This window comes from Drosophila nasuta, chromosome 3 (genome assembly GCF_023558535.2).
Source record: "Drosophila nasuta strain 15112-1781.00 chromosome 3, ASM2355853v1, whole genome shotgun sequence".
Classification (NCBI taxonomy): domain Eukaryota; kingdom Metazoa; phylum Arthropoda; class Insecta; order Diptera; family Drosophilidae; genus Drosophila; species Drosophila nasuta.
In genome coordinates this window covers 50984987-51536470 of record NC_083457.1, presented here as the reverse complement: position 1 = coordinate 51536470, position 551484 = coordinate 50984987, and the positions used below count along the sequence as shown (strand labels likewise).

The 551484-nt window shown below is 39.5% G+C and overlaps 91 protein-coding genes, 3 long non-coding RNA genes and 2 other non-coding genes across 129 annotated transcripts in view; 54 read left to right on the top strand and 42 right to left on the bottom strand.

The window, feature by feature from the left end:
- LOC132793613 (uncharacterized) overlaps positions 1-959 on the top strand; it is a 25382-nt gene extending 24423 nt beyond the window's left edge. Inside the window, exons 3-4 of one of the 2 annotated variants that reach the window (XM_060803610.1) lie at positions 1-334; positions 397-959. The exon at positions 1-334 is cut by the window's left edge and continues 111 nt beyond it. In XM_060803610.1, the coding sequence (XP_060659593.1) occupies positions 1-334; positions 397-425 (363 nt within the window). In that variant the 3' untranslated portion in view covers positions 426-959. The remainder of the gene's footprint in view (positions 335-396) is intronic. The other variant, XM_060803611.1, reaches the window with a different exon arrangement.
- The window catches only part of LOC132793612 (nuclear migration protein nudC), a 12880-nt gene extending 10803 nt beyond the window's left edge, over positions 1-2077 (bottom strand). Inside the window, exons 1-3 of the mRNA XM_060803608.1 lie at positions 1882-2077; positions 1359-1642; positions 1109-1301 (exon numbers count right to left, since the gene is read on the bottom strand). Of these exons, the coding sequence (XP_060659591.1) occupies positions 1109-1301; positions 1359-1642; positions 1882-1956 (552 nt within the window). The 5' untranslated portion in view covers positions 1957-2077. The remainder of the gene's footprint in view (positions 1-1108; positions 1302-1358; positions 1643-1881) is intronic.
- Positions 2078-2672: 595 nt separating this feature from the next.
- Positions 2673-22697, top strand: LOC132793611 (uncharacterized). Of its 2 annotated transcripts, XM_060803607.1 has the most exons (14): positions 2673-2833; positions 11458-11959; positions 12029-12156; positions 15052-16138; positions 16453-16616; positions 16867-18030; positions 18092-18222; positions 18293-18651; positions 18714-18859; positions 19382-19491; positions 19548-19681; positions 19756-21575; positions 21638-22296; positions 22356-22697. In XM_060803607.1, exons 2-14 carry the CDS (start codon positions 11630-11632, stop codon positions 22499-22501), a joined length of 6378 nt encoding a protein of 2125 aa, XP_060659590.1. In that variant the 5' UTR covers positions 2673-2833; positions 11458-11629; the 3' UTR covers positions 22502-22697. The 2 variants fall into 2 exon arrangements, 1 of the variants encoding a protein (XP_060659590.1); XR_009633133.1 differs by lacking the exons at positions 2673-2833; positions 19548-19681; positions 19756-21575; positions 21638-22296; positions 22356-22697 and adding an exon at positions 18958-19272 and having other exon boundaries at positions 19382-19485.
- A 930-nt stretch (positions 22698-23627) lies between these two features.
- Positions 23628-29726, top strand: LOC132793541 (eukaryotic translation initiation factor 3 subunit E). Its single transcript, XM_060803511.1, is given in 4 exon segments — positions 23628-23835; positions 23922-24314; positions 24380-24568; positions 24570-29726. Coding segments are annotated over 4 exon segments (1305 nt in total). The 5' UTR covers positions 23628-23745; the 3' UTR covers positions 25203-29726.
- Positions 25340-27720, bottom strand: LOC132793540 (acetyl-coenzyme A transporter 1). The gene is made up of 3 exons (XM_060803510.1): positions 27269-27720; positions 25810-27215; positions 25340-25751 (listed from the first exon to the last, which is right to left on the bottom strand). Exons 2-3 carry the CDS (start codon positions 27205-27207, stop codon positions 25569-25571), a joined length of 1581 nt encoding a protein of 526 aa, XP_060659493.1. The 5' UTR covers positions 27208-27215; positions 27269-27720; the 3' UTR covers positions 25340-25568.
- Positions 27903-29135, bottom strand: LOC132793542 (cold shock domain-containing protein CG9705). Its single transcript, XM_060803512.1, has 3 exons — positions 28998-29135; positions 28721-28843; positions 27903-28648 (listed from the first exon to the last, which is right to left on the bottom strand). The coding sequence occupies exons 1-3, from the start codon at positions 29102-29104 to the stop codon at positions 28477-28479; spliced, it is 402 nt and encodes a 133-aa protein (XP_060659495.1). The 5' UTR covers positions 29105-29135; the 3' UTR covers positions 27903-28476.
- A 98-nt stretch (positions 29727-29824) lies between the features above and the next one.
- On the top strand, positions 29825-32991 carry LOC132793539 (E3 ubiquitin-protein ligase RFWD3). The gene is made up of 2 exons (XM_060803509.1): positions 29825-31518; positions 31868-32991. The coding sequence occupies exons 1-2, from the start codon at positions 30021-30023 to the stop codon at positions 32422-32424; spliced, it is 2055 nt and encodes a 684-aa protein (XP_060659492.1). The 5' UTR covers positions 29825-30020; the 3' UTR covers positions 32425-32991.
- A 752-nt stretch (positions 32992-33743) lies between these two features.
- LOC132793538 (neurotactin) lies at positions 33744-45584 on the bottom strand. The gene is made up of 3 exons (XM_060803508.1): positions 45116-45584; positions 35900-36572; positions 33744-35838 (listed from the first exon to the last, which is right to left on the bottom strand). The coding sequence occupies exons 2-3, from the start codon at positions 36519-36521 to the stop codon at positions 33884-33886; spliced, it is 2577 nt and encodes an 858-aa protein (XP_060659491.1). The 5' UTR covers positions 36522-36572; positions 45116-45584; the 3' UTR covers positions 33744-33883.
- Positions 45585-55061: 9477 nt separating this feature from the next.
- Positions 55062-56322, top strand: LOC132789754 (regucalcin-like). Its single transcript, XM_060798000.1, has one exon. The coding sequence runs from the start codon at positions 55163-55165 to the stop codon at positions 56132-56134; it is 972 nt and encodes a 323-aa protein (XP_060653983.1). The 5' UTR covers positions 55062-55162; the 3' UTR covers positions 56135-56322.
- Positions 56323-68352: 12030 nt separating this feature from the next.
- On the top strand, positions 68353-69844 carry LOC132790370 (uncharacterized). The gene is made up of 2 exons (XR_009632790.1): positions 68353-69508; positions 69566-69844. It is a non-coding gene; the product is annotated as an uncharacterized LOC132790370 (long non-coding RNA).
- Positions 69845-76918: 7074 nt separating this feature from the next.
- On the bottom strand, positions 76919-81539 carry LOC132791305 (myrosinase 1). The gene is made up of 4 exons (XM_060800177.1): positions 81258-81539; positions 80270-80471; positions 78001-78894; positions 76919-77576 (listed from the first exon to the last, which is right to left on the bottom strand). Exons 1-4 carry the CDS (start codon positions 81311-81313, stop codon positions 77085-77087), a joined length of 1644 nt encoding a protein of 547 aa, XP_060656160.1. The 5' UTR covers positions 81314-81539; the 3' UTR covers positions 76919-77084.
- Positions 81540-83235: 1696 nt separating this feature from the next.
- On the top strand, positions 83236-85527 carry LOC132791540 (probable ATP-dependent RNA helicase Dbp73D). The gene is made up of 3 exons (XM_060800502.1): positions 83236-83346; positions 83407-84227; positions 84287-85527. The coding sequence occupies exons 1-3, from the start codon at positions 83324-83326 to the stop codon at positions 85459-85461; spliced, it is 2019 nt and encodes a 672-aa protein (XP_060656485.1). The 5' UTR covers positions 83236-83323; the 3' UTR covers positions 85462-85527.
- A 545-nt stretch (positions 85528-86072) lies between these two features.
- On the top strand, positions 86073-86789 carry LOC132789563 (peptidoglycan-recognition protein SB1). The gene is made up of 2 exons (XM_060797648.1): positions 86073-86164; positions 86232-86789. Exons 1-2 carry the CDS (start codon positions 86113-86115, stop codon positions 86753-86755), a joined length of 576 nt encoding a protein of 191 aa, XP_060653631.1. The 5' UTR covers positions 86073-86112; the 3' UTR covers positions 86756-86789.
- Positions 86790-86909: 120 nt separating this feature from the next.
- LOC132789564 (uncharacterized) lies at positions 86910-87527 on the top strand. Its single transcript, XM_060797649.1, has 2 exons — positions 86910-87059; positions 87118-87527. Exons 1-2 carry the CDS (start codon positions 87051-87053, stop codon positions 87430-87432), a joined length of 324 nt encoding a protein of 107 aa, XP_060653632.1. The 5' UTR covers positions 86910-87050; the 3' UTR covers positions 87433-87527.
- A 411-nt stretch (positions 87528-87938) lies between these two features.
- On the bottom strand, positions 87939-90164 carry LOC132788303 (uncharacterized). The gene is made up of 2 exons (XM_060795636.1): positions 89967-90164; positions 87939-88259 (listed from the first exon to the last, which is right to left on the bottom strand). The coding sequence occupies exons 1-2, from the start codon at positions 90162-90164 to the stop codon at positions 87939-87941; spliced, it is 519 nt and encodes a 172-aa protein (XP_060651619.1).
- Positions 88954-99391, bottom strand: LOC132789129 (protein disabled). Its single transcript, XM_060796912.1, has 9 exons — positions 98969-99391; positions 98210-98874; positions 97485-98154; positions 95724-96005; positions 92609-95651; positions 92459-92553; positions 91704-92393; positions 91522-91651; positions 88954-91461 (listed from the first exon to the last, which is right to left on the bottom strand). The coding sequence occupies exons 1-9, from the start codon at positions 99066-99068 to the stop codon at positions 90375-90377; spliced, it is 6762 nt and encodes a 2253-aa protein (XP_060652895.1). The 5' UTR covers positions 99069-99391; the 3' UTR covers positions 88954-90374.
- A 2188-nt stretch (positions 99392-101579) lies between these two features.
- On the top strand, positions 101580-136002 carry LOC132788662 (LIM and SH3 domain protein Lasp). Of its 3 annotated transcripts, none has more exons than XM_060796173.1 (7): positions 101580-102411; positions 121098-121192; positions 132665-132797; positions 132926-133061; positions 134240-135358; positions 135533-135759; positions 135823-136002. In XM_060796173.1, exons 1-7 carry the CDS (start codon positions 102343-102345, stop codon positions 136000-136002), a joined length of 1959 nt encoding a protein of 652 aa, XP_060652156.1. In that variant the 5' UTR covers positions 101580-102342. The 3 variants fall into 3 exon arrangements, with proteins under 3 accessions (XP_060652156.1, XP_060652157.1, XP_060652158.1); XM_060796174.1 differs by having other exon boundaries at positions 101581-102411; positions 134303-135358; XM_060796175.1 differs by having other exon boundaries at positions 101585-102411; positions 134699-135358.
- Positions 136003-136008: 6 nt separating this feature from the next.
- On the top strand, positions 136009-136408 carry LOC132788664 (uncharacterized). Its single transcript, XM_060796177.1, has one exon. The coding sequence runs from the start codon at positions 136009-136011 to the stop codon at positions 136363-136365; it is 357 nt and encodes a 118-aa protein (XP_060652160.1). The 3' UTR covers positions 136366-136408.
- A 1430-nt stretch (positions 136409-137838) lies between these two features.
- On the bottom strand, positions 137839-140304 carry LOC132788661 (myosin-9). The gene is given in 4 exon segments (XM_060796172.1): positions 137839-138192; positions 138249-138562; positions 138564-138623; positions 138683-140304. Coding segments are annotated over 4 exon segments (2034 nt in total). The 5' UTR covers positions 140129-140304; the 3' UTR covers positions 137839-137978.
- Positions 140305-140569: 265 nt separating this feature from the next.
- On the top strand, positions 140570-141809 carry LOC132788663 (coatomer subunit zeta-1). Its single transcript, XM_060796176.1, has 4 exons — positions 140570-140671; positions 140738-141105; positions 141167-141257; positions 141618-141809. Exons 1-4 carry the CDS (start codon positions 140654-140656, stop codon positions 141663-141665), a joined length of 525 nt encoding a protein of 174 aa, XP_060652159.1. The 5' UTR covers positions 140570-140653; the 3' UTR covers positions 141666-141809.
- A 3588-nt stretch (positions 141810-145397) lies between these two features.
- Positions 145398-152213, top strand: LOC132789959 (guanine nucleotide-binding protein G(f) subunit alpha). Of its 2 annotated transcripts, none has more exons than XM_060798321.1 (5): positions 145398-145435; positions 149959-150168; positions 150234-150402; positions 151159-151256; positions 151323-152213. In XM_060798321.1, exons 1-5 carry the CDS (start codon positions 145413-145415, stop codon positions 152029-152031), a joined length of 1209 nt encoding a protein of 402 aa, XP_060654304.1. In that variant the 5' UTR covers positions 145398-145412; the 3' UTR covers positions 152032-152213. The 2 variants fall into 2 exon arrangements, with proteins under 2 accessions (XP_060654304.1, XP_060654303.1); XM_060798320.1 differs by lacking the exon at positions 145398-145435 and adding an exon at positions 147791-148156 and having other exon boundaries at positions 151323-152212.
- Positions 152214-158979: 6766 nt separating this feature from the next.
- On the top strand, positions 158980-159963 carry LOC132789960 (alpha-tocopherol transfer protein-like). The gene has a single exon (XM_060798322.1). The coding sequence runs from the start codon at positions 158980-158982 to the stop codon at positions 159961-159963; it is 984 nt and encodes a 327-aa protein (XP_060654305.1).
- A 265-nt stretch (positions 159964-160228) lies between these two features.
- On the bottom strand, positions 160229-164057 carry LOC132789961 (peptidoglycan-recognition protein LD). Of its 2 annotated transcripts, none has more exons than XM_060798323.1 (4): positions 163788-164057; positions 163343-163600; positions 160650-160828; positions 160229-160570 (listed from the first exon to the last, which is right to left on the bottom strand). In XM_060798323.1, exons 1-4 carry the CDS (start codon positions 163807-163809, stop codon positions 160229-160231), a joined length of 801 nt encoding a protein of 266 aa, XP_060654306.1. In that variant the 5' UTR covers positions 163810-164057. The 2 variants fall into 2 exon arrangements, with proteins under 2 accessions (XP_060654306.1, XP_060654307.1); XM_060798324.1 differs by having other exon boundaries at positions 163343-163589.
- A 540-nt stretch (positions 164058-164597) lies between these two features.
- On the bottom strand, positions 164598-166182 carry LOC132790738 (transmembrane protein 11 homolog, mitochondrial). Its single transcript, XM_060799387.1, has 4 exons — positions 166071-166182; positions 165611-165759; positions 165354-165538; positions 164598-165291 (listed from the first exon to the last, which is right to left on the bottom strand). The coding sequence occupies exons 1-4, from the start codon at positions 166091-166093 to the stop codon at positions 165124-165126; spliced, it is 525 nt and encodes a 174-aa protein (XP_060655370.1). The 5' UTR covers positions 166094-166182; the 3' UTR covers positions 164598-165123.
- Positions 166183-166608: 426 nt separating this feature from the next.
- On the top strand, positions 166609-168751 carry LOC132790737 (membrane-associated tyrosine- and threonine-specific cdc2-inhibitory kinase). The gene is made up of 5 exons (XM_060799386.1): positions 166609-166747; positions 166853-167750; positions 167814-167959; positions 168025-168407; positions 168469-168751. The coding sequence occupies exons 1-5, from the start codon at positions 166688-166690 to the stop codon at positions 168617-168619; spliced, it is 1638 nt and encodes a 545-aa protein (XP_060655369.1). The 5' UTR covers positions 166609-166687; the 3' UTR covers positions 168620-168751.
- Positions 168752-169176: 425 nt separating this feature from the next.
- On the top strand, positions 169177-170704 carry LOC132788649 (nucleolar protein 12). The gene is made up of 2 exons (XM_060796156.1): positions 169177-169517; positions 169575-170704. Exons 1-2 carry the CDS (start codon positions 169462-169464, stop codon positions 170317-170319), a joined length of 801 nt encoding a protein of 266 aa, XP_060652139.1. The 5' UTR covers positions 169177-169461; the 3' UTR covers positions 170320-170704.
- A 116-nt stretch (positions 170705-170820) lies between these two features.
- On the bottom strand, positions 170821-178764 carry LOC132788648 (ubiquitin carboxyl-terminal hydrolase 36). Of its 2 annotated transcripts, XR_009632643.1 has the most exons (5): positions 177548-178764; positions 175124-175902; positions 173198-175063; positions 172055-172427; positions 171647-171781 (listed from the first exon to the last, which is right to left on the bottom strand). XR_009632643.1 is itself a non-coding variant. In XM_060796155.1 (4 exons), exons 1-4 carry the CDS (start codon positions 177918-177920, stop codon positions 171389-171391), a joined length of 3411 nt encoding a protein of 1136 aa, XP_060652138.1. In that variant the 5' UTR covers positions 177921-178762; the 3' UTR covers positions 170821-171388. The 2 variants fall into 2 exon arrangements, 1 of the variants encoding a protein (XP_060652138.1); XM_060796155.1 differs by lacking the exon at positions 172055-172427 and having other exon boundaries at positions 170821-171781; positions 177548-178762.
- Positions 178765-179305: 541 nt separating this feature from the next.
- Positions 179306-183509, top strand: LOC132789054 (TOM1-like protein 2). Of its 3 annotated transcripts, none has more exons than XM_060796800.1 (6): positions 179306-179575; positions 181122-181573; positions 181636-182378; positions 182442-182574; positions 182781-182831; positions 183010-183509. In XM_060796800.1, the coding sequence occupies exons 1-6, from the start codon at positions 179509-179511 to the stop codon at positions 183229-183231; spliced, it is 1668 nt and encodes a 555-aa protein (XP_060652783.1). In that variant the 5' UTR covers positions 179306-179508; the 3' UTR covers positions 183232-183509. The 3 variants fall into 3 exon arrangements, with proteins under 3 accessions (XP_060652783.1, XP_060652784.1, XP_060652782.1); XM_060796799.1 differs by having other exon boundaries at positions 179307-179575; positions 182442-182583; XM_060796801.1 differs by lacking the exon at positions 182781-182831 and having other exon boundaries at positions 182442-182583.
- Positions 183510-183718: 209 nt separating this feature from the next.
- Positions 183719-184600, bottom strand: LOC132789064 (uncharacterized). Its single transcript, XM_060796812.1, is given in 2 exon segments — positions 183719-183999; positions 184001-184600. Coding segments are annotated over 2 exon segments (579 nt in total). The 5' UTR covers positions 184535-184600; the 3' UTR covers positions 183719-183954.
- A 307-nt stretch (positions 184601-184907) lies between these two features.
- On the top strand, positions 184908-185743 carry LOC132789066 (uncharacterized). The gene is made up of 3 exons (XM_060796814.1): positions 184908-185116; positions 185244-185289; positions 185393-185743. The coding sequence occupies exons 1-3, from the start codon at positions 185063-185065 to the stop codon at positions 185545-185547; spliced, it is 255 nt and encodes an 84-aa protein (XP_060652797.1). The 5' UTR covers positions 184908-185062; the 3' UTR covers positions 185548-185743.
- On the bottom strand, positions 185512-189530 carry LOC132789053 (uncharacterized). Of its 3 annotated transcripts, XR_009632676.1 has the most exons (3): positions 189025-189530; positions 186213-188968; positions 185512-186153 (listed from the first exon to the last, which is right to left on the bottom strand). XR_009632676.1 is itself a non-coding variant. In XM_060796796.1 (2 exons), the coding sequence occupies exon 2, from the start codon at positions 188698-188700 to the stop codon at positions 186625-186627; it is 2076 nt and encodes a 691-aa protein (XP_060652779.1). In that variant the 5' UTR covers positions 188701-188968; positions 189025-189530; the 3' UTR covers positions 185512-186624. The 3 variants fall into 3 exon arrangements, 2 of the variants coding, with proteins under 2 accessions (XP_060652779.1, XP_060652780.1); XM_060796796.1 differs by having other exon boundaries at positions 185512-188968; XM_060796797.1 differs by having other exon boundaries at positions 185512-188965.
- A 546-nt stretch (positions 189531-190076) lies between these two features.
- Positions 190077-190969, bottom strand: LOC132788302 (germinal-center associated nuclear protein). Its single transcript, XM_060795635.1, has 4 exons — positions 190901-190969; positions 190668-190843; positions 190219-190609; positions 190077-190136 (listed from the first exon to the last, which is right to left on the bottom strand). Exons 1-4 carry the CDS (start codon positions 190967-190969, stop codon positions 190077-190079), a joined length of 696 nt encoding a protein of 231 aa, XP_060651618.1.
- Positions 190970-191000: 31 nt separating this feature from the next.
- On the top strand, positions 191001-192561 carry LOC132789062 (GDP-D-glucose phosphorylase 1). The gene is made up of 3 exons (XM_060796809.1): positions 191001-191477; positions 191541-192237; positions 192348-192561. Exons 1-3 carry the CDS (start codon positions 191382-191384, stop codon positions 192497-192499), a joined length of 945 nt encoding a protein of 314 aa, XP_060652792.1. The 5' UTR covers positions 191001-191381; the 3' UTR covers positions 192500-192561.
- Positions 192557-194178, bottom strand: LOC132789056 (queuine tRNA-ribosyltransferase accessory subunit 2). Its single transcript, XM_060796803.1, has 2 exons — positions 192815-194178; positions 192557-192749 (listed from the first exon to the last, which is right to left on the bottom strand). The coding sequence occupies exons 1-2, from the start codon at positions 193870-193872 to the stop codon at positions 192557-192559; spliced, it is 1251 nt and encodes a 416-aa protein (XP_060652786.1). The 5' UTR covers positions 193873-194178.
- A 276-nt stretch (positions 194179-194454) lies between these two features.
- Positions 194455-209062, top strand: LOC132789051 (TBC1 domain family member 5 homolog B). 4 transcript variants are annotated; one of them, XM_060796792.1, is made up of 8 exons: positions 194455-194924; positions 195496-198478; positions 203933-204102; positions 204173-204246; positions 206539-207068; positions 207381-207550; positions 207609-207688; positions 207752-209062. In XM_060796792.1, exons 2-8 carry the CDS (start codon positions 197264-197266, stop codon positions 207961-207963), a joined length of 2451 nt encoding a protein of 816 aa, XP_060652775.1. In that variant the 5' UTR covers positions 194455-194924; positions 195496-197263; the 3' UTR covers positions 207964-209062. The 4 variants fall into 4 exon arrangements, 3 of the variants coding, with proteins under 3 accessions (XP_060652775.1, XP_060652777.1, XP_060652776.1); XR_009632675.1 differs by lacking the exon at positions 207752-209062 and having other exon boundaries at positions 194460-194924; positions 206539-206983; XM_060796794.1 differs by lacking the exons at positions 207609-207688; positions 207752-209062 and having other exon boundaries at positions 194460-194924; positions 206539-206988; positions 207381-207527.
- A 37-nt stretch (positions 209063-209099) lies between these two features.
- Positions 209100-210770, bottom strand: LOC132789061 (ubiquitin carboxyl-terminal hydrolase isozyme L5). Its single transcript, XM_060796808.1, has 3 exons — positions 210475-210770; positions 209623-210365; positions 209100-209562 (listed from the first exon to the last, which is right to left on the bottom strand). The coding sequence occupies exons 1-3, from the start codon at positions 210548-210550 to the stop codon at positions 209407-209409; spliced, it is 975 nt and encodes a 324-aa protein (XP_060652791.1). The 5' UTR covers positions 210551-210770; the 3' UTR covers positions 209100-209406.
- Positions 210771-211095: 325 nt separating this feature from the next.
- On the top strand, positions 211096-220387 carry LOC132789047 (mucin-19). Of its 2 annotated transcripts, none has more exons than XM_060796786.1 (4): positions 211096-211724; positions 212396-219248; positions 219308-219466; positions 219529-220387. In XM_060796786.1, exons 1-4 carry the CDS (start codon positions 211606-211608, stop codon positions 219838-219840), a joined length of 7443 nt encoding a protein of 2480 aa, XP_060652769.1. In that variant the 5' UTR covers positions 211096-211605; the 3' UTR covers positions 219841-220387. The 2 variants fall into 2 exon arrangements, with proteins under 2 accessions (XP_060652769.1, XP_060652770.1); XM_060796787.1 differs by lacking the exon at positions 211096-211724 and adding an exon at positions 212213-212259.
- Positions 220388-220729: 342 nt separating this feature from the next.
- LOC132789060 (F-box only protein 28) lies at positions 220730-222461 on the bottom strand. Its single transcript, XM_060796807.1, has 3 exons — positions 222327-222461; positions 222110-222237; positions 220730-222032 (listed from the first exon to the last, which is right to left on the bottom strand). The coding sequence occupies exons 1-3, from the start codon at positions 222408-222410 to the stop codon at positions 221243-221245; spliced, it is 1002 nt and encodes a 333-aa protein (XP_060652790.1). The 5' UTR covers positions 222411-222461; the 3' UTR covers positions 220730-221242.
- A 107-nt stretch (positions 222462-222568) lies between these two features.
- Positions 222569-224429, top strand: LOC132789055 (uncharacterized). The gene has a single exon (XM_060796802.1). The coding sequence runs from the start codon at positions 222663-222665 to the stop codon at positions 223947-223949; it is 1287 nt and encodes a 428-aa protein (XP_060652785.1). The 5' UTR covers positions 222569-222662; the 3' UTR covers positions 223950-224429.
- A 93-nt stretch (positions 224430-224522) lies between these two features.
- On the bottom strand, positions 224523-228326 carry LOC132789050 (cell division cycle protein 27 homolog). The gene is made up of 4 exons (XM_060796791.1): positions 227875-228326; positions 227606-227797; positions 227429-227504; positions 224523-227335 (listed from the first exon to the last, which is right to left on the bottom strand). The coding sequence occupies exons 2-4, from the start codon at positions 227627-227629 to the stop codon at positions 224652-224654; spliced, it is 2784 nt and encodes a 927-aa protein (XP_060652774.1). The 5' UTR covers positions 227630-227797; positions 227875-228326; the 3' UTR covers positions 224523-224651.
- A 111-nt stretch (positions 228327-228437) lies between these two features.
- On the bottom strand, positions 228438-229495 carry LOC132789063 (mediator of RNA polymerase II transcription subunit 4). Its single transcript, XM_060796811.1, has 2 exons — positions 229146-229495; positions 228438-229076 (listed from the first exon to the last, which is right to left on the bottom strand). Exons 1-2 carry the CDS (start codon positions 229380-229382, stop codon positions 228537-228539), a joined length of 777 nt encoding a protein of 258 aa, XP_060652794.1. The 5' UTR covers positions 229383-229495; the 3' UTR covers positions 228438-228536.
- An 82-nt stretch (positions 229496-229577) lies between these two features.
- Positions 229578-237810, top strand: LOC132789048 (protein hobbit). Its single transcript, XM_060796788.1, is given in 13 exon segments — positions 229578-229788; positions 230014-230108; positions 230188-230314; positions 230398-230922; positions 230996-231271; positions 231341-231484; positions 231548-232024; positions 232026-232231; positions 232233-233612; positions 233678-234158; positions 234222-235248; positions 235305-237394; positions 237457-237810. Coding segments are annotated over 12 exon segments (6855 nt in total). The 5' UTR covers positions 229578-229788; positions 230014-230055; the 3' UTR covers positions 237526-237810.
- A 67-nt stretch (positions 237811-237877) lies between these two features.
- On the bottom strand, positions 237878-253956 carry LOC132789049 (trafficking protein particle complex subunit 11). The gene is made up of 10 exons (XM_060796789.1): positions 253014-253956; positions 252722-252952; positions 252214-252651; positions 251756-252154; positions 251277-251690; positions 250972-251177; positions 239691-240202; positions 238546-239355; positions 238294-238488; positions 237878-238007 (listed from the first exon to the last, which is right to left on the bottom strand). The coding sequence occupies exons 1-10, from the start codon at positions 253763-253765 to the stop codon at positions 237981-237983; spliced, it is 3984 nt and encodes a 1327-aa protein (XP_060652772.1). The 5' UTR covers positions 253766-253956; the 3' UTR covers positions 237878-237980.
- Positions 241588-242379, top strand: LOC132792865 (trypsin alpha-3). Its single transcript, XM_060802379.1, has one exon. The coding sequence runs from the start codon at positions 241588-241590 to the stop codon at positions 242377-242379; it is 792 nt and encodes a 263-aa protein (XP_060658362.1).
- On the top strand, positions 242962-244020 carry LOC132792860 (uncharacterized). The gene has a single exon (XM_060802375.1). The coding sequence runs from the start codon at positions 242962-242964 to the stop codon at positions 244018-244020; it is 1059 nt and encodes a 352-aa protein (XP_060658358.1).
- LOC132793125 (seminase) lies at positions 244838-246019 on the top strand. Its single transcript, XM_060802804.1, has one exon. It carries the CDS (start codon positions 245074-245076, stop codon positions 245839-245841), a length of 768 nt encoding a protein of 255 aa, XP_060658787.1. The 5' UTR covers positions 244838-245073; the 3' UTR covers positions 245842-246019.
- LOC132792847 (trypsin-4) lies at positions 246657-247591 on the top strand. Its single transcript, XM_060802355.1, has one exon. It carries the CDS (start codon positions 246657-246659, stop codon positions 247431-247433), a length of 777 nt encoding a protein of 258 aa, XP_060658338.1. The 3' UTR covers positions 247434-247591.
- LOC132791004 (trypsin beta) lies at positions 248016-248855 on the top strand. The gene has a single exon (XM_060799777.1). It carries the CDS (start codon positions 248016-248018, stop codon positions 248787-248789), a length of 774 nt encoding a protein of 257 aa, XP_060655760.1. The 3' UTR covers positions 248790-248855.
- Positions 249697-250756, top strand: LOC132791143 (trypsin alpha-3). The gene has a single exon (XM_060799955.1). It carries the CDS (start codon positions 249837-249839, stop codon positions 250611-250613), a length of 777 nt encoding a protein of 258 aa, XP_060655938.1. The 5' UTR covers positions 249697-249836; the 3' UTR covers positions 250614-250756.
- A 290-nt stretch (positions 253957-254246) lies between the features above and the next one.
- LOC132789067 (stress-associated endoplasmic reticulum protein 2) lies at positions 254247-255644 on the top strand. The gene is made up of 3 exons (XM_060796815.1): positions 254247-254385; positions 254480-254600; positions 254978-255644. Exons 2-3 carry the CDS (start codon positions 254517-254519, stop codon positions 255086-255088), a joined length of 195 nt encoding a protein of 64 aa, XP_060652798.1. The 5' UTR covers positions 254247-254385; positions 254480-254516; the 3' UTR covers positions 255089-255644.
- A 202-nt stretch (positions 255645-255846) lies between these two features.
- Positions 255847-257228, top strand: LOC132789065 (UPF0235 protein C15orf40 homolog). The gene has a single exon (XM_060796813.1). The coding sequence runs from the start codon at positions 255973-255975 to the stop codon at positions 256384-256386; it is 414 nt and encodes a 137-aa protein (XP_060652796.1). The 5' UTR covers positions 255847-255972; the 3' UTR covers positions 256387-257228.
- On the bottom strand, positions 256447-260199 carry LOC132789052 (heat shock protein 83). Its single transcript, XM_060796795.1, has 2 exons — positions 260053-260199; positions 256447-259102 (listed from the first exon to the last, which is right to left on the bottom strand). Exon 2 carries the CDS (start codon positions 259100-259102, stop codon positions 256949-256951), a length of 2154 nt encoding a protein of 717 aa, XP_060652778.1. The 5' UTR covers positions 260053-260199; the 3' UTR covers positions 256447-256948.
- Positions 260200-260298: 99 nt separating this feature from the next.
- Positions 260299-261917, top strand: LOC132789058 (uncharacterized). Its single transcript, XM_060796806.1, has one exon. It carries the CDS (start codon positions 260621-260623, stop codon positions 261674-261676), a length of 1056 nt encoding a protein of 351 aa, XP_060652789.1. The 5' UTR covers positions 260299-260620; the 3' UTR covers positions 261677-261917.
- On the top strand, positions 261913-273690 carry LOC132789057 (uncharacterized). Of its 2 annotated transcripts, none has more exons than XM_060796805.1 (4): positions 261913-261995; positions 262050-262274; positions 262334-263196; positions 273540-273690. In XM_060796805.1, the coding sequence occupies exons 1-4, from the start codon at positions 261969-261971 to the stop codon at positions 273658-273660; spliced, it is 1236 nt and encodes a 411-aa protein (XP_060652788.1). In that variant the 5' UTR covers positions 261913-261968; the 3' UTR covers positions 273661-273690. The 2 variants fall into 2 exon arrangements, with proteins under 2 accessions (XP_060652788.1, XP_060652787.1); XM_060796804.1 differs by lacking the exon at positions 273540-273690 and adding an exon at positions 263265-263462.
- On the bottom strand, positions 263733-264901 carry LOC132791693 (salivary glue protein Sgs-3-like). Its single transcript, XM_060800725.1, has 4 exons — positions 264844-264901; positions 264688-264781; positions 264014-264623; positions 263733-263945 (listed from the first exon to the last, which is right to left on the bottom strand). Exons 1-4 carry the CDS (start codon positions 264868-264870, stop codon positions 263828-263830), a joined length of 849 nt encoding a protein of 282 aa, XP_060656708.1. The 5' UTR covers positions 264871-264901; the 3' UTR covers positions 263733-263827.
- Positions 265361-266259, bottom strand: LOC132793525 (integumentary mucin C.1-like). The gene is made up of 4 exons (XM_060803489.1): positions 266203-266259; positions 266041-266134; positions 265571-265985; positions 265361-265506 (listed from the first exon to the last, which is right to left on the bottom strand). Exons 1-4 carry the CDS (start codon positions 266230-266232, stop codon positions 265389-265391), a joined length of 657 nt encoding a protein of 218 aa, XP_060659472.1. The 5' UTR covers positions 266233-266259; the 3' UTR covers positions 265361-265388.
- On the bottom strand, positions 266909-271008 carry LOC132792367 (uncharacterized). Of its 2 annotated transcripts, none has more exons than XR_009632994.1 (3): positions 267436-267466; positions 267226-267347; positions 266909-267160 (listed from the first exon to the last, which is right to left on the bottom strand). XR_009632994.1 is itself a non-coding variant. In XM_060801709.1 (3 exons), exon 1 carries the CDS (start codon positions 270708-270710, stop codon positions 268614-268616), a length of 2097 nt encoding a protein of 698 aa, XP_060657692.1. In that variant the 5' UTR covers positions 270711-271008; the 3' UTR covers positions 266909-267160; positions 267226-267347; positions 268110-268613. The 2 variants fall into 2 exon arrangements, 1 of the variants encoding a protein (XP_060657692.1); XM_060801709.1 differs by lacking the exon at positions 267436-267466 and adding an exon at positions 268110-271008.
- LOC132793459 (uncharacterized) lies at positions 272081-272738 on the bottom strand. Its single transcript, XM_060803389.1, has 3 exons — positions 272483-272738; positions 272301-272416; positions 272081-272235 (listed from the first exon to the last, which is right to left on the bottom strand). Exons 1-3 carry the CDS (start codon positions 272507-272509, stop codon positions 272118-272120), a joined length of 261 nt encoding a protein of 86 aa, XP_060659372.1. The 5' UTR covers positions 272510-272738; the 3' UTR covers positions 272081-272117.
- Positions 273691-274017: 327 nt separating the features above from the next.
- Positions 274018-281117, bottom strand: LOC132789759 (protein Daple). 6 transcript variants are annotated; one of them, XR_009632738.1, is made up of 12 exons: positions 280566-281116; positions 279165-279901; positions 279023-279104; positions 278767-278963; positions 276659-278708; positions 276356-276594; positions 276150-276225; positions 275928-276091; positions 275675-275779; positions 275078-275491; positions 274277-274339; positions 274018-274219 (listed from the first exon to the last, which is right to left on the bottom strand). XR_009632738.1 is itself a non-coding variant. In XM_060798008.1 (12 exons), the coding sequence occupies exons 1-11, from the start codon at positions 280632-280634 to the stop codon at positions 274327-274329; spliced, it is 4146 nt and encodes a 1381-aa protein (XP_060653991.1). In that variant the 5' UTR covers positions 280635-281116; the 3' UTR covers positions 274018-274219; positions 274281-274326. The 6 variants fall into 6 exon arrangements, 5 of the variants coding, with proteins under 5 accessions (XP_060653991.1, XP_060653989.1, XP_060653990.1 ...); XM_060798008.1 differs by having other exon boundaries at positions 274281-274339; XM_060798006.1 differs by lacking the exons at positions 274018-274219; positions 274277-274339 and having other exon boundaries at positions 274399-275491.
- Positions 281118-281454: 337 nt separating this feature from the next.
- Positions 281455-287690, top strand: LOC132794484 (muscle M-line assembly protein unc-89). The gene is made up of 3 exons (XM_060804957.1): positions 281455-281848; positions 282530-284683; positions 284901-287690. Exons 1-3 carry the CDS (start codon positions 281773-281775, stop codon positions 286979-286981), a joined length of 4311 nt encoding a protein of 1436 aa, XP_060660940.1. The 5' UTR covers positions 281455-281772; the 3' UTR covers positions 286982-287690.
- Positions 287691-287883: 193 nt separating this feature from the next.
- On the top strand, positions 287884-288703 carry LOC132794489 (uncharacterized). Its single transcript, XM_060804963.1, has one exon. It carries the CDS (start codon positions 287901-287903, stop codon positions 288648-288650), a length of 750 nt encoding a protein of 249 aa, XP_060660946.1. The 5' UTR covers positions 287884-287900; the 3' UTR covers positions 288651-288703.
- Positions 288656-290887, bottom strand: LOC132794490 (uncharacterized). Its single transcript, XM_060804965.1, has 3 exons — positions 290796-290887; positions 288971-289171; positions 288656-288913 (listed from the first exon to the last, which is right to left on the bottom strand). Exons 2-3 carry the CDS (start codon positions 289160-289162, stop codon positions 288740-288742), a joined length of 366 nt encoding a protein of 121 aa, XP_060660948.1. The 5' UTR covers positions 289163-289171; positions 290796-290887; the 3' UTR covers positions 288656-288739.
- Positions 289196-290788, bottom strand: LOC132794485 (tRNA (guanine(37)-N1)-methyltransferase). The gene has a single exon (XM_060804958.1). It carries the CDS (start codon positions 290637-290639, stop codon positions 289242-289244), a length of 1398 nt encoding a protein of 465 aa, XP_060660941.1. The 5' UTR covers positions 290640-290788; the 3' UTR covers positions 289196-289241.
- Positions 290888-290940: 53 nt separating the features above from the next.
- LOC132794486 (adenylate kinase isoenzyme 1) lies at positions 290941-298588 on the top strand. 5 transcript variants are annotated; one of them, XM_060804959.1, is made up of 8 exons: positions 292406-292539; positions 292594-292667; positions 292757-292899; positions 292957-293647; positions 297129-297212; positions 297491-297613; positions 297672-298049; positions 298110-298588. In XM_060804959.1, exons 4-8 carry the CDS (start codon positions 293645-293647, stop codon positions 298206-298208), a joined length of 687 nt encoding a protein of 228 aa, XP_060660942.1. In that variant the 5' UTR covers positions 292406-292539; positions 292594-292667; positions 292757-292899; positions 292957-293644; the 3' UTR covers positions 298209-298588. The 5 variants fall into 5 exon arrangements, 3 of the variants coding, with proteins under 3 accessions (XP_060660944.1, XP_060660942.1, XP_060660943.1); XR_009633203.1 differs by lacking the exons at positions 297129-297212; positions 297491-297613; positions 297672-298049; positions 298110-298588 and adding exons at positions 290941-291037; positions 291090-291205; positions 291265-291452 and having other exon boundaries at positions 291508-292539; positions 292957-293326; XR_009633204.1 differs by lacking the exons at positions 297129-297212; positions 297491-297613; positions 297672-298049; positions 298110-298588 and adding exons at positions 290941-291037; positions 291090-291205; positions 291265-291452 and having other exon boundaries at positions 291508-292539; positions 292736-292899; positions 292957-293326.
- A 1081-nt stretch (positions 298589-299669) lies between these two features.
- Positions 299670-301080, bottom strand: LOC132794488 (brachyurin). The gene has a single exon (XM_060804962.1). The coding sequence runs from the start codon at positions 300919-300921 to the stop codon at positions 300037-300039; it is 885 nt and encodes a 294-aa protein (XP_060660945.1). The 5' UTR covers positions 300922-301080; the 3' UTR covers positions 299670-300036.
- Positions 301081-305816: 4736 nt separating this feature from the next.
- LOC132787997 (THO complex subunit 6) lies at positions 305817-307097 on the top strand. The gene is made up of 2 exons (XM_060795274.1): positions 305817-306058; positions 306119-307097. Exons 1-2 carry the CDS (start codon positions 305946-305948, stop codon positions 307032-307034), a joined length of 1029 nt encoding a protein of 342 aa, XP_060651257.1. The 5' UTR covers positions 305817-305945; the 3' UTR covers positions 307035-307097.
- Positions 307098-307106: 9 nt separating this feature from the next.
- On the bottom strand, positions 307107-309363 carry LOC132787996 (zinc finger CCCH domain-containing protein 3). The gene is made up of 4 exons (XM_060795273.1): positions 308561-309363; positions 307960-308502; positions 307710-307905; positions 307107-307653 (listed from the first exon to the last, which is right to left on the bottom strand). Exons 1-4 carry the CDS (start codon positions 309253-309255, stop codon positions 307258-307260), a joined length of 1830 nt encoding a protein of 609 aa, XP_060651256.1. The 5' UTR covers positions 309256-309363; the 3' UTR covers positions 307107-307257.
- Positions 309364-309462: 99 nt separating this feature from the next.
- On the top strand, positions 309463-312516 carry LOC132787995 (pseudouridylate synthase 7 homolog). Its single transcript, XM_060795271.1, has 5 exons — positions 309463-309644; positions 309712-309899; positions 309962-310291; positions 310354-310456; positions 310518-312516. Exons 1-5 carry the CDS (start codon positions 309505-309507, stop codon positions 311908-311910), a joined length of 2154 nt encoding a protein of 717 aa, XP_060651254.1. The 5' UTR covers positions 309463-309504; the 3' UTR covers positions 311911-312516.
- LOC132787999 (uncharacterized) lies at positions 312404-314003 on the bottom strand. Its single transcript, XM_060795276.1, has 2 exons — positions 313803-314003; positions 312404-313732 (listed from the first exon to the last, which is right to left on the bottom strand). The coding sequence occupies exons 1-2, from the start codon at positions 313945-313947 to the stop codon at positions 313239-313241; spliced, it is 639 nt and encodes a 212-aa protein (XP_060651259.1). The 5' UTR covers positions 313948-314003; the 3' UTR covers positions 312404-313238.
- A 582-nt stretch (positions 314004-314585) lies between these two features.
- Positions 314586-317496, top strand: LOC132787994 (uncharacterized). 3 transcript variants are annotated; one of them, XM_060795270.1, is made up of 6 exons: positions 314586-314689; positions 314757-315889; positions 315947-316527; positions 316591-316643; positions 316707-316808; positions 316874-317496. In XM_060795270.1, the coding sequence occupies exons 1-6, from the start codon at positions 314613-314615 to the stop codon at positions 317082-317084; spliced, it is 2157 nt and encodes a 718-aa protein (XP_060651253.1). In that variant the 5' UTR covers positions 314586-314612; the 3' UTR covers positions 317085-317496. The 3 variants fall into 3 exon arrangements, with proteins under 3 accessions (XP_060651253.1, XP_060651252.1, XP_060651251.1); XM_060795269.1 differs by having other exon boundaries at positions 315947-316643; positions 316877-317496; XM_060795268.1 differs by having other exon boundaries at positions 315947-316643.
- A 106-nt stretch (positions 317497-317602) lies between these two features.
- On the top strand, positions 317603-320143 carry LOC132787998 (pyrimidodiazepine synthase-like). The gene is made up of 2 exons (XM_060795275.1): positions 317603-318723; positions 319356-320143. Exons 1-2 carry the CDS (start codon positions 318696-318698, stop codon positions 320042-320044), a joined length of 717 nt encoding a protein of 238 aa, XP_060651258.1. The 5' UTR covers positions 317603-318695; the 3' UTR covers positions 320045-320143.
- A 600-nt stretch (positions 320144-320743) lies between these two features.
- On the top strand, positions 320744-322811 carry LOC132790450 (pyrimidodiazepine synthase-like). The gene is made up of 2 exons (XM_060798980.1): positions 320744-321166; positions 322023-322811. The coding sequence occupies exons 1-2, from the start codon at positions 321055-321057 to the stop codon at positions 322697-322699; spliced, it is 789 nt and encodes a 262-aa protein (XP_060654963.1). The 5' UTR covers positions 320744-321054; the 3' UTR covers positions 322700-322811.
- A 1050-nt stretch (positions 322812-323861) lies between these two features.
- LOC132792692 (pyrimidodiazepine synthase-like) lies at positions 323862-325012 on the top strand. The gene is made up of 2 exons (XM_060802141.1): positions 323862-324015; positions 324209-325012. The coding sequence occupies exons 1-2, from the start codon at positions 323988-323990 to the stop codon at positions 324901-324903; spliced, it is 723 nt and encodes a 240-aa protein (XP_060658124.1). The 5' UTR covers positions 323862-323987; the 3' UTR covers positions 324904-325012.
- Positions 325013-327749: 2737 nt separating this feature from the next.
- On the top strand, positions 327750-328933 carry LOC132788335 (pyrimidodiazepine synthase-like). The gene is made up of 2 exons (XM_060795670.1): positions 327750-327908; positions 328138-328933. Exons 1-2 carry the CDS (start codon positions 327881-327883, stop codon positions 328833-328835), a joined length of 726 nt encoding a protein of 241 aa, XP_060651653.1. The 5' UTR covers positions 327750-327880; the 3' UTR covers positions 328836-328933.
- Positions 328934-329022: 89 nt separating this feature from the next.
- Positions 329023-330608, top strand: LOC132788334 (pyrimidodiazepine synthase). The gene is made up of 3 exons (XM_060795669.1): positions 329023-329625; positions 329690-330258; positions 330315-330608. The coding sequence occupies exons 1-3, from the start codon at positions 329598-329600 to the stop codon at positions 330447-330449; spliced, it is 732 nt and encodes a 243-aa protein (XP_060651652.1). The 5' UTR covers positions 329023-329597; the 3' UTR covers positions 330450-330608.
- LOC132788333 (pyrimidodiazepine synthase) lies at positions 330457-332629 on the bottom strand. Of its 2 annotated transcripts, XM_060795667.1 has the most exons (3): positions 332301-332629; positions 330699-331285; positions 330457-330637 (listed from the first exon to the last, which is right to left on the bottom strand). In XM_060795667.1, the coding sequence occupies exons 1-3, from the start codon at positions 332329-332331 to the stop codon at positions 330503-330505; spliced, it is 753 nt and encodes a 250-aa protein (XP_060651650.1). In that variant the 5' UTR covers positions 332332-332629; the 3' UTR covers positions 330457-330502. The 2 variants fall into 2 exon arrangements, with proteins under 2 accessions (XP_060651650.1, XP_060651651.1); XM_060795668.1 differs by lacking the exons at positions 330457-330637; positions 330699-331285 and adding an exon at positions 331348-332129 and having other exon boundaries at positions 332301-332626.
- Positions 332630-333146: 517 nt separating this feature from the next.
- LOC132788332 (solute carrier organic anion transporter family member 74D) lies at positions 333147-370471 on the bottom strand. 2 transcript variants are annotated; one of them, XM_060795665.1, is made up of 8 exons: positions 369598-370471; positions 351075-351123; positions 337474-339288; positions 335219-335582; positions 334968-335152; positions 334188-334331; positions 333939-334115; positions 333147-333881 (listed from the first exon to the last, which is right to left on the bottom strand). In XM_060795665.1, the coding sequence occupies exons 3-8, from the start codon at positions 338933-338935 to the stop codon at positions 333703-333705; spliced, it is 2511 nt and encodes an 836-aa protein (XP_060651648.1). In that variant the 5' UTR covers positions 338936-339288; positions 351075-351123; positions 369598-370471; the 3' UTR covers positions 333147-333702. The 2 variants fall into 2 exon arrangements, with proteins under 2 accessions (XP_060651648.1, XP_060651649.1); XM_060795666.1 differs by lacking the exons at positions 351075-351123; positions 369598-370471 and adding an exon at positions 340363-340474.
- Positions 359555-359998, bottom strand: LOC132789942 (uncharacterized). The gene has a single exon (XM_060798291.1). The coding sequence runs from the start codon at positions 359952-359954 to the stop codon at positions 359649-359651; it is 306 nt and encodes a 101-aa protein (XP_060654274.1). The 5' UTR covers positions 359955-359998; the 3' UTR covers positions 359555-359648.
- Positions 370472-379411: 8940 nt separating the features above from the next.
- Positions 379412-382179, bottom strand: LOC132794515 (uncharacterized). The gene has a single exon (XM_060805009.1). It carries the CDS (start codon positions 381918-381920, stop codon positions 381756-381758), a length of 165 nt encoding a protein of 54 aa, XP_060660992.1. The 5' UTR covers positions 381921-382179; the 3' UTR covers positions 379412-381755.
- LOC132794510 (uncharacterized) lies at positions 379523-380470 on the top strand. Its single transcript, XM_060805005.1, has one exon. The coding sequence runs from the start codon at positions 379523-379525 to the stop codon at positions 380153-380155; it is 633 nt and encodes a 210-aa protein (XP_060660988.1). The 3' UTR covers positions 380156-380470.
- Positions 382180-382274: 95 nt separating the features above from the next.
- On the bottom strand, positions 382275-383111 carry LOC132794514 (cytochrome b-c1 complex subunit 8). Its single transcript, XM_060805008.1, has 3 exons — positions 382956-383111; positions 382516-382698; positions 382275-382448 (listed from the first exon to the last, which is right to left on the bottom strand). Exons 2-3 carry the CDS (start codon positions 382688-382690, stop codon positions 382354-382356), a joined length of 270 nt encoding a protein of 89 aa, XP_060660991.1. The 5' UTR covers positions 382691-382698; positions 382956-383111; the 3' UTR covers positions 382275-382353.
- A 203-nt stretch (positions 383112-383314) lies between these two features.
- Positions 383315-384041, top strand: LOC132794512 (probable prefoldin subunit 4). The gene is made up of 2 exons (XM_060805007.1): positions 383315-383469; positions 383600-384041. Exons 1-2 carry the CDS (start codon positions 383425-383427, stop codon positions 383969-383971), a joined length of 417 nt encoding a protein of 138 aa, XP_060660990.1. The 5' UTR covers positions 383315-383424; the 3' UTR covers positions 383972-384041.
- LOC132794509 (probable Golgi SNAP receptor complex member 2) lies at positions 383803-384972 on the bottom strand. Its single transcript, XM_060805004.1, has 2 exons — positions 384662-384972; positions 383803-384592 (listed from the first exon to the last, which is right to left on the bottom strand). The coding sequence occupies exons 1-2, from the start codon at positions 384796-384798 to the stop codon at positions 384076-384078; spliced, it is 654 nt and encodes a 217-aa protein (XP_060660987.1). The 5' UTR covers positions 384799-384972; the 3' UTR covers positions 383803-384075.
- A 644-nt stretch (positions 384973-385616) lies between these two features.
- Positions 385617-389746, top strand: LOC132794511 (ubiquitin-conjugating enzyme E2 variant 2). Its single transcript, XM_060805006.1, has 4 exons — positions 385617-385721; positions 386679-386821; positions 388463-388588; positions 388647-389746. The coding sequence occupies exons 1-4, from the start codon at positions 385694-385696 to the stop codon at positions 388785-388787; spliced, it is 438 nt and encodes a 145-aa protein (XP_060660989.1). The 5' UTR covers positions 385617-385693; the 3' UTR covers positions 388788-389746.
- Positions 389747-390626: 880 nt separating this feature from the next.
- Positions 390627-392609, bottom strand: LOC132794508 (cytochrome c1, heme protein, mitochondrial). The gene is made up of 5 exons (XM_060805003.1): positions 392434-392609; positions 392075-392122; positions 391789-391937; positions 391304-391730; positions 390627-391230 (listed from the first exon to the last, which is right to left on the bottom strand). Exons 1-5 carry the CDS (start codon positions 392503-392505, stop codon positions 391006-391008), a joined length of 921 nt encoding a protein of 306 aa, XP_060660986.1. The 5' UTR covers positions 392506-392609; the 3' UTR covers positions 390627-391005.
- A 599-nt stretch (positions 392610-393208) lies between these two features.
- LOC132791467 (kinesin-like protein KIF3A) lies at positions 393209-395901 on the top strand. Its single transcript, XM_060800398.1, is given in 3 exon segments — positions 393209-394005; positions 394007-394530; positions 394532-395901. Coding segments are annotated over 3 exon segments (2079 nt in total). The 5' UTR covers positions 393209-393375; the 3' UTR covers positions 395457-395901.
- Positions 395902-396053: 152 nt separating this feature from the next.
- Positions 396054-396126, top strand: Trnav-uac (transfer RNA valine (anticodon UAC)). Its single transcript has one exon. It is a non-coding gene; the product is annotated as a tRNA-Val (tRNA).
- Positions 396127-396410: 284 nt separating this feature from the next.
- Positions 396411-396483, bottom strand: Trnav-uac (transfer RNA valine (anticodon UAC)). Its single transcript has one exon. It is a non-coding gene; the product is annotated as a tRNA-Val (tRNA).
- A 1829-nt stretch (positions 396484-398312) lies between these two features.
- LOC132790013 (putative phospholipase B-like lamina ancestor) lies at positions 398313-412257 on the top strand. 2 transcript variants are annotated; one of them, XM_060798420.1, is made up of 5 exons: positions 398313-398995; positions 407629-407684; positions 408799-409585; positions 410131-410247; positions 410308-412257. In XM_060798420.1, exons 3-5 carry the CDS (start codon positions 409326-409328, stop codon positions 411911-411913), a joined length of 1983 nt encoding a protein of 660 aa, XP_060654403.1. In that variant the 5' UTR covers positions 398313-398995; positions 407629-407684; positions 408799-409325; the 3' UTR covers positions 411914-412257. The 2 variants fall into 2 exon arrangements, with proteins under 2 accessions (XP_060654403.1, XP_060654404.1); XM_060798421.1 differs by lacking the exon at positions 398313-398995 and adding an exon at positions 402648-402766.
- Positions 412258-412551: 294 nt separating this feature from the next.
- Positions 412552-413199, bottom strand: LOC132794178 (uncharacterized). Its single transcript, XR_009633191.1, has 3 exons — positions 413038-413199; positions 412854-412962; positions 412552-412798 (listed from the first exon to the last, which is right to left on the bottom strand). It is a non-coding gene; the product is annotated as an uncharacterized LOC132794178 (long non-coding RNA).
- A 542-nt stretch (positions 413200-413741) lies between these two features.
- On the top strand, positions 413742-428094 carry LOC132794177 (uncharacterized). The gene is made up of 9 exons (XM_060804460.1): positions 413742-413887; positions 413957-414045; positions 414105-414796; positions 414912-415085; positions 416123-417505; positions 418159-418827; positions 418884-419008; positions 419068-423438; positions 423503-428094. Exons 1-9 carry the CDS (start codon positions 413860-413862, stop codon positions 426220-426222), a joined length of 10251 nt encoding a protein of 3416 aa, XP_060660443.1. The 5' UTR covers positions 413742-413859; the 3' UTR covers positions 426223-428094.
- Positions 428095-441190: 13096 nt separating this feature from the next.
- Positions 441191-446155, top strand: LOC132790390 (tyrosine 3-monooxygenase). 2 transcript variants are annotated; one of them, XM_060798890.1, is made up of 7 exons: positions 441191-441688; positions 442634-442745; positions 442878-442939; position 443250; positions 443590-444409; positions 444696-444822; positions 444948-446155. In XM_060798890.1, the coding sequence occupies exons 1-7, from the start codon at positions 441620-441622 to the stop codon at positions 445344-445346; spliced, it is 1590 nt and encodes a 529-aa protein (XP_060654873.1). In that variant the 5' UTR covers positions 441191-441619; the 3' UTR covers positions 445347-446155. The 2 variants fall into 2 exon arrangements, with proteins under 2 accessions (XP_060654873.1, XP_060654872.1); XM_060798889.1 differs by lacking the exon at position 443250 and adding an exon at positions 443109-443186 and having other exon boundaries at positions 441192-441688; positions 442878-443010.
- A 247-nt stretch (positions 446156-446402) lies between these two features.
- LOC132790392 (uncharacterized) lies at positions 446403-448764 on the bottom strand. The gene is made up of 3 exons (XR_009632794.1): positions 448544-448764; positions 446799-446876; positions 446403-446730 (listed from the first exon to the last, which is right to left on the bottom strand). It is a non-coding gene; the product is annotated as an uncharacterized LOC132790392 (long non-coding RNA).
- Positions 448765-451513: 2749 nt separating this feature from the next.
- On the bottom strand, positions 451514-455815 carry LOC132790011 (ras-related and estrogen-regulated growth inhibitor). Its single transcript, XM_060798418.1, has 3 exons — positions 455157-455815; positions 452072-452202; positions 451514-451998 (listed from the first exon to the last, which is right to left on the bottom strand). Exons 1-3 carry the CDS (start codon positions 455239-455241, stop codon positions 451594-451596), a joined length of 621 nt encoding a protein of 206 aa, XP_060654401.1. The 5' UTR covers positions 455242-455815; the 3' UTR covers positions 451514-451593.
- A 2496-nt stretch (positions 455816-458311) lies between these two features.
- LOC132790853 (uncharacterized) lies at positions 458312-476331 on the top strand. Of its 2 annotated transcripts, none has more exons than XM_060799591.1 (6): positions 458312-458383; positions 471683-471867; positions 471929-472759; positions 472819-472967; positions 474495-475278; positions 475346-476331. In XM_060799591.1, exons 2-6 carry the CDS (start codon positions 471786-471788, stop codon positions 475696-475698), a joined length of 2199 nt encoding a protein of 732 aa, XP_060655574.1. In that variant the 5' UTR covers positions 458312-458383; positions 471683-471785; the 3' UTR covers positions 475699-476331. The 2 variants fall into 2 exon arrangements, with proteins under 2 accessions (XP_060655574.1, XP_060655573.1); XM_060799590.1 differs by having other exon boundaries at positions 458323-458524.
- A 30938-nt stretch (positions 476332-507269) lies between these two features.
- On the top strand, positions 507270-508922 carry LOC132789728 (eukaryotic translation initiation factor 4E1). Its single transcript, XM_060797951.1, has 4 exons — positions 507270-507749; positions 507807-507906; positions 507966-508053; positions 508668-508922. The coding sequence occupies exons 1-4, from the start codon at positions 507427-507429 to the stop codon at positions 508826-508828; spliced, it is 672 nt and encodes a 223-aa protein (XP_060653934.1). The 5' UTR covers positions 507270-507426; the 3' UTR covers positions 508829-508922.
- Positions 508923-551484: the final 42562 nt, after the last annotated feature.

The window sequence follows — 551484 nt, the reverse complement described above, 5'->3', positions numbered from 1 at the left end:
TTGCCCAGCGTGCATGGCCACAGCTCCTCATCGGCCAATTATAATGCAAATCTCGCCTTGGCGAGCAGCAGTCGAAATGGCAAGGATGCAGTTATAGCGATGGGTGATGATGGAGCAGCAACGGATCCCAATTTGCAGTACGTACGAACCAAAGATCTGGATACCGTTTCCATAGCCAGTTCCATGCACTTCACCATGGTCAATGGCGAACCCGGTGGCGCCAAGAAGCAGAAGCGCGGACTCTGCGATCGCGGTCGCCAGGTGACGGTGCTCATCATCAGCATGAGCACCATCTTCTTGCTGCTCATCATGGGCATGGTCTATGCGCTAGAGAGTAAGTTCAATCTTTAAATTAAATCCCAATTACATCTCTAACAACTCTTTTTCTCTTTGCAGTGCGCGCTCGTGACATGCCCAAAAGCTAACGCTATTATTAGTTAAACTTAAACAAACAATTTTGTAATTGGGGGTGTTTGGGGAAAGAGGGGGGCGTAACCCTTTTTTGGCTTCTTAGTTTATTATTTATTTGTATTTGTGCGTGTGTCACTTATTTTTATTATTGTTAACGTGTCTTTGAGCTAGTTATTAAGATTATTTATTATGAAAAACAAACAAACAATCAAACAAAAAAAAAAATACAAACAAAAAACAATTGTTTTCTATGCGAAATTTTCGTATGCGTCGTCATACTAGTATTAAGCGAAAAAAAAATACAAATGTAATTAGCAATTAATTAAACAATTAACGGATACCAATTAACCAAAATTGTATCACAGCAAGCCCTGGACAATGATGAACGAGAAACTGAAGTGAATGCCGTAGAAATATATATAGAGATATATACAAGCAATATATATAGTTATATGAATTGAGCCGAAGCGAATGTATTTTTTCTGTTAAAGAATTAAGTTATTTAGCCCTGTGATATGTCAAAATAAACAGAATTAAATGAAAAACGAAAGTCCTTTGAATTGTTTTCTCAGCTGCCTAGCAACAAGTCTCCCTAGCAACAACAACCAACACTTATCGCTAAGGAAGTGCCTAACAAAAGGTGGTAAACTCAACTCTCTAATCACTAAGGAAGTTGGCAACAGGAACTAAAACTTACCTCCACCTCCTGCAACGTTTGTGTCCACATGTATTTGTCGAGGGTGCAACCGTTGCCCGAGTTTGGCTGCAATTTGCCCACTTCATCCTTTTCGGTATCATCCTCCGCCTTCTCAATGGGCTTGGATACCTCCTCGTTGGTGGCGCTAACCTGTTTGGAATCTCCAGCGCCATCCAGAAGCTGTTGTCGCTTTCTAAAACCGAACAATAAAATTAGCGATGATCTAATGCCATGTTAAAGCTTCACTTACTTGTCTTCCTGCTCTTTGATGATGGCAGCGGCTTCTTCGTCGGTTATATCACATATTTTGTTGTCATCCATTTCCTTTTGACGCGCCTCACGCTCTGCGCGCTCCTTTTCCTCCTTCATGCGCTGCGCTGCTTCGCGCACTTTCACCTTCTCCTCGTGGGCAGCCATGGCAATCTTGGACTCCTTGCGGAATATGTCGAGCAGCATCTTCTCCCATTCTGCCTGCTTGGCGCCCGTGTAGAAATCAGTTTTGCGTCGCAAAAAACTCGCCAATGTTTGCAGAAACTACAAACAAAGAAGACAATGTGGGTTAAGCTTTTGTTGTTGTTGTTGATTTTGTGGAGACAAAGAAACTTGGGCAGCTGCACTCCAATTTGTCTGGCTGCGCAGTTTATGGTACTTTGAAGAGTGCATCAATGCAATCTCCTTAAATACAGTTTTCATTGCAAAAACAAATAAACACATGCTCAAGTTTTCTTTTGGACCACGTTTGTTGTTTTTCCAACTATGCTTTCAATACTCACGTCGGGCACTCCGCCTGTGTGCTTTTCGGCCAGCGCCAGCAATATGTTGTCGAATTGTGTCTCGTTTGCAGACATTCTAATAGTATTTACAGTGAAATTCTATTGTTACTTCTATTAAAATTCTAGAAAATTCGGAATTCTGATTTCGGTTCTGAATTGACTTGTGTGCCGGTGACTAACAGTGTGACCGTAGGCTGAACTTCAAAATATACTTCGTTTTAAAATCGAAAAGTAACTGCTTGTCATAAAAAATATATTAAAAATATATCACACAATACCACTGCTTGCGCTAATTATGAATTTTAATAGATCAAATTTTTGCAAAAAAAAAACAAATAAATCAATAGGCTGTATAGTTTTATGAATACTAACCAGTGCGTGCACCATACCGAAACCAGTTATCGATATTTTTGAGTGCCATAGCAGTCAGCATTCCACATGCCATAAAGTGCGGGTGTAACGGAATTCTTATGAAAATTGTATAGCATACGTTAGAGCTGAAATAAGCTTTTTGTTAAATATATAAATAAATACTTAAAATTTCACTATGCTTTTAGGCATAGTGCATCACAAAATGCCGCTAATAAAACACAGCTTAAACAATTTTGGTATTGCGTTCTGGTCTTTATCAGTAACATCTGCTAGGCAGAAAAAAGCTCATTCAGTTTCAATTGGAGTCTATAGCAGTGGTGCTTGATAATTCTCTCACTTGTACTCGCTCTCTCTCGCTCTTTTCGTAGTGCATGAAAATGCGACTTTCGTCCTAGGCGCTCGTTCATTCTTATTCGGTCTTTTGAAGGAGTCAGTCGCATTCTGAATCCATCGGACGTTGACAAAAATAATTCTAAATCGCAGTGCTTAAAGCAATACGGATATACTGAAAAAGTTCTTCATTTTGTGCTTACAGTGAAAACAGTTAAACTACAAAAAAAAAACATCGAGTCACGCAAAAGTAAATGCAAATAGTGTTAAGTTGAAAAGTGAATTTAAAGTTTGTCAAATTAGACAATAAAACATATGTATGTACGTGAATAAAAACTGCTCAGACAGACTCCCGCATAATTACTTCGTTAACTCCTAGAGGAGTTTAGCGGCCGCAAAAATCGATAAAAATTTTACATAGAGGCGCATACACATGTATGTACACACACACATTTGCATAACTTATGTATACAAGCGGGTACGGGAAGAAGGTAGCACAAGAAGTAGGAGCAGCAGCAGAAGCCTCAGATTACAGTGCCGTACATATAATTAGAACCCCCTTTTTTTGGTAAATTGGTTCGCGTTGTTGAAGCTATTTATAAAAATCAACCTGCCAAGCGAATATCAATTGTGCTATGATGTGACTCCGAGTGATTACTTAATGCTTCTCCACATTGATGGCCGGCGGTGTGACAAAAAGGCAAAAGCAAAGCTCTCTCCCTTCCTTACGTCCGTCCTGCCGCAAGTCTCCTGCTCTTGTCGTTGGCTGAACTGAAGTTGTGTGTGTGTTCTCTATGCCTGCGATTGTGTATGTGTGTTTATGTGCTTTCAGCAGTTGTATGTTTATGCCGCTCCCACCCCTTTTGCGCTGCTCAATCGTTTTACTGCTTATTTGCTGCGCTGCGTTGTACGCTTCGCTTGACTATTTATTTATTTTTTTTGTTCTCGCTTACGGATTCTTTGCACGCGACGTCGACGACGACGATAAGTATACATATGTAGTGTATGTAGAGCTTGTTTTGCTATCTTTTTTATACTTACCATGTGCGCGCCAAAGCCGCGTTCCAGAACAGGCAGCCAAGCAGCCTACTCTCCACTCAACGCTACTCTGCTCTACTGCTCCGCTTCAAGGTCAGTGTAAGGTTAGGTTCTGCAATTGCCATGGCAGTGATTTTGATATTGAGGCTGCTGCTGCTTCTGCCACTGCGCGTTGGTCGTCGACGCTGCTGCTGCTGCCAGTTGTCAGTGTTGTTGGTGTTGTAGTTATTATTATTGGCATGGCGTTGCTGTTGTTGTTTTATATGGGGGCTGGTGCTCAGCTACCGTAATGGACACACACAAACTAGTGTGCGTGTGTGCGTGCGTATCCTTCGTCAAGCATTTTGACATTCTCTTGTGGGATTCCATTCTCAATTTAATTTGTTTTTCATGACTTCTCACAGCCTCCCACTGCGTCGGCAGCGACGCCAACTTCGACTGCGGTTTGTGTACGTGACGTGGGCGTCAAAATGTCGCCACTGTATATATGTATATGTGTGTGTGTGTGTGGGTGGGTGTGTTTGTATAGGGGTGTGCAAAATAATGTGTGAAAGCTTCTGTGTGTTTGCCTTTTCTACGTCACAGCTGCGAGCTGAACTTTGGCATTCAACTAAGTATGTATGCGTGTATCCTTATGTATTCCTATGTACATCTCGCTCTTCCTTCCCGAGCTGTGCGTTTGCCAGCATCACTGCCTGCCCCGTTCTCTCGTGCTCTCTTCACATAAGCTTGCGATTATGTAAGCCACACACACTCATTGTTGTATTTTTCTTTTCTAGTTCTTTTCACGCTATTAAAAAGCATTCGCAAAGTGCACTTCAATTGAAAGGATAACAGTGTTGTCATTGTTATACAGCAATTTGGCTTAAGAGAGAGAGCTTAGGCAACAATTTCCCCACTAAGCTTTCTTATCAGCTTGTGGCAATTTAATTGACATTTTCATTGCCAGCTTATACTATTTAGGCTGGGAATTGTAATGAATTAAATAACAGGTTAATTCCACTAATTGATATAGTACACTAATTAATATAGTAAAGTGAAACCTTGTCAATTTCGAAAGTAGAAGAAATACTATTATTATATACAGGTGTTGAAAGGCACCATTTAACATTTAACGATTAGCATTTCAATTAGTAAATCAAGTAACGAGATGTGGGTTGCGATTTGAGACAGAAATTTGATATACGATATTCCATCAGACAGGCGCCGTCAATGTCACGTAGTCTGTGGTCAGTCAGTGATTTTTCCAGCGGAAAATTGCGTCGTTGGCGCTAAGGGAAATGGGAGTAAACAAATGCAGTGCAATGAAATGCATCTGCATAAGATAACAACAAATTGTTATTATGCATTTTGTTTGTTATTGTGTTTTATTTGCTATTTGTTGAATTGCTGATTGAGGTGCATTTTGTTGACGACAATTTCCTTAACTGTCATTTACGGTGCATTTAATGCCCTTTGATTTATATGGCATTATGTTCTCCATAATGCGTCAGCAAACTGACTGACCAAGGCATCTGACTGATATTGTATAACAATGGGATCGCTTTGATCGATTGCCAGTTGCCTAGGATTAAGAACCAACAAGTTTGAATGCTAACAAAACGTATGCTCGACTTTTGGATACGCCCAACAAGCTATTTAGATTATATTTATTATAGAGTATATAACATTTTGGCAATTTAGCTTTTAAATTACGATCGCTATTCAGTGTTTCTTAGATTTATAACTTAAGAACTATATATTTCCGAAATTTCTTAAATCTACCTCTTATAGTGTTTAAGTTCAATGAGTTGACTATACTTACTAGTCATTTTAAGTTGCAGAAATCATCACGTGAAAAGTGTTCGATTTTTAGTAAACACAATTATAAAATAAAATACTTCTAAAATGCGTGTAAATTTCGATATCTACCTTATAGAAATGGATTTGTCTTTTTCTACTTGACCAAATAGAAATACCCCTCAAATTAATGGTTAGCGGGTATAAGAAACGCACTGATAAGCGAACCACGCAGTGTTGTCTTGCAATTGCATGCAAGGAAATCGAATCGTCTTGGTTCTATATGTTGTCGTCACTTGCATCACGTGACGTAAGCAGGCGAGGTTGCTCCACTTACGCAATTAAAACAATAACAAATAAGACTGTTGCGAGAAATGAGGAGGAGAGGTGAGGTGAGGGCACTGAAACTTGCCCCAAGGCTGTGCAATTGATGAGACTTACCACAAACGGGAGCCAAACCTGGAATGCAAATGCAATGCGAGAAAATTGCGACGTTTCTTTATTATCTACTCGACTGCCAACTGCGGTCTCCATTCATCTAATTGGCGGGCGCATCATGCAGGGGTTAAGAGAGCCCCTTGACATACCCGGACCGCACCTTAGCCAGGGTCTGAGCTATAAATAGCAGCGGCATGTTATATTATCTGGACAAAACCGATCCGAGTAGGTGCAGTCATTGAATATCGCATGATATAGCACTGAAAGAAATTGAAGAGAACTTAACAAATACTTAGTAAACTATTATTTATTATTTTATATATATTTTTTAACTCTTTTCTTTTATAAACAAAAAGTATATAGTATTATTAAATTAATAGAAATATCAGTATAATATAACATCTTATCAGTTGCTTGGATTTATCTATAGGATAGATCAAGGCGACTTAAGGCTAAATTATTTTCGTGATTGAATTGGTTAACTATCATAAATATTTACTTTCCAAATCACAATTTTCTTGGTATTCCATTACTTTCTTAACCAGCTGCTATTTTTTCGAATCGTATTAAAATTATATATTTCTACACAATGTAACTGGTGTCAATTAAATTATATTTAGTATGAATTGCGAAAAGTAATTCCCTCGCATAGGAATTTCAGATTTATTTTGAAAACCAGTTGTTACACTGTAAATATCGTCTGGTTGAGGAATTCTACTGAAAGTATGAAACTAACCCCGACAAATAAATTCCATACCTTCAAGGCAACTTTCAAAGCTTAATTGAAACCCAAACCGACTTGCGACTGCTTTCTCTGTAGCCAATTAAACCCAACGGGGTCTGTGCCATAATATCGCCCGTTCGATAATGAAAACAAATTGTTACTATTTTTAAATATAGTGGATTTGCGCCTAATTGGCGCAATCTCTATGTTCCCTTCCGCCTGTAAGTTTGCTCAGCTGTTGACTGCAAAGTGCACAAACTGCAGGCAAGTGTAACAAAAAACAAATCTAAGTACACTCATATATAATCGGTATTCCTCGGTATATAACCAGACTCAATAAAATTCACGACTACTTGAAATACGCGTCCGATAAGAAGCGGTAGCAATACTAACAATCAACGAGTCAGATAATGCGCATTTTATGAAATCGTATCGTAAATAGTTCAAAATCGAAATCTTAGATTTACGATACTCAAATTACGATGGGGGAGAATAAATGGATGTATATTTTTACTATGGGGAGGGAGAAACACGAAACTTTGCACGCAATAAACAAATTGTGTTTATCCGAAATTGATACTCGGATTTTGTTGTACACAAAATTCCTGGGGAAGGTTATTGAAACTTGTTGCGCTTTCTCGTAATCGTAATCATCGTAGTCGTAATCGCAACGTTTGTTTACATTATAAAAATACATAGAAATGTGCGTGTGTGTGTGTGTGTGTGTGTACACTCTGTATATATCATAGGCCAGATAAATATAGACTAAATATTGGTCGGGCCTGGGACTTTGAACCGACGCAGCACTGGAAGTGCCTCCCGCCTCTCTTCCTCTCTCTCTCTGTCTCTCAGCCAGTGTCAGATTTTATATCTGTGCATTTTGTTTGTTCTATCAGATCTCTTTGCCCATGTCGGCGTCTTATACTTTGTGTATTTTCCCGAAGATTCAAATATTTGTGCAGCGATTTTGTTGCATTGTCGCCTCTCTATTGCTTATTTCGGTACATACTTTCCATGCTATTTTTATACCCGCTACCCATAGGGTAAAAGGGTATTATAACTTTGTGTCGGCAGGAAATGTATGTAACAGGTAGAAGGAGGCATCTCCGACCCTATAAAGTATATATATTCTTGATCAGCGTCAACAGTCGAGACGATCTAGTCGTGTCCGTCTGTCCATCTGGCTGTCTGTCCATATGAACACCTAGGTCTCAGAGACTATAAGAGATAGGGCTATAATTTTTTTAGCCAGCATTTGTTATGTTTGCACACAGATCAAGTTTGCTTCAAATTTTTGCCACGCCCACTTCTGCTCCCATAAATCATCAAAAATCTAATAACAAGCGTAATTTTAGAGCGAGAGCTGCGAATTTTGGTATATAAAATAATAATTATGATTCCTGATTTGGTTGCGATCAGATAAAAATTGTCCAAATTATTAAAGAAATACTTTTATATGGGCAAAAACGCCTACTTACTTGGGCTAGCAATTTGGTATATTGTTCAGTCTATGGTATATTTTGAATGTTGTACTAAATCGATATACCAAATATACCATTTGGATTATTTTTAGTATTTTTGTATTATTATTTTTTTTGGCATATTTTGAGAATACCACAATATTTTGCTTTAATTCAAAATGGGTAGCGGGTATCTCACAGTCGAGCACACTCGACACTTGTTTTTTATCGAGTTTTTTGTTGTTGAATAATAGAAAACATCATTCCGCGGACACGTGATAGATTTTTCATTTCGAGAATCTATTTTAGAGTCATCTCTTATGGCATGTACTATATGACGGAGCTAGATTATGCTCTTTGTTTTTGGCCTTCTTAAAATAGAATTTATGCGTGGTCGTGTGGAATTATGTAAGGGACTTTCAATTCTGTCAAAAAATTATAATAGAATTTGCAGCTACAATCTTGATATGCGAGTAAAGTACTCGTTTTATTCCGGGAGCTCATTTAATTAAATTTTATTACTTTTTTTTTTTTTATTTTAGAACTTAATGCGTAATTGGGGTGAACGGATGCCGCTGCTGCTTTTGTGAATAATATCTCAGGCACTTGAAATTTTGTTAAACTTTTCCATAGCGCACTCTCGCTTCGTGCTCAGGGGGTACGAAGTATAGGGGTCCGACCTACATCACATCCATGGCACACGCGCTCCAGCAAACTGTTATCACTCGACTCATTCATAACATTTTTATTTTTATTTATAGATGATATACAGCTTCAGCTGTTCGTATCACGCTACAAAATCGTGTGTATTTTCTTTTTTTATTACGACCATTATCAAATTGCAAATCTATGATGACTCTTTTTTGTTCAACTTCCAAATTGGACGCAAATCAATCTTTCAGCTAAATTCCTGGCTATCGCGATTGATTGCGCACTTTGCCAACGAGTTCAGTGTGCCAAAAAACCCGTCGTAGGGTCTTATCGGAGACAAAGGTGTGCCAAAACAAATTATGAATTAAGCAGGCAATTGCAAATCGCACATCCCGACTTACACATACCCTGTAAACACATTATTACTATCAGCTTTTCAGCTACTTGCTTGATTTGACAGTGATAGTTTATCATAAACTGTTTGCGTTATGCTACAGGGTATAAAGCTAATGTGTGGCACTCCTGACTCCTCCTCAGCTGCAGACACTCGCCAACCACATGTTGACCGCCTGATACCCCCAAGCAGACCCCCCTCCCGAATAGAAACACGCAAAAAGCACACTTGGGGAGTATATTATCGCTTTAGAATTTTGGCACTTATCGGCTTCGCAAAAACCGGTCTGCGTCTGTTTATAGTCGTAGGTATGTCTCTCTTTTGCCCTCTCTCTTTGTGTCGCTCTCTTTGCCACTCTCTCTCGATTGTCTGGAGTGTATATTTCACCAATGTGTCACCGTCTTGCGTCTCCGTCTTCCGCCGACCTTGCGACAACGCAACGCAACTCAACGTGACGTAGTCTGTTCGCAGATAAGTCGGGGATCGTTCTCTTGCCGGCCGGCTGGGACTTTGACCAATTTAAACTGCATGTATAATTCATATTTGAGTCTGTATGTGTATGTATGTATTTATATGTTGTGTCTGACTGTTTTATGGTACAACAGATTACGTATCGTGCTCTCGGGGGCGGGGGAAACACGATGATTCTACGCGTGTTTTCAGCGGATCGCTGAACTTGGCCGACACGTCGCTTATCAGAGCCAAATCATGTGTGTGGATTGATTGATTAATTTGTGCAGCATTCATTAACACGGGACCTCTGGCTATAGATAAGTCTCCAAACTAAATCGCTCTCCCGTGCTCCAATTATTGCCATTTCATTCTTTCACTTTAATGAGGGGCGCGAGTCATGGAAAATTTTGTGAGCCATTTTTTTGATCACTTTTTTTTTTGGTTTGCGAAATTCTGATAGGTGACAAACAAATTTGCATTTTGTTAAAAATAAAATGCGACGAATATTATCGTCAAATTCTTAATTCCTATATATAGAATTGTTCCATTCGAATATCATATGAAAAACTCAAAGGAATTGCATTTTGTTTTCGTCTATTTATTTAGATCTGAGGTTGATGGACCCAGCGAGACAAATGGTTGACAGATTTTTTGCTGTCCACATAAATATGTACATATAGTTTATTTGCGTCATTGACTTTGCGAATACAATATTACGAGTACATAATATAATCCCTTCTCCGAACAGGAACTTTTCGTTTGAAACAAACAAATAATGATTATTTATTTTCAGAATAAGCTGTAAATATTTTATTTTGCTGTTGTTAAATATTGCTGTTATTTTACCTTAAAATATGCATTTAACGTGCTTGTTGCGCTTGATTTTCACATTCACACAAACTGAACTTCTCACATATGTATTTGGAATTGTTGTTGTTGTCGGTTTTTGTGTGACTATGTGTGGGGGCATTTTGTTGATACTCGTTTTGTAAGTACTTTTTATGTACTCTTAATTAAACCGTATATTGGAATTCAAATTCAAAATGCACTTGTTGCGCTCGTAAAGAGCACTCGCAATATAGCAATTATAAATATATATAAACAAGTATTTCACGATTGTAAATGATAACGTTAATGTTCCTACTTCGATAAAGGCGCCAGCAAACCAAAACCAACAACAATGTAAGAGCGAGACCCCCTTCGATGATATTGATGATTAATTATGAAGTTGCATGTGCGAGTGTGTGTATGTGTGAGTGGGTCGATTGAACTGAACTATCTTGTGTGCTATATATGGAGTAATTGAATCAATATTGCCAATATTGAGTCAAGTGCACATTTATTTTACGCAGCAAATTTTGCAGCGTCTGCTGCAGCCGCGAATATTAATGTTCGATAAGTCAGAAGAGGAGAAACCAATGCACAAAACGCCGACGCCTATAGAAAGGGTGTTAGAGCGAGTGAGAGTGATAAGTTCAAGGAAAAGCAAATAAACTTGCAAATGCAATAACAAGTCATAGGAATAAATCTCTCACTGGCATCCGCAAAAGGGTGTGCGAGAGAACGCGAAAAAAGAGTGAGAGAATGAACGCAGAACGCAGATCGTTGCTCTGCTGGCGCTCTCCCGTGCTGCGATGTGCGCTGCGCTGCTCTGCTTAGGGGTTAGACATGACTGCGCTGCGCTGTTGGAGCTCATTCGCTTGTGAGCAGCCGTCAGTGTCGCGTGTGCCCCAAAAAGCGCTCTGCTAGAGGAACCCCATAAACGTTGAGGCAAGCAGAAAAGTGTTGTATGTGTGTGTGTGTGCGTGTGCAAATATAGTGCAAAGTGAAAAGCGGTTGTAATACAAAATTTGCTTTATCTCAAGTGCAACACAATTTTTCAACACGTTGTAAATTCAATTTGTTATTTTTTTTTCTCCCTCTCTCTCTCTCTACAGCAAAAACAAAAAACATCAGAGTTTTACTGTGCTAAATTAACTGTGTTAAACCAGCAAGTGCAAGTGAAATAATAAAAAAGCAAAGTCAAAAACTAATAAACAAATACTATTACAACAAGTACTGAACAGCAAAAGCGAAAAGTTTAAGCAAGTGCAACGGTAATTGCGTATAATGGCACCAATAATCACTGACAATTGCGAATTTGAATGTGCAACAAGTGTTGATAGCAGCATCAACAACAGCAACGATAATAATAACTTTGAAAACGATATCGATATCGATAACTTTGCCAGCAACGCACAGTCATCGAATGTGTCCAATTTGAGTGAAGTGCAGCAAGCTGATGTTGATGATGACCACGATGGAGAGGAGCAGCAGCAGCAGCAGCAGCAGATGCCATGGGAGGCACCTGGCAAACAGGGACTCTACGATCCTCAAAACGAGCATGAGGCATGCGGCGTTGGCTTCATTGTGGCCATCGATGGCAAACGCTCTCACAAGGTAAGTTTCCAGACTGGAAATGAACTCAAGAGCTACTTTCTATTTTCTATTTCAATTCCTTGTGTACAGATTCTACGTGATGCCCAGACCCTGTCAGAACGGATGAATCATCGAGGCGCTTGCGCCTGTGACAATGACACTGGCGATGGCGCTGGTGTCTTGGCTTCCATTCCGCACGGACTCTATGCCAAGGCTCTGTAAGTTCATCAGCTCTCATCGTGCTCACAACACACAAACATACATACACACACACACAAACACATTTACAGTTGGCAGTGTGACAACTCTGCCTGGTGCCATTGATGAATGGTTTACACGGCGCACAATCGTTCGCGACATCGCCGCGATCTCGTGCGCAACGTCTATAAAAATAGTTTAAAGCTGTCTATTAGCATTTGTGCCCTTGCCCAATTCAAGGGTAGCTCAGCTATCGCCCTCCCTTGACAGACCTGACCGTACTTCGTTCTTGTGAGATATATCTTATCTTTTATTTTTAGAAAAAAAGCAACCAAATGTGCACAGCACGTTTTGATTAGCTTTAAATTAAATTTCGTGAATAGAGTTCCAATCAGTTTTATTATCTCAAATGTGAACTTTGGCCTTCAGAAGAATTTCCATTGGTTTTTGCAAATCCCACAGATTATTTTCAAGATATAAATCTCCCTTTAATACGTAACAAAAATATATTGCACAATTGCAATTTATATTATATATGAGTTTCCTTCTTTATTAATCTACTATTTGAAAGACTGATAAGCAAACTTTTGAATGAAATTATCAGAGACTAGTTTTATTGTTGACTTCTCTTGCAAGTAATTTTATACGATTGTGTAGTGCATTTCACCTTCGTTGTATTCTCAAATTTGCATTTCTTAAATCATTTTGTTGTTTATTTACATCTCTTGTTTGAACATGTGCATTTGCCACCGCGTTTCGCTGCTTCATTGGCTCGGTCTCGACACAAAAAAAAAAGAATGAAAAAATAGACAAGTAGATGAAATAATACCAGATACAAAGATCAGGCGAGAGCACGTCAAAAATAGTCTGCCAAAATGAGGCACATCCTCAAACCGTAAAATACTACTACTTCCAACTGCAACCAGAATAAACTGAAAATCCGTGTATGCAATTTTCGCTCAATATTTGGCACAAATTATTTTCGAAACGTTCGTCACGCTTCTCCACATAATAAATTGCGATTGGGGTATAGAAAGTGCGAAGAGGAGGGGCAGTGGTAATAGTTGTTGTAGGTAATTACTTTGACGCAAATTGTTCCAATTGTATTCTATTTTATTCTTTCACAGAAGAGCGCGAAATGGAAAAACACGACAAGGTCTAACAATTATGACACATGCATAATAACAAGCCCGAAAGCGCAACTTTTTGTACGATAAATATATACTACATACTTTATATATCGTATAATACGTAGTTCCCAGATAAAATCTGGATTTTTATGAACTTTAAAGTTCATTTTACAGAGTCATGAGTGTGTTGTATACTCGTAAAGATTAGATATAAAAGCGAAATGAAAGTGATTTGACGGGACGCCAGATTTAGCCAGATTATAAAGTAATAACACGAAAAGTGTTTAATAGCCCCAACATTATATAGATATAACTACTGTTTTGCGTTCTATTATAAAGTTGAGGTAGTTTATTAACACTTTCATTATCGCAGTGTTGTTTCATTATTTGCATACAAAGTCGAGGTATAGTTATATTTTACAGAGAAGCTCTACCTCAATAATGCCTAATAAAAACATGTCACGTTGTAAATCGTGTTTAATTAGCGCCTAGCTAGACCAGACCAGACATCGGCCTCTGATTGATATGTTCAAATTCTTTTTGTCGCACGCCTAAAATGAAAAAAAAAAATAACAAAAAACTTGTGAAATACTCGAAATACGCGTCGAAATTCGCACTTGTCACGCACGTGCCGAGTGATTGAGATTATGCGAAAGAGAAAGATTGCAAAAGCGAGGGGAGAGAGCTATTAGAAATGTAGAGCAACAGGTTTCCTAATGCCAAGTTCAAGAAACGCATGGGTTTCTATATACATCAACAACATATTGCGAAATCAAAACCCCCACGACGTAGTAATAAAAGCTCGCATTTCTTTGTATATAATATACCCTCTAGAAATGCTTAGAAGCGGGGTAGCTGCATTCAAGTTGCTTATTATAAGTTTAATTTAAGTTAAGATGCTAATCAGTAGCATATATTTACATATAGTTATATTTCCTTCTGCTTGTTACGCTCTTTGCTACAAGCAAATGTCTCAAAAAAGCCTCTCCAGGGTCTCTCTAGGTTGATCAGAACCGAAACTTCTCTGCTTACATGTTCACTTAAGTAATGCGCGTTTGAATGACAATCGGACGAGTGTCTACCACAATTGAACAGACGCATGAAGCGTCTGTGGGAAACGATGGGGACGAGGGCAGCGTGTAGACTGGCAGCTGTTGATGTCGGGGAGCAGCAACAGTTCCCCTAGTTAGGTTACCTTATCAGCATCTGGTGTTTCGTCATATTCTTGACGCCACAAAAGCAAATGGAATTTGCGAATGAATCAAGTTGAATTGAATGGCAAAACGCTTAACAGCAATTCACAAACGAATCCCGCGCCAATTTTAATAGTCAAACTGCGAGAAATAGTCGACAATGATAATATATATTCATGTATCGAACTGTATTATAGGGAAATAAAGCCATTAATAAATACCTAAAGTTATAGTAATATTAAATTTCGTAAAAGTCATAATTTTTTTGTAGTAGACTGCTAAATTCATTAAATTTTAGTTTTTGGAATACTCAGAATTTAATTAATTTTAATTTATATCAAGTTTTTGCAGTGTAGTCGAGTGTTTTTCCAAATTGACACTAATAAAACTGATGGTAGAAAAAAACCTCATAGTAATGTAGTCAAAATTTTGGCAGAAATGAATGGGAAATATTCTTCCATTGAGAATGTAATGATCTCAATCTATATAAATCTTTTGGTTGTCAACTTTTACGAACACACACACAAATTTCTCTCAGTGCCCATGACGTATTTCCTCAATGATAACCTCATAAATGTCTTTTCCCCCACAGCGCCGAGCAGGGTATAACCTTGCCGGAGTTGGGTAACTATGCCACGGGCATTTTCTACTTGGACGTGGCTCAGCACTCCTCCGCCGAGGCGGAGTTCAATGCGCTGGCCAAGAGTCTGGGCCTGACTGTGTTGACATGGCGCACAGTGCCATCTAATCAGCAGGCGATTGGTGTCGTTGCACGCAAATCGGAGCCACTGTCGCGTCAGGTGTTTGTGCTACGCCCCGAGGGACTCGATGAGAAGGCTTTCGAACGTCAGGTGTTTGTGCTGCGCAAGCGGGCAAGTCACGAGCTGACCAAGCCGGGCAGACGCTTCTATATCTGCTCGCTGTCGGATCGCACGGTTGTGTACAAGGGTTTGTTCACCTCCGATCAGCTGTGGGACTACTATACGGATCTGAAGAATCCACAGTTTGAAACCTACATGGCATTGGTGCACACTCGCTTCTCGACGAACACCTTTCCCAGCTGGGAGAGGGCTCATCCTCTACGTGTGCTGGCCCACAATGGCGAGATTAATACGCTGCGTGGCAATGTGAATCTGATGAAGGCTCGCGAGGGCGTCATGCAGTCCGAACTCTTTGGCGATCAACTCAAGAAACTCTACCCGGTGGTCGAGCCCAATCTCTCCGATTCCGGTTCGTTCGATTGTGTGCTGGAGTTCATCACGATGGCTAGCGATCGATCGCTGCCCGAATCCGTGATGACTATGGTGCCAGAGGCTTGGCAGAATGATCGCACCATGCCCCAGGAGAAGCGGGACTTTTATCAATGGGCCGCCTGTGTAATGGAGCCCTGGGATGGTCCTGCTCTGATCAGTTTCACCGATGGACGTTACATCGGAGCTGTGCTCGATAGGAATGGCTTGCGTCCGTCACGTTTCTATGTGACCAAGGAGAATGTGCTGGTCATGGCCTCTGAGGTGGGTGTCTATGATGTGGATCCCTCACAGGTGACGCTCAAGAGTCGCCTCAAGCCTGGCCGCATGTTGCTCGTCGACACCAAGGAGCAGAAGCTCATTCAGGACATTGAACTGAAGGCGCAGATCGCCAAGTCGCGTCCCCATTCCGACTGGCTTCAGCAGAAGGTGAGTTATCCAATTGCGGATTAGACCAAGCCTTAGACACACCTTCCAGGTACACACTGAGCACTCCACCCAAATACCAAAATTATATTCAAAATTTGTTCCTGTTTAACCACTGTAATCTCTCTGTAATTTGTCCATTTCTCTACCATGCTCACAATGTAACCTCTCTGTGGATTGATCCAGATGGTGAGTCGACGTTAGACGGTTAGACGTCTTTAGTCGTTGATGTTTTGCGTTCAGTTCGTTTGGCATGCCCTTTATGAATAAACTTTCTATATTCAGCACTAATCTCTAGTATTTATCTTGTTGTTCAGATCACTCTGGATGAGATCCGCAATGCCAACGTACTCAACACTCCCGAAGAGGAGCCGCCAAAGGCACCTGCCTCGCAGCGCGGCATCTTTGATCCACGTCTCTCGCTCTTTGGCTACACCACGGAGACGGTCAACATGCTTCTCATACCGATGTTTAAGAACAAGTAAGTAAGCTGAAGTTAAGAGTGTCATAATCTCCTGATAGCAAATTCAAATTAAGTTTAAGAAATTAAAAAGCTTACTAAGAAGCGGAAGTTATTTCCGTAGTTTGTAAAATCACTAAGCTAACGATAGGGACTCCACGTTATATACAAATTATCAGTTATTACTCTTTCTGAAGATAAGAAATCACCCCCTCATTAACATTCCAGGGTCTCTACTTAAGTAAACCACTTTCTTTTTCCCCAATTACAGAAAGGAGGCCCTCGGCTCAATGGGCAACGATGCACCGCTGGCCTGTCTGTCCACATTCCAGCCCATTCCCTATGAGTACTTCAAGCAGCTGTTCGCCCAAGTGACGAACCCACCAATCGATCCATTCCGTGAGAAGGTTGTCATGTCCATGCAATGCCCCCTCGGCCCAGAGGCAAACCTGTTGCAGCCATCGGCCCAGCAGGTGCATCGCATTTGGCTCTCCAATCCCATACTGAGCATTCCAGATACCCAGCTGCTCAAGCGCAACACGCATCGCGGCTGGAAGACCAAGGTGCTGGACATTACATTCCAGTACAGCGATGGCTATCGTGGCTATCTCGACTGCATCGATCGCATCTGTCGCGAAGGCTCCCAGGCCGCTCAGGCTGGCTATCAGCTGCTCGTAATCTCGGATCGTGCCGCGGGCACCAATGAACGTTGCGCTGTGTCGGCTCTGCTGGCTTTGGGTGCACTGCATCACCATTTGATTGAGACGCTTCAGCGCATGAAGGTCGGCATTATTGTGGAGACGGCCGAGGCACGTGAAGTGCATCACGTTTGTGTCCTGCTCGGCTACGGTGCCGACGCGATTTGTCCCTATTTGGCCTTCGAATTGGCCCAGGCGCTGCGTGATGATGGCGTCATTGGTGGCGAGGTGACCAATAAGCAGATCTACAATGCCTACGCCCAGGCCATTGATACGGGCATTGCCAAAGTCATGGCCAAGATGGGCATCAGCACGCTGCAGTCGTACAAGAGTGCCCAGATCTTTGAGGCCGTTGGCTTGGGCAACGAATTGATTGACAAGTGCTTCCGCGGCACGCAGAGTCGCATTGGCGGCGTTACTCTTGAGATTTTGGCCAAGGAAGGCTTGGAACGTTTCCAGCTCACCTATGGCAAAGTGTCGCCAGACACACGCATCTTGCGCAATCCCGGACAGTATCACTGGCGTCATGGCGGCGAGGCGCATATCAATGAGCCCTCTTCCATTGGCAGTCTGCAGGAGGCGGCCGTGAACAAGAACCTCGGCGCTTTCGAAGCTTTCAAGAAGACTACACTGGACAGCGTGAAGAAGTGTGCTCTGCGTGGTCAACTTGAATTTGTCACGGATCGTCAAAAGATCGATTTGTCCGAGGTGGAACCGGCTAGCGAAATTGTTAAGCGGTAAGTAAAGAAGTTGCTCCCCTTCAAAAGTTGATCCTTTTATTAATGTCTTGATCTTTAGATTCGCTACTGGCGCCATGAGCTTTGGCAGTATTTCGCTGGAGGCGCATCAGACGCTCTCCATCACTATGAATCGCATTGGCGGCAAGAGCAACACTGGCGAGGGCGGTGAGGACTCTGATCGTTATCTCAGTAAGTGCCTCAATTTATGCTGATCCTCACACCCAAATCTAATCTTCGCTATTTCCCACCTGTGTTGTAGATCAAGATCCCAACAACAGCCGTCGTTCGGCCATCAAACAGGTGGCTTCGGGTCGCTTTGGCGTCACCGCCTCATATCTGGCCAACGCTGACGATCTGCAGATCAAGATGGCCCAGGGCGCCAAGCCTGGAGAGGGTGGTGAGCTGCCTGGTTATAAGGTGACCAAGGACATTGCCAAAACACGTAAATCAGTGCCCGGAGTCGGTTTGATTTCGCCACCACCCCATCACGATATCTACTCCATTGAGGATTTGGCCGAGCTGATCTACGATCTGAAGTGCTCCAATCCCAATGCACGCATCAGCGTCAAGCTCGTCTCCGAAGTGGGCGTTGGTGTAGTTGCCTCCGGCGTTGCCAAGGTAAGAAGAGAGTTGTATTTGATTTAGACTGCCTGCTAACGGAATGTAATTTTCATCTGCAGGGCAAGGCCGAGCACATTGTCATCTCTGGCCACGATGGCGGCACTGGCGCCAGCTCCTGGACGGGCATTAAGAACGCCGGTTTGCCATGGGAGTTGGGAGTTGCTGAGACACATCAAGTGTTGGTGTTGAATAATCTTCGCTCGAGGTAAGTGAACAATCATATCCCCCTCAACGCATTCCTGTCCCATGTTCCCTCCCCACCTGTCTCTTGTTACTAATCATGAACGAAACATATTACCGAAGAGAGCGCCTGGTCTGTAGCCAGATGACAGCGTTGGAAGAACGCTCGATTGCACGATCGATTAATCGAAAGAAGCGCTGGATATAAGGACAAATGACAATGGCTGTGAATGCTGCGAATCATCTGTAAAATGAATGAATACCGATCATTTAAAGATCGTTAAATAGCCTGATTGCTTACACACTCAATGCTGTCAGTCGTCCCACGTCACACGCTCAAATTAGACAATGACAATGAATATGAATCGATAACCGATAACGCAGCAATCGATCACTCACTTTACACGCACGATCGTCGCGGCGCGCAGTGCTCCATTCGTAATTCTTCTCATTACATTGTCTTGCCGACTGAATCTTTGAATTAACATTGCATTCCTTTCTATGTCTTCCCCCCTCAACCCCGTCAACCTCATCAATGGAACCACAGAGTGATCGTCCAGGCAGATGGACAGCTGCGCACGGGCTTCGATGTCGTTGTCGCTGCCTTGCTGGGCGCCGATGAGTTTGGCTTCAGCACAGCTCCATTGATTGTCATGGGTAAGTGGAGGAACAACGAATGTTAGAATATACTACTAATACTTTTTTGCTTTTAGGCTGCACCATGATGCGCAAGTGTCATCTGAACACCTGTCCCGTGGGCATTGCCACTCAGGATCCGGTGCTGCGCAAGAAGTTCACTGGCAAACCTGAGCATGTCATCAATTTCTTCTTCATGTTGGCCGAGGATGTAAGTGATCTTGCTTGGAATTTGCTTTACTATTCTCACTTAAACCAATCTTCCCCTCTATCTCTCTCTCTTAGATCCGTCAAATCATGGCCAACCTGGGCATTCGCAAGTTCCAGGACCTGATTGGACGTACCGATCTGCTGAAGATTGCCAGCCAACGCGAGGCCAAGGCCAGCAATTTGGACCTCAAGTTGCTGCTGCAACCAGCTCTCGAGCTGCGTCCTGGCACCAATATTGTGGGTGGCTCTGTCAAGCAGGACTTCCAGCTGGAGAAGCGTGCTGACAACAAGCTAATTGCTCAGGCTCAGCGCATCTTTAGCGGCGCCGAGGACAACATCGCTATTCAGATGCCCATCCATAACGAAGAGCGCGCCTTCGGCTCCACGCTCAGCTATCACATTGCCTGCAAATATGGCGAGGCAGGTTTGCCTCAGGGCAAAAGCATTGACATCTCATTGGAGGGTTCGGCTGGCCAGAGTTTCTGCGCTTTCCTCGCTCGTGGCGTAAACGTGACGCTAAAGGGTGATGCCAACGATTATGTGGGCAAGGGTCTGTGTGGTGGCAATGTGGTGATCACACCGCAGGACACAGCTCCCTTCGAGTCGCACCTCAACGTTATTGTCGGCAATGTGTGCCTCTATGGCGCCACCGAGGGAACCGCCTTCTTCCGTGGCATTGCCGCCGAGCGTTTCTGTGTGCGCAACTCCGGTGTCACCGCTGTCGTCGAGGGTGTGGGCGATCATGGTTGCGAGTACATGACTGGCGGCTTGGTTGTCATCCTGGGCTTGACTGGACGCAATTTCGCGGCTGGCATGTCCGGTGGCATTGCCTATGTCTATGACATTGACGGTTCGTTCAAGCCCAAGGTGAATCCGGAGTCGGTGGAGCTGCTGCCATTGCAGCTGCCCGAGGATGTTGCTGTTGTCAAGCAACTGCTTGGCGAGTTCATTGCCAAGACCGAATCGAAGGTGGCCAAGGAACTGTTGGCCAACTGGGCTCAGGCACAGGGCAAGTTCGTCAAGGTCTTCCCCTACGAATACCAGAAGGCGCTCAAGGATTTGGCTGAGCAGCAGGAGGTGGAGCAGCCCGTTAAGGTTGCCGCCATTGAGAATGGCAACGGCAAGCACGAGCCGCATATCAAGGACATCGAGGAGGCCATCCAGGATGTTGCCCTCGAGCAGAAGCGTGCCGATCGTGTGCTCGACAAGACACGCGGCTTTGTCAAATACAAGCGTGAGGCGGCCCCCTACCGCGATGCCGGCGAGCGTCAGCAGGACTGGAACGAAGTGTACAACTTCCCGCATGTGCGCAAGAACCTCAAGGTGCAAGCGGCCCGCTGCATGGAGTGCGGTGTTCCCTTCTGTCAGTCCAACTCCACGGGCTGCCCGCTGGGCAACATCATTCCCAAGTGGAACGATCTCGTCTTCCACGGCGAGTGGCAAGAGGCACTGCGTCAGCTGTTGCAGACCAACAATTTCCCCGAGTTCACGGGACGCGTCTGTCCCGCTCCCTGTGAGGGCTCTTGTGTGCTCGGCATCTCAGAGCCGGCAGTGACCATTAAGAACATCGAATGCGCCATCATCGATCATGCTTTCGAGCAGGGTTGGATCAAACCCGAGATACCCGAGACCCGCACCGGCAAACGTGTCGCTATTGTTGGCTCTGGTCCCTCGGGACTGGCAGCTGCCCAGCAGTTGAATCGTGCTGGACACTTTGTGACGGTCTTTGAGCGCAATGATCGCGTGGGTGGTCTGCTGCAGTATGGCATTCCCACTATGAAGCTGTCCAAGGATGTGGTCAAGCGACGTGTGGATCTCATGGCCGACGAGGGCATCGAGTTCCGCACCAATGTGCACATTGGCAAGGACACCAGTGCCGAGAAGCTGGTCGAAGGGTGAGTTGAACTCGAGTGCACCTCTTTTTTTCGATGCTAATCTGCTGCAAACTCCTTTACAGTTTCGATGCCGTTCTGCTGACCACAGGCTCCACATGGCCACGTGATTTACCGTTGGCCAATCGCGATCTGCAGGGCATTCACTTTGCCATGGAGTTCCTTGAGGCACAGCAGAAGAAGCAACTGGGCGGCAAAAAGGAAATCATTTCCGCTGAAGGCAAGGATGTCATCATCATTGGTGGCGGCGACACCGGTTGCGATTGCATTGCCACATCGTTGCGTCAGGGTGCCAAGAGCATCACAACCTTTGAGATCTTGCCAGAGCCACCATTAAAGCGTGCCGATGACAACCCATGGCCACAATGGCCCAAGGTGTTCCGTGTGGACTATGGTCATGAGGAGGTGCGTCTCAAGTGGGGCAAGGATCCACGACAATACTGCACCACCACCAAAGAGTTTGTGGGCGAGAATGGTCACATCAAGGGCGTCAATACCGTCGAGGTTGAATGGACCAAGTCGGAGACTGGACAATGGCGCATGCAGGAAGTTGCGGGATCGGAGAAATACTTTGCTGCTGATCTGATACTGCTTGCCATGGGCTTCTTGGGACCGGAGAAGACGGTGCCCCAAGAGCTGGGACTAGAGCTCGATCCTCGTGGCAACATCAAGGCCTGCAATGGACAGTATGGCACCTCAAATAGCAAGGTCTTTGCAGCGGGCGGTAAGTTTACGAAAGGGAACTTGGTTCGTGTTGGAAACTCATGCTCATTATTCTTACAGATTGCCGGCGTGGCCAATCGCTGGTAGTTTGGGCCATCACCGAGGGTCGCCAGGCAGCACGTCAAGTGGATTCCTATCTGACCGGCCATCCCAGCGGTCTGCCAGGACCTGGAGGCGTTATTGATCCCTCTGGAAACAGGGCCTAAGTACCTGACAAGATGATAATGGTTGGATGTGGGGAGTCTGTCTGTGTGCGTGCGTTGTCGTCCTTAGCATATAGCGAAATTCATGTGTTTTCTCGCTCGGAAAACCAATTTGCAATTTGTGATTCTTATTTTCCCGATTTTAGATTAGTTAACACTAAACACTAAAAAAAAAGACTTAGTTTTTTACACTATTAAACACGTTTTCCTTTTGGTTTTATTTTTGATTGCGATGCGCCACGCCCACAAGGCACTGCTGGCGATGCCCTCCAATAATGTGAGAGAGAGACAGAGAGTCAATTAAGAGTGCAAAAAGAATGTTTAAGAAGACCCAAAAACTGTTTTGGGAGTTAAACAAATATCCAAAATTCAAGGACAATAACTAGAAATTAACCGTTGCTGAGTTGCGAAACAAAGAAAAAAAAAAAACAAAATCTAAGAAAGTTATATCAATTAGTAGTTACGCATTTGTGTTCAATTTAGATGTTGTACTTATTTGATTTGTGTTCTTTGTAAAATTGGTATGCTGAATTCCCGATTATTGAAGAATTAATAATTGGAATATGTGTAATTACAACCACTGAACAAATACGTATGTAATAATCTCAGTCTATATCGAATTGCATTTGTAGATGTTGTTTCGTTTTTTGAGCTACAACTGACTCGTTAATTGCAAAAGTACCTACTACTATTTACAATATGCATATAAATTATTGGTATTTTTAAAAGCCACAAGTTATATAAATGTCCCTTTGGCAAGCTACCACTATGAACATAAATAAATATATATGTTTATGCATTACAATATATACACACACCCAAACTATATACCTTCTATATACAAGCATATATATATGTAAAATAAATTGGTGAAGAGTATTAAATATATTATTCAAGTGTTACAAGCAAAACAGAAAATACAATTCAAAGAGCTTTTTATTGCGCGCGGACATCTGCTTACTAACGAAAAGTTCACTGCTACAAGACCGCACAACTCTGCTATTGACGAAATGTTTGCTGCTATATCACATCGATGCCTATCGATATGTGTTGTGTCAAGTGTTGACAAATCAGTCGTATATCGATATAGTTGGTTGTCAGTGTGTACATACGAAACGCCGCATAAAACAACATTTCTTTTCGCCATAGGGCAGCACTGTGCGTCTTTCGCACGCGTATTTTTGTGCAGATTTTGTGTGGAAATTCATAGTTTTTTGTTGTGAAAATAGTGAAAAACAACAATAATCATGGCGCAATTCGATCTAACACGTATCAATTGTCAGTATTTGGACAGACATTTGACTTTTCCGCTGCTGGAGTTTTTGTGCGGCAAGGAGGTTAGAAAATCTTGATTGCTTCGTGTCACCGTCATCATCACAAATGGCAAATTTCATTTATACATTATGTATGGTGTATTTTATAGATCTACAACCAACAAGAGCTGTTGGAGTACATTTTGGATACGGTAAACAAGACGAACATGATTGATTACACCATGGATACGCGCAAGCGTCTCAATCTCAGCCAGGAGATGCCGGAGGAGTTAGTGCAGCGCAAGGCCGAGGTGTTGGCCACTCTGAAGCAGCTGCAGAACGAGGTGGCACCTATCATGAAGGCCACTGACATTCTCAAGAACGGTGAGAGCATGAAGGATTCGAAGACCTTTGTGAATGCCCTGCAAAAGGATTACAACTTCAAGGTGGAGCATCTCGAGAGCGCCTACAAATTGGCCAAATATTTGTACGAGTGCGGCAACTACCAGGAGTCCACTTCGTATCTGTATTTCTGTCTCATTGTCATGTCGCCCAATGATAAGGTGAGTTGTAGTTTGCATTTATACATCATCACGATTCGGTGACTAAAGTTATTTCTTTTTTGTAGAACTATCTGAATGTGTTGTGGGGCAAATTGGCCGCCGAGATTTTGACTCTCAACTGGAACACGGCTCTGGAGGATTTGACACGCCTGCGTGATTACATCGATAGCGCCAACTTCTCGACCATTCAAGCGCTGCAACAGCGCACCTGGCTCATCCACTGGTCAGTGCTCGTCTTCTTCAATCATCCCAAGGGGACGCGACCTCATCATCGAGATGTTCTTGTATAAGCCGCTGTACCTCAACGCCATTCAGACCATGTGCCCACACATTATGCGTTACTTGGCCACCGCTGTTGTCATCAATCGCACACGTCGCAATGCGCTGAAGGATCTGATCAAGGTGATTCAACAGGAGTCGTACACGTATCGCGATCCCATCACCGAGTTCCTCGAGTGCCTCTATGTGAACTTTGACTTTGAGGGCGCCCGTTTGAAGTTGCACGAGTGCCAGACGGTCATCTTCAATGATTTCTTCATTGTTGCCTGCCTCAATGAGTTTGTCGAGGATGCACGTTTGATGATCTTCGAAACATTCTGTCGCATCCATCAGTGCATCACAATCAGCATGCTGGCCGATAAGCTGAACATGAAGCCCAACGAGGCCGAGTGCTGGATTGTTAACCTTATCCGCAACGCACGTTTGAATGCCAAGATTGACTCGAAGTTGGGACATGTGGTGATGGGCACACAACCGTTGAGTCCATACCAGCAGCTGGTGGAGAAGATTGACTCGCTGTCGATGCGTTCGGAGCATTTGGCGGGTCTGATTGAGCGCAAGAGCAAACAAAAGAATCAAGAATCGATCGACTCCTGGAAGTACTACTAAGCCTTTATAAGATTATTCAACACTTTTTGTATCCAATCGAGTAGAAGACAGTCAATAGATGCCAACGTGCATTGCAATTATTGTAAACCGCAACCACAGTCAAATGGCGCGAATAAAACATCTTCATTCGCAAAAAATTGGTTTCATATATGCTCAACATTGAATTTTATTTCCTTTGGAATATTTTAAGTTTGCACAAAACAATACTCGAATTTACAAAAATTTATAATTTGTCTAGCCTAGAATGCATAAATGGTCCTAGTCCTAGTTCACTAGTGTATAGCTTCTTGTACTCTAACAAAAAATGACTGTGCGCAGATCGATGGGTTTTCTCTGTGCGCAGATCGAAGATCAAACAATTAATTGCTACCTCTGCTTCTTGGCAATCGGAGCAACCACAGACCAGGCGCGTATCGGCAGATCCTGCAGATAGCGTATCCATTTGCGCACAACGAGCAGCCAAATGATGCCATAGACGACGCAGACAGCAGCCTCCAGATAGTAACCATCAAAGGTTATTTCGCACTTGCCTCCACTCTTGGTGCACTCCTGCAAAATTCACAATAGTTGTAATTAAAGCATAGAGAAAGATGAATTCCTAACTCACCTGCAGCTCTTCTTTGTTGAGGCAGAGATTTGTGGACTGAGTGCTGCACTGCTTAAAGGTGAGTACATCCACCAGCCACAGCGCCACAGTGTTGGGCCAATTGCCACCCAGATTACACAGTGTGTTAAGGAATGTCATATAGGTGCCGCCCACAGCTGGATCCGAGATCTTGGCAAAGAACGCCATGGCAGCAACAAACATGGAATACAAAAATACTTGATAGCAGCCGTAGCTGGTAACGAGCAGCACATAGTAATAAAAGGGAACCTCGCCACCTGAGATTAGATATGGTGTTGCGTAGGCAATCAATGTGGCCACCGTCGCCAAAACAATGCGCCATGGTATCGCTCTCAGATACAAGTCCATGGGTCGCGGGCCATTCGTGTGTTTGCCCACAAAGAGGGGCAGGACGATCTGTAGCGGTATCAGGGGTAATGCCAGTATTGCCAGCTTCTCCTTGGGCACACCAGCATCGATCAGTTTCAGCGACGTCACGGCATCGGAGGCGGCAAACGTCACCTTGACGGTGAGCAGTATGGCCGCTAGAATTTGTACGGGACGTTTGCGCACTATATCCCACAGGACTTTGTAGCTCTCGTGTATGTTGAGCTCATGCTCCTCCTTGTAGCGGGCATCTGTGTGCGCATCCTCAACGTCGTTCTCCTTCTTGAAGATGGCCACTAATGTGGTGGCCACTATGAATGTGATGCCCCAGAAGTAAAGGAATCGCGGTAGTGTTACCATGCCCTCATCCGAAGGCACATCACGCAAATACCCGTTGCAAATGTCCTTTGACTCCAAGGCAATAAACACCACATATCCAAGGAAATAGCCAGCTGTTTGTCCCACACTATTACAGGTGGAGGCGTAACCAACATTGCAACGCTTCAGCATGGTCAGCGCCCAGCCATCCACAGCAATATCCTGTGTGGCAGCTAGGAAATTGAGCACAAAGAACAGCAGCGTTAGCATCGGCACATTGGGCTCCACACCATCGCCGCCCAGCCAGCGATCCACGTGCACCGATAGCAGCAGCATGAAACCACCAAGCAGATACTGCACTGGGACCAGCCACGATTTGCGCCGACCAAAGCGACGCACATACAACGAGTCCACAATGGGCGCCCACAGCAACTTGATGCTAAACGGCCAATAGGCAAAGGAGAACTCCGCCTGCTGTTTGTAGCTGGCACCGCGATTCTGCAGCAGCATTGGCACAGCAGCTATGAGGCCAATGGGTATGCCCTGCAGTATGTAGAGGAACAGAAGTACGGCAATGTTGCGCTTATCGCCACGTAAATCAGGCTTCTCGTGTTCATCTTGTCCAGTTGGAGATGGAGTTGACTCGATGAGATCGTTCGATTCACTGTTGCGGCGACGACGTCGTTTTGTCGACATATTGTCAGCTGCAATGATGTGCTCAGAATATGAAATTTGTTGTTGCGTTGATCGGATTTACTTGCAGCCGTTTGTTTTTCTCTTTTTGTAATCAGCTCCAAGTGGAAGAAAAACAACAATACTGAAGGTCCACGTCAGTGGTCAATTCTAGCAAGTAATTTGTGCTGAGTTTGAAGTGGTGCCTTTTATGTTTGATGTTTCCGGATTATTAGAGAATTTATCAAGTTAATTTGCACTATATTTTATTTCATAATGACGATGTGGCGACTTTGTTTGTGGTAGGTTTGTTGACGTTTGCGTTTCGCTTTAAGAGCAAGTACTTTTTGTAATTGCTGTGACGATTCTCGATGAGCATCGAAAAGTTATCGAATCTTATGCACCGTCTATCGATACCATGCCAAAATATACTTGTCCACTCTATAGTATTAAAATACGTTACATTTGCATTTTTTAGAAAATAAATTTGTTGTTCAAAAATAATTTGGGAAAACCCTACTATCCAATGGTAAATCAAACAAGTAAATGAAAAAGTGAAAAAAAATCCTGAATTACTGCTAGGTGGCATATTTTGCGTAGGCAATTTGATATATTAAAAAAGAAATTGTTTCATTGTAACGGTTTTCTGAATATAAATTTACCATAGCAATCGCTGTTTAATGTCTGAACACTCTTGTATTAGAAAAAAGAACAAGGTATCTATTGAGATTTTTATATTTCATTAGTAAATAAAGTGGGCTTCGGGCTTTTGCTTTGCTTTTTGCTCATGCATATTTCATATTTTGTTTACAATCGAATATTAAGTATTATTAAGTATACGTATACTGTTACAGGCTCCGAACTCAAAAAAACACGAAACGGCTGTTCTCGAATAACAATTATTCAATTATCATTATTACAATTTCATAAATTCACCAAACTGGTTTCGCTTCTTCAACGATTCATTATTTTTTTCTTTTTTTAAAAAAGTAAGTGTAACACATTTTGTGACTGAGTTGATTTTTTTGCTTAGCTTAAAGTAATAAAAAAAGATATTTAATTGAAACTGGCTGGCTGTGTGAGTGGCGTACGATTGATAAAGTCGTTTTGTATGCTTTCATTTCATTAACTCTTATTGTATTGTTTTGATCGTCGTCGTCGTCATCGCAATCATCTCCACCAACTACTGCTCATCGTTTTTTTTTTGCTGCTTTGTTTGTTTAGCCGCATGGCGTGCTCCAGTTAATTAAAAAAAACTTGTGTGGAAGGCCATTGGTAGTAATGGCTACACTTCTATTTGGCGGGCGAGCCACAGAAGACGGGCTCTTCCCACTTGTGGTGCACCTCAGGCGTCAGATTGCTTATCTGCACGTGCACGGCCTGATGCTTCTCAAACTTGGGCGGAATGGCGCAGAGTCGATACTTGACCTCGTCGCCAGGCATGGGTACATATTCCCCTTCGATGCTAATTAAATAATGAGTCAACATTAAATTGTGTTAGCTGTGTGTGTGTGTTCTGGTGTTTCATCAAACTTACTCGGAAACGTGACAGAAAACATCCTCGCCGCCACCATTGGGCGTAATAAAACCGTGTCCTTTGGTGCGGCTAAAGGATTTCACAATACCAGTCACCATTGGGTTTTCCATGGCGCGAGCCGAACTGTGTGTTCGGTGTTCATTGTGCGCGCGCGTGTTTTATTTTGCAGCAACAGAAGAATGGGTGCGAGGAGATGGAGAAGCAGACAATTAAATCAATGTCAGATGATAAGGTCAGTTAGTAGCATAGCGCGGGTAGAATGGGATAGGAAACTTACGTCGAGGCCGTGCGTGTGCGACGCGTGATGATGGGACTGGGCAGCTGCAGCGAGGCGTTTGGACTATGGCTATTTTGATGAAATACCGGCGGCTTGGCAGACAGCATCTTTTCGGGTGTTTTTTGGTTCGGCCATTGCAGCAAGCGTTTCCTTTTTTTAGTTCGATTTATATTAATAGAGTGGGCAACAGCGGGGAATGATGTAAGCACTGAAGTAGCGACGGCTTTTGATTGTGTCCGCGTATCGCGTGTGTTTATCTTCTCTCACTCAAATGGACAGCAGCCAAAGTCTGTTGAGTTCAAGGACAGCGCGCCGATTAGTCAGCAAATTGCGTTGCGCTTAAAAGAGTTGTTTTTTTTCCGTTTGCAACTTACCAAATGTTGGCAGTGTAACAACACAATTTTGTAGCGCAGCACTTTCACCACGCTTTCAATTCCAATTGCACCAAGGAGTGGGAGGTGAGTGGGAAGGCAACTCTCGAGTACTTTTAGGTCGCGTGCCTTGGGACTGCTTCTTCTTTTAACTTGCACACATCCAGCCTGCTAACTAATACTGATGCAATTTTTTTTGCCGCAATTCGCAATAAGAGCCGGCAAACACGAAGTCGTCGTAAAACGCGTGGGAAGCGTACTACTTTATTTTTCTATAAATATTCACAATGCTGCACAACTAATTGGGCGTTCTTTTGGCACAAATTATATTGCGCTATATTAACAATTAATTCGTCTTTTTTCCTTGCAAAAAACTTAAAATGAATGGCGTCGGCGGCGTCGAAATCAATGTGACCGCAACTTGCATACTTCCCAATAACAAAAAGTTAATGCCAGTATGTAGGTATATTTTGAATATACTCGATACTCGATAAATGCCCAACAGACTGCGCTGTTTGAACAGCGTTGCCGTACAGTCGTATGGAGTAAGCATCGCATCTATAAACACAACGCGCATGAAATTAGTTCGATCTACAGCGTTTGTTGTTATTTTAAAACATTCTATTTTTCGGTGTAAATACATATTTGCGCCATGAGCGACAGCGACTCGGATGACACAGATCGCTATCATCCACAATTAATTCAAGGTTTGCGAAGGCTTCAAGGATTATACCCAACTCGGCAAGTCTTGTCAACCGCACTCGGGCTCATTATGGAGGCGCATGAGATGGCCGTCGTCGAAAGCGATGAGGATGAAGATCAGGACGACGAGGAAGAGGGAGAGGATGAAGTCAGGTCGGATGAGGAGCTTGAGGATGCAGCAGCAGAGGACGAGGGAATTGACGACAACTCGGGTGAGGAGGCGGCAGAAGCAATTGAAGAAGCAGCAGCAGAGGACGACGAGGAGGCTAATGACCAAGAGGCTCCAGAATCTGTTAATTCGACTGCAGCAACGGCGGAATCCGTCAATCCTACTGAACCAGCAACAGAACCGGAAAACGATGGACCCACAACATCGCACAGAGCACAGCAGCTGCAGCAACAGCAGCAGGGAGAGGACAATGTGATCAATCTAGATTCGCCCTCGCCACCAAAGAAACGCAAGCGATTGTCCGAGATCGCTGGCAAAGTGACTGGAACGCCAGTAGCGCGGGAATCAATGATTGACGATGATGAAGACAATGGGATGACATGTCCGATATGTTTAGAGTCATGGGAGATGAGCGGTGAACATCGTTTGGTCTCGCTAAAGTGTGGCCATTTGTTTGGCGAATCCTGCATACGACGCTGGCTGATAGAGAGTCAACGTCAGTCGGCGGTGAAGGTGTGTCCCCAGTGCAAGACGAAAGCATCGGGCAGAGACATACGGTGTTTGTATGCCAAACGATTGCGGGCCATAGATCGCACCGAGGAGCATGACATGCGTCGAGAACTGGACGCAGAGCGACGTCGTTGTCAGAGCCTAACCACAGAACTGGCCACCGTCAAAATGGCGCACTCACTGACCAACAGCAAGCTCAAGTCATTGCAGCTGGACTACGATCGTTTGCGGCAAGTGGTGCGAGCTGGCGGCTCCGGTCGCGGTTGCTTTGACGAGGATGGTGAGCTGAAGAGGGTGATTAATCCACTTACCTTGGCTAGCCATCGTCTGTATATGGAGAAGAACTTTGAGATAACACGCGAACCCGGCTGCCGTGTGCTTCTCTATTCGGCAGCACATTCCACGTTGATTGCCTCGCAGAAGAGCGCACAGAACCTCTTTCCTGGCTTTGGAGTGCGTTTCATCGATCCGCTCAGCTTTAAGCCGTTGCATTTTATGCACACCTCGGCACAAATGGTGCGTGATATGGCTTTCAGCGAGAGCCAACATCTGTTGACCTTGGCCAGCCGCGATGTGCGGCTGAAGACTTTCGACATTCGGTCACGACTGTGCGCCGCCGCCTTCTCGGCCAACGACAAACAAGTGTGGGCCTGTGGCTTTGATCGCAATGAGCGTGAGCACTTTTTGTATGCGGGTGACTTGCGTGGCGGCGTCTGCGTATTCGATGTACGCTTCCCGGAGACCATACTTAGCGAGTTTCAAGCTGATGGTGAGTAGACCCTTCTATACGAAACTGGACATCTTTAAAATGGGCTTTAAAGAAGGAGCAGAAGGAGTTGAAACATGAAAATCACTCTAAATTTTAAGAAAACGCTTCTTATTGCACTATGAAATTCAAGTTTTCGAGTTGTGCGTGTATACTATATATCTTCTACTTACTTCTTACTTTACTCTTGTTGAAATAGAGGCTAGGGTTTGTGTCCCAATTATGCTTAGCCTAGAAATGCACCCAACATTTTAAAAACCTCTACTTATTACACGATGATATCCAAACTATGGTTGTTAGGTTGCATTGCATATGACTTACTTTTAATGCTTTCACTTTTCTAACTTTTCAGATAACTTTAGTCCTGTGATAAACATTGCTGCCGTGCCGGCGGGCAAAGTATTTCCTAATGGCGGCTTCCTGGTGTGCCAGTTGAGCGTTGTCAAGTTCTACGAGTATATCAATGAGACGGCCGTTGCCACACGCCTTAATGTGGATGGTCCTTTTCTGTCCATGCAATATGATCCGGTGCAGGAGACGGTGCTATTCTCTGTGCGCTCCAATGCACAGTATCCAAAGTCACGCTTCATACTCGGGCAGCTGGATAAAATCGATAGCACACCGGTGCTGCAGGTGAAGGCCACCATATTTGGTTCGCCTGCCACGCCGGTGATGACACGTGCCACACAGCTGGGCATGGGTGAGAATACGCTGGTCGTTGGCTATTTGCAGGACAACAAGCAGCTGATGATGTACGATATGCGGCGGCAGGAACGCGTCCAAACGATGCCCGTCAATGAGATCGTCTATGACATCTGTCCCGTCACCACATCGACGGGCACATATCTTGCCGGACTGACCGACAACAAGTGTCGCATCTACAAGATCAACAGTTCCACCAAAAATTGATAGCTTGCTGTGCAACTGTGACAATTGACTGTTATTAAGACCATTAAGATAAGCTAAGATTTAGGAATAGTTTTTGTAAGTCAAATGCAGGTTGTCTACTGTTTTCTTGTGTCATTTTATTATAATTTCATTTGTATTACTTAAACATTCTCATGTTCGTTTCACACACACAAACTTTCAATATATAATTATTACATCTTTTTATTCATTTTTTTTTTTGTTATTGTATCACTTTACACACAGATCGTGAACATAATGCTAAATGCTATATATGTTCTATGTATTTTGAAGATGTTATTTTTGATTTCGATTTCAATCTCTAAACTTTGGGAAATTACATACATGTACAATACACACATATCGTAGTTTTGAGTATATTTTCTTTCGACAACAACATAATGAATGTAAGAAAACAAAAAACTGATGATGAAAATGCTGTGTTTACATAAGTTAGATAAATGTTTGATTAATATACATACATATATATAAAGCTATAGATGAATGTTGTATTTTATTTGTATGGTATTTTAATGGGCTGTCAATGGATTGATAGCGATGCGAACTAAATAAATTCCAAGTATCATCGTAAATTGTAGTCCCCAGGACAGTCTCAATGGTTTAAACACACATTTCTTTTGATTTGATTTTTGTTTTTGTTTTTGATGCGTTTCTCGATTTGATTAAATCTAGTTGTTGTATTTTGTTTCATTGTTTTCTTTTCGTCTTGTTTGATTTGAGTCTTTGTTTTTTGTTCTATTAGCCCCCATTTCTATGTAAAAATTGTATCAAAAAAGATCGTTGGTCAAAGGTTCAGCTATATATCTTGTATATATGTATATATCTAGTTATCGTATATGTATATTATGTAGAGAGTGGTGTAGTTGTAGTTGTAGTTGAAAAAACGTCAAATTGTATCTATACTTTTTAAGTATATATATATTTTCATGTGTTTTATTTCGTGGTATATGTTTGTGTTTGTTTGTATTGTGTATTAAGTTTAAAGAATACATTATCATAGATACATGTATCGTATATATACTATATACTATATATTTATGTTTAGTAGAGACGCGTGTGTTTGTGTGTTATATTGTGTATGCTGCTGTGGAGTTAGCGTTAGACTTAAAGAACTTACGAACTTAAATAATTGTCGAGAACTAAATGTACATTGATGTATTCGTTATATAAACACTAGATTCACTTAGGCTAAACTAAACTCAAATTGAAAAGGAGACACAGTGAGTGTTGGGTGGAGTGGAGTGGGGAAAGTGTGGGGAAGAAAGAGAGAAAGTGCCAGAATTGGTTTTTTGTTTTGTTTGTTTGTTTGTTTGTTTGTTGGGGAAGAAGAATGAAATCAACTTTTACAGCACTTTGCAACAAATCGCCAAACTTTGTCATAGAGAGACAGAGCAAAAGAGAAAAAAGATAGAGTCTGCAGTGGAAGTAGAGAGTAGATCGCTTAATCGGTGCGCGCATAACGCGGCACAATATCCTTATCGATCCAGTAATTGCAGTGCTCGTGATCCAATTGTCCGACCGCATCCTGTCCCACAATGATGAAACGACGACGCGAATCAACCGATTGCACCGTGCCATGCGAGACATAATAGTAGAAGAGCTGTTGCATCGCCGAGACAAAGCGTCGCTGTTCCACGGTGTGCGGCTCGTAGCGTCCGAGTATGGCCTGAACGTCGGCATCCACGGTGGCCAGCTGATCCTCGCCCTCGCCCTGGGTGACCACATACATGGGCACACTCGGCTGCAGGCGGACATTCGCGATCAGCGGACAAACGGTGCGAATGTCCGTGATGATGGCCACAAGTGCCGCATAGTTGGTGGCATTGTAGCGCTTGATGATCTCATCGGTTAATCCCATAGCGCCCAGCTGTGAGGCTTGCAGATATTCACGCACCTCCTCCGCGGTCCAGTTGGCATGCAGTTCACGTAGCTTGGGCGTGTGCGCCTCATGCGCAGTGGCTCCCATCACCAGTTTCGGCTTCTGCGATTGGCTGCTGCCAACGGCGGTGGCGGCGGCTGCTGTGGCCTGCTTCCAGGACTCGGTGGGATGCTGCTGCAGTATGACGCCATCGAGCACCAGCCACTCGTGACGACTGGCATTCGTTTGCTCCTGCTGCTTGGGCAGATCGACGGGGAAGTTGAACCAAGTGTCGGGTGTGGCTGCCCACAATTTCTCGCTGGATGCTTCGCGCAAACAGGCGGCATCCTGGCAGTCCAAAGTGGCCATCAAATTCGTATTCATGCGCTCCGATTCCTGCAGTGCTTTGCCAGGATAAACGGCCGAAGCGGACGAGGCCCAGGCACGCGTATAGAGACCATCCAACTGCTTGGAAGTGACCAGCGCCGAGACGAGTGTGGCACCAGCGCGATGTCCCAGCAGTGTGACGGACTTGGCATCGCCGCCAAAGTGCACAATGTTCAACTGGATCCACTTGAGCACGGCAATGATGTCGGAGAGCGCATAGTTGCCCGAGCTGCGCGGATTTGCATCCTTGGTGAGTGCATCCAGCGCGAGGAAACCAAAGACGCCCAGTCGGAAGTTGGGACGCACAAAGATGACATCATGCGAGCGCGAATAGCGAGCCGATGGACGCAAAATACCAGGCGAGGGACCAACCAGCGACTCGGCACCAATCAGCACCACAACGGGCAGCGGATTAGTGTAGCGCACATGAGGCGTAACCACGTCCAAGTACAGACAATTCTCCTCGCCAATGGTGGTGCCGTTGCCCAGTCGTTGCGTGCACACCGTGCTGCCATTGTGAGTTTGCAGTGTGCCGTTCCAGCAGTCCTCGATGTTGTCAATCAATTGCGCCGGCTGCCAGCGCAGCTCATCGAGCGGCGCCTTGGCGTAGGGAATGCCACGGAAGGCAAAGGCGCCATCCTCCTTGACGCCCTCGACCATGCCGCAACTGGTGACCGCCGAGATGTAGCGACCCTCGCGCAATGGCGGCGACGTCAGCGTCTCGTGGGTGAGCACATAACCGATGACGCCCAACAGCAGCAGGAAGAGCAGTATGCCAAACACAATCAAAGCATCGTCCACGCTGCACTTGTAGCCACGCAGGCGGCACCACAGCGACACAGGACGTTCGCGTTCCTCCTCCTCGGCGGCCAGTTTCTGCTCGGCAGCCAACTTCTCATCCTTGAGTTCACTCTTCAGCTCATCGGCGCCGTTGCTCTTGAGCGGTGCACGATCGACGGTGTCTTGATCCTTCAGCGAGTCATCCAGTGTTTCCATCGATGCCAGTCCTGCTTTGCCCAGTCCCAGTTCGACATCGTCGCCGGACTTCTTCTTGGGCAGCATGTTGGCAATGGGCAGCTTAATGGCATTCAGCAGTCCACGCTTTGTGGGCACATCTCCATCCTCGGCAGGCGCAGCTTCAGCTGTGGCCTCTGTAAGAGTTTGAAGATTAGTTTCGTTTTTATTTAGAGTGCAATTGCATTGCAGACTTACCCGACTTGGCGTCCGCATCGCCATTGCTTAGCTGCTTCTTCTCCTGCTCTTTTTGATCCTTTTCGGCAGCAGGTTTGCGCACAAAGAAGTTGCGCAATCGCTGGCCAAGACCGGCGCGTGGCTTTTGTGCCTCTTCAGCCTTGGCTGCTGCATCGCCATTGGCGCCCTTCTCCTCATCCTGCTCCTGCTCCTTGTCCTTCTCGAGCAGTTCACCCTCGGCGCCATCGCCCTCAGCCTTCGGTTTGTTCTTCATGAAGAAACCGGGAAGTTTGAGGCCACCAATGGGTATCTTCTTGGGCTTCACTTCGCGCTCCTCCTTACTAATCTTCTTCTCCTCGCTGTCGCCAGCGGCGCCGCCATTTGACTTGCTGCCATTCTCAGCGGGTATATCGATAATCTCCTCACCGGACTTGGCCTCAGTCGGTTGCTGCTCGGCCTGTGGTGTCGGTGATTTTTTGCCCGCATTGGGCGTGGCTGGCTTCGAGGATTGTGGGCTGGGCGTCTTCTCTTTGGCCTCGTCCTTCTTGTCCAGCATTTTATCCGTCTCCTTGGGTTCGTCCAGCGTCTCTTGGGTCGCTGTTGTTTCAGTCTGTGGTGTTTCCTTCTCCTCGAGTTCGCCCATCTTTGTGTGTTGTGAGTCGATTAGCTTGCTTTAGAGAACTCTCCGTGAATTCTGCAAAATTTAGAGAAGCGGAAATTGTTTAGTAATTATGAAATGAATTGCTGAATTTGTATATTTACTGTTTCTCTGCTAACCTGGACTTAGTTAACTTATTTCTTGGTTGTAACTTGGTTAATCTTTGGTTCGAGATATGTGTTGTTTTTTCTATTTGTTTAGTTGCTAAGCAGCTGGAAGGGATCTAGGATCTATCACGATCGCGTGTTGAGATGCTTCTAGCTGCCGTTGCAACGTTCGATCGACTTTTATAGGAGAATCCCAGTCGACGACGCAGCTGAGCAACGTTAACGCCGGCTGCGCAGTCTGTTCTTTTGTCCCTTGTCCTTTAAGCCGGGCCAAGTTTCTACCTGAGCCAGCCAAGGCAGGACAGCAGGACGGCGGCAGGACGTGCTACCTGGAAAAGCGTCTCAGGTAAGCGTGAAAATTCGCTTGCATTGCTGCCGTATGGCATTTTCCATTTCGGGGCGGGAAGACCGCAAATTTATTAAGCAGCTAGCCAGCTGCGTTGCGCATCTCCTTACCCTGTTCCTCACCTAACTACCTCCCTCCCTCCCTGAGACTGTACCACGCGATCTGTCTGCACTCTACACTCGGTACAACAATACGTGCGCTTCGTCGTATTTCACACATTTTCCCACTTTTAATTAGCGGAAAACTTCGGGTCGCTTAAGAAACCAACGTCCCTTATTTTTGCATTTCCAAGGACATCGGCATCGAGTTGGTCTCAATAATTAACAGTGACGCCGCTGGCTACCAAAATGTCCACCTAACACATTGTCCCAGCAGCACGTATGTCGCAGCAGTTTGCCTAATTGACCGAAGTCCGGGCGACAGAAGTCATGAGAAACTCCTTGCAGAGCACGAAAAACAAAAAAATCTCAGCTCAAAAACTGGGACCATTTTTTAAGGAAAGCATTAAAATTGCATTAGGCGCAATTTGACTTCTGACAGAAATTAAGAAAGTCATTTAGTTGACATTAGTTTGACGTGGAAGAAGTCAATTTTGTGCAGCAAAATATATGGCTAGTATAAAGTTTATACTATTACATATATATGGTATATACTAATACCCATTTTATTACTTGATTTATTGCTTATAAATAGAGTTCATTGATCAAAGTTACATATTATTTGAGAAAACCTAATCATACGGTCCTCAAAGTCTTTAAAAAGTAGTATTAAGTTTATACTATTACATAAATATGGTATATACTAAAATCAATTTTATTACTTGATGATTGATTGCTTATAAATAGAGTTCATTGATCAAAGTTGCATATTATTTGAGAAAACCTAAAACGTTAAAAAGTAGTATTAAGTTTATACTATAACACATAAATGGTATATACTAAAATCTATTTTATTAAATACTTGATGATTGATTGCTTATAAATAGAGTTCATTGATAAAAGAACTTGAGAAAACACAATCATACTGTCAAGATTTGACAAGATTTTATTTTTGAAACTAGATGAGATAAATGAGATGGTCAATTTTATGAAATTGCCTTAGTAAATATTTACTATGTTGAATCATATGCAGTGTTAGCAACTTGTAAACAAAATCTCATGAATGGAAGAGTTCAGAGTGCAATGATCTATCACTTTAAAGTCCCCAGTCTAGCTCTTTTTATTGGGATACTTTAAAAATTGGGACAGTTTTCGAGTTGCAGCTGATAGCAGAAAATAGTGAAAAGATTTAAAAAAAAAACTCAAAGAAAAATCAAATGCAGAACAGAACGAAAAGTTTGCCCTCTACTTTGTTATCAACTTCGACAAACTGTCAAGTTAGTGACACACTCAGAAACACTGGGGAAACAAAGAGGAAGCCTCAGTAAATGCAACAGCTATACGCACAAAAGGAATGGGGAAAAATCAGAGTAGAGTAGGAGGAGAGGAGAGGAGACAGGAATGGAATGGAAAACGATGCCAAGTCGTGACCTCAGTGTAAATCAACCGAAATTCCATTAAAATGTGAACTTAAAGTTCAAACAAGTTGCGTGTCATAATCTGTGGACATTATCATTATCATTATCGGTCTGTTGTGGTCTGGTCAACTGCATGGAAATTGTGCAGCCTGGTGGAAAGCGGCAACGAGAGGGAAAATGCACTAGAAAAATAGAACGTAACGCAACGATGTGGATGCGGATGCGGTGCGTATCGAAAGTGAAAAAGAATAAAACAAAACAAAATGCAGCAAGTGACACACGACATACGAGACACTTGCAACTTGCAACTTGTAACACAATGGCAATCCAATTGAAGCGGATTTTAAAGGCATTAGACAACAAGTCAGACAGAAAACGAAGAGAGAGAGAGACAGAGAGAGAGAGAGGGAGCTAGGGATATGGGGCATGTGGCACGCAGACGTTTGCTTCTTGCCCCTTACCACTCCGTTTGCCAGTTAGAAGAGACTCGTTAACAGAAGCAGGTCAAAGCAATTACAGCGCACTCCAAAAGATACTTCCATTGAACTATCCCACTGCAACAGTCGAGGTATCTATATCTAAAGTTGTGTATCTGTAACTTGCAACAGTGCGTGCGTCGTCTGGGGCGGCGTCTTTATTGCAGTTGCAAAAAAAAAAAACAACGCAGCAGAAGAACCATCCGTCTATCAAGTCGTAAAGTTGAATTCCAAACAGTCATCATTGTTAATTAGCTGAGAAAAGCGTTGAAAGCAACACACTCCCTCTCCCTCTCTCACTCTCTCTTCTCTCTCTTTCTCACTGTGTCCATCCTGTGTCCAGCGTTGGGGGCCAAAGTTGACGCGCCCATTGTCACGCATATTGCCGCTAAGTAAATATAATATATGTTATATCTGACAGGGAATATGCGACAGCGTCTCACTCATGCCACATCCATATGTGGCAAACTCTATAATTTGACTTGGCTCATAAATTAAATCAAATTCGAAACTTGCGTTTGACATGCGATTCCGTTCGGTTTTGCGTTTAATCTTTCTATAATTTCTGTAGTTGTTTTAGTGCCGCACATGAAAATTGCCGTTAAAACATAAAAATTGTACAGTGCTGTTGCGGAGACATTTCTTTTATTTTTTTTTTGGGGTGTCCGCACAGTGACATAAGAGTCGATAAAAGGCACTCGAAATATTTGTTATACAATATTCTATTTTTATTTTCTATTTTATAAAAATTTCATTATATGTTTTTTTCTATTATTTCTTTCTTTCGGTAAACGGCATTCGATTATTGTTTCCTTTCCATATTTTCTAAAAGTTTTATTAAATGTTTCTTTCGGTAAAAGGCATTCGAAATATATTTTATACAATATTCCTTTCAATATTTTCTATAAATTTCATTAAATGTTTCTTACATTTATTGATGCTATTTAGAAAATAGTTTAATTTCAAAACTACTTATTCCAAATATTTTTATACAATATTCCTTGCATTCAATATGTTCCATAAAAGCAACATTTATTGATGCTATTTAAAAGTTCGGTTAGTTTAAAAATTACTCCAACTTTAATAATAAATAAATAAATACATAAAATGTTGCTGTCTTTGGTAACATGATATGAAAGGAGAGCACAACACTTTTATAATCCTCGTTTTTTAAAAATTGATTTGGTGTAAAGAAAGTTTTAGAAATTTTGAGAATAATTGAGAATTCGTTATAAATTTTGAAGTGTCATAAGTCGAAGAAATTTTCTTCCATGCCAAACAACATAAAATATAATCTTTCTACTGTAGCTTAAAATTAAATCGATTTAATACAATAAAAGATTTAAATTTTGAAGCATTTACTGTTTAATGTTTTAAATGCAAATATTTCCTTTTCTAAGACACACCAATTAATAGTTGTGCATTACATTTTAAAATATTGGATTCGTTACTTAGCAAATGGAATTTGTACAAAGGCAGACAATTTAATATTCCCTTGGGCCGCTTTTGTCATACTTTTGCACCACAGTGCAGCGCTAAAAAGCATGCAACACAAACGCTAAGCCGCACATAAAATGTAATCCCTCCCCTTAAGCCGCAGAAAAACAATAAAAAACGCAGCAACAGCAACGACAACTATGCCTAGACTGGGGCTGAACTTTAATCAAGTATATAATAAATTTGGAATATCTGCGGAACATGTCTGAAAACACTTTGAAACGCATAAAAATGCAATTGTTGTGCACACCCAATGCGACTGAGAACAGTGGGAAACTGACAACTGCTCAAATTATGTTTGTTGTTGTTTAGTTGTTGATCCTAACTGCCAACAAAGGCGCAACCTGTGATGATGAAAGAAAGGGACACACACTAAAATTCAGTCGAGCATGAAATAAAATTGTAGTAGGAAATGACAGTAGCACTGCGACCGGGGGGTAGTTAGTATTAGAGAAGGGAAGGGAAGGGGAAGGGTGTTGGTAGAAAAAAAGCAATGTTTATTATTAATATCAGCACTTTGTTGTTGTTGACTAACTCACGCGTTTCTGCGGCATATTTGAGGCACTACCTTTGACCGCCACCCGCCAACAGATGGCGCCAGTGTTGTGGCGTGCTGACATGCACTAAAATATCGGACTTTTCCCTTTGAGTGTGGGTGTTGTGCGAACTGTCAAACACCACAGAGTCTAATATACAATTAAACAGGATATTTGAAGAACACATATACAACATAGGGTCGCAGACCCATTAAAAAGCATGATAAGAATCAATTTTGAAGCGAGGCTTCAACCTGCACTTATTATAAATACGAGTGCATATCGATGCGGGGGGAAAAGTTGTCTAGACAGCCGCAGAGAAATGTAATTAACGCGGGTGGAGAAATTGCGAGGTGGCAAGTTCATTTAGGCGCCACAGGCAAATTAGAGTGCATCCTTTGCAGCACGGACCAGCTGCATGGAAATTGAGTTGAGAGGCAGGCATAAACGAACCGCAATCAGCGGCGTATTCAAGCAGTTGCCAAGGCCTAAAGCATTTTTCAATTTGCAACTCATATTTCAAACGCGGTCGCCTCGTAACGAAGTCAATTTGTCATCCGGACGCCGACGATGAGCGGCGCGAATGAAGAGACTACTAAAAAAGGGCCAAAAGAGCTACGACAGCTAACAAGCTAGGGTTCTGGCCATAGTTCAAGTACAAATGCCCTGAGGCAGTGGCAGCGTCAGCGACTGTGTGTATCTATGAGATACAATTTATTAAATGTTCCGCCCGCTTGAAATTAACTTTTTTTTTATATTAGCATTCGCCAGTTTTGTTGTTGTTAATTTCATGGCGATTTATCATCAAACAATCGAGCGGGGTTACTGACTGATGGTGGCAGAAGTGAGTGGCAGCCACACGTTGCATGATGATGTTGATGATGACGATGATGAGCAGCTAATGAACTTGTGCCATTTGTCGATTGTTTGCCAAGTTTTCCAATCAAAAACCCAGAGTTCATTTACTCGCACGTGTCTCCACATCGGGAGGATGTGGAGCAGGAACAGAAGCAGCTGCTCAGCCATGCATAAAATGTAAAACAAATAGACTCAAACCTGAATCCTGCACAAACCACAGGCGACATTGTGGTTGACGCCTTTCCTGTTTTCCTGCTTTCCTGCTGCACGTGCAACACTCGCCCGGAGACGTTTACTCGTTATGTCCTCTGATAGATGCCTATCTCTGGGGCAGGTATAAACCTAAACCCAGCGGAAATTCACGAAGAAAAGGGTGCACAAGACTCGAAGCGACAACGTCAACAGAATTGAGGCGCCATTTCGCTGGGGATTTCAAATCAAAATCAAACAAAACGAGAAGGACTCGAAATTGTTATGAATTTGTAATTGTGCGCAAGGGACAATAAAAAAGAAGAAACTCTAGAGTGTGAAATATGGAATACTCTATTCAAACAAAATAAAAAGAGAAGTGGTCTCATATAAGTCAAAGACCAAAATGCGAAATATGAGCTACAAGAAAAGTGGAAGTTGAAAGAAGAAAAACTTCTAAAAGAATCTTTAAATCCACTTAACTTAAAAAAGTGGAAAAAGAACTCATAACTTAGAAAATATAATATTTTCATTACAACTCATATTCATATTCTATCCACCCTTGAAATATTGTCATCCTAGTCAAAACCCACCAATTTCCCTAGAACTTCTTTACAGAGTATTCGTGTAGATGTTTCCTTTTTATTTTCGGGAAACTTCTCGATCTAAATGCACATAGAGAAAATGTTTCGGTTCGCCTTATCTCAACAATGGATCAATGTAAGATTTTATTGCGCATTTCGAGCAAACAAAAAGATATCGTTTCGAATTTCTAAGTATGCTTCCATCTCCCTCACGCACTCACGGCCTCAAGGATCTGTGCGTTGTTTGATTTTTTACGAGCAACAGAATGCGATAAGCCAAAGATTGGACACGACAGATAAAAGGCAAGAGACAAGCCAAAGACTCAGCACAACTGAAAGGCACCACAGGACCACTCCAATATAATATGCTGTCCCATCGTGTTTTGAGTTCGGAACCATTGCAAACGATCGTTATGTGTGTTTTTTTTTCTCCGTCATTTCGTTTTGGACTGTTTACTTTGTGTGTCAACAGTTGGACATGGAAATTTATGAGTTGTGCCAATGGTTGCCTCATTAGTCAGTGTCAATAGCTGAGGGACAGAGTCAAGTCGAGTCAAGAGCTAGAACCAACTATTAAGACAACAACACACCAATAGAAGCGTCAGCAGCATGTGAAGCATTAGCCGGATTGTTGAGGGATTTACAGCATTGGAGCTGGAAAGGGGGGCCGGAAAAACCTAATTGAAATGAAACATTTGACCGTGAACCCGAAGGAAAAGAAACAATATTTTGTGTTTAGGGGCACACACAACTGTTGAGCGTCGTCGGGTTTTTTGTTTATCTTTGCATTTCGGGAAAGTGTTGAAAATATTGTTTAGTTTGAGGTTCGGTACCCTTCTCAGCTCCACACTCCCGCCACATTCTCCTCCTCCTCCTTGCTCCCTTCCTCCACCAGTTGCCACACCAAATGAGTGCTATCAAAACCTTTTGCCAGCCGGGTGTAAAATTAAAGACTCTAATTGTTGTTTACATTCAAAGTGAAAGCCTTGTGCCGCCCCGTGACTTCAACAAACATTGGGGACCCTTGCCACGCCCCTTCAATTCCAATTTTGAAGTAATTTTTGTTGTTGATTACGCAGTGTAAAGTCGGGGGAGAAAAATGTGAGCAGTGAAAATGATTTGGTAGCGCGGCTTTTTGTCTTTGAAAAAAAGCTGGCAAAACAATGCCCCAACAACAACAACTAAAGAGGGTGGTGGGGGAGTTTGTGAAGAAGCTCCATACTGGAAAAGTCTCGGCCCAATAAATCTTTGACGCATGGAAGTGGAAATGCAAATGTTGCGTCTTCAGTTTCCCGACTCCCGACTCCCAACTCTCGACTCTTCAACGACGCCCACTCCATCTCACTCAGCTGTCAAGTTTAGCCTTTTGTTGTTGTGATTTTCCTCAAGTTTTCGTTTCTTTTATTTTCATTAGGTTTTTTCTTTGTGTGTGTATGTTTTCTCTTTGTGACGATTCCCGGAAGTCATTTGGGCTCCTATATCTTTATCATCATCATGATTATTGTTGTTGTTGTTGCAGCTGAAGCTGGAGCACAGCTGCCTAAGAATTTGGCTACGTCTCGCAGTCTTAATTGCCCTCGCCTATTAATTTATTATTGAATTATTGTTGCCCCGTAGGCTTAAGATACCATTTCGGGATTTCTTTTGCTGTGCTTTGCATAATAATGAGCCCCAAATTTGATATTTTTAGAACGAAATTTGAGCATACTTTCAAAGAGGTAATGACCGAGGCATCCAGAAACATATATACACATATTTATATTGGCTTTGACATTCGCTCGGTTGATAGATTGAAATATTTCAATGACATCTGAGGGGCTTAGCGCGTTATGTTTATGAAATGTTGAAAAGGATTTAACATAGATTTGTTGAGATCTCTGTTCCACTGATGGATGTGCTAATGGAATTGTTCTCGACACGAGCCGCAAGAGGGGAGCGAAGCGTAAAGAAATGTTTTAATGGAGGGAGTAATGACACGAGCTATTAGTTTGAAGATGCATCAGCTAATGGAGATGGGGTCGGTTAAACTGAGCATATAACATCTAAGATATGTGAAATGAAAGCATTCTCTAAGCAAGAATCTTCAATGAAATCTGAAAGCTATGTTCGAGAGTTATAACGTAAAACAGTATTACTGTACATAAAAAGAAACTCAGGATTTGGTTTGCTGATAGGAATTGTGGTTGATTAAAAATAAATGTATGATTTCGCAAATTAAAATAGTACTTTCGGTGACCCATATTGTACACAATTTTTTTTTTAAATAATATTTTTTTACAAAATATAAATATAATATAACTTTAAAAATTACTTATTAAATTAGTATAATTGTAAAAATCCCTACTTCACTTAAAAATTTCACTATTTAAAAATCCCTACTTCACTTAAAAATTTCACTATTTAAAAATCCTCACTTAGAAATTTTACTATTTACTTTTTAATTCGGTGCGTTTTTCTAAAAAATTCTTACTTGTTTTCCTTTGGTTAAATTATGGCAAATAGGAATAATCCGAGTATGGAGCATGCAGCGAACGAATCCGAATCCAATATTCAATGGCGATTTCTGCAGGACACTCGTGTTGAGTGTGTATAATAGCAGGCACAGATTTCTGCTTTATTGTTTTCAAAATTGCACACAAAAAACTCTTTTGGCCAATTTAATTTGCCTTTTTTCTTTCTCTTGGTCGTTTACACTTATTTTAGACACGATTTAGGCAATAAGAATATAGGAAAAAATATCCTTCACATAGCCGGTCGCAATTTTTTTTGTTGTCTGCTTTTATTTCTTTAGATTACTTGTGTGTTTTTTTTCTTTACTTTTGTCTTGTTGAAGGGGAAATGGGAAATGAAGAGAGTGGAAAAGTGCTCGTCGCGTGCGCGTTGCTTAAGCAGAGGAACCGAAAGCGTGCGGCGTCTAGCAGAGCGTGGCTCAAACTGGCGGCCAACGACGCCGAACCAACAGCGCTGCCAGCATTCAAACTGGAAATTGGAATTGTCGGCATACGTGCTCACGCTCTCTTATTGCCTTTGTATGCGAGCGCTCTCTCTCCCGCTGTGCTTGGCGCTCACTCACTGGAAGGCAGGCGAAGTAAAATGCACAAACAAAACAGAGACAGCCATTGCAGCCGGCATAGGGGTTGCCCATGGTACAGCTTGCTGTGCTCTCTCACCTCTCTTTCTCTCTCTATGGCTCGTTGTGGCTGTTGGTCTGCTGCAGGGATTGTGTGTGCATGCAATAAGCAAAACAACAACAGCAATTCATGACGACTGCGGCACATGGCGACGGCATCGTTGAGGTTTTCTTCTATGTGTTTTATACTCTCTTTTTTTTTGTGTGTTGTACAGTAAATGCAAAATACATTGTATGTACTGTGTTGTGATGTTTTGTCTGTCTTTGTGGAAGGGCTCATCTCATTGGGATTCCGTTTGAGATTCACCTAATGGCACAAGTGTTGAGTGTTGGCCCTGCCAAGGATGAGGCGCAGTTTGTACACAAAAACAAAACAGAAGAAATAAAAAAAACATCTGTCGCAGAGCAAAATCAAGCAATTGATGCGTCATAACAACTAACCCCACTTCCCAACACCCTAGCTGACGAGTTAACCCCTTTTGTCTTTCGCCTACCCCTGAGAAAAAGAATACAAAGAGACAAATTCTTTGCCATTTTTCATTTACATGTCACATTCTCATGCGTAGCGAAAGTCAAGGAATTATAAACCAAAAGCTTTAAATTTGTATTTTTTATACGAGTTGACAGGAATTGACATTTCGTCTGCTGCCCACATAATATCAACTTTTATAGGGGTTTCCCCCGCAGATGACACCAAATGTGAACAGAAGCAATTCATTAGAATAGTTGTTAGTGGCAGCTGCTGTTGCACCGCTATGTGGCACAAAAGGTGAGCATGTTATGCGTATCGCATTCCCAAAAAAAAACAAACGAAATGTCAGTCAACATAATGACGTATGTTTGTCACGTTTGTCGATCGAGGATCGAGGTGAGACGATCCTCAGGAAACCCGCCAAATGCCACGCAACGGGGGCGTGCTCAGCGGAAAGAGGGAAGCGAAAAGGAAGTGAATGAGGTAGTCAACCAGACGGTGCACATATGTGGCATGCTGCTCTTATTGGTGTTCTTGTTGTTCTCCTTGTTGTCATGTGGGTTGTGTGGGTAATTAACAAGTTCATGTTTAATTTAAATTTGGATCAGTTCGCGTGGGCAACAGGAAGTGCAATGGGATTGTCTTTCCTTCTTTCCTTATAAGTATTCCTCTAGCTATTGACTTGTCCTTCCCTCGTTCCTCTTCATTTCATTGCCAGCTCGTAATTCAATCTATAAACTGTGCGGGGCTTGCCTTTAACCATTTGTTAAGTTCTGCCAAAAAAAAGAGCCGAAAAGCCGCTTAATGTTTAAGCTCAATTATATGGCTTGTCTACCTCCCTGTCCCTGTCCTTACCATTCCCCCTTGCTGACGCAATTGATTCCTGGCCTAAGCGCCTTGAAGTAGACTATAAAGCAGCAAAGCGCCCAAGCTACAAATTCAAAGCATAAAATGTTATGTTCAACATTTGCGAATTTGCGCAAAACATCATCAAATAAACAAGTAAAAAAAGTTAGAGTTGTGGTAACTCGACAGCTGCATACCCGGTATTCATATTTGGAGTTGAGAAAGAAATAAAATTGTTGATACTTTAATTATTCTTCCATTTGGAAATACTTGAAGTAGAGGTGGAGAGCTATCGATGGCACTATCGGTACTATCGATGGTTGGCCACTATCGACACGCTCTCGATAGCGGCGCGCACTCTCGATAGTGGTTAATCGCTATCGTCGATATTTTTTCTTATATCTTTATATACCCGCAACCGGAGTCGGAGAGGGTCTTCAGCAAAGCGGGACAAATCATTTCAAATAGGCGTACAAAATTATTGGTTGAAATAAATATATAAATAGCAGTTAAGGTACACCTAAAAAATTAAAAATCATTCTATTCAAATAATTATTATTCATTATTTTCAGATAAAGATTGGAAAACCAATTTTATATTCTCATATTTTAAATAAATATGGATTACTTCAAAAACTAATTAAATTATTTTCTTTTACTGCAATATCGACAACTATCGACGATAGATTTTCCTTGCTATCGTCGATAGTTTATGGAAACTATCAAGCGCTATCGATGGCGCAGACTATCGATAGTTCTCCACCTCTAACTTGAAGTTAGTGTCTGATTACCAACAGGAATTCCTTATTGACCTCAATTCAGTTACCATTATAAAGATTACTTCTGCCGATATTCTTTAAATAATCACATCGCTAGCATACCCTATTAACATCTGCTTTCCGAACATAAAAAACTTTTGCGACCTCCTGCGGTTAGTTTCATATGGAAGCATTCAACCGACGATGGACAGGGCGAGAGCTTACTCATACACCACCCAGTTGGTCAGTGGTGCGATGGCAAGGCAACCACAACAAGGTTCACATTTGTGTTTACTCAACGTGGTGCAAGGGCGAGGCAAGTGCCTGCCTGCCTGTCATTGTTGTGGAGTTAATGGAGCTGCGAGTATTGCGAGTTTCAGGTTGTCTTCGCCTGGACATGAGACCCACTTCAAGTGTTGTTGTTGCAACGAGCCGAGGTTAAGCACCTCAGAAGTAAGGGATGTAAAGAAAGCAGCTCGCTTCAACAAAAAGGGCTTTTTTCCATTGCCAATCAATTTGAAGTAGAGTCATGAATCATTTATACAAAAAGAAGAAAAACTTAATCGATAAACTGCATTGCACAATGTTGACTTTCTCTAGTTGGAATCTCATTTCGCTGTCGATCACAAGGGTCAGTTGTAGTTGTTTGTGGGTACTTTGGGTGAGGTTCAATGCCTGGTCAAAGATCGAGTATCTGACAGATACATGCAAGTACTTTTGCCTTTAGCATTTACACACACAAAAGAAAAGAGCCATGGCTGCAGTCTTGAGTCGAAAATGATGCTTGTGAATGGGTCGCTGCATCTTCAACAGCGACAAAAGACAACCATTAAAAGTTACTTAAAATTGTACAACAATTGAGTGAGCGAGCGAGAGTAAGTGTAAGTCCGCTGGCTGTTCATATGGGCTCAGCTCAAGTGAGTGCAGAGAGAATCACAGACAATAGAACAACACGACAACATGCAACAACTGAAACTGTCTGCGACTGCTGGCTGCTGCTTCTTCTACCTTCGACTGCGTCGCCTTTGAAAGTGCGAAAGCAACTTGACAACGGTTAATAATTGACAATCCAATGCAGCTGCAGGCTGCAGCCACATCTACAGCTACAGTTCTCTGCCTCAGCAGCCTCATCATCACGATCAGCGTCTTCATAATGCACAACAAAGTAAGAAAGTTAAAGTAGAGGATGATCGACTTTGAGATACTTGCTTCTTGCTTAAGATTCTTTGCTTAAAGATGATTCAGAAAAAGCTATAGTACCTTTCCTTCCTTAAGCTATGTGGTATCATCTTCATGGATTTGTGTCTTAAGGACTGTGGAAAAGACAGTTAATATGTTAATACATATTCTTTCTTCGGCTAAAGATGATTCAGAGAATGTTATAAAACCCTTTAATCTTTTAACTATGCTGTATTAACTGATGGGAGCTAAGATTTAAGAATAAGAAATTAAAAAAATAAATACAAATTATTTTTTTTTTTAAAGATGATTCAGAGAAAGACATAACATAACTATATTCTTTTACTATGTTGTATTAAATTATTCATTCATTCATATGTGATATTCACCTATAAACTTATAGTATTGTCTTATTGGATTTAAGATTTAAGGACTGTAGAAAAGACAGCTAATATGTTAATACATATTCTTTCTTCGGTTAAAGACAATTCAGAGAAAATTATAACACACACTTCTATATTTTAAGTATGTTGTATTAACTGATTAAAGCTGAAATTTAGGAATAGGAAATGAAAGTAAAAATACAAATTCTTTCTTGTTTCAATGATGATTCAGAGAGTGCTAAAAAAAACTCTTCTTTCCTATGGCTACAGGGTATAAGAAGCTAAACGATGCTCGTAGTCGCAGTGCAGCGCAGTCGTTGCACTTTTAAAGTGTTGCAAGCACTCGAAAAACACCCACTTTGGGGGCCCCCTGGGGGAAAAACGGGGAAAACACTCTCTGCCCGACACTGTTTTCAGTGTGGATTGTGATTGCAGGGCGAGAGCTTCAATTGAGCTACAGCGCCAGATTAACACACACACAGAGACACTCAGACACACACACACTAAGGCCAAATTGTGGCAAGTTGTTGCTGCAGCCAGGGGCAGGGCTCTGACATTGACATGCTGTATGCAGGAAAGCATCAACTGCCGCAGTTGCAGCATGCAGCATGCAGTTTTTGTCTCGTGTGGGCGGCAGCTTGTCGCCACAGAGAAGAAGATGCACAGTCTCTGAGTCGACTCGATTCGGTTCGACTTAACTTGCGACTCTCGTCTCGATGCTGTTATAAAAATAATATGAAACTTCCTACAATTTGAATGCGTAAATTGTATCTCAAAGATGTGAGCGCCCCTCCAAAAAAAAAGCGAGGAAGAGAAAAAAAAATATGTAGTTGCCTTTAATGCGACTTAATTGATGCACAAAAGCGCGTCCTATTCATGTTTCATTATGCATGCTCGCTGCTCGCTGATTTGATTAACTAACTGCACGAGTGTATGGTGTGTGTGAGTGTGTGTGAGTGTATCTTTCAGATACAGATACAGAGCATTGGGTGGCTGACTGCCTGGGAACAGCGACATTACAACAAACTGCTGCCAATTTATTGATTTTCGCTGCCGTTGCAGTTGTATGCCACTTCAAAAGATACTTTCTGTATCTGACTAACAGAAGAGTGTGCCAAAGAGTGTGTATCTGTGTCTGTATGTGTGTGTGTGAAGGGTGGGGGCGGTGAATTTCATTTTTCAAGGAAGCCCTTCAAAGTTTTGTTTGCTTTATTTTGCAGTCTGCCTGCGACAGCAGTCATCGGGCCAACGCAGCGACAATTATCCGCTTAGCGTGTTCGGGCCAGTGCGGCAATGGGCAAAGTATCTTTAAGATACAATTGAGTCATAAGTTACTGGCACCCAGCGATCGCTGCGTCATGGCATAATTAAGCGTTTGCTTCTCTTCAACCAACTGACACCACAGCAGAGTGGAAAACTCATTTCCCCCAATTTTAATGGACGTCGACGTCGTGTACAAAACAATTGGTTTCTCATCAAGCGCAGCTCTAATGAAGTTGCCCGCTGCTGCTCATGATCACGATCATGAAGATGTTGTTGATGATGCAGCGCAAAGCCAAATTAAGACTCGAGTATCTGACGGATTGCTGTTGAGCCGACAGCTGAGCTGCAACGTAGAAATAATTACGAAAGGAGAAATACAAAATAAAAAAAAGACAGAGAGACAAACTCAAGCTCGTGCTATTGAACTCGCTGCAAGATATATTTTGTTGAGCCCAACTGTCAGAGAGACTGTGGCAAGCAGCTGATTCTATGGCTTTGGCTGCTGCCAGCTGGATTTGACATTTCTGCACTTGACAATGTGCCGGAAATTGATTTCTTATTGCGCCAGCTGCAAAAAGATACAAAAGTATCTTGCAGTGTGCAAAACTATGACTGTGTGTGCAAGTGTGTGTGTGGGTTGCTGTTGTTGCGAATCGCCAATTGCGGCAAATGAAATGATGCCTCATATTACAGTCAATGTGGCAGCTTCAATGGGGCATACACCACGCTCCACTCGGGTGGTCTCGTTTAATTAAATTGCCAAATGAATCGTCTGCGTGGGTGGCGCTCGATTCTCGATTCCTAAGTCCGAGGATGCAGTTGCATGGATTCAAAATCAGCTTTAAATGCCGATTCATACAATTTTGTACCCTCTTAAATATAAAACTTAAAAGGTATACTAGACGACAGCTAATTGAAGGTAACTTTATTAGATTTTTACACTGTATAAAAAGTGCTTTAAACTGCACTCTGAATAAGTTTATTATACAGCTTTGATAAATATGTAACTTGTTGTGTATTTGACTTAAAATCTGTTGTCTAAATAATTCTTTGAATTGCACTTCGATCAAGTTTGTAATAAAGTTTAGATTGAATGATGTAATTTCTTTTTTCTGTTCTCTAAAAAGTTCTTTAAATTTCAATCCGATTAAGTTTGTTATAAACTTTAGATTAATATGTAATTTCTTCTTTCTGTTTTCTAAATAGTTATTTGAAAGTAAAGTTAAGTTTAATATGTAACTTCTTGAGTTTTAAAAAGTTCTTTAAACAAGTTTGTTATACAGTTTTGATTAATATGTAACTTGTTGTGTTTTTTGTCTTAAAATCTGTTGTCTAAATAGTTCTTTAAATTGCACTCCGATCAAGATTAATATAAAGTTTATATTAATATGTAATTTTTTCTTCGTTCAAGTTTGTAATAAAGTTTAGATTAATATGTAACTTCTTGTGTTTCTAAATAGTTTTTTGAATCACACTTCGATCAAGTTTGTTAAAGAGTTTAGATTAATATGTAATTTCTTCTCTCTGTTGTCTAAATAGTTCTTTGAATTACACTTCGATCAAGTTTGTTATAAAGTTTAGTTTAGTATGTAACTTCTTGTATTTCTAAATAGTTCTTTGAATTACACTTCGATTAAGTTTGTTAAACAATTTAGTGAACATTAAATTTCTTGCAGTTGGTTTCAAAATATTATTAGTTAGCGAGTATCTGACAGTCTATCAAATTCGCTTGCTTACACGATTTTCATTAAAATGTGGATCGAGCGGAAGTGAGTTGCAGTTGAAGTTGTTGCAACAGTTTGCCTTATCGCTGTAATGGCCAAGAGAACCGTTCCAATAAGTGCCCAATGGCTTGCATTTAAATGCTAATTTCATCAACTGGCCAACAGACACACTCACACACTAACACACACACACACACACACGTGCAGTTCCCAATCTTAGTTCCCAGCGCGAGCTCAAGCTCAAGTGTTGAATGTCATTAGCGCTTTGTCGCCTCGAGGTCTGGAAATGGAGTTGGAATTGGAATTGGAGTCGGTGTCGGATTCGAAGTTGAAGTCGAAGTCGCAGTTGCTGAAGCGTGCGAGAAAAACTAACAAAATGCTGTTGTTGCCCTGCACTTCGTTAGCACTTTTGTGAATTGGGGGAACGTATCCGTAAGTGGACGCTTGATGACCGGAAACGACGCAAAGCCAGCTACATGTGTCGACTGCCAAACAAACGCACACCTGAAAGCAAGTTTTCGTAAAACTCAAAGGCGAGCAAGAGGGCGCTTAATGATGGCATTGGCCTCTCCAGATTTGGCGTGTCTTGGCGGAATTGATTGCTGCTGCTGCTTCGCTGCTCTTTACTCTCTACTCGACTCCCACTCAAATCGAAAAGAAGTTGAGTTGAAGTGCAGCTGCAGCTGAAGGTGCCACAAAAGAGTTCAGGCCAATTCAAGCGCAAAGCTGTCCAAACTTAACAAGCAAATTGATGCAGTTGCAACTGCAACTGGAACACACGGGGCATGCAACAGCTACACGAGAATACAAAACAACAACAAATGGGCCAGCGACATGCAATTTTTAAATCGCAGATGCTACGACAACAACAGCAACATTTAAAAATAGCTGCATGTCACCAACAGCAGCAGCAGCAGCAGCGGCAGGAACAACAACAACAATTACGGCAACATCGATGTGACAATGAAGCAGAAAGCGAACTGTTGCAACAACAGCAACATCAACAACAACAAAGCACTGGCAAAAAAGACACAATCTCATCAGGCGCAGGAAAAACAAACACAACATTCGGCTAGACAGGCACAATTAATGCGCTGCAAATGTGAAATTATTGACAAGAGATAGAATATATATTCTCATTTGAAAAGTCGGAAAAGTCTATATAAAAATTTACAAACTGCTATGGTAAAATTATTAAGAGAGCGAATATATTTATTCATTTTTTTTGTCGAAAAATCTAAAGCATATTTTAAAATTTTAAGAAAAAGATAGACAATAAAAATTGCAAAAGTTTCAAGAATTATCTGGCAATTACGAATTCCTATTTCAATATAAATACAAGACGATGGGGTATTCTTGATCAAAAAGCAGGCTTTGTCCACTTTATTTCTCCAGTCTTCGATAATCGAGAAGTCTTTGACATATACAGAATAATCTTGTCAGGATTAGCAAATACAAGATCAAATTCCAATTTCTTTATTTAAGGGTCGATGAACTCAGCGACAATACTAAGATTGGCTTTTATAAATTGTTTTCACATTTCGTCACAGAGATTTCTTAATCTAACAAATTGTGTTTTAAGTGGATGAAGAACATACATATGTATGTTCATCGAAATGAAATTATTATTATTTATTTACTATTTCCAAATATATTTTCTTTGACACATTGAAAAGTTTAAGCTAAGAATTGTACAGAAATAAAAAATAAGTTTGCATTTAAGGTTTTTCGTTAGCATTTATTTTTTAAGTTAATTTGTTATATATTTGCTCTTATTAATCTTTACTTTACTTATATATGTTATATATTTGCTCTTATTAATCTTTACTTTACTCGTATGTCCCAATATTTTCAATTAGGACCTCAAATATTTTTAGACTAATTTCCTTTTATATTATTTTTGATAACTAGTACTCGACTTCAAAGTTTTCTAAACATTTCAAGCATGAAATTTATGTTTGAAATTTAATTTGAAAATGTTTTAATTAATATTAACGGAATGATATTTTTAATTTTCCACGAGACTGTGTGCAAAATTTTTATTCACAACAATAGCAAAATTTAAAAATAGCAACATCAGGAACAACAACATCGATGTGACATTGAAAACTTTTGCAAAAATAGCACAACTATAAATCATAGGCTAAAATAATTTTGGCAAATAAGACCAATTAAAAAAGCTATATTCGAGTGTACTCGACTGTAAGATACCCGGTAACCAATGTGAATAAATGCAAATGCGGTATTACTCCTTAAATATACCACAAAATTACTGCGATATACCAAAGGCTATAATTGATTATTATTGATTTAGTCTAAGAATTCAAAATATACCATAGTCAGCAAAATATACCAGATATTAAGACCCGTAGTAAGTAGGCGTAAGTAGGTATATTTTGAATGAAGTACTATATCAATATACTTATTATAGCCTTTGTATATTTTTGTACTTTTGCGGTATATTTGGTATATTTCAAGAGTAACACCGCACTGCTTTGCTTTTATTAAAAATAGGTAGAGAGTACCTCACAGTTGAGCATACTCGACTGCAGCTTTCTTACCTATTTCAATCTTTACTATATGTTTTCCATTATGAATTACAATTTTCCTAGACTAGTTTCTTTCAGCATTACTTTTGATAATTAGCACTTTACAGTTTCCCACAATTTATAGCATGCCATAATCACATAAATTTGAAATTAAATTTAATATTCTCATTTAAAATGAACAGAATGATATTTTTAGTCTCCCACTTTTGCGGATATGTTTCGTGTATTAATCAATAAATATTTGGCACACAGCGTCGCACAAAATTCGCGAACAATATGTTACCGAGTGGAACCTCTGCCCGACTCCTTGGCCAGTCTGGGCGAGGGACCCCACTGGGATGCTGCCAGGCAGAGTCTCTACTATGTGGATTTGCCTGTGGGTGGTTTGCTCCGCTACGATTACAGGGAGAACAAGGTGTATAGGACACAGATTGAGGGAGAGAAGCTGGCCAGCTTTGTGCTGCCCGTGGAGTGCAACTTGGAGGAGTTTGCCGTTGGCTGTGGTCGACGCGCTGTCATCGTCAACTGGGATGGAGTCGCCCCTTGTGCAAAGGTGAGGCGCACGCTGTTCGAAGTGCAGCTGGACAAGCCACAGAATCGTTTTAATGACGCGAAAACCGATCCGAACGGACGTCTCTTTGCGGGTACTATGCTCTATGGACCCGAGGAGTTTGAGCGACGTGAAGGAGAACTCTATCGCTGGCAAGCCGGTGGCAAAGTGGAGCTGGTAAAAAACGACGTTGGTATTTCCAACGGACTCGCCTGGGACAAGAAATCTAAAAAGTTTTACTACGTGGATACCACCGACTACGAGGTCAAGTCCTATTGCTATGACATTGAGACCGGCTGCATTGACAAACCCAAAGAGATCTACAATTTTCGCAAGACTAGCCCCAAGGATCATATTCAGCCCGATGGCATGACCATCGACACCGATGGCAACATCTATGTGGCCACTTTTAATGACGCCGCCGTCTATAAGATTGATCCAAGGTGCTGCAAGTTGCTGCAAAAGATCAAGCTGCCTACTATGCAGATAACTTCAGTGGCTTTTGGTGGACCCAATTTGGACATTCTCTTTGTTACCACAGGAGCTAAGCATGGAGAACCTGCACCAGCTGGCACCACCTACCAGGTGATGGGACTTAATGTTCAAGGCTATGCTGGCGTGAGTCTTAAGATCTAAATCCGAAGTTAAATTTGAAAAATTTCACGTAAAAAATTGAGCAAAACAAAGCGGCGGATTCAGAAAGTTTGAAAATCCAGGGTCTAGTGTAGTCTATACAAGTTATTGAGTATAAAAATTTATGTTTGTGATGGTTCTTTATGTCACTTGTATTCATATTGGAATTTGTATATTGTAGCAGAAATACATAACAAAAAGTATTCTACCATGTAAATAAGAAACAAAGATATGATAGAGAGAGATGTGCTGAAAAATGAAGAGTGCAGGGTCTAATGCTGTCAATATTTGTCTGTTACCATAATTATTATTTTTTTTGGAATTTCTTAAACTTTCTTATTACTTATGATGGAATTTGTATATTGTAACTGAAATTGCAAACATAAAATATTGCAACACATAGACTAAATAATATATAGATTGAGATATACAGAAGAATTGACAGGTGAAGGGTCTACTGCAGTCAATACTTGGTCTTATTTCAGTTTTATTTGTAATATGATTTAAGCACGTCATATTGCATTAATATACTAGTATTTAATACGATAGAAAATAGTCTAACAAGTAATTGAAAGGGTCTACTCAGTCAATAGTTGAGCTTACTGCAGTTTTATTTGTAGCATAGGCGATAGTTGCTGGTTGTCATATTGCATTCATATATTGTCATTTAGTAGGATATAAAATATTCTAGCATATCCTACTAAATAAATTCTAAATTAAAGGGTCTACGACTGTCAACTCTGGTCTTAGAGCAGTTTTACATTTATGAGTAGTAACAGGCTTTAGTAGTAGGCGTTAGTTGCTCAGTCACATTCCATTTATACATTACAATTTAGTATGTTACAAAATATTCTAACAAGTACTGCAGTTAATACTTGTAAGTGGGAATTGTTATTTATTTTTGTTTGTACTCAATTACGAATTACTCATATTATACCAAAACTTAATATAAATGAGAACCGATCTACCAAAATGAAGTCAAAGTTTCCACAATATTTGTTGGTATCATAAGTTCAAATAATGAATTTGGTAGTGGTTACTTACCAGCGTAATTCCCAGTTTTTAAAATCTTTTAAAATTGTTTCTGAAAAGAAAGAAAAAAATATGTATTGTGGAACATCTCCTTTAACAAAATAAGTAAATAATAATTTATTAAATAATGAAGTCTAAATTTGTTGAAAAGGTAGTGAATCATTAACATTATTTGTTTAATCACTCTTAATTAATACTGAGGCAACAAACCGACCAAGGGATGAACATAGCCCAGTTAGTGTACCGCCCAAGATGCTTGCCTTGGGCTGATCGTGACATGGCGATGGCTTTGATAATGCGCCCACCAATTGGCCCAACGGATGGCGATGCCAACATCGCGAGTTGCATATTTTGCGCTGTCATTGCTCAGGCGGCGGCAACTACAACATGAAGCTGACGATTAGAAAGGATGACAAAACAGCAAACAACAACAGCAGGTTAGCACTCGGGGAGAGAGTTGGGAGGAAGTGGATGTGAGGGAGTCTCGAGTCTCGAGTAGGACCGTGGCATGTGCGTGATGCGCATGAGCGACGCGTCATTGCGCCTTAAATGGGAGCAGAGAGCTTCAACTGCAGCTACAACTGCAACTGCAACTGCAGCTTGACGTGCGCCCTCCTCGTTGATGCAGGGAGGAAGCACTGCAATTTTTAGACATTTCTCATTGTTTTGTGGCAGCTCTTTTTTTTGTTGTATTTTATGTTGTTGCGAATGCGCAGCGATGCGTTTATTAAAAGCAACAATATAAACAAAAAAACGTAATAAAAATAAGATAGAATAAAAGAGAGATTGCGGGGGAGAAAGAGAGAGAAACAGGCAGTTAGCAATGACAACAAGCAGCGTCAATGTTGAGGGTGCTCTATGGAAAGGGAACCCAATTCGGAAACATTACAAGTACGATACACCTTGCTTGACTAAGAGATACCTGTTCTGCAACATTATTAAATTCTTCATACCAACCAACATTGATTAAATGTAAAATGCTAAAGAAGAATCTTAAACCAACATTGATTGAATGTGAAATGCTAATCAAGAATCTTTTTCTATATTAATGTATCTACCATAGTTCACATTAAAATGGAAAAAGATACTTGTTTAGCATTTCACATTCAATCAATGTTGTTTTAAGTAAGCCATGATATTTAAATATTCCGACTTATAAGGGCTCTACAATCATGAACTAATAATACCCTTCTCTACTCTGAGTACCGGGTATAATTGTTGACGAAGCCAGGTCCAGGTTCGTTTCGTTCCCCCAGTCAGAAATTGTCGTTGCCTTTTTTTGGCCAGTCGCATTTTAATCGCGCACTGAAAATCAAAGGCGAAAAGTGCCCAACAACAACAACAACAATCTGGCTGCAACAACAACAACAACAACGAGTGCAACTGCAACAGCAGCAGCTGCAGGCATTTCGGGGTCGCTGCAGTTTGAATGTCGAGGACCATAACTCTTTGGGATCTCCCGTCTCCATTTGACGTTTCCCTTTTGTGAATTATTGAAATTGCGCAGTTTCTACGATTGATCTCCCACAAGCAAAAGCGGGAGGAAGAGGAGGAAGGGAAGTTACAGGAGGAGAGACAGGAGGTAGTTGCACAGTCAGTAACCGGGTTTCGAGTGATGCTACAAGCAATCAATCAATCACAGCAATAGTCAAGATATCGGCGCAGTCTCGTCGTTTTACATTGCAGCTACCGTTTAAAGAGAGAGAGAGAGACCAACAGAGAGCAAAATCATCTCAATGCAGAAGAAGCACGCGATTTATCGATGGTCACGTCACGAACTGGACGAAACGGTCACGTGAGACAAATGCCCAGGGCGTGCCTCTCTATTCAAAGTCATCCTCAAACGGAAACACTTAATGGATATCACATGTTAGAGATTAACAACTGCTAGACATTCGATACTTGAGTGAAAAGCTTTCATCAACTTGGGGTGTCAGTAGCTGCAATTGTATTTATAGATGACATCAGAAAATAATCTAATCTTCGATATAACAAATTTAACAAAGTTGCATACTAATGCCTCTTATTTGTAACAGATGAAACAAATTAACAAGTTGAGATAAAATCGATTAGCTAGCTCACAAGCTGCTCATTCGTTTTAAATATCTTATTTAAATAAATCTCACGAATCAAAGTTGAAATACTTAATTATTTCTCAAGTTGTTTCTCAAGTAGCTGTTGAAATCAAATCAAGTCAAAAAGTTCCCACTTCCATTCACTTCTTTTCTAAATCAAACTCATTAATACTTTTATCTTAATTAATGCAAATGCTCAACTTCACTCTATTGCCCATTGATTTGTATCAATTTCTTTTCCAACACATCCACATAAACAATGCTTTCAACCTAGCAACTCAGTCTGAATATCCCACAATTGTTTTGCATCGTAAAATCATAAACGAAGCTTATTAGAAATCCCTTCACTTGTATCAATTTCCTTTTCAAATCAAATTCCGCAATTTAGCCATAAACAAAGCTTATTAGAAATCCTCATTCAAGGCAAGGGATCCATCCATACTCAACAACAGATTGTTTTGCTGATGCTATCAAAATTGAGACCAAGAAATAAAAAAAAACGCGTCGAATTTTGCGCTGACTAAAAATAACATTTAAGTTGCTTTTTTTTGTGTTTTTGTGTTGATCCCCCTCAAAGGAATTCCATGAAATTAAAATGAAAACAAAACTGAACTGCAACTGTAGGGAGGATGTGATTTCAGTACACAAAAATGGGGGAAAGGGACTCCGAAAGAAACGTAACGAAATGAAAGTCTCCCCCATTAATTGCCGGGCCAGAAAGCCAGAAAGAAAACGCCACAAAATCTCTGGCAATGGGAATGGGAACGGTTCTGGGCAGGTTATTATGATATGTCAGCAGCATTTTGGGCACAGCATTTAATTCCCTGGAAAATACTTGCGTGAGGAATTTCGAGTGCGAAAGCAACAACACAAATAACATAAAACAAAACAAAACGAAGAATAAAGTAAAAAGGTTTTTAAACAATGAAATGGCCAATTATGACAAATTTTCAAATGAATTTTAATGTCCAGTTGGGAATGAGAGACAAATAGAGAGAGGCAGAGGGAAGAGCACTCTCTGGAGCACTTGAGGGCCGCTCAACGGCATCATTAGCACCCGAAAATGTCAAGTGGCATGTCAAGCGACGCCTCTCGCTTCCCTCTCCTCTCGGAACTCCTCCTCTTCGTCGTCGTCATACTCGTAATGATGGCATTTTGTCACACGCTGCTGGAGCTGGCAGACTGAAGTGGAAGCTTTTGGTCTATACTTGGCTCATTTTTAATGATTTTTAAATCGCTTTTCATGTCTTAATTGACATCGCTCTCCGCTTGCTCTTCGCTTTTCTCATCTCTGGCAAAAAAGGCAATCTTGCTCGGGCATTTAGCCTAGATTCAGGCTGCAGCAATCTTCAAGTTCACATTGTGGGTCAGCTGGAAGTCAATTTGCCTAGATCCTTGCATTATCAGCAATTACCCAGCCAGCAGTTTTCACGACTTTTCTGTTCCGTTCTCTCTCTCGCTCTCTGTGTACAAGTGGAACAAATTTATTTGCCCGGTACCAAACGACCATTAACAATTTTTCTAGCGACTAATCTTTGCATCTTGGCATTGGCCCCAGTCGCCAGCCAGGCAGCCAGCTAGGCAGTTAATGCTTTTGGGCTGCCAGTTGGTTTGGCTCATAATTCACCCACCAATAACCGACGGTCATGTTCAGGGGCGAAATCTGATCGCGCCTCTTCGTTTGGACTTTCCATTAGGATAAATTGCTAAAGAAAATTGCACATGGAAAATGTGCAATGTATAAAAATGTCAAAGATCGGATCGCAGTCGCAGTGGCAACTTCACTCTGCGCTAGATTAATGATCGTGCAACGGGGCAACTGCGAGGATTACGAGTACGAATATTGCGATTCAGTTTGGTAGCCTCCGCTCTAATGACGTCATTATGAGCACAGCACACAGCACGTGCTCTCTGTCTCTCCTCCATTCCAATTGCCAAATGAACAAGAAGCTCTAGGCCTTTTCTGGCAACGACTTCACGAGTAGCACTCGCTCTGACTCTGGCTTTGTGGTTGCTGCCTGGAAGCCCAAACAGCCGCATGGCTAAATAAATAATATACAAAAAAAAATGAAAAAGAAGAAATTCAAATTTATATTCAAATTTTTCTCTCTGCCCCCGACAATGAGGGGGTGTCAAGTTTCATGAATATGCAAATTAGAGAGCCACATGGAAAGCCATCACCCCATTTGCCATGATGATATATGGACAGGAGACGCAGCATGGAATCAGCAGCGTGCATGAGTTGTAAATAAATTTATTGCGTACGCAGATTTTCGTTGTCTCTGTTTGCTTGTTTTTAATACCCCGCAATTATGGTCTGAAAATTGTTTATTTCCATCGATAAAACACTTTTGCATTTCGATTATAATGAGCCACATATAGGGAATCTCTAAGGTGTGAATAATATTATAATGTGGCATTTATGTGCTGCTAAACGATAAGAGGAAGTTGAAGTACTATTATTAAATTTACACTTGGTGATAATTAAATTGTAAGCACACTTTAAGTTCACAAATGTGTTTACGCTTTACAGGGTATTTTAGAGTACTTCAATACACTTGAATTAAATTAAAGTAATAACATGCAAACACTTTTGAATGTCGCTAACCTTGATTGTTTCCATCTTTAATATCTAAATATCAATTAAAATTGAAGTTACAAGTTTAAAGGGTATTTTAAAGTTGAGTGCACTCAACTGTCACAGTTTCCCATTTGTTTTATGGTGCGTTCATGCGCAGCTATGAGCAAGAAGCAGAGTTACTTCCATGTAGCACGGAGCACTTGTGGCATATGAATTATAACAAGTAAGAAAGTTACAGTCGAGTGTGTTCGACTGTGAGATACCCCACAAAAGGGAAGCAATGCGAAAACGGTGTTATCACTAAAGTACATAAAAAAAATATACCAAAGAAATAGTAAAATATACCAAATGTTATTTTTAGGGTCGGAACTACACTCTTTTGCTTGTATACCAAATAAATATACTCAAATATACCAAATGATATATTTTGCGTCGGAAATGTCTTTTTTGCTTATAAATATACCGAAGAAATACTCAAATATACCAAATTTAGGGTCTGACATAATTCATGTTGCCTGTTTTACCAAATGAATATATCGAAAATATATTCAAGTATACCAAATGCAATATTTATGGTCGGAGATGCCAACTTTTGCTTGTAATACCAAAAAAAATACTCAACTATATCAAATGGTACTTTTAGAGACGGAAGCACTTCATTTTGCCTGTAATACCAAATAAATATATCCAAAAAAATATACTCAAATATACCAAATGCTATAATTGCGATCGGAAATGCCTGTTTTTGGCTGTAATGCCAAATAAATATACCGAATAAAATATTGAAATATACCAAATACCAAATAAATATACCGACAAAAATACTTAATTATACTCAATGCTTATTGTCTGTTATATTTATTTCCTGTAGCCACAAAATGATAATACCCCTCTACCCCATGAATAGCGTGTATAAAAAGCGTGCAGTCTGAGTTGAATAAAGTTATAGTATAGAAAATTTGTCAACATTAATGTAAGTTGGGTGATTAAAGTACAGGTTTGGGAAAGTGTCCCTAGGGCGCTTGACGCAGAAAGCTAAAGAACTGACAACTAAACAAATCCCAGAAGATGTTGTCATAAGAAGTCAGGTTCGTTTGATCTGAGGACGAAGTGCAACTGCTCTTGACAGGATTGAAAGAGTTGGGATGCCTGCACGTGAATGCTTGGTGCTCGTATCAGAAAACGAATGAAGAGACTTTTAATTGCCTGAGAGAGCAGACGACGAGATGAGACGAGGCAGCGCAATTGAGTTGAGTTGAGTTTTGTTGGCCATGGTCAGGTCATGTTTGGCATCTGGTATTTGGAACTTTGGTATTTCAATTATAGCATTTGCTGCGATAAACCTAATTGATTGACTGGTCATTCGAGGTGCTGATAATATTTATACCACGTTCAGCAGCGAGCAGCAGCAATTTAATTGCATTTTCCACAAGCGCAGAATGTCGGGAGCAATAACAATGCTGTCTGGATGCATTTTCCACGCTTTAACATTGTTGTTGCCGTTGCACGTTTCTTGGCCCGGCCATTACATAAACCATAAGCACCAAGTACAGCATCTTGACTAGAGATGCGGCTGTTGGTTGTTAGTTGTTGCCTGTTCCAGTGGCCTAGCCCATGTTCTGGTCTCTCCGTCTCTCTCTTTAGCGGAGTAGAGTGCAGAGCACATCGCTTGTTTATGCCACTTCGGGGCCATTTTCACAGTTTGCTTTCTTGGGTCGTCTCTTGCTCTGAAGTAAATTATCTGCTGTGCAGCAACGGTAAATGTGATGCACTTCAGCAATCTCCTCCAATTCCCTCAGCTGAACAACAAGTGCAACGTGGCACATTTTCAAAGTTTTTAGCAAAAGCAAACTCACGATTTTCACCCCAGGGGAGGGCAATGCAGCCACAGCCAAAGCCAAAGCCAAGCAAAGGCGGGAGGCCTAAAAGAAAAACCCGCCAGGCAACTTTTTAATGCAGGATTATCCATGGCAACCACAACACTAACAACAACAAGATGAACTCCAGCAGCAGCAACAACAACTGGCAACTGCATCCCATCAACTGGAGCGCCCTTACTTTGACTCGTTGCTGATGCTGCTCTTGTTGTTGTTGTTGTCAACAAACTTTCAACTAGGAAGCAAAAGCAACAAAAATCTGAATCTGAATCTGAACAGCCGGCGCCAGTTGAATGAACTCCGCGCCAAAGCTGGAAGCTGCTGCTCCACAGCTGAAAAATGGTTTAGTTTCTTTCGTTTTTTGCGCGCTTGTTTTTGTTGCTGGGCCCTGCCACAGGTAATGATGATGTTGCCACAGCTCCATGTGAAAGGAAACGAGGCAAAACGAGGCCAGCGCGACGGGGCGACGACGACGACACCAGGCCAGACACACACACACACACAAACAAACACACACACAACTCACGAGGAGCAGAGCGAACAAAGCGTCAGCAGGAAACGGGCCACAATAGACAACATGGTACCTAACAGACAGGCAACACACAGGAACTGTGCGCTGCGCCTCTCGTTGTGCCTCGTTGTGGTTGCCTTAATCCACAATCAATAGAAGAAACACAACGCTCAACCGAGCGCAAATAATTCCCCAAGAAAGCTGCAGATTTTGTGCGATCCAAATTGATAGAGACATGCCCGGGGGAGAAGAGGGGGAATGTGGGCAGCAGAGTGTGGACTATGAACAGGAAGGGGCCACAGAGAGAATGGTGCATTTCAACACATGCCGCCAAGTAGCAAAAGGCAGCAATGACCACTCAACAGCAGCAGCAACAGCAGCAACAACAACAACAGCAGCAGCCACAGCAACACCAACAACAGCAGATCCACATCCACTGCCAGTAGAAGAGTGCGCCCATTTGTAACTCAATGGCGTGTAAAATAGCTGCCGGGCACTTGGACAAGCGGACGGAATGGCCACATAAACAGAGCAACAGCAGGCAGTCGTTAGAGATGAGCTTTGTCTTAAGATCGCCATGTGATGTGGCTATGATCGATAACAGTTACAATGAATGTTGATCATGTAAGTTGTTTAAAAGGATTTTGATCTAACTTTTAAGTATCATAAACAAACTTTAATTGTTCATTTAAATTAAATATTATTCCTTGCTTATTAATTATAGTGATCGTGTCTAATTCTTGTTATCTCGCATAGTTTAAAGTGACAATAAGGTGAAATGAATACAGATCATTTAAGTTGCTTGAAAGGATGTCGATATAACTTTTAAGTATCATAAACAAGCTTTCATTATCCATTGTAATTATATATCATTTCTTGCTTATTAATCTTAGTGATCGTGTCTAATTTTTGATATCTCACATAGTCATAAAGTGATGTTAATCTGCAATACTTTAACAAGCTAGTTTTTGATTCAGTATTCATAATACAATTGACATACGGAAAATGATTCCAAATCTTTCTAATTTTGCGTAGGAATGCAGTACTTATGATAAATTTCTTTAAAGTAAAAGGAATTGATTAATTAGTTTACTGATTAAGTATATTTCTATATATATTCTACTTATGATATTTTTCACTGTACTGATTGTATATAAATCAGAATTGTTTTAAAATCTGCCGAACTTGATAACAATAAAGCTAGCTAAAATAGCAGCAGCGATAAGTCTCTGCATTTATCGATAAGCTAGCTTAGATGCTGCGCATCTCTAGCTCTTGATCTGAAGTGTGATCGAGTGTCGGTTGTTGTTGGTATTGTTGGTGCTGCAGGAAAGCAGCTGCCGTTCATTTCGATCCCGATCTTCAGTTTCATCTCGTTCAGCTGTTGATGATGATGATGATTATGATGTACACACTCTTTTTTGTTGTTGTTGCAGTTGTTGCTGCACTGTGCTAAAATTTAATAAGTGCAAAAATAATCGCTCGCTTTATGTAAGCTCCTAATGATTGTGCTTTGGCCTATTGTTGTAGTTGTTATAGTTGTTGTTGCTGCTACTCTAGCCATTGTTGTTGCTGTAGATGCATTTGCCTGTGCTGGGTTCAATGAACTGCGCTTGTTTCTGCTGCCCGAATGAGTTTACATGTGTGTGTGTGTTTGTATGTATGTAATTCAAAGCGAAATTATAATGTTGCAAATTGGAGCTCAGCAACGAGAGCCACAACAAAAAAAAAATATAAAACCAGTTGGAGTTAAAGCTACGTAGTACATCTGCCCCCCTTTTTTCGCTTTTTCCTTCCACCAGCGAAACGCGCGTAAAATAATTTTTTATGACACGTAGAGTTCTTGTCGCAGTTGTTGTTGTTGTGGTTGTCGCCGTATTTGTTGCTCTTGTAATTAAATAATGTTAAGTCGAGCTGTGAGCAAAGAGAGTTGACAAACTGACACGCGAGCTCCGCTTCTGGTCAATTTATGCTTTGGGGCGGTAACTGAAGAAGAAACCAGGAGGAAGCGACACGATTATGGGAAGCTACTCGATTTGTGAGTGTGTAAAAATAGTTTCCGACAATGTGACTGGGCGGTAAATTGAGTGCCATGATGCACTTGACATCCCAGCCCAATTGGATGCATAATTTGATTAGGCATTGCGTGCAGTTTACGGAGAGAGAGAGAGAGAGAGAGAGTTTATTGTGGCATGCAACAAGCAGTTGAGATCATGATATGAAGATCATACAAGGTTCAAGTTGCGTCTGCGTTCTCGGAAAATACTAAGTTATCCCCATTAATTTAAGTTGAGTACTTATTGTGCACTTTTCAATACGAACTGATAAAATGGGAGTAAGTATCACAATTGAAATATCATCGAAAACAAATTGGCTGCACATTAGAAACGCATAAAACTTCATTAAGTTTGTATTCTTCCAGCCTTAAGGCCTTAAGCACAAACTCGCGACGGCAGTTAACAATTAACTTGGGAGATATGAGGCAACAGATAGTGGAAAGAACCCAACCTGGAGGAGCAACAACAACAGTCACAGCTGCGCCGCTTGAGTGCATCCGACAAACAACTGCAATGAATTGCAATGATAGAGACAGCAGGCAGTCAGCATACTATAAAAACAAAAACAAAAAAAAAAAAAAAAGAGTTGAAATAAAACTAGAAGCAACAACACCGCGAAACAACAATAAAATATTGTACAACAATGAGTTGGCCTCGCTGTCTTTCTTTCTGTCCACTTTTCTCTCTCGCAACTCGCTTGAAGTTTTCGCTCGTCAGCATTTCCCCCACTACAACTCCAGTTCCAGGTTCAACTCCAACTCCAACAGCGTATACAGTGGGGGTTAGCAAAGCGCGCATGAAATTTGATTCTCGGAAGAGTTCATTTCTTGCTTACCGGGAAAGTTGCCAGGTAATGAAATTTACTGCCCAGCTACGAGAATGCTGCTGTACTAACTTCATTAAATTACAAAGCAACATACAGACATACATAGTTGTTGAGTGTTGCCCCATAGCTGCCTGTCTGTGCAGGGTTGCCAGGGGTTACCAAATGATCTAACAAACACGCCGTTCGACCGCCCACCAAGCTAACTAACGGCACTTTGGGGAGTTGCGCCTTATTCAAAATAGAAAAGCACCAAAAAAAAATGTGATAGAGGGAAATATGCAAGCCATTAGAGTGCAATAACATTGAAACATTCAATAATGGGCAATGGCACAACTTGTAAATTTGATTTTACCAAACGTTTTTCATTGCCAAGTTCTTGCTTCTCTTTTTTTTTTTTGGCTAGCCATCGCATTGAGTTGTTATTGTCCGTTGTCATCGTCATCGTTGTCATTGTCATTGTCATTGCATCCCCGTGGGATCTGCAGAATGTGCTCCCCAGAAATTGGCAGACCCTCAACGAGCTCTACACATGTTAACCGAGCATTGTAGCCTTTTTTCTTTGCCCTTTTGTCTTTTTTGTTGTCTGCCTGGGAGGATAATGCATTGATTTCTGGCCTTGCTTCTGCTGTCCACGGAAGCGTGAAGTAAGACAGAAGCCATCAACTAGGGTGCGCCCAATTGTTTGTTATCCCCCCGCCCTCACAACACTCCACACAAGCCAAATACCTTGTCTCATTCCACTGTTTCATTCCCTGTCATTTCTCTCTTTTTGCACAGAAGCTGCACAGGCGGGGGAGGCGTCAAGTATGGCTATAAAGCAGCTGGTTGGGCTTTTGTTTGTCGTTTCCATTGATGCAGCAGCAGCCTGCGCCATGCATTCATTGTATTTATGTAATTGCACATGATGCAATTGATTCGATCGAAATATCACAACAATTTCACAACAGCCAATTGCAATTGAATTGCACAAAGTATCGATGCCAATAAGCATGTGAGTATTGCTAGTGCTTTACTAACCTGTATTTTCCAACACTGCTGCTGCTCCTTCTGTATCCCTTTAATAACTTCCAACACACACACACACACGCACTTAAGTACACAACGTTACTGCAATCTATTTAGCGCGTTGCTGGTTTAATTAGCTAATTCACTGGGTTGCTTTTATTAGCAGCTGTTATCCTTTATGCTTTTAATAATTTATATTAACAAACCGACGCGTTACAATCAAAGTAAATGCACTTGCCGCGCGACGCGCAAAAACTAAACTTGCACCGATGCCAACCGCAAAACGAATAAAACGAATCGACAAAACAGGCGCGCAACACAAAACGACAGGCTGCAGTTAGAGTGAGATAGAACGAGTGAGCACATGTAGAGTTGAGTTCGTGTGTGAGTGAGTGATTGACATGCAAAACGCAATTCGCTCTTCCTCTTGATCGTGCCAGTGTTGCTCTACTACTTTGCAGTAAAAAATGCAAAACAATTAAGTTGCCAATTCGCGTGCTTTATTTTTCCACTAAATATTCAATAGAAATTGTGAAAAGTTCTGGTGCAACAATAAAAAACAACAAGAAGAACAACAACAGTGTCCATGGCCGCGTTTGCAACCCCTTTATGCTAGAATTACGCTGACCATGCGAAAAGAGGGAAACGTCGCAGTTTGCATTTCTCGTTTACAATTTGCATGGTGAAAGGATTACGAACCGGTTTCGCAGTCCAATGCGCCCATTCCGCTCGTGGCACACAAAACAGCTTAACCGCCTGCCTGCCTGTGCCTGGTCAGTCGTCGGGGTTAGCACTGATTTACATTTGAGGGTGGCAGCCAAACACACTCATCAGTTGCGTCTACAATTACACACACACGCACACATACAGACACAGTAAGAGACAAAATGCAGTTGCGTCCACACTTTAGCGTAATGGCCAAGCATTAGGGCGACACTTGAGTTTGTGTTGCATGTCAAAGTCAGAGCATCGTCTACTCTACCCCTCCACCCGCTCTTATGCAAATGCAAACAAAGCGACCGCCGAGACGCAAGAAGTCACGTGCTCACAAACACCACCAAACACACAACTCCGACGTCACTAATAAGCGGCAAATAATTGGCAGACGAACTTGAGACTACCCCAATGGCTCAAGGGCGGCCAGGGGAAGTCGATGTTGCCGATGCCGCCGTCCTGGCAACCTGGCATGGACACTAAAAATCGATATGCCACCCCAAAATGTGAAGCATTCCCTGCTCTGCAGGTTGTCGATCCTTTGCCTCGTCACTGAAATGAAAATGTTTGTTTTGCCTGGAACACGAATGGACGGCCAGCCAGCAAGCAGCAAAGAGAGTGCGCGCCTGCTCCTCTGTACCTTCTCATGCTGCTGCTCTCAATTGCACGGCTGCATTTGATGTCTGCATTATGTGGCAGGTAAGCCAAAAACAACATTATTTTGTGACTCATACTAAGAATCATAAAACTTTTCAGAACTTTACTTTAACCCAAAGAGTGGCAATTAGAATTTCCGGCTATAAAATTGTGGAAACTATACAGAAAATGGAGAACAACGAAAAAGCGTTAGCCCATAACCATGTCAGCTCTCTATTGTCCAGCTGTCCAACTGTCTGCGATTAGAGCACATTACTCTCACAACGAACATTTGAATGTCAAGGGAAAGCATAAAGCACGCCCGAAAAATGCAATCATGAGCCGCTCCAGTTAATGGCCAGCAAATGATCATTATGCGGACAGCACAACAGAAAGAGAGACTAACTGCAGCCGCCTCCCGTTTCCCGTCTCCCGTTTGTGCAATGAGCCAAGCTCTGGCGAGTGTGGACTGCGAACATAGGCGACAATTAATTTGGCCAGCGAAGCGCGTCTAATAATGTGACTACAATGACGGCTGACTTTGGGCTGTGCCCCATGTCTATGTCCAAGCCTGTGCCTGGGCCAGACAAAGCTCGGCTTGGGTTTCACAGCGACGGCGGCAGCTGGCAAGTGCTCGCCGTCCAGCGATACATCATCTTGATATATATGCCATGGGGCCATGGAGCACTCCTACCTATGTACATATGTATGGATATGGGGCGGCAACAACAATGTTATAAATTAACACCAGCCTCAGTCTCTACGGCACTCTGTGGGCGGTGGCATGCCATAAATGCCCAACAACAAATGGAAAACAATTAACCGTTGTATGCTGCAGTTTGCTGTTGCAGTTGCAGTTGGTGGCCCAATCGTTGTGGCAGTGGCACATGCGTGAGATCGTCAGCAATAGATAATGACCCTCAAAATGGTAGTCGGACAAACGAGCGATCGTTAATCTAAATGGATTGTTCTAATTTGCTCAGCATTTGTTTGACCAAAGGGAAAACTATTCGAAATGAAAGGATATTATATAACGGATGGGGTAAGTTTATCTTTATTTTAAATTAAATTGTTTATTTTTTAAACTGATAGAAAAGAAACAAACTTATTAGATTGGCAAGTGTCTTATCTTAAAGAATCGAATTTTGAATTATTAAGAAAGGTCTTTAAGGCTTATATCAACCTTTGAAAAACTTCAGTTTTGTGTAGTTTTTGATTTCTTAAATATAACTTTGTTGAATAGATTTTCGCAACTCTTTGAAAAAGAACCAAATTATTGCTTCCCTTCCTTCATCATCATCATTTCCCGACTGATAGCAATGAAGCAAGCTTATTATTAGCTTAGCAAGTGTCTTATCTTAAGGAACCGAATTTTGAATTATTAAGAAAGGTCTTTAAAGCTTATATCAACACTTGAAACACTTTAGTTTTGTGTAGTTTTTAATTTTTTTACATAACTTTGTTGAATAGAATTTAACAACTCTTTGAAAAAGAACCAAATTATTACTTCCCTTCCTTTCATAAGGTGTTCATCTCGAAAAGTAAAACTGCTTAACAACTCAAACAACATAATTTCTAGAAATTTTCCTATGTATAGAAATAATTTGAATATAGTATTGGTATATCAAATGTTGTTCTACAAACTTCGTGCCATTTCGTCCTTTTTCCCCGAACCTTTTACTCTCACTCTTAATGCCGCCTGAGCCAATAAATCTGAATGACAAACTCCAGTTAAGCTACAAAAACAAAAGTGAAACATGCTAGAAATCAATGAACTTGAATTTCTTGCCATCAAAATATACAAATAATGGAAATTTGTGAGAAGATGTGCAGAGCATGCAGCACACACCAAAAAATAAACCCCGATTTGTGTGAGCACGAAACCCAATCCCAAAAGCATTTGATGCATTCCCAGAGCAATGTGAATGTGCTAAGGGTTGAATGGGAAAAAGCTACCCTCGAATGTGTGTTGGAAAAACTGCAACTGCACTCTGCATGTTGCAACAACGTGAAGCAGCAACAACAACAACTACAACCCCTAATGTAGTAATGCCCCTGGGCGCATTCACAGGGGCAAACAATGCGATGGGCTTCGGGCGATGGTGGCGCATTTTGCAATGACAAACAACAATAAAAACGGCGATATCGAGACGATCGATCAATAAGCAGTTACATATAATGTATATGAAAGAGGAACTCTCTCTCTCTCTCGTAATAGTGATGATGATGATGATGGGCTGGCTGCCAAAGCGTAGCGTGAAATTTTACAGACAAAGCGGCGCGCGACGCAATCCTTGGAACACAGCAGCAGCTCCTCCTCTTGTCCTGATCTGACCTGAGAACAGCTGCGCAAGCGCCACAGTTTTTCAAGTCTACAAAGGAAATCGCAGACGCAATTGTGGAATAGGAATTCGAATTCGAATCGCTGCGTGCCAGCTTCCTAATGTTGGTGGTTGTTTTTGTTTTTCGTTTTTCTACGCATTTTCAGGTACAGTTACAGTAGCTACTTAGTTGCAAGAAGCGTGTGGCAAGTTGGCTCTCAGCGTTCGGCGTTTGTCACTTTCAATCGCCAGCATGGCCAAATGTGTTGCCCAAAAAGGGGTGACAACAGCAGCTCGTTTGTGCAATTTGTTGCGCAATCATGCTTGGCCCACGTCTGGTAATTGGTTCGTCATTTAAAACGCGTCTCGGGAGTACATTCACCTTGTCTTGTTGTCTTGTTTTGCCAGCTGCCTGGCTTCTGATCTCTTCTTGGCACGTTCTTGGCCCTATTACGAGCTACCCTTGGCACCAGTTATTTTCTTATAATGATCGCTATCCCTTGGCGATAATTTATGGTCTCTGCTTTATTCCCAAAATACAGCTGACGATTGTGTGTTTCCTTTTCCCATTTTGTGAGATTTCAGGATCTCTGATTCAGTTATCGGATATCCAGTTTTCAACAGCATTTTCCCATGCTGCGTCTAAGATTTACGACAAAAGCAATTTATGTATATGCATTTGATATCTTTTATGAGCATAATATCTATAGCTAGCAGCACAGCAAATCCCCTCGCAAGCTTTGTTGTCCACGCCAATTACTAAAGCGACACTTTCGCTGACGGGGGGAATAGCTCCATTAACTTGGATATCTTTTAACGAGTCCACAAAAGCACAGCACAGCTCAGTGTACAATGTAAATGTGGACCGAAAGATACTTTATGCGCTGTACTTATCGCCAAAATGTATCGATGGCGGAGGGCACACTGCGGGTATTCTACTTGTATTCTTATGTGGGGGAGACTCCTCTCGATTGTCGACAGTCGACGCAATTGTCGGTCATATGAGGGCAGAGAGCTGGAGAAGCTGCTTAACATTGAAATGGTGCAGTGGAAATATGGAAATTGAGAATGTTTCAATCAGTGCACAGCTGGAAGTGCTTTATTGGATTTCGGGTGTTGAAAATGCTGCAATTAACTGTTTGATTGCCCATTGATGAAAAGGGTTAATCAAAAGCCAATATATAACACTGGTCATCTACATCTGTAAACATGTTGTACATAAATAGATTTAGTGTTTTTTTCTCTACTCTCTACTTGCCCGCATCCAAGTGCATTATTTGTGTCGGCTGCGATTGCATTTTGGGTGTGAATGTTAATCAAATTAGCCACAGTGCAATCAGTGCTTGTATTATTATATTATTTGATTCTATTGAACAATAATTTTTCTGTATTTATCAATTGATACGAATGATCTGCAGGCTGCGACTGCGTCGTCTGCAGTTTTTAATAGATTTTTCTCTCCCTTCTCCCCTTGTGTTAGTCGTCATCATTTATTGTTATTTAATCCTTTTTAGTGGCAATAGTTTTAGCCACTCTCAGCACGTTCCAACCAGTGAGCCAGCCAGATGTTTGACTTGCGTCTCAAATGCCTTGTTCGCAGGATTAATGCGAACATTGATGTGGGTCGCTTAGGGGGTGGGGATGTTCAATAGATGAGGGGGATGTCGTCGCATGTGTGCTGATTTTTGCTGCACACTATTGTGGCATTTAATCCGTATTAATTTTCAATAAGTGCAATGAGGTCTATAAATGTTTGATAAATGACTCAGCAGGCGTTTAATATGCCACAAGCGCAAAGCGCGTGACTTTAGAATAGCAGCTCGTTACTTAGAATTTTTGCGGAAGATTTATGAATGCAGACTAAAACTGCAGCTGGCAAGTTGCCAAAAAAGAACAGCTTCAAAAGTTAAGAGTAAAGTTTATAAAATAGTTTGCTACATTTTCCGTAAATTTGAGTTTATTATGCAGCCAAAAACGATAAATTTACGATTTAAATATTTATTGAGGCTTTATGCTGCATACTTTTAGGATGGTCTTCGAAATTTAATTTAAGTAACAATTTATGTGGCATACTTTTGGGCTGAGATCGAACGGCGAACACAAGCGAACAACTTTCATAGCATACTTTCAAAGCGCACATAGAATACAGAAATTGCAAATTTATGTAGCATACTCTTAGGAGCGCCTCGTCTTGGCCATCACATTTAATACTATCTTGTTCAACATAACTAAGTACCGGGCAAAAGTTTTGAATAACAAAACCGACAAAGAGCACATTTAGTTGAAAACTAGAGCTAAATATCCTGTTACCAACACATGCACGCAATGCTCCGGGAAAGTTTTCGCCGGGAAAACCCTCGACGCGGTGGCAGCTGATGTAATGCATTTGTAAGAATTTCATCAGCAATAAACTTTTCCAACTTGCAACTCGTCGCCGCATTTTGTTTGCTGGCTCGCCGAGTGTTTGCCTTGTTTATGCATTTGTTTTAATAAAGTTTAGTGCGGCACTTCGGTTGCATAACTTCTACGGGGGAGCGTTGGGAACTTGACGTGACTGAAATTGCAACAGCAGAGACGCCGGCACAGCAGGGGAGGCACAATCATTATACGACCTCACAAATCTTTTGTGATATTCCTTTTTCTTTCGTCTGATTTCACTTGTCTGATGCTCAGATAAGTTTAATGAGATTCTTTGAGCTCTGAAAATGTATCATTGTTATCGCATCCAGAATTTAACATATCTTTTTTATAGCATTTTCTAGACTTGTATTTTATCGTTGTAGCAGCAGCGGTGACAGCAAAAACAAGATTTACAACTGCTCCCGTTTGCTCTCATCATTTATCACAATTAGTGACGACAATCAGTTTTTTAGTCTCTTGCCCCGTCTCTTGATCCCCCGCTCTCGTCACGATGCTTAGCCCTGCTGCACAACGCCCATGCAGTTTCTGTCACCTGGCAAACACTTCACCTGGCACACGCTCTGCATAATGCTCCAGACTTTGACAAACAAAGTATATATATATTATATAGGTAGAGTATGTATTATACATAGATCTGACTCTCGCTCGTGAGTCGTGGCATTGCACAGGTGCACAGGCGCCCCGGAGGTCGAGACTGGGGAGACCTTTGACAACCCATCTACCCCGTGTAGTCCGATAAGAATTCGACGTGGAAATAGAAATGTTGCCAACTGAATTGCATTGCCATCGGCTGGCTTGCTACACAGTGTTTCCTACAACCTGGCGCAGCAACTCAGCTTTCAGCTCTATATAATTTATGCCAAGTTTTCGTGTGAGTTCAGACCGAAACAATAAATCTACGTAAATGCAAATAATGAACTTAAAAAAACAAGTACTGTTGATCTACAGAAGTGTGCTCGACGACATTCTACCCTAGTAAATTGACAAGCAATGATAAGGTATGTTTTATTCAGTAGAAAAACTTTTGAGGAAAGGAAAGCAGGACTTCACAGATGCCTTAAAACATTTTAAGGAATCGGAAAACAATATCTGTTCAATTTCGAATATTTTGAACATACCAAGCAAAGACAATATCTTAACCGTCGTTCTACCCTTTAGAATGCATTTAACGACTACAGGGTATTAAATGGCTGTAGGCGCTGCCCAAATGAAAGGCAACTGGTTCTGGTTCCGTCTCGAACTTTGATTTTATTTCTGGTCACTTCAAACGCTTTGAAAGTCAACTAGGAACAAACAAACAGCAAATAGATAAATGTGTACGTTTGTGATTGTGTGCTGCAAGCGGATGTGACAGATTTTGTATAGACAGATGGGAATGTTCCATTTGGAAAGAACTGGAACTCAAACTCGATCTAGGGATCAGCCAAGCAGACAATATACCTTCATATGCATAACAGTTGAACTCGCCGTCAAAGTTGAATACAATGATTTAATCGTCAGCTAAGATGTGTTTTATTATTCAGGTTCATGCTATAAGTTTACCACCCCTACAATTAAATAGTTTCAATAAATATTATGCGACTACAACGATTCGCCCCTCTAGGGTCTGTTCTATCTGTGCTTACATAAGCCCCATACATTATACATATTATAGACGCTAACATCATCGGGGCGCATTGTGCTATGGATAATAATGTTAATTATGCCAAATGCTCAATGAACAATCTCTTTTGTTTGCCAATTTGGTTTGTGGCTTTTGATGTGACTTTGCGGAAATGCTCGGCGACACTTTGGACACTCATTTGCTTAACGACGACGACAGTTTAAATCTCTCTGACTTTGATATGTAAAACATAATCGGTTCATGTCGTGGCCCTGACTTCACACAGCTCTTAACCTGTTAACAATCGATTAGCCACAACACAAACTCTGAGTACGAGTCTCTTATTCTATTCTTGCTTTTGTCCTTCATTCGCTGAGTTCTTTCGCCTTTTAATACCCTGGCTTCATTACGATAACCTGAACGGAAACATTGCAACTCATTAGCCTATTTGATTGATAGATGAATTAGGTAACTTTCATGCATTCCATAAAGAATTAAGGAACTACAAGTTTTCTATCTGAAATAATGAAGAATTGCCACAATTTCTGGTGAAATTTATTGACAGTATCCGAATTTGACTCTTATCGTTAGCCTTAAACTAAACTTCTTATCTCTTGAAGAATTTTTCGCTCATTATCCCAATTGATTAGCTGCTGAATTTTCTCTGACTCAATGATAACTTATCGAGAATAACTGTTTGTTTACATTGAAGATGATTAAGTAAAGCAAATTCTATTTCATATATACATATTCTATAATATGTAATATATATGTACATATGTAATCTTGTAGATAAGTCAACTATTGTGTTCTTCGACTTGTAAAATGATTTATGTGTGGCGGAAATTTACGAAGAGTGAGATCATCTTTCTTTATTGTTGTTCTTTATTCTTGTTCATCATTTGTCTACTGTCATCATTTAACGAGTACCTTAATTCTTCTATTTTTCCTTCTCCATTTTATCCAACTTATCCATTAAGTTCTCAATCAATTCATTATCAAGATTTCATTCAAACATTAAGAAATGCTCTCTCTTCTGTTGGTTTTATCTACCAATTATTACTTGTTGTTTCTCCCATTCCCGTTCTTTGGCAAACCAGTTGGAATCAAAAAAAATATTCCAGCAAATTATTCGCAAATATCACAACAATTTTATTCATTTGAGTTTTTTTTTTGTTTCTTAAATATATATACGAAATATGTACACAATAACATTTCGTTAGAGAGAAGCTTAGAACGCTAGAATTAAGAATACTTTGCAACAACATTTAGAAAGAGTCGAGCCCTGTTTTTTCTAGCAATGCCACGCCAGAAAGATGGCCAAAAGCAGCGCCAGACTCCAGTTAAGAGTTGAGGCTGAATTGGTTTCCATGCTCTCCGCAGGAAGACGAGCGGCGACGACAAGCTGCTCATCGTTCAGGGTGGGACGATAGCTCCAGTCGATGGAGTTAGTCTTGCAGATATTAGAAAAGACTCTCGCCGAGATCTTGGGAGTGCGTGTGCGATTCGGTGAGTTAAAGTCAACGTGGTAGAGACCAAACTTCTCGGTGTATCCCGCCTTCCACTCGTAACTGTCCATGAGACTCCAGGCAATGTAGCCACTAACATTGGCGCCATCCTCCATGGCATCCAGCACCGCTGACAAGTACAAATTGTAGTAATCCACACGAGCATAATCCTCCAGTCCACCACGATCACTGACACCGTTCTCCGTGACAATGATCTCGGGTCCATTGTATTCGCGATGTATCCACATCAGCAGATTGTACATACCCTTGGGATAGACCTATTTTGCAAAAGTAAAAAGAGAGTTGAAACTTGAGCATCTTTTTTTTTAGGGGGGAAGTTCATTGAACTCCGTTCACCTGTCTGCTGTTTGCTACCCTGGTGGTGGAAAAGCAATTACCCTTGCCTCCCTGGAGGCGAGTCAACCCCCAATTTAATCTTGGCTAAGTAGTTTGCTCTCCCCCTGAGCAGAAACACCTTGTCATTATTCACTTATTCTGCTGGGTTCGACATAAATCCAATTGTGGTTGGGTAATCGCCCTCAGCCACTCGAGCATTAGCTCATCTCATCTAATTAGCGAGTCCACTCGTGACCGCATGCTCCTCTAGAGCTCCACCCCCCACAGCAAAGCTAGACAACAATCTTCTTTTGACCACTTATAATGCTATAAATAGAAGCTGCTGCAACTTATGCTAGAGCTTACCTTAAGCCAAACAGATCCGGAGCCGGGCCAGTCCACACCAGCTTGACTCTCAACGACGCCCATGTCGTGATTGAACGATGGTATGGGGAACTTGCCGGTGTTATTGTGACCATTCGAGTTGACCAGATTGCTGGTGTACGAGTTGATGCCAAAGAAGTCCGAGGTGCCCTTGATGCGATGTATCTCCTCCATGGTGAATTCGGGCAACCTAGAGCGTGCACCGAATCCCTGTTGCTTGCTGAGGTTCCTAATGCGTTCGATCATTACCTTTGGATAGTTGCCGTGCTTCGAGAAGATGGGATGTCCAAACCAGCCGACATAAAACTGCATGGCACGCTCGGAAGCCTCACGATCCTCGGCCGAATCAGGATCTCTGGGCTCTGGCCAGGAGGTGTCCAGCGTAATGCCCATGCGACCACCCTGACGCTGCTGGAACTCATTGCGGTACATGTGCACGACCTCAGCATGCGCCTTGAGCAGATTGTGACCACAGAGGTAGGCAGGAATGCCAGGGAAGTTGTAGGAAGGTGCCATGTAGTCGACTCCATAGCCATGTTCACACACATGCCACGGCTCATTGATGGTGGTCCAGATCTTGACACGATCTCCGTACATCTCGAGCACCAAGCGAGCATAGTCCTGGAAGACGGGTATGATCTCGGGATTGGTCCAGCCACCAAGTTCCTGCAGACGTTGGGGCAACTCCCAGTGATAGATGGTCACCATGGGCGTGATGTTGTAGCGCAGCAATTCATCGATCAGATTGCTATAGTACTTGATGCCTGCGGTGCTCACTTGATTCATGTAGCCACCAGGCATAATCCTAGGCCAGGAGAGGGAGAAACGATACGAGGTCACATGCAATTCCCTCACCATTTGGACATCGCGACGCCACTGCAATTTGAATGGGAATTGAGAATCGAAATCGAGATCAGTTATTGAAATCAATTAGTCAAATGTTAGTTAGGTAGTGGTGAGTGGAATGCGAAGTATTTCCAAAAAAATAAAACCAGTTGTCCGTTGTCAGTAGTTACAAGTGTGTGCGACACATGCCACAATGCCACAAAGTAGGTAGGTACTACTCGCATTTAGTGGCATTCAGTGTCAGTTACTGGCTTTGGATATGGCTAATTGTGTATGAGTGTGCCTTGTTGCATTGAGACAACAATTCGACACGCCAATCGACCGACTGTTGGCCTACGACTTGGCACTAACTCTTAATTCTGACATGTTAGAAGGGGGAGGGGGCGTCCACCTTTTAACTCGATACGATATTGGATCTCATTTGTTTAAAAAAAAAAAACTGCGCTACACCTGCGGACATGTTGGCGTATTATGTCACGCCATTGCGATCACACTTGACTTCTCAATTGTTATGCTAAATCAATTAATCAACAATTAAATATTAGTTAGCCGTGTTATGTTATTGTCGATGACATTGCGGCGAAAGATTAATGGAACATCGATAAGAAGTGCTAAGAACAAATGCAAGTTAATAAACACTAATGTCATAATTTGAAGGCTGAAAAATAGACTGAGAGATACTATATGCGTGGGATATTACAACATCGAGAAGTACTAATCAAAATGCATTTTCAACTGCTGTTCAAGGGAACGTGATAAGATTTAAAGTAATGATGTTTTTGGAATTTTATCTTTTATCTTATCTCCCTCTAAATTGCTTTCTTCAAGTCTGAGCAAAATTAACATCTTTTAGATAAAACTTAAACGTCACTTGTTAGCAACTTTGTAGCTAATTGAATCGATTTATTCACTGAGTTTATTGAGTCCAATTGAAGTATGAAATATAGAAGACAGAATAATTGCCTAGGCGATTAGCATAAAGTTGTCAAAATGCTATGTATATGTTTTATTGCTACTAGTTTGTGTATTCGACGACAAAGTTGAAAAATCCGAAAATTGCTTACAAATCGATTTCCATATATTTGCATATAAGTATTTCGATATGAAATCTGCGACTGTTGTTTTTGTGAGAAAACGCATAAATCTGAAATAGACACCTGTTCTCAGCAGGTGACTAAACTAAACGAACTTTCAGTAAGAATTTTCAAATAAATTAAACCAATGATTAATGGGTCAAATTAATAGGTTTTAATAGGTTTGTTTTAAGTAGGAAAGTGCCAAGTGGGCGTTTGCCACTGCAGCACGTCAGTGTAATAATAGGCCTAGTTATATTACGTGTTTAACATTTTTGCAATTACGTGAATAATTACTTTTATATGGCGAATAAATCAGTGAGTTTGCATACCTGATGATAACTATCGGCTGAGATATCGCCATTGGATTGATCGACAATCTTTTCGGGATTCTTGTGTGTCAGATAATCCCAAATGGATTCCCCTTTGTCATCCGCATTCCAACCGCCTTCGATTTGATACGAGGACGAACCGACGCCCCACAGAAAATCGTTGGGAAAATGACGAACGCTGCTCGACGGTTTGCCAGGGACACTATAGAAAAACAAATTCAAGGATAATTAATGTTAGATGGTTATTATGTTATCTTATTATCTATCAAGTTCAACATTTGGCAATAGTTTGGCCACGAATTTTGTCCAATGTTGACTATAATGTGGTGTTAATTATTGACATGTGCTTGACTATATTACTTATTTGTAAGATAGCTAAAGAAAAAACCTGCTTAAAAACGTACAAAAATGTCAAATTAAACAGAATCAATTAAAAACGGAATTATTATTAAACCAAAAGTTTAGCCACTAAAAAAATCTTGAATAAAATGTGAAGTATAATTATTAAATTTAAGTTAATCAACTTAAAATGTTTTGACAGACAAAATATGAATATATTTTATAAATACATATTTAAAATTAAATTGACTGTCGTTATGCTTGTCACTAGTTTATTTGTCACTTCTACTAGTCAGAAAAAAACCAGATGTTGAATTTGTAAACAAATCAATATAAATAACATGCGGACAACTTTTGCTTAAATTTAATATTTTACAATTACACTTAACGATGATGTTACTGATGAGCAGCTGTACGTGTTATTAAGAATATTTATTTCGTTAGTGATCTAAAGATAAGTATCGTGTTTTTGGCCAGGCACTGTCAGGGTCAACAGCTGCGAAAGAGGACACAGGTTCAGGAGGTCAGACCGAAATGTCAATAAACAATTCGACGCCTGCAGTCAAACTTTGTCATCTCAAGGCAATTAGCCTGTCTCTCAACTGTCTGTCTATTTATTTGAATATGTTTTCTACTTTGTTGCACTTACGTTGCAGCAGCACAGCACAGCGACAGCAGCGATATTTTTATTAACACTTGCCACATTTTTATTAAAATATAATTATTTGTTTCTATTTCACTTGAATATCCTTTTTTTGGCACGACACTTAATCCTTTTTGGGTGCGAATAACTTTGCCAACGAGTAACTTCAACGATTTCCGTTGACTTGAGTTCGTTGGGAACTTTATCGCGTAAATGGAATGAGTTGACGTGAAGTGTTGAAGTTTTGCGAGCGTTTTGTAGCTCGCCGCGAAACGCTTGCAACTGAACGGTCCCGCTTTTATATCCTATCGTTTTAAAGCGTTCCGTTGTCGACGCGTCGATCGCTTGTCGATCTCAATGAGAACGAGCCAAAAACTCGACGAGCGAACGAGTTTCTGTGCTCAGCCCGAGCGACAGGTGTGCGCTGAACTCAGTTGCTATTGTTGTTTTTTTTATTTATTATTATTTTTGTTTTTCGTTTTTTTGATGCCATTTTGCCGGTTGGGCTCGTGGTTGGTGCGAGATGCGAGAAATCCCCGTTATGACTTGATTCACGCATTGGACACCGATCGAGAGTTACGTTTGAAATTGGAAATCTTTGAACTTGTCATCATCTGGTTTTTCGTCTGATCGTCGCGTGTAGGGAAACCATTTAAGTGTAGCTCATAATAAATACAATTAGAAATTTATTAATTTATTGAAATGCAATGCTGGGATTTCATGCCCCATAGAACACACTATTTGAATATACAATCAATTCCACTTAATATTCAAATAAACTTTTTCACAACTATCGCGGTTTTCTCCCATGTTTAGGCAAAACGAAAACAAACTCTGTTTAAACAAGTGATAAGACCTAAGATACACGCGAGAGCGAGAGAAACATGCTCCAAATGCAATTCAATCAAGCAATTTCCTCACCACAAAAAAAAAAAAAGATAACGAAAGAGCCGAGAATTTGTTTTTATCAGTTACAAGAGCAAAAGTACAAAAATATCAATTCGATTAAATTGAACAGACTGCTGCTCATATTTACACATTCATCTGAATTTCCTAGCTCATAACCCGTTCTTCTGGGCATTTCCCGAACGCAGAAACACTTAAAATAAAAATGCCTTTTAAAGTTTTGTGTGTTCTTGTCTTTGTGACCACAAAATATCGCACTTCTCTTGTGGCTTTATACATCCGCAATTTATTTTTGGTTTTAATTAATTCTTTGCTCTTGAGGTAACTGGATCAATGCGAAGTTAATGGTCGGCATTTCTTTTGACACGCCCATTATGGGCGCAGCCAAGACAGAGCCAAAATTATTCGATAAAATTAATATCTGAACCAGAGGAAGTGCGTATTCGACTAGAATATCGAACTCATATATATTTGAATTTCTCCGATTTGCATAAAATGTTAATTATATTGTTTCTTTTGAATTTGCTAATTAAGCTAGGCAACTTCACTGAGAGAGACAGACAGTGGCGTTTTGCATTTAACCGGTTTTTGTATGTTGACCGACAATTTTTAAACTACTTAAATTATTGACGTCGCTGACTTTTGTGGTTTTTTTTGCTCACGTGGAAACGTACCAGCTCCAAATGAATCATAATATTGGCAAAAAGAGGCAGCAAAAAATAAAAACAGAATTTATTACGATTTATGCACGCATCAACGCAGCGAAAGACGTCAACGCGATCGTCAAGCTGTATAAAATCCCCCAGGAATTTAGCATATTAACTAATATCATCTGTATTTCCGTTGAAAATTGTTTTATTGCTGGTTTATTTCTATTGATTGATTAACTACAAATAGACATGCTAATTAATGGCTTTGTACTTTTTCTATAAATATTAATCTCAGTAATTTACGTATTTTGTTAATTTGAAATTGATTTTCAATTCAAATATGCGCGGTTAAACTGATAGCACACAGCAAACTTATTGTTATCGAACAAAGGCATCGTGATATTAATCGATGCTGACGCTGTGTTTTGGTATCGGCAAACGTATCGATGCCAGGTATCGGAAAAACGTAAACATTTTGCAACACGTGCGCGGCGTTTTACAAACTTGTGATACAAAATGGAATTATTTACAGTGAATCGGTAATAAATTCAATTACAAGTGATTGTCTTTATATTAAATTTTAAATATTACGTTTCCAGTTACACGGAGGATCACAAAAAATCCAAAGGCAGCGGCGAGGCTGCAAACGAAGATGCCATTCTGCAAAAGTTGCTGCAGAAAGCTGAGAAGCGCAAAAGAAAACACAAAAGCAGCGAGCCAGAGAAACCACAGGAATCTGTTGAAGATATTAAAGAACCTGAAGCAAAGGAAGACACTACACAAGATGAAGTCGCAACAGAACCTACAGAAGAAACAGCACCCACGGAAGAAGTGGATTCCAATGATTTCCAAGTTATTGGCTCCACAGCCAAGAAGCAAAAAGTGGAAATGGTTCTTCCCGCTTGGCTGGCACATCCCACCATCATTGAAGGCGGCAACCTGATACCAGATGGCGATGCTGAAGCAGCTGGTGATGATGAAGCGTCTATCAAACAGCTGTCATATTTAGAGAAGTCCACATTGAGAGCGCTAAAGCAAATGAAAATCAAGCGACTGTTTCCTGTGCAACGCGCGGTCATTCCATGGGTGCTGGAGGCGCAATCCAAACCAGAACCATTCCGGCCACGCGACATTTGCGTCTCGGCACCCACGGGTAGCGGAAAGACCTTGGCCTTTGCCATTCCCATTGTCCAGATGCTGGCGAATCGTGTAGAGTGCAAAGTGCGTGCTTTGGTTGTGCTGCCTGTGGCTGAGTTGGCACTGCAGGTGTTTAAAGTGTTCAGTGTGCTGTGCAGCCACACGGAACTGCAAGTGTGTTTGCTTTCCAAGCAGCATCGTCTGGAGGATGAGCAGAAAAAGATGGTGGAGCAGTACAAAGGTTCCTACTACTCCAAAGTGGATATTGTCGTGACCACACCAGGTAAGCAATATACACACGCTCTTTTAAACTTCTGATTAATCTTGGAATATGCTTCTCAGGTCGTTTGGTCGATCATCTGCATGCTACGAAGGGATTCTGCTTAAAATCACTGCAGTTTCTGGTCATCGATGAGGCAGATCGCATTATGGACGCAGTCTTTCAAAACTGGTTGTATCACTTGGACTCACATGTGCGCAGCACAGCGGATCAACTGCTGGCGGGTGTGCAGGCTCCACTGTGCTACCAGGAGTTACTCGATAGCTATGGCAAGCAACCGCATAAGCTGCTCTTCTCGGCCACACTCTCGCAAGATCCCGAGAAGTTGCAGAATTTGCGTCTGTTCCAACCCAAGCTCTTCACCACAGTCTTGACGTTGCCCAAACTACAGCCCAAGCTGGAGAATGGTGAGCAGACCGAACAGGATGTGCAACAGAGCGCCAACCAGTTTATTGGCAAATACACAACGCCCGCTGAACTAACGGAGCTGCATTGCCTCACAGAGATGCGTTATAAACCACTTACGCTGTATGCACTGGTTCAACAATATGGCTGGAAGAGATTCTTGTGTTTCACCAACAGTGCAGACACCGCCGATCGTCTGGGCTTTGTGCTGAGCAGTCTTTTCAAAGACACTTCGATTCATGTCGCCGAATTGTCGTCCAAGATGTCTGCGCACAACCGCAAGCTTAGACTTTCACAATTTATGCGTGGTGGAATAAATGGTTTGATCTGTTCAGATGCATTGGCGCGTGGTATTGATGTGCCCAACGTGGACATTGTGGTGTCCTATGATGCGCCGCGTCACATCAAGACCTACATCCACCGCGTGGGTCGCACAGCTCGTGCTGGACAAAAGGGAACAGCGGTCACGCTGCTCACCGACCAGGATCAGCAGCAATTCAAGAAAATGCTGAACGAGGTGGGCAAATCGTTGGGTGACGAAATTACCACTTCACCAGATCTTGAACTGCAACATGCCGGCATTTACAAGACAGCGCTGGAAGGCTTGCGTCGACGCCAGGAGAACCAAAAGAAGGATCAGCGCGTGGAGAAGATTCGCAAGTCCCGCAAAGCCAATCTGCATAAGCAGGCAGGTGGTGCTGATGGTTTGACACTCATGGAGAAGCTGCAATTAAAGGCGATTGATGATCTAGCAGACGAGAAGCCGAAAGAGGAGCCAAAGCAGCCTAAGCCGAAGGCCAAAAAGGTGCAAAAGCGCAAAATACGCAACTGATGAGATTGGATCACCAGTTGAAATGTTGAATATAGCTATGAAATATATACATATTTTTATTGATTATGTTTTATGTACATATACAAGATGTGGTTTTTCTTATCACTCAAAGCGGGTGAATTCCCGCACTCGGGTAGATCACCGAAATTGCAATAAGAAATAAGAAGACAGCAAGTCGACTTCGGGATGCGCTGCTTTTGAGCTTTTTGAGAAAAGATTAAAGTTTCTTATAGAAAAGGTTTACTTGGACATAATTATATATTATAATAATGGCTTTCTTAAAATCAAGATTCATAAAATAAGAATATTTTAGAGTATTATTGAGCAAGTTAAAGTAATTATGGTTACGTGCATTCGATTTCAATGACTTAAGTAAATTTTCTAAACTTATAAATCTCCGAAACTTAAAAAGAAACTAACTGGATTGTTGGTTGATATCATGTTAATTTCATACTTTATGTCTTCTACTGTATATTGTAAATATTGCAGCACTCCTTAATAGCAAACTTGTCATATATGTGTATTTCTAAAGAATTGCCAAGTTCTCTATTAGTGGTAAGTAACTTGATCTACTCTACCTTTCGCACACACCTTATCGGGTATTTAAACAGTGCTTTCGTTGAGTATAATTTTAAAGACAAACAGTCAACGATGAACACAGCATCTCTCAAGTTTCTGGCGATTCTCGTCGTCTGCGCAATCGGTAATTAATCACAGATTCAGCGAGATTCGTAAGCGTTCGCTCAGCTAATTAGCTTATCTCATTACAGCGCTGCCCTCTGTGACTTTGGCGCTAACGATTCAGCCCCGCAGCAGCTGGGGAGCAGCAAGTGCGCGATCCCCCTCGCGCATCAATGGCGCCGTGGAGTATGTGATCATCCATCACTCGGACAATCCCAATGGCTGCAGTACGTCAGCGCAGTGTCAGCGTCTGATCAAGAACATACAGTCAGATCACAAGGGCAGACGTAGCTTTAGCGATATTGGCTACAATTTCATTGTGGCCGGCGATGGCAACGTATACGAGGGACGTGGCTTTGGACTCCAAGGTTCACATGCTCCGATGTACAATCGTCGCAGTATTGGCATCGTTTTTCTGGGTAACTTTGAGAACAGCACGCCGTCGGCTCAAATGCTGCAGAATGCCAAGGATCTGATTGAGCTGGCCAAGCAAGGCGGACACCTGAAAAACGATTACACACTGTTGGGTCATCGTCAGACAAAGGCAACCAGTTGCCCTGGCACAGCGCTCTACAATGAGATCAAAACGTGGCCACGCTGGAAGCAGATTTAAGACTACAATTTAAATAAATACTCAATATATATTAGCTAATTAGCATTATTAATGATTAGAAATGCAGAAGGCAAAAGGGTCTTGCGTCAGTTTGCCAAGCTTAGCTCTGCCCTTGAGCTGCAATGCGTCCAAATGCGGGCAGAAACCAAAGAAGGATTGTACGCCAAACTGGGCAACTGCATTTGTTAGGCAAATCAAGCTGTTGCATCGATATAAAAGCTGAGACACTGTTAATGCATGGCACAGTGCACAGCCTGCTCTCTCCACTGCCTAATCCTCTCCAGATTCGCTCAATATGAAGCTTGTAAGTTTAACTTATTCAATAATCTTATACAAGTTCTAAAAGAGACTTTCTTTTTCAGCTACTGCTCTGCTGTCTGCTTCTAGCTGTCACGCTGTGCCGCTCCAGCGTTATTCCCACCGTGCCAGTGGCTGCTCCTGTGCCTGTGCCTGGAGTGCTGCCTGTGCCAACCAGTCATCAATTTGTGACACGCCACTATAATGGTCTCTATGTGCCAACGACGACGACTTCGACTGCTTGGCCAGCTTGGTCAACGTATCCCACAACATACTACAAATATGGTGGCGGATATCCAACTTATACCTATCCCTATAGCTATTCCTATGGTTACTATCCCGGATACAACTATGGCTATGGCTACAAGAGCAGCTGGTAATGAGGAATTATTAATACTTGTCAATATATGTATTTGTATTATACTCCAGTTTATTGTGATAAGCATGATTACCTAAACCAAATATCAACTTTAACCCTGAAAAAATGTATTAAAATGAAAAGTATTTTTTAAATAAACCACTTATTTGATTTAAAAACAGTATTAGACTACTTAAAATACAAAAATATATTACAAAAAATATATAAAAGGATAATATAAATGGATTTTATCTATTGATTAATTCCATATCTTTCACATGAACAATTTGTATCGTTGTTATTAAAATTATTTGCACTGTGTTGAAGATGGAAATAATATTAAAACTAAAATATTTTAAAGATGGTAAAAGAAGATATTTAGCTGCAGTCTAAACAGGTATAAAAACAAGTTCTATTTAATTTTATTAATATATCAAAATTTATAATTTTATATGATATTTGCATTGAAATTATTGAACTAAAATAAACTATTATCTACAATATGTCATACCCATTAATTGTCTAAGATCAGAAGAAGAAGGAACCTGTTGGAGGAGCCGCAGCAATGAAACGCGCTGGTTGGCCAAAGCGATTGGCAGCTGGAAAACCAAAGAGAGCAGGAAAAGCAGCCAATCCCGAAGGAGTTGCAACTAGTCGAGCCGGCGGAGCTTGTGGTCCAAAAGCAGCATTGAACTGATTAAAGTAATCAAGTCGCTGGCTGCTGGAGATGGCCAACGGAGGAGCAGTTGCAGCCACAGCTGGCAGATTGGCATAGGTCAGAGGAGCCACGTTCGTAGGGAACAAAGCTGGTTGAGCTGCCACACAGGCCACCAAAGCAAAAAAGGCAAGCTAAGGATGAAGGAGGACAGGATTTAAATAAGATCTTCAACTGATTGCGAAATTACCCACAATTTGCTGCATCTTGAACGGATTTGAAGTTGTTGCTTGAGGTTTGAAGGCGTCTGCTGAATATGTCTGCAACTATCAATGCATTTGTCTTTTATAGCATTTGTGGCACTTGGCAACATGAATGTGTCACGCATTTGGATGCACAATTAGCCAAATTGCATAGTGGAAAGGTAATTTGCATAAGATTTGGATTGGATTTGGATAGATAAATGATATAGTTACGACATCAGTGAAGGTACTTTTGGGGCTGAAGACAAGTGTTAAAAAAATCTTCAAATGGAATTAAATCATAATGGTTTACATCCTAAATTTATATGGAACTACAGATTATGTAAGAATAGATTACAGTTTAATAAAGCAGATTGATTATAAATTCCATCAAAGAAATGAATTAGTTTATATTATTTTTGGATCATTTTCCACTTCAGTAAATAAAAAGTTTATGTTCTTCATGAATTTTCTTTTAACTAGAAAATTCTGAAAGTATTTAAAGAGTTATTTAAAAAAAAAAGTAGCACGAAGTAAATAAAAAGTTTATATTCTGTAAAAAATTTGATGAATTTTCTTTGACCTACAAAATTCTGAAATTTAAAGAAGTTGTAGAAATAAAAGACGTTCAAAATTTATATGTTCGCTTCACGTTTTAATCGATAGAACAAATATCATAATAACTATCGTATTCATATTCATATTCGTGTTCGTATTCATTTTCGTTAAATATATATATATTCGTATAAATTACATATAGAATATGCATCTCAGTAATTTAATATATATTTATAGCTGCTGCTGGGTTAGTTAATCATCCGTGTTGCGTTACCTGTTGATCGATCGTTCTCAGTTGTTTTGTTTTCTATTCATATTCATAATCATTTAATTTGTTTGTTCGTTTTACTTTGTATTAGGCTGTTACGATATTACGACTATGGCTGTATATTTAGTTACAATAATAATAATAATAATAATAGTAATTATAATAATAATAATAAACTTTAGGCTAGTTAGATATATGTGTATGTAAGTATTACGAGTATGTAGTATATGCACTTTGGATAGTGATATCATCGCGTTTATGATCAATGACAGTTCTTGATATTATATATTAATGATAATGATGATACAATTACATCTTTTGTATGTATGTTAACACTAAGCTAGACGACATTTAGCATAGGCATTAATTAGTTGCTTTCAGTTACGTTTACGAGGATGAGTATTTTCTTTTTTTTTTCTTTGATTTGGAATTTTATCGGATTTCTCTCGGTCGTGTGTTGAACTTTAACAAAAACTTAACTTAACTTTTATTGTTTAATTGGTTGGTTAGTTTCTCAATTTCTTGTTTTTGCAAATCTCTCACGCTATTTACACAAAATTGGACTTCAATATTTGCTAGTAACATTTTACGTGTGGCGCAGATCGAATGGAATCGCAACAAAGGTCGAAGGTCGGTCTATGGGATTTCACATAAAATCACAGTCTATTGAGTAAAAAAATTTGGATATTACTAGTTGGATTCTCATACGGAATATGGCAATTTGATTTGACTAGACGAACGGAGAGACAATTGTTGCGGGGATGATGGAGAATAGATGTACCAACTAAGCTAAAATATCAGAGAGTGTTCAGGGAGATCATCTACCACAATACATCGTAGTTGTAGACATGCTCCGAGGAGGCAATAATCAGACACTTGACAATCTCGTCCAGAGTGCGCTTCAGTTTCCATTTGCGAGGCTTCCGCAGCAGCTGCAATGGCTTCAGACGCATGCGGCTCTTGGGTTTGTCAGCAGCCTCATGCCAGGGACTGGTCGAGGTGGACTTGGTCGACACCGTCGCTGGCAGCATCGGAACATTGCAGTAGTCGTGCTGCTGCAACTGCTGCAGAGTTTGCAGTCGCTGCTCCTGATAGTAATGGTTGAGATTGGTCAAGTAGAAGAGGTCGCTGTCGTTGAGCACATCGATCTCGGCATAGTTGCCGCCATCCACATCGCTCTCCGGCTGCTGCTGCTGACGACCGCTGCTGTTGGAGGATGCCTTGGCAAAGAGTTGGTCAAATCACATGTTTTCATCGAACTTGGCAAAGTTGTTGTCCTCGTTCCACTGAAACTTGTTGGCATCCGCATCGCCATCGACATCACCTCCAACGCCATCGTGTGCGTCCTCATCCTTGCCGCCATGAGGCTGCTCGTCTGGTGACTTGAAGAACTCATCATCCTCGAAGGGATCTTCCTGCTTCTTGGCAAATATATTCACCGATTCGGATTTCTTAATGAGTTCCTGACGTTGCTGCAGTTTGCTGCTGCGCATGTTCTGCTTGCGACTCGATGTTGAGGGCGCTGCTGGCGAGGATTGCTCTTTGTCAAAGTCGAATGAAGCCTTGGCAAAGTCATCCTCGAAGGCAGCATCATCAAATTGCGACACCTTTACATTGTCATCGAAGCGCAGCTTCTGTGTAATCGGTGGCGTCGAAGTCGGCGGCGTCTCCAGCTCAAAGTTGTCGCGTTGCTGCTGCTGCTGCAGTTGCTGTTGCTGCAGCTTCTCGCGCTCCGAGAAATCGTTGGAGAAGCGAAAAAGTGACTTCGAACCAACTGTGCTGCTGGCCGAGATCAGACCAGCGGGCGTGGAATTACAACTGGAGGCGGTGCCAGCTGGCGCTGGTGGCGGTGAACTCTGATTAAAGTCCGACTCGAAACCATCATCGAAATTGAATTTACCGCCAACGCCAGCGGAGGATTCGCCACCACTCATCATGACAGCCGTGCTGCTGGCATTTGAACGTGGCGTGGGCGTCTGTTCGTAGCTGTCAACAAAGCCATAGTCACTATTGACGCCACCACCATTTCCTCCTCCACGCGCTCGATTCTGGCCAGGCAGCTTAGCTAGTGAAGGCGCATGACGCTCCAGCTGTCGTCGCTCCGTCTCCAGCATGCGCTGATGCATCTCGTGGCGACGACGATTCAATCGCTCGAATTTATCCTCATCGGTGGGCGGCTCATCGTCCACATAGTCCTCATCATCGTCGTCGTCGTTGCGACCGCAGCTAATGTAGTCGTAGTTATCCCTGACGCCTCGTCCACTGCCATAACGCACACCCACCGAGGCGAGATCCTTGGCGCTCCTGGCGCGAGTTTTCTTTCGGAATCTGCAATCGATTTGGGATTGATTAGTGAATTGAACTCCTCTTTTAGGTCTCTCTACTCACCTGCGATCCTTTTCGCCATCGGAAGGCGTCTGTGCCAAAGCTGCAGCTCGTCTACTCTCGGCCAGCCGACGCTCCGTTTCCGCTGCGCTCGCAGGTCGTTTCCATGATTTTTGGCCAGGCAAAGCGGGTTCTAAAAGTAGCAGTATTAATAAGAATCTCTTCTTGTGAAGTCTTTAACTTACCCTCCCCATCCCAGGGACTGGAGCCACTGCTTTTTCTTAAACGTTGTGGCGCACCGGGCACCACATCGCCGCCCAGCTGACTGGGTCGCTGCAGACTTCGCTGCCTTTGGAAATCTTGCTCCGAATCCTGTTCGTAGTCAATGTCGCCGGTGACCCGCAGCTTGGCTGAGGACGTCGCCGGTTTGCGCAGTGAGCGCGTCTTCAGCTCGCGATCGCGTTCACGATAATCATCTCGGCTATCCAGACTACCGTAGACGTCACCGCCGCTGCCAAAGCTGCGTCTTCGTCGCGACGAGCTCTCAAACGATTCAACGCTCTCGCGATCAAAGGACTTGCGCTCTCTTTCACGCTCCCGCTCGCGATCCCTGTCGCGTTCATAGAGATATTCGGGTCGCGCTTTGTAGCCCATGGGCGAGCGTCGCTCGTCGTAGACGTTCTCGTAGTCAAAGTCGTAGCCAGGACGTTCATAGTTACGCTCGCGATACTCACGCTCGCGGTACTTGGAGCGTTCCCTTTCGCGTTCCCGATCCCGGGGCAGCGGCTGTCCGCGCTTGTCGTACATGGGTGCTGGCGGACCATAACTAGAGCGTTCGTAGGCGCTGCGCTCAAAGGAACGTGCCCGAACACCCTGCTCGATCTCCTGTGGCGACCAGGTGTGATGTGCCGGATGATGGTACCAACTGGGCGAGTCTGCAAAATGCGAAAAATTAAGTAAATTAAGTGTTTAACTTGAAGAGTAATTCCAGACCGCTTACCTAAATCAAAGTTGTCGCGACTGCGTGAAAGTCCTTGCTTAAATTTGCGCTGTGGCTGCTCCCGATCGCGACGTGCACAAAACTCCGCATCGTAACTGCAAATTAAAAGGGATTAGTTTTGAATTGTGATTAATCACTTAAGCAACTTACTCGTAATCTTCGTCACAGGAGTTGAGTCGTCGTGCATGCCGCATGTAGTAACCATGTGCAGGGGGATGTGGTGGCAACTGCGAGGGCGGTGGCAAGCCACGTCGTTGTTGCTTCAGATACTCTGGGGTGTCGTCGTCCCAGGGGCTGAGATCACGTGAGGACGATGACGTCTGCTGTCGCTCCTTCTTCGCCCAGCGTCTTTGCTGCTGCTGCTTCGACCAGCCGCCGCCATCATCGCGTGGATCCGAACTGCAGGGTGACTCCGCAGTGTCTTGCTGCGAAGTGTTGGAGGCAGGCGGCGGCGGCAGCGTGAGCCTGGCCTTGCCCTTGCCAATGCTGCCTGCTGTGCCGACCTTGGGCGAGTCAAAGGTGGCCCAGGAAGGCTTCTCCCGATCGCGTTCGCTTTGAATCTGCTTGGTCGCTGTATCGATCAGCTGAGACACGGCCGACAGCTGTGATGGCACCGGTGAGACACCAGCAGCATTAAGTATTGGCGCTGGCGACTTCTGCAGCGGAATGGGCGAAGTGCTCACATCGTTAAACTGCGAAGGAGTGTGCAGACTATGCGGCGGACCGCGTGAGGGAGCCGCTGAGGAGGTGGCGGGAGAGATGCGATCCCTGGAGTCCAGCGACAGATTGGAGATGGCGCGCTGCATTAGCTCATCGATTTCGATGTCATCTCGTCCAGCGCCGGCGACTACACAGCTCGGGCCGCTGACCACAGTCAAGAACTTGTTGTCCTGCTTTGGCGGCAGCTGTTCCTCCGTCTTGAACTCTGGTTTATCGGCGCTCGTGGACAGCTTTTCGTACTGATCTTGTGCGCTTACTGGCTCCGCATCTTTCTCGTTGCTGTCCATGCTGCTCTCACCGCCAGCGTCCTCATCATCATCGTCATCGTCGTCCGCCACAGTGAGTGCTGAAGAGGAGGGTTCTGCGGGCAAACCTCGACTGTCCACGAGACCACGTCTATCGTGACCGCTGTCCATGATTTGGCGTATGTCCTGATCTTCGTTGAACTCATCGCTGAATAAGTCCTGCAGCAAATCCTTTTCAGGCACCGCTGGTGCTGCACTTGGCGGCGGTTTGACGAACAGATTTTCCACCAGAATGATATCACGCAATGCGGCATAGCGATCCTTGGCCTGGGCCACCACTTCGGTGATCTTAGTGTCTATTTTGGGTGGCGGCTGCTCCAGTTCCAGCTCAATTACATCTAATTCCAGCTGCGGTTGCTGTTGCTGCTGCTGGTGTTGCTGTTGCTGGTGCTGCTGTTGCTCCTGCTGCACCTCATCCACCGGTGGTGGCGTTAAATCGCCCATCAGATCGGTTTCCTGTTGCTGCTGCTGCAGCTCCTGATCGATAATCTCACGGAAGACCGCATACCGATCTGCCGATGGCACTGCTGGAGCTGCCAGTGTAGGTGCTTCATTGAAGTTGGCAAAGTTGGCCACAAATGCCTCTTGTGCTAAATCCTCACCGAAGGTGTCATCGAACTTGGCCACAAACGACGTCTGCTGATCAAAGTTCACCTTGAACACAGCCGATGTGGAGGATGAGTTGGCAACTGGAGCTTGGCCAGGTGATGGTAATGGAACTGCAGCGGGACTAGCTCGTGATTTGGGCTGTTCCGCGTTGTTCGATGACTGCAAATACTCGGACAGGTAGGCGGTGAGTTGGACAAGCGTCATGGTGCTCAGCTTGCTGGCAGGCACGTTCAGCTTCACCGCCAACTCGTCCATGCCCAGCGTGAGGAGCTGCGTTAGCGTAATATCCGGTGCCAGCGCCGCTGCTGCCGACTCCTTGGCCTGGGCAGCCTGTGCCGCCTGCAGAATTTCCGCTTTGTTCTCGTAAATATCCTGCGGGCGACCCAAGGACGCCTGACGCTGGGGTCGCGCTCGACTGCTGCCCGTTTGTGTTGGCGGCGGCAATAATGGCGGTGGCGTGCCGCCTAACGGCGCCAAATAATCATCCTCGGTGTGTCCTGGCTTTCGAGGTCTGCCTGGACCCGGGAAATTGCCATCGGAACGTCCGACGCGTCGGGAGGGCAACGGAATGGGCGGTGCATCAACGCTGCGTCGCATTTGATTGCTGGCATGATTCAAGTACTCGTACCGTCCCACAGGTGGCGCAGCAGCTGGTGTGGGTCGTATCACCAGATCACTGAATTGTTTCTTTGGCGGCAGCGGTGGCGGTTCCGCATATGGAGTGGAGTCCGGACGTGGAGGTGGCTCCGGTGCTGCTTCGTTTTCGCTGAGCGAGTCGCTCTCCTGCAAGCGTCTCATGTTGACGCTGGAGCCAACGCTGCCGGAGGAGTCACCGCGCTTGGAGAAACGCGCCTGGCCAAAGAGATGCGGCATCTTCTTGTTGCTGATGCTCGAGATGACATCGAGAGGGCCGCCCACATTGACTACGCTGGCCACAGGTGTCGGACGATGTCGCACGCTACTGTTGAGAGACTGCGGCACCGGAGCAGGTTCCAAGCGTGAGATGTCCGCCTGCCAGCCTTCCTGTTGCTGCTGCTGCTGCTCGGGTGGCAGCTGCACTTGGAGTGGTCCATTAAACACATTGGAAGTTCCTGCATTGGTCGCTTGCGGCGTGTCGAACTCGAAGGCGTCCAGCTTGGCAAAGAGATCGCCCTCCTGGAAGGGATCCGGATCGCTCTTCTTGCGCGTCGGCGAAAACGGATCCGTGTCGCGGGGCAACAGCACGGGATTGCTGGCATCCTGATGTTCCTCCAGTGTGGTGGTGTTCTCTGTGGTATAATAGTTGACTTGTGGATTAATTGGCTTGGCGTTACGCAGCATTAGCTTTAGCTTGGCAGCCGAGAAGTCATCGACTTGAGTCGCTGCGAATGCGTTTTGGGTCTGGGTTTGAGAGTGGGACTGGGATTGGGAGTGAGCTTGGTGCTGGCTGCTGAGGGGAGTGGGACTAAGCTGGGAACGGGAGCTGTTTGTTAGTAGCAGATGTTGACCAAAGCTGGCGGTGGTTATTAGTGGGTTAGTTGTGGTCGCTGCGTTGTTGTGGCTGCAACTGGCCGCGTTTCCTGCGCAAGTGGTGCAAGTGCAAATGTTAGCCGTGTTAGTAGTTATGGCCATCAGTGTTAAATGGTCAATACCTGTTGCTGCTGCTGCTGCTGCCGCTGCTGCAGTGTTAGTAGTTATTGCTGTGGTGCCGATGTGATTGCCATTGTTACCATTGCTGTTGCTGTTGTTGGCATCCTCGAAGAGCGAACTCTCCTTGCCCCCCACGAGAAAGTCATCGAAAGTTTCGCCCTGACTGGAGCCGAGCTCCTTGAGCAGCTTCTTTGGCGGATTCTTAAGCTCTTGGAAGAAGTATTTCTTATCGACATACGGCCGAGTGCGGCCAATACCCAAAGGATCCAGATCTGTAAACGCATCTAGCGAAACAGTCAACGGAAACCACAAAGGGATGAGAATGATACCATAGTTAAAAAGAAACTTGCGTCAGTCGGAAAACTCAATTTTGAAAATCAGACTCAACGAAAAGAAAACTAAATCAAAGGCAAATCAACACGAAAAGAGATGAAACCCAAAAGAGTAAACAACAACAAAAGAAACAGCAAATGGCTAGGTTAAGTGTTTGGTTAGTAAGATGTGCAAAAATATGTGGAAATACTTTGTGTAACACGCCAAAAAGAACTGCAGCACGATGTGAATTTCTAACACTTGACAATCTAGAAGTCAGAGTTGAAGATCTCACCATTAAGATCCTAAGCTACATAAAGCTTTCATAGATTAAGACTCTCCATTTAAACGAGCCTTGAAAGAAACGTCAAATAAAGCCAAAAGAAGCTCGTACGTTCCTAAACTCTCCAAGCCTTTCGTTTGACGAATAAATAAATAAAGTCAAGCTTCAAGAACTAGATCTAAATCCCCAGTTACTATTGCAAATCTAAATTTACATTTTAACTTTTAATAAGTGAATGAAACCTAGAAGACCTTTCAGTCCACTCACTGCTAAACGCAGCCTCAACTATTAACATTTCTCTGCTAAGCAACTTACATAACGTAGTTAACTAATCTAAATGCCATAACATTAACTGTTACCTAACTATTCGTAGTAGTTGCAATTTACATGAAATGATCTCACTGTATAGATTTTCTGTGCCAATAAATAATTGTTACTAACTGCGGATTTTAACTACTAAAATCGATGTTTATTGAGTTTTTCTAACTTTGTTGTCAACACATTGAAATCGAGTATATATGCCAACGAAGTGCAAATGCTCTAACTATTTGATATATAGATTTATGTTCAAAAACTGGGAATCCGCATTATTCTAAAATAGTATCTTAAAACACAGTTTCAAATATACAGCAAAACAAGTCCTATTTTTTCGAATCACTAATAAATTAAGACATTCAATCAGTAAAGGCAACAGATACAGAATTCCAGGAAATAAGAATAAATCCTAAGCTCATATTAGGAATTTAACCTTAACTCTTCACATAACATTCCTCTCATGCTTAACATCCTGTTCCTTTGCTTAACATTTCACTGCTAAACAGCTGTTGCCACTGTTCTTAACATGACTCTGCTAAGTGTGATACATATCATTTCAATCGAGTGTTTTCAAGTGAATTGGTCAATGACTCTTTGGCTCTATAAATACTAAATCAAATAATAAGAGACTATACTATCAACTTGCCTTATGCAAATAGTAGTTACACTTGGTTGATTTACAGAGTGCGAATGCGTTCAATTGAGCTCAACTCATGACGCCCCAATCCCATTTTACATTCTTCTCCCCCAACCACTCTCACTTTTGCCCTTTTGGCATCCATCGTGAATAGCTGCTCTCTTCTGCGTGTGTGTGTGTGCTTATGGAGCAATAATTTCTTTGTGCGCAACTTACCCGACATGACCGCCGTCGTCGTCGTCGTCATCGTTGTTCCTCCCTCCCCCGCCGCTGTCGCTGTCTCCGCTGTGAGACTGCCCAGAGCACTTAACCCCACCTCGATGCTGTTGCTTGTGGAAGCTGCAACGGGCGGCTGTTCGCTGATTTGTTGCGTGGGCGTTGCCGAAGATTCGCGTGCGGCAAGCGGCGCAATCGGCAGATTACCGAGCACAGCTGCCGCCGACATGGGCGTGGGCGTTGCTGACACCTTGGTGGTATCGAAGACATCGTGCTGCTGCTGCAGATCATGCAGCCAGCTGTCGTCGTCGTTGTTGTCCGCCTGCAGCGTGGCCGGTGAACCGCTGACACCGCCAGCTGGCGACAACAGCGTGGACATGGCATCCAGGGCGGAGGCAACCGCTTGATTCTCGGGCGTTTTGCTCGTTTGCTTGTGACGCGTGCGTCCCGATTCGGGAGGCGGTGGCAAAATGTTGTACGATGGCACATAGATGAACGAATCCCCAAAGGGATCATCCTCGCTGGCAGACTTGGCCAATCCCATGCCCAGACCCTGTTGTGTGGAGTTCGGTTCATTGGGTGTGATGCGTTCCATTTGACTGATGCCGCGCTGCAGCGAGGTCAGCTCCTGCTCCAGATCCACCAGATCGGCGACAGACTCCGGAGAAATCTGCACGAAAAAAGGTAAATTAGTTAAAGATTGATATGGATAATGACAGACTTACCTCCTTGGCTGCTGCGCCTGCTGTCTTGGCCACATCTAGATTGACGCCCAGTCGGGTTAAGCTAACCCCATTGGAGGCAGCGCCTCCGCCCAGCATGCTGAGACTGGCAGCATGTGCGGCAGCGGAGGAGCTGCTGCTGCCGCCCGCTGCCAACTCGCTGTGGCCACTCTTCAAGGAGGACAAGTTGGCCAGCTGGCTGGCATGATCGTGCAGGGCTTTGCCTTGAATCTGCTGGCGTGCCATTTCAATCTCCTTCTTCTTCAGCTCGAAGACCACCTGGAAGAGATCACGCATAGCGAGCACCACCTGGCTGGCCGCCTTATCCGTCTTGATGCCAAAGAACCGATGTCCGCTGTCCGGCGACCCAAAAATATATCCAAATGCCCGGGAATCCGTCATGTCCTGGGCTATGAAGGAGATCTTGTGCACCGGATGATGATACAATGAATCGCTGGTCTTCTCGTCGCGTAAACGCAACCCATCGATGGTCACATGAATGATGATGCGTTGCTTGTGCTCGCCGGCAGCCCGTATGGCCATCTTGAGATCCTGCAGTGCCTCCTGGCACATGCGATCGCCGCGTGCTTCGCCCACCTCCAAGATACCAATTAACTTGGCCTTGAACTGCACGCCATCGCCAAAGAAACGTCCGGGATCATTGCGATCTGCACAAAATAGATATATGTAAACATTAGTGTGAGTGTGTGTGTGTGGCTGGAAAATGCCAGAGATTCTTTTTATTTGTGGTTGTTGTCTAACGTTTTGCGTAATTTGTTTCCTCTGCGCCGCCAATGCCGAATGTTTGCGCTAGCGAGAGATTAGAGGATCCCTGTAGCTTCGATACCAGCGACTTGACCATCTTTGTTTTTTTTTTATTTGTTCGCAATTTATCTTAGCACATTTGTATCTGTATCTGAATCTGTTGACTGCTTATATGCTTATGTGTGTGTGTGTGTGTGTGTATCTGTGTGACATTCAGCGCGTTTCCATTGCACACACAATGCGCACAATATAACAAATAAAAACGATTTTCGCGACGTATTTTGTGTGTTGTAGTTTTAAATTAAAAAGGCAAACAACAACAACGAAAAACACAACTCGGCGAATAAAACAACAACACACGCGAGGAGAGAAAACAACGCAGCTAAAGCAACCGCTGCGATGCGCGCTCAGGCAATGAATGAGTGACGACAGCGACAACGGCTGCGATGCTGTTGCTGCGCCCTCTGGCTGTGGGAGTGGGCAACACAACAAAACAAACAGAGACAGACGCACATACACATACGCATACATAGCCACTGGAATTTCACTACAATTCTATGCAAAAAAAAACAATTATTTGTTTGCGAGAGCGGGAAAAGTAAGCAACCGAACGAAAGAGAGAGAGAGTGGCAGAGAGCGCGCGTCCGCGTTTTTGTTTGTGCTAAAATCCTAAGGCAGCTGCACCACCTGCCGTCTACGACAAGCGGCAGTAGCAGCGACGCCGGCGCAGCAGCTGTCGACTAAGCTGTCTCGGTACGATCAGACACAGGGTGTCATGCACACCTGGACCAGGTACATAGCTGTTATCGATAACTGAAGTTTTTCGTTTTGCACTTTGTTTTTCACTTATTATTAAGAATTTACTTGAATTTATTTGAATTTTTGGCACTTACATTTGCAGGGACTCGTTTTCTTGCGCAGCGTCTGCATGGTGGCTACAATGAACTGGTTGGCATTCGTATTACGTCTAATGGCGGCGGTTTTGCTGCTGCTTCCTTAGGGCAGCGCTACACAGGGGCGGGGGGTAGTTTTTGTTTTTGTATAGTGCACGGGGGTGGGTGGCAGTAGATTATTTACGCCATGCACTGTTGTCCTGGTTCGCTGACTTTTGACATTTAGAGTGTAGTATCGTTGTATCTTTGCTTATGCTTTTTGCTTATCCTTTGTTTCGGCAACTCTTCCTACTCCTTATTAGTTGGCTACACCCCTTTTGTCTCTTCTTGTTCTTGTTGTTGTTTTTGTTGTGCTCGCCGGCATCACAAAATACTCACGCCGCAATTATCGATTTTTCAATCGGTCGGCTTGCCTACTTTTCGGCTTCTTAAAGAGCATAAAACGACGCCTTTAAATATGCAGCATTTATTACGTCTCAAGTTTGAATAATCAATAAGCCAAGTGCATTTTTATTCTTATGAAACAATTTGTTAATATAAGTTGTAGCTGTAGTTTTATCGAGTTGTTTTACTGTAGACTTGTTATGCAAATCACTCGTAGAACTTTGTTTTCCTCAACTACGAATTCGTTGTAGACAATCGGGTTTTCTTCTTTATACACACGCAGCGAGGTTTGGCGAAAAACGGATTTATTGAACGTTATTTCTATTTGCTACTGGAAGTAACCTTTGCGCACTAAACTTATAATCGATTATATCATTGATTTAATTAATTGTGCTATTTTAATGCTTTTCTTCATACTTTTTATATCCGCCCTAGAGGTGGAAAGATGCAAACTTTTGCATACGTTGATTTGTAATAGCAAAGATTTACGTTGTTTTACATTTATTTAATTTATTTATTATTTTGGATTGTTTATTAAATAAATTCCACTTTTAGGATGTGTTCAGACCTCTTTTCTTAAAAAAAGAGCTTTCCTTTAAATCTGTTTTTTTTTTAACACCTGTGTTGAGGTGTGACCGTAAGCAAACTTTTTAAATGTACGTTTTAATGCCCTAGGACATATACCAAAAAACATATACCAACCAATATACAAAATACAAAAACTTAACATTGGTATATTTCCAAAAAACGCAATATTTTTAACGTTGCTTTTAAATTTTATCAAAAAAGTTTGCATACACATTTTTTCATCTTTCGAACACATACACATTTTTTCATCTTTCGAACAGCTATTAGAAATATTAAATGCGAAAACGAGCAACGTCTTTTTTTCCATAGGGATAGCCGATAGAATCAGTTTGAATTTAAAAAAATATACCGTAAAATTACTTTGGGTATCTTTCAGTATTTTTATACACTATTTAAAATCTTAGTTGTATTCAAACACTTTTCGTTTGTTTCAGCGAAAAAATCAAAAACATTGGCGCTAGAATGGTTTTCGCCTCTCCGTAATATTTATGTATTTACAAAGAGAGGTACATAAACACATGCTTGAAACACCCTGTCCAGCCGGCATGCGATATCGATAGCACAGTTCACCTTACAACACTGAACAACATCAAGCGCTGCGAGTTAAAAGAGAGACAACGGTTCGCTGCACGAACATAATGTTACTGTGCATTACGCTCTCTCCTTCTCATAACGCTGCCACTTGAGTATAACATACGACAAGTTCCAAACGTTTACAGACTGTTATGTGCCATAATTGTTGTTGTTTCGACGGTGAACGGACGTGTTTGTGCGGGTGCGCAGCGTTTTAACAATTTGAGTCTCAAGTCATACACTGTTTAACAAATAAATCATCAAAATAATTACTATTAATTATTGCGAAGAAAATTGCGTTGTGTTGACTGTCACCTGTCATACTCGCCGCCGCGGTTGTGTTTTTTGAGTAGGAGTCGCAGTCGAAGACAAAGTCGGTGTTGGAATCGTGCGCGCGTCGCTTTCGTGCAATCCACAAATTGCCAACAGAGAAGTTGAATATTTAAAAGTTGTGCCCGCTGCTTGCAATTAGTGAAAAAGTGTTAACTGTGTATACATACAAATATATATACGAGAGAAAAGGCGACAAAGCAAACCAGTTAGTTGCCTGACCATCCAGTTTTATTTTTTTTGATACATTTTGTTTGTTCAAATCCAAATCTCAGTAGCTTTTGGCTGTCTTACAATTTTTTCTCTTTCGACCCGGCCACTCACACATACATACAAATACACACACACATAATACCCGACATTAGTTTCAAAAAAACGGATTTCAATTCTTGGCATATAGTTTGAAAGCTGTCGCTATGCAAAATTAAGTAAAATATATATTGAAAGGCTGACTGGTTGAAAGTGTTGCAAAATTCCAAAAGCGAAATACAAAAACAACAAAAGAAAAAATTGTGTATGTCCCTCAATCCCCCTTAGAGATTGTACTCATCATACATAGAAGAAAGAGGCAACAACAAACACAGCAACAACAGCAGCAGCAAGATGAATAAAACCTGTGCGCGGTGCCAAAAGGTGGTTTATCCCATCGAGGAGCTCAAATGTCTGGACAAGGTGAGTGACAATAAACATAAGAAATATAAAACATTTCAACTTTCAACATTTATTTAATGTGCATTCAAATGTTTAGCTGTGTGTGTATTGGTATTTCTTATTTCATTTTTTTCCAATTCTGCTTGCACTTGTTGTGTGCGCGCGATAGAGCGAGACGGCTATCTAGTCACATGGCCGCTGCTCTCATTGATCATGCGTGCCGTTTTCTCTCGTGTCCTACGCAATTCGAGGTCCCTTCTGTTGCTGCTGCTGTTGTTTGTTGTTGTGGTGGTGGGCGCAGCAACAGCGCGCCGCGCATAGTTTTAATAATTACAAAAACACTGTTGTGTGTGCAATAAAAAGCTGTTCAGCTAGTTTATGTCGGCTTTTGCTTCTTGGAATTTTAGTTTTTCGATTCAGCTTAATAACGAAATATGCTTGCTTCTTTGTGTTTATATGTGTGTGAGCAGATTGCGGGGGTGAAATTTAGTTGCAGTACATTTTTCAATTTTCGCCAACTCAGGAAATTGAAAATTGCTTTTAATTTGCGTCGCCGTTGTTTCCGCTACACATACATCCACATCTACATATCTCCATCTCGCTTTGTCTGCGCCAATTTGCGTAAATTTTGCGTATGGACATTGCACAGCAGCGAAGTCGACAGCAGCGTCGTCGTCGTCGAACCGTTGCAAACTTGCAGCGCTGCTTTTGATCTCTGCTCTTTTGTGTTGTTGTGAGCTTTGTGGTGTTCTTCAAAATAAAAACCAAAACAAAAATATAAGCAATCCGTTGACTGACCTTGAGCACACACATACATATGTATATATTTCGATACCAGTTTTGCGCATTCTCTTTCCCACTCACACGTACGCATTGAGTGTGGTGTTGCGGTCATTGCGTCGCTGGCTTTCTTCTTGCGCTTATTGGTTTATGCTTAATTCCAGTTTATTTTTATTGACCGTCCGTCTGTCTGAGCCGCGCTGAGCACTCATTCTTTTGCTTATTTGCTTTGCTTTTGCAGTGTGTTGTTCGCCTTGTGTCTCTATTTTCGCCCTTCAAGCGCTTTGGGTGCGCTTTGCTTGGAAGTTTGTATGCTTCCAATAAGATTTGTTGTTACAATTTGGAAATAATTACACACAGCTGTTGATTTCCAAGTGTGCCCATGTAAATAGTGCGCATTGTTGATAACGCAGTCTATGAGACAAATACAAAGATGGAAAGAGAGAGACAGAGGAGAATTGTCATTTCATAATTTGTGAAATTCCATTTGGCAGCCTTGTTGTAATCAGCTTCCAACTATCAGCAGCTGCGACGTGTTCCACATCACACTTTTCTCCTCCTCTTCTCGCATCCAACACACAACTCACGTCTGTCTGCGTGTTTTAAGCGTTTGTCTATTTATAGTAAAGATGCTCTACACTCGATGTCTTGCTCTCGCTCCCTCCTCCTTCTCCTTCTCGTCTATCTCCGTCTATCGCTTGTCTAATTATAGCTGTGTGGAGTAATGAAAACTATTTAAAGTCGCAAGACGGAATGAAGTCAGTTATAAAATATGCATGAGGCCTAATGGAAATGTTGAAACTTGTAAACAACACAAACTATATAAGATCTCTCTCTATTTCTATCTCTTCGTCTCCGTCGTGGCAACTTGTGATGAACAACTCTCTGACAACACATAGAAATCTCATTTAGATAGGCCAGACAAATAGTAAAGTTTACTTGTAGTACTTTACTTAAGTTTCGCATTAGTTTCCAGTTTCATGTTTAACTTGGCCCAGCACATTTCGGATGACTTTGCAACTAAACATTGGGGTGTGTACGACAATAGGACTGTTTCATGCTGATTATTAACAATTGTGAGCAAGAAATGTTTAGATAATCAACGAATTGACTCACTTGTTGGGAATCAATTCTAAATTTAAACAATGAGAAATAATCATAACAAAAGTTGCATTACAACTCATAAAGGATGACGCATAAATTGTTGAGAATTTTCGCACACCTTTTATTTAAATATAAGAATGTTAGAATGTTAGAGATTCATAATTTTTTTTTAATATTTGATAGGAAGAACATTTATATTTTATAAGTGGAAGTGAATTCGATTTCTTTTGTAGTTTAATATAATATAACAGGTTAAAAAATACATAAGAATAAAATTTCGTTTAAATATCTCGGTATACCAAAATCGTTTTTGAAATAAAATTGCCTTTATACAGATTAGATGGCAGATTAGTCCTTAATCTAGTGGAAAAATTCCATGAGAGTACAACTTTTTTTCTCTTATTGTGACAAAATCCTTTGTGAACCAAAATTCTCTTTATACAGATAAGTTTGCCTTTAGTTCTTAATCTAGCGGCATATTCGATAAAATAAATTCCATAAGAACAACTTTTTTTAAATTATCTCATTGTAGCAAAATCCTTTGTGAACTAAAATTGCCTTTTTACAGATTAGTTTGCCTTTAGTTCTTAATCTAACGGCAACTTCGATTGCTATAAAAAATAAATTCCATAAGATCACCTTTTTTTTTAAATTTTCTTATTGTGATAAAATTTTTTCTTGACTAAAATTGCCTTTATACAGATTAGTTCGCCTTTAGTTCTTAATCTAGGGGCAACATCGATTGCTAACTTTTGTGCAGTGCTTGTAAACTTAATAATTTAGTTGGCCAGAACAGTGAGACACCCTAATTGGGCTAGTGAAAAGTTGTGCTCCCATTTCCTTTGCGGTTTCCGCACTGCACGTGACATATCCTGATATAGAAATCGATACTCGTGACAAGCAATAAACGGGCATTTTATACCAATTATCTTTACACACACATAGACACTGCGAAGACGGTGAAAAGTTTGTGTTTGTTGTAAATGAAGAAATGCTTTTTTAAATACCGTTAAACTTTGGCAGCGCTGTTGGCATCGCTGCTGGCGCTTTGTTAATCGATTTTTGATACCAGACTTCACTCAACTCAACTTGTCGCCGACGTCGACGTCGCTGCCGCTGTCGACGTCGCTGCCGCTGCTGTTTGCCAATTTCATTTATCTGACTTTTTATTTGGCGAATTCACGAATGTGTGAGTTTTAGTTGTTATGTTGTTGCTGTTGCTGCTGTTTTGCTTGGCTGAGACAGACGATTATTTTATGCTCGCAACGAAAGTAAATGACCTCTTTGTTGACGGAAGGAGCTTTAAAAAGAGAGTGAGCAGGGAAAGGGGAAGAATGTTGAGTGTAACAGTTCAACGTTTTTTGGCCAATTCGTGCAGCGGGGCACGAGTCGGCAGTTATACTTGTTATTGTTGTTGTTGTTGTTGAAGGCAGCGCAACGAACCGAAGCGTCAAATCCAAGCATCGTCCTCCATTTGAGGCTCTGACTGAGACTCTTTTCGTTTTAACGTTTGCCTTTTGCCACAACGGGTCGCATCAGCAGCTGCTGTACAGTGTACACACAGCCCTAGCCTTAGCTTCAACTCCATCTCGTATCTTCACCACCTCCAGTGAACTCACTAGAGATTCGCTGGCCTCTGTCATGGCACACTTTTTGGCCTGTCGCTTTGTTGAATGTTTTAATTTTTGTATTTCTGCGACACGGCCATGACAAATGACTACAGCAACAAACTTTCGGAGAGTAAAAAGAATTCCGATGCTTTAACATTTTTAATGGGCATTTTAATTTAAGTGTCAATCATATGTCTAGTGTTAAGAAGATCTAGTTAGTTCCCATTTAGTTGCTTAAATAAATTATAATAATTGTTTAATTGGAGAAACTTCTTTCTTTGCTTTTGCTTTCACTTGAATCTTTTGCATTCCTTAAAACTGCGTAGAATGTATCTCAAAGTCGACTACAATTTCTTAGTTCTTTCTTTAAAGATATTTTGTTCTCTCTTTGGTTTTGACATCGACTTTGCTACCACGTGCGACACTTGAAAATCGTTTCCGCTTTCGAACTTGCAGCAAAGAATGCAACACTTTTGTTCCCCAGACACACAGACAACTACAATAACAGCGACAACCACATTGACAATGACAATAGTGTTTTTTTCTCTTTATTTTTATATTGTATATTTCTTTTCTTCACTCTTGACTGAGCTCTCGACTCGGAGAAAAAGCAAAGTTCACTTTTGCATGACAATCCATTTCTGAGAGTTCCCCCTCTTCCTCTTTACTACTTCTACTCCTTGCTCAGCCTCCTCTTCTATGGTATATTTATTTATGTACAAGCGAACGACTGAAAGGGCGCTGCAATTTCATAAACAATTCAGGCATGAAAATAAAAGTGGTCAAGCAGCGACTATATCGTTGCTTTGCATCGCTGTTTGTATGTGTATTTGTCATTTCTTTGCATTGTGAGAACTTTGGCTGTTCTGGGTAGAATCCAACATAGTTTTGTATTATGCAATTGTAATGCAACTTTTACCTTCGGTCTTTCTTTTTTCTGAAAACTGGCAAACTCGCTTTGCTCACAGCCTCCAAATCGGGGCATTAACTCTAACCATTTAGCTCATCAGTTATGCTCCAATTTCCATTTCTCTTCTATCTGTTTCGTTTTGCTTAGTAATTAGCCGCTTTCGTTTAACTTTTGTGCTTTTTTTGCAGAGTTGTTTTTATTTTTCGGCGGTTGCCAATTTTCGTAACTGACAAAAAACAAATTCCAGCTTAGGCTGCCAAATGCTGAAACTAGCAACAAAGCGGGCTTAGAATAAGTAGACAACTTGATGCACTTTAAATTCTATATTATTAATTAAGAAAAGTGCTTTCGATACATAGTTTCGATAGTACTTACTGTCGATTAGTTTATAAATTAATTCGCCTTTAGAGCATTGCGCAAGGCTTTATTTAAGAAGCCTTATAAGCAAATCAACTATTGAATAAAGATTAATTTTCGTATTTATTTACCTTTGATATTTACTTTCGATAGTACTTACTAACGATTTGTTTATAAATCGAGAAGCATATAGAACATTGTCAAAAAGTCTGCTATGTAAGCGACTTTATAGGGAAATCGGTTGTGAAATTACGACGAATTTCTTCTTTTTATTTATATTTATATAAAATAAGAAAAACAAGTCTGATACTTACTTTCGATAGTACTTACTTACTATCGATTTTTTTTTTTTTTTATAAATCAAGGAGAATTAAGAGCATTGCCAGAAAGTCTTCTATATAAACAATTTTATAATCAAATCTACTGTTGAATGTTAAAAATGAACTCTCCATTTATTTATATTGATATTTATAAATAAGAAATTATCTTCGATACTTTCGATAGTACTTACTATCGAATTGTTTATCAAAATCAAGCGACTTTAGGGTATTTGCCAAAAAGCCTTCTATTTATTCTGTCGTTGTATCTTTTTGTTATTCTTGTCTTCGATTTGTTTTGCCTTTGTGGCCCAATTTTTGCATTGAAATTGTAGCACAACAAAATGGAAGCAAAAAAAAAATTGAAACTTTTTTGTTGTTCAATTCTGAAAGTGGAAGTCGAAGTCAAAGTCGAACTTTAAATTACCGCTGGGGCTGGCTTCGAGCACTGACTGAATTTGGAATCAGTTATTTAGCTTTTTGGCTTTCAGCTGTTGAGTGGGGCTTTCACTCAATTAAACAATTCCCATTGTTAGTTTTGTGTTAGTGTGTGTGTTGGTTTGTAAATTTTTGTTGCACAAAATCTTTTTTGACTAATGACCAAAAATGATGAAGAGTCTTCAAGTCGCTCTTAGTGTCTTTTTTTCTATAAATTTACTTTTTATTTTGGCTAGCTACCTGTCGGTCTTTCTGTCTGTCTGTTGGACTGTCTTGTGTGCTTTCTGTTTCCGGCCATTGATATGTGGGTCAGTTCACTTCACTACACTACGCTACACACTCTACAAACTCTACACTCTACACTTTGCATGCCGCATTCGTTTCCCCTTGGCGCAGTCAATCCATTTGGCTTTGTCTTTTTCCAGTTACGCAGATTCCACTGCTACTCCATCTCTCTCTGTCTCTTTTTCTCCCTTTGGGTTCGCTGTCTCGTTATTTCCTGTCATTTCTTCTCTGTCGTAGTAATGTCGTCTTTTAATTGTTTTTGCCTCCCCTCGCCGCATTGCTTTTGTTGTAGAATTTATGTTAATGCGCATTTGCTTGTTGTAATTTGTTATGCCACGCCCCATTTGAAGGGGCGACGAGGGCAAAAGACAATTGTCGTCGATGCATTTACTTGACCTCCTCCACCTTCTCCTTCCTTTGTTTAAATTCAATTGATCTTTATTAACTCTAGCGAGGGGGAGAGAGACAAAGAGAGAGAGAGGGTGATCGTTGCATTTCGTGTAAAGTGGAAAGCCCCTTGAAGCATTTGCATGACTTGGTCTCCGTCGTTCATTCAATTGATCCCCTCGCCAGCATGCTGCGTGTCAATGTTGAGGGTCTCTCAGTGCAGTGTGTGTGAGTGCATTATTTATAGATGTCAGCATTTATACATTCATAGATATATATCCATATTTATAACATTTCCAACTCGTATGTGGCTCTTCAGTTCAAGTGGTTGACTTGACTCTTTCGGCTGCTGCCCATCACTTGAGGGTTTTCACGCTGCTCTGCTCCCTGCTTTGCTTTACTTTGCTTCCCATTGTCAATCATGAAATGCAGCTTTAGATCTGTGTGTTTGCTTTGCTCCAGTTTAATACCCGAGTCTCCGCATCTCTTGCTCTCAGCTTTTCTCGTTGCCAGCTAACCCAGTGCCATTTGTCACTTCATCAGCAAAAATTGATCGTCTCGAATTCGCTTTTTTCGGTCTCTCAGCCTCTACAAATCATCTCGTACATTATTCAGTCTGTGCTTGCACTTGCTTTTCGCTCAGACCAGGATAGCGGCAAAGTCGCAGCTGCTGCTCCACATTAGTTTTCCAGCCGCATTGTGCTCCAAATCTAAAAGTTTTCTCATTGTATGTCGCAAGCCCCTCTCACCCCCCTGAGTCTCCTTTCGTCTGTCAACCCGCAGCACTCTTTACTGTTCAAATATTAATAGAGCGAGCGTCATGTGCAAGTTTGAACAAGCAGCAGCAGCTGCCCTTAGAAAGCTTTAAGCTAATTTGCAAGCTCGTAAGATGTCTCGAAACTCTTCTTCTTCGTCTTCTTCTTTGGCTTTGAGTTGCACGTCATCCATTAGCAGGCTGTGTGGCCTTAAGCATTTTACAGCAGCTAATTCAATTTGCTCACCTTGCAACACGGTTGCAACAACAACAACAACGCTAATCACATACAAAACGAACACACACACGCATATACACTTTGACAGCCTCCCGTGAGGCGCAAACACACACACAGACACAGTCAAACAATTGATTGCGTGCATGTTTGCCAACGGACTTTGCAATATATTTGCATATAAAAAGTGGGTTGCGAGGAGGGGAGGAAACTTTAAAAGCAAGTGACAAGTTGCGATAGCAACTCTTTCTCTCGCTCGCTCTTACTCTCTCTCTGGAGTGAGCTTTTGACGTTTATAAATGACACAAACAAATGCACAAAAACCTCGCGCGTGGAGGCGTGGAGAATAGAGCGGCACTCTATTGACTTTGCTAATTGAGTATACGTGGAGTGAACGTGACAGAGAGAAAGAGGCAGAGACAGATTGAGAGCGACTGTGGGGACAAATTGATGAGTAGTATTGTGTCAATAGAGAGCAAAGAAGAGACGAAGAACAGGCCCCGTTTGCATACACCGTTTCAATTTGCAAATTGAGGGGAATTGGAAGAAGACTCTGAGACAAGGAAATTGATAATTAGCACGTGAATCTGAGCTTAGAAAACCGATCGCATAGCGTAATAAAAGTGATCGAAAAAAGCACATGACATGCTATAAAAATGAGTTTACCAATTATTATCGATTGCCTTGAAGCGATAGTTTCGATAATCATAGTTTGGACATTGTAACAATTTTTGTTTGATTATCGATAAGACAAGTTGGAATATAAATACAGCTTTTTATATATGCAATTTAAGTCGATAATTTGTGTCGATAACATATTTTTAATTAATTGATTGAAAAATAAAAGAAGCTGTCTCTAAGATGAAATTCTCCATATTAAAATACAAAAAAAATGCATTCACAGTCCAGTCTTATTTGACTTTTTATTTTGAGCTTAGTTGCTATGACAATTGATAATTAACACGTGAATCTGAGCTCAGAAAACCGATCGCATAGCGTAATAAAAGTGATCGAAAAAAGCACATGACATGCTATAAAAATGAGTCTACCAATTATTATCGATTGCCTTGAAGCGATAGTTTCGATAATGATAGTTTAAGCATTGTTACAAATTTGTTTGATTATCGATAAGACAAGTTGGAATATAAATACAGTTCTATACAATTTAAGTCGATAATTTGTATCGATAACATATTTCTAATTAATTGATTAAAAAAAAATAATATAAGCGCTCTCTAAGATGAAATTCACCATTTCTTCGCCATATTAAAAGAAAAGAAAGAATATTTCATTCATAGTGTACGTTTTATTTAAATTTTTATTTTGAGCTTAGTTGCTACGACAATTGAAGCCACTTCAGCGCATCACATTCACACTTGCAAGTCAAATAAATCATTCAAATTTCAGACTGTGCCTGATATGCACTTGTCCACCAATTTTCGACATTAAACAAGAATTTACCGCCCATTTTTAGTTGTCAAAACTGTGCACAATGCACATCAGCACTGGGGACAACAAACAAAACAACTAACAACAACAAAACAAGACAACTAGCCAAACATCCCCAGCACCCAAGCCAGCATCCCAAATAACTCGAATAGCAGCATGAAACTCGACAAGAAAATTCACCAACATTGTTGATGGCTTTGTTTTTGCTGGTTTGCTAGTTGGTTCAACAAATTCTATGACCATTCAATGTGGGCCAACAGTTCGTTTTCCATTTTTTTGTGCTGTGCTATGTTGTTGTATATTTGGCTGAGCTTAGAAGAATTGAACAGCAGCGGGAGACTGAACAGTAGGAAGATATTTTCATTGTCTAGCACTCCAATCTTGAATATAAAGAGAGAAACGTTTGACCATTTACATACAACAACGACAACAACAACAACATCGACACCAATTCCAGCACAAACTGATGATGATGAGGCTGACAAGTTGGTCTGCAAGTGGAGAAGGAGGAGGAGGAGAAGAAACTCCAGTCATGGGAAAGAGGAGAGAGAGGCGATAGCTTAAATGCTGTTATGTATCTTTTAACTGGCAATACCGTTATGAGCTCTATTCAGCAAAGTAAAAACTCTTCTCGCATCTCGCTGATGTGCATAGAGATACACTCATGATGATTTACTATTCGTATTCGACCCGTTCTCAGTGCGTATCTTCACAAAAAGACGCATCCATAAGTTAATGAAACGCTCGCCAAGCTTGCGACTAGATATCAAATGTGTTTTTTCCCCCATTTGAATGAACATAAAAAGCATGAGACGAGTCTGCTCGATAGCTAAACACTTGAGAACTGTTTGCGGAAGTGATCTGTATTAAATTTATGTGAATTTGAAGCGAATGTTTTCAGTTCTTAGCTAATTCTTAACTTTATTTCATATTGTAGTAAAAGGTTTTATAGTAATTTAATAGCTTTGAAGTTACTGAAATAGGAAGTTAAGTTAAAAGATTGCTAGGAACCGTTTTCAAATATCAGATTTTACTTTTTATTCACTTCTTTTTCTATTAATTAGTAATAAATGCATTTTATGAGTTTTCCCCTATGAAAAGAAGCATGTTCCATACATTCTAACTAGAATATCAAACTTCTCCACTTTAGATAGCGAGTATAAAGAGCATTAGATGAGTCTGCTCGATAGCTAAATACTTGAGAGATGTTTGCGGAATTGATCTGTATGAAATTTATGCGAACTCGAAGTGAATCTTAGCATAGTTTAACTTAATTTCTTATTTCAGTGAAGGGTTTTAATAGTTTTGAAATTAAAACATTTACTGAAATAGGAACTTAAGTTCAAAGATTGCTAGGAACTCGTTTTCAAATATCAGATTTAACTTTTTATTCACTTCTTTTTTTCTATTAATTAGTAATAAATGCATTTTATGAGTTTCCCCATGAAAAGTAACATGTTCCACACATTCACACTAGACCATCAAACTCTTCTCCACTTTAGATAGCGAGTATAGAGTTATAAACTCAACTCCAGTGGCCGGTTCCAGGGTCGCTCTCCAGTCAGCAGCAGCAGCAGCAGTTGCTTTGCCTCACTGACACTGTCGCCTCCAGCGCTTCGGTTGCTTCGCTTGCTTCGGCGTGGCATTGCTCCGGCGTGAGTCACTCTCTACGCTCCACTCCATGCCACGCCACTCTCGCGTTATGTTGAGGTTGATGTAATGCTTTTTATTGTTGACGCAAAAAAAAGAAAGAGAACACACAGATACAATGAAAAAAGGCAAAAAAAAAAAAATAAGCGGAGAAGCGATGTGGCAGCAGCTGCTCCAACAACGCTCAGTTGGTGGCCACTTTTTTTTTCCTTTTTTTTGCGGAGGCAATCGAAATCACAATAATAAAATTAATAAACAAATTATGCAGCCTGTGTCGGAGAGTACACACATACAAACTCGTAGATACTGTAGCTGTATCTTTTGGATGCGAACGTGCAAATATGCGGCCAAATTGAAATCATAATCACACACACACACAACGCGATTCTAATCAATTGTTGTTGTAGTGATCGGGGCGCATAAAAACCAAAACTGTTTTTGCCGCTATAAATGCGAATATATACGAATATGTTGCTGTCAGATACAGATGCGAAAATGCTGTTGAAATGCTTTTTGCGGTTTTCGCCGAACAAAATGTGTGTTTAGTTTGAGGGTGTCGTAGACAAACTTTGAAATATGATAAACGAATGTTATAAGTTTAAATAAATAAAGGTATTATTAGCAATAATAAACATATTCGATTCCATTGAAATATCGTTCTCTGTATCGCGTCATCTCTACGAAGAATGGAATGCCATTTCAATATATCATTTTTGCAGATAAAAAAGAACTATCTCTCTTTTATCAACACACACAAACATGAATGTTATGTATGCGAATACATAATATTCGCATTTTTCTGCTACTGGCAAAGATTTTCTCTAGTATCTAATTTCAGAGACAGTTGCTGCGATTGCGATTGCGTCATTTCTGTCTGACAACTTTGAAACTGTAGTCAACATTTTGATTGTGTGTAGATACAGCAACAACAACAGCAACAAAAGCATTCCAAAGTTGCATACAGCAAACAAAACGTGTATAATAATTGCAAAATTCAAACAGAGCAGTTCCAGTTTTTTTTTCTCTCTATAAACAAAGGCAAAAATCCAGTCGTAGAGCAAAGTAAAGAGAGACATTAAAGTAAAGTCAGAGTTGGGTAACAGACTGTTATTAATATGCCACACCTCCTCTTCCCCTGCTGCCTGCCCCCTCTTAAAGCGCGTAAACAAAATGATTTTAATTAACAGTTAAAAGAAAAAAACTCAATTAAATGAAATTGAAAGCGGCAACTGTTGTTTGCTGTTTGCCTTTTGCCTCCCCAAACAAATTAGAAACTTGTCGATCGAAGCGTATGATATGAAAAGATCTTTACAGCTCGATAAACTGGCCCATCCATAAAGCTATAAAGCCCAAGTCGGACCATGACAAATCAACAACACAAATGTTGATGGAAAATTGTGTGTTGTTGGCGTGTGAAAAATTCCCAAGTGGAAATGAAAATGTTATTGAAAGAAAAAGGCATGAAAAGAAAGAGAATTGCATAAGAAAACATGCACTCTATGGAGATGGAGGAAAAACATTGTTAGCTATTTAATTATAACATTACCAACTTGGGACTTGTTGCCAGTTTCAGTTTCCAAGTTAGCTTAGAGAGAGATCGCATTTGGATCGCGCAGTCCAGTCACGTCAATGGGGCAACAATTAAAACTATTTGCGGCCTTACTTAACACACATCACAGAGCTGATAATGACAATTATGTCATTTTATGTAGGCAAGCTGTGCGAAAGAGAGAGAGAGAGAGACAAAGAGAGAGATTGGGAGACTGTTGGTTTCTATATATCGCATCGATCAGCCATATAAGGTCAGCCAATGGAGACGTTGACGGAAGGCGACAATTGTTGTTGTGTTGTTTGCGACGCGTAACGGAATCCACTTCGTAATCATTGATACTTGAAAAGGGGTTTTATTTATTTATTTGTTTTGCTTTTTGTCGATCGTTGATGGCGCTCAGGTAGATTTGTTGTCAATTATGACTCAATATTTAGCTCTCATGATTCTTAGTGACCATTTATGGCAAAGCCAAGTCAATTTGAAAAAAATATATCAACACCTTGACCTTAATATGCACGTTCCACAAAAGTATGTAATCAAAAAAATGCAAATTTTATAGTGCAACGAAATAAAAAACCATTTGCAGACAGTGTAAACTGAGAACGAAAAGTAAATGCCTGAGAAATGAGGCCGATTTTTAAATTATAGATTGATTCAAAATGATTCGGAAACAATAATATTGGAACCGATTTAAACCGATAAAAATGATTCGGAAACAGAATAATATAATACTACATAAAAATAAGCAAGGTAAAATGGATCTTTAAATTTGTTATTGTATTATAAAAACATTGAAATTATACAAAACCAGTAAGAAAGCTTCATCTTTAATGAATGCGGTATTTTTTTAAATATACCAAATTTAATATAGCTCAAAAATACTATAAATATACCAAAGACTTTATTTGGTATGTTAATAAAATTATACCATAGAGCGCAAAATATACCAAATTGTCAGACAAAGCAACTAAAAGTACAACTTCTACAACTTTTATCCGATTTCAAGTGGGTGCAAATTATTAAAATTAAAGAAATTTCGTTATTTCTAAAAATGTGATTAAAATGTTTTTAAACTTCCGAACAGCGAGTTTAATTTACTTTCTAAGATTATCTAATCTTTTTCAAAAGTTAAATTTGCCAATAAAATAATAAAATTATCTACATGATTTAATATAATTCTTTGCAAAGTTCAAAAAGTTGCAAAAGTTTCTGCTCTATTTAAGATTTAGATAAAAATGTTAGTGTGAAATAATAAAATTATCTAGTTGATCTCTGCAAGTTGCTTATAAGATTGAGATAAAAATTCTGATGTAATATTTCACTTTGAAAGCAATGCGACAACAATCTTTTAAAATTCTTAAGACGGCGATTATATAACAACTTGAGATTGTTTACGCTGTCGAAAATTTATGCGAATTCATTTATTTAGACTCGAGCAAAAGCTATCAGATTTATAAATGCGTCAAGTTGTTGTTTGTTTAGTTAGCCTCGATGTTGTTGCACAGCCGATGACAAACTTCTAATAGCCACTGTTGTGTGCACACAACAACAACAACAACAATTGCAAACAGTTGTAAATGAAACAGAGCGTGCAAAATATATGCCTAAACCTGAGCGATTTTAGGTAAGCGTCGACAGCTAGAGGGGGAAGAGGGGAAGTGAAGAGGAGGAGCTGTGGAAGTCGTGTTAAATTGACCAAAACGCGACGCAACAAACTTGAACTTAATTTTGATGCTCTTTTGGGCAACCCGCACGATGCTAACGACGACGTTGAAAGAAGGTTGCCAAAAAACCGATTTTTTTCCCTAGAGTTTGCCTTGGCAAGCAGTTTTGTGATATGTGTGTTGTGTGTGTTGCAAGCTTTCGAGTGTGTGTTACAGTTGTTTGCCAGCAGAAGCGAGTAGGAAGTAAGGAAGTAGTTTAATTCTGCGTTGCCCGCTTTCACTTCCGCTTCATCAGCTGCTCTACTCCACTGAACTCCCGTATCATCATCGTCATCGTGAGCACAGACACACGCCTACCATCATTATCAGCATCATCAGCATCTCGGCATCATTATGATCATTTCGTGTGTTGAACAGCTGCCAGTGCAAGTGGGTTTCGCTTACAACAAACAACAGGGGCACGTGGGCCGTGTGGCAAGTGCAACGCCTTCTCTTCCTCCTCCTCATCTCTTGCTTGATGATGCACTCAAATCGCAGCTGCCTAAATGTCTGTCTGCCTCGCTTGCATATTCAAATTGGAATTACTAAAACATTTAGCATTTGATGTATGTTTCCTTTTGAATTCTTTGGGGGCTTTTGTCTAAGTCAGCAGACAATAAACAGATGATGCCACTTGCCACTTGCCACTTGCCAATTGCCACTTGCCATTTGTCGGTTGCCAGTTCTCCTTCTTCTGGCGATTGCATTTCGATTTGAAAGTGATTTTTGGCCAAAGAACTGGGCTAAAATTAAAGTGAAATTTAGAGAGAAATAGCTAAAGAGTTCAATATTGAACTTGGGGCGAACTTTCAAATTCTTAAATTAAATTTGCTTAAAAGGGAAATGTAATTTTAGCAAGTTAGAAAGATACAGTCTAGTGTGCTCGACCTATTTTCTATAAAACCATATTCAACAAATATACCAAATGAATATACCATAAGTAACAAGTAAGAAAGTTACAGTCGAGTGTGCTCGACTGTGAGATACCCGCTACCCATTTTTTAATAAAGGCAAAATATTGCGGTATCATTTTGAAAATATACCGAAAATACTTAAAAAATACTAAAAATATACCAAATGGTATGTTTGGTATATCAATATAGTACCGCATTCAAAATATACCATAGACGGCTCAATATACCAGATTGTCAGCCAAAGTAACTAAGACCCTTATAAGTAGGCATTTTTGCCCATACAAAAGTATTTCTTTTATAACTTCGACAATTTTTATCTGATCGCAACCAAATTTTCAGGAATCATAACTACTATAGTTGTTATTATATGTACCAAAATTTGCAACTCTAGCTTTAAAATTACGCTTGTTATTCGATTTTTTTTGATTTGCGGGGGCGGAAATGGGCGTGGCAAAAATTTGAAACAAACTTGATCTGCGTGCAAACATAACAAATGCTGTCGAAAAAAAATTATAGCTCTATCTCTCGTAGTCTCTGAGATCTAGGTGTTCATACGGACAGACGGACGGACACACAGACACACAGACGGACAGACGGACATGGCTAGATCGTCTCGGCTGTTGACGCTGATCAAGAATATATATACTTTATAGGGTCGGAGATGCCTCCTTTTACCTGTTACATACATTTCCTGTCGGCACAAAGTTATAATACCCTTCTACCCTATGGGTAGCGGGTATAAAAATATTAATATTAATACATTGAAAATATCAATGTAATACTATATTGATATACCAAAAAAAACCAAAGTCGAGTGTGCTCGACCGTATTTAAAAAAAAACCATATTCTAAAAATATACCAAATTTATATACCAAAAATACTATAATATATACCAAACTCAATGGTATATACAAATATCATTAGTATATTTTGAATGTAACATGCACTATATCGGTATGCCAATCATAACCGTCGGTATATTCTAGTATTTTTGGTATATTAATTCGGTATATTTTTTAGGATGTGGTTCTATTGAAAGTGATTCCACATTTTCGACCTAAGATAATTAATTTCTCAACAAATTTCTACTTCATTCATTTATAACGTTTTTTGTGATATTTATTTGTTTATTGTTTTGTTTATTTTTTCTTATCAATTCTTGGCGAAATTGCTTGGAAGTCGGCAAATCATTTGACACTTCACGTTCTGTGCTTATAAATGGATTTGGTTTTGCATGTTACCATTTCAGCCGTTTGTTCGTGTTCATTTCCCCATTGTTTTCACTGTAGCTGTATTATAGCTGTGGTTGTTTTTACTTTTGTTGCTTGTGTTGTTATTGCTATTAGTGTTGCCCTCATTTGTCATTTTGCTGGTCGCTTGACTGTTGTAATCCAATCCGACAAGCGAGCTGCGTTTCGTTGTTGTTCACGCTAACCCTACCAACAAAAAATCCCAGTTCCATGCCTAACACCCTATCCAATCTCCATAACACACCAATGCAGCTGACTCTGAATGTGTCTGTCTCTTTGTCTGTCTGTCCGTCTGTCGTTGTGGCTCATGCCAATTGTTAGTTTTTTATTGCTCAGAGTGGAGCCGTTGCCGTTTTAAAACGTTGAAAGCGTGCAAATTCGAATGCAAATTCAACACCTCTCGATGTGGTTTGCTTGACAAAAAAAACGAAAAAGGGAAAAAAATTAAGCAGAAGAAACAACATGAAACATTTAGGTCTTTTTTTTAAGTTGTTGTTGTGTGTGCTTGTTTTTTGGAAATTGAGCCGCAAATTGAAAACCAAGACGAGAAGCGAGCGGAAAAAAGAAATAACAACAACAATAATAAAAAGTGGGTTAAAACGAGCATAGAAAATTAAAAGCCATCGCTTGACAAACGATTACCTCACACAGAGACACAGAGAGCGAGTTGTGAAAGTGAAATTGAAATTGAATTTCTGTTGTCGTCATCACAAAACGCATCAAACTGCAGCTGAAGCAAACTCAGCTTATGACAGACTCCCTCTATCTCTCACACTCTCTTTTGCTATCTCTTTCTGTTGGTTACGCATGCGCTGACTTACGGTAAAATCGTTTTTTTGGCCAACCGCAGCGTCAAGAGGTCAAAACGCATCACAACTTTTTAGTCGAAAACTTTTCAACAATAACTTTTTAAATCCGTTGATTTATTATCAACTTTGGTGCCGCGCTTTGTGGCATGCCCCATTGGAATGTGGTTGGCTTTTCGCTACTGCAACTCCCAAGTGGGCTGAGTTTAAACTGGTTTCCCTCCGGTCCTCCTCTCTCTCTCTCCCTCTCTTGCTGTCTGATTTGGTCAAATCAGTTTCCCATCACTTTGGGCGTCTGGTTCGTGTCTGCGCTCTCTGCGGTTGATGTCTACGCTGAGTGTGTCTTTGTATGTGTGAAACCAATTAACGCATTTTTTCTCCTGCTGCGCCTTTGCCTTGCCTTGCCTCTAATCCCACAGACAAGTTAATCGTTTGTTGACCCTCGTATCCTAACTGCAACAGAGGAAGCTGAGGGCTGAGGTAGGGGAAAATGTAAAGGAAACAGCGTCTCAGTTAGCAAAAGCAAAACTCGCAAATTTGCATAACACGCTGCCGTCGAGTCTGACTTCAGTTGCCACTTCGTGTTGCATACCAGCTATCAATGACAATTCGCCTTGCCACTGCGACTCTTTGCAACGCTTTGCAAAAGATTTTTAGATTTTTCCTCTCGCACAAATTGGATGGCGACGAAACTTGTGCCAAGAGTCTAGGACGCAGCTGAGATTATTCAGCAGCTCACTTCAGCTTTAGTTTGTGTGTTTCACTTGGGACAATTTTATGGCCTATCTGAAATTATTAAAGTTATGGATCTGTAAAACGTAACTGTGCGAGCTTTAATTGCTCTAATGAAAACATGCTTTAAATACATATTAGTTGTTATGCACACAAAAAAATCAAGGTATTATCAAAAATTATTTAAGAAATCATTTTGTGTGAGACAAAAAAGTCTACTTACTACGGGGCTTAGTATCTACTCTTATGGTATATTTTGAATGTAGTACTATATCAATATACCAATTATAGCCTTTGGTATAGTTTAGTGTTTGTTCAGTATATTAAAATTAAATATGAATACCGCACAATCTGATATATTTTGTACTCTACGGTATATTTCGAATGTAGTACTATATCAATATACCATTTTGTATATTTTAAAATTTTAGCGGTATATTCATTTGGTGTATGCTTTGCTTTTGTTTAAAATGGGTAGCGGGTATCTCACAGTCTAGCTTACTCGACTGTAGCTTTCTTGATTGTTTGTCTTATTAAACCAAAATTTCAGTACAAACAAGTTGCTTCTTAAATATATATTACTTGTCCTACACAAAGAAAAAACTGTTCATACAAAATGAAATCTATAATAGAATTAATAAATTTTGAGAACTTTAGGTTCCTTAAAAAATATTCTTGAAACAGACTTTCATTCTAAAAAGATTCTTTAAAGAAGTTTTCAGTCTTCGGATACCGGTTTCGGATGGAAAAATCTTGTATTAATTAAGATCGAAAATGTTTGTAATCTTAAAGAATATTTATTTTTGAACATTCAAGAATGGCCAAACTAAAACTATTCCAGAGTTTCAATATAGATCTTAGAATTTATCTACTGGATTTGGTAAGATTCAAAATTTGATTCTTAATTTTGTCACTTTTTCTTTCTGTGTATCTTTGACTACTAGACTTTAAATACATATTAGTTATCCTGCAATTACATGGTACTTGTAAGTTTATAATCCTCATTTTGGTTTTATAAGCTGCAGAGTTCTTAAGAGTCGATAATTGCTGACCTCATAATGACTTTAAAACACGAGCAAGTTGTTGAAACTTTTGCCTGTGAACTTGCAAGCACTTATCTAGAATTCGACTTCCGTCTGGCTTCAACTTCTCATTTTGCTCTTTGCTACCGCAGACCAATTAGTTGGACAAAACATAAGTAGTTACCAGATACCAGAGTGAGAGAATATGCTCGTAAAACCGAAAAATCTTTTCATAGTTGGCAAGAGTTTTGTTTTTTATATTGTTTGTTTTCAGTTTTAGCTAAGTTGTAGCTTAAGTTTTTAGTTGCATTGCGCCAATTTAACAAGGCAATGACTACAATGGCAATAGAGGGCTATAAAAATTGCACTTATTCTTTTTATTTTTTTTTTTTATCTCTTGCTATTTCTCGAACTAACAAGAATTTTTGTATTTTCCTTTTGCTCGTTTCAGACATGGCACAAAACGTGTTTCAAATGCACAGAATGCGGAATGGCGCTCAATATGAAAACCTACAAGGGCTACAATAAAATGCCATACTGTGAGGCGTAAGTATTGCATCCCCCGTTCCTCTTTTCCCCTCTTATCACTAAGTACTTGAACCGTTGGATGAGCTATAATGGGACTTTGGGGGGGCGGTCGTGAAATTAACCTTGATTTCTGGCCAGTTTGTCGACATTTAGCGGCGTCGTCGTCGTTTATCTTATCTTATCCCGCTGCTACGCCGGAATAGATAAGCAGTTCCCGCACACACTCACACGGCGTTTCCATGGAAATCACGGCAACAGCTGTCCGTGTCCACCAACAACAACCAGGTTGCCGCCGTCGCTTGGGGAGCGGTCACTTGTCACGTGCTGCTGCCACACGGCCTAAAGTGCAGCTGCCGCCGCGTTGCCACTAAATAAACAAGTGAGAAAGCTAATTTGCAGTGTGCTCGACGGCGAGATACTCACTAAAAGCGATCAATGAAGTCTAAGGTTGAGTGTGATCAACTTTGAGATAATCGATAATAATGATAATAGACAAAATTAAGATTGGGTGTGCTTGACTGTGAGATACTCACTAAAAGGGATCAATGAATTCTTATCGAAAAGAACTGAGTCTTAGCTTTTGATAGTGTGTGATCAACTTTGAGATAGTCACTAATAATGAAGATTAAGTGTGCTTGACTGTGAGATACTCACTAAAAGGGATCAATGCAGGCTTATCGAAACGAATTGAGTCTTAGCTATTGATCGAATGTGATCAACAATTGAGCTAATGACTAATAATGATCAAAGGGAGAGCTAAGAGCGAGTGTGCTTGACTGCGACATGCTCACTAAATATAATTTACGAAGTATTATCGAAAAGAACTGAGTCTTAGCTTTTTATCGAATGTGATCGATTTTGAGATAATCACTAATAATGATCAAAGATAGCGTTAAGATTAAGTGTGCTTGGCTTTAAGATTCGCACGAAATGTATTGAAAGAATCATTCTTGCAAAGAGAAACTTGTTTAACTCTTGGTAGAGTGTGATCGACTTTAAGATAGCTTCGAGATGCGATGAAAGAAGTATTCTCTTTAACACACTTGTAGTTTAGCTTTTGATCGAGTGTGATAGACTTTGCTAAGTGTGATCAAAAAAGTATTGTTGAAGCTCCTCATCGGCAGTTTTGTCTTTTGGACAAGTATGTTCAACTCTCAGGTACCCCTTAATCATGTCATTTAAAATCTGTTGGATCTAGATGGAAGAACAATTCATCTTTTTGAATTCTCTATGAATTTGAATTGTCTAAGGCCAGACAAGTCTATGTTGACTACTGACTTGGTAGCTAAAGCTGTAAAGAAGATAGAGAATTAAAAGATTATATTAATTTTTAGTGCAGAAAAGGAATAAGTAAACATATTTATGAAGTCTGAACCTGTGGCTTCAAGTCAGTCGAGTATACCCTTATGACCTATGTTCATATGCTAAGTATACAAAGGTGCGGAAATGCGGCGACACTTTAGTGAGTCGAACAGATAAACTATCTCGCACATACACACTCACACACACACAACTGCCGGCCTGCAGCATTGCAGCAACTTTAACCCCGTTGGAAACGCGATTCGCCATCCTGAGTCGCTGAGTGTCGTGTGTCGTGTGTGTTGTTGCCACTGCCACTGCCACGCCCCAATGTTATTGTTCTAGAATCCAGCATGGTTTGTTGCACAGCTCATTGGAGCAAGCGTTTTGTTGTCATAGTATTGTGACCATTGTGCAGCCGCCTTGTGGCAGCAACATCAACAATCGAGCTCAGTTGCCTCTGCAGTGCGTGCGCCATTTGTTGGCCTTGAGCCAAGCTATGCATGCAACAGTAACAACGATGACTGCGAGCTGCAAGCTCTCTAATGCAGATTTATTGTGGATGCCACCGCTGCGGGAATAAAAATTCCATGCGGATTGAGTTATGCGTCCGTTAGCTTCACTGCGTCACACAGTAGCCCAAAGCCTCCATTCCATTCCATTCCTCCTCAATCGATGATGTCATGTGGGTATAAATTCTCTCTGCACTATCCGCACAAGGAGGCGTGGCATCTGACTGGCGCCTTTTTAGCACTTTCACTGCAGTCATCGCCACGACCATTTGCACCTTTTTAGCCAGCTCTAACTCTCGCTCCCGCTCCCTTTTCTGTTTTCGGGAGGAAAGACAGTAACAGGCTGATGGCGTTGCTCCGATTACGTGACTCCACGTACGCTCTTCCGGCTGACAGCCACCAAATGCTAGCTGGCTGGCTGCGAGTTGCAACTGCAGTAGCCTTTTGCTGTCCATCCATCTATACTGCTGACTATCCCTATTGGAGTTTTATAATTGCTTGAGCAGCAGCACAACTTTTCCCTACTGTTTATATGCGCGTTAGACCACGGATAATGGGGTATAATATGGGTGTGGTAAAGGAGAAAGGGAATATGGCGGAGAATGTGGCTATGCTGAAAAAATTGCTTGAAAACTCAGCGAATTTAAGAATAAATCAAAATAAGGGAAGTGAGAGCGCCATATACGAGTGTGCTCGACTGTGAGATACTAGCTACTTATTTTTAATCAAACTAAAATAGTGCGAAGGCGCTGTTATAGTTAGAATATTGGTATACAAAAATATAATTATATACCAATGAAAGTATATGGGTTATAAAATATACCATAAGTCTATATATATGAAATATATTCTACTTATTTTCAATTAAAATACAAGAAAAATCGAAAAGCGCTATTATAGTATAAAATAATGTATAAAAACAAATACTACAATATAACAAAGAAAGTATATTTGATAGAAAATTGTGTACAAAAATACTACAATATACCAAAGAAAATATATTTGTAATAAGATATACCAATGCATGTGTAATATACCGTATAAATGCACAATACACAAAATATACTAAATATATACCATGGCGTGCATAATATACTAAATGTATGAAATAACCCTGGTATATACCAGATATACCACAGTATATAATATATTAAATATATGAAACAGCCCTGGTATATACCAAATATACCACAGTATATACCAAATATTATACTAAACCAATTCTTTTGTATATTTGATCGTAAATACTTTATTTAATAGTGCATACTAAATATCTCGAAATTATACAGCAAACTTCGTTTCTTCTTTAGCTACATCAATTCAATGTATCTACCGCATATCCCAAAGTCATGTGCATAGTTTTTTAGTTGCGGCTTTCTTCCTTATTTCATCTGACTTGGCAAAATTTCGCTCTCTTTCTCTCTCTCTCCGTCTCTGTCTCCATGTCTGTCTGTGGGTCAGTGGAGTTGGCAGGATTGTGTGCCCAATGGAATAGCGATTGCAATAAATTATAAAGTCCACACTGAAGAGATTTCAAATGCCGGAGACATGCAATTATATGTACTTGCCACTTGTACTTGCTGCTGCTGCGGCTGCTTGCCACATGTGGAGTGCATGGCAATTGTGATTTTTTAATTGGATAAGCCAAGTTATGGGAATAGAACTTGGCTCAAGTCAAACACAAACACACACACACAAGACATGATAAAAGGGCGCAGCTAATTGCAAGGAAACTATTGTTAAAGTTTCAATGTGTAACTTTCGCAGAAGGAAAATAATGGGGGGAAAATCACAAGTCGGAGAAAAATACGAGAAATCCTTTTAAAGTTGCAAACAAATCATTTTTTTGTTCGTTTTTGCTTTTTGGCCGTGCAACTTTCTCTCTTTTATAGAACTAACCTAATTGTGTCTTGAAGTAAACCTCTCGTACATGGCAGGACAACAGCACACACATACACAAACACACACATTGAGAGGAGTCTCATTCAAGGCATATATCCATTACATTACCAGGTTCTTCCTCCATTTAGCTGGAATTGAACTAGAAAACGAGTTGTGTGTGTTTTGTGTGTTGTGTGTTTGCCGGCCTCTGTTCACTTTTTATTTTCATTTATTTATATATAAAACTCATATAAGTTGTGTATATGAGTATGTGTGTGCTTTGAGTAGCTTTTTGTATAGTTTTCTGTTTGGGTTTTCCTCATTTTTCATACGAGCAAAAAAAAAGAACATCTGCAATATAGCAAAGGGGACAAAAATGAACAAGAACTTTCCTCGACATTATTTCGTACATCATCTGCGCGACGCAAACTGCACATTTATTTATTAACATAAAAAGCCAGTGAACCATGGTCATGCCCATGACGAGCTGGTCACGCCCCCTTTTGCCCTCTTTTGTGGCCTGTCAGTTCTCAAATTCCCAATCTCCAATGGCTGATGATGTGCCACATTCCTCAACAAAAAAAAAAAGACAGCGAAGAGATTTCAATTCCATTTCTATTTCCACATTTTTTGTTTCACTTTCGAAGCTCAGCTTAAAAATAAGCTATAGAGGTTTCTCTTGTTCTCATATATGCTCAAATATATATATAGATATGTTTCGAAATGTAGATGTGTGTGCCCCATTAGTTGCTGTTTGATTACTTAAGCCGCCTACAATGGAAAACAAAAGCAATGCGCCATACACAAAAGGCCATTTCAATTACCAAAATAGTAAGAAATCTCGAGTAATTTGAGCACAACTGTGAAATACCTGCTGCCTATTTAGGAAAGCCATTTTTAAAGTGTTCTGCGTGCGTAAAAACAATTGAAGCGATTCCAACTGACTTTAAGATATTATATACATCGGAATGATATTTTGACAAAGAATATTTCCTAAAACCGAAAAAATAAAATCATTTTTTGCCTTGAATAGAATTCAAATAAGATGTGCAAGCTATTCTTGTACTTGCGGATACTTCTTTTAGCTTTGCTTTCTTCTCTTGAAATCATTATTAAAATTCAATTCTAGTCTATAATTCAAAAAGATTTTCAAGCTCTTTCTAAACATTCTCAGACATTTTTTTCTTTTTCTTCTCTTGAAAATCTTATGAAAATTCTATTTGTTGCAAAGAATCATTTTGTTTTTGGTTATAGGAATTATTCTTGGTCTAAATTCTTGAATCATCATATCTCATCATGCTTTTTTTTTAAGAAATATCCAAACAAAATTATTCTTTGATAGAATTTTAATAATATTTTCTGCGAAAGTTCAGGAATAGCTTAAAAATCGCATCGAATACTAGAAAAGAATAGAATAGAATTTTAATATTATTTTTAAAAGATGAAAATAAAGAAAAAATAAGTCTGCGCAAGTTCAGGAATAGCTTGAAGATCTTATTCGAATTTTATTCTATCGCATTTTATTCTTGACAAATATTCTTAAACTTGTTCAGACTTTTTTTTTTTATAAAATAATAATGTCAACAACCGAATTTCCTCTGAATTCATTTTCTATTGAACAATAAAATTTGCTTCACCTATATTCCGATAACTTTTTTACTGACTGTCGAAATGTCATTAAATTTTATATATGGTCAACTGAAGTATCGTTCGTTAAAAGAGTCATATAAATTTATCGATAGCTTTATTATCTTTATGTTACTCACACGACTTATTGATTGATGTTTTATATAGCAGCACCTTTGTGGCATCGATTTTCAGCACTCACCAAATTGCAACACCTTTCCACAGTTTCATGCACCGGGTATTGAAAATAGTTTTTGGCCACTTGGCTTTGCCTCTTTTTATGCTAAACAAACCGTTCACAATGCTGATGACAACGGCCACGCCCCATTTTCATGGCATTACCAAAACTGTGAACTGGGAGTGTTGCCCCAAGTGCTTCCCCTTCCCCCGGCCCCCTTCGACTTGCCTCCTCCATCGATCGCTGCTGCTTTGCATATGAAATTTAAACATCAACACACACAACGCGCAATTCGATACCCGAAATCGAACATTTTCACTCCGTCAATTAAATTTTGTGTTTTTCGATTTTTCCAATTTCCCTCACAGCTGCCCCCCGCCCCGCCCTCTGGGATTATGGATAATGGCGTTGATGATGATTATATGGCAATCTGTGCGTTTAATCGCATTTCAATTCATTTTGTGCACGGCTGCAATTATTATGTGCGAATCTCGCATGCATATTTTCCGCTTTTCTTTTGTCTGGCTTCTTTTTCCTGCATATATAATTTTGTAATTGGCAGTTAATTAACCCGAAAATGGATAATGCGTGTTAGTTTTTCCCTTTCTCTTGAGTAGTCCACTTTAATTTCCTCGCTGCTTTTTTTGTCGTGGCTCACACATTGATCCATTGCGCCAAACGTTAACAACAAAAGGCCTGTCACATGGAAACTCAACACCAATCCACACAAATCACATGCAAAAATGTTGACATCAATGAATGTCCGTTCGTGTGTGTGTGTGTGTTGTGTGTGTGGTCGGGTTATTTGTTTGCTTGGCTTACTTGCTTGGCTTGGCTTGCTTGCTGTGTTGTTGGTCAGTTGCTGTTGCTAGTCTAGTTTCCAACTGACACACAACACACACTGGGCCAAGCTCTGACGCGACGGGATGATGACGGTAGCAGCTATCCAGGTCTGCTCTAGCTCTTCTCGCTCTTCCAGCTCTCCTCCACACATGCCACATCAGGAACAATTTACGTTTAAATTATGAGCAGGAAGTGTGGCCCCAAGCGAGGCATGCATGACTAGCAGCTGCTCTTCGATAGAAAAGTTTGTTAACAGCGGCAGTAAATGTTAAATTAGTTAACATTGCAATGTTATTGAAAGTTCGGTTTCATCAAAAGTATAATAGTGAATGTAACTATGAAAAGAGTGTCAGAATACTAAAAGGTAACTTAGGTTGCTTATCTTAAAATATTGTTGAATGGCGTTCAAAAATATGACAAATATTCTCTGTCGAATATCACAATAATGAAATCCTTAAAATATATTTTAACGTAAGCTGTTAGCAAAAAGAATATAGTTACTATCAGCACTAATAATAATAAGGAAAATGTTTTTTAATATTGTGAAAAATGTTATTTTATTGATTCTTAATATTATGCTAAGTGTGATTCTCTAAAGAAAATCACAATAACGGGTTTCTTAAAATATATGTTAAAGTAATCTGTAAAAGAATAAACAGGCGATATTATGAAATTAATACAATTTAAAATGTACAATAATTTGATGACCCTATGTTAAAATATTCTCAGTAGAATCTTACTAAAATAAAGTTCTTAAAATATATTTAAAGTTCAACACAATGTTAATAACATAATCACATCTGCTACTACACTTTTAATCTAATCTTGCAAAAAATAAAGTTCTTAAAATATATATTCATCACACAATATTACAATGTTTCTTCCATTACATTGTTCTTGCACGATATGTAAGGAATGTTCTCTGTAGAATGTTAGAAAAGTAAAGTTCTTGAAATATATGTTGTCTGTTAGGAATATAACATTACAATGTTAATATTATCACATCTGCTGCTACACATTATTATTTCGTTAGGTGTTGCAACAGAAATTCTTAAAATATATATTAATAATATATAATACAACAATGTTGCTTTTTTCTCAACTGCTGCTCTACATTTATGTTAGCATAACAAACTTCTCACATGATGTTAACTAGCATGTTAGCAAAGTGCTTTACGCAATGTTAGTGACGGCAATCGCTGTAAAGTTACATAAAAATCCCTTTTTAAAATGTTATGCTTCCTTTCGCAACACATTGTTTATTTATGGAACATTGTGAAGGCACAAATGGGTTGCCATGTGGGAGCGCCTTCTTTATGTTATGTGTGTGTGTGTGTGTGTAGATGTTAAAGCTTTGTTTACAGGATATGGCCAAGACAATGCACAACAACCAACTCTGAACTGAACTGGGCAGTTACTACTTTTTGTTGTTGTAGTTGTAGGTTTATATTATTTACAGATAAATTAAAATTCTTTGATAGTAAAAAAAAGTAAAGCAGCAACAGCAACAATAGTTGCATGTCACGCACAGCAGCAGCAGCAGTTGTTGTTGTTGTTGTTGTTGTTGTTGTTGCTGCTGTGTGGTTGCTGTTGGCGTGCGTGTTGCTGCTGCTGCCTGTTGTTGATCTATTGGGAACGTGCCGAGACATCCGCTGCTCTGACCACTGCTGCCGCTGGCGCTTAAGCATTGTTATGTCATCATTGCCAGCTAACAACAACAGCAACAACAACTCGGTTGCAGCTGCAGCTGTAATGTGTGCCAGCAGCAGCAACAACAATTTTGCCTCTTTGTTGACGCTTGGCGCTGCATTAAAGCAAAGCTTGCAACAACCCATCAGCAATAACAATAACAACGCACAACCTACATGGTTGAGCAGCCGACCGACGACCGGTCATTGGTCATTAAACGGCCTTGTGCCAGTGTTGCCACCCCATCCAACATTCCCTTCCCCGTCCTCCTCTTGCCTGACCACAGCTTGAAATTGGGAATTGGAATCGAGGGTGCACATTCCTATGCAATTCCAACATAGATAAATACTGTACAACAAATGTGTATATGCTTATTAAACTAAACAATAAAGTGACCCCTATAATAGTAGACCCTCTTCACTTCTAATAAATCCCGTTTCAAACTAGACAGAGAGAGAGAGAGCACGACGACAGCTGCGTTCGCTTCGATTTGTTGCTGGCCATAAATATTCTATAAGCCAATTTAGTTGCGTGCAATTACAATTACAATATGACTAAGGGGCAAGTGAAAAGTGGGGGTAGTGAAGAAGAGCGGGGGAGGAGGAGGCTCTAAAGAATGGTCACCAATGGGTTTATCAACCTTTTCGTTGTTGGTTGTTGGTTGTTCCTGTTACTGTTGCTGTGGTTATCAGTTTGCTGGCATCGCGAGTTGCAATCACAATCGATCGATTAGCCAACTGATAGGTTAAAGTACTCGACAACATAAACAGCAAACACACACACATACACACACAACTCATTCATTTGTTTGTGTGCACACATTGCAGATAGCGTACAAGAACAACAAAAGCAACATTGTTTTGTTTGGCTTTGGTTTCCTCATTTCGTTGTTGTGCCATAATTAAATTGATGTATTAGTCCATTGGGAGCATTAATCATATCACCATGTGCCATTTTTTTTTCGTTTTCTTGCCATTTGTTTCCTACAACATAATGTTGCTATTCCATTTAGCATTTTTGAGCTTTGTTTCCGTTGTTGATAAATTGCAACTTCAAGCAAACGAAATAGAAAACTATTAGGAAAGCTGGCGAAAAGTTGGTAAATAAAATATTAATAAACAAAAATTATTTTCATAACAATTCGTATGATGCCTGGAAGCTTAATCATAATCAGATAAGAAATAATTTTATTATGATGATTGCTTTTTATTGATTATGTTTTGTATGGTGTACTCTATGGTATATTTTCAAAGTAAAGGTATATCTGCAATATTTTAACGATGAGACTTAGGTTGGATTTATTGATGGCAATGGTATATCTTTACACCAAATTTACCTTGTGGTATAATTTACTTATTTATATTGATTTTGAATATAATTTAACGATGAAAGCTCTATGGTATATTTATACCAAATGTAGCTTAAGATATATTTTACTTTTTTATATATTCATTATTATATTATGACGATTATGGTATATCTTTATAGCAAATGTAGGTTGTTGTGGTATATTTTACTTTATATTCATTTTGAATGATGACATCTCGGTTAGATGTATTAATGCATGAATTTTGAATTTTATACGCTATGGTATGATTTATACCAAATGTAGCTTATGGTATATTTTACCTTTTTTTTATATATTTATATTATTTTATATATTTGGAATATTTTAACTATGACACCAAAATATTGACGATTATGGTATATCTTTATACCAAATGTAACTTATGGTATATTTTACTTTTTTTATATTAATTTGAAATATTTCACCGATGACACTTGGGTTCAATTTATTGATTCTTAACTTAATACAAAGACATATTTTATTAATACAAAGCTTAGTATCAATTAACGAAAATATGTTTATTATTAGTTTAATTGCGTAGTTTTAACTCGTAGTCTCTGAGATCTTGGTTTTTTAAGAAGAAAAAAGGCAGATCAAAAAGATTTCTATTCTATTTTAAGAGCTCGAATGTGTTTTTTCCTTGCCTGAGTTACCGGGTATAAAATGAGCGTGCTTGTAATTGTACATTGTTGTTATAGCTTGAGCCTCGAAAAGTTGCTATAATGTGTGCAATTTAATTTAGCATAGACCGACCTGGGTTCAACCTACTGGAGTTTAAAGAAAAAGGTGGTAATGCTGTTGAAATTATGTTGCATGCCACAAAACTTTTCCTTGGCTGCATTTAGTTGCGCTTTTAACCGCATAATGCACTCGCTGTAACCCACTATGTACACTCTGTTGTGTGCTAGACGAAAACTATACGTGTACCGTTAGCTGGCTGCCTCGGGGAGGAATGAAAGAGGGGAGGGAGTGGATGATGGGTGTGCAGCCCGTATCAAAATTCCAACAGAATGCTGTTTTAATTGATAAAAGTGCCCGTTGATGGAGGTCAGAAGGTTTTTTCTTCCACATGCATCCAAAGAGCGAGCGAAGAGGAGAGATGCGTCCAAATGCTGCCAAATGATATGCTGGCCTCGAGGCGATTTGTGGGTGGAGAGAGAGCTCAGAGTGCAAGCAAAAAGCAACATTTATAAAGTCAGATTTTTCAAAGTTGTTTCCGCAATGCAGCGATGGAAATTTAACTTGACTCTATTTTTTTTTTGTACTTCTCTTCTCTATTTCTCTGTGCTGAGCTATCTTTTGCAGTCAGAGATACTCTAACCTAGGGCTACTTGAACTTTAGGAACAGAAGAGTAGCGCAGAGTATATGATATGCACTGACAAAAAAGATCCAGAATATGTTGGTCTTAGAACGAAGAATGTTGGTCTTAAAATATGAAAGAACATGAAATTCTATTAAATACTTTTTGATTATAAATTTGTATGCTCTACTCTACGGTATAATTCAAAAGTAAAGTAGTACTAAATCTAACATTTGGTATATTGTAGTTTGTATATTTTGAATATTTGAACGATTACACCAAGGTTCGATATATTAATGATGCATACCATCATTATTCTTTATACCAAATGTACCTTTTGGTATATTAGTTTTTTTTATATTAATTTAAAGTATTTTAACGACGACACTTGGGTTCAACTTATTGATGCATCACTTAATAGGAATACATTTTATAAATACTAAGCTTAGAAAACACATCTTAATTTTAAAAACGTTTGTCGGCAGCTTGATTAAATGAGCTAAAAAAAACTTTATAGGAATTTCGGTTGATTACAAATTGTTGAAACCTAAATCTAGTATTTTTGGTATTTTTGAAAAGTTTCGACATTTTTAAGACCTAATGGTTCTTAGTTTTAGGAATTTGTTCATGAAGTAGTATTATTTTAAGAGCACAATTTTTAAGATGAATGTTCTTGACTTTAGAGACCAATCTTTTTGTTCAGTGTACATGAAGTATTCTTACTAAGTTTGTCTTTTTACATTTGAATCATTTTTTTCAGTGTACGTGAAGTATTTTTACTAAATTTGTATTTTCTCATCCTAATAATTGCAGGCACATACCCAAGGCCAAGGCAACAGCAATTGCAGATACGCCCGAGCTGAAGCGCATCGCTGAAAATACGAAAATCCAATCGAATGTGAAATACCATGCGGATTTCGAGAAGGCCAAAGGCAAATTTACACAGGTCAGTTGAACTAGACGATGATGATGATGCTGTTGATGACGATGATGCTGATGCACTTGATGATTATTTCCAAACATAACAATTAACATGCTGTTGTTTTTTCTGTCTGTTTTTTTTCGTGTCGACAGGTGGCTGACGACCCGGAAACGTTGCGCATCAAGCAAAACACGAAGCACATATCGAATGTGGCATATCACGGCGATCTGGAGAAGAAGGCCGCCATGGAGAAGCAGCGTGGCTCTGCCGAGGTCTCCGACAGCAGCAGTGAGTAGCCAATTTTCCAATTGCCTCTCCTCCCCCTGTACCCCCCTCTCACTCTATTACTGTCTCTCTTCATTTGTTATGCTCGTAATTGTGTGTTTGCTTGGTTTTAAAACTCTAATTGATTTGTTTAATTTCGTGAAATTTGTTTCGAGTACCATTATTATCAACTCTTCGCGTTCACAACAACAACAACAAGCATTAAATGTGACTAAACTGATTAAATAATCGTTTATTAGGCTCATTAAATCGCATTACACGGTGCACAGTGATGCAGAGCACATTTGTTTTCAAGCTATTCCCATGATAGGTTAATTGATATGGCAATGAATTTGTTGGCAAATTATTTCTTAGTCAACATATTTTGACACTTATTTATTAATATTAAATTTACTTAACTATCAACCACTTCAACAATATTTGTTGAGAATTGGCATGCATTATTTATTATTTACCTAACTATCAGTCAACATATTTTGACAATCATTCACTAATAATACATATTTTAACTGTCAATCACTTTTCTACTATATTTATTGAGAATTTGCATGGAAATTCATATACATATCTAATTATTTGTCAACACACTTGGCAAACATTTATTAACTGCAAGACATTTTTAGCCAATGTATATTTATTAAGCACAATTCCCAAGACTCAAGAATGATTATCAAAACACCTTCTAATACATTTTCAAACATTGATCATCAGGTCACACTTTAAATATTTAGTACACTCGAAAATAAAATAGTTTACTTTCACATATTCAAAACAAATAGTCTATATACCACTGTGCACAAATGTTGCCTTATGTTTGCTATCTTGCTTGCTCGTGGACTTTCACACATTTATCGCACATTTGCTCATTAATACTGATTATTATTTTCTTTATTTTATTTTTTTTTTTTTCGTATTGTTTTCATCATTTTGTTGCACATTCATCAACAACATCAACAACAACTACTTCAACAACAATAATAACAAACCAACAACAACAACAACGCCTCATGTGTGTGTGCTTTTTGAACTACCGTTAAAACCTAACAACAACCACAACAACAACGTCGTTACACAACACACATAAAAAACACAACACTAACTGGGAAATCGAACAACATCAATATCGCGATATCAACTTCGATCAACAATTCTAACTTAACCAAAAAACCAAAAAAAAAAAGACGAATCGGAATATTTCTCTGAGCAATTGGCAGCTGAACAGTTTTCGCAATATGCACCCACAGCCTCGCCAATACCGCCAGCAACACTGCAACAGCAGCAGCAGCAACAACAGCATCTTCAACTTCAACAACAACAACAGCAGTACCAACAACAACAACAGCAACAACACCAACACTATGTGCAACAGCAGCAACAAACGCTGCCACCGCCACCCATACAACACCAGCAATACAACACGGCGGCCATAACGCCCACATATCAACACCAACACCACCAACAACAACAACAGCAGCAGCCACAACAACAACACAGGCAACAGCAGCAACCACAACAACAGTTGCAGCACGATCCTTATGCACACTATCAGCAACCACAGGCGTTGCGCCAGCAGCAGCTGCTGCAACAACAACAGCAGCAACATGCCATTAAACAAGCCTCCTCACATCTGTATCCCACAGCAACATCGCAGCCACAACAACAGCAGCAGCAGCCCCCACAGCAGCAGCAACAACAGCCGCAGGCGGTTAACAACTACAATCAGCTGCGTTCGGCAATTTTGCACAATTCGCATCATCCCAGTGGCAATGCTGTTGAGCAGTACGATTTGCAACAGCAGCAGCAACAGCAACCAGCAGCAGCAATACAGCAACAACACTCGCACAACAGCTTATTGAACAACAACGCTAGCAACGGCAGCATTCACAGCAACAACAACAATGGCGGACACGCCGCACATCCGGCCAGCCTGAGCTATCCACAGCAGACACGCTCCCAAGCCAGCGTGCACAGCAACAACTCGCATCCCAGCAAGCATCAGCTGCAGCAGCAGCAGCAACAACAACCAAGCAGTGGCAATCTGCAACAGTTGTATGTGGCATCAAACTACAGTTCGGTGACGCCATCGGAGAATGCGCTGGGCAACAAGTTGCAGGCGAGCAACGGACATCTGCCCGTGGTTGTGATGAATGCACAGCAGCAACAACAGCAGAGCAGCAACAACATTGGCAAAATTGCCGACTACGATCCGCTGACGGATGGGCCACGAAATGTGCCCAATGCCGGCAGATCGAGCACAACGCTGGTCTACAGCTCCGATCAGCGCGGATCTGGAGGCATTGGTAAGTACTCTTAGGCTAGGCTAGACTAGGCTAGGCTGGTAGTTCGCTCAGCTTGATGTGCAGCGCAATCTTGTCATCATCTTGTCCTTGTTTGTCCCCCACCATCGAGAACAAACTCCAGTTGAAAGTATCTACTCTTTAAGTGCAGATTTAATGCTTCTTTTCACTCCGCAGGCAACAGCGTGTATCCGAAGCGGATTGGCTCCATCTCGGACATTGATCCCGCCAATGGCATTTATGGCTCGCTGAGCAGCGCCGAGCAGGCGCAGGCACAGAAGCAACATCAATTGTATCAGCAGATGCAAATGATGCAGCAACAAGAGCAGCAGCAGCAACAGGTGCGTCAACAGCCATCCTACGAAGCGCTGCAGGACAAGCAATCACGTCAAAGCACTGCACTGGTAAGTCACAATTCCTTTACTTGATTCCACTTATTAATTCCTTACCTTTCCTTTATTTTGCAGCGCGTCTATCGCGCCATCTACGACTATGAGGCGCAGGATGTGGACGAGGTCAGCTTTCGTGAGGGCGATGTCATCTTCGAGGTGGAATCCATCGACTCGGGCTGGATGACCGGACGCGTAGAGCGCACTGGCAAGACCGGCATGCTGCCTGCCAACTATGTGGAACAGGCGGTTATATAATAGGGAATGTGCTACTACTGCTGCTGCCGCCAGCAGTTTGTGGTCATACTGGTCTGCCTGCTCTATATCCTGCTCGTTCTCATCTTTTTCATCAACGTTTTTCTCGCCGATCGCAACATGATGCGTGCCAATGGCAATCCCATGATGACCGGCGGTCCATCCGGAGGTGTCGGTGGCATGCCGGGCATGCATCCGGGACACCATAATCCGTACGATATGCACGGCTATCATCACTACAACAACTATCATCCGCAAATGGATCCCAAGCAACAGCAGCAGCAGCCAACACGCAAGACACCCAATCAACAGCAGGCAGAACAGGATATTTACTACTATTTCAATCATGTATTCAGGCGGCGATGAATTACATACACCCACATACGCGTATATATATAAATACATATAACAGAACACACGTATATATAGAGTATATATAGATATATATATAGTCAGCAGGCCAATGTGTATAAACGCAAAAAAGAGAATTATGAAATCACAAGAATGAAAATCAGAAATCACTTTCAAAAATTTCCATATTTAAACTACACACAACAACAACAACAAATAATAATAATATTAAATATGCCACAACAATTGCAAAGTAATAAAAAAAAGTTTTGTAATTTTACAAATGAAAAAGAAGAAAATCAGTTTTGTGAAAAGCGACCAAGCTAAACGCAGCCAAAATTTGCATTTATCTACAATACAACGCGACGCATGGTGAATGGCCGTAAATTTAGAAATATTTATTGAACTCTACTATATATATATACAACTAATCAGTTAATATACCATATACAATATATATATATACCAGATATGCCAGATAACTCTAACGTAAACATATACTTTATATATGATGCTCTAGCTAAATCAAGTTTTTTAACTCAATTCGAAAGGAAAACAGCAAGCAGCTTCTAATTGTGAATTAGAGTCTAGTATTGTGTAATCGGGCGGCTATATAGTAGATACACTCTCACACACGGCTAAATTTGTGCTTTTTAAAAGCTTGTCGAATGCAATTTTCCCTACAATTTTGTCAATTTATTGGAAAAGCGGAACGATAACAAAAAAAAAACAAAAACTTCACTTTTCTTGTTCTTGTTGCAAATGTTGAGTGGGCAGCCTGCTGCCAGTGTCAACAGTGTTAACTCTATTATTTGTTTTGCTTTTTGTTTAGTGCATAACAAAGAATTAATAATAGATATATACTATATATATATATATACTTAGGGGTACATTGAATTGTTTTTTCGTTTTCTAATAATTCTAGTGTTGAAATTGTTTCGTTTTCACAAGAATCCTTGAAGTGCCTTTAATTTGCTAAACGTGTTTTTTTAGATAAACCACATTTTGATAGGCTTATCGACCAATAATTAATAATATATACAAGTACGTACACATACATACACATTATATATGTATATACATATAGAGTTATATATAATATATAAAAATAAATGCTATATTACTAACATGAATCGAAACGAATTTGAAGCAAGCCTACAAAAACTAAATACCAGCCTAAAAATAAACAAATGAATTATGAATGTTGATGCTGAAAATGTATTTAAATAAATAACTTAACAATAAAGCGTATTATGCATACTTAAACACACACACACGCGTACACACATATTTGCAATAATTAACTAACTATAAATACGATATGCATAATCAAACATAAACGCGCCACTTGCAAAATTGTATTATGAAATATGCCTAAACAAATAATTACAAATAACTGCAAACAATAACTAATAATAATAATAATAGAGTGAATGAAGCAATGCCAAAGGCTTCGTATTCAAATGTGTTACAAATAAAAATGCAAAATTCAAATGAAAATATGCCTTTTCCTTGTTTACTTAAACCGTTTTCCATGGGTGGAGAACATTGATTGATTTTATCACACCACATTAGAAATGTTTCAATTAGGAGTATGAAAACGAAACAACAATAAAATGAGAATGTTTTTAGACACCATCACTGCTGGCGGTAACTAACTCAGGGAGTATTTCTCCCACCTTCGAATCGGAGGAATCACGTGAGCCGCGTATTGTGTCCAGTATAATGTTCTTGGAGTTGTTCATTGTCTCCTCAAAGAACTTGGCATCGGCACGCTTCTCCGCAGTCAAGTATTCCAGTTTCTCCGACAACATAGTAATCTTTTCGTTGGCCAACTCCAGTCTAAAAAAATAAAATCGATTTAGAAGAAGCCATTCAATGAACAGAACTCTACTTACTGATTCTTCATGTCTTCGATCTTGGGTTCAGCTGCAGTCAAAGATGTCAAGGAATTAACTGACGACAACTGCGATTGGTTGTCAAAGCTAAAGGAGCTGATGGAGCCGGTCAACGGAGTGCGTCCCAAGGCATTCGTATATTCGTTGATGCGCTGCGAACGCTTCTTGCGATCATTCTGCACATCGAGCTCCTTCTCCAAGTCACGCACCTTGACCTCCAAGCGAGCGATACGTGTCTTTTGCTTGCCTATAAGATCGTTGGCAGCGTCAACCTTAACGCGCTCGGCATCCAGACGATCCTCGAGCGTCTTTTTTCATGAGCATCATTTGGTTCTTTTCCACTTCTAGAGCATCGAGAATGCCAACGAATTCCTCCTGTGGAGTAACATAATAAAATAGTTTGATTTATATAAAACTTTCAACAACTTTCTTACCTTGCGAAACTCGCGACAGGAGAACAGAAATCCACCGGTGACAGCACGCAAATCGGTTTCCAGTTTCTTGATCATCTCCTCGAGACCAGCGATGCAGTGAGTCTTCTGCTTCAGCTCCGTCTCCAGCTCTAAGTTCATGCCGCTTAACTCATCCATCTGACGCCTGGCAATGTCGCGTTCCTCCGTGATGCGAATGGCATCGTTGCGCATGTCATCCAAACGCGTCTCGTACTGAACGCGCTGACTCTTCAGCTTGTCGTTCAATGTGCTAGCATTCATGCCATTGCCATCGGTCTGCTCCTCCAGCTCGGCAGTGCGCGTCTTGTACTTGAGCATCTCATCGTTGAGCGTTTTGTTGCGCACCTTCAGCGCCAACGTGCGATTTCGTTGCTCCTCCAGCTGTGCTTGCAGGCCGACAATCTGTTTCTCCAGTGCCTCGACTTTTGCTCGATGCAAGATCTCGCTCTTGCGCACACCAGGCGTGAAACGATCAAAGGATGCAACGCCAGCGTCACCGCCACCCAAGCTAGCTGTAGCACTTCCTCTGCCAGGTGAATGGATGGAGTGCTTGGCATTACGTGGTGTCACTCGGGTGCCGCTGCTGCTGGCCAAATCTCCCTCAGAGCCTAGGGTGATGGGCATATAGTCGACCCGATCGGCACCGTTCTCAAAGTTGTCGAGGCGCGCCTTCAGTTCTTGCAACTTCTGCTGCAGCGAGATGATCTGCTGGGCACGTCCACGCCAAGTGGCATTGTTCAGATTGTTGGCCAGCAGATTGATGTTGACCGACTCGCCAACCTCGTGCTGCAGACACTTCTGAGCCAGCTTTAGTTGATTCTGCAGTTCGGTATTTTTGTTGCGTGTCTCAAACAGCTTCTGCTGCATGCTGTTGATCTTGGCGTGCAACTCCTCGGTGGCGTTGCCTTTTTTGAGCAGTTCTCCATTGATGGCCAACTTTTCTTCATTGGCTTTCAGTTCCTTCTCCAACTTCTCAATGGTCACATCTTTTTTGTTTATACGATTCTTGCACTGTTCAAGCTCAGCGCGCATCTGACGATTCTTCTTGCTCAGCTCGAGAATCTTAGAGCCGGCTATCGAGGAATTGCAACGCAGCTCGTCAATGGGCACTGAGTTTAGCACCTCATTGAGTGAATCCACCGATCGCTTAAGTGCCGATATTTCCTGGTTCTTATCGGAGATCGCCTGTGCAAGATTTTGATTCTGTTGCTCGAACTCCAACAGCTTTTTGCGCAGCTTCTTAGTTTCGGCTTTGGGAATCTTTGGTCTTCCAGCCGAGGTGCCAACTATAACGTGTAGATCCTGTTTATCCAGATCACGCTTACGGCGCATCAGCTTGCGTGGCTCTGTGGCCATTTTCGTTTCTTTGTCATCCTTGGTATCTTTCACGTCCTCTTTGCCAGTGGAATCCACTGGTAAGGTATCCATCACACAAAGTTTTAAAAAATATATGCAATCTACGAATCGATTGCGCTAGCGGTTGCAAAATGTGTATGTGTGCTTGTTCAATCTTACAATTTGGAACCTTTTGAGTATGCTTATTAATTTTTTTTTTCGATTTCTTCTTCTCAAAATGACGTCTAATAAAAAGCAAACCAAAAAGTTGTTACAATCGGGTTTAACCGTTAAGACTGTGAAAGCTAAAACGTTTATTTTTGACGTTACTCAACACTGATTTTGAAAATCAGCTGAGGTTTGCTGTGCCGGCTGTTAATGTTGTTAGCAGCTGTTAATTTGTATTTATTTAAAATAAATAAATAAATAGTTTATTAACATTATACTTTTAACAATTAATTAAACTAAAATGTTCATATTTATGAAATAAGAATTGTAGCATTAACAGAAATTATATGTGTTCACTGTTAAGTAACATAGCGGCATTACTCTTTTGGCACTGCTATTCAGCAACAGTGCAATTCACTAGGAACGGTCACATTGTGTTTTGCTGGCAAAATGGACGGGTTTATGATGGTAAATTATAATTTTTATTGTTTATATTGCGGTGCAACAAATTTATAAAATGAACTTTGCTTGCAGGACATTATCAAAGGCATGTGCATCATGGACAATGATGGCAACCGAATTCTCGCCAAATACTACGACAAAAACATATTGTCCACGTTGAAGGAGCAGAAGGCCTTCGAAAAGAATCTGTTCAACAAGACGCATCGCTCCAACACTGAAATCATCATGCTCGATGGTCTGACGTGTGTTTACAAAAGCAACGTGGACTTATTTTTCTATGTTATGGGCAATGCCTACGAAAATGAGCTCATTCTGCTATCAGTGCTCAACTGTCTCTACGACTCCATCAGTCTGATATTGAAAAAGAATGTGGAGAAGCGTCTGGTACTGGAGAACCTCGAGATCATTATGCTGGCCTTTGACGAGATCTGCGATGGCGGGTAAAGTATTTGGAAATACCATTTGTATTTGCACTCAATTAATTACCATTTGATTTTGTAGCATCATCTTGGACGCAGACCCATCGTCTGTGGTGAAACGTGTCGATCTGCGCAACGAAGACATCCCAATTGCCGAACAGACGGTGGCTCAGGTAACTAACACACTAAATGGTCTATTTTGGTAGTTCCATTACGTTCTTTACTCGAGATCAAACACTATGTAGTCATATCAGAAACCCTCGCACGCTCAATCAAGCAAGAATTAATCATGTATAGTTTTAGTTGTAGTACATGAATGAAAAACATGTACAAATTATTTTATATTTTAGTTTGTTGTATACTTAAATTATCATGACGCTAAACAGTTGCACTTTTTAGTTTGTATTTCGTTTCAAATGTTTGAATAAACGTCGACCACTTGTATTATTTGCTCATTAGTCATAATGCATTCTTTTTTTATCTCAATCATTTATCAATTCATTAGTTAATTGTGATCTGGTATCTGATTTCAGGTGCTTCAATCGGCGCGCGAGCAGCTCAAATGGTCCATACTGAAATGAGGTCGGGGTCGCAGAGGAGGACGAGATCAGTAAAACTGTCACCTATGCTATGTTCTGCTGTCGCAATACATTCGATTTTTATATTAAATTCGCCTAGAGTAATATACCATATACATAACACATATATATATATTTTAAACTTGAGATATTTCTGGTTATTTATTATTATACATATGTACAATGGAATTGGTATTTCTTTTATGCTTGGTCGGAACACTGATTCAGTTTTCAATTGATTTGCGTCTATAAAATGTCTGGAAAATTGCAATCTGTTCTCATCAAGAAGCGCTTGCTCTCTGCTGATTTCTGTTCACCTGGTAGTTCATATAGTACTTGAACGCTTTTTGGCCTTAAGAGCTGATTATGTTTGGCGAATGTAAAATATCGCACCATAGGCAAATTATAAGCTTATCTTGTATATTCGCAATATGAGAATTCAAATTTCTATTTGTTGAGCAACTCTAAAATTTCACTTCAAACAAAAATGATTTGTTGAATCAGAACTTTAAATAATTTATGATATTTTTAGACCTTGAGAAAATCTAAGCTTATCTATCTACAATCTTATATTTTCACAATATCAGAGTTCAAATTTCTATTTGTTGAGCAACTCCAAAATTTCACTTCAAACAAAAATCATTCGTTGAATCAGAACTTTAAATAATTTATGATATTTTTAAAGACTATAAAAATTTTGGCAGTGTCGTTTATCATCAGTAGCTAGTACCAATATTCCAAGACATAATCGATAGTACATGGAACATAATTGATTTATTGCGAGCATTTCTTTGTTTCCGTCTACAGATTGCAATCAGTTGCAGAACTGCTGATCGTTCAATTGCAGTAGCTTTATGAGTACAAGAGACTGACCTAGATAATCCAAGTGATACGCAAATTGCTTTTGCAATGCCTCAGCACGTGTCCATCTAGTATGAACTTTACCAATCGTGTATTTTTGCAGACTTTTAGGAGATTAAGATTATAATCTTAACCGAAAAAACCAAAACAGACGAAAAGTCACGTGACACGTACACGACAATCGTATCAGCGATCAGGTTCCAACTGGCTATACTCCTTAAGAACCCCTTAACTGATACACTGATACGATAGTTGGCACTTATTAGAGAGTCTTATGGGCCTAGACAACGGTATAATGATGGATTTCTTTTGGGTGGTTCACACTCTTGGTTTACGCAAATATTTATGGATTTTAGAAGGGCTTCAATGTACAACTTAGAAAATATCTTGAGTACCATATGCAGTAGTAAAGTTGGCACTTGATCGTTACGATCGCGATTCATTAAAATACGATTAGTAGCGCTTAATCTCAACATCTTTATGGGAGGGCTTATTTAGTAGTACTCTATTCTAATTCTGAACGACCTTGTTTTGCGGCTTAGAAATGTTTGTTTTACTTTTAGTACGGCGCCATTTCTTACTCAGGTACTTCATCGAGTGCATATTGTGGTAGTACTTATATTAAATGACATCTTATGCTGGCAGAAGATTAAATGCACTTACAGATTAAAAGCGATTTGTTAACTACAGATTAACAGCAATAAAGTAATACAAAATTCAAAGAAATACTAAAAAATTAAATGAGTAATAATACAAGTTAATGCTGCAAATAATATCGTTAATTTAAATCTATTTTTATTAAATTAAAATGACCTTGCAGAGGTTATAAAAAGGGTTGGTTAACTAAATCCAATTATAGGTTTGAAGTGAGTTGATCGTTTTATTGGTTTATGGGATTCTGTTATGGAACTTTCTGTATACTTTACGACAAAAACGTTTTCACACTTATCAAATAGGTAATACTCGAAGTTCTCGGAGGATTACGCGTATTGCGCAGGCAATTTTGAAATTGAAATGAATTGTGTGACATTCTTTGCTCTGATCTGCTGTCAATAAATATGATTCAGTTGTTGTTCAACTTATTGTTGTCTATGGCCGTTACTATCAGATCCGCAAGAGATCCATACATCATCATCATCAGCAGCTGGCAACGTGCTAGCGACTCGTTTAATCAAATGCTTGTCAACATTGCAAAAAAAAAAAAGAGACAACTAAAAAAATTCCGATTCCGATTTGTGGACCTCCTCCATCCATCCACTCCCCAGACCAACAATGGAGTTCCCATTACTAGTGATTATCTGACAACTTGTTGTGGCCCTGTTTGTCGAATTAGACAAAACACACACAACACAATGCAGCAGAAAGAGAGAGAGCTGATCGAGTTTGTGTTTTTTATCAAGTACATGCGGGTGCAGCCTGATATGGATATATGAGTACGAATACTATTAACTCCTATCACAACACAATAGAACACAACAGAACAGAACAAACTCAGTCACTCATTTTGGGGGAGCTGTCACACTTTATGGATCGCTTGGATCACGTTTCTCAGCAGTCAACCTAAAGACAATTAAATTTAGAAACCACGTAACTCGATTATCTCTAACATTCTCCATTCCCATTCCCGGTGCTTTCCAGAACAAAGGGGGCTTGCCTTGAAGACCTACAATTCGTATTTAGAACAGACGCAGATACTAAAAAGTTCGTCCTAACGCTAGATAATTCTAGAAGAAAGTACAGTTGCTGCTTAGTTAAACTAAACAATCAGGTTAGGTACGATAAGAAGCTGACACATACGCTAGATACCATATGTTATATAGCCTAGCCATATGGTCAAAGGCAAATGCGTTTAGGAAAGTCAAGTAATCATTCAAAAGCCATTTATTATTGAGTTGGCAACTTAAAATGGTGTATTTATGGCATTCCTTGGCTCTTGGCTCTTGGCTAAGAAATTGTAGATATTGATTAAGTGTTTTTCCTTGTTTCATCTACAGCATTGACTTGTCAAGAGTTTTTTGCATGACGGGAGTGCATAGAAGAGAGCATTATCAAAGCGATTAGCGATTAGCGCCATGTCCAACTCAGCCTGCTCAAGATCGAAATCGCATAAATTTATGGCAACGCCTCAAATCTGATTTATATAACATAAACACATGCTCTCTTCCGAGCGATTAACAATGAGTATTTATACCTGGAATCTAGTTTCGTATAAGTGCTTAATAATGTTGTGAACAAGTAGCAATCATAATCAACATCCGGAATTCATGTATGTAGATATTCAAGTACGTTCTTCATAAGAACTAAAAAACCTTCGCGATTACTATTCAAATTTTTAATATAATCATATCATATATGTTTAAATATGCCTTTACTTTGAACTTTTAAAAGTTGCAGCTCTGAAATTTGGCACACTTCATACATTTCCTACTAAGAATATATCCTGAAAATTTCATTGTAACCAAAGAGTAAACATAAAACTTATTCACTAAATAATTATTCCTTTGCTTTCAACTTTTAAAAGCGACTGCTCTGAAATTTGGCACACTTAACACATTTATCATCACCGATATATCCTGAAAATTTCATTATAATCGGAAAAAATTATTCGCAATTCAACCTTATTATTATAACATTACATTGTAATATTAATTAACGTATTCCGGGTAGCTCACAGTCGATTACAATCGTCTGTAGCATGCTAACTACTTTATTTTTCGGGATTTTCGCATTTCGCGATTGGGAATAATGAAGCAATTGGCATTCGGTTGTGTTTGAGTGAGGTTCTAATTACGCGTGTTTTTTTGGGTTTGGGTTTGGAGTGAGTTTCTACGGAATCCTCGAACTGATCTGGCATATCTCTGCTCAAGTGGCTAAGACTGATACGTGGAAATGAATGGCGACTTGTTTTTCAGGTTAGTATTGGATTCCCTATAAATCTACTTCCACAAGCTGTAAACAAATAGTTGGAGTTCCTTTGCCTTGATATTCCAAATTCTTGAACCGATTTCCCGAATAATGTATCACTTAATTTATCACCGATCGCCGCGTAGCGTCGCGTCGAAGCACTTTATGATTTTATTTCAATTTTTTTTTCTGTAATTACTCAAATTATTGCGAAATTTGTGGCACTTTCAAATCGGCATGACGATAAGCAATAACAGGAGGCAGCAAACGGTGTTCATGACAGCGCAGCTTTTTGGGGTATCATTTTTGCGGGGTCGGAAGGGGGGAAGACCATAAACCCATTTTACGATTTGAGGGAAAATTTCCGTAAACAGATAATAATTGCTTCATTTGCCATTCGGCCATGCCCATTCACTGAATATGTATCACAGATTTCAATTCCAGACGCAATGCACATAAACAAATAAATATATAAAATACCCCACCAATAACCTACGACGACAATCGTCAGAAATCTCAGTTAAAAAATACGTTGACTTTCCATTTCCAGTTCGGAGACATGTGACCTTGTCCTTATGGCACCGTTAGTTTAACGAGAATACGACGACGATATCACAATATCGATGACTCTTCAACTGCGGAAAGTTCATTGATTTCTTGTTGTCTCAAGAACATATAAACATATATAGAAGATGATCTACGTCGGGGACTTTTTGGGGGGTTGACATTGCGCAGCATAACACAGATTGCGCATGCCATTGACATTCATCATCATCATCATTGTTGTTATTGTTATTCTTAACGAACGCCCGTGAACCAAACTTACGGATACGCACAGCGCCATACGACGTTACGCATACGCCACGTAGGCTGGCTGGCAACAACTTGCTGCTGGCTACTGATATACAGCTTTTTAGGGGCTGGTATTTTAATTACATTGTTCAGAGTGAAGTGTTTAGACTGAATTGTTATTGTTTTTTCTTTGTGCACTCAGCTGCCTTACAAGCTGTAATCATCCACAAACAATGTGAGCTCGTGCTATCAACCAGACCCATTACCATTTGCCATGTAAGCGAGTGAGTGCATCTGCATAAGCCAACACAACCAACGAGGTATAATTCCACTGGCAAGTGGTGCTCCGCCTACTAATGAAGTACTTGCTATATGCAATGCATTAGCGCCTCCACTCGACAAATGACAACAAAATGTGAGGCTTCATAACTTGCGAATTGAGTCGAGGACAGTCGCTTAACGCCAAAAAGGTTTCCTCATTCCTCGCCCAAAAAAATTAAAAACAACTAAGAAATCTACCGTCGAGTGTGCTCGACTGTGATATACCCGTTACCCATTTTAAATAAACAAAATATTACCAGCACAATATACCACAAAAATACTATAAAATATATTAAACAAATTCAAGTGGTATATTTGGTATAGATATACTACATATATATACTACATATATAGTGCGAAATATACCAGATTGTTAGCCGAAGCAATTACTAGAGGTCTTAATTGCTTAGTAGGCGTTTTTGCCCATACAAAAGTATTTCTTTAATAGACAATTTTTAGCTGATTACATCCAAATTTTCAGGAATTACTATATCTATATCACTATCAAGACTCTAGCTTTAAACTTACGCTTGTTATTCGATTTTTGTCAGTTTGGGGGGGCGGAAGTGGGCGTGGCAAAATTTGAAACATACTTCATCTGCGTGCAAACATAACAAATGCTATCGAAAAAAATTAAAGCTCTATCTCTTAAAGTATCTGAGATCTAGGTGTTCATACGGACAGACGGACAGACTGGCAGACTGACAGACAGACGGACAGACAAACTTGGCTAGATCGTCTCGGCTGTTAACGCTGATCAAGAATATATATACTTTATAGGGTCGGAGATGCCTCCTTCTACTTGTTACATACATTTTCTGCCGACACAAAGTTATAATACCCTTCTACGCTATGGGTAGCGGGTATAAAAAACTCTCGTGATTTACTCTCTTTCTTTATGTGTGTACTATTGTTGGCACTCTATCGATAAACTCTTTTGCTGAACTGCCTTGCGCCCCTTCCTCCCCCCTCACTCTGTCCCCCTAGGCATAGAGCGAGCTGTGCTACTCGATATCTTATCGCTACAAATAATGTACGAGTATTGTATTGTATTGTACATTCTTGCTTCGTACAGCCGTACAAGCAATTAACAAATGATCGGGCCATGCATCGGCCCTGTGGATTTAGCTGCCTGCGTCCAAGTGTCGAGTCGAGTCGAGTCGAGAGTCGAGTGCCAGAGAATCGCGAGTCGAGAGTCGATTGGGAGTCGACGACTCGCTCGACTGATAAGTATTTAAGAAAATGCTCGGTTCGCTGGCCGTTTCAGTACTGTGATACTATAATAGAACGTTAGACGTGTTCTCGCATCGTCAGAAGAGCCCCTGAGCAAAGTTTGCAAATTAAATAAAAGTGAAGAAGAGTGCGTCGAGTGTTAATAAAACAAAAGGCCAACACAAAACTGTAAACAAGCCTCAAGAATTCCAAAGTATTCAGGACTACCTTACATGCCAGCAAAACAAGTGATTTGTGCAACAACAACAACAAAATTAACAAGAACAAGAACAGCAATAAAAACATTTATATATGAACAGCAACAAAAAGAATTTATTTAATTCTTACAATCTACAAAGTGAAGTTATCAAAATTGAAACAAAACTATTCAACATGAAACTAAGGTGAGACATTGTTCCAAATAGATTCTTAACTTAACCGCAGATTGAAATTTAAACAAGGAATTTCAATGGCATTATTATTGCCAATCATCATCGTGATAAGTCGAAATTATACCTACTATTTAATGTTCGGGTTTTTATCAGTTAATTTAGTAAATGTGTCAATGGGTTTTATTACACAATTCTGTGAACGAATTGAGTAGTTCACATTTTCATTATATTTTAATTAGACAAGTTATTAAATATTAATGGAGAACTCGAACAAAAAAATCGAACACGAATTCAGGCTAGACAGAACACACTTTATGACCTGACAAATAGATTAGAGTGATAACTACTGCATTATTTATGGACAATTGCTAAAGTCTTCTTTATTTTACACAGCTGTGAAACTAACATATATATTAATTAGCCAAGTTGATTATTAATTGTATAAATCTAGAGTAGAATTTTACGACTTGATAACTACAAAATACTATAACTACTCCTCGATTTTTATGAACGACTTACAAAACGTTGTTGCTAAGCTAATTACATCATTTAGAAATGAAGATCGATGGCCAGTCAAATTATTGGCGATTTTGTGTAAATACGTCCATAAAAGCGAAGCATATGACCACTTTATGGGGGGACCACTTAAAATCAAATAATCAATTACAGGCGATAAAGATAAAGATTATGCACAGAGTGAGAGCGAGAGTGCAGCTGAGTCAGCTGGATAAACCCATTCTGAGTCTTGAGTGTGGGGAAGACCTGAAGGGGGGATAGGTTATGGTTAAACTGGAATTCATTCTTCCCTTTTTTGAGCGATGACAAGTTTTCGAGGGAGCCCTGCTATAATAATAATAATCATAATCATGATCGCAGCACGAGAAATGAGTGCCTTCAATAATTTGCCGATGCCAATGGCATGATAAGTATTTTGTCCCTATCTTTAAGTGTCGGGGCGCCCGTCGTCGCCTTGATAAGCCTTCTCTCTCAGTCTCTCACTCTCTGATGGGGCGTGGCCAAAGAGTGGGGATATCAGGCACACGAACTTTTTGGGCAATCGCCAATTCAATTGGCGCTATAAATTTGCAATCGCCGTCCTGTCTTGCCCCCCACAGCACACACAGCACACACTTGTTACATTCTGTGAATGATTTCTACGATAAAAACCAAGTCACGCAGTGCAAAGTGCATAAACAAGGTATTTAGGGTCCCTCTGATAAACACAAAAAACAGAACAAAGTATGTGTGACTTTCGTCTCTAGCATATCCAATTACGACAGACGACGTGTGTCATGTCTCGAGACAGACAAAAACACGTGTCTCGAGTCTCGATCTTGAGCGCGATGCCAATTAAAAGCGCAAATAGTTGCACCTAATTGCTGTATGTACTCGGCTTGCTAGTACTTTGAAAATTGCCAATTTGTGTTGGCCAGAATGCGTCAGTTAACCTTAACCCCCCGCTCACCCCCTCACATCAACTCACTCCAAGCCAGTTTCTCGCTATCTTTCTATGTCTCGCTCTGCGGTTTTATCTATTGCGTATACGTAGCGTATGCCCCAGTATGTGTGTGTGTGTGCTTTTAATTAAACATACATGCATCATGGCTAAATAAATGTGTGCTCTTTAATTTAGCAAACATTTACCCATTTGCTATAAATAGATCGATGCGGACTCTGATACCACTATATGGTAATATATACATATGTATATGTATGCTCTATGTGGTGTCGCATGCCGCTTTTTCCTTAGAAGTCATAACAAAGTCAATGCAAATATTATCATAGTCTTTTTTTCTGTTGTTTTGTATTTACAGACTTTTGCGCTGTTTGCGCGGTCCCAAGCAATCAAGCATGCAGAACCAACGTGAAGAGCTGCAATCCCATCATGATCACATGATCAAGGATCTCAGTTCGAATTTCAAGGACACAACGGTTAAGATACTGCTGCTCGGCACTGCCGAATCGGGCAAGACAACGATCATAAAACAAATGCGCATCCTGCACATCAATGGCTTCACCGATGAGTAAGTTGATGAAGGAATTCTTGATTGAATAGTTGTCTATAGCAGTTCGCTCTTTGTCACTTTAGTGAGCGACGCGAAAAGATACCGGAAATCTATCAGAACATCCACGATTCCATCATACAGCTGGTGCAACAGATGGGTTTGCTGGGCCTGAGCTTTGGCAGTCTGACCACTGAACGCAGCGCCAACTACATCCTGTCCCTGCCAGCCGATGCGCCCGAGTACTTTAACGAGGTGAGTGACAGGCAATCGTGAAATCGTGAAATCGTTCAATCGATGACGTGCCACCTGATGTCAATTTAATCCCTCAATGGGCCACAGTATCTTATCCTCTGCGCCACACTTCAAATGTTGTCGCAGTTTGTTTGAGCGACAATATCATCAAATGATTTTCTAATACTCAAGATTTACGTCAACGTCGCACGTTTCCAAAACCAAAACACAAATACTCAAATACTCAACTACATTGGAATTCTCCTTCGGTGTATGCATCGATCAGGAGCACGATCGGTGTTTTGTTGTTATCGTTGAATGTGATTTGATTGATTGCATTGCCATTATATTTAATGGTTTGTCTAAAAAACTTTCCGACAAGTGTTTTGTCATAATAACAACAACAACAACAACGACGAAGCAGCAAACAGCAAACAGCGATCACTTCCTGCCCAGAAGTCTTCTGCTGCAGGTGGTGTGGAACTTTGAACAATCGCCGACAGTTTGGCGACATTCGTTGCCGTTGTCAACGATTTAGACTCTGAATCATTATGTGTTTTAGCCAGTCGACCGACCAGTCGGTCATTTACTTAGCCTTTGGCTACGTGGAGCGATAAGATAATTCGGCTGATCAGCAAATAGCCTTTCCCCTTTTTTTTTGTTTCTTCTTTTTTGGGTTTTCTCCCGTCATTCATATCTATGACTAATTTCTAAGCATAACAAAAAGCGAAAAAGAAAACTTATCTTATTATATGTTTATTTATTTATTAATTCCAGGAGTACTGCGATCATGTTATGACTTTATGGAATGATGTCGGCATACGTGCCTGCTACGATCGCTCGAATGAATTCCCACTGCTCGACAGCGCCAAATAGTAAGTCTTTATAACCCATTCGCAATCTCAACTCTTTACTAAAAATTTCGCTTTACTCTCTTACAGTTTTCTCGATAATTTCGAGCGCATCTGCGATGTCGACTACATACCCAGCACGGAGGACATTCTGCACAGCAGAAAGGTCACCACCGGCATCTCGAAAATCTCATTCCGCGTTCCCATACCCAAGAGCATGGGCGGTGGCGAGCAAGAGTTCCGCATGTACGATGTGGGCGGCCAGCGTGATGAGCGCAACAAATGGATTCAGGTCTTTGAGGGCATTCAGGCGGTGCTGTTTCTCATCTCATGCAGCGAATTCGATCAGAATCTGCGCGAGGATGCCACCCAGAATCGTCTGCAGGAGGCCCTCAATCTGTTTCGTGCCGTCTGGCAGAATCGCTTCCTTGCCTCCGCCGGCCTGATCGTCTTCCTCAACAAGTATGATATTATGGAGCGCAAGATACGCGCCGGCAAGCACATTGTCGATTATTTTCCGGAATTCGAGGACTTTAGCAAACGGCCGCAACACAAGCAAAGCTGTTTCGATGAGTCCGACTGGACCAAGATGTTCATCAAGCAGAAGATGATGGACATCACCCAGGAACAGTTCAAGCGCAATTCCCGCAATCAGTGTGATTATAGCTCCTCGGAGAGGGAATGCTATTATCATTTCACCGTTGCCACCGACACACGTTGCATTCGTGATGTGTTTAGCGATGTGCAGCAAATGATTCTGTCCGAAAACATTAACGGATCCGGCTCAACACTCTTCTAGACAGTCAATGTTGTTTTTCTCAGCGAAGAGTTTCCTTTACCAACTGTGATTTTGTATGCTAGAGTAAAGAAATAGTCTATTTAAGCGATACTAATTGAGCAGCTTTAATATAGTTAATTAGATGTAAGCAAATATAAGAAAAAACCCACCAATCACACAAAACGCAATGAATTTTCAATTGAGGAACTCTGATGGTCGCCATTTTAAAAACGCAGTGTTGTAAAGTTACAATAGCAGCAGCGATAGCCAAAGCTTAACTTATCGATTAATTTGTTATCGCTTTGCCGCCTCTTTTACGTTGATTTGAAATTCAAACCAGCTTTGAAGTATTTATGTTTTGTGTGTTCATTAAACAACTCTCTCGTTGTAGAGATTTCCGAATTATCGACTTAAAGTAGCAGCCAACTCCGTTCGCTCTCCACTAAAGCGTTTTTAAAGCTGGCTTGTTGTACTTTAGGTAAATGATTTGTTCGCTTTGTTTGATTCTGCGTCGAACCTTTGTACACTGCGGACGTTGTCGAAAAGCGGTTTTGCGAGTTTTGTAATTTTTTTGCCGAAACAATAATCTTGTGTGTAAACGGAAAATTGACGCTTACTGGTGTTGCCGACATTAAAATCAATTAGGTAAGTTTCGGCTGTCTAAAGCATAATTACTATTTCGCGGGCAGGTAAAACCGAAACAATAACAACCACAACGAGAAAATAAAAGTTCGCCTCAAGAGTTGTGGCATTATCTTGTGTAATTATAACAATCACTGTTCAGACTCAACAATAACACTTAAACAGTGCAGTGGCAAGTGCTAAAGTCAATACGTCCCATAAGTAAACCAAAATAAAAAAAATGTTTATAGATGTAACTTTGTTGTAAAGTAACATTAACATGACGATAACTTTATCGTTTTGCGTCTCAAGCAAATATATGCACAACAACAGTAGTTTGTTAGTTTTTTCGTGTGCAACGCCCACGAATATTTCTTTACCTTAATGGGAATGATAAATGAAGTTCTGGTAATTTTGAATATGCTCAAATATCTATGCAAAATGTGATGTTTGCCAAATTGAGCAAACCTGCCCTTTGCTTATTTTTTGCTTTTTTGCTTTTTGGCAACATCAGCTTGCGGCAGCGCATGTTGTAATTAAATTAAAACGCTAGAAGCTATACAAAATTGGAAGGTGCTTCACACAAAGGGAACTATGAACTATGAAATTGCCCATTTCGGGAAAGATAATTAAGCTACACGGATGAATTTCTATGCCGTTAATTATAGTTAAGACTGAAATCACGACAGCCCCACAAAAAAAATATAAAATTGTGGACCATGTGACGGACAATGTTTCGAAAAATGTTTCCCAAAAATATAAAAAAAAGAAAAACGACTAAAATAAAATAAACGAAACCAAACAAAAGTTAACGGCTTATTGAAGTCGTTGCGAATTGTTATTGTCTGCGTTTTGCAGTTGGCCCTCTTACGGGTGTTTGAATGCGCTGTAATGTGTTTATTAAAAATTATTATTGTTCACATTTTGACGCCGTTCATCTTTATGGGCATGTGGAGCAATTGTCTCTCTGTCTCCATCTCTCTCCCTCACTCGCTCTATCGCTCGCGCTCTCTGTGTTGTAAACAAGTTATGCCTGCAAAATGTAAAAATATGAAAAAGACACTCAGATTTATTAAAAAACGTGCCAACGATGAGTGCGCACATTACACAAGCTCAACAAGTGTGTTAAAAAAAGGAAAAACAAAATAAAAAAAAAATGAAATAAAAATGTAAAAATGTTTATGCGGCGCTCAGTAGGTCGATCAGCTGTTACGAACCTGCCTTGAAGGTCGCAGGCTGTAAAAATGGGGAAACGAGCAACAAACAAAAGACAAGACTCAACACTGAGACTGAGACTGAGACTGAGACTGGGCATGCCAAAATAAAGGTGAAAATCAACTTTATCCACAAGCAAGAAAGAAAAGCTATCGACTTTTAAATACACTTTCTTAGCAAATTCAACAAACTTTTTTGAAATCTGTAATTTCATAATGATAGTTTAAGAAACAAACTAATTGAAAAGAAATATCAATTATTTATAATGTATGTAAATAAACTTTTCAGGCAAACAAAATATTTTAACAAACTGTTTTATATATCAATAGTTTCACAGAAATGTTCCAAGAAATAAACTTTTTCTTTTTCATAGATGGATATTCAAAATATATAACAAACTGTTTTATATTTATGTGGAACTCCACATAAATGTTCCAGGAAATAAACTTATTCGGTTTCATAACTCGAATTTCATAATATAGTTATCCGACTTTAAAGAATTACTACAAATTATACAACTTCGAAGTTTTAAATATTTTAAAAACTGTTTTATATTTATAGTTTAACAGAAATGTTGCAAGAAATAAACTTATTCCTTTTCAAAGCTCGAATTTCATAATATAGTCTTCCGATTTTAAAGAAATAATACAAATTATACAACTTCTAAGTTATGAAATAACTATGAAGTACTATCTATTAGACATTTTTCAAAACATTTACTTAAAGCAAACAAGAGAATTTTCAGCAAGTTTCGTAAGTACAGATAGTAAACTAAGAAACCCAAACAACATAGAAACAGAAGGACAAAGAAAAAGTTTGACTTCGCCATAACATAACAACTAAACTCATTCATATCCCCTTCAACACCTTCATCACTTCTGTGCAAACTTGTAATTTGATATGGTACCATAAAACAATTCACCTAAATCAAACTAATTTATATTTGTGCAGATAGCGATTTATTTAGTAGCAATCTATAAAAATGTCTTGACTTGTCTTTTAGTATGCAGAAATGCATGACTTTTCAATTTAGCCTTAATTAGACCAGAGATCAATCAATTGACATTGAAAAAATCAGCTCATAGCTCAACTGCACCCTTCTGCTCGTAATTCGTAATTAACACATAGTCAAAAGTCTATATACTGGTTACACTGCAACAAAATGGAATGTGAGACATATAAATTTCAATCTTAACATAGATTTTAAGGTATTTTAAGAGTGCCTACGCCCTATGCTAAACACACTCGTAATATTGGGAAAGAAACACACACACACACACTTCGTGGTTGGCCCCGAAGTTCGAAATTGAGAAAAATAATAAAAAAACAGAAAAATGAAATCAAACTAATGACAATCAAATAGCCAACGCTTTTCCGTTTTTCAAGAAATAAATTGACCTCAACGCCCAGCATTAGTGCAATTGTCTAACAGAAACTCCAAAGAGGAGAGCAAGAGATAGAGAGATAGAGAGAGAAGAGAAAAACAAACATGTTCGCAGCGTGGATGACGCGTCTCGAATTCCCAATTTCAAATTGGAGATCGAACTTGTGCATCAACACGATCATTAAGGTGTAATATTTGTAGTGGGGGGATTACAATTTCAAGGTTGAACTACAACTTACAACTACTTCAACAACGTGTGTTGTTGTTGATCTGAAAATGGGCGCCATGAAAATGCAAATTTTTGCTATGAGCAATGAGGGTTTCAACGTCTTCAATGAGCCTAATCATTAATGTTTACAACTCGACAAATCAGTGAAATAAACAAACTGAAATCGGCATGAACAGGCACAAAATCTCTCGCTATCCCAGTTGAGTGGACTGACTGAGTGTTTTACTTAATGCTGAGAGGCTGACTGACTGACTGACCGAATAACTGACTTACTTACGGACTCAGTGACTAACTGGGATTACCCAACACAGCAACAGCAACAGCTCTCTACTCATACCGCTACCTTTGATGGCTGACGCAGGCTGTTCGGGCTAGCAAAAGCCTGCTAGTCAAAAGGTTCGCCTGACCAATGTACACTTTCGGTTAACGACAAAATAAACTTGTTCACTTCCATGCAACAGCCGCAGCGGCAGCGGCAACCGAACAGCAACAGCAACAACAACAACAACAGCATTAAGCAGCCCGAAACCGAACAGATTGCATTCGGATTCGGTTTTGGGCCGTCACAGCTGCTCTCAGTTATTGTTGTTGCTGCTGCTCTGTGTGGTCGTTATATAATCCAGTTAATTTCTTTAACATTTTTTTTTCAAGCCACTTTTTGTTAACTCTTTTGCGTCATTCGTTGTTCAGAGCTCGCGCTGCGCGGTTCGTCCCGGTTCGCGTGTCGATCCGAACTCCAACTCAAACCCAACAAATATCCATCGACGTGACGTCTTAAGCAGCCAGGATTTTACGCAAATCCCAAAAAAAAAGTGTTACCAGTATGTGTGAAAAGTTTTATATGAAATATAAATTAAGTAATATTCTATATAGTGAAACATTTTTCGGAATTGAAATTGCCAAAGTGCATTTCGCTTTTCGTTTGCTGCTGCTGCAATTGCATTATTATTATTAGCCTGGCACATAGCGAGAGGCAGCCATGCAACCACACAATAGCAACAACAATAACAACAGGCAGAGACAAGTCGCAAGCAAAAACAAAAAGCAAGCGCCAAGACTAGACAAGTCGAGCCAACTAATAAACATGTTGTAACGCAACAAGAGTGCAGAGACGCTTGTTGAATTTGTGGGCGCCATTGCCTAATGACAACAAATTTGAGTTTTTTTCGAAATCGCATTTTCAACTTAATTTTTTGGAGAAAAACTGTTAAGAAAAATGCAAATTTGTGTAAATTTCTTGAAATGCATTTCGCTGCCATAAAAATCGATCGATCGACTATCAAAAATCCAAATGAAATATCCAAGAGAAAAAAAACTTGTGAAATGTTTGTATGCAAATGACACAAAATCAACATAAATCAATTAAATGGCACAGTATTTGCATCAATTGATTTGCATATGTAGCATGATAAACACCAGCAACAACCACAACAACAACAATGACAATAAACAAATACACAACATTTGTAAGCAAATAACATTAAGTGTTGTTGTTGTTTTTGACTTTGTTTGAAGATAAGCCAAGTGCTTGGATCGCAACAGCTGAGACAATCGCCATCTCTGTCTTGCATACTTTCTACAGGTGCACACACAGTTAGAAGTGCACATGTGTGCGTGTGTGTACGTATGTGAAATGCTGCTGCCGGAAAAAAGCTTATGCAAGAGATCAAAGCTGTCGCTGTGTTCGAAACTGGACAAACAGTTGAACTCTTTCTCCCCCATGCACAACTACTTAGCTAATTACACTAAACAAACACACATACGCATTTGCACACACTCACACTTTTATACTGAGTTGACCCGCTTTCAGCAAACAGTCTTTGAACTTGAACCAATTCGCAGTTTCTTGTCATTTAAATTAACTTTTTGCTCATCCGCTCTGTGTTCACATCGGTTCATTTGGATTTATTGTCCGGCAGCAGCCACATCGGTGACAACAACAATAAATAAAAAGGTGGCAAGAAAATAATTTGCATATCTAAAGATTGACTTTAATGCTGTCCCTTTATATGAACTCAACGCTCGCTCGCTTGCTTGAATCATTCGCGATTTTTGTATCGCGACTGTTTCGAATATTTCAGACCAAAAAAAAAAAAAACTCTTTTTAGGCATAATTAGCAAATAGATTTGCAAATGACGGGCCTTGAGATTTCGAGGCCTTGAGCTAATTTATCTATTCAATATTTATACGTGCAGAAGTTTCATTGTTTTAGCGCTAAAACATTTGTCTAGAGCTGTTGATTGCTTTGATTGAAAGTGCGTGAGGCATTCATCAATCATGCGGTTACACGTTTATTTAATCTTGAGTTGATTAAGAATTTTAGTGGTAGTCTTCTAATTAAAACTATGAAGAAATTATATAATATTTGGTTTTTTATGTTATAAAATTGCTTCAGATTAATAATGAGTTAACGATTTTCTTGAACTTAATTTGTATTTACTTATATTTTAAGATTTCATTTAAGTCTACTTACCTTTATTTCGAAATTTTAAAGTTATTTTGTTGTTTATCAAAGTTTTATTAGCTCATATTTATTTTTCACTTAATTTATTTCTTAATTCATGTCTTTTCGATAATTTCATTTAATCATGCGAAGAAATTATATAATATTTGTGTTTATTTTTAATAAAAATGTTTCAGTTGAATGTGGAAGCAATTTTCTTGGCCCTAATTTATATTTACTTGTATGTATTTTATTTTTAAGATTAAGATATAAAACTACTTGCATTTATTTAGAAATTTGAAAGTTATTTATCAAAATTATTACTTCATATTTATTTTTTACTAATTTATATTATATTTTATAAATTTATAAATCCTAATTTACGTTCACTTCAATTTATTTCTGAATTCATCTTTTCTTTAATTTTATTGAAGAATACGAGGATATGATAAAATATTATATTTCGTATTTAGTAATATTGTATTACTTTAATGAGTTAACGTGAATTATATTTATATTTACTTGCATTTTTTTTTTAACTTGAAAGTTATTCAAAATCATTATTATTTTACTAAAAATTATATTTAAAGTAATTTACGTTCATATTACACATAATTTATATTGACTTGAACATATTTTTGTAATTCATGAGTATTTTATAATATAATTTACTATTTCTTGCATTTTTTTTTTAACTTTTAATAACATTTCACTTGTTTATGCAATTTACAATTTAATCCAACTTTTATTGTAACATTTAGTGTGTTTTATTTAATTTCCATTGACTTCCATTTAACATTTGAAATTTATTATACATTTACTTAGAATAATTATCAATATTTTAGCTTATAATATGTGCTTACATTTATTATACATCATTTTTTTTGTTTTGTTCGCTTATTTATTAGCAATATAACCTTTAGGTACTTAAATTTATTATCCTTAAATTACAATTTTAAATTTCATTTATTTTAAAAATTGAATTTCAATATTTAGTTCACTTATTTATAACTTTTATTTCTTTGATCTTTTACAGCGCAACCTGATATTGCGCATACGACACGTTCAACGCGAGCATGAAGGAGACCAAGGTACTGGAGGAAGGCGGCGTCGCTCTGCTGCCTGAATCGCTGCTGAAGATCGCAAAGCGTGAGCTGAGGGAGGACAAGTGTACGAGGGAACAGAGTCTGGAGCAGCTGCGCAACTGGGTGTTGAAGAACGAGGATCTGCAGAATGTTCGGTGTGATGACACATTTCTGCTGCGCTTTCTGCGGGCCAAAAAGTTCAGTGTGCCGATGGCGGAGCAGACGCTGCTGAAGTATCTGAACATACGTCGCACATTTCCGCACATGGCCACCAAGCTGGACTTTCTGGAGCCGCGTCTCAGCGATGTGATTGAACAGGGATACATATTTGCGGTGCCGAAGCGGGATAAGCATGGACGTCGGGTGGTGATCATCAATGCCAAAGGTTTGAATCCAAAGTTACACACAAGCTGCGATCAGGCGAAGGCACACTTTCTCACCTACGAGTGCCTGATGGAGGATCAGGAGACACAGATTACCGGACTGAGTCATGTGGGTGACTTTGCGGGCGTCACCACATCGCATGTGACCAACTGGAATCCCACAGAGTTCGCACGCATCTTCAAATGGGGCGAACAATCGCTGCCGATGCGCCACAAGGAGATTCACCTGATCAATGTGCCCTCGACACTCAAGTGGCTGATTGATTTTGTGAAGAATCGCGTCAGCTCGAAGATGAAAAATCGTCTCATCATCTACGGCAGCGAGAAGGAGCTGATGAAGGGCGTCGATGCCGAGTGTCTGCCCCAAGAGATGGGCGGAACCATGCCCATGCGTCAGATGATCGAGCTATGGAAACAGGAGTTGGCTGCCAAGCGGGACATGATCTTGGCCCTCGACGAGAGCATATTGCTCTCGGATCGTGGCATTCAACGGCGCAGCAGTTACAACTCGGAGAAGACAAGCACGGGCACCAATTTCGTCTCACAGATCGAGTCCATTGAGGGCAGTTTTCGAAAACTGGAATTCGATTAGGCCCCCTCTCAGAAGAAAGAGGGAAACGGGAATCGTTTAGTTCATTAAGCTATTTGTATTAGGCATTATCCTTAACTTGTAACTGGCACAACAAACAAACAACACACACATACTCAGCGCTCTCTGCTTTGCTGTTTGCTCATCAGCTTCGCTTTATCAACGGTGGCACCCCGCTTTAACACTCACACACACACACACTCATGAATCCTGTGCTTATGTTTTGTAAACTATTTTTCAATAAAAACAACCAACAAATCGCCTTGCTTCACTTTACTTGCTCCAATCCAGCATAAAGAGGCCATTGTCTCAGCTTCCGCTGCAGTGCATCCGCATCGAACTCGCTTCGACTCACATTCCTCAGTGCATACAGTTGATATCTTGGTTGGAGTTTCCTCCGTCTTTGGGATTCCCAGAGCAACGCTTCCGCCATCTCCAACTGACAACTGCTGGGCAGCTGCTGAGTAAAGTTGCCCACAAAAGCCAGCACCAAGGAACTGGATTGCGGCAGTGTTCCATAGTTACTCGCATATCGCCAGCCACGTGCCTCGTATGCCTCACAATCCCCAGCCATGAGGAAATTATACGGCAACTCCCCCAAATGCTGGTGCTAAGCATACATATATAATATAATAAATGAGTGTGTTTTGGTTTAACTCGGATTGTTTTTAATTCTTTTGGTGACTCACCTGCAGCGTATGCAGCAGCTGTGCACAATTCTCGGTGCACTCCACGCCTCCAGTGTGGGTGATGTACACATTGACCACCTTCCCCGCCTCCAGCAGCGCCTGCCCCTGCAGTGGGCAAAGACTCCATAAATCGTGCTGGGTTAGACTCAATTGGTAATCGTTATCTGGGCTCTTTGGACCTAAAGATGAAGAACGGAAAGTGAATTTGAACTATTTTTATTTTAGATTTTTATCTGTGCTATCTGCAGCTGAAGTGAAGAACAGAAAGTGAATTTCAACTTTTGTTCTTTAAGATATTTATCTGCGTTCACTGCTGCAGATAATGTAAAGAATAAAAAGTGAATTTCAAATATTTTTATTTTAGATATTTATAAAGTGAAGAAGCTCTACAAACAATGAAAAAAGCGAACTTAAACATCAAAGCTAAAGAAAATAAATTTGTACTACCTAAAATGAAGTGAGTTTCAACTAATTATTTTTCATAAATTACAGCCACATATAAATTTATTTTTTTTTTATTATATTATATTATATATAGTATTAAATAATACATTTAATAGAAAAGAGAGAATACTGACTGTTTGTTCCTTCGACTCGAAAAAAAATTATTTGTACTTATTATACATTAAATTAAGTTTTGATTATAAAATTGTACTTTTTAGTTATACTTTCATTTGAAGGAGTTTATATAAAATGTGGTCATCAAAATTATACATTAACAAGTAAGAAAGCTACAGTCGAGTGTACTCGCTTTAAAATACCCGCACCCATATTAAATAAAAACAGTGCGGTTTTTTTTATGGTAAAGTATATCAAATTAGAAGTTCTAAATATATATCAAATGCTATATTTGGTATATTGATATAGTACTACATTCAAAATATACAGTACAGTACAAAATATACCAGATTGTCAGACAATGCAACAAAGATCTGTAGTAAGTAAACGTTTGCCATTCAAAAGTATATCTTAAATAACTTCTACAATTTGTATTGTATATGATCGCGATCAAATTTTCAGGAATATATTATAGTATATCTGCTCAAACTTAAAAATTACGCTAAAAATTCGATGAATGCTGTCGAAAATCCAGTGTTTCATAGGGAGAGACAGACAGACGAACATGGCTATATCGTCTCAGCTTTTGACACTGACAGGGATGCCTGCTTTAGTCTGTTACATACAGTTCCTGAAGGCACAAACTTATAACGCCCTTCTACCCTACGGTCAATGACTTTTAGATATACTCCACGGCCATGACAACCTAAAGTAAACTAGAGTAAATTTCAGCTATAACTCATTATCACTAAATACAATATTTCCAAAGATGTACTCATTGAGAAACTATACACTTGTCCTTGGATTTTCAAGAAATGAATTCCACTATGCATATCAAAGTTTTTAATCACAATAAAATTTAGCAAACATATTTCCGCACACATTTTAGCTACAATATTATTCCAAAGTTAGTCACTCATCATCCATTACTATGAAAGTTGAATATTATTGATAGGGAATTTCCCAATTGATAGTCGAAATACCATTAACAAATGATCTTCTATAAAATTTCATTTTTGCAGTTTACTTTCCATGGACTTGAACTTTTCGAAATGAATTTTGCCATTGAAATTTAACAAAAATATTTCCGCGAACTTTTTACTACAAGATTATTCCAAAGTTAGTCACTCGTCATTTAGTAATATATGAGAATATATTACGAAGTATATATTACGAAGGTTGAATATTATTGATAGGGAATTTCCCTGCCGATAATGAAAATACCAGGGAAAAATTATTTTGTACAAAATTTGATTTTTGTAACTCACTTCCCTAGACCCATTATCATACGAAATTAGCTTTAGTCAACTTTGGTCTTATAATCATCTACCTGAATACAACTTCAATTTTAGAAAAATAAAGATCTCTTTTAGCTGTAGTAAATATTAAGCAAAAAAAAAAGAGTTTTCTTGGTGTCTTAAAAATTGTAGAGGTCTCAGTAGCAATTTTCCATAACAAAATAAAGATATTTTTAAACACAATTAGTTTTTATGTCTGTTCAATATTTAAGAGTTTTAAGAAGCAAATTGCCATAATAGAATGAACTCAAATAGTTTTCTATGCCTCTCCTAAACTTTAGAGGTGTAAGCACACATTACTTTAATTAATTTTCCCAAAGTCTTTTATAGCAGAACTCTAAAATAAGAACGCAGTTTTGTATGGAACATCTTGTTGTCAAGCACTTTCAATTGGAGCACTGTCACATGCTTAAGATTCCCTCGCTCCATTCTATGCGCAAATGTTTATCAATGAGAATCCGTAACACAACACAAGATACACCTCCCATTAGATTACAAAAGTACACAATTTTCTAAATATATACGTAAGTCCACAATTAAATAGGCTCTGTGTAAATTTGTAATGCAAACAATTTGCACATCCGAGGGCTAATCAGTGTAAGTGCCTAATAATAACTAACCCTAAATGACCCTAAAACACACACACACACATGACTTTTAAATCCTGCTGCCCACATAACAAAACAAAGAGTAATAAAATAAAAATACTCTATGAGTCGCGCAGTAACTAATATTAATAATAAATACACTTATGTTTATTTGCAGTGCGTAACAATTAGATTATGGAGTTCTATACTAGAGTTCTTGGAACTTTCAAGTGGTCACTCGGTCACTTACGTTCTAGCCAGAGCAAATAGGAGGCCACTCCGAGGCCGGTGGTAAACATCACAAGTAGTCCAATGATGCGCCAATTAAGGCATTCTTTTGTGTACATTGATGAGGAGAAGGACGGCGAGGAGGAGTCATGGGCGGAGGCGGAGGCGGAAACGCGGTGGCCCAACAACAATGGAGTTCGCTCATTGGGTGCAATGGTAATCAGACTTTCCTCAGAGGATGTGGAGCTGGTATCGCTGTCATCCACAACCTGCAAATACGCTATTTGTTGCAAAATATTAAGCAAAGAACACGTACTGTATTTGTGATAAACAAAACAAATTCAAAACAACTCGAGAAATTGTAAACAACAAAACTGACACAATTTATGCAGTCCGACTGCGCAGTTGTATAAACTGTGTAGAGATATATCTTCATTTTGATAATTTTTTTTGACATAATCACGTACCCACACTCTGTGAGATTTCCATAACATATATGCGAAAAGTTGTCGCTCTCACTTTACACACTAGAGTCAAGTGCAGGCGCAGACAGCCTTAACACATCCACCTATCCACCTTGTATGTAAGTGAGACCCACTTGGCCACTTGGCACTGGTTTGCACTGGAATGCGTCACTCGATTGCGATAGATCCACGCGGCTTGATGTTCGACATTGTACAGAGCCGACGATGAGGCGAGCATAACACCAGCGATTGAGTCCACAAGCCGACTGAGGCTCAGGCCGCTGATGCAGCCCGCATGACGTCTCATTACAACTGCGTTGATAACCAAACAGTCGACTGTTAAATACCCGGTACTCGCTCTTCGACAATAAAACAATATGCTAAATATGCTTATTGGTAGACAGACAGTTCAATGAAATACTAAAATATTCTCAGCCAATTAGAAAGTCTTAGCTCTAATAATCTCAGCATAATAAACGATCTAATAGATGGACAGACGGGAAGACAGACAGGTTTAGACGGTGATTGCTGTCATTCCAACAGATTAGAGCTGACTTACTGTGCTAGTTAAATGTATAATTTCTATTTGTACATCATTATTAAATTATACCTTATACAGCCTTTTAATTTCTTAGGTACCGGGTATAATTGTACATACACTCATACACTCTTTGTGTGCTAACTCGCAGATTACTCGACGGCAGCTGCTTTCATGATGAAAGCATTCATAAATACATACCACACAAGCAAACATCCAAATACTTACTATACAATACATACTTAGATACTGTTCTTAAGCATATTGGAATAACATATTTGGTTTAGACTTTATTTACTTGCTTGCACTGCTCATTACTTTCTATACTAATAACAATCACTATTTATTTATACACACAAAGTAATTTTGCTTAATTATTTATACAGTGCATTTCAATTTTTTCTCTTTTTTTTTTGTTTGCCTGAACAACGACCTAAGAAGAAACACCCGTTTAAGACTTAAGACTTTTCATTTCGCATTTAAAACTAAAACATAATTAGTGTATGTCATTATAAATATATATAGTATAGTATATAATGCAAGCGCGAACTAATTAGCTGCCCCAAAACTCAAATGACGGAAACACATGCATACACATTCTTGGACTTGGAAACCACTTTAAAAATTTAACTAGAGGAAAAACAAAAGACTGGAAATTCTAGAAATGAAATGCATATGCGACAAATGGCATCGCAACTAAACTTATATCCAAATACTTGAGCCATGTTCAAGATTTTTCGCGCCGTATCCAGTTTCTGGTGATCTTAGATCTCAAATCTCATTTGGTTACACATTTCTCATTTACTTATATGACCGCCAAATTTGCCAGGCACACAACGCAGCCGATAGAAAGGTAACGCCACGATGCAAGTATTTGGTTTTGGTATTGGGCACATAGCCCAGGATCACAGGCGATGACACCTCTGTCAGCGGCAGCTTGTTCAAAGCCACCTCATTGTTTTCCTCCACCTGCAAATGATGTTGAGGCAAATGAACTCTGAGCATTTAACATGATTTAGCTTGTTTGTTACCTGATACTGGCAGCAGGGATCATAGTTCCATGATACGGTGTATAATCCCGTGCAGAAGAGTGACATGGCACAGGCCGGCGCCGCAATAACTGGTCGATCGTACCATAACAAGCTGGATATCAGTGACACGACGCCAGTCGCTACTGCCGTTTTATGTAGACAATTACCCACCCAAATCCAGCGACCTGTAGTAAAAGACATGATAACCTTGAGGGATAACATATGACGTAACAAAGAAGAACATGTTATTAACTTACCGGTTTCATCGCCCAATCGTGGTGGCTCAATAATAATAAAGTCTACCTTGGCCTCGAGGGCTTTGTCAAGCTCTGCCTCAAAGCGCTCGTGTGCATTTGAACTATCGTATACTTCGCGTATAACATGAAATGTTGGCTGTTTGCCTGCACTGTAAGCAAAACATTATTTAAGCTTTTCATTGAGCCTTAATCATAATCAATTTTCTCCAAACTTCAAATACTTCAAATCAACCGCGCACAATTGTTTAATTAGTATTTTGAATTTGGTTTATCATGCGGTCACACTCGCTCAAGCCGATGCACATATGTACATATATGTGTGTGTGTAGTTTTGTATGCACTACATACTTATACACGGATCGAAACCGCATACAAATTGCATAACTTAAATGCGTATGCTGCCGTCGTTTTGAGAACTTCTTTGTGACTTCATGAATTGACACAGACATCCAATATTTACCTGTCGACGCTTCTGTTAATCATCTCGCTGCATTTATTTGTTTTGAAGACTAAAACTACGCGTTGTTTTTATGGTCTATACTATCAGCCTGACCGCAACTCCAATGCGAAAATATACTAATTTACGTCGCAAAACATATAGAGATGTACAATTTTCTCAATTGTGAGTTTGGTAACATTTTTATGGGAATGGGATTACTCTGCTAAAATGGCGCAACTTTTCGAAAAGCATTTAGCATTGGTATGTTTAAAATCAAGGACTGTCTATAATAATTGTAGACTATAATTATTATGTGCTCATCAGTAATCGAAATGATGAGCACTTAAACCAATCAACTTGCCAATTAAAATCTAGATCTATAATCTGTATAAAATTCTTGATGAACGAAAAAACAGTTTTTGTGGAATAATAAAACACAATATCGACCAAAAATATATTTAAATATAACTGAACATAAGTGAACCACTGGTTCGTTGAATTGAATAATTTAGTATTTTATGGTATATTTTGTAGCATGATATTCCCTGCGGAAGTTGCATATTCAACATCAACTGCCGGTCACACTCACTGAAATATAATAAAACAATTCAATAAATATTATAATACAGGAAACAAACATGGACAAGCAACGACTCCCGTTGCCAGAGATGAGAGATGATAAGCACCGGCACAAACAGGTAAATACCTACTACGTCTCGTAAAGATATTTGGTGCGCAAACACGCCCACATTTCATTCAAATAGCATGCATGCTAACACACCAATCTCTTTGTTGTCGAACAGTTCAATGGACACTTGGACAGTAACCGATTTCGACCGCCGAAATACAAAACGCGCTACACCATCTTTGACAATAACAATTTGAATCGCAGCCAATCACTTGGATCGTGCAGTGCTGCCAACAACAGCTCACAAGTTGCTCACGCAATTTCCTTTCGCAGTGGTTCCGAGTGTCCCGATGCCGGCATCTTGCCCGCATCACCAAATGCATCAACTTCCATGTGCTGCAATGAGAGCCATTTTGAGCAGTGTTTCGAACGCTTAGCCAAGCTGGGCGAAGGCTCCTTCGGTGAGGTATTCCAGGTGCGAGATCGTTCCGACAGCCAGATGTATGCAGTGAAAATCTCCAAACAATTGTTTCGCGGCGAACAATATCGTGCCGAGCGGCTGGAGGAAGTGCGTCGTTACGAAGAGTTCTCCGGTCACGAGAATTGTATACGCTTCATACGTGCCTGGGAGCAATACGATCGCCTCTTCATGCAGATGGAGCTATGCCGCGAAAGTCTCGAGCAGTATTTATATCGTTGTCGGCAAATTCCGGAGGAACGTATTTGGCACATTTTGCTGGATTTATCACGAGGCCTTAAATCGCTGCATGATCGCAACCTCATACATTTGGACATTAAGCTGGACAATGTGCTCATCGATGATGACGATACGTGCAAGCTGGCCGACTTTGGGCTGGTCATCGATGTGGACAAGGCGAACAACCATCAGGCAACGGAGGGCGATTCACGTTACATGGCACCCGAAATTCTACAGGGTCAATTCTCAAAGGCCGCCGACATATTTAGCCTGGGCATTGCTATGTTGGAGCTAGCCTGCTACATGGATCTGCCCTCCAATGGTCAGCTCTGGCATGAGTTGCGACAGAGCAAGTTGCCCGAGGAGTTCATAAATAGTAAGCGCGATAGCTCTTAACTAATCTGTTACTGTTTTTTATGTTTACAACTTGTATTTGCAGCCATCTCAGTGGAGTTGCAGCAAGTCATCAGGACGATGATGTCACCAGATCCACAACTGAGGCCAACAGCAGATCAGCTACTGGCGCATCCCAGACTGCAAAGAATACAAAAGGAGGAGAAATCAATGGTCACATTAAAGCTGCTGGTAAGGTGTCAAATCCCACATCTCATTCTCCATAAAATCTGAAATTCTTGTATGTTTTTCTTCAGTCAAAGTGCTTCCGAAGATCACGTCGTGCTGTCTGGATCAAAATCTGCAATCTCAAAACGGCTGCGTATCGTTGTTTATTCTACATTTTGGAATTCCTACACTTGTACAAGCCTTTAACGGGATCCGAGTCGTCTGGATGTGGAAACAATGCAGCAGTACCATCATCTCCATCCTCATCCATGCTCGGTGTGCCCCGAGTGGAACTCCAATTGGTCGGCTCGACGCCAATTGGTAATCGTGATTGTTATGTCTCTGATTTTCTATCCTCCATTGATAATCTGGAACTGTCCCAGCAAGGAACACCTACGGCCTGTGGCCGAGAGAAATTGGTTAACTCGACGCCATTAAATCACCATCATAACAAATCAGCCCGCCTCAGAAGGCAAGTAGTTAGAAATGACTAGAAGTGAAATAGTATCACTATTAATATTATTCTATTGCAGTTGCTCAGCGCGCAAGGCGCAGGCGGAAAATAGTAATTTACTGGCCGTTGACGCTAGTAATTCCCGTGCCAATTTATCGGCCCCTAAAGTATTGGATTCATCATCGTTTCTGCGTAAAAAGTTATTTTTGTTGGACAGTGATGAAGAGTAAGAGCATCCGCACAGACATTTATTTGATGCAACGCAAGGAATTTATTATGATGAACAAACATATATATATCAGTTAGAAACCCTACAAAACCCATACATATGGCAACAAACTATATCGTTATATATATTTAGAGTATAGTTGTAGTTTTCTTAAAAATCTCTAGTTTTTAGGCCCAACAATTGTAATAATGTTAATGCTTCTTTAGAAGAACTTGTTATTAGAAGTCCTTTTGTTTTTATAAAGTAATCTGAATTATGAATGATAATACAATAAGCATGTGATATATATACGAAATGCGATTTGAAAAAGCCGCAAAATTAAAAGTGAACCTATCTTTTTTCAATTACAGTTGCAATTTGAATAAACTAGAATTGAAAGAATACATTATAATCCTTAATGTTGTCAAAAAGCCGTTTTCATTTACACACCACAGAATTTAAAAAAATATAGCAAATTATCGGACTCTTGGTCGAAGTCATCGATGCTTCAACCGCGAAGTTTATATTAAAATAAGTTTTGGTATTAAAATACTAAAAAGTACCAGAAGTGATCTGGTCGCACTTCGACAAACAAGACCAGCATTTTTTGGTTTTCGAAAAAGGAAAAGAATTTTTCAAAAAGAAAACAATTTTAAATTAATAAGAAAATTAATTTTATTATTTGCCTGTTGATAACATCGATTTTGTAGTCGATTTAGTGTAAGTTCTGTTCTTAGCGGCTTATGCGTCGAATGTTGGCGTCCACGTGAACGCAACAGCTGATGGCAATCAACACATGTTGTGACGACTCGTAAACAACGAGGTGTTTTCTTTTCAATTATATTTTAAAATTTAAGACATAAAATGGCACGTCCTAAAAAGAAGAAGGTTGAAGTTGTATTTGATCCACAAAAGCGCAAGTGAGTAAATTGAAAATTTTATGGTAAAACACTCAAATTAATGTCAGAATTCTACAGGGAATTTTTAACTGGATTCCGGAAGCGAAAAAATGAGCGACGCTCCCGCGCCAAAGCCGAATTAGATCGTAATCTGAAAGAGGAACACAAACGCATACGGCAAGAAGTAAAAGATGGTTTCAAACATTTGAAGAAATCATTCGAACCACTGCGGGAGCTAACGGCCGAAGATAAGGCTGAGGGCACAGAAAAGGCGGCCTACGAGGACGATGAAGTGCAAGTGAAAATCGTGGAGTTGAGCACCAATGATTTGGCTGCACAACGCAACATGCTTGGTGCCAATATCGCAGACGACAGTGAGGAAGAGGAGGCACAAGCAGACAGCGACGATGACGACAAACTGCAGACGAATCGGATACCCGGCATGGATTTTGATGTGAATGCAACTCGCAAGCGTAAAGCAGCAGACAAGGACGAGGAAGAACCCAGTGAAAAGGCTGCTAAAGGATCCGCTCATGATGCAGACATTAAAAGCAAAAAAGAGCTAGACAAGCTGATGAAAACAAAGACGCTGAAGAAAATCAAAAAGAGCAAACTGTTCAAGATGAAGGAGCGCATGGACAACAAGAACAACCAGAAGAAGGCGAAACGCGATCGCAACAACACCATCAAGAGTGTGCCCAAGCATCAGCGCAAGAAGCTAAAGCATGGTCTGAAGACACCAGGCGGACAGACGCGCTATCGCAAGGGTCGCATGATGAACAAGAAGGAGCTGCGACGCAAGCGAGGCGGAGGCGGCGATTAGGGGCGCTCTCATTTAGCATAAATTATGTATTAATTGTATTCTATAGTGTTTTTTTCTGTGTTGTACGGTTTATTCACTATTACACACTAATTGATCGAAATAAACTGTATAATATAATTTTGCTAATTCGCCGGCGCCGGCCGTGTTTCTTGCACATTTAATTTGTTGTTCATATTCCATAATCATCATCATAATTATATATGTATACTTATGTATAATATATATCCAACATGTTATTTTTTTTGTTTATTATTTTTTGGGGTTATATTTAACACTAGCAATTGATTATTGCCGCAGTTCTAGCCACGGCCAGAGCTTAGTTAATGCTATCAATAAAACTGGCGCTCTCATCTGAAATTTCGTTTTATGTTCGCCATCAATTATTCACTTACGACAAATGTTTTCTTTTTTAATCTACTCTTCTCTCAAGACTAATATATAATATTTACAAAAATCGTTCCTCGTTAGTTATCTTATGTGTATGTATTTATATATATATTGTTTTTCTTACAATTGTTTATTTGCATTTTCTTATGTGGTTTGCATTTAATTTTTTACGTGTTTCTTTTGTATATGTTTTCTTTTTTTTTTGCAATTTGGTTTATATTTCGTTTTGTTTTTTTGTTTTCTTTTTTTGGGATGAGGATTGACATTTTTTAAAAAAATGTATATAATCCAGCGATATAATTTGCTTTAGTTTTATGTGAAATCCAATAATCATCTTTAAAAATAAACACAATAAATAAAATGCCAAACATTCTTTAAAACTAAACTTATATTATGAAGGGGATTTGGAGGTGGGGGTTATGGGGGATAGTGGTTGGCGGGGACGGGGGAAAGGCGCAACAATAATGCTCTAGCTTATAGCTTAGTCCTAATATATATATATATTCATCAGCAGTTAAAAAATGTTTACAAAACTCATGTAAAATCCAATCGAACCCGTTTGCCACTTGCTGCTGCAGCTGCTGGCCAACAACAACAACACCAACAAGTGGAGCAACCGAAAGCGGGCGGCGTGGCGAGGGCGAGGGCGATGATGATGACAGTCATCGTTGTTGTCATCCAGTTAGGACTGTTGATTTTGCTGCTGCTGGCCGCTAGACTGATGTTGTTGTCGCCGCGTAAATCCTCCACCAGACGCTAGATGGCGCTGCAAGGCGCGCTGCTGTTGAAACTTTGAACCGCTACCAAAGCGATTGTATTTGAATTTACTGCGCTGCTGGAAATTGGGGCGATAGTTCTGATGATGGAAACGGGGAGGAAAGCTGCCGCCGGATTTGTTGCCGCCATGCCAGCGCTTTTGTCCCTCATATTCCTGGAATGGATTGTAGCCGGGCGTGCTGTTATTATTACATTTCACCGACGCCGATTTGATCTTTCGCTGACGTCCACGATCCATTTCGTTCTCCTCATCATCATCTTCATCCCGTTTGCGCTGCTCCCGCGCCTCTGCTTGCAGCTAGAATAAGAATGTATTAATTAATTTATTTGTTGCTTTATTAAAGTAATAATTTTGATTCGTTTTTTTTTTAGATTTCTTGATGGTAATGAAGCTTATGCAGATGAGAGTTAAGTTAACAAACAAACACACATTGACATTGATTAACATGCGATTTACGAGTTAATTTGGCAAAACGGTAACGGCGGGCACGGGTTGAATTAATGATGGCAATTCAAATCATAAGCTTCATTTCATTTGTGTATGTAGAGTACTTCAACAACAGCTCTTTACCTATTCTCGATTGGAGGAAGAAGTAGGAGTAGAAGGCGCATTGAAGTGTCCACGCTGCATGGAGACTTCAATACAATCACAGTTTAGAGTCACAAATTGCAAACAATTTGAACGTGCACACACACACAACACACACACATACGTATGTAGTATTTTAATTGTATTTTAATGTCGTGGAGGAGGAGCCCTTGTTACTGTTATTATTATTGGTGCTCGCATTATTGGAACTGTTATGGAGTATGCTGTTGTTGTTACTCGTATTGGTAATGTTAACGCTGTCACAGTCACAGTCACTGTTAACGCTGACGTCGGTTCTTAGCCCATCCGCAGCGCCGTGACCAGCTATCCGTTTCGCACAAACCAAATCAAAAGTCTAAATGAACGGGAGGTGGAACAAATGTTGAAAAACGAAATGCAAACAAATTACAAAAACACAATTTACGCTTTTCGAAATCAACCCAGCATGCAATTGAACTAATATTATTAACAGCTATGTAAATACAGACAGCAACAAAACCATAGCCAAAGAAAGAAAGACTAACAGAAATAGTGTCAGTGTTGTCAGATTCAGCTAGCTAAGTAGTTAAAATAGGCTAAAGGATAACTATAAAACCAAGCTAAAATTGTTTCGCAATTAAATATTTCGTTTGTCTGCAATATGCATTCTAATTAAAAACTGAAATATACAAATGATGCAATTATCTGCAATTGGTAATTAGCTTCAATATGAGTTGTGCATTTAACTGAAACCTTTCGTAAATAAAAGTTTTGATGGTGCAATTTTTTTTCTTAAGTAGCTTAACAGTTATAGTGAGTTGAACTGAAGATTTTTCATACAAACTAAAGTGTCGAATGCCTCTAAAATTTTGCTAATTTTAAATGTACATATAATTGCATAGGCACTTAAGTTAAAACATAAATTGTAGTCGTTACGAATTACATAAGAAATTGTACAGCTGCAATTATCTGCATTCGTTTTTGTTAAACATAAAAAAAGGTAAATCTAGCCGTAAGCAAGCTAAACTGGCAACACTGGTAATAAGTTATTTTGTAGTATGTACATGGAGATTGTAGCTTGTGCGTTTGATTTGATAAAGCGTGCAGTATAGAAGTTAAAGAGATAGTTATTTAATTGGCACCTACCTCCTTGTCCATCTCGGATGCCTTGCCGTTCCAGCTGAGCACCGAGCTGCCGTAGCCACGATGCGTCTGCTTGAGCAGCTCGCTCACAGCATTGCCGTTGGCCATCGATTCGCTCTGATATCCATTGCCAATCCTTGGTGTCTGTTGTGACTTTGCGCTGCCATTGAGCAGCTTCTGACGCTTGGGACCAGGCGATGCATTTGCCTCGGCCGCCTTATTGCTGGCAAACGGATTCTTGTGATTCTTTGACGGTTTAGGCACAACATCTTCCACATCGTCATTATCCACATCGACGTCATCATCATCATCATCGTCGTCGTCGGCATCATCGTTATGCGTAACCTTCCATACGCCAGTTTTGGATTTAATCACCGCTGGCGATGGCGGCGTCTTTGGCGATGGTGGCGCTTTGCTGCTGATGTTGCTGCTGCTGTTACCATTTTGTGACTGCCAACCGTTGCTCTTTAGCTTCTTTTGCTGACCATCTTCGTCATCATCGTCATCCTCATCTTCGTCATCATTGCTGTCAGCTTTGTTTCTATGTTTGTTTTTGTAATTGTTTAAACTTTTAAATATCTCGTCTATGGCATCAGTCTTTTGTTTGTTGCTGTTGTTAACATTGGCCGACGAGGCATTTGAGGCGGACTTGGCTTTGTTGTTAGTATTGTTGTTGGTGCTCGGAGAGCTGCCATTTGTTTTCGCATGACCATTGCGCAGCGACACTATCGTTGGCGTTGGCGGCGTCCTCGTTTCTTCCTCATCGGATTCACTTGAATCGGCGCCACTGCGTCGCTTGCGTGGATTTGTTATTGTTGCTGTTGTTGTGGTTGCTGCTGCTTGTTGAGGCTGCTGTTGTTGTGTTGCTGCTGCTGCTACTTCTTCCTCCTCGGAGGCCGACTCGTAGGGCACAAGACTCTTCATTGGCGTCTTTGGCTTCAACTTGGCAGTAGGTTGTGCAACACTTTCGCCGCTGCTCTCCTCAAACATTTTCGGCATGCTCGGCAGCTGTGGCGCTTTGTTATTGGTTTTCACATTATCATCATCGCCACTATCCTCTTCATCATCCTCGTCGTCCTCCTCATCGGATGACATTGGCAGAATACGTTGTTGCTGGTTGTGTTTTTGTTGTTGATTGGTTGTTGAATTGTTGATGTTGCAGGAACTTTTATTAGCAGTTGTTGATGTGGATGTTGCTGTTGCCGTTGCCGCAGTTTTTGCAGTCTCTTGCAACTTAAGGATGCCATTCTGCAGTGGCTGCTGTTGTGACTGTTGTTGTTGCTTCAGTGGCGTGCTCTTGTACTGAATGGTGGTCTTGACCCCACCAAGAGCATGTCCATTGCTATTCGCGTAGCCATTCGGCAGCTGGGGACCAATGAAACGTGGCGATGCAACAGCAGCAGTTGTGGCAGTGGCTGCCGCCGTTGATGTGGCAGCAACTGCGGCTGGACTATGCTGACCATTGGTCAGACGCAGTCCGTTTAGTTTGGGACCATTGCTTACCATCTGACTGTTCACATCCAGCTCATAGAACATGATGTAGGCATTGGTATTGCAAACGCTTTGCATGGCAATCGGTCGCACATAGCTGTCATCAAAGTTGTAATAGCTGCCCGCTTCGGTTAAACCGATGGCTGTGTAGTGACCACAATGCTGCGAGGCACCCAAATGCGTCACCATCGACACCAGGCGATAGCTCAAGGGCTGAGCAGCGGCTGAGGGACTGCGTGCGGCGAATCTGCTGAGGTCGATGCGTGGCTTGAAGCTAATCTGTTTGGTCAGCTTGTTGCCCATCATGGAAAAGCGTTTCAGCTGTATGCACAGCGTAATCGGTGCTCGCTCCAGACTAAACTGTTTGGTGGCCGAGACCTAGAAGAGAAATTAGTGCTGTTTAAAAGCTTCAATCAATATCGATTATTTCACACATACCTTCTTCTTGCAGCCTTCGCACTTGTAGCCCATATCCTCAAGACGTTCGCGCGAAAAGTAACCATCGAATGCCTCCTCTAGCGTGTCGGCCTTGCGTATGTCCAACAGCAAATCTTGGAAGTGTTGAAACGTTATCGACACATGATTGCAGCTTAAGCAGCGCACCTCGCTGCGCAAATAGCCACCGAAGATTTGATTCAGCGGCGTTGTCTCCTTCACCAGTTGATCCAGTTCCTTGTAGTTGCGAAAACGCATCAGATACGCCTTCTCCATGGCCTCCACGAGGAAGCGCAAGAACTCATGGGCATCCTCCTGACGTCCCACAACCATATGCTTGCAGATTTGCCTCAGCTTGGTGTAGATGAGAAACGGGCGCACCGCCGACTGATTGGATTGTGTGGACTGCAGGGTTTTGGCCATGGCACAAATGATGCAGCCATTGCCGCCACACGATTCGCTAATGTTGCAGTTCTCCAGGTGCGACGACTCCGAGACGAGCCAATTGGCTAGCGCCGGGATGTGAAAGAGCGCCTGCAGCGTGGAGTTGAGGTAACAAGTGTTGCCCACATTTAACATGCCAGAGCCCACTTGCCACTTGCGCTCCGATTGCTTCCAGCCAATGCGAATATTCTCTCGCGGATACAACACTCGTTTCGGTTTGGGCAGCTCATTGGGATTCTGACTGGAGCCATTAGTGTTGGCATTCTGATTGGATTGTGCATCCATCAGCTGTTGCTGTTGCTTGCGATTGCCATTTTGGTTGATGCCGTTATTATTGTCTGCAAATGAAACAGCAAATTTGCGCCTGGGCATTAGCTCGAGAATGAGGAGGCGAAAGAGACGCTGCAATAGCACAAGGCAGGGCAGCAATAGCATTTTATAGAGCAGCCACAGTGCGTAGCTGCTATCCGCAATTATCACAGTCATTATTTTTGTTGTAATACATTTGATGAGGAGGGCAACCAAGTCAGAACTGAAATCGACGATGACTTCGACTTGTGGCGATACTAAATTTAACAAAACGAATATGACGGAACACACACAAACACAAATGGCACCAGCGAGCAGAGGCACACCACGAGTCACAAATACACACACAAGCACTCATTCACATCAGTACATATATGTATATGAATGTGTAAATGTGGTCACCTGTGCCATTGTGGCTCTGTGTCTGTGTTGAGAGATGATAACAGCGAGCAGCGATTCGATTTTGTACTCGTCGTTGTTGAGAGGTTACAAAAACTAAAAACCGAGAGTGACCAGCACTCAGTTCGACTGCCTGTACAATAGGGTTGTCTCGCTCTGGCGCAGGCCAATCGAAAATGATTCGGTTACTGTGTGAGCAGCAGCGGTGTTGCCAACTGAATTTTTTCGATTGCTCGCTGCGAAGAAAAATTGAACAACTTTGGCGCGGACTAACTGTTGTTGTTGTCTTGTGTCAATTTCTTAATTTTGTTGTTGCTGTTGCTGGCAAAACAACATGGCCTGCTGCCTGACCAGTCGGAGGGAGTCTTTGACCATTTCTTTGCATCGTTTGCTCTTTGTTTTACTTCCTGCTTTGCATACAAGGCAAAGGCAAATAATATGAAAGTGTCTGTGTGTGTGTGCTTATGTACTCTTGTGAATTTGAGTACATAAATACATTTATTTGCGTGCATGAATCACACGCACACATTCTCTGTTACTCTTTCATATTTCCATTCACAACACAGCAAAATGCGCCGCAGCATTTGCTAAAAGTTCAAGACAATTGAGAAAATAAATATCCAGGCAGACCGCGCGCAATATTGCGGTTACCAAATATAATTTTCAGCGGCAGCTCATGTAGACTCGCGTTGGTGAGAGTGAGAGCGCGTGAGCGTGATTGTAGCTGTGAGACAAAGAAAGAACGAGTGAGAGGGTAGCCGCGTGTAAAAATGTTTGCCGCGACAACGGCACGTTTTTTTCGTATTCTGTGATTCAGAGAAGTAGACAATCAGACAGCAGCAGTAGTTGTAGTAGTAGTAAATGTTTCTGTCGCAGTCGCCGTTGACGTCGACGGCGCTGCCGCCTGTCCAACTCACTCTTTACGATCATGTACTTGTTTTGCTTGCCATGCTTTTTGCCTATGCGTTCTGTTTACACGTACACCACCCAAGAGTACTCACATGCATACATATGTACATACACATGCATGACGACAGCGCTGCCGCCGTAGCTGCTCACAAATTGTGCAGCATAAATAACCCGAGACAGGGTATGGAAGGAAGAAAAATGTGTTAGTCCACACGTGATTTTATTCAAAATATGTGCAAAACAAACATTAAAAACACACATACACTGTATCCAATGGCAGCGGCTGGAAAATTTGTGCGCCGATTGCGAAAGACTATTAAGAAATGAACGATGTCGACGACGATGACGATAACGATAACCACTTACCATGTCCATTGGAGTTGGTGATTTTGCCAGCGCCATTTGTTTTGTTGTTGTTATCGGGCTCAATCACGATGTATTTGGATTTGAGTTTCGCCAGCACCGATTCATTGTAATTCTTGACCTCCTCATATTCGATTTTGGCAAACAAGACACGCTTGGCACTGGCCACAATTTGACTCTGTAAGTTATCGGTGACCCCAGCAGCATCATCACCGGTTCTAGCTTCGTCGGCAGCAGATCCGGCACCAGAACCAGATCGGTTGTTGGCTGCAGTCGCTGCGACGCAACCACCGACGCCGACGTTGACGCCAAGAGATTCCCGCAGCGCAGCGTTGACGACATTTGCTGTTTCGCACACAGCCAACGAAACGGGCATGGCGCTCGCAGTGGTGGGTGTTTGTGGTGGAATTTTGAAGGATTTTATGGACGCTGCCCCGCCTTGCTACTTTCACTATTATATATATATATGGATTATGATCAACTACTATTTGTTGTTGTTGGGCAGCGCGTAAATTAAATCAGTAGCAATGTTGATGGGGCTACGGTGGAAGGGGTGGAATAGGTGGCGATGGCGCAAAAAATAAATGATAGCATTCGATGCGGTCGTTGTTGCTGTCGCTTGATTATGTTATTGTTGTTGTTGCTGCTGCTGTAGTGTAGGCGGGCGTGTTGCGCGGACCCAGACACACACACACGCACACACATAAAACTAGCTGGCGTTCATTTGCGCAATGCTTAAGATCCTCATCGGCCCGGTCGACGACTTTCGACGTTTTATAGGTCCTGCCTGCTTGCCTCCTTCTGCCTCCCGCGACCGTTCTGCGTCCTTCAACAACGATTTGAACGTTCGTTGCCCGCGCGACAATTGTTCTTTTCTCTTTTTTTCTTTGCTCTTCACTGCTTTTTTCTGGCCAACACACCAAGCACAAGCAACCGACGCACGCACTCACACTAACACAATTGCACACGCTTTTTTCGCTTTATGCTATTGACTCCGCAATTCGGTTTAGAGTGCGGTACACCAATTTAGATACTTTTCCAGCGTCGAAACACGTAAACTGTTGGCGAATATCAGGCGCCTTGCAAACATTACGAAAATGTCGCATTCGTTTGCATTTTTTCGTGGGCGAATATTTAATTTTCGAAAAATAATGACAATTCCTTCCCTCGTGTTTCTTCCGACTGTCAATTCTCTTTTGCATCAGTTTTCGCCAAACGAGACTGACCACTTTCTTGGCACTGAAGTTGGCAGTCCGCCATGAACTTGGCTGCGTGTCTTTTCCACACACGCGAAGTTGGCTGTACCCAAATTTAAATCTCGTATTACAAAATATTTTTATTTGATCCAAGCGTAATGGACTAGACAAAAATACTTTTTTTAGAAAGTGGAATGGATATTAATTGTACTTGTAATTGTATTAATTGTATCTATTAAATATTTTAATAAGCGATATTTTATTTTTTTTTTTTGTAGCCCTGAAAAATGATTCCAAATTTACAGTTCTCAGCCTCGAATGCATTACAACACAATTGACAGTGTGACCATTTTAATTATTTTTTTCACTTTTTATCACTTGTATTACTTTCTTATACGTTTTTAAAACAATGATTTAATATCAAACAAAATCATTTGAATATGTAAACATTGTTTTCGAAAGCTTTAATAAATTAATTCAAAAATGCCGCCCTTTTGTTATAATCGGTATTTTCCTTCTAATGAATCAGTTTGGTATTTTTAGTAATACTGCTTGTGGTCACACCTTGACACTGGAGTTAAATAAAACAGCTTTGAAGAAAGCTCTTGTTTTAAGAAAAAAGTCTGAAAGAGTAATATTTATTATTGAATAAATGATTTTATACATCGATGCTTTGCGCGCGAACGCAGACGGAAAAGCACATAAATTGAAAGACAAATAAACAAATAAAATAAACACGTATTTTACAAAAGACAACAGTGCACCAAGATGGCTTCATTCTTCAATGTGGGCGCTCTGGGCAATGTTTTCTCAACACCCATTGGACAGCGTATCGGTGAGTAGAAGTGAAAAAGCGGGCAGATGACTGTTGTGGGAGGTGCGTGGGTGTAATTATTAATTTGTCTCTTTCATTCTCTCGAAAAATGCATATGTTTTGTTTGTTTATATATCTAATGAACACATTTGCGCATTTAGATTGTAATTTAACCAGATGCAGTAAATCGCAGCAAACCAATGAAAAATTGAATTTTCCCAACTTTCTTTAGTAGTTTGTCGCTTTTCTTATTGTCACAAACACACGCATGGATATGTATGTATGTATGTACATGCATTTACACACACATAAAACCCATATCACCCACCGCAGAGTGTACGATTTGTTGTTGCTATCTGATTACTATGGCAAAAAAAAAAACCAAAACCGCTATCACGCCATCCCCCTCCCACATTCAGTCCCCAGTTTCAGTCACTAGTCAGTGGCATTGCCAATTGTCTGATAAGATTAGAGCTACATACACCTTTTGCAATTTGTGTGTGTGTGTATGTGCATAACAAGTACAACTATAGTTGTGATGTACATACATATGTACATTTTTGTTGCTCATCACAATTCACTCAATAGCATGACTAGTCGAATTTGATGTCACCCACCCCCAGCAAAAACAACAACAAACAATACTATCGAATAATTCGGCACACCGACTGAACTTCCCTCCTTGACCACCTCGAAATGTGGTGCACCCAATTAGTCATCACCACAAGTTTTGTTATTGCTAGTTAGTTACATAAATGTGTTAATTTATTCATTTCTGCTTTCTGTCGAATTTTCGTAGTCGCATTTACTATGTGTTGGTGTGTGCCTGTGTGAGTGCATTTGTGTGACTTTTCAATGCGTTACTAATTTGTTGCTACACCATTATATTTTTTGCTCGCTCCAATTTTGTGCGCTTTCTGTGCTTTGTTTTGGCTTTGCTTTAAATTAAATATAATTTATAACCGGTTTTGTGTGTTTGGCAATTTATGAATGCAATTGTATTTGTGTTTTTGCTTTTTCCGTATCTTTCTTTTTTTCGGCTACAGTGCGTTGCACTTCAAAACAAAACGAAAAAGCAAACAGAGAGCGAGAGAGCGCAGCGCTCTCTCTCAATTACGCTCTTTCAGTAGGTCGCTCTCGCAACACAATAAATTGATCGGTTTACAAAGTGCACACATATCATGATAATCGTTAGTTAACTGACGTTTGTTTTTGTATGTTACGCGAACTAACAAACCATTAGCTGTTGCTTTTTATTTTATTTGTTTTGCAATAAAATACGGTAACTTTGAATTTATGTCTGCCGCATGGTGACTTTGTTATTGTTGTTGTTGATGATGATCATCGTATTCAAAGCGTAAACAGAATACGATGACAAAAGCAAAGAAAAATAAACATACGCTCACTCACGGATTCACACATATATACATGCATGTATAGGCGCACTGATTGACTCACACACAGACACACTCATCAGCTGACTGTTTTTGGTGTTTGCTTGCCAAAAATGTTAAACAATTTATTGCCTTATACTAAAGCACATATCATGTTTCGACACCTTTTACAGAGGCCGCCACCGATGCGTCACTGGCCTCGGAAAATTGGGCGGCCAACATGGAAATCTGCGATATGATCAACGAATCCTCGGACACGGCTCGCGATGCAATGCGCGCCATACGCAAACGTCTCTCACAGAACGCCGGGAAGAACAATCAGGTGATTATGTATACGCTCACCGTGCTGGAGACGTGTGTGAAGAACTGCGGCAAGGCGTTCCATATGCTTGTCGCCCAAAAAGATTTCATCAATGAGCTGGTCAAGTTGATTGGGCCAAAGAATGATCCGCCAGCTGTGATGCAGGAGAAGGTGCTCAGTCTCATACAGATCTGGGCAGATGCATTCAAGAATCAACCGGATCTCAATGGCGTCACGCAGATGTACATGGAGCTGAAGAATAAGGGCATCGAGTTTCCGCCCACCGATCTGGATGCCACGGCACCGATATACACGCCCCAAAGGGTAAACTAAATATGCGATTGTTGAATTCGTTCATTTGTTAAACGCTTTCTTGTGTTTTGTAGAGCGTGCCTGAAGTGCCGCATCCACAGCTCATGGCTGCACAGCATCACGCCATTTCGCCACAGCATGCGGCAGCTGGAGCTGCTGTGGCGGTGCCCACAGGACCGTTGCATTTGACACCGGAGCAGGGCGCCAAGTTGCGGTCGGAACTGGAAATCGTCAGCAATAACATGAGCATTTTGGCCGAAATGCTGAGCGTATTGAAGCCGGGCCAGGAGACGCCCGATGACTATGCATTACTCAACGAGCTGACCGCCACCTGCAAGGAGATGCAATCGCGCATTGTCGATCTGATTGGCCGCGTGCAGGACGATGAATTGACTGCGGAATTTCTGCGCATCAACGATGAGCTCAACAATGTGTTTTTGCGTCATCAACGCTACGAGAAGAGTCGTGCCCAAGGCAGCGCAGCTGGAGGCGGAGCCGCTGCAGTTACTTCACCATCAGCAGTGCTTGGCGCTGCCATGGGTGTTCCAGGGGTCACAACGGCGACAGCAGGAGCTGGAGCTGGAGCAGCTGCATCGCCATCGAATGCTGCTATCAGCAATACGCCGCAAAGTGATCAGCTGCTAATTGATTTAATTGAGAGCAGCGAGGAGCAGCTGCCACAGACCTTTGGACAGTTGCAACTGGGCGCTACAGGTGGTGGCACAGCTGCCGGAGCAGTGGCAGCTGGAATTCCCGCTGCAGCTGCTGCTGCCGATGAATTCGATATGCTCGCACAGTCGCGCACCGATGGCAACCAGTAAGCTAGCTTTAATTTATGCCTAAGTATCTTGCATTTGATTTGGTGATTTGTATATTGCAGTAGAACGGATCTGCTGCGCGATATTCCCAGCGTGGATGCAGCGGCTGGCAGTGTTGCATCGCCCTATAGGCAGCCAAAGCAGTCACCTACGCCACAGCAGCAAGGTCGTGGATTAGCCGGCGATCCGCCGGTGGTAAGTAAAGTGAGTGAAACAGACGCCTAGCACAGATGTTAACTAATGGCGCTCTACAATTCTTTACTCGATTTGTTATTTAATTTAAATTGCAATTTGTTTTTGGTTTTTTGTTTGTTTTTTTATTTTGCAAATTTTCAAATTGGGTTTCGTTTCTGTTTCCGTTCCTAATTGTGTTTGATGTTTGATGTGCCACCCCACCAAAGTCGACGAAAGAGAATGAGATCGATGAAATGGAGGCATGGCTGGGCAGCTCAGTAAGTAGCAAAGCAGCAGCAACAAACAAAACAATCATTCATTCAGTCACACTCGCTTTTTGCCATCTACGAATCACTTTATTTTGCGTTGGTTTCATTTAAATACATTGATTACGTTTCGCTTATCAAATAGTTCTTATTTTGGCTGCTTAATTAATAATTTGCTTTTCCAATGCAGAAGGACATTGATGGTATTGAGGAACTGACCAGCTCCGAGTTTGATAAATTCCTTGAGGAACGCGCCGCAGCCGCTGAAAATCTTCCAACGATCAATGCATCGAATTCCGCCGCTAGTGCCACGACAGGATCAGGATCGGGGCTCGCCCGCGGACCCGATAGCAGCTTACGACAGACGACACCAAAGAAACCCGGCGCTGACGAGGATCTGCTTGCGCTTTGAGTGCACAGATTCACATCCATTCAGATCCTTTTTGCATCCTGTGCAGTTCCCGCATTGTTTAATCTTTCAAAAATGTTACACACGCCTAACATAATATATTTATACATAACGTATATACATTATGCATACATATAACAAAAAAAAAATAGCATACATTATACATTTCAATGTAAAATGCTTTTATTTTCTGTAATTCATTTTTCTAAATCTTTACAAAATATTATTTACGAAAAACAAAAATTCCAAAAAAACGAACAAAAAAAAAAAAAAAAAGAATCGCAAGAAAATTGTACTGCAACGACAATTGTAACTTATTCCAAAATGCAATCTTGTTTTGCTCTAAATGTAAGCTATGCAATAACAATAACACACACACGCATTGATTGTAATTGTACATTATGTTTTAATGATCTATTTGTTGTTTATTTATACATATACACATATACCTTATAAAGTTAATTTATTAAAAACAAAAACAAATCACTGGAAAGGAATTGTACACTGTTGATTACTTATTTTAATATTATCACAATGCCATAGATTTATTCCCGCTGGGTTAAGACCTCAGTGGCCGCTCCAAAGTCAGCGTCATCATCCTCTGACTGCGGCTTCTCCACGTCACTATCGGAGTCGGTAGTTGTCTTTAACGGTTCCATTTCCTCATCAGTGGAGTCGTTAATGGTAGTGGTCTTCTTACGTTTGCCCAGCAAAGATTCCAGTTCTTCAATGCGCCGCTTTTTTGGTATTCAGCAATATGACGAACTTTTTTGAGCAGCTTCTTTTCTGTCTGCTTGGAATCGTTGATATATTGCTCGTATTGCTGCACCAATTCGCTGGACTGTGTTTCAGCACCAGCAGCTCCCTGACTAGAGCCTTGTGATGCACCTGATGAGCTAGTTTGTCCACACTCCATGGCTGCATCCAGCATCTGTTGAACGTTCGACAATTTACGCAGTTTCTCGTCCACATACAGGATTTCAAAGCCACAGCATTTCCACAGCTTAAATTTGGGTTTCTCCTCATCGACCTCATAGTCGAAACCCGGTAGTCCCATTTGTGTGGTGAGCGCCTTTTTGTATTCGTCATATAATTCAGTGTAGTCCAGTTGGAGCTCCTCGGCAGCGCTTTTAATTTCATCATACTTCAAAATCGCTTTGTAGCTAGAATTACTTGTAGGCACATACAGTTGAAGCTCGACAGCATCCTCCAGCCACTTGCTGTGCAAATAGATAAAGGGCTTGACGTCTGTTTGACTGTGGCTAAGTTGCGTGCGACGCAAAACTTTAATAAAATATTCACACATTTTCCAATTTCAAAATAGCTATTTCAATCAGCTGCTTGCAGTGTGACCGCGTCGGGACCGTTAAAATAAATATAACTGTATATTCTTGGAAAAATATCGATTATAATCGACGTAATAAATATACTAAAAACTATCGGAATTGCCATTCAAGCTACAATCGCAAAATATCATTCTTTAATAGAAATCTGATTAGTGGTAAGAGGAGATTCGAATAATGAACTTCTATTATGGAAATAACAATCACTTTGAAAAATCGCATATATCTACAACCATATTAGAAATAAAGGCTTCTAGGTCGGCATTAAAACGTACATTTTAAGAAACTTGTATATGGTCACACACCGGCACAGGGTGTTAAATAAAACAGCAAAAATTCTCATCAGTGTCGCTCTATCTCCCTCACTCTCTCACTATAATTAATAAGCACTAGACGACTCAAGTTAATTACAGTAGATTGATTGCGTGCGGCGCCTACGACGTTTTGGATCAAGTGCTTGTGACTTATTTATATTATTTATATCGCCAAGCATGCTGAACAACATTATCAATTTTGCCAATTATTGGTGGTTCCGATACCTAATGGTGTGTAAAGCAATTTAAAATGTTCGCACGTTTAACTAAATGATACTAATATATATGTACAACAAAAAGCTGTATATATGTACAGATCTTAATGGTTAATAACTTTTTTATTGGTGTGTTGCGACAGGTGACCGAGCTGTATGTGGTCGAGAAATGGGAGCGTGTAACGATACGTGAGTTTTGTAAACATCAATCATTTGTCATCAAATTTTCAATGCTTTGAAAATTGTTATACGCCCTTATCAAAATCACACACATTTTTTATTCCCCACACAGACGTCATCTTTATGGTCCTATTTTGTGTGTTCTGGTACTTTAACTACTCAGTGCTGCTTTCGGTGACCGGCAATATCTTTGGATATTCCCCAATTGCAAACGGTCTTTTGCCCCCACTGCCTCATGGAGCCGCTGGCGTCAAGGTCACATCATAGTTTCGCTTGAGAATCTGTTAAAAAATCTGCTGTTCCAACAACAAATTAATTATTAACTAGTTGTCGTACATACATACATAGAATGCTATGCTAAGAACAAAATGTAATAGTTTTAAAGTTAGTAACTCATGGAATTCGCGTTAGCCTAAATATTTGTAAATGTTTCCTTACCTTCAGATATATATATGATATGATATATGACATGTATTTAAATCACTGCTGTAGTTTTCTCATTTCACAGTATTTAAAGTGCATATTAAATAGCATTAGGTTGTAAGCTTTTGTCCGTTCCAAATAAATATGTGTGTTGAATCAATGTGAGTCACCTTTTTATCTCTCGAGAGCCTTGCAAATAATTGACAATCTTTATTGTTTTTGTTTTTTATATATAGTATATATACTTTACTGTCGCACTTCAATGCACTAAATGTTACAATTTCATTACAAAAATATAGCCTATTGTTATTTAGATGTGTGTGTGTATTGTGTGTAAGTGTATTTAAATAGTACTTGTATTTGTATTTGTAAGATGCATAGCAAAATTGCTGTGCAGCATTTTGTTATTCGAGTAGCCGCACAAAACAGATCCAAGGATCAGAACCAAAACTAGTTGGGAGATGGGGATTACTAGCTTACTAAAACGGGAGAGATGGGGTTTTACATACCTTCTTAATCGTAGCAAAAAGAACTAATCTCTAAAAATCTTTTCTTTTTTTTTCGTTTGTTGACCATCGTGCCGGGCATTCCAATCAATTCAAAAACTTCAAAAAACTTATCGACTCCTCGCATTAGCATTTAAAACTTAGCAATTACTTTGTTGGGGGGAGGTGAAGCACAGCAACTGCCTGCAACAGCAAAGAAGGGGCAACATCATGTGGCACCAGGTGCACCAGTTTGTGCCTCCAATTGCCATTGCAGTCAGCATAGCACAGCTCCTCAAAACTAATGATAGTGCTTACAACTAACTGTACAGACGAAAAAAAGAAAACTTGTTTTCTCTCTTTTCTCCAGCCACACATTTTGATGCAGATCATTTTCGATTCAGATGACAACAGCCAAAGGCAACGTCACTGCTAGTTAGGATGCCGGCGTCGACGTACTATCCAGCAGCACCGACGCCAGCTCCTCGTTGGACTCCACATACACCATGGTGGGATCCTCGCCAAACTCCAGTCGTCCATAGCGCGCCACCAATGGCGTTTTACTGTTCATCTGGCCGCCCTGGGCGCGGGGCCATTTACGTTTGGGCTTCGAGTGCGTCAGCATATGCGACTTGAGATTGGTTGACTGTGCAAAGCACTTGGAGCAACCATCGATGGGGCAATGATATGGTCGATCTCCCGTATGTATGCGCACATGCGTTCGCAAATTGAAGTCCAACGAGAAGCGTTTGCCGCAGCCCTCGAAGGTGCACTCGAAGGGCTTCTCGCCAGTGTGCACAAGCTGATGTCGCTTTAGCTTTGAGCTCTCTACGAAACTCTTGCCACAGACGTTGCACACATGACCGCGTGGCCCATGCGTATGCATGTGTTTGCGCATGGCGCTGTGATTGCGGAATTCCTTGTTGCAGCCACGATGTGTGCAACGAAACTTCGGCTCCTCATCGTCCTCAGCGGTGGCAGCGGCGGCTGCTGCAGCACCTGGTGTTGCTGTTGCTGCCTGTTGGCCACGTTGTAGCGTTGGCATCTGAAGCTGTTGTTGTTGTTGCTGCTGATGGTGCTGCTGCTGCTGTTGTTGCAGCTGTGGCATGATGCTGCCACTGCTGCTAGCTGGCACCAATGGAGGCGGTGCGTTCAACTGCCGCTTGGTGGTTGCCTTCTGGGCACCCACATTGTTGTTGTTCGCTTTCAGTCGCACATTTGTGCTGCTGTTTTGCAATACCAACTTGGGCAGCCCCTTTGGCAATGTTGCTCCACTCAAAGCGGGCGCTGTGTTCGGGTTGCTGGTGATTATGGGATTAGCAGGTGTGCAGGCAGCGGGCGCAGTCATTAGCTCAACGGGATGCGGCATATTCTCAATGAGCTCAATGCTCCCATATGCTTCATCCAGCTGATATTGCTCGCTTAGCGATTGACTGTCCTCCTCCTCTTCGTCGTCTTCCAGCTGTTGCTTGATGTCATCCGCATCGCCATCGATGTCGTCGTCATCACGCATATAGGCATTGACCACCTCCTCGACATCGGTGACAGCTGCGGCACTAAATGGATCCGGTAATATGACATATTCATTGCCAATGCCATCATTAAGCACATCATGGTGTATCATATGATCGATAATCATTTTTGGCTTGACATTCGCTTTGCTCGATGTTGTGATTATCTGATGACCATGTGCATTCTCCATTTCCAGCTCTGCATCGTCGTCCTCATCCTCAGAGTTGAGGGACGACCAGAGCGTAACATTAAACTGATCCTCGGTGATGCGAATGGGAACTTTAGTTTGTTTCCAACGCTTTGTGCTGCCATTGGCACCATTAATGGTTGTGTTGCATGCGCTGGCGTTTGTCTGACGCTGCATGCGGCCAAAGGGTTTAAAGTCCTGCACATGACAGCTGTTGGAATCATCTGTGGACTTCATATAGTAATCATTTTCGAGCTGCTCCTCCTTGATGGTCTCGGCCGTTGCCTCAATGGTGGTTAGCATTTCGGAAGCAATATCAAAGGCATTTGCATCGCGTTGCAACATGGGCAGCTCCTCTTCCTCCTCATCGCCCGACGATAAACGCATATCGCCATCCATTTGTTGCTCCACATCCTCATCATCGTCGTCGTCATCATCCTCCTCTTCATCGCTGCCGAGCTCCTGCTGTTGCATGATTATGGGCGGCGGCAAAGCATCCGCGGTGGCCATGCGAGGCAGTGAGGAGGCGATGCGATCCACTGGGTAATATTCGTAGACATCACCGGCAATGAAAAACTCGCCGGTGTCCACGACAATGTTTGCTTCATCGTCGATAATCTCCTCGATGAGAAAGCTGCCATTGTCACCAGCATTTCCCATGTGTTCCGTTCCATCCAATTCAGTGCTATAGGGATGCTGATGTTCCACACTGGCTGCCGATGCTGAAGGCATCACTTGGGTGAAATATAATGGAGAGGTTGTATGTGTATTGTGGTGATTGGAGTTGGACGACGAGGAGGAGGAGGAGGACATGGGCAGGGAGAGTGGCAGGGGAACTGCAGCGGCGGCCAGTGAAAGATTCTTTAACAATTGGCGGCGCCCTGGCCTGATATTTGCCGCCCTGATGATGACTTGTCATCGTCGCGTTGACGTCTTGTTTGTTGCTCTTCTTTTTTTCGTTCTTTCTTTTATTTTTTTGTTTTTGTTGTTTTGTTGCTTTTATGTGTCTGCGTGCGTCGTCGTTGCTCTTGTGTGTGTGAGGCGCGCGCGCTCGTTGGTGTGTGTATATATGCTGCCTCTGCTGCCAATAATTGCCAATTAGATGAGAACAAAAACATTTTCACAAATAACACTTACCCGCCAGGGGCCAATTGCGTTTCCAAAAAAACACAACCTTCTTCTTGTTCTTGTTTTTTTTTGCCTTTCTTTTACTTCACTTTATTTTGCTTCTATTGTCATCGGTGCGTGGGGCGCTGCGTCGACGGCAGCAGCAGCAACAGCAGCGGCGTCAGACGTTTCGTCTGGCTAAATGTGTTGCGTTTGGCGATCTCGTTGAGATCAAACACTGCCCGTTTATTGCACAATTGGTGCGTATGCTCTGCTAAATGTTGTCGCACAATGTAAATATTTTGAATTTTGCCGGTAAATATGGCGGAATTGTATTTTCCAAAATGGCTCAAGCACTTTCTCTTGCGTACCAAAGTTTTTGTTGGTGTTAGTGTTTGACAGCGGACCGAACGAGACGGCATCGAAAATACAACCCTGCGCGCGCTTTATGTATACATATGAGTGTGTGCCGCCGTTTTAGCGTCCAGCCGGGGGCTGTAAATGCAATTAAAAACTTTTAGCTAATTTTGAAGAACTTACCACGCGTTAAATTAACACACATTAAAAGGTAAGCACAGACTTCTAAGACAATTCGTATTCTATTTATTGTACAATTTACAATCGCAATCGATAACGATAGGTTTCGAATAGGGTTGCCATTTCGCCCGCCCTACCGCGCAATGAGTATTGTTATTTATTTATTTATCCGATACGCAACTGGTAGAGATCAGGTTTATAACCACAATTTTTTTAACAGCAACACTTCGGGCAGAAAAATGCGCTGTAGTTTCGCCTCAATAAAAGGTTCTCGTTGCGCTTTTATTGTTTCCGCCGCGCTATTGAAAACAGTCTTATTAAAATGCACCGCTTTGCTGTCGGGCGTCAAGGCAATATTATAATGACGACACAATTGAGCGAAGTCCTGCGTCTTGTCTACTAAGGTCAAACGCAACAAGTACGCTGTCGGCACTGTCAATTGCTTGTTGTTGTAGGCATGCGTAAAAATCTCCAGCAGACGCCTGTAATCAATAAATGTACAGTTAAAAGCAATCGTAAGTAACAGCCAAAAAAAGCTTGCCTTCTTATGATTTGCAGTTTGTAAGCAGCCACAGCACAAAGGATATGAGGTAATTTTGGCAAGTCTACAATAACACGATACAGATTCCCCCGATGATAATTCATACAAATGCCAAAAGCTAGTTTAAATGTATCATCCTCTCGCACTTTGGCGGGCAAAGTAAGACCGCGAACCAGCGCTTCCGGTGTGCCCAGATTAAACAGTTGGTATAATGCCTCTATGAAACAACGTCGCTGCAAATCTCGAAGAGTGAACTCCTTGTGATCAGATTGATCGTCCAACTCCTTGTAGCAACAGAGCGTCATATTAAGACATTCCTGTAAGTGTTGATTACAAATCTTCGGATCGAATTTCTCTATAGGCTCCGCACAAAGTCGATATCGACTGTAGGCTAGAAACATGATCGTCGGCTCCAGCAGCTTGATCGTCTGTTTTGGCTCAAACTGCTGTATGACAATCTCGCGTCGCACCATTCGTAAACGATCGAATACGAAATCATAAACCCAATTAAAAGGTTTGCGCTCATCTAGCAGAATACTGCAAATGACGAAAGTAATCATTATAAGTTGTATTATAAAAATCAAGCAGTACTCACTCTTTGAGCAAATATTCAACAGTTTTGTTCAGACAGAGCTCAGTGCGCATGTCCTTTGCTTTGGGCACCTTGGCATCAGCGGCTGAGCGGGTAAACTCCTTGACCAATACACCGGGCACTTGCTTTTGGCCATCCTTGTACTCGAAGTAATTGAGCAGTTTTTTTTTTGTATGCGCCTTTAGAGCAGAAGGGAGACCGTAAATACATTGTTATTATGTGGATTACTTTTAAACTTGCATTTTAGCCTCGGCATCGGGACAATAACGCTCACAGGAGCCGCGTACCAGGCCACAAATCTCCATAGTTTAATCAATGCGATTTGTTTGTTAAATAGTTGTGCACAACAAAAAATCAGCTGGCAGCGACAGGGCTGTCGCCAACATAAAAAAATTTAATTAAATTATTTGCTTTTGTATTTTGCATTGAAATTCTAAAATTTTATATTTATTATGAACTTTTGGCGCAACGTTCGGCAGCTGCTCAAAAACAAACGTATTTTTTCACATGTTTTTCTGAGTGTTCATTTAAATGGATCGTTCCCAAAAGTATTTGTTCATCCACATTTCTACAATCTGGCAACGCTATTCAAGTTTGCCGCTATTGTCGGTTTGATGGAGCCACATAAAAAAACTGCGTACAACAAGCAAAGCCAAATATGACACGATAATTGACTCGAAGGCGCAACAATATCTAAATGCACTGAAAGTGCGATGGATGCAACTACACGAGATGCCCGGCTTATTCGCCTATCAGCTGCGGGAGGAGCGCTTAAAGCGACAACTGCCCGGGCGATATGGTTTCCATGTGGAAGTGAGAACTGATCTACAAATGTGTGTGATTATTAATCGATTTCAAATATCTATTCCCTTATAGTTGAATGCGGATCGATCGTTGAAACGTCGCGCACCACAAATTATAGACAATTTGAATCCTAAATTTAAGCCGCAGCAGTTCAATTTTAATAAAGTCGATGGCCAGGAAGTGCTGCTGATCATCGATGATCTGAAGGATAAGTGCGAGATACAGATGATCATCAACAAGAGTCCACTGACCAAATATCATACACTCATCTGTCCCGACGTAAAGAAGAATTTGGTACAACGCGTAACATTAAAATCGCTGGCTTTCTGCATCAATTTCCTGCGCAACATTGAAGAACCCAATATGCGGATGGGCTACAATAGTCCGGGAGCTCTTGCCTCCGTCAATCATCTACATTTCCATTTGCTGGACATGCCACAAGAGTTGTACATCGACAAAGTGAATCTGCAGGAGATTGCCGGTGGTTATGCGTATCGGTTGAATAAAGAATCGCCCACAGAAGCCGTGTGTTTTGTTGTCCTGGCCAAAGATGATGAGCAACAGGTGCTGGAGAAGGTGCAGAACATCCATAAGCTGACCGAGTGGTTGTGCAACAACAAGCTGCCACACAACATGTTTATCACACAGCAAAAGAACTCCAACGATCTCCGAGTATTTGTTTTTGTGCGCGACAAGTTTTGCGTGTCCAAGGATGTGACGGCCTTCAATGTGGGATTCTGCGAACTGGCTGGATTCATTCCACTTTCAGGTGAGCTATGATTATCATTAATATTTAAATTCCCAGTTCTGATTGCTAGCGGAGTGCATTACTCTTAATTATTAGATACTTTTATACTAATTAAAACTTTTCCATTGCAGATGAGGATAAAGTAAACAATTTGACGGAGCAGAAGGTAATTGAACGCATTCGCTCTGTTACTGGAAATGCCTACGATGCTGTCTACGACCAGGTGCAACACATTGTTAATGGCACCGATCAATCGCTGTGGCAGCAACCGTTTACTTTATAAGTAGTACACAGAATTTTGTGATTGTAGCTTTAATTTATTAAATACGAAATACCATTGCTAAACGGCCGCTGCAATGAATCCCTTGCCCATGGCCGCCTTGCTGATCACTTTGGCATTAGCCTCGATGCGATAATCGATCTCGCTGCCCGCATTTTGCAGACGCACATGCTCAATTAACTCTGGAAGTTGATCCGCCGCAATGCTGCTGCGAATAGCCGCAAAGAAACCCATATAATGATGCAAGTTGTGGCTGTTGAAATAAAGGAAGCATTATTAACTTAGAAGGAAACATGGGGAAGAGACTTCGATACTTACATCATCAGCAGAATGGGACCAAGCAACTCGTTTGTCTTGTACAAGTGATGAATGTAGGCACGCGTGTGTTTGCTACACGCTAAACAAGTGCAACCACTTAGGAGAGGCGTAAACTGCTCTTTAATCTCATCATCCGTCAGATCCAAGAACGCCGCATGCTGCACTGCATCCTTGGTGTAACTGAACGTCAAGGCTTTGTAGTTGGCTGCGGCGCAATAAGCATACGAAGTGTCGAATACATCAACGCCTCTGCTAATCAGCTCCAGAGTCAACAAGGGCGTAAATGCGCCTGGCATTAGACGCGGCTTGTCATCCTCCAGCTGCTGCAGACAATGCTCCACAATGGGCAACAGCTGTGCCGCCGGTAACGTCGTTGCTGCCAAGCCATTGGTATGGAATCCTTCGAGTATGTAGCCACCATAACTTCCAGCTGGTTGTTCTTTTGCATGCTTGATGGATTGTGTACGTGCAAAGGTGTTGTAGCCTCCCACAATGGGAGCCAGTAACGTGGAGTTGGCCAATCGCTGTTCTTTGCCATGCAGGGCATAGCATTCGTTCATGAAACGCTCGGTGCGATCCACAGATTTCTGTACACGCTTCTTAGTGCTCTCTGGATTAGTGTCGGCATCGCACAAGCCCTGGTAGAGATCGGGCGCAAACTTGGCCACCATCTCCATATACTGCGTGGCCGTTAGGGATTCCTTGCCGCGTCGCGTGAACAACGGCATCACATCCCGATCATTGCCACCGGCGGGAGTTGTTTCGCACGGATCACGAATCATCAACACTGTGTTGTGGCCGGGCAAGCCAACATAGTCACTTAGGGGACGAGTCCACTGCGCCAGCGACTCTGCCATTTGATCCATGGTGGACAATGTGAGTTGGAGCAGTTGCTGCTCATTGCTGACCATTTCGAAAGCATCGGCTGTGAGATATGGAATGCTGCCGCCTTTGGTTGTTTGCATCAACAGCGGCGTGGCCAGCTCTTGGCTCTCTTTAATCCGCAGTTGGCCCAGTCGACCAGAGTTTTTACTAATACTTTTAATAACGAACTTCATCGTATTTGCCGCACGTTGTGGAATCAGCTGTTGCTTCCATGATTCAGCCGAGGCTTACAGAGTTGCCACCTGTTGCTAGTCACAGTAACTGTGACTGCGCTTCGCATAACAACAAGTACTTTAAATGTTTTTAATATTGAAAATTTAATTTCCTTGAATTTCGCAAGGAATACATATTTTATGACCTTCGCGACATCCAGAATATAATTAAAAAGCTGTTCAGAATGCGGCGCTGTATAGGCGTTTTTGAAATATACCACATTGTGTGGCAAATTTAGTTCGTTGTTTTTAACAGAAAAATGGCTGGGCAACAAAGACATCTATTATAATATTGATGTTCATTCAGCTCGATAACAAATTTCCGTACTCACAGCTAGTTGAAGTAATAAAAATAAATTATTCCATGCTGTTTCTTGTTCCCAACTAGTTTAAATAGTGAAAATAAATTATTTCATGGTTTTAATCGTGGGCGCGCAAATGTTAGCAATATCACCGCTGCTATGTTAAGTAACATTTCTGTTTTGACATCCGTTCGTTCTGTTTCCAGAAACAACAACAACGAATGTTATTCGAACAGTAAACTTAAACGGGGGGCACGTAACGTTGATGTTATTGTTGTTATAGTATGCGCAGCGCACTTGAGAATTGTCATTGTTTTTGTTGCCGCACTGTTCTAGTTATTCATTTTCGCGCTCGCTCTCACTTGTTGGTATCATCGCTCACTTACTAGCCGCACAGACTTTTCCCCAATTGTGTCTCTGTTTGTTCCGTTTGCGTTCGCGTTCCGTTTGCGTTCGTTCGCGTTCGTTCATTGATTTCCTAATTAAGTTTATAATTAAAATTAATTGAAAAATTACCCACATATGCATATACACGTATATAATGTACACACATACGTAGTTGATATGAGAAATGTAAAAGTGGCGCGCGATGTTGTAACATCGAAAATTGAGCGTCTATTAAAAATGGAATGAATGAAGAAAGCACGTTAAAAATTTAAACACTGAAATTGTGCCAAAAAAAAAAAAAAATACATCGAGACTCTCAAAGAGGTAATTATAATAAGCAGAGTGCACGTTTTTGTGCTTGCGCCTAATTGATGACTTCCCTGCCGCGCTCTATTTATAATTAAAAGCGTCTGCAATGGCAATTATATTTATTGAACAAAAGGCAAAATTTGCTTATGTATATAAAAGTCTATGTACATTTATTTCATGCATATACGTATCTACAATATGTATGCATAAAACAACTATAAAAATTCTTTGCACAAAATTTTAAATGGCCATAAATTGTGCTGAAAGTCGCGTTGCGGCTTAAGTAATTTTGCGAGCGGTTACAGTGACTGTTGTGGAGTATGGGGAGGGGGAATGTGTAGGCGCTTATCCTATTTAGTGACTGCCAGAGTTGTCAACGACTGCAACTTGCACTCATAATTTTTATAGTATTGTTATGGCCTTGTAGTGCAATCGTCTTTTAGTTACTACCTGCCTGCATGCTCTTAACATTAATGGCGATACACAGCCTGACGTCCGCTTGCCTTTATCCTATTCATTGCAAGTCGTAAATATAGGAAAAACTCGAAAACGTGAAAACTAATAAAAATCGTTTTTCGCATTCCAGGTGGTCTCCTCAAAAATAAATGTAAAGGTGTGGCAACTCTAGGCAAATGAACTGTTTTACCTGCACACACACACACAATCACATGTACGCGCGCATACACAAACACAAGCGCGCAGTCAACACACAACGGATAATTTAGTGGAATTTTCGAAAATAGCAAAGGAAAGGCAACCATAATCCTCAAGAGCGAGCAGCAGCAGCAGCAGCCTCATTCGCTACAACAACAATAACAGGCATAATAATCAAAGATTAAATCAGGTTTATATATATGGAAGGGTTAAAAAGAGCAAAAGCAGCCTGTCACAGGAAGAAATACACGTTTCCTAGTCGCAAAGCTACACCAACAACAGCAACAACAACGAACAACTGATTTTGATTACAACTACAAGGAGCGCGCGCTACACAAACGCAACTCACACAATCACAGAAGCATGCATACAACTTACACTCAGACGTGACTTGCGCTCCCTGAAAGCGAGAGCGAGAGATAAAGAGAGTGAGCATACGAGCGTCTATGTGTGTGTTGTTGGGAAATTGAGAGAGAGCGAAAAAACACAGATTAACTAGCGTGCTCAGTTTTTGTTTGCGCTCAGTTCTCATTCGAGTGCGGTGCGGTACGGTTACGTTGTCGCTATTTACATGGATGGATAGCGGTTGAAAAATATAACATAAGATTTTCCGCTAGGCGACAACGTACATTGTATATGGGCGGCACATTTGTTTTGAAAGCAAATTGTAAGAAGAAAAACGAAATATATACATATAATAAAAACTAACGTCGCGACCGCGCCTCGCTTTTTATAACACTTATTTCGTGTGTATGTATGTGTGATTGTTTGTGTTCTGTAAGCAAGCAGAATCAAGTGAGAAAATAGTGAAAAGAAAATAAATATAATAATAATATCAATAATAATAATAAGATAGCCCAAAGACAGCCCAGACCGCAAAGTAAAGTAAAGGCAGGCAAAGCAGAGACCAGTTTCAAATCGCCGCCTATTTGCAGGGCAATACACGCTGCGCTGCCGTCGTCGCAGTCGCCGTCGGCAGAAGCAGTGCATGTGCGCTATATGTGTATGAAAGAGCCAGCGATAGTTTTGAGTGTGAGCAAGGAGGAAGGGGCAATGGCAGTGGCAGGCAATTGAACGTGCATACACACACATGTGCACATGCTAGCCAAGACAGCAACAACAACAAGAGAAACAAGCAGCGACCACATACGGTGAAAAGGCCGCGTCGCCGTCTCAAGGAGCGAAAGGCAGCAACACTGAGTAAACGAGCGAGCGAGAGAGAGAGAAAGAGAGAGGCAGCAGCTATAAGAATAATAAATTACACTTTGCTTTTGCTATAATAAGAAGAAAAATTTATATACACACACAAACACACACATGGGCAAGTAATGTTTTTATGTACATGTGTGTGCGGGGGAAAATTGTAATAAAATATGAACGCACGAAAAACGCTGGAGATGGAAAACTAAAAGTAAATTTCAAAACAGCAGCAGCGAAGCAATCGAAGAAGAAGAAGCAGCAGCGAATATGCAGCTGTATGTGTATGTGAATTATTAACTGCAAATCAAAAGCAGAGCGAATAATAAAAATAAATAAAAATTCAATGTGCCATAAATTTTGAACGAGATCAACAACAACACAACTATTACTATGCAAAAGGAGCAGCTTTAAACAAAATAAGAAAATAAAATATACATAGATATTTATAAGAGTTATACATATATACAATATACAGTATTAGCAACAACAACAACCAGAAAATGTCCTGCATATCGAGCAACTTTAGCTCATTCTTTCTCAACTCGGTGAACGATCCTTCAGAGTTTTCCAAGTACTTGAGCAATGGCGAACTCAAATGCACAAATTTCGAGGAATTTCAAGTGTTTGCTGCGCAGTCAACGCAACAGCAGCAGCAGCACCAACAACAACAACAACATCTTTCGCAACAGCTGCAACAACAACAACAACAACAACAGTATTTACACATAAATGGCGCAGAATTCGGATATGAAGCAGCAGCAGCAACATCGCAGTCGCCGTCACTGTCGACAGCGCTGCCGGCGTCGCAGCCGCTGTTAAGCAATCGCTGGCCCACAGCGGTGGCCACGCCAAATGGACACCACAATTCAGCCGCTGCTGCTGCTGCTGCGGCGACAGCTCAACATTTTGACGGTTCCTTTGAGTTTATCAAATATCTGCGTCACTCCACAGACTTTACGCCCAACAGCAGCAGCAGCAACAACAACAACATTGCCAGCAGCAGCAGTGGCAGCGCTGCTGATGGCGACAGCGCTGCTGCCAGCGTAGAGAAATGCAGCAAGTTGGCAGCGTCAGCGGGCAGAGTGGCAACCCCACCCCTAACACTGCCCGCTTCGCCGGTGGGCGCAAGTGGTGGAAGTGGAGTGGGATTATTGGATCTGGACTCGACGAGCATCGCACAAAAGTCGCGCTCTGCTTCACGCAAAGTGGCCGCCATGCTGTCTTCCGTTTCCCGTTCTTCCAACAGCTTGGATGCAAACTCTTCCACGCTGGATGCGGTGTTCGATCACGACTCGAAGCAAACCATGTTTGAGTTGCAGCACATGACGAGTGCCTCGAATGGTTCGAATGGCTCCAATTCGAATGAATCCTCGCTGGAGCTCTTGGCGTTTCCCAGCTCCCATCTGAATGCCTCCAATTCGAACACCTCGTCCGAAGAGCATTGCGGCAGTGCTGGCGAATTTGGAGGCTTGTTAAGCGGTGCCAGTTGTTCGTCCGCCTCGGCAGCGGCGCCCAAGTTGTTGGGTTCGTTTGTGATCAAGGAGAACTTTGAGGTGCATCCCTCGCACAAGGTGGAGGAGGGCATCTTTCAGCACATGAATAAGTTGCCTTCGAAGAAGAAGGATACGCTGAAGCAGTTGGGCGTTCGTTTCACTGGCCAAATGACATTGACGGACAAATCGATTGTTGTCGAAAATTTCATCAAATTTTGCGAGGTAAGTGTGGGGGGAAATTGGGCGGTAAAGTTGACGGGCAACCATTTGAAGCAAGGGTGTAGAGAAAATTGTAAATTTGTTTGCATCAAGGTGTGGAAGCTGAAAGTGTTTCAGAGAAGGAAATTTACAAACTTGTATAGGAAAAGGACAATTTAATATATTCTTTGATGTATTATTTCAGTTTATTAATTATCATTATAAGCAAAACATTAAATATTAAAAAAAATGCACCAATATGGTATCTTATGAAAAAAAAATATATAGGAATATAGGTAACTATATGTATGTAATTATATAAAGATAGAAGAGAATTTATAAATATGGATCGGTGGATAGGGAGAATCCTAAAAAGGTGTTTTACAATCTGATACCTTGACCTAACAGTATCCTAGGATAACTTCATACATTTTTTACTGTGAGCAAAGTAAAATCGAAGGTGGAAAAAATAAATACACTTCCGTAAATTGTATAAAAAATTATGTTTATAGTGAAAACAATAACAATTTTTATTTATATGTTAAGGCATGAGATTCTATATTCATTGAACTATTTGAAAAACGCAGATCAAGGGAATTTGTTAAAAATGTAGAAATATTTATAGAGGAAAAAGTTCGATATGTGACGAATTCCGATAAACTCATTTTATTACATTCAATTCTGAGTTGAAGAATGATTTCAATATAAGGTAGAATTGGAAATAATTTAAAGTGGGGAAAATATAACAATACAGACAGATTATAAAGTATACATTTTAAAAATATATAAAACCCGCTGCACAGTTTAAATAATTTACGCATCTGTTATGTACGCATTTAAGGATTTACAATATATTTAGTGCTCTTTATTGGCATTTTTCAATCAATTTTTAACTTTCTGTATAGTACTTGATATTTGCTTACCCACACATGCATATTATTAACATATGTGTGTGTGTGTGTGTGTGTGTGCAGTGCCATTTGTAGATATGTGTTTATGGCATTTATATATGTAGATATATTCATAACGCGGATACACCGTTCATATCCTTTACACACAAGCGCATTTCTCACTCTATTATATGCCGCCCACACACACACACAGACACACACATTTATACACGCATACATTTACTTCGCAACGAATGTCATTATAAATTGTAATAACAGCGGCAGCGACGCCAGCGTCAACAGCAGCAACACGAGAAGCCACAACCACAAATTCAGCATACAAATACAACTGTAATCATGTGTGTAGATATGTATGCATGTATGCATGTGACTATGTCTGCGTTTCTAAACACCTACATACGGACATACAAACATAATACACATGTATATCACACATACCTAAACACACATTCCCCCCCCCCTAACACATTTGGCGCCTTTTCAACACTATGCCATCCAGGCAACCCTCCCCAACACTCACACCGACACATGCTCATTACGCTCAGCTTTATCGGAACGCACAAACACACAACCACACAATCACACACACACACACACACACACACTCATACAAATAGAAATACAAATACAAATGTGCTGTGGAGAAGGAGGAAGGGGAGAGCACCCAACTAGATTTGTTCGAACCAACGGCACCCACACACTCAAACTAAGTATGTACGAAACGGCATTGATGGCATAATACAGGAACAGCCGCAGCAGCAGCGACAGCGGCGGCAGCAGTAACAACTACAACTACACGTAGGACAAGTACAACACACAGCAAGCAAGCAAGGAGCAGCTATAGCTAGAGCCTAACCTTATTTCAACATGGCTGCTTTCTCGGCCCTTCGGCCGCTATTACAACATTTTAGTTCTAAGATGCCTAGCTTGACGTTGTCGCTCGCTCGCTTACTCTCTCTTAGAATATTTGGCTCAAAATTGTTGCTCGCTCTCTCTCTCACTCGCTCACGCACTCACTCCTTTGCTGCTCGAAAACTTTACTTACAGAGGAGCAACGACAGAGGCTGAGACAGAGACTGAGACTGAGGCAGCGACTGCCGCTCAAACTACAAAGTTTTCGTATGCGACTGTGTGTGTGTGTTTGTATAGTTATGTTGTGTGGGTAAGTGGGAGCGGGCAACCCCCAAAAAAGCTCAAGCGGGTGCTATTGAGTAATTGTATATGGCCCCCTCTCATTCTCTCTCTTGCTCTCTTATATGTATGTATGTGTGTGACTGTTCATACATACAATCATCAAGTTACTTGGGGCGTTTGTCGGACTGTCCATTGAGTTGCCTTCGTATGTCCTTTCGTGTGTATGTATGTAGTTGATGTCTGTATGTGTTGTGTCTGTGTGGCCCCTAGAGGCGTCGTTGAAGGCTACTAAATGCGCATGCAGCAGCAGCCACAGCCGCAGTCACCAATACACACATATGCAATAAGTTTGCCCATCTGTGTGAGTGTAAGGGACAGCTTAACAGTGGATGAGAGGATGAGAAAGGGGGAAGGGCAGAGGTGGTGTTGGGCAGGTACAATGTCTCGGCTTCGCACAATTTACGCGCTCACACAGAAAACACATGTACATTGATTATAATTTTAAATTATATACATATACAAGTACATTGTACATACATACATATTATTGTATCCATGTACTTGCCAAACTTATATGATGACTATATATAATGTCAACATACACACACACACACATGCACATAAAATATTTAGCTTTTATGCGTTGCTTTTGCCGCCTTTGGGGCCGTATTAAATTAGTGTTGTATAACGAGCACAAGGGGTTAAAGAGCACGAGGGGGCGGTGTGGAGAGCAAACGCGCAGATTGTTGCCAAAAATGTAAAATTATATACAATTTGGTTGTATACACACACGATAATTCTTGTTGTTGTTGTGGTCGCTTATTAGCATTGGTCCAAACAGTAAATTCTGAGGTTAGGTTTATTCGTAAACGTTGATTCAACTCACCACTCACCTGCGAAATATTTCTGTATTTGCGACATTAATTAAACAAGGCACAAGAGCATTTTGGGGTAATAATTAATGAGCCTTAGCAGCCACCCCTTTTTCTGGTACACGTGCATCGCTCAAATTGTTGTTAAAAACCTGTTAAACGCAAAGAGTGAAAGTGTGAAAATTGTTAGCTCCCCACACAACAGACGCACACACAGACAGAGGTAGAGGAAGAGGCAGACACACAAAACTGGGTCTGGAACACACACGCAACCCTCAAAAATCAAAAAATCATTGCCAGGCAGGCGACAGCAACACGAACGAATAACTGTTGTTGTAGTTGTTGCTGTTGCTGCACGCACAAGCAGCAAAACAGAAACAGAAAGAAAAACAATTCACACTTGTCTCAATAAAAACAACAACAACAAGAGCAACACACACCACAGACAACAACCGCAGGCCGCACACACAAACAAATACACACACACAAACACTGGCACGCTCTCTCACTCAGACAACAGGATACGTCACGCACAGGCACGCACAAACACAAACACAAAGTCGGTGTGTGCTGCCAATAAGTTGCAAAAAGCAGCAACAACAACGCATCAAAACAATAAAAGGAAAAGCAAGAACACAATGCCGCAACACATTGCCATTTCTGCTGTTTTTTTTTTTCGTCTTGTGTGTGTTTTTTTTCCGTTGTTTTCTGTATGTGTGCTATGAAACAGTTAAGCGGCTATGGGAATGTAAACACACAAATATACCCCAACCACCCGCTGAGTCAGTCGTCCATCCGTCCGGCAGCAGCCAAAACAATCAAGCGAGGCGACAGCAGCCATCAGTAGTATGGCAACACTTGGCTTGACAGCCAAAGCTTGACTCTCTTTCTCTCTGGCATCTCTCCCGCTCGTTCTTGCTGTTTCGCTCACGTACACGCTGTTTGTTAATGAGTCGCCAGCCAGCCAGTCAGCCAGTGTAACACCTTTCTGAAGGGGCCTGTCATCATTTAAAAGGCGTTGAATTGCTTTCTCGCGCTTGCTTGCTTGCTCTCTTTCTCTCGCTCTCCCTCACTGGTTCATAATTTGGTACACACACACCCACCTACAACAAAGTTATGCTTTAAGTATTTTTGACTGGGATATTTGAGAACCTCTCTACTTCGCCAAAATGCTGCCCATCCATCCCAAATGATGGCAGGGCGTCGTCACTCCTTTTTGCTCTATTGATTTTTAACATAATCAAAACCGAAAATGTATGCACACATATACAGTTGCATACAAGCATACATTTATAAGTACATGCATACACACACACATACATACATACGTATGCCATTTTCGACAGCGTTGCCATGTGTGTTTAGAAGGTGGTTGGGTGGCTGTGGGCTGATATTTTTTGGGTGGCAACGTTGGCGTCGCGCTGATTATGAGGATGTTGATAAGTTTCAACGTCGACAACGATGACGACGACGTTGACGACGAACGAGCGACACCAACAACGAACGCCGAACGCTGCGCTGTCGGCGATGCTTGTTGACTCTCTCTCACTCACTCTCTTATTCTCTCACCACACACACATACAGTCACAGACGTCCATCAAGCTGCTGCGCCTATTTTAAACACACACACTCACACACATACGCGCACACACAATCATAAAGGCATGCGGCAACCCTTTTAGCCCCACAATCCCAAGCCCTTGTCGGTCTCTTCACCGCCCCCCGTTGTTGTCTCCATTGTTGAAAATGGCTTCATTGAAAATGTTGTTTGCTTTTCTATTTGGTTTTGCCTTTTTCTTCCTTCTCCCACTCCTTTTCCATCTCGTTTTTGCTTTATTTTATATTTTTACACTATAAAATATACATTGTATGGGTGTGAGTGTGAGCTCTCGTATGTGTGTGTGTGTGTGTATGTGTGTGCATTAGTATGGTATGGTATGCTTTTAGGCGCAGAGTCCTTTCTATGATTGTGTTTGCATTTTGGGGTCTGCAAGTTTTTGGCTTTTGTACAATTTTCGTTTTAAACTTTCTCGTTGTACACGAATTATAAGTTTTGATTAGTAGTGGGCAAAGTTTTCATTCGTATGTGTGTGTGTGTGTATGTGCTCTTCTCAGAAATAGGGATGGTGGTTGTAATATAGTTACATGCATATATATGTAACATCTAATATACATTCATATATATATTATATATATATTTACTTTTATGCAGGAAATGAGTTTGACGTCAGCGTTATAATAGCCTTAAAATTTTAGGGGGTTGCCAATGGCCAACAAGAAGGTGTTCCGCCGGGCTTCTGGGGGAGAACGCATATACATATGTACACATAAAATGGGCATCTAGAATTTCCATGTTCTCCATATGCGAACATTCAACGTAAGTCTAGCATTTATGGGGCTTTTTATAGGGTATTTTTGTAGGATGATTTTAGATAGCATACTTTTCGGGGCGCCATCTTGGAAATTTACCAGATAAGAACGTTTTTCTTGAGACACCTTTAAAATTGTAATGTTTTTATGTATACTCAATTCGCATATTTATATTATTTAATTTAATGCAGGAATATGATATCAAGGATCATCGACCATGGCTGTCCTTAAATCAATGCGGCCTCAACAAACCCGAACAAATCAAATTTGCGCGCTATTTGGGCCAAGGGTTGCCAACGTTCACGCTATTTTGCATTTATAGCAACTTTAAGAATCTTTTCTGCACCAAACGCACAGAAATGTAAGTTGCACTAACTTAAAAAATTCATTTTCAAACATTATCATTAACAATTATTGTATGTCTTTTATAGCTATACCAAGGATGGCTACAATCTGCCTTATATACTCGATAAAACCAAGCGCTTCCTGGCCAACACAACAGCTGGTGAGTTCCAAGTTCCTAAAACGCTTTAATTCGATATACTATTATTATGTGTAGTGCAAATGCAGCAAGAAAACCAAAAAAAAAAATTATTCAAAAATAAAAACAGGCAAACAAAAAATAAATATGTAGAAAAGAAATATTATATGCAACAGCAGAGAGAGGAAAAACGAGATAAAAGTGAAAAGCCAAAATAGCTTAAGGCGAAATGTGCTAAATTTTAAAAATATACACAAAAAGAAAAACAGAACAGTGCCTACAAAAACGATTTTTCTTTCTTTTATGATTTCTTCTATTTTGCACTTTTCATTTCTCATTTTTGCGCTATATATTTTGTGTTTCTCACATGCACTTTCCGTTTGCTCTCGAAACGCAACAAAAAAAAATATACTATATATATATATTTCGAAAATTGGCTGCCTCTAAAACTAGACAACGTAAAACGTAAATTTTCACTGTGCAAAAAAAAAACACATTTTAATTTTCGACTTCAATTTGTTTGTGTTCTTCTTCTTTTTCCACGCATACGCTTTAAATCACATAGGCGAAAATACCAACAACAACAACAATAATAACAAAACCAACACCACAACAACAGCAACAACATGCACACCGGTCAAACAGACACAAGAGCAATGCGACTCAGCACCAGCTTCACCAACAGCCACAGCAGCAGCAACTACAACTATAACAACACCAACAACAATCGCAACAGCAACAGCAACACCGACGTTGCCCACACACAACAACACCAACAACAACAGCAACCACAATACACATGCAACAGGCAACAGCAGCACACACATACACACGCAACCAGCGGCAGCAATAGCAGCAGCGCAGTCGCAGCCAACGTCCACAGCAGCTGGAGTAGCACGCACAATAACGCCCACAGGCACGCCCACGCCCATGGCTAGGCCGGGCACGCCCACAACACCAGCTGCAACTGCGACAGCGGCGCCAACAACGCCTCACCATCCGCAGCATTCCCAGCATTTGATGCAGCCGCATACGCCGCATCATTTGCAGCAACAGCAGCCATCGACGCCAACGCGTGGCACACCCATGACACCACAGCAACAACATCATCACCACCAGCAACAGCAGCAGCAGCAACAACAACAGCAACATGCACAGCAGCAACATCCTCAGCATCATGTTGGGCCGCCGCATCCGCATCAATACTCGCCTCATCCACATCCACAACAACAGCAGCAGCATCATCCGCATCCGCATTTTGCCTACGCACATCCGCATCACACGCACTATGGCCTGCCACCGCATCCGCATCCCCATCCCCATCCGCATTCATATCCTCATGCGCATCCTCACGCATCCCATATGGCAGCAGCAGCAGCAGCAATGGGCTATGGCCAACAGGTGGCGCCAGCAACGCCATCACAACAGCCGCCTCCACAGCCACAGATGCCGCCACATGCAATGCCTCCCAGCATGTGAGATTGGCGTCGGCGTGGCGCCAAATATGGCGGCAGTGGCGCCACCTGTTGACAATCATAGGCTGCTCCAGCTACAGCTACAGCTACAAAAAAATGCCCCCAAACCTCTTCCTACTATTGACTCTAGCTTATAACCTCGTAAACAATTGTTTTATGTGTAAAAATTCGGTATTTTTTTCTACAATATGTTACCTTTGTCCTTTCCCCACTTTCGTTTTGTTTATCAATCCAAACAACGTCTGTCTTAGCGTATGTTTCTATATATGTTTTTAGTCTAATTTTACAAGCTTTTTGCCAAATTTTTGATACGTATTATGTTAACGACTAAATTGTTGGACGATGATCACGCCCTAAACTATGCAATGTTATTCCTTGAAAAGAGATTATTACAATTAAACAAACACACACATTTATACATGTAAACACACGCAACATCATTATAGAGAATCAAGCTAATGCAAAACTATTAATAATAAAAAATAACATTAATATACATTACATATACATATATGATTGAGCATATATTTTAGTAAGCCAAGAACAAAAATCCAATCCTAACTATATATACACAACATCTACATATATACAAGAACATATAAAAAGAGAAATATTGTTTGCAAACAACAAATATATATATATATACATACATAGTGAAAAAAACAAATTGCTTATTTATTGCGAGTAATGCATATACACACATAGGTATTTGAAGACATACATATGTGTGTGTGTTAATTGTGCCTGTAATCGTGAGTCTCTGCATTTGTGCTAGGCCAACGTCTAGATTATTTTGCAAAATGGCCGCCGATTGTTTTTAAAATGCAACTCTTTCTTGTAGACCTCAAGAACATGGCGGCCGCCAATGACGGTACGCTCGAGTTTGCCAGTAACAGCAGCAGCAGCAGTAATAGCAACAACAACATGAACAACAACAGCAGCATTAACAATAACAGCAGCAGCAGCGTTAACAGCAACAGCAGCAGCACCACTAACAGCAGCACCACTAACAGCAGCACCATCAGTTTGTCCAACACTGTTAACAGCTATGTAACTGGAGCATCGAACGCTGCTCAAGCGCTGGACTCTCGTTATAGTGGTGGTTGTATGGCCGCATCACTGTTACCGCCGCCACCTTCGATGCCCCCGCTGGGTCCACCACCACGTTCGCTGGAACAGCTGATCATCTATGAGAATTTCAATGTGCATGAGACGCATCGCATTGAAGATGGCGTCTGTACGCACATCAGCCGCCTGCCGCCCAAGAAGCAGGAGCTATTGAAACAGTTCGGTATACAGAGTAGTAGTCAGCAATGTCTGAGCAATTATGAAAAGTGCATACTCATCGAGAATTTCATCAAATTTTGCAATGTGAGCAAAAAATTAAAGTGTGGATCGCAGCGTGCTCAAACCCAAAAAGAAGCACCTAAATCAAGAAAGATGGAGGCGAATTTGCGTAGCGTGCAGCGGAGCTTTGTTCTTGTTACCGTTTCCCACCCACAATTGGCTTTACATGGCATTGGCATTGTTCATTTACCAGAAACTAGTTCAAAATTGCAACTTATCATCCTTATATATCGCGTAGAACAAAACTCTTGCCGTAACTTACTTTGAAATTATTTTTGATACGAGATTTCTTTTTTGTTTTTCGATTTTTTTCCACATTCAAATGGTTTTATATAGGAATATCAGATATCCGATCATCGACCCTTTTTGGACTTCCACGAGAGCGCTTTATCCAAATGTGAGCAACTTAAATTTGTACGATATCTGGGCCAGGGGTTATCCAATCTGACGCTAAACAAGATCTATGTAACATTTAAAGATCTGCTTGGCAACGGACGAGCCGAGAAGTGAGCAAACAATAAATTCAATTAATATATAAATTAGATATTTATATAAAATTTTTAGAGCTGGAACCGAGAGTTATAATTTGGATGTAATTTTAAAGAAGAAACGCAAGCATCTCTACAATCGTCTTCATGCGACTGGTAGTTTAACATGAAGAAGCATGATGTTGTTCAGTGATTTATAAAGTCTTACCTATTTTTTAGCCACCAGTGTGGATATGACCAGCTACGATGCAGCGCAGTCGCCTCAGCTGCAGCATCAACAACAACAACAACAGCCGCTTCCTTTGCCAACAGCAGCCGCAGCACCACGCCCACATCACGCCTTCGCCGCACTGACAACAACATCAACGCCACACAGCAGCGAAGCTTCCAACGATCTGACGCAGTACAGTTACGTACAACAGCAACGATAAAAGCTGCCTTTGGCGCCTGCGCGAGCGTTACACAACACTACAACTGCAACTACAAGCAAATATACAATACACATACATATTACATATATACTTCCTGGAACTGGACCAGTAACTGTTGTGTCTTCAAAACAAGAAAAAACATTAACAAAATTATATGAAACGAATAAAAAACATGGGGAAATTGTTAAGCTGGCGAAGATGCAGCTAAATTGAAAACTAAGTGCTAAATTACAACCAAAAAAAAACTTAAAATAATAACTCAAGAAATTAGAGAAAATTAGCGTAAAAAAATTTAATTTAAATGCAATATAAAGGCAATGCGAATTCAATTCCAATTAGCAAACAAAACTAACACAGAAATTAAGCCAAAAACAGTCAAATGAGGTTGACTGTGAAATACCCGCTTCTCATTTTTGGAAAGTTCAAATAACTAAGTTGATCGAAATAATAATGTTTATAAAAAAAAAAAACTTGTAAACGCAAGGAATTTTACATGAAACTTTCAGAATGTTTAAAAAACGACATTTTTGAATAGCGGGTATAAAAATACATAATGTATAGGAAAAGGAAAAATCATCAAGAAATCTAAGATAATATTGAGTTTGTATAACGCTTCCGGAGTGCCACAATAAATTGTAACTCCTGCTTCGGTTTCCAAAATTAATTATTCGTTTATTTTCCAAAAGCATACACTATACCGACTAGATATATAGCTATATATAGAAAAATTAAGAGTAGTTTAAGAGCAACACCAAAATTCAAAAAAAACTAAATCAAAGACCTCCCAAGAAAGTTCCCTAATATGCATATACAACACAAACTATATAGCATATAAATAGTTATAGTTTGTAAGCAGACACATAGAGCAGACGCTAAGCAGAACATCAACATTAAAATGAACATCAAAGATTAACAAACCAATTATTCCTATATACAATACTTATATACAACAAACAAATAATATTAGACACAGACAAGATTATAAACGGAAACGCAAAAGCAAAAGTAAAAATCAAATAACAAGGCAAAATAGCAATTGTAAATTCATGGATATACATATACTATATATATACATATATATATAAAAATAACGTAAACAAATATATTATATACGAAAAGCCAAAGACATTGTTCAATTATTCAATTACATTTTACGGAAACATTTTATTCTTTTGTTTATGTATGGATTTGTTTTGTTTTTCGTTTTTTATTTATTTATTTTTTTTGTAATATACGATTATAAACTTGTAGCGATTTAGAGGCGATTTGGATACAAAAGAGAAGTAAAGTACAATACAAGGCAGTTGCCTCCTTGCTACAAAGATTTCATTTGATTTGAGTTACTTAAATATAGCGATAAGAATATAATTTTGAATTATTACGGCGTACAGCAATTTGCAATTGCCTTTTATTAGTATCGAACGTTAGTAAATGAAATGCTGGCTAATTGGATTCCTTTTTGCTCATCTTCTGCTCGCGTTCCAGCGCCCGTTGCTTGGCCTTCTCATAGATGGGCAGCAGTTGACCGGTCTCGCCCAGCATCTTCAGTAGCTCCACAATGAAGGGTAAATAATTGTGCTTGCGTCGCACATTCTCCACCTGCCAAGCGTTTGTAATTATTATTATAGGTTTTACACTTTTCTTTAAATTTTATATTACCTTATATCGCTTCTTCTTTTCGATTTCATATTGTATGTAGGAGCGAAGGCTGTTGATTTCAGTCTGACGATCGTCCTCTGTGTCCATGGCATTGTCAGCCGGATGCAGCAGTTTCTCAATTTGCTGCTCATAGATTCGCTGTCTATCGGAAATCAGGGCCATCAAATTGAAATGGATTTCGCCATCGCTATAGCGCTGCATACGCTTCTCAATAATGGGTCGGACCACATCAATCCAATTCTGGCCTGTCTTAATTTCGCCTAGATCAATGGGTCCCTCGCGGAGTCCATCGAGCTCGTAAAGACGTCCAGCAATTGGCATATAGCCCACAAAATGATAGACATCCTCGTCCTTGTTTTGATTCTTCATATCCAGCTCGAAGAGAGTTTGGCGGGCAAACGAATTGTGCACGGTGCGTATTTGGGACGCATTGCTCAGCGTCAATCCCTTGTTGTAGGGATCGAAGCACTGGCAGAACTCCTTGAAATTCGTCAGTGTCTCGCCCAGCTTGATGTCCTCGTGATTCAAATTGAGCAGCAAACTGAGTATAGCTTGTGTCGCACACGCATTGTTAATCACCTGCTTGGCAAAGAAAATATGATCCCGGTCGAGCACCACTTTGCCAGCCGGCTCATCCTCCTGAACCCATTTAAACAGGAATATCAGGCCATGTATTGGCTCTAAGTCTTTGAATGATTCGCTGTCTAGGCTCCAGATCTCCTCCACTTGTGCACCATCGCAGCCTGCGGGAACATTCTACTTTTAATATCACTCACAAAATCCAATTGAAGCCGGCTTCGCAATGCGCGTCCTCTTTTCTTGTAAAAAAGCGCGCGCGGCTTGCACACTTACCAAATTCGCGTATCAGCTCCGTAAATACTCCCGGATCACTCTCTATTAGACACCAATTTCCTGCTCCGTCGCTCATTGTTAATCAGTCTTGTGCTTTTTCCTCTCAATATACAAATTATTTTTCAACTACAAAATTTTTTGTCAACTCACAAGCCACACGATTAGTGGTATTGATTAGGGTGGCCTCTTGTTGTATTTAAAAATACGCTTTTCGAAATCGCAAAATATACCAAATATTTTCGAAGAAAAGCTTAAAATCTATTCGAATCTAAATCGTTTTGATCGATAATTAAAATATAACTGAAATTATGAGTTTCTCATTTTTCATTTCATTGCATTTATATATATTTTGACAAAAAAAAAATCGACTAAATCGATATAAAATAGCATTTATTTCAAACTTAAGTTTGACACGATGTAAATAATAGAACGGCGGAGCTCGTTTTTCGATTTACATTTTATTAAAGATTGAAATAGTTGTGGGAAATAAAATAATTCTAGATGCGATCTGATTTGGGGAAAATATGAAAAGCTTTAAAACTTATCGATTATTCTTAATTAAGTGTAACCAAGTTTACAGAGTTTTGGTTGCAAAATAGCATATTTTAAAGTGGAATTTACGGTCACGCTGGTCATTAATGTCATGGCGGACACAAAGCAAAAAAGCGGTGGGAGAAAAAAATATGTGCGCAAAGAATGGAAAAATCTAATGTAAAAAATTCAATTTTACTATAATGATGAAAATGTAAACGAATGATGTGTACAAATAACAACAATAGCAAGACAATAATGTATATTTAAGTGTAACATTTACAATGATTACGGCAAGGTGAAACGAATAAATGAATGAAAATATGACGCGAAAATATGATTTCAACTCCGTGCACAGGCACCACCAACAAAATCAGTGTTTGTAGTGTCAGTGGAAAATTGGCAATTGCGTACGTCGTTTATGTAAATGCGGAGCACGGGGAGAAGCAGAATAAAAAACCAAATTGCAAATTGCCACAATATATATATATAAAATAATTTGTGTACAAAATCGAGCGCGTTCTCACGTCTCGCCGCGACTTGTGGTGAGAGACTGAAAATATTGGGGGAAAAAGAGGCGCGAAAAAATCGGACAACAAAATGGTTGTCTCAAAAGACAACAAGCGTCGTCGCAAGGAGACGGAGACCCCGCCAACGTCATCGTCAGCAGCGGCTGCGGCCACTTTGGCTGTGGAGTCATCACCTGAGATGCCTAAAAGGTAAGTTCCAAATCTCCTCATTCCCCTCTCTCACACTCTCTAACTATCTAGTTGATCATAAATATTCGCATATGTGTGTGCAATATAATTGTATAAAGAGGGAGATGACGACGCATTGCCAGCCGCCCGTGTACATTTTACTACTACTCACCCCCCGCCCCCACACTCCAGAGCACAACGTGAAGTGAGGTGCGCCATTGTATAAGCAACAGTGTTGGCAAACTTAAATAGACGCAAAAAGCTCTAGATGGCAAAACAAATAAAATAAACAAACTGTTGGGCGCGACAGCAAATTAATTATCAATGGAGGTTTTATGATATTAGAATACTATTTTGCACAAGAATTCAAGGTTTTCAGTTTTATACATTATAAATAAATGTAAATAAATTAATGTTGGCTTTAAAAAGGCCAAAATGTCAGCACTGTCGAGCAAGCGTCGTGGCGCTGTTGTCAAAGCAAAGCAAAGGGCTGATTCGCATTAGCTTTGGGGTAGAGCAGGTGCATGCACGCTTGTTTGTGTGTGTGTGTGTCTGGGTAATTCAATGCGTTGTTGTTTTCCGATTTTCAATTGTATCACATTGCATTGCTTGCTACCAATTAAAACTCGCACTCATTTTTTGTCTATTTGTCTCTCTCTCTCTCCCCTCTCTGTCCTTCTTTCTCTGTGTAGAACGAAGGTGCAGGCACAGCGTAAATTCGCCCAGGGTCAGAGTGCACCCAGTTCAGCGTCAGCTTACAGCGCTGTTGCCGCCGCAGCAGCAGCAGCGACGGCGGCGGCAGCAGCTGGTGGAACAGCATCGGGACCGAGCACTTCGGCAGCGGATAGCCATCAACAGCCACCGATTGAGATACTGCCCAACAAGTGTCCAAAGCCGCAGGATTTCTTGACGTTCCTTTGCTTTCGTGGCACATCCGCATTACCCGCGCACTTGGACTATCTGAATCAGGGCAAGCCCAAAGCCAATGATGTCGTCCCGCCCAGCAGCAGCGCTAGCAGCAATAACGATGCGAGCAAGAAGAAAAACAATAGCAACAGCAGCAAAAAGAAAAGGGGAAGACCCGCCAAACCAAGTAATAAAGCGGCAGCAGATGAGCCACTGCAGCAGCAGAAGCAGCAACCATTGCAACTCCCTGCGGCAACAACAAGTGATAAAATTGAGGCAGCTGCAACGACGCCTCCAGTTTTGCTGGCGGGAGCAGTGCGCAAGCGGGCCGAGGTGATTACAGAGGGCAATCGACGTGGTGGACGACGCAATGAGACCCTGAAGCGACGCTCCAATCGTGCAAGCAACAACAAGGAGAAGGAGGAGGAGCAGCAACAACAACAGCAACAGATAGAGCAAGACGATGCTGAGCAGGAGGAAGATGACGAGGACGAGTTTTTTAGTGCACATGATGCAAGCTCACGCAACGGAGCTGCTGAGGAGTCATTGTCCAAGACGGAGGCGACATCGACGCAGGGAAAACGTGGTCGCCAACAGGCAGCAGCTAGAAAAACTGCTGTCGCATCACCCGCTGCCACCGAGAGCAGCATCACTAAGGAGAAAGGACCTGTGAAACGTGTGCGGCAACGTGAATCACCCATTTTTATACCATCACCTGAATCCTCGGGACGCATGACACGTCAGCGTGCTTTTTTTGAGCCAGTTAAGGTGGTGCCCAAGCAACCACCTGACGACGAGGCAGACGAGGAGCAAGAAGAAGCACCAAAGCCGGCAGAACACAAGGAAAAAGAGAAAGAAAAGGATAAGGAAGTGAAGCAGCCGGCGTCGAAGAAAGCCAACGACTCAGGAACTGGAAGCAAACAACAGCAGCAAAAGCTCAGCAAGGAGAAGACAAACTCCAGCATTTATGCCAAAGATGCTGCCAAACAACTGGAGAATGGTGGCACTGCGTCCGATGTGGCAGCCGAGCAGCAAAAGGCACTCAATGTATTCGACTTTAGTTCGGACGATGAGCAGCCGCTGGCCAAGTCCATTAAACTGAAAAAGGGTTCAAAAAAGGGGGCAGCAACAACGACAGCAGTTGCCGCCACGGCGCCAGCACGAGGCCGCAAAGCAGCTGGAGGCGCAGCCAAAAAGCAGCAGCAACAACAACAACAGCAGCAATCAAGAGAAGAAGAGAAGGAGAAGGTGGACACGACACCAGCTACAACGCCAAGCAAAGCAGAGGAGCCGCCCAAAGCGAAACGTGGCAAAGTATCGAAGAAAGCGAAAGCGGAGGAAGAGCAGCAAGACACTGAATTAGATCAGCAGCAGGAAGAGGCAGAGAAAGAGAAGAAGCAGAACGTTAGCAATCATAGTGCGCGTCCTGCGCGTCGCCAGGCGCAAGCCAAAGCCAACAAAGCTGCTGATAAAGCGACCGTGGAGCGTTCAGTGAGTCCAAGTCCACAGCGAAATCAGCGACCGTCGCGTAAAACGAAAGAGGCAGCTGCCATCTACATGGGCATCATTGGACACAAACTGCAGCTGGCCGATGACGAGGACGATGATCTGTCGTTGAGCAGCTTTCCCGACATACCGAATGTCAAGGAGATGGAGAAGATGGAGAAGGAGATCAAAAAGAATGCGGCGGGTAAATCAAGTGATAGAGAGAGCAGGCGAAAGTCTCCTAAGCCAACGGCAGCCACACCAGCAGCAACAACAACTACTGCAGCAGCAGCAGCTGTTGCTGCAGTTGAGGCACCTGCAGCTGTAGCAACTGTTGCTGCTGTGGAGCCAACAACACCGCCTGAGGCAACAGCAGCAGTAACGAGCTCAGCGCCAAGACGTGGACGACCTCCAAAGCAGGCAAAAGGTGGTGCTTCGACCTCCACGGGAGCAGCGGGGGCAGCCACAGCCAAGCCTCAGATTGAGGGAATGTTGGTCAAGAAAGGTGCACTGGCGCTGGCCAAAGCTAAGTCCGAACAGCAACAACAACAACAGCAACAAAAGCAGCAACAACAACAACAGCAGCAGCAAGAAAAAGACGACTCCGATGCGGAGGAGGATTTTTTAATCAACGAGGAGCTAAACGAAACGAAGCGCAAGCTGGAAAAGAGTTTTAGCGACTCGGATGATGAGCCGCTGGCCATCAAGGTGCCAACGTCAGGAGCAGCAGCAGCAAGCACAACAGCAACCACAACAGCCAAAGGCAGCGGCAGCAAAGAGGAAACTACAGCAGGTGGCGGAGCAAGTGGAGCAGCGCAGGAGTCAAGCAAAAGCGCAGCAAGTGGAGCAACAAATGCAGCAACAATCACGGCAACAACCGGAGCAGCAGCATTAAGCGGAGCCACACCTAACACAACAGCGCCTGCAGCTACGTTAAATTGCACGCCTCCTAAGCAACTGACGCAACTGGGACTGGTCAGTGGATCACCCGTGACCTTGCCGGGTACCACACAGTTGACCATGCTGCCATTGACAGCGAAGCCCACAACACAGTTCTCCATATCGCCACCGAGTTATGCGCCTGCAGCCGCCGTCTTGAAGACCATGGAGAAGAAGTCGCCGGTGCCCACGTCCAAGATACTCAATGTGCCTGCAACATACGCATTGCCTGGAGCTGGCGTGGGTGCTGTGGGGTTTGCCAAGACCACCTCGTATTTGCCCCAAGCATCGCCGCATTATCACACGCCCTACGTGCGTCCCTCGACGTTTGCGCCCGGCAGCAAGACACCACAACAGGGCACAGCGACGACGCCAGGCGGCGGTGGATCTGTGGTGAGCTCGCCGCTGAAGTATCAGACGCCGCCGACAACATATCCGCCGCCCATTGAGGCGTATCAGTGTCCGAAGATTAACCCCAATTTCTTGACGCCCAAATACGATCGCAGCAGCGTTTTGCCGCGCACCAACAACAACAACAGCATCAACAACAATAACACCAGCAGCATGAACAGCAGCTTCACCTCGCCACGTGCCACACTTAGCAGTCTAGGCGGTGGCACAGTTGTTACTGGTTCCGTTGTGACGCCCGTTAAAAGTGTGCTGCCTCCGCCGCCTGTTGTTAGTCAGGCCCAAAGTCTGAATCTCAGCTTGAATGCCGTGGCATCCACATCGGCAGCAGCTGCAGCCGCAGTGCAACAGCAACAACAGCAGCAGCAGCACCAACAACAACACCAGCAACAATCGTTACCACAGCAAACACAGCAGCAGCAGCAACAACAACAGCAGCTAATAGCGACTCCCGTGTCCACAGCGCAACCAGCGGCAAACGCTGGCGCAGCTGCACCGCCCGTTGATCCGCTCAAGGATGAAATTGGCAGCATCTTGGCGCAAGCGACGCTTATGCCCAGCAAGGAGGAGTCGGGCAAGATCTTTGGCATTGCCAGCGTCAGCTTGGCGCAAAGTTCCGGACCCGACAACACCAAATGCACGCTGGGCAAATGCGGTTCCATACACAAGCCGGTGCTGGGTCCTGTGGTGCCCACGGAGGGTTATTTTGGTGATCAGCTGACCAGCAAGGAGCGACGCAAAGCCAAGGTGAATATGACGCACGAACAGATACAAAAGTGGCTCATCGAGTGCAGCTCGAATCCCGACGAGATTCAGGACGACTTGGACGATGAGTTCGATGAGAGTCTGCGGCCGCAGCAGGCGCAAACACCGCCAGGGCCCACGACGCGTGACGACAAGGAGAGCACTAGCTTTAGCAGTTCCTCGAATAAGACGCGCGGCGAGCTGGGCAAGAGCGAGAGCGCCTGGTCGGCCAAAGGACCATCACTTAAGGCGACGCCGGTGCTGGTGAGTCAAGCAGCCACTTCAGCTGCCACGGGAGTTGGTGGCAATCGTAGCAAGGACGCGGCAGACAATGAGTCGGATGCTCTGGACTTTGACAAGTGTGTGACACCGGTGAATCTCACGCAGAAGGCACAACTGGATGCAGTCGTTGACAAGAAGTTGCCAGAGAAGAAGGCGAAGAATGCCAACGCAGCAACAGCACCTGCAGCAGCTGCTGCGACAACGACGTTGCCAGTGGCCAGAGCAGCTGCAGCGGGCAGCAAACGCAGTGCAGCAGCCGCAGCGGCAGCTTCAAATACTGCTAGTCCAACGCCCACCAAATCCAAGGCGGGAAATAAGAAGCAGGCAAATGCAGCTGCCAAGCTAACGACGACGACGACAACGACGCCGCCACCGAGTAACAATAATCCCGCCACGCCCACAACACCTGCAAAGCGTACGCCCATCTATCAGAATCAGAGCAGCAAAAGCAAGGCGCAAACGCAGCTGGACAACAAGCAGCAACAGTTGGAGAAACAGCAGCAGCAGCTGGAGAAGCAGCTACAACAGCTTTCGGAGAAGAACACAACGTCTGTGTATGCCTTTGGCAAGGAAGAGGAGACAGGCGCAGCAACAACAGTTGCTGGCAAGGCAGCGAACCGCAAACGCAATGCAGCAGACAACGAGGCAGCAGCAACTACTGCTGCAGCAGCAGCTACGCCGCCGCCAGCGCTGAGCGAACGTTCGCCAACGAAAAAGCGTGCGGCAGCTGCAGCAGCAGCAACGGCAGTTCAGCTTACATTGAGTCCAACCGATAAGCTGGAGAAGCCCAAGGCGACAGCGGCAGCAGCTCGCCAAGCGAAGAAACAACAGCAGCAGCAGTCGGAGAAGCAGCAACAGCAAGTGGAGAAGCAACAGTCTGTGACAAGTCCCGTTGGCTCGGATGCCGAAGGTGCCACCTTCTATATACCGTTATTGCAAGGCGCCAGCGGTGGCGGTGAAGGCGGCATTCAAGGTGTCGCTGTGAAGCTGGGACGCGAGGGACCCGATGGACCCAATCAGAAGGTCGTGATGCAAGCAACGTTGGTGACCAAAGCACAAATGGACACCAATTCCAAGCCGTTGCCCGACAATGAACTGGTGAAAACCCTGCTCAATGCAGCTACCACCACCAGCAACGATGCTGCAACAACAACCACAACAGTAACAGGCAGCAACAGCTTGAAAGCCAGCACCTCAGCAGCAGCTGCTGCAGCCACAAGTTTAGTCCGCGTTAATTCCAATTCATCGCTGTTCTCCGGCTCCGCCAAGTCAAGAACAGCGGCCGCAACAACCACAGCAGCAGCGAACGCAACCAATGCGGCATTGGCCAAAAAGTACAAGGATGACACGCCAATTAAGATGGCCAACAATACGGCGTTTCCACGGCACGATGATCCCACGCAAATGGTCGAGGCGCCCATCTTTAAACCCACCGAGAAAGAGTTTGCCGATCCCATTGAGTTCATCGAACGCATCACACCGATTGCCGCCCGTTTTGGCATCTGCAAGATTATACCGCCAGCCAGCTTTAAGCCCGAGTGTCGCATCTCGGACGAGATGCGTTTCACGGCCTACAATCAGTATGTGCACAAGATGCTGCATCGCTGGGGGCCCAGTGCCAAGGAGTTGAGTGCCATCAAAAAGTATTTGGCCACCCAGAGCATTGTGATGAATCATGCGCCCTGGATCGGTGGCATGGAAGTGGATCTACCGCGTCTCTATCACACCGTCCAGGAGCTCGGTGGCCTCAAAGAGGTCATCGAGAAGAAGAAATGGGCGCGCGTCGCCGAAGAGATGTGCATACCGAAGTTGGCGCAAGATCGTGTCACCAAATTGGATGACATCTACTGCAAGTATTTGTTGCCCTACGACACTTTATCGCCAGCGGAGCGGCAGAAGCTCTTCGACGAGGTCGAAGCCGATTGGGCCAAGCGAGAGGCACGCGCTCGACGCAATGCGGATCGTTTTGTGAACAGCACGGAGAGCGTATCGAACGAGGAGGACGATGTGTCCACCGATGAGGATGAGGAGTCTGAGGAGGAGATCGATGGCGTGTCAATGGAATGTATTGTCAAGGGACGCAGCATGCCGCTCAGTCAGTTCTATCGCATTGCCCGCAACACAATGGCGCTGTGGTTCAAGAGCACCGATCCCACCGTTAACGAAGTGGAGGCGGAATTCTGGCGTCATGTCGCTGTGCGCGACAGTCATGTGTGCGTCCATTCTGGCTCCATTGATAGCTCCGGCTGGGGCTATGGTTTTCCTAGTCCGGGACCCAAAGGCAAGGGCTCGAATTATGCGCGACATCCGTGGAACCTCAAGGTGCTGACCAACAATGCCGGCTCGGTGCTGCGTTCTCTGGGACCTGTGATGGGCGTCACCGTGCCCACGCTGCATGTGGGCATGCTATTCTCTGCCTGCTGTTGGTATCGTGATCCGCACGGTCTCTCGTGGATCGAGTATTTGCATACGGGCGCCTCAAAGCTGTGGTATGGCATACCCGACGATCAGAGCGCCAATTTCCGCTCAGCCCTGACGTCGTTGATACCGACGCATTGTCAGAATAAGACAATCTGGTTGCCCTGTGATACGGTGATGGTACCGCCGCATATGCTCACCGATCGTGGCGTCTCCTTGTGTCGCATCGAGCAGAAGCCCGGCGAGTTCATTGTGGTCTTTCCGCGCGCCTACACCTCCAGTCTGGCCACCGGCTATGTGGTCTCGGAGAGCGTTTACTTTGCCACCATGTCGTGGCTGGACTTGGCCAAGGATGACTTCAGGGTAAGGAGTATTTGGTTGAATAAATGTTTCGCAATTTTTAATTGGTGTGTGTTTTGCAGGACATTCATGAGAGCTGTGAGCCGGCCATGTTTTCCTTGGAGCAGCTGCTTTTCGCCCTGGGCTACGATCAGCGCGTCAATTCGGACACATTACAGCAAATGCTACCGATGCTGAACGAGGTCTGCGAAAAGGAATCCGCAGCACGCGAGCAACTGAGGGTGAGCTTCTAAATTTTGTCGGTTAATCTGAATTTCTGAACTAATAATTGTACAATTTCTAGGCCGCTGGCGTCACATCCACTGAGAAGGTGCAAGCGGAGAAGGGCCAAAAGGCGAAGAAGCAACAACAGCCGCCGTACAAGTCCATTGAGAGCGAATGTGATTTGTGCCGCGCCAATTTGTACATATCGATGGTACGCACCGAGGAAGGCAACGTTTACTGTTTGCAGCATGCGCTGAAAAATCTCAACAACGGCAACATTCAAGCCAAGCAATGCAAACTGATTTATGCGTACAATGTGGACGATATTCTGCAGCTAATCCGACAGCTGCAGGAAAAGATCCAACACAAGCAGGCGGTGAAGAAAAAGTAGCATCGACGACGTCGCTTTTAAATGACGGCGACGACGATGACGTAGCGATGAATCTTTGTATATACAAAAAAAAAAAACAGAGAATGTAGTATTCATCTATGATTGTAGATATATTCAGCGTGGCAATTGGCAATGGCAATGAAATTTTTGCTTGCAATTTTGACTAGTATACATAGATATATACTTTATAAATATAAATATACATATATTGGCTACAGAGCGAAACTAATAATGTTTAAGTAACACGTTTGCAATCAATTTTGTTTTCCATTATATATTTTTTGTTATCATTACTTGATCAAAAGTATGTATGCTGTATGTTATTGTATATAGTAATTAGTTAGACCTTTCGATTAAGTCAAAACAAAAAGAAAACAAAATCAGTTGATACAAAGATTTATACACTGCTAAACAAGTGGCAATTTCTACTACCTTTTATACCATAAATTACGAAATACGATTAACAATTACACTTACCATTTACCAATAGGCATATAAAGAGACAAACTTAAGTCAATAGGAATCGCGTAGTCTTAGACCGGAGATCACATAACACACATAACAATAACACAACACAACTAATGAAAGAAAAACAAAAGTTACTTCCTATACGCCTGATGATATAGTAGATGTTTCCAGTTCCACACACGTATGTAATTTCTAAATATATATATATAAATGTATAACTCTACCAGTGCTATATAGAAAACCGCCCAATTTTCGACAACCACAACCAAAACAATAAAACCATAAAATGTAAAATCAACCACAATCATGGCAGTCAATGGCAATTATAAATAAAAGAACTTTAGTTTAGATGTTCAATGTATTTATATAGTTGTAATACAATATTAAATTAACAAGTGCAACAATAAATCTTAACTCGAAATATTAAAGCTGCTGCACACTTGTTTTATTTACTTACAGACATATATTTCTTTATTATATATGATCATGCCTTATAATTATCTACATAGTCTAGCGGGAGTTCAAAATATTTCGTTCTATGTAAAAAGTTTGCTCATTTTGATTATTGTATGTAGCCAAGTTCTTTGTATTTTTGGCAGAACTAACCTTATCGGACAAGACTATAATATAATTGTAGCTGCCATAGGCAAATAATTGGTGAATATTTCTAAAATTTCATTGTTGGCAATGAGTTGACTTCGTTCTTGCTAGGATATGTGGGATCTTTGGCATGCCAAAGATATTTTTATATTGTAATTAATGCTAATATTACGGGCAGTTTAAGAGACACAGAGATTGAGACTTTTGACCTTAATATATAGAATATAGTTATCCCTATATTGTAGACGATTGAATACTAAGTACACTACTTTCCTTTTAATACTCAAGGCTAATTACATTTTTGTATTCTATGCTTTGCTTACATGAGGCAACACTAAGCTTTTGGTTTCTTGCTAGGCGGCAGACAATCCGGAGCAACTGCCGAGCGTTTGGTAGCACCACTTGGCGACGTCTTTGCCAGTACATCCTCAAGTTGTCGCTTCAGCTCGGACACTTGGGTGGCAAGTTCCGTGATGCTGCCGAGGGCCTCTTGCATTCGTCGTTCGTGCACTTTGCGCGATCCCTCGAGGAAACGTATCCTCGACGTGAGCAATCGTTGTGCTTGATACTGCTTCTGCAGCTGTTTCGATAATCGATCGCGGTGGCAATTGCACTGAGTGAGATCGGCTTCTCCGCCGCTAGTGGGCAATGATTTGGCGAACAAAAGCGCCTGCTGCATCATGACATCGGTCTTGGGGCTCATACATATTAGATTTTGGCATGGCGACTGCTGTTGTAGCACCGGCGTCTTCTTCATTGGACTCACTTTCACGCCATTGAAGCTAATGTCGCCCAGGGAACCACAGACAACGACGCGTGCGCTGCCCGTGGCGGAAGATTCATTGAGTTTCATAGCAGTTTTAAAGTTAACGGCAATCTTCTCATCGAAATGCTCAATAGCCATCGATGAGATGTCGCGCAGCTCTTGGAGCACTTCATGGGGACGCAGGGGTTTCGTTGTGCTGGCCAAAAGTTTCAATATGCTATTGATTTCGTCGAGTACGCGACCGGGTATAAAGCAGCATATGTTCAGATCTATAAACTTGGAGTACGTCATTGTCAGCATTGAGATGCGCGTCTCGATTGAGGTCAGGATGTCGGAATGACGCGCCAGCATGTGATTGCTATAAAAACCAAACACCCAGAAGATACGATTTTATAATCAGCTAGATAGATCTCGAATAGAACATTCTCTACTCACCGTCGTTCAGATTCGCGACGTGGCAGCAGTGATTTAATGCGTTTGAAATTCTTGGCATGCTCCTGTACAACCTTGTTGAAACCTGTGTTCAACACCTGTTGGCAAATGTAATTGAAACGGGCGCAAATCTAGAATACCGTAGAAATAATTGGAAGTGTGAAATGTTCATTTAGTTACGTATGTATTGTTTGGTATGCTACTTTGTTCACTGAATTACTTCTCTTTTTCGGGCAACCTCGTCGTAGGTGAGCAGCTCTAATATATCCATTAACACCGTGTCCGGTAAGTCTAAGATATTCATTTTTTCTATTTTATTTCAAAGTTTATAAAATAATTGAAGCAGAACTAAACACTAGAGGTGAAGAAACTTCGATAACACATTGATGTCTCGATATTTTCCGATTGTTTTTTTTCTCAAAACAAACAATAACACAGCGTTACCAGACTTTTTTTGTTTGGCTATTTAGTCTGAATGCTATGTCACTCGACTACGTTACTGCGCTTAGTATATTCAAAAAAATAACTTTTTGTTTTGTGCAACAATTTAAAAACGATGGATTTGCAAGAAAAGTGTGTACCAGCTAGTCCAGCAACCACGCATTGTTCAGAATTGGAATATTTGATAGCATTACAATCGGAGGAGCATTTGGGATCGCAGCCAAGGCGCTCTCAGCGTTTACGAGATAAAGAGCAAAGTGTAATAAAAATGTCCAGCAAAGAATATGGCTCACCACAACTTATTCTGGACACAGATGAGGAATTTATGCAGCTGGCTCAATTGCCACCTAAGCTTCCCAGATCTACAAAAACTGTTAAAAGGGCAATTAAAGCAACTAACTCGGAGATCCATAAGGGAACTTCAAGTCAAGCAAAGCGTAGACGTTGTCAAAGTAGTTCTCGGTCAAGAGGTAGTTCAAGAAAACCGGGAAGACCAACTTTGTCGTCTAAACTGAAGTTGAAAACAAAGTCAACTAAACTGCATAATGTCACTAACGTATGTGAAAGTTATTATAAGCAACCAATTCAAGTCCCAACCGAAGTCCAACTGGAAACCCAGCCTGAAACTGTACAAGGAAATGCAAGTTCAAAACTTACCGTTATACCAAACCAACAGTTGCCACAGTCTACACAACAAATGCTCTTTGAATCCCAGCAGATTTCTGCCTTGGAAATGAAACCACGCCAAGCTGCTTCTTCGGGACCAGCTGAAGTTTATTTTGAGGAACAGCCTGGTACTTCCTGGCAGCAAATTAATCCACAACAGCCCCAACCGACTTCGTTAATCACCAGTGCTTCGCAATCATTTGCTTATCATCGTATGAATCTCACACAAACCTTGTTGCCAGATCGTTATCCTGCACATTTTATACATCAATTGCCACCAACGTGCAACACATTGAATGGCACAATCTTGTCCAGCGAGCTGCAGCGCGTACCCAAACAAGTCGGAACAAACACGGAGTTGCGTCGTGTATGTCCAACGCCGGATACAACGCCAACAAATCTGGCTCAATCCATGGTATCGTCGCCATCGCCACCACTTGTCGACACAACTATTTCCACATCGCCATCGCTCAGCGAGTCACTCGCCGAAGTGTTTGGCACTAAGAAAATACGCAACATTTTGAATATTGAGGCGCCACGCAAGTATCTAGTGCTGGAGATGCATCTCCCGGCCATAGCGTTTATGCTGGATGTGGAGCTGGAACGCCTGCGCACTGTCTTGGAAATGACACAGCGATTGACACTCGAGCAGCTGCAGCAAATGTCGCAGGAATCGCGTGAAATTATCACCATAGAGACGTCCAGCGGGGAGGAGGGCGATGCTGGAGAACTATAAAAGCACAAATCGAGTTGGATAACAAGAACTTGTCAAATTTTAGATTAATTTTTGTATATTATTCTGTTGTTTCTCTTGATTTTGTTGTATCATGTGCACAGCAGTGGAACACGGTCTAATAGTGTCTCTAGTCGATTGAATTTATGTTAATCACATTGTGAGACGATAACGACGCTAGCCCAGCGAGATGCTTCAAATCGTATATAGAATAGATTTACTATAACTGTTTACGATTCGTATAGCATCGCATAGGTAATATGGTCGTTATTCCATCACGAACACCACACTGTGCGAAACTGTACTTAAGAGTTGAACTTAGCTTTTAAAACTTTACGGTGTTGATCATTTAAATTTTGTATTTTGTATAATTTAGTTGGTAATTGGTATATATATATATGTATAATGTATGTTCTCATTTCTATTTTTTTAGTTTTGCTTTGTTTTGTTGCCTTAGACTTTCAGAGTGCACAAAGGAGCAGAGAAAATTGTTTAAACCTTCATCTTATTTTGTTGTTGCTGTTTATGTTTTTGTTATAAATAACCTAATACTAAACGTTATCTAGACTTTAAACATAATTCATAATTGGTTTTTTTTTTCTTTTATCATTTTGTTTTGTTTTCTCTCATTCAATATATATGTATTAATTATGTAATTATATACAAGCGCTCAGACTTGGGGAGACCTTTTTGCTTCACTATTGTTTAGAAGTCGCTGTCGTAGCTAACATCTTGCTGCGCCTGCGTTGAGTCATCGGAACGATCCGAGGTTGGTTCAAAGTCCACATCCAGTGCATTGTCGGTGGCTGGACAACAATTGGGATGCGCCATTGAGTCGAAGGCATCTTTGATTTGATTATTCGCGCCCTTGGGGTCCAGATCGGTGGCCCAGCTGAAGTGCATTAATGCCAGATCCATGTTGCCCAGCGTCTTGTGAATCTTTCCGATTAGATAAAACACCACCGACTCCTTTGGCACAATCTCCTTAAGTTCCTCGAGTTCTCGCAACGCCTCCTGATATTTGCCCAGCGAGAAATAGATGGAGCCGCGATGGAAACGCGCTAGCGGATTTTTTGGATCTAACGTAGCTGCAGTGTTAAGTGTTTGCAATGCCAAATCCTTTTTCTGCATAAAGAACTGCATGGCCCCGATGTGCACCAAGATGACAGAATTCCATGGATTGATCTTTAACGCCTTCACATAGTGTTGTTCAGCCAGCTCGTATTTTTCCTGCTTGGAGTAGATGGTGCCAATGCCAAACCAGGCATTATAGTGCCGTGGATCTCGCACCACCGCCGATCGGAAGTAATCCATAGCTTTGTCAAACTCCTCGGTCAGCACAAGCTCATGGCCAAGCAGCGTGTAACTGTAGACAAAGTCTGCATCCACTTGAACGGCACGCTTGAAGAACTTAATGGCCGTTTCGTGCTCCTTGTGCAACGAGAAACAATTGCCGGCCACACACCACGTCACTGGACTGCGTTTATCCTGACTGATGAGGTCTTGGGCCAGTGCTGAGAGCGCAACTTCCTTTTGCAAGTGCCACAGCGATGTTGAATAGATCTCCATGTAGTCGAGGCGAGACGGTTCCGTCTCATGAATCTCTTTAAAGATGCCCACAGCGGCCTCGTATTCACGCAACTCATACCGGCACATGCCGATCAATGATTGCACATAGCTGGAGTTTAAATGATGCTTTGGTATCGTCGACTCCATCTGCTTAATTGCCGCCTTGCAATGGAATGCCGACAATAGCTTATAGCCTTCGGCCAGATCACGTAGAAGCAGCATTAGGCCATCGGCCGATTGCTTCTTCATGCTAAGCAGCTGGTGTGCCAAAGTCTGAGCATTGTTGAGGCTATTGTTAAGCAGCACTTTGGCATCCTCCGAGCTGCTTCGATTATTGTTTGCGATTGTGGTGTGCTGATTATTGTTGCCAGCTGTGGCTGCCGATGTGATTGTTTCCACCTTCTCCTTCTCCTTGCGCGACTGTTTCTCACTGAGTTTCTCCGCCAGATGATGATGTGTCTTTTCCTCGATGAGCTCGTTGCTTAAACAGATTTTCGGCATACGCGATGATTTAGTTTTGCGTGGAGGTGAACGCGGCTGCACAAATTTATTGTTGTTGGTGATATTTGGCGATTTGTTGTTCTCCTTCACCGAATACGCTGAATTGCTGAATAAACGTGAACTGCGACGCACTGCCGCATTGGGATTGGGATTGTTGGGTGTGTTTCCAACAATATTGTTTGAAGTGCGGGGCGTTATGTTGCCGCCCTGTGTAAAAACGGGTTTGCTCTTCTCCTGGCGATTGATTATACCGCCCACATGAGTCTTCAACTTTTTACCAATGATTTTTGGCTCCTGATTGACCTCGACCAGCATTTGCATTTGTGGCAGCGGTGAGTATGTCGTGGACATGCTTAAATTGGACTGTAAGGCGACCATTGAGTTGCTCCCATCACTGGGACTGGCCAATGGCATGATACCGAAGCTGGGCGTCAACGGCGATATGGTGGACAAGTATTTAAATTGTCTGCGAAACGGTGTCCCATTAGTTGTATCATACAATTGCTGTTGCTGTGTGGGTCCATCGTGCGTGGCCATGGGTGTGTCCTCGAGGAGCATCATGCTCGAATTGCTATTCGTATTCAGCTGTTGTTGGACGCCGCCACGCAGCATGGTAATCGAACTGTTGAGATTGTTGTTGTTATTGATGTTATTGTTGATGTTGTTGTTGGGCGTCATTAGATTCTGTAACGTTGCCATGCTGGTGTTGTTGTTCTGCTGTAGCAGCTGCTGCTGTTGCTGATCCACAGGCGTATTGAATATATAATTTGAATTATTGCTTAAATTGTTAAGCAGTAGCTGCTCCAGATGCTGCTGCTGCTGCTCGTTGGCCGAGCCATTGCCATTGAAGAGCACCATCGAATTGACATTGGCGCTGCTCGCCTGGCAAGTGTTGAACACATCAGTGCTTTGTATTTGGAATATTGCCGTTGCATCCGTATCCTGTCCCAGCAGGCACAGATCGGCAAACGCATGCCACATGAATGGATTCAGTTTGAGGGCACGTTGCAACGCCGTCACAGCCAACTTTTGGCGTTCGGTACGCATGCAGACTTGGGCCATCAATTGGTATGCGAAGCAGGCGAGTTCACCAAAGTCACGTTGCACTTCATCAAAGTGTTTACTGTCCGCGAAACCATTCGCAATCAATGCGCTCTCGGCTTTCGCATATTTCTTCAGTTCATAGGCGCATTTGGCCTGCAGATAGCGGCATTGTGGCGATCGACGCGCCTTCTCGTCCAACAGCCAATGGGCCTGATGCAATTGATTTGAACGGTAATAGCTGGTGGCCAATAAAAATATCGTCTCGTCGCTTTCCACTGAATATCGATTATAAATAGATAATAACAATTGATTAATACAAATACAAATGCATTATGGTCAAGGCTACGTTGAATTGCCGCCACACTCACCTTCGGAGCAAAGTCGCTCAGCTAGAAAAACAGCATCTTTATGATCGTAGTGATTGAGGCAATGCCATATGGCGGCCTAGTTGGAGGAGAAGCAGAAGAAATGCAACGAGTGGCAGGTTGGTGGTTGGTGTTAAAGGAGAATGACAACAACAAATATGTATTAATCTATCGATTTACCTGCACGGGTTCTTGAATCATCATGATGTTTGAGTTTTATGTCAAACTGTTTTTTGTGTTGTGTGTCGTGCAGGAAAAGCAGCAGATGATTCCGCTTCGACGCCACGACGCTACCGAGAGCTTTTCACTTAGCGGGGCGCCCTAGTTACACAGCAGCAGACAGTTTTGTGTGTGTTTTGAGTGCTTGTCTATCTACAATCCGGTTTCGGTTTCAGTTTATCGGCTGGATGTTATTATACTTCATATATGCAAAACGGGTAAAAACATACAATGGATCATGCTGCAGTTGCTCCACTCACACACCAGGTGCAATTTTCCAGCGGAATCCAAAAACGAAAAAAATAACACACTCGTATCGTGTGTGTGTAACTTAAATGCGGGGTGTGCTGGCGCTGCCTGCTGCCGTTGCTCTGCTCCCTGACCACCACTTCTAATATTGCGCTGGCGAGGCTTCTCTTCTTCTTCTTCGTCTTTTACCCACGAAACCTCAGCACTCTCCGCACGTCAGTCAAATTTTCGTAACAATTTTCAAGGCCTTCGCATCAGCTTTTTTCGCAAATACATGCTCACACACACACGCATTACATTAATCGACGGATTTTCCGGAGTAAAGCGAGTAATATATATAATCTAAACGCGAAATTTGTGGACTATTCGTATTGCATTAAAAACTAAAATTAGTCGAGTCGTTTCCGTGTGAGTGGCGATGCCAGCAAAGTATTTGCCATTCACTGTTGGCATCGATATTTGAATGTCGATTATTAACTAACACTGAACAATCGGCATTGTTATCGAAACAGGACACGTTTTTTTTAAAGAACCCACAAATATGTTTGCCCTACTTCGTTTTTTAATTAAATATATTTTACAGACTATATTGTATAATTATTTGCTTATGCTATTGGCGCCGGAATTTCAAACAAAAATAACTCTACTGCGAATCACTCGAACTGGAGCTTGAACTGTCGGTGGACATGACTTCGACATCATCGGGCGCTGAGGATTCTTTGTGGGCGCGTGTTTCGAGGGCCACCGAATTGCCCGAAGCGCCCATCATGTGCAATTCACCAAGATTCCAACTGAATTGATTTTGAAATGCATTGGGTACTTCGCCTCCACCTGCGCTGCTTGCGCCGCTTAAGCTACGTTGGGTATCCGATTGAATAGCACTGTTCTGGTGTGTCACAATGCCTCCATTGATATTCTGCTCTGATTTGCCCAAAAGGCCGTTGCGCATCTCAATGTCTGTGGGATATGGCCGTCGAAGGTCGCCAATGCACCAAGTCAGAGGAGCACTAACAGCATTCGCAGAGCTAATGCGGTGTGCGTATTTTATGAGTTCCTCTGATGAGACTGGTCGCCTGTTGGCTTGATTAATGCTGGCTAACTTTTGTCGTGCTTGAAATATTGCTGTAGACAATATCAATTCGGCATCCTTGAGAGATTTTTGTAGCTTTTGAATTTCCCGGTCCTAGAGAGAGTAGAAAACGTGTTCAATCAGACGCCGGCTAAATTGGTTATTTGAATATGGAGCACATACGTGAACTTCGACTTTGGCCAGTAGTTTATCGGTTGCATCCTCGACTTTAGCTTGCTCCTCGGCCAGCTCAAACGTTCTTCTCATTTCCTCGTCTTTGGAAACTAGTAGTTCCAGCAAATCCACAAGTTCGGTGGTCGAGATTTTCTGATGGGCTTGGTCGATTAGTTCTTTTGATATCATTTCCATGTCGTCAATTAATTGAAGCAGGCGATCCTTTGTGCTTAAGTGAAAGGACATGTTGGTGCAGCTCTATTTTTATCCAATGCTTTTATTATTTTCTTATTGGCTACTATTTTAATAAAAACAAGCGAAAAATTTGCAACAATGTGACTGTGCTTCAAAATACAAAAAATATCAATTTGCTCAACAAAATATACTAAAATAAAACAAGAGAACAATTTTTGTTTTGCTCTCTGCACAACAACATTTTATGTTTAGTCAAATTTAATCATGTAATTTTAAACTTTTGCGTTAAAAATAATAATGTTTTATTAAAATTATTGCAAACTATATTTAAACTAACGGAATGTTGCCAGGGCATGACAAGCCGTCGATCAGCTGTTGCGTGTTTATGCATATGTCGACCAGGGCGGCATCAACAGTTGTTGCAGCAACAAATTTAAGGAAGCAGCGATACAAATAAGTGCGTGTTTTTGTCAAATTTAAATTAAGCAATAAACATATATGGCATAATTCAAACGAAACGGACTGTTTTTCAATACACATTTGCCAGTAATCGTTGCCGTTGTCGTCGGGATGCCAAGCAGAGAGACGTTAATTACACAAGACCGAAAAGACACTAATCCCCCACGAAAATTTTCAAAATTAATAGATATTAATGCAATTTGAATTAATTATACATATGTAGATTATTTTTGATTGATTGTGTAATGATAATTGAACCGTGACCATGTTACTGCACATAGCGATATTTGCTCTACTGCTCTTCCTATTTGTTTACTGGTAAGTGCAGCCGCACCGGGTGACAAACAACATTTCTAGCTTCGTAACGCTAACGCTGCATTATCGTTTCTTCACTTAGGATATTGCCTACGGGCATTAGCTGGTATCTTGTTAATCGTTTTCGGGTTAAAGTGCGCATTGGCCGCATATCGCTGCCCTATCTGTCGCTGAAGAATGTCCACATCAGCAAAAGCGGCTTTTCTGTCGTAAGTGACCCAATCACTCAAATGACCTGTGGTTAAACGCCCCCATAACTCACACACAGCTTTCTTTTCAATTATTTTCTTAGCAAATTGAAGAAGTCTGTCTACGTAGCAGTTTCTTTACCACAGAGGTGACTAAGCTCTTGTCCATTTATGTGAAGGACATTCGCATAAATAAAGACATACATAGCAGTCGGCAGGATGACGTCAATGAAGGTTTCTACTATGAGCCTCGCAAGAAATCCGAGGTCAGGGGTGTTCCCGACTTTCGCCAGACCAAAGTTCCCGCTAGCATCATTACATTTGCACAGTTCATGGCCGTGCATGTGAACAATATATCTGTGGTCCTCATGAACAATGACTTCGATCCAGGCTGGTTCATACATGCGACTGCCAAGGAGCTGCATCTTGATGGCAGCATTGTGCAAAATGCACGCGTTTTGCTTGTCAATGCTGCGCTAACAGAGGCGCAGGCCAAAATGTTGAGGCATTGCAATACACGACGGCAGTCCTTGGAGAATCTCAATAAAATACGTCCCTGCCTCGGCGAGGTTAGCTTCGATGTGGCATTGGATGCCTCCCTCTTTGCACATGGGCCGCTCTCCATGGATGTGAGTAACAGCTGCTGTTAACTGACTTAGTTAATAATTAACTAATCGTAAATATGTTTACCGCTCCCCCCAGACTCTAAGCCTGGTCATTAATAATTGCAAATCCGTCATACACGGCGGACTGTACGAGTTCCTCAGCGAGGCCAAGCAACGCACCCATCCGGGTGAGCAGTCCAAGCGACTGCAAAAGACCTTGACGCCAGTGGCCAGCAGCTATGACAATGATAACTATGAGAAACTGGCGCCCATCATACCAAAGAACTTCAATTTCAGCATTAAAGCAGCCACATTTTCAGCAGTCAAAGAGAACTCGCAAAACGATTTCAGTGCCAAATTGCAATTATTCACGGTATGTTGTACTTTGAGTTGTACCCAGTTTATAGTTTATGATAACCTAATTGCTTTTTTTGCTATCTAGATAACGGGTAAATTCAACTCGAAGATTGTGGACGAAAAGACGCTGTTGCCCTCGATGCTGGCGAAGCTTGTGTTTCAGCATCTAGATATTGATACCAAATATGAGAAATTGCTCTTTGTGGAACAGTTTACTATAGACTCGGTGGTAAGTGGCAGCATAATATCTCATGCTTATGCATCTTTCACCGATATTCCTTATTGCTTACAGCTGGAGAAAGACATATTCAATCTGTATGTGAAACTCAAGACATTCCAAATCATTTACAATCACAGCGAAATCTATGATTTCGTTAATAATAATTTCCTGGCACGCCAACGTGCGAGCAGCCATCAATTGCTGCAGTTGGGCAATAAGCAATTATCCTTACCGGATAATTTGGGTGTAGAAGCTTTGACTCCTACTTCATCGCCAGCAAAGCAACGACGAGATGGGGGCGTTCTGGAATGGATCATGCAACGCATTGTGGTTAAAGGTTGTGCAGAGCTGTGGAATGTTTCGTTGCTCATGAAATTGGACGACCAACACATTGCCATGAGTGTTAGTCACACACGCTTTCTACTCGAGCAGTTTGAGGAGAAGCGCAGCACGAAGTATCGCAATAAGTTCCTGAATTTGTTGCTAAACAAACGACAATGGAGCATGGAACTGATGGTGGAAACGTTGTGGTCCAATCTGGCCAACTCCCAACAATGATACCAACAATCTAAAGAAGACACATTCACCCGGCTCGCCATTTTTCCTGGGCGTCAGTCTTGTTAAGTTGTGCTCCTATGCAAACACCACCAAGTTGGACATTTCCATACACACGTTTCGCACGGAATACAGCATGCAGTTGGCTGAATTTATAGTCATGTCGATGCAATGCGTTAAGCAGTATGGAGGCCTAAGCAATAAACAAGTCAAACAACTGCAAAAAACGCCCCAGCAGTAGCTCCGGTGAGCTAACAGGCACAGCATTGCGTGTCTCGGTGAAAGTAAAAGACATTACTGCATATTTTGTGAATCATCACAATGTCTTTATGTTGTTGAGTTTCTCGGAGATCAATCTTACGCGATCACAGCATTTTACCACACTTAAGCTGGAGGAGTTCCAAATGGCAATTATGCGTTCGATGACTGCTTCCGCATTGTGCCTGACGGACTTTTCGGATGTGTTTGCCAGCTGCAAGTTAATACGCCTGGAGCATGAACTTCACCCAGAGGTGGATAATTCGCTTGGCAAGCTATCCATTCATATACCGGGCAATACGGAAGCCATCTGGAACTCGAATTTGCACATGCATCTGTTGACTCTGGTGCGCGACATGAAGGATCTGAAATTGGAGCTGGCAAAACCCACGACACCAGTGCAATTGGAGGAGACGAAACCCAAACGTACGCTAATCATTGAACTGGCAGCGGAGCGTAGCACTATTTGTGAACTGAAGCTATCGGAACGGCATACAATACGTCTGAAGGTGGAGAATCTGTATTTCGGCAATAAGGCGCATAACATTATCTATGCGGAGAATGTGTTTGTCAAGATCGACGATCAGCACATCTTTACGGTCAAAGAGCTAAAAATGCTGTCTCGTCCACACATGGATGTGCTTACCTATGAGCGACAAAACTTTCCAGGCTTCGTGCTGCCGTCGAACAAGGTGTGGGAGGTAACAATTGGTTCGTTTAAGGCGATCTTTCCATATGACCATGACTTCTACGATGCCATCAACAACGAGCTCGTTACGCACTTCAAGTGGCTCAAACTGGTGCATAATTACAAGAAGAAACCCTTCACAGTGCACTCGCCATTGCCCAGTGATTTGATCATCCAAATTAAGGAATTCCTTCTCGAAATTAGCGATGATCCCTTCGAGGTGAAGCTGCGCGACAATTACGTGCTGCTGGTAGACGAATATCATGAGAGTTTGAAGCGCAAGGAATTGTTTGACAAGAAGATTGGCGAGCTGTGCTCCGAGCGACTGCTGATGCCCGCGGGCACCATTGAAAGCCTTTATGCGAATCTCGTCAAGAAGAACTCGGAAATCTATATACATCGCTCGAAGAAGATACGCGAAAGCGGACCGGTGCGCACACGGTTACTCGCTTGGATCATGACGGATGTAGAGATCTTGGCCATGGCCGATACTTCCATTCATGGCTATGAGAATGTTACGCGTACTATGCGGGAAATCGACTCGGAGAGTCCTTGGCCCGAGGAGGGATTGCAGTTCACGACGCTCTGGTGTCGTGGTGTCAACGTCAGCTGCTCCGAGTGGAAGTTTATGTTAAGGTGAGCTGGGAATAATTTGCAATTTATTTACATTTTTTATTAAGTTATTTTATTCTAATTTGCAGAGACTTTCCGCAGCCAATGTTTGCTGTGAAGAGCATGCGTCTCTATGGTAACCTTTGTGGCGCTGAACAAATGGCTTCAAAGCGCGCCAAACGCGATGTTTACGTCGAAGTGGGTGAACCCTTCCAAACCTATGTGGTGCAACGCAGCATGACAACGATCAAGTTCTACCACGATTTCGACTGTGAGCTGGAGAGCTGTAGTTATGCTTTTGGACCCTGCTGGGAGCCCGTCATGGCCCAGTGTAATTTGAGCTTTGAGAAAATCTCAGCGCCATCCAAGGATCCGAGTCCAACGCTGCCATTCTGGGACAAGTTGCGTCTACTGTTGCATGGTCGTTTGACGCTGATTGCCAAACGATTTACGGTGCTGTTGCATGCCTCTCTGGATCCCTACAACACCACCGAGGAAATGGAGCTGACGTGGAACAACTGCGGCATTGTTTGGACAAATGCCAAGATTATGTTTAAGGGTGAACTTAATGTGAGTATGCCGCAATTCCTGTTTAACTTCTGCATCTAAACTGTGTTCTCTTTCTACTAACAGGTAACAGTGCGAACGGCGTCGCGTTACGACGACTGTCGTCTGCTGCACTTTCCTAACTTAAAGCTGACATTCAAGCTGAATTGGATTTGTCTCGCAAATCCCAATGATCATCATGCTGTGATGCCCTGCGCACCCGACAAACTGCCCGAGTACTCTAGCAACCAGGTGCACGATTCGTTTCGCGCCTTTCGCTCTCTCAACCTCAATGTCTGGGCTTCGTTTGAGACGAAACCCAAGGTGGGCGAGGAGGTGGACGCAGATATACCTAGCCTTGTGTTGTATGGCAGCACTTTGCGCTGGTTCGAGAGTCTTAAGCTCATCCTGTCGGGCGTTACACGTCCCACACGTCGAGGTCCGGTCTTTAACAACGTGCGACCGCGCAAGAAGCAGCTAAGTCGACACTACAAGAAAGCCAATCTGCAGATGTGTCTGCACAAGTTCCAAGTGCACTACTTGATGTCGCATGCTTTGCACAAGGGATTTCAGCTGAATGGGCGACGTGTGTCCTTTAGTTCCGAGTATTGTCTAACTCTCAATCCGATTGACGATGGCTTGATACATCGACCACGTGCGGATTGGTCCACGGTGTACATGAATTGTGAGCTGAACGATGCAGAGATCTGGCTGAGGAGCAGTGTCACCGAGAAAATAGACAGCAGCTCTGAGAATTTGGCCAGTGCTGGCCAAAGTGTGCGCTTCTATTTTCTAAGTGTGGCAAAAGTTTCGTATGGCCGTGAGGCTTTGATACCAACACCGGCCAGCAACGCGGAAGAGGATAAAACCAAATCAACGACTCCTACACACAAGCTAGTCGTATACGATCTGAAAGGTGCATGGACCAAGAGCAATCGAGATGTGGCTTTTGCGCTATTCGATTCGTTTATGAAGTCGCAAAAGCTCAAGAACAATCTGTCCACGGAAGCAGTCAAAAGCTATCGCAAGGAGGCGCCCAATTCGGCGGTGTTGAAGCACAAGCGCAGCGATAGCACCATTACCTTGTCCAGCACCAGCAGTGAGGTGTTGCCCAGTAAGTTAAAGGATTCCCAATTAATTATACTGTTCCTAATTTCAGTTGTTTTGCAGTTTCCAATGCAGGCTCGATGAAGAAGGCGCCGGGTCAGGTGCATGCTACGGCGATGCTGCAGCAACTGATCGCCGAAGCAGATCACAAGTTCAATGTGTACAGCGATGATCACAGCACACAGTCCAGGGAGTTGCAGTTACAAGGACTGCAGGCCTGCTCCGTGCAGGACATCATTCATGAAAACTGGTCCATTAGTCTAGTCAACTCGCAGGTGCTGCTGAAGGGCTGCGAGACCTCAGGTTATGTCATCATCAGTGCAGCCAAAGCGGAGATATTGCAGCGGGAGCATCGACCTGTTTGGCGAGATCGTTCGCTCATTTCGAAGACCACTTGGAAAGGTTTGCTCGAGTGCATGCAGTACTATGCCACCGTCAGTGCAGGCGACAATGATTCGCTGCTGGAGCGCGAAATCATGTGGCTGACTGTCGATAATATTCAGGATAAAGATGAGACTCTCATCAATAATTTGCCCGATGATATTTCCATTTTGGTGGGCAGTGGACGCAGTGTGGGCGGCGTGGTGTCTGAAACAGTTGGCGCCTTTCTTAGCGACAACTCTGGCCAGGCACAGCCGGTGCAACTGCAGCGCATCGTCTCGAAGTGCAAGTGTGAGTTCTTTTACGTTAGCTACGGCGATGCCATCGATCCCAACAGCATCACTGAGGTGCCGCCGCCGCCATCCGAGGAGACATTGTCGCCGTGGGAGAAACAGGATGATCCTGTGGATGCCTTTACGCTGATGCATCACGATCTGGACGTGTTTACGAACTCGCTGCAGTACGCCATGATCCTGGACATTGTCAACAATCTGCTATTGTATGTGGAGCCGCAGCGCAAGCAGGCAGCGGAGAAACTGACACGCATGCGCTTCCAACTGCAGTTGCACTCGACGGAGGATCAAAAGCGGCCCATACAAAAGAAGCAGACAGTCATCAGGAGTCTGCTGATGCAGATTAGATCGCTGGAGCGGGACATTCATCTGATCAGCAAGGAGCGCATTGAGGAGGGCGACACGTTGGAATTGCGCATGGACTTTGAACGCGTCCAGCAACTGATACGTGAGAGCAAGGAGGAGCTCAATTTGCACAGCGAGGAGTTGGACATGATGTTGTTGTGCTACAAGGAAACACAGCTCTCGCAACTGAGCAAAATCTCCAATGTGCGTTCCGACAAATCGGTGACCATGGTGCGAGCCAATGAGATTTGCTTCAAGCGCGCTCAGTGGCGACTCACGGAGACGGATGGACAGATTGGTATTGCGGATTTGGTGCTGAGCGCTTTTCTCTACACAAAGAAGTCCAAGAGCGATGATTCCGTGGAGCATCTGCTGGAGTTGGGCAACATACGGATGGAGAATCTTCTGCCACGAGAAATCTATCGCGATGTGCTGCTTGCCACAGAGATACAAAAAGATATGCCTGTGGATACGCATAAGCGTGTCCTCCGCATCTTTTGTCGGGAGAAGCCGCCAGTGGGAGGCATTTCGGTCAAGGATCACTTTGAAATCAATGTGGCTCCCATTACCATAGCAATCACCAAGAAGTTCTATAGCACCATGTTGAAGTTTTGTTTCCCCGATCGCGATGCATCCGAGACTGAGGTCAGCGATGAGCTGGACGACAATGCGTCCAGCAGTTCAGCATCGTCGACCAATCTTCAGGCGAAACCCTCATCCTCGAAACGTTCAGGCAAGAGCAAGAAGAGCGCCAAGGACTCGGAGTTCTATGTGAAAATCGAAAAGGATGATGTGGAGAAGATGAAGGAGCGTGCGGAGAAGAACAAATTGTTTATCTACATCAAAATTCCCGAGGTGCCCGTGCGTGTCAGCTACAAGGGCAACAAGGAGAAGAACTTGGAAGACATCACCGACTACTCGCTGGTGATACCCACATTAGAGTATCACAATGTCACCTGGACGTGGCTCGATCTGTTGCTCGCAATGAAATCGGTAAGCAAGCGAGTCATTGTTTCGCAGGCCATCAAACAGAAGCTGCAGATCCATCGACGTCAGCCGGTGCAGTCAGCAGGAGAGCGTGCCACACCTCAAGAGGAGGATAAGGCCAAGATGCTCTTTGGCAATCGTTTGTTGGTGAGTAAAAGAAATTTAAACACTTCGAATATTTTCTAATTTCCTTTGTATTTTGTTTGCAGAACGAGAATCGCAACCAAAGAAAAGGTGGCGTCTTCAAGTTTCCCTCGAGCGGCAAGAGATCAGATTAAATTTAAATTTAAAGAGTTAAATGCTGTATTTAAATTATAATATTTATTTATGCATATTTATTACGGTTATCGAAACTCGAACTCGAAATCGAACTTGCAGCGGGGCACATTTAACAAGAGGGAATATCTTTTCGAGCGCTTTAATAATTATATTCTACTTGTAGTTTCACATACTTAAACAAAGACAAACATAAACATACACACACACACACACACGCGTAAACACATAAGTATTAACTATTATCTACATATATGTAACTCTCTAAATATAAATATGTGTCTGTCTGTCTGTCTGTGCATCTGTCTGTTGTTCTTGTTGCAAACCGCTTTAGGCAAATAAAGTGAGATAAAGTTTTGAAGTAATTGCGATTTTTACATACCAGCGCTTGATATAATTAAGACTTTAAAACACTTAAATTAATAATGACAAATCGGCTCTGCCAAAAACAAACAAATTACTTGGTCAACTGCTTTAATGGTGGCTAAAAAAGAGAAAGAAACAAAGGATTGGGCTTTGGTTAGTCTGCAAGTTATGTAGATTTTTTAACCCTCTACTCGAATAGCCAAGAGTTCCTTGAGTAAGTATCATATAATTTGTATTATCTGAAAAACGATAGGTTTTTAAGTCGCTTGAATTGAATTTCATATGTTTATGGCCAACTGAGAAATATAATTCAATTAAAAAGTCTTTCGTTTTTTAAATAATACAAATTATGCAATGAGTGCTCCCCCTTTGAAAACTCTGGGGCTTAGAGGCTAAAAACTCACCAGCACAAAGACGCGTTTGGGCAGCGCTCGTTGCACCAGCTCATCGAGCAGCACATTCTGGCTATCGTTCTTCTGAGGATCGGCCTTCGTGTTGTACTCCAACGTCAGCACAGGCAGCTCTTGCCAACCCACTTGCAGTGGATACAGATTGTAGACCAACTCCTTCTCATCGTAGGCCATTATGGAAACATCCAACTGGAAAGAATAATTGTTATAGCAAACGTCTAAACAATCATGTAATACATCACGCACCTGCTTATGACCCGAGCATATAAAGTTGTCAGACTTGCTGATGGACAACGTGGCAATCAGATGAAGCACATGCGTTGTGGGATTCTTCAGCACCACCTTGAAGGCCATGGGCATCTTGACAAACATCTTCTCCTCGATGGTGCAGTAAATGTTTAGCGGAGGCTCCGCAATATCAAGGCCACTGATGATAAACTTGGATTCATTCTCCTCCTTGACACCGGGTCGTCGCCAGCGTATGCAAAACACACCGAACTTGGGTATAGTTGAAGACTGCGTTGCGTCCAGCGTGTAGACGCCTTTGATGAAGCCACGATGATGTCCCGTTGCCTGCACAGCCTCCAGCGCCTTGTTGAAGATGATGCGCATGCTCTTCGGTGCATCCTGGCCTGGAGCTGCCAATGCTGCGCTATCCTCGACGCCACTGAGACTCAGTTTACCATCGTCAGACTGCATGGAACCGCTCATGGGCTGCAGTGCTGCATTGTTGTTGTTGTTGTTGATGATGGTCATGGTGGTGGGTATCTTGGCCATGAGACTCTTGCTCATGTAGCCACCAGTGGCAGCTGTTGCCGTCAGAGGTGGCGCATCGCCAATGTTGCCCGTTGCCGTTGCCTTTTGCTGGCGACTCACAAACTTGTTGGCAGCGTTCTCCTCGGACTTGGCGCGTTCGAGATCCCGAGCAGTTGTCCAATCCTGCAGCGTGGCATTTGTGCGCAGCACAATTACGCTTTCCAGCTGATCGCCAGCCCGGTACTTGTTTGTATACTTTTTGCGCTTAAAACTGTAGTTCGATTGCACTAAATTGTGATCCTGAGGAGAAATGGAAAAAATAGTAAATTAGTAGTAGTCGAGGAGTTTTGGCTTAAGCTCATATTAGTTAGTTATTAGTTATTAGTAAACTAATTAATAAATGGGAATTTAGAGTTAAAAAACTTAAAAGTTATTAAAAAAATAATTGTGTATTCATAGTCATAGTATTGTAGTCATACTCTATGGTATATTTTGAATGTTTTGGTATATTCCAAACATAGATTTTGGCATATTTTATATTTCTTTATATAAATTGGTATATTTTAAAGATATACCGCTTCCACATTGCTTTGATTTTTCTTTCTTAAATTCACTTTTAATAATTGATCACTTACACATATAAAGAAGCTATCCAGGATCTCCACTTCGTCCTCGGCCAGCACTTCCGTATTGGCGCGCAATAGAAAGTTCTCACCTCGATAAACCTGACTCAATGGACGACGATTGAGCGTATAAAAGCGTGCACTAAACTTGAAGTCAGCCACACATTTAACACTCAACGTATCCTCCCGGGATTTACGCAACCGCGTCTCATCCAGATACTCGATTTGCACTGGCGATATGGTGGCCAGACTACTGCCTACAACCTTAACGTGTTCCGGAGATGTCTCCGAACTGTTGGGCGTGGTGCTTTGACTGACAGCGGTGGCAATGCCACCGGCTACTGCCCCACGATCCACATCCAAGGTGTAGCTGAGTCGCTGCTGCAATTTGATTTCCGTCTCCACCAGGCTGAAGATGTAGAATGTGGCAGTGTTGCTCCCTTGGGCGGAAAGCTCTCCCACATCGATCTGGATCTGGGAGTGCAGCTTTTGCCGGCCAGTTGACACATCAGTGGTGAGAAAAACTGCAAGGAACATTAAAGTTGTTGGTTTGGTAAATAAATTTAAATGAATTTATGTTTAATACTCTATGGAAATTTAGTAATCTACAAGAAATTACGCTAGCTTTAATAGATTTGTAGTAATGATGATATATTCGAGTGCATTGAAAAAAATGTGTGCTGATTTTCCTATTCATAAGGGAATCACCCATACTTATGGGTATAAAGAACCTTTGTTGTTTTAATAAAATCATATTTAATCCCAAGTAAAACTCATAACAAGGTTTTTTAACTCTACTGATACTGATACAAAACAAAAACAAGTAAGAAAGTTACAGTCGAGTGTGCTCGACTGTGAGATATCTGCTACCCATTTTTAATAAGGGCAAAATATTAGTATTATTTTCAAAATATATATATATAGTCGAGTGTGCTCGACTGTGAGATATCTGCTACCCATTTTTAATAAGGGCAAAATATTAGTATTATTTTCAAAATATACCGAAAATACTAAAAATATACCAAATGGTATGTTTGGTATATCGATACAGCACACCATTCAAAATATACCATAGACGGCACAATGTACCAAATTGTCGGCCAAAGCAACTAAGAGCCCTAAGTATTTCTTTAATAACTTCCACAATTATAGTATATACCAAAATTCGCAACTCTAGCTTTAAATTTACGCTTGTTATTCGATTTTTTGATTTACGGGGGCGGAAGTGGGCGTGGCAAAAATTTGAAACAAACTTGATCTGCGTGCAAACATAACAAATGCTGTCGAAAAAAAATTATAGCTCTATCTCTTATAGTCTCTGAGATCCAGTGTTTTATACGGACAGGCGGACAGACACACAGACGGACATGGCTATATCGTCTCGGCTGTTGACGCTGATCAAGAATATATATACTTTATATGGTCGGAGATGCCTCGTTCTACCTGTTACATACATTTCCTGCCGGCACAAAGTTGTAATACCCTTCTACCCTATGGGTAGCGGGTATAAAAATACAATTGACCGCCTCGGGACTTGAACTTAGGTCCACAGAGAACACCGATCACACACTTTGCATTGAACCTAGCGGGTTTCCCACAAGTAACAAATGTGGACCTTCTTTTGAACACCGCACTACGATCCACGTCAAACAGTTGTGGATGCCATCTGGGCAGACCTGACAAGTTCAATGTCGTGTGTAAACAGCGAGCACAGCTGTTTGGGTTCTGTTTTATATTTTTGGGGGTTGGGTTTCTGTTTGTCTCTCGTCTGTGTAACAACGCGCCAGAGCTGCGTTGAGTAAGGTCAGTTACGCTGGCTTCGAGGGTCTTTGTGGAGGCTTCCCAATTCAACATATAAATAGCTGGCACAGCTGCAGCGCGGCGACATTACAACCACGGACAACTCACGATGCGGATTACACTGCTATTGCACTGCCTGCTGCTCTTTGGATACGCACTGACATCAAGCTTCAACGAGATGAACTTGAAGCGCATTCGACGCGTGGTGGGCGGTCAACGGATTGAGGTGAAACTGCAACCGCACATGGTGAACATACGACGACGTGGTGACTTCCAGTGCGGCGGTTCGTTGGTGACCCCAAATTGTGTGCTCACCGCTGCCCATTGCATGCAGGAGGAGCAGCTGAAGCCATCGGATTATGTGGTACGCGGTGGCGTCTCCTATCTGCGTGACTTGGACAATGCTCGCTTTGTGAAACGAATTTTGTTGCCCAGCAGCTACAATCGCACCACGCTGGATAACGATGTGGCGCTGCTGCAGCTGCAGAATCCGCTTCAGGGTTTGCACATCTCAACTGTTGCCTTGGCCAGGCAGGCACCGCTGCCTGGCAGTTTTGTGCGCATCTCTGGCTGGGGATTGACCGATGAGCGTGCTCACCAGCTGCCCAATCAACTGCACAGCGTTTGGGTGCAAGTGATGTCACAGCAAAGGTGCCAACAACTCTATCAGGGATACAGGAATATCACAGCGAGTATGTACTGTGCCTCAGGTGTGGGTCAAAAGGATGCCTGTGACGCAGACTCAGGCGGACCGGCTGTGAATGGCGATGGTCAGCTGGTGGGCATTGTGTCCTGGGGCAAGGCGAATCGCTGTGCGCACAAGGACAGTCCGGGTGTCTACACCAGCGTGGCGCAGCTCTACGACTGGATAGTGAACAACATGGACCGATATTGCTACTAGGATAAGGAGTTGACGTCGTAGCATAAAATGGAAGTTTAAGTAAACTTCTGTGTCAGTATTAAAGACAGAATTAAGCTAAGGCTACAGTTGAAAGAGTGGCGCACAATAAATAGTTTAAATTTATATATAAAATTGTTTTCATGTTTAACATTCTATTCTTAGAAAGCACAAAAAGTCTAACAAATTTAGCGCACCCAAATTCTAGTTGCAAGTTTAAAATTGAACTGAAAAATTACTTATTTTAAAGTTGCGTTAAACATTGAGAAGTATCTGATTTGGTAGTTCAAACTAGCTAAGATTCAAGATCAAAAGAACATCATCTTCGATGACATTCTTTGGTTTTTCGTTGGGTGTAAGAACTAAACCAAAGTTAAATTTGTTTTGGCCTCAGTCTATGACTATATTTAGCCATTGTTGACGCAGTGCAGCACGTCATTTGGTAGGCAAGGCCCCCATGTTTAAGCAATTCCCAACTCTATTATGATCGCAGTTATTTGCACAAATGTTTTAGTGCCAAAATTGCGAAATGCTAAAGCATAAAAGACTAGCCAAGGTTGAGTCCGCATACATTTCGCTGCTAAAATGCGATGCCACTGGTTATGTCTACTATTTTTCGTGCTGCTGCTCGATCAGCTAGCTCGACAGTCCGAGGCACAGAGGACGAGGCGTCGCTCCAATAGCAATGAGGTGACATCACGCTCAGTCTCCTCGAGCACTCGAAGATCGGCGGTGCAGTCGCGTATTGTCAGCGGCACTTCCAGCTCGAGTTCGAGCAATCGTCGCAATCGACGAAGCCGGAGCGGCAGACGCAAGAGGAGCCTTAATAGCAGGAGCAGCCGCAACAGGAGCCGAAGCGGAAGGAGCTCTCGCAATCGCAATCGTAGAAGCAGTAGCTCCTCTTCCTCTACCTCCTCCCCGAGCAGCGTCTCGTCGCGCATCGTCGACAACAGCGTCCAGGCTCGCATCGTTGACGGATCCTCGACGTCCATCAGCAAAATGCCGTACCTGGTGCAAGTGCATCGTGGCTCCGATGCTCTTTGCGGTGGCTCACTCATTGAAACCAATTGGGTGCTCACTGCTGGTCACTGTGTCCATGGCTATAGTGCCTCCGATTTCTATGTGGTTGCTGGCACCTCGACGCTCAATGGCACCGATGGTGTCTCTTCCAGTGTCAGCTACGCTGCTGTGGCGCCAAAATTCACCACCAAGAAGATGAACATGGATGCTGCACTACTCAAGCTGGACACAGCTTTGTCGGGCACGAATGTGGCAACCATTTCCTTGGCCACTCACCGTCCTAGGGCGGGAGCTTCCTTGCTCATTGGTGGTTGGGGTGCCACCAAAGAGGGCGGTAGTGCGGTGAAGCACCTGAGATCCACCCGAGTTACGGTCGTCAGACAGAGCAAATGCAAGAAGGACTATAAAGGTTCCTCGGCCATCACAAAGTACATGTTCTGTGCCGGTGGCAATCACAAGGACACATGCAGTGGCGACTCTGGTGGCTCGGTGGTTAAGAATAAGAAACTCTTCGGCATCACTTCCTTTGGCTTGGGCTGTGCCAGAGCCAACTATCCGGGTGTCTACACCAATGTGGCCGCCATACGCAGTTGGGTCAACACAACAATTGCTGATAATTCTTAAAGTTTGCGTACAATTGTTGTTAAAAGCTACTTTAATGAAGCGCGAGAGATTGCAGTTAATTAATTATTGATAATTCCTAAAGTCACCTTACTAATAATAAATCGTAAATAACAATAAACAATTTAAATATGTTGATCGAGTTTTCTTGTAAAGCAGAAAGCCATACAAGTCTGGCATTTTCAAGAAAATCAACTTGACAACGAAGATTTAAAGACTTTACGGAGTTATATGTAAACTATGTCTGACTTCAAAAGGAACTACGCTCTATCTTTAAAGTCTTTAACTCTTTATATAAGATAGGGTAGGTATTATAGCTTGCTTACAAAAGGAAATGTATATGGTAGGCAAAAGTAGACAAAGGAAGGCTTGCATCAGTAGGGTCCTGAGTTCATTGGTTGACAATATGGTATATATGGTACTTTGTGGTATATTTTGAATGCAGTATTGTATCGATATACCAAATATATGTTTAGGTTTAAAGAGAAAAGGCTGTCCCTAGGATGCGCGGAGCATAGACCTGTAGAGGTCCGTAGCTGTACTGGTATAATACCAAATATAAAATATTAATCTTAAAGTCTTGCTTTTGTTGAAAATGGGTAGCGAGTATTTCACAGTCGAGCACACTCGACTGTACCGTTTCTTACTCGTTGAATTTTAAGTACAGTCAGTTCAATAGCTGGAAGAAGGAGCAATCGGATGGCAATACCGGACATAATTATAATGCCGACTACCGAATCTGTTTCTACTATTTTAATGTTTACTTCCCACATGCAAACACTTTAAGTAATTATAAGAGAGCATTTGTTAACAAGTAGATAAAAAATTAACTTAAATTCAATACAGTTATCTTTGAGAATTCTCTTAAATTACAAATCAAATAAATTGTAAATTTCTTGTTGTTAAGTCAACACAAACTCGCTAGAGTTTTCGACCGAAAACAATTGTGTAAATGTTGATGTGAAGTTCCGCTCAGATTTAAAATTTAAGTTCCAACGATGCTATAAAAGCCAAGCGTTATTCCGGAATATCATCAAAGGCTTCCTGTTTCCCATTATGTCTGCATATCGTACTCTGCTCTTAACTCTGTGCTTGGCCAGTGTGTGCTTTGCTTATAACATCACCGATCACATAGATCCTCGCATTATTGGCGGTCATGTGGCGAGCATCAACGAGCTCAAGTATCTGGTGCAAGTGTCCACTAGCAACACGATCTGTGGCGGATCTTTGATCACAACCCGTTGGGTAATCTCAGCGGCACATTGCGTGTACAATGCCAATCTCGATGACTTGAAAGTCATTGGCGGCACATCCAAACAGGGCGATACAACGAATGGCGTAGTACGCAGAGTCAATATGGTGGCCACACCAAAGGAATTCAGCATCAAGACGCTGAACATGGATGTGTCCGCGTTATATTTGGATTCAGACATGACGGGCACCAATGTGGAGACTATAAAATTGGCCTCACAATCAGTGCCGGCTGGCCAACTCGTTAAGGTCTCCGGCTGGGGCGCCACCTCAAAGACATCCTCCGAAACAGCATTGTATGTGCACAGCGTCATCATGCCCATGTGGTCCAACGCAGCCTGTCGCGCCGCCTATCGTGGCAAGCAGCACATCACGCGCTCCATGATCTGCGCATCGGTGCCGAACAAACGCGACTCCTGCGATGGCGACTCCGGTGGTCCAATGGTCTATCATGGCGAACTTGTGGGCATTGTGTCCTATGGCTACGCTTGTGCCACCAGCTTGCCTGGTGTCTACACCAGTGTTCCTGTTGTGCGGCGTTGGTTCTACGAGATTGTCAAATACTATTCCTAAGTCAACATAAGTGTAGCCTAATCTCTGCTTTAAGTCACCATAAATTAGTTTAATGTGTCACAACTCATCGCAGCTATAGTGAACACTCCAAATTATGTAAGCTTGCTTTTCTGAAAGTCTACTATGTGTAAAGCTAATGTATCCCTTGTAAAACGAAGTAAAGATAAATAAACTAAATCTCAAGTAAAAATTATGAAAACTTTAAAAATAAACTAATGTGAACATCAAAGTGATCACAGCTGGTGAATTTTGAAATATAGATTCTTTTAGTTAGAGTGATCGATCGCTAGGTGTTTAAATTATTCATTCATAACTTTTTGAAAGCAATATTTTATCTTATCCATAAATGGCTTAAAATGTAAGGTAGTTAACATTGTGTAAATCTAAAATAAACTAGATATATGTATGAATGTTAAATGGCGCAATTCTTTCCCAAAATGTTATACTTTTTTATAATCTTGGAGATTAGAGAGATGGCTATTATGATTAATAGATTGCTTTTACTTAAGAATTTTAAAGCAATATTGTATCTAATCCACAAAACACTTAGAATACCGAAAGGAACGTTGAGAAAGGAGAACAGAGACTGACTATAACGATTATAAGTTATTTAAATAACTATTTAATACTGTTTTTTTACAAGCAATACTTTACTTTCTTAAAGAAAACGAATATAGCAAATAAGAAAATTGAATAAGCATTGTATCGAGTGTCTACTGTAAGTCTTATCTATCTGCAATTAGGCTAGGAATGTTGCAACTTGGTGCTATATAAGCGCACATTTCCGTATTGCTCGCTAAAGTCTTTTGCCTGTCATGTGGATACTTTACTTAACCGGCTTTCTGGCGTTTGTCCAGCTGCAGCAAAGCGCAGCCTTTGAAGTCAACAGTCGCATAATTGGAGGTCAAACGGTGTCTGTGGCTGATTATCCGTATCTGGTGAATCTACAACGTGGCAATAGAATGCGATGTGGAGGCCAACTCATCTCGCCCAGCTGCGTGCTCACTGCTGCCCACTGCTTGGAAGGTAATCTGCAGGTCTCGAATTTATTTGTGCACGCTCAGCAACAGTGTTTGTCCGACACGAGTTCACCTCCGCATGTGCGACAAGCTTGGTATGCTTTGTTGCCTCCTAGTTATGGGCGTCTAGGCCTCGATTCGGACTTGGCTATCATTAAACTGCGACAGCCTTTCGACATTTCCAGCAATGCGAGCACAATTGCGTTGGATTACAATGAACTGCCAGCGGACGCGAATCTCACCGTCCTAGGCTGGGGAACGACACGTCGCAAATGCTGCAATTGGAATCAATGTCTCCATGGAACTCATGTAAGCCTGTTGAAACGATTTGAGTGCTTGGATCGTTTGCATCATTTCAGTCACTTCACCGATAACATGTTTTGCGCCTTGGGCAAGAAGAACCGCGACGTGTGTCTGGGCGACGGAGGAGGTCCTGTTGTCCATGCAGGACGTCTTGTTGGCGTTGTCTCCTGGGACAAAGGATGTGGCTCTGGTATTCCTAGCGTTTATACGCGCATCAGTAGCTTGGAAATGACGGTGTTCCTTAAGAGTCGCATAGCAACGCACTGCTAATGAGCTATCATAAGAATTTTATCCTTCTCCACATATTATGTTTAAATTTTAAACGAATTTTCAGTAGCTTAAATTAAAAACTCATATTTTTACTTTAAATTTGCACATTTCATTACTTTTTTGTCGCTTCTAAGTTTCTGCCAATTTAATCGTTACTTTTCCTTGAAGCATCAAAGTTTCTTTTATGTTAAGAAAATAAAATATAAATATATATTCGATAAAAATGCTAACGGATCTTTTTTTAACTCCGACTAATCCATAGTAACTTCGCTTACAATTTTTTTAATCTTCTTTTATGTGATTTACTGTTTTTATTTTATATTCGTTTTGGTCTATCAAAATAATTGTAATCATTAGTTCGTTCTCAGCATTATTCTTCGTTCATCATTTCTTTTTTTCCATTATCAACTCCAATTGTAATATCATATTACTAATATGCATAAAAAATATATTCCATGGAAATAGTTTGTTGCAATTACAGATTGTTATTGACACAAAGCGTTCAATAAATTGGTTTAATAATTTAAAATTACTGCACAGATTGCAATCTGGTTTGTTTTTGCATTTTAGTTTGGACACGTCATGAGCTGGTTATGGTTGTGTTGGCTGCTTGGCGTCGTGCACTTCTTTGAACTCAATGCTGCTGACGGACAACGCATTGTTGGTGGCCAGGAGACGACGATTGGTCAGGTTCCCTACTTGGTGTACTTGCGTCAGAGTGGTAACTTTATCTGCGGCGGATCTCTTCTCACGCCCAACTCCGTGCTGAGTGCAGCACATTGTGTGCATGGTGCTCAGGCCAAGGATTACACTGTCCATGCGGGTGCCAGTCGACTGGACGAAGCAGCTCCCGTCGTGAGTAGCGTGGCGGAGTTTCACATCGCACCCGATTACTCTCCGAGCAATTTTGACATGGATGTGGCCATACTGCAGTTGGCATCACCAGCTGGTCTCTTCGCTGGTCAAGTGGCCACCATTTCCCTTTGTCGCACGCCTGCCGCCAATAATGCCTTTGTTCGCATCAGCGGTTGGGGCGTCACTCGTGAAAATGGTCGCGATCCTGCGGCACAGGTGCGCACCACAACGGTCCGTGTGCTGCCCCAGCTGGAGTGTCAACTGGCCTACGCTGGACAGGCACAGCTCAGTGATTCGATGGTCTGTGCTGCCATTCGCGGTATTCGAGACTCCTGCTCGGGGGACTCGGGTGGTCCTTTGGTCTATCGTGGCCAACTCTGCGGCATTGTCTCGTGGGGATTCGGTTGTGCGCGAGCTGCTTATCCAGGTGTCTACACTAGCGTAGCCAGTCCTCGAGTCAAGAGTTTCATTGAGCAAACGCTTAGAAATCTGCAGGGTTAATGGCAGCAAATTACAGCTCGGTTTTGTTTTCTAAATCATTCCACTTATTCGTTTATAGCTTAATAACATTTTGAAATATATATGTCATCAATGATACAATATCTCATTTACATTATTTATTTTTTCAAGCATTATAATAATTGTTGGACTCAGCGGCGTATTATTAAACATTTTACGAGTCATTGACTTTGCATATAAAAATGAGTATTTAAATTTTGGTCTGCATCATCGAACGTTGTGTGAACTTATAGTCAATAATAATGATGTGAGTGTTATCGAATAGCGGACACCCTGTAGAAAGTATCATAAAAGGTTTTCAAAAGATCTACTTGGCTACTTAAACTTTCTTGAATAAGGAAAACTGCCAGATAAAACAGAATTCTTCCATTTTCTCAAACCCGTATCTAGATACTATATTTGTGAATTTTTCATACAATATTTAATACAGGAAATTAGAATAATCATCCCAAGAACCAAAAGGAACGAGTTCAAGGTGTTCGGAACTCGTTCAACTGTGACTTTCTTGTATGCATGATTACAGGGAATATCGAGGCGGGACTTATTAACGTATTCACTATTGACAAGGTCAAAAACCGTCAAATAGTCGAGCAAATTCATCAGCCGTATTGTACATTATAGTTTTCGTTTCTGTTATTGATGCTGTTACACTTTCGATGGGCCACAAGCGATAGTAAAACAAAACGAATGATTACAAATAATGATTATTTGCACAATAAAACAATATTATAATTATTTCCTCAACTGTGCCCAGCGGTCCACATATAAAGTCGAGAGCAAACAAACGCGCGAGCCGTGTCGGAACTCGAATCGCTTGAATAGGAGTTGTTCAAATTGTATTCCATACTATATACTCTACTATAGTATACTACTCTATTTGCACAAGTGATCGTGATCGTATAGGAAACGCGTCAGGCAGGCAGGCGGATAAAGAAAATATAACCAAATATTTGGCATTATGTGCGACGACAACAAGTGTAAAAAAAACATCAATTGTTTGGTGCTCTGCTCTGTTGATTGTTGAAACCAATGCAAACGGTGCGGCTGCCTCTGGTTGTGCTGCTGCTGTTACTCCTGCTCCGGCCAATCTCTGGCAAGGCCATCGCCAGCACTAACGACGCAGGTGCTCGCATTGTGGGCGGCACTCCGGTGGACATCGGCTCTGTGCCGTATTTGATCAATTTACGCGTCGGTGGCGCCTTCATTTGTGGCGGCTCGCTGGTCACTCCAACGCATGTTGTGACCGCAGCTCACTGTGTCAAGGGTGTCTCTGCTTCCCGGTTAGAGGTGGTGGGCGGTGCCACATTACTAACGGATGCCACTGGCGTAAAGCGCGGTGTAGCCAAGGTTTATACGCCCAAAGCGTATAACATACAAACACTGCACTCGGATGTTGCTGTGCTGAAGTTGAAGTCGCCACTGCAAGGCAACAACATTGCCACAATTGGGCTGTGCAACTCCAGCTGGAAGGTGGGCGAACTGATCAAGGTCTCTGGCTGGGGACAGATCACCGAAAGCAACAAACGCGTCTCGCAACATGTGCGCAGCGTTGAGGTCGCGCTCATCTCACGCAAGAATTGCATAAGTCAGTACAGACTGCGTGGCACGATTAGCACAAGCATGTTTTGTGCCTCGATGCCGGGCAAGGATGCCTGCGATGGCGATTCGGGCGGACCAGCTGTCTACCAGGGCCAACTGTGCGGCATTGTGTCGTGGGGCATCGGCTGTGCACGACGCAATTCCCCAGGTGTTTATACAAGTGTCAAGACTGTTCGAAGTTTCATAGATAAGGCTTTAAACCTCTAGACTCTAGACCGCATAAACAACTTGTTCATTAAGCTTAATTTAAGCCAGGGTCGAAACCTAGTTTTGGGAATCTTAATATAACTGAGCCATGTTAAGATCTAAAGCATTTAAGTTATGTACAGCATGAATTAAAATTCTTAAAAAGCAGAGTTTGATTTGGAAATAAATATTAAACCTTAAGTAGAAACTTTTTTAAATCGTTATTGAGCCAAGGCTCAAAGCTAAATATTGCCAAGAACCTAATCTTAGTGTAAAATTCGAATTCGAACACATAACTCGAACTAAATCAGAACGGTTCAAGGTTTGCAATGGTGATAAAAATCGGATTATAATTAAAATGCAGTGAGATTCCACTTACCGCTATTGCGCAGCTCCACGGGCACGCTGATGTGCACGCCCACATTCTGCAGATAGACATTATATGGATTGCTAATTGTGCTCACAACTGGATAGTATTCATTGACCAGCATTGTAGTCGTGGTTGTTGTAGACGTTGATGTGGTTGTGCTGACTGGAGCATCGTTCACTCCATGGCCAAGGTTCGTTTGCGTGCTCAAATGGAAACTGCAATGGAAATGCAACAGACCGTTAAATGATACGCCAGCCATCTAATAATAATAATAAATGCTTTTAGGGCTTCCTGTACGAAGCGTTTTGACCTACGTGGGCGCAATATAGCAAATTGGATTGATTGTCACATTGTCATCAAGATCGCGACTCCGCGTGTGATGCCGAAACGGTTGGCGTGTATAGTTGGCGCTGCACGTGAGTAGTGCTCCAATTTGATCGGTGCCCATGTACGCCTCCAAGCGCACAATGCGCAGCTGGGTGTTCTCGTTGAACTGATGCGCCTCTGTGCTGCACAGCAGCTGATAGTAACAGCCCGGTTCCAAGCGCATGTTCTTTTCGTACGTCTTCAGCTCAAGTTTATCGGCTTGTTGACTCTGCCGCAATTGCAGCAGATTTGCAAAACACATGTATTTGAGTGCCTCCAGCTTGTAGCTATTTTGCGGATTGCTCGCATCGGCGAGCAGCACATGGAAGTTGCGTATGCGCAGTGGCACATCGGTGAGCACGCTGTGCATAATTGGAAATAATTAATGAACTTATCTGACTGTAATATGACAGTATTGGCAACTCACCGCACTATCAAATGAAGTTGCAGCACATCGTGGTTGTTCAATTGCACTTGTTGGAATGTTGCACAAAGCTCTAGCACATCGCTGACCTTGTCCAAATCAATTTGAATCGGCGACTTGACGCCGGCCAACGCACTGCTCCACAAGGCTTGTAGTTCGGGTGTCAGTTGAGTTTGTGGCATTGGTGGCACGCTTTGAAAGACTTGCCACAGATTTTCCAGCAGCAGTACGCGTTCCTTTTGATCACCATGATGACGCAGCGACAATGCCTCAATGCTGCAGGCGACGTAGTCTGCAACAGAGGCGGAAAGTAGCGCGCAACGAAGTGTTTTCAACAACACATCGCTAAAGATGGTGGACCACTTCTCCTCACGGTAATCGGGCAGCATTAGTGAGTATAAACTATTCATTCCAAAAACAAATTATTAGTAAGAATTATTAATAATAAAGGAGTTACTCACGTCAGGGCCTTGGCATGATCGCCACTTAACAGATACTCCTCGGCCATGTCAATAGCGAGTTTCTTGCGAAACCTTAAACACTTGTAGATCTTAAACTGCGCCATAGCCTGACTTAACAGCGCGATAATCGCTGCCGAGTGGTTGAAGTTGCGCTCCAGCTCACAGAGCTGCACATTCATCTGCTGCTCGGCCACTGGGTCACCTGTTTTGACGGCGCGTATGCCAAAGAACTCAGTGTATAAATTGGACTGTGATTGAGTGGCATCAGTAGAATTGAGGCTTTCATTTAAAAGCGTTGCGCTGGCCTGCTGAGCGGCTTCGCGCCGCTTTATCACATACTCGGCGGCTTTCTGGTAATAGATACCCGGATGCTGGATCTGCAGTGCTGGCAAACCATTCTTGATGGCCTCACAGAACAATTCAGCAAAGATGGAGTGCCTGTAACAGACAATTCGAGTATATCAACTAAAGTACGCTTCATAATCGAATTCAATATGCGACTTCTTACTGCGTACTTAGCCAGGCGTGATGCTCAAAGGCCAAATCCTTGAAGCCCACGCGACTTTTGTACTTCTCAACGTGGTTGATGAACTGATTGATGGAATCTCGGGGAGTTTTCAGCTTAAACATTAGTCGACACATTTTGTAATTGAGAAAGCCAGCAACCGTTTTGATTTCCATGCAATTGGCATCATTAATTCGTATCTCATCCAAGTTGGCATATGCCTGGAAATAGTGTCTGAGGCAGAAGTAGTGAAATGAAGATTAGTTGGCTATTGTAAATTATCAATATCACTTACTTTTGTGCTGTGCTAAAGTCCTGGCGCATCTCAGCCACAAAACCCAGCTTGAATTGATGCCTAATCTTAAGAATTGTGTGCGCTGCCGACAACTGATCCCGATGCGTTCGAATGCGCTTCGACATGAGGGCATAGTAAGACTGTGCCATGTCTAGGAAAGCCGACTCCAGTCGCAACGTGTAGCCCATTAAGTGCTCCGTGTGCGGCAAAATGAACAACATTTTGCTGGTAATCCCACAAGCTGTCGTCAAGCTAGCAGCACGTTCAGCTGCCAACATATCCTCACCTGGCGGTAATGGTGCCGCCTTCTGCAGCAGTACTAGACATAGCCTAGTGTTGCGCTCCTGCAGAGCATTCTTCAGAGCCTGCACAATTGCAGCGCATTGCACTTGTTTCTCGGTCCACTGACTATCATTCCATTCAATGTCCTGGAAGAGTACTACCACCGACGGCAACACATGCAGATGCTTCAGCATCCAATTGCGCTTTAGTATGCCCTTCGGATGGTACCATTCGTAGGAAACCCGTTTGGGCTTCGCCACCGGGAATTCGTAGTTTGGAGGGAGTAGTTTATATTGCACAGCCGCACGATCACGCTCCCGTTCAGCAGGTTTGCGTTGCAGAGTTCCACTAAAGGCATCCCAAATGGATTTATGGACACTTTGACGAGCGATATCCAAGCCACAGAAACCAATTAGCGGTTGTGGTATCACGAGCAGCTCTGACGGCAGCGCAGTGCCATCAATCGTCATAGTTTTGTTCGTGTAAAGGAAGTTATTGGTCTCCCGAACACACACTTCTAACAATCTGAGTACTTTGGGCAGTGCGAACTATGAGTATGGAATTCAGTTACCTTATAATATGTTAGTTTATGTTTGTTAACCGATTTGGGCTGAATTTGTTAAATTTTCAAGGTAAATAAACACCGCCCCTTAAAAATGCAATGTGCAATCAGCTGTAGTCCTGTGTTACCACAGATTCATTTTAATAAAATAATTCACTTTGACAAAATACACCAGCAGTGAGCTTGACTTCATTTCGTACGCGCATCCCTGGATGATTTATATACTTTGTGGTATATTCAAAAATTCAACTTGCTGATTATGAAATGTAAAGAAAGAATTGTCTGAATTACTTGAAGAGGTTATATAAAAAGATTTTCAATTTAAAATGCTGCACGATCTTTTTATTTAATAAAAAAGTAATACACATTTTTTATCTGTATATTTTGAATACTTTTTGCAGCCAGTATATAGTGCGGTCACTCTGCGACGCTGTCACACACGCACGAACTGTCAGTGGCTTCGGCTCTTTTATACGTGTCGCGCTACGTACTTTCACATTCGCTTTGTTATTTTCAGTCTGAACGCAGGTAAATACGCTCGTGAAATTTATGTGTGTGTAAAGTTAAAATGTGTTAGTTAAAATATACATGAATTATTAAAATGTTATTCAAATTCTTGCAGTGCATCCTGTGCAGCAACCCATACAACAACAGAAAAAATGGCACCACCACAGAGAATGCGCGTCGCTAACGAGAAGGCCAGCAAATATGTGACAATGCGTGGCAATGTTCCCAAGTCCTCGGTATGTGTTATGTTTATACATATCTTTTGACAAAATGGCATGCATGAATGCAATTGAAGTCGCTGCTTACTGCACTTACTCACTGTGGATACAATAACAACAATGAGATAATGGCACTTGCACGCGCCGCACAGAATCGAACCCAATAAGCGAAAAGTGCCACGCCGTCATTGATTTTATTGTTGTCGCATGTGAGCTAGTGTATGTGTGTATGTTGTATAGTTTGTGTGCATGTGTATATGAGTGAATGTTATCGCTGCTTCTGGAAATGCTGTCGAACTGCCGTCGGTTTTGCTGATCTGGTCATTTCCAATTAGTGGTTTATCTCGATAGCAACATTGTTGTTAATCTGTTTAATTTTTTTCCCTCTAATTCAGAAAACGAAAGAAGGACAATACCCCGTCGGACCCTGGCTCTTGGCGCTGTTCATTTTTGTTGTGTGTGGATCAGCGATTTTCCAAATCATACAGTCCATTCGGGCTGCGTAAACTTGAAGACAAATTTAAAGATATAATCCATAAGCTCAGCACACACACCACAAACACACACTCAACCGCAGGTCTGATTTCCTTTCCTCTCCCCCGTCATCATACTCCAATCGTAGCTGAAGAATTATCCCGGAACTATGTGCAACGTCTGCAGAGATTGACAACTTGGCTTTCCAATTCATTGAATTGTTGTATGCAATATGTATTTCTTATACACATACAAAATTTAAGTCCATATTTGTATTTTTATTAATAATTAAGCTTTAAACAAAAACAAACCAGAATATTATGTGCGCTCATATTGTAAAAGCATTCCTGCGAACCGCTCCGCGCACTAAACAAATTAATTAATTGCTGATTGTTTGTGCAAAGAGCAGGCACAAATTTATAAACAAACAAAAAATAAGAAAATGATAAATAGCATTTTTAGATGCTTTTGCAGCAATTTGAAACATGCAAGTGTTTAAGCGTTGTTTTCGGTGACGATTAGGAAAATGAAAACTACAAGTAAATACATAAATAATGAAAAAATATATATAATAATTTTTTACCTAAACATTTTTCGTTTCTTTGCAATTTTGAAAAGCAATATAATTTCGAATGGTTTTATCATTGCAACACCAAACGATAAATTGGAGTCATACTGTAATCTTGATTAGGACTTGTTCGTTGTGTGCACGCCCATAATTTCAATGTCTGCAGCCCTGGCTGACAGTTTTGTACTTCAGTGTAAACATGCAAGTTACGCTGGAACGTGTATGAGCCACACGCAACTGTCAAGCAGTTGCTCATATACTACACGAGTGCAGCATCGTCTACGTCTAGTCAATAATTGTTTTGTAAAACAATGTTTGTGAAATTAAATTCGTAAAATAAGAAATCTAATGCGGCGCATTTATTCCGCGGCCCACACACACATTATGTCAAAAAATAAGGGGAAAGGAAAATCAGCGACTGCTGCCAATGTCACAGTGGCACCGGCAGCAACAAACACACCGGTCACACTGGACAAGAGTGGCAACATTGCCATTAAAATACTGGCTAAACCGGGCGCCAAGCAAAACGGGATAACCGACATAGGTTTGGAAGGCGTTGGTGTCCAGATTGCAGCGCCACCCAGTGAAGGAGAAGCCAATGCTGAGCTGGTGAAATTCCTATCAAAAGTCTTAGGGCTTCGCAAAAGTGACGTCTCCCTTGACAAAGGTTCCCGGTCGCGTAACAAAGTGATACTCATCAGCAAAGGCGTCTCAACAGTGGAGACGATAGAGCAGTTGTTGCGAAAGGAATGCGATTCATAGACTAACCATATTCTTCTGTTCACCCATTAATATTGACAACCCAGTAAATAAAATACATAATTTTGATTCAAACATAATTTGCTTGTTTAATTTGTAGTTTTTTTTATCATCGATCATCCAACCTTATTACATATTCCATTTTTTTTATATCTAATGTGTATGTAGTCTTTGTATTTTTGTTTTTCATTACATAAATTACTTGGATGCTAAATTAGAAATTTCTTATAAACGACAACTGCTCTCTCTTAGTGAATGATTATTGGATCCTAACATTACATATGTTGCTTGTATTTGTTTATGTAAATGTTTGTTTTTATGTAAATGAGTAAGCGTATTTATGCCGCCTAGAACGCGACAAAACGTAAATACAAATTACAATGTATGTATAAACCGAATATTAAATGAACTGTTTGTCAAGAGTAACCACATAAAGCGGTTCCAACTAAGGAAATGAGAAATGTGATCAACTTCAAATAATTTCGGATGTAATTTTGTGGATGGGGTGGTGGGGATGTTCTTGATGGTGAGATAATGTATCTTTCCGGCCAATCTTATGGTTTGTTTAATCGACCTCCTCCATGTGGGATGCATCCTCGGTGTCCTCAACAAGGGATGGAGCATCACCGGCGCTCTGGGCATCCTCGGTGGTCATAGGCTCATCCTCATCGATGCCAAGACCCAGCTTGATCATGCGATAGATGCGGCTAGCATGCACTTGAGGGCTGTCCAAGGAGAAGCCAGAGGACAACAGAGAGGTCTCGAACAGAAGGATAACGAGATCCTTAACGGCCTTGTCGTTCTTATCGGCATCGGCCTTCTGGCGGAGGGTCTCCACAATTGGATGATCGGGGTTGATTTCCAAGTGCTTCTTGCCAGCCATGTAGCCCATGGTGGAGGTATCACGCAGAGCCTGGGCCTTCATGATGCGCTCCATGTTGGCGGACCAACCGAACTGCGAGGTGACAATGCAGCATGGTGAATCGACCAGACGGTTGGACACGACGACCTTCTCGACCTTGTTGTCCAAGATGGATTTCATCAGCTTGCACAAGCTCTCGAATTTGGTCTTATCCTCCTCACGCTTCTTCTTCTCGGCCTCATCCTCAGGCAATTCAAGACCCTCCTTGGTGACGGACACCAGCTGCTTGCCCTTGTATTCCTTCAGGTGCTGGATGACGTACTCATCAATGGGTTCAGTCATGTAGACGACCTCGAAGCCACGGGCCTTGACACGCTCAACGAAGGCAGAGTTGCTAACCTGATCTTTAGACTCGCCAGTGATGAAGTAGACGTGCTTCTGGTTCTCCTTCATGCGGGACACGTAGTCGGCCAACGAGCAGAAGTCATCGCCAGAAGCAGATGTGTGGAAGCGCAAGAAATCGGCCAATTTGGCACGGTTGTTGCTGTCCTCATGGACACCCAATTTCAAGTTCTTGCTGAACTGCTCGTAGAACTTCTTGTAGTTCTCCTTGTCCTCGGTGAGCTCCTCAATCAGCTCCATGGTCTTCTTGACTAGATTCTTGCGAATAACCTTCAGCACCTTGTTCTGCTGCAACATCTCACGAGAGATGTTGAGGGGCAGATCCTCAGAGTCGACCACACCCTTCATGAAGTTCAAGTACTCAGGAATGAGATCCTCGCAGTTGTCCATGATGAACACACGGCGCACGTACAGCTTGATGTTGTTGCGCTTCTTCTGGTTCTCGAAGAGATCGAAGGGTGTGCGACGGGGAATGAAGAGCAGAGCACGGAACTCCAGCTGACCCTCCACCGAGAAGTGCTTGACAGCCAAATGTTCTTCCCAATCGTTGGTCAACGATTTGTAGAACTCTCCGTATTCCTCCTGGGAAATATCATCGGGATTGCGTGTCCAGATGGGCTTGGTCTTGTTCAGCTCCTCATCTTCGGTGTACTTCTCCTTAATGGTCTTCTTCTTCTTGCCATCCTTATCCTTCTTGTCGGCATCCTCATCCTCACCAACATCCTCGATCTTGGGCTCATCAGTGTCCATCTCCTTCTTCTCATCGCCCTCCTTCTTCTCATCATCAGCCTCATCATCGCTGACCTCCTTCTCGCGCTCCTTCTCCACCAACAATTTGATGGGGTAGCCAATGAACTGCGAGTGCTTGTTCACGATCTCCTTGATCTTGCTCTCCTCCAAGTAATCGGTCTGATCCTCCTTGATGAACAGAACAATCTTGGTACCACGGCCCAAGGGCTCAGAGTTGTCAGCACGGACAGTGAACGAACCACCGGCGGATGACTCCCAGATGTACTGCTCGTCATCGTTGTTCTTGGAGGTGACGGTGACCTTGTCGGCAACCAGGTAGGCGGAGTAGAAACCCACACCGAATTGACCAATCATGGAAATATCGGCACCAGCCTGCAATGCCTCCATGAACGCCTTGGTACCAGACTTGGCAATGGTACCCAAGTTGTTGACCAGATCGGACTTGGTCATGCCGATACCGGTATCAATGATGGTCAAAGTACCAGCCGTCTTGTTGGGGATCAGCTTGATGTACAGCTCCTTGCCAGAGTCCAGCTTGCTGGGATCCGTCAGGGATTCATAGCGGATCTTATCGAGCGCATCGGATGCGTTGGAAATCAATTCACGCAAGAAGATCTCCTTGTTTGAGTAGAATGTGTTGATGATCAAGGACATCAGCTGAGCAATCTCAGCCTGGAATGCGAATGTTTCAGCTTCTTCGGGCATCTGTAATATAAAAAAAAAAAATAAAATACAAAAAATTAGTAAATAGGTAATGCGGGGGGTTGCAAACAATAAACAATGGATAGATTAGAACTGAAAGAAAGCAGAGTTCTTTGCCCTCTCCGCCATTTGCTTTTTCACCCTCATGTCATGCTTACTCACTCGCGATGTACCCTATGTTTCATTCATTCATTTACATGTGTACATCAGAGCTGCCAGAATGTTCGAAGCAACAAAAAAACACAAAATGGCCAAAGGACAAGTATATTTTGCATGTATATACATACATGTGTTTGTGTGTGCAATGTACACATTACATCAATATGGAAAACTCGAGAAGTGTTGCCTGGACAACCGACGACATCGCGTCATTCTTAAATTATGAAAAATTCTTTGCAAATATGTACGTAATTCGAATGCAAATTTTATAATATCTGCGAATTCATGGCATTTTCTTTCAAAGCAAGAGAAAGAACTTAAAAGAGCACGTGTAATATGCAACGATGTACAATGATGCAATTATGTATGAAAACTGGATAACCAAATATTGTAAATAAAAAAGCAATAAATAAATAAAAAATAAATTAACTCAGCATTAAATTAACCTTAGCTAAATATTGTTCCAGAATATTCGCAATTTCTTAGCCGGCAACAATGAGAAAGTGTGACTCAACTTAATGGCGCGCTCTTTAAATTAACAAAAGGTTGCGATGACTATGCGTGAGCACACGAAAATTTTTAGTACTTTTAAATGCAAATTTCTGAATGAAACATGCAAGTTGACCGCATTTTCTAGAATTTTCCGCAATCGATAATGCACGAGGAAGAATTGTGTCAAGAACACATCCCCTACAACAGTCGTACAACACCATCGCGAATGCATCTTTACATTTTCGTATTACTTTTGATCACAGAAAATTGCTGAAATTGGCCACAAATGTGAAATAACTTACCTTGATTTTTTATGTTTCACAGAATAAACTTTAAAAACAATAACTTCTCAGTTTTCTTTGGGCAGAAAATGAATTTCAATTTTTCGCTTTCACAAACACGCTCACCGCACGAAATTTTTTTCAATACTGACAAGCCGGCATCGGCGTGCTGCCCCTTTTATAGAGGGTGAACGAAAATGCTACGAAACTTCTAGACGCTTCTAGAGAATTCTAGAGTACAGGGCTACCGCTTCCGGTTGTCACTACAGGGTTGCTCCGATTAAATCTTCAGTGTTATAAAGTGCTAAGTTCCAACACTCACAATCGGAATTTTCTAGAATAAATTGATCACCTCAATAACTTAAATTATTTTATAAATTTATATTGCATAAAATTGGCTATTCAAAATGATATTAATGCTGCCCTTCTTTATGTCTGATATTTGGGGTGACCCTATTGAACGTAAGGCGGATGTGACCAGGTGAAAGTTTGAGGTATATTTCTGCAGAATAAATAAATTCATCTTTCGGTCACACTGAGTTAAGACTAAGTTTTGTGAATTTTTGTAAACAAACACTTTTTAAATGAAATGGGTGGAACTCGTTGTGTTTTTCGTGACTGCCAAGTGTCAACGCAGCGTAATCCAAAAATGCACTTCTTTAAACTGCCTGTTCGGGACCCAGTGCGTCTGGAGGCATGGTTAAAAAACTGCGGAAATACAGACATTTTAAATGTGGCACGCGAGAAACTCTCAAATCGCGCGGTTTGCGCGCGTCATTTTCGCTACGAATGCTTCATGAACTACAAGTTGGATAGGCTGATACCAAATCAAACGCCGACACTGGCTCGTATAAGCAAGGAGCTGGCATGGGATCTGGGACATCTCGACGAGAATGGTGAAGCGACAATGGTCAAGTTAACTACTCCCACACTGGTGCACTTAATACCTCCCGAGAATTTCGAGTGTCCACTCGGGTTTTCGGAGGATGGACGCTTTGGCCGTAAATATGCGGTGAGAAGTCGCACACCGCCACGTCCCTTAGCAATCGATGAAATCAAAAGACAAAAAATCACTCCTGTGCAGGAGCAGCAACCAATTAGCAGAATTGAAATGCCGCAAGTGATTGATTTGTGTGCCGAAGACAATGTGACGACACCAAAATTAGCCAAACTCGAGACCGAGGATAGCAAACCAGCATTCGCTGCTCTTCAACAGGACCGCAATCTCGCAGAGCTCCAGAAAAAGTACGATGAACTGCAGGCAAGCTTTGATTTGATCACAGCTCAAAATGCATCCTTAAAGGCGACTGTAGCTAAGCTGGAGACTCAACCAAAACAGAACCCGCCATTGAGTGCTGCCACACCGACGCAGTTATCCAAACCGCAGCTATACAATGGCATCAAAAAGTATCTAGGACCAACCATGGCGGCTCTGGTGCGCATGGAGATGTTTGGCGACGGGGAGCGTGCATGGAAAGAGGACGAACGTGAGTTCGCCAAGGAGTTGCTGCAACTTGGGGAGCATGTCTACACGCATTGCTGCGATGAGTGGCGTTTTCGGTTGCCCTCGCTACGAACGACGCGCTCTTGGCTAGAAGATCAGGCGAAGCACGAAGCGGATAACGAGGAGACCGAGGATCTTTAAATCTAAGTGACAAATGGGGAGCGAATGTGAATACAAAAATAGTTCTGGAGCAGACTTATCTATATTTATGCAAATAAATATAATAAACTTTCGACACTTTCGGCAGCAATGCCAAACGTGCAGAACCTTGATTTATGTATTTACCCATTCCCAAATCTTTATTATTATAATCCACTCACAAGGTGACTGTGTGTATAAATCATAATTGCTACATTATTAAAATGCGATTCACTTAATCAAATTCTGTCATTATTCTTCTGACATCTTAACGAAGCAGACACATCAATCCAAGATGAACGCGATAAAGTCGTTGCTAACTGTGAGAAAACTGCAGGAAAATTATTTTCTGGTACTCATTCTTTATTGCTTTCAGTTGGTAATATTCATAGCTGTCCTTGAAATAGGCAACTGCGCTGATGATGATAGTTGTAGCGATTGCTCACTTACCGGCGGTGTCTATGCTTGCGTGGATGAGTTCACTTATGGAGTCTGCTATGACACGGGTGTCGTTGATCCCAATTCTACAATGGCATGTCCTGATGGCTATTATTGTAGTGTAGAGGATGGGGTCTTCTGTTCAGCTCAGGACGACTCATCTGTATGTTTGTTGAAACTTTAATAGTGGGTTTTTCTCAACAGAAATCCTTTCTCTTTTAGCCATCCTGTGTACCAGCAACAACAAGTGAGACATCCACTGAATCGTCAACAGAGTCTTCTACGCCTCAGTCTACTGAATCTTCTACGCCACAGTCAACGGAGTCTTCTACGCCTCAGTCCACAGAATCTTCTACGCCACAGTCAACGGAGTCTTCTACGCCTCAGTCTACAGAGTCTTCTACGCCTCAGTCTACTGAATCTTCTACGCCACAGTCAACTGAGTCTTCTACGCCTCAGTCTACTGAATCTTCTACCCCACAGTCAACTGAGTCTTCTACGCCTCAGTCTACTGAATCTTCTACGCCTCAATCAACAGAGTCTTCTACTCCTCAATCAACTGAGTCTTCTACTCCACAATCAACTGAGTCTTCTACTCCTCAATCAACTGAGTCTTCTACTCCACAGTCAACTGAGTCTTCTACTCCACAGTCAACTGAGTCTTCTACTCCTCAATCAACTGAGTCTTCTACTCCACAGTCAACTGAGTCTTCTACTCCACAGTCAACTGAGTCTTCTACTCCACAGTCAACTGAATCTTCTACCCCACAGTCAACTGAGTCTTCTACGCCTCAGTCCACAGAATCTTCTACGCCTCAATCAACAGAGTCTTCTACTCCACAGTCAACTGAGTCTTCAACGTTACAATCGACTGAGTCTTCTACTCCTCAATCAACTGAGTCTTCTACTCCACAATCAACTGCATCTTCTACACCACAATCAACAGAGTCATCTACTCCTCAATCAACTGAGTCTTCTACGCCAATGGCAACGACGCAGGCACCAGAAGTGAATCCCGATCAGTATTGTACGGATCTTAATAAAACAGGTTATTTCCGCGTAGAGAGTGATACAACTTGCAAGGAGTGAGTAGCCTTAATAATATATTTTAAATGAGTTTGAATTAGTCATTATTATTATTCTTTTTTTGTAGTTATGTGTACTGTTACAAATTGTCGGGACAATTATTGGGCTGGCTCTATCATTGTAATACAAACGAATATTATAATTCAAGCACGAGTCGTTGTGTAACTACGAGACCAACAGATTGCTGAAAAATTAACTTTAATCAAATAGTTATTACACCTGAACTTTATCAAAAGACACGAAAATATATAATTATTAAAGATCCAAAATGTACGTATTACAGGAAGTAAATTCATTGGACTTTATATGTAAGACATTCACTTTTCTTATGACTTGGGCAATTTTATCGTATTAACTTCTCAAGCATCAGAATCCACACCATTTCTTGTGAATCATAATCATAAAAGTCTGCTGATTAATATTTTATGAGATGCAAATAAACTTGAGATGAGGTTTGACAACCCAATTTTCAAAATGATTAACTAACAGTAACGAAAATAAATTTAAAGACATTTATTTTCTAAATGTTCGTACTATATATTTATTATTATTTAATTTGAGAACATGTTTATTTTTCAAAATATATTGTTCTTGTAGATATAGTATTTATGTTTCTTTACTATTTTAAATTTATGTACAAGTGTCTGGCTTGGTATACACACATTCAGTACCGTCAAAGTATCCTTGCTTATCGTTTACTATCTCGCAGTCCCTTACCGTTCCTCTATTTCTATAGCAATAGATATATCTAAAAGTAAGATAGACAAAACATATAAATACAAATTTAAAATGCAGCCAAATTTTAGATGTACTTACGTTTTACAGGTGGGATCATCATCATTTGTGACATTTCCATTTCCATTTGCAGTGCATAATGTTTGATAAGGATTTGTTGTCGAGGAGCTTGAAGTTGTGCTTTCAGCAGTTGTAGTGGTAGTCGATGGTGTAGTTGTTGGTGTTGTGGTTGTTGGTGTTGTGGTTGTTGGTGTAGTGGTTGTTGGTGTAGTGGTTGTTGGTGTAGTGGTTGTTGGTGTTGTAGTTGTTGGCGTTGTGGTTGTTGGAGTTGTGGTTGTTGGTGTTGTGGTTGTTGGTGTAGTGGTTGTTGGCGTTGTGGTTGTTGGAGTTGTGGTTGTTGGCGTTGTGGTTGTTGGCGTTGTGGTTGTTGGCGTTGTGGTTGTTGGTGTAGTGGTTGTTGGAGTTGTGGTTGTTGGTGTTGTGGTTGTTGGTGTTGTTGTTGTTGGAGTTGTGGTTGTTGGTGTTGTGGTTGTCGGAGTAGTGCTTTCAATCGTAGTGGTGGTATCACTTGTGATTGAATCTTCAGGATTACAAATTGGTTCGTAGCCATCTTCCTCTGGATAACAAATAAACTTATCACCAGTGCATGTGTAGCCATCGGGGCACGTTATAATATTATATGTCGGTACATCTGAACTCGAAAAAATTTTAAGGCTATAGACGAAATTGTATTATGAATTCATTTTCATATTTACTGTTTATGCATATCGAATAAGTATTTTTGCTATGACACGCTGCTTTTCCGGTCTGACAAACATCACAAACGGCATTCAAATATTGCACCAGGAGCTTGTGATGAAATAGAGAGGATAATTTTATCTGGAATTCTATTTATCAGGATGTTTAATTACCAGAGATACAAGCAACTTTAACCACATCTTAATGTATTCCACAACGATTCACTTTTTGGACTAAAATATCATTTGCAAGAGTTGTAGATCTTATATAGACATTTTATCTCTTATGGTCCTATTATCATTGCCTAAAACTCATGATTCAGCTTATTAGTTTATTGAGTTTAGTTTATTAGACTTGATAATAATTTATTGTTTAAATTCCCGGCACAATATAATCTAAGAGCTCAGGTGGATTTACAGATATGATTGTCTCCGAGAATATCCTTAAGATAGAATACTATTTATAAAATAAATAATTTAAAAAAGGGGAAGATAAATTACTTAGTAGACTTCAAGTTTATAATTCATTAACAATTTTAATTATTGGAATATAATTATATTTTTCTTATACTCAGTGTATTAAAATCTTGTTATTGTTAAAACCGCAATTTTTTGAGTACGATTTTAAATCATAAATATATAACTTTTATTTCAATTAAATACTTATATTTCTAAGTCTTAGTTCCTACAATTTCGGTTATATTCAGTCAAGTGCATTTCTATGTACAATAATCTGGTTTCGTAGTCGTACATTGGTCTCCATTAAAATAGGTTTCTATATTATTAACTGGCTGGCAATCGGTTATAGTTTCCCTTCCACGATAGCACCGTAGAAACCTGAATAAAATATATTATTAATTAGTTCGTGGATATACAAATGCAATATGATTTTGACATTTACGTTTTACAACTGGAATCATTTTCGTTAACATAATTGCCATTGCCATATTTTTGGCAAAACGTTTCAGAACTTGTATCTTCTGTTGTAGTTGTTGAGGCTGTAGTAGTTATTGGAGTTGTAGAAGTTCTTAGGGTTGTAGTAGTTATTGGAGATGAAGTAGTTGTAGTTGTTTGTGTTGTAGTAGTTGTTGGAGTGGAAGTAGTTCTTGGGGTTGCAGTAGTTATTGGAGTTGTAGTAGTTGTTGGAGCTGTTGAGGTTGTAGTAGTTGTTGGGATTGTGCTTGCTTGTGTCGTTAAGCCGTCGTCAGGGGGATTACAGATCGGCTGGTAGCCCTTAGACTCTGGATAACAGATGAACTTCTCTCCAGTGCACGTATACCCAGCTGGGCATGTTATAAAATTCAATGTTGGTACACCTAAACTCAAGATTAATTTAAGACAACATCCAGAATAAAAATTAATTTTATTTACCAGCAATGCATATCGAATAGGTGTTTTTACTATGACAAGCTGCCTTTCCAGACTGACACACATCACAAATGGCGATCGAATACTGCACTAGGAGCTGTTTGTATAAAAATAATATGGAATTTATCTAGTGATTAAAACTTCTGATCTCAAAAAGTTGATTACCAGAGATATAAATAGCTTTAACAACATCATATTGCTTTCGCGCACGTTTCAGGTTTTAGACTACAATTTCTTTCGCAATAATGGTAGATTTTATAAAGATATTTTTATCTATGACAGACATATTATCTTTGTCAGTATTTTTATGATTATGTTAATTGGTTTATTTGACCCAGTTATATTTATGTTTACCATAAAAAAATCTAAAATCAAAATACTGTAGACAGTGCTCTTGAAGAATAATTAATGATAAACAGTCGACTTCGCATATAATATTTTGGAAAAGTAAATAATAATGACTTTTTTAATGATATTTTTGCATTTATTTATAGGTAAACAGTTTCATTTCACGGTCAAAACATTGCGAGCAGATTAGACGAAGGACGTATATTTTATCTTATTGTGCTTTGGTTTTTTGTGTCATTTGTTTTCAAATTTCTTTTGATAAAGATAACCTTCTAATAAAGCCAAGAAATAACATGAACTAAGTTTGAACGACAAGGAAAGTTGAATGCCATAGTAATCAGCATTCTAGTTTTACTTAATGTTAAAAAACATATTTAACATATTTATTTGTTTAAGTAGCTGCCATTTATTATTAGACATTATTATTTAATTTATTATTTAATAAATAAGCTGTTAACTCATTTCGACACCACCTATAATGATTTGATGTACATAAACTGATTTAATTTTTTGAAATGCACGTAGATATATTTATTTTTAATTAATTTGGATACATGTTTGACACATTTTTTGGTTTTATTTATATATTTTTCATTCTTTTTATTTCTTTCAAAAGAACAAATTATATATAGTTATGTTTTACTCCAATTTCACATATTATGTACAAGTGGCTGGCTTCTCATACACACATTCATCACCGTTAAAGTATCCTTGCTTATCTTTAACTACATCGCACTCCTTTACCGCTCCTCTATTCCTATAGCAAAAGATATATCTAAAAGTAAGATAGACAAAACATATAAATCTCTATAAATTGATCCAAATTTAAGATGTACTAACGTTGTACAGGTAGGATCATCATCATTTATGAAATTTCCATTTCCATTTGCAGTGCAGAATGTTTTAAAATTCGTATCAACTGTTGTAGAAGCGCTTGTGGAAATCAAAAAATGCACTAGGAGCTGTTAGAAATAATATATAATTTATCAATTATATAAGGAACTTATTGTTATTAATATATTGGTTATCACAAAAAGAAATATCTTTAACTTCATCTTATTGTATTCGCCAACGATTCACCTTTCAAACTGCAAAGCGTTTTCCAAAACTCGAACATTTTATAGCGATATTTTAATCTACGGCAGGCATTATGTTAGTCAATAAATTATTTTTGTGATTATTGGTTTATTTGGCCTGCACCATAAACTAAATCTGTAATCAACTTTTTTTTTTTTTGATATTTTTCTTAATAATAGAACAATAATTTAATTTTATAGTCAAAACATTGAATAGATTGGACGACGTACACCTTTTTATCTTTCGTACAATTCATTCATTGTGCCAATATTTTTTTGGCAATGAAAGGTTACATTTTCTCACAAGTAAATGTAGTAAACTTTTGAAACTTTCTGTATCAATGCCTAGCATGCGATCCCCAATCTTTATTATTATAATCCATTCACAAAGTGAGAGTGTGTGTACAAATCATAATTGCCCCATTATTAAAAGGCGATTCAGTGCCTCGAATTCCGTCATTATTATTCTGACCTCTTAAAGAAGCAAAACAAGATGAACGGGATAAAGCCGTTGCTAACCGTAAGTGAAATCTAGGAATAATATTTAACGGCACTCATTCTTTATTGCTTTCAGTTGGTAATATTCATAGCTGTCCTTGAAATAGGCAACTGCGCTGATGATGATAGTTGTAGCGATTGCTCACTTACCGGCCTTGTCTATGCTTGCGTGGATGAGTTCACTTATGGAGTCTGCTATGGCACGAGTGTCGTTGATCCCGATTCTACAATGGCATGTCCTGATGGCTATTATTGTAGTGTAGAGGATGGGGTCTTCTGTTCAGCTAAGGACGACTGTATGTATGTTTGTTGAAATCGTCAACAGAGTTTTCTACGCCTCAATCTACTGAGTCTTCTACGCCTCAATCAACTGAGTCTTCTACGCCTCAGTCTACAGAGTCGTCTACTCCACAATCAACAGAGTCTTCTACTCCTCAATCAACTGAGTCTTCTACGCCTCAATCAACTGAGTCTTCTACGCCTCAGTCTACAGAGTCGTCTACTCCACAATCAACAGAGTCTTCTACTCCACAATCAACTGAGTCTCCTACTCCACAGTCAACATGTTTACTTGGTTACTTGACCAACTAAATTTGGCATTCGAATTTCTTTTAAGCTTTATTTTATTTTACATAGCAATATTTTAGGACTTTTTCAGGCTTCAATGTCATGCTCTGAATTAACAAACTTCGCTTCGGCCATCCAATCCAACTGCATCGAGCTAATGAACTCGATAAATTGAGCATACTTGAAGTGATGTGCATAGGGATAGACAACGTATGGCATATGATATTTGCACATTGGGAAGTAAATCCAGCGACGAGGTGACTCCTGTTTCCTGGCCAGTGCTCGCTTCCCAAAACCCTCGGTATCCGTGTCCGTCTCCTCGTCACCCTGCATATCCATGCCTATAAAGGACATGGCTTCAGATAAACGATTTTGTAATATGCGATCCTTGCTAAACTCCAAGAGCACATAGTCTGGCGTATTGATGTCATCGGTTGCCTTCCCTAGCGTACCACCGCGTAGAGAAAACAAAAATCCCATTGGCATATAGATGAATCGCAGCGACTGCATGACTTCTTGCATATGAGGCAGACGATCTTGGGTTCTGTGGAGTATCCAACGCACTGCCGCATATAGCACTTCAATTTCCGAATTGACACCAAGTGTGGTCGCCTTAAGCAAAACAATCAACTGTTGTGGCTGAAGTTTCACGAAATCATCGCTGGCGACAAGAGGCAAGAAATAGTTGCGAACGCGACCCGCCATCAGAGGACGGAAATCATCAAGAAGGCTCAGATTGCCGGCACTCGCGAACAGATCGAATGCCGCCCTCTCGCGTATTTCGGGATCACTCAAGAGATCCCACAACTCCATCTCTAGTGTATCGATTTGCAAATATTTGGCTCCTTGCATTGCCTTGACCAAATGTTTCTTTTTGATCGTCTTCTGAGTGCGCATCCATTTGTAGATCGCGCGAAAACCTTTGGGCGGCACATCGCGTTCGTCGAGCATAACTTCAATGATGTTTCTGTTGAGTCTTTCAAACCACTTCGAATAAATCTTCAGCAGTCTGGGTATGCAGTCGAAGACATGTTTTCCAATCTCCACATGCATATAGGCGCCATAATTATTTTCCAGCATCTCGCTAGCAATGTGTTCCAATGTGATTTTCGGTGGTGCGATTAGCACTTGGCCCTTGTCTTCAGGTGCTTTCATATATGTGAAAAATGGTCGAAGAGGGACACGAATATTTTTATTTTCAAATCCATTGACGTAGTCTTCATCTTTGAAGGTCTTCCAGATTTTCTGGGCTGCTGCCAAATCAATGTTTTTATATGATTGCGACTCCATGGGTTTATAGTTCATTTCATTGAAATAACGTGGCCAACTTCCAGATTTATCCCCAATATTTTTGTCATCAATTGTCGTCATCGTCATTTCGAGTGAGAGACTCATGCCATCTTCAGACAAATATACACTTGATGCCGTATCTGTTGATGTATCGATTGCCGTAGCCTCGTCTGTTATGGTCAATGTATCAGTTTCTGAATGTATACTATTTGTTTCATCTTCTTTCTGAACTTCTAATGCATCAGATGCATTTGGGAAATTATTCTCAGATGACTTGCTTGCATCAGCGTCATAAAATGCATTCGAACTTTCTCGTTTCTCCAGTGTTCTGGCCAGTTCAATGTCTTTCACTTTAGCTTCCTCAGCTTCTAGTTTGGCCGGATCACATTGAACGGTTTCTTTCTTTTCCGTCACTATTTCATTTACCACTTCCAAACCGAGAGCCTCACAAATTCCACGACCTGCTTCCCACACATGGGGAACATTTATCGAGGTTACTGCACAAATTTTTTGCTGTTTTCCCGATTCTGTAATATCTTTTGTTGCTGGAATTTGTCGAACTTCTTCACGGTTTGTGCTTACGTTTATATCATCAATTATTGCAGACACTTTAATTGGGTTTTCATCTATTGCCTCATTCGGTTTCGCTGTTGCAATTGTTACTGATGAAGCAGTTATTTTAATTTCTAGAGCTTCTTCACTGAGCTGTTCCTTATCGCAGTCGTCAGTCGTTTCAGATTCTTCAGAAGTTATTTCATCAATTAAATCGCTAGATTCAGCTACTTTTATTTTAGGTGCATTCCATATAATCGACACTATACTCTCATTCGATGAATTGCTCGATTTGCTGGAATCACTCGAATCATTCGAATCACTTAAATCGCTTGAATCCATTTCGGCTTCCACTTTAAATATTTTAATTTCTTGTTACCTTTATTTTAGTAAGATAGCGAATTGGTTATTGTATTTCTTTCAAGTTATTCACAATTTGCAGAAAAATATTTAATTGTTTTTATACGTCCGAAATTTCTTTACGAATTGTCTGAGATAATGGTTGAAAAGTTATATGCCTGCCAACAATACTAGAACAGTTTACTGCGTTTTCCATTCGAGGTTTAAAATCAACATGTGTTATTAAAAAATTCAACGAACGAAGTTAAATCTTTAGTACAGCGTAATGGTAGGAAAAGTTGAAAACATAAATTGTTGGAAATCTAGAGTGTGGTAGAAATAAATTTGTCATTTTCTTTTTCATTTATTCATAAAAAATAATTAATATTTTTACATCAATGAAATGAAATGACAATAATATACCCGCTACCCAAAATATTTATATGACTAACTGGGAGATCACTAATAAAGTATAAAAAAAAAACAAGTTCAAAATCGACTGTCTACGACTGTGAGATACTCAATATTCTAAGTATAGGCTTTGGTATATATTTGTATTCTGTGGTATATTTTTGGTATATTAAAAAATGTTTTTATTAAAAATGACCAATAAATATTATTTTAATCCCCTACCCCTCAATCAACTGAGTCTTCTACTCCTCAATCAACTGAGTCTTCTACGCCAATGGCAACGACGCAGGCACCAGAAGTAAATCCCGATCAGTATTGTACGGATCTTAATAAAACAGGTTATTTCCGCGTAGAGAGTGATACAACTTGCCAAGAGTGAGTAGCCTTAATAATATATTTTAAATGAGTTTGAATTAGTCATTATTATTCTTTTTTTATAGTTATGTATACTGTTACAAATTGTCGGGACAATTATTGGGCTGGCTCTATCATTGCAATACAATCGAATATTATAATTCAAGCACGAGTCGTTGTGTAACTACGAGACCAACAGATTGCTGAAAAATTAACTTTAATTATCTTTGAACTTTAACTTTATCAAAAGACACGAAAATATATAATTATTAAAGATCCAAAAATTACGTATTAGAGGAAGTAATTTCATTGGACTTTGCATGTAAGACATTCCCATTTCTTATCACTTGCGCAATTTTATCGTATTAACTTCTCAAGCATCAGAATCCACACCATTTCTTGTGAATTATAATCATAAAGGTCTGCTGATTATTATTTTATGAGATGCAAATTAACTTGAGATGAGGTTTGACAAGCCAATTTTCAAAATGATTAATTAACAGAAACGAAAATAAATTTGTAAGAAATTCAATTTTAAAATGTTCATACTATATATTTATTATTATTTAATTTGAGTACATGGTTATTTTTTAAAATATATTGTTCTTGTAGATATAGTATTTATGTTACTTTACTATTTTAAATTTATGTACAAGTGGCTGGCTTGTCATACACACATTCATCACCGTTAAAGTATCCTTGCTTATCTTTAACTATCTCGCAGTCCCTTACCGTTCCTCTATTCATATAGCAATAGATATATCTACATGTAAGATAGACAAAATATATAAATCTCTATAAATTGATCCAAATTTAAGATGTACTTACGTTGTACAGGTAGGATCATCAGAATTTATGAAATTTCCATTTGCAGTGCAGAATGTTTTAAAATTCGTATCAACTGTAGTAGAAGCGCTTGTGGAAATCAAAAAATGCACTAGGAGCTGTTAGAAATAATATATAATTTATCAATTATATAAGGAACTTATTGTTATTAAAGTATTGGTTACCACAAAAAGAAATATCTTTAACTTCATCTTATTGTATTCGCCGACGATTCACCTTTCAAACTGCAAAGCGTTTTCCAAAACTCGAACATAGCGATATTTTAATCTACGGCAGGCATTATGTTAGTCAATAAATTATTTTTGTGATTATTGGTTTATTTGGCCTGCACCATAAACTAAATCTGTAATCAACTTTTTTTTTTTGATATTTTTCTTTATAATAGAACAATAATTTAATTTTATGGTCAAAACATTGAAAAGATTGGACGATGTACACCTTTTTATCTTTCCTACAATTCATTCATTGTGCCAATATTTTTTTTTGCTATGAAAGGTTACAATTTCTCACAAGTAAATGTAGTAAACTTTCGAAACTTTCTGTATCAATGCCTAGCATGCGATCCCCAATCTTTATTATTATAATCCATTCACAAAGTGAGAGTGTGAGTACAAATCATAATTGCCCCATTATAAAAGGCGATTCAGTGCCTCGAATTCCGTCATTATTATTCTGACCTCTTAAAGAAGCAAAACAAGATGAACGCGATAAAGTCGTTGCTAACCGTGAGTAAACTGCAGGAAAATTATTTCGTGGTACTCATTCTTTATTGCTTTCAGTTGGTAATATTCATAGCTGTCCTTGAAGTAGGCAACTGCGCTGATGATGATAGTTGTAGCGATTGCTCACTTACCGGCCTTGTCTATGCTTGCGTGGATGAGTTCACTTATGGAGTCTGCTATGGCACGGTTGTCGTTGATCCCGATTCTATAATGGCATGTCCTGATGGCTATTATTGTAGTATAGAGGATGGGGTCTTCTGTTCACCCCAAGAAGTCTCCTCTGTATGTTTGTTGAAACTCTAATAGTGGGTTTTTCTCAAAAGAAATCCTTTCTCTTTTAGCCATCTTGTGTACCAAAAGTAAATCCCGATCAGTATTGTACGGATCTCAATAAAACAGGTTATTTCCGCGTGGAGAGTGATACAACTTGCAAAGAGTGAGTAGCCTTAATAACAAACTTTAAATGATTTTAAATTCATTAATATTATTCTCTTTATAGTTATGTATACTGTTACAAATTGTCCGGACAATTTTTGGGCTGGCTCTATCATTGCAATACAAACGAATATTATAATTCAAGCACGAGTCGTTGTGTAACTACGAGACCAACAGATTGCTGAAAAATTAACTTAAAAAAAAAACCATACCTAAAAATATATATTTATTTATTTAAGGATGCAAAAATTACGGATATTATGAAATAAATTCAATGGACTTTGCATATAAGACATTCCCTTCTTTTTACCACTTGAGTAATTTTATCGTGGATCCACTTCTTAAAGATCAGAATCAACACCAGTTCTTGTGAATCATAATCATAAACGTCCGCTGAGCTGATTACTTTTATGAGCTGCCAATTAACTTGAGAGGAAGTTGGCTAATAATCAAAATTTGACAAGCCAATTTTCGAAATCATTTATTGACTACACCGAAAATTAATTATATAGAGATTTATTTTTTTTAAATGCTCTTTATATTTATAGTATAATAGATAAATATTTTCATTTTATGGTTAAAAATATTACGAATAGATTAGACGAAAGATGTACAGACTGTTGTTATCTTTCACTCATTGTGTCAATATTATTGTTTGCATTTATGTCAATGACAGTTTACCACTCATTGCGTTTGAGTTCAAATTTCATCCCATTGATAAGGGTATCCATCTAAGAAGTGGAACTGAAAAATATCATAAATTGCATGGATACAAATTGTGAAGATATTTTCTTAACATACATACGTGTTAATGTCTTCAAACTCTTTTAAAAAAATTGGATCCAGTGGCGTTAAAATAAAATGCTGTACACAAAAAAAAAATTAGCTTAATATGTTAATATTTCTTTTCAAAAATAGTGATTCTTGTTTTTAATTTTTATTGCGTTTTTAAATGTTGGTCAATAAATTACTTTAATTTGCATTAATAATGTATAATTATTGGATTACGTTTGTATAAATATATAATATATATTCACAAATTGAAGGCGCATTTGTTAGCTGTAAGCTGTTATCTGTAGTATACAAAATGTAGGAATATATTCGAGTTCAGAGTTTGTAAAATACATAAATAAAATATAGTAAACTTTTGATCTGTTGCTCCTACACACACATATATATATAGGGGGAAGCCTTATATTCTGGACGTCATGAACATACATTTCGGTATTGGTTACACAATAAGTGTGTAGTCTAGGTAATTATGAATTCGCACATTTTCCGTACTTAGTCTTCGTTCAGTTACACAAACACAAATACAAATACTAATATATACATATGTATATATAAACTATATCTAATTGTATAACACAACATACATAAACATTAAACATATGTAGATGTAAACGCTCTTAACTACGTATACAAAGTGCAGACTTGTGTGTCTGGTTCTTAAGGCAAATCATAGCATTTAATAAGCACTTAAGCTAAAGGCATATATAAATTCGTTACTCTCTAAAACGAAATAATACTTCGTTGTCAGCAAATGCATTTAATTAATGTACTAGTATTTGTCCAAAGCTTTAGACGCAGCCATATTCATACCAAATGCTATTGCTTTTATCTTCATTACGCTTGCGCAACGCTTTATCGTCCTGGTTCGCGGAGCCAGCGACGCTGCCGCCACTGCCACTGGCCTGCAGCAGCGGATTCTGATCGTTGTTGTTGGATGCGGCACCACCGATCGTTGTATTAATCCTATTGTACATCAGAAATGTAGCCGGACTCTCGTTCTTCTGTGGCGTCTGTGGCTCGGCGGCTGCGTTGGCAGTGTTTCCACTATTACTTGGCGTCGGCGTTGAGGTGGCCTGAGGTTGTTGCAATTGCTGCGGAGTTGCGTTGCTATTAGAGCCAGCTTCGGTCAACTTTTGATGCTCGTCAATTAGGTAAACAGTGCGACGCGAACCCGCTGTACCGAGTGTCAAACTGCTGCCAGTTACATCAGGCGCTTCCAGACTGCTGCAAACAAGTAATTGTTTATTTGGTGGTCATAGCAAAGTCAAGCGAATAGCAAGTTAGGGGATAAAGAGCATAAACATAAAGACAACATTGCCACAGAATGCATGGGAAAATGGGAGCGGGGAAACATTATTTGCTAGTGGATAGTATGGGAGAGTATGTTAAACATTGAAAAGCGCATACCCGTGCACGCTATTTCTACGTGAGTTACTCAAATCCGTACGTTTCTGTGCCTGCAGGCTACTTCGCACAGTACCGCCGCGTTGAATCGAACTATCCAGTAAATCGCTGATATATGTACATATAAAATGTGCAAGAGTGTAGAAGTGCGTGTGTGCGTGTATAGTTGTTGTGTATAATACATGTAAATAGAACAAGAGACAAGAGCCATAAACCAACTAAACTTTAACTTTACTATTTCTAATCTTCCACTTACCGTTGCAGGCTCTGACGCAAAGGCATATTACGTTGCAGCAAATGAGTATCTGAGGCAATTGAGAGCGGTTCCTCGTTGCTGTTGTCAGATTCGTTGCCACCCGATTCAGACCCAATCACAAACTGTGAACTTGTCCGAGCATCATCCACCCAAGACCGACGATTCTGTAACCACAAACTGGTTAATATTTGATTTGAGTTGAGGCTATAGCATTTTGCTTACCCGACTAGGCACCTTGTTCATCAATTCGGAGCTGGCCTTCTTCACACGTCGCACCAGGCTGCTGGCAAATGGTTTTCTGTAAAATAGAACGAGTTAGTATTGTGTTGACAAGTGGATTATTAAACGTTCTTCAATACAAATTATTATATAACTCTCTTCCTTAAGCCGAAGCTAGTTATGCTCTATTATAATATTAAAATATTTACTTTTTTTGAACGGTGGTCTCTGATTTTTTGTAATGTTCCATGATTTTCTCCTCAAGCTTTTCCTTCTGACGCTTTAGGCTGTGCACACGTTCCGTGTAGTTCTTTTCCTCTTCGTGGAAATGCTTTTTGTCCTCTAGGGAAATGGCCAACAGTTCTTGATACTGCGACAGCAGTTGCGACACATTATCCATCAATGCCTTACGCTCCGAATCCAAGTCAGCATTGTTCTGTATCAGCATCTGAACAATAAAAGCATTAATTGGTTTAAAAAATCTTTAGCAGTTAAAGTGTATTGAAACATACCTCACAACGTTGCTGTACCTTGGAGTACTCGATCTGCAATAGACGGACCTGATCTTGTTTGGCATTCAGCTCACCAGTAAGTTCTGTATTCTGTAATTTAAGACTACTATGCTCCATGCGAATCATCTTGTACTGTTCCTGAATGTTCTTGTACTCGTTCTTAAAGCGATCACTAGTGGCGAACAAATTACGGAAATCATCGGTCAACTTAGAGTGCTCAGTGCGTAGAATTGCGAGATCTTCGTGACAGGTTTTCATAGTACTCGTCTGTGTGGTCAAGTCCTCGATGCGTTGCTCCTGCTCCTGAATAGTTTCGCGTGCATCGCGTGTTTCTTGTCGCAAATCACGCACTGCTGCCTTTAGCTGCTCTTTGTCCTTGTTGAGAGATTCATACTCCGCTGATAGTTGATCATGCAGACACTGCAGAGTAACCTGATCCTGCAGTGCATGTTTGTGCTCCTGCTGCAACGCATCAATGTCCTTCAACAGTGTATCCTTCTCAGCGGCCAGCTGCGAATTCGCCAGCTGCAATGCCACATGCTGCGTATTCAGCGATGTTATTTGCGAGCCTAGCGCAGCCACATCCACGCTGAGTCGTGCATTCTCCGTTTGCAGCTGAGTGTTACTCTCTTGAAGTCGCAACATTTCCGCCGATTCGCGTGCCGGACTTAGTCGCACCATGTGCTCAAATCGTAGTTCTTGCGCCGAGGGCACAGCAGCTGACAACTCAATGTTCTTTTCTACTGTAAATATCTCCTGGCGATGACACAGCACACACATGTCCGACTTGACGCCCGCTTCCGACCTTTCCTGCTGCTGCTCGCGATTCACATTCAACATTATCTCACGCACCGTTTTAAAGGTTTCAGGATTGCGCACCAATTTCTCTACCACATGCTCCACATTCAGCTCGTTGGGTTCACCATCGACCTCATTGACATCGAGTCCGAGCTTCTCGAGATTATGGCGAACCTTCTTCGTGACTAGCGTGCCATTAACCAGATCGTTGCGCAACGTGCTAATCATTTCCTGATCAATGTTGCGTTGTGAGCTTAACTCTTGGTTCTGTTTCTCCAGATCCAAAAGCTTTTGTTGCATGACTTCCGCTTCATCTTGCGCCTTTGTCATGCGCAATAATTCCTTGGCTTGTGTATCTAATCGATTAATGGATTCATCTAGCTGCACCGACTTTTCCTCGCTGCTCTCCTTTAGCTTTGTCACCTCCTTCAGCAGACTCGCATTCTCACGCTCGTAGGTGCTCACTTTGGCCTCAATCTCGTAGAGCCGCTGCTTAGTTTGCTCAAACAGTTGCGTCTTCTCCACGTACTGTTCCAGCTCCTTGGTCTTGCTTTCCGTAAGGCGCTCCAAGTCATCGGCACGCCGTTGAATGCTGTCGTTAAGGGTTTGAATGCGTTGTTTCTCCTTATTAAGGGTCTCCACATGTTGCTCGGCATCCGAGAGTTTCTGACGATCGGCATCACGTTCGAGGCTCTGGCGATCATAGCTTTTCTGTCGATTATCGACAGCATCCTGCAGTTTCTTATTCTCCTCTAATGCGTTCTTAAACACGCTCTCTAGCTCCACATTTTGCTGTGTCAATCTTTGTATATTCTCCTGCATTTGCTCGATCTTCAATGACAATTTCTTCTTTTCCTTTTCAAGCTCGAGCATTTTACTGGTCGATTCATGGAAACTGCTCTCCTTCAATTGTTCCAGAGCAGCAGTTAGACGACGATTTTCCAGCTCTAGTTTTAGTGCACGAGTTTGTGCGTTGTTGGTTAGCTGCTCGGACAAACTGTTGTCACCCGAATTGCATTCGTCGTCATTGTCCGAAAAGGATTTGTCAATTTCCTGCGTTGAGTTCAGATTTTTGGCAACCAGCTGCAGCTGGGCGTTTTCCTCCAGCAACTCCTCTAGCTTCGTACGGTCCACATCTCGCTCCAGTGCCATATCATTTAACTTTTGCTTGTACTTGATGATCTCCGTCTCCAAGGTGATGACGTGTTCTGAGCGTTTGCGAGATCGCTGTAGTTGTTCTTCTAGCATTTCTCTAAAAGTGTAACAATTTGTTTAAGTTATTCCATACTTTCAGAATATCAACTATTTACTTGGATTCAAGAAGCACACGATTATCCTCGCGTAACTCTTCAACACGCGATTTGTAAAAGTCAGAATCGCCTAGTTTCTCGCGATACTTTTGCACTTCAATCTCCAGACGATCGGCACGTTCAGCACGCTCCCGCAATATGTCTACTTCATCTCGATAGGCTGCTGCACGCTTTGCCTCCGTAAACCAATCCTGGCTCTGTATTCGATTAAAGTATATTAGTTTGGTGGAATATTTACCAAGTAAGTCAAACTCACTTCTTGACGCAACTTATCAAAGCGCAGCTTCTTATCGTCCAACTCCTCACGCAGCTCCAGCAGATTCTCCGATTTCTCCTCACTGCAAATAAAGATAATAGTTAAAGTTTTACTGCTATAGTTAAGAACATTTATTACTCACAGCTCCTGACGTAATTTGCGGTTCTTTGATCTTAAGTCAGCACACTCGACGGCCAAGTGATTACTCTCTGAATTGGAGGATGAGGATGGTGTCGAAGTTGCTGTGCCGCTGGAGGGTGAACGTGGGACACTGACGCCCTGACCACATTCAGCACCATCGCTTGCATTCAGCTCGGGTTCAACGCACACGGTTTCAATCCACTTCAAGTACATGTGATCTCGTTCCTTGGTTAAGCGCATAATGTGACCATACATATTCTCGGGGGTGAGACGTTCCAGTGAGTCCTCGGTGAGCACCAGACTGTGGCTATCGGTGACCTGTTTGATAAGCGCCACAATCGCATGTTGCGTCTCCAGATCCAGCTCCTTGATGCGTGCAATAAACAGTTGTTTGTTAGGACACTGCACCGCTGCACCCAGCAACAACGTCAGCAATGTTTTCATCTGTTCCAGACCATGTTTACTCTCCGGATAGTAGCCCAACATGTAGGCATCGGGCAGCACCAAAATAGTCTGGCCAAGCTCGTCCTCGAATAGCGCCTTTAAGTTGCGCACGATGCACTCAAAGTTTTTGGCACGCGCCACGCTCAGAGAATTCCCACTGAGATCGGTCAGCAGTTCGCTGGGATTGTTCTGGGGCTCCGGATCGATCTGGAGCCAAACGCTGTGTATTATGATGCCATCCAGCAGCGAAGTGTAGCCGGCCAGAAGTTCGGCACGTGGAAGGCATGATTCCAACTGAAAACGAAAGATGAATATGATGCGTTGGCAGTCGATAACGATTACGATAGACAATTACAATGCTTGACAACTCAATTAAGAACACACAATTCCCTTATGTGAAAGGTGCACTGAACTCGAAGAGCTCAATATCGGAAAGGTTTGCCCGACTGTTAGATACCCTATCGTCTAACTAGGCCTAGCTTTGGGGAAATTCCCGTTTCGTTTATATAGCATTTAGGCTTTTTGGGAAATTAATATGCTAAGCACAGCGATATTATCATTTTATGATACCCCAATTTAACGCGTTTTATGTGAAAAGGGTATAAAAAGCCGGTCGAGCATTTCTTACAGTTCTCGCGAATGGAATGGCAAACAAAAGGCTGCCGACAATGCTGCTAATGACAGCATAAAAAAGAAGAGAATAGTTGTTGTTGTTCTAACTGCTGTTGTTGGTGTTGTTGTACTGTAAATGGTAGCAACGCCACAGTTACAATGACCTTGGGGGCTACGGAAATCTATGCAAGTAGTTATGATTGTATGTGTATGCATTGTTAATAATGTGTGTGTGTGTGTGTGTGTATGTAAATTGAACACTTGAATATATTTGTTGTACATATGCCAATCACGTTGCTATTCAGCTGCCCTCTTATGAGCATGTCGAGCATGTTTATTTACTCACCCAAGAAACGAGCGCTCCATTTATGAATTCGTCAATTTCCATTGGTGTTGCGGTTGCCGTGCCAGCCATGTTGTTGTTGTTGTTGTAGTTTTACCTGCCTGTTTGTCTTTCTGTATGTATGGATGTGTGTGTGCGTGCGTGCGTGCTCTGGTGTAAGGGGGCGACGCCGCTGCTGCACCTGCAACTGCACCTGCCGCAGTTGTCAATACAGCAGCTCTAGCAACAGCGACTTTATGTTGCCAATTCAATTGCCGTCGCGACAGCTCTTCACAGCCTCCAAATCATTACACTTGCTAACAAATACATATGTACACACGCACACACACATGCACTCGCGCACGCATATAAACAGAAACAAGCAAATAAACAATCGCAAATTTTAAGCCAAAAAGTTTACGTATTGTTTTTTGCGTAGATAATTGCCACGGAGCCGTTCTTTTAGTTATAAAAAACACACGAAACGAGTATTAACGCCAGGTTTATTTATTTTTATTTGTTTTTTTGTAGCGAAAACACCTGGTTGCGCTTGCTGTAAATTGAGATTGTCGTTCAACTGGTTCGTTTAGTTTGTTCGCTCATTTTACTCGAAAAATGGCTTGTTCAAGTCGTTCGTATCTCTGGAACTATTTAATTGAATTAAAATAATGTGCTGCACAACTCTAAAAATGTGGGCAATCGATATATAAACTGTTGACTGAATGCTCAATAGAATTTAAATATAATTTTGCAAAATTGAAAAGGAAAATAATAATTTTGATATTAGCAATCTGCGTATGGATAAAATAGGCATATCATTCGGAATCGATTTTATTATTATTATCGAAATGTTTCGATAGGTGCGCAGCTGGTTCAATACTTTGCATGACTGGCAACCCCGCGAGTTAGTTGCCGTTGACATTTCTTAGCGCCCAAAGCTTATTTTGTGTGGAATGTCTTGGCTAATACTGACGAACGGATTATTTAACGCTCCGTAAAAATGGCTGCAACGATTGCAAGTCAAAACTGCAGACTTCGAAAAATACATTGTTAAACTGAAAGTTAATTAGAAAAACAAAGAAAACGCATTCGAAAAAGTATTGAAAACGAATTGTATCGACGCGAATACGCGAAGTATTGAGTGCGTAAAGTTGAAGGCGGCTGCCTATATATAGAAACTTCTATATATGCACAGATAATTGCAAATAGGTTAAATATTTAGTATACGGATATGGGCAATCAACCGGGTAAACTGCAGACAGTACAAACTGGACGGCCCAAAAAGAATGTGCATTGGAAATCGGCAGGCAAGTTTTTCGAAATGCAAAAGAAAAATAAACTGTGAAATTGTTAAAATATTCGTATTCCCGAGATTCCACATAGAAAATATCTCTAATTGGCTGTGAGAGCGCACATAGTCCACATACGCTTAGTTGGTGGGAGCGCTAGAAATTTGGTTATTTTTAGCCACTCGCACACTCAAGTGGTTGCCGTTTGGTCCGTTTGGTCTTTTTATACCCGCGTTCCTAATGGATGGGCGGGTAGTATAAGTTTGTGTTAAGCCAGAATGTGTTTTACAGACAATAGGGTATGTACTCATTTCCGTTCATTTGTCCGCCTTCCGCACAAACTCTGTGATCTTAAAGATGTCTCTAAGTTCCATTAAACTATTATTTTAGAATCAATCTACACTCATTCCTCCTTCTCTTGTAAGCGTATAAAAAATAAACAAAATAATTTTAAAGACTGTTGATACACTCATTTATATGTACTTCGTTCTGAGTAAATCGGTATCTCATAGTTGAGCATTTTTGCGCTTACCATTCTGTCATGTCGTACATTGTTTTTCTATGTTCAATCTTTGGCCTGAAATTCTCAAGACAGCAAAGTAATGTTTTCAAAGAGCGCGAGAGTTTTCTTTTGCTTCTGAGTGATTGAGTGCATTATTTACATACCTGTGATTTCTGATTTCATGATGCTTTTTTCAGAACGACCCTCGCCACCGGGTCGTCCGATACTGACGCCACAGGCGCTCTCAGAGCAGCAGCCCGATGTTGTCAACTTGCGTTGGGATCGCCCGCTGCTGGACGGTGGCTCTCCCATCACTGGCTATACGGTTGAACAGCGTCGCGTTGGTTCACCGCATTGGGTGCGTGCCACGCCCACTCCAATCGATCGCTGTGAGATCCAAATCAGCGGATTGGAGCCGGGCTGGCGATACGAATTTCGTTGCTTTGCCGAGAACATTGTTGGACGCTCTGATGCCAGTGAATTGTCCGATCCATTGACTGTGACTCTGCAAAGGAATGCGATTAGTGTACCTCGTTTCGTTGAGGAGCTGGTGGATATGAATGCCGTAGAGGATGAACGCATTGAGTTCCGTGTGCGCGTTCTCGGTGAACCACCGCCGGAGATCAACTGGTTCAAGGATGGCTACGAGATCTTCAGCAGTCGCCGCACTAAAATAGTCAATGAACATGATGCCAGCGTACTCATCATACACCAGGTGGCGCTAACCGATGAAGGCGAGATCAAATGCTCGGCCACCAATCGAGCTGGCCATGTGGTCACCAAGAGTCGTCTTCTGGTGCAGGCGCCACCCAAGATCCGTCTGCCACGCACTTACGAGGATGGCCTTATTGTCGAGGCCGAGGAAGTGGTGCGTCTCAAGGTGGGCGTAGCTGGTCAGCCACCGCCAGCCATTACTTGGCTGCATGAGGGTGAAGTTATTGTACCTGGCGATCGATTTGAGGTGTCCAACACGGAGAAGAACTCACTGCTAAAGATCGACAATGTACAGCGGGCAGATCGTGGTGAGTACATGGTGCGTGCCTGGAACAAGCTGGGCGAGGATATTGCCTCCTTTTTGGTCACGGTGACTGCACGACCGAATGCGCCTGGTACTCCAAAGCTTAACATGTCCTTTGGCAAGTCGGCCACGCTGTCGTGGACTGCACCCTTGGATGATGGTGGCTGCAAGATTGGCAACTACATTGTCGAGTATTTTCGCATTGGATGGAACGTGTGGTTGAAGGCGGCGACGACGCGTGCTCTAAGCACCACACTCCACGATCTGATCGAGGGATCTGAGTACAAGTTCCGTGTTAAGGCGGAAAATCCTTATGGACTCAGTGAGCCTTCGCAGGAGTCGGAGCTGCTCTTCATACCGGATCCCAAGCGTGGTATCACCAAACCCAAATCGGCTACACGAATTGCCGGCGATGAAAAGGACAGAGATAAAGAAAAGGACAAAGGAAAACCGGTGCCTCCAAGACGTAAGACGTTGTCGCCACCGCGTCCACATGCGGATGCTGCGACTAGCATGTCTGCATCGCCCAAGCAATCTCCAAGGGGATCACGAAAACCGACTCCACAGTTGATCGATAGTGAGCAACTGCGTCACGAAATGTCTTACGGTACTTCAGATCAGGCGCTTAAGATGACTGTGCGCAAGAGTCCCTCATTAAGCAGCGCAGACTCAACTGCAGCTCATAGCAGCCGACCTGGCTCCAATCCTAAACTCAATTTAACGCTAATTACCACAACAGCTTTGGTGGATAAAGTGGAGCTGGAACAGGTACAGCCTAAGCCATTAAGGTCCCCAACAGCAACGTCACCGCTAAAATTGTTCAACCCGAAACCCGCAGTCCAAAAGGATAAATCCCCAGGACGTCCAGCGGCAACCAAGCCTCCGCCATTGTCACAGCCACCTCAAGCAAAACCAGAGCTTTCACCACGTCAGCCTACGCCACTGCGAAAGAGTCCTACGCCACCGGAACCCATTAAATCTACGCCTGCCCTGCAGCGTAGTGCTGAACCCGTCACGTTGGGCGTTAATCAAAATGTCAGACGTTTCTCGGGCCACGCACTGAGTCCAGCCAAACATGTGCCGGCGCTGGCCATTGCTATAGCCACCACTGCCAAAGTGAGCGAAAAATTGCCGACAATTGAGATTAGTGCTCCACCAGTTCAATCCCCCGCTCCCGAGTCCCTGGTGCCGGAAACTCCCACATCGGAGCCAACGCCACCAGTGACGAAGATGCGACCACAAAAACCAGCAGATAAACACGACGAGGTCCACACCAGCAACGAGTTTATGTTGGTGGTCTTCGACAAGAACAGCAAGGTCAAGGACAAAGATAGTAAGTAATAGGAGTTCTATGTATTAATCTCACTTGTTATAAAATCTACTAAATTCCACTCATAGAAGAGTGTTGAAACTGCTTTGATTGAATTTAACGAACGAAGTTTTTTAAAAACCCCTGGTAGCAGTTCTTTTAAACTCCTTGGACATTACACTAAATTTCCCTCATACCAGCTCCTCTAACACGTTTGTAATTCTCTTTTTGTCACTTTAAGAGCAAGATTCCTTCGAGCTGGAACTAGAGGACGCTATACAACCGCCACCGATTTCGATATCTGCACCCGATTTGGCCTTCTTGGAGTTTACTAACTTGCACACGACCTTCCCGCTGCGTCGTTCTGTAAGCTCTACGGAGCTGCTCTACGAACGTGCCATGGCCCGATTCTATGAGGCTGTTGAACTGGAACAGGCATCCAAAACGAAGGGCAAGACAACGGCACCAACACGTGAGAAGGTAACACCACAAGTTAGCGCTCCAGCGCCGACAGCGACGTTCCGTAAGCGCTTGGGTTCCATGACTGAAGCGGAGCGCGCATCCTTTGAGCGGCGAAGCGAACTGCGTCGTCAATCGGCGGACATGGTGCCAATGGGACGTAAATGGGACTCGCGAGAGGACATTAATGTAGGTAACACAAAGAACCTCACACGCGCCACAACGGCATTCCTGTTATCCGAGCAGCAAAAAGACAGCCGCGAGGAGGAGCAAGAACAAGAACTGGAGGAGGATGAGGATCGAACGGAGAGCACAGCCGAAGATAGTGAGGAAATGGAGGACATGGACGAGGAACAGCGACAGGGCTACGATCTAGGCTCCGACTACACTGAGAGCACAGCGTCGTCAGAGCAGGACTCAATTGAACAATTTAAGAGGGAGTTGTTGGCACGCACACGTTCGCCCAGTCCCCGAGACTTGGAGACCTATCATCCACGTAACATGGGTGCCGGAACCTTCACGCCTTACCGAGCTCCGACCCCTGAACAAGCAGCCGTTGTGCTCACCCGTCCAATGCCGTTGCCAAGTCCTGATTTTGTGCCAAAGCCTATATTGAAGCGCTCCTCTAACGAGCACATGGAACAGTCTGCTAGTCAGCCCAATAGTCCCACACCAGATGGAAATGGAAACTCGAACACTAACATCCCACCCAGCTTTGCTCCTGCGCCTAATGCCAGTAATCTGAAACTTGATCTGGCGAAGGGCATCAAGTCGTTCTTTAATAGGGATAAACGCACTGCTACCGAGAAGAATACCGAGGCCAATGAGGAGATATCCAATCCGCTGGAGAAAACAAATGCGGCAGCAATTGCTGCAGACCTCGAGACAAAACGCAAAGCCAAAGAAGAGGAAGAATTGCGTCGCCAGGAAGAGCAACGTCTGATGCAGGAGGAGGCACATGCTGCCGTTGATCACTACAGCGATCTGGTACGTCAGGTGAGCAGCACCCACAAATATCATACGCCCCTCTACCTCGACCGTGATGAACTAAAACGAGCCGCTGCCCGAGCTGGTGATGATGAGGACGATGATGCTGGTGCCGCCGAGGAGCATCAACAACGACGTGCCCAAAGTCCCGATCACGATGATATGTTGCTGGCACCGCCGACTGCCGGCCGGGAACGTCGTCTATCCATAACGGAACGAGAACAGCTTGTCCATGTACGTGATATGGCCAGCAGACATGCGATGCACAACGTAAGCAAAACGCCTGAGACGCCTGCGAGCGATCAAGCACAACTAGAGGAGCCAGAATACCCCACGGTGTTGGTGGTGCCGCCGCCCAAGTTAAAGAAAAAGCACGCTGATGATGCGGATGCCGTAAACGAAAATGTAATGAGCGAAATTGTTGAAGCGCGTCCCGATGCACGAGGGCGCACCCGCCTGGTAAAGGTCAAACGGGTAATTAAACGACGTGTGCCCTCAAGCACACGATCCCGCGATGCCTCACTTAGCAGACCACCACCACTGTCCACAGTGGGCAACAGCATCGTACCCATGGATCGAGCTTCGCAAACAGCACTGCTTCTCTCCGCTGTGGATCGTGAGCTCCTGGAGAAGGCGGCCACGTTGGCGCTGATGCAGTCGCGATCTGAAGAGCAAGCCCATGAGAAGGTGCGCTCTGCGCTCAGCTACTCAACGGATTTGGTGCTCTTCCTGGTCGCTTGCTATGTGTATCTCTTCAAGGACGCACGCCTTGTACTGCCGATTCTCGCCCTAATGATATATCGACAGTTGGGCGAGGCTCTGCGGGGTTACATACCGAGCTGGCTGCGTCGCAAGGGCAACGACGAAGGCACCTAAGAGATCCGATCCTGAGTTCGCAATGCGTTTATCAGTTAAGTTAGTTCTTATCAATCAATTTAACGACTTGTATACAACTCTTGTACGTATTTTAAGCTTAAGTTCTACAAGTTCTGCTCTACGACGAACTTTTTCTATGAATAACCCTACGTTTACGGTCCTCAACAAAATGAATAGTTAACCGATCCAACAGATATGCATTAAGTATTTGCTAATTTTTTCTAAGTCCGGTTAAGATTTGTTGATATCCAAAAACTGCAATTTTCATTGTCCGATAAAAAAGAGTTTCCCAATTATAATTTTAGCTTTTCCGAATATAGAACCATATCTGTTCGTATTAGACTGATAATAGAGACTTATTCTTTATTTTATTTATGTATTCAAGCTGAATATACTTTTTTCTTTCGATTTTCAATAACATAAATTATTTATTTGTCCGATTGATTTTACCGTTGTAATCAAGCTTAAAGTGCATCCCTATTTCTGTAACATTAAACTTAATAATCATATGTTTATTTGCTTTGGATATCGGTTATCTATATATATATTTCTACGTCTTATTTAAGGTCGCTTTCGTTGTGTGTTTGTGTCTAGAATTTAATGTTATACTTATTTACTACATATATCGTATTGTGTTCGTTTGAGGTTTATTCGTCGGTCTTCTGGATTGTTGCTCATTTACTTTGGAGAATAAAGCACACAAAAACAAAATTACTCATACGTCAGATAGTTCCGGTGAAAGATTAAGAATCCCACTATAAACAGATCGAATGGGATCTGGTCTCGTGTTATCAGGCTAAATGTTTACGACTCTGCGACAAATTTCGTTTCTTCTTATCTGATAGTCAAGAATTCAAAGAATCATCGGGGAAAGTGGTATAAAAAGCCATGCAGATCATTACACAAAGATCATGCAGTCATGAGGGCTACTACCGTTGGAATCTTGTCTCTCTGCTTGGTCATTGGACTTAGTGCCGGCATCGTCGTGCCCAATGGCGGTCATTTTGCGGCACCCTTCGTACCCACCACAGATCTAGCACAGGAACTGATGGAAATCTACAGTCTGATACAATTTAAACCGATAAATCAACTGCTTGTGCGTTACCTGATCAACGACGCACAGTTCCAGGCCTTTGTGCGTATTCTCAACAGCAATGGAGGATTCACAGCACGCTGGCGTCTACGGTCCCAGCCAGAAATTGTAATGTTTCTGCAATGGGTGAACCAACAACTAGCTCTATCGCGAGGCAAGTTTGAATTGGAGGACATGGAAATGTGTGTGACTCTGGTGAATCGTTATCCCTACTGGTCGGGTACTGTCTCCGGCTGGGCAGGATTCCTTAGCGAACTTGAGATGTACTTCCCACAGTATGCCATACAGGCACACATCCAAGCCAAGTTACAGCTGCCGGGCATCTTTGCCGAGTTCTGGAGTCGTCTGCAGGCTCTTCAAGTGATCTACGAACGTTGGCTCGCTATGCCCTCAACACAAGCTGTGGTTAACGAGTTGCAGGCAGCGGGCATCGATCAAATCCATTTGGATACATTGATTCGCAATCTTTTCGGCTGGAATACAATTAATGGCACCACAACAGCTGCTCCAGGCACACCATCCATCATTCCTACGGTGGCTCCTGGTGCTGTTATGCCACCTGGATTGATACTTTAATCAGCTGTCAATATATCTAAAATATATTTGAATAATCATTTGAACTAGCAGAATTAACAGTTTTCTATAAGACAAGAACTAATCTAGGCTCAGAACTTGAGCTTGCCCAGCGAGTCCGAGACTTTTGTGGTATTGGCCGGTGGCTTTCTGCTGTTTTTAATTGACGGCACTGAAGGCTTTGGCTTCTTCACGACCATATCCTTGTGCAGTTCCTTAAGCGTGGCATCTACCTTCTCCTGCTTGGACTTGACAGTCTCTTTGATCTGAAATACGGAAATTTCAGTAGGTTTGTTGAAATCAGGAATGGGGCTTGGGCTCACCTGCTTCAACTTGCCCTGCACTTCCTTAGGTTTCTTTTTGTTGCTCTTGGCATTGTTAACCTTAAACAGGTTCTTAGCTTTCTTCGATTTGTTTATTGCCGGCTTTGTTGCTCCTGCTCCAGCGCCAGCACCAGCTGCTTTGCCGGCTCCAGATCCCCCAGCCTTCTTGGCATTTGCCTTATTGCGACCCATGTTGTGAAGCTGCAATTATAAAGAAAATACACGATTTTCGTAGATTTCTGTTACAACAAACTTTTTATTGTCAACATCATCAAACACATTTCACTTTTGTAACTGCTTCCGAGATGTCGTCCTGCTCTTCTGCAGCTCGCTTGCGCAACGCCTGTTTTGGAGTTGTCAATAGTGTTCGTGTCAGCTTGAAGGATACTCTATACATGTCTTTGTTGGGCGCCACATTACGCACAAAACTAATACCCTTCAGTTCGCTCTCCAAGACAGAACCCAGATTACTTTCCACCAGTTGCCGCACCAACGTCTTGGTGTCCTCACCCTTGGCGAAGGAATAAACATGCACTTGCGGATAGTTCAAGTCCTCGGGCAGCTCGGCGAGTTCTTCCGCTGTATAGAGGCCTCTAAATGCATCCAAAAATTCCACAGCCATCGCTGGTAGATTCATTGTAATGTGTATGCTATAAGCAGTAGGTGTTGTTGCTGCTGCACGCCAGCGTTGCAGCAAATCTTCGCGCAACTCTTGGAGAATAAACTCTCGTCCATCTTTGTTATACATGCGTATCTGAGGCAGGCACTTGTTACGCTTGGCATTGTGCTGCAGCCACTCGAAGCTGACGGGATTCAAATCGTTGGCCAGCACATGGCAACGCTTCTTTGCTGCCGGCACGCTGAATGGGCCAACACCAGCGAACACATCATAGAGCACGTCCCCAGGCTGCAGCAGCTTAACAATGCGTTCGTGCTCCGTGGACAGTCGTGGATTCCAATACACCTTCGAGAAATCAAACTCAAATGGAATGCCATTCTCTTTGGTTTCCACTTGGTACTCTGCCTCGCCGCATATTAGTTCCAGCTGAAAATTGCGATAGGTGTTGTCAATGGTGGACGCCTTGTTAACCACCGTGCGACAATTGGGTAATTTGTCCCGCAGCACCTCGCCAATTAGCTGTTTATATGGTAACAGATGATCCCGCAGATTCAGATGCACAATATGTCCAATGCGCGAGAAGGAGGAGAGACCTTCTTCGTTGGCGGGAAGCACGCTCTTTAATATCTCATTAGCGCTCCAATTTTCGTAGTTCAACTCGAGCTCCGCATGGCAAAAGTTGTCTTCGGTCACCTGTTGCTCAGCTAGCGCTTCTGTGGGTAACGATTGCCAGTTTTTCACGGGCAACGGATGTAGTAGTATTTCACGTCCACTTTCCACCGAGCGCACTGGTTGTAGATGCTCCATTTTGAGCAGCAATTTCTTGACAAGCGGAATTACACGTTGCACCTGAGACTCAGGTACTTGGAGTCGGGGGATTTGTATGCGTTTTTGGAACTCTGCGCGGTGCAGCTCAGTCATGCCACGCACAGTCGCGGGTGGCAGCAACTCCGGGCAGTCCATGTTTCTGTAGTAGTGTCGGAAGCGCTTGCTTATTCTCAACAAATATGGGATTTTGGGAATGCGCGACTCGACGATCAGTGCAAACATCAAAAAACGTGCACAAAAACGTTACTCTTTTTGAAGTTTTATTTAAGAGTGTTTCGTGGATATTTTAATTACAAGAATCAGTCCAATAACTAACTGGGTATTGGCAACGAACTCTCAGTAATTTAAAAATTCACAAATATCTTTTAAATTGTTTACCTTAGTAATAATTGCAACCAAAAACTAAATTAATGAAGCACTTGCTGTTGTAGCAGTGTGACCGTAAAAGATATTTAAAAAATTCCATTTGACGTGAACATAAAGAGTGATACATCACAAGTGGCCACACTGTAAATGTTGATGAAATTTCTGGCAACGTCTCAGTTAACAGCTGTTAGTGGTAAAATGAGCGGCGCGCCAGCAAGTGCGATTGAAATACAAACAAAAAACTCATATTTAAGGTTCGTAATGAGTAAAATTAAAGCTTTGTTGTAACAATAATAATAATTATAGTGCCGCAGAACTCATTGCGCACCGTCATGCAGAAGTTGAATCCCCGCGAATCGGTCTAAAACGAACCAACGTGGAAGGCAGCGCAGCCGAACAGGAGGAGCTTCAACATGCATATGGTAAAATTGTTCGTTGTTCAATTACCTTGTATGTTAATACATTTTATTTTATATTGCAGCAAATTTACGCAGCCTATTGTCAACGCGACGCATTGAGCGACACACGGGACGTGCCATTGCCGTGTGGCACAAGGATCAACAGGCGGCTGAAGTGCTGCGCAAAGATGGCAAATTTGAGAGCTTTGGCTTCAACAGGCAAGGCAAACTCTATTTGGAATATTACGAGGCACTATTTCTCCTGGAATTGGTATAATTATAAAATAATTTATAACACAGAATGCACTAAAATGTCGATCTCTTAGAATCGTCTGCAATTGGAATATTGCCAAATGATTGTCTCTGTGGAACAGGCCTATTTATTACTGCTGGGCGAGGAATCCAGCGAGAAGTACAATAATTATTTAGTGTACTCGGCCCTGTCACGTGCTGGATACATTGTGGTTGGACATCAAACAGCTTGCCAAGATGCCCCAACTACTTCAACTGCAGCACCAAGCAGTGAGGATTGCATTTGGGCCCTCTTAGACGAGTCTATAAACAATAAGCCAGCGCCTGAATACATCAAAGCATCTCATTATTATGTCACTGCGCAGTCGCGCATGACAGACCTAAAGCTTCAGATTGTGAACCAAACTCACTCGAGTGTAGAAGACAACAGCTTGAAGGAAGATTTTAAATTCGATACACGTAAGCGAAGAGCGCAATCAGAGCCAAAAGAGGATGCAGCAACTAAAAGAGTAAAAACGAGAAACTCTGAAAGCCTTATTGACAATCTTAAAACGGAACCGAACTATACGAAATTCAAGGAAATATTTGAGAGATTCGATATAGTGCAACTCCAACAAGATGACTATGATGTGACCGAGGATTATTCCGATTTGCGCAATTTGAATATTAGCTTTGATTTGCATCTACACAATGAGGGCTTCAGGCGCAGTGCGCCAAAGGCGCCCACATTCAGCGTTGTTATAGTGCCAACAGATGAACCATTTCCCACCCATAATGAGATGATCAAGTGCCAACGCCAGCAGCACTCAATTTCCTCACCCTCTGCTGGTACCCCGCCGTTGCTTGTCATATCCGTTAGCGAATCTAAACAAATTCAGGCGTTTCTATATTATATGAGCTGATGATTTTTGCGATAGCTCAATTAATTGTGTGTGTAATTGTTTGCTAATTTATATTTCGACTCAATAAAATACGCAATCATTATTCGAGTGACGTACAAAATGTTAAGCCTGTTGGCATTCTAAATTTTTTATTGTCATGTTTTTATCATTTTGTTTCAGAATATTTTAAATTTGTATTCATTTTTCTTGAAATCGATTGCAATGGTAATTTAGCAAATAGAGTGGGAATATTTATTATGACTTTCTTCTAAATCACAGAATGTGCCGATTGTTTGGGTGATGGGCGGACCAAGCAGCGGGAAGAGCACGATGTCCCAAAATATTGTGGATAAGTACGGCTACAAACTACTGTCTCCTAGCGAGTTGGTGGAGAGAGAGGCAAGGATATCATTAACTATAGGTTAACTTGCTGTTTTTGCAGATTCGGTCTAAATCTGTCAAGGGTGTTGAATTTGCTGCAAAGCGTCAAGAGGGTCACGAAGTTCCTCTCACGGAATGTGTGCACCTGCTAGAAAGCGAAATAATGAGCAATCGAGGTTCTCTCAGAGGTTTCGTTATAGATGGGTAGGTTCTTGAGATACATGATCAAGATTTAACCAATTTTGTATCATCTGTCACCAGCTATCCACAAAATCAGAGTGATGCTAAAATTTTGGAGCAAAGCATCGGAGTTCCCGATTTGATCATTGCTTTAGAAATTGGTCAGCAAACAGCGGAGACGCGCAGATCGGTAGAACGCACCACTCTCCCATCAACAGTTAGTTTCTATATGAGAAATGCGGAGCCGGTGTTAGCTCAATATTCGGATAAAATAATGCAAATTGATGCGGAACACAATTCCAGCGACATTTTCAATGATGTAGTGCCCAATATAGACGCAATTGCCAAGAATTATGGCAATCCTATTGCAATTTCACGTTCCTCACATTAACATGGCGCAATTAATCAAAATTAAAGTTGGAAACACAAAAAATCTTAAAATTGTATTGCACAGATTTGTTTTCGTTTTCGATTTTCGTACGCACGCAACCAAAAAAAAGCTCACACAAAGCTGCATGGCATAAGCTTTCCGAAACCGTTAGCCTCTTGTCGAAAGCTTGGCGTTCAGTCGCTCTCGACACACGCTGCATTAAGGGAGGAAAATCGTCTCGGCCGCATAAAAAAATCTTTAAATCCAACAACAACAGCAACAAGAAAGTGTGCGAAAATTAACAAGTAGCTCAAGTAGCGATACTTAAACGACAAGCCGTTCGCGATTTGTTCAACGAAAGGTCCGCAGCAGCAGCGTATATACCTCATATACATCATCATGGTGAGTGCGTTTGCGTGAGTGTGTGTGTGTGTGTGTGTTACAAGTGTGTGAGTGCCCGCGTACTAGTTTATTTTTGTTTGAGCAAATCTATTGCTTTCACTTTGATTGCATATTAGCGATTAGAAGAGAGTAAGTAATACATATTTCCTCGGCTCACGTGACCTTGAGAGCCCCCATTTCACTCTAAAAGCCCTCAATGCATTTTCTGACCTTGTGCATTTCCCTCTGTGTTTACTTAGGAGCATAATAAGAATAAGTATGTATGTAAGTATGCAAACACTTTATAAACATATGAATCACAATGTGAGTATGTAAACACTGTTTACGAACATATGAATCAGAATGTATGTACATATGTAAACATTGTTTTGCGCCTTTAACGAACATATGTGCGAGTAACTATGTGTGTATGTTCGTAAACACGGCTAAGCTCGCCATCAGCTGTTTAGCTATAAATTTCGGAGACGTAAAAAAAAAGTGAGGAACCGGTAACTGATCACTGTGAAATTCCCACAACAACTGAGGGGAACTGTTTTTTATTTCTCCGTTCCCGCACACCGCCAAAAATTAGCAACTCAAATGGCCAATAAACCATCAATAAAAAGCCGAAATTTCACATTCCAAGCCAAGACAAGACAAAAATTTTGACGTCAAAGTCCAACAGAGCGATTTGAATAAATTGAAACAACGGACGACAGGTTAAAGCTGCCGGCACAGGAATTTCTGGCGGGGCTTGATTCATTAGCGAGTCTCGACGAGCCAGTTGAAAATGTGTTTATTGGCGCTACCCGAACTAGTCGGTCATCATTACTAATAACAAAAAAATATATATATCCATACATATATTTTATGTGGTGACTCCAAAGCAGTCGCAGTTATTTTTCGATCAGTTCAATTTGTTTAAACTTTAAACGCCAAGCGGCGACGACACAAAGTCGCGACGGATGGAATTTTTCACCAAAAATACTTAAAATCAATAATAACAAAAAGTTTCTATTTAGTTCCGTTTGGTAATTAAGTGTGTGTGTGTGTGTTGTCTGTGTGAAAGTGTTATTAAAAATTTAAACGAAAGTACTTTTGGGAACTAAAACAAATGTTCCACAATAAAATGACGCGCATCCTTGCAAATGACTTTCATAGTAGGTCACTAAACTCATTAAAAAAATATATAGAGAAAACTATAACAAGCATCTTGACACACCGAATATTAAATACTCATGAATGAGTTTGGAATAAACTGAAGGTGAATACTATTTTTAAATGAAAAGAAATTTATAGAAAATAACAGTTGTAAGGTTTACATATTAAAGGATCTCTTCATAAATATATCCTCGAACTTTAGAGAGAATTTTGATAGAAATCGGCAATAAAATATAAATTCACACAATTTATAACAAAAAACTCAGCATACTCTGCTGTTAGAGTATAAAAAGCAATCTGTTGTTATTACGTAAAAGATGTAGCATTGAAAATCAGAATTTTCATAGAAAATGTTGTGGCAGATTGTGGCGAAAGAACTCGTGCGGGCTTAACAACAACAAAAAGAATTTATGCGGCGATATTTATGCGAAAAACAAACACCAACAACAACAACAACCTGCACATTATCAAAACTAAAGCGAAATTCATTCAATTTTTGCTATTTGGTTGTTAGGTTCGTTAGGTGCGACAATGCGGAACAGTCGAAAATATAGTGGCATGTATTTTATATAATATATGGGCGATAGATAGATATACAAATACAATAACAAATAGTAAAATTAACAGAGCGAATAGCACCTTCTACGCCATCAGCTACCACCTACACTATAATAAAACCCAATTCCATTTCATTTGTTTATACAATTTCGGTGAAAATTGCGCGATAAATTGGAAATCACAGCAAGTGCTAAACACACACAGCACTCTGTAGAATCCATCAGAGGGGTTCACACTCTGTAAATTCTATCAATAATTGAATAACTAATAGAGAACAGAGAACCCTTCCCCCACTCGACACTCGCTGAGCAAATAATTGACTGCGTTCAAGATCAATGTCAGTTGGCAACTTACAATTTATGAACACACGCACACACATTTCTATATATATATATAACTATAGTATATAGCTACTATATAGCTACACTTTTTGTGAAGGCTGCACTAATTGTGTATTTTAAAGTTGTTCGGCAGACAAAATGTTTTTAGCTATTGGCTGGATGCCAAGCAAATATAATAACTACCTAGGAAAAATATTCAATTTTGTTATATAGTTCACCCGAATGACACTGAAAGTTGAAGATAATGCTATGGTTATTTTTGGCATATCAAAACACCTTGCAGATTAATTTTATGCCTGTTTTATGATTTATTTCCTCGATTTTGCACATGAGAAGGGAAAAGCTTTCATTAATACGTCGATGATTAAAAACGCTTTTTAAGATATCTTGGGAATGAAATATAAATATTATTTTACTTATAACATAGTTCTATTTTTCATATAACATACTCCATGTTAGGATAGCTATAAGAATTGCAGATTATAGTTCAATTTTTCTTATAACATACTCCAATTTGCTTTAAGAAATACATAATTTGAATTAATACGTCGAAGATTAAAAACGCTTGTAAAGATATTTTAGGAATGAAAGAATAGTATATTAGTTCTATTTTTCTTTTGAATTAGGATAGAATGTCATCACAAAAAATAAATATGATTGTTGAATTAATACGTCAAAGATTAAAAACGCTTCCTAAGATATCTTGGGAATGAAAGATTACAATGGTATTTTTCTTATAACAAACTCTAATTTTTGTTAGGATAGCTATAAGAATCGCAGATTATAGTTATATTTTTGTTATAACATACTCCAATTTGCATTAAGAAATAATTTGAATTAATACGTCGAAGATTAAAAACGCTTGTAAAGATGTTTTAGGAATGAAAGATTATAGTTATATTTTTCTTATAATATACTCTAATTTGTTTTTATCTCATTAGAATGACAGATTGTAGTTGTGGTTATGTAATATTATACTTCAATTTAATCACAAAAAAATAAATAGGATTGTTGAATTAATACGTCGAAGATTAAAAACGCTTTTGAAGATATTTTGGGAATGAAATATAAATATTATTTTACTTATAACATACTCCAATTTGTATTAGGTTAGGATTTCAGCACAAAAAATAAATATGATTGTTAAATTAATACGTTAAAGATTAAAAACGGTTGTAAAGTTATCTCAGGAATGAAAGATTATTGTTGTGTTTTTAATAACTCTCTAATTCTCTCTAGGGTAGGATTAAGGTAGGATTTCAGCACAAAAAATAAATATGATTATTCAATATTTAAATGTTTTTTAAAGAAGTTTTGAACTCTCAGAATAATTATCTAAAGTGTGTCCCAAAGTGAAATTGTTTTGTGTTAATTTCAAGAACTGTTCTAAACAAAAACCCTTTGCCTCTATGCCTATTCCAAATCCCCAACCAATTGTGTAGTTATTTATGTGTCACCAAATGGCCGTGAAGAAGGAGGCCCAAGAGAAACTCAAAGCGGAGCAGCTGCGTAAGGCACGAGCCGCTGTAAGTAATCCCCACTGGCGATGTCCTTTTTTGGGGAATACCACGATTATATTGATGTACTCGTATATATATGGCATGAAATGTGGCGGCTGCTGAAACCTGATATCTTATACTCCTGCTTCTAACTCAACTAAGCTTGCGTCAAACCAGTCAACAAAAAAAAAAACAAAGAGAGACAAACCCAACTAACTTGTCTAATTGTATAGTTGTACCTGATTAAGAGTTAAACTTGACCCCTGCTAATCTTTGCCTGCTTTTGCTGTACTCTCTTTTTGCAGGTTGACGTTCCAATCATCTGGATTCTGGGTGGTCCCGGCTGTGGCAAGGGCACTCAATGCGCCAAGATTGTGGAGAAATATGGTTTCACGCATTTGAGCAGCGGCGATTTGCTGCGCGAAGAAGTAAGGTTTCAAATAGAATCATGATCATACATTTGCTGATCAGTTATCTTTCTTCTAGGTTGCCTCTGGCTCGGACAAGGGACGCGAATTGCAGGCAGTGATGTCCAGCGGTGGCTTGGTGTCCAACCAGGAAGTGTTGTCCCTGCTGAATGGAGCTGTGTCGCGTGCCAAGGGCAACTCAAAGGGTTTCCTCATCGATGGCTATCCACGCGAGAAGAACCAGGGCATTGCCTTTGAGGAGCAAATCGCTCCCGCTGATCTGGCCCTGTACTTTGAGTGCTCCGAGGACACGATGGTCCAGCGTATTCTGGCACGTGCTGCTGCCGCTGCGGTGAAGCGTGCCGATGACAATGAGGCCACAATTCGTTCCCGCTTGCAGACCTTTAAGCAAAACACCAGCGCTATTCTTGAGCAATATGTCGACAAGACTCTGACGGTATTACAGCTTGAAATTCATACTAAACAAATACTAAACTATTCTATTATCTTTCTACAGATCAATGCGGAACGTGACGTTGACGTCATCTTCACTGAAGTTGTCGATGCCATCGAATGCGTTCTTAAGAAGCGTCAAAAGGCAGTCGCCTCTTGTTAGTGAATTGCCAAAGTGCCAATAGAACAAATAACCAAATAATGTCCTCGTCCCCAATATTAATGCAATCCAATCCAAATCAAACACCAAACACCAAACAAATTCAAAAATGTCATTTTGAGCGCACTTTTTGGTATCTCAAAACGCACAAAACTCTCACAGATGAAAGCTTAACACCAAATAAATAAGCATATTAATTAATATTATTAAATACTTATTCGAATGTTATCTAAATGAATACAAAAAGGCATGATTATACAATGTCTAGAGCTTTAGCTTTACACCTGCATGTGCTTTAACTTATTATATATAGTATGAAACAATCTCTCAAATTCTAAGTTATTTACATATGCGACAATAAAACTAATATGAAAAAAAAACAACAACTAACAACTTTTATATAAATTTATTATGTCAAATTAATGGCCTTTAGCTAAAGTGCAAGCTAAATGCAATGGGCTGTAAAATCACGATTTGTTTGCTAATGAAAAGCTGTTTATTCAGAAATATATTACTTGTAAAGTTGAATGGAAAAGCCAAGGGCAGATCAAATAGAAAGCCAAACATTCAATTACCTTGACTAGACTCCACGTGCTATTTAGGAAACGGAAAACTACAAAGCCAAATTAGTGGAAAGAACCAGTTTATTAAAATTAAAAGTCGTTGGGCAGATGGTTAATCAAAAACAGAGTTGCAATTGAATTGCAGGAAGTGCTAATAAAACTATATTCCCCATTAAATATATATTTATATATATACTCCCCAATTAAAGAGAGAATCTAAGAAATGTGAATAATTCTTTAAGCGTATTTGATATCCTCAAGCTGTATCTGGATCATTGGACAATAATAGATTGTGATTGATATCGACTTAATAAATCAGATGATGGGTACGTCATCTACAATGATATTAAGTCCAGATTTCACTATAAAAATTGAACTGACATAATTTATGACAGAACAATATCAACGACAAACAGAATCGAGGAGAACAAAACTGAAAGTCATATCGCACAATCTCCAGTTTCATTGTTGTTATTGTTTCTCCTCATTCAAAGCGAATGGAATCATCTATAGATTTTATCACGGAACTGCGTCATCAGATCTCAAGTGATGACCACTTGGAGTGGACTGTGTGAGATTCTTGAGCTTCTTCAGCTGCTCAAGCGCCCAGTCGAGTGTAAAGTCAATATGAAAACGTTTATGTAAAATACTCGAAATCTTTTCGACATCTTATTTCCAGCATAAAACCTTATAGAGAGATTATGTAAAGGGCAAAAATAATATGAAACGAAACGAAACGAAGCTGGTGAAAATAATTCGATGAGCACGTAAAAGTTTTTATCTGTTGATGATGATCTCGGTAAGCTGCTGATCAGTGATCATCATCAGTTGATCGGTTGATCGTTGATCTCGGGGGGAATTCCAATTGCTAAAAATCAGCATGACTAAAATAAAAACGAAGATCGGGCTGGTTTTTTGTTATTTGTTTGTTTGTTATTATTGTTGTTTGAAATGTGCTTTCAACTCTTGGTTTTTTTGTTGTTTCTTGTTTTTTTCATTTCAACTTGCTTTCTTTTCGCTCTTACAAGCTTCAGCTTTTGTTGTCTTACAATTAGAATAAATAATAGATATTTAAATAGTTATCAACTAGAAACAAATTCATGATGATTGCAATTTGGAAATTAGCTAAACTGAGACGAGTATTCACAAATATCACACGATCAAAATCTGATTTTGATATATCAAAAGTATAAGTAAATCAAAAATAAAGCTAAACGATTCAGTCAGAGTTTCAGATCACAAAGCCATAACATCTCTCTAAAGATTATCTAAATAAGATTGTCATCCCGATACTTATGATGTTGATGTTGCTGACTGTTGTGCGTCTGCAGGTGTGACTGGCCACCAATTTTGCTCTCGATCCAGTCCAGATAGTAAGTGACCCGCGTGAATCCGCCGGGAACTGTGGTGCGATCGCATCCGCCTCCCGCCTCACCATCGGCTGGGCCAAAGCTCGTGATGCCCACCAGCATTTGGGTGCCTTTAAGGACAAGTGGACCACCCGAGTCACCGGTGCAGACTGTCTCCTCCTTCAATCCCTTGGCGCAAAGCACGCCAGCTGTGACCACATCGTATTCCTCATCGCATTCCGCATTAGAGATCACCTTGAGTTCGGTGTATTGCATGGCATCGGAGCTGGTCATCTCGACGGTGGCACCCCAACCGCTGGCCACCACACTCTTGCCCGTAAACTGATCCAATCGCTGGGCGTTGCTTGGCAAGGTGGCGGGTCGTATACGTGATGTGAACTGCACATCGTGCGGCAGTTTAACCAGCGCAATGTCATTTGCCGCCGTCTCGGGATTGAAACGTTCGTGCACAATGAATTTATTGGAGCGCAAGACGAGACCGCCCAACTGTTCGGTGTCCTCGACGCTGCGTGTGCCCAAATACACATCGTAGTGGGTGACGCCCATCGTGCAATGGCCGGCAGTGAGAACCCAACGCTTGTCCAGGAGTGTGCCGCCACAGAGAATGCGTTTGCGCCACAGCTGCTTGCCGATGAGCATCACTTGGTAGGGGAACTTTTCGATTTTGCCAAACTTGGACTGGCCAATGGCGTAGCCAGTACTGGAGCTGATCAGGCAAAGCATCAGCAACAGGAGCAGCCCAAGAGCGAGGCTCACACTTTGTGCACTAGTATTTGTTTGCATTGTGAATGTTCTTTTGTTACACTTTTCACTTGTAATTGTTCTTGCTCTTTTTTAGTATTGTTTTTATAAATCTTCTTGTTGTTATTTCCACTTCTCGACTTTCGGCGAGATTTTTGCCTTTGCTTCTGCACGCTTCAAACGTTCGCTTCAATTTAAATCCATTCTGACGATGTCGTGATATTTTATACGTCGCCTCATCGCGACAACAACAAGAACAACAACAACAACAATGTTTTGCCGGTTATCCGTCTGAGTCTGAGTCTCAGTCGCACAGCGTGCTCAGCGATCTCAGACATAGACCCCAAAAACGTTGAGTCGTCGCTCATACGCCGCGTTGTCCGTTAGCTTAGTCGCTCTTCGTCATGGATTGAGCGCGACAGAGAGAGAGAGAGAAAAACGACTCTGACGACGACAGAGACGATGACGATGTTGTCTGTCTTCTGCGGTAGCTTGTTATTATGACAGCAAACAAGTCGTAAAATCTTGTTTTAAACATTTTTTTTTTTTTTTTCATATCTGATATGGGCATATAGAACAACTCTTATCGCTCGCTCATTCGCTTGGGCCAGAGTTCAACAGCGCTTTCCTGTTTGTTTCTGTTTCTGTTTTTTTTTTCGCGCGGCTTTGGGTAATTGGAATTAGACGTAAGTTTACACAAATTCCAAGAAAAACATACACATATTTTTCGACGAGACAATGGAAGAACTGGTTGGTTGCTTGGACGTTGGTTGGTTCTCGGTTGGTGCCATCCAGCCGGAGAATTTTGTGACAAATACGTTTTTAATTATGCATACGTATATACGGCTGAAGTTAACAACTCTCTGAACGCACATTTTTTTTCGAAACTGTTTATATTCAAATAAAAATATGACGATTTAACATATTTGTTTTCGCATTTCGTCTCTGTTTTTTTTTTTTTTTTTTTTTGAAAGTGTCTTCTTTTGCGCATTTTTTTGTGACATATAAACAACGGGGACTCCGCTCAAAATTATCAATAGAGGATCAAATCTTTTTTTTTTCTCTGGCGCCATTCGGATTTGTATATATAAATTATTAATTTACGCCTCAGTCATAGTCTTAGTGAGAAATGCTGTTAATTTCGGGGCTCAACTTTCATACGAAATTCATTTGAACCCAATGATGAATCAATATTTTTATTATCGTCAAAAAACGCACAAAAAAAATAATAATATGCAAATTAAGTTCCAGTTTTTTGTTTTATTTTTTGATGTTTCGCAAAAGCTGACTCAATAAATGTTTATATGTCTGGCTTTATAATATATACTTCCAGTAAGTTTTCCAGTTTTTTTTTTATTTTGTTTTTCGCCTGCGTAAAAAATAAAAAAATAAACAAAAAAAAACATAAAATAAAATCGAAATGGAAGTTAATTGATTTGGCGCCAAGTTGGAATGTTGTTAATGAGAGGAGCGGCGACGTCTGTCGCATTAATTAAATAACCTAAATAAACAAACAAACAAAAAACAATGCGAAAATGTAACAACAAATGAAAGGGGCAAACGAATTTTTGTTAATGCGAATATTAGAAACTCCTTGAATTGATTCACACCTCTGTAGTTAAAAGAAAAAAATCATTTCATATGCTGAAATACCAGAAATTGCTGAAAATCAATTGGGCATAAAGTGTGAAAATTTTAAATATATTCTTGATGATGGCTCGTTTTATTTATGCGAAGTACTCTTGACATTTTCAACGACTTTTCAAATCTAAAAAAAAAAAAAAAATTCATGAATTCACGATGCGAGATCGTTAATTATCAGATTCGATAGAAATCGACAAACAAAAACAATGTTCGATTCTATCTAGAATGTAGAATATTGCTTCCCGTTTTATATCAGTTTTTTGGGCGAGCTAATTCAGTCACCAATTAGTTTTCGGCACATCATAAAAACGTTATAGCTCTTGATTTGCGCACATTATTCATTTTTCGGTTTTTTGAGAGAATTAGAACTGGTCGATCGGGTTGATTGCAATAAAATTTCGAAATTTCCATTTAAATCTTAACGATTTAAACTAATTTAAATTAAATGCTTTAACTAATGGCAGCTGTGATATTAAGGCAATTCAAAAATTCCTCAGACAGAAGCCAAAAAGATTTATAACAAAATGCGATTTAAATACTATGTAAATATTATATGCAAATCGCCTTTTCGGGAAACACCCGACGAAATGTATCTGCTTTTGTTTTTGTTTTTGCTGTTGTTTTTTTCGATTTTTATTTCTTTTTATTACTTATTTATTTTGTCAACAAAGTTCAGCGGCTTGAAACTGGCGCCAAAAATCTTGTTTACCTTGCTCGAGAAAGTAGCTGACCTTGAGGTATTTGTCAGATTTGGATATTCCGGGGCTAGAAATTGGATCAAATTGGAAAAAAAGCTCTACCTATGTCATAGGGTATGAAAGTGCATTAACCCCCGGAGTTGCAATCAATTTGCCTTTTTATTGGTCCCGCCCCCAACAACAACAACAACAACAACAAAACAACAATGACAAAAAACAAAACAAAATGTTGACGTCAGCCCGCAAGGCAAAACGGAACGCAATTTATTTGATTTGAAGCTAAACAAATTAATTAAAAAACGTCCATAACGAACGTGAATGATAAGCAGAAGCTGTCGCGTAGAACCAGTAGTCAATATGCCAGTAATTTGGTTACTCCCTCACCCCTCACCCTTGCCCCTATCCCTAATTCGCAACCGCAATTCCCCGGTTCGGAGACAGTATGCTTTCGAAAATGTTTAAATGCGATTTGGCAAACTATGGTAGATCCGGTTGGGTCGGTTTCATTTTATGCTCAAGACCCCAAAGCTAAATCAAATTCTAATTTTGTGAGCAAAAAAAAAAAACATAAATTAAAGGAAAGAAGAAAGAGCCGCTAAGAAACAGGCATCAGCCGATGCGATGCTATGGAAGAAATCAATAGCGTTTCGGAATTCCCAAAAACTAAAATACTGGGCCAAAAGCCAATAACAAACTCCCATGACGATACGCTTTGTGCTAGTGTGTGTAACAAACACAATTTGTATACCCGGTAATCATAACTGTTAAGCAGGTATTACCACCTTATATAAATGTGTCAAATTTAAATTTTATAAATGATAATTACTACAAATAGCTTATCTGAATTATTATATTTTAAATCTATTACAACGGATTCAGTCATTAACTAATTATAGGGTATATCAGAGTTGTGCACACTCGTGTTTAGACTTTCGTATTTGTGTTTGCTTGCGGTCGGTCATCAGACTAAATCCGAGACTGAATCTGAGATCGCGTTTATCATTAGTCAAAAAATGATGCTCGCCCCCCGAGGGCAAAAAAAGAGGCAAAGAAATTGGAATTGATTGGCGCCAGACGGCTGCAGTTATTGTCTTTTTTTAACTGGTATTTCCCAAAATTGAATTGCGAATTAAATTGCCCATGCCAATATGCCAGATGTGCTATCAATTGGAGTTGAAAGAAAGCCGTTAAAGCGAATCATTCAAATTGATTTGCGTTTAATCAAATTCGTCCGTATGTTATTTATAAGTCAACAAGTTTTCAAATTATGCCCAAGCATTAAAAGTGTTATCAAATGAAGCGCAGCTCCGGCTACTTTTAAAACTTGATATCTGTTGTCAATAGATAAAGCTGGAAAACCGCATTGGGCATTAAACGTGTGTGTGCTAGTAAAACAAAAATTCTAACGTTTATGACTCTGTATTGGAATTTTTGTGGTGTAAGCTTTGTTCTCGTTTATTTGACTATTTTGTGGCGTCGATGGCAAATTGGCGTCGCCAAAAGACGATCGATATAATTAATTATCAATCGCAGTGAATATGCCATTTAAAATTTGCATTTAAATTAGAACTGTCAAAATAATCGACAAAGCTGACAATATAAAAGACAAAAACAACACTATTAGCCAAACTTAAATCCGCTTTATCAAATTAAATTATACAACATAAATTCACGACAGAAACGTGCGCATACATTCGATATTGTGATCCCTCTTTTTTTAGAATGTTTTATTTGCACATAAAGAATCCAACAAATATAAATATGATGTCTTGTTTACGAATTAAATAAATACGAGGTATGGATAATTAGTTGAATAAACTTCCTCGTGCTACTGTGGACTTACAGAATTAAGCAGCAAGCTTGTCTGTAACATGTCACTGAACTTTATGGAAAACAAAAAAAACAGAATCGCATATTGTCGGAACTGGATTTTAATATTTATGGCCATAATCACAAATTGTCATGCAGCTGTACTCAAACTGCAACGATTGTCAACAAATGTTTTGCATTTTGCATATATATGTTTTGCTAATTGTTGTTTTAATATCGCAACAGAGCAGAATTAATGTCACCCCCAAAAATGTAAATTTAAATTAGATATTCTAAAGAATAACACCGAAATCAAGCCAACGTATTTCATTTCTCAGAAATGCATTTAAATTATTATATCCCGCCCAACGGAAACAAAGCTGCCACCATGTTCTAATTTCCGAAATCGATTGGCGAAGTAAATCGATATACACGATACGTTTTTGTTTAGTATATTGTAATGATACTAATTATTAACGGTCAAAATTTAAGAAAATAAATAAAAGGTCAATTGTTTTTAGCTTTTAAAAGGTTTTCCACGTTTATATTATATTATTGTATTCTCCCACCCTTTAGGTTGCCAGTTACCTACTTCTTCTTTACTTCCCTCAACTGCATTCGAACATACAGAAAAATTACCTTACTTGATTTTTGTTTTTCCGAAAAGCATTTTTTTAAACGTAGCTCAGTGGAAAAAACCCGAAAAATAAGACGCTGTTTAAAAGTATTCACCTTCCTATATTCGTTTTGAAAATTTATCGAAATCTGTGTGTGACCAGCGGACATTTATCGAGATTTCAGTATTTTGTCATATGACGTATGTATATTTTAGATCTTTACTTGTGGTCTACAACAGCCGGCATACAAATCGCGTTGTTTATATTGTTCATTTTAAAAGTCAATAAATAATTAGTCATGAAAGAAAGAGAACTTAAGCGTGCCTACAACAATGTCGTGGCTCAAACTATATCAACTTCTCAAAAATTCCTTTTTGCGGGTAATCAATTTGGCGACATTTTCATACTCAGGTAAGCAATCAGTAAACAATATTCGTGAAAAATGCCAATAAATGAATGTTTAATTTGCAGCTTAAAAGAACTGGAGAAGGGCAGCGAGGAGCCGCCAAACAAGTTTGTGATACGTCCGCAAGGAAACGATGTTGCCATCAATTGTCTCGCCTTTCATCGTGACTTTCTCATAGTTGGCGCAATTGGCATCATCTATGGGCTGAAGTGGAACGAGGAAGAAGAAATTTTGAGTACAAAGCGAGCCTGGGAAATCAAAATTCCCATGCAAATTGATGCTGTCCAAGTGCCAGATGTAAACTGTCTTTGGCTGTGCCCGGAAACAGATGCATTGTATGCCGGGTGTGGCGATAATGTAATTCATAAAATTAATCTGGAAGATGGACGCATAGAGCGTGAATTCAGAGGACACACCGACTACATACACTGCGTGGTGGGACAGTCAGATGGACGCATCTATTCTGGTGCCGAGGACGGCACTGTGCGCGCCTGGTGCGACAAACAACAGCAGGAGACGTCGCAAATGGAACCCTACAAAAATCCCGATCTGCTGCGACCGGATTGGGGCAAATGGATTGGTGCCATCTCTGTCAACGATGGTTGGCTGATTTGCGGTGGCGGACCACGTCCTGCTATCTTTCATTTGGACTCTATGCAATATACACGAGCCTTTGATTTTCCTGGCCGTGTGCATGTTTGTGATTTTGTGGATGACTCAGTTTTCATTGGTGGCGAGCACAATCATGTTCAGTTCTACACACTCAACGGCACATTGCAGGCAAACATTCCCGTAGAGCACACGGCTAGCTACTCGGCTGTATGGCAATTGAGTCCATTCAAGTTCATGTCAATAGCTGGCTTCAGCAACAAGTTGCACATACTAAAAGATTTTCGATTTCTAGACAGCAAACTTGAATTATACACCGAAGATAGTGACGCTGACAATGAGGAACCATTCGACGAGGATGCTTCATTTTAGAGTATTTAGTTGTAAGCACCTTAATTCTATGTAAATAAACGCATTTAGTTTTGGTACTGATAATATCATCCTACATTCAAAGTGTTTTTTGAATATAGCGGAACTTTATTTGAAAGTACTAATTTCTCAACCTAAATACTAAAGAAATTAAAACTTATGCAAAACTAAATATTACCTACTTAATGATTTAATTTGTACCTGAAACATTTTGTGTCCTAGGCAGTCATTTGGTTTGCTCCTCGCTGTCACCAAGTGGTATAAATGCCGGCAACGTTCCCAGCTTAATTCGCTGCCGTGGACCGCCGAGGGCACCTGATGTTTCCTCATCATCACCATCATCCAAATCATTTGGCTGCTGCTGCTGTTCCTCGGGTAGCACCTCATACTTATCACTATCACATTTAAAGTACCGTGAACTGCTGGGCGTCTCATCTATATGAATTTCTTTAGCAACTGGCTTCTTTTGGACGGTTGCCTTAGGTTTAGGTTTAACTATCGCTTTGCTCTTGACGGTCGTCAACTTTTGTTGCTTCATCTGTTTGCAATAGTTGCAATTGGACAGCTCGCATTTGCCCTTGCGAGCAAATTCGGGGCATACGAATTCATGACGCATATTGCACTTAAAGTGACAAGAGATTTAATAAGAAATAAAAAATAATATAGAATTAAACTTACATCAGCCGCGCGTGCGCAATAGCCACGTAAAAAGTCAATGCATATCTCCGCCTTGTGACTGAGTTTCTTATGCAGATATGGACAATCCTCGCGCACGCAAACACCACGCAAATAATAACGACACACGGGCATCTTCTCTAGCGTCACATTGTGCGACAACAGACAGTCCTCCTTCTTGCACTCACCACGCAAGAATCTGCAGAAAAAGGGCAAAATTAACAGTTAAGCAATGTAAAGAAATCACATATACCTTGAACAGATGGCCACTTGTCGTTTATCATGCAACCGTCTACACTTGCCGCGACTGTGAGCCGCACATTTGCCCAGACGCTGAAAGATGGCACAGGGCACATTAGTCTTGACAAGAGAGCGATTCAGCAGCTGCATGCTACGCTGCTTGGCTGTCATGAGATGGGCACGCGAAACATGATTCGTGGTGCGTATGAAAACGTTCTGAGTCTTGGCCGACGACACATAGGTCAAGCCACCAATGTCGATACGCAAACGTAGATTTCTATTGACACTCAGTTGAGGCGCGTTGACGGGCACGCGGGTCAAACGACAACCGGAGGGATCGAGCACAAACTTGGTACCGCGCACAAACAATGTGCGACCTGTAGAGCTGGTTGCTTTCTGCTGTTGTTGCGGCTGTGGCATGGCTGTCTTGGGCAACAATCTGTTGGCATCCAGTTTAGTTAGCTTATTCTTCGCCGTCTTTTTGTACATAACACCATGTATGCTGACCATGCTCAAGCTCTTATTCACGCTTAGCTTTAATATAGGTGATTTTAAGCTGCAAATGTATATTAAGTTACACTAACTGTTGATGTTGTTATTACGATGTTGTTTACCTCAGTTTTTTGCCAGTTACTGCATCATTTGTGCGTCTTAAAGCGTAGCGCGCAACAAAGTCGCGACTGCGTCGCTTCTTTACCAGTGGAGTGCTGCTCTTGGTGTTCAAAGAAATAGCACGCACAAGCTTATATTGTGTGCGTTTGGTAGCTGGAACGGTTGGAGCGGTGGCTGTTGTTATAGTCGTCGTTGGTTGACGTATTAGTTTTAACTTGGATATGCTAACTAAAGGTGGTTGCGGGCGTACAATTGGTGTGGGCACCACAGTCTTCTTAATTGCCTGCTTGCGCACTAGGCAAGTGCTGGCCTTGCTTATAATCTTCGCTGGAGGGGGCGTCATATCAGTAACAGCAGCAGCAGCAACAGTTTGCTGATAATACGTAATAAGCTGTTGCTCCTGTTGCTGCTGCTGTTGTTGTTGTTGTTGCTGAAGCAGCTGCTGTTGCAGCAGGTGTTCCTGTTGCTGTTGTTGTAGCTGCTGCAGTTGTAGTTCGCGTTGTCGCTGAAGAAATTGTGGATTTATATGAATTGCTGGACGATCCCATGACTGCAACGCATTATTATCAGCAACATTATTTGGTCGACCTTGAAGCTGCGCTGTTGAACTGTTGAATTGCTTATGAAAATTGGGATTTATATACACTTTTCGACCCACGGGTGATATGTTCTCTTCAGCGCTTATATGTGGCAGCATTTTTATACCGTTTATCTTGCTTTCTATTTTATTTAAATTATAAATTTGTGTAATATTTCAATCACAAGCTTGAGTTATTTTTCTCTGAATTTACACAAACACAAAGGTTCACAGCAGTGTGACCGCACATTGCATTCCGAAATATACCACAGCTATACATTTCAGTATGGTCTAACTTTTTCTGATGGTGCAATAAATTAGCGAGCACATGTGAATGGCATATTATCAGCAGTGACAATTCTTAAAAACATGGGCAAGGATCGCGGTCGTGGACGAGGAGGACGTCGGAATTTCCAATCCAAACCATACAACAAAAACAATTGGCGCGATCAGAAGAAGGAACACGCTAAGCATAGCAATGGAAAGCCACACACATTTACCCGTAACAAGTGAGTTTCACAATTAATGTAATCGTTTTTATTGCTAAAGCCGGCTTTTGTCTTGAACGTTTCTTAGACAACCTCAACAAAAGTGCACGCTTCGTGAGAATCAAGTTGGCATCACAGAGTTTACAAATCCGGATTTAGCCGGTTTCACGGGCATCCTAAAATCACGTTTTTCCGATTTTCATGTGAATGAAATAAATACTGATGGGCACGTGTTGCAGCTCAACGACCTCAATGTGCCCAAGCAGGAAATACAACGTGAGTCACAATTTAAGTTCAAAATAAAATTTATTTATTGAATTGAATGTTTTTATACGTAGCTGTGGATGCTGCACAACTGGAGGAATGGCGTAAGAAACTGGAAACTGTAATTGATAATAGTGTTTGGGAGCAGATAGCCGCCTTGTCCACAGCCAAATATGATGCAAAGATTGAGCAAAATGTGGATGTCGATGTAACCAGTCTCTATAAGGAGCAACGCACACAAATCCATCAGCTTATTAAACAGCTGTACAATGGCAAACTAATATCTAAGACACTTGACCAGCAGCCGCCCCAGAGCAGCGAAGGAGAGCAACAGGTGCCTCCGGAGACTGAGGCAGCTGAGGTCAAGAAAGTCATACGCATTGCAAAACCAAAACCCGGTCGCTGTAAGTGTAAATAATAATAGTAAACTCTTTACAATTCTGTAATGAATTAATTTTTATTTCAGCCGACAACCGTTGGAACTTCCCGGCAGAATATGTCAACTTTTTAGTGCACAAAGTAAATGTGGACACCAGTGAAGTGGCTGCCACAATTGCCTCACGCTTGAAGTAAGTATCAAGTAGAGATTGCGAAAGATTAATAATATAACTAACCATTTGCGCTCTTTAGTCTGCGTCCCTCCCAGGTGAATTACAGCGGTACTAAGGACAAGCGTGCGAAGACCACACAAAGCTTTTGCATTAAACGTCGCACTCCTGAGGCAATTGCACAAGCTGCCCGCATCATGCGCAACGTTTACATTGGCAATTTTAGCTTTAAGCCTACCACACTAAAACTAGGCGATCTGCAGGGCAATCGCTTCCGGATTGCATTGCGACACATTACACAGGAACAGGAGCACATCGAGCTGGCTCTACAATCACTCAAAGAACGTGGCTTTATCAACTACTATGGGCTGCAGCGTTTCGGAAATAGCGCTAGCGTGCCCACCTATGAGATTGGCGTTGCGCTACTTAAACGTGACTACAAGTTGGCTTGTGAACTAATCCTTAAACCTCGCGACAATGATGTTGAATTTATGCGTGTTATACGCGAGTCGTGGTGGCAAAATCGCGATTCAGCTGCTGCCGCCGCCAAGTTCTACAATAACAAGTACATAGAGAAGAAGCTGCTGGATGGTTTGGCTAGTTTCGGGGAAAGTGATTACTCTGCTGCACTGCGACGCATACCACGCAATATGCTGTTGTTATATCCTCATGCCTATCAGAGTCTGATCTTCAATCGCATTGCATCGCGTCGCATCAAGGAGTTTGGCTTGCAATTAATACCTGGTGATTTGGTCTATGTCGAGGAGGATAACAGTGAGCAGGTGACAGCTAATGAAGAGGCTGCTGTTGAAGCTGAGGAGGAGGCTGTGGAAGATGATATGGATGTCGATACCGACAGTTTGCTGTCCGTGGAGGAGGAGCAGTCGATTTATAAGCGCAAAGTTCGTCCTCTAACGGCTGAAGATATTGCCAGCGGAAAGTACAAATTGTCGGATGTTGTTCTGCCATTGCCTGGCTATGATATCACTTATCCTAGCAATGAATGCGGCGCCTGGTATGAGCAAATGCTGGCCGAGGATGGCCTCTCCTCAGAGCAATTGCGTCACAATGAGAAGACCTACGCGCTGGGCGGTGCCTATCGTAAATTGCTGATAAAAACCGATGATTTGAAATGGAGTTTCCGTCGCTACAGTACACCTGAAGACACTTTGATAGCCTCCGACTGGGAACAACTAAAAAGCATCGAAGTAACTCCCGAACCAGTTGAAGCTGAGAGCAAATATAGAGCTCTGCTGCTTGAGTTCACATTGCCAGCCGCTGCTTATGCCACAATGTTTCTTCGCGAGCTGTTCAAACAGGATACATCGACAGCGGCGCAAATGCTGTTAGAGCAGGAGGAACTACTCAAGAAATCGGAGCAGGATACTCCAACGATTGCTGATGAAGTGACTGTCGAAGTTCCAGCAGCAGTTGTAGACGAAGTTGCAGCTGAGGCGCAGCCGCAGCCAATTTGAATGTAACGTTCGGCCATCACATAAAAAAATCGATAATGAAAATCAATTTACGCGCGCTCTTCGAGTGCGTATTCAAATATATACGTATGTGTGTGTGTTACTTCAGACCAACCACAACAATAACAATGCGCACGTGAGTGCACGTTTTCTCTCTCTCACGCGCTCTCTCTTTGTACTCTGGCCCTTTGTCTGGTGGCGCTCTCTATTGGCAGCCGTGGGCAGCAGGACCGAGACCAACTTGTGAGCAAGTCCTATTCCGTTACCTTTGCCGTTGTTTGCCATTAGTACGCTGACAAGCGAGAGCTTTGGACGCGCTGCGCATTGAGCACAGTGTGTGTCCAACGTGTGTGTGTGTATGTGCGTGCGTGTGTCTACATAAATGTTGTAAAAGAAGAATAACAATAACAAATAACACCAAGAGTCGCGTGTACAACACACAAAAGATAAGACAAAGCATCTTTGTCAGTTAATCGAAACAAACACGAAGGAGATCTAAGGTGAATCACATATATTTACATACATATACATATACAACATATATTTGAGATTTGGGCGCGCGTATTTTTTGAATAAAATCAAAAGCAAATACTTAGTTGCAATACACAAATAATAAATAGCAAGCTAATACAGAAATTGTGATTGATTTGTGGCCAAGTTAAAAGTAAACTACAACTACTATCGAACTGTACAATTATTTTGCATTGACTTTGCATGTTTATTGATTTTTGTGCGTGCTTTCGCCTCAAATCAATCGATAATGTGGTGTTAATGCGCTACAGCAGCAGCAGCAGCTACAACTTTAGAAAGGTGGCGGAGGGCGCCCTCTGTGGAGTGGTAGTGTAAGTGAGTAGGAGGAGTCGTTTATATTAGTTGTTGATATACAATTTACGAGGGGTGGGGAGGTTGCTTGATCGCAGGGGCAGGGTGAATTACTCATAATATTATTGCTGCCAAAGACTCATCAAAATTAATAAACTAAATGCTTGTTTGGCGTCGTCTACCCCCACCTGCTGTCCCCCCTGCTCTCCTACCCATCCATTGTCCCTCAGCCAGACAAGCAAACATTGAATATTGGACATGATGTTATTGCTTGCGCGCGCACTCTTTGACCAACTAGGAGGCAACACGGCTACGCTTCACCAAACTAACTGCGTCATAGTAAGAGTTGTTTTTGGTGTGGCTCACAAAACTTGACTTGACTTCGATTTTTGTTTCTGCCCAACCCACAACCCCAAAAAATATGCAAAAAAAATCTTTAAGAAACTAAATTACAAATTAAAACTAATCAGTTCGTGGTCGAGTCGGGGAGGGCTTTGGAGGGGAGTTGATTAAATAAATATATCATCGATTTGCTCATCATTGAGAGAGCGCAGCGTGCATTTACACAAATAGGCCACGATTTTCTTCTCTGCCTTGGAGCGATTTGTACCCAAGCCCTGCAACAAAGCCTCGATGCGTTTCATGAGGTCCTCGTTGCTATTACCGCTGTTACTGCTGCCAGCCACTACTATTGATGATGATGGTGGTGGCTGGGATTGGGGTTGGGGTTGGGGTACCACATGCTGCTCGTCCATTGCCTCCTGCAGCGCATCGTCCTCATCATCAGCGGTGTGCTCGATGAGCTGCCCGGGACTGAGGGCGCGCCAACTTACATTTATGTGGGCCGACGTTGTCACAGCCTGCTGCAGTTGATGTCTCTCATTGTTCTTGTGCTGTCCAATGAAACGCAATTTGTCCAGCAAACTCCAATCCGAGTGCTCTTTCAGCAACTCCCGTCTCAGCTTGTCTTGCATATATCTCCAGCGTGTAATGCACGTTTGCACTAATGGTTCGTGAACAAATTCTCTCTCAGCTATTGCCAATTAGCAATTTATGTATTTAGTTTCGCTTACCGTCCGTTTCCAGGGAAGTTGCAATGCTACACCACAATTCTCTTTTCTTTTTGCGGGACTCGTAAGGAGTGTTGCGCAGGTCGCGTTTGTGTAAAATAGGATTGGCACGCACAAATTCAATAAGGCGATGGTCAAAGTAAGACATTGTGTTTGTAAACAAACAAACAATAATATTATTACTATAACAACTTTGCACTAGAGATGGGTAAGAACCGATGACACTTTCTATCGATAAATCGATTGCTGTAAAATATTTTAAACTAGATTCAGTTTTTGCAGTGGAGTTAAAATTGAATATCAAATTCATTTGAATTTTAATTTGAAGGAACATCTAAAAAACATTTATAAATGTAAATTTCGTTTTAATAGGAATTATGTTCTTATGTAAAAATACAGAAAATGCTGCTGGTAATGTTTTAGTATTTTCTACCAAAGTCAGTGCAAGGATTTTTTTATAGCAAACTACGGCGTACATTAGAACACCATAATTATTAGGAAAATTGACAAACTAGTTGATTTTTTTTTATATTTACGAATCACAAAACGTTTTTCTTGAACAGTAACTTTTAATTAAACCCTGGAATTCGAAATAGTATCAAGAGTGGTCACACTGAGTTCGACAAACACAAATCGATAGCTTGATAAGTGCATGATAGCTCCGTAAGCGCTGTACTCTTAAATGTAACGACAAATTTGAATTATTACGCCCACTCACTTATCGGTTTTATTATTGATTTTGTTTTTATATGCCGCGACCCACAACTACAACAAAAACAAAAGCAGGGGCAGTAGTGCTCCTGGGCCGCAAAGATGGCTGCCGAAAACTACCATCTGAAGTGGGATTCGCATCTGTCCTATTTGAATACTTCCATATCCACCCTATACAAGTAAGTTTGGAAGAATGCAACGTTTGTGTTAGTTTTCTTGCTAATTTGATTGATTACACTCTCACAGAAATGAAAAGTTCGCAGACGTTGTACTGTACAGTTCGTACAACAATTGTGGCATCAACTCGGATATTCCCACCGTGGGCATATCGGCGCACAAATTCATACTGAGCTCCTGCAGCCAGTTCTTTGCTACTATGTTCGATACGGCGCCCATAAATAATCAATCACCCAGCGGCGTCTTCTACATTGTGCTTCCGCCCGATTTGAGTCATCGTGCCATCCAAATCCTGGTGCAATACATGTACAGCGGCGAAGCCACAGTCTCCAACGACATTCTCAACGAAGTGCTGCGTGGCGGCGAAATGCTGAAGATACGAGGACTCTGTCGCACCAGCTCTGGTGGCGGCTCAAGTGGCACCAGCGCTGCTCATCATGGCCACCATCATGGTCTACATCATCAGCGCGAGCCAAGCGGCGCTGTTTACATCTCCAATGGCACACGCTCTTCATTAGCGCCGCCACCGCCACCGCCGCCTCCATCGATGTCGTCGACACAGCTTTCCAGTGATATGTACAGCAACAAGGCGAGCAGCAGCAGCGGCAGCATCTCGGCACGCTACTCCCTCGATCATCATCATACGCATCAACAACAGCATCAGCCACCGCATCACTCTCATTCCCATCATCATCATCATCAGCAGCAGCAGCAACAATTTCGCGGCTTAGGTGCTTCCGTCATGCCAAAAGACAGTCCAGTGATTGTCAAGTCACCGAAAATGGCCAGCCATACGGGTGGATTGCTGAGTGTAGCCACCAGTAGCAGTAAGATGCATGCGAGCAGCGTTGGTGGCATATCTGTCAACAAGGAGGTGGCCATCGATCCTGAGGACAAGTGCTGCTATGCGGCGTCGAGTCAAGTCGAAAGTCTACCACAGTCCACAGCAGCTGGCTTAGCAGCGTCTGCACCACCGCCACCGCAACAAACACAAGCACCTCCCATGTCGATTTGCACAGAAGTTGGCTGCAGCAGTTGTCCACTGGCTGCGCCGCCCACCGAGCCTGCGGAGCCATCTCTGCGCCGGCCAGACTACGCAGAGCGCGAGCGTCTTGTGGAGGAATCGCTCTGCGAGCGGGAACGTGACGATGTGGGTTTGGTTTATGAACGTCGTCTGCGTCGCGAACGTTCCTGTGAGCGTGGTAAGATTTGCTTGCAATCCTTAAATTGTAAAGTTTCAAACATGTTGCACCTTTCAGCTCCGCCTCATGAGTACTTTCCGCATGATGCCTCTCACTATGAACACGTTGTGAAGCCCTACGAAGTGCCGCCAGCAGTTGTGCCACGTCTGGCCAGCTCACCGCCACATCCGCACAGTTTTCTGACCATCAAACAGGAGCCAACCGATTGGTCCAACAATCCACCAGTGACGCTAGCCAACGACAACAACAATCACGAGCACAGCCAGGAGGCGCCGCTGTCGCCCAAACAGCCGCTGGACTTCAAGATCAATGCCGTCAAGCTGGAGGCGAATGCCAGCAATCAGGACGATTCGGAGGAGCACACGCTGCGTGATTACAACAACTTCAAAGTGCTCATTTGCGAGATATGCCAGAAATCGTTTGAGGACACCAAGACGCTGGTGCGTCACCTGGGCACACATGCAGCCGAGCCGACAGCAGCAGCTGCAGGGAGTGGCATGCCTGGGAGTGCAACAGGCAGTGGTAGCAGCAACGGCAACAACAACAACAGCAGCAACACTGCCAACAGTCACAGTCACAGCAATCTGGCGCTGAGAGCGCTGAAAACCTATGTGCCAAAGAAGCGACGCAGAGTCTCGGTGAGTGCCGTTGGAGTAGCCGCTACTGTATTGGACAAGCCCTTAACTCTTCCCATCCCACAGCAACAGGAGAACAATATGGATCATGTGACCCTGCTCTGCGATCTCTGCTCCACGTAAGTTTGGCTAGAGCACCTCAAAAGTGAGTGGGTATTAAAAACAGTTTTTACTTAATGTAGCTCGTTTGAAACGCCCGCGGAGTGGGTGCGTCATATGAATAGCCAACACACGGAGATCGAGCTGGCCATGTTCAATAGCAAAAAGGATGGCGAGCAGAAGGGGTGTGTGTCCTAAAGCCCAGCCTAATCCCCAGCATCTGATGAGAACTCTGTTCTCTTGTTCACAGCAGCAGCAACAACAGTGGGAGCAACATCAACAGCAGCTCATCACCGAATCCAACTGCCTCCATCAGCCAATTGCAACACGCAACCGTCAGCTCAGCAGCTGCACCTGTGCCCCATAAAAAGTACATCAATGCCAGCCGACAGATGACCATCAGCAGCAGCAACAGCGATCGAGGTGCCACAACAGCATCGCCAGGTTTGACACAGGCATGAGGCGGAGGCAGTGCATCAGATACAACTACAACCAAATTAAAAGCAACAACAACAAGACCACCACCAGAGTCAGGCCACGAGTGAGAGAAGCAATAAGATGAACATTTTTTGAACAAAATCAAGTCGTTCCAGTAAATCAAAAGAAGAAAAAGAACAAAAAAAAAAAAAAAAAAAAAGATAAATATTTATATTGAACAAATAGCAAGAACCGTGATCAAAAATGCAGAAACAAACACAGCATATTTTATAGAGCAACTAAATTTAAAACTAAAACTAAACAAAGCTAATGGACGCTTTTCAAAGTGTCTAAAAACGAAACTGTAAACGAATCAACTTTAAGATGGAAAAGTCAGGCAACGATGCAAATGAAACACAAAAAAAAAAAAGGAAAACAAACGATTAACAATTTAACTCTGTAGTATTTTTAAATCTTAAACGTAGTTTTAAAACTTTATTCCCCACTCGCGAACAAATAGCGCGCAATTTAAACTATACAACAAAACTTTGAACAATTTACGAATTAAGCGAATATCAAACAATATGAACCAAAAATTACATCGTATTCTGGACAATGATAAAAGATAATCATTGAAAATTGTTTAAGGGCTTTTTCGCTAATATTATTGGCGTTAAACGAAATTAATTCCGATACTGATTGGAAAAAGTATTAAAGTTTATTATCGAAATATGAATTAGGAACAAATCGATAATCTCATCAAAAGTCAAATTTTATGTCAAATATTTTTTGTTTTTTTTTTTTTTCGAAATGAGTAACAGCAACTGTGGTGTCGAATTTTTAATTTATTCATGTATTTCTCAAAAGTTAAATACATTTTTAACTGTAATATTTTTGCTATTTTCTATTTGCCGTATTTTTGTATTTTTATATTTGTACATGTAACGGAATTTGTTTGGAATAGAGTTATTAAGCATTTTGTAAATAGAAGTAAGTTACACATTTTTTTTAAAGTCCGCCGAAGAGAACTTTTTCAAAAAGAAAATACCAAAACAAATCCAAAAACTATTTAATCTAAATGTGTGTACTTAGTAGATGGCAAGTTCAATTAAAATCGACAAATTTGTAAATTGGAATTCCCCAAAAATATACAAAAAGAAAAACATTCATATATATACAAAATACGTGCATAAAATACATATACATACATATAAATATATATATTTACAAATCAACGTGATTCTTAACAAAAAAATAAGCATATGTACAATCGTATAATATGCGTATTTAAAACCATAATACATCCGACATAAAAAAAACAACATTCATATGTACAACTAAAAATCGAATATGTAGCAAAAGCGTTTTAACCGCAAAAATAAACCAAAAGAAAATCGTTTTTAAATAAGCATAAAAGGAAACGCCGCTAAATGCAGATTAAAAGAGTAGCGAAGAGAGCGAAATGAGTTACGAGCAAAAGCTCTTAAGCTTTTGAAGAGCTTTGCAGCCGGTCGACTGCTATTTTAAGAGAGGCGCTTCGCTTGTGGATTGTTAGTTGCCTTTTGGTAATTGCAAAGCAAGTGACAACTTGAAAAGAGTTATTCCCAAAATATAATTTTATATTTTTACTTCGATTAAAAAAAAAATCCTTCGAAATGACCGCAGAAAATCCTTTAACCAAGGGTAAGTTGCGAACTTTCTGCAAGTTAATCACGTATACGCCGCGTTATCCAAGTTTACATTAGGAAAAAATTCTCTTTGTCGGTTAAAGATTACATTGATTTGTTTTGTAATTTATTAATTAACTATTAAAACGGAAAGAACATTTTTAACAGAAAAGAAATGAAAGAGAATTTTTAAATTTCTAATTTTAAAAAGACACTGAACAAAGTAACGGAATCGTTCGATTTCTGATATTGATTTGTGTTTTGTGTCTCTTATTAGCTAAGAGAGGGTTTAGTTTAATTATTAAGCGATAAAGTGTCAACAATATTGCTCGTCATCAAATCAAGAGTGTCTGCTCATAGTGGACATAATAGAAATACCTTAGAAATCCCCCTCCAAACATATATGACGTCATTAAAATAGTTAATGAGTAGTGCCCGATTAGTTGCTTAGTAACTTATCAGCAAAAGAAATTTCTCGATATCCGTAAACAAATGCTCGGCTCGTGCTGCGAATCGTTATCAGTTATCAGAGAATGAGTTTGCTACTGTCGCGAGTTGCGAGTTAAGCTGCATGACGTAGCTATAGACCGCTGAATGACGAAGCTATTGATTAATTTAATCGAACCAATTCTCGATTATTCGTTTTAGGCTCCACTCACCCCGCTCTGCCAGATGATGGCGCACCACGTCTTTACTCCAATCGTTATTGTCCCTATGCCCAGCGCGCTCATCTGACGCTGAATGCCAAGAAGGTGCCACACCACGTCGTCTATATCGATCTGGTTAACAAACCTGAGTGGCTGGTGGATGTAAGTCCTCTGCTGAAGGTGCCTGCTCTACATTTGGTGGGCGAAAAGTCGAAGCCTTCGATTATCGAGTCGCTGATCATTGTCGAGTATCTGGACGAGAAGTATCCGCAGAATCCTCTGCTGTCCAAGGATCCATTGAAGCGTGCCCAGGACAAGATACTTGTGGAACGTTTTAATGCCGCTGGCGGAGCCCTCATGAAGATCGCTCTCCAGGGCGGAGATGGTTCCGATCTTTGGCCGGTGCTTGACATATTCGAGGAGGAGCTGGCCAAACGTGGCACTCCATATTTCGGTGGCGAAAAGCCCGGATTTCTGGACTACATGATCTGGCCATGGTTCGAGCGTCTGCCTGTAGTGGAGTATTTCCTCAAGGAACGATACAGCTTTAACAAGGAGCGTTATGCTAAGCTCACCGCTTGGGTGGATCTGATCGTCAAGGATGAGGTGGTGCAATCACATTATACCTCCCCTGAGACGCATGTGAATCAATTTAAGAAGATCGTCGATTTTATTAAGAACAAAAAATAGACTTTTTTAAGCGAGAGTTTTATTAAATGCTGATCTAGACATTGAGTCAAATCTATAAATTAGTGTTGTTCATATAAAATGTAATAAAGAACGAAATTCAACCAGAAGTCTCGATTTTTCATTTATTATTTATAGAGTTCTCTAGAAATAGGTAATGCTTTCAGTATAATTAGTTTTAGCCTTTATGGCTTGATTGACAGTTGTTTTATTTTGCTTTGTAGATATGGAACATATTACCGAAGTTTGCGCGAGATTTATCGGCTATTGAATGTTGAATATAATAAAGTAGGAACTTATTATTGTTTGACCTTCTAATGTCCCGTTTACGTAGACATCATTAAAACCTACAGTTATAAACACAAGATAGAAAAGTCCTTCCTAAACAAAAGCACAAAATGGATTACTTACTAATAATAAGTCAGAGACTTCTCAATTAAAACAAAGAGACCGAAAATAAATAAATAAAAAAAACTTATAATCAACAAGTAAGAAAGCTATAGTCGAGTGTGCTCGACTGTGAGATACCCGCTACCCATTTTGAATAAAATCAAAATATATTATATTTGGTATATCGATATAGTACCACATTCAAAACATACCATAGAGGGCACAATATACCAGATTGTCAGACAAAGCAACTAAGACCCCTAGTAAGTAGGCGTTTTTGCTCATATGAAAGTATTTCTTTAATACCTTCTACAATTTTTACCTGATCGCAACCAAATTTCCAGGAATTACTATTGTTATTGTTGTATACACCAAAATTCGCTTTAGCGCTCCAGACATAAAAAACAACATTCATATGTACAACTAAAAATCGAATATGTAGCAAAAGTGTTTTAACCGCAAAAATAAACCAAAAGAACATCGTTTTTAAATAAGCATACAAGGAAACGCCGCTAAATGAAGATTAAAAGAGCAAAAGCTCTTAAGCTTTTGAAGAGCTTTGCAGCTGGTAGACGATCATTTTAGGAGAGGTGCTTAGTTGACTTTTGATAATTGCAAAGGAAATGGCAACTTTAAAAGAGTTATTCGCAAAGTATAAATATATATTTTCACTTCGGTCAAATAAAAAAAAGAAGCAATCCGTCGAAATGGGCGCAGAAAATCCTTTAACCAAAGGTAAGTTGCGAACTTTCTGCAAGTTAATCACGTATAGGTCGCGTTATCCAAGATTACATTTGGCGAGTTGATGTCCTATTAAAAGATCACATTGATTTGTTTTGTAAATTGTTACCAGCCTTAATTGAAGTTCAAATAACTTAAAGTATATAAAAAAAAGTAGATATTTTTAAATATATTTTCTATCGCAAAAAATCAGAGCTTGCAAACAACGATTAACCGTATTTGTTTTTGATCTGCTCACTTAAAAGACTTTTGACAAAGTGAATCGTTTATTCTGTGATATGGATTTTAAAATATTTTTATTAAAAATCACCATAGTAAATTGTCAAATAATTTAAAATTTATAAAAAAGGACATAGAGTTTTTTAATTTCTTGTTTCTGCTTGGTCTGCTCACTTTAAAGACACTCAACAAAAAGACGGAATCGTTCGCTTACTAATATTGATTTATCTTTTCATACATTCATCAATAAAATTTCTTATTGGCTAAGAGAGGGTTTAGTTTGATTACTAAGCGATAAAGTCTCAACAATATTGCTCGTCATCAAATCAAGAGTGTCTGCTCGTAGTGACATAATAGGAATACCTTAGAAAACCCCTTCAAATATATGACGTCATTGAAAAAGTTAATGAGGAGTGCCCGATTAATTGCTTAGTAACTTATCAGCAAAAGAAATTTCTCGATATCCATAAAAAAAATGCTCGGCTCGTGCTGCGAATCGTTATCAGTTATCAGAGCATGAGTTTGCTACTGTCGCGAGTTGCGAGTTAAGCTGCATGACGTAGCTATAGACCGCTGAATGACGAAGCTATTGATTAATTTAATCGAACCAATTCTCGATTATTCGTTTTAGGCTCCACTCACCCCGCTCTGCCAGATGATGGCGCACCGCGTCTTTACTCCAATCGTTATTGTCCCTATGCGCAGCGAGCTCATCTGATGCTGAATGCCAAGAAGGTGCCGCACCACGTCGTCTATATCGATCTGGTTAACAAGCCCGAGTGGCTGGTGGATGTGAGTCCTCTGCTGAAGGTGCCTGCTCTGCATTTGGTGGGAAAGAAGTCGAAGCCTTCGCTTATCGAGTCGCTGATCATTGTCGAGTATTTGGATGAAAAGTATCCGCAGAATCCATTGTTGCCCAAGGATCCATTGCAACGTGCCCAGGACAAGATACTCGTGGAACGCTTTAATGCCGCTGACGGAGCCCTCATGAAGATCGTTCTCCAGGGCGAAGATGATCTCGATCTTTTGCGGGTGTTCGACATATTCGAGGAAGAGCTGGCCAAGCGTGGCACTCCTTATTTCGGTGGCAAAAAACCAGGATTCTTAGACTACATGATCTGGCCATGGTTCGAGCGTCTGCCTGTAGTGAAGTATTTCCTCAAAGAACGCTACAGATTTCACAAGGAACGTTATGCTGAGCTCACCGCTTGGGTGGATCTGATCGTCAAGGACGAAGTGGTGCAATCTCATTATGCCACACCCGAGGCGCATGTGAGTTATTTTAAGAAGGTCGCCGATATTCTTTAGAACAGAAAATAGACTTTCTTGAGGAAAACTGGCATTAAATGCTGATCTCGACATTGAGTCAGATCTACAAATTTGTGTTGTTCATATATAATGTATTAAAGAACGAAATTCAACCAGAAGTCACGATTATTCTTCTTATTATTTATAGAAATAGGTAGTGCTTTTCATATAATTAGTTTTAGCTTTTATGGCTTGATTGACAGTTGTATTTTGCTTTGTAGATATGGAACATATTAACGAAGTTTACCCTAGCTTTACCAGCTATTGCACGTCGAATTTAGTAAAGTGGGAATTTATTATGGGTTGACCTTTTCATAAGGTCAAGCTAGTGACTTATAATGTTCTGTTTACGCAGACATCATTAATAACTACAGCTATGAACACAAGATAGAAATGTCCTCCCTAAACAAAAGGTCCCTCAAACACAAAATGGATTATTTAATAAGTCGGAGACTTTTCAAGAAAAACAAAGAGACCGAAAATGAATCAATAAAAAACTTTTAAAAATATACAATTAAAATATATAATACTTCAGCCTGCATGGGATTTAAAATAAATATTATTGAGTTTACGTTCGGTATACAGTTTTAGATTCACTGAAATTAAGTGATTGTTTTTTGGTGCATACTTTTAGGCTGACATATTAATTTAAAGTCTTAAAGAGCGGCATTCGCGTATGGTGAACAATGAGAATAGTTTCTCCGTTTGCATACTTTGATAATGAATGCTGTCGATATTGAATGATGAGATAAGTAATTATTATTAAAAAATTCTGAAATTTATTCAATCAAAAATTGAAAGGAATTACATACAATAATTGTAGACGTTAGCCATAAGTTTGAAACACACTTCATATATTATTTTAAGAAACAGCACAATCTTAAGAGCACAAACGTATGTATGCACATTACTCATTTAATCAGCATATTGAAAAACCCGCGATATGTTTAACCAAAAGTTAAAAATGTACAAAAAAGCGTCTCAACCGCAAAATGAGAAACAAAAACAAGATAATTGTTTTGAAATAAGCATACAACAAATAAATGCCGTAAAATTTAGAGTGCAAGAGAAACGAAGAGAGCGAGAGCAAAAGCTCTTAAGCTTTTTTGCAGAGCTTTGTAACCGGTCGACGGCCATTTTAAGAGAAGCGCGTCGATTGTTGTTTGTTAGTTGCCTTTCGGTATTTGCCAAGCAAGCGACGATTGTTAAAGAGTTAAATTCTATTTGCAAATTGAAATTTGTTTTCAAAACGTCTTTCTTCGGCCAAGTTAAACTACAATCGTTGATCATGAGTGCAGGCAAACATTTGGGCAAGGGTAAGTCGCGAATATTCTGTGAGATAATAAATAAATAAATAAATAAATAAATAAAAACATTGCTAGACGTGTGGTGAGAATTGTTTGTTTGTTATCGCCATGACTCGACTAGTTATGCTGAATGACGCAGCTATATGGAGCTGAATGACTTTGCTATAGATTAATCGAATCGCACCCTCGACTATTTTTATAGGTTCAGTTCATCCCGCTCTCCCCGACGATGGCGTTCCTCGTCTCTACTCCATGCGCTTCTGTCCTTATGCTGAGCGTGCGCATCTTGCCTTGAATGCCAAGAAGGTGCCACATCACACCATCTACGTTAATCTGACTGAGAAACCCGAGTGGCTGATCGATGTGAGTCCTTTGCTCAAGGTTCCTGCCCTGCATTTGGTGGGAGAGAAGGCGCAGCCTTCACTCATCGAGTCGCTGATCATTGTCGAATATCTGGATGAGAAGTATCCAGAGAATCCTCTGCTGCCCAAGGATCCTTTGAAGCGTGCTCAGGACAAGATACTCGTCGAGCGTTTCAGTGCTATTACCGGCGCCTTCTTGAAGATCCTTATTCATGGAGATGCCGCCGATTTTTGGCCAGCCATTGACATATTCGAGGCAGAGCTGGGCAAGCGTGGTACACCTTACTTCAGTGGCGAGAAGCCCGGATTCGTGGACTACATGATTTGGCCCTGGTTCGAACGTCTGGCTATAGCAGAGTTTATCCTCAAGGAAAGCTACAACTTTGACAAGAAACGTTATGCCAAGATCAGCGCCTGGTTGGATCTGATCGTCAAGGATGAGGTGGTGCAATCTCATTATGCCACACCCGAACAGCACTTGACGTACTGGAAGAGTCGTAAGGCTGGCCAGACCAATTATGATCTGCTCGCTTGAAGGGCAATTGTATTACGTGCCGATCTAGGCATTCAATGTTTAATCTTTATATTTATGTTTTTTGTATACAAAGTAATAAAAGGTGCAATTTACCCAAATCACTTGATTTTTTTGTGTTCGTCATTCTCGAGAATATGTTTTTACTTTTGAGTTATTAGTTGGCTAGATGTGAAATATCAGATCTATAATTGTTCTATATACATATAGTAATGAAATTTAGAGTGTGGACTTCAGCAGAATGACATGCTTTGGAACACATTTTATAATAGATCTTACTTCCCAAATTTATGATTACATTTAATTTTGAGTACTTTTGCTTAAATGATTCACATGATGTATTCTAGTAATTGTACAAACTAATTCAATAAATTGTGTGCATAAAAAACAGGTTTTCTATTATCTAAAAAAAAATTATAGAACTCTCTAGATAATTTGTTTTCACTGCTAACTACAATATGTTGAATTTCGTGACAGTTGTATTAACTTGTCTAAAAGATAGAACATCTTGATCACATAGAAAAGAATTCAGCACATAATAAAAAACAAATCTCAGAGATAATGAAAATGTTTCTATTGCAATTGCCAATATTTTTAAATTTTAAAACTAAAATATCTCTTTCCTCTCTCTAATATTTGACTGAGATTCTCGAAATTTAGTTTAAAGCCATTGTTAGTAAGCTAATGAATAAAGTTTCCGGTTATGTACAAACTGTTCGGTTTTGTAACGATATGTAACAAGTAAAACAAGTAAGAAAGTTACATTCGAGTGTGCTCGACTGTGAGATACCCGCTACCCATTTTTAATAAAGGCAAAATATTGCGAATTTTCAAAATATACCGAAAATACTAAAAAAAAAATACTAAAAATATACCGAATGGTATGTTTGGTATATCGATATAGTACACCATTCAAAATATACCATAGACGGCACAATGTACCAGATTGTCAGCCAAAGCAACTCAGACCCCTAGTAAGTAAGCGTTTTTGCCCATACAAAAGTATTTCTTTAATAACTTCGACAATTTTTATCTGATCGCAACCAATTTGTCAGGAATCATAACTACTATAGTAATTATTGTATATACCAAAACTCGCAACTCTAGCTTTAAAATTACGCTTGTTATTCGATTTTTTTTGCGGGGGCGGAAGTGGGCGTGGCAAAAATTTGAAACAAACTTGATCTGCGTGCAAACATAACAAATGCTGTCGAAAAAAATTATAGCTCTATCTCGTATAGTCTCTGAGATCTAGGTGTTCATACGGACAGACGGACGGACGGACAGACGGACATGGCTATATCGTCTCGGCTGTTGACGCTGATCAAGAATATATATACTTTATAGGGTCGGAGATGCCTCCTTCTACCTGTTACATACATTTCCTGCCGGCACAAAGTTATAATACCCTTCTACCCTATGGGTAGCGGTTATAAAAATAGATTTGTTATATATATTTTCTATCGCAAAAAAACAGAGATCGCAAACAACGATTAACCGAATTTCTGATTGATCTGCTCACTTAAAATAACAAGCCCGAGTGGCTGGTGGATGTGAGTCCTCTGTTGAAGGTGCCTGCTCTGCATTTGGTGGGAGAGAAGTCGAAGCCTTCGATTATCGAGTCGCTGATCATTGTCGAGTATTTGGATGAAAAGTATCCGCAGAATCCTCTGCTGTCCAAGGATCCATTGAAGCGTGCTCAGGACGAAGTGGTGCCCGAGGCGCATGTGAGTTATTTTAAGAAGGTCGCCGATATTCTTTAGAACAGAAAATAGACTTTCTTGAAGAAAAGTTGCATTAAATGCTGATCTCGACATTGAGTCGGATCTACAAATTTGTGTTGTTCATATAAAATGTATTAAAGAACGCCATTCAACCAGAAGTCACGATTTTTATTTTTATTATTTATAGAAATAGGTAATGCTTTTAATATAATTAGTTTTAGCCACTATGATTTGATTGACAGTTGTTTTATTTTGCTTTGTAGATATGAAACATATTAACGAACACAAGATAGAAGTGTCCTCCCTAAACAAAAGGTCCCTCATACACAAAATGGATTATTTAATAAGTCAGAGACTTCTCAAGAAAAACAAAGAGACCGAAAATGAATCAATAAATAAACCTTTTAAAAATAATCAATTGAAATATATAGCACTTAAGCTTGCATGGGACATAAAGCAAATTATTATTGAGATTATGTGCGGTGTACAGTTTTAGATTCACTGAAATTAAGTGATTACTTTTTGGTGCATACTTTTAGGCTGGCATTTTTAATGAATACTCAAAGAGCGGCACTTGCAGTATTCGGGCAATGATGGAGAGAGAATAGTTGCTCCGTCTACATTCTTTGATACAATTATAGTAATGAATAGTATTCATTAAATACTGGTGATATTGAATGATGAGATAAGTAATCAATTAATATAAAATTGTTTATTTGCTTAAAACTTAGTCATTTTTGCAGTAACAGAAAAATACAATTCCATAGCATTAATAAATGTGAGCGTTAAAGATAAATTTGAAACACACTTCATATATTATTTTAAATAACATCATAATCTTAAGAGCATAAACGTATGTATGCACATTACTCATTTAATCAGCATATTGAAAAACCCAAAACATCCCGCGATAAATTCAACTAAATGTTAAAAACGTAGCAAAAGTGTCTCAACCGCAAAATGAGAAACAAAAACAAGATAATTGTTTTGAAATAAGCATACAACAAATAAACGCCGCAAAATTCTGAGTGCAAGAGAAACGAAGAGAGCGAGAGCAAAAGCTCTTAAGCTTTTTTGCAGAGCTTTGTAACCGGTCGACGGCCATTTTAAGAGAAGCGCGTCGATTGCTGTTTGTTAGTTGCCTTTCGGTATTTGCCAAGCAAGCGACGATTGTTAAAGAGTTAAATTCTATTTGCAAATTGTAATTTGTTTTCAAAACGTCTTTCTTCGGCCGAGTTAAACTACAATCGTTGATCATGAGTGCAGGCAAACATTTGGGCAAGGGTAAGTCGCGAATATTCTGTGAGATAATCACGCATATGAGGCGTGCCTCATGACGAAATCATTGGCAAAACAAGTTTGTCGATATTATCCATAAAAACATTGCTAGACGTGTGGTGAGAATTGTTTGTTTGTTATCGCCATGACTCGACTATGCTGAATGACGCAGCTATATAGAACTGAATGACTTTGCTATGGATTAATCGAATCGTACCCTCGACTATTTTTATAGGTTCAGTTCATCCCGCTCTCCCCGACGATGGCGTTCCTCGTCTCTACTCCATGCGCTTCTGTCCTTATGCTGAGCGTGCCCATCTTGCCCTGAATGCCAAGAAGGTGCCACATCACACCATCTACGTTAATCTGAACGAGAAACCCGAGTGGCTGGTCGATGTGAGTCCTTTGCTCAAGGTTCCTGCCCTGCATTTGGTGGGAGAGAAGGCGCAGCCTTCACTCATCGAGTCGCTGATCATTGTCGAATATCTGGATGAGAAATATCCAGAGAATCCTCTGCTGCCCAAGGATCCCTTGAAGCGTGCTCAGGATAAGATACTCGTGGAGCGTTTCAATGCTCTTACGGGTGCCTTCATGAAGATCGCACTCCAAGGTGGAGATGGCGCTGATTTTTGGCCAGCCCTTGACATATTTGAGAACGAACTGGGCAAGCGTGGCACTCCCTATTTCAGTGGAGAGAAACCCGGATTTGCGGACTACATGATCTGGCCATGGCTCGAGCGTCTGCCTGTTGCTGAGTATTTCCTCAAGGAACGCTACAACTTTGACAAGCAGCGTTATGCCAAGATCAGCGCCTGGTTGGAGCTGATCGTCAAGGATGAAGTTGTGCAATCTCATTATGCTACTCCCGAGCAGCACTTGGCCTACTGGAGGAGTCGCGAAGCTGGCAAGATTAATTATGATCTGCTCGCTTGAAGTGGAATTGTATTACGTGCCGATCTAGGCATTCAATGTTTAATCTTTATATTTATGTTTTTTGTATACAAAGTAATAAAAGGTGCAATTTACCCAAATCACTTGATTTTTTTGTGTTCGTCATTCTGGAGAATATGTTTTTACTTTTGAGTTATTAGATTTCTGGCTATATGTGAAATATCAGATCTATAATTGTTCTACAAGAATATACATATAGTAATGAAATTTACAGTGTTGACTTCAGCAGAATGACATGACAATTTATTCAAGTAATTGTACAAACTAATTCAATATATTGTGCGCATAAAAAACAGTTTTTTTATTATCTACAACAACAAAGTTATAGAACTCTAAATCCGTTGTTATTTAAGTCATTGTAGATGTCTCTGACGGATACAAATTTTACGGTTTTTTAAACGATTCCAACATAACATAACTAGAGTGACAGTTAAGAGTTAACGAAGAGATGAACTATTGACAAAACCAGTTATTGCTTTCGCACGATTTATGTGTTCGTAAAGTTCTAACTAACGATAGAGAAACCGGCCCTTAGTCAGCTTAAGTTGGAGGCCATCTAGTTCTAGTTCTAAGCGCAATGTTCTCTCAGCGCGCAGGCCGCAAGCTAGCCTCAATGGTAATCGTTGACACGGCCAGCAAGTTCAGCCGCGTAATAGAATCCATCTGGCGAAGGGCAGTATCACCATCAGCTTTATATAGAGGCAACGGCTGCTGATGCTGGACAACAGTTGATTCACACACATCATGAGCAGCGGCAGACACTTGGCAAAAGGTGAGCTGAAGCTTACAACCTAGACGTAATCCCTGCATAACTAATCTCTCCTTCGTTGTCACAGGCTCACCCACGCCCGATGTGCCCGAGGATGGGATCTTGCGTCTCTACTCGATGCGCTTTTGTCCGTTTGCGCAGCGTGTGCATCTGGTGCTCGATGCCAAACAGATACCATATCACAGCATCTACATAAATCTCACAGAGAAACCCGAGTGGCTGTTCGAGAAGAATCCGCAGGGCAAGGTGCCAGCTTTGGAGCTGGTGCGTGAGCCTGGACCGCCAGTGTTGACTGAATCGCTGCTCATTTGCGAGTACCTGGACGAGCAGTATCCGCTGCGTCCTCTGTACCCCAGGGATCCGCTAAAGAAGGTGCAGGAGAAGCTGCTCATTGAACGATTTAATGCCGTGTTGGGCGCCTTCTTCAAGGCATCGGATGGCGGTGATATTGAACCATTTTGGAATGGTTTGGATGTCTACGAGCGGGAGCTGAGCAGGCGAGACACGGCTTTCTTTGGTGGCGAACAGACGGGCATATTGGACTACATGATCTGGCCATGGTGCGAGCGCTTGGAGCTGCTCAAGCTGCAGCGTGGCGAGGACTACAATTTCGATGAGACGCGTTTTCCGCAGCTGGTGAGTTGAAGCAACAACTTTCCATTACTTGATTAGCTAATTCCCTTTGCTTGCAGTCGCTGTGGCTGGAGCGCATGAAGCGTGATGTGGCTGTGATGGCGTTCTACATGGAGGCCGAGGTGCAGGCTGAATTTCTGCGTACGCGCAGTGCCGGCAAACCCAATTACAATCTGCTGGTCAAGGATGCCTAATCCTCAGTGTTTGTATTTATTCTCGATTTATTGGAATGAATAAATTGCATTTGTTATTGCTGCTGAAAGGCAATGTCATAGTTGGGCTTGCCCTGCAGCTTCGACTGCTGGAATTTCACATGCAGCTGCACATCCGTTGCAATCGCTTTAACTGTTTCATCCTGAGCCAAAAGTTCACGCCATTTGAGCTGTTAAAAAAACAGTCGAGGAATTAGCTTTAGCATCGAAACTTTTATTTCATTTGCTTACCAAGTGCTGGAAGCGTTTGGCATCCAGTTCGTAGCCCTGCTCCGTGTTGTATTTGAGGCTGGGAAAACGTTCGAACCAAGGCCAGATCATATAGTCCACAATACCAATCTGTTCTCCACCAAAGTAGCGGGTGCCACGTTTAATCAGCTCCTGCTCAAACACATCGAGCGCCTTTTCAAAGTTTTGCAGCGCATCTGGTGGCACATTGGGATTGCAGGTGAGCACAGGATACACGGCGCTCACAACGCCAGCAAAACGCTCAATGAGTATCTTGTCCAACGCCTTCTGCATCGGATCCTGCGAGAAGAGCGGACGCTGTGGGTACTGTTCATCCAAATAGGCGGCTATAATGAGAGATTCCACCAGTGCCGGTTGTCCAGCAACATGGGTCAACTGCAGGGCAGGCACCTTGCCCAAGGGACTGTACTCCGTGTACCACTCGGGCTTCTCGATCAGATCAATGTAGACCTTGTGATGCGGCAACTGTTTGGCAGCCAGCAGCAAAGCGACGCGATGCGAGAAGGGACAAAAGCGCATGGAGTAGAAGCGGAGTACGTCATCCTCGGGCAACGTCGGCTTGATGGAGCCTGCAAAAGGAGATGATAGTGATGAGATGACAATGATAGAACTTGCCCCGAAATCACGTGAAGTTGCTTTAGATTTTAATTTCAGATTTATTCCAATTCATAATCTCAATTAGATTTTAGATTGTTTATACGGGCTCGAAGGCCACATCGTAGTTGGGTTTGCCCTCGTGACGTGCAAACATAAACTTGGCATGCACGCGAGGGTCCAATGCCACAGCCTTGACAGCCTCATCCTGTGCCACCAGATCACGCCACTGCAAAAGCTTTGCATAGCGAGTCTTGTCCAACTCGTATTTGTCGGCCAGCGTAATCTTCAGTGCTGGGAAACGCTCGAACCACGGCCAAAGCATGTAGTCGACCAAGCCAATCTGCTGGCCGGCAAAGTAGGGAGTGCCACGCTTCTTGATCTCCTCCTCGAACACGTCCAGTGCTACCTCGAACTTCTGGAGCGCATCCGCTGGCGGATTGTTCGTAAAGAAGACGGGGTAGACAGCGCTAACGGCTGGTGCCAGTCGCTCAATGAGTATCTTATCCAGCGCCTTTTGCAGGGCATCTGTTGGGAGCAGTTTGCGCTCTGGATACGCTTCATCCAAATATTCGGCAATGACCAGCGATTCAACCAACGCCGGTTGACCGGCAACAGCGGTCAATTGAACAGCTGGCACTTTGCCCAATGGGCTGTAATCCGTATACCATTCGGGCTTCTCGTTCAGATCAATGTAGACCTTGTGATGGGGAATCTTCTTGGCGGCCAGCACCAAGGCGGCGCGTTCCGAGTATGGACAGAAGCGCATAGAGTAGAAGCGCAAGACGCCATCATCGGGCAGTTCTGGTTTCGGCGTACCTGTCAACGAATGACGTCGTGGAATAAACCCAAAAAACTATTTATATCTCTGCATGCTCTAACAGTGTGCGAATCTCAACGAAAAATTTGATAGCAACTTAAAAAGTATGACGCCGGCGTTTTTAACTAATGTTTCAAGGGCTTTGGGGTGACATTGACGTGCCTCCTTACCTTTTTTAAAGTGCTTCAGTGGAATGCTCATGATGCTAAACTTTATTGCTTTGCGTATCGGCTCCGTGTTGGTCTGTTTCACCTGATCTACTAAACACTAATAGTTTACAAACAATGCTTATATTTATCTCTTGCTGAAGAGCTGCGTTGGCGATATCGATATTTTAGTCATTTTTTCAAAGTTTTGATTGCTGGTGGCAAACATCGATGTTTTTTGTTAACACAATTGTACTTTATTAAATAAATAATAATAATATTAATTCTACCTCTTTTTGTTAAAAAAGAGAGCTTTTTGCTTTATATGCCGCCATTTTAAAGGTGTGGCCACAACTAAAATATATTCACGGACAGCAAATATACTAAAATATACTTTTATAACTGTCACTTGGCTACACTGTATACAGTATATTGATATATTGCCAAAACGCGTATAAAAGCGCGCGTCCGTTTAAATATCTAGTTATTTATATTCGTTTTTCAAAGAATATTCTGTCAAGAATATTTTTTTCTCAGCAATCAAGTCATCTCCATTGGAATTTTAATGAAAAGCAGTGCTTCTAGTAGAAAAAGGAAAGCAATTTCGTTTGCAATGATCTATTGAGCTTGTTCGTTTGTCATATTAATGTTAGTCGCGACCGTTCGATTGTGCGATATCGATTAACGCAGAAACTTAAAACGTACTTTACAGTTCCAACAGACTAAAAGCCCCAACTTTAAAACTTTCCATGAAATAAAAACAATTGCCAGCAGCTACGCTATAAACATAATTTATATTTCCATTAATTTCTTTTCGTATCTCTTTATATGACAAACTTATATATTTATTTTGAATTTTAACTAAAATTTAACTACCACAGATAGGTTGCAATTATATATAAAATGTATATATAATATATATATGTATATAGATACATTCATAAAAACATACATATAGTTATTTAGATTTCGTATTGTGTGTGTGCTTTACATATTTCACACAATCTTTTTGTTTTTGTATATAGTATGTGTATATTATGTTTGAATATGTAATATTAGCTGTAAGATTACATTATTATGTAATGTTATATGTATACAGTAGATAGAGAATTTCTATATAGAAATGCGATACGTTTGTTTTTCGACTATAACGTTGAGATTTACACAAAGAATACACGTTTACATCGCATGATTATATGTAAGTATTTTTATGTATGTAGACGACAGGCTGAGCGCTTTATAAATTTAAATGAGGTTTTCGGGCTCCGTTTAGTGAGGAGTTCAAAAATTTGCCACTTAACTAAATACATAACTCTTGCACTAGGCTAAACAACTAGACAAAATGATAACTAATTAACAATTAAGGTAAACATTTATTGGAAATCTTGTGCAATGTGTATTTCTATCTTGCATCGGAGTAGTTTGTTTAGACTGTTGTGTCCGGTGGCGGAGCAATCGGTTGCTTCGATTCGGACACATCCAGACGTGTGGCAGGCGCATCCGTTGCGGCATCCTGCTCATCCGGCGCAATATCAATGCGATGCGCCTTGCGCCACACGACCAAATCCATGAGAAATGCAAGAAACATAATGCCAGCCGTAATGCCTATGAGAAGAGAATTGTTAATAAAGTGAACAATTGGGAATTGCATCATTTACTTACCCAAAAAGTATCGCCTAAATGTGTCGGCATCGTAGAGTGAACAGGCGCCATGCTCACCGCACACCGTCTTCCAGATGAGGCAAGCCGAGTCCACGACGGCGCCATAGATGATCGGACAAGGAACATTACCAAACAGCCCAATAGCCGACTGTATGACGCCCATGGCCATGGCTTTATCTATTAATCAGGCGTGTACATCGTGTTTAGAGTTGTAAATTAACTTGCATTACATAATCTTTGATCACTCACCTTTTGGATGTGTACAGCGCATGACGAGCAGCATGCTGCCCACCTCGGAGGTGGAATGCATAAATACGCAAATGGCAAAAATCAATATAAAGTAGATAAAGTTCTTGCAGTTATTATCACAGTAACCATTGACCACCTCAGCAGCTGCAAAGGAAATAAATTCATTTACCATTTGTTGTATAATATACTCGTATCATATAAGTTTCCTTACAATTAATCTATAACATACAAAATAAACTATGCATTTTCGTATAATTTCTGACCTAAACTTATATCTTTCGTCTATAAATCTCTTAAATTCTGTTACGTTCCTTACATTATTTTCCTGTAATTTTATCAATCTGTCCAGGGTTCTACTTCCGCTACTCCTCTAAAAATCTATTATAATATTTTATATGCTATGTTCCTTTCAGAGTTTTTCGTTAATCTGTTTATGTAGAAATTTTAAATTTCTCTGTGCTCTTAAACTATAATATAAGCTTATGTTTTTTATAAATGAAATTTCATATCTCTCTGTATTCTGATTCTGCTTTATAAACTCTGATTTTGCATTATAGGCAGACTTCTCGATCAAGCGGACACTTTCTAAGCGACACTCGTCTAGGTTATTTTTATATATGCAACTCATTGACTGGCAATAAACGTGAAATATTTTACTATATTTGCTTTTACTAGAACTAAGCTAGATTCTAAGAAACCCAAAATTCAATCCATGTTGTGTACGAGATGATAGAAGAAACATTAACTTCAGAAAGCTTCTTTTTTGATAAGCAAACTCACCATCTGGAATGCAGGCACAGTCGGAGTAGAGTGTGCGATTGTCGCTGCCGCGGAGCATGGAGCTGGTGCAGCCGGCGTGGCAGGCCGAGATGTACATCTTGCCATCGCCGCAAATGGGCGCAAAGTTCTCCTTATCACAGGTACAGTTGAGTACAGCACTGCAGGCGGGCTCGATCATTGTGGGACTGCAAAACAGCAAATGGAAATGGATTAATTCTGGAACAGTTTGATCTCCCCTCTCTAATGCTCACCTCTTGCTGTCGGCTGCCTTGTAGCCGGCGAAATCATTTGTGCTGCAGCCAATGAACATGAGAATGATCATGCCGGAGCAATAGACGAGTGCAGTGAATGCAATCCAGGCAGCGACACCACGTGCTGTTGGCTTGCGCTTCAATATGAATAGACCTGAGATGACGATGCCAATGCCCATGACAAGGATGCCACAGAAGGCGGCGATCATATTGGCATCGTAAGTGGCCAGACGGAACTGCGTCTCCAGATACTTGGGCAGAAACGTGTAGAGTCCGGCAATGGGCAGCAGATGGAACACACACGACGCAGTGCGGAACATGAGGATATCGTTGCTCAGCTGACGACGCACCGTCTTGGGGAAGTCTAAGGGAAAGTATTATAATAGCTTAGTTAGATACAGTTTAAAACATTACTCAAGTTTTGTTCTAGATGATATTATATAGTCACTAACATTTAGCGATTAGTAGGAAAATAGCTTATATTGAAAATATAAATGGGTTAAACAATTATTAAAGTTTATACTAAGCAAAATAGCAAAGTAACTTAATTTGTAAATTCAAATTGAACCAACTTCTAAGAAATAATAATAAGATGATAACTAATTTGGGGAAAAATATATTTCACAGACGTGTTTAAATCAAGAAACAATTCTACATAGAATCATAATAAAATCGTTAATCAAGTTGAAAATTAATAATCTCGGTTGGTTATTTTCAATATTTAGAAATATACTTTAAAGAATTAAAAAATTGTGAAAATTAAATTTAGTAGTTTAAATCTCATTACAAGATCATTTTTCTCTCTGTGTAGTTACTAGAGTATCAAAATTCTTGAATCATGATCAAATCATTTGAACATACTACAATAATTCTCCATTGACATTCTTGAGATTCTCAAATATATCCTTAATTTAAGAATTTAAAAATGTTAAAATTAAACCCAGAAGGTAAAATTGGTTCTCTTTTTGTAGACATACTAAAGAATCAACCCTCAAAAGTTTTGAAAATGATTCCACTAATTAGAAAATTTTGTGTACTAAGCACTTAAAATAAAATAAAGTCAAACTCAAATAAGAAATTGGGGAATGTGAACGAAGTGTAAATTAGAAACTAAAGTGCACAAAAAAAAGAATGATAATCTTAACTTCAACTCCACAAATAGAAAGCTACAAATCAATGACGAAGACCTTTGCAGACAGTGTTTTACAAATAGTAAAATAGAATAGAAATTAGTATCTAACTCAAGTTCTCCACAAAATTTATCTTTACTTGACGTTTCTCCCAATTTATCTTCCTTTTAAATGAAATCATAGTGTAATAAATTGAAATACTAATATGTAAATAGCAATACTAATACTATCATACATAAATTAAATTAAATTAAATTGTACAACAGTTCGTATACATAATCAAACAAGTAAGAAAGCTACAATCGAGTGTACTCGACTGTGAGATACCCGCTACCCATTTTGAATAAAAGCTATATATTTTGCATTATATTTCTCAAAATATACCGAATATACTACAAAATACTAAAAAAATATACCAAATGGTATATGTGGTATATCGATATAGTACCGCATTCTAAATATACCATAGACGGCACAATATACCAGATTGTCAGCCAAAGTAACTAAGACCCATAGTAAGTAGGCGTTTTTGCTCATATGAAAGTATTTCTTAATACCTTCCACAATTTTTACCTGATCGCAACCAAATTTGCAGGAATCATAATTACTATAGTTGTAATTGTATAAACCAAAATTCGTAACTCTAGCTTTAACATTACGCTTGTTATTCGATTTTTTTGATTTGTGGGGGCGGAAGGGGGCGTGGCAAAAATTTGAAACAAACTTGATCTGCGTGCAAACATAACAAATGCTGTCGAAAAAAAATTATATCTCTATCTCTTATAGTCTCTGAGATCTAGGTGTTCATACGGACAGACGGACAGACACACAGACGGACAGACGGACATGGCTATATCGTGTCGGCTGTTGACGCTGATCAAGAATATATATACTTTATAGGGTCGGAGATGCCTCCTTCTACCTGTTACATACATTTCCTGCCGGCACAAAGTTATAATACCCTTCTACCCTATGGGTAGCGGGTATAAAAAGTGAGTAATTGTAATGAATGAATTTTAAAATAAACTTCAGTTTACAATTTCCAAGAATTAGAGTAAATGAATAAATAAAGAATAAAGAAATAAGAAATAAAAGTGATTAAACAGGAAAATTAGTTTCGCTTACCCTTCAGCTTGGGCTTCTCCTCCTGCTCGGCTGCTGCAGCAGCAGCGATGGCTGACTGCGCCTGCTGCTTGCCGCGCAGCTTCTTGGGGAACGAGAACATGGCAATGGAGGCGAGCAGCATGAGGCTGCCGATGGCCACGGGGCCCAGCCACCAGGCACCAATCCAGCGCGGATCGCTGGCATCGAAGCCGGGATTCGAGAAGTTCACATACCAGCGAGTGCAGAAGCTGCCCACAATGAAGCCAGAGGCGGGTCCGAGGATGCGCATGCCAATGGTGACGGCCATGTACATGGGCGACTGTTTGCTGCCCACATTGTCATCGATGTACGGAATGCCCAGCGTGGAGACGGCTGTCTGGCCGATGCCCGAGCTGAGCAGGCTGGCAAAGAAGATGCAGAGCACAATGACCGTGATCTTGGAGTGCGAAGCCTGTTCCAGCTGACGCTCCTCGTTGCACTCGCTGCCCGCAAGTGTGCCATTGCCACCCAGGACACAGAGATTCGGATCAGTGGCGTTGTTCCACGTGGACAACGATGACTGCAAAGACGCCTTCGGCTGCAGGAAAACGCTCGACTGCATCAACTGTTCGCCAAAGATGAAGTGCGGCAAGGCGCACGAGAAGGCGGCAATGGCAAAGAGCACCATGCCACAGGCAATCCAACGTGGTCGATGGCCACGTCCAGCGAAATACGTGAGCAACATCGCAGTGCTGATCTGTCCCATCTCGCTGGCACTCAGCAGAATTCCCGTTGTCTTCGACTTGATCTGGAACAGCTTCTCGATGGTCGTGATGACCGAGACAAAGTACGTCTGATACATGCCCTGAAGAATGTACGCCAGCAGGAACACCACCATGAACACGTGCGTCGAGGCAAAGCGTCGAGCCCAACGTGGCCGACAGCCAAAGAGTCCGCAATTCGCAGAGTCATCTCCCACACCATTGAGATCCGAGTCGAAATCGGATTCCTCGGATTCACTGCCTCGCGGTGGCAACTTGTAGCCACCGGTGAGTGGCGCCTGTTCGTGTGCATACTTCTCGCGCAGACTGTGTCCATTGTGACCACTGTGAGTGTGTCCGTTGCCATTGTTGTTGCTGCTGAGCAATCCGTTCTTTAGATTGTTTATATCCTCCGATGCCTTCCACTCGTTGTTGTTGCTCGGCGCACTCTCATACAGAACTGTGGTTGGCACCGTGCTGCTGGTGACCACATCGCCATTGTGCTGTGCCAGCAGTGGCGTAAATGCCTGTGTCGAGTCACGTCTGCCATTCTGATGATAACCATGTCCATTGCCATTTCCATTTCCATTTCCATTTCCATTGCTATTTCCATTCCCATTTCCATTACTGTGTTGTTGTTGCTGTTGTTGTGTTGCATGGGCGTGGCCATTGCTTGGCTTCTGTTGGCCATTTGTTTCGCTTGCTGGCGCTGCAGGCGCCTCAACATCGCTTATGCTTTTCATTATGACTTCACGTTACACCTTGCGTATACGTAGTGTGTGTGTTCTTGCTTGTTGTTGTAGCTAGTTTGCTTCCTTAGCTAGTATGATTGTTGATGATCAACTGTTTTTTTTCTTAATAAATGCTGCTGCTTAAGTTGTCTTGGAAATTTGTTGTTCCATTTTACTTTAGGGGCAGCTGCTACATTGGAAATGCGTTTTCAGACTTCGCTTTCAATGTGAGTGAAGTTTGTCTTCTTTGAGTGTTGCTTGTAGATGATTCTTATTTTGTGCTTGGCCAGCAACGAGGTAGTTTCGGTTGTTCTTCTTGTTGTGGTTGTCAGTTACTTTTATTTGTTGCAATATGGCAGTGTTAACTAGAAAAGAAGAGCAGAAACAGAGGAGGGAAGATTAATAAATTTAACAAAAGTAAAAGTATATTAATGAATGTAGTTTTTATTGTGTTTAATTAATCTGTACTATACAGTTGGTAATATATTTTAACTTTGTAACAATGTTTTTATTAGCTACATTCTTTTAAGAATTTTATTTGATTTTTCACATTACTTTTTAAAATGATAAAATTTACTTATTATCAATTAGATAGATTGTAAACAGAATAAAAAAAAAACTTTTTAAAATGTAAATCAAGTATTTAAATATTTTGTATGCGCCAAAACAATAAGATTAAAATGCAATATTAATATTTGTGCTAATAACGAATTTTGCATTTTAGTTTTATTTGCACAATGTTTAAGTGAATACATATTAAAAGATAAATTATAAAAATGATTCAAGTATTTTTTATACACATATAAACAGATGAATGCTAATGAGAAATATAAATATTTGTTTTAATAATTTGTTGTTTTATAGTTTTATTCATACTATTTTTAAATGAAGACATATTGAATTAATGTATATATTTTTTATTATGTGCTTTAAATTTGTATTTAGCTTAAAGCGTAATTTTAAATGCCAAGTTTAGACGAAGGCATTAGTTGTCATGGCTCTTCTCCTAGTAAGGAGAAGATTTTTTTATAAATTTTTGTCTACTTTTATAAATAAATAAATAAATAAATAAATAAATGCGAAGTAAGACAATGAAACTTTCAGTCATTTCATCTGATTTATAAGTTGTTGTACATTTTATTAAATTAGAAGTTGAATCTGTGCATATAAATGTACGACAACAACACATTCTTTTACAATCTATATCTTTATAACTCTCTCAAAGAATTCAAAGTTTGCATAACACTTGCGCCTTTTGGATAGGCAACAAAATATTTCAGTTCACTCGAAAAAATGATGCATTCAAATTTAGCGAAATTGCGTATTACAAATTTTGTTAATTTGGACATCAATTTTAAAGTAGTTTCGTATTTATATATTTGTTTTTAGCTTTTAAATATTAATTGCTTGCAAATAATTTCGGATAGTTGCCAACTCACAATTAGGCGGTCATAAAACACTGATTAACAACGAACAACGAATCAAAATCGAGTTGCGCGCGCAGAGTCTACGAGCAGGAAAAGCAAACTGAGCACTCGAATTCAAAACGCAGACTGCAAAAAGCGCAACACAAAAACTGTAGCACACACAAAAAAAAACGTCAATTAAAACAGCGCACAAAGTAAATGCTGAGCGGCAGTAATAACAGCAACAACAGCAACAACAACAGCAATAACAACAACTACAACGACAGCAGCAACAGCAGCAGAAGCGGCGGCGACAGCAGAGACTGCGCTTATCAGCACACAACACACACACACATACATATGTATGTACACATGCACGTATGCACATGCTGAGCGCCAGCAGAACGCAGTCTAGCGATACAGTTACTTATACTTGTGTACTTATACGCACACTTATACACAACTCTCATACGTTGATACAAGTAAACAACATTCAAAATTATATGCGAGTGTGGAGTAGAAGAAATCGTTGCAGGCATTTCTTTTTTTTCGTTTTTTTTTGGCAATTGATAAGTGCTTTCAAGGTTAATTGATTAGAAATTCTTGCTCAACCATGTTGAATGCGTTCTATAAATATTTTCATTTTCGTTAAATGTGAGGTCTAAAGATTATCTGTGCAAAAAAAAACTAACATGATCGCAGATAAATATTTTGTGTTGTACTATAGCATACAACAATGTGTTGACAAGGTATAGTAATTAGGTAAAGTAAATTTAAATAAACATTAATGATTAAATTTAGTAACTTAGTTAAACATTAATAGGAATACTAAAGAATAAACATAAGGTAAATTTAAATAAATACGAATATTCAAGATTAAACCTAGTAACCAATTGAATCATTAAGAATATTAAAGATTAAATTTGGTATCATATTATCATTAATGTTATTTTTTATTGAAGTTTAGCTTACTTAATTTTATCTTCTAAGGAATTCATTCTGGTATAATGTTTTCTTATAAAAACCACTAAAATAATGGAAAAGTAAAGTACGTTTCTTAATTGCTTTGGCTGACAATCTGGTATATTTTGCACATTATGGCATATTTTGAATGTAGTACTTAATAAATATACCAAATATAGCCTTTGGTGAATTTTTAGTATATTTTAAAGCCTTTTTTGCTTATATTCAAAATGGGTAGCGAGTATTTCACAGTCGAGCACACTCAACTGCAAGTTTCTTCCACTTTTTTTTAAACAACCGCTACACTCTCTTGCACTATCTGAAGAATTGCAAATGAATCGCTTTATTCTAATGATAATTTCTTTATAATTAGTATTATATGCAGGCAATGCTCATTGGGTTAAAAACAAATATTAAAACAGTTTTGTCGAAATTCCGCTGCTGACTAAATTTCAATGTCAGCCGATATAATATAATATTCGCATGTTTATACTCATTATACGCAGACTATATACATATATATGTATGTACAGGTATATGGATATTTTTTACTTGACTTTTTATTGCGCCACTTGCGGAATAGAAGATACATATTCATACTCAACAAAATACACTTACTTGCTATACTCTATGCAGATGTTTGCATACATATTCCACTTATATAAAGCTATGACACAATAAAAATTTCGCTTTTTAACTGTTCTCTCTCTTTCTCTTATTTACTGTCTCTATCTGTTGCTCTCTCTCTCTCGCAGTTGCAAACGCAGTCGCTGCAGTCGCAAAATCTTATCAGCTGCGGCGCAACCTCGCTGATAATGAAAGTGAAATTATTTCTTTGCTGTGCGAAAGAGATGGCACAACACAATCATAAATATACTTGTTGGATCAACTGAGAGAAAAATGCACATTATATTCGTTTTTTATCGTATTTGTGTTAAATGAATGATTGCGTACGTTTCCATTTAGCTGAATCATGTTGGCAGATCATTGCTTAAATTTAGACTATTTCGCAAATATTTATTTATTTCTATTCTGCAGGGTATACATAAAGTCTATCATTCAATACGTCCCACTTGTTGTGCTCTTAAATTTATTGCGTCTGTTTTTGCCAATTTATATTGACTTGAACAAAAATTTCCTTAGAAATTGCAAAAGTTGCGAAATTTGCAAAAATTCTAATTTGACGTGCGCGTGATTATTTCTAAATTCTATTTTTCCATCTCATTAAAAATTAATCAATGTCAATTCAGATTACTAAGTTGCGAAATTGTATAAAAATTTAAATAGGAATTCCATGGAAATTGCTAAAGTTAAAAAATTCTGGAATGTCTGAAACTACATTATTTTGCCTAATTAAAAACTTGGATTAATAATAATCAATACTGTATAAAAGTTTAATATATAAGTTTAATAAGCTTTCACGTTAATCTTTGCCAATTATTTTGAATTGACTTGACTAGAAATTATTATCAAAATTGCAAAAGTTATGAATTGAATCGAATTAAGCATCAGCGTGATTATGTCAAAGGAAATTTCTACTATATATTTGAAAATTTATCAGATTTAACTCGGTTTAATAATTTGCAACTTTGTAATACAATATTTAATGTGCATGATCAATAAAGTAGCAAATAAACGATTTATCAAAATGGCAAAAACAAAATGTATTGGAAATAATGAAGTGCATTTATCAGAGCTTTAAGCTGTTTGTAAAGCTTTAAGCTGCTGAATTATATAAAACATAACGAGGGAAACTTTAATCAAATAAAGAAAAAACAAACATGTAGAAAATAATGTTTTGAATTCAGCAGCGCATTAAGCTGTTTTTAAAGCCTTAAGTTGCTTATTTATATGAAAGATAACAAACGAAACTTTAATCAAGTTGAGTATATTGAATACTTAATAGTTTGCTATAGACCCAAAAATGATTATTTAGGTATAAATATTGTTTGCATCAAGTTTACAAATAAATAAAAAAAAGGAGCTTTAAGCTGCTTAAATATTTTAAATTTTTTTTTAAAGATCTTTAGGATGTCTTCATATACTCGTATTTCAAATATTTAAAACATGTTTGCAGCCATTGACGTAATACTAGAAAATATTAAAGCATCGTGTTGATTTGATAATATTCAAAACGAATCTTTAAGCTGATTAGCTGAGCAGCAAGCTGCTTGCTGCAGATAACTGTATAAAGTTTGTTGATTGCAAAAAACATGTCCAATACGAAGAGGCGAAGAGATGGAGAGATGAGGAGGCGACAGGCAGATGCGGCAAATGCTTATGCAAAGTAGATTTGAGTTTGGCTCAAATGCTTCTTTGGGCCTGATGCACTTGGCCAAAAGGGCTGACTGGTTAGATGCCAGTGCAGCAGTTACCAGTTCTAAGAGTTCTAAGAGAGTGCTGCGAGAATGCTGTGCTAAGTACCTGACCACTGAGGACAGGTAAAGCACATTGAACCCACCAACCCTGGTCAGTGAACGAAGTCTCTGTTAAAGAAGATGTGATGATGTGAAAACAATTTTCCATTACTACTAGATATACTAGATATATTGGTTTTAATTTGGTTTAATAGATTGTTAATTGTTGGTCAATTTGTTGCTTACATAAGATGTCCAAGTGTCAGATTGTTGAAAGCACTTGCCTGATTTATCAGTGTCAATCTTAATAAATGCAATTAAAGACGCGTTACGAAACAGCGCGTATCGAAGAAGAAGAAGAAGAAGAAGGTTTCCATTTCAATTGGCGCTTCGATAGCTTTTATTTTTGTTTTCGTTTTTCGTTTGTGGTCATAAATATTGTGAAAAAGTTAAGAGTTATCAGCGCCTAGAATCGAATTGATGCAGGAGCAACATGCGGGCGACTCACAGATACAAAGAAAGACAGAGAGAGAGAGAGAAAGAGAGAGAGAGAGATGGAGAGTGTGTCGCTCTCAGTGCGTGTCGTTTTTCCGGTTTTTCGGCCAGTTGTTGCCACATCTTCCGTCTTCCGTCTTGGCCAACGTTGGCGACGTAACTGCTGCTGCTGCTGCTGCTGTTGGCTGACTAAGTTATTACGCGATCTTGTTTGGCTCACATGTATGTGTGTGTGTGTGTGTTAGTGTGTGTGTGAATGTGCATTTGAATTGCGCAAGCGCAACTATTGCAAATTGCATACCAAACAGCTCTGTTGTTGTTGCTGCTGCTGCATGCCAACATGCAACAAACCAGACACACAGGCAACGAGGCCCAGCAACATCAACATCAACATCACAACATGGCCAACTGTTGACTAGACGCTGACAGCAGCAACAACAACAGCAACAACAACAGCGGCAACAAGTGCAAAAGCCGCAGAAGAAAACCCGCAACAACAACAACAATAAAAAAATGGTTAGAAGGCAGCATTGAAAGTAAATTGCAGGCTAGTAAAAGAAAGATCATCATCATCATCGTCATCATAATGGATGAGCTAGTTGAAGCCAAACGAATGACCATTATCGTCTTTCTTATCTTCATAATGAGCAACAGCAACAGCAACACGAACAACAAAAGCTGCTTGGCCACATTTCACTTTTAGCATAGAAATAATTTAGAACTTGTCTGCAACGAGTGTTGTTGGCCAACAGTCTGCGTTTGTCAACTTATAACAAGATACTTTGACAATTTAACTACTGACGAGCTCTAAGGAAATTTCCAACAGTTCGAATTAAACACCAATTGAGTTAAAGTGTGGAAAATAACACATTAAAAAACGATTAATCTGAATTTTATAAAGAGAAACAACAATTTTGCTGTGAACTTTAATTAGAGTATAAGGGGAAAACTTAAAATTTAGTCTTTTATAAAATGATAAGATTTTTTAATATGAAAAGGCTGATTAAAGATTAAAGTTTTTACGTTTGAAATTTTTTTTTAGAAATTTTTTTTTTAAATTGAGAAGTTGACAAGCCATATTTCCCTCTGAGTAGAATTCAACTATTGAAAGACTTTTATGATTTATAATCTCATTTTTAGAATACCTTTCTAAGGAGAGGCAAAAGGAGGCATCTGCGCCCCAATAAAGTATTCTTGATCTGTGCCAAGAGTCGAGATCTCATAACTGGGGTACATTTTGAAAGTAATAATATATTGATACACCAAATATGGCCCTAGGCATATTTTAGTATTTTTGAGGAATATTAATTTGGTAAATTTTGGTTTTACTATTATTCAAAATGTGTAGCGAGTATCTCAAGGTCGGGCACACTCGCTTTCTAACATGTTTGTTATAAGGAAAAAAAATTTGGTTAATCTCAAAGCGATGCTTGAAGATTGAAAACTTCTTTCTAGAACTTTTTAGGATTGAAGATTTATTTCAACAACTTCTTTTTAAGATCGCAAAGTTCTTACGGTCAATAGACTGCAGATAGAGAATTGTGTTTCATAAACTTTTCAATTTACAATTCTAATTTCAAGAACTTTTAATATCTTAAAGTTTATGCACTAAAGTATTTTTTTTTTATTTCTATTTAGACTCTGTGTATAATTTCAGCTGGTGTACGACTTTAATTATACATATGTTATGTTTAGTTTTCTTATTTGAAAAGTTTTTAGGCTTAAGATATCTATTCTCATTTATAGACACTTACTTTTCTTTCTGTGCAGATTTCCAACTGTTTTTAGTTTCTAGTTTTCTTTATTTTGATTTTTAATTAACTATAGTTAAATTTGAATTTGTAGTTCGGTTAATTTAAACGTTTTTTGTAGCTGGCTATATTTAAAACCTAAGCCAAACTCATGATTTATCTTTCACCGTTTATTTTTAGATCTTGGCTCAGCTCCACATTAGATATTTGCTAATTTGAATTATTCGGAATTACATTAATTGGTTATGTTTAGATTTTGTATTAATTTCAGGTCTATTTTGTTAAGCTTTACATTTTCTATAAGCAATACCATCACACACATTTATTATAACTACTTATAATAACTCGAACACAATTTAAATATTTCACAATGCACTTTATTATTTGTTGAACTGCTCTGATATTATTGAGCCGTAGACCTGAATACTGACTATACTATATAGTATTTCCTGTTATGCCCAAGCTGCATATATTGAATCACCCGACAGTCGAATGATAAACAAAGCTAAAAAAAAAAAAAAACTGTTGGCTAGTCATCGAGACTTGGATTTTGCTTCTAAGCGCGTCACATTCGCATCGAAATCAGCAGTTTTTTTTTTTTGTGTTTTATTTTATTTCGCTGTTGTAGTAGTTGTTGTTGCTCCATTCCCCCACCTCGTTTTTCGTGCCTGGTCGCCTTGACTTTGACCTTCACACTGAAAACCGAAATTAAAACCAAGCCAAACACACCACAAAAAATAAACTGATCGTTGTTTGTGTGCGTTTTTTTTTTCTTTCATTTTTTTATAAACAAAATTTTTAGACAGACGCAGAGAATAGCAGCAGCAGCAACAGAAAAAAAGTTGATCAAATTTGTTTACCACATTTACATATACATAAAATGTATATTTATATGTAGATAACATTTATTTTTTTTTTCGTTGCTGTATTAATATGTATATCAACCTAATTGAAGCCCCGTTTTAAAGCTGAAAGTGTCAAAATTATCTGAGCTCGGTTTGGGTTATTTTTTTTTACTTATTATTATTTCCTTCGAGTGTGATTCATTACAAGTTATCGTTTTTTTTGGTTTACTTTTAATGGCATTAATTTCACGTATTGTTTTCGAGTGTAATTCCTATTAAGGTGAACGATAAAACATTTTACATGTACCGAAAAATCCGAATATTGCGGATTATAAAAAATGAAATTCGAACAGTTTGAGAAATGTACGAAGGCGATTAAGATGAGGATTACCAGACTTATATGTACATTTGGTTTTTAAAGTGGAACACGCATGTTTATATGGACTGTGCATTGTATTTACATATGTATACATGATTCATGGCACCATGACAAAAGGTGCGGCAACAAGAATTCAACAAAAAGACGCAACAAACAAAAACATGCAGGAAAATAATTATGAACGTCGAGTATTAAATACACTAAAAGTTAATTAGGAAAAGGTGAGAAAGCTACAAATCGAGTGTGCTCAATAAAAGCAAAATAGTGCCGTAATAGTATTAAAATGCACTGAAAATACTAAAATATACCAAAGCGTTTGCTTGATATATCGATATATTGTTATGCGAAAATATACCTTAAAATACAAAATATACCAGATTGTTAAAATATATACATAATCAATACCAAAAATACTAACACCAAAAAACACTAGGATGTACCAAAATATTTGTTTGGTATATCGATATACTATTACGTTGAAAATATACCATAGAATACAAAATATACCAGATTGTTAAACTATACACCAAAAATAATAATACCAAAAAAAATATACCAAAGTATTTGTTTGGTATATCGATATACTATTACGTTGAAAATATACCGTAGAATACAAAATATACCAGATTTTAAAAATGTATACCTAATTTATACTAAAAATACTAATGGCAAAAATACTGAAATATACTAACGTGTATGTTTGATATATTGATATACTATTATTTTGAAAATATACCATACCAATACAAAATATGCTAGGAGATTTCTCCTTATTGATGTTACCTTCATTTCCTCTAGGCACAAAGTTATAACCTTCCACACACTTATCATAATTTAAAAAATATGGTTTTGAGACTATTAACTTTAAAATGTTGCTAACGACATATCACATTTGATATACTTTTTGTGAGAGTGAAAAACAACGCTGGCAACTGATATCCATAAGATACAGACAATGTTGAGCCGTTTTTGCACATGGCTTTACTGTATATATTTTATTTATTTTGTTCGCCGCAGTTGCTTTTCTTTATGCGCACTTTCAACAACAACAAAACAGAGAGCGAGGCAGAGATAGGGACAGAGAGAAAGAGAGAGGGAGAGAGGAGGTGGTGAAAAAAAACAAACTTCCTTTTTGACGGCGCTTGTTAAAAATGCCAAAAAGGTAAGAAATGAAGCAAAAGAACAGCAGCCGACGCAAACGAATCGAAAGCCAAGTAAAATACAAAAAGTATATATATATTTATACACATGTATGTGTATAAGAAAAAAATTAACAACCTCAAAAATGGCAGCGAAGTGTGCATAAATTTTTGAAATGCCCGCAACAAGCAAAGCGACAGCCGAAAAAAAAAGCAAAATAATGAAAAAATACAAAAAAGACGCGAAGCGAAAAAAAAAAGAACGAGGCGAACCTAATGAAATGCAATCAAAAATGCATTTTAAGAGGACTGCATTAAGTCGGGAGCCGGCAAACGCGGCTGTTGGCTGTTGGTTGTTGGTTGCTGGCTGTTGGCTGCTGGCTACTTGTACCTGATACCTGCTGCTGGCAAATGCCAGAGAACGAAGAAGCAACGTTCCAATTCGGTTGCCAGTATCTGGCCAGCAGATCAGAACATGGCGCTGACGTGCGCTGCTGCCTCAGTCCACACACACACACACACACACCAAAAGAAGATGTTCAAATTTATTTAAGCATATTGCCGGTACAAAAAAACAGAAAAAAAACGAAAACAAAATAAAGTAAAAACCCTAAAAAATAAGTAAAGAAAATACAAAATAAATTCAAGCGATTGCTTTTTGCTTTCCCGCCACAATTTACATTTGTCATTTATGCTTACAGTGAAGCAAGGTGAAGAAAAGGTGTAAAAAATATATTCAGTGTAAATAAAAATAAAATAATAAAAAAATCGCATAAATAAGTAAATTAAATACTTAAGAATATTATAAAATAAAAGAAGTAAAATTCGATTACGTGAAATACCGCTTTTGAAATCAGCGAATCAGTGTGGTATTATTCTTAAAATATACCAAATCAATATACCGCTAACGTACTAATATATACCAAGAGCTATATTTGGTATATTTATATAATACTACATTGGGAATATACCACATTTTCAGTCAAAACAACTAAATGAATTTCTTCAATAAATTCTAAAATTTGAATCTGTTCGCAATCAATTTTTAGGAATCATAAACACTATAGTTGTTATTGTATGTACCGCGATTCTAGTTTCAAAATTACCTCAACTTCTCGATTTTTGTCAATTTGCAGGGTTATAAGTGGGCGTGGTAAAAATTTAAAACAAACTTAATCTGCGTGCAAAAATAACAAGTCGAAAAAAAATATTATATCAACATATCTCTAATATAATTTCTGAGATCTACGTATTCATACGGAATTTGGAATCTTTTTATGATTTTTATATATTTTTAAACTAAATTTAATTTTATCTAATTATTTTTAAACTGATGTGTTAGTATTGTACTCCAAAAAATCGGAATCATAAGCTGGTATTCAATTCTTCAAAATATTTGTTAGAAATTCAAAAAAAATCTTATGTGTAATGTGAATCCATTTTATATTTTTAATTTAATTATATTAAGACTTTAATTATGAAATCGAAATCTTTTATGACCTTCCTTAAAAAAGCAAAATCATTTTAAATTGCAATTCAATTGCGATTTATAAATATTCGTTAGAAACTACAAAAATTTCTTTATATATGGAACTATTTTATATATTTAATTAAATTTCATTCAAAGTTAAATTCTTTAATTTCATATCTTAATTTATTTTGTAATCTTGATATTTCTTTTGAATTTTGAATTTTGCTTAATATTAATTTTAAATTATATTTTTCCTCTTTTTTTTAGAGAACTATTGCCCCACAGTGCTGGTCAAAAGAAGTCACCACAGTGATCGTCAACGCCAGCGAGAACGTTGCGTCTGCCATTTATAAGAAATATTCTTAATTTAAACAGAACCTTAACATACGTCTGATTGATTGAGCTGCTGATTTAAGCGGCTTTCTTGACCAAGACTTTCTGTGTGTGTGTCTGTGTGTGTGTGTGTGTGTGTTTGCAGATCTTTCGTCTGTGTGATGGGGCAAGTACGAAATGTGGAATGAAGGTGCGTTGAGGTGTTAACTTGCCTTAAATGTTCAGCCGACAGTACCGTTATAACGCTAATTGAAGCCTTATAAATTGTTTGTGGCCAACTCGAGTTTCTTTTTTATTTTGGTTTTTGTGCACAACCTTTTTTTTCTCCCGTTTTTTGGTTGTCGCTCAATTTTGATTTTTGGTTGCGGCCAATTTAGCCGAAATGCTCGTAAATTGTATTGTAGTTGATGATGTGCATTGATTTAAGCAATTAACGCCCAATTAGATGGACGAGTACGGGTATCTCTTAGTCATGCTAATTTGCATAATATTCAGCTTCAGCTTCAGAGATGATAGAGAATCATCGAACAATGAAATACGCGTATTCGCAAGAGCTTCTCAAAGTGTCAAGTGGCTTTGGCAATACAAGAAAAGTACCTGGAATTGGCCTCTGAGTGTTCCATCTTGTATCTAGGCCTGTTTCTAACCTGCTCTCTTCCTCCCCCTTTTCTCCTCTCTCTCTTCATTATTTGTTTATGAATGTACTTAGCAGTTTTTGCGACCCACAAAAAAAAGAAACCCCCCTCATGCCCTTTTTCAACAATATTTTTCAATTGTTTAAAATTCTGTGCATAATTTTCGGTGTGCGTGAGTATGATAATTTTTTTTTCAGTTTTGTTTTATTGTTGTTGTGACTCTTTTGTGAATTTCCACTAAGCGCCAAGTGGCTTTTTTTGGCGTTACATTTTAAATTAAGTGTTTATTTAAGGCTGGGCCCCGTACAATGCGGCGTATACGTGTTTGTTTTTTGGTTTTTTGATGCTTTGTTGACTTTAAGAACTCATTTACTTACTTATTGTTGATTTTAGTTGGAGTTGGCATCTGTAGCTTTGAAGCGGTAACTGCAAAAACAATAAAGGGTACAGAACAATTAAAGATGATTGCCAAAAAATCTGTGAACATAAATCTAATGTTATGATTAATATTACAAAAATGTGTGGAAGTAATTTCACAATATTTGAACACATTCTAGAGCTATTATGTTAAGTGGGACAACTGATAGTTGGATTGTGATTCACTATTTAATGGATGGGTGAGTTTTGGGTAAGAACAAACCTAACTCCCATAACGGACAACGGAAACTCCTAGGTCAAGATAATTTTATATCCGGGTTCTGTGTAAAGTATTTCATTATGATCCAATGATTTAACTATCAACATGCATACTGCTATTTCAAAGTTCACAGCTCTACAATGCAAACGGTAAGAGCTGGAAAGCTGAAATTTTGACAGGACATAGTTTTAAAACTTTTAATAAGAATGCGGTGTTTAAATTCTTTCTTTAACCGCGCATTAAAGTTTGCTTTGAAAGTGACAGAACAAAAAATAAACATTTCTTTACTCTGTATGCTCTCTAAACACATGATGATTGCATGTATCCCAGTCATATAGCTGGTAATCTTAATTAACTGAGCGCCCCACAGAGCAACGCAATTGCTAGTTGTAATTTACATGCGAAATTCTTGTCATAAACAACAAAGACAACAACAACCAGAATGGCTGTAATAATAATAATAATAATAACAACAAGAAGAACAAGGGACGCAAAAGCATTGCAGACTGCACGTTTAGTTGGCCCATAACAATTACAGCAAAAGCGATTAACAACTATAAAACAACGACAACCAGAACGAAAGCAACAACAACAACATCAACAATTGTGAATACAAGTGAAGCTGATCAGCAAAAATAAAAATAAAAAACAAGTTCGTCGCCGCATTGCGTGTGAAAACAATTTATGAACGAGCATTTAAACAATATTTTTGTTGTTGCTTTGCTTTTATTGCAATAAAAAACGCATTACAACAAGGGGGCAAAGTGTACAATGAATGCAAATGCTGTCTACAACATGCACAACAACAACAAGAACAACAACATCAACAAACCGCAGCAACAACAAGCGCAGCGACAGCAACTAAAATCGATGTGAACGGGCAGCGACAATGGCTGCACGCCAGCAACAACAACAACTACTACAAGCAAGAACAACAACAACAGCAATTCGACTGCATGAAAATAAAAGATAAATGAGCGCAACTGTCTGACACTCCGTTTTGGTCTCTCTGCTCAGTATGTGTGCTTATGCTAGTGTGTGTGTTTGTGTGTGTGTAATAAAAGCAAGAGCTCAAGTAGGATTGCATTGAGATAGGTCAGTCACACACAAAAACACAGATACACATCGTCACACACATACACTCATGCGCAAATGCATACACACATACACACAAATGCAACGCTGCACTCGCACTGCTGCCAAAGCTCAATATGCAGTTACAGCTGCAGCGCTGTCTCTCTCTCTCTTTCTCTTTCGCTCAGGCGTCGACGTCAACGCCAACGTCAGCGCCAGCGGCGACGTCAACTGCTCTAATTACTCTGCTCGTAAATCGTTGCTTCGGGTGCTGGAGGGGGGGTGGCAAATCAGCCTCCCCAGCAACAATAACAAGAACAAGCAAACAACAACGGTCGAAGCATCGTTGCATCAACAATAACAATAACACCAACAACAACAACTACTACTAGCAGCATTAAAACAAGTTTTTGAGTTAATCTCAGTCTCAGTTTCAGTTTCTGCTGCGGTTCTTGTCGTTGTTGTAAAAACTTACACAATCGCCACGCACACACACATACGCACGCACGGACGCACACAAGCATCTGCTCAACAACGATTCACTTTTCTTTGTGCAATTTCAATAATTTTATGCCAGCACAAGAGAGAACACCAAAGCAAGAGAGGGAGAGCGAGAGAGCCAGCGTCGTAGAGAGCAAGCCAAGAGAGCGTGAGCATAACAAATAAAAAAAGCTCTATTGCAGTCGCTGCGGCTGAGAGAGCGCAGCGCAGTGGACAACTTGCACTTTCTGCTGCACTTTTCGATTTTACATATCAAACGCAAATAGTAGTAGATTTGCAGCTAAATAAAGCTGCTTTTATATGCGTAATAAATACTAAATATACTAGATGTATGTGCGTGAAATTGCTGACAGTAATCAGGCCACTTTAATTCATAAATAGTATTTTACTGGCCACTACAAATAGTGTTGCTTATCTACTATGATATGTTTGTATTTAGTAGTAGACCGAAGACCTACGACAACACAATAAATAGTGCACCATAAACTTAACAGTTAACAGCCAACCCCTACAGAGATAAAGAGAGCTTTTTGCGATGTAGGGTGAGAGAGAGAGGGGGACTGCTCTCATGTTACACTATAGACAACACAAAGAATGTTGCGCAATTGACAAAAAAGAAAAAGAAGAAAACAGCCATAAAAATACCAGACAAGTGTCTAGTGTCTAGACAACGACAGCGTAGGGGAGGAGAAAATTGACTATTTGCGATGCGTCATGCGATGCAGTCCATCATGATGGCTAATGATCATTATGCCGCATTTTGCCATTTGCTTTTATTGTGACATAATTAGTGAAAGTGAAATTGATCAGCAAACTGCAGAAGCAGCGGCAGCGGCAGCAGCTGCACACAGCATTTGGTATTTTTAGACGCCTGCAGCGACGCGTCGCAGTCAATAGACAAAAAAGCAGCGCAGCGCAGCATGACGTCGACGTCGACAGCGATGCGCTGAGAGAGTGCAGTTGGGCAGAGCGGAGCGCAGTGCCGTTAAATGTGAAATGAAAACGAAATTAAAATTCAAAATGAAAATGAAAATATTGCAAAACTTAAACACGCACATGGACAGCAGCTGTTGTGTGTGTGCGTGTGTGTGTGGGTGGGAAAAGTGCATTGACTTGACGAGCCTACCTTGTGTTTGTATGTGAGCTGTGTGTGTGTGAGAGAGACAATTGACCAACCCACATTTGACTTTGCATTTAAAAACGTTTTTTTGTTCTTTTATTATTATTGCGAAAATTTAATTTGTAGTGTTTCGAGCACGCTACAAAAATAAGTAGGATTGAATAGTATTTTTTCAAAGAATTCTAGTTTTTTGTTATGTGCCAATAAATTACAATGTAGTATATTATTATTATATTGTAAATTAGCTGAAATGAATACAATGTTTAGAATGTTACACTACAACAATGTGGCGTAATTTTTTTTTTTAATAGTTTTTTATTCACCTAGCGAATATTTACATATATTATTACATTAGCTTTACTATTTATTTATGAATGACAATTTGGTATTTTTTTTATAATACATTGTTCCATTTATTTATATTTATTCTTTAATTATTTATTAATAAATAAAAATGGTTTGCTTATTCTGAACGGGGAATAACATTGTTTATAAATAACATTATTTTTTATTTTTGCAATTGTTTTGTACATCTTCGAATGTTATTTTACAATAAATTTAAATTTCTACAGTAACTGAATTTCGAATTCTGCAAATTTGGTGTATTTTTCTAAGCAAATACAATTTTTATATTATTATATGGCTGCAGCGTTGCAGTTACAATTTAATGGCCGACAGCCGCGCCCCGCCTTAGCATATAAATCACACGGCGTATGCGCAATGTCCACAATACGTAGACGCAGCGTTTGCATTGCGCCTCGCTGTCTCGCTGGCACAATTAATGGGCATAAATAATAGTAAGTGAGTGATCAAAAAGTAAAACGCTTTCATGCATTTTACGAGTAGTGATCGAATGCAGTTTACTGCACTTTGGCGCTGCACGCGCAAAACATTTTCGCCTCGCTTGATTTGCCTCTTTTGTGTTGCTAATTTGCGGCCGCATTCATAGTTGTATTTTGTGTGCAACAATGTAACGAAAATTGTTGCAAATTGTCAAGAAGAACGCAAGGAGGCGAAACTAGTTTAGTAGGAATTACGTTACGTGGCAGTCGTCAATTGAATAAGTGCTTCAAGATGGGGCGAAATGTGTGTTAAATTGATTGAGCGTCAGTTCAGTTGTTTACGAGCCAAACAAATGCCATAAATTAATGCAAGCACACATACACACTCACAGCAAAAGAGTAAAGACAAGTCTACTTAAAATTGCATTTCGTATAATTTTCACAAAAATATAAAAAAAAATCAAGCAAGACAAACTGCAGCGAGGAGGAGGGCAACGGAGATGGAAACGCAGACATGAAAAGCGAAAACTGGGTCAACCTGATGCAGCTGCCTACGCAGCTAAAGCAGCAAGCTGAGAGAGCAGAGAGTCGTTGTCGTTGTCTATCCGGCCGCAGACGCTACAAATATGTAACTCAAGCGAGAGAGAGATATGCAAGCCAAATTGTATCTGTATCTGCGCCAAATAAAATATCCCAAAAATAAAAATAAACCAATGCGAGCTGTTGAATGCTGCCAAATACCCTCGACATCCGGTTCGCTTACTTTCAAATTGTCTTTTTACAGGGTATACAAAAAGATAACAACGAAAAAAAGGCATAAAAATATTATAAATCATTGGAAAAGTAAAAACAGCAGCAGCACGACGCCAACAATTTATGTATCTCTTGGATTTCACCCACGCCGCCGCCAATTCAACAACAGCAACTGCAACAACAACAACAACAACAACGTGGGTCAAGTTGCAACTTGTTTTTGGCTGGTTTTTCGTGTGCAATGCATTCGCCATTGCGTTTTGCTAATCGCATTCACCTTCTTATCAGCAGCAGCAACAGCAACAGAGGCAACAACAGAGCAACAGCTAAAGCATTGCAGACACGCGACAGCAACAGCAAACGGCAACAACATTGTTTGCAACTGCGCACCGTGATAACAATAAATAACGACAATAGCTCGTTGTTTTCGTTTTTTTGTTGGTGATGATCATTGCATTTGCTCCACTGTGCATGCGGCCTACAATGTCTACAAGTCGTGATTCCAATTCCGCCTGCACACACACGTTCACTTTCAAAATCAGTGAAATGTAACCGACAAACAGCAAAAGAAGAAGAAGAAGCAGAAGACGACAACGAAGTGAATTGATGTTGCATTGTTGTTGTTGTTGTTGTTGCTGTTCTCACTGTTGTTTGCTGCTTTAGTTATTCACATTATTCATTTGGCTTACAAATAGAGGTTAATTTATTGTGACTTGATCAAAATGAGTCGCACATAAAGTACTGCAAAGAGAAATGCCAACGAATTTGGGAAAGGAAAAAAAACCCACTAAATTATAATAATTTGCTCTTGATTGTTTTGCACGATAACAGTGGGCAGCTATCGATAACGCGTACAGCGCTTGTTGAAGCTTATAGCCTCTTTCCACCTCACTCAGTTTTTCTACGTTTTTTAAAGTCCCGTTTCGGGGTTTCCATCTGCACGAACCGAGAAATATGGGCAACGGTAAAATTCTCAATATGGCCGCTCTGAAATGTCAGCTGTTCAAATGTAAACACGAGTTGGCGAACAATTCAAAAAACAGCACGCGCATTTTAAAATGGAAAATTTTATTAAATTGCAGGATTTTTATGAGGATTTTGACGAAGTGGAGGGAAAATTAGCGGAGTATAGAGTATAGGCCATTACCAATAGTAAAGAAATCGCCATCAGTTTGGGGCTATGTACATAAGTAGATTTGCTGGCAGCAATGTAATATTTACATAAATACATTTACTTTTTAGCAACAGCATGGGTGTTTTTGGGAGCGCGATGTTCCTGGAAACAACGAATCATTTTTTGAAGATAATTTTCGAATTAATAGGGAGGAGTTTGGCACCCTTGTGGAGCCTTTGTGGATTGGCCAAAAAAGGCACTACATATATCCTCCCATAACTCGAACAACATAGCCTCGTGGATGCCACTCCACGATATTGACGGCTTTCGAGTTTTTTGGCTCATCTAAAATATACAAAATTTGCTTTAAAAAGCAAAATAAAATTTTAATTTTTCTATTTTCATACCTTGGCGCACTTTAATGTCAGCTGTTTTCTTAGTGGTGAGCTCTTTTTCGTTGTCATATCGATCAAAATATCGATAATTACCCAAAAAGTGCGTTCGCTATTTCTACGTAGCTCGCGAACGTAGAAAAACCGACGTTTTTTTCTTATGGGTTTTTACATGGGGCGAACGTAACATTCGGCCTGAACGGGAAAAAAAACCAAAGAAAACCAAAGAAAACCGTGCGGTGGAAAGAGGCTATTATTCTAAGCTCAGCTGTTATCGATAATACTTATATTACAGCGTTGCCAACTTAGCGTAGTTGGAACTTTGAACTAGGCTTCGCAGAGTGTGGCCAGATCAGCATTTACTTTGTATTTGTGAGTTTATCGACTTTGGCCCTACCACAATGCAAACGACAGCGCAAGTCTCAATGTCAAGTTGCGGGCATGTTATTGAACCAATAACACAGAGCCTTCATTCATATGATATGATACAGAAATACATATGGATGTATGTCTGCAATTGTAAGCAGAAGATGCTGCTGGCCGGAGATAAAACAGCAAGCAGCGGCCTTCATTGTTGATCTGACATTGAAGAGATATTCCATATAGAATGACTGCGATGTGCATTGACATAATTCATGAATGCGTATGCAAACGATGTGGCAGCAAGGCTTTGGCTTGCCAATTAACGTCAAATGCCAAATAAGTGCAGTGTCTGCGCTTCGATGACGCGCCTCTAGCTTCAACATTCCACGCAAGTGACGCTGACCATAAAGAGATCGACGCGTCGATCGGATGCTGCGTGTTGCAACAAACGGCAACTGCACTTGACTTACTTGCTACCACTGTGTGAGTGTGTATTTGTGTGTGTGTCTCTTTCTTTGTCTATCGCACTGCAGCTGTAGTTGGCAACTGCTGCCATCTGCGCAATGCATTTCACTTTCATTATGATGCAGTCGCTTTTTGCCACTAAAAATGGCAACGAGCGTTGGCAATGCCAAATGTGCGGTTTTTCCAAGCCGAAAATGAAAACCAGTTAACGGCATACGGATTTTCCCATTTGCTCATGAGCTCCCTCCCCCTCCCCATGCCACTGCTTGCGAGCACTTCCCAACACTGGCTCTCGCTCTGGCGGCTCTCGCTCTATGTCTGATTGGCATCAGCTGACAGCTCAGGCAGCTGCTCACCTGGCGGGTTGTGTAGGAGGCGCCTCTTTTGTCTTTTCATTGTGTTTCGTTAGTTGTTTTTACTTTCTTCTAATAGATCGTTAGCTTTGCTTTTGCCGTAGCCGTTGTTGTTGTTGTTTTGTTGTTGCTGTTGCTGCTGCAATTGATTGCTTATTGTTAAATGAAAATGGAAAGTCATTTTCTATGCAGCTGACGATGCCTATTTTTCCCTATCCCCCTCCAACTCTGACTCTCCCTTTACACACCTTCATGTGTTCGGTGCGCTTTCCCAAAATGATGAACGGAATTTGAACGGGGGGCAGGGTCAAGAAGCATTTAATTCATTTCATTTCGTTAAGGGAAATTCTTGAATGGACTTCGCTATAGTTTTTTTCTGCTTTTATTGATTTGCCAGCTGAACAAACGGAAAGCGAAAGTAATTACAGTTAGTCATGCAATCAAATGCTTCTGCTTCTGCTTCCCCCACCTCCCTCATGCGCTCCCTTGAGTCCAACACATGTGAGTGGCGAGTAGAGATAAGTTGCCATTGAGCAAAGCAACAGAGTTCTTGCTGTGCACTAAACGAAACAGGCGATAAAAAGCGAATGCATAAAATGCAACCCCAAACTGCACGCCGCGCCATTATGACTTTCTCACAGTGTAAGCCCCTTCGCTCTCTGCCTCTCTCTCCCTCCCTCTCACTCGCACTCCCAGCAAACGCCCGCACGCAACAGAATCAATTTTTTATTGGTTACACAACGTCAACAACACAGCGCCAGTTGCAGAGTGCATTGAACCCAACGACTCATGACTTTTAGTACTTCTTCGGACGCGACACTTGTGGCAAGGTATATGCACTTTTTCATTCATCATATTGCATTGTGAATTATTGAGTGGAGCCACAAATAGCATAAGTACTTTTGCACAGTAAACCAATTACTTAGTGGCCGCCATTTTAAGTATTTTAATTGGCAGTGCTGCCAGATCGTTGTAAAAACTGCAACAGTTGGTATTTAAATACGTTTTATTTTATTCTTTAATTTAATTACATATTCATTTATTTTAGTATTTAAGTTCTATTGCAAAATAATTTACAGAAGTCTAACGAAAAATTGTAAGTAAAAGAGCATTCACCATTCAATGTTCCCACAAAAATATTTCAACGCTTCTTTTCTATTTGTTTTCTCCTTTTTTGTGTGTGTTTTGTTGTCTTGCTTTTGTTGCTGTTGGCAACTACTCTAAGTAAACGCCACTGCATTTTATTGATTTACAAATGCAGATGCTTTCTGTATCCACTTTTATAGTTGTCAACTTTGGGCAATTAAATAACAATATTTTTAAATAGTTTATTGTTTTTCTTAGTAACACTTTTATTGTTTGTGAATCATTGTGAATATGTTAATACTATCGGTTCTTTAGAAACGCCATCTTCCCTGAATTCCGCCACCGAAATTGTTACGGTTGTGGTCAAAGTTACGCTGAGCATTCGCATAGGCGTCAATGCTGCCACGCCCATCTCGACTGGTATAAAGATTGTGATTATACTGCACGCCCGCTTGACGTCCTGTCTGATGATCCTTGCTACCCGAGATGACAACAGAACCATGCTGAGGAGAACGCTCCCGACGAATAAGCAGCTCCGAATCCAAACTTGCAGCTGCGGCAGCGGCAATCAGGCAGCAAACCAAAAGGAACACAAAGTGGCACTTGTTGGAGAACATCTTGAGTGTTTAATTAGCGAATATTAACTGTGTTCGACTTGGACACGAGAACGCGTTTTTATAGCGCATCACAGCTCATTGGGATTCACTTGTTGTGCCTGCGTATCTCTAGGGAGCTTGACCTAAACTCGGTGATTTTTCCAAAGCTTGTGAATCCCCAGCTTATCAGCAAAAGCGGGCGTAAATAAAGCCACCTACTTATATATTTTTGATGTATTTATTTGATTTTCTATTTTATTGTATTACATTTTTATATATTTTTATTTTTTTAATTTTTCGTTTTATTATGCTTTGACTGACTATCTGATATATTTTATACTCGACGGTATATTTTGAATGTAGTACTACATTAATATACAAAATATAGCCTTAAAAGCATTTCAGTATTCGGTATATTTTATACTCTACGGTATATTTCGTATATAGTATAATATATAAATATCTATAAATATACCAAATATGCATTTCAGTATTTTTGAAGTATATTAAATTCGTATATTTAAAGAATAATTTGGGTAGCAGGTATCTCACAGTCGAGCACTCTTGACTGTAGCTTTCTTGTTTATTTTGACTTATAAGCAAGGCTTCCACATTGCCTCAACTTCAACTCGCACGTCGATTTCTCCCACAATTTCGATATGTTATTGTCATATTCCGACCTCTTGACCTGATTCCCCAATGAAATCCATTCATTATCGTTTATAAGCACTGTTTTTTTTTTGTTCGTCGACAATGCCGGGAAGCGGCAATTGCCATAACTTTTCTTTTCTAAAGCGACGACGGCCTACGCAACAATTCTTGAAGATAACAACTCACGCACCGGACGAAAAACGAAAATTAAATAGAAATAAAACAAAACCTAATAAAACTAAGAATCATAAAAGAACAAAAAAAAAACAACGAATTTAGTTCAACCGAGTTCATTGACACAGAAAAAGAAATCAAAATATTGTAGAACGTTTTTTATATTTTTTTTTTACTTATAGGCGCCCACAATCTCAATGCGTATAAGTATCTTACGCTTTGCTCCCCTTTTTCCCACATTTTCCCTCAAGCACACGCACAATTTAGATACCCTGTAATCTAGGAAAATCTCAATAGAAAGAGTATTATAAATAATAAAAGATTAGATTTGAAAATACTTATTTCTTGATTTGAAATAATCGCATGATAAGCAACTGGTATTGCCTTAACTTCGAAGTGTAGCTCTACAGGGTATGTACTAGTCAAGCAATGGTAAACAAGCACATTTTACTTGTCTTAATACACAAATTTTCTATCATAATTTAGTCATAGTGTTTGAGTTGATTTGCTTAGTTCGAACTTATCGTTGTTGATAGGAAGAACGTCATCGATCGTATAGCTAGAGAGATATCAGCTGAATGAGGTATATAAACTAAGTGTACTAAGTACAATCGGAGAATGCAGAAATTTTTAGTTGATAGTCCCAACGACAATTGGCAATCGCGCTTGCCATGAACTTGAATTTTGATTTTGTGAAAGTAAATAGAATGTGAAACGAAATTCTCGTCGTCGTATGAACGAGAACTGATTTCTAATCAGCTTTTTTTTTGTGGTGTGTGATATTTGTTGCTTTTCGATTTTTGGGATTTTTAGGGTTTTCTTCTTCGGTTCAAGTGCTGTAATTAGATGTGCGTAGAGTCTTTTTGTGGATTTTTGTCGGCTTCTGCGGCGGCAACCGCTTCATCGATTTGAATGCGAAAGTCTTTGGAGTGTGTGTCTGGCTTTTGTGTGTCCATAGATCATTTGCGGGTGAAAGTTTTTTTTCGACTCGCTCGAAAATTGTACACACACAGAGACGTAGCGAGAGAGAGAGAGAGAGAGATGCAAGTGTGTGTGTGTGTAGGTTTCATTTACTTTTATTATTCGAGCTCTGGAGCAGCTTATCTATTGAATATCAAGTTATGCATTTGAATTTCATTTTGTCACCTGCGGCTATTTATCTTCTCGCTGCGTATGCTTTTGTTTTATGGGGGCCCACAGGGCGTATACTCACTATACACTCTAACACTCTATACTTTGTGCCACACAATAACCTCTGCGCTTCAAGAGCAGCAGACCCTCGAGGTATTTTGAATTTGTGTCTTTTTTTTGTGTGAAATAGAAAACCGAAAGCATTGAAAAACACACACGACACGTGTTGCCAACTTGCCGAGTCATAATTGAATTTTTATAAGCCCGACGACGCTGAGCCACCTTTTTTTCTTTTTTTTTTTGTCTATAGTCCAAGTTCAATATAAACACTTCACACACACACTCGGACACCAATATCTGCACATTCATTGACGCGCAATGAATGAAAGGTAGCATATTAGATACTCTCGCAGGTATCTAGATACATTTGTATCTGTGTGCGATATATAAAGTCATCGATGTCGTAGCAAAATGCGTGGCGTACGCACGCTTTCGAAATAAATTATACGAGTATACGCTACGTCGTCGCTTAAGTGTTCAAGTATCTCAAAAGTATTTTCGTCTGTCGTCTCTCCGCTCTGAAGATTTATTTGCCGAAAAATATGACGACAAAAAAAAAGAAAAAGATTAATAAAATGGCTTTTTTGCGCTTAAAAGTCGCGAATAAAGCAACTGCCACGCCTCGTTCTCTGCCCCTGGTTTCCTAATCTGTCTGTTTTTTCTCTGTCTCTCTCTCTTTCTTTCTCTTTCAAGCTCTCTCTCTTTAGTGTCTCGCTCTTGCTCTGTCCGTCTGCCATATTCTTTATATATATACTTTGCTCTTTTCCGTCTGGCTTTATTATTTGCTTTTTCAAGTTCGTCAAACAAGAAATTGCAAAGAAAATTGAAATTGTCAACGAATAATGAATGCCCTACCAGCTGATTTCTATAATGTATGAACTATAAAATTTGACAAATTTTGCCACAAAAAAAGGTCCCAAGAGCATTATATCATTTTAGTTAAAACTTAATAGTTTTCATGTTAATTTTATTGCACAATTTCTTATGTGGAGGGTATGCAAAAAACCCGCCAAGCCGTTTAAATACATATAAATTAACAAACGACAAATAAAAATGAAAGAAAGAAAGAAGGAAAAAAACGCACGCACAAATAACATTTGTTAGCACTAGGGTTTTGAATAATGTATAGAGCGTAGAAATAGACTATATAGAATAGTATAAGAGGTGGAAAAATAAAGAAACGAGAGCTCGCGAAACCTTCAAGTTTTTGACAAGAGCGAGCAAAGCACTGAAATATTGTGGAGCGAAGGGGGGAGAAGAAGATGGAGCTGAAAGTGGAAGCTGTGATCCATATTGAAATGCCGGCTCGATGTTGTCGATGTTGTTGTTGTTGCTGTGGTTGTCGTTGTAGTTGTTGTTGTTGTTGTTTGTGTTATGGTTGCGTTTAAGTCAAGTTCAAGGACTGTCAATTAAATTGAAATCACTTGCTCAAGAGACGCGACGCAACGCAACGCGTAAGCGAGCAAAACAAGCCACAAGTTGCGAGTTGCCAGTGGCAAGTGTGGCAAGTTGGGTGGGGAGGGGGAGGGGGAAAGGGGGCATGGTGGGTGTGGCAAGTTGCTCTTCTTGTGGCTTATTTTGAAATCACTTAAGTATGACACGCAATACACACACACAGACACAGAGAGAGGCACACACACACACACACACACAGACACACGCACACAAAGACACACACACACACACACACTCTAGTGCAGTTGTGTCTGTGTGTAGTTGATTTTTTGCAGCGGATGCTGCGTAGTTACAGCTTCGCAATTGCGTTGATGATACGTCAAGAATAACAAGTAGAAGACGAAGAAGAAGCTGAAGAAGAAGCTGAAGAAGAAGCTGAAGCTGAAGTAGAAGTACTAGATGGGGAAGAAGAAGAAGAAGAAGCAGAAAAGAAGAAGAGAAGCAAGTCAAGTGTCAAGTCCAGACATCGAAAGACAGAAAAACAGACGAAGCTGTCAAGAGAACTTCTTGCACTAAAGCCACAATGATTAATTATTGCTACAGTAAAGTTATATAACTATAAATAAAATTTGAATTCATATTAATAATAGATTATAGTTCATAATCAAATAGTAGAGGAGGCATAAAAGAAATTCAGCAAGAAGAATGGCAATTAAAAGAGTGTTAACAGCGACTTTAATGCTATAAATAGAAAGGAGAATAAAAATAGAATACTTAAATCATATTTAAAGAGATGCTGAGTCAATGAATTATTTTATTGTAATTAATAATTTATTATAAAACTTCTTCAATAAATTTCTTCAGCTGAGACTTTTAAAATGAACTTTGACAAACTTCTTTAAAAAAGAGATTTTGAATATTTAAATAATACTCAAAGTCACGCTGACTCAAAGAATTTTAAATTTTATTATTATCGGCGATCTATAGTTTCTTAAATTGAAACTTTTAAACAAAATCTTAACAAACAAAGAATGATGACTCAATAAGAAATTTACAATAAGATTAATATAAATTTTAAGTCTTGAAACACTTTTTAAAAAGAGTGAAGCTATGAATAGAATTAGAATATAAAAAGATTATTTAAATGATACTCAAAGAGAAGCTGACAAAGAGTTTTAGAAAATTATATTAATAGGTAAGTATATCAAAAATCTATAGCTTCTTTAATATAGTTCATAATCTAAAAAAATTCTTTATACGCTTTTTAAATAGAGTCAAGCTATGAATATAATTGAGAATAAAAATATATGATTTAAACAATATTTAAACTGAGACTATAATAATTGAAACAAAAAACAAAAAGAAAATAGAATGCTTAAATGACATTTTAGAAATTTATAATAATAATATAATTCTTAAGCTGAGAAAACTCCTAAAAACCTTTTTAAACAGCCTCTTTGACACTATAAATAGAATTGATTATAAAAATAGAATGTTTAAATAAAATTTTAGAAATTTGTTCAATTTAATTCCTGAGTTCAGACAGAAGAATTCTCAAGAAAGAATCTTCACAAAGCCTTCGTTTAACGTGTGCCGAAGTCGCGACTCGCGACTCTAATCCCAAATAATGACAAATAATTTTCCCATTTTGGGCTTTTGTTAATTCTATTCACACCCAGAGAAAAAATGTGTTGAGCTTGAAGCTTTGTAGCTATATCTAAGCCATACGAAAACGATTAAAAATCAATTGGAACCGTGTTTTTAGGCCAACTTTCAGTTTTCAAATTGAAACGAGGTTTTCGCATATAATATATACACGGATTTACGATTTACAGATGCGATAAAATTTGGTCATAGCCAGCGGCTTTTGATACGCTTTAAATAAATGCATAATTAATGCGGCATTTTGTTTCTGTCTCTCTCTCTCTGTCTCTCTCTCTCTTAGTGTTCTCTTTGTTGTTGTACTGAAATTAGCATAATAACACGATGCCATGCACAAAATTTAGTTTGTTTGGATTTTATTTCTCTCTCCAGATGCCATTGGCAACAGTTTTAAGTTACAGAAAAACACACAAACGAATAATCTTCACGTGCTCGAAAACTTGACAAAAATGCGAGCATTACTTTTTGGCAAAGATACGTTTAAATTGCTTTTAAAATGAAAAAAATTAAAATAAAATCTATCTTGTGGATACGCGTTTATAATATGTATCTGTATGTTTGGCATATGTCAATCTATCAACAACAGCAAAACAAAGCAAGGAAGCGCCGGAAATTCGCAGCGTTTGTCACGCACAAATATAGCGACAGACAGAGAGAGAGAGAGATACAAGGAAAGAGAAAGAGAGAGGGAGAGCGAAAGAGAGCGAACTGTGGCTAATATTTTGCCGATAAAGCCATTTCGCTGCGTTTTCAAACTCAATTTTAATACTAAATGTTGTTGTTGTTTTTATTGTTGCGTTCTTTTAGGATTTTTGTATGCCAAGAATTTAAATTAGTAGCAAATCTGGTTTTTTGTTTCGGTTTCTGTTTCTGTTTCTGTTTCGGGTTCTGTCTCTGTCTCTGGCTTGATTCTTGTTTTCGTGATTCTTCTTGACTTCGCTGCTCTTTTCTGCGACGTTATTACAGGTGGAATTCTGTTGTTGTTCTTCTTATTGTTGTTGTTATTGTTTCTCTTGCTATTATTATTGTTTTGTTGTTTTCTATCTTGTCTTAGAACGCTTGCCAGCAAAAAATATAACAACATCAAAAGTAAGTAAATAAATACAAATTCCAGTTTGCATGAAAACGAAAAGCTCAAAACTCTGATAGTTCCAGACTGGAAGGCAGCGAACGCGCTCCAGAGAATATTGAGTATACGTAAGAGTCTTTGAGATAAAAGTGTTTACGACTTTTACTCACATGAAATACGAAACTAACAAAATCTTACAAGTGGCAATTCAATGTAAAATGTTTAAAGATATTTAACGAAAATGCATTGAACTTTTCTGTAATACAACGCGTCTTTTAAATCATTTCTTTAAATATTATATATAATTTTATAATATCACTTGCAAAATTTCTTTGTTATTATTCTAATAATGTTACATACTATAGTTCTTATGAATGAACAAATATTATCTGGAGAAAATAAGAAAGGGTTATTCTTATAGCTCTATATTAGAACTTTATTTAAGGCTAAGATTGATGTTTGAAAGCTATTCTGTTTTACGATGAAATATAAAAATTCGTTTTCGTACGAATTCGTTAATTTTTGCAATTATTTAACTACAGAAAATAATTCCAAAATTATTCCTGGCTCTAATTAAAGTGTTAATCAAGAGATATAAGATTCATCTTTACTCAAAATAAAGAAATTTTTTGGTTTATGTTTTTTTGCCTTAAGAAATATTTAATAATCATCAAATGCGAAAAATTAAAAAAAAAAAATTAATTTTAAGAATTTTACATTTTTACATCTTTAAAATAATTTTATTTAAAGATTTCACTTCTATTTTAAAGGATAAAGCATTCTAAATATTTTTAAAAAATTATTTAGAACATTTTATCCTTTTAAAACTTTGTGATATAAAATATAAATGAAATCTTTATATAACAAAATTAATTACAAAAAAAATAATATTTATTTTATCTACATTTTAGACATTGAAATTATCTAAACACATATTTATAAAATTTAAATTTCTGTAAATTATATTAAAAAATTCAAAATTTCAAAATTTTATTATTACTTTTTTATTATGATTTATTTAATTTTTTAAATGTTTCTTTACTGCACTTTGCTTACATAAAGACAAAGAGCCCAAGAATTATTTGCAAGCAACAATTTCAAGTTGCATATTCTACGAAAAGAATATAAAATTGTCATTAAAAACTCAAGTAAAAATGTTTACAATCTTTTTACGTTTTACGTCGCTGTTAAAGTATGAATATATATAAATTGTATCTCTTTGTATGCAATTGAATTGATTCGGCATTTAAATTTATGATAATGCCCACAATGTGGGTCATATTTACACTGCGAGCCTGTTTTTTTTTTCCAAAACCAACTCGTACAATCTGGCTTTCTTTTATTAACCCTTTTGCCTGTTTGTGTCTTGTGCTTAAAAGTGAAACTCCAAAAAAAATGCAACTGCAAGGTAAACATGGCCTAAACAATTCGTGAGCAAGAAATCTGCAATGCAAACATTTGCGTTAATTAAACGCATGTTTATTGATTTTACTGGCCATTTTTAAATGCTATACTTAAGCATTTATTTATGCGCCTTTTGTTGTTTGTCTGAATTTCGCTTTTGTCTTCTGCATTTGCAAAAGAAACGATCTCTGCGTAAGCATGTGTATCTTTGAGTGCGTCTGCAGCATCTGCATCTGTATCTGTATCTTTATCTTTTTCTGTGCGTATTTACATGTTTTTGTTGTTGTTTCTTCGCCTGCCTGCGCCAGCATGTAATTACACAAAAAACAAAACAACAACAAAAAGAAGCGGAAAAATTACAGAAAATAAAAAAACGAAAACGGAATGTATTTCATGTTCTGTTGAGTTTCGGATTTTGTGTGTTGTTGTTGTTGTTTTTATACTCTTGTTATTTTTCTTATCATTATATTGGACTGTGCGCTTTCAGCTGTCCAAAAGGGACAGTCGCGCATTTAAGAAATTTCTTAACTCATTACGATTTCACTCAATACGGCGTATAATTTGTTTTTAGGCCGTCGCCATCAGCGATACACACACACAGAAAAAATTACATGTTTCACTTTCTCTGGCGCCTCAATGAGATTCCCCTCCCCGCCTCCTTCTTCTCTAAAGACGCACAGACGAAGAAGAAGATGAAGAGAAGAAAAAAACAAATCCCGAGCATCTGTAAAATACATTGCGGAGGGTTCTATATGAAGTGTATCGAAATATTTGAGATGCCTCAAAAAAACGAAGCCTATCTCTTAATTTACTTTCTACGCAAGAGATTCTTAAAGAAGAACTTGTAAAGAAATTCTTCCATCAAATGTTATTACTTTCAATTACTTTAATAACTTATTAATTCATCTCGATTTCAAGTAATTGTGAAATAACTCAAGTATCTTTATAGTTTCTTTTAATTTAGTGTATTTCTTTATTTACTTCGCCAAAAAGTATCTTTAAAGTAGTTGTAATGCAATTCAAGAATAATTTTAGTGGGCTTCAAATGTTTTTTCTTTAAATATGAATAAATAAAGTATTAATATACTCTAATGTTTAACAAAAAACATTTTTCAAATTACATTTTGAAGCTGCTGCAAAGAAAAATTTTACTAGATTTCAATTGTTGTTTCTCAGATAATTATTAAAAACCATTTTCGAAATAAATTTTTTAAGAAGCTAAGACAAAATGCATAAACACTTTGAGCATTAATAAAACCATTTTTTGAAATATATTTTTGAAGGTACTACCAAAATAATATAAGCATATTTTTAATATACTTTAAGTATATTAAGTGTCAAATTTAATAAACTCTTTTATTAATTGTCAAAAACTCTCAAGATTCTATATCATCATTCAACTGCTTCATTTTAACATTTTCTAGTAACACAACGAAATTTATAGAATGATCAAAAACGATCTATAATTTACGATCGCATGTTTTAAGATCATTCATGCACACAAATCTATTATAAACAAAGCTCTATTAAAATTCTCAAAATTCAATTCTTAAGAGGTACAAATATTTGTATTTTTTTAAAGCCATTTCATTTTAACATCTACTTAAGCAATTAAATTTATAAAGCGATCAAAAATGATCTTAAATTTATGTTCGCATCTTTTAAGTTCGTTCAAAAATGTTCTATATAATAGATAAAGTTCTACTCTCAATATTCAATTCTAAAATGGTATAAATATTTGTATTTTTGAAAACCATTTCATTTGAACATCATCTACTTAAGCAATTAAATTTATCAAGTGATCAAAAATGATCTTAAATTCATATTCGCATCTTTTAAGTTCATTCAAAAGTTTTTTTTTCGTTTTTTTGGCACACAAATCTATTATAAACAAAGCTCTATTAACTCTATAAATTGTTTAAAAGAGAAAAAAGTTCGAAGTCATGCTCATGGCGATCTGTTAAACCAGTTTTAGATAACAATAAGTTTTGCCATATGGTTCGACGCTAATTCGACTACACACGAGTATCGCATTATATACAAGCGTTATATATAGTACGTTATATACATATGTATGTATATATTATTATATTTGTACATTGTTCGAGCTGTACTTACATTTATCAGCCCGTATTTCGATTCTTTCGACTCGCTTTTCATTCAGAACTTTTTTGCGCTACGCAATTTATGCGTGTAATTTATTTAGTTGCCTCGCTTCTTCTTCTTCTCCTTCTATCTCTTTCTCTCTGTGTTTTCTCTGTCTCGCTCTGATGGTTGCTTGATGTGGTTGTTGTTGTTGTTGTTGTGGATGTTGTTGTTTTCGTTTTAATTCACACAATTTAATTTTTTGTTTTGTTGATTATTATTAATTTAATAATTGCACACAAAATGGGAGGGAAAATGAAATGCTGTGGAAGGGGGTGAAAAACAACACGAGAAAAGAGTGAACAACTTTTCTTTCTTCACATCCAAAACTAAATTGCATTCTTCTGCGAGATTTTCAAAACAATTTCTTAATGAATTTTCCACGATTTATATATTCGACGTGTTGTTGTTGTTGTTGTTGTTGTTGTTGAGGCCGAAGCGTATTTTGTATACGATTTTAAAAATAGCACAATTTTGAATTTTCGCTTTAAAAATGTTGTGTTTGTATGGGTGTGTGTGTGTGAGTGTATTTCTGTGGCGCGTCAGTGTTGCACTTGTATCTCGCAGATACACAAAAGAGTATGTTTGTTTTTTATTTTGTTAAATTTAAAAACGAGTCGAATTTGGGTCGCACAGCGAAATAATTACAAATTACAATTACGTTTTTTTTTTTTATGAGCTGTGCGCGATTTATTTATTTAATTCTTTTGTTGTTTATGAAATGGAATACAAATTGTTGTTGTCGTTGTTGTGGTTGTTGTGAAATGGAATTGAATTGGAAAAAAACGCGACGCGTTCGCAGCGCAGCGCGTGCAGTTACAACGACGATGTCTGAGCGGCAAAAACTCGAGAATAAGCAAAGTGCGGCTCAATTTATACGACATCAAGAAGATACACACGAATGCCGACGCCTCTGCCGCGTCGCTGTCGCTGTTGGTGTCGCTGCCGCCATGGTGCTGGTGTATCTTTCAAGATACGATACATACGATCGACAGTCAGCCCAAAACAGTAGATAACAGCGGCGTCGCCGTCGCTGCCCTCAACAGCCAACAACAGCAACAGTGACGCGCACGCAATTAGAACGCTGCCAAAAACAACGACGCGCAGTCGACGCCGGCAGCGCCTAAAAAAAGAGAGCGAGTAAACGACGCCGGCAGCGCAGCGAGAGTGAATTTTTATTTGGCTCTCTCTCTCACTCTCTTCGCTGCCTGAGGGGGTGGCGACGGCGCGCCGTCATCGTCGCTGTTATCGCAGGCGTAGGCACTGTGCGTCGGCGTTTGTGTTTGTGTGTGTGCGTGTGTTGTGTTTTGTATTCATTACAAAATAGTAGTAGACGCATGAGCCGCAAAAAAAAACGTAGTAGTAGTAGGTTTTCGGTACTGTTTCAATATCGTTTGTTTTATTTGCATATATTCAATATGCACGACCTACATTGTTGTTTTTCGACGAGCGGCGGCGCACAAACAAAAACGAAAATAAATATATGGCAGATATACAGCGCCAGAGATAGAGATACTACATACTACATATATAACGCACACGGGAGAGCGCACAGAGCACAGCGCACATATAAATAACAGAAAACAGAAACAGAAAAAAACACACAGCAAGTGTAATGTTCAGTCGCTCTGTTGTCGGCGTCGTCGCTGCCCCCAAACATCCACACACACACACACACACACACACGAAGGAGACACTCACACATGCACACACACACACATCGTCCACATACACACACATGCACAGAGTGTCAGTTGCAAGCCGAACCAAACAACAACTCGCTGGCGTCGCCGTCCGCACGCGGTCAAAGGCAAGTCCAAACTGAAAAAATGCTCGAAAACACTTTTTCACTTGGGGCCCCCCCAACAACAACAACCAACAGCTGCTCAGTCAGCTGCGACTGCGACTGTGACTGTGACAGCGTCGGCAGCAGTAGCAGCAGCAGCGACGCGTCGACGTCGTCGTTGTCAGTGTTGGAGCTGCGCTCTTTGCATTTGTCAAAAGCAAAAGCTTAACAGCCACACGCTGCTGTTATCGCGAGCACTGTTAAAGCTCTCGCCGCTGTTAAGCTTTTGTGGGCGAGGGAGTTTAGTGTGCTAGTTCTTTGACTATGCTTGTTTGTTGTTGGCCATTTTATCTATTGTCGCTTTTGACAGCTGTTCAGCTTCGCAAGCTTATTAATTATCCTAATTGGGTTACTTACTTAGTTTGCTTGCTTTGTGCATTGCAATGCAAAAGCTTTTTTTCGCATGCCGATGATTGTGATGTCATTTTCATGCCAAATACTCAAGAGAGAGAGAGAGAGAGAGAGAGAGATCATTAAGATGTTAGACTTGGGAATCCTTTTTTGAACACCGGTAGCCTGATGAGCTTTTGATGAAGATGCCGCCAAAGCTGAAGAGCTTAGAATGATGAAGAGCTTCATGCAACAATGTTTCGAAAAAAGGCGCAAATTAAGGCAAAATTTAACTGAAATGAATTTCGTGAAAAATTCAATTTGAGTGCATTTTTTTGTTTTTGGTTGCATGTTCATGTAAAGTCTTTAGACTCGTATATCAATTACAATATTGGGCGCAAGGCCGTTTAGGCAGTCAGCAATCGAGTGTATTTGAATGCATTTAATGAATGATCAAAACGAATTGAGTGAAGAGATATTTTCTGCTATACTTGTATGTCTAGCATTAATTTATTGGCAAATTGCAAACGGTTTCGACAGCAACTAGTTAATTACGTGACATGTCAGTGCGACAGAGACAGAGACACGAGAGCGAAAGAGAGAGAGATACGTAAACAAGTTAAACACGCTTGCAATCGCATTTTGCTTATAAACAAAACACACATTCACCTCGAAGTGTCCATTGAACTTTTGTAACAATTATTAGAAAAAAAAATACCATACAAAATAAAAATGGTAATAAAAAAAAAAGAAAACTCTACTGATAGCTGGCGATCAAAGTAATTGATGAGTGTTCGTACTATATTTATATTGGAATTCGATTGAAATGCAGCATTAAAATAATACACAACTAAAGGGGCATGGCCTTTCCCCCACTCTCTATCTCTCTCTGTCTGTCTCTCTCTTGCATCTCTTTCTAGCTGTAAGCCGCGTATCTGTAGTTGTATCTGCTGTGGTGGTGTGTTTGTGTGTGTTTGTGTAACTGTTTCAGCTTGTAAACAAACGTCGAGCAAATACTGAACAAGAATTTCCAAAATTTTTTTTTTGTATTGACAACCAACGCTGGGCTTATCTGACACTTTTGTTTGATGTGTACACGTTAACAAACTCGTACTTATGGAAAAACGAATGAAAAAAAAGATACTCGATCTTTTCACATCCCTTTCAAAAATATATTGACCAGAATTATGCACGTAGGCCAATGAAGGCGCAACTTGCAACTTTTGCAGCTATCTTTAACTTTAACTGAGAAATAAAAAACATATTCAAAGTATAGAAATAGAGAGAGAAAGAGAGAGAGAGAGGCTGCAGAGTCTTCTTATCTGTTCGTCTACAATGTGTGTCAATTGTGATAAGCAGCTTGGCTTTATATATACTCATTTTTATGCCTATATATACCACTTACTTACTCACTCATATGCTCATCATTCTATATGTAATAACTAGAAGAAGACTGCTGCATTACCCACTTCGACGCTGCCATGACTAATTAAGCAAGCAAAACTCAATTTCTCAGCATAAAAAACACGCCGACAACATTGTAAAGGATTGCCAAAAAACGTTTGCTTATGAGTAGGGTATGTGAAAGACTGAGTACTTTAGCTTTATCATACAGCTTGCAGGCTTAAGCTCAAATTTAAAATTTTGAAAGCTTGCAAAGGAGATTTTCAACGTAAAAAAAGCTTTCTTTGAAAGTCTATTTAATTTTTTAAGAATTTAACAAATAATTTACGTTCATTTTAAGTTTTTCTTTAAAAGTCTATTTAATTTTTTAAGGATTTAACAAGTAATTTACATTCATTTTAAATTTTTACAATTTTTTTTTACTTCTACACAATCAAATAATTTCGATTTGTGTTTAGATTCCACAACTAAACATTTTAAAGACTTAAATATCAAAATTGTATCTTCATAACATGAAAACTTTTTATTTAACATCTTTTATTGATCATTTTTTAATCTTTTAAATATAAAATCTGTTAAAATAGTTAATCGAAAAGATATATTATTTATATTTATATAAATTCTATTCTATACTGTAAAAATTCCCAATCAAGAAGAGAAATTACTTGTATTTCTATAATAAAATAATTATAACCATTATTACATACAATAAATATTTCGTTTTGTGATTTTTTTTAATTAATCTTGCTTTTCCAATACCTCTTCAATGTTTGCTGAAAGTATTCCGCATATTATTCATAAGAGTTCATTAAATATATGCGATTAAAATGTTTGAAATGAAATTCTTCAGATTATTTCAATTTAAATAAGGGCTGCCATCGTTTCCAAGAATATTTTAAACACTATACTTTGTAAATAATGTAAAAACAATTATGTTGATTAACTTTAGCTATGTTATCTGGCATTTTAAACATTTTTCTTATAAATAACATGTTGATTTAGGTTTATTGCAGTTGTGTTAAACAAGAAACCATTAAGGAAACATGTTACACAATTGTTTGAAATGCATTTCAAGGATATGCAGCCGTCAACATTCCACAGATAAGCTCAGATTGCAATATTATTTTTGTTTGTCGTTTTCTTTTGTTTTCGGTTTGGGTTTTTCGAAAATTTCTTTCGATTTTTGCGCGTGTGAATCATGAGCATTAAGCATAAAACCGACATTTAGCTGATTGATCTTAATAAGAATTCCTTAGTATCGGAGTGCGGATGGAGGAATTGGGAATTGGGGATTGGGGATTGGACTGTGGCTCGCTAACGGATCCAACATCGGGAGGGTCAATAACATTTTCGGGGGCTCCTCGAATACGTTGTTGTTGTTGTTGTTGTTGTTTGAGGGCGTTGCTTTTTGGGCTGCGCCTGCGCAACATAACAAAAAACTTTGTGTTTGTTTCTTTTGTATGCATTTCCTTGTGCACTTTTTAATAACTCGACAGAGGGCAGAGAATTCTGTTTTTTTTTTCGGCCTGTCGGAAATTAAAGTTCAGTCGTTTTTTTCTTAAGTTTGAGTTATGTTTCTCGGTACGAAGAATGAAATTGAATTTGCTTTTTTAGAATGGCATTTGCAATCGTCTCGATCCAGAACGGATGTCTGGGCCTCTTGCCCAATTGTCGAATCAAAAATAACAAGAAATAAAAATAAAAATGTCGCCAAAAGTGCAAAATTTGCAAAGCTAATTCCTCCGATGCGGATAATGCTCCATTTGAGAACACAAACTCGGAGAGTCATGCGGCTGTGTGGCATGCCATAGACTGATGCATATTTCATATATTTAAACTCAGTCTGTATAAAATCTTTGCATCGTTCTCCACCGAATTGCTTTCAACTAATCATTCGCAAAAAAACAAAAACCAAACACCAATATATTATTAAGATCGAAACCTGTGTCTAAAAATTCAATGAAATCCAATCAACATTGTCTGCCAGCCAAATTGACTTTCAAACTGCATTTTGGGGTCACCTCAAAGTGCCACAACAACAACAACAAATTTTTGGCGACATTTGTGTTGCGCAATTTCTGGTGTCTAGCAATCGAATTACGGCTCTAAAAATCAAATGCAATCGAATCAACACAAAAATTGAAAGATCTCTGCAATTGAAATTAAGTGCAATTAAAGTGAAATTGATGGGCAAAAACAGTTCTAACAAAGTCTTTCGGCACCCCCAACTTGTCTTTTTTCTCTTTTTTTTTTTTTTGTTGCAGCTCTTTCAAGACTTCATCTTACTGCCCTTTATAACATAACACTCTGCTGCTGCTGCTTCTGCTATGTTTGTTTTTGTTCTTTTCGTTATTGCCTCTCTGTGTGCGCAAACAAAAGGCGTCTAGATTACGTCTACGTCGTCGGTCGACAGAACCCGATTCAGACCCGAGACTGGGACCAAAACTGCGACCGAGACTGAGACCGAGACTGAGACCTAAAACCCAAAGCCAGACAACGGCTCCCCACTTCATCCCTTGCCCGTCTGCATAGGGTTCGCCTTGTCTGCTTTTTGTCTGCAGCAAACAGCTTCTGCTCTTCTTGTGCTCTTTATACCCGCTACTCATAGGGCAAAGAGGGTAGTATAGGTCTGTGAGAAAGTCAGCTTTCAACTCTGAAAATTAATTTTGTATCAATATATACGAGAAAATATAGTTATATTCTCTGTTTGAAAGTTCCTTAATTTACACGCTATCTAAAATTTAAAATTATATATAATAATTTTATAAAATGGAAAAAAAATATAGAAATGTCTGTCATATCATATAAGAAGCTAGCTTTTAGACACTAAGAAGCTAGAACTAGCAAAGTTAAAGACAATCCTTTACAACAAAATTATAAAATTTAAAAAAAAAAATTAAATAATATTAAAATGTAAAATAAAAATAATAAAAATATGAAAAAAAAAATATAAATTTAAATAAAAATATAAAAAACCATTGAGATGACTAGATTAGAATTGAAGATTAAAATATAAATACATTTTTTAAATTTTAAATATAATAGTGATTAATTTTAATTAATAATGTGCTTACAATAAGTGGGTTTTAAATGTAATTCAAGAAAATTCAATTTAAATACATTTCCATCCAGAAAAAAAAACGAAAATTAGCTGAGAAAAAACAAAATTGAATAAATTTAAAAGTTATATTATATTTTACAGATCGTATTGTACTCCTTTATTTTGTTGTTATCCTTAAATTGCCTTTTGTATTCCAAAAAATAATTACCGAGTATTTTAGCGTCTTGACTACTCTAGTGTTTTTGCTTGTTTTATTTTCCTTTTGATTCATTTTTTTTGTAGATGTTAGTCAAGTTTTTTTTCGGTTGTTTCGGCATTTTTGGGTTTATTGTTTGGATTTCGCATTTGATATCATTTTTTGTGTTTTTTTTTTTGCGGCACGACGTCTCGTCTGCTTTGAAAGTATCTAGATAAGTGCCTGAAATTACAGATAGATAAACCGCCACTTATCTACGACTGCAGGCAGCAGACGCCTTGCGTCTCGACATCACTGTATCTAGAACTTGAACTTGCCACACAGACTGCCGCAAACAAAAAGTTGCCGAAAAAGTAGCCAGACACACACACACACACTAACACACACATACACCAACACACACACAAGCAGTCTCTCTCATATTGTGTGTAGTCACAAATCATGTCTGGATTTTTTTATTGTGCGACTGACCTTGAATTTATGCAAATTGCGCAAGTGGGAACAACTTTGTCAAATTGAGAAATCAACAACAACAACAACAAACCCAGAGAAGCGAATAAAATCCGCAAAGACCTTGACATTGAGACGGCAAAAGGGCTCGACTTTTATTGGGACGTGATATCATCGCAACCACATAGATTTATAGACACTGAACATTGATTAATTTCTGGGGGGAAGTTAAATAAAATTCATTAAATACTGTAGTTAGATACACAGATGCTGCACACTGATTAGAAAGACTTTTAAGAATCAAGTGCAACAACACTTGACGTGAGTGCAAAAAGCTTTAAGCGCACTAATACTTGTGCAATTATTTTCAAATACTTACAATACTTGTATTCAAAGTATCTTTAGATATTGTAGATATGGATCTTACTTTATATACAAAACACAAAGAAGCACTTTACTTACTAGAAATATGTTTAACTAATTTAATAGAGATTTGTAAACGATCCTTTAAATGATATTATATATAATATAAGAGAGATTTTAGGATTCAAAGCCTTCATAAATTATAAGAAATGTACTTGTACTGAAAATATATTATATATTGATCATATTATTATTAGAGAGAATTTAAAATAAATTTCCCTGATCCTAACAGGCCAACATACAAATAGTATATTGATTTGGTATGTGTCAATATTATAAATACACTAATCCGATTGAGCTTATTCTGATAGATGAATTCCCTTTTACAAAATAATTTTTTAAAGATATTTTTAAAACTAACAGAGTAATATTCAAATTAAGAAGCTGTCAGACGGATATCAAAAAATATCCTCCTTTTGTGTATTAGAACTATGATATATTCTTATCCGATTGTACTTTTTCTTATATATGTATGAATTGCCTCTAACAAATTTAAGAAGCTTTAAAAACTTTTATAAAGATAGTTTCGAAACTGACAGAGTAATTTCGAAATTAACAAGCTGTCTGACTGAAATACAAATATTACACTCATATGGTATGCTCCAACTAAGCTTATTAAGCTTATTCCGATATATGAATTCCCTCTAACAATATTACTTTTATAAAGATAGTTTCAAAACTGACAGAGTAATTTCGAAACTAACAAGCTGTCAGACGGATAGACAAACAATATCCTCCTCTCAAGGGAAGGGCATAAAAAAAGAACATAATAAGCAACTGGGTTCGGTCTGGATCGGGATCTGGTACCCAGAACGGGTATCGATAACCCTTATCAAGTGTGCGGCATCTTGAGGCGCAAAAAATACAAATTATGCTTACAAACAAAAAAAAAAAACAAAATACGAAACAACAAAATGCCAAAAATGTGTACACAATGTGTGTTTGTGTGTGTGTGTGTGTTTATGTTTGCTTTGGTTGTGTGGGGAAATGAGCGTTTCGCCCTCTGGGCCACCGCCAGAGTGGTGGGCGTGGCGCATTTAAATCCAGAACGCCCCACACCACACAACACAAAAAGAATAAAAAAAGAAACAACAAATGAGAAAGAATCAACAGCAAAAGCAAATTCTGCGATGCAAATTTCGCGATATTGAAAACCCCGATCAAATTGCAGTAATTTCCTTTGCCCAAAAGAAAAAAAGAAGCCTAAGAATACAGAAATGCAGAGAAGAAAAAAAACAATAATAATAAGTAATGGCCATGAAATTGAGCATTTTATTAATTTAATTTTACTCGCAAATTTTGGTAGCCGTCTCCATAAATGGCTTTTTAGCTGAAAGTCGTTTAAACATTATTAACTTGCAAAAGCAGTTGGCCAAAATGATTCTCTTCACACGTGCTGTTTAAGATAATAATATTATTTGTTATTACCAGAACTTGTTATTTTACATTTTACAACATTGAATTATCTTTTCCGTTAGTTTTATTGAGATACTGCAAGATAAAATATTTGTATTTCTCTTTTTTATTTAATACTGAAATTGTTTTCTTAAAATTGTTTTTGATATTCTGTAATATTGTTATTGCAAGTTTATTATTTCTATTGATATACTACAAAACCGTTTTTTTTTTTAGATTATTCTTTCTTTATTTTAAGAATTTATTTGTACCATTTATTATTCTTTATATAATATTTTAAGATTTGTGTATCTAATTTCATTAAGTTAAATTTAGATTTTATCATTTTAATAATATTTAGTGTATTATGTCACAAAACTCATTATTATAGTTAAGATAATACAAAACCAAATTTCTGAATTATTTAATTTTTTTCTCTTTTATTTTTATTAAAATTGTATATAAGAATATTTTTGAAATATCGTTCATAGGATTTTTCATCTTTTCTGTTACAAAAATAATTATTGTTGTCGATTATTATTATTATTTCTGAATTCTTAAATTTTTTATTTAAAATTCCAGTTGTTTTAATTTTATTACAACTTTATAAAGGAAGAATTTATGTTAAATATCGTGCATATCTTACTTTGCATTTATTTTCAAACACTTTTCCCTCATCAACGACTTGGTGATATAAAATTTCGTAAGTTTTCTCAAGTTATTATTTCGTGTTCAAACAAAATTGCCAAGAAGTGGATTCAAAATTTGGAAATCTGTGATTAGCTAGATTCGAATGATGAATAAAGTAGCGCGATTGGAGCTCGAGGTGAATACGTTGCGTCAGGAGTTGGCGAAGATTCGCTTTGATCGGGATGAGATCTGCAGGAAGCATAGAAATCATCTCAAGCTTTGTGCTGGTGGCGATTGCTGCAAGAGATTTCGTCTCGACGGCGATGATAAGGCTGCCGAAAAGGATTTGTACATCGCCTATCTGGAGGAGCAGATCAAGCAGACGCGTCTCAAATACAAACAGCAAATGGGAGATGTCAAGTCAAGTGCCAGTATCCTCGAGTCGAAGCTTCAAAAGGTGCGAGAAGAGATGAGCTGCATCACGGTTCGGGCTCGACAAGTGGACAAGTTGAAGAAGGATGTGGAAGTATTGAAGGCGAAGCTGGAACGTCGAAATACGACAATTGCCCAACACAATGAACAATATGCTGGACTATTGGGATTAATCTCAAACCTAGATCTTCAGTCAATGCCAGAAGGTAATGACACAAGTGAGATGCTAGGAAATGCTTTAGTATCCGACAAGAACAGAAATAATTCGAGAGTTGCTTTGGAGAAGAAGACGAAGAAGCCTAAACCAAAATTGAATTTTGTCTGTCTAAATGCGGCACTCAGAAAAAAAGTAATGCACAATTAATTGAGACAAACAAATATTCAAATTGATGGTTTACTTTGGCACTTCAGTAAAAATTTTAAAATCTTGCACTTTTATATATTCGTAGTTGAATCAGAATTATCGTATAAATCTTTTATATAATGTAATTGTCAATTCTTCTTGTTCGATTGCCAAGGCGGAACTTCGGTCAGCATTTTCCATTTTCCCAGAATTTTCGACCTCAAGTTCATTGACAAAGATTTCCAACAATTCGTTCAAGCGACGATTATGTAAATCGGTTTTGTGTTGGGTTATTGGACTGTGCAAATTTCATTAAAGTCGTAGTATTTTACTATATCATGTGTGTGTTCTTTTTTTTTTGGTTTGGGGAAAAAAATCGAATCTATTTTATTTGGGTTGTTTTTCTGGTAAAATTGTCACGTTTTAGGCTTTGACAGCAATCGCTGTGTTTGCTTTATTCAATGCATTCGCATCCTAATGCAGAAATTTGTGCAAAAAAGCACGTAGCATATTTTCCATAAACTATACGCCCATAGTAAAAGAGAGAGGGAGAGAGAAAAAGAGTCTGAAATGACGTAGGTCACGTCGTCTATTGCATTGCAACATGCCACAGCACCAGGAAGTGCGTGCAACAATCGATGGTCGATGGCTGGTCAATTGAAGTTATTTGTGGCATAGACCAAATGCCAATTGAAATTGATTAAGCGTGCGTCGTTGCATGCCATGGGAATTTTATGAAAATATCCCCAAGAATTAGGCCAAAAGTTCAATAGACGCTAAAAGGCGTTGGCAAATAAAGGGAAGACAACCTTCATATGATCTTAATATAAATGATAATTGGAAACTTGACAGATCTTAATTTACAAACATCCTCTTATGTTCCTATATCTCTCAGATCTCAAAGAGTTTTTGGAGATTATGTTAGAAGTTGCCTCTCAATTTTACTTGAATCAGTATATCAGATTTTACAGCGAACAATTTCTACGATATCTTGAATTGAATAGAGAATTATGTTTGTAAGTATATAATTTGAAATTCTTAAAACTTGGCAGAATATGAAGACAACAGCAATGTCCTAAGTTTGAATCCAAAAAATCGTTACGTTGATGATTGGAAATATCTTACTTAGAAGATTGTATGCTTTGTTTACCCGTAAATCATCATACCCGTTTCTGGCTTGGTACCGAGTATAATTAGCCAAATCAGCGTGCAACACTTGAATGTCTATCTTATCTTTTCTTCAGATGGTAAGTGATTCATTCATAGTACTCTGATGAAATAGATACACAAGCTCGCAGTTCAATCAGCCTTCAAATACAATTAGTATGCATTATGTTTGCTTTTATGTACATGTGGTATATACCATGCCTGTACATATAAGGCGTATGCCAGCCAAATAACGTCGCTGACCCTGAAAATCGCTTTGTTATAAGCGACTGGGCCCAAAAAGTGTGACGTCATTATTGCCAAGGTGCTCCGCTCTCTAAGAATAAGAACAATGAACAAAAATTATATGTGCTTTTGAGAAATGTTTATTATTAATGCTTAACTAAATTGCGTACGTTACATTATTACATAAATTAATCACTAAAAGCGTCACAGGATGCCTGCTGTCCGTCTTCTATGTGCCAGAGAAGCTTCGGAAGTTATTTTTCAGCAACAGCACCACAAAGAAAATGCCCACAGCAATCGTAAACAATTGCACGTTGATCACTTTAGAGTCGACTAGAGCCTGCAGCATGTTGTATATGCTTTCGCTGCGCACTTCACCACCGCAGCAGTCCATATAGTAATTGTTTAGCTTGCTGGTTTTTATATATACAAAAAACTAAATCCTATCTGCGTGTATATAAAAATCACGTCTTATTGTTTTTTTATGGGCGAACAGCTGTCGATTGGCTAGTGTTGACAAATTAGCGAAAGCAACATCAGTGTTGAAAAACACAAAGTGAGAAAACAATATATGGCAACGCTCTTAATCAGCTGTTATCTATTTAAGTAGAAACTACTGCCAGGATTTATTAAACAATTTGTTTATGCCCCCCTTAGGCATTATTGCTCCTAACGCACTTCTACAAACCATCTTACGCATTCCATTTATATGGCTAAACTCCATGTTAAACTATAACCAACAACTCGGTTGAACTGTGGGGTTCGTTTATTAATTAGCTTAACATCACTATTTGCTAATGAGGCGCCGACTATAAAACTCCTTTTGTTTATTCGTCATTTGCGTAATCAGCGGGGTTCTTGCGCAGCAAAGCGGCGTGTTTGCGCTCGGTCAAATCGTAGATCAGATATCCAAGAATGAAGGCTATTTTGAAGTGAGGATACGTTAACGTTATAGAACGAATTTGAACAGCAAATATCACATAACTTACGTGGTGTCACTCTGAAGATGTTGGAGCGGATGCGACGCACAATGTTGGGCAGACCCTTGCTGATGGCACCGGCGAAGGCGCGCTGCTCAAAGGGAGACAGCTTGTAGGTCACAATGCCGTGGACCTTGGCAAGGTTGCCGAAATGGGCACCGTTCAGGATCGAGGTTAGACGCATGTTTCAAGCTATATGGTTGGGTAGGTAGACGGATATAAACATTAACAACCACACAAGAAGCTCACAATTATTTGTATGAAAACACAAATAGTTATTATAAACATTTTGCACTTAGCCTCAAAGAGGTTATGTAATTTTGCACTGGGAAAGTTCTTTGCAACTGTGCCTTGTAGTTGGCTGCACCTTTGTCAGCCAATCAATGGGCATATTTATAGAGATGCAGCACTTGACAACATTTTTGGCAATTATTATGTTTAATATTTACCTTGATAGAAGACAAATTATGTGCCTTAATTTAGAAAACCTCTCTAATGACGTCTGTTTTCGTCTCTCCCTGCTGCTCAGCGTGACCGAACGATGAATTTACGAAAAAGTATATTATTTTCAGCTGCAATTTATACCAAGCTAAGCATATGCACCTTTACTAGACCGGTTACACTTTTTTTTGGTATGTAGCAATTTCAAAAATAAAAATCGAATTTTCACAAACTAATTATATTGGCTTTTATTGAATTTCAGAGTTAAACAAGCAGTTATTAAATTAGCATGTAAATCAAAGCCCACAAATTAAATTCAAAATTTTGTCACTATCAAAAGTCGATAGGTATATCGATATCGTTTTAACATGGTATATTTTAAAATCGAAATTGTGGTCTCGCTGAATCAGTTCCCCAACGCCAACTGTTTGTAAAATTCATTATTAATTTATTAAACTCACACAAATTACTACAGAAATGGCCGCTAAAGTTGCAAGCAATACCAATAAAGTGTTCCAGAATGTAAGTATACGCGTGACAATTGCAGGAACATCAAAGTAACCTCACTTTGCTCATCAACACCTCTCATCACTGGGAGCGGCGTTGGCTAATAAATAATACTAAATCAATATTGTTTCTCCTTATCACACAGCACGATGATGTGCATATATCATTCGAGGATCAACAGCGCATTAACCGCTTCGCCAAGCATAATGCGCGCATGGATGATCTGAAAGTGGAGTTGGATATGAAGAAGAATGATCTCAAGTGCGTGGAGGAGGCGCTCGAGGAAATTGAGCTCTTCGACGAGGAGGAAGACATTCCCTTTCTAATTGGCGAAGTTTTCCTCTCCCACAAGCTGGGCAAGACACAAGAACTGCTCGCCGAGACCAAGAATCAAACGCTCAAGGAAATTGCCAGCATCGAGGCCAAGGCGAAGGTGATCAAAGCTGAAATGGATGAATTAAAGGCTCATCTCTACCAGCGGTTTGGCAGCAACATTTCGCTTGAAAGCGACGATTAAATCGACTACTGGTTCCTTCCTGGCATCAAATAAACTCCCATTCATTTAAATAGAGTACATTTAATTTAAATCTCGAAACAGTTTGATATTCGTTCGTATTTTGACTACAGCACGATAAAATAATATATAATCAGTGCGATTATCAGCAATGTGATTACCATACCGCCCAAAAAGATGCGACGATCCTCAACCAATCGGCGTTCTATCAGCTTCATGGTGTGATTTGACAAACCCAAAGTGCTACCAATGGCTTGAATGCGTTTGTGTGCGCCGCCAAGTGTCATCCGCTGTGATATGAGACTCTCCAGTATGCCGCTGCCCGAGGCAATCATGTCATCTACTCCCCGATGTGCATTGCCCATCTGTGTGTGGTGCTGTAGCTCGTAATCCAATTGCAGACACGTCTCGTTCGGTGCATTGCTATTAGCTGCAAAGCGATGATTTAGCAGTTGCTCCCGTTCGCTGATCTCTTGTTGGCGTCGCTGGCGACGATCGCGTGCATGTTGCAGTGATGTTTGCAGGTGTCTCAGGTCATACTTGAGCTGATCTATCCGCAGCTTAGAGCTTTGGCGTTGCGATGGCGGCACTTTGAACAACAATACATCGAGTCGGTCACAGTTGCTGTGAAATGCATTGCGAAATTGTAACAGCTGATGTTGTTGGGGTTTGAGGTGGGGTTGGATGACTCACGAATTGGCTTGGGTTATTTTCACTTGTATCGCGTTCTCTACGTCAAGCGCCTCTTGTGGCCCAATCTGCCCGAGTCTCTGAAAGCATTGCTCAATTTCTTTGAGTGTGCTGTTGGTTTGATGGTACAGGGATTCCATTGTCGTTGCAGATCGACTAGTCTATGTACAGTTTATGTGGGATGCAAGAAGCTGGCTAGTCAATTACATTAATTAACTGTGATAAGACGAACAATTGGAATTGGTTTCAAAAAGCTGACGCGTCGCAAATGGTCCAATTCGTCTAGGTATGTTGATAACAAACGTATCGATGCATATCGATACTTTGCAGTGAGTGTGTCACCTGCCGGCAAAAGTGTGGCAACGCCAGTAATTTCAAAATATTGCAATAGAGTGCACTCAGCTAGTAGATATCGGGGTATGTTCTAGAAATTAAGCTTTCGGTTATCTTAAACTTAAGTATTCCATGCTTTAAAGAAAGTTTTATTGTTTCGAAGAGATAAAAAGAAAACTAAAAATAATTTTAATAATTTAAAGCATATAGCATCGGTGTGATATAAACATCGATCAATATAATCAATTCATGTTTCTACACTATATCGTAGTAAGACCGTAGATGGGGTTATAAGTACATACATATGTATATACTTTTTAGTATTCAAGCTACTGTCAACTATCAATCCTTTGTTGACCGCAGGTGCTCGTTTTTCGATTTGCAATGCTTTTCTTTCTCAGGGCTTCCTATTTTTGGCTTATCGCTTTGGAGTTAATTTGTAGATTTTAGAACTTGAGCTTGTAGTCATACACAAACGCTTCAAAGAAGTAATTTCTTAAAGTAATAGTAATAACGAAAAAATTCGCTGTCAACTAAAAAAATAAATTGTTAAATAATAAAAGAAGTAAAATAAAAAATATTACTTGGCTATAAAAACATCGATGCCTGCTATAAGAAATCGATATTCAGCGAAAATAAAGATCGATGCATCGATAGTGTCATCGATGTTTTACCATCTCTAACACTCTAGGATAAACCACAATGGCGCATACATCGAGTACCGGCGTTGGTAAGAATTTAATTTGTAAAATTAACAATTTGGCAATGAATTTGATTGAAATGCACGTGTCCGGGAATCCGGACCAACCGTGGGCGAATTTTGACCATTAAAATGTGTGCGAATGTTCGTCATAAAACGTGTGCGCAAGCAAAATTTTTCGCTTTTTTATTGAACGATGACGGGACCGCTGCACGACGGTGTGAAGAAAATGGAAAAGAAAGCAAAATGGGCAAGACAAAAAAGAAAAAAAAAAGAAACGACCGATAAAAAGCAACGAGCATATTATTTCCATATAGTATTGGGGGAAAACAAGCAAGCAAGCGGAGTTTTGTTTGCCAAACTGCAATTGCAGTGTCTATGCAGTAATTTTGCTTCGTGACTTGACAATTTCAGAATCGCCCGCAACCCCTCGCCGCCCACCTACCAAACACACATACACCGACATTCCCCCCTTGTCATTGGACTGTGTCCCTTTTCACTTGTGTTTTTTTTTTTCATTCTTTCTTGGTTGGTCTTATGCTTCTTTCTGCCGCTGGTCAAAACTGTTTCTTTTAATTTCTAATTAAATTAGTTGGCCGCCTGTTGTTGTTTGTGCAAATTCATTTTGCAGCAACACGAAAAATGCGTTTGAACAAAAATTATGTCTCGTGAGTGTGTGTGTAATAAGGGGGCGGTGGGGGGATCAAAACTAACAATTCGAACTAAACCAGGCAACCATCGAACTAAGCAAAGCAACCAACACCACACCCTTCGTCAGGTGTTCACAGAATTCCGTTTTTTTTTTCTTTGCGAAAATGCGAGCGAAGAAGACGCATAACAACAACAACAATGAAAAGAGGAAGAGCAAGACGACTATGGAACACATGACAACGCGCTAAACACGCTTTAATTATTGCCTTTTACTTACGTATCTTAATGGAAATTTACAGACATCTTATCCTTTTTTCTTGTTGGATTTCTTTGCAGTGGTGCCACGAAATTTCCGCTTACTGGAGGAGCTGGATCAGGGCCAGAAGGGTGTTGGCGATGGCACCATTTCGTGGGGTCTGGAAAACGACGATGATATGACGCTCACTTATTGGATTGGCATGATCATTGGCCCCCCTAGAGTAAGTACACCTCTCCTCCTCTTTTGCTATCATCCATATAAACTACGTCATTGAAATTAATCCGCGTGTCAGCACAAAAAAAAAAAAAGGGAACCTTATCAGCCAGTTGGATTATAGATATTTTATCTATTCGATTGCGTAAATTCAAAACATCAGCATGTAAATTATGCATAACTGAAATCACTTTTAATAACAACAAGCAAGCGCAGCTAATGTTTTTTTTTAAAGTAATTTCGCGTGTAAATAATTTTATAACTCAAATGACTTTAAATAAAGTTAATGAACTAGCCAAACATAAACAAGTATAGGAATTTAATCTTTCCGGGTTGCGATGTTGTAATTAGCCATAAACTTCAACAAATGTTTGTAATATTATAGTAAGCAGAACTGGAACTTATTTTATTTAATCATTTAAATATGTGACACACTTTGCATTTAGTTAAGGAATTCAAAAATATTTGCATTAGCTGCAAAAGGAGAATTTACATTTGTGCAGGAAATTTAAAGTTCTAACTTTATAAGTTTGAATATCTCAGAAGAATTGGTGAATTTATTTTATAATTTAAGAATTAGATTAGGCGTTATATCTTTTCCAATTGAAGCCGGTTTCTCGACCTGTAATTGACTTTCTTTATGAAAATAAGGGGATCAAAAAGATGATTTTATGTAGGTTTTATATTCAAATTAATTCATTTAGTGACGGTTAGTACATATATATGAATTTATCGGTTTCACATCTAGAGTTAATAGAGGAGACAAAAGTTAGCTGATTTCTCCTTCAAGAGAATTGATGATTAATTTTGAAGCTTACAATACAATGTTCTATCTTAATATCTACAATATTTGACGTTGAGCATCTAAATAGTATAAATATTATTATTTTAGTTCACTTCCCTTAAAAATATTTGTATGTCAGGAGTATGTAGATTTTTAATGCAAAAAAAAGAGATCGGGAGAATTAGATCTTTTCTACTTATAAACATAGATAATGAAACTTCAGAAAAAAAGCTTGATATAATAGTTTTACTGGAAGAAGGTATTTACAAGAAACCCTCAATTAAAAATAATTATGGATTGCGATATTTCTGAATTGTAAACAAAGCATAGACAGCTTATACATTTATCGCTGTTATGCGAGATACAATAACAACGCTGAATTGTATTTTATCTAAAAAATAAATGTATTTTAGAGATACCTATCGATTATCTTAAAGCGAAACCTACCTTTAATCCTATAATATTTAACCATATATCAATATATTGAGGGGAAAACCATTGGAATTGACTGAGTAGAGTTGGATTATATAGATTTACTTGGCTGTGGTGGAATGTGGCGCGCTCATTCCGTGTGTGGCAGCGGCATGATGATGAATCATTATGAATATGCACTCACCATGGTTAGTTGCACCGCATACGGCGGCGCCTCGCTGACTCACCCAGAGAGAGATGAAGCAACTAAAACTGAAGTGAATTGAGCAGTTAGTGTGAGTGAACAATTATTGGTGGTTGCAATAATCGGATGGGGGGGATAAATATGAATGTGAGATAGAGAGTAAATTTTGCATTTTTCTAATCATCCAGCTAATTAAGATTCTAATTGAAAATTTGTAATTCACATGACTCGTTCGATTTTGTTTGTAGACACCATTCGAGAATCGAATGTACTCACTAAAGATTGAGTGCGGCGAACGTTACCCGGATGAGCCACCAACGCTCAGATTTTTAACAAAAGTGAATATAAATTGCATTAATCAGAATAATGGCGTGGTAAGTAGAAAATCTCATGAATTTTACACACATATATTAATTATTTATTTGAAAACAGGTTGATCATAGATCAGTGCCCATGTTGGCCAGATGGAGTCGCGAATATACCATAAAAACGATGCTGCAGGAAATACGTAGGATTATGACCATGAAAGAGAATTTGAAATTGGCACAACCGCCAGAAGGTAGCTGTTTTTAGTTGCCAGCAACCACAAACAACCAGCAACAACAACTAAAAACATAACAGCAACAAGAACAGCAGCATCAACAACAACAACACTACACACAACTGCAACTAGAACAACTGCAACATCAACAGCACTTCAAGTCGCCTTAATCCCCCCTCTAGCGAGAGGGATTGGGAGTAGAAGTGTTGTTGGAAGATGGAGCTGCATTGTTGTTGTTCTTGTTGAATGTGTGTGAGTGTGTGTGTGTGTCAGCGCGTTGGCAGCAGCAGCAAAACTTCAACTAAAGCAAAATATACTATAAGTGTACCAGCAACAACAACAACATCAACTGCGAACGCAACTGCAACAACAGCAACAGCAACTGAAAGAAGATCCAGGAGCAACGTCACTACAATTTAATATGAAATGGACGTCGTCCCTTCCGTCATCGAGCGTCGTACGAATATTATCATCATGTTTGGTTATCACTTTCTTAACTAAGAAATAAAACATAATTCAAAACACAACATACACACACACTACCAAAACAACTAAACAAGTATGCAAAGAAACACACATGAAAAAAAGTTACATTTTTAATTTTACTCACGCGCAGATTATAAAAAAAACGAAAAATGATTATCAAGATAATGTCAAAGAAATCAGTAAACTAAAGAATTCAGCGAGACGTAGAAAGAGCCGCAATTATTGTTTTGCATAACTAAAAGATTTATTAATTATAAATATATATATACAAATTTAAGAAAAAATTTTGTAGTAAAACAACAAAACACAAAACTAAAAAAAAAAAAAACGAAACAAGAAAAAATCAATGAACCGAACCGAGGCAATTGTAACAATTTAATTATTCTTTTCCTTCTTCAATTGGGACGTGAGACACGATTTATAAACTTTAACAAATTGCGGTAAATATATATACAAAACATAAAAAAAAGAAAAACAGCAATTAAACAATTATACAAAACAGAAACACACACACACACAAACAACACATACACACTAAACTGATGAAGAAGTCGAACGGGCAGAACGATGAAAAAAATGATTAAAATAATATTTTAATTTAAGCTTCTAAATAAAACAATTAATAATCCAATAAAAAAGAAAAGCCAAATCACGATATGGTTGCGCATCAGTCGTAATGGGTTTGAATTGTTGAATTATAAGGTCGATTTGAATTGTTGATTTGATATCGGAAAGTTTACTTTGAACCCCTGTCGACTGAGCCACCATCAAATTGCTATCTTCAATTAAAAACTAATTAAATGGATTGAAAGCGCACTGTAAGCTGAATGGCATGAGATTTTAGTTTTGTATCGAATCCTAAATAAAACTAGGGACTGTTTAATTTGTTGTCAGGATACATACTAAAAAGAAGTAGAACATATTTTCAAGAAGGATTTGCCATACTCTGAGATGTAAGTTTCAGCTCTCATTTGCCGGTATAGATTAGATCAAAGAAGCAAAAGCTTGGCCATACCAAAAGTATTGTCAGTCCAGCCTTCATATCATAATTTAAATAAGGAGTAAGAACGATCATTGGAAGGATCATTAGTTCTAGAAAAATACATTATAACTTTCAGTTGTAGACTAAAATAAGCTTTTAAGCAACGAAGTGTACGATTAAAGACTTCTTATAGAGAATCTACAAATTCTTTAGGAAAAGATCTTTCAGTCATGGATTTTATAAGCTACTTTCACGATCTAAAAAGCTTAAAGACGTCTTATATAGTACGGGTTCAATAGAGATATAATAGATCTTCAGAAGTACGATCTTGTTCTAGGTTTAATAAAAGCTGAAACTCTTCTATAAAGTTTCCCAAATGAAAGAGGAAACTTGCTTCAACGGCTTTTAGTTTTCAATTGTTTATTTAAATACATAATGTGAATTATAGTAGATGTATACATGGCAAATGTAATATCTCTATTATTCATTTTTCTAGGCTCTTTGCTCGATTTATTTAGTTGCAACTCTCCGATTTGTGTGTTGTTGTTGCTGTTGCTGCTGCTGTTTTTCCTTGTCGATTTGGTTTCCTCCTTGATAATTGTAACTGTAGCTGTTATTTGAATTTGCAATTGAAGTGGTGTAATTTTTCTGTTTGTTTTTGGATTGGTTTATGCTTAAAATTGATTTATTTGTTTCTGTAATTAGTCGGTAAAGCCGCGCGATAACACTGCAATTCTACACGCCATCAATCGCACAATCAAATCAAATTCCAAACATAGCATCTACTTCTTGGGCACAAAGACGATCTTTCGCGACTTGAGGGATGACCACTTGTGTCGCTTAATGTAATACGAGATGGCAGTCAGGAAGCCAAGGATGCCAATCACCTTGATCAGTATCTGCTTGCGATCATCGTGCTCCGGCTCCGATGTCCACTTAAGGAACGTGGCCACATCCTTGGCCAATTGACTCTGTGTTGGCGGTGTGCCATCCTCGTACTCAATGACCTGATGACCGATAGGAAAACGATTGATTAAACAAAGTTCGAATTTTCATTACAAAGTGATCGCTTGTACTCACCTCGTTGTACAACACCTGGGCCATGGAAATGGCACCACCAGGGAAGTACGGGTTGAAGTACTGACCCTCACGGAGCACCACACCGGCGGGCGCATCATGGTAGCCGGTCAACAGCGAGAAGATGTAATCTTCACCACCCTTGCGTGCGGAGACAATGTAGCTCAGATCTGGTGGATAGGCACCATTGTTGGCAGCACGTGCCGCCTCCTCGTTGGGATACGGCGATGGGAAGTAGTCCGACAGTTTGCCGGGACGATCGAAGTAGTTACCGGTATCATCTGGACCGTCTTTCACCGTGATCTGCTCGGCCTCGGCCTTGGCTTCAGCCTCGGTGTGGGAGACGCCAACCAGATTACGGTAGGCAATGTATTGCATCGAGTGGCAGGCGGAGCACACCTGCTTGTAAACCTCATAACCACGACGCACACTATAAAAACGATATAAGCAATCAATAGGAGCAAGGAAGAGGGTCCAATGAGTCTTACCTCTGGTGATCCAGAGAGGAGAACAGACCCTTGTGGTTCCAGGGCTGGGCAGGTGAATGCACCTCAGTGCCTGAGGCTTCCACGGATTGCTCGAGGGCGAACAGCAAAGCGCCAACGCCGCCGGTCAAAGCACCAACAGCACCGATCAGCTGTTAACACGCACACACACAACAACACACACACAAGCGTCGTTCGACGGGGGAGAAAAAAGTAAACGCGTTTTGAGGTTAGGTACGCCTTGGCTATTATGAAATGCTTCGTCTACGTTTTGATGACTTGTACCCACCTTTTTGTTGTTATTTGCCCAACTCGAAGCCGTGGACAGGTTCTTGGCCTGCAATTAAAGGAGAAATTATTAAGCAACGATGACCTTAATACAAAAATTGCATTGTATGATTTTTTGCATGGAGTTACATAATTGTGGGTCGAGGTGTAATCTCTATATGATTGCACTTCAGACTTCTATGCGGATTCTGCACATTTTTTCCGCATTCTCTGACTGATTGCACCTTAAACATGCATTAATGCTGGGCAAAATAATATGAATTGTATGCGCTGCTTTGAGAGTTTTGTTCCGGGGGAGTCGGAAAAATTTTTTGTGCTTGTCTTCGGATGACGTTTGGTTTGGAGGATGACGGTTTTTACCTGTTGCAGATTCAGTGCTGGCGTAGATTTCAGCAATCTCAAGCCATTGAATCTTCGCAATGTCGCTGCCATGCTGGCCGGAGTTTAATTTTCTGCGTCTTTTTGTCGTGTAAGGAAACTTAAAGGGCAGCGCGAATCTATCTATTCCACTGGCTCTTTGGGTCGTTCTCGCTCTCGCTGGCAGATGTTTACTCGTCATCTCGCGCATAGGTAGTCGTTGTTGTTAAGCATAGTGGCTCCACCTTTAACATGAATTGCTCCTCACAAACGCCCCCGCATTTAACAGCAACGGTGAAATTAACTGCGGTGACTGCAGGCAATTAACAGCTGTTACTACACAGGCTTAACATTGTCTATTGTATGCGTAACAGAGCTTTAACAGACTGCTGATCAATGGATTTTATTGGCTGACAATTTTACAGCTTGGACTCTATTGAATTTAGGTAACAACTTCATGCAAGTAACAACTGTTATTTTCCATGCACACTATTTGGATTTTAGAAAGAAAAGTACGCTAGTATTGTATAAATAATTACACTATTGTACGTCTTAACAATAAAAAGCCTTTTCCGTTCAAAACAGCTGTAACGGTTATTATAGTGTATTCTGTATTCCCACAGAGCGATGACAGCGAGAACTCCTCATTTGGCTGATGAGTTTACAGCTGCGCTTGTTTGAACAGCTGCGACTCGACAAGATTAACAGAGTATTCGCAACGATTGCTCCTCACTTTACAGCATCTAACGCCCCCGCACTATTGCAAATCATTTGGCCACACTGTGCGCAATTTGCAATAAATTTACTGGTAGACAGGCAACTTAGCAACGGATGCATAAACAAATGCAAAAAGAAACGCAAAACATTGATTTTTATTGAGTGCACACTGCGCAAAATTAGCTAATTGTTGTGAGCCAGTGTTTTAAAGAGTCCTTCCCTTTAAAAATGCCGCAGGAGCAGCCAACAACGACTTCGCAGCAGCAGCAGCTCGATGACGAAATCGAAAATGTTCGTGTTGTTGTGCGCTCCCGACCAATGGATAAAAATGAGCTGGCCACCGGAGCACTGAGCGCCATTCAAGTGGATAAAATCAATCGTGCCATCACCGTGGTGAAGCCAAATGCCACCGCCAACGAACCGCCCAAAACATATTACTTTGATAACGTCTTCGATGGCGCCTCCAACCAACTGGATTTGTATGTGGATACGGCTCGCCCCATTGTGGACAAGGTGCTCGAGGGCTACAATGGCACCATCTTGGCCTATGGCCAGACGGGCACCGGCAAAACATACACGATGTCTGGGAATCCAGATTCACCACAAACCAAGGGCATCATCCCCAATGCCTTTGCCCACATCTTTGGACACATTGCAAAGGCACGGGAGAATCAAAAGTTCTTGGTGCGCGTCAGCTACATGGAGATCTACAACGAGGAGGTGCGTGATCTGCTCGGCAAAGATGTGAGCAAGAGTCTGGAAGTCAAGGAACGGCCAGATATTGGCGTGTTTGTCAAGGATCTCAGTGGCTATGTGGTGCACAATGCCGACGATCTCGAGAACATTATGCGGCTGGGCAAATAAGAATCGCGCAGTAGGCGCCACCAAAATGAATCAGGAATCCTCGCGTTCGCATGCCATCTTCTCCATCACCGTGGAGAGCAGTGAACTGGGCGAAGGCGGTGTCCAACATGTGCGCATGGGCAAGCTGCAGCTGGTGGACTTGGCCGGTTCGGAGCGTCAGTCCAAGACCCAGGCAAGTGGACAGCGTTTAAAGGAAGCAACTAAGATCAATCTTTCGTTGTCGGTGCTGGGCAATGTGATTAGCGCCTTGGTGGATGGCAAAAGCACACACATCCCGTATCGCAACTCGAAGTTGACGCGTCTGCTGCAAGATTCGTTGGGCGGCAACTCCAAGACGGTGATGTGCGCCACCATTAGTCCAGCGGATTGCAATTGCATGGAGACGATATCGACGCTGCGATACGCGAGTCGCGCCAAGAACATACAGAATCGCATGCACATCAACGAGGAGCCCAAGGATGCGTTGTTGCGACACTTTCAGGAGGAGATTGCTCGGCTGCGCAAGCAGCTGGAAGAGGGGAAGCTTCGAAGAGGAACTGCAGCCAAGTGGCGATGGCGAGGGCGACGACGACGACGAGGATACGGCCGATGATGAGCTGGAGGCGCCTCTAGAAATTGAGATGGAGTCATCATCATCGGTGGCAGCAACGCCTGCTGCAGCCAGCAGCCCGAATAGCGGTAAGAAGCCGCGCAAGAAGCGCGAGAAGACCGACGAGGAAAAGGAGGAGCTAGCCATGCGCAAGAACGAGCATTTGCGAGAGATTGAGCACGCCAAGACGGAACAGGAGCAGCTGCGTAATAAGCTTGTCTCATTGGAAGGTAAAATCCTAGTGGGCGGCGAAAATTTGCTGGAGAAGGCGCAAACACAGGAGAAGCTGCTGGAGCAGTCAATTGCCGAGCTGGAGGAGCGTGAAAAGTCCGAGGAAGCGTTGCGCCAGACGCTGCAACAAAAGGCCACCGAACGCATCGACATCGAGGAGCGTTACTCGACACTGCAAGATGCCAGCACTGGGATCACCAAGAAGATTCATCGGGTGATGCAAATGCTGATGGGTGTCAAGTCCGAGTTGGCGGATCAACAGCAGGAGCATCAACGCGAAAAGGAGGGCATCTATGAGAACATACGCAGCTTGTCCCGCGAGTTGGCGCTCTGCGAACTGGTGCTCAACTCCTATGTGCCCAAGGAGTACCAATCGATGATCAATCAGTATACGAATTGGAACGAGGACATTGGCGAATGGCAGTTGAAATGTGTCGCCTACACTGGCAACAATATGCGCAAACACATCGAACACAAGTCTGGAGGTAAAGAGCCGGATTTTGTCGATCTATCGCATGTGTATCTCAGCTATAACACCGATGGCGTCGCCAATCCTATGCGCACCAAGTCCGCGCGTCCACGCACCTCGGGTGTTCCACGTCCCACAACGGCGCGACGATATTGAAGCACTCAATGTCAAGTGCCAGAGCCAGCGACAAAGACAGAGACAGAAAGGAAGCCATCTTCAGTATCTTTAGTCCGATCCTTGGCCTTTGGACTTCGTGCACAGTTTTGGTTTCTTTTGATTTTGCTTTTGCTTTTCTATCTCTTGAAATACTTTTGCTCAGTGGGTTTTAGTTATTAACGTGCAATCATTTTGCTCTGTTTTTGTTAATTTATTTGTATACATAAAGATACATTTATACATAGTAGGTGTCTGCAATAGTTAATACTTTTTAGGTTGAACAACATGGTGCAATATGTTTAATTTAATTTCTAATTCTAATTTATTGTATCTCACTAAGCATAACCGTTTTACACTTAGATGCAATTGCTTAAGGTATCAATTAATGTACGCGTGCTTTCGCTTTTAAAATCAAATTAATGAATAAACAATACATATACTAAATATTAGCAAAAAAAAAAATTTGTCTTATTCGAAGGGAAACAAAAATTTGGGTTATTGAAGGCTTGAAAAATTCTGCGCTGGTAAGTATGCTTTAAAAAATTAGTTGACTTGCCTGTGTAAGAAAACTGATATTTGGCAGGCAAATTGCCAGGTGGTTCCATAGTGTAGCGGTTATCACGTCTGCTTTACACGCAGAAGGTCTCCGGTTCGATCCCGGATGGAACCATGGTGCAAATTTACTTTTTTTTAATTTCCCTAAGTTTTAAAATTAGCTAATTTATTAGTTACTGAAACAAATAAAATAGTTGCAAAATAAAAAGACTTATTTTTAACTAAAATGTTGTGTGTTGCTTAACATAGTGTTGCATGAAGTCATCTTTAATGTTGCATGATGGTTTTATTTTTTAGCCTTTTAGAATACTTTATATATTACTAATATATTAGTTGAAAAGTAATAGTATAATTATATAATTAAAAATATTTTAAGAAAATGCAAAAAAGAATCACCCATGGTTCCATCCGGGATCGAACCGGAGACCTTCTGCGTGTAAAGCAGACGTGATAACCGCTACACTATGGAACCAGTTGAAAGTCTCATGTCTAAATGCCTATACAAACTAAGGGTGAGAAGTGATGACATTTTAAGGCTCTTTAAAACGATTTTAGCAAAGTTCAAATGTGCGGTTGCTGCTTTTATAATTTATTGCGGAAGCTTGGTGGCAAAATTATTGTGTACTTTATCATATTGCTCTGTTTAATTTTTATATGCAGGGAAAGCTGTCACGCGTGGAATGACTAAGTCATGTCAGGCATCGCTGTACTTGATCTACACACAAACATTTGCCACTTTGCCGGATATGAGTATTGCGCTATGCAGCTAATTGGTCATTGCGGTTGCCTGATAAAAAACTAAGTACTGCCTGCAATAGCGTATAACTCTAATCATTCTTATCGCTCCCCACACGTTTTGTGAATTCGTGTCGCAGATTCGGGGGGATTTTTGGCCTTGTTTGTCGTCAAATGAAGAGGCGTATTACAAATCGACAAAGTATTTCACTCAATTGTCAGTGCTAGTGCTCTCCGCGTGTCAAGTGTGTGTTATCAGCAACTGACGTCATAAATAACAGTAGAATTCGCATGTACATAAAGTACAATAAGTAACACATGCACATGGCACAATCGATTTGAAGCTGTGAAATTGAGAGAGCGAACCGGCGCTGTTGCTATGACAATGATCGCCCAGTCGATTGCCTCTTCTAGCGGTTCAGGGAGTAATGTCTCACTCGAGCCTAAAATAGTACTCAGCGGGCGCTAATTGAGAGGAGAGAGAGAGAGAGCAAGAGAGGTAGCGAGCGACACTGCGCAACACGCTGAAGGTGAGAAGAATTTAAGGTAATGTTCACAAGGCGAAATTAAAGGTGGAAGGTAGAAGCAGAGGTTAAAGGCAATTTTTAAATTGTTTAATAAATGGTAATTAAAATTGTAATTAAATTTTATCAAGATGTTTTAATTTAATTTTTTATTATGTCAGATACAGTCATTAAATGTTGGTAAACGATTTTATACTTTTTGTTTGCGGTTTCTATAGTTCCGGTTAGACATCGATATTTTTTTTTAGTTAACAACCCTGAATATTTATGTTTAAATATTTTGAAAACTGCACTTTAAGCAAATTTCTTATAAAGCAGTTATTCCCCTGACTGTGAACTTCCAGTAGCTGTAATAGCTTAGCAAAGCATTACAATAAGCTGGCATCATATAACATATGTAGAATTAAATTTCGGGACTTTCCCGAATATAAAACAAGTAAAAAATTGTTTCGCTACCCATTTTTAACAAAAGCATTACATATCAGTATTTTTCCTAAAATATGTTTAATTTATAAACCCAAAACTACAAACACATACCGAAAACTTTAGTTAGTATATCAAGTCAAACGAATTTTTGAACGCCAATTAACCAGCTAATTTAAAAGGCCATCTAAAAGATGTAAATGCAAGTTATATAATTGTGGTATATCAACCAATTTATTCTTAAATAAATGAAATTGTCAACCAGATAATTTAAAAGACCATGTAAAAGTCAACTACTTTGCATTTGTGTATTTTTAAAGAAAAGTTAATAAATTATGGCATATTTAGGAATTTAATCTTAAATAAATTTAAATTTTTTCTTAATAATTAATTTACTCTTAAATCAATTAAAGATCGTTGATTAAACAAATAATTTGTTATCAATAATTCTTTATTACGGCACATTTGAAAACGATCTTCAACCCTGTAGCCTAGTGTAATTGAGTGGAAAATCGTCGACTCTCCGCCGTTGGGCTGTTGGTTGGGTGTGCAACACCAACTCGGTTGGATTTCGTTTGGGATCTGGTTGGCTTTATGTTGGACGAAGTGTTGCGTGCTCAGTTGAAAATCGTTGACGCTGATCGTAAAACGTCTCCGTCCTCAGCGCGTCGCAAAAGCGAAATCGAAAAAAATCGTTGTGAGAGTTTTTCAATCGTAAAATATTGTGTCGTTTTGTGTTTGTTGTCTTTCAATTTCACATCAACGTGCAATTGCCTTCGCTAAAAATATATACGTTTTGCAAACAAAAAGAGTACCAGACTGTGTAAATAAAATACAAATTTAATTAAAATCAAATAGAAGAACCAAAACTAAAATCGCCACGTTCTCGTGTTCTACAAATACGCGTGTACACAAAAGAGCACAAGAAAAGAGCCCACACAATATACTTATAATTAGTTAGTTGCCTGCTGATATTTTAAAACAGATCGTAAACTATATACAAGCAATTTCCTTCACGAAATCGGAATAAATAAATATCGTTGAAAGCGGGTCACAAGCAAAGGAACTAAACCCAAAACTTCCAGTGCGTTTCCAATGTAGCCCTTCATGGATAATTAACACGAGCAGGTTGTGTGACTATATCGCAGTTTCGTGTTAACAACAACAAAAAAAAGTGTTTAAAATTAGCAAAATACATCTAATTATCCTCATTAGTGAATTACGATCAGGTCAAGCCAAAAAAGCCAAGTAGATTTCACATATTACACTTTTGTGTGAGTCACCTACAATATAAATTTTCCGGTGAGTAAAATACTTTTTTATAGACACGATAAGAATAGCGAAATAATATAGTGATATAAGCTTCCTATAAAGGGGCCTGTCACCAATAATATGGAAAATAGTGGAAAAACCCATTGAAAACAATTTGTATTATCTCTCGATTCTCACTCTCTCAAAAAGAGAGCAAAAATCAGGTCAATATATACTTTTTATATACATTTTCCAATTCGTTTTATTTTTTCGCAAATTCCGACGGCAAATACGCATATATTTATTTCGTGGAAAGATTAGTGAGTACAGTGGACACATTTCATAGGGGTTGTTTATGAAAACAGAGCTCGAGCTATCGAGCTAGACCTGTTGCCTAGACACTTCCACTTCCAGATACTTCGGCTGAGTACAGTTACAACTCGGCGTCGGGAGTTCCCGACTTTACTTATAGATTTTTCGGCAAATTTCTGCAACGAGCTGATAAGCTGAAGGTGAAGTGCCTGTTGAAGTATAATTGATCAATTGGTATGCCGGAAATCTGATAGCAAGGTATTAAGTATGCCAGGTTTGCCCGATCAAGAGACAGACACAGACCTTCAGACGCATTTTTTTTTGTTTGTTTGCATTGTGAGTAATACGAAGTTGAGGGAGACAAGTGAATGGGGTCACATGAGGCTGGGTTGGGTTGCTTTTTGGGCGTTGACATGTGTCACGAACCGGCAGCACACAGACACAATCTGAGATGCGATCCCAGATGGTTCCGGGACTTATCTTTGGACAAATATGTAAAGCGGCGACGGGGGCCATGTGATGTCGCTTCATCAAGAGTTCAGTCCAAAAATAAATGAAGTATTTACGCAGTCAATCTTGTTGTTGTTGTGGGTTTCTGCGAATATTCCCATTATCTACGCTCAACTGATAAGATTTTATAGCGCCAACAATGGTTGAGGATGCCACAAATCCCTATTAAAAGCGATGCTATTTAGTTTAAATTCAGAGTTGAAGCTGTTCGGTTTAAAAGAGTTCCAGTAAAAAGCACAATGAATTACTCCAAGTTTGGGTAAAACAAAATACGTTAAAAATAGTTAATAATAAAGCTTATTCAGCAAACGCAGCAGAAGCTAATGACCTAGAAACCAGCAGCAAAAAAAAAACACACACCAACGATAAATCGTTTTAAATTACCATCTCTCGATCGTCGCCTGGCAACAGGAAAGTTGTCGTTTAAAGATCTGTGAAGATTCACAACGTTGAGCTGTTGTTTCGGCTGTTGTAGTCAAGCCAAACAAATAAAAGACCACGATCAAAACCTATAAAAGTGCGACTGAGTCGGGTGGCAACAAAAAAAACAAACAGGGGATAGTGTGCTTCTCTATCATCTGCTCAACGGGGGCAGGTCTCTTCTTCCAAGAAGTTGCCAGGCGGCTTAAGACAGGAAGACAAGCAGACAAAGCGCGAGGGAGACAGAAAGACAGAGCGAAGGAGAGACAGAGGCAAAGCGATCGTGCTGCAGCTATTGTATCTCAAAGATGCGCAGACAAATGAGGTCAAAATCCTTGAGGTTCTTGTCCTTCTGCAGCAAAGCCAGACAGAATGAAGAGAAAGGCAAAGGCAAAGATAGAGAGAGAGAGACAAGACACGAAGGCAGCTTGAGAACTTAATACTCTTGGGTTTATTTGTTGTGCGTCGCTTTGATATTGAGCGACAATTGTCAATCAATTAACTCGACTCGACCAGTCTCGGGGATCTCTATGACTTTGTTGCACTCATTTCACTTAGAGTTATGTAAATACTCGACTGTTCATCAGCAATTCCCATTTAATTACTTGGCTCTTAATTGAAGGCAGCAGGAAATTCCATGTCAATTAAGGAAACAACATGATTGACCCTACCAAAGTTTCACAATTTATTGTGTGCCCAGAAGAAAGTGGAAATATCTCGGCACTATTTCATGGGAACATTTTCTCCTTAACTGCGCATTTAAATGAATGCCAATTTCCATTTGAATTACAATATTACAATTGTGTGTGTTTTAAGCGAGAGCGACGTGCAGTTTCCAGCTATGCGGAAAAGCGTTCAAAAGTCGAACGTACTCAAAGTCAATTGACAGCAGATTTACATGGAAATGACGCTAAATGTGCATAATGTTAACTCAAATCAAATAAATAAATTCCAATTCAATTACAGCTAAAAATAAAAAGTCATGATTTGTTATTCGCTAAAGCCGGTTTGCTAACGAGCTTAAAATCTTTGCCAATTTCTGAAAACATGCCGAGTTGTAATTCTGCGGTATTTTTAATGGGATTTCCCTTATACCAATAAGGGATAATTGTCGACTTAAGTATAAGTTTACTATTAGCCAAGTCCATCTGTCCGTCTGTCCCTATGATCACCTTGATCTCAGGGACTATAAGAAAGCGTTTTCATTTTATTTTTTGACACCCCTTGTTATATCAATATACCAAATATACATTATGGTATATTTCAGTATTTTCTAGTATAAATAATGCACTATATTTAAATGGTAATACCGCACTCTTTTGATCACATTCGACTTTAACCAAAGATCTCAGAAAGTATAAGAAAAATCGTTATATCAAGATACCAAATAAATATTTCAGTATATCTCAATACCTTTCTGGTATTTTATTTTATTTAGTATATTCAAATAAAACCGCACTTTTTTGCTCACACTCGACTGTAGACAAAGATCTCAGAGACTATAAGAGAAAGCGCTATAATTTTTTTTGGCAGCACTTGTTATATCAATATACCAAACAAACATTTCAGTATATTTCAATAGCTTTCTGGTGTACATATTTAGTATATTTAAATGATAATACCTCCCTCTTTCTTACTTATTGGTTTTTAGAGAAATGACCCTGAACTAATTTTTGAAAGCATTCAATTCTAGGAAGATGAATAATTAAAAGACTTTAAATTTAGTCCATACATTTTGCCATAATATAAAGACTATATAGCTCAGTTTATTTATTTTGTCATGACGCACATGCCACGTAATAATAATGCTCTCTTTAAGCGACGTTACAGGGTATGTTTGCAGAAGCTGTTTTCTTAAGAATTTGCGTGCTTGACAGTTGGTTCTTGGTCACGTGTGGCATTTAGCCTCGAGACTGATAAATGCATGGCTTGTCAAAAAAAAATATACCCGAACTAAGAGTGAAAGAGGCACACCTGCCACGTGGTTGGATCAGAGTGCATCGGTTTGATAGACCGCAGATACTCAAAAGATACTTTTGTCCGAGGGCCAAATAGTCGGCCAAGTTCAATAGAACTGTTGATCTGGCCATGCTCTGAAAAATTCATTCGCTTTTCAACAACGCAAATTTTAATGTATCTGTTGTTCTTGTTGCCTTTTCTTCGTTTTTTTTTTTTTTTTGTGTGTGTGTCGTTTTTGCGTTGTCGAATTTTCCGCTCGTTCGTTTTTGCCGATTTGAAAGCTGGCAGTTTTGGTGGAAGCGTCAAGGCGATCGGACGAGATCGTTGAGAGGTGCGAGAGATAAAGAAAAATAAAAGCATTGACGTTAACGGGAACTTTTATCTCTAAGATACTCGCGATATAAGAATATACTCTGTGGACGATCGAAAGTTGTGCAGAATTTTCCGGTTTTGCGACACAAACTATTTAAAATAGCATAATAAATATTTTCGGATTTACATAAACTATATAAATATAATTTTGAAACATTTTTGGAAATTAAAAATAAATATTGTGAACAACTCAGCTGAGTGAGTATCTTTCAGATACTCTGAATAGATGTCGCCAGACTATTGCAAGAGGTAAACGAACTGATCGTAAATGTGCTAAATGGATCACGAATCACTTTATATAAATCGAATGAAAGCATTTCGATTTAAATATCTGGGATTTGCAATTAAAAGTGACACCCACCCCACAGTGACATTGACATTTTCATTAGAAGGAAAGTAGGGAAAAGCAAACAGCTGATCGCATAATAATAGTAGAATGTGATAAATGCCCAGGCAAAGCAAATAAACAAAAATATATTCTAAACTTAACTTTGTTGTGAATAGCATTCTAATTTGCAAATTTCAAACGGAAACGTGTGTGGTAATAGAGTGTGAATTTCTGGCCAAACATTAGCTTTGGGAATGGGATAATAATTAAATTGTTTAAATAACAATTGCATTGAAAAACAGTTTTAATTTAGGGTGATTTCACTTCTATGTTTCTGTACTTTAGACTTATCATCTGAAAATCCCACATTGTCAGACAGATTAAACACTGATTAATGTTTCATTAACAATTCACATCAGCTGATAGAAGTATATATATTCTATAAATATGAGAGCGTGTTCAGCTGTTAATTGCGTATTTAATAGCATCCATAAATACGAAGATTTTTGAATTCCCCGCTAAAGTGTTAATCACGCGACAATCCAAAGACGCATGCGTTAACCGAGTGTAATCTTCAAGAAACAATTGATTATGCCACAAGTCAGAGGATGTCAATATTAGTATTGATCACTCTGTATAGAGATAGATTATAATTCTAAAATCAACAAAAAAATCTTGAATCATGCTGAAATCATTGAAATATTGAAACTAGAATCTAGCAGCCACAATACCAGGATTTAGATCTATATTTTAGTGCAAGGAAATTCTAGTATTCGCTCTACTTTTTTTTGGTAATTCCTGGTTTAAGATTTTTACTTTGATATCATGCACAATATTTTAATGAAAAAAGAAGAAATAATTGAATTTAAGAAATATTGGAATCTTAGACTAGATTTTTAAAGTGCAGAAGAATAACATTGTGCCTCCAAAAACTTTATGTAAGGAGGCCTCTCCGACCCTATAAAGTATATATATTCTTGATCAACGTCAGCCGAGATGATTTAGCCATGTCCGTCTGACTGTATAAACACCTAGATCTCAGAGTCTATAAGAGATATAGATAAAAAATATTTTTTCAACAGCACTTCATCAAGTTAGCTTCAAATTTTTGGCATGACTATTTTCGCGCATGTCGATATACCAAATATAGCCTTTGGTATATTTTTTAGTATTTTGCGGTTTATTAATTTTATATTTTCAAAAATCAACCCCGCATTGATTGGCTAATTCAGTTTTGATTGGTAACTATGATTCAAGATTACAATTTTTTTTTTCAGAACTTCTTTACATTGAAATCTTCTTTTGAGAATTTGTTGTAAGATAGGAAAGTTTTCAAGACTTAAAGGTTTTTTGTTAGAACGTATTTTTTCTCTGCATAAGTAGCTTCATTTTACAAAGAATATTTTCCAAGTAATATTTCATTTTTAATATAATCTAGAGGGTATCTCTCTATAGATTATACTCGAGTGTTTTCGCTAGTTTACAATTACAAACGGAAGCCACGTGCGCATCATTGAGAACTCCCTTCAGCAGTTCTATGTCTGCTTTCAGTCTGAGCATTCGCCACACAAATAATACGATCCATTGTAATAATGATAAAGTTGATGATGATTGTGTTGTTTTATAAGACCCATTTGCAGTTGCATTTGCATAAGATTACGAGTGTTTCGTATCCTGAAGTGAATGCAGTTTATTATTACAAAATTGCCGCATTTGCTTAGTTGTCATTAACATTTTGTGTTCGTGTCTGAGTTAACTTGGCTTATCAGCCACTTCACGTCGACGCGTGGCATCAGCAAAGTTTGCAGTTTTTTTTTCTTTTCGTTTTCGTGGATCGTATAACTGTTCAGTTCGTAATTGATTAACAACGGGACGAACTTACAATATTGCACATTTCATTTGCATATTTATTTATTTCAAATTTGTATTTCTATTCGCCAAGTTTGCGGTTTCCATTCAGCATAAATTGAGGTTCCCACGTCAGCGACAGCAGGTTGTTTTTTTTTTAGTTTTTTGCTTGTTACCAAGTGAATACTTATAACCGTTGCCAGTGTTGAATTATTTATGAGCCACTATCTAAGTAGACGAGATATCGGTCGAACTACAAACACTTATAGCTATTACCTGTTTATCGGTTAAAGTTCTGAGCACGTGGATCACATGCTGTGTTATGAGTGTTGTTTTGGGAAAATTTTTCAGTAATATTTTCTCAGGTATTGTATATTTATTGAATAATAAATTAAAATACAAACTGCCTATCCCAAATACAGGGCAACCACAAGTCGAGCACGCCAACCAATTTTAAATATTTATTACTCGACTTTTGAGATTTCTTTCTAGAACAAGTTCATAAATTTTTATTATTGTTGGGAAAATTCGCTCTCATTTAAATACGTATTTAATTTATAGTCGGTCTAACAAAGAATTCATGAAATGTTGAAGGAATCGCTATATAAATTGATTGAGCTACGCTACTAATTGCGATACAATGAATTTTTATGAAATAGAACTCGTATAAATTAAAAATTGATTACTTATTTGTTTATCTCTCGAGAGTTTTCATATGATATCATATTTAAAAAAAAAGAACCACAGCTGCTCAAACGGAATAAATGCCATGAACCATAAAACATTACATAAAGTGCAATCTTATCAATATATATACATTACTTATATGTCTGGACTGACAGTCGACATATTGAGCACAGAGTTTTGCTATCGTTGAATTCAAATATTTGAACGAAGCTTAGTTGATTGATTAGAAGACAAACAAGCGCACATTTATGGCCAGTAGCTGGCTATATATTACAGTAATACTCGTATTAGTTACCGCATAATATCTGGCTAGAAGACCGCACTTTGAACTCTATATAAATCGGCTAGAGACGCTGTCAAGATCCTAAGCACAAAAACAACTCTCTGTTTGCATCATATAAACAAAGATGATAACGTTAATATGTGTTAATTTGGTGCAGTTGGCAGCAAAGACGTCAAAGATCTGAGGCTCGAGGGAATTACGGGGATTAAATGCTTTAGTGTCTATTTTGAAACAGTTTACTCAACCGTTAGTTATTGACGTCATAGCGAACTTCTGGCTAAAATCTACGTCTGTTTGTCAGCTCTGATCTGATTGGCAGTTCTATGATGGACAGTTCTTTTAATTGGCCTTGATCTTCCTGCAACTACCTCTAGCTAGTAAAACATCATATATCAATCTTAACACTACATCAGCCTTCAAAGGGTTGAGTTTTATTTTCATTTTGCATTTCTGTGTTTATTTGCACAAGCCAAAGAAAATGAAATACATTTCACTTTTGGTTCATTGCAAGTCACAAAAATATTTATTGCCAGTAGCTACAGTCTCATCCATCAGTTATCGAACAGCTTCAACTGCTTGCATGTTAATAATACTTATTAAATGCAAATTGCTTAGTGAATTATTATTTTAATTGTTTCGATTGAAAAACGTTAACGACACAAAGTACTAGTTATAATAATACCGATAACTCATTCTATTAAAAACATGTTTCCATACGTGAGTAAGTTTTTTTTAAAGCTATGAGTAAGGAAAGAAAAATATGATAAGCTGGGTTTAAACTGAATTCGACTTCTTAGGAAAAACCACAAAGATGTGTGCAACGAAATTTTGAAATATTTTGATCACTTTTAAAAGTTTGAAATCGTTGACTGTACGGTTTAATATGTTTTCTTATCCGCTACCGATAGGGTAGAAGAGTATTATAACTGTGTACCTCCAGGAAATTGTATGTAACAAACAGAATTAGGCATTTCCGTCTCTATAAAGTATATAAAAATGGAAGAAGTTATTTAAAAAATGCTTTTGTATGGGCAAAAACGCCTTTATACTGTGAGTCTTATTTGCTTTGGCTAAGAATCTGGTATAATTGTGGCAATATGGCATATTTTGAATTTAGTACTATATTAATATACCAAATCTAGTCTTTGGTATATTTTTCGTAATTTTGTGGTACATTAATTTGTTATATTTTAAAATTAATACCGCACTGTTTGGTTTTTATTCACAATAAGCTGCGTGTATCTCACAGTCGAGCACACTCGACAGTAGCTTTTCTACTTGTTTCACTTTTAAAAGTTTCAAATCGATGACTGTACAGCTTAATAGTTTTCCTATGAATTAAGATAATATGTTTATTCAAACTTAAAACAATTTTGAATTCTGATGAATCAATCATTTTTGCACTTGGAATATTTATCTAGAATTGACAAATAGTTCAAGTGGTTTTTCGTCAATTCAAATTGCCAATAAATCACTGACTTTTGCTCTTTGCTCTGAGTGTATGAAATTGGAATTCTCCAGCAAGTGCTAGTTATTCATTTCCTCGTGAAACAAGCTGACAACAGCAGCATCACAAGATGTCGTTCATTGCTGCTCCAATTAGTGTGTCTCGGTCATCACTTGACAAGACGTCAGCCAGAAATGGGACGACACCAAACCAATCAATTGGCCCCTCACTTACTCATATTTCATATGACTCGGCGCGCGTGCGCCTTTTAAATAAACAAAGTCTGCGACTGGAAGCAGCTTGATTGTTGATTTTTGTGTAGTCTGGATAATCTAGCTAACTGTTGGTGGGTGTCGCGATGTCTGCGGTTTTGCAAAATGCCGACGAATCGCAATATAATTGCAATAATAAACAAAGTTTGTGAATTGAATGGACTTTAGACGCCGCTTTCTTTGTATTATTATTACGAGTATTTATGCCAGACTAAATACAACAATTCTTTTTTCTACACTTTGCAGTTCTTCAAATGGGTTGACTTGTGACATTTAAGCTTCCTGGACCCGGGAAACAAAAGGTAAGCCAAGAAAAAATAATTAAATTTAACTACACACTAAAAATGTAGTCTATATAATTTATAATAAAAACGTAAAAAAAAATTCGTTTACCCCAGATTTGATTATAGTTCAGTGTTGACGGATTCAACAGCTTTCCAAGTTTTGCAAATGTATTTTACAGATAGTTTTCAACAAGCTAAACGAAAAATCGAGTGAATTAATTCGCTTGCATGAATTTTCTCAATATTACGCTATTCCACGTGTCAGTGATTTCCGATACCCAAAACACTCCCCTCTTTCAGCACAACGCGTCAACAACGGGGCGTATGCGCATTATTTGGAATTTGTTTATCTTGTCCGCTTTGTAGTAGTACAAGTTGAATTTCCAATTGAAAATTCTAATTACAAGCGGATTCAGATTCAGATTCAGATTGCGAAAAGAGAACAGGCACCGTTACACATATCTCTGGCCTTGATATACAAATTTTTTACCACACATATTAAAGATACAATTTAAAAATGGGGCGAGGCATGTGTTTTTTCTTTGCGGGTTTTAACTGTAGCCTAATAAAGCTTAACTTTCGTTTACTCAACGCACCTATATTCACACTTGTGGCACAAATATCCATATACTAACTCGGTTAAACATGGAACAGGTGGAACATTGCCTCACAGTGGGGCAGCTGTTGCCATAAAAAGAAATTTGCTACTCATGATCCACTTGGCGGGCTATAAAATAAATTTATTAGTTTTACAAATGCGCCCAAAATGTGTTTACCTATATACATATTTTTTTTTTTTGCGAAAATGCGAAAGGGAAATGTGCCAAGTGCGTACGAATGAGATCAAGTATAGGTGGAAATACTTTCTACATAAAGTAGATCGATTATGGTCATAAATAAATCCGAGTATGGACTTTTAGTGATATTTCAAAAATTGTAGCAGCATCTTCATAAATTTAACAAAGATAAATTGTAAATCGATTTAAATCCGAAAATTGTTTATTTGTATTGCACAAAGAATTTTGTTTAACGCAAATGTTTAGATAAATCGAAAAGTAATTATTGCTTTTCTTCGCTTAAGACGTCATCGATATATTTATTTATTTGGTACTATCTTTTTTTGCTCTTGCAGGGATATATATAATTGAACCTATGTAAATCGAATCTATTCGCAAAAGACTCAGCTCAGCTGCTACTGGACCTAGCAGCACTTCATCTAGCACCACCCAAAACACCACAATAGCAACAACAATAAAACCCACTTAACAATTCAACAGAAGCAACAATCAAATTCACACACACATCACTTCAATTGAGAACCATTTGGATTACTGCCCAAGAGCAGCGACACCACCACCCATGAACCAAAAGGCCGTTTCGCTTAACAGCGCGGCCACCGTGATCACCATCATCATCCCAAGCAACACCATCAGCAGCGGCAGCCACAAGATCCATCTGCATCCTGGCCTAACTCTCAGCAAACTGGGCCACTCCTACGCCGCCAGAGCCGATCTAAATTATTGCGAGTGAAGCGTTTTTAAACCCTAACTAACACCTCAAGACAGTTTCTGAGCAAAAAAGATCCTTGAGAGCAAAGAGCAATCGATCGCTTTGTTATTTTCCCCTTTGGCCGAAAGCAGCCTCAAGACGGACGGAACCATGTTGAAAGTCGTTGGTGCATCATGGCAAAAAACACGGATAGGGACGTACATATTAATCGGAGCCGGTTTACTGGTGATTGGTGCGTTCTTTGTCGGTTACATGGAGCGTCCAGAATACGATGGCACCTACTGTGCCACCGCATACTGGACCAAGAAGTTCGGCTATCAAATTGAGAATTGGAAGCAACAAAACGATTTGGTTAACATACCCAAGGGCGTGGCACGCATATGCTATAAGGATTCTGTCTACGAGAATGGGTAAGTTGGAGTTTAGACTTTATGTTAACTAGTCTTTTAATCAAGTAACTGTGTTTTAGGAGTGTTTCGAAGAAATTGTTTTTTAACCATGTATATTCGTCTTTGAATTCGATGTAAAAATTGCTTCCTCCTAGCTGTTACCTATATTATGTCAGTTAGTCAGTCAAGGCAAACTTCAGAAACTTCAGCTTGTCTTTTAATTCATATCTTTTGGGTAATTGGGTCTTTGCGATTCATTTTAGTCTTTATGAAGCTCGATATCTTGTGTTAATATTGCAGCCTCCCAACTCTTAACTCTTCTCCCAAGCATTTATAAGTCAGTAAAGATAGAATTGAACAGTTTTCAGAAGAACTTTCTATTTGTTGGTTGAATGATTTCTTTAGAATTGATGGTGTACAAATCAAAACTGTAGCCTCCTAGGTCTGACCTCTTAGCCTATAAGTTTGGTTCATTTAGGAAGTTAGTACCTTGGGAAACTTTTAAATATGTATAAATAGAGATCCAATCAGTCAACTCATGCTTCATTTCTTCCCTAATTTAACAGTTGGGCACAAATTGAAGTGGAAACGCAACGTAGTTATCCGGACTCAGTGCAGGCTTATGCTGCTGGCTTGCTGGAGGGTTCACTCACCTGGAAGAACATCTACAACCAGTGGACCAAGTAAGTTCCGCTTCCGCTGTAATAAGAAACCCTGCTAATCTGCCATGTTATTCATTGCAGCACCATATCCTCTTCCTGCCAGCGGGATGAGAGTTCCGGCAAGTTCTGCGAGTGGCTGCGCGAGCTGCTAACTAACAACTTTGAGCAGATGAAGGCGCAGGCGACGGCTCATGCCGAGCATGATCATTACTGGCATCAAGTGCATTTATTCCTCAGTCAACTGGAGGGCATGGAGAGCGGTTATATACGCGGTGCAACCCGAGCACGTTCCGATCTGGAGGAGGAGATTTCACTTCCCGATTTCCTGCTGATGAATGCAGCGGCTGATATACAGGATCTGAAGATCTACTACGAGAACTATGTGCTCGCCAATGGCACCAGCGATGGCAGCAATGGCAATAAGAACTTCTTTCTGCCCAGTGCCTCAATGCTGACGCGCATCATCCGACCGGATCAGACGCCGCAATCGTTGCAGGCGCTGCAGCTGCTCTTTGGTCACAGCACGGCGGGGAGCTATTCGTCCATGTTGCGCATACAGAAGCGCTACAAGTTCCATTATCACTTCGCGCCCGATACACGCAGCAATACGGTTCCCGGTGTAGACATTACGTTCACGGGATATCCAGGCATTCTTGGCTCCACGGATGACTTCTATGTGGTCAAGGGCAGGCAGGTGCAATCGATTGTTGGCGGCGTGGGCATCAAGAACGAGAATCTGGCCCTTTGGAAGGATGTCAAGGTGGAGCAGATGGTGCCGCTTGTGGCACGTGTCATGGCCGCCAATCGCATTGCCCAGAATCGACGCACTTGGGCGCGTGCCATGTCCCGACATCCGTTCACCGGTGCCAAGCAATGGATTAGCGTGGATCTCAACAAGCTGGGAGCTCAGGATAATCTGTACAACACACTCGATGCCGATGAGAAGCATGACGATGCTGCAGTCGCAGTGAATGAGAAGGATAATGCTGCCATCAGTGAGCGACATGATCAGTTAAAGAGCATGGTCTGGATACTGGAACAATTGCCGGGACGTGTGCACAGCAAGGATGTCACTGAGAACTTCATCTTGGCCGGCAACACCAGCTGGCTGGCCAATGGCATGCCCTACTTCGACGACATCTTGGAGGCCAGCGGCATTTCGCGTGACAACTATAGCCAAGATCAGGAGCTAACGCCTGCCGATGAGGCAGAGCTAACCACACTGGAGGCTGTGGATAAGTATCTGCGCAAACGTGGCTTCCGAGGTGATCTGCTCGGAGATGAGTCCATTGCGTATGGCAACATCGACCTCAAGCTCTTTTCCTACAATGCTCGCTTGGGCATCAGCGATTATAAGGCGTTTGCTGGACCAATCTTTCTCAGATTGCAGCATCCCCAGCCTCGAACGCCGGAGGAGAGTCAGCTGCAAGCGGAGGGTCAGGCCGTGCCTGCTGCCATTGGCGATGAGCGTCTGAGCGTAGCCGTAGACGATGCATCTACTTTGGCCGAGATGGAACTGATTACGGAGCGGCGTCCGGTGCGTAATGACATGCGGGCGATTGCCATGCGAAAGATTGGCAGTGGTCCGTTTAAATGGTCAGATATGACCAGCTCGGATGATGCCAATCACGAAGGACATCCGGATGAGTGGAACTTTGACAAGGTGTCGCCCAGGTGGGCCTGGTGATCGATCATGGGTGAATAGTTCTCCAGAGAATTTTTATATGTATAGATCACAATAGTACCGAATTCCAATCGAATTTTAAACTCGACAACAAAAAAACCAAAACCTGCGAAGCAATAATTGTGCTAGATTCGTAATATTCGTCATTTGTGTGTTCCTAGTTGATAAATTGTCGTTTGTAGAAAATGAAATCAATTGTGTTGCGTCCATTAGTCATAAATTTTAGTTGTGCCCGTCTATTCAATGTCAATTATTGTCTTCCAGTCTACACTATTTTAAACATGTAACCCCATATCCTCAAATTTTAGTAAATAATAATTTAAATAAATGAAAACGGAAACCAGAATTAAATGGCCTTTTTGTATTAAAGAACAAACAAAGGAGAAGTGATGACAATTTGAATAGTCGTTAAAATATAACGCGTATATCAATTAGTCTTGGACAGTAAACCAGCTGTTGGATCTACATATGTTCATGGCATGCAGCTTTTGAATGAGTGTATTCATATTGACTTCGCGAGACGTGAAAAAATACCAATAGCATTTTCTCGTTAATTTTAGGGCTTCCAACGGCCGTCACTTACCAATCTGTTTTATTTCCAATAGAAAGGTAAAAGATACCAACTCACTTTTGAACTCGTATTTATTTAGATACTTTATCATAGTTTTCGAAATTGTTCCACTACACGCTGAGAAGAAATATTCTTCACGACTTCTAAACTTGTACGCGTCTTTTCACCCGCGTTTTGGAAAAATACTAATATACCATATGAAGTGTTACCATGTCGCTGCTATGGGGATGTCTGCAATTTGGTATATTTATGCATTAAAACGTAAATTTCGAAACTCAACTTGCGGTCACGCTGTTCGCTTAAGGTTGGTTCGTCCGCTAATAAATTTATTTTTATAATTAAATGTGGATGTAAGGCAAATAAAATACATACGAATCTTTCTCCGCATATCCGGCAATCTACACATCGTGTGCAATTTGTGAAAAACGATTAAAATATAAACATAATTCGTCAATTGTCCATCGTCCAATTGCGTGTTTCACTGTTACGGCAAAAGGAAAGCGCAAATGAAAAAATATATACACACAGGCAGAAGCAGCAAAACGGAGCATCGTACCAAAGCACCTTTTAAGGCGGCGCATGCTCATCAACGGCGCTGTAGTGGCATTTGATGCGTTAAACCCGTGTGAATTTAATTGTAAAGTTACAGAAATTCGTGTGCGTGCAAAGAAATGACAAATTAATTATAAAAAGTGCAGACAGCAGGCAAAATACTGCAGAAGTGGTAGTGGAGCAGGGGGGCAACAAATCGACCAGCCAAGAGCCAAGAAATCAACAGTGCTGTGAAAAAATGAGCGGCACAACTAGCGCTACGCAACACTGGCTGCCTATAGCTGTCCCACTCATACGCATGCGGGTGGCCGTGTTTGTTTGTGGGCTAGTTTAGCCATCTGTTTTGATTTTCTCTTCTTAAAATTAAGCGCGCGAAAGGGGTGCGCGTGTACGTACTTTCTTTCTCTCACTTTATAAATGTGTAGGCGTGCTATGTTTGTGTTTGTGTTTGTGTGTGCCTATGTGTGTATCGCAATTTACTCCGCGCGCGCTTTTGATAATTGATAAGCCCTGTTTGTGTATCTTAAATTAATTCGACAATAACAACACACACACATGTTGCACATGCTGTTTTTTTTGCCGCCATTGCGATACATGTACTCGTGTGTTATTGCTATCTATGTGTGTGAATTTTTATTGTTGTATCTTTACTAATTTTGTACACGCTTCGTTTGTCTTTACTCTTTACTTTTTTTTTTGCCAACACAGAAGAAGAGACTGCAAAGCAAAACAGCAAGAACAAAAAAAAAATCCATTATCGGCCCAAGGAATTGTTTGTTTCATTAACTTGCAGAAATCCGAGTTTCTAATACGCAAGCATACATAAATGGTTTCTACTTTTATTGGCCTATTGGGTAAGTAGGATCAGCTAAACAGATTACAAAGTCCATATTGTAATATAATGCATATTTTCTGCTCAACAGATATACAATCATGGTGGGAGATACCGTGTATTTCGCATTTCTGTTCATTGTTTAGTTCCGCCTTCGATTTACCGGACATTGACATAGAGGTAGCTATAAAATACTTGAGTATGATGACATAAACTAAAGTGAATCTTTGATTTTGTAGGATCTCGAATCGGCGCTGCTCTCCGATGGTACCAGCGAGGAGGATCAAGTTGCCTTAGTGCCCGAATTAATTGTACGCCTTTTAACAGGCTGCGATGCGCTACAATCGGTAGCCAATGAGATTACACACAGCAACTATCAGATGTTTTTGCGCCGTTTTCTGCGTCAACAGTGTCGCCTGCATCAGACAGAGAATCACTTTGATACGGACATAGATTTCCAGTCGCTGCCCGTTCGCAAGCGTTTACAAATTCTGCACGATCTGTGCCACTTTCGTTTGGACTCTGTCGATGTGCAGGTCATACTCAGCAATCTAGAGGCGGACAGTTTGCGCGTTGAGCCGCTCGGCTACGACGCCAAGAACTCCGGCTATTGGTATTTCTACGGTACGCGACTCTATCGCGAAGATAAAGCCGCCGGCACGGGCAGTGCATCCGGTTCGGGCAAAGCTGCAGCTGCTGCTGCTGCGGCATTGAGTGCGGGCGCTGGTTCAAGTGGCAAAACAACCATTGGCAGCAACGGCACCATTTGGCAGGTCATTTGCTTCACCGAGGAGGATTGGCAGAACTTGGCAGCCAAGTTTAAGACCTCAACGAATGGTAAAGAGCGTGAGCTCTTCCAGATACTTGATGAGAACTTTCTGCCCAAATTGCCGCAGCTATTTCGCGAGCGTGAACGTCTGAGACGCCGCAAGTAAGTGAGCCCTGAATAAATAAGGATGTACCTGCATTTTCGGCTATATAATTTAGTTATTACATTAATGAATGTTGGTTAAATACTCATTTGTTCAATCTTTTCCATATTGCAGATTGCTTCAAGTGCGTAATTCAAGTCGCATACGGAATCTAGCCGAGTTAAAGGCACGCCAGGAAGAGGAACGCCTTAAGCGGGATCGTGAACGTGAAAGAGATCGTGTGCGTCGAGATCGTCAGACCTCTCAGCACTTGGCACCGCCAGCGTCTCAGTCACGCTCGCGCAGACGGTTAGCACGTCCAGTATTATAAGCAAAAAGCAAAAGAAAAACTAATGAAATAGAGGCAACGCAACAAAGTGGAGAGCATTTCACAATCATATTTTACATTGCGCTCACACAGACAGCAGACGACAAAATAATTAAACAATCAGCAACCACACACAAAAAAACACAGACAAAAACAAAACAGCACTGCAACAATTAAATAACACATGCACACGCGCATACAAGCATTGTTTAAGTTATTTGCAAATTAATTTCGAAATTGTTTTTGATTTGTTTATAATTTCTTAAACAAAAAATTTGCTTGCAATTTGTGTTGAAGAAAATTGTCATTAAATCGTATCAAATCAAATCACATTATCATCGACGCTTAAACAGCCAGCAAGCGAGAGACTGAGAGACCGAAAGGATATAACCAAATATATATAAAGAGGACCAAACAGAGATGAACTGAGATAAAGAAAATAAGAGAGAGAAAGAGATTCAGCACTTAATTTGAGTTTTGCCCATAATTTAATTTTGTGTGCGACAAATTGGTTGGATTTCGTTTTCAAAAAAACACTATGAACAATTATGTAAGCATGCTTTATATGATACTCCTATATTTGATATATATATTCTCGATATATATGACTAATTTTATGATTTACATTTACCATTTATTATTTACATTTATACCAATTTATTCCATTTAACCATTTAGCTTCATTCATGCTTCATCAACGAAACAATTAACACACAGACCTCAAAAAATAATCATGGCTGAGACTGTAGAAATCGTTTAAATAATATTCGATAAATAATTGAAATTTCATTTGCACATTTCAATGTAATATTACATAGCGAGTCATTGCATTAGCATATTAGAAATCAATGAATGTTAAGAATATAAGATATATTCGAAAATACTGTACAGTTTTTGCCAAGAATTATCGTATTACATTTAAGCGATTTCTATAGAATATTAAGATTATTTAAAAAAACATTGTTCTTTGCCAATTGTACTTATATTTATTTTCTTTTATTCGATTTGTCTTTAACAGTTCGCAATCAACATCAACGGCTAGCGGTATTTCAACTTACGCAAGCTCTCTAAGACGTACAACAACAACTAATTCGAGCGAATTTCTGTGCCACAGGGAAACCTTTTGTCTCTCGCCAGAAGACGATGACCAAAACGACGACGACGACGAGGAGACGACGCAAGACCAACAACAACAACAAGAGCAAGAGCAGCAACAGCAACCACAAGAGCAGCAACCGCAATTAGCAGAGCATCAGGAAGAGGAAGAGCAAGAGCAAGGGGAACAACAGCAGCATCAGCAAGAGCAACAGCAACAAGAGCATCAATTAAGTGCTGCGTCAGAAGCAACCAGATCTGATAAATTCCGTTCACCGGAACCGCCTAGAGAGAAATCACAAACGCCAGCGAAATTCAAGAGCAAGAGCCATCATCATCATCACCACCACCATCATCATCATCATCATCATAAGAGGAAAAAGTCCGGGAAGAAGCAAAAGAAACGTTCACGCGAGCATCGAGATCGGGATAAAGAGCATCATCACTATCATCATCATCGACGGCGACACAAGCATGCGTCTGAACTCGACGACGAGGACGCCAACAACAACACCGACAACAACAACGACCAACAAACAACAGCAAGCAACAGCAGCAGTGCAATACCCGCAATCGGTGTACGCAATCACACAAAGCGTCGTCACAGTCGCCAGCAATTGCAAACGCATCCCTCGACATCTGAGCCGCCACTTCACGCAACCTCGCTCAGTCCCGAGGACAAGGAGAACTTTTGTCGTCAGCTGCAGTTGCTAGATGCCAACTCGGCTGCAATCGCGGTTGCCACAAGCATTGCGGATCTGAGTCTGCCGTCGCCCGTGGCGCATGACAGCGAGGAGCAATTGCAATCGGAGCAACAAACAGCCGCAGCAGCAGCAGCACAGACAACGTCCACAGTTGTTGCCAAACGCGAGGAGCAGATGGCGCCAGCGGCGAATGTTAAGCTGCCCGGCCGGCAAACCAATAATTCCCTCAGCTCCCTAACGGGCAACATCTTTATACCGACGGGCGCTGCAACCGGCGGCGCTAGCACAAACCACCAACAGCAGCAGCAGCAACACAACAACAACAACAGCAGCAGCAACAACACATCAGCCGATAGTACACCAGCACGCTCCAAGAAGCAAAAGGCGGCCGCAGTTAGCTCAAGCTCATCGAGTAAAACGGAACGCAGCGCCAACAAATCGGAGGCGGTGAAAAGCAAGAAATCAACAGCGGCAGCAGCAGCAGCGGCGGCAGCAACAACAACAACAGCGACTGCACCGCCATCCTCAGCCGCCTCGACGTCGTCCACATCCAGCAAGGCGGAACGGCACAGTGGCGCCTACTCAGACAAGAGTGCCGATGAGTAAGTGAACGTCTTCCTACCTAATACTCCCCCGTTTTCCCCACCTCACCACAGTCCCCCCGCCACCACAGTCTTTAAGCCGATTGAATCAAAAACACAGTCCACAATCTAAAAACATCTAAGCTTAAAGATCATGCGATCCCTTGCTGCCACAACTGCTTGTTGTAGAGAGCATTAAATACGTGTTGAACCTAGCTGTGATTCACCAAACAGAATTAAGTAATAAACACCCTAAATTCAACATGATTTATTATTTATTTATTTTTTATTTTTTTGGTTTTACTAATTTGAATCACAGTATTGTTCACAGTCCATTTAGTATTTGCTTTAGATCATTTTTTTTTGTGTTATGGTGTGCTGTCCTCAGATTGTTGATTTTGTGTTGAATTAAATTTTGTTGTTCTGTAGTGTTTGTTGCATGTTGTATTTGGGAAACTGTATCATTAACTTTAGCACTCCGACTTTACCTTTTAACACATCACATCATCATCTTCATCAAACTGTATATAATATATCAATTGATTAACAATTTTTACCCATTGTTATTGTAAACTTTTGTACCTACCACTCAACTAAACAACCAACCAACCAAACAACATTTTGACTGTTTCATCATAACCAAAAATACCAAAAAAAATCGAAAAAATATGTAGCCATGTAAATAGTACCAACCGTAGCACCACCAACAACAAAAGCAGCTTTAACAACAACAACAACAACCACCATAAGCACGCGTCGCACCACAATCACAACTACAACAACAACAACAATCACAACCACTCTACGACGGATGCAACAGCAACATTAATTGCAAAAACAACAACGTCGCACGGAGCTCATACACCATCACACCATAACAACAACAACAACAACAACAATCACAATCACAGCAACACAAACAACAACAACCACAACAACAATAGCAATCACACACACCACCACCAGCACACTACTCATAGTCATATTAACAGTAATAAGCATAACAAACACATAACACACAGCAATAGCAACTACACATTCTCCTCCACAACAAACAACACAACAACGCCAACGAGCAACAACAACAATCACAACACACACTTAACAACACCCATAACAAATCTAACAACATCAACAACCACAAACACGAAACAAACAAACAACAATTCAACGTACAACTCCTCAAATCATGCGAATATTCTTAGCTTTACCGAAACGGAGGAAGTGCTACAAATCGGAATGCATAAGGTGCTCGTCTATGTGAAGAATCATCGGGATGCATGGCCCTTCATGGATCCCGTCGAGGAGGACATTGCGCCACGTTACTACTCCATCATCAGAAGGTGAGTAGCTCAACACAAATTTGTTGCCATTCTATACTAATTGATTTTATTTTCAGACCCATGGATCTGCTGAAAATGGAGGACAAACTGGACAGTGGAGAATACCACAAATTCAGCGAATTTCGTAATGATTTTCGCTTAATTGTGAACAATTGCAGATTGTACAATGGGCACAATAATGGTAACAGCTTGTGAAATATTTGCCTTTACATCTAATTCATTTTTTTCATCCACCCACAGAGTACACAGAGATGGTTAACAATCTGCAGGATGCCTTTGATAAGGCGACCAAGAAATATTTCGATAATCTCTCTGATGATGAAGACGATGATCCGAATTTAAGTTACCCCGCCGCCGATTCCAAGATGAATGTATTCCGCGAGAAATACTTCAAGAAAAAGGTGAAAGATGAGGAGAAAGCAGGCGAATCCTCGGTCAACTCCGCGTCCAGCAAACGATTGCCCGACAGCAGCACCGAGGAGGAGCAACAGCATAGCGATACGGAGGCGCCGGCGGAGGCAACAGCACATGCGCAAAAGCGCAAACGTAAAGAGAAGGATAAACGGCGTAAAAAGAAGACGAAAAGCAAGGTGGAGAGAAGCGCAAACAATGAGGATCTAGACACGGATGAGGAGGATTTGGAGGCAGAGCCACCACCACCGCCACCTCCAGCGCCGACACAAGCGGTAAAGAAAAGCAAAACCAATAAAGTACTTAAGGAGAAATCTAAAGACAAGGACAAAGAGAAAGACAAAGATAAGGAGAAGGATAAGGACAAGGAAAAGGAGAAGGACAAGGAGCTGGCGTCCTCGAGCAAGCGTGGACGCAAAGCCAAAGGCAGCAAATCCACACAGTCAAGCAAGTCCAGCAAAACACAAAAGACCAAAAAAGCAGGGAAAAAGTCAACGCCCGAAACGGAATCCGAATCGGAGCTGAGTGCGCCGCCAAGCGATCGTGGCGAGTCCAGTGACGATGAGGAACTGGCGTTGGCCAAGGTGAAATCGTTGGTGAAGCCAACGGCACGCACGATAGCGGCACAGAAGAAGAAAATGGTGCCGGCGGAGTCAAAAGTAAAGACACCAACGCCCGTCAAGCGACAGCCAAAGAGCAAGAAAGGTGGACGCAGTCGAACCAAAGGGGATCGTGATCTGGATGATCACGATGATGATAGCTCCATGTCGGATATGAATGTGAAGAAGCAGTTGCCACCAACAGCTGCTGCGGCGTTAGCTGAATCGGCTGCTGATCTCGAAGAGGACGACAATGATGATGATGATGTTGACGACGATGACGATGCGTCGCGATCTCGCAGCATGTCGCCCTTTAAAGTTGATCTTCACAAGAAGTACTCGAAGAGTGCACTCAACGATGATCTGTCCGAGCTGCTGACAACCGTCAAGAAGGTGACCAGCGCCGAGACAACAAAACTCAGTGCTCGTCACGAGGGTGATAAATCCGACCAGGATTCCGAGACAGATTTCATGTCCCTGGCCAGCTGCAGCAGCTCCGATGAACGACGACGTCGTCGCTCGCCGCACGTTGCAAAGCGTGGCAAGAAAACAGATTCACCGCCAGCCAAAAAGGAAAAGGAAAAAGAAAAAGAGAAGGAGAAAGACAAAGAGAAGGAGAAGGATAAGAAACGCAGCCAAGACAAAGAGAAGGATAAAGATAAAGATAAGGACAGGGATAAAGATAAAGATAAAGACAAAGACAAGGACAAGTCACGAAAGTCCAAGAAGAACTCAGCTGAGTCAGCAGCTGCTTTGGCTGCGGCTGCCGAGCAGGCGGAGCTGGAAATGTTGTTGCCCTTCATGGACAAATATGATGTGATCAAGTATCGACGCAGTCGAGCAGCTCTCAGTGGTTCTAGTGCATCCAATTCGTTGGCACCCTCCGAGGACTCCAAGTCGAACAGTGCCAAGAGCTCCACATCCAAAAAGAAGCGAGAACATGCGCCTGAGCCACCAGCGGAACACAAGCGTGGACGCAAGAGCAAGGAGCAGAAGCATGCCAAGGAAGCTAGTCGAGAAGTGGAGAAGCCAAGCAAGGCGGAGAAACGCGAAAAGTCAGAAGAGAAGCCTAAAAAAGCGGAGACGCCAAAAAACAGCGAAAAGCCACCGCGGGAACTGACGCCACCGCCAACGCCACAGCCTCCGCCAGTCGCAAAACCTGAGCCAACTGCTGGCAAAGAAGCGACAAGCAAGTCTAGTGGCACTGCTGCCACCGGAGCCAACGCAAGCAACGCCAAAGCCAAGGACACTGCTGCCAAAGCGAATAGCAAGAAACGCAATGCTGACAAACAAATGCCGCCGCCACCGAAGCCCGCTGATAAAACCAATGAAAAATCCGCTGGCAACAAGAAGCTGACGGGAAAGAAAGCGGCTGCAGCTGCACAAAAAGCTGGGCAAGCTGCGGCCAGCAACAATGCGAATCTGGAGGCTTTGGATGTGGAGACTGAGCAAACGCTGAAAGACATCAATCGTTGGTTGGAGCATACGCCGCGTTTCTCCGAATTCAGTTCTGCGAGCAATTCGCCATCTCGCTACAATCTGCTAGATGACTTCGATTCGGGTATTGGCAGCAAACTGGATGCGGCAGACTTCAGACGACCTGTTGCACTGGCTGCACCTAAGGCGGAGCTGGTGCCCACCAAGTTGGCGGAGGCCCTCAACGAGCTGGTCAGTGATACTACAACCAAACCAGGCGCCAAATCGGAAACGGAAACACTGCCCACGGCCAGCAGCGTAAGCAGCAGCTGTGGCACACCACCTCATTCGATGCACTCGGGCAACTCCATTGGCAGCACATCAGCTACGGCGGCCAGCTCTAGTTCCGCTTGCTCCAATTCCAATTCGGCAGTTTCTGCACCACAGGCGCAGACGGCACCTCCAGTAGTCAGTCCACCTGTGGCAGCAGTAGCGACATCTGCGCCGCCTGTTAAGACAAAGGAGCCGAGCACCACACAGCTGTTGTTGGTGCCGCCACCGCCACCGCATATCAAGCAACAGATGGCGAAGGAGGCGAAACGCAAATCGCTGAAGGAGAAACTTGCAGTCACAGCTCAGGCGCAACAGGCAAAGGCCAAGGCGAATGTGATGCGCACCATTGAGCGGTTGCAGCCAGGCAAGACCAAAGGAAATCTTATCCAGAATGTGAGCAAGACTGAGGAGACGGAAACGTTAGTCTCGCCTGTTGTTAGCAAAACCAAGGATCCCAAGAATGCGCTTATTACAGAGACTGATGATGGAGCGCCTAAGCTCAGCCTGGGCACAGTAATCAAAACGCAGGACTTTGCATTGGGCAAAACCCTGGAAGAGTTGGCGGGCAAAAAGCAAACGCAGGAATCGGAAAGCACACCCAAAGAGAATTCCGAAGATTCGACGGCTTTGTCACCAAGTAAGGAACCAACAAAACCTTTTGAGGCGCTCATGGAACTCAGCAAAGTCAGCAGTGAATTGTCCTCGAAGGCAGCATCGGAGGCCAAAGAGAAACCCGATTGGAGTGCCTGGCTCAAAGCGTTTGGGGGACCTAAGGTCAACAAGAAGTCCAGCGACGAAGAGAAACAACAAACGCCGCAATCCTTGGCACAGGATGACACACGCGTAGCACCGCCAGCACATTCACCAGCTGCTGGGGAGAACAACTTCTCGCTGCCAGTTGTGATGCGCACTCGGAAGCCCAGCACAGGCAGCACCAACTCGGAGCGCAGTTCCTTTAGCCAGGACCCTGACTCGCCGCGCATTGCTATCGATGAGCGGTATGGATCCTATGCGGCAGGTTCCTATACCTCGCCCATTGGTGCCTCGCCGATTGGTGCTTCGCCCATTATGGTGTCGCCTAAGCCCAACGATGACATGGGCAAACCAGCATCGCCGTATACGCTGAATGGCGCTATTAAGGTTGGCTTCTATCAGGACACCACCACGAAGAGCAGTCCGGACAAGAGCTGTAGTCCGCGCGAGATGAACTCGCCATATCCTCAATACTCGCAACACATTTACTCATCCGCTTCCTCGCCAAATGTTTCCACACCGGAACTGAGCGGCACTTCGCCTTATGGTGGTGGCAATAGCTATAATCCATCTGGCTCTGAGGCATCGAAGACGCCAGCATACTCCTCCACCTCACCGCTGCCCATCTACGATCAGTACAAGCAGCCGCGATCACAGGAATCTGATTACAACTCCTCGATGAGTCCGAGTACACCAAATCCGCATTCACCTTACCAGCAGCCACAGAGTTCGCCTTACACCACGCCGCACTCATCGCAGATGTCTCCTTATCACGCCCAGTCGCCTTATCATCAGCCCACACAGCATCCGCAGCAACAGCAGCAGCAGCAACCCTCGCATAGTCCGACAGCGCAACAGCAACAGGCGCTTAGTCCGATGCCCAGCAGCGTGGATTCACCTGCTTCCTCGGCAGCCACACAGCCGCCTACGCCGTTGGCGCAATCTCCCGCAGAGCAACAGCATTCGCCGTATCAGCAGCCAGTGTTGTCGCCCTACCAACAACCACAGCAGCAACAGCAACAGCCACAACAGGCGACACCTGTGGTGCCAGCACCTGTGGCGAGCACTCAACCAGCAGCAGCAAGTGTGCCACTTGCGGGTAAGTTTATTTGGATTATAGCAATATTAAGTTTTGCTCAACTAACTCCCCTTATTTTCAGCAGCAATGGGCAACAAGGTCTACACGCCTACGCACGACAGCTATCAGCAACAGCAGCAGCAGCAACGCTCGTTGTATAACCCAGCAACACTGATCAATCCGTTGCCAACTGCTGCTGCAGCCGTGGTGCCACCTGCGGCGCCTGTGGCTAAACCGAGCAACAATGATTGGAACTTGGCGCACAGCCTGTTGCCACCTAATCTGGGCAGCAATCAGGTGCCGCAACAACACCAGAACCAACAACAACAGCAGCAGCAATCTTTGGTACATCAACAGCAGCAGCAACAACAGCAGTTGCTTGGCATGAAGCCCAAGTATCCAACATACGCGCAGTATCAATCGACCAATGCAGCGGCTAATGCAGCTGCTGCTGCAGATATTGTTGACGCACAGCAGCAGCAACAACAACAGCAGCAGCAGCAGCAACAACAGAAGATTGTGCCACCCAGTTATGGCAGCGATATGGCAACCTTTATGCAGCATCAAATGCAACAGCCAGCGAAAACGGATACGCTTATCAATCCATTAAAGCGACCTAATGAGGAAATGAGTATGGATTATAGTGATGTAGGCAACAGCAATAAGATGCCCAAGCTGGATGAGAATCGTGCACAGCCACAATTGCTTGCTATGCCACCACAGCAACAACAACAGCAGCAGCAACCAACACAGCAACAGCCTCAGACTCAGCAGCAACCGCAACAACAGGCGCAACAGCAGCAACAACAACAACAGCAGCAACAACAGCAACAACAACAGCAGCAGCAGCAACAGCCTCAGGTGCAATCACAATCGCAGTCGCTGATTAACAAACAGCAACAAATGTTCAACAGCTTTTTGGGCTCGATGGCCTTTAGCAAGCAGCTGGGTACAATAGCGCCTGATAAAGCATTTGAGATGTACAATCGAGCTGCTGCTATGGGTTTTCCCAAGGAGTTTGCTAAAGATAATAACGCGTGCAACATGCAGCAACAACAACAACAGCAGCAGCAACAGGCTGCGGCAAACAAGCAACAAGCAAATCAGCAACAGCAGCAGCCACAAGCGCAGCCGCATCTCACGCAGTTGCAACCGCCGCATAATCTAAACTATCAGCAGCAGCAGCAACAACAACAACAGCAGCAAAAGCAGCAGCAGCAGTTGCCGTTACAGCAACAGGCGCCGCACAAGCCGCTTAACTATGGCAACAACACCAATAATCTGCAGCACCAACAGCAACCACAACCTGCACAGCAACAAGAGGTTCAACAGCAGCAGCAACAACAACAGCAGCAACATGCTCAACAGCAACAGCAGCAGCCACATAATGCCTACCAACAGCAACCGCAGCTGAATCACAACTATGCGCCAGCAACACAACAGACAGCTGCCGGTAAGCCAGCAGCAACACAGTCCGTTGTTGCTGGCAATAGCGAGAATAGCAACATGTTGCAGCATCTGACGGCAACTGCGCATCAGCATCACCTCAGCCAGACACATCATTTGGCTGCCTACAACAAGCCGACGCCGCCACCGCCGCAGACCTACAACAATCCATTGATGCATCCACTGGCCGAGTCCATGCTGGGCTATCCGGTCAATTACTTTGACAAGAACATGCCACCAGCTGCGCATATGTACAGCGCTGCTTCCAGTGCGGCAACAGCTTACGGCAATCCTGCACAGCAACTGCCTGGCAACTATGTGCCCGGCAGCAACAGTGCCGCACAGCCGCAGCAACAACCACCGCACCAACAAGCACCCGTTGCTGTGGCTCCAGTTGAAGTCAAGGCGCCGGCTAAACGTGGACGCAAGAAGAAGGCTACCACAACGGCAGCAGAAACAAATGCAAAGGCGCAACAGCAGCAGCAGCAACAACAGCAGCAGCAACAACAACAACAGGTGGCAGCGCAACAGCAACAGCAGCAACAAGTGGTTGCACAACAACAGCAGCAACAACAGCAGCAACAGCAGCAGCAACAACAACAGCAGCAACAACAGCAGCAAAGTCAACAGCAAGCAATGTCACAGTACAACATGCCGCAGATGCCAACGGCAGCAGCTGCTGCTCACGCTCAGGTGCTACACCAAGGCTTTCAGCTGTACGCGGGTCTCAAGTCTGGGGGTGTAGCATCGCCAGCCGCGGGCACAGCAGCTGCAGCAGCAGCAGCGGCCGCGGCATCTTCAGCTGGCGCTGCATCGACCACTCAAACGGCAGCGGATGCAGCAGCCATCTCGCTGAAGACGTCCACGGGTGCCATGGTGCCTGGCAGCGCCTTTAATTTTGGTCCCACACCGAGTGCTTTGGGACTGTACGGCGATCAGACGAGCAGCTATTTGGATCAGTTCCGTGAGGCATCGAATCCGTATTATATGCCACCAGCGCCGGCGCACAGTGGAGCGACGGCCAATCCGGCTGGCAATGCGGCGGACAAGAGTCAGAATCCACTGAATACGGCAGCTGGTTCATATCCATTTCTGGCAGCAGCACATCCCTCGACACGAGCGGCGGCAGCTTATCCATTTGCCGCCTCGCAATTGGATGCAAATTCGCAGCTATATCAACAGTATCTGCGTCGCGATGATTTCCACGCACGGATGATCTTCAATCAGAGCCTGTTGGGCAGTCCGGCTGCAGCTGCTGCTGCCGCTGGCTATGGCCAGCCACCGCCGCCGCCTGCCGCCTACAGACCCTCGGCGTTGGGCATGACCAAGCCATATGATATCAATCGACAATGGTTTTAGCAGTACGCCAGCGCCGCCAATGTAGACTTGCAGGGCGACGACTTGAATGCGTCATCTGCAGCAACCACAACGGCGGCGACAACGGCAACAGGTGGCGCATCAACCGCAGCAACAACTGCAGCAGCATCAGCAGCGACGGCTGCACAAACTCAGCGATGAAGAGATATCATCATTATCGAGCGGGCGGTGGCCTTCTTTTCATCATTATATATATAATTTCTGATCTGATATTAGGAAATATCTACTAATTAATTGCTGACTCGAATTCTAGTTTTGTTAGATTCGCGACGACTGTTTTCATTGTGTATGTGTGTGTGCCCTGAAACTGAACCCCCTCAAACTAAACCTCTTTGTGCCCTAATCCTAGTGTTAACTCTTTCGTGCTTCACTTCTTTTGTGCAATGTTTCCAAACTGTTTCCCACTGAGTAGTTCCGCCGCCTCCGCCCCCACTCCGTTTAACTGCACATGACACACCGTTCGCAAGTTACTTGGTAGTTTTCTTCATCTTAGAGCAGTCTTTAGTTGATAAGTATTTTTGTTAGATTATAAAAAACAAGTTTAGTTTGTTTAGAGAACGACAAGCTGGATTGAGAAACACACAAAACAAAAACAAAAAAATCGAACAGATTCTAAGAATTGTTTCAAAAAAAAGCTTCCGACTATATATCTTGTAGGCCTTTAGTTTTCAGAATTTAACTAAAAATGTAAATTAGCTATTATTATATTATATTATATATTATTACTATTATTATTATTACTACTATGTACTACTATTATTAGTTTTTATACGATCGTGCAGCGGGTAATTTGTTGAAATATTTATTAATATATTCCAAAAAAAAAACAAAACAAAAAACAAATCGAAAACAATACAAAAATTGCAAACAATTTTTAGTTCATAGAAAGCCAAACAAGTTGTACTATAAACTTTTGTTAATTATGCTAAGTATGGTCTAAACTTAAATCCAAAGTAAACAACAGAGATAAATAAACATTAACTCACACACACACACTAACACATTCATACACTCACACACTCAAACGTATATACTCATAGCTCGCATGTGCAACATTCCGCCATGATTTCAGAATCCTTTCCGGAATCATTTTCGCTGTACATACAAACACACAGAGTTTAAACAACAACAAGAACAACAAAATACACATCTCAAATTGTAGCTTTAAATGCTGTAAAAAGAAAATGAATGAAAAACAAACAAAAGAAACAAATTCAAAATATGTAATTTCAATGCAAGAGCGAAAAGCAAATGCAAATTTATGAAAGGTAAATGAAAAAAGTGTCTTAGTCGCTATTAACATAAACATAACATAAACATAAACACGAAGCAGAAAAACGCATATAATACAAGAAGAGAACCCCTAATTATACAGATATTTAATAAATATATATATATTTAGAAATACGAAATATTATGAAAAAGATAGTACGGAAAATGGAGAGAAAGAGGAGCGAACCACAATAAATATAAATATAAATTAATTAAGTTGTTAACGCTTATGTTTTGCAAAGGTAAATTTTAAATTTTATAATGATAAATAGTTTATAAAATAATGAAAACGAAAAACAAATCGGTACCTAGAGCATAAAGAGCAGCAACAAACACAAACATATTTAAAGAACCACAAAAACAAGCTAAACAAAATATTATATTAATAACAATTTATGTATAATCAATGTGCACATACACCAATGTGTGTGTGCATGTGTATACACACATATACATATGTGTATGTATTTGTAGTAAATATGTGTAAGTATGTACGATATTAGATGCAAACACAGAGAGAGACATACATACATATGTATATGTAGCTATACATGAATACAAAATAAATTACAATAAAGAATTATATTGCATATTGTAGAAATTCGTTAATTTAATTGCGACTACTACTAACTATGAGTACTCGCGACTATTACTAAGCAACTCCCGACTGACTGCCCCGCAAGCATCTCACAATTATTATGCAATTTTCAGCGCACGCGTTCATTTGCATACAATCGGTTATTGCGGATTGCGGTATAAGTTCCACCTTGATCATACCCTTCGCCATAGCCCGAGGGGCGCGGGGGCGGAGGTCCAGTGATATTACAGGTGAAACGACTTGAAACTCGTGCCAGCATATGGTCGGCAGGTCTTCTAGAAGAAAACACGATTCACGCTTTGAGTCTGGCATTTTAGTGTTGAAATCAATTGATCACTTTTAATTATCATTAATCGGCGAGCAAAACGAAAGACTTAGGCGACGAACGTCGTGCATTTGAAATGTAGAACGTGGAAAGTATTTCAACATTTCTGAACCGGGTAGTGAGAGGTTACCACAGTTAAGGCCCATTAAATGTAAAGTATGTGCTAACAATTACAGCTACAATTACGTCCACACATTTGTACAAATAAATAAACAAGAATAGGTTGGGTTAACCCGATGTGGCGCGTGTTTTTCTCAAAGACAATTCCCGATACTTGGGCTTAAATGTTTATTTATAAGTTTGCGGAAATAAATCAGTTCGTTCGTCAAGATGAGTATAGATCAAAGAGCTCTAAGATTAATTGTAGATTACAAACAAAGCGATGTAACTTGTTTGCCCCATCGCATAATCACAATTTAGTTATGCATACAATGTATTACAAAATACCTGTGCAGTTGTAATTGAAGTGATTTGTCCGATTTGTTTACACTATACTTAATAAAAGTTGAGTCAAAGACGTCACCTTTAACCCTTCACAACAACAGCTAAATTATCGCACACAATATTCAATTTATATCATTAGCTCAGCTGGATATTTGATATGCTTGGGAGTAGAAACATTTAACGGATTTTACGCTTATTTTTAGCACCTGTATGTGGTCCAATGAATCACTTCCATTACAGAAACGGAACCATTGATTAATGATCTATGTATGTAGTTGCCAGTCGTCAGTCGTCAGAACAGAAAACATTTGTAGTTGTGTCAAGAGTTTTGTTTCTATTCTTGTTTTGATCTGGCTTCGATTGGGTAACCCGAACTTCATCCGGTTGAATTGTTTCTGCCGAGTTTGGTATGCGATTGAAATTATCACATATTGTGCACGTTTATTAGTTTATTCACCGGCAATTTGTTTAAACTTAATATGCAGTCAACGTTCTCAAAAAGTTCTCATCCACTTCTTAACTTGTTTGTGTTTTTTGCTCGAAATTGGGAAACATGCATTTATAATTCGGAGATTTTCAGATTTTAATTCTTCAACGTCGTTGTATGTGTTCAGCTTTTAATGTTACTTCATATTTTTCCCTTACTTTGCCAATCAATTTCGCATTCACTTTGAAACTTGTTTCGCTTTAAGTTGGGAAACTTATACTTAATAATTTCAGAATTTAATACAATAATTTCATGTTAATGTCGCTAATCTGTAAAATTTTGATCAACTTTGAAACTTGTTTTAGTTAAAATTGGAAAATTCACAGTTTTATTTCACAAAATTTCAGAACATAATTTGCTAATTTAAAGTTAATATCACTATTCTATACTTGGCCATAAATTTCTGTTGAACTCCTTATCAACTTTGAAACTTGTTTTAGTCGAAATTGGAAAATTCACGTTTATTATTCACAAATTTCGAGAATTTTATCCATTATTTTATTTTAATATCACTATTCTATACTTGTCAATAAATTTGTGTAGATTTTCTTATCAACTTTAAACCTTTTTTTACTCAAAATTGAAAAGCTCGCATTTATTATTCACAAATTTTCAGAATTTCACACTTTAAGCAATTTGAATGCCTCTAGACTTGTAATTTCACTTAATAACCTTTTCATACTCAGTCAATAAATATAGGAATGTGATGTGCATTAATATGATTGCAATTTGTATTAACTTTTGATTAACTTTAATACCGGCAATTACGTAACATTTTCATCACATGCAAACGAAAATGCTTCACAGCAATAATTCGATTTGAATGGGAATTTAAAAAATGCTAATTGTTGCTAACAAAAAATTATAAAACTTAGGCGGTATTTTATTCTCTCTCCTCTCAGATGGTATGATACATCAGAGGGGAGGTGGGAGGTAGAATCGCACGACAGTCACGCAGCAATTTTCACGTGCCGATCGAAAACCGTGGAGCATTCTAAAAATTGTAAAATAGCCTTCCGCTTAGATTTATGTGTTGCAATATTGCACAATTAACGAGCTCAACAAATCGCACAAAATAATACATAATAATCAGCCAAGAAATCGAAAACCAACTACAATCTATAGTATAGTATAGTATAGTTATATTATATTGTGCGTCGTCGTTACGTTGCTGACCAAAAAGGTCATTCGATCTATGTAGTTGTTGCAATTGCAACAATTGCCATGCAACATCGTATTGTGTTCAATTCAAAGTACTTGCAACTTAGTCAATGGGAATATATAAAAAACAGATTGAAGGGAGTGAAAATACTTTCTCGCTCCTTGAAATTCTATTCTTTATTTATGCAAACTCGATTACATATTACAGATTGTGCATAATAATCATTGAAAAATTGAGAGCCGATTTCCACTTGAGATTCTAGTTTTTATAGAGCATCTTTCAGTTGCAATTGTGATTTAACGATTGCTTAATTATTGTATTACATTTGTAATAGGCACGTTTAGGTTTGCTTTGACTTTTATGTGTAAGTTTGTGTAGATCGTTACGGCATAAATCAAGATACGAGTTGACAGTGAGTTCAGCTTATAAGTTTGCCTGGGTGGCTTTGATGTTGCTCGTTTTGATTGAACGTTATATGGTGATTGTATTTGTTATTGTTATTGTTTTTGCTTTTGTTTTGGAGTCATTTAATCAGAACGAACGCTCGCCAGGCACATGCTTTTACTTTCTAAATTTAAATTACCGGTATTACATGCGAGAGTAGTGAGTGCGTTCGCTTTATTTATTTACAAGAATTTATTTAGTCACATCTCTGTCTCTGTGTGTTGTATGTAGACTTCCGTTTGTGATTCAGATACGGAGATACAGACCATGTGTATGGTAACCAATTAATGCAAATAAATTAAATTAAACATGCTTAAAAATAGCACTCCTTCTCTTTTGCCACAGCAGCAGCTGCTGCGTCGCCCTTAGACCGGCTCAGGGCTTTGAACTCTGATTGAAATTTGAAATTTATGTGTTTGCGGCGACCTTAGTGGTTGATTTGCAAACGGTGTGTGTGTCTGCGACTGTGTAGCGGGTGTGGTTTGAACTTGGCCAGGGTCCAGCTTGATTGAGTGATTGAGTAGTAGATGTCGATTCGATTCGATTTGTTAATGCGCAAAGAAACATTAATGCTTGCTTCGCTACTTTGCTCAGTCATCTGCTACATGAAACACAATATACAATACACTATACACTATTATAGAATAGTTAGTATGAGTACACGAACTATAACTAACAAATACATAGTATGCATTAATTTATAACATGCGCCACCAACAACATCTTTCGCATTTGATTAATGGAGTTCCGTTTGGGGTCGCTCGATTGTATCATTAGAGTTGAGAGAGTTGGTCACGTAGACCAGTTACTTAATTTACATGGGTATTACAATAAATTATTTAATAATATTTATTGCCAGCGTTTCCGACAGCAAAGCATCAGAAACCAAATAACGAAACGAAAGACTTAAGCGACAAACTTGTATTTCCTGCACATACCCGAAAAACGAAATACACAATTTAAACATCTCAACTCAAGTTCAATGGAATTTACGTATCAGCTGTAAACATTTAATATTCTCCGTAATTTGTATTTTATTTTTTATATATATAGTATTCAGTGTTGTATTTATTTTTAGCATGAAGTATGCGAATGTCTTTCATTTGGCAGCGATAAGAGCTCCAATTCAGCCTAGTTAGTAGTACGTGGTTGTCTGGCCTGGCACCTGGCCTGTATGACTATATCGTATCTAATGAAACTGTTAGTTAATTTTATGAGCAGCTGTGCCATAAAATTGTAATTTATTTTAATTTGCACAGCGGTAGCAGTAGCTAGTAGAAGTCATAGTATTAGTATAGCTACTTGCTGCTGCCGCGGCCCATAATAAAAATGTTTATAACTTATAAGTATATTGTTTATACTTAGTATATACTTAGTTAGTTTAACTGTCTGTTTAGCGGTTTGCGCTTTGGTCTTAGAAAGTGCAAACTTGCTTGACCTTCATTCCGCGCATTCACAAAGCCATTTGGTGGGTGTTCAAACACGACGACGACGACGAGGAGGAGGAGGAGGTGGAGTTGCAATGCTTTGGCCCCCTCTTTACCCCTCTTCGTTGTATTTAAAGCCTTTTGGTCACGCAAATACATTTCATAGAACAAATCAAACTCATACAATAATATTTTTCGACTTGGACTTCTGTTTTCGGTTTCGGTTTCGGTTTTCAAAGCAAATGCGCAAATCGCTATTGGCTCGCCTTGACAACAGCTAAGCTAAGTAAGACAACAAGAAGTTGACAGTTGAACAATTTACATAATATTATGTACAGAGAGGCTTATCAAACAAAATCACACACATTGGGCGTTAAGTGGAGTGTGCTAAATACGTTATAACTTTATAAGTATGCAAAAAATCATTTAGAATAAGAAGAAACCTGTTTGTCCGCTTCAACAAACTTCAAGCTCCAAAAAAAAAAATCTGATATATATACGAGCAACTAAATAAGTATAGATGGATAGTCATAACTGTATTAAATATATAAATTGGGTAGATTCGTCTTAAAACTTTAATTGTATTGTGTTGAAAATAGAGAACGTTTCCTAGGAAATGAAGACTGTCTGGTACAGTCTTATGCAAATCATGCTTATAATGAAAATACCCAAGAAGAAACCCAGACCAAACCCAAAACATTTAGCTTTGTTTTTGCTTCTGTTTTTGATTCAGTTTTTATTTTTCGCTTATTTTGCTTTTGTGCTGTATCATTGTAGAAGCTCATTCAACCGCAGCATTTCCGATTCAGTTTTGTCAGCAAATTAGCACTCCGATGATCATCCCGATACCATCATTTAGAACGTTCAACGCTCAACGCGCAACGCACAAAAATCCCCATGTAAGTGGGAAAATTTTGTTGTGTTTTTGTTGTTTATTTTTTGAAAGTATCTCGCTTGACTCGGCCATGACTCAGTTGTGTTAGTTGCAGCCTGCGCCTGCTGTCCAATTAGCCAGCTTTGCCAGTTGCCAGCATTGCCAGTTTTGCCAGCTTTGCCAACTCTGACGTATGCAAATTGGGGAAGACCACGCCAAGATTTGTGGATAGTGTGTGTGCGATGAAACGGCATCAATTAAATTATCTCTCTTGACTCTTGCGAACTAAAATAAAAAACGAGAAAACAACACAACGCAGGGGAATTTGCTGCGTATTCTGTTTAAAGAATAATCTTAAACAAAATTGCGAAATTAATTTGCCATAAAACACGCATCTGACTCAATCTGTCACGTGCAGGTGAAAACACTCGAAAAATGTAAATGCTGATGGTTGTTGGAGTGGGTTAAAGGCGGTTGTCGGTGTTGTTGTTGTTATTGTTCGGAGTGGTCAACTGTCTGACTGTCAATTGCAGTTGCTATTGATTTTTTGCTTATCACAAGGACAAACCTGAAGCTATCCTTTGTCCGGGGGGACTAAGCTAATCGGGTCATATGTGTGTGTGTGTGTGTGTGTGGAAAAAGCATTTCGAGTGGCCAAAAAGGCCGAGAAGGGCACGTCAAAAACACGTCGCATGAACTTGGTCTGAATGTTGTGTTGCTCTGGTTGCGTTTAATAGGCTTATGAATGCTTAACCAAAATTTTGCTTCTTCATGCTGCTGCTGCAATATTCATAAAATTGTTTATTTCAAAATACCAAATATTTATCGACTTTAATTTTAACTTTCTTTGTAGTTGCTGCGGAATTGTTTTAAACTGGTTTAGTTGGCGTCTTGTTCGCTTTGTCAGCAAATTACCGTTGCAGTCGAAAAAAATGTAACAATAAAATAATATTAACGAAATTATTCGGGTAAATATTTTTGGGGGGCTCGTTCCTTCGAAGCACTGTCGAGGTGATTAAGAAGCTTTTAATACACATACTCGAATATCTGCGACACGCCTCGAAAATGTTTGCTTGCTCTGCGTTTAAGTAAGGCAAAGCCATAAAAATCCCAGTCCAAAAATAGCAATGCACTCTTATCAGCATCTTCATCATCATGAAGGAGCCACAAACAAGTCTTGTGCAGCTCCCCAAAGGGAAAAAGTTTGCAATCACTGGGAAAAATGTTTGCAATGGAGTATATTTAATTTGTAATTGCATTTCATAGCTGTCCACTTATCAGACAATTAATGTCGATAATAAACATGCCCAATGGTGAGCTCATCTTAATAAAATAGCCAACGATTCTTGGTAATGCATGTAATTTGCAATTTTATTTGTAGAGTGCAATAAATATTCGAATTCATTATTGGGCATGTGAGCGGAATAACTAAATAATAAGTTAGCATATCTGATTTATTTTAATGCCACTCCACCTTTCTAGATTTTTTTTTTTTTTTGCTTATGAAACTTGGTTTTATTTGGAGACCCCCCTTTCAATTAACAACCAACAAATACACACGAAATGTGTGTTTGAAGCAATCTTCAGTCTTCGATAAATTAATTAAATGACAAATAACTGGGTCTTTGTACCTGAATCATGGAGGTAACATGGAGGTAAGTAAATCCCCTGCAGTTGTGTCCAAATATTTTGATAATGTTTGTTGTTGCTGCTGTGATGACGTTGGATTTTTTTTGTTGCTCTCGTGATTGGCGCACGTGACGCAAAGTCCGAATAGAAATCAAAATCAAAACACGAAAGAAAACAAATTCGACAAAAAATACAAAATAAATGATAAATGAAAAAGCACAAAAAAAAAACGCTTGAAGTCCGAAAACAACAAATAAAATGTGCGGCGAGCGCGCGACTATTTTGCATATTCGAATAATAAATTAACGGCTAAATGCGAAACAAAATCAAGTTAAACGGCGTCATCTTTGTCAGTGATTCAGCCCCAAACCGTTTGCGATAAGCGAGCGGCTTAGAAAGCTGTGCGGCTCAGAGAGGGGCGGAGTCGCTCAGAGCCGGGGAAGACCGCACTGGGGCATGGAATTGATTTGTCAGGGCAGTCGAAACAATTCCCCGTCGATCGGTAGTTCGGTCGGACGGTTGGGCGGACAGTCAGAGAACTCAACAAGTGGCTATTTGGGAAAGCAAAACATCGATATTATACAATAATTAGCAACAAAAATGATTGCCGTTTGTAATTAATGCACATAATTGTGATTCAGATCGATTAGAAATAAAGTCGAATGGGAAAAAAATTATAAAAATGTTTTAAAATGGATTTTTAATTGTATTATTAATTGCAGCTTATTAAATTATGAATAATATTTGATTCATAGTAATCGAAAAAAAAAATAGCAAACGTTTAAGCCAGCCAGCCCTCCACTATCAAACTGACTTAAATGAAAACTTCACTTAAGATTATTCTAGGAAGTTGTCAAAACAAGGGCAACAAAGTGGGAACTTGACAAGGCTGCTCGATTTGTTGCATCTATTAAGGATGCCGCAATAAAGCTTCATAGTTTGATATTTCCGTAAAGTTTGATGAAGAGCTGCAAAATCATAGATATTCTTTAATTAGCATTTTGACTTTAGTATTTTAACAGCTTATTCTGAAAATTTGATAAGAATCAGACAATTAATAACTAAGCTATTCTGCTCTTTATAAAGATCTAATCTATATTTCTATAAACTATAAAATAAGAAATATCATTTTAAACAGTATGTCTTCAAAATTTCATAGGAATCTAACCATATTTGACTCCGTTCTACTGCTTCTTAAAAAGAATCTATGAAACTATGTATAAGCTCTATATCTCGAAAAAAATGTATACATATATGAAGAGCCGTAAACTTAAAGATAACCCTAAATTATCAAACAACTGTATTTTTGTCTACGGGTTCCTATAAAAATCTGAAATATAAACTTGATAATATTTCCATAAATTATGGTGAAGAACGACAAATTAATAGATAATCTTGAATTTTTATTTTGATTTATTATCAAGGAGCATATCCTGAAAATTTCATAAGAATCTGACAATATATGGCCCAGTTAAAAAAGTTTTTCTCTTATTTGAAATTATTTAGCAGTTAATTTTGATAATTGTAATTTTCTATAAACTATGCAAGGCTTTTTAAAAAAACACACATTCTTATTGTTCTTATTTTATTTCGAGCAACATATCCTGAAAATTTCATAAGAATGGGATATTATCTGACTCAATTTCTAAGCTTTTCATTATATTTGAATCTAATAAACAGAAATCTTGATAGCTTTATATTTCCATTGACAGAGTCGAAACTTAGAAAATAATAGATATTTTTGAATTCCCATTTTGATTTCATGCTAAACAACATATCCTGAAAATTTCATTCGAATCGGATCATATTTAAAAGAGTTCTTCCGCGACTATTAAAGATCGAAGATAACAAACAATCTTATCACTGATCACATTATATCATAATATTCTTGAAAAAGTAGTTCAGTTAATTAACTGTAGCTTTCTATGAGCCGAATACTTTCTCAATGTCAATGCTCAACGAAACGGAACTGCTTTCATTGTAAGACCTGCCAATTATGATTGATTGAAAAAACTGTACCTATTTCTTAACATTGCCAAATCAAAAATGTGGACTACGTGACTAAGGCAAATTCACACACACATACTTATACATACACGTATGTATGTTTATATATTTTATTGTACCTTTTATTAGAACAATGGTTTAAAGGTAGTTTTCAGCTTTTGCCGCCTGTCCGAAATACTTAATTATAGAACCTAATTTGCCTGAACACTTTTTTATGTTAATGATTGATCATTAGATACTACAACCAAGAAAAAACCCAGAAAAAAAGAGGCAACAAAACACATAGTAAATTTTTGTCTTATGTAACAAATGTTCAAAATTGCAAAAGCGGAGCTAAATTAAAAAAAGCCAAAAAAAAAAAAAAAAAAAATTGTTGAAGCCAACCTTCAATTCTCAAAGGAGCAATTCGAAAATGTTTTGTGGCAAACAATTAAAAATTGTATGATTATGGAAAGATATTGCGGATTGAAATTGTGAGAGATTGACGAATCCGAGAGATGGATAGAGAGCTAGAAAAAAAAGAGAGGGGAGGCGGCAATTGTGTGTGTGTGTGTTTGTTTGTGTGTGCGTACATAAAGTTAACTTCACTTGTTTGGATTTGATCATGAAACTTCAATAAAACAATAACAAAAAACAAACAAACTGGTCGATCAGGTTGCATGCAAGCCCTGGTTATGGCAAATAGCCAGGGCCGGGCCAAGTGAGAGGGGCGGAACGAGGCGGGGCGTGTGGCGTGCGGCGTTCGGCGTGGAGCGCTAGGCTAGAAGCTGCGACCAGTCAGCCGTTAAAGGGTCATGGCCAAGGACAAGGAAATCCCAGTGAATGGTTCTCTGCCTACGTTAAATGAATCACGATCGACACTCAACTTCTATCTACTCCGTTTCTATCTCCGCCTTCATTCAAGTCCACGTTGCTACCGACTGACTACGACTCCGTCTCCGTTTCCATCTACGTCTGCGTCTGCGTCTCCGGCTCTATATCCGTCTCTAACTTTGTATCTGTGCTCAACAATTTTGTTACTTTTAAAACCTTGAGAATAGTTATGCTCTTGCATTGTTGTAGCTGTTTGTTGTTGTTGTTGTCTTCCATTTAATAACTTTAGAATGAGCAAACAAAACGCCGTGCACAATTAAATTTGAATATTAAATAAAAATTAAATAAAAGCCAAACAGCAGTTGTATTTTTTTGTCTGTATTTTTTTTAAAAGCTAAATGCGTTAATTATGCGACCGCAATAACAACAATTGTAGAAAAATGTCGGAAGAAAAGTTGGCATACTAAAAAAGCCGTGAGGGCACATGGTCTACTAACACGTAGTCACTTGTCTTAAGTACTGTAGTTAGTTGGCACTTGGCCTAAAGAGATATGAGCAGCAAAATAAGCTGACTAAAACTGCAAATCAATTTAAGTGGACAAGAAGTGCATAGCAGGGGGTTGAGATGTGAAGAATACTGGGCATAAAGATACCTTTTTATTTTACTTATTAAATTTAATATAGAATCCTCAAGGAATTTTGCCATTTTTAAATGCCTAATAAGAATAAACCTGACTCTTTTATTTTTAAGTTAAATTGTTACTAAAAGCTACTCTTTGTTCTGCATTTCTGAGAAGAGTATTTGACTGAAAAATACATTAAAGATAATACGAGTATTCCTTTGTTCTTTAATCCTTATAGAATATAATCCTTACTTTACCCACTTTAAATGTTAAGTAAGGAAAATTTCTACGATTTTTTTCCTAATTTCTGCATGTTGTTTTTATATGGGGCTCTTTTATTAAATTCGCAATGAGGGTTAATTTCTTTTGTGACAATTTTCTGAGAAGTGGCGAGCACTTGGTTGAAGAAAACTCTATATCTAATACCTTTTGTCCATTTTATATTTAATCCCCAAAGAATGTATTTTACTCGCTTTAAATGCTTACTTAGAAATAAACGGTTTGAAGACTCCTTTCTTTATTTCACTTGTTAATTGTACGTATATTAGACTCTTTAATAAAAGAGATTCAAAATATTGAATCCTCTAAGAACCTTTTTTTTACCAAGTTGAAATTATTACTGAAAGTTTATTTCTTTTATGACACTTTTCTGCATTGCTGAGATGTTGAGTGTGCATTTTCTCTTCTTTATTTGTAATCTTCAAGTAAACCATTTTACCCACTTGAGATTATTACTAAGAATCCCTTGAATGACTCTTTTGTGCATTTCTGAGATGTGTATAACACTTCGCTGAAAAATAGTTTATGCATTTTATATTTAATTCTCAAAGATCTTAGTTTTCGCAATAAGCATTTACTAAGAATTAAACTCTGCGATGACTTTAATACATTTTCTTTTTTTTCTTTGTAATCCTCAAATAATCTATTTTACCCACTTCTAATGCTTACTAAGAATTCAACTCTTTGATGACTCTTTTCTGATTTTGCTTTTGTTAATAACATATTGGTCTTGCTAATTTTCAATTTACTGCTAAATTGCACAACGTATTTATTCATGCAGTTAGTACTAGATAGTTTAAATGTTTAGCAATTAGCTTATGTAAGCGTGAATGAATGAAAGGAAGCAGCTAAGCATTTAACAACGAAAAATCTGATATGTAAAGTACCTGCGATTCCCTATCGAATGTGAAACTGTTATTAACGCAGCACATACAAGCACTAAAAAAAATTCTTGAGTATTGTTAATCACAGCATGAGAGTTGTATTGTGTGTGTCATCAATTGAATTTAATAACTTAATATGCGATACGGTTTAATGTGACTAGATGGCAGCTCATTAGTGCATGGCTCGTTAGTGGCGGCATTTAATCGCTGTCTTTCAATTAAACTACAGATTCGATCGACACGCCTAGCTGCTGCTAAGGCTGCTGTTTGTTTGGCTTTGGCCTAATGCAAGGATGACCACATTTGCAATTGCAACAACAACAACGACGACGACAATAACAATAATAACATAACAAGTGCACGTCTCTGCTCTGCTCTGCTTCATCGAATGTAGATCAATGGCAAAAGTGGCGAGCGAATAACTCTGAATTTGGTTAAATGTGCTAAGCGAAAAAAACTCAAAAACTAAGTCTACAACTAAAGCTAAATGTCATTCAAATGATCTAAGACCAGCTACCAATTAGGCGTCAGCCTCGTCAGCCACGAAACAGGCTGAAAACTATATAGACGCCACACATTACACTATCCACAATAATGCTCGCTTACAGGAATTAGTTAGATAGTTCGACTAACTAACTAACTAGTATGTTTGTCAGCTGCCGCAGTTCGAATACTTCGATACTCGATACTCGATATTCGTATGCAAATGTCCAACCAATTTGCCAGATGTTTTGACGGCATTTAATTAAGCCCATAGAGCCGGCAATTCACTCGATCTTAAATTACTATCAAATCCATTCGAATCGCTAATGTGTTACATTAACGCATGCAAATCAGTTTAATGCGTTTACTTATTTTTCATAATTGTTCAATTAATTGCTGTAGGCTGACACCTTCAACAGAGCCAAAGAAAAACAACAGGTGCAACAGCATGCAGTTCCTTGTTATTTGACTTTCTACTTTCGAGAGAATAATATTATTCATCAACTAGATTAGGTAATCCCCTGCGTATGCGTAATGTGTATTTAGTTCTAAATTGAACTTCCCTTTTCTTGCTAGTGCAATTTGCATTTGTACACATACATATTAGTCTATGCCCTGCCACACGCGGCGTATGCGCAATGTTGCTGTTTTTATGACTTGTTTAGGCTTTTTTAATGACGCGCTGAAACCGACCGCGACAATTCCAAATATTTGTTGTAAACCTGCGTTATTGTTGTTGCTGTTGTTGTATTTTGCCCCGTCGTTTATTATGTAGCTGACGCGCACGCGCGCTGTGGCTAACCCCAAGCACTAGCAACAAAAACAGCAACAACAACAAGCATAGCAATGCCAAGCGCGTCGTTCTAGCTGCCGCACTTGAACTTGGTCGAGTCAGCAGCAGCCCGCTGTCGACCCACTGCCAGTTATTGTGGGCTTTTGGTGAGAGGAAACCCCACGAGAGTAGTCCGAGCAACTTCAGCTGGGCTTGTGAGATTACAGCAACAACAACAAAGCAACAACAGCAGTTGCTACGTCACAGACGCGTCATGCAAAAACCTGTCGCTGCTGTCGCTGTCATCGGTCTCGGTCTCGGTCGTCGCTGCCAACGTCGCTGCCGTCGACGTCGTCGTCGTCGTCGTTGTTGTCGTTGATTTCGTTCGTCGTTCGTGGGGTATTTAAGTGCTGGCTGCTGAACCTGAGGCATGCATTGATTCGCTAACATTCGCTCTAAAGACTTGCGCCAGCCTTCTGTGGTCAAGTAGTTTGCTGCTCTGATTTGTTGTAATAAAATTTTAGCTGAAAGGATACTTAAAACCCCCGAGTTTATCAGTTTCGCGTTAAAGGATTAAAAACCAAAAAAATTAAAAATTCAAAACGTGCCGTGAGAGTTTTTCGCAATTCAGCTAAATTCTAGACGCAATCAGTTCAGTTCAGGAACGAATCTCCTTCGCCAGGCAATTAAGCAGTGAAAGTGCTATACATTTCGAGTGCTTATTTGCAAAGTATTTAACAAAACAAAACAAAATCTATAACAAAAGTATACAAAGTGCTTCAACTTTGCATAAATTTTGAAAGAATCAATTCTTTTTTGTAAACCAAAACAAAAACCAACACAAAACTCAAGCAAAATGATGGCCGTAGCAGCTGCCCAAAAGAACCGCGAAATGTTCGCCATTAAGAAGTCCTACAGTATTGAGGTGAGTTTCAAAAAAAGTTTATACTAAAAACTATAACGATCAATATCGTATTGCATTTCAAAAAAAGTTACAAATGTCTTTGGACTACGTGACTGTGGAAAGGTTTTCAAAGTCCAACGTTGAAAAATGTTTTCAAATGCTTTCCTAATGCTTTTTGCAATCTGTTGAAATGACATGATAACTATCAGTAATCTGTCTGTCCGTCTGTCTGTCTGTCCGTCTATCTGACAATCTGTCTGTCATCCAAGAACAACATAAGACAACTTTAAGTTCAACAACAACGATAACAACAACAACAACCCGTTGTAAATACGCTGCCGAGTGACAAGTTATTATTTAACAAATAAATCACTGTGTGACTTGAGAAAGATGCTCATATATACATATATGGGAGGGAGAGTGAAAGTGGCCGACAACACCTCATTTGCCCTGCACTTACACACAGACGCGTCTCATTGTTGATCTGCCGCTGTTTATGTTGATGTTTATGTTGCTGCCGTTGTTGTTATTGTTATTGTTGTTTCTGTTGTTGTGTGAAACAAAATATGAAATCAATAAAGATGATTCAATGGGCCGTCAGCTCTTTCATCAGCCAACAGCAGCAGAGTGAAACTGTGAAAACTTCCCAAAACCAAAAAACTGCAACTGCAACAACATCAATAACAACAGATAGAATAGCTCGTTTATTGAATGCAGCTAAGCTGACAATGCCACATACAGTTTAGACTTTGAATAAAGGCATGTTATTATAGCATAGCTTATGAGTGTGGCTTTCACTCTTCTCACTTTCATTGCTCACTCACACAACAGATTGCGCAACAGTTCTCTTAAAAGCGAATGCAGTCAACATCTAATTTCCGGCGCATATCCTGCGCTTCTTCAAAGTGTCACTCCACATCAAGTTGCCCAACTTTAATTGGCATTATTCTTCTGTGTCTCTTATAGAATGGTTATCCATCCCGTCGCCGCAGTCTTGTCGATGATGCACGCTTCGAGAGCCTGGTGGTCAAGCAGACCAAACAAACTGTGCTCGAGGAGGCGCGCAACAAGGCAAATGGTAAGTCTCAAAGTCTTTGCAAATCAAACTACAATTGCTGCCAACAGTTTCAGTAGTTATTCTTTTGCTTTTCTTAGTTTTTGAGTTGGTTTTTTTAAGTTCGTTTTTCTTTTGTTAATTTTGTGTTTAAAGATGCCTCGCTGGAGGAGTGCATTCAGCAGGCGAAGGGCGAGCATGTGCCCGCCGAGCAAAATGTCGAGCTGCAGGACGAGCAGCCCAACTTGGACAACTTGGGAGCTGGCCGTTGAGGATGAATATGTTTCAGGTGCTTATTCACATTCATATTTTATTATTTGCGATTCCTTTTTCGATTTCATTTTACTTATAATTTTGGGTATTATTTTTATTATTTTCATTTAATAGTCGAAAATATTGAAACTGAAGCAGCAATTGAAAACAGCGCTGAGCAGCCAGCCGATGATGATGAAAAGCCCAAGAACGGTAAGTACACACACATATACACATACAAACAGGGCACACATACACACTCACTCATAGGAAGAGGGTGTCTGACATGAACTTAAGTGCTTAATATGATAAAGTGCCAGCACTCAGCGCTTTATGCGTACTCCGATTGTTGCTGCCTGCCTGATTCTCTCTGTGTGTGTGCGCCTAAAAGGCTACACCCACACATACACACAGTCGCAGTCGAATGTCGCATTTCCCTTTTCCATTTTTTACGCTCGACTTAAGTCAGCGGTTGCATGGCAACTCCTCCCACAGAGGGAGGGGAGGCAACTGCCACACGTAGCTCACTTATCGTTTACGTGACCCTAAAGCCGCTTGCAAGGATGATTGGATGATGATGCTGATTGCCATTCTCCCACCTTCCTTCCAATTGCAGATTATGGCCTCACCGAGGACGAGATTGTCTTGGCCAACGCCGCCTCCGAGTCCCCCGAGGCTGAGGCTGCCATCCAGAGCGCCGCTTTGGTTGTGCGCCTCAAGGAGGGCATCTCATCGCTGGGCCGCATCCTCAAGGCCATCGAGACGTTCCACGGCACCGTGCAGCATGTGGAGTCGCGTCAATCGCGCATCGAAGGCGTCGATCACGATGTGCTCATCAAGCTCGACATGACCCGTGGCAATCTGTTGCAACTGATTCGCTCGCTGCGCCAATCGGGCTCCTTCAGCAGCATGAATCTGCTGGCCGAGAACAACATCAGCGTGAAGGCTCCATGGTTCCCCAAGCATGCCTCTGAGCTGGATAACTGCAACCATCTGATGACCAAGTACGAACCCGATTTGGACATGAACCATCCCGGATTCGCCGACAAGGTTTACCGTCAGCGTCGCAAGGAGATTGCCGAGATTGCTTTCGCTTTCAAGTACGGAGATCCAATTCCACACATCAACTACACCGATGTGGAGGTCAAGACCTGGCGTTCGGTCTTCCGCACCGTTCAGGATTTGGCCCCCAAGCATGCTTGCGCCGAATATCGTGCCGCCTTCCAGAAGCTCCAGGATGAACAGATCTTTGTCGATCATCGTCTGCCCCAGCTCCAGGAAATGTCCGACTTCTTGCGCAAGAACACTGGCTTCTCGCTTCGCCCAGCTGCTGGTCTGTTGACCGCTCGCGATTTCCTCGCCTCGCTGGCTTTCCGCATTTTCCAGAGCACACAGTATGTGCGTCACGTCAACTCACCATACCACACACCCGAGCCGTAAGTATCCCCTCTCAAACAAAAAAACATCAAAAGCTTTTTCGTAATTGCATTTGACTGCCTTTTGCTGTGGCGCACAGAAGCTTCCGCTTCTGTTTCCTCTTCCTCCTCCACTTCCTCTTCTCTCTTTCTCTCTTGTTGGCAACTTTTATTGTGTGGCAAATTGGTTTAACAATGTGCCAGGCACTTTGCTGCCAACGCCATCGCCATCGCCATCATTATTTTCATGCCTAATTGTTTTATGCTAACACGATTTTCCCTTCCCTCTTTGCTTTAACTCTTACAGCGATACCATCCACGAGCTCTTGGGTCACATGCCGCTGCTGGCCGATCCCAGCTTCGCCCAGTTCTCACAGGAGATTGGTCTGGCCTCGCTGGGCGCCTCCGATGAAGAAATCGAGAAGCTCTCCACGGTAAGCACTCTTAATTTTATTGCAGTTCTCATTTTTGCAACTCGCCACTTAATGAGTTGACACTTTTGAAGCGTAGCGTAGCAGGTGTTTCACGTTGTTTTTGTTTATCTTTTGCATTTGTTTAGGTCTACTGGTTCACTGTTGAGTTCGGTCTCTGCAAGGAACACGGTCAGGTCAAGGCCTACGGTGCTGGTTTGTTGAGCGCCTACGGCGAGCTGTTGCACGCCATCAGCGACAAGTGCGAGCATCGCGCCTTTGAGCCCGCTGCCACTGCTGTGCAGCCGTATCAGGATCAGGAATATCAGCCCATCTACTATGTGGCCGAGAGTTTCGAGGATGCCAAGGATAAGTTCCGTCGCTGGGTCAGCACCATGTCGCGTCCCTTCGAGGTGCGCTTCAATCCACACACCGAGCGCGTCGAGATCTTGGATTCGGTTGACAAACTGGAGACACTCGTCCATCAGATGAACACTGAAATTCTGCATCTCACCAATGCTATCCAGAAGCTGCGGCGTCCATTCTAAAAACAGCTTAAAAGCGTGAACATTTCCCCCTACAAAAAAAAAACATCGTTCTCATACACAGGTGCAACGGTCTCATTTTATACAAATTAATTTTAAATTGACATACCCCACACACACTCACACAAAATATCGTATTGAAAGCACCGCCACTTTTTTGTTTATTTAATTTTTATTCCCCCCCACCACTTTTCTGTATTATTCACACATTAATTTTTGTTCAGTTTTCGTCTCTTTCCTCCCCCTCACATATAATTCACTTTTGTGCATTGCATATTTATTATTCCCAACTAAATATTATTGGACCAAAAAATCTTTAGACTTTTAAGTGATGTGAAAAAAACAAAGCAATCAAAGTTAAAAAAAGGACCTCAAGGTTCATCATACACTCATCCACACACAAACACACACACACAAGCAACCGCTGTATACTCAGCCACGAATTTGTTTTTGTATTATTTTTGTTTAATAATTAATAATTACATAAAATACATAGAAGTGAACGCGATAAAAGTATTCAATCGGTAACTGAACAGTTGGCCCTATATATAACTATATCTATTTACAATATCTTACACTTATCCTTATAGAAAGTGTATTTTTTGCAAACAACAAACAACAATTGAACAAGATTTTTGCTTACATTGTACAATAACTGGAAACGACAATATTACAATTGTGTACTATTATTATTATCTATTATTATTATTTTTATGACTATTATGTATTGTATTGTAGGTATGTAGAGTTTATTATTATTTTTTACTTAAGTTTTGTGTATTAATAAAGTTTAAAATACAATTGAAAAATAACTTTCGATGCTTTTTCATTTTTATTTCGAATTTTCAACTTTTCACTTTCAACTATTTTGATTTGAAAACCTCTGAAGTCTGATTCTGTTTAAGGAACATTTTGTGAGATGATAATAAGTATTATTATTATTATTATTGTTCATAAATTGACACATTAGGGAACAAGGAATAAAAGAGATTGATTGACCTTGGATTAGGGAACAAACATTTGCAATGAGACTCGGAATTTAACTTAAATTATTAATCAAAATATACTGACTAGTAGATACCCTTTACCAACTTTTACACTAACTATATACTTTAACTGTTTAGTAGTTGACATCTTTTAACTATATACCTTTTGATGATTATAGAGTGAACGGAATAAATATTCGATACAAATATAAATTATATAAATACTATAAATATTGTTATATTACAACAAATACGAATATTTCAATACTACAATTTTATTGCTGTTGGAAAATTAACAAATGTTAACATACTTAGAACAATTTTACATATTAATCAGCTTATCGTATTACAGAGGAAACAATTTTAACGGCAGCGGTTGGTCCCCATGCTTATAGAGCAGGCTGCAAATTAAACATTATTAATAATATACTCTAATAAAAAGGTGTTAAAAATATACTAAATTATATACCATGTATTTAACAATAATATACACTCAATGTACGCGAAATAATATTTACATCTTTAAGCTTCAATAAAGTTTACTTGGCTGCAAAACAAAACAAATGGTATTTAATATTAAAGTTGGTATTTTTTGTTCTAAATATACTTGAAAATGATTAGTTACAGCTCATAAATCAGTCAGCGCTTTTGTTGAAAATCAGGTCAAATAAATAAAGTTCAATTTAGAAATCATCGTTCGATATTAATTTAAAATTATTTTTATATTTTTATAGGCGTTTTTATTGTTTTATTGAGTGCCACAGCTGATTGTACGAGTATTCATGACCTACCTCAGCATATGTAATACATGGAAAACACACTCACACACCTCAATAGATTTATCACATGGCAATTACAATAAGCACAAGCTTTATGATAATTGACTGTGAGAATAGAAATCGAATGTGCTAATTGCTGGCAGGCAGCAGCAAACAGAAGTATTTGATCAGATGTGGGCGATCAGATATACAAATACAAGTGCAAGCCGGGTCCGGGTAATTCTTAATAACTTCCAACTTTGAATTACTTATAATAATAAATAAAACTGCATTCGAGAGGAAGTATGAACTAAAAGATATCCTAGAAAATTACAATAAATTTAAATTTGCATATTATTTAAAGTGAATGAAGTTCCATTTACTATTTGTTGATGTTTGTATTTAACTCTTTTCAATGAAATTTGATTTGCTTACCAACCTCGTGCATACCCGTTATACCCTAACTTCTGGACTAACAATAGTAAATGTGTATAAATAAATCTTTTCTTATGGCAATTATGAAGTTTGTTTTTTGTTGTTAGCAGCTTCCAATTATAGTGACAAAAAAAAGATTCAAATGACATTTTGATAAATATTTAAAATTATTTAGAATTGTCGACGGTGTTTAGATTAATATTAATTGGGCTCTAAGGCTGACAGACCTTAATTACGGGGTTATTCGCTTGAGAAATGGACAATGTTGGGGCTAGGTACGAATACGGGTTACGCTAATGGGGTTTTCAATCGGTTTTGTTTGAATGATTTGGGTCAAAACTATTTCATTGTGCTATTTAATGAGCGTACTTAATGCGTAAAGTGCAGTGTTAATATTAACACTAATCTTAAGCAAATGGACTACGTGCCGTCGAACAGGTTGGTCAAGAATTAGAATTAGTTGGTCGAGTCGATTGTCAAAGTCAATGATTATTTGGGTTAGGGTTGCAGGAAACGCTCTGGGACGCGCTGAAGCTCGGGGCGGACAAGTTGTTGTTGAACCGTCTATTGTAATTGCCGGAAGCCGAATGCACTTTGCAATTAAATTTGAACAATAACAAAAGACTACAACTGCGAGCGAAAGAACATACAACAAACTTTTCATTAATTGTTTATGTTAAACTTATAAAGTTAAACTTAAAGTTTTATAGTAAAGACACAGCTGTAAACGCTGAGAGCTTGTTAAACACGTTTCATTTACAAAGACAAGTGCAAAAGGCTGCCCAAAATACAGATATATAACATGCAAGCAACAAACTACACAAGATACAAGAAACAAGATACAAGATACGAAATACAATTACAATTTTCAAATTTCAATTTTGGCTAATTAAAGGCGCATAAAAAGCCAAGGTTAAAATCAAGCTCGGCCCGGCCCGGCTTTGACAGTAGCCAATAGTAGAACTAACTAGAACATAGCATTTGGTATTTAGCTAATTGAATATCAAAGTCAATGACTTACACCTTGCCTCAGCCAATTTGCTTGGCATTGTGGCCGCCATTTCGGGCCAATTATTCGCTAGTGTTTTTTTGTTTTTTTTGTTTTTGGTTTTGTTTTTGCTCTCTGCTTCTGCTTCTTCTTTAGTTTAGTTGAAGTAGTTGGTAGTTGGATTTTTTTGCTCTCTTTCAATTTAATCTTGGGTTTTGAACTTTTCAAACAAATGCTGGCAGGTGTGAGATATCAGTAGCTATATATATCTAGAGTTATTGTATTTATTCCATATTGTGTTGTTCTGGGCGTTGCTTTGGCCGTTTTTTTCTGTTTGCTGCCAAACCGTTGGACAACTCTTTGAATACTGTGCACGTCGACGTCGCCTGGGTGGCACACCTGTTGCAAATTCTAATTTAAATGATCAGCAAATATAATTGGCATACCACTAAGATTAATTAGAGCGCAAACTGGTTAGCTAAACAAAACGGCGGAGTTCTAAGTTCAGAGCTGCCGAGGGGAAGCCTCTAAAAAAAAAACTAAATCAATTTACATAGTGGATAACTCACTGTCTTGCTGTCATTTGGGGAAGAATCAATAGAACCCAGAGACCAAGAAAAACACACTCTAATGGGCTGCATATCTGATCGGTTTATCCCGCTGTCTACGCAACTTTCTAACTACTCTAGACGTGTGATGTCAGAGCAGTTGATAAAGCGTCTAAGGTTTACATTTTGAGAGGGAGTTCACGTATTTATTTATAGCTTACTCCTATTCCTATACCTATTTCTATTTCTATTTCTATTTCTATTCCTATTCCTAATTCCTATTGCTATTCCTATTGCTATTCCTATTGCTATTGCTATTGCTATTGCTATTGCTATTGCTATTGCTATTGCTATTGCTATTGCTATTGCTATTGCTATTGCTATTCCTATTCCTATTCCTATTCCTATTCCTATTCCTATTCCTATTCCTATTCCTATTCCTATTCCTATTCCTATTCCTATTCCTATTCCTATTCCTATTCCTATTCCTATTCCTATTCCTATTCCTATTCCTATTCCTATTCCTATTCCTATTCCTATTCCTATTCCTATTCCTATTCCTATTCCTATTCCTATTCCTATTCCTATTCCTATTCCTATTCCTATTCCTATTCCCATTCCTATTCCTTTCCTATTCAAAATTTAGTTTCCTCTTAATAGAGTATCTATTAGTCATATTTTAATATACAACAAAGTTACTTCATAAGCATATTTTGCTTGTAACTAAGTCGATACCTTCCTCCAGCTGACCTTGATCTGATCCGATCCGATCCGATCAGATGCCTTCAGGTGCATGCAAATGGACTTCCAGAACATTATTATGCCGATTGGCCCATAATTAAAAGTTATTACAGCACCAATTGACCATACGATCGGATAATTGCATAAAGGCATCACAAACAGCCACCACCCAGCTGCTGTAACTAGCACAGCTGCTCGGGGGCTCAGCTGCTAATCAGTTCAACAAATTGAGCCACAGAAACGACACCTGGCCCAGACCCAGGCACAGTTACACACAGATGCTGGCAAATAGAAGGGCTGCCAGTTGGCTCGGTTGGTTGCCAACCAACTTTCAATCATAAATTAACATTAGAATTTTAAATGTGCGACTAACTAATTAAAAATAGTTGTGAGATTTCATGCCCCAAGCATGCTACTGTTGCTGTGGCCCTCGCTGCTGCTGCTGTTCAATTCAGCAATTACAAGAAAATTGTGCATTTCATTTCTCTGCCGGCGACAGTTGCCAAGTAGAATAACATTGTAGCTCCCTTCCCTCGCTTCCCTAAGCCAACTGTCAACAGGTGAGCTGTGGCCACAAAGTCTGCAAGTCGACGAGGCGTAATGAGGCCGATTACACAATAATCATGCGCTCAGACAGAGAGACATACAGGGAGAGACGGACGGACAGACGGACAGTGGGTGGTATGCGTGATGCGTGTGGCGTGGTCATTCATTGATTTCGCTCATCACTTTTGGCAAATAATCATACACGCACTTGCTTAAACTCGTATGTGGAGCTTTCTGTTCGTCTCTCTGTCTGTCTGTCTCTCTGTCTCTTTCGTCGTCTGCTTGTCAATATTTTGGTTTTAGTTGAACAAACACAACAACAGACTGTGAGCGATGCACGCTTATTTTGTCAGCTCAATTGGATACGGTAATAGCTCTATAGAAAGAGAGAGATGATGAAATGTCCACAAAATATCTCACTGCTCTACCGGATGTTGTCAGAAAGTTTGTGTTTTAAGTTTAAATTGAAGTTAAGTATATAGAACGGCAACATTTGTATTTTGTTTTAAGTAGATATACGTATACGCTTCAATGGGGCTGTTGACATTGGCTAATTAAATGCACACGTGTTCAAAAGTTCGCTTAAGGGCTGTCACGTAGCCCTAGAGGTCGATCAAGGTCGAATCTGGGAATCAATGTTGTCTATCTCTAATTGACATGAGATGAGATCCTTTAAGAACAATTGTAAATTGCATTACTATTAAATTGCTTGCATTTTTATTGAACTAAGTAATTTATTTGCACTACAGCAGAGCAGCTGACATTATTATATATAGATGACAACAATTTTGATTACATATTTAGTATATGTAATTAATTTATTGTTTGCAAAATACATTAATCGTCTGTTACATTCCGAATATGTCACGAAAGTATGCTATACTTTGATATCTTAAACAAAATTTGAACTGCAACGGATTTTTTTCGCAGCGAGCACTAGCGCCACCTATGTATCAATGCAGTAATTATACTTTACTAACTTGCTAAGCTTGCCAAGCAACTGCAAAGCTCGCTGATATGAAACTTTTAAATGTTGCTTGCAAGCTGACTGCTAAGATGCAATATAATAAAAGCAAATAAACGAAAGCTTGTTTTCAAAAGTGGCTGTTAAAAGTATTTAACTATATGTATTTATATAAAATTATAAAGTATAATAATTAAAACAATTTACTACAAAAAACAGCGTCAATTTCTGGTATGCATTAAAAAATGGATTTATTTAAACAAAATGTGTGAGTGTGTGTGATTTCAGTCTTTTGGCAAGTTGCTGTCGCTCTTCCCTCTGCTGTAGGGTCTGGTGCCGCCAAGCATGCGTTCGAGCAGACTCTGCTTGGACTTGCGCTTGCAGGCGAGCACCTCCTTGCACAGCTCATTGAATACCTCGGCCACCTGATCCACATGATCCGCTGCAGAGACCTCGCTAAACTTGCACTCAAAGTCTTTGGCCAGAATTTCGCCCTCATCGCGACTGACCTGACGCAAATGCACCATATCCACTTTGTTGGCGCACAGCTGAACGGGCGTATCCGACTGCAGATCCGATTTGGCACGACGTATATAGTTGAAGCTGCGACGATCCGTTATGGAGTAGACAAGCAGCAGGCCATCGGCCCATTGGATTAGCTCGGCGGCATTGGGAAATTCATCGTCAGCCTGTCGCCAAAAAAAGAAAATATGCAAAATAAATATTTGTGTATTTATTGATGTAAAAGGTTGAGGCGCTTACCTTGGGACATGTGTCCAGTATTTCAAAGAGCACCGGCTCGCCATCGACCATGGCCTCATGCTTATAGCGACTCTCAGTCTGATGATCATATTCGCCGATGTAGCGCTTCGTTATGAAACGCACGATTAGGGCTGCAATTAAATTAAATAATAGATCATTTGACTAATATGCATTTAATTTCCACTGCCGTGGATCAGGTGTAAAGCGGGGTAACGCCCTCGCACGGGGCAAGGGCAACAACCCTCGAAACACAACTTGGACTTGCTGCTGCCTTTGGCTTTGCCTTTGCCTTTGTTGTTGTCATAGTGGGTCAGCACTTAAGCTGTAAACTCCTACGACACATCACACACAACAGCGGCCTCCTGAGGCAGGTGGAAAAACTAAGCAGCGCCTGCTGCGGGGTTAATAAACTCGGCAACAGCGACAACAACAACAACAACACATTTGGGCCGTTGCGTGTTTCAAGCAAACAAAACAAACTTTCTAGGCCGCTGCGAGTGAAGAAAAGGGACAAAGAGGTGGCAGAGGAGAAGGGGGCAGGAGGTGGCTTCCTTGGGGGTATGTCTCGAGCTCTGGTCATTCATTTGCATGGCAAGTGCTGTAAGGTTCTGGCCAAAAGGATTATGCCTGTAACAAATAGGGTCGAGTCTGTCTATTTCCCACTGCCGGGTGGTTTTCTTTACTTGTTATTTCTGTTGTTTTCATTTTTATTGACAATTTTCCCCATTTCGATCATTTATTTTTCTAGCAGCCGCATGTTATCTGCAGTGTATTTATTTTTTAAAAATTTTTACGAGGTCAACATTTAAATTTTTGTTAAAATTACGACAAAGACCGACGCCAGGCGTCGCTGGTCGCTTTTCTTTGGGCATTAATCGTGCTCACGTCTGTGTGTGTGTGTGTGGATTTGGCCTGGTGGGCGTTTTAATTGCCCCACACGCATGCCACCCCGATTCGGATCTTATGTGGCATTAAATAATTGTGCCATATCGCCGACGCTGTGGTTGAATGATCTTCTCTATAGCATATATATATACTTATATGTACTCGATTTTACTAGCGGGTTTTGCTCGTCATTCTACGTGCGTTTTCATAGCCATCAAGAAATCACAGCAGAAATGCGGAACGCAGTTATTGGATTCTCATATTCCGTGGCGGAAAATATGTCAACAAATGTTTCACATAAAATATAATATATGGTTGCTTGTGCCTCGACTACATTTGATTTATGTTCTCTGCTCTGCAGACGAACATTTCTTAAGAAAGTATTTAACTTGAATTATATTTATTAGCGCAGAAAGACTTTATGACTTAGAAAAAGATAGCTGAATTTGGCTAAAACAAATTTAACTATTAGAATAATCTTAAGTAAGAAAGATATGGGGAATATCTACTGTGGAGAAGTTTAACTAAAGTTTGAAAATTTTTGGTAATAATAAACACTAGAGAAAGGTACAGAGGTTTCTTATCAAAACTTTCAAGTAAAAATTGAAATTACAAATTAGAATAATTTTAAGTTGAAAAATAATGGAAATATCTATTGTGGAGAAGTATTGCTAAAGCTTTAAAATTTTTGCTTGTAAAAATTACTAAGGAAAGACACTAAAGTTCATATCAAAATTTGTCAGTAAAAATTAAGACAAATTACGAAACAAATTTAACTATTTGAATAATCTAAAGAAGGAAACGAATCACAAATTACGAAACAAATTTAGATGATAGGGAAAGACACGAAAGATTCTTTCAGAATTTGTCAGTAAAAATAAAAATTACAAATTACTAAGAGTATCGACATAATAATATAATAAGGCTTTAAAATTGTTTGTCAACATATATCAGTAAAATTAAAACCACAAATTACAAAACAAATATCACTAACATAATAATCTTAAGTGAACAAATAATGGGAATATCTATTAGGAAAGAAGTTTAGCTGAAGTTTTTATCAAGTTTTGTCAGTAAAAATTAAAATTACAAATTACAATGAGTATCTTATATCAACCTCATATACATATGTAGACCAACAAAATGTGCCATTAAACCTTATGTTGGCATGCAAAACTTAGATTAAGTAATTAAGATAAGTGAAGTAGTTCGTGTGTAGATTTGCGCTGCTGATAAAAGAAATAAAGGTGGGCATGAAAGTAGTGTGAAATGTAAATAGCCGAGTCATAATCGCAGTCAGCTGATTGCATGAGGAAGCGTCAAGATTATAGTTGAGGTGTGTTCACAAAACAATTCAGAGAAGTAGTAACTAAAAAGTCTTCTTTATACTTGGAAGTGAGCTATCATTAAAAAAAAGTGTGTCTCTTGCTGCTCTTCCGCTCTTAAATCCACGCGGAGATCATGACATCTGTCAGTCGGCACCTCGACAGATATTTTTTCCACATAAGTTTAAGTTTATTTATTGTTGGAGCATATTTTCGAGTCATATTCCCCCTTGGGGGATTCACACAAGCGGAACTGTTTTGATTGTGTGTGTGTGTGCTCTCTCTCAGGTATTACGACATAATTAAGCATCGGCTAAAGCCAATGGGTCTAACAAAATGTTACAAATTAAAGTTTTGGGGCTGACAGGCAACATCAATTTGCGCTAAGTATAAAATATGCAACGTCGTGATCCCGCCCCAAAGAAGTATTCTGGATGTGCATCATAAATTAGTGCATGGCCTGGGTTGCAGAGCTTGTCAAATCAAACGGTGAGAAACGATTACAAACGCCAAACGCAATGCTAAAGAGCAAGCTACTCAACAGAAACAGCCACAGATACAGCTACAGATACAGATACATTTGCAGTTGCAGATACAGATACAGATAGAGATCGAGATCGACATAGATATTTGTACACTTAGCGGCATGCTAGATACAAAGAGAGATACACAAATACATAGATAGATGTATATGTATATGTATGTTGCCACTTTATAAACAAAACAAACAACATTCTAAATATATACGAATCGGCGATTGCTCAACTAATTTGCTGTTGCTCGGCATTCTAGTCGGTGGTATCCACACTTCTCTCTATATATCACTTCTTAAGGCCCTTCTGGAGTGCTATTATACTATATAGTTTGTTGCTTACCGCTCTTTCCAACACTGGGCGAACCGATAACCGCGATCTTGAGCTCTGTCAACGTTGACTTTTTACGCCGTATGCGCGTCGTCATCTTGCGGTTTTGCAACAGCCCAGTTTACTGTATTAATCGGTGGGAATTGCTGCGATGTATGTGTATACGTATATCTATGTGGTGGCTATAGCTATAGCTACTATATATGTAGGTATGTGTGTGTGTGTGTGTGTATTATGTATCTGGTTCTTTTGGCCACGCCAGGCACAATACCTAAATATCCGTTTTGTTGTTTCTGTTGTCTGTTTCACGTTGAATTATGCGCCATTTGGTTTGATCACAACAAACGCCAAATATTGGCCTACAATTACAGTCTAGGATTTCTCTTTCTCTCTCTCTCTCTCGCGTTTTCTTTGTCTAATTTATTTTGCTAATGACTTTTCAATACGAGATACGTTTGTTTCAATTATTATTTATATGTATTCCTTTTTGAGTATTATGTATTTGCACTTTTCCATGTGGTCAAGAACGAAATTCTTGTACGCGTATTTATTTATTTTAATAAACAGTATTTGCTTCAGCTGATCTCTCGTCTGCTAAATATTGTCTTTTTGCCACTAACACCCGGCCGCAAACTGCTTGCGATTTGTACGACTTACGAATTTGTACTAAAGCCAAATCTGTTCTACGCCGGAACGGAACAGAACGGAGCCGAACGGAACGGATTCCACCGATCTTCTGCTTTTCGCGAACCGATCGCAGAGAGCGATCGCGCACTCGGACTGTCCAAAAATAGCTGCCAGATAGAGAGACGACGACGACGACAACACGAAGCAAACTATCCAAGCATTCAGCAGCCAGTTGGTGATCCACCCAACCAATTGTCCAATTCCATCACATGCCCTGCAAAGGGTTAAAGGGAGCCAAAAGGCTAATCGAGGAGATCCAAAATAGCTTCTGCTACTGCTGCTGCCATTACAACTGATTGATACATTTCATTGCTGCACATTAGTGCACGAAAGTTGGCCCATTTCGTAGTCGTCTCCTAAGTTATGGTGAATCAGCCACAGTTCGCTTGGCTTTAAAAGTCACGTTAAATTTAATTTTATGGGTACTTCCCCCTTGATTTCAGAAAGCAGCTGCTGCTGCTACGGCTGCTGGCAACTGTTTTTGGGGTAGCGATGGAAACAGATAGACCTTGAAATAATAGGAAAATAATACACTCAATATTGCTAAACAAACACAATTTAATTGAAGTGGTTGGTTAGTTAAACAAAAAAGTACACAATGTAGTTTTTAAGATTATGATGATGAATTATTCTATTAGTTTTTGTCTTACATTGAAACTTTATAATGATTTATTAGACACGTAAACTTATAGAATATTAGAAGAATATTTTTAATAATAATGCTTTTTATACACTTAAAATAACACAATCAAATTTAATTGAAGATTGAAATAATGCTGCTTCATTATTTTATTAAACTTTCTGCTGGAAAAGTTGACTGTTAAGATATTCAGAATTATGACCAATTATTCTTTCTAATTAGAGAAGTTTATTTATAAAGTATTTAATCTACAATAACAATATTTTTTTATATACTTTAAATAAAATAGTCAAATATGTTCAAAGATTGAAACAATGTTGCTTCATTCTTTTGTTGAGCTATCTGCTAGGAAATTTGACTGTTAAGATATTCATAATAAAGTTCAAGATTATGTGACGACTTATTCTTTCTAATCTTAATAGTGATCCATCAGAATATAGAATATTAAATCTCCAATAACAATGTTATTTATACTCTTAAAATGAAATAATTAAATATAAATAAATTATTTCAAATGAAGCTTAGTTCTTTATTTGAACTATCAGTCCGAAAAGTTGACTGTTAAGATATTTAAAATAAAGTTTAGGATTATGAGGACGAATTATTCATTCTAATGTTAAAGAAGATCAGAGAAGTATATTTATAGAATATTCGAATTCTAATAATAATGATATTTCTACACTTGCAATAAAATAACAAAATAATATTAAAGATTGAAATAATGAAGCTTAAATGTGTATTTAAACTATTTATCAGAGAAGTTTACTTTCTTAATCAATCCTTCATAACATTGCACTGTTTATTACGCTTAATTTAACTCAAACAACGTACATAATATTCAAATGTATTTAAACGAAACAAAAAGCTGTTTGTTCTAGTATCAAATTCGGGGTCACATGCAACTGATTCGAGTGCAAAGAGCGAGACATTCGCCCCTAAAATAAACACTATTAAAGAACCTTTTAAATGTCTTTTAGTTATGCGTTTTCCTTAATTAGGGAAATGGCGTTCAGCCATATCAATCATATTCCAATATCCACGCACTCTCTACTCTTACGTACATACGTAGAGAATAGCGATAAAATACACCCTCAACGACATGCAAGCTGCACGTGGGTTTCGTCCTGTTTTGTTTCCGCATCCCAAAAAACTCTGGGTTACTCTGCGCGGGGGTGTGTCTGCGTTGACTGACTTTTTTTTTGGATAAGGGTTGCAAAGTGCTCGCCAGACAAACGGTCAACACATTTCGCTTGCTGGAAAATCTTTTGCACTTGCTGTGGAAAGCGTAACAATTCATTATATAACAGCACCCAAGTGTGTCAGTGTTAGTTTAGTGATAGTGCATCGAGTTTGTCATCAATTATGGTCGCCATTTATTTTATCTTTCGATTACTTGTAAGCTAATCTGCTAATAAGCTTAAATTGGGTTAAGTATAAGTGAATTACTATAGAAATTTTCGATTTATGAAATTTATTTTCAAATACAAATACATTTTTGTTTTTGTAGAATGTTGGAAACTGTCTAAACTAAGATCTCTCTCCCCTAAGCCAGCTACACTCGCTGATTTCCCACGGTCGCCTAAAAGTATGCAAGAGAATTTCGATCAATTTGCGCATTGCCAACTGTCTAGCCGGACTCTTATACTAGCACATTTGTTGTTGGCAACACAAGTCACATTGGCGCCCAGCAAAGGCCAAAGAATGAAACACAGCTGGTAAATAGTAGAAGACTTGACTCTGTTGCTCTGTGGTGGTTGTGTGTGTGTGTTTGTGTGTGTTTGTGTTGGTGCCAGTGACATTAGCTTGCTTCTGCTTGGCTGCTTGGCTGCTCGAGCGCTTCGTTTAGTTTTCACTCGAACGGCGAAGCGTTGGGAGCGCGAACGCGGCACGCTGAAAAGAAATAGAAAAAACGGTACGAAAGTCGCCCACGAACGTGGTGGCAACGTTTTTTGGCTTCTCACTGTTGTTGGCAGCAGCCGCCAAAAAAAACATTTTAAATAAAAACGAAAATACAAAAACGATTTTGAAACCGACGCGCGACGCGAGCTTTACGGTGTGTGGTTGTTGTTGTTGTTATAGATGTTGTTTATTACTAGTGTTGTTGTTGTTGTTATTGTTTTAGTTTCTGGTTTAATTTGTGTTTTTGGCTAGTATTGTTGCTTTTTTGGTTTCTCGAAATTTATTTTTGTAGATGTTACAAACAAACATATGTATATATATAAAAACACGAGCGAACTGCAGTTGTTGCCACATCTTCTACCTCTTCTTCAGTGTTGGATACAAATATATCTTTAAAATAAAATCACAAAAAAGAGCAAAACACATATAAATACGCATTTCTTGCGACAGTTTTGGTGCGTGGAATCTTTGCCGAGTGTATCCAAAATGTATAATGCCAATTGGATCGTATAAATATAGAAATAATCCACCAGCGGCTACTTTTGTCGCAATTAGCATATTAATCGATCGAATAGTGTGTGCCAAAAGACAAAGTGACAAATGATTTTATTTTAGCTACGTGACTCATTACATTTAATTCATATATGAATTAAAAAAATGTGTGCCAATAAACTGACTTAATAAATTGAGAACAATTAGATAAAACGCATTTAATTGTCGAGTGCTAAAAAAAAGCCCTTTAAACTTTCAAAATTTCCAATTAAAATGCTGACATATTGAAATATATAAAATGTTAAGTGGTCATCTAAAAAAGAGATAAAAGTCTCTTCGAGATCAACAATCGAGCCCACTCAAAAACTTGTGATGTCATATTTTGGCTGACTTTGCGGTCACTTCGAATGAAATTAAAAGCGAGTAAATAATGTGACTTGCCAAAAAGCACAGCACAAAACTGTTGCCAAAAAGGCAAAGTCAACCAACGACATCATTCACTCCCCGACTGACTGACTGACTGACTGACTGACTTTTCGACATTGGCTGCGAACTGGGTTCGGGCAAGGGTTGAGGAGACTCGGCCAGGGACGTGGGGCAGGAATTCGTTGTCCCCAATAGCATGTTGCATTCACTCCAAGGATATTGTGAAGACACGAAACAGAACTAGAACTCAAATGAGCAAAACACACATATAAGAGAGGGAAACAAAACATGAAAATGAAATCATCACACCAATAAAAATCAAGAGCAGAGAATGCTTGACTTATACATACGCTTCACTTGATCTGCCTTATATTTTGGGATAATTTTAAAAATTGTTGACAATTTTGATATAAAAGTTCATTCAGATTATTCGAATTTATAATGCAAATATCAAAATTCATTTAAGAAATTTATTAATTTATAATTTATAATTTATAATTTATAACAGAAATTTATAAATTTATAAACATTCAAAGTAAATTCAAATAATAATTTCAAATTGTTGAAAGAAGAAAAGAAGTAAATTAAAGAAACTTATAAATGGTTAATTGATAAAATAAACTATTAAACTCAATTCAAATTTACTAATATTCAATCAAAGAAATATTAAAATTGATAAAAGAAATTCATTAGTTTAAAATTGTTAAACGAAATTTTATAATTTCAAATTGCTAAAAGATTTTTATTATGTAAAAATTAATGAAGTAAATTTATTAATTTATAATTCATAAAAGAAATTTATACATTTTAAAATTGATAAAAGAGGTTTAAAAATTGAAAGAATTGATAAAACTAATTTATTAATTTACATTGGTAAAGATATTTATAAATTTGAAATTAATACAAGAAATCGTGTTAAATGATATTTATACATGTTAAATTGATTATTATTTAATTTATAATTCATAAAAGAAATTTATAAATTTTTCATTGATACAAAAAGTCTTATTTTTAACTAGCTTTCGGCCATCATTTAATGTTTAAGTATTCAATTCCGCTTTAATTCCCTTAGGGAATAAAAATCGATGAATATATTATGTGTATGTATATAGTATGCATATCTGCTGCTACCTATATGTGTATATCCATCTGTTTACACAGAGTTGGAGTTGGAGTTGAGTGTTGTTTGCCACTTTGCGAGTTTACGCACTGAAAATGCAATTTCCGTGGCGACAGCCTGGCGACAAGTCCATGAGAAAAATCACTTAATGCATTTCACTCCCTAGCGAGGTGAAGAGGGAACTCCCCCCCCTCTCTGTGTATTGCACCCTCTCTTGCATTGTTCTCTCTCCTGCTCTCTTTTAACTTTTTCCACACCATTCGGTCGAGTAATTTAATTAGCCAAGCGCACAATAACGCAACTGAATTGACGCAAGGATAACGCAGCAGGAGGGCAGGAGGAGAAAGGGCAGAGGGCGGAGGGAGGGAATGGAGTGGAATGCACGGAGGTGGGAATAGAGTGAAACCTTGGTTACTAATTGCAGACAAGCGCTAGGGAATCATTAAACGATGCGTGGGACCAGCCACAGCAATGGGCAACCAACAACCGCCAACTAAAAACTAATGGCAGCCTGACGCAAGCCGCGAGCAAGGCCAACAAATTTACTACATTTATACCCTGTAATAGAGGAGGTAACGAGAGCAGGTGTACGCAATGAGTAAACACAATTTTGTTGACCCACAAAAGTAAAAGTTAAAAATAGTTTGCACAAAGGTAAAAATAAATCAGCTCATCTGCCAGTCAAGATCTCAAGCAGCTGCTCGATCATTAATGTTTATTCTGTGTATACCCTGCACTCGTAAAGTTTATAATTATATTCGGAAATCAATAAAAATGAAAATAAAAATAGCTCAATTTGTAGTAGGGTCTTTAAAAGTCGAGTATGCCGTCGATTCGAAAGTAACAACTTGATTTTAATGGCGCTTTTATTTTCTGCCGATGACGTCGACTTCGTTTTGTCAACCGGCATCGCATGTGGCGTCATAACATTGTTGCATTAAGTGCCTCAACTTCTACCTCTTCTACACATATGCGAACATATAGTTGTCGACCCGATGACTGCTCTTTTTATTACAGTTGCAGAATCTGAGAGTATAAGTAGGGCACTATGACAGGTCAGTCAGGGGTTGCTTTCGAAATGAATGATGACCTAGAAATAAAAATCTCTATGATAATATTCGCATTTATCTTCGAAAAAATGTTGCGCATTAATTTTGATTAATCCGGAAATTCAAATTAATCTTCTACTACATCCCTCTAAAGAATTGAGTAATTTTTCAAAAAAACAGAGGTGACAACAAATGCCGCTACATAAATAAATGTGGAACAGTTGAAGAACCACCCTTTCTTTTCTTTTTTTGGGGGAGCTAGTAAGTGTAGATTGGCATTAAAAGCGTCGTTAGCCGGGCGTGCCATCAATATAGCAGGAAATCTAGACAGGACACGGCAGAAAAGTTAAGAAAGAATAGAAACCACCCTGCAGATGGTGCGTGTTGGAAAAAAAATCCACCCTTAGATTCAGCAAACCACCCCAAAAATCTAAGAATCTAACGCAAACAAACCATAAAGACACCTTCAACACGTTAGACAAAAAGTTTTCTGCTGGAATTCGATACACTACGCGAAAAAAGGGGTATTTTAAATATGTAAAATAATTCAAGTCGCTTAGCTAATCAACCTAAAAGCAGTTAGTGTATTTCATCTGCAAACAACTCTTACTGTTTCATTGTATTGTTTTGTTGCTTGAACTTGAATTCGCCAGTCGTGTTTGGCAGTTTGAAAAAGGTAGCGGAAACCTGACAAACAACTTTTGGAGCTGCAAACCGGCAGGCAGCGAGGCATTCTAATGTCAAACAATGGTCGAGACCCACACAAACAGACAGACGAACGGATAAACGGGTAAATCGATAGGGCTGCGAGGGCTAAGGAGCTCAAGCGCAGACATCATATAAAAAAAGAAAAGACAAAAAATGAACGAAACTAAAAAACACGACACAAAATGAGCAAAAGATAAAAATGAAATTTAAATCACAAAGACGAAAAACGAAAACAGCAACGCGTTGGAGTGTATCCACACACATACACACACACACTGACAATACTATATAACACATAACTATATACATATATGACATCATTGGACTCATTCAGCTTTTAGCATACGAGAGAGTATGATTTAACCTCAACCGGGGCATTAAAATCATGTCAGATATATAGAGCCATCTATTCCGAGTTTCAGATATGCTTCTGATTATTATTATTATGAGCTTGTCTGTTCGCACATCTGTTTGCGATTCAAACAAAATGTGCTGCAAATGTTTCCACACACAAAAGACGATGGCCAATTAAACAGCAGCCGGTCCCTAAAATACAAATAGTCTGCAAGTAAATAGAAATACAGAAGAGAAAATAAAGATATAAACAATAAGATAATGAGTAATGGAAATGAAAATGGCATAGGGTCTTTTCCACCTTTTGCATGTTTATTTAATGAAGCTCATTACGATTTCGAATACTACGAAACAATGTGATAGATATTAATCTACAATGTCTTTTAGACATTATTTTTTGTGCTTGGGTGTCATTCATTATTTGTTTGTAGTATTTGTGTCACAGCCTCTTGCTCAAGAATTTGATGACTCAGTGGCGAATTGCAGAACAGACAGAATAAGTACACACAGAGTTACAGCGAAAGATACAACAAGCAAGAAAGCTACAGGCGAGTGTGATCGACTGTAAGATACCTGCTACCTTTTTTAAATAAAAGCAAAAGAATACGGTATTAAAGTCAAAATATACCAAATTAATGTACCACAAACATACTAAAATATACCAAAGGCTTTATTTGGTATATTTTTATAGTATTGCACTCAAAATATACCATATGCGAGATACCTGCTACCCATGGTGTATAAAAGCAAAAGAATACAGTATTAATTTCAATATGTAACAAATTAATATACCGCAAACATACTTAAAAATATACTAAATTCTATATTTTGTATATTGATAAAGTACTGAATTCAAAATATACCATATGCAAGCTACCAGCTACCCATTGGGAATAAAAGCAAAAAGTGCGGTATTGATTTTAAAATATACCAAATTAATATACCAGAAAAATTCTAAAAATAAACCAAAGTATATACTTGGTATATTGATAAAGTACTGCATTCAAAACATGCCATATATACTTGGTATATTAATATAGTACTACATTCAAAATATACTAAAGAATACTAAATATACTATAAAGTACGAAGTATACTAAATTGTTAGCCAAAGCTACTAAGACCCGTGACTGGTTCTTCTGCCCGTTACATACATTTCCTGCAGACACAAACTTATAATACCCGTCTACCACTTGGGTAGCGGGTATTAAAAAACATTTACAAGATACACAAATACATTTGCGCTGTTAACTAGTGCGGATCTGCGCTCTGTGTTTGTTTTGTTGTTCTGAAATTGGGGCAAACTTTTTCTGGATTCTGTTTTGACGCGCGGAGGGTCTCGAGCACACATTACAAATACGATATAGACGGCTTGTCTGCGTAGCCAATTCAATGTCAGAGACAGAGACATTAATTTAATGCTTACATGTTAAATTTAATCCAACTTAAGTCAAGGCGCCATTCAGTCAGCCAGTCAGGCAGCCTCAATGCCAATGCCAAGACTTTAATCGGACAAGACTGGAACTGAAGTTGAAGCCAAATTGAGAAGAAGGAGATGTCGAGAAGGAGACTTTGTGAATTATTGAGAACATCGCCAAGTTTGTTGCGATTGCATTGCGAGTAAACAATTTCCTGTTCATTTGCCGTGAGTGACAGGCAACGTCAAAGCTAACTTGTAGCTGCAAATGTATCTCTGTGTATCTGTTTGTGTATCTCCGACTGACTCCTTTTGTGTTCTTGTGTTCTTGCACCGCATTTCAAGTTGAAGTTTTCAGCAAACTTGCAACGAACGCTCTTGGGGGCCGGTTAGACGAGCAGCACATACAAAAAAAAAACTGCATTTGTCGTTGCTGCATTTGTAATCAAGTATTTTTTTTGTTAGGAAATGATTGCAATGCGTGACTTGCCTCATCGACAAAATCGCTGAATTGTTCGTTTGGTCGTGTCACTGCCATTTGGACTTCTTTCTCCCATGGCTAAGGTTTTTTCTATTGCCGCAACTTCCTCTCGAGTTGTCTTTTTTTGGCGTCGATTCACCAATTTTTTTTGGTGCTCAATTTCATGCCATTTTCGGCTAGAGGCAATTAATAATATATGTAATTAATGCGCAATTGAACAATTACATTTCAATTAGTTCGACTGATCGTTGCGAGCTACTGTTGAAATATATACAAAGTTGTATTTGGAAACTTTCGATATGAGGCAAGGCCAATGGAAATTCATTCAGCACGCTTGAGAGCTAGATTACATGCAAATAACTTGTACTATATGTAAATGTCGCAGCGATTGAATCAACACGATGATATCATAGTTGAAACTCTGACTTCATAGTTGGACTACGAAGTTTGGCGTGTAAAAATGTTTTGAATTTACAGTCAGATTGTTGCTTTTTATGATGTAACTATTGTAAAGAACAAGGATTAGCTTTTTAAAAGTTGAGAGCTTACAGATTGATTAATGTTTTTTAAACTGGAACTATTTTGCAGTGGAAGGAAGGAGTAAAGTTTTGAATTTAGCTTAGATCACAGTTGCAAAGATTAACTAGCTCACTTTACTATTGGAAGGTATGGATTAAAGTTGCTTAGCTTTCAGGGTCATAGTTCCAAAAGATTAACTTGCCTTCCCTTACGCTTAAAGAGGAAGGATTAGATTTGTTTAGTTTTCAAGATGTTTTGAATTTTTAGACTGCTTGATGTATTGTATCTTTAAGGATTAAAGTTTGAACTTAGCTTTCAAGATCACCATTACTAAGATTCATTTGCCCAGTTTATATATACAAGAGTTCAGTTAATTAAAAATGTGCTCATCACCCTGTCTCTCCACCCACGTAAAGAGTTAAATTATTTTGACATAGTTCTAAAAATAAGCCAAAAACAAATGAAAATTGTTCTAGTCGAGATCAGCTTTCGCTCTGTTTGTCGTCTAGCACATATTTGTGTGTTGTTGTAAATATAGATCCATACCGAAAAAACAAAACAAAAAAGCATACCATACGTCACATGCGTCGCTTGAGGCTGAGGCTGCCCAAAAATGATGTCATCTACGCATTGATCCACATAGCTAACTAGCTGCGTCATCTATGGGGTCACGCCACCAACAAATTGAGGCTGAAATAAATTTTCGGACAGTTTAATGGAGCTTGCCACTGACTGTGGCAGGCCAATGTAAATTAAAAATATATATTATATACAATGCTTCATTCATGCTGCCGATCGAAGCCTAGATAAACAACTAGAGACAAATTGAATGCGAATGCAACAAGTGGCATTCTGATCACAGATCGAACAATGCTGTTTCTCATAAAATGCAAACAAATAGTTTTATACAATTTGTTAACGCAATTTTTTTTTTAAACTGATTTCAACATAGTGTGACCCAAAAATATTAAGTAAAGAAGAGAAGATATATTGCTAAATAATATAGAGAATGCTGCTTACTTGATCACAAACATTTGTTTATAATTTACTCGAAGTAGAATGAAATAGAATTTCGATCATAAAGATTTGTTTATAATAAAAAATGCAATAGCACGCCAATAATCATAACGATTAAATATAATTGATTGATCAGATAATGATTTTCCCATTACATATTGCTACATATTTTCATAATACCCCTTTCAAAATTCAGTTCTCTGCAGGGTATTTCAAAAATCATAAACAAATTGTGCTTTTCACAAATCTAGTTTCTATTTTCGACTGTGACAGTTTGGTAAGAATTTTCGCTGTGCGGAATTTGTTCATGTGTGTGTGTGTGTTTCCAGCATATACATCGGAGCAGTCTAATTTTTAATTTCCACCATTTTCCCACCCATGTTTCATGCACTTGCCACTGCTTTTGTTGTTTGACCCAATTTATGGTCATTCCTAATTAATTAGCCGGCAACAAACACGAAACACAGACCAACGAATCGCCACCCCAAAAACAACCAAGTGAATGCAGTTTGTGGCATTCACATATATGTGTAGGTGATTCAGTTGAGGGGATGGGGGGGAAATGCCGGACTGGGATTGCGTGTGCCCTCCCAGGGGCGTGTTTCGAAATGATTATAATTCAAGCAAATGTATTTTAGAGTGTATTTAACGTTGTGAAACGCGCCCAAATAGTTGCTTCTATTTTTTGTGTGTATTTCTGTGGTGATAGCATTCCAACATACTCAGACATTCCTTAAGTATATGTACATATATATCTATGAAGAACGGCCGTCGATGATTGAATGAATCTAAAGGTTATCGTCGCGTTTGAATAGCAATTGAATCATAAACATAAAACTCACTCGTAACTCATTTGTTTATAGCTTCTCTTGACATTGCAAGCAAAGCCGTCTTGCCTAGGGATGAGTGTATCGTGTGGATTGCACAATGCGATAATCATTCATAGGCCTCAACGGAAACGTGCTTCATAAATTGGCCAACTTATTTTGGCTGGGATCATTAGCTTCATGGTGGGCGCTTCACACACCTCGATCTCAGGAAGTTCCAGTCAATAATCATTCATAGTTATTGCTGTCGATGGCAGTTGGTGTAGGTAGTCAAAGGAGAAGCTTGATTAATTATTGGTCATTTCTAGACTTAAAATTGACAAAACAAAACATACATAGTTAATTAATTAAAGTTACTTAATTTTTCAAGTCACGACTTAGGCGCATATCTATATAGATTTATTTATCCAGCTATACTAAAAGCTTGATTAATTACAAGAAATTTTCCTATGTTAAAATTGCCAAAACCAAACATAGTTAATAGTTAAAAGTTAGTTCGATTTTTGTGTCACAACCTTAGCGTAAATTTGAATGCAATCTCTCATCACTAAAGCTAGCGATGGCACTTTGTTGAGCTATAAGAAGAGATTGATTACCTATAAGTAATTTTCTTCTTTAAAAATAACAAATCTCAATATAACATTGAATTTAACTTTACTTACTTGTTTTTTTTTGTCGTGACACGACTTTTACACATCTCTATATACCCACTTATCGTTATTACTTAAGAAATCGGTTTGTGTAGCTTTAGAAGAAGCTTGAGAAAGTATTGGTAATTTAGTGCCTTAAAATAAAGAAAACAAAACTCTGTTAGTTGGGTTTCGTGTCACGACTCTTGCACATCTCTATATACAATCACTCACAGCTGTTCCTAGCAATGGAAGTTTACGCAGCTATAGTGAAAGGCTTGATTGATTATTATTACTAGCGAGGACAGTCTGCTGAGCTACATATAAGAAAAGCTTGATTAATTATTGTTAGTCAAATTAACATAGTTAATAAATATTAGTTTTACTTTCGTGTCACGACTCACTCACATCTCTACGCAACGTGTTATAACTGTGGCGGCATTGGATCGTTTGATTTTTGTGGGCAGCAGCTGTTAGCTGTTGTATGCATAAAAATATGCAATTAAAATACGCAGTTCAAGAAATAATACTACGTGCTGAATGTGTGAATAAACAATAAACAATAAACAAAACGCGGTCACTGCCTCTCTGCACAACCCGAATCCCAATTAAGCGAACACTTTTATGGGGCGTGCCAAGACAAACGGCACAAGAAACACAAACAGTAAGTTGCGATGATTGTGACACGTTCATCATCATCGCTTATAGCAACAGATTCGCATAATATCGATGCGTAATTTATTTGGCATTTGCCTATTATTTATCCAGTCGTAAAGATCTTTTTTCCTTGATGAAGCGCGGCGCCTTTTTAAAAGTCAAAGTTTGCCACCCGAAAATGTCAGACGGAAAAACAAAAGCAAATCAGAGAAAAAGATTTATTTTTGTTTTGCTTTTTTTTTGCTGTATTAGATTTTGTGTACTTAACATGAAATTAGCATTTTGTTGCGTCGTTCAACGCTCGAGCGAATTTTGTAAATAAGCGAGGGGGATGATCTAATTTCAAAGTGATCGAATAGACAGTACCCTAGACCTGTGTGAACTATGTGGAGATTGTGAAATAAAATACAACAAATTTCATAAATGAATTACTCGCTTCATTCATTAATACATAGATTAAAGTGAATGTGCGTTCGCTTTGTGTTTTGAGTTTTTCCATTGATTTCCGTTGACATGTTACGCATAATTAAACGTTGACTTTTCATGCGCCGCGCTGTCTGGTGGCAAGCCCCAAAAAAGCAATTGACCCACATAGTAGAAGTTGACGACGCTGCGATATAACAACAACAACAACAACAAATATTGCAACTGCCGCCGACTGCAATTATCCAACTTGAATTTGTGTTTGTCTGCTGCCCACAGAGGTGTGAAAAGATGTTTGGCAACCCAAAGCTAAGCTGTTTGTCCAGCATTATTTGTTTGAACAGCAGTCTTATCATACGAGTATAATTAAGTTCGCCTTTTTTTTAATGGCTTGTTCTTTAAGATTACAATTCAATGAGATTGGTTTTTTATACAGGCAATAAATCATGTTTATGCCTGGGTGTGGAGCTTTGCTCTCCCAGTTGTTGTCTCAGCGATGCGTCATCGTCTGATTAGTTTACAGATTTGTTTGTAGGCATGATTTATAGATTCATTTCTAGTGATTCATTTATACCAAATAGAGAATCTGCAAGTCGCCTACTTTGTCTAGTTCCCTTATTTATTTATTTATATTTATTTTATTAGCTCTTTTTTTGTAGCGTTAAGTATTCAAAAGTGGAATTAAAGCCGACAGCAATTGCTCATTGTCAAGGTTCTTATTATGAGCTCATAAACAAGTTCTTACTGTTTTCGATTTGTACAGCTTGAATAGGCTTTTCTACACATGCTTAAGAGTCCATCAATTTTATTAGTTGTAGTGCTTACAACATTACCCTTGGAATAGATTGTTATGCTCTGAGCAGATTGAAAGACTCTCCGCTGTGCTGTTGTTGTAAAGTCTTTTGAAATGTAACAGATGTCTGTGGCTGTGGCCCATCAGCTGAGGCTAAGTTGATGAACAGCGAGGGGCGTGCCCGGGGAGTCAGAGTTGGCGTCTTCCCACTGTCAGTTCTTTTAGGTCTACTGATTCGCAGTGGTGATGTAATTACTAGCTGGCTGCCTAGTTGCCTGGCTGGCAGCTTTAACAACCGGTTTGAGCACTCTCTGACCGACCGCCTGCCAGTTAAATACAATACCCTGACGTGTTATACGTGAACTCGAATCCACAAATCTTGTTTATGTTTATGTTCTGCGTCACAGTAAAGAAGCAAAAAGAAAAAAGTGCCACAGCCTGCGTGTGCCTCACTTTCCATTTCCCTGGTGTATTTTATTGTCATGCATCAAGATCTTCACTTAAGATGAGTGCAAATTGCAGCCACAGACAGTGGAACATGGAACGTGTGGGTGCAGTCCATCAACCTTATCCCCATTACATCTTCGTCATCCATCAACTGCATCTTCAGTTTGCAATGCAGTTACGAGTATTATGTAGCAATTTACCTCTCAACAGACAAGTCGGTCTCTCTCGCTATTTGTATACTCTACAGTCTGATTCTTATCTCTGCGACAACTGCGAGGCGATAACATTGAAAAACTGTTGACAGCTAATATTTTATGAATATGAATTAATGCCTAGGACAGCAACAAATTCCATCTATTTTTATGACAATACGTAATTGATGCTGTGCTTGCGGTTTCTCACTTTCTCAATACCCTGTAATTGTTCCAATTGATATGAATACACAACATTTAGTGTATACAGAGTGTGCTTCAGTTCATCTTTTTGTGGTTTCTATATTGTTTATGTACAATTAAACTGATATTTTATTTCAGTTCAACGGTGCAAATGACCTATTGCCCTTCGGCACTTGTTCATTTTGACTTCTAGCTTCTATATTTTATGTGTGAATATGTGAATATATACATAAGTGTGTGTCATCCCAATTTATAGAATTCGATATTGAGAATTTATTTGAACTATAATGAAATTAGTTGTCGAAAACTCGCAATGTCAATTGATTGGCATATCAAATTGCATTGGCTTGAAATGAAGAGACAATAGCTTAATAAAACGTTTATAGATAGACGTTAACTAGTTAACAAGAGACTATAAAAAGTTTATTAATAATCTTTATTGATTAACAATGTATGTAATTATGTTGAATTCAATTGTTGGTAACTTTGTATTTCTTTCTCTTCTATAGAAGAAGTTTTACGTTTTAGAAGATATAAGATATATTATTGTAATTGAAGGTATATTAAGGAAATGCATTTAATTTTTAATTTGTGTGTTTACTATCCGAATTTATACTATTATCGCACTGACTGAAAAGGAATTTAATTAGTTGTCGAAAACTCTCGATAATAATAAGTAATAAAAGGCATATCAAATTGAGTTGCTCAGAGCATAATAAAATATTTCTAAAAAGACGTTAACTACCTAACAAGAGCCTATAAAATGTACTTTAAAAAAAAGGTTTTATTGATAATAACATAAGCGTTATTTCATTAAGTTGAATACGTGTTATTTCCTTTATTTTGTATTTAAAAAACATATTAAAAAGAATTACATTAAAAGTAGCTTTTAACTGAAAGAGTTAAAATACATTAATGAGTTTCATATTATATCTTTTTCATAATGTATGGAACGCAATGAAAGTGAACAGGCTCTAAGTAATAATGTTTGTAAATGCGAAAGATATGATACTCATGAGTTTTCGATATTTATAAATATACTTAACATATTTCAAACTGTTCGCTTTAATATTTAATATATTTATTAAATATTTAGGATTTGTTTATTATGAAATGTATTTTCTACAAATTATTATACAATGCATCAGCTTAAATATTATATGAATAATGTTTTACACAATACAAATCTCATTCAAACAGCAAAGACAAATCATTACAGAGCATCTCTCATTCGATCATTCTTTCACTTCAGCCCTACTTTGTTTGCCTTGTTGTGGTTACATTAGGTAGGCGACATTAGCAGATTGTTTACCCACAGTCAAGCACAATACGAGTACAACACGACACAAGGTGGTTGCTGCTGCTGTTGTCTATGTGCCTCACATTGCTGTGGCACTTGTTGTTGCATGTGGCACTCGATGTTATCGCCTGGGAACTCGTCCGTATCCACAGGCTTTTTAGTTCATTTTGTAGCAATTAAGTTTATGATTTCTGCAACAAACTGAGCATAATTAACTAAACATAATGTGTTTTATCTCTGATTCTAATTTCTTTCTAGGCTCCACAAAACGATTAGAAAGAAACTGAAAAATATACGATAATTCACAGAGACTGTCCCCTAAGTATATAGAAACTGTAGACTTTTAGTTAATCCCAGCAAAATGGGTTTCCAAGGCGGCCACAGTCCGCGTATCAACAAGACGTTGATATCCCTGAAGCTGGTTGTGTTCCTGGTGATCAGCGGTAAGTCGAAAGACAATTTTGAAATGTATTAAACTTTTATAATATGGAATATTTTACTTAGGTATCACTGCGCTGCACATTGTGAATAATGTAAAGCCGGTGTTGCTGAGTTTCAACTTCAGAGAGTATCGCAGTATCACAATTACGTCTGCCATTTTATCAGTTTTGGGACCATTGATAGTTGGACCTTTGGCCGATAACATTGCTGCCAAGAATCCCAATGGCTTTGGACGCAAGCTGCGATTTATGACTGCTCTCCTCCTCGTGCTCTCTGCTCTCTGTTCCGTTGGCCTCTTCCCTCTATCAGAAGTGAATCGCGAGCCAGCAGAGAGACCACAAGTCAGCTTCGGCTGCGATGGCAATGGCGCTTACATATTCCAGAAACAGTGCACCAATGACACCTGCAGAGATTATGATGAGTTGTCGGGAGTTGTCAATCTCACACGTTGCACCTACAGCTGTCTGAACCCGAATTTCCATGAGAACATGTATCAATTTTGGTTGGGCGAATTGCCAACAGCAGCGCCCTCAACCGAACATAGTTCCGAATTCGATTACGAGGAGGAGCAGACAAGTGCCACCACCGAAAGACTGCAGCCCAGAAGTCATCTCGATGTGGTTGAACTTCGCGCAGATAGCGCTGGCATTGAGTTGGCCAGCACTGAGGAAGAGCGCACCAAGCGACAAGCGATCAAAGGCAGCGCCAAGAAAGTGTATGTGGAGCCACCGCATTTGTGCAACGTGTATCGCGATGAGCAGGGCAAGGAGCTGGTGAGGAACTGTCATGTGTACACTGAGGATACGGCCAGCATTGTGATGAATGCCATCATAGGTGGCTCACTCAATGAGCCGGTGACTAACGAGACTCATGGCTGGTGTCAGTATCCAGTGGGTAAGTATTTAGCTTAGATTGTTTGCTCGACTCTCTTTAATTCCCCTTCCTGCTTGCAGACGGCATCAAGTGTAATATACCCGAGCAGCAGGTGGAGTACATGAAAAATCTGAAGAAGGGCAGCAACTGCAAACCCATCATCGAGTGTCTCATTGTCAATCCCTACAATAGCGAAGATTCCGTGCTAATCGAAGCTGATTGTGAACATGTAAGTTATACACTTAGCTAGATTCACTGAAAAGGTATAGAATTAACATTTTGTTAATAAGAAAAATATCAAGTTATGTTTATGAAAAGAAAAAATCTACACTGATAAAAAATAACTTCTAAAATCAAGAGTTTGGTATTGGTAATAAGAATTTTAATCTAAAGAGTGCATGAAAATGCATCTTGATTTCACAAATATTTAATAAAAGACCAAGTTCTCTATAATAAGAGAAAAACACGAATATTTTTTTGGATCACAAATCTTATAAGAAGAATAACTAAGAAAGTTAGTGTCAAGTGTGCTTGACTTTGAGATACTTGCTACCCATTATGAATAAAAGCAAAAGCATGCATCTTAATATATATTAAATCGAAAATAGTTCTATTTTAAAATTGTATTATATACTACAAATTATGACAGATTGTCAGCAAAAACAACAAAGACCTGATTTGTGTACTAAATTATTTCTTAAAAGACTCCCAAGAACAGCCAAATTAAATCTTTACTACCAATTTCGATTGTTTCGAGAATTTTGTAACCAAAAGTCCTGTATTTAAGATTTTATTTTGAGAACTTTCCTTTCAAATATTCTAAGTGTGAATAATTAGGATTTATGGATGTCTTATTCTAAGAATACAGTTGTTTAGATGAATGCTCTTGATCTTAGAAACTTGTATTATTTCAGTGTAGTTATTTATTTAAAAAAGGTTAGACATAATTAAAATTTACACTATTATTATTAGTATTACAAAACACTGGCTTCAAAGGCTTTCAGCTTGTTATACCCGCTACCCATAGGGTAGAAGGGTATTATAACTTTGTGCCGGCAGGAAATGTATGTAACAGGTAGAAGGAGGCATCTCCGACCCTATAAAGTATATATATTCTTGATCAGCGTCAACAACCGAGACGATCTAGCCATGTCCGTCTGTCCGTCTGTGTGTCTGTTCGTCTGTCCGTCTGTGTGTCTGTCCGTCCGTCCGTATGAACACCTAGATCTCAGAGACTAGTAGAGATAGAGCTATAATTTTTTTTTTCGACAACATTTGTTATGTTTGCACGCAGATCAAAATTGTTTCAAATTTTTGCCACGCCCCCTTCCGCCCCCGCAAATCAAAAAAAAACGAATAACAAGCGTAATTTTAAAGCTAGATTTTTGGTATATACAATAATTACTATAGTAGTTATGATTCCTGAAAATTTGGTTGCGATCTGATAAAAATTATCGAAGTTATTAAGGAAATACTTTTGTATGGGCAAAAACGCCTACTTACTGGGGGTCTTAGTTACTTTGTCTGACAATCTGGTATATTGTGCCGTCTATGGTATATTTTGAATGCGGTACTATATAGATATATCACATATACCTTTTGGTATATTTTTTTAGTATTTTGTAGTATATTTGGTATAATTTATTCAAAATGGGTAGCGTGTATCTCACAGTCGAGTACACTCGACTGTAGCTTTCTTACTTGTTTTTCTGTGCAAATGTTTCACTCTTTAATCGAAATTTCTTTATCTTTACAGACCGTTGGCATCTTCGGTAACAGTGAGGTGGTCTACACGATTCTGCGAATCCTTGGTGACATTTTCGCCTTGGGTGCGCTAACCTTGCTCAACACCGCCATTGTGATTGCTGTGCGTGAGACTTCCGAGGGACGTGGCGAGGTGTGTCGCCAATATGTTTGGGGTGCTATTGGCTATGTGATTTTGTTCTCGCCATTCGATCTGCTCTTCGTGCAGAATCAACCTAATTATCATGCTGCTGATGCTGCCTTGATCATCTTTATTGTCTGCTTTGTGCTGGCTGCTGTTGTGCTGCTCCTTGCCTCCCAAATGCCTCTCAGTCCTCCCGAGTGGTGGTGGCATACTAAGACTGGCATGCTGGTGGTGCCGATGTCTGCTATACGTCGCTATAGTCCAGAGATTGTGGTGCTCACTGCGGTGGCCTTCCTCTTTGGTTTCCTGTGGAGCAGCATTCACAGCTATCTGTTGTGGACATTCCGTGATCCGTATGCTGTCAGCTATGCGGGCATCTTACTCATCGCAGCTTTGTTCTTTAATGTGGATCGGTTTATTGAGTACTGTGGACACTCGAATATCTTTATTGCTGGCTTTGCTGTATTTGTGATTCGCTTCACTGCGCTGAGCGATCCGGATTGCGATTGGTTGACTTACATCATGGAGATCATTGAGCCAGCTGTGATTGGCATCATCTGGATTACGATTATTCTGTACATGCGTCATGCGATGCCACGGAAACTCACGGCCACAGGACAAGCTATTGCTGTGGCTGCCTTCTTTGGCATAGGTAATAAAAGAATCTCCTTAAAGAGAATTGGATTTATTAACTTATACATTTCTGTTGTTCTTTTTAGGCAAGGGCTTCGGTGCCATGGTTGGCTTGTGGCGCAATGAGAAGTATAGACAAGTTTACTATTGGTTCCACACCTACGAGTACTTGGCCATCCTTGCCTTGATTATTGCCTTTGTCTATTTCATCCTGTACAATCTGCTGCTGGCGCCTCGCTGCACCGCCAGAGCACAGCACTCGGAGGAGTTGATCTCCGGCTCGGCATCGCAGAACTTTGGCCATCATGGTAATGGCAGCAATGGCACTGGGACTCAAGGTGGACCGGGTGCCTCACTTAATGGCAATACGAATGGCAGTTACTCGCCTCTGAGGGTCTACCACAATGAGCGGGGGAAGAAGGGCCAGTTTAGATATTAAACAAATACTGATATATTTGAGGGAGGCGATTATTTGCTTTGGCACAGATATAAAGATAAAGATTGTCGATTTTAAGAATTTGAATGTGACGCAATGCACATTTATTTACCCAAATGCGGGGGCTATTTTTGCTAAGTGTATACACTGAGAACCAAAACCAATCAAAAACACTGCGAACGAAATGCAAAAGTATGAACAACTTTTTAAATATAGAATCTCTTTTATTTGTTATTTAATGCAAACTAAGCGTGTTCGTAATATTAATTTTATGTCTACAAAGTAATTAGTTAGGAAGCTGCGACGCCCAACACACAAAACAAAACAAAACACAACAAAAAAACCATAAGTAAACAAAATATAAAAAACAAGGAAAATGAAAAAATAAACCTATTAAAATGGAAAATAAGCATGCAACTTCCTTCCCTCTGCTCCACCATTTGCCCTCCGCTCCCACCACGAATGTCGCTATGATTTTATGAGGTTTCATAATGAAGGCATCAAAAATTAAAAATTAAATAAACATTTGCGTGATTTTAACAAGCATACGGAAGCATATACTCGTACATACACATACACATACACATACTATATAAACTGTAATAATAATGCAACAGAAATGTAATTATACCAAAATAAAATTAATGATAATTTTATGTTTTCAAATTAAGCGAAACAACCGTTGTCGGAAGCTCGTTAGATTTCCATTTCCAAATTTATTTAAAATTTAGTTTTTGCGTGTTGGCAAAACCAATTACCTGACTTACTTTCATTCGGGTATTTGGAAAATTTCAAATTTTAACTACACGTTTTCTTATTCCGAACTTCTCTTGGTAAGCAGACTATTAAATGTGATTCCCCATAGATGGATGTTTTCTTGAGTATGTCAGCAGCGCCATCTACCAGCAACTTCGCGCACATTCAGCACACTTAGCCAATACAAGCACTACAGCTGTAGACAAATTTCCACAGCTTATCCATGACACAAACTAAGTCGAGCTTTTTCATTATAAGCGCCACGATTTTGTGCTCACACCAATTGCTCTTCTACAAGTTTATTAGTTCCTCGGACAACTTACAGTTTATGAATTGCATTCGCCTGATGAGACATATGTGCTGAAGGGGGGAAGACACTCACACACAACCCAGAAACGGATATATCGGCTGTCACCCAGGACAGCAGTTCACACGATTGTCACTTGACCCTTTTTATATTCGCCTGCTAATAGCTGATAAATAAGGATAGTGCTGCAGTGAGTAGTCGCTAGGTAAATACCCTGTGAATACATTTTAAAATAATAGATGTGTTTATTATATGAAATATTTATGCAAAAAAATTGAAGTTAAGGATTGATTTCTGTTTTTAACAAATAGTAAAGTAAGTTTAAATAGAAGTTTAGCTACTCAACCGCCTTGAGTCGGTTTTATGACTGCAGGGTATAAGGAGAGTAGAGAGCATGATGTGACCATCTAAGGCCAACGTTAAATGAAAGTAAACAAACACACTTAAATGGCTATTTACGTAAGAAGTGCGGAATTTATGATGCACCGTTACACAGAGAAGGGCCACTTGCTTTGGGGTTGTGTTGGTCTTCGGTTCGGGTTAGGGTTGGGGTTGGCTTTTGGTTTGCTTCGGTTTCGTTTGGTTTGGTTTGGGAATATGTCTTGAAGTTGGAGTTGGAGATGGAGTCTGACGTCTGGGCATTGACATTATACACTTCCACACGCAACTCTAAGTACTCTGTTGCTGTGTGAGTGAGTGTTTGTGTACGAGTTTGCCTTTGTGTCTGTCTGTGAGTCTGTGTGTGTGTGTGTTTGTTTGTGTGCTGAAGTGACAGTAAGCCACTTAAGACCGCGCGCATTTCATTAGTTTCCTTTATTGATATTTTCACAGCAACACAATTATGAGTAACACTTGAGTGTGCATGTGTGTGCATGTGTGTGTGTGTGCTAAGGTTTATCCATTCGCTGGATACTTATTGTCTGACTTTGATGATTCAATAAAAATATGCTTGATTTTCAGTTGTTGCATTTAAGGACTATTTTCATAGTCTTGCTCTTTATTGAGCGACACGAGACTCTGATTTAGTAAGCTGCACTGCGATTGAATACTAAACGCCACAAAGAAGAACATTAATAAAGTCAGGGAAATCTTTTCTAAAAATAAAATATGGTAAACTATTATTAGAACAGCACTTGAACACGTTAAATAAACTTGAATTCGCTTATAACAAGATTGTCATATACAAATTATGCATTTTGGTGTCGTTAAAGTATAAAATAGTTATTCCATTTAGCTCTAATAGCTCTTAATATCATCGTCGCCTGCAGGTGTATGCTTATAATTTATAATCTTGCAAATGACTCTATCAACACTTAAGGTGGTAAATTTATAATCAGCCCCCAGACCAAGTGTATATAAAATGTGCGAAACTTTATCATGGTATTTAAATGCATTGCTGCGTATGCGTACCACAAGTCGTATGCGTAATAATTTGAAGCATCACCATTTACATGGATTTTTGTTAAAGTGAGCTTTTTTCGGGGTTGGCAGTCAAAGTCTTGGCAATTAGGCAAGAGAGCTCGAAAAACAAAAGACTTTGGCTGTGCGTTGGGTGAAAAGGAACTGCTGCAGAGTAGACACTGAAATTATTGTCACTTGCCACCTAGAACAACAACAAGAAGAGGTGGGAAAACGTGTAGAGAAAGCAGAGGTGGAGCAGTCGAAGCATTTGCTGCTGCAGTTTCGAAGCGCTTTTGGCCCTATGAAAAATAGCTGTCATTTGCACAGCATAAAAATAGGGATGTGCAGGCGGAGACGATGGCGACAGCGAGAAAGGGAGAGAGAGAGAGAGAGTGTGTCTCTACTAACCATAAGTTAACCAAGATCCAACACAGCCACATGGCCAACATGGCCCCATATGCAGGCGACAGCAGCTGGAAACGGCAGCTGGAGAGAGATGGAGAGATGCTGCTAGTGTTTGGTTGCGTTTCTGTCTCCGTCTGCGACTCCGTCGCCGGCTTCGTTTCCATCTTTGTTTTGCGGAATGAGGGCTGAGGGTTTTGGCAGGATCGAGGTTGCGTCGGCAGCAAAGCACTTGTGAAAAATAACTTTGCACATCGTTGGATTTGGTGTGCAATTTTCTCGCTCTCACTGTGCTGTTGCCCGCTTCCTTCCATCTTCCAACTTCACTTCTCGTCTCTTCTTCGTGTTTTTTTTTTCTGCCACAGCGCTTACTTTTAATTTTGTTTGTAAAGAAAACTCATTTTCATCATTTTGAAGTTGGGACTGTGCTTGTCTTTTGTAAGGCGCTGCCATTGCCGCTCTGCCACTGCCACTGCCACTGTTGCAAGTAAGTAAAAGCAAAAAAACAGAAAAAAAAATGAAATGGAAAAAGGGAAAAATACAAACTGCCGCTTCATGTAATTATTTTGATCATTTGCATGGTTGCCAGAGACCGACATGCAAATACGAGCACTAACGACTTTGTTTGCCTTTGCCACATGCCCCTTTAAGAATTCAACACATACTTTAAGCCAGCAATCTTCCATCATCGCCTCAAACTCATCATCATCATCGTCATCGTCATCGTCAACGCAGCTGAGTTGCAAGCATCCTTTTAATTGTCGGTGCGTTTGTTCAACTTGCAGAAATTCATAAGCTTCTCTCCATCTTTGGCGTCTGCATTTTTGTGGACGTGTGAAAATTGTTTTGCCAACAGAAAAGCTACGCGAAACAAATGGGAACATTAACGGGAAGTAGAATGTCAAAGGATACCCTAAAAGAGTTCACGTACATTAACGTTTTATTGAAATTTATTTAATATTATAATTTTAAAATTAAATGGATTCTCCAAAAAAATTGGTATTTTCTAATATTTTATTAAAGTTAATTAAACATTACTTTTTCAAAATTTAAAAAATAAAAGGATACCTTTAAAGAGTTCCCATTTTAGACCATTTTATTGATATTAATTAAGCATAACATTTTTTAAATATTTCTTAGGGCATTTATAAATTTCAAAAGTTAATCAAGAAATAGTTTTGGATTTATTAATTATTATACATATTAGTATTTATCTTATATTCTATTTAAAGTACTCTGTTCAATCCTACCCTCTTGCTCTCACTCGTCATTCACCACTACAGGGTATTAAATTGCAGCCCTGGTTAGCGTTTCTGACATCTCTGCTCGTCGCTTGAAAGCCTCGGCACTTATAACTGTCGCATATTGTGTTAAAATTTTTAGCATGCGAGTCTGCACGAATGCACAATTTAATTCTTATAAAATAGTTGGTTACTTCGCCTCATGCATAAACATGTCTGATTTGTGCTCTTGCCTTGCTGCTGTGCGTGGCAGGCATAAAAAACTGCTACACTTTTGATTAAACAATGAAATATGTTAAATGCAAATAAATAAATTTTGTTTAGATATTATAGTCACGCTTCTAAAATTTCGAGGGAATTACATCACGGGGGTCATGAACTTGACCTTTGAGTTGAGGTTTATTAAAGTGAAAATAAATATGATTTTAAGTTACTTAATACTATATGAAAAACCTCTTACTAATTATATGATAATAATTAATATCATATATGTAGTATTAAAATAGGATGCCAAACTATTTCATTGTAAACACAAATAAAATTTACCTTTTGAAAACCTGACTCACAATAATGAATGAATAATGAATAATCAAGATTTCCATATTCTTGAATTTGAATAATGGAGAGCATGGGAGAACTATTTTTGAATTAAGTATTAATATTATGGGTTACATTTCAACATGGATAAGCTCTTAGCAATTCATAATAAAAATGTAAGTATTAGAACTTTTCAATCTTAAAATCTCGAAATTTGATTAAAAAAACTTGTATTATGGTTTCAATTTTAGCGTAGCTAACTATTAAAGTATTAAATTTTATTCTTAAAATATTTAAATAAGATTTTCTTGAACCTTACTAGCAGTTGCAATAATGTGTTCAGCTGGATTGTAGTTTGTTTTCTTAGTTTTAGATTTCGTTTTGTGTTAATGTTATTAAAATATTTCACACCTTATTAACACTTGCCATAATGCTTAACTTTTAGAAAATCTTAAATCTTAAATTATTGAAACAACATATTAATACTTTTGAATTTTAAGAAATTTTCCAAAATATAGAACTTACTATTATTTAAGTTATCGATTCGATTTCGGCATATTCGGCTTGATTAAAGTTCTGTTTTCTTTGTTTTCGACTGTTTTTTTCCCTCCGTGTAAATGGTATTAAAATATTTCACACCCTTTTAACACTTGCCATAATGCTTAACTTTTAGAAAATCCTAAATCTTAAATTATTGAAACAACATATCAATACTTTTGAATTTTAAGAAATTTTCCAAAATATAGAACTTACTATTATTTAAGTTATCGATTCGATTTCGGCATATTCGGCTTGATTAAAGTTCTGTTTTCTTTGTTTTCGACTGTTTTTTTCCCTCCGTGTAAATGGTATTAAAATATTTTGCCCCTTATTAACACTTGCCATAATGCGCTGATTGGTCGTGTCACCTTCTGTTGGGAGACCTCTTTAATGACATACATGATGTTGATGATATCAAAGCTATGCAAAATTCTAAGCTTCTATGGGCACTAAAAATGGTTGGCTCACCTTGGAGCACACACACACATACATACATACACACACACACACACACACACAGGGCACGTTGACAGTTTCATTGTAATTAATTTGATTTCGGGTATGGTATGTACTTGTACATAAACATCGTGAGCTGCTGCCTGAGTCTGAGTCTGCTTCTGAGTCTGAGTCGACTGCGCTGCCTTTCACTACTTTCTGGGTATCATTTACTGGGGGGTCGAGGCTTTTTCATTAAAATCACCAGCCAAGGTAGAGAGGCAACTAGGCAACTAGGCAGCCAACCAGGCTAGAAAGGTAGGCAGTCGTGGACAGGATACGCGCTCTCGGAAGTCCTTTTGTTTTAAGGCGTAAAACTTTGCTAATTACTGGGAATATTTTCACAACGTGCATGTTGAACTTTTTGTGTCTTTTATTTTGTTTGCTGTTTTTTTTTCGTCTTCTGTGCTCATCTTATTTGTTAGACGCTGTTTGTTTGTTTTTTAGCTGGAAGGGCGCATAGAAAATGTGTGAAAAAGCGAAAAAGCGTATAAGGACATTCAAGTGAAAAATAACTGAAATAATCTGTGCGCTTGCGCTAACGTTCAGTCTGTGTACGAGTTCAATTTATGGTGTTGATTTTTTAATTGTATGTGTGTTGACAGCAGCAGCAGCAGCAGCAGAGAATCGCAGCAGGAGCCAAGAGCCAGGAATCCTGAAGACCATATGACAAGACAGCTTCTTAATTGGCCGTCAGCTTATGCAATTAATGAGGTAACGCATCCTTTTCGTCCTGCGTGGCATTGTTATGATGATGATGATGCTGCGTGCGCTTTCGAGTGGCTGTGGCCAATTACAATGGCACACGGTTAAGTCACGGCATTGATTGACGCTACGGTATGTCTATATAATTTATTTTAAAAGAAGAATTATGAAAGAGCTTCGCCTCAGCGAGAAGCACGAATTTCGCACAAAAATTGAAGACAGCATAATCGGATTTTGTGCAGAAAGATGGAATAAAAAGTGCAGCAAACTGGGGCGTGGCTGTGGGAGTAATGTATATAATTGATGGCAAATACTTTAAGTTTTAATACAAGTTAGTTGGAGTAAACGTTGCGCATACGCCTCGTTGTGCGTGGTCAGCAGACGTTGAAGCAGACTTCCTTATTAGCTGCTCAGCTGCTGCTGCTGCTGCTGGTCAGTCTCAACTTTTTTTTCGCTGGCCAATGCAGTTTTCATCGTCAAAGGATAAGCTATAGAGAGACGTGGGTCATCGTTGGAGGACGAGGACGAGCACAAGGACGAGGGCGAGATGTTGAAGGTGGTGGCGTGCTTGTTGTACGCCTCTTGCATTCAAAAGCGCGCAAATCGCATTTTCTTCACAGCGAGGGAAAGAGCGAGAGCAAAATGTTGCTTCATTTGTGCAGTTCGGCGAATTGTGTAGAAAAATGTTTGAAAGGATTTCTGTGTGCGTAGGAAGTCGAGCAGCAAAAGCTGGAGGATGAAAATGATGAGCTGAATGAATAAGGCAGGATACGGGACGAAAGGAGACAGGGGGGCAGTAAATTGCATGTGCAAAATGAAATAAAAGTGGAAAAGCCATAAATGGAATTTGGCTCCCTCTAGTCTTTGAGCATTGATAAAATAGACATCAATTGATTTCTACAATTGTTTGGTTGCAATCTATACACATACAAAGAATGCGAATTTGCTTTTAAGCTCTGCACTCTCAGTATTATGCTGTCGATAAGTAAATAAATAATAATCAAATGTAAAGCCAACTGGGGTTGATTTAAAAATTAAAAAGAGAAACTAAAGTACGTTAAAGCCAACAAATTGTTGCAGTAAGCTTCTTATGAGCACACTTGAAACTTGCGGAAAAACTAACCGCCATTCACGTGTAGTCGCAGTATATACTAAAGCAGTATATACTATATACTGTATATGCTAATAATGAGCCATTATGCAGTCGACCATTGGCAGTGCAACAATTCAGGCAATCACTTAACCAAGCTACCTGTAACAACATCGAAAACATCATCAACAACAACAACAACAACAACAAAAACTGTTAAACTGGCCAATTGCAGTTTCAACAAGTCGATAAAGTCGACTGAAGTGGGGTTAACTAGTGAATACCCTGTATACTGAATAATACTCAATATTTCCATGTGCAGCTTAAGCTTCAACAGTTGTGAATTATACACTGAGTATTTAAATAATTAACTTAAATATTCAACTTAATCTGCTGGATATTTGATAGTCAATATTTTTCTTAATTCTACGCTTTACAACATGCATGTTGTACATGCGCTTGTGGCAAGTAGCGCTTATTTATAAATCATTTGATTGTCGGATTTTATTTGCCGTTGGACGAGCGTTGAGCGCCGGAGTTTCTATGCCAATAAGCAGCTTACCGGAAGTTGTAAAGCTGCAAATTTAGATTTCCGGCCGCAAATGCAGCAGCCCAAACAGCAGCAGCAGCAGCAGCTGCAGCAGTTGAAATAGCCATGAGCTGGAGCTCCAAATGGTTGGCAGAAAGTTTTGCCACATTTTCATTGAATGCATGCCATGAAATTATGTCTCACACCATGTGGGTGGCAACTTTGTTTATGTGTGTGTGTGTGTTCGTTTGTTTGTGTAAGGTAAGCAAAAAGTTTTTGTTGCTACTCAAGCGAATCCTGTGACCGATTTGCCAAACTTGCCATACAAAGCCGAGAGCATCGATGTCATAACATATACTAAATGGTATAAATGGCTATAAATGGTATTTTGGTATATTTGGAATCTTAAACGTATAATTGGTTCGATTGTCCAGCTTCATGCCAAGATTATGTCATTAATCTATCGCTGATATCGACTGGAATCGAGCGCAAGCTAAATCGGTAACTGGCAACTGGCAACACACACAAATCTGTCAGGCACACTAATGACTTGTGCTTTACACGTGTAGCTCATGTCTCGGGCCTATCATGCCACATCTGCCAGCCACCCACTTTATGGCATTGGTCAATGTTGCAACGTTGAACGCGTTCCACTTCAGTAACTGTTTTTCATCTTTCTCTCTCGTTGCCACTCGTTGCCACTCGTTGCTTTCTCTACGCTATGCTTTTGTTTTATACCCGGTACTTATATGATAGAAGGGTATTATAACTTTGTGAAAGCAAGATGTTTATGTAACGGAGCCATCAACAGCTGCTTAGGTTGACAATTTGGTATATTTCGATCTCTTTGGTATATTTTGTATGTAAGAGCATGTAGGATTATAAAATATACAGTTTTTTTCGCTATATTTAAACGATAATACTGCTATCGCACTAATTTGCAATTTTTCTAATAGATTGCGGATATTTCGAGTCCTAACACACTTGGCTATAGCTTTAATACTTGTTTTAAGGATAGATTTTTGGGTCAATTATATAATAATAATTAATATTAATAAGAAATAATTTGAAATGATAAAAAGCTTTCGCTGCAGTCGGGTATTTGGGGCTTCGACTGAAAATCTGGTATATTTTGGTATATCAATATACCAATTTTCGACATATTTAGTATTTTTGCCTTTTAATTTAGTATATTTTAAGAATAGCACCGTATTGTTTTGCTTTTATAAAAATATGTAAAGTTTCAGTATTTACATAAAATAATAATTAATACTAATAAGAAATAATAATACCGTCGTTGTTACATTTTTAGTATTTTTGTGTATATATTTACGATATTTTAACAATAAACCGCACTGCTTTGCTTTTATTAAAATATGTAGCGGGTATCTCGCAGTCGAGCAGCCTTGTCTGTAGTGTTCTTACCTGTTTTTTCTTGTTGTTTTTGTTTTATCGCCAGACTGCAATCAATTTTTACAAATGGGATTATTTTAAAGATGCTGCTGCTGCTGTCCGTGTCGCTGTGCACATAGAGGAAACGAATTGTAATTTGTTTTTCTCCATGCATTTGTTATTGTTCAGCGCATTCAAAGTCTTAGTGAAGTCACCACATTATCTTCTATCTACCCACATAGTAGAGCGTGTGAGCGAAAGAGAGAGAGAGTGAGAGAGGGAGAAGGGAACGATTTTACAGTGAGTCGCATTCAGGTGCCTTCTGCCTTCTGGCTTCGCATTCGCATTGCAAAGCAGCTTTCGATAGAGATTTATGCTTGTTAGTAGTTTTGCTCATAAAAATGCATTTTTATTGCTTTTCGCTGGTCACCCAAACCCCGCGCATGCTTCCGCCCCTCTTCTCTGCCACTGTGGCTTTGAATATTGAGTTAGCGAGCGTCGAGAGTCTTTTGCCTTGGCTTTTGCCGTATTTCGGGAATCGCTCCTGCAGGTATGCTTTCGATATATAGTACCATACTTACAATATAGATGTATTTTCCTTTTTTGCTTTTCTTTTTTTTGGGCACATTTCTCCTTTGTCGTCGTCGTTGGTGGCATTGCCGGTCGCCTCGTAAAAACTGTAATCAGAAAAATAAATAGCGCCATAAAATAAGTTGCTATCTTTTATAGCCAGTCGCATAAAAATTAAGCATAAGAATGCCAACAATTGTAAATAACTTGCTTAACTTTTACTCCACAGTCGCAAAAGGTGTCGCGTAATTTGCACTTAAAGTCCTTTTTAATACTCCTTTTTCTCCATTCCACTCTGCTTTTCGCCGTTTTCTTTGCTCTGTCAATGTATTTCGAACGAGGTTTGCACGTTGCAGAAGGAGGAAAGAGGTTGAAGTTTTATTTAATTCTTTGCCAGCGTAATAAATTTGCATCGGTGAAAGAGGAATTTCTTGCTTTTTTTTTGTTTTGTTTTGTTTGGTGTTAGAGCTGTAAACGAGTTAGCTAAAGGTTGCAATTAAAATTTATTATTCTATTATTTGCCTTTGGCTGAATTGCTAAGCAATAAACAAGCCATAAATTAAATCGTTGATTTAAAGTGTGAACAAGTGCTTAAGAATGCTTCAACTCATTATGATGAGGTTAGCGAATTTATGATTTGGTTATAGTATTTAATAATAACAATATTATTATATTATCATTTATTTCAAATTTGCGTTTTCGGCTGTAAACATCTGACGTTACTTTACAATAATTTTTAATAAATATTCTTTATTATTCTATTTTACATTTTTATAAATTTCCTATTACATTTTATTTTTATTTATTTTCGATTATTACTATCTGTCTTAGTTGTGTGAAATAGTACTCTATTTAATCATTTAATAATTTTTTATTATTATTTTAATTTTTTGAATTTCGCTACCCATAGGAAATGTATGTAACTGGTAGAAGGAGACATCTCCGACCCTATAAAGTATATATATTCTTGATCAGCGTCAACAGCCGAGACGATCTAGCCATGTCCGTCTGCCAGTCTGTCCGTCCGTCCGTATGAAACACTGGATCTCAGAGACTATAAGAGATAGAGCTATTATTTTTTTTGACAGCATTTGTTATGTTTGCACGCAGATCAAGTTTGTTTCAAAATTTTGCCACGCCCACTTCCGCCCCCGCAAATCAAAAAAATCGAATAACAAGCGTAATTTTGAAGCTAGAGCTGCGAATTTTGGCATATACAATACCAGCTACAGTAGTTATGATTCCTGGTTTTGGTTGCGATAAGATAAAAATTGTGGAAGTTATTAAAGAAATACTTTTGTATGGGCAAAATCGCCTACTTACTAGGGCTCTTAGTTGCTTTGGCCGACAATCTGGTATATTATGCCGTCTACGGTATATTTTGATTGTGGTACTATATCGATATACCACATATACCATTTGGTATTGTTTTAGTATTTTCGATATATTTTGAAAATAATACCGCAATATTTTGCTTTTATTCAAAATGGGTAGCGGGTATCTCACAGTCGAGTGTGCTCGACTGTAACTTTCTTACTTGTTTGTTTTGTTATTTCTTCCTTTTTTTAAAATTTGTTTTTAATATTTTTATAAAACTTGTTTTTAATATTTTCCTGCATTTCTTTTCGTGTTTAATGATCCGCCGTAACTTTTATTGAATTGCGCATTAATGATCGACTTCATCATAATTTGCGCACATTAATAGCTTTTGGTATTTTTCCGTGGCCTGTCACTGAAACGCATTTAATTATTATTCCCGTTTATAACAATTCCATCCATAAATTGTATGGAAGAAAGTCTGCTGAAATTGCGCTCATACCGTACAATTTATCATAAATATTTTGTAATTGATAATGCCATCGTCTAGGTCTTTGTTGTTGCTATATTGATTAATTACCGCAATGACGACAGCAACAAAAAGCCCACCAACAGCAACAATGGCGAACTTATTGCTGCAAAAAATATTTTTTGAAAATTTTTTACTCTTCGCTCTTGATTTATGTTCAATTCTTAAAGAGAGGGAGAGGTTGAGAGGGAGAGAGAGAGAGAGAGCGAGCTGTAGATGAATTGAAGGTCCTTTTGATGCCTTCGCTTTGATTCTCTGCTGCTGTCGCTGCTTTTTTTGTGTTTGTTTAATTAAAAACATAAAACTTTTGCGGTACGCAGCCAAATTAAATTATGTTCAATTTATTTTCTGGTCAGGACTTTGGGACACATAACTCAAACCCAAAACCCAAAGCTGACTCAATGACTAACTGACAACTGACTTTAATGTTTACTCAAAAGTTTTCAATAATTTTTGTGCTTATTACGAGTCAAATTGTTTGTAAATTTTAATGGTCAAAGTAGCTTCTCCTCCATATTTAGTTGACTGCTTAACTTATCCATTACCTGAGCTTCGAATTTGATTCATTATGTTGAAAGTATCGCCATTATTACGTTCAGTCTTTAATCAGTTATTATAACATATATTGCAATTAATTGTTGTTGTTGTTGTTGGGTTCTCTGTAATTTATCATGTTGTCTTTGTTGCTGTTGTTATTGTGACTGTAATGTTGTAAAAATGTTTCACATAAAACAACAACTGAGTTGGCAAAAAAATTGTATGAGAGAGCGAGCGAGCGAGTCAGCTTGGCTGATATCAAACAACATGCCTTTTGTTTTGCACTTGAACTTAATTGCAGCGTTGCAGGAGCAACGGGGGTGGGAGGGGTGGTAAAGGGGAACCCACAAGCAGAAGCAGTTGCAGACCAGACCCGGGTTTAGTTGATGCGACAGCAGCAGAAGCAACAGCAACAGCAGCAGCTGAATATATATAAATTGCATGTGAGCAAGACAGCCATTACCTGATACACACACACACACACACACACACACACACACACACACACACACACACACACACACACATACACAAAGGAAATAGGGGCCACGCACACAAACGCAAGAGCAAAGTTCTCTCAATGTATGTGTGTGTTGTCTCTTGTGTGTAATTAAACAGTGCTGTTGGCATAAAATAAAATATAAGCACAGCTCTCCGGCAACAAGAAGAACAACAGGCAAGGGCAAAAGGAGAAAAGGGGAAGACCCGACCGACCGAATGAGTGAGGAGAGAAGAGGTGGCCAAGGACGGTCGGAAGAGTCAGAAGGGGGAGGGGCGTGGCAGGGCAAACGGAAACGTACAAAGCATAGCATGAAATTTTCTTGTCTTGGCATCCTGTCGCCGGATATGTTGCCTCAATATGGCCGCCGGATGAATGATGCACGCACACACATACACTAATACCCATATTTACACACACATACACGCGCGCACGGATACAACTACATATTGAGATACAGACTACACGATACAATCGCATTCACAGCTGAGACGACAAACGAGTACAATGGATATTTTATTGTATTGAGTTGGAGCTGGAATTGGATTTATATGGATTTTATATTGTTTAAAATTTTAGCTATAAAGTATTTCTTAGACCATTAGTTTGTCACTTGAAAATTTAGTGTAGGGCTCAATTGCTTTTTATACCCTGTAGTTGAAAAAGCGGCTAATGAGTAGGTTGATCGAAAATTAAAAAAAAAAAAGATTATTTAAATTGAAATTAAGATTCTAACGTAAATATAAAGTCAGGATTTTAAAGTAAATAAAGCGAGTCTAACAATTAAAGAATAATATATAAAATTTCTATTTCTGTAAAGAATTTCTATTGTCCAAAAATTTAATCGAAAGCAAAAAAAAAAAAATGTTTAACAGATTTTGAAGTAAATAAAGCAAGGCTAAAACCTAAAGTATAATATATAAAATACATATTCATATATTAAGTTTGTTTCTAAATGTTAAAACAATATATAAAATGTATATATCTATATATAATTTCTATTGCCGAAAAAGACAAAGCTGAAAATTAGGGAAAAAAGATTCTAAAAGAAATATATATAAAAATATATTTAATTTTGTTTTCAAATAGAAAATTGCAGTGAAGATTTTAAAGTAAATAAAGCAAGGCTAAATCTAAAGTATTATATAATATATAAAAGAAAGTTTCTATATAAAATTTCTTTGTAAATGTTAAAAAAATATATAAAATTTATATTTCTTCATAAAAATATATTGCCGAAAATTTAAAAAAAAAACAAAGCTAAAAATTAAGAAATAGAGCTTTATAAAAGATTCTAAAATAAATATATATAATTTTGTTTTCAAACTTCGAAATGCAGCAAAGATTTTAAAGTAAATAAAAAAGGGTATTTTCTAGTCGAGCTGTTCTACTTTCCATTTTGTTGTTGTGCCTACCGAAGTTGCTTATGAAATTCCATATACTCGTATGTGCAGGTTCTCCTTTTTCTGACCCAAGGCAAATGTGTTGGAAAAAGCAATTGATGTAATAATGCTCCATAAACTGGGGCGTGGCATGGGCGTGACTGCAGCCGAGAAAGAGATGCCACATACATACATGCATATAGATAACGATTACTTACACAAAATGAATTGCAGCAGCAAAGTGAGTTAGTGAGCTCAAGTTAATCAGCACACAAGATTAAATATTCATAGATCTTGCATAAAATAGTGTAATGTTTAAGGCAGTGTAATGTGAATTGTAAGTCGAGGTTTTTAAGGTATTCAACTACTTTTGGTTTCTCTCTTGAGCAGTTCCAGTCTGAGTGAAAATTGCATTTAAAGAACTTTTCGAGAGCGTTAACTTCTTGCAATTGAAAAGAATTCTTTAAATTATGCAACAATTCGATGGCAAAAAAACAGAGCAAAAATAAAACCAATCAATTCACTTTGTCGTACTTATTATTTATGTGTCAGTGTGTGTGTGCGTGTGTTATTGTGTGTAATATGGAAAGTAATAAAATGCAGTGCTCAAATAAGTATTTACGTGCCAACGTCAATAACATGGCCAAATAGAAATTGTTGTCGTTATGTCTCTACCCTGTAATAGTGGAGTATGAAAGGCACTGCTAGACTATGAATATGTTAAATAACGACAGGATTCATTGCTTTAACTGGCACAAAGAGTATTTCACAGTTGAGCATACTTCAATAACTATTGAAAAATAAAACTGTGCATTTATTTGAAGCGCACTTTTTGGGTGCTGATTGTTGTAAATGTTGTTGCCGCTGTTATTTGGTTTTATTTGGCAATTAAAACCGATTTCCGAAAATCGCCTCAGGCTCTCGTACCGCCGTCAACACTCCCCCCGCCCCTCCAAAGCTCTCTCCAACCAGCTGTCGTAAAAGTCACGCACCATAAAACTGACAGCTGTTAAAATGCTGAGCGGAGAGCGTGTGGGGAAGGAGTGGGGGAATGTTTGATGGGAAGCTGAAGAGTAGATTGGGAATAGTGAGGAGTATGTGTGCGTGTGTGTGTGTGTGTGTGTGAGAAGTGAACAGTGTTTGCCGCAGTAGTTAAATAGTTTGATGACTTAATGCTCTATTAACCCACCACCTCCATTAAGATTTCCAAGTGATTTTCCAAAGTGCCAAATGGCCGAAAACCTATCGATGTGCAATTTCTACTCAAGTTAATCATAATATCCATCTTATGGCGGCTATCACAACTACGCAACGATATTGATGAGAATTTATGGCTGACGCAGATTGAGAACACTCGCAAAGTGAATACTAATAATGTGAGTATTTGACTCTTGAGATAGTTAATTCACTTTTGTGGATTACTAGTAAATACTGTCTGTGAACACTTGAAAATAAATTATACAAAATTATTAAGAATTTTACTTTTTTTTTAAATTAAATGAACACCAATGTTTTAAGGAATAGTTACAGGGATAAGTGTTTATCGATTTGGTATTTTTGGCTAAACAAAATAAAAAATGTTAAGTTTACTAAATGAATATATTTAACTATTAACATATTTCTTTGTGGATACTGGTCTGTTTATACATAAATTAAGACATTTTTAAAGTTATTGTTTATTCAGCAAATATAATAAAAAAGTAACTTCACTTTTTTTTGCTTAAGTATCTCTACTAATCACATACATATTCTTTGCTGTGAATATTATAGTGAATATGGTAAGAAATTAATGCATTATTGTTTAGTTATTTGAGGATAATTAATAAAATTAAGTATCACAGAAGACTTGCCAATAAATTGAAAACAGTTTATATAAAAGTTGTTTTTTAAAGAAGTGAAAAATGTAAGTATTCTTATAAATTTGAAAGAAAAAAAAAAGAATGATATATTTTCACCTCAATTGGATTACTTCTATCTACTAACTGTTCTCAATTTCAAATCAAATCAAACCTTAATATTAACTTCGTTAACACAAGAATTGTAAATGGAGATTCATAATGTATGTTAAATAAATTAATTCAGAAATGTTGAGCCATCCTATGTCAAGTGAATATATTTTCTTGCCAAACCATAATTGTGAAGTAAGATCTTCTCAACTATTATATTCAATTCTTTCAATCAAATTGTTACATCTGCACTCTATGCTAATAAGAAGGTCGTCGACACAAATTATCCGACAGACACATCACATGGTTACTCTAAGCTTAATTATAAGCTCGCTGTGTAAATAAATAAATAAAGGGCTGCCAAAAACTATCGCAATATCCGCAGAACCTTTCTTCGTCAGTGTTTTGACGTAACGTAGCTCGAATAATTATTCGATGTAGCACATATGCGAGTGCAATTGCATATCGTGCAATATCCGTTCAAACATTTTGACCATTTCCGTTTTGCGGGCTGCGAAAAATTATAAATGCGCATAGCAGACACATGTGAAGTGGCCATGATGCATATTGACAGCCTGTCATTGGATCACCCACCAACACACAAACACTCACACACAGCCAGAGTTTTAGCTGGCATAAGAAGCGCAACATGCAGCTGCCTCATGCCACATGCAAATACGATTGAGAGCAGCGAATGCGAATGCGTTGCACAGTGCGTATGATGGATATGACGATGGCGGACAAACCGAAGTAGGCAACAAACACAAACACACACACACACACGCAGATATATATTTATTGGTATTGGATGGCGACTCTTTATGGCAATAGCGTCAGCATCGATAAGTTTACTGTTTATTTGTTTTACACTTAAGCCGGGCCACTAATTTATTGGGGCCACGTGTAATGCCGGCAATTATTGAAAGCGTGAGGCAAATAAAAATATATACCAAAATATCTATGCGAGTGAGCGTGTGTGAGTGTGTGTTCGTCTCTGTGTGTGAGTGTGTGTATAATCTATATGGCAGCTGAACAAATTGCAGTTGCCCGGCACGTTTTCGGCTAACAAATCACAAGCAATTATAGAAAATTTAAGAAGAAATCGCCTGCTCTGGAGGACATTGGCTGGCAACGAGGAAACGGGCAACGGCAACTATAACGAACAACAGCTGATGTTGACACGAAACACGAACACAGCACAATAAGTAGAAGAACTTTTATTTCTACAGTCACAATGTCGAGGAGAAAATCGAAAATGTTTATAGATAAATGCTTAATATATATATATTGTGACAGTGTATGGTCGACTCGATGGTGTGACATCAAGTATACGCCATGGTTGCTCTGACTGCTCGCTGCTGTTACGTAAGCTCTTTATTGTGGATTGTACATGAGCGATTATCGCCGTGTTCTACATATTTGTGTTCATTATAAGAGATTAGTGTCTGAAATCGTTTTGTAATCCAACATGAGCACAATCTGACATTCACATGTGTCGCTGTATTAGACGACTCTCTGTGTGTGTGTGTGTGTGAGTCGCGTGCACTATAAACTACATTAATTTGCATAATTGCACTCAAGCGTGTTTAATTTGTATTTATTGCATTATTACGCATATCGCCATAGCGTGAATACAACGACAACAAGCGACTGTCGCAACCATCAGTTGTCCTCTTCTTCCTCTGATGAGCGCAGGATGTAATGTGGATGGTGTTAAATGATGATGATGATGATGATGTCGCCACTAAATACGAAATATCTAACCGAGTATTTGCTTGCCCATTGCAATGATTTTGCCTAATTTTAAAGTCAAATTGCGATTATGTTTAATTAACTTTTGTAATTAATAGAATTTGCATTCGATATTAGTTAAACTAAACAGGTAAGAAAGTGAGTTAAATGTGCTCGACTGTGAGATATCCGCTACCCATTATGAATGCTAGTAAGACAGTGCGGTATTATTCTTAAAATATACCGCAAAAATATTCAAATTGTACTAAAGGTTATATTTGGAATATTAAGATATAGTACTAATTTCAAAATACCAAAAAGTGGAAAATTATTCACAGAGAAAGAAAAATAAGAGAGACACAGAGAGAAGAATGAAAAATCTTGATTTAAAAAGAACAATTTTGAAATACGATTTTTATGTTGAAATTATCAATGCAAAAAAATAAGACAACATACATAAATGTTAAAAGGAGAGGGCATTTAAATTAAATATGCAATCTAATTTAAATTTGAGATGGTTTGATCTTGGTTTAAGATTTTGGCATCATGGATCCATTTTGAGATTTTCCTATAACAATCCACAAAATCAGGATTGGAAAAAATCTAGATTTTCAATCCTGATTTAGAAATAAACCTTCTTGGTGGAATTTTGACATCATACAATCTTGATTCAAGATTTTATTGTTGATTTTAGCCCATTTTTTCTTCCACTGTATTTGTTTAAAATTCAATCACGCTAAGCTTGTTCACCTGTGCTCAACTCTTGCTTAATTTGTCTTACAAATAAATTGCGTGTTAATTATTTAATTAAAAGTTACATCCGTCCACGCAACTGGCCACCTTTTAACCACCCACTTTATATTTTGTTTCAAGTGCAAAGGCAACATACAAAGCGAAACTTGATGTCTCTTTTCGGCATAGTTGTTGTTTCCCATTTTTTTCTTGCTTGTCGAGTTAACATGCAAAAACTTGTCTCGAAAGTTTTTAGGGATAAACTTCAAGTTTTTATTAAGTTGGCGCAACTGCAATTGCGATGCTGTTTTTCTTATTTTTCTTGCTGTTGTTGTTGTTGTTACTCTCGTATTTAGATTGCGCCAGCCCACATGAAACTCATTCGACTCAAATTACAAGAAAACATCCAACATCTTTCTTTCTCCATCCCTCTGTACATATAATTAACGCAGCGAAGGGCGGGGGAGAGCTCAAGGCTCATGGCTCTTGGCTAAGATTGATGTGTATGATTAATCTTTGCAGCAGTTTAAAGTACGCTCAAGAGCTTCATTATTTCTTTGCCTCGCAACATACAGAGAGACACACATGGGCGTGTCATAAAGGATTATTGTCATACCGCACACACCTCACAGACATAAGTGAGCAATTAAGAGCCCATTAGCTCTGACAATGTTTACACGTAATCCCTAAACGGATCTGCTAAGATTCCACCAATTACTTGAAACATTTTCCTGCCAATCTTTTATATTTGTGCATAATTATCGAATGAGTCTGTAGAAAGGTCTAGACGGGGTTTTAAGGATTATATTGCTTCAGTAGAAACACTTTTTGAAATTCATTAATGCAATAGAAATTTCTTCAAGATTCATATTCTTAAGCAGAAAGATTTTAGAAATTTAGTAATTCTTAATTTGTTCTTAATTATATTTCTTTAGTAGAAATATCTTAGAAACTTTTCTGCTATTCAGAAACATTTAAGGAGTTCTATATGGGTACTTTATCCTAAATATTTAAGAAATTTCTTAATTTTCACGAAATTTTTTACAGATTGATTTTCTTAAGAAAAACGATTACGGAAATGTTCAGCCAATTTTCAAAATTTGTCTTTTATTTTTGTGACAAAATGTTATATGAATCTCTTCAGAGACTTAGACTATTAGAAATTTCGTTAGTTTATCGATTTTAGAAACACGAATTCTTAGCAAATTAATTTTCTTAAGCGAAAAGATTTAAAAAAATGTTCATGCCAATTACATGAGTTTTACACGATTCCTTAAAGATTATATCTCTTTAATGAAAAGGCATTTTTAAAGATTCATTTTCTTAAGCAGAAAAATTTGTCTTAAAAAGAAGTATTATTTTTTAAGCTTTTGGAAGTTTTCTTAGTAATCTTCAATAGTTTCTTTTATAGTTGTGCATAACTTTCGAATCAGCCTAGAAACATATATATCCACATAAAAACGACAATTTTAGAAATTTGTAAATTCTTAAGAAATTTCTTTAAGAAAACATTTTTCCTAAGCAAAATAATTTTAGAAATGAAGTAATTCTGTGGAAGTTTATAACTTTGTTGTTTTATTGATTGTTATCCTGGCTAAACAATTCTCGCAAATGAGTTGCAAAAACACTTTATAAAATGTTCTGAAGTGATTTTTAATATTTAGCAAGTTTGTAAAGTAAATAATCCTTAAAGTTTTGCGCCAGTTTCTTAAGAAATTTACCTTTGCTAGCAGCAGATTGCAGCAATCTTTGTGTCATGTTTGAGCGTTCTCTCTTTCTCTCTTGCTGGCTCTCTAACAGCTCTTTAACATTTCTCATTTGGTTGTGAGTGAAACGCAAGTGCACATAAATATTTTTCGCACCGCGTGTAACTTTCTCAACTTTTTATTAAATTCTTTTTTGAGGCCGCGTGCAACAATCAATTACGGGTCTGGCATCTTATGCGCACCGACATTTATGGTTATTGTTTGGGAGCAAAGAAAAATAAAGTTATTTTTTTATTATTATGTTTTCGCTAAAAAAGAAAGTAAAGGGAAAGGGAGAGGGAGTGCGGGTGGGAGGGGGGAAAGCATTCGCAGAGTGTTCAGAACGCAGTGTTCTCTGTGTGTTCTGTGCTCGGTGGGCTGTGACCGCAGCTCCCCGACACAAGGTAGGCCAAGCCCAAAAAGTGATTGCAAGAGTTAAAATTAAAAGCAAATGTAAAATCATATTTCTATGTGTAAACTTTCGCCACAGGGCTGCAGCACCCAGGCCCAGGCCCAACAACTCGATTGCCTTTGCCTTCTCTATCGCTATCGTAGTCGCTCTCCCTCTCTCTCTCTCTATCGCTCTCGCACTTTGCCGTCAAGTAAAACAAAAGTTTTTTAATAAAATGTTTGCGTTTCCCAGAGCAAAAGTTTTGGCGCGGAAAAAGAATTCGAATGCCCGCAGTAACAGAATCAGAATCAGCATCAAAAATGGAAAACACCACAGCACCGAGCAACAGCAATAGGCTAGCAAAAGGTAATCGAGTATGAAAATTGAAATCGAAGTTGCTGCCACAACAACAACAACAGTAACAAACCATTGTAATCAAAACGAGCTGCCGCCCAGGCACTTCTGTCCCACTAGGCGTATGCGTGTTGTGTTCTGTTCTGTTCTGTTCTGCTCTGCTCTGTTGTTGTTTGGTGGCAAGTAAACTGAACTAAACTGAATGCCGTTGGCTACCAAAAATTTTAAAGTTTCATTGTCATTCGCTGTAATAGAGAACAGGCAACAGCAACGCGCTAGCTCGCTGTCCATTTCACATTATCGACGATTTACGAAATTTGATAAATCTTATCGAATGCTGCCTGCAGTGATACGAGAACCAAAGCTAAAAAACTTAGGGACTGCGAAGGAGAGTGGCGCAGATTGAAAATTTATTACATTTTTATTGCCTTAATGGCCGCGATAATCGAAAATTTATTTAAAAGTGCCAAGTTGTCAGTGCTAAGAATGCCACGGGGCGACGTTACAACGCGCAGGCGTTTCTCCATTTGATTTGTGGCAAGCCAAACTCAAACTAGAAACCAAAAAAACTTGAAAACACACTTAAGTACACACACACACACACACACTCACACAAACATATACTGGAAAATCGCCATCTAAGCACTGTCCCAATTCAATTGACTTAAAGCTGACGATAAAAATTGATGATATCATATTTGTAAATCCGCTTTGCATGAATAATTAAAGCACAAATTCGAAAATCTAGGCTGGAATTTATTTTTATTTTCATACCCGCTGGCCATAGGGTTGAAGGGTATGATATAATTGTGCTTAAGGGAAATGTATAGAACAGGCATAAGAAGGTATAAGGAATAAATGTTTTTGATCAGTGTTTTGGCAATTTGGTTGCGAACAGATGAAAACTGATGAAGTTAATTAAGAGATTAGTTTGTATGTTGAAAAGAAGAGTGTTATTGTCCACTAATCTGGTATATTTTGTATATTCCGATATTTCAAATATAGATTTTGGTATATGTATTTCAGTATGTTACAATATATCATGAATGATGAGCACTGTGAATACAATGACAATTATGAACCCTGCGAGTGGGATCACAGATTCATTAATAGGCTCCCAGCGATAAGGCTGGCCAACTTGGTTGTGGCTGCTCACTTTTTGCAGATCAATGCCTTGTCGCGACTCGTATGCCTAAAGTTCACTAGGTTATTAAGGATGATATTTCGTTCCGGGGGGAGAGGTGCGACTCTGAAGAAGATGAAGGATTTAATTTTGAGAATTCTGTAATATGTTAGAAATACTCACAAATAAAAGCACTGTGCTGTTTGGAGAACAGAATAAGACTGACTGATTTCGTCAGTGGCAATATATTACAAAAGGCATGAACATGTGTATATGTCAGAATCTATGTATGAGTGTATTATCGTCAGAGTTTCATAGAGTAGGCTTGGAGTTGCAAATATACTAAAAATAACCTTCGGTGTATTGCAGTATTTTTAGTATATTAATTTAGTATATTTTAGTATTAATTTTGCATATTTTGAATGTAGTATACATTTGTGCATATACCAAATATATTTTGTGTTACATTTTAGTATTTTTTCAGTATAATTATTTGGTATGTTCTTAGAATAAAACCGAAATGTTTTGCTCTTATTCAAAAATGGTAGCCTGGTATCTCACAGTCGAGTACACTCGACTCTTACTTGTTTGTGTTTCAATTAAATATTAAAGTAATTAATTTGATAAATGTTGCAAAAATAAATTGGGGATTGATTGTGACAGCTAGAAATGACGAAATTCAATAATAATAATACAATCTGAATTTGTAATAATTAATTTGCACCAAATTTAGCAAATCATAGCAAATCGAATATGTTTTGTTTCAACAAAGCTTCATTGTTTTATTTGGCAAAGTCAGCTAACTAAGCTGGCACTCACTTCTTTCTATTTGTATTTATTTTTGGGATAGTTGTGACATAACTTTATTATATGTTACACCTTCTGGCAATTCAAATATTTATGCCAGCTTGGCAGCTTGGCAGGCAACCAAACTGCAAATAGGTAATACAGAGCAAACAGCGTGAGAACAACTCCACTGGGAGTCGAGAGCATGCGACATTTTCAACTACGAGTAGAGAGCCCAGCTATGGGGTTGTTACTATTGTAAGCCGCTTATGTTGAACCAAAAATGTTGTTTGTGTTTGAAGTTTTAAGCCACAAAACTGGCACATCTGTGTGTGTTGCAAAAATATTATGTATGAGTGTATGTGTGTGTCTGTGGAAGAAATTGTGAGGCAAGCGTGGCAAAATGGTAATTATTGTTGTTGGCAATGTTTATAGCAGTCATTAAATAAATATTATAATTTCCTGCATTCACTAAGATTACAATGAATGCAACTTGCATATTAAATATGCTGCACTGCACTTAAATTATTAATTACTATTTAAATAAAGCAGCAGAAGTTAAATTAAGAGCATTTTCATTTAAATAAATATGCATAAATGAGCATTTTAATCTGCCAGATGCACAGACGATGGTTCTTTTGTCCATTTCATATTCCATATTAATTGCATATTCCAACTGTCAGCTTTCAACGAATATCGCAAACGAAATATATTCTAAATCTCATCATTGAATTTGTAATCTATGAATATCATTTACGTTCATGAAAATAAAAGTAAATGGAATATGATTTGGCAAAGTTTTGATGTTGAATTCGATTATGAGAACATCGTGATTAATTACAATTTCACATTCAATAATTTAAGGTATATTTATTTGGTATATTTTAGAAATAATACTGCATATTTTGATTATAGTATATATTTGAATTTTCTCAGTTCATAAGTTTGGTATATTTTAAGAATAGTACTGCATATTTTGATTATGGTATATATCGATATACAAAATGTGACTTTCGGTATATTTTAGTATTTTTTCAGTTCATTAATTTGGTATATTTTGCGATAAATGTTTTGTTTTATTTAAAAAGAGTAGGGAAAATGGAAGATGGTTTTCCAAAGTATTGCTGTTGAATTCGTTTAGCAGAACAACGCGAATAATTACAATTTTGATGCGTTTGCAACTATGAGTAGAGACCATTATTTGTTTGGCCTTTTTGTGCGGCACAACAGCTGTGCGCTTTGGGCAAATAAAAATAATAAAAGTAATATATTTAAATTCATGACAAGCATGCGAATTGACACATTCAATTTGGCGTAAGTTTAGTTGCCCCATTAAATATAATAACACCCTTAACCGTTACCGTTACCATTTGGTTGGCAGCTGCAACCGATTGAGAGAGTGAGAGCGAGAGAGTCAGGAGTTAGCTGCAGCTGCAACTGATTCTGCAGCAATTTAAGTTTCAGCTTGTTAGCCCTGATTTCATTTTAAAGTTGCCTCGCTTCTTGCAAATGCAAAAAGTTTTGCTAATGCAGCAGCAGTATAAGCCAAACTCGTTTGAGAAACTTAGCCAAGTCAATCGGCAATGCAATTCCAATAGAAGCTAACTCCACATCGCTTAGGACAACGAATACTTTTGCAACTTAGAGCTTGCAACATAATTGCCAAAGTGGCAGCTACAGCGCGATCTCTTCTCTCTCTCTCTCTCTCTGTCTCTCTCTCTCTGTCTCGCTCTTTGAATGATTGCTGACGCCAAATAATCATAAGCCAAACTCTATGTCCGCCCAAAGCTGGATAATACTTAGTAGTATATATATCTGGTCTGCAATTAAAAGTTTTTCTCTTCTTAAATCTTACAAGCGCATTAATTTTGTGCAACGCATAACTAATGATTTAATTTGTCTTGCCCGCTGGCCCACTTTCCCAGCATTTGGCGAACATAAAATTCTGATTATTTGCAATGCAAATATCCTCCATAAACTTAGTAGAGAACGGAGAGAACGGAGGGCGACGGGGAAATGGTTGAATGTGCGTATTAAAAGCAAGTTCTACATGAGAAAAGCTGCAATTATATGCAGTTTTAAGGCAGAGTTAAACGCTTTGCTTAACTCCAATTGAAAACAAAGTGATTGCGTTTTTGTGATGAGTATTCAACTAAGAGATACCACTTTATTTCTTATGCTTATGGCCTTGGCTTAATTGATTCAATGCCTAACACTGATTGAATATTGTCTTGTTGCTTTCATTTGTAAGTTTCATTCATACAAAACGTAAAAACGCATTGGCACAATTAATAATTAAATAGACGCTAGAAAAGTGAGCTTAATGAACTTCAAAAGTAACCCTTTAACAACACGGTTATGCATATTAAATATGAATCAAACGTTTTGATACTTTAATGAGTTATTAAATATTCCTTTGAAAATGATTTACATTAAAATTATTGATAGTATACATGTATTTTCATAACACTCAATTAAGTTAAAACAAGTAAGAAAGATACAGTCGAGTGTACTCGACTGCGAGATACCCGCTACCCATTTTGAATAAAAGAAATATATTTTGCGATATTTTCTCAAAATATACCGAAAATACTAAAAAAATACTAAAAATATACCAAATGGTATGTTTGGTATATCGATATAGTACACCATTCAAAATATACCATAGACGGCACAATATGCCAGATTGCCGGCCAAAGCAACTCAGACACTAGTAAGTAGGCGTTTTTGCCCATACAAAAGTATTTCTTTAATAACTTCCACAATTTTTATCTGATCGCAACCAAATTTTCAGGAATCATAACTACTATAGTAGTTATTATATGTGCCAAAATTCGGAACTCTAGTCTTTAAAGTTACGCTTGTTATTCGATTTTTTTGATTTGCGGTGGCGGAAGGGGGCGTGGCAAAAATTTGAAACAAACTTGATCTGCGTGCAAACACAACAAATGCTGTCGAGAAAAAAATTATAGCTCTATCTCTTAAAGTCTCTGAGATCTAGGTGTTCATACGGACAGACGGACAGACACACAGACGGACAGACGGACAGACGGACATGGCTATATCGTCTCGGCTGTTGACGCTGATCAAGAATATATATAATTTATAGGGTCGGAGATGCCTCCTTCTACCTGTTACATACATTTCCTGCCGGCACAAAGTTATAATACCCTTCTACCCTATGGATAGCGGGTATAATGAATGAAATATTGAGATATATGTGATGTATCAACCTTTCCCTTTTTAAAGATCTGAAGCAACTTACATAAATTGTCAATGATGATGAATTTACGCATTAATTATGCGAAGACGTTTGCAAATTTGAAATTCTTCTATCTATTTTATATACACTTAGTATAGTTAATGTAAATTAAACATTAAGCAATAGATTATATAATTAATTTGACCTCAATAAAGATCTTGCAGAATTCAAATTATAATAGCTATGGTGCTTAATCAAAAAAGTGTTTATTGTTCTAAAGTTTTTTCAAAGTGAAACTTTTATTTTTTACTTTATTTATATTCAGTTTAGTTAACATACAAACAAGAAGCTATAGATTATACTTTCAATTTTCCCTGAATAAACCTTTTTTCCATAAAAAAACCAAAACCAAACCTTTTATTTTAGCCTCTTCAAGCCACTCATACCCCAACTCTTCAACAGGTTTCCCAAACTCTTCCTAAGCAACCTTATTTACAAGTTGTCTCAAAGATTAACTATGAACATTAACAAGTCATTTTTTTAGGCCGTCTTGAACCCATTCTTCAAGCAAACCATTCAGCGTTTACCCCATCGTTCACTTCACTTCACTTCACTTCACGAAAAACTGGACTCTGGGCACTGGGCATCGAGTTACGAAACTAGCAACAAAATGCATAAACATTTTCAGAGACCATCAGAGAGCCGAGCATATTCACATCATACTTTTGTTTTATGTGAGCGTTGAGCATTCTTTTATTTTTAGCACTTGGCGAAGAGGTGCTAAGCGTGGGCAACTTTTCAGAATGTTTTTCTATAAACATGATTATGACCCAAGATACTTTACTAACAACAACGAGGACGCAGGCAACGGCAACGGCAACATAAATTGAAATACAGCTCCCACTGTACAATTTTTCGGCGGGGCAGTTGTCCATTGGGGGCCTCTAGTGGCAAACTTGCAACATTTTTCACTGCCTACTTCGCGGGGCTTGCTTCGTTTTTGCTTTGAGCAGCAGCAGCAGCAGCTTAGCTTTGTCGTTGGTCGACAGCGAAATGGCCATAATGTCATTTAATTAAACGCCTGAGAGCTGTTGGTAGTTGGCTACCCCAACTCCCTTTTTGCCACTGTTGGACAGTTGTTGTTGTTGTTGGTGGTGGTTAGCGATGGCTAAACGGTTAACCAAAGTTGAAGCTGAAGTGAAGAGTCAGCCCTCAGCCCCATGCCATATTAATTTGGATAGCAACGGCGACAGAACGAACTCAACGAGGGCGCAGTGGTCTCGCCTGGGCGTGTGAAACAGTCCAGCAATTTACGTTCATTTGCATAGATATTAAAAATTGTTAGGAAGTCATTAGGAGGCATCAGTCAAATGACGCAACCTGCATATAAATGAAGCATAATTTTATTATAAGCAGTCTGGAAGGTCACTCTGCGACGAAAACTGGACTGACAAATGTGTTTGGCTGAGAGCGCGTCGCTTCGCTTTCGCCTATGGCCGTATTAATTATTAGTTTTAATTGCGTTTTGTTTGGTCAGCTGTTGTATTGGGGCCGGGGCCGGGGTAGGGGAATGAGAAGAGGGTGAGGAAGGTTTCTCATCTTTTGGTTTGGCAATTGCCTTTTGCTCAGTTGAGCTTAAAGCGAACCCAAAAGCATATATGAAGTTCCTTTTGCGCATTATTTAAATTTACAAACCAACACACACAACTAAACACACACTCGCATTCATTCACGCACACACTCACACACACACACACCCAGCCCCAGAAATGGTGTGCAATTAAATACTTATACCATAATGTATTTTTCACAAGTTGAGCAATGTTGACCATTTGGGTTGTGGTTGCTGGCTGCTGCCGACCAGCTGACCATCTGACCATCTAACCAGCTGACCAGAGTTGCCCTCATTCAGTGTAAATTACAAGCACAAAGTGTTGTTTATTCGACAGAGCCGAACAAATGTCCATGGCTTAGCCCCTTCTCCCCCTCGCAGACTCCTCTTAGCCACACTATCTACCCCGTTGAAGCCGCAAGTCAAAAGCTCAACCACAAGCAATTTTATGAAATTTGTTAGCAAATTTTTCAAGTCCAGCTAAGAATCACTATTCCTGTTGTGGTTTCTTTTGCTGCTCTTCCTTCTTCTCCTTCTTCTTATTATAGTGCTTCTTCTTCTGTGTGCACTTCCTTTTTCTTCCTCTTTTTGTTGGCATTTGTTCGAGCTTATCAAATTTTGTAATTACATTTTTCGTATGCGGCTGCTTTCAGTAAATTTTGTTGGACGCGGCTCATCTATTTATATGTTTGCGGTATTTATTTTTAGCCCATTTTCCCAAGTTACACTTATTTGCTCACGTTCGTTTCACTTCGACTATATTCTCTACACACTCTCACATTCACGTTCACATTCACCACTTGCCACTTCCCATTCCGATATCCACATCCGCTTCCGCCCAACGTTTCGCTTCGATATTAAATGGTGCGCGTAATTAGATTTTAAATTTATTGTGCTCCCTGTCTGTGTGTGTGTGTTTTGTCTGCTGTTTTTGGTGTGCACAACAATGCAAATGCTGCAATAAATAAATACACAAAACGCGACTACGAATTCCAATTCAATGGCTGCTGCCATCGCTTTCCCCCAAAGGAATCGAGGAACACTAAACGAGAAACGTGCCACCTGAGCAGCAGCTATGTATTTTTAAACAAATATTTAAAGACTTTTTAATTTGCAGCAGCAATAATGAATGTTCAAATGTTATTTCGAATTAATTGCTACACAAATTATTTATATTAAAAGGCAGCTTGATATCAATTATTGGCTATAAAATTAGATAGTTGTTTGCAATTTAAACATACATTCACACACACATTGACATTTAACATTATTATTGTATATGGATATTTCAATTGATTTGCTGCTTAATTTAATTGTCAACTCATTTTCGCATTTGCAACAAATTTTTTGCTTTGATGGCCAACATTATTAAATAAATATGCAATTCAGTTTTATTTAATAGAAGTGATTAAATTAAGTTGCAAATCTTTGGCTGCACTTTTGATTTATTGCTGCTGTCTCACTTTAGTGCGCGCTGTCAGCTTTCTCTCTCTGTCTCTTGCTCTGCACTTTTGGCCACAATAATGCGGCCTTGTTCTGGCTGTTTTCATGCACTGTCATTGGGCTCCCATTGCTGACCACAGACAACTGACAACGTGCACCACGGGCGGCAGGTTTCTTCACACCCAACTAACTAGCCCATAAATAAGTGTGCGAGATGTGTGTGTGTGTGTGTGTGTGTGTGTGCGACTGTATGTGTGTGGGCTGCCAACTGCACATAGTGTTAATCAGGCGGCGTGAGTAATGAGTGCTTAATATGGCTTCATGGCAATATTTTAAACCAGAAGCAGCGATGCGCCGCAAAGTATGCTTTATAAAATACTCGCGATAAACGAGCACTCGCCTTTATACTAGTAGAAGAATCTGTACACGTATTTAAGCATATTAAACAAGTATGAAAGTTGGAGTCGCGTGTGATCGACTGTGAGATACCTGATAATTATTTAAAAAGAAATAAAAACTGTGTGGTATTATTTTTTAAATATGTTAGATGAATGTACTGAAAAAATAAAGCTTATAGTAGCTGTGTTTTGTATATTGAGATACTATATCAAATTGATATACCAATAAAATACTGATATATAGCGAAAGCTATGAGCTATGAAGCTATGAAAAATACTAAAAATACTATAAAAATACTAAAGTATATCGAAATATATAACTATGTTTCGTATATTGATCAATTGCATAACATTAACATTCCAAAAAAATACGGAAATATAACGAAAATTATATTTCGATTACTGATATGTTAATATATTACAAATATACCAGATTGTCAACCATTGCCATTAGTTATTGAACTTCTAAGCTGTTTATCTGGTTGCAGCCCACCTTTTAGGAATCATAAAGAGCAGAATTATTGCTAAAAATTGGCTAAACATTGTCAAATACGATAGATTTTCGTTTTTATTTCAATTTTCGTGAGTGGAACACAGCAAAAATCTAAAGCAAACTTATTCTGAATATTGTCAAACAAAGTTGTATCTCTTCTACTGACAGACAGACAGACAGGTGAACATTTCCTGTTGTCACAAAGTTATAATACCCTTCTACTCTATCGGTTGCGGGCATAACTAGGGAATGGGTAACTCGCAACTCAACTCGACGGGCATTTTTTGAAAATTTTCATAAATCACTGGGCGAAGTGTTAAAAACGATGAGTTGACGTTGCGGCTGTCAGTTTTGCGAGCCTGCAGCCAGTCAGATCAATGATATGAAATATGGTTGGTTGGCGAGAGCGAGAGTGAGAGAGAGAGAGAGAGGGGGCTACAAACAGATGGCAGGCATGGAGGAGAGTTTGGCAGTGTGAGTTCGATGGCGTCTTAACTTGTTTACACATGTTTAAAACGCAAATGAGCCGTAAAGCGCTGATAATGCAACATACTGACAATTGACTACTGTTGCCAACTGCTTTTTCTCTCTTTCTGTTTTTTAAAGTGTTGCACTTAAATTAAGCTGAAATTCTTTTACGTTACCATTGTTGTTGTTGTTGCTGTGTCAAGTATTTACTTCACTTTACTTAATGGTATTATCCTGCAGATTGTGCTGTTTTGGTTCTTTGTTGCAGCAAGCGAAAACCGTTCAAGTATTTCATATCACGCGAGCTGCTCTCAGATAGAGTCATTTCTCTTCACTGTGGTTGACTGCCTGTCTCTCCGTCTGTCTGTCTGTCTGTCCGATTGCTTGCTCGCAAACAGCAGCCAACAATATCGAGGGCAACTCAAGTAAATCAATGCGTATTGCCATCCACTGTGCAAAGGCAATCGCAAATGATGCGTTCGCATCCCGCATCCTGCTGTCGATGAGTGGCAGGAATCGTAAACCTTCGTTGCATTGTCCAGCCATGCCCCAACAATGGCAGCAAATGTGTTACGGAAACCACAGCTGAGTGAGCCACACACAGTCCACACTCAGGACCGACCTTATTTATATCATCGCTCTTTCTGGTCCAACATATGAGTTCCAGGCTCAAATCGAATCCAATCCATTGGCCTCAATAATGCATGACAATAAAATTTTAACGTAAATGTTGCGCATTTAAATGTGTTAAAAGAAAATTGAAATTGAGCTGCACGCAATGGAGTTACTTTTAATTATAAAGATCGTTATGAACTGCACGATTTAAAAAATGACACAAAAATAGAATAATATCAGAGCTGAGAGTATTCCAACAACAGTTGTGTGCGGCATTAATTGTCACTTTAGAGTCAATGCTGTTAGTTTTCCATGTAAACTGTTTGCATTTCCTATCTCGTGTCGTGTAAAAGTATTTTTAAGTCAGCTGAAATTGTAAAATAAGTAAAGTGGAAACAGAAGAAAACAGAAAAAAAAAACAATTGATATTAAAAGTAATTTGGCAAAACAAAACAGTTGCACAATGTTGGACAGTGATTCTGAACTGCAGACTGATTCACGCTCCAGCTCCAGCCAGGAGCTGAAATCTTATGCGGAGGGCGGCGATATGTGCAAACACACAGCAGGCAAACAGCAGATGGTCGAGATGCCATTTAAGCATCCATTGGAGAACACATGGACCTTGTGGTATCTGGAGAATGATCGCAACAAGAGCTGGGAGGAGATGCAGAACGAGATAACCAGCTTTGATATGGTCGAGGATTTCTGGAGTCTGTACAATCACATCAAGCCGCCATCCGAGCTGAAAATTGGCAGTGATTACTCGCTCTTCAAGAAGGGCATACAGTAAGCAAACCGATTTCAACTTCGCTTTGTGTTCTCAGTTGTTTCTTAAATTGACAGGCCCATGTGGGAGGATGAGATCAACAAGTATGGCGGTCGTTGGGTCATCAGTATTGGTCGTTGCAGTAAGCTGGAGCTGGACAAGCTCTGGCTCGATGTGGTGAGTAGTTCTTTCATTTTTTTCAACTGTCTGTCACTTTATAAACCTGCTACCTGAAGCTGCTAATACTGATTGGTGAGGCTGTGCAGCATACTGAGGAAATCTGTGGAGCTGTCATCAACTTGCGCAGCAAGAGCAACAAAATTTGTGAGTATTTTGCTATGAGTATACTTTTTATACCCGCTACTCAAAGTTGACCATCTGGTATATATTGTAGTGCAAGGTATATTTTAAGGACTCGTTTTAGTATATTGTAGTATTTTTTTGATATATAAACTTGGTATATTCTAAGAATGTATATTTTGGATGTAATAATATACAAAAAATTACTGTCATATTTTGCAGTATTTTTTCGGTATATTAATTTTGTATATTTTAAATCAAGTAGTTTATCGACGTCCATAAATATTTCTTTTGGCATATGTTAGTATTTCTTCGTTTTATTGCTTTGTTATATTCTATGAATGGTATATTTTGAATATATATTCATACATATACCTATACCTTTTGGTATATTGCAGTATTTTTTTGGTATATTAATTCGCTTTATGTTAATAATATTATATTATAGTGTAGCAGAATATTCTTATACGAACTATTTTTTTTGGTATTTTTGTAGTATTTTTGGTATATTATTTTTGTATAATTTCATTAAACCTTACTTTCTTTTGCTTTTATTGAAAATGCGTGACGGGTATCTCACAGTCGAGCACACTCGACTGTAACTTTCTTCCGTGTTCTCTAACAAAACTTGCGCTTAGCGATTTGGACTGCCAATGGACACAACGAGCTGGCCGTCATGGAGATTGGACACAAGCTGCGCAAGCTTTTGTGTTTGCCGCCCCACAATCTGCAGTATCAGATGCACAAGGATTCGATGATCAAGCAAGGATCGGTGGTGAAAGCGGTTTACCTGCTGTAGTCTTACGTCTTTGATTTGTTTTGTTAAGCAAAAGGCAGCAGCTGCCTTAGCTTGTGTATTCCAAAAACCTAAAAAAAAACTGAAAGAAAAATCTAAGAAAAAAAATGTAAAATTAAATAGAGTAAAATGCAAACATTGCGAAATTTAATTATTAAACTCGAAAAGGACTTGGCTGAGAACTTGTGCTGCACGCTTGATAAAATGTTATGCAAACATATGCAGCACTAGAGCGCGCATAAATGCGTTATGCGGGAATTCGAGAATTTTTGGTGCATAGCCATTTGTTAGAAGTGGCGCACAGTGAGTGCAAAAGATAAATGTCCACTTGGCTGTGTTCGGTTGTCAGTACGCTCAGCGCTCAGTGCGCTTGGCGCTTGGCTGCCCGACCGAAAAGCTCAAGACAAAAGGGTCAACAATGGGAGAGGTTGCACGCTACTGGCTGCTGTCGTCTATGCTGCCACGATTTGCTGCGCTTTGTGCTCGGTTCTCTGTGCTTTCAGCCTCAGCCTCAGCCACTGTAGCTGCAACTGCAGCTGGCATCGAGTGACCGTAAATTGAAACAATTGAATTTTGATGAAAAGCCAAAGTGAGTTTTTCGGGTAGCAATCGAAATTGAAATGCAACCGCTGATGGCACACCGGGCGTATGAGTGATGCAGCACCAACAACAACAAGAAAATCTACAAAGGTGGAGCAATCAATAAGCAACAATTCCCAGCAAGGTGTCACGTTGCACCCGACACGACTCTAAGCAACTTTATTATGAGCCAAGTTAAGTTGACAAAACTATGCTCATTGCCATCAAACTTGCACTTCTCTCTTGCTCTCTTTCGCTGTCTCGCTGTCTCTGTCTCTCATCATGATTGTCACTCTGTCCGTCTGATGCTTTTTATGGCCTCCACACAGCTCTCAGTTTTAGCTGGCGGTTGCAGCAAGTGGCAAGTGGCAAGTGGCAAGTGGCAACTGTCTTGGTGGCTGTTAAACCGAAACCGCATTGCAACCACACACGTCCCACATGGCATGCAACTGCTTTCCGTGTTGCCTGCCTTCACCTTTGACAAATTGCCACACACACACACACCGAGACACACAGCTGCAGAGCATTATCAGTTGGCCAGACTAGAGTTGAGCTGCCTTTTCCTCTCTTCCTCACTCTCCACTAGGCGCCACATGACTTTAGATGAAAATTTACAAATTAGTTGCACGAAACGTGACTTGGGGCCAAATGGTGAAGTTGCAGCTGCAACTCGTTTTTCGGCCTGCGTTTTCATTTGTCGTCGTCGTCGTTGCAACGTTTGCAAATTTTGTCGCAAAACTTTCGCAACATGCAACTTAATTAGTAAATAAATAAATTATGTTGCAATTAGTTAATTTCTTACTTACCTCCGAGCTTATGATATATGAACAAAAACCTCTGTGCAAATGCCAAAATGTACACACACATTTTTTGCTTGTTGCATGTTTTCGGTTTGAGTTTCTGTTTTGCTGTTTTCTGCTTCTGTTTGGTGTTTCGGTTGCACAAGTTGCATGTACGTATAGTGCTTCAAATGAAGTCTATACTTGCCCCAAGCATGTTTGACTTTGACCTCAGATATTTTATCGACAGTCGCACAAATGTAATTATAACAACAGCAGAATGCGGCATTTCACATTAAATATTATGCTTCTTAGACTATTTAAATTGAGAACATAATTTAAATAACAATTTTAATGATTTTCAAAAATTTATGAAATTAAAAATATGTACAGCATTTAGAAATATTCAAAAATGGTCTTTATACTATTAGTTTTTTATATACATATAAATACTTTTTATACCTGCTACTCATAAGGTAGAACGATATTATAATCTTTTGCTGGCAGCAAATGTATGTATGTAACAGGTAAAAGTAGAAATAGTTTCATACTTACTATAGGTGTTAGTTATATTGGGTGACAATGTCATATACTTTGTAATCTATGGTATATTTTGAATGTAAAACTATAGCATTATAGCAAATATATACTTTGGAATATCTATGGTATTTCTGCGGTATATTAATTTGGTATATTTTTAAATTAATGTCACACTGTTTTGCTTTAAGGGGCATCTTAAAGTCGATCACACTCGACTGTAACTTTCATACTTTTTTATTTAAATTTTCTAGTTGAGAGAATAATTTAATATTCAAATTTTAGAGTTTAAAAAAATGTAGAAAATAAAAAATCTAGTACTTTATTATTAATATTTTCATTTAACTATTATTTATTAAAATGGGTAATTAAAATGTTATTAATTTTTTCTGTTTTATTGTTGTGCAGCTCTTTCAATCAATTGAAATATATTTTAACCTTATTTAGCATCATTACTCAAGCAACTAACAAAAAACTCTTCCTAATCAGAACTATTTGATATTATAGCAAAAAGTCAATTAAATAATCAAATTATTTTTATTATATCTAATTTTTTAACGAATAATACATATTTATTGAATTTATTCGATTTAAATTTTTATTTGTGTTTAAGTGATTTCCACAGCAGTTTAAACGAACTTTTAAGTGACAATTTAAACTATTATAAATTATCTTTTCAGTATATTATTTTCATATTTTAACATTTGAATTTATTCGATTTAGATTTTTATTTGTTTTTTAAATGACTTCCACAGCAATTTGTATTAAGTGACAATTTAAACTATTATAAATTATATTTTTAGTATAATATTTTCATGTTTTAACATTTTTATGGGCACTTTTTTCCATCAGCCAATAAAACGTGTATTTTTCTTCAGCTGCTGTGAGTCTCTAATGAAATCCAGACAGACATGCACAGAGCTCTGTCTGTTGCTGTTGCTGAAACAGCATATGCTGGAAAAGTCTGGTGTCAAGTTGCTTCATACTCAAACTTGGTGTAACTTCACTGCAGTCGTAAACGTTATGAATCAGCAAATAAAAATAAAAATATAAATAGAAAAGCAAGACAAAAAATGTAATCTGAAAAAGCATAACTACTGTTAAATTGCTAGATAATCGTGTACAATTAAAATGTTTAAATAGAAGTACTTATAACGCATATTCAGACAGCTGTTGTATATGGAATTGTTGAGATCTTGTTTTCTGTTTTCGGATGTTATTTTTTTTTTGTACTGCGTTGTGCTTGTTGTTGGCCGTCTGTGCTATCTCTCACATATATCAACACTTTTCATACACTTTGCACAAACAACACTCACACACGAACTGAGCACAGAGAGAGAGAGAGAGACACAGAGCTTCAGTTTCAGCTTGGTTTTTATTGCCACAGCAGCTGACCCAGGCACTCTAGCGACCTAGCGGAGCTCTTACTACTGCGAGTCCTGTTCCTACTCCTGACTCTGCGCCTCGACAGGCTTCTAACCTTTGCTTATGTTGTGTATTGTTGTGGTTCGCAGTGCTTGTTTGCCTGGGCTGTATTTTTTTGTATTTTTTTGGCAAGCAAACGCTACAGAACATAAAAATAAATTGCACTTCTGACACTTAAATACAGTTGAAAAGTGGTGCGCGGGTGACTACAGAGAGGGGAGTAAGAAGAGGGGAGAGAGGAAGCCTGTCTGGACTGTAGCAGCAGCGACACATGATTAAGTGGAGTTTGTGGTTTGCTTTGCGCTGGGAATACGCATGTAAATCTATTTCAGTATACATTATCGTCGTCCAGTTGAAGCTTAACTTTTATCATATAATAAAATGTAATTTTCCAACTCGTAATTCTCTGGTAATTAGAATTTATAGCAATCTTAATCGTTTTTGGCAGCCGGAAAGAGAAAGCTAGCCTTATCCATATATGTGTGTGTCTACACAAGGATTATAGTGTCATTTCGTGTGTGTGTGTGTGTGTGTGTTTGCGTATGTGCCTGACCATCAATTTTATTAATTTGCTGAATTTGCTGTGTAACATTTCATTTGGCCTAACCAAAAAAAAAAGTAAGGTGGAAGAAATACTTACGAAAAATATATTATTAGAATACGATAGATAGATAGGCACACCTTGACCACGAAAACCAAGACCAATGAAATGAAATATTAATAAACGAATTCCATGAATACAATTCAAGGGAATTTTACGTTTCACAAATTTGCATTACGAGTTAATAGGAATTTATGACGCCAAGTTCCACACAAAACGAGGACACAAAAGCAAAAAGACTGATGTATGAGACTGATATTTGCCCTAAAATATTATTGCTATTCGAAATTTGTAGTCGCTCTTGCGCTTTTTTTGTGGGGGGCGGAGGCTAGCTTGAAAAATTCCAGTGTGCTCTCTCTTTACGAGGAATTTTCGAGGCAAAAGAGCCTGACTGGCCCCTTAGAATACATAGAATAGATAGAATACATATTTGTAATGCATCATAAATACGCAAATATGCTAAGGAAACAACAAAAGAAAGCAACCGAAAATCGTTGCTAGTATTTCAGAAGAAAATTAAAGACGCACTAGTGAAGGAAAAGTATAATAAAAAAGCGCCACAAAATCGCAACGAAAATGCACTACAGGATATTAAGCACAAAAGTTGGGCGAAAAGATTTCAGCAGCAGCAGAAGTGAGTCCAGCGAAGCTAACTTAATGAAATAAAGCACTTGCTTAGCACACACACACACTAGAGAATTGAACACACACACAAACATAGTCACACACACGAGACCGTCGGTGACCTAAACCTAAACGCAAACCTTAGCATAAGAAGTCAGTCATGAAAAGCGTACGTGAGCAATGAAAAAGTCGCAAACACTTTATTATATATAACGGTTGAAGCGTGGCTATGGCTGCCACTAAATGCTACGCGTTGCGTATACGTAATATTTTCTATGTAGATGCTGGCTGGCCAGCCAAGCATACACACACACACATACGAATACAGAAGCGAACAACGAATGATAAAAGCAGCCAGAGTGAGATGCATATAAATCGAGAGAGAGGGAGAGCCAGGTTAGGAAGATATTTACACACAATCACACTCATTACTCATACGCCGCGTCATTGTGCCCGCAGTGAGATAAAGAGCAAGCGAATACAAAAGACAAAGGACGCACCGCAGGACAACAGTTTAACGGGCGCACACAACGATGACGACGATGATGCTCGGATGCTCGGATGCTCTGATGCTCAGAGATGCCCAGATGCGTGTCGAAGGTATTTTGGTATTTTGAGCATGTTCTCGCCAGCTAATGCATAGTTTATGGCGCCTATTGCCAAAAAGTGTTGTTGGTCAAATAAGGTCAGTGTCGGTACAGACGATGTGTGCCTGACGATTTCTAGCCACACATAAATATCTTTCGAAAATAAGAAGTTTGCAAATTTGTTAACAATCTTCAGCCGCATTTCTTACACAATCAAAATGTGTTTATTGGCTCATTATAAACGACACTCATTCCCGCTCTCTCCCGCTCTATCTCTCTCTCTCTCGATTTGGTTGGACCATGCGTATACTTAATTTATTAGGTCAACGGAGCAAATCATTGACCAACAAAACCAAGTCCTCAATCTTGCGCTTGATACGTGAGAAAACTGCTTAAAGATTATTGTGAAACAAATTTGCCAAAAAACCGAAGCCAAAAAAAATAACTGAATACCAAATGCGAAAATGAAAATGAAATCGAAACTACAAAGTGCACTAATTTGAGGTGTTCAAAGGGTTGAGTTTGAGGCCTAAAACCGCAAAGCGAGAGGAGAGAGTAGAGAACAGAGCTTTGATGTCCGCTCAAGGGTTTTGCAAGGTAGGATAATCTAATCAAGGACCAACCAGTTGAACCCATAAAAGGTTCACTTCGCTTTTATTTGTTTATTTTGTTTGGTTTTTCAGCTTAGTTGGTCTGTCTGTCGACTTGTTTGCTGATTGTCCAACGCTCCGCAGACTCGTTTTGCATTCCAAGCACATATCATTCGCGAAACAGTGTCCTGCTTAAGGATATATATTGTATAAGGGGGCACACACAAACGACAAGTTGCTTATTTACTGGTGCATAGCATAATTTAAATATATAATTCCCAGCGCCTTAGCATAACTGTCAACTTGTTGTTGCCTGCTCTGCTCTGTTCTGTTCTGTTCTGCTCTGTTCTGGTTGCTGTTCGCTGCTTTTCGAGCTTCTCATATTTTTAATAAGTATGCAAATGCCAAGACCTCAAAATGCCTGGAAATGAAAGTCCTTGCGAGTGTTTTAAGCATATTTGCTACGGTTTTACGACGAAAATCTTCCACGAATTTTCTCTCTCTGAACTCTCAACTCTCAACGCTCAACGCGCAACTTTTCGACCAAGTTGTGTGCTGTCTAGACATTTTACGGTCGGTCCTTCATGGTGGCTATGAGACATTTTTTAAGCTACGCCAGCGATGAGTCTGGATGAGACTTGGATGAGAATCAAGCATGATATGCAAGTGCTTAGCCAAAGCATCCAAATTTTGAAATAAACACCTTGTAAGTGCTCTTTTTTTGGATTTCCAGCTTTCATGAATTTTAAACGATTTCTGCTTTTGTTGTGGATTTTGTTTTTATATATATTAACATAATTTAATGCAATCAAATATTTTAGTGGGTTAGTTTTATAGCTATTTCACTGGTCTGGCTTTATTAAAATACATTTTGAAGCAATTAAAATGCTTTTATTTTATGAAAGTCAAATTTTCAAAAAGTGCTGAAATTTCAAATAAAGTTTTGAATTTAGAAGTTATGGTATTATTTGTTTTATTATACCTAAAACAAAATAATTATTGAATAATTTTATTGAAACTGAAAGAAAAGTTTTGAGTGGTGAAACTAAACGCTAATATTTTTGTTTTAAGTAATTTTAATGAAACTTAAACGAAAATTTAATTACCAAATTTTACTGTGAAACACTAAATTTCGTTTCAGGTTTGAGTCTTTAAATTGTACGATTTGTGAACTTCATTTTGTAATGTAAAATCCACTTGCTGGCGCATTAATTGGCATAGCAACTGGTTTTTCGTTTGGCAGAGGACGACTTAAAATTGAGCAACTAATTTGCGGAGCTTTAAGTTAAAGCCCCGATGTTGATTTTATGAACAGTTTTGCGTTTCGGGCTGCACTGCGCTTTGTTATGCAAATAATTGTCAACACCTTTTGAGGGCCTTGCAAATTTCATTTGGTTTTGGAGTTTGAACGTTGTTCAACTGGGCGTATCCTGGCTGTTTGCCATCTACGAGTGTGTGTGTGTGTGTCGGTGTGTGTATGGGTATAGGTGCCCAGCACAAATGTTGCCAATTATTTACACAGACCAAGCTACACACACAGACACAGACACAGAGTGCAGTTTGGCGTTTACACAATGTTGTAACGAACGGACCGCGCCATATCACAAAATCGCGACGGCAACGGCAGCAGCTAAAGCAACGGCAACAGCAACAGCAGCAGCGGCGTGGCAACCGCAAACGTGCCCAAAAAGGCGTGGCACGAACAAAATGCGAACGGACGCGTTTCATGCCCCATTGACAGAGAGCCTGTGGCCAGCTGAGAGCGGAGAGAAGGGAAGGCAACGTGGCAATAGCAATGGGTCTGGGAATGTAAAGCGGTTGTGCTGGGAATGATGAGGAGAGGGGAAGGAAGGGAGAAGAGTTTGAAGTGAGTAAGGGCTTACCGGGCATATTTGCGGCTAATTGGCTTTAAGTAGTGCTGATTACAGTGCCCACCGTTCTGATGATGTTCGCGTTGTTGTCGTTGTCGTTGTTGTCGTTGTTGTCGTTGCTGTCGTTGTCGTTGGTGCCACAGAGCAGCAAACGCTCTGCCCGTTATCGATGTCGTTGTTCAAGTACCGAGCGCGTTTTCAATTACTAAATACTAATTAGCCGACACTGCAAGCCCAGCCATACATTTTTGTTAAGTTATTAAAATCGCCAAAGAGCGCCAAAGAATGATAGGGTGAGAGAGTATTGCGTGGGTGTAAAGTGAGGTAAAGTGGTGGCAGGGGGGAGGTGGCAGGTGGCAGGTGGCAGCGTTGCTATTTGAACATACCGCGTGTTGAACGGTGCATAAATTAATGCCATTAATTTGTGCTTAACGCTGGTTTATGTGTCGTCTCTGCTTTAACTACTACTACCGTGGAGCATGTATGCCTCCAGAGCAACTTACCACACATACACACACACCACTGTCACCGCACTCTCTCTCTCTCCATCTCTCTCTCTCCCTTTGAAGAGCCACCAGCACATGGCAAATGGTCAGGCCAGCAGACCAGCAGAGAACAATGTTAAGGCCGCGCCGTTTGCTGTGCATTTATATGTTGCACATTAATTAAAATGTATACAGAAAAGCTTTTAGCTTAAGTAAGAAGCAAACCAACTACCGAGTCACTCCAGACTTTTACCATATACATATGTACAAATATATTTACTTCATTTTATATACCATATATACAATATACGGAATGAAATACAATAAGCTAAGGGCATGCATAGGTTGCAAATAATGGCAGGCAGGTTCCTTTATTAATTTACCATGTTGCAGCCACATTTATTGCATGAACGTTGTTGGCAAAGTCGATTATAGTCGAGAAGCCATTCACATTATTGCCACGCTTTAAAGTCCATAATGAAACTAGAATGCGGCAGGCCAAAGTAAATGGATTCCACACATCTTAAAGCTAAAGTACTTAACTCTATTGTATCAAATATTAAACGAAAATGTTAAATGTTAAATGAGTTTATCAAAGTCAAATCAATAATTGTTTAAGCCAATAATAAATTAAGGATCATAACATTTTGAAAGAAGTAAGAAAGCGACAGATGAGTTTGCCGCCTATTTTTTCAATAAAGCCAGCTTCTAAAAATATACCTATTCGAGATTGTAGTTGGTACATCGATAAAAATATACTATACAAAATATACTACTGCAAAATATTCCAGATTGTCAGCCAAAGCAACGTAGACCCGATTGCAGTAACTGTTTATCACCATACAAAATAAAAATGTATTTTACCTTAACAAATACAATTGTATAGATGTGTCACATAAATGCCAAAAGATCTTTACATTTATTCCCTCTCTGATTTATATTATAATTGAAATACTTTTAGTAAACATCATTTGTTCATTTCAAATTGGAAATATCAAATGAAAATCATTTCAATTACTTTCGAAAAATATATATAAGAATATTGATAGACTTGTTTGCAAAATATTAAATTTAACTTTTACAAAAATAGTTATGTAGATACATATCAATTGACTAATGACTTGTACAATTATTCCCCAATTGATTTGTATCATATTTATTTGAAATTCCTTTATTTCATTTGTTCATTTCAAATTGAAAAAAATCAAATGAAAACCAATTACCATTGGAAAATAGAAATGTGCATAAAAATTCCTCACCCAAAAACTGTATTAAATTTGTGAATACATATATAATAAGAAATATATATCTTTTAGTTGAGTAAAAACTTTTTCAGTTATTCCTTTAGTAAATTTTGTTTGTTCATTTTAAATTATGCTAAAAATGGTTATTCACAGACATTTTGTGTGCGTGCTGAACATATTTTTTGAAGATTCTTTTCCATTTGATTAAAAGTTTTACTCAAGATATTTTATCTACATACATTTCGTTTGTAGTCAATTATTGAGTAAAATTTAATCTATCTTTCCCCAATTAGTATATTACATTTGCAATATTTTTAGAGTATATTAACAAGTTTTGAACAGCAACTCTTTTATTTCAAATTCAGATGAATAAATTTTGAATTTTTTTAAATTCTCTTTCGTGCAAGCCATTTGCTTTATAGTTTCACTCAAGATATATTATTTGCGAAATTTCTTTACAAATACATGGATTTGTAGTAGCTTTTTCATCTTTTCAATGCCTCAATAATTGAGTCCTGTTAACATATTAGATTTTTCATAACTTTAGTATATAAAATGTAGTATAAAAATAAACTTGTTGATTTCAAATTGAGCTAAAGATTGTCGGTCATAAATAATTTTTGTATTTACAGAATATTTTCTTAAGCATTCTTTCCCCATGTTACAATTTTATAGCTTTACTCCAGATATTTCTTCGCAGCACAAGTTTCTTTAGAAAAGAAAACTATTCCTTCGTCACACTTTGGAGGAGTCTGTGGCAATTTCGCTGGCTCGGCTGTAAATTGAAGTCATTTTATCGCCAGCGCCATCAACAACATAATCAACACGAACAACATAATCATCGACATCCTCCGGTTGTCTGTTGTCCTCTTTCACCTAGCCATTCGTGCTGACGTGTAAAGGGAATGAATGATAAAGAGAGTAGATAAAATTATCAACTTTATGGGCTGCTCATTTAATTTTCCATTTCTTTCATTTTGTTCATTTTGTGTGTCAGCGAAAGCGTTGTATAATTACAAGTGCATAAGATAAATCGCTGGGCAAAAGGAAAGTTGGTAAGCAAAAGGACTATAAATGGAAGACATGTAAATATCAAATATATAGTACATAAACTGAATTCGAAATGTGAAAGGTCTTGAGTACATTTTGCTTTTAGTTTCGCCGAGATTTGAGTTGGAAAAGGCCACACACACACACACACACAATTTGTCAGACACATGCCTATTTGTCGTATTTGTCGCACAAAACTATCAGGCAACACCTGCGGGGCAGGCTCCAACTGTCAGCCATATGCCACGCCCTTTGCCATCGCCTTCGACTTTGCTGCACGTTCCTCAAAGAGGGAGGCAAGGAACATTTTTGAGTAACAACTTTGCTGCGTGACACGAATGTTGAGCACGAGGGCGCACTTAAAAAACCAAAACACAAAAACACAAAAACTCTTCGCTGCGAATTCCTTCACGTTCTGCCTTGTGATCAGTGGGACTAATGATTGTTCATCATCACGACGATGATTCCCATCGAGACGTTAAAGCTTTAAAAGTCAATGGATGTTGATTACCATCAACAATTATCTTTCGCGCACACACATATTTATTGCATTTTATTTAATTTTATTTATTTCATTTTCATGCGTTTTTAGCTGAAGGGTTCAGCAGCTCAGTCAGACAGCTGCTTAACATGTTTGCCAACTCTTTCTTTCTTTTCTTTTTTTTTTGGCATTTGCCATCTTCATTTATCAGCGAAAAAGCAAAAGAGATGAAAAAAAAGGAATGGAGTGGAGGCAAAACCCATCCGCAGGGCCTTAACTCAGTCTTAACTGCTCAAGAAAACTGATGTTGACAAATTTCTCAGCATTTTCTTTGTATACATATGTATGTATACATATATATATATATATTTTCTTTTATATTGTATGTTTGTATGTTTTTTGTATGTTGCTTCTATCTATGCAGAGCTGCATCGTTAGCTGTTTGTTAACTCATCATCAGGCATCATCGTGACAAAAGGCTTAAATCTGTCACATTCGAAACACGTGAGCAGACGTTATTTATTTTGTGGCCTCTTTTCCAACAATTCCCTCAACGCATTCCCCCCTTTCCACCCTTTCTCTCCAACGTATAAACAGTAAATGTTTTTATTGCCCCTTTGCTTAGGTGTGTGCCATTATTTGTTATTTGTTATCTTTTTTCGGTTTTTTTGCTATTTCGCTATTCGTTATATGTTATTCGTTATTTGCTGTTGAGTGTTCCGTGTCAAACGCAATTGGAATATATAAATTTTCGATTTTCAAATGCAATTTTACACGCTATTTTTTCTATTCGTTATTTTTTTTATATTTTTATACCCGCTACTCATAGCTTAGAAGGGTATTATAACTTTGTGACTCCAGGAACTGGCAGAATAAGTCAACTCCCAACCAATAATGTATACATATTATTTGTCAAGATCAATGATCGAGACGATATGGCCATCTCCAACAATCCGTTTGTTTTGTCTGTCCGTCTGTCCGTAGGGAAAGCTGGATCTCAACAAGTATAAGAGATTGAGCTTAATTTTTGTTCGACAACAATTGTAATGGTTGCAGTTATAATATAGTTTGAAAGTAATACTATATCGATATACCAAACATAATAATCGGTGTATTTTTTAGTATATTTCAGCATAATAACATGATGTATTTTAGTATTTTTAATATTTTCAGTATAAGAACTTGGTATAACACTTGTAATATTTTATCGATATACCAAACTCAATATATTTGAGTGTAATACTATATCGATATACCAAACATAATACTCGATGTATTTTTAGTATTTTTCAGCATAATAACATGATGTATTTTAGTATTTTTAGTATTTTCAGTATAAGAACTTGGTATAACACTTGTAATATTTTATCGATATACCAAACTCAATATATTTTTAGAATTTGTTCAGCGTACTAACTTGGTATATTTCAGTATTTTTAGTATTTTTCTGGTATTTTCACTCGCTCATTTGATTTCGATGATAATGGGTAGCGGGTATTTTAAAGTCGAGCTTACTCCACTACAGCTTTCTTACTTGTTTGTAATTTGTTTATACCCTAGAAATGTTACAACTGCCTATATTAAAATTGCAATAAATTATGTATTTAGTAAATGGCTTTTGAAAATATTTGCAAAATCCAACGTAATTATATTTTATGAAAATCAAATAAGTTATTATTTATATTATCAATATTTTTACATCAATTCATTAGTCAGCGAAACTTGTCTTTGTATAAAGGGTATTTATGGACTTTTCGCTTCACTTAGTTATTTATACATTTTGGTCAGCACAAATTGGCTTTGATAAAGCAATTTAATATTAAACATTGCAGTTTGACAATTTCGTTCAACTAAATTGATATTTAAATACTTAGTTTTTAGCTGAAGCACCCGTTTAATATCTGCATAAAAAATGAAGTGAGCTTAGAATATTAGACAACATGTTTATCAGTTGCAAACAATCAACACTTAGCACACAACTTGACTCAACTCTTGTGACCCAAATAGGGGTTAAGAGCCGAAACGTGGCTAAATCTCTGCCATCGATTTGGCCATATTCATTAACTGAAACTGCAACTGGCCACTGGCAACACACACAAACACAATGAACTGAGGAGTCATTAAATTTTGGTAGCCATTGTGGAGCATTATTTTTAATAAGAGTCGCCCCGACCTAAAGCATCGCAATGTTGCCAAGGCTATGGACCATGGTTATGGCTATGTGAAACTGTGAGACTGTGGCCCGATCTTCATGGCAAAGTGCTTACTTACGATACACTCTAAGCCACTTAACATGACTCAGTAAAGCCAATCTCATTAACAGGCTTTAATTTTGAAAACACACTTAAGTACTTTGGCTCCCTAACCCGCCCATCTCAAGCTCTCCACAAAGCCCCAGCGGAGCAGTTAGAAAGAGACAAGCAGACGGTGTGAAACTGAGATAGACATCATCGCAAGTAAGTGAGAGAGAGAGAGAGACAGAGCGAGAGCAAAGTCTCATCAAGCTCGTCGTCATTTAGTAGTCTACTTAGCTCGTCTGAGGATGCTCCTGGCAGCGGCAGCTTGAGCAACCGTTTGAGTTTTGCTTTTTAGCGCAAGCAGCAGCAGCTCGACCGAGAAATGGCAATGGGAATGGGAGAAAGAGGACAACTGCGACTGCGACTGCGACTGCGAGTGCGACTGGTGACAGCATTTGCTGCTGCTGCTCAGTTGAATGTCCTTCTGTCGTGTCCTGTCTGTCCTCAGTATAATAGTCTCTACCCTTACCTTTGCTTTGCTCTGCGATTCTCTTGTTGCTCAGTTAATGACGCAAGCTTCACACAGGTACGAGACACAAGTGCTGCCCGCATTTACTCTCTCCCCTTCCTTTCCTTTCCTGTCTCTGTCTGTGTCTGCTTGCTCTTTTGGCCGTGGCCAAAGTCGCAACTCGTCCTGCTGTTAGTGACAGCACACACACACAACGACTACGACGACTACGACGACGACAGCAACAACGATAACAATTGAACAGAAACAACAGATATTAATTCTTGCAGACGGGTTGAGCTTAAGCGAGCGAATCATTAGGGCAACTGCAGCACAAATGATTCTCTATAGCTCAGCATATGCAACTTTCTATTCAATCGCAGCAACTCTTGTAGCAATTGTATATGTATCAGTGATTGTGCTTGCTGCTTCATTATACCTATTAACACCATGTGCATATATACAAATCTTACATTTTGTACACAGAAAGAAATGCTAAAAAAAATCAAGTCTGGATTAGAAATTTTGTTTTGCGAAATGTGAGGATTAAAATAAGTAAAGAAAACTTCACTCGAGTAATAAATGAAAAACATTGTGGTATTATTCTTCAAATATACCAACGTAATATACCGAAAAGTAGTCAAGAATTTTCGGATTGATTCAAGCCTGGATTTTTAGTTTAGTTGCCAAATTAATGGTGTTCAAGGAATAAAACAAGTAAGAGAAGAGTCTGCTCGACTGTGAGATACTCGCTTCGAATTTATAATAAAAGGTAAAGTTTGTGGTATTATTCTTAATATATACCAGATTAATATACAAAAAAATAATCACGTATTATAGGATTGATTCAAGCCTGGTTTTTTAGTTTAGTTGCTTAATAAATAATGTTTCAGGCTTAAAAAAAGTAAAGAAAAATACAATCGAGTCCGCTCGACGGTGAGATACCCGTTACACTTTTTCAATAAAAGAAAAATATTGTAGTATTGTTTTTAAAACATACTAAATTAATATTCCGAAAAATTACTAAAATATTCCAATGAAAATTAACACTTTTTTAGGATCAAAACATGTCAAGAAAACTACAGTCGAGTCCGCTCGACTTTCAAATACCATATTTTCTATTAAAGCAAAACATTGCGATGTATACTAAATGAATATACCGAAAATGAATAAACTCAAAAAAAAAACCAAAGGATACTTTTGATATAATATTATACTTCTACATTAAAAATATACTATAAAGTACAAAACATACCAGAATGGAAACTAAAAAAATTAAGACCTGACAGCACCAACTGTTTTAGGAAATTATTTCTTTAATAATTTCTATAACTTTGGTCTGATCGCAACAAAATTTTCAGACAAAAAACTGACTCTATTCTCACTGCATATCGTTTACTTCAGTGTAGTTAGTTATCTGTGGTTTTTTGTATTTTTTTTCTGTGTAGTTATATCCACATACATCAGCAATTGCTCTTGCTGGTTCATTAGGTTCGATTATCATAATACTTATACGGCTATTAACACCACATCTCACATATCTCACATCTTTTGCTATGCGCATTTCTCTATTAATTTAATTTCTTTAGTAAAGTCCTGAGGCATTCTTTCTTGTTGTTGGCCCTCCCCAAAACACTTAATCAAATCATTGTCACGTACTCGGCCCCTTGGAGCAATATTTCCTTATAGCAGGAAATTAATCCTAAACACATGAAATGCATTTGCCAGGCTGAGTCAGGGGTTAATGTTTTAAGGGCTGCCGTTTCTGTTCCTGTTGCTGCTCTTCCCTGCGAATATTTTTGCAATGGAAAATTTCAATTTATTTTCGCCCGAGGCTGCAACAATTTTCGCCTAGCTTCGAGCTCAGAGTCTTTAATTTCCGCTTGAGCCTCGCAAGAATGAAATAAATGAAAATGAAAATGCAAAAAAAAGAAGAGAGCGCATAAATAATGTATGTATAGTTATGTTATGCTGTTGCCCGTCAAAAAATATCCAATTGGCAGTTCGTGTGTGAAAATTGATATTGATTAGCGAAGGCAAACAACAATTTTCAAATGCCACGAATGAAGACGAAAGCAAAAGCAAAAGTGGCATGCAAACTGGACTCGAGGTCGCCTCTACTCCGATGAACAGAGCCCCCAAAGCAATAGTCACGAGTCACGCTTTCGAAGGTCAGGGGCAAGCAAGGAGTCAAGAACCCGGACTTGCGACCCTTGGCCCGCATATTCAGAAGATGCCCAAGCGAAAAAGAGAAGGTCAAGCGCCAGATGATTTTCTTTATTTTGCTTTATGCTGTTCTCTCTACTTTTATTTTTGTTTTTGAGCTGCCTTTTTTGCGCAGTTTTATTTTACCATTTCCATTTCCATTTTGCTGGCCCAAGAAGAAACATATATGAGATTGAAAGGCATTAAGTTTTACTTTAATATTTTTTAAACGAATCCACTTAAAACGTTTTAGCTGGCGCCGCTTTGATGTTTTGCTGATCAAAACGAATCCCGCCCCTCAAACTCCTGATACTTTTGGGTAATTGGGTGAAAAAGCCAACCCAACCAAATATTTGGCAATTGAGAATGAGATCTTGGTTCTACAAAATGTTACAGGTTGCAGTAATAAAATAACCAAAATGTCAATTTGTTACTAAGAAAATGTAATAAATTCTAAGATTATTAAAACATTAAATGTTGATATTTGAAAAAGAAAACTCTTTGGAAGGGCAATTCATTTATTATCTAAAGGTCTCTTTAAATTATATATTTTCTATCGCTGACTTGCATATTATTTTCCTTTACTTATTCACATAATAAGCACACAAGATAGCTTCTAAGTCTTAGGCAGAGCATCTGCTATTCGATTTAGTCCACTCATGTTAATTATTTTAAATTAATATTACACAATGAAGCACTTAGCTCACAGCTGGTGTAATTAGGGCAGTCTCAACAATCAGTTCAATTGAGTGCCAAAGTCCTTCACAATTGCTTTCATCTCGCACTTGCCCCCATAACATGGCCAATTTCACACAAATTCGCTTTATTTGAATTGAACTCATCCTTCTGAGAGCAGCAGTTGAAACAGTCGTGTATTATGCAAATACATATAATGTTATCATTATAAGCACATTTCTCACACTTGTTTTTAACAAAGACATCTATTGTCAATCAAGTCATGGCAGCCAGACTTCTCTCTATACTCTCAGTTGCAGTAAGTAAATGGGGCCAGACAGTCGCAGTCTCGAAGGATTTCATTTCAATATCAATTTTCATTGATTTTCTCAATTGCCTAAGCAATTTGGCCAATTTTCAAATCACACAATATTACAAGCAGCACACGCAAATCCTTTTTGTCCTTGAAATGCGCATTAAGGGGCGTTAACAGTAAGCTGTTATGTTAATGCAACCCCTGCTTTGTGTATTCCAACTGCTACTGAACTGTTCCCAGCTAACAGGGGTTATGTTAATGCCTAACAGCGCTTGTAACTGTGCAGAATTAACAGCGCACTGTTACCAGAGAAGTTAGTGTTAACATTACAGTCATTCTGCTATTGCCTGGGGTAACTCCCTGCTAACAGTTTATGGCAGCGCTGTTAGCATCCACATGCTGTTAAATCACAGAGCTGTGTTAACAGAGGCCTGAGAATTGGCTGTGTAAACTTTTTTTTTCTCTCTCATCATTTGCCAATCAGCTGCTGTACAAATTTTGATATAATCATGAAATATTGCAGCTGGCTTTAAACTTGACTCGATTGACTTGAATTGGTCGTTAATTTCCTTCTTTTTTTAATGTACCGGACAATTGGCGTGCGGCCAGATGGCATTTAAATATATATTGTAACTGAGTGTAGGGCAAAGTCTGTACATTGTACGGAAATGTAGTTCAAGTATTTGCAAAGGCGAAAGGCGCTAGAAGCAAGTAGCAAGTACATGGCATGGAGCAGGGGGCAAGGGGCAAGCTTGGTTGCCATTTCGATAATTAAATGTACTCGTATGCATGGAGGAGTGTGCGTGCGTGATTGTGTGAGTGTGTGTATGTATATGTGTGTGTGTGTGTGTGTGGAAGTTGGGCGCCATTAGTGGTAAAATGTTGTACATTTTTATAGTGTGCTGGAATTATGCAAATTGAACCGCAAAAGCGCTTTTAAAATGTTTTAAGTGCATTTGCATGAATATATTTTGGGAATTCGCACACACACATACACACACACACAGTGGCATTTGTGCATACATATGCAATGTGTGTCAACCAATTTTAGTAAAATTGAAATTGTAAGCGACCTTCTGAAGCCCCGGAGGCCAGGTCAAATGCTAAGCCGAAGGCTTTTAGCTGACTGTCTCATTTGCCAAATGAACAAAGAGTCGCTCTCTTATAAAAAAAATCGAGAAGTAATCAAGCAAATATGTATTCACTTGCCCCTCAACATTCGTTTATGTATTTCTTATTATTTGTTATTGTTTTCGTTTTTTAATATTTTGTTGTTCTTTCGCTCTTTCGCTCTTTCTGTTGTATAGTAGCAACTAATTGAAGTGCAGCGAAGCAGAATCGTTTGCCAATCTCTGTGATAAACCATGCAGAATTGTACTGCGAGGCGTAAATTAAAAATATATAAGAAGACGACGACGACGAGTGAAGAGGAAACCATTCGAGGAAAAGATATGCAGAGAGCAGCACAGTAGGAACGAGTGAAAGAGATAGGCGACAGCGAGTGCGAGCGAGAGACGATGCGCTCGTGTTGATTAAATTCAGTATCAATCAAAAGTTTATGGCCTCAAAAGTCATGGGTAAGATTTGATGGATTTTCAAGGCAAAGTTGTGGCTCCAGGCGAGACTTGGCCGTTGCGATTGCTGTTGCTGTTGCTGTTGCCATTGCTCTTGGCATCGAGTATTGAGTATTGAGCATTGAGTATTGAGACCCTCGGATTGGGAATGTGAATCTAAAGGAAATCATCGATGTTGTTGCTGCTTGATTGCTTGCCACGTTGATATCTTTATATATCGATGGGAGGACGAGGACGAGGACGAGGCGACTCTCAGTATTTGTGCAGCTTCCTTGTCGCTTTTGACTGGACACTGCAGGCGGAAACGGAAGCAAAGTCTGCAGTAGCAATAGCAATGGCGGCAGCCGCTCAATTTGGTAATGAAGTCGTCTTCGTTGTCCTCGTTGTCCTCGTTTCTCCTTCACTTCTTCTTCCTCTTTTCAGTTGTCGTTGTCGCCGTCCTGTCTTGTCCTGTTCTGCTTTATTATGTTTTCTTTTGGTGCTGGCATAACAGGAAAATCATTAGGCCACGCCGATTTGGCGCGCTGATTGCACTCGATGCTGTTGTTCTTGCTTTTGCGGGGGGGTGCAAAGCGTGCCTTGGCGCCACATTTTGTTGCAACTGCTACAACTGAAGCTGAAGCAAAAGCTGAAGCAGTGCAGCAATTTACTGCCGCCGCATTTACTGCAATTAATTAAATTTTTCCTTCGATGCGCCCAGCCAAAGTAAAGGCCACGTTGTTGTGCCTCTCTTTTCCTCTCTCCCTCCTCTTTTCTCATTAATAAATTTATTTAAAATTTCATTTAACGCTTTGTGCAGCTTGTGGCTTAGCGTGTTGCCTAAGAATTTGCCTCCGTTTGCTGTGTCTGCGAATTTAGCTGATATTTAATAGCGCCTCTGTTGAGGTGTTTGAAATGGTATAAAACAATAAGTCATAAAAATATGAGTGATAGAAAAAAATATAAATTAAATTCAGCCATGGTGAACTCATTTCAATTATCTCAAATAGTAAAACAAACTTCGTGGTAGCTTAACTAAATTAAGTCATTAATTAATTAAAAGTGTATTTTATTTATTTGTTGAATTGGTTAACAAATTTATGTGTTACTTTATATGCAAAGAGTAAACTGTTCATTTTACGAAAGATTTTCAAATTTCACACCAACATAAATTTATATGTATTTTCTGTTTGTCTATAATAAGCTTTGTTGATTGGTAAAGGAATTACTTGAAGTATATTATTACTGAAATTTGAATTTCTTATATAATCATTTTTATTACAAATCTTAAATATTAATTAGTTGTATTTTTGTTTATTTATCTTTATTAATGTGCATCACTTCTACAATTGTTAGTTTTTATACCAGCTACCCATAGGGTAGAAGTTATTATGAATTTGTGTCTGACAATCTGGTATATTTTGGACGTTATGGTATATTTTTAATGTAGTACTATTTCAATATACCAAATATAGCCTTTGGTATAATTAAGAATGGCGCGGTGTCTTAATTTGGTATAATTTAATAACAATATGACACTGTTTAGCTTTTATTTAAAAATCTAAAGTAAATATTTAAAGTATCTCACAGTCGAGCCTACTCAACTGTAATTTTCTTACTTGTTTTTAATATTGTTTAAATTGTATTTTTTTAATTATTTAAGCGTGCATATCAAATTTATATGTAATATGTTTTTTTTTTCTGGTATTAAAATTGTGCTTTATTAGGTAAATTAACTGCATTTAATTTGTTTGCTTGGAAATATAATTATTTTTAATATATTTCACTTAAAATATGAAATCGTTACTTTATTTAAGTTATTATCTATTCTTTGCCAACATAATATATTTGTTTTCATAATTATTGTATTACTTTCTTATATTTATGAGCATTTTTGTAGCCGTGTGAAATATACAAAATAAATGCGTTCACTTATACTTTCTCAGAGCGTGATGATGGATGAGAGGCACTTTATTTCCTCATAGAGTATAGGCTAGTCATACAAATATATATTTTTGTATGTATTTCTGTATGTGTGTGTGTGTGGTTAGTGTGAGTTGCATTTTTGTTGCCGTCTGGCAAATAAATCACGTGTACTTATTTATTTAATTAGACTAACTTCTTACAAACGAATAATAGACACATACACACAAATTGACTGTCTGACATGCCACGAGATTGATTAGCCCAGTCACAGGCTTTGCTTTGCCATCGAGGATGTGTGTGCAAGGATACAAGTATAACTGTATGTGTGTGTGTCGAAGTGTTTGTGTGTGCGCCTGTGTGTTGATTGTTTTTGTTTTTGCTTTGTGGATTGGTGTAAATTGTGCATGGAAATGTAACTTCTGCCTCTGGCTGCTGACATTATAAATCACCGGAGCAAAAGCAACAAATACAACAACAACAACAACAAGTACATCAAGGACAATAGCAATAATAACAACAACAACAGCAACAACAAGAAACAGTAGCTACAACCAATTTCACATGGCAAAAACAACTTGAACTCATTAATGTAAGTGATTTTTCTTGCGGGCGCTTCCTGATGGGTTGAATTTAGTCAAGGAAGGAAGATTGGACAAGCCAAAGGACTAAAGAGGGAGTGAGAAAGGAGTCGCACGTCATAGAGAAGAAGTGAAATCATCTTTTAATTTCAATTGATTTTATTTGTTGCCACTGCAAACTGATTGATTGCAGTGATTTCTTATGAAAATTCCAACATTCCTCTAACTCTAACTAACATTCGCATTCTATTCCATCTTATCCTTTAAGTAATTGCCCAGCCAGAGTTTCTGTTCACCCCCTCTACCATTCCTCAAGAGGTTACAGCCCAGCCAATTATTTGCTAGTTTAATTCAAGTAAATTAAATGTGTGGATGGCGCAGCATTCACTTTTCTTGTCTGCCGATCTATATTATTTAAATGTGATTGATGCTGTGGTACTTTCAATATATCTTGTATAAAGTTGTTAGCTCTTTAATTGAATTTAAATTTATTTCAAATCTTACGCTTTAAAAAGAATGCTATTTTATAGTTTTTATATCAATTTATCAGCAGCTAAATTATTTCAATTTTATTGATGCTATTTTACTTTCAATGCATTTATTCAGTGAGTAATATATTAGAACATTAATTAGATTTAAGTTTCATTGAAATAGTATCTTTTAATATGCATACAATTCAATCTTTTCGATTTTATTAGGATGTGTTTGATTACATATTATTTTAAATCGATTATTTTGTTTAAATTTAGATTGCTAGTTCTTTAATTGAATTTAAATTTATTTCAAATTTTACGCTTTTAAAAGAATTCCATTTTATAGTTTTTGTCAGAATTTATCAGCAGCTACATTATTTCAATATTCTTGATGCTGTATTACTTTCAACGTATATTTTCAGTAGATAATATATTAGCTCTTTAATTACATTTAAGTTTCATTGAAATGTTATCCTTTAATATGCAATTTAATCTTTTTCTTTATCATACATATTATTTTAAATACATTCATTGAATTTAAATTTAATTGAAAGTCTGCTTCTTAAAAATAAGCTCATTGAATAGTTGTCGTCTATTTTAATAGTTGTTAAAGTAATTTGGAATTACTACTTTCATAATTTTAAAGTATCTCCATTATAATTTATTAAAGTTATATACACTCGCATTCACATGTCGGACGATCTATATTCCATATTCGACTTTCAATATTCATCAATCATCAAGATTCTTAGTTTATTAGTTCTTCATTTCAATTTAAATTTCATTAAAACTCTGCATATTCAAGTGTCTAAATTAATTGGTTATACATAGATATTTAGAAATATGAATTTTAGTTATACACACATTCATTTCAAATTCTATGCTTAATTTAATCATTAAACTCATGTCTCATTATAGTTTATTAATGAATGTCGCAAGCAGCCAATTAACCTTCATATGTGTGCATATACTGTTATTAAAATTAATTTTATGTCAATTTCCCACATTCCAGCTGTTTCTACTTCACTTCTACATTGCTTTAAGGACGAGAAAACTGTAAAATGTTGTGTAATATGAAAATGGAATCCGCTTTGTAGCAGCTTCACCTGATGCTTTGCTCTATTGTCCAAGGGAGCGACTAGAAGATGTCGCTGGATGGCGAAGAGGAGAGCGGGGAGGGAAGGTGGCATGCTAAAAGTGGCACTTGAATGTGTCTAGCACTTGCCACATCCAGCATATGCGTCCATTTTGACAATGGCGCGCCGTTTTGGTGCTAATTGAATCTCAGAAACGCGAATGGCGGAAACGGAAATGTCAATGGCAGCTTAAAAATGGCGCCAACAACGACGCGACAACGTGTGTGTGTGTGTGTGTGCTGTGGTGTGTGTGTATGCTATGTGTGTGTGCGTTAGAGGTATAATTGAATATTGAACGAGGCTTTTAGTGTTGAGTTTATTAGTGACGCCTAAAGTGACGCTCGAAAGCACGCAATTATGCAACGACTAAAACTATACGAAGTATAATAACAGCAACAACACCAACAACAATGAGAACAATTGCCGCCACAAGCGAATTAATCAATTCTCGGTGACTTTATTAGAAGACACACACACAAAGAAATCATGAGAGAAAAAAAAAAGATGATGTATAATAACATTCGATAGCTATCATTAACTTAATTACAATATGGCTGCAATCAATGCGCATGCATTTTTTTATTCCAACTAAATGCAGCTACAACAACAACAACAACAATTACAACAACTACAACAACTGCTGGTGCTGCTGCAACAAAGACAGCATTTTAATTGCATTTACATGTCCTGCGGGTCAATTGCGTTTGTTTTTCCTCTTGTTGGGCTTTTTCCTGCTCTCGTTCACGTTCACGTTGTTCGTGTTATTCTTGTTGTTGTTGTTGTTGTTGTCGTCGTCACTGTTTATGCATTGGCATTTTGCTGGCCTCGCAGTTTATTAGACTAAATGGACCACGAGAGTGTGCAAGTGTGTGTGAGTGTGTATGTGTGTGTGTGGTGCGTGTATGGTGCGTGTTTGTTTAACTTTGTGTTCTTTTGTATGGCCTCGAGCCAGCCGCTAAATGACAAGTTCAAAATGCCAACGTCGATGACAAAGCAATGTAATTATGAGCTATTTTAATGCTCTTCAAGTCAATGAGCATTTCACAATAAATATGCCAAAATAAACCAATCAGTTGACATAATAAAATGCCAGAATGATTGACCAAGAAATACCCGAAGAATTCCGAGGAAATTTAAATGAAAATTAGGATTTTAGCAATAGTTTTTTTTTATTCAATTTATAAGTTACAGTTTACTACATTGTACAAAAGAATCTAGATCATAATAAGTAAATAAAAAAATTAAATAAATCAAATAGTATTAACTCATAATTACAACTATAATAAGAAATAAAATAAATAAAACTAACTATGAAATTATTATTAATTCTACGAAATTCAACTCTAAGCTACAATTGTTCAAAGTAAGTGAATTATAAGAAATAAGAAAGCAACAGATGAGTGTGTTCAACTGTGAGATACTAGCTAACCATTATGAATAAAACAATGCGGTATTATTTTTAAAGTATACCTTATAAATATTCTGCAAATATACAAACCATACCGTAAAAAATATAAAACCATTTCTCTATAACTACAACTAAATTAGATTAATAAATGAAATAAATTATATTTAGCAGGAAATTCTCTTACAACAAAAGTTAAGCTACAATTATAATAAATAAATAAATGTCGAAATATCTCAAGATATTAAATATTCTATTTTACTAGAAAGAAATTAGAGTACTAAAGAAATTAAGTAAATTAAGGAAATTATACACTTAAATTTGTAACATACCTTCTAGATGGTATTTTTATGATATTATTTGTGTTTTATTGTATTGTATAGATCAACAAAAATTAAATTAGAAATTTTGATTGATTTGATTAGCATGAAACAAGTTTTATCAACTGCGAACTATAAGCTGACACTAACTATAATTATTGCTAAAAAAAAAACATTTCAAAAGTTTTTATTTGGTATTTTACTCTATTATATACACATATCAAAATTTGAATTTTAAGACATAATTTTTATCAATTGGCAACTATCTGATTTTAGTTGAATGTATTTATAAAAACATATTCTTCAAGTATACGAGTATATACCTTCTCAATTGTGTTCGACAGCTGCAGGGTATCAGGGAGTCAGTTTGACAGGCACGTGAATGAGTTTTGTCCACGTGGACAGATCGAAAGTGGCGAGTCCTGGAGTCCTGGAGTCCTGAGTCCAGTGCACTTGTCCTTTGAACAGCAAGTGAGCCGTGCATTAACTTTAATTGACATGTGGCCATCAGTCGTTAGTTTATGAGTTTGTCAACTTTTGAAATAATGATGACATGCTCGCAATATGTGAATTTTATTTCCTTCTTTTTATTCTTATTTTTTTCGTTCGTTCATTCGTTTGCTTTTCTCTGTTTGCTTAGATGGCGTGGATTGGAGTGGACTTGACTCGAGTGGATTGATGTGAAGTGAATGTGGTCATGGATGGAGATTGGGAATGAGGGGGAATGGGGGGAAGAGACTTCACATTGTGGCCAGACCTGGGACACATTGTCATTATTTCGCTTGTCGGCGCGTCGAAGGTCAAATAAAATCGATGGTGTGTCTTTGGTATGACTTTGGGGAAAAGTATTAACCTTAAAATTAATGGCCCAGAAAGATTCTCTCTTTCTTATTCTTTTTCGTTTTTGGTTGTTGCTTTGAATGGAGCTTTTGTTGTTGCTGTTGTTGTTGTTGCTGGGCTACGGCCCAATGGTTGAAGGGCCAAATCCAAATGTGTCTTTAACTTGAATACTGCGACGGCACTTGAAGACAGCCGAGGCGACAGTGAGTGAGTGAATGGAGATGGTTGGATGGAGCATTCATTTGAGCTTGGCATGCCAAACATTGACATCCCAGATGTATTTACATACAAACACATTCAGACACAGACAAGTGCACACATTCACATGTACGCAAATATATCAGTTGTGGGAGGGGGCTTTCAAAGGCAGTCAAAATGTATTAATGTTTTAAAAGGAAAAAAATGAACATAACGTAAGCCGACGATTTATGCCCTTTATGTAATGTATGTATTATATATGTATGTCGAACAGAATTAAAATACAAGTCATGGCAACTGATTTACTTGTAAATCGAACATAATTTTCATGCAGTCAAAATGATCAAATTTCCAACTCATTTATGGCGAACTCAATTAGAAAGCTTTGAATTTTAAGGGCTCTACTTTTATTATAAATATAATATATGTATAACATTTTTAAAAAATTTTTATTTAATTTTATTACATATCAATTTAATTGCTAAGAATATTAATTTTGTTCTACTCTTTTTTTTAGAAGAAATTTCTTTAAGATTTCATTTCATTTAAAAACATAACTTTTAACATATTTAGCACTAAGTTGATAAAAATTGTATTGTATTTCTTTATTTCCTTACTCCAATCTCCAATTGAGTAATAATGAAATTTTCTGCCCAAATTAAGAATTTAAAATTGAAAATACTCGACTTTAAATAACTATTTTTAAAAAATGAAATCTGCGGAAAAATTATTTAAGCACTTCAGGGAGAATAGATAATATTTTGTTAAAAAATATTATATTATATTAACAATATTTTTGAAGCAGTTCCTAATAAATTTCATAGCTAAGACTATTAATTTTAAATCTATTAGCTTATTAATATTAAAAGTTGATTGCCTTTACTTTATTTTTGAGCTAGTTTCTAACTGTTTTTTAAGCAAGGAATATGCATTTAATATTCGTTTTATTAATTTCAATTTTAATATTATTTTTCATAATTTTTTAGTTTTTAGCTTTTAATTCGATATTCTATCCATAAGAATTTATTTTAATTTGTATTATTAGATAAGCTTTGATTTAAAAATACAGCTTTAAGTGGACTTTAAATAAATAAATACTCATGAATACAATTACTGTATTGTAATTATATTTTTTTAGGTTTTCTGTATATATGGCTTAATGTTCTTACTACGATCTAAGCAAATAACCACCTGTGCCTTAAGCAGAGCTCTTCTCTAAGCGCGCTCTTCTCATGCATACCATAACTATAGGGTATTATAAGCTGCCCTGCTGAATAAAGCCTTAGGCACATGCACAATCACATACACAAACTCTCTCTCTCTCTCTCTCCCACATTCACTCATACACACATACTTATACAAACCAGCTCTCACACGAGTGTATAACACATATCATCATTAATATTGCGCTGTAATGAGCATTTATCTTGGCAATTACTATGTACGAGAATATCTGTGTGTTCAGATGAAGCAATGTACATAAATGGAATTTCGTATCTATGCAGTCATTCTCTATCTCTCTCTCTCTCTCTCTCACTTTCGTTCTCCCCCTGTTATAACACAGCATCTATTGCTGTCTCGCCTTTTGTAATACCGAGAGTAACCCAAAGTTACATCCGACTGCATGTGCCTGGATTTTCGGATGAATTTCTCAGTGAGCTTAGCATGTTTAGCATACGGTTCGCTGGATCCCTGGTTGCCCTAATTTCCCTCGCAGCATTTGTCCCTCATCCCCCTTCCCCGCCCGCGTGCGTTGCACAGCTTTCCGCCATTTCACAACTTTGCGCAAATTAGTTGCATACATTTTGGCCAAGTAACTGCGAATATGCCAAAATAATGCTAATGTACTTTTCTGATTACAACAATAGTGCCTCTCATTATCAGCATTAAGTTAAAATTTCAGAATAATTTCTGCATTCGCGCCAATTATTTCTACAAAAAAAAAGTTGCTAATGTAAAGCACAATTTTTAAATACACCTAAAATATAAATTTTTAGTTTTTAATTCGAATTAAACAAGTATGAAAGCTAGAGTCGAGATAAAAGCATATTATTTTTAAAATGTACCAAATTAACAACTGAGAAATATAATGAAATATATGTATATATGACATTATTTGGTATTTCTACTCTCGAGATAAAAACAAAACATTGTAGTATTATTCATAGAATATACTAAATATACATACTGAAAAATATAAAAAAATATACCGATGGCTATATTTGGCATATCTACAGTCGGGATAAAAACAAAGCATTGTGCATTGCAGAATATACCGATTTAATATACTAAAAAATACAAATATATACATACTTTTAGTTTTTAATTCTAATTAAACTGTACAAAAGCTATAGACAAGATAAAAGCAAAATATTCTCGTATTATTCTTAAAATATACCAAATTAATATACTGAGAAAATACTAGAATATACCGATGTCTATATTTGGTATATCTACAGTCGGGATAAAAACAAAGCATTGTGGTATAAATCCTAAAATATACCGAATATACTAAAAAAAATACAAATAAATTCATACTTTATGAAAGTATAGTATGAAAGATACAGACGACAAAATATTCCCGTATTATTCTATGTACCAAATTGATATACTGTGAAAAATACTAGAACATACCGATACCTATATTTGGTACATCAATATACTAATGAATTCAAAATATACCATAGAGTACAGCACATGCCAGATGCCAACCAAAGCAGCCCATTGGTATATTAATATACTATTTAATTTAAAACATACCATAGAGTACAAAATATTGCAGATGTCAACCAAATCAGCCGTTTTGTGCAATTTTTGCTAAATATTTTTGTAACTTCCGAATATTTCCTATTGCCTACTAAAGAATCCTTAATCTGTTTAATTAAATAATGCTCATGATTTCAAAATTTGCACAGTACATTTTATTTTCTCAGCTATCTTAAGACTTCGGGTTTTGCCAACAAATTTGTTGCACTTCATACAAAATTAATAGATAGCACACTTAAAATTGAGATTTTGGGATGAGGATGCGAATGAGAATGAGTCGCTGATGGAAGTTGTGTGAAATGGCATTAAATGAAGCATGCTAAACTCTCTTTGAATGCTGATCTTTCACTCGTCTGGCATTTCGATTAGAGAACACGTGTCAATAAATAAAACCATTTACTTTGCGCTTTCCGCTTCGTCTTACGTCTTGCGTATTTTTCTTGCTTCATGTTTCGCTCTCTGGTCTCTGATATCGTCAATATTCTCTAGGCAGGCATAAAACAAACAAATGATGCGAAAAGCTGGTAAAAGGCTTTTAAAATGTACTTAAAATTCAACAATGACAATCACATCACATATCGTATTTATTTATTTCCCCCTTTTCGGGCTGTCGCACAGAGGGAGAGGCAGAGAGAGAGAGAGAGAGACCAAAATGGATTCACTTCGCATCGCACTTTTTATGAATCAATTTCGGCAACGAAAAAGAGGAAGAGAGTTTAGGGGATTTCGGGGGGTTTGGGTTTGGGTTTGGGCCTCGGTTAGGTAGCTCGTCGGGTGACTCTGAAATCTCATATTAATGTGACGTTTGCTTTAGTGCCGCTAAAGCGGTTAAATAGCGTAAAAGTTTGCGATAAAATGTTCTTCAAGTTTTAGTTCTTTTCGTATTTGGTTTTTCTCTCTTTCTTTCTGTCTTTTGATTTTCTGTGTGTGTCTTTTAGGGGCCTCGTCTGTTGTGTGTGGGACGTAGTTTTTACGCTCGCTTGGTTCTCGTCCATTTGCAGGCACTGACTCTCGCTCTTCTTTCACTATCGCTTACCAATCACAATCACGTGATCCGACAAATAGGCAATCAATGACAGCCATAATAGAAGTGCCGACCGTTGTGGGCCTTCTTCCAATTGCAATTGCCACACACACACACATACACACACACATGGTTTTATGATCCATGTGCTTCGGGGGATTATCATTTATTTATACTATTTATATATAGTTTTTTTTGTTGTTGTTCCTTCCGTATTCTTCACTTTTAGCTGCTGTTTATTGGTGTGCTCAGGTCAATCGGTTTATGGCTACAAACAAGTTTTAACGACTTAATAGCCAAAAATTCAATACAATTTTCCAGTTGTTCGAGCTTCAGCGCTTTTTTGCTACGTCTGCTTCCATTTACTTTGTTACTGCACTGGAAAACTATTGCGATTCAATAAAAATGCAAATATACGAATATTTCCGAAGCTCGTCTGCCATTTTTTTAACGCGTTTCATTTTTTTAAATATTTTCTAAATACCCTGTGAAGTAATTTTAGTAAAGAGTGTTATAGATTCAAGTAATGAAGTGTGAGAATGAGTGAGAAATTATTGTTAAAATAATTTCTTTAAAGCAATTCAAATTGAAATCTAATGAAAGTAAATGAATATGTCTTAATTTTTACTTTCATGTTAATGAAGAGAATCAAATTGAATTTAAATTAAGTTCGTGTGTAATAGGAAATTAAAATACAAAAACATTTTAGTATGATAATATCATAAGAAATTTTTTAAGATATATTATATACAAAAAAAAAATGGAGGCTAAAATGCGTTTTATATCTGAGAGTCTCTTAAGTTCTGCATACAAAACAACACGCAACTGCGTTATATTTTTTTAATACATCATTTGAAACTTGTGTTACAAATAAATTACATCAGATTACATAAATGTTTGTATTTAATATCGTTATTTTACAATTCAGTGTTTATTGTCCTATTTTAACAACGTTTGTTTAGCTTTAATAACACACAACGCTCATAACGCTTTGTAATCGATTTTCGAATATCCTCGCTTTCTTATCGATATTTGCATTATTAAAAGGACAAGCTCTGCAAATGCAACATCATTTCAGTTATATTATAATAATATACTAATATTAATTTATTTTAATATTATGTAATACATTTTGAGCAAATGAGAAATTTTAAGTTGTTAACCTTTTACAAGGTATCTGCTTGTTGAGCAAAAGTCGTATATTTTATTCGTTGTAGTTATGAAAAAGTCAACCGAAATAAAAATTCAAATGCACATTCGAGTGTCCTGCGTTACTGACACTTTAACGCGACCACACTCACATATATACACACTCTCATATACAGAGCAACACTCCTCTCTAACGGTCGCTCACCTGTCACTGGTCACCTCTTGACCCTTTGGCGGTGATGTCTGCTAAAAATTGACTTTGTCGCATCCGAAATTCGAATGAAATTTTGTGCTAAAAATACCGCAACACAGATTTTTGTTGACCCAGCGAAATTTAGCCATTCACCAAGCACTAATTTCAACCCATCAAAAATAATAAAAAAAAACAAAATACGAACATATAAAAAATGGGGGAAAAAAGTGTCAGACAGCGCGTAGCACATCATGAATTTTCATGTACTACGCACTGAAGCTGACATCCTTGCGAGGATGTGCAATTTTTTACGTGTTCTCATAACAAAATGTCAGCGATTGGGGCACTCGTTTTGCTTGGCGTTGTCTCATGTATGAAAATTGAGGAGCCACAATTTATAATGCAAATGTCAGAGGCGCGTCGACACTACCGAAGACAACCGAGGTGATTGCCTACAGAGGGCGGAGAAGAAGGCGTAACACAAATTGAATTAAATTTCCTTAAAAACTTCACCTGACCAAGTTCAAAGTTTAATTAATTTTCTTTTGTTTGGCGCTAATTAAATGATTGAGTTTCGTATTTAGCCATGCTTGCGTGCACAGCCACAGCCACAGTCCTTCGAACAAACTGCCTTCCCGACCGAACACACACACACACACTTACACTCCGGGGGGTAATAAATCATTAGTGTACCCTTTGAGTAGCAAGTTGGGCTGCTAGTCGCGTCGATGTTGCCGCCGCCATCGCTGCCGCTGCCGTCAGGTGATTGATGAGGCAACACGCATACCTGCCGCACAGCCTGCAACCTGTAGGCTCTCGCTTTGCCACATGCTTCAAATGTAAATAAATTTTAATTTTTTCCCTCTCTCTTGCGTCGTTGCTTAAAATCAATTATTTGGGGAGCCTTTTCCAGTTGACAATGCGATTTTAAATGCTGCACAGCAGGTTTAAGTGACATATCAACTATTGAAGTATTATAAATAACAAACAGGCCAGAGTTGATCGATTATTTAATACCCTCGACTGATTAAGTTGCGTGTCTGCGATTAAGGGGTTCATAAATCAGAAGAAGCCAATTTAAAGTCATATTGAATGTCAAAAAGGTGAAAAAAGTAACAAATAATCATAACCGAAATTATAAATTAACTATTATAATTCCTTAATGTGTGTTTAATAAAAGAAAGTTTTGCGTTTTATATTAATTAACTTTCATAGTTTTTATATTTTATGAATGCACAACAGGGTTCTCTGACAATCGCTAAACAATAAGTAAGAAGTTATCGATTAAGTTCTTGATATATACTCGTATACATTAAGGAAATATCAAGGCTGTACGACCTATAACATGTTTATACTCGTATTAATTTTGACAACATCCGCTATCATTAATATTAGATTTTTTTTTAGTCACTAGTGTAATCTTCTACTAAATATATTTGTCCATTTAACACTTTCGATTTAATTAGTTTTTAGTCAACCCTTTAATGTGGCATAACTCTTGATCTATTTATTAGGATATACTCGTATTTCAGTCAATCACTATTGACTTTTTAATTTATTGAATATATTTTTCAATTGAATTGTTTCAATTTAAATGTTGAATAGGCAAAACAAGTAATGAGTAATCATATCCGAAAATGAATAATTTATATTAGAACCTCATTTTGACTTCTGGTCTATTTATTCGTATATATAAATGTCGCTCCCTTATTTAATAGTCTAATAAATATATTTGTTAATTGAATAGACTCACCTTAAATGTTATAATGGCAAATTAAATAACAAGTAATCCAAGTAGAGTTTATAAAGGAATTTTCGAATATTTTCGTATATTCTATTCGATTATTTAGGATATATTTCAGTCAATCACTATTTTCTTAATTTACTAAATATATTCATCAATTAAATTGTTTCGCTTTAAAATGTTTTTAGTCAACCCTTAAATGTGGCGGTTTAAATTATATTTAATTAACTGCACAAAAAAGTTATAGGCGTAACATTGAAAGCCATTGGAGAGCATTGTTTTTATCAAATTGAATTTATTTAACGCCTTAGGGGAGCGTTAATTAATAACATGTATGCGACTGAGAGAGCAATGTACTCTCTAATAACAACATTTCTGTGTGTGTGTGGTTGCAATATGAATGTGTATTGAGCATACACACACACGCAGACTAATATAATCACGCGATTCGCAATTGCATATCAGAAATCGCTGACCAAAACTATTGTTTTGTGTGACCACTAACTAAAATGCCGTTAGGCCGCATGCAACACACACACTATTGAAGTATTAGCCAAGATTGTATTTGATCATGCCTATGTGTGTGTGTGTGTGTGTGTGCTTGCGGCTCATTTAAAATTAATTAATATTATGAAAACGCAATGCACATCTGCGGTGCCCTTTGTTAGGGGCTCGTTGGTTTGCTAGCATCTCCTATTTAAAGCCCTGTCATAATAATTACAACATATTTCAACACACACACTCATAGTCAGCCATTTGACAAAGCCTTTGGGTGTATTGTTAAATTGGTTCTATATATGATATTGTGCCACGTGCTTTAAATGCAATTTTATGAAACATAAATTGTTGCTAACAGTTGGAGTAGAAAGCGAGACAAAAGATCGAAATGAAATCAGATAAACATTTATTACACGAAACACAAAAACCATTGAATGAGTTGCTATTTAATTAAAATGGCTTAACATTATTTATTGGCATGCTTAAACTAAAAATTAATGCAGTATCTTTGTCTTTAACGAGCGGCTGGAATAGCCTACAACAACATGTCGTATACGTAATACCCTTACATACCGCATTTAAATTAAAAATAACAAAAGAATTGCTGCTACATGTTATTTTTCTTCATTCGATTTAATCAGCTAAAGCTTTAATGCATCAAAACATATATTTTTGTTGTGTATTTTTTTGAGAGAGTTGGCTATAAATTTTGCTGCAAAGCGAAGCATTTGGCGTGGACATATTTCCAAGAAGTTTTCTGTTCCACCCCGACCGAGCTAAGCGAATGATTTATGTCGACAAAAGCTGCATTAAAAGTGTTTAATAATGCGAAAATGTGCAGCAGAGTTTTTGGTAATAAGCAACTAACACACACACGACAACTGTTGAAGCAGTTTCCAGAAATCAGTTGAAGCAGAAAAAGTTAAATATGTGGAGTGAAAAGTTAATACAGAAAAGTTACTTCGACTGGAGCTTAATTCAAAATTGTTTTGAGAAATATATGAAGTTATAAAGGTGTAAATAACAAATGTATGATTTCTGCCGTTTATAGGGTAATTGTTGCACACTAATGTCGGATGGCACATCATTAACTTGTTATTGATATTTTCATGGCATTTGAATACAATGGTGATTAATCAAGCGTACGCCTTAAGTCAATTTCAACAGATTGATTCTCAAATTTGTTGTGCAAACGAAACACATGACACGCCCACACGCAGCCATCATTGGCACCTTGAGGAGCAGGAGAACGACAGAACAACAGAACGACAAAGCAACAGGACGACAAATCGAAAAAAAGCGAGCTTGAGCAAGTGAGTGTGTTTTGGGCTTTGGCATTTTAGTTTGGAAACACGCAAAAGGCAGCGGCACGTACACAGAAGGCACTCAAAGTGAGACACACACATCCTTACATCACACTGTAGATATGCACACATACACACGCACACACACACTAATACACACTTGCCGCAGGCTGAATGCTGAATGTTGAAGCTAAAGCTACTAGAGCTAAAGCTGATGCCAATGCTGAACGGAACCCAAAAATTTATTGCATCAATTAAGTTGGACATGTTAATTGCGTTAAGTTGAACATGACGCACAGGTGAATGCCACACTAACTGTGACTCTGACTCAGCCTCCCACTGAGTGTGTGTGTGTGTTCGATTGTGTGTGTGACAATGACAATGTCGAGAAAGCGATGTCAAAAGCAAAAGGAGCTATTTACGCATTGATCCTTTGATTGAGATTTGCCATCGGGTGTGGCCGTTGTGTACGTGTTAGCAAGTGTGAACTGTATTTCAATTAAACTACAAGATATTAGCACAGACATTCTCACAAATTCAAACCAACTAATAGATGCTCTATGAAAGCCAAATTCACAAATTAATTTACTGTATTGCTTCTTTATACACTTTGATAATTGAAAGCATCATTTGTCAGGTTATTCATTATATTATCACTACTTGAATTCATAATAATACATTCAGAATGAAAACCATATTTAAAGCTATGTTTGTCAACATTTGTCACTCTATATTCACTACCTATATCATCTCATAATAATAGGACAACTAGCAAATTAATTAAAAGAAATATTTGCTAGGAAGAATAATAGTTATATTTATAGTATTCCATTACATTATTTTATTCATTCACCAAATTCATTATTTTTAAAACTTATGATAATATTAATTCAGAAGTATTTTTATAACATTATATATATATTAAACAAGTGTGATTTTGTGCCTTAGCATATTTATATTTTTGACATGTTTCATCCGTCTTCTTAAGTTAAAATTTAGTTTACTAATTACCTTTAATACTTCAACCTAATCAGTTTATCAAGTAATTCACTTGTATACAATCTGCCTTAGTCTATCGATATTCTATAGTCATTTCTTCATTCATATCTAAGCTCTTGAATTTATGGATTGGCGCCTTTAATACTTTTTATACTTTTCTCAATAGGATATAGACATTTTTGACAGTGTTCTTTAACAGTCTCTAATCTCTTAAGCCAACATATTACGGCCCTAAAAACTTTTTATACTTTTCTTAATAACATTATTATAAACAGCATAATTTTAGATAGTATGAAGAAGCAATTGATTGAAAGAAACATTTGCCAAGGAATTCCATAATTCACTACTATATCCATTTATTTAAAATAATAATAATAGGTATTCGATTGAATTCATAACAAAATGTTGAATCTTACTAACAATTCTGCCTTCGCCTATCAGTATTCTGATTAATTTCTTCATTCATTTCTAAGCTTTTAAAGTTACAGATTAGTGTCTTTAATACTTTTTATACTTATCTCAATAAGAGCTCATTACACAATGCATTTTTGTAATGCTGCCCAATTTGAGCAAGTCTGAGATATATTAAAATGAGTTCGGTTCTTAAAAATGTGTGACAAACGACAGCTTAACAATGGAGCCAATAAAAGTGCGGGTTCAATGGCACTAAAACCTCAACCTTTTGGGGCCTGGCAATATTTTGGGTATAGCAGCTTACCGCTCAATTTGGTCATAATAATAATAATATGAGGTTCGGTCAACTGGACACGCCCCAGACGAGCACTTGCTTGTCTTGCAGCTGAGCTGCTTGTTGTCATATTTGTGGCTATCATGCTGCCTTCTATTCGATGTATTATTGTGTGTCCTTCTTCCCGTTGCTGTTGTTGCTGATGCTGTCTTTGGCTGCTGTTGCTGTTGCTGCTGTTGTTGCTGATGCAGTATACTGTGAGACGTGACTGTAACACTCAAAATGCAGGCAGTGGAGCATTCGGGCAGTCAGAAGCTGTTCACAAGGACCTGCCAAACTACATGACATCGAAAATAGTTTTTAGGATCGCCTTTTGCTCATTTCCTAATCTCTCTCTCTTTCTCTGTCGTTCGCAGCGTGTTGTCAACTCATGTTGGCAATTTTCACCTGTTCGTTTTGCGAGCAGCCGCAACTTACATAAGTATAACAAATGTGGCAGGTGGCACACCTGCTGAGCAGGAGGAGAAGCGAGAGTTGGAGGCAATGTCCATCCAGGACATGGTCAGGACGAGTTGATGTGTGCGGAATGCCAAATGCGTTTATGATTTGTGGCATGTCCTTTGGCAAATAAATCAAATGCAATCAACAGTCTCAGCCAGGATCACAAAGCTTATCAAGCACGTGGCCATAGCCCGAGGCGTCTCCTGTTCTGTCCATTATGTCAAATGCTTAGCACCTACTCCCTTCCCCTCTCCCCTCCCACTGTTCACCACTCAATGGTAGCTACAATGAAAATTCAATTTCCCATGCAATAGAGCGCATCAGAAATAAATGCAATGCACTCACCAGGAATCACGAATTTTATGTTACTTGTCGAAGAATAGAATTACTTATTGCCAAACAGGATATATTTATGTACAATGCTCCGTACTTAGATGCATCTTTTAAGCTAGCTTAATATTTTATGGGAAATCATTTCATTAAGGAAAGAGACGTCGAGTTAACTTGCATTTGCTACTCTTCATCCTATTAAAAGATTTGCATTCTGATTTGATTTAAACAGGTTAATTCTATAATTGAAAAGAGGAACTTAGCTTTAAGTTAAGAGCTTCGACAATTGGATACTATATAAATAATTTAGTGGAAATGTGATTTATTTAGTTTAGCAAGTTAGAGATTAGTTTCTATTATTCTTGAAAATTTAAATATTCTTCGCTTTTTACCAGCAAATCTTTGCATTCATATTCATATTCAGCATAGTTAAGTTAAGGAAGTTTATCAAGTTAATAACTAAGAATTTTATTTTAATTTTTGTTAATATTTGAATTGAAAACTAAACTGAAAAAAACTTTCAACTCCATTTACAACTCTGCATGTTTTGCCACACTGCAGCTTTCATTCAGCAGCAAATCTTTGCATTCATACATTACAGGATATCTTAGTGTCCTTTGAAGTCGTGATGGCTATTGTCAATGCTTGCACAGTTGGCACTACACAATTGTATATAATATTACCAAAAGTGCAACGGGCAAGTCCAATAGTTGATTTTGATTGCTTTGCCATGATTTCTTTTCCTCTATTTTTTTGGCTTCCCTTTCGGTTCTTCGCTTTTTTCGGGGACTCTTCAGTTTTTTTCTCCTGAGCTTGCTTTGAATTTTCTTAGCTTTGTGCTTGAATTACATATAGACGAGTGAGTAGTACAATGGTTTCTATTCCTTCACTTCATCTCGCTTCTTTTTTTTTTTTAATTTCTTAAAAATACAAAGCAAATATGTGTGTGTGTGTGTGTCTTACATAAGCAAACGTGTAAGCAGAGAACTAGAAGAAGAATGCAACTGGAGTGTCCTGGAGAGTGTGTGTCCCAAAAGCGCAGCAGCGAGTGTTGCCTTGTTTTTCGTCCCTTGACAGCATTGACAGTTTCGACAAAAAACTATGGCCAAAAAGAAACGTACAAGAAAATGAAAAAAGATATGCTGCAAAATATGAGAAATACTCACAAGATTCTCAAGAGTGTGTGTGTGTGTGTGTCGATGTTAGTCATGTATTTTATTGAAATTGATATTCTTGGATGCGAATGCATTTGCGCGAGCATATTACTTTTATTACACTATGTTTGTAGCTGCCTTCTCCTCGCTGTGTGTGTGTGCGTCCTGTTGCGTTCTCTCCAGTTCTTTTGGCGTCTTATTCTCTCTCGCTGTAATGGAAAAATAAATATTGAAAATGGCAAATGGGAATTGCAGACAATGGATTGCTGTGCCGGGACCAACTCGAGCGCTCTTAATTCATATTGTCGAGCCATAAGTTTTGGTTTTTGATAAACAGTACGTTAAAGCGTGGGAATTTATTAAAAACGCTGTGGGAGGTGCTAAAGATTTTTCAATTGTTCAACTCAGCGAAGATTCTTCTAATACAATCTCAACACACAATGTAATCTCATCAGAAAGAGAATAAGTATATGAGAATTTGATAAGGAAGAGTCAAAATATTTAATTTGAGAACTTTTTGAACTTAAAAAGAAATCTAGAAAGAGGAATTCCAGATTGTGAAATTTTGAATACAAGAATTATAGATTACAACATTATTGAAAGAAGTATTAAAATATTATTAAAGCAAGACTTTAATCTTCAATCGTCGTTAATTGTTGGAGTATTATAATGTCGTCCCTACAGGAAGTGAATATAACATTCAGAAAAAGACACTCCGACTCGATAAAGTTGTTTTTTTTTTTTATCAGCGTCAACAATATAACCATGCCCTTTTTGTCTGCCTGTCCGCATGAACACATAGATATCAGGGACATAAGAATAAAAGCTATTTTATTTCAGTATATAAAATATACATTTCGGTATTATTGGTATATTAATTTGGTATATTGTAATAACCGTCTACCTGTCTGAGTAAACAGCTATACATGTAGATCCTACTTTCTGTATCAACATACCAAATATAATTATCTGTATATTTAAGTGTTTTTTTTTTTTTGATATATTAATTTGGGTCTTTTACTTTTAGTAAAAATCGGTAGAGGTGTCTAGTGGACTAAATATTGACATCGCATTTCGAATATATTCATGAACCTTAAGATATAAATACTAATCTATAATTATTGTATAATTTTTATCTTAATCTTAAAATATTTCTACTGGGCTAAATTTGTATATCATATCATCATGATATACGATTTCTTTCTGATTTTTATCCTTTGCACGCTTCAAAAATCAAAGCATGTTATATTCTATTTATCATTTTAATAATATGTAATTTAAAAAGGCTGTTGATTTTGTATTTTTTTTTGCAGGCATGTTATGCAACCCTCGGTTGGAGCTCCCACAATTAGAAGCTGGGCACACACACGCATGCCATGAAATTGAATACTTTAATTAAAATGTTGGTTCCCGTTGATGCGAAAATAAGCAAACAGTTTTATTTTTATGCAAATGCCATATTAAACTCAGAGGGGCAACAGCAGCAGCATGCAGTAGCATTAGGGACACAGACTGGTAAAAGGAGTGGGAGAAAAAGAGACAGAGGGAAAAAGAGAGGGAAGAGGTGGGGCAATGTGGTATCTGCTTTATTTTAGCCGTTCATTGTGCAGGAGGCACAGACAAGAACGGAGTCACAAAGAGCCAACCGAATGGGAAGCGGCAGATTGGGTTGAGCTGCGTTTTGTTGCAAGTGGGAAGCATAAAACACACACACACACAAACACACTTGCAACACACACACTCAGCTACTGCAGACCAATGCAGCAGGTGAGCAAGTTAGGTGAGTTGCAGGTGAGTTGGCAGCGGCAGAAAAATAATTAGAGCCTGCCAGGCAGCCAGCCAACGCACTGTATCCAGCCATTGTTTACCTACCTGCTAGCTGGTTGCCATAGCTGCTGTTGCTGTTGCCGTTGCTGTGTTGCAGTGACAGTTTCAATGTGCAAATCTGCATAAGTGCGCATTTTAATTTTGTTGCACATTTTGCCGGCTGCAGCAGCAGCAGCGGCGTCTAATTGAAATGCATGCGAACGGGGCTCGAATACTTGACTCTTTGCTTTAAGCAGAGTCCCACAGTCAAAGCACACCAAGCGTACGTCGATGGCGGCTTTAATTCGTATGCCGAGTACTTCGTCGGTGTATCTGCCACGATGTCTGTGTGTTGCTGTTGCACCCTCTGAGAGAGTAACTTCATGCCGTCACGTCACAGCCATCAACGCAGTTTTATAGCTGACACACACACACACATACACAGAGAGAGAGTGCGCCAACATTAGCAAACCCTTTTTGCGTTTATTTACCTTTATTTTTCCTTTTTATTTATATATTTGCGTTTTATTATTGAACAGCAACATGACATGAATTTCAATGAATGTCAACAGCATTTGGGATGTTGCTGTTGCTCTGTGTGTTAACCCCGTCGCGATAACCTCCTGCTCATATCATTGCCATAAAATGAGCGTGTCATCAGAAATCGCAACAAATTTAGCAAATTGCCGGAAATAAAATTTAAATTAGCAGTAGCAAAAACGCATGCAAATAGCAGCACAGCAGTTGCTATTAAATGTTGCCGTAGTCAAAGGTAAAAAGACACTAATCTGCTTTGGATAGATAGTCGTAAATCTAAAAGGGTGTTTTCTTTTTATACCCGCTACCCTTTGGGGGGAAGGGTATTATAAGTTTGTGCCTACAGGATTTGAATGAAGAGGAGTTGAATCTTCGACTTCATAAAGTTTATTGTTTATATGTTCTTGTTCAGCGTCAAGAATGGATACGATGTAGCCTTCTCTATGTCTTTTGTTTAACATCACTTGATATATCAACATACCATATATACATTTCGGTATTTTTTGGTTTAACAATTTGGTATATTTAAATATTCGTCCATCTGTCCATATGAACACCAACATACATATATAGCACTTGCTGCACAAAAATACTAAATATACTTTTCGGTATATTTCAGTACTTTTTGGTATATTAATTAGGTATATTTAAATATCCGTCCGTCTGTCTATTTAAATGAAAACCTACGTAGATCGCACTTGCTGTATCAATATACCAAATATACTTTTCAGTAAATTTTAGTATTTTGTTGGTATATTAATTTGATGTATTTTAATATCCATTTGTCTGTCCGTATGAACATCTACATATATCGCTTACTCTAACAATATACCAAATATACTATTAGATATATCTCAGTTTTTTTTGGTTTATTTATTTGGTACATTTAAATGATAACTCCACACTCTTTTGCTCCTACTAAAAACCGTTAGCACGTATCTCACAGCCGTTAACACTTGACTGGTGTATCTTACTTGTTTTATTCTTTATATTGATAGGCAGCTGTCATCAAAGCCTAAGCTTGCAAGTTATTAAAAATAAAGCCAGTTTCGGAGGCAAAAGTTTTGTGGCAAAAACAATTCATCAAGTTGGCCAATTTAATGGGACGACAGGTCCTTTAACAATATCAATTCAGACGCTATTAAATCAAGACTTTGCAAAGAGTGTCAACAATATTTTTACTTTATTTCCTTTTATTTGGCCATTCCACACACTCACTCGCCACACACTCACACACACACACAGTGACACACACACACACACACACAAATGGGCAGAGCGCTCATTATGCAAATTGCAAAAATTCCCATAAGCAGCTCACCAAAACTAATTTGTCACTGTCTTTTGCTTGTTAGTCAAACGAACGTACACAGCAAACCAGAGTGTCATATGTCCCTCTCTGTGTGTCCCCTCTCCCCTTTACCCCTCCCTCTCTCTCTCTCGCTCTCCATCACTTCCATTCAGAGTGTTTGCTGTGGGTTCGGCCACGCTTTTGTGGCTTACATTTTTATCACTCTACTGTGTGAGTGAGTGTGTGTGAGGGGGGAAACCAGAGTGTCCTGCCGCTGTCTCTCCTTGTCTCTGAATGTTTGCTGATAAACTGATGCAGACAGCACAAACATGCTAACAATTTCATAAAGTTTCTAGCAACAAGAACAACAACAACAAAACCTACACTGTAATCATATACTAATAAATACTTATATTAATGCTAAAACTAACATTTCGTCGTCAAAAGTTGTAAAGCTCGTTGCTATATTTTTATCAGTTGACGCGTCACAAGCACACACACACACACAAGTCCACACACCCGTTCAGGGTTGTCGTTTGCCATTTGGATATAAATACACTTATAGGGTGGTCGTTGTCGTAGGGCATGAAAGCATAATTAAACGTTGCATACTTTTCAGCGCAGTTTTCAATTTAATTACCACGTCGTCATCGCCGTCGTCGTCGTCGTCGCTACGTATTTTTGCACTAATTAGTGAATTTATGGGCTGATTGTGGATGCCCGCATCCCCCTCCTGTAGTGCCCACCTTTTCTCATTTCCTTTTCCTATTTACCTATTTGAGTGCATTGAGTGGACACATGTGGGTTGTGTGTGTCCTTGGCACTTGGCATAGAAGTTAAGCGTGCTCACCGAGTTCAATTCGCACTAAAGTGCAATTATATTAATCACACTTTTCCACGGGCACTCTACTAAATGTAATTCAAATTTTAAATAAAGATTTTAGCTAAATATGTTTGAAATATATTTTCAAATGCAGATAAAACATTTCTGCTAGCAAACCTTAAGCTGACAATTTATTCTACTGATTGTCATTTTAAGTAAATATTTTAATTACCTCATATTAAAAATGTATTAAAGTATTTTTCTTTTTGCAACACCCAAGGTAAATGTCGATATACCAAATATAACATTTAGTATTTCAGAATTTTTGGTATATTGATTTGGTATACTTTTAAATGAATACCGCACTGTTTTGCTTTTATTCAAAATGGGTATCCGGTATTTTACAGTCGCGCATTTGAATTATATATAATTATAATAATAATAATATTATTATAACATATTTTTAACCACAGTTAAAGTTTCTCAGCTAACAAACTTTAAGAGGACAATTTTTGTTCGTTTTTGTCAGTTTCATTTTAAAATATTCATATTAAGTATATTAGAAATATATTTGTAACTACAGTTAAAGTGTTTTTGCTCGCCAACTTTAAGCTGACAATTTTTGGCTT

What these genes read in the sequence shown, in the direction of transcription:
- LOC132793539 (XM_060803509.1), top strand. Translation starts at nt 30,021, where the DNA reads ATGAGCGACAGCGACTCGGATGACACAGATCGCTATCATCCACAATTA. An exon ending in TAGCGAGTTTCAAGCTGATG is followed by an intron (nt 31,519 to 31,867) that starts GTGAGTAGACCC and finishes CTAACTTTTCAG; the next exon opens with ATAACTTTAGTCCTGTGATA.
- LOC132793525 (XM_060803489.1), bottom strand. Translation starts at nt 266,232, where the DNA reads ATGATGTTGTTAAAGCTATTTATATCTCTG. An exon ending in TAAAGCTATTTATATCTCTG is followed by an intron (nt 266,135 to 266,202) that starts GTAATCAACTTT and finishes TTATACAAACAG; the next exon opens with CTCCTAGTGCAGTATTCGAT. An exon ending in CTATTCGATATGCATTGCTG is followed by an intron (nt 265,986 to 266,040) that starts GTAAATAAAATT and finishes TCTTGAGTTTAG; the next exon opens with GTGTACCAACATTGAATTTT.
- LOC132787995 (XM_060795271.1), top strand. Translation starts at nt 309,505, where the DNA reads ATGGGCAAGGATCGCGGTCGTGGACGAGGAGGACGTCGGAATTTCCAA. An exon ending in GCCCAAGCAGGAAATACAAC is followed by an intron (nt 309,900 to 309,961) that starts GTGAGTCACAAT and finishes TTTTATACGTAG; the next exon opens with CTGTGGATGCTGCACAACTG. An exon ending in AAAACCAAAACCCGGTCGCT is followed by an intron (nt 310,292 to 310,353) that starts GTAAGTGTAAAT and finishes TTTTTATTTCAG; the next exon opens with CCGACAACCGTTGGAACTTC.
- LOC132794510 (XM_060805005.1), top strand. Translation starts at nt 379,523, where the DNA reads ATGATGAATAAAGTAGCGCGATTGGAGCTCGAGGTGAATACGTTGCGT.
- LOC132789051 (XM_060796792.1), top strand. Translation starts at nt 197,264, where the DNA reads ATGTCCTGCATATCGAGCAACTTTAGCTCATTCTTTCTCAACTCGGTG. An exon ending in ATTTCATCAAATTTTGCGAG is followed by an intron (nt 198,479 to 203,932) that starts GTAAGTGTGGGG and finishes AATTTAATGCAG; the next exon opens with GAATATGATATCAAGGATCA. An exon ending in TGCACCAAACGCACAGAAAT is followed by an intron (nt 204,103 to 204,172) that starts GTAAGTTGCACT and finishes TGTCTTTTATAG; the next exon opens with CTATACCAAGGATGGCTACA.
- LOC132789066 (XM_060796814.1), top strand. Translation starts at nt 185,063, where the DNA reads ATGCTGAACAACATTATCAATTTTGCCAATTATTGGTGGTTCCGATAC. An exon ending in GGTGGTTCCGATACCTAATG is followed by an intron (nt 185,117 to 185,243) that starts GTGTGTAAAGCA and finishes GTGTTGCGACAG; the next exon opens with GTGACCGAGCTGTATGTGGT. An exon ending in ATGGGAGCGTGTAACGATAC is followed by an intron (nt 185,290 to 185,392) that starts GTGAGTTTTGTA and finishes TTCCCCACACAG; the next exon opens with ACGTCATCTTTATGGTCCTA.
- LOC132794508 (XM_060805003.1), bottom strand. Translation starts at nt 392,505, where the DNA reads ATGGCAGCGACATTGCGAAGATTCAATGGCTTGAGATTGCTGAAATCT. An exon ending in CAGCACTGAATCTGCAACAG is followed by an intron (nt 392,123 to 392,433) that starts GTAAAAACCGTC and finishes CTTTAATTGCAG; the next exon opens with GCCAAGAACCTGTCCACGGC. An exon ending in GGGCAAATAACAACAAAAAG is followed by an intron (nt 391,938 to 392,074) that starts GTGGGTACAAGT and finishes GCGTGTTAACAG; the next exon opens with CTGATCGGTGCTGTTGGTGC.
- LOC132787994 (XM_060795268.1), top strand. Translation starts at nt 314,613, where the DNA reads ATGGCTGCCGAAAACTACCATCTGAAGTGGGATTCGCATCTGTCCTAT. An exon ending in CTCTGCGATCTCTGCTCCAC is followed by an intron (nt 316,644 to 316,706) that starts GTAAGTTTGGCT and finishes TACTTAATGTAG; the next exon opens with CTCGTTTGAAACGCCCGCGG. An exon ending in AAGGATGGCGAGCAGAAGGG is followed by an intron (nt 316,809 to 316,873) that starts GTGTGTGTCCTA and finishes TCTTGTTCACAG; the next exon opens with CAGCAGCAACAACAGTGGGA.
- LOC132788648 (XM_060796155.1), bottom strand. Translation starts at nt 177,920, where the DNA reads ATGCCCGTTTCGTTGGCTGTGTGCGAAACAGCAAATGTCGTCAACGCT. An exon ending in GCGAAGGCTGCAAGAAGAAG is followed by an intron (nt 175,064 to 175,123) that starts GTATGTGTGAAA and finishes TTTCTCTTCTAG; the next exon opens with GTCTCGGCCACCAAACAGTT. An exon ending in CATCCGAGATGGACAAGGAG is followed by an intron (nt 171,782 to 173,197) that starts GTAGGTGCCAAT and finishes TTCTTATTCTAG; the next exon opens with CTGCAAGCAGAGGCGCGGGA.
- LOC132789065 (XM_060796813.1), top strand. Translation starts at nt 255,973, where the DNA reads ATGCGGCGCATTTATTCCGCGGCCCACACACACATTATGTCAAAAAAT.
- LOC132789058 (XM_060796806.1), top strand. Translation starts at nt 260,621, where the DNA reads ATGGGTGGAACTCGTTGTGTTTTTCGTGACTGCCAAGTGTCAACGCAG.
- LOC132794514 (XM_060805008.1), bottom strand. Translation starts at nt 382,690, where the DNA reads ATGCGTCTAACCTCGATCCTGAACGGTGCCCATTTCGGCAACCTTGCC. An exon ending in CATCTTCAGAGTGACACCAC is followed by an intron (nt 382,449 to 382,515) that starts GTAAGTTATGTG and finishes ACTTCAAAATAG; the next exon opens with CCTTCATTCTTGGATATCTG.
- LOC132789759 (XM_060798006.1), bottom strand. Translation starts at nt 280,634, where the DNA reads ATGGCTGGCACGGCAACCGCAACACCAATGGAAATTGACGAATTCATA. An exon ending in TTGATAAGTTGCGTCAAGAA is followed by an intron (nt 278,964 to 279,022) that starts GTGAGTTTGACT and finishes AATCGAATACAG; the next exon opens with AGCCAGGATTGGTTTACGGA. An exon ending in CGTGTGCTTCTTGAATCCAA is followed by an intron (nt 278,709 to 278,766) that starts GTAAATAGTTGA and finishes TTACACTTTTAG; the next exon opens with AGAAATGCTAGAAGAACAAC.
- LOC132792847 (XM_060802355.1), top strand. Translation starts at nt 246,657, where the DNA reads ATGTGGATACTTTACTTAACCGGCTTTCTGGCGTTTGTCCAGCTGCAG.
- LOC132789942 (XM_060798291.1), bottom strand. Translation starts at nt 359,954, where the DNA reads ATGTTCTCCAACAAGTGCCACTTTGTGTTCCTTTTGGTTTGCTGCCTG.
- LOC132789959 (XM_060798320.1), top strand. Translation starts at nt 148,065, where the DNA reads ATGAACAGCAACAAAAAGAATTTATTTAATTCTTACAATCTACAAAGT. An exon ending in CTATTCAACATGAAACTAAG is followed by an intron (nt 148,157 to 149,958) that starts GTGAGACATTGT and finishes TTGTATTTACAG; the next exon opens with ACTTTTGCGCTGTTTGCGCG. An exon ending in CGCCCGAGTACTTTAACGAG is followed by an intron (nt 150,403 to 151,158) that starts GTGAGTGACAGG and finishes TATTAATTCCAG; the next exon opens with GAGTACTGCGATCATGTTAT.
- LOC132788335 (XM_060795670.1), top strand. Translation starts at nt 327,881, where the DNA reads ATGAGTGCAGGCAAACATTTGGGCAAGG. An exon ending in AGGCAAACATTTGGGCAAGG is followed by an intron (nt 327,909 to 328,137) that starts GTAAGTCGCGAA and finishes CTATTTTTATAG; the next exon opens with GTTCAGTTCATCCCGCTCTC.
- LOC132789053 (XM_060796796.1), bottom strand. Translation starts at nt 188,700, where the DNA reads ATGTCCTCCTCCTCCTCCTCGTCGTCCAACTCCAATCACCACAATACA.
- LOC132788302 (XM_060795635.1), bottom strand. Translation starts at nt 190,969, where the DNA reads ATGGAGATTTGTGGCCTGGTACGCGGCTCCTGTGAGCGTTATTGTCCC. An exon ending in ATGCCGAGGCTAAAATGCAA is followed by an intron (nt 190,844 to 190,900) that starts GTTTAAAAGTAA and finishes TCTGCTCTAAAG; the next exon opens with GCGCATACAAAAAAAAAACT. An exon ending in GTTGAATATTTGCTCAAAGA is followed by an intron (nt 190,610 to 190,667) that starts GTGAGTACTGCT and finishes CGTCATTTGCAG; the next exon opens with TATTCTGCTAGATGAGCGCA.
- LOC132790450 (XM_060798980.1), top strand. Translation starts at nt 321,055, where the DNA reads ATGGCAACTTTAAAAGAGTTATTCGCAAAGTATAAATATATATTTTCA. An exon ending in AGAAAATCCTTTAACCAAAG is followed by an intron (nt 321,167 to 322,022) that starts GTAAGTTGCGAA and finishes TATTCGTTTTAG; the next exon opens with GCTCCACTCACCCCGCTCTG.
- LOC132793542 (XM_060803512.1), bottom strand. Translation starts at nt 29,104, where the DNA reads ATGCTGTCTGCCAAGCCGCCGGTATTTCATCAAAATAGCCATAGTCCA. An exon ending in CGCACACGCACGGCCTCGAC is followed by an intron (nt 28,844 to 28,997) that starts GTAAGTTTCCTA and finishes CCGAACACACAG; the next exon opens with TTCGGCTCGCGCCATGGAAA. An exon ending in GTTTTCTGTCACGTTTCCGA is followed by an intron (nt 28,649 to 28,720) that starts GTAAGTTTGATG and finishes TTATTTAATTAG; the next exon opens with CATCGAAGGGGAATATGTAC.
- LOC132788664 (XM_060796177.1), top strand. Translation starts at nt 136,009, where the DNA reads ATGTGCTACTACTGCTGCTGCCGCCAGCAGTTTGTGGTCATACTGGTC.
- LOC132794515 (XM_060805009.1), bottom strand. Translation starts at nt 381,920, where the DNA reads ATGGACTGCTGCGGTGGTGAAGTGCGCAGCGAAAGCATATACAACATG.
- LOC132789563 (XM_060797648.1), top strand. Translation starts at nt 86,113, where the DNA reads ATGAACACAGCATCTCTCAAGTTTCTGGCGATTCTCGTCGTCTGCGCA. An exon ending in TCTCGTCGTCTGCGCAATCG is followed by an intron (nt 86,165 to 86,231) that starts GTAATTAATCAC and finishes ATCTCATTACAG; the next exon opens with CGCTGCCCTCTGTGACTTTG.
- LOC132788662 (XM_060796173.1), top strand. Translation starts at nt 102,343, where the DNA reads ATGAATAAAACCTGTGCGCGGTGCCAAAAGGTGGTTTATCCCATCGAG. An exon ending in AGCTCAAATGTCTGGACAAG is followed by an intron (nt 102,412 to 121,097) that starts GTGAGTGACAAT and finishes TGCTCGTTTCAG; the next exon opens with ACATGGCACAAAACGTGTTT. An exon ending in CACGTCAAAGCACTGCACTG is followed by an intron (nt 135,760 to 135,822) that starts GTAAGTCACAAT and finishes TTTATTTTGCAG; the next exon opens with CGCGTCTATCGCGCCATCTA.
- LOC132789960 (XM_060798322.1), top strand. Translation starts at nt 158,980, where the DNA reads ATGAAGGAGACCAAGGTACTGGAGGAAGGCGGCGTCGCTCTGCTGCCT.
- LOC132789728 (XM_060797951.1), top strand. Translation starts at nt 507,427, where the DNA reads ATGTTGGACAGTGATTCTGAACTGCAGACTGATTCACGCTCCAGCTCC. An exon ending in CTCTTCAAGAAGGGCATACA is followed by an intron (nt 507,750 to 507,806) that starts GTAAGCAAACCG and finishes TTAAATTGACAG; the next exon opens with GCCCATGTGGGAGGATGAGA. An exon ending in ACAAGCTCTGGCTCGATGTG is followed by an intron (nt 507,907 to 507,965) that starts GTGAGTAGTTCT and finishes TGCTACCTGAAG; the next exon opens with CTGCTAATACTGATTGGTGA.
- LOC132794511 (XM_060805006.1), top strand. Translation starts at nt 385,694, where the DNA reads ATGGCGCATACATCGAGTACCGGCGTTG. An exon ending in TACATCGAGTACCGGCGTTG is followed by an intron (nt 385,722 to 386,678) that starts GTAAGAATTTAA and finishes ATTTCTTTGCAG; the next exon opens with TGGTGCCACGAAATTTCCGC. An exon ending in TTAATCAGAATAATGGCGTG is followed by an intron (nt 388,589 to 388,646) that starts GTAAGTAGAAAA and finishes ATTTGAAAACAG; the next exon opens with GTTGATCATAGATCAGTGCC.
- LOC132792367 (XM_060801709.1), bottom strand. Translation starts at nt 270,710, where the DNA reads ATGGATTCAAGCGATTTAAGTGATTCGAATGATTCGAGTGATTCCAGC.
- LOC132790737 (XM_060799386.1), top strand. Translation starts at nt 166,688, where the DNA reads ATGGACAAGCAACGACTCCCGTTGCCAGAGATGAGAGATGATAAGCAC. An exon ending in GCCCGAGGAGTTCATAAATA is followed by an intron (nt 167,751 to 167,813) that starts GTAAGCGCGATA and finishes TTGTATTTGCAG; the next exon opens with CCATCTCAGTGGAGTTGCAG. An exon ending in AAATCAGCCCGCCTCAGAAG is followed by an intron (nt 168,408 to 168,468) that starts GCAAGTAGTTAG and finishes ATTCTATTGCAG; the next exon opens with TTGCTCAGCGCGCAAGGCGC.
- LOC132787996 (XM_060795273.1), bottom strand. Translation starts at nt 309,255, where the DNA reads ATGCTGCCACATATAAGCGCTGAAGAGAACATATCACCCGTGGGTCGA. An exon ending in GTAACTGGCAAAAAACTGAG is followed by an intron (nt 308,503 to 308,560) that starts GTAAACAACATC and finishes ATACATTTGCAG; the next exon opens with CTTAAAATCACCTATATTAA. An exon ending in CAAGTGGCCATCTGTTCAAG is followed by an intron (nt 307,906 to 307,959) that starts GTATATGTGATT and finishes CTTTTTCTGCAG; the next exon opens with ATTCTTGCGTGGTGAGTGCA.
- LOC132789061 (XM_060796808.1), bottom strand. Translation starts at nt 210,550, where the DNA reads ATGAGCGACGGAGCAGGAAATTGGTGTCTAATAGAGAGTGATCCGGGA. An exon ending in GGAGCTGATACGCGAATTTG is followed by an intron (nt 210,366 to 210,474) that starts GTAAGTGTGCAA and finishes ATGTTCCCGCAG; the next exon opens with GCTGCGATGGTGCACAAGTG. An exon ending in AAAAGAAGAAGCGATATAAG is followed by an intron (nt 209,563 to 209,622) that starts GTAATATAAAAT and finishes AACGCTTGGCAG; the next exon opens with GTGGAGAATGTGCGACGCAA.
- LOC132794509 (XM_060805004.1), bottom strand. Translation starts at nt 384,798, where the DNA reads ATGGAATCCCTGTACCATCAAACCAACAGCACACTCAAAGAAATTGAG. An exon ending in AAAATAACCCAAGCCAATTC is followed by an intron (nt 384,593 to 384,661) that starts GTGAGTCATCCA and finishes TGCATTTCACAG; the next exon opens with CAACTGTGACCGACTCGATG.
- LOC132790013 (XM_060798420.1), top strand. Translation starts at nt 409,326, where the DNA reads ATGTTGAAAGTCGTTGGTGCATCATGGCAAAAAACACGGATAGGGACG. An exon ending in GATTCTGTCTACGAGAATGG is followed by an intron (nt 409,586 to 410,130) that starts GTAAGTTGGAGT and finishes CTAATTTAACAG; the next exon opens with TTGGGCACAAATTGAAGTGG. An exon ending in ATCTACAACCAGTGGACCAA is followed by an intron (nt 410,248 to 410,307) that starts GTAAGTTCCGCT and finishes TATTCATTGCAG; the next exon opens with CACCATATCCTCTTCCTGCC.
- LOC132794177 (XM_060804460.1), top strand. Translation starts at nt 413,860, where the DNA reads ATGGTTTCTACTTTTATTGGCCTATTGG. An exon ending in GAACGTCTGAGACGCCGCAA is followed by an intron (nt 414,797 to 414,911) that starts GTAAGTGAGCCC and finishes TCCATATTGCAG; the next exon opens with ATTGCTTCAAGTGCGTAATT. An exon ending in TACTACTCCATCATCAGAAG is followed by an intron (nt 418,828 to 418,883) that starts GTGAGTAGCTCA and finishes TTTTATTTTCAG; the next exon opens with ACCCATGGATCTGCTGAAAA.
- LOC132792860 (XM_060802375.1), top strand. Translation starts at nt 242,962, where the DNA reads ATGCGATGCCACTGGTTATGTCTACTATTTTTCGTGCTGCTGCTCGAT.
- LOC132794486 (XM_060804959.1), top strand. An exon ending in TGCGTAAGGCACGAGCCGCT is followed by an intron (nt 297,213 to 297,490) that starts GTAAGTAATCCC and finishes CTCTTTTTGCAG; the next exon opens with GTTGACGTTCCAATCATCTG. An exon ending in ATGTCGACAAGACTCTGACG is followed by an intron (nt 298,050 to 298,109) that starts GTATTACAGCTT and finishes ATCTTTCTACAG; the next exon opens with ATCAATGCGGAACGTGACGT.
- LOC132792865 (XM_060802379.1), top strand. Translation starts at nt 241,588, where the DNA reads ATGCGGATTACACTGCTATTGCACTGCCTGCTGCTCTTTGGATACGCA.
- LOC132789057 (XM_060796805.1), top strand. Translation starts at nt 261,969, where the DNA reads ATGAACGCGATAAAGTCGTTGCTAACT. An exon ending in CAGCTCAGGACGACTCATCT is followed by an intron (nt 262,275 to 262,333) that starts GTATGTTTGTTG and finishes TTTCTCTTTTAG; the next exon opens with CCATCCTGTGTACCAGCAAC. An exon ending in AGTGATACAACTTGCAAGGA is followed by an intron (nt 263,197 to 273,539) that starts GTGAGTAGCCTT and finishes TTCTCTTTATAG; the next exon opens with TTATGTATACTGTTACAAAT.
- LOC132790738 (XM_060799387.1), bottom strand. Translation starts at nt 166,093, where the DNA reads ATGATTAACAGAAGCGTCGACAG. An exon ending in ACGATTGGGCGATGAAACCG is followed by an intron (nt 165,539 to 165,610) that starts GTAAGTTAATAA and finishes CTTTTACTACAG; the next exon opens with GTCGCTGGATTTGGGTGGGT. An exon ending in ATCCCTGCTGCCAGTATCAG is followed by an intron (nt 165,292 to 165,353) that starts GTAACAAACAAG and finishes CATCATTTGCAG; the next exon opens with GTGGAGGAAAACAATGAGGT.
- LOC132789049 (XM_060796789.1), bottom strand. Translation starts at nt 253,765, where the DNA reads ATGACGATTGATGGCACTGCGCTGCCGTCAGAGCTGCTCGTGATACCA. An exon ending in CAACTTCATTTGATAGTGCG is followed by an intron (nt 251,691 to 251,755) that starts GTGAGTTGCCAA and finishes AATTATGCACAG; the next exon opens with CGTGCTCACCGATGTGCCAC. An exon ending in TATGCTCGGGTCATAAGCAG is followed by an intron (nt 238,489 to 238,545) that starts GTGCGTGATGTA and finishes TATTCTTTCCAG; the next exon opens with TTGGATGTTTCCATAATGGC.
- LOC132794484 (XM_060804957.1), top strand. Translation starts at nt 281,773, where the DNA reads ATGGGCAATCAACCGGGTAAACTGCAGACAGTACAAACTGGACGGCCC. An exon ending in TGTGCATTGGAAATCGGCAG is followed by an intron (nt 281,849 to 282,529) that starts GCAAGTTTTTCG and finishes TGCTTTTTTCAG; the next exon opens with AACGACCCTCGCCACCGGGT. An exon ending in CAAGGTCAAGGACAAAGATA is followed by an intron (nt 284,684 to 284,900) that starts GTAAGTAATAGG and finishes TGTCACTTTAAG; the next exon opens with AGCAAGATTCCTTCGAGCTG.
- LOC132789067 (XM_060796815.1), top strand. Translation starts at nt 254,517, where the DNA reads ATGGCACCACCACAGAGAATGCGCGTCGCTAACGAGAAGGCCAGCAAA. An exon ending in GCAATGTTCCCAAGTCCTCG is followed by an intron (nt 254,601 to 254,977) that starts GTATGTGTTATG and finishes CCTCTAATTCAG; the next exon opens with AAAACGAAAGAAGGACAATA.
- LOC132791540 (XM_060800502.1), top strand. Translation starts at nt 83,324, where the DNA reads ATGGAATTATTTACAGTGAATCG. An exon ending in GAATTATTTACAGTGAATCG is followed by an intron (nt 83,347 to 83,406) that starts GTAATAAATTCA and finishes TTACGTTTCCAG; the next exon opens with TTACACGGAGGATCACAAAA. An exon ending in TATTGTCGTGACCACACCAG is followed by an intron (nt 84,228 to 84,286) that starts GTAAGCAATATA and finishes TATGCTTCTCAG; the next exon opens with GTCGTTTGGTCGATCATCTG.
- LOC132789062 (XM_060796809.1), top strand. Translation starts at nt 191,382, where the DNA reads ATGCAACTACACGAGATGCCCGGCTTATTCGCCTATCAGCTGCGGGAG. An exon ending in GATATGGTTTCCATGTGGAA is followed by an intron (nt 191,478 to 191,540) that starts GTGAGAACTGAT and finishes ATTCCCTTATAG; the next exon opens with TTGAATGCGGATCGATCGTT. An exon ending in TGGATTCATTCCACTTTCAG is followed by an intron (nt 192,238 to 192,347) that starts GTGAGCTATGAT and finishes TTTCCATTGCAG; the next exon opens with ATGAGGATAAAGTAAACAAT.
- LOC132791305 (XM_060800177.1), bottom strand. Translation starts at nt 81,313, where the DNA reads ATGTGGCAAGTGTTAATAAAAATATCGCTGCTGTCGCTGTGCTGTGCT. An exon ending in CTGTGCTGTGCTGCTGCAAC is followed by an intron (nt 80,472 to 81,257) that starts GTAAGTGCAACA and finishes GTTTTTCTATAG; the next exon opens with TGTCCCTGGCAAACCGTCGA. An exon ending in CAGCCGATAGTTATCATCAG is followed by an intron (nt 78,895 to 80,269) that starts GTATGCAAACTC and finishes TTCAAATTGCAG; the next exon opens with TGGCGTCGCGATGTCCAAAT.
- LOC132788649 (XM_060796156.1), top strand. Translation starts at nt 169,462, where the DNA reads ATGGCACGTCCTAAAAAGAAGAAGGTTGAAGTTGTATTTGATCCACAA. An exon ending in TTTGATCCACAAAAGCGCAA is followed by an intron (nt 169,518 to 169,574) that starts GTGAGTAAATTG and finishes AGAATTCTACAG; the next exon opens with GGAATTTTTAACTGGATTCC.
- LOC132794485 (XM_060804958.1), bottom strand. Translation starts at nt 290,639, where the DNA reads ATGTTTGCACTGATCGTCGAGTCGCGCATTCCCAAAATCCCATATTTG.
- LOC132788663 (XM_060796176.1), top strand. An exon ending in GACGAGATCTGCGATGGCGG is followed by an intron (nt 141,106 to 141,166) that starts GTAAAGTATTTG and finishes TTGATTTTGTAG; the next exon opens with CATCATCTTGGACGCAGACC. An exon ending in CCGAACAGACGGTGGCTCAG is followed by an intron (nt 141,258 to 141,617) that starts GTAACTAACACA and finishes ATCTGATTTCAG; the next exon opens with GTGCTTCAATCGGCGCGCGA.
- LOC132788334 (XM_060795669.1), top strand. Translation starts at nt 329,598, where the DNA reads ATGAGCAGCGGCAGACACTTGGCAAAAG. An exon ending in CGGCAGACACTTGGCAAAAG is followed by an intron (nt 329,626 to 329,689) that starts GTGAGCTGAAGC and finishes TCGTTGTCACAG; the next exon opens with GCTCACCCACGCCCGATGTG. An exon ending in AGACGCGTTTTCCGCAGCTG is followed by an intron (nt 330,259 to 330,314) that starts GTGAGTTGAAGC and finishes CTTTGCTTGCAG; the next exon opens with TCGCTGTGGCTGGAGCGCAT.
- LOC132792692 (XM_060802141.1), top strand. Translation starts at nt 323,988, where the DNA reads ATGAGTGCAGGCAAACATTTGGGCAAGG. An exon ending in AGGCAAACATTTGGGCAAGG is followed by an intron (nt 324,016 to 324,208) that starts GTAAGTCGCGAA and finishes CTATTTTTATAG; the next exon opens with GTTCAGTTCATCCCGCTCTC.
- LOC132790853 (XM_060799591.1), top strand. Translation starts at nt 471,786, where the DNA reads ATGGGTTTCCAAGGCGGCCACAGTCCGCGTATCAACAAGACGTTGATA. An exon ending in TGTGTTCCTGGTGATCAGCG is followed by an intron (nt 471,868 to 471,928) that starts GTAAGTCGAAAG and finishes TATTTTACTTAG; the next exon opens with GTATCACTGCGCTGCACATT. An exon ending in CTGGTGTCAGTATCCAGTGG is followed by an intron (nt 472,760 to 472,818) that starts GTAAGTATTTAG and finishes TCCTGCTTGCAG; the next exon opens with ACGGCATCAAGTGTAATATA.
- LOC132791693 (XM_060800725.1), bottom strand. Translation starts at nt 264,870, where the DNA reads ATGTGGTTAAAGTTGCTTGTATCTCTG. An exon ending in TTATTCGATATGCATAAACA is followed by an intron (nt 264,624 to 264,687) that starts GTAAATATGAAA and finishes TTTCGAGTTCAG; the next exon opens with ATGTACCGACATATAATATT. An exon ending in GATGATCCCACCTGTAAAAC is followed by an intron (nt 263,946 to 264,013) that starts GTAAGTACATCT and finishes TCTTACTTTTAG; the next exon opens with ATATATCTATTGCTATAGAA.
- LOC132789754 (XM_060798000.1), top strand. Translation starts at nt 55,163, where the DNA reads ATGTTTCGTGTATTAATCAATAAATATTTGGCACACAGCGTCGCACAA.
- LOC132789054 (XM_060796799.1), top strand. Translation starts at nt 179,509, where the DNA reads ATGGCTTCATTCTTCAATGTGGGCGCTCTGGGCAATGTTTTCTCAACA. An exon ending in TCGCGCACCGATGGCAACCA is followed by an intron (nt 182,379 to 182,441) that starts GTAAGCTAGCTT and finishes TGTATATTGCAG; the next exon opens with TAGAACGGATCTGCTGCGCG. An exon ending in ATCCGCCGGTGGTAAGTAAA is followed by an intron (nt 182,584 to 182,780) that starts GTGAGTGAAACA and finishes ACCCCACCAAAG; the next exon opens with TCGACGAAAGAGAATGAGAT.
- LOC132793611 (XM_060803607.1), top strand. Translation starts at nt 11,630, where the DNA reads ATGGCACCAATAATCACTGACAATTGCGAATTTGAATGTGCAACAAGT. An exon ending in ATGGCAAACGCTCTCACAAG is followed by an intron (nt 11,960 to 12,028) that starts GTAAGTTTCCAG and finishes CCTTGTGTACAG; the next exon opens with ATTCTACGTGATGCCCAGAC. An exon ending in TCTTCATGTTGGCCGAGGAT is followed by an intron (nt 19,682 to 19,755) that starts GTAAGTGATCTT and finishes TCTCTCTCTTAG; the next exon opens with ATCCGTCAAATCATGGCCAA.
- LOC132791143 (XM_060799955.1), top strand. Translation starts at nt 249,837, where the DNA reads ATGCAAACGGTGCGGCTGCCTCTGGTTGTGCTGCTGCTGTTACTCCTG.
- LOC132794490 (XM_060804965.1), bottom strand. Translation starts at nt 289,162, where the DNA reads ATGGGTCGCAATAAGGCAAATGCCAAGAAGGCTGGGGGATCTGGAGCC. An exon ending in TGCAGGGCAAGTTGAAGCAG is followed by an intron (nt 288,914 to 288,970) that starts GTGAGCCCAAGC and finishes TCCGTATTTCAG; the next exon opens with ATCAAAGAGACTGTCAAGTC.
- LOC132787998 (XM_060795275.1), top strand. Translation starts at nt 318,696, where the DNA reads ATGACCGCAGAAAATCCTTTAACCAAGG. An exon ending in AGAAAATCCTTTAACCAAGG is followed by an intron (nt 318,724 to 319,355) that starts GTAAGTTGCGAA and finishes TATTCGTTTTAG; the next exon opens with GCTCCACTCACCCCGCTCTG.
- LOC132789056 (XM_060796803.1), bottom strand. Translation starts at nt 193,872, where the DNA reads ATGAAGTTCGTTATTAAAAGTATTAGTAAAAACTCTGGTCGACTGGGC. An exon ending in GGTCCCATTCTGCTGATGAT is followed by an intron (nt 192,750 to 192,814) that starts GTAAGTATCGAA and finishes TTATTTCAACAG; the next exon opens with CCACAACTTGCATCATTATA.
- LOC132789060 (XM_060796807.1), bottom strand. Translation starts at nt 222,410, where the DNA reads ATGAATATCTTAGACTTACCGGACACGGTGTTAATGGATATATTAGAG. An exon ending in AGGTTGCCCGAAAAAGAGAA is followed by an intron (nt 222,238 to 222,326) that starts GTAATTCAGTGA and finishes ACGGTATTCTAG; the next exon opens with ATTTGCGCCCGTTTCAATTA. An exon ending in CGTCGCGAATCTGAACGACG is followed by an intron (nt 222,033 to 222,109) that starts GTGAGTAGAGAA and finishes TGGTTTTTATAG; the next exon opens with CAATCACATGCTGGCGCGTC.
- LOC132788332 (XM_060795665.1), bottom strand. Translation starts at nt 338,935, where the DNA reads ATGAAAAGCATAAGCGATGTTGAGGCGCCTGCAGCGCCAGCAAGCGAA. An exon ending in CTGTGCCTGCATTCCAGATG is followed by an intron (nt 334,332 to 334,967) that starts GTGAGTTTGCTT and finishes TTTCCTTTGCAG; the next exon opens with CTGCTGAGGTGGTCAATGGT. An exon ending in GCGCTGTACACATCCAAAAG is followed by an intron (nt 334,116 to 334,187) that starts GTGAGTGATCAA and finishes CCTGATTAATAG; the next exon opens with ATAAAGCCATGGCCATGGGC.
- LOC132787997 (XM_060795274.1), top strand. Translation starts at nt 305,946, where the DNA reads ATGAAAGAAAGAGAACTTAAGCGTGCCTACAACAATGTCGTGGCTCAA. An exon ending in GGCGACATTTTCATACTCAG is followed by an intron (nt 306,059 to 306,118) that starts GTAAGCAATCAG and finishes TTTAATTTGCAG; the next exon opens with CTTAAAAGAACTGGAGAAGG.
- LOC132790390 (XM_060798889.1), top strand. Translation starts at nt 442,635, where the DNA reads ATGGTTATCCATCCCGTCGCCGCAGTCTTGTCGATGATGCACGCTTCG. An exon ending in CCATACCACACACCCGAGCC is followed by an intron (nt 444,410 to 444,695) that starts GTAAGTATCCCC and finishes TAACTCTTACAG; the next exon opens with CGATACCATCCACGAGCTCT. An exon ending in AAATCGAGAAGCTCTCCACG is followed by an intron (nt 444,823 to 444,947) that starts GTAAGCACTCTT and finishes GCATTTGTTTAG; the next exon opens with GTCTACTGGTTCACTGTTGA.
- LOC132793540 (XM_060803510.1), bottom strand. Translation starts at nt 27,207, where the DNA reads ATGTCGACAAAACGACGTCGTCGCCGCAACAGTGAATCGAACGATCTC. An exon ending in TCAACAAAGAAGAGCTGCAG is followed by an intron (nt 25,752 to 25,809) that starts GTGAGTTAGGAA and finishes TGAATTTTGCAG; the next exon opens with GAGTGCACCAAGAGTGGAGG.
- LOC132793459 (XM_060803389.1), bottom strand. Translation starts at nt 272,509, where the DNA reads ATGAAGTTAAAGATATTTCTTTTTGTG. An exon ending in TAAAGATATTTCTTTTTGTG is followed by an intron (nt 272,417 to 272,482) that starts GTAACCAATACT and finishes TATTTCTAACAG; the next exon opens with CTCCTAGTGCATTTTTTGAT. An exon ending in GATGATCCTACCTGTACAAC is followed by an intron (nt 272,236 to 272,300) that starts GTAAGTACATCT and finishes TCTTACATGTAG; the next exon opens with ATATATCTATTGCTATATGA.
- LOC132789052 (XM_060796795.1), bottom strand. Translation starts at nt 259,102, where the DNA reads ATGCCCGAAGAAGCTGAAACATTCGCATTCCAGGCTGAGATTGCTCAG.
- LOC132790011 (XM_060798418.1), bottom strand. Translation starts at nt 455,241, where the DNA reads ATGACGACGCGCATACGGCGTAAAAAGTCAACGTTGACAGAGCTCAAG. An exon ending in GCCCAGTGTTGGAAAGAGCG is followed by an intron (nt 452,203 to 455,156) that starts GTAAGCAACAAA and finishes ATTTAATTGCAG; the next exon opens with CCCTAATCGTGCGTTTCATA. An exon ending in TACTGGACACATGTCCCAAG is followed by an intron (nt 451,999 to 452,071) that starts GTAAGCGCCTCA and finishes TTTTGGCGACAG; the next exon opens with GCTGACGATGAATTTCCCAA.
- LOC132794489 (XM_060804963.1), top strand. Translation starts at nt 287,901, where the DNA reads ATGAGGGCTACTACCGTTGGAATCTTGTCTCTCTGCTTGGTCATTGGA.
- LOC132789129 (XM_060796912.1), bottom strand. Translation starts at nt 99,068, where the DNA reads ATGGTCAAGTCGCTGGTATCGAAGCTACAGGGATCCTCTAATCTCTCG. An exon ending in GGAAACAAATTACGCAAAAC is followed by an intron (nt 98,875 to 98,968) that starts GTTAGACAACAA and finishes TATTTTGTGCAG; the next exon opens with ATCGCAATGATCCCGGACGT. An exon ending in CAGGCGCAGCAGCCAAGGAG is followed by an intron (nt 98,155 to 98,209) that starts GTAAGTCTGTCA and finishes TTTTTCGTGCAG; the next exon opens with ATTTCTCCGGAGTCTGTCGC.
- LOC132789961 (XM_060798323.1), bottom strand. Translation starts at nt 163,809, where the DNA reads ATGGAAATCTCACAGAGTGTGG. An exon ending in GGAAATCTCACAGAGTGTGG is followed by an intron (nt 163,601 to 163,787) that starts GTACGTGATTAT and finishes TGCAACAAATAG; the next exon opens with CGTATTTGCAGGTTGTGGAT. An exon ending in CTATTTGCTCTGGCTAGAAC is followed by an intron (nt 160,829 to 163,342) that starts GTAAGTGACCGA and finishes CTTCATCTTTAG; the next exon opens with GTCCAAAGAGCCCAGATAAC.
- LOC132793125 (XM_060802804.1), top strand. Translation starts at nt 245,074, where the DNA reads ATGTCTGCATATCGTACTCTGCTCTTAACTCTGTGCTTGGCCAGTGTG.
- LOC132788333 (XM_060795667.1), bottom strand. Translation starts at nt 332,331, where the DNA reads ATGAGCATTCCACTGAAGCACTTTAAAAAAG. An exon ending in ACTGAAGCACTTTAAAAAAG is followed by an intron (nt 331,286 to 332,300) that starts GTAAGGAGGCAC and finishes CTCCTTTTGCAG; the next exon opens with GCTCCATCAAGCCGACGTTG. An exon ending in CCAAACGCTTCCAGCACTTG is followed by an intron (nt 330,638 to 330,698) that starts GTAAGCAAATGA and finishes TTTTTTTAACAG; the next exon opens with CTCAAATGGCGTGAACTTTT.
- LOC132788303 (XM_060795636.1), bottom strand. Translation starts at nt 90,164, where the DNA reads ATGCTGCCAGCGACGGTGTCGACCAAGTCCACCTCGACCAGTCCCTGG. An exon ending in AGCATGTCTACAACTACGAT is followed by an intron (nt 88,260 to 89,966) that starts GTATTGTGGTAG and finishes CTTCATCCTTAG; the next exon opens with CTTGCCTTTTTTGCTTTGGT.
- LOC132793538 (XM_060803508.1), bottom strand. Translation starts at nt 36,521, where the DNA reads ATGGGCGAACTCGAGGAGAAGGAAACACCACAGACTGAAACAACAGCG. An exon ending in CGATGCGGACGCCAAGTCGG is followed by an intron (nt 35,839 to 35,899) that starts GTAAGTCTGCAA and finishes AAACTCTTACAG; the next exon opens with AGGCCACAGCTGAAGCTGCG.
- LOC132791004 (XM_060799777.1), top strand. Translation starts at nt 248,016, where the DNA reads ATGAGCTGGTTATGGTTGTGTTGGCTGCTTGGCGTCGTGCACTTCTTT.
- LOC132789047 (XM_060796786.1), top strand. Translation starts at nt 211,606, where the DNA reads ATGGTTGTCTCAAAAGACAACAAGCGTCGTCGCAAGGAGACGGAGACC. An exon ending in TGGCCAAGGATGACTTCAGG is followed by an intron (nt 219,249 to 219,307) that starts GTAAGGAGTATT and finishes TGTGTTTTGCAG; the next exon opens with GACATTCATGAGAGCTGTGA. An exon ending in CAGCACGCGAGCAACTGAGG is followed by an intron (nt 219,467 to 219,528) that starts GTGAGCTTCTAA and finishes TACAATTTCTAG; the next exon opens with GCCGCTGGCGTCACATCCAC.
- LOC132789055 (XM_060796802.1), top strand. Translation starts at nt 222,663, where the DNA reads ATGGATTTGCAAGAAAAGTGTGTACCAGCTAGTCCAGCAACCACGCAT.
- LOC132789063 (XM_060796811.1), bottom strand. Translation starts at nt 229,382, where the DNA reads ATGTCCTTTCACTTAAGCACAAAGGATCGCCTGCTTCAATTAATTGAC. An exon ending in TGGCCAAAGTCGAAGTTCAC is followed by an intron (nt 229,077 to 229,145) that starts GTATGTGCTCCA and finishes TACTCTCTCTAG; the next exon opens with GACCGGGAAATTCAAAAGCT.
- LOC132794512 (XM_060805007.1), top strand. Translation starts at nt 383,425, where the DNA reads ATGGCCGCTAAAGTTGCAAGCAATACCAATAAAGTGTTCCAGAAT. An exon ending in CCAATAAAGTGTTCCAGAAT is followed by an intron (nt 383,470 to 383,599) that starts GTAAGTATACGC and finishes CTTATCACACAG; the next exon opens with CACGATGATGTGCATATATC.
- LOC132787999 (XM_060795276.1), bottom strand. Translation starts at nt 313,947, where the DNA reads ATGTCTTACTTTGACCATCGCCTTATTGAATTTGTGCGTGCCAATCCT. An exon ending in AACTTCCCTGGAAACGGACG is followed by an intron (nt 313,733 to 313,802) that starts GTAAGCGAAACT and finishes ACGAACCATTAG; the next exon opens with TGCAAACGTGCATTACACGC.
- LOC132794488 (XM_060804962.1), bottom strand. Translation starts at nt 300,921, where the DNA reads ATGCAAACAAATACTAGTGCACAAAGTGTGAGCCTCGCTCTTGGGCTG.
- LOC132789050 (XM_060796791.1), bottom strand. Translation starts at nt 227,629, where the DNA reads ATGATGATTCAAGAACCCGTGCAG. An exon ending in TGATTCAAGAACCCGTGCAG is followed by an intron (nt 227,505 to 227,605) that starts GTAAATCGATAG and finishes TCCTCCAACTAG; the next exon opens with GCCGCCATATGGCATTGCCT. An exon ending in TGAGCGACTTTGCTCCGAAG is followed by an intron (nt 227,336 to 227,428) that starts GTGAGTGTGGCG and finishes ATCGATATTCAG; the next exon opens with TGGAAAGCGACGAGACGATA.